General features: G+C 42.8%; 1 protein-coding gene and 1 long non-coding RNA gene across 4 annotated transcripts; both read left to right on the top strand.

The window, feature by feature from the left end:
• Nucleotides 1–22,382: 22,382 nt before the first annotated feature.
• On the top strand, nucleotides 22,383–24,595 carry LOC147345036 (uncharacterized). The gene is made up of 2 exons (XR_015154502.1): nucleotides 22,383–23,274; nucleotides 24,427–24,595. It is a non-coding gene; the product is annotated as an uncharacterized LOC147345036 (long non-coding RNA).
• Nucleotides 24,596–95,186: 70,591 nt separating this feature from the next.
• CALN1 (calneuron 1) lies at nucleotides 95,187–558,113 on the top strand. Of its 3 annotated transcripts, none has more exons than XM_086374692.1 (6): nucleotides 95,187–95,361; nucleotides 189,683–189,803; nucleotides 308,376–308,519; nucleotides 373,536–373,648; nucleotides 533,493–533,649; nucleotides 550,596–558,100. In XM_086374692.1, exons 1-6 carry the CDS (start codon nucleotides 95,239–95,241, stop codon nucleotides 550,721–550,723), a joined length of 786 nt encoding a protein of 261 aa, XP_086230818.1. In that variant the 5' UTR covers nucleotides 95,187–95,238; the 3' UTR covers nucleotides 550,724–558,100. The 3 variants fall into 3 exon arrangements, with proteins under 3 accessions (XP_086230818.1, XP_086230817.1, XP_086230816.1); XM_086374691.1 differs by lacking the exon at nucleotides 95,187–95,361 and adding an exon at nucleotides 143,374–143,776 and having other exon boundaries at nucleotides 189,679–189,803; nucleotides 550,596–558,113; XM_086374690.1 differs by lacking the exon at nucleotides 95,187–95,361 and adding an exon at nucleotides 182,035–182,167 and having other exon boundaries at nucleotides 189,679–189,803; nucleotides 550,596–558,113.
• Nucleotides 558,114–572,854: the final 14,741 nt, after the last annotated feature.

The following is a 572,854-nucleotide window of genomic DNA, read 5'->3' as shown; positions in this document are numbered from 1 at the left end:
CCCATTGCCTCCTCCATGGGAGGGATAGATACCCTTCCTGTCCCACTGGTTTCTGGCTTGGCTGTTGGACTTACTTTGGCCAGTGGTATATGAGCAGATATGACATACATTTTGGGCTTCCCCAGGTGGCTAAGTGATAAAGGGTCGGCCTGAAGTGCAGAAGCCACAGGAGACACAGGTTTGATCCCTGGGTTGGGAAGATCCCCTGGAGGAGGAAATGGCAACCCACTCTAGTATTCTTCCCTGGAGAATCCCATGGGCAGAGGAGCCTGGTGGGCTACAGTCCATGAGGTTGCACAGAGTTGGACATGACTGAAGCAACTGCACACCAGCAAATTGCTATGGCACAGCACAGCATGGCAAAATCAGACCGATACAGATGCTGCTGGTCATGCAGAGAAGACAGAGATTTATATTTTGAAAACTCTAGGGAGGTTTTCTTACTTGCCCATTGGATCATGGGACCCCTGCTAGGTGGTTAAAAGGGGTGCGTTTTGGAGAAGACTCATTAAACCTTCAAAACCCTGTTCCCATTGCAACTTGTCACCATCTCCCACTCTTGGCAGCCATTCCTCCTATCACCATAGCAACACACGTTCGGGGACAGAAACTGGAAAATCCTCGAAAGGGATGAGGGAAGCAATTTTTACTTCCTCTTCGGACCTCAGAAACCTCATCTTATCTTCTGTAGCTTTGTTACCTAAGGTAAAGATGAAAGCAAAATGTTCTAAGACTAAAGGGTCTGTAGACCAAAGAGTCTGTTTAAGTACAAGGAAATGTTACTATACCTGCTGCCAGAGGAGAAGGGGAGGAAGGATCCCTCAGTGTGTGTTCCACTGCAAGGAGATCGCTTATATATGGGAAGAGCTCCCCGCAATCCAACTGAGCCCCACTCCACACACAGCAGCAACCTCTAGGTACTTTGTTGAGAATGCGTCTTGATTGGGGGTCTGCCTGTGTCTCACTTGGATCACCTATGTCTTGGAACCCGAAACCCCAGATACTCTGATGAATCATGTGTATTTTGAGGTCATTGAATCGAAATTAGTGCAAGCAGCTCTGTCAGGACTGGCAAGTGCATCTTCTCTTTCTTACACAGAAGACTAGGTTTGGGTTGTTGATTTGTTTCACCAAAGAGCTACATTAGAATTATTTTTTTTCACCTGCATTTTTATTTAAAAGAGAAGATTCGACAGTGGGCTTTGGAAATAAATGTCCTGGTAACTGTCTACGCTCACACCTGACTCAGCATCAAACCAGGGCAGATGGGAGCAATGACCCATACCTGTGCCACGTGTGGGCATCCTAGGCTGGAGAACTTGAATTTGAGATAGAACAAGATGGTCTCAGCAACATGGACCTGCCAGTTAGGGAGGTGGGTGGACCGTCAGGGTTCTCAAGAGAAAGAGAACCAATAGGAAGTTGGAAATATTGATTAAAAGAAGTTAGCTCAGGGACTTCTCTGGTGGTCCAGTGGCTAAGTCTCCACACTCCCAATGCAGGGGGCCTGGGTTCGATCCTTGGTCAGGGAACTAGATCCCATGGGCTACAACTAAAGACCTTGCGTGCCAAAGCAAAGATTAAAGATCCTGTGTGCTGTAACTAAGACATGGCCCAGCCAAATAAATATATATATTAAAAAAAAAAGAAGTTTGCTCAAGCAATTATGTGGCCAGAGAAGCCCCACAATCTACTGTCTGCGAGCTGGAGACCCGAAGAGCAGTGGTGTAGTTCAGTCTGAGTCTGAAGGCCTAGGAACCAGAGGAGCTACTGGGATAAATCCCAGGCCAGGGACAGGAGAAGATGAGATATGCCTGCTGAAGCTGTAAGGCAGAGAAACAAAAAGGGGCGAATTCCTCCTTCCTCAGCCTTTTATTCTATTTAGGGCCTCAGTGGCTTAGATGTTGCCTAGCCACACTGGGGAGGGCAGATCAACTTTACTGAGTCCACTGATGCAGATGCTAATTTCATTGGAAACAACTTCATATGGGGAGTTCCCTGGTGGTCCAGTGGTTAGGACTCAGTGCTCCCACTGCCAGGGGCCCGGGTTCAGTCCTTGGTTGGGGAACTAAGATCCCACAAGCTTTGTGGCTCAGCAAAAAAAAAAAAAAAACAGAAAAAAACAACCTAATAGACAACCTGGAAATAATGTTTCATCTGGGCATCCTGTGGCCAGTCGGGTAGACACATAACATTAACCATCTCAAGAGGAAAGCCAGACGCAGCCCAAGGCCCGCCTCAAGGAATGGGCCGATGAAGAAATGCCAGCAGCCTGAGAAGATGCGGGGAACAGAATCACATCTGGGGAGGCTCAATTGAGGTGGGGGTACACAGCCTGGGACAGGGGTACCGAGGCCTCCACAGCATGATCTCAGAGTTATCCATTGTTAGTTGGACTCTCATCAGCACCTGGAATAAGGAGGGAAGGTTGGAAAAAGAATCCAGAAGAAGGTGGACGGCAGGAGCGGGCGGGGGTGAGTGCCTTATTGGAGGCACTGGGGCCTGGGTTGGACCTGCCAGGGGAAACCAAGACAGACTTCTTGCAGACAGATGTATGCTGGTCCAAGGAACTGGAGAGAGTTGGGGGTGGGGCTGCGATTTGCAAGCTTCAGGGGTCCCAAGTCTGCCCCCCACTGAAGTCTGAGACACAGAGGGTCTGGTGGAGCGATGCCTTCCAGCCTCCCTGTTAGGAGCCCACCTCCCTGGCTGTCACAGGTCTTTGCAGATTTTATGGGACCGAGGCCCTCCCGTCCCCCCGCCTCCTTCCCCTTCCCGACCAGCTCAGAAAGCTTCTTGTTTCTTTCTCCCATTCTGGCAACAGCATCCGACAGTTTCACTCTCTCAGGCTGTTAAAATGTTCATTTCCTCTCAGGGGCAAATGGAAATTAGAGGAAAGAAAATGCCCTAGAATTATTTGATGTTTCTCTAATTTGATTGCCAGCAGCCCTCTGAACCTGATCATCTCATTGTTGCCACGGAAGGAAATGTGAGAGCACTGCTGGGGGCAGAAGGGGCAGGGTGGGTTAGTCTCTGTCCTCTCCTTAGACCTCAGAAACCAAAGCGGCTCCTCGAGAGAGAGCCTGTCCTATTTTGTCACGAATAGATGGATTCCCAAAATGAACTGAAAGGCCTTGAGTAATTTTGAAGGAATATGAAGAGAATTGTGTTCATGTTTATGATCAGTTTCTCTCAGTCTCTTCCCATCTGTTTTCCTGGGAGGAGCCCTCTGCAGGAAGCTTCATTCAAGGATCATAGCTGTCATGGTGCTTTGAGCATCCTGAGATGGGCAATGGTTCCATTTTATGCGTCCCTGTGAATGTTCCTCTCCTTCCGTGTGGAGCAGAGGGCTGGACTGGGCATTGGAATGCTGATTTACTGGACTCTGTTACAGCTTTGAAAAGAGCCCCTCCTGTATTTTTTTCCTCGTGTAAGGGTAGCAACTCCTGTCATCAGCCCCCTAGCTTCCCAGCTCCAGTTTAGAGGCAGGCACATCTCTTCCAGAATCACTTTCCAGACGTCTAGCGGAAGGCAGTGTGATGAGGGCTAATAACATTCAGCAAATTGAGGCTTTTAATACCTATGTGTGTGTGTTTCTTTCGAGTCTTTCCTATGGAATCATCCCAATGTTAAGCTAATAATAACCTTTTAGTCAGCACGTCACACAGAACACATGTGGATTTTAGAAAAATCAAAGATTTATAGGCCTGGCAGGGACCCTCAAAGTCGTGAAACCCAACTTTCCCAGTGTTTCTGTTATTTCTATAGAATACTAACGTGGTGTTGTCCAGTCCAGAACAGAAGGTCTCTGGTGATGGAGACCTTACCACCACCCTGAGGGATGAAACCATTAGTGGGAGGTTCCTCTGGTCGAGTTGAGATAACTCTTGTCAGTAGTCCTCAGGTCTGGTCCTGGTTCTCACAGTTGGGAAGTTCAGAGGTGGATAAAGCTGCTCCCTGAGGTTTTCTTCTCTGGACCAATAACCAATTGCTCCCACCATTGCCCACGTGAAAAGGACTCAAGTCTTCTTGGATTTCTGGCGCATTCTGCTCGTCAGTCTCTAAGGAAAACCAGGAGCTCCAGTTTCCTGAGCAGGGCAACCCCTCCCTCCACTTCGAGAATTTGAGGGCAAGACAGTTTGGAAACCATGGCCTCCTGCGTTCCCTCAGGTAACAGCCTCCTCTTGCTCTCGGAGCAGGTGTGCAGACAAGGATGAAGGACCATGAGGCACACACACTGGGCCTGCTGAGGACTTCAGACTCCAGCAGCGGGACCCTGGTCCTTGACCCGAGGACCTTTTAAAAATTGTTAATGAATTTATTAAGCTATAATTGACCCACAGTACACTGCACATATTTGAAATGGACAGTTTGATCAACATGACCTATGTATTCAAAGTTTCCCATAAGGTGTTATAGGAAAACCTGAATGAACTTTCTGGTCAACCTAATACATCCATGAAACTATCACCTCCATCAAGATAGTGGACAGTCCATCACCCCCTAAAATCTCTTTGTACCTTTTATAAACTCTCCTCTCCTCTCTCCCAGGCAACTGCTGGTCTGCTTTCTGTCACTAAAGATTCGTTTGCATTTTATGGGGCTTTATATAAGTGGAATCGTATGTACTCTTTATTTTCTGGCTTTTTAAAATTTTAGTCAGTGTATTTACTTTGAGATCCATCCACATTCTTGTTTACATTCCCACCAGCAGTGCATCAGCGCTCCCATTTCTCCACATCCTCACCAACGCTTCTTATCATGTCTTTTTGACAACTGTTGAGATAATATCACTTTGTGGTCTTGGTTTGCATTTCCCTGATCGAACCCAGGTCTCCCGCCTTGTAGGCAGACGCTTTACCATCTGAGCCATCAGGGAAGTCTGAAGATTAGTGATGCTGAGCACCTTTTCATGTACCTGATGGCCATGTCTGCATCTCTTCTTTGAAAAAATGTCCATTCGTGTTCTAAGCCTATTTGAAAATCAGATTGTTTGTTCCATTCATATTTTATTGATGCTGTGTGTATGGCATTTATTTCATTTATTTTGGTTTCCAGTTGTTCATTGCTAGTATGTAGAAACACAGTTGGATTTTTTTTTTTTTTTGATCTTGTATTCTGCAAACTCACAAAACTAATTTATTAGTTCTCCTAGCTTTTTTGTAGTTTCCAGTAATCATGTCATCTGTGAATGAAGAGAGTTTTACTTATTCCTTTCTAATCTGGGTCACTTTCGTTTCTTTTTCTTGTTTTATTCCACTGGGTACAGTACACTGTTGAATTGAAGTGGTAAGAGCAGAAATGTCATCTCTCTGATCTTAAAGGAAAACTGTTCAATCATGATTAAGTATGATTTAGCTATAGTATTTTGTAGATACCTCTTTTCAGGGCTGAAGAAATTCGCTTCTATTTCTAGTTTGATGTGAGTTTTAATTAGGCATGGATACTGGATTTGACCAAATACTTTTCTGCATCTTCTGGGATATATGTACAGTTTTCCTTTTTCATTAATCTGTTAATATGGTGAATTACACTGATTGGTTTTTGAATAATAAACCGACTATATATTCCTGGGTTAAACCTCACTTGGTCATGATGTATTCTTTTTTACATATCATTGAATTGAATTTTCTAAAGTTTTGTTAATTTTTTGCAACTATATTTATAATAGATATTGGGCTGTATAGTTTTATTTTCTTGTAAGGTCCTTGTCTAGTTTTGGTATTAGAATAATGTTGGACTCATAGATTGGGTTGAGAAGTATTTGTCATTCAGTTTTCTGGTAGAGATTGAGCAGAATTGGTCTTATTTTTTGGTAGATGGTAGACTTCAACAGTGAACTCATCTCAGCCTAGTGATTTCTTTGTGTGAAGTTTTAAAACTACAGATTTAATTTCTTTGATATGAACTTTTCAGTTTACCTGTTTCTTCATAAGTGAACTTTGTGACTTTCAAAAAGTTTGCGCATTTCATCTAAGTGGTTGAATCAATAAGCATAAAGTTGTTCATAATATTTCCTTATAATCCTTGTCATATCTGTTCAATCTGTAGTGACATTATCTGTCTCATTCTGAATGTCTTCTTGTCTATGTATGACTTGATTCCTTCTAAATTTATTGTGATGTGCTTTATGGCCTAGACTGTGGTCTGTCTCAATAAATGTTCTCTGTGCACCTGAAAATAATATACAGTCTGCTGCAGTTGGGGTAAAGTGCTCTCAAATGTCAATCAAATCAAATTAATATTGTTCAAATCTACTGTATCCTTGCTGATTCTATTTCTGTCAGTTATTGAGAGAATGGGCATTGAAATATATGCCTGTAATTTTTCTATTTCTTCTTGTACTCTCCAAGGTTTTGCTTCATTTATTTTAAAACATTTATTATTCACATTTAGAATTGTCATGCCCTCTGATTAATTGGCCCCTGAATCATTATGAAATGACCTTCTTGGTAATATTCTTTGTGCTGAAATCTACTTTACCTGATATTAACATAGCTGTTCCAGCTTTCTTTTGACTACTTGTACGTGGTATATCTTTTAAAATGTATTTACTTTTTAATTTATATTTGTTTTATTTGTCTATATTTGAGTGCAATTTAAGGGCAGCATATAATTAGGTCTTGCTTTTGTACCCAATGTGACTATCTCTGATTTTTTTGTGGCATGTTTACAGCAATTTAGATTTAATGGGTTATTAATTTTTAGGCTTAAATCTATGAATTCACTAATTATTGTCTATGTATCCTGTCTATTCTTGATTTCTTTTTCCTCTTTTTCTGCCTTCTTTTGGTTTAATGAATATTTTTTATGATCTCATTTTATCTCCTTTGTTGGCTCATTAAGTCTTAACACTTTTTAAAGATTTTAGTGGCTGCTTCAGGGTTTATCGAATACATTAAGTGATATTATATGACTTCACATACAGGATAAGAATCTTTCAAGAACAGACTTCCATTTCTCCCCCATAACCTTTATGCTACTGCTGCCCTATGATTTATTTTTACATATGCTATAAACTCCAGAATACCTTGCTTTTATTTTGTATACTCTGTCAATTATCTTTCAAATATATCTGTACAACAACATGATATATTTATCATCTCTAGTGTTCTTTCTTTCTTTGTGTAGATCCATACTTGCATTTGGTATATACCTCCTTCTTCCTGAAAAATGCCTTTAACAACAATTATTAGCTCAGTTAATAATTATGTTTTTTAGCCTTTCTATGTCTGAAAACCTTCATTTTTTGAAAAACATTTTTGCTGGGTATAGCATTCTAGGTTCTCTGTCTTTGTTCTTTCACGACTATAAAGATGTTGCTTTATTATCATTCTTGTTAATTTCTGATAAGAAATCTGCTGTAATTTTATCCTTGTCCGTGTATATGTGACGTGTCCTTTTTTCTCTGCTGCTGCTTTTAAGGCTTTCTTTTTTATCCCTGGTTTTCAGCAACTGATAACGATATGCTTTGGTTTATAGTTTTCATCAGAGTATGATGAAAACAGTTATTTCCTCAAGTATTTTTTCTGTCCTTTCCCCTGCTTTGGGGATTACATGTATATTGACCACTTGAAGTGTTCCAACACCTCACTGATGCTCTTTTCATTTTTTAAAATTCATTTTTCTCTGTGTATTTCATTTTGGATAATTTCTCTTACTAATAACTAAGCTTTCTTTTCTTCTGCGGTGTCTAATCTATCATTAATACCATCCACTGTAGTTTTCATCTTAGACATTGCAGTTTTCATCTTTTTAAAAATATCTCCCATGTCCCTACTTAACTTTTTGAACTTACATAATATAAGACTGTTCTAATATTCCTGTCTGATAATTCTGGTATCTTTGTCACTTCTAGGCATTTTCAGTTGATTGCCTTTTCTCCTCCCAATGGGTCCTGTTTTCTGCCTTCTTTTTGCATGCTTTGTCAAAATATTTGATTGGATGTAAGACATTGTAAATTTTACCTTATGAGATGCTGGATTTTTTTTTTTTTATTCCTATATTCTTGACTTTTGTTCTGGATTGCAGTGAAGCAACTCAGAAACAGTTTGATCCTTTAACGGTCTTGCTTTTAAGATTTCATAGGTGGAATCAGCAGTGTTCAGTTGAGGGTAATGATTCCTCATTATTGAGGCAAGACCCTCCTGAACACTCTACTCTAGGCTCCGAGTTATAGGGGTTTTTTCCCCCACCTAACTAGTGGGAACAGGCATTATCCCTGTGCCTGTGTGAGCACCAGGCACCACTCACTCTAATCCTTTTGGATGATTCTTTCCCCAGCTTCAGGCAATTTTCCCTACACTAATGTGCTGACCAATTTGGATGAATTCTCCAGGGGAACTTTCTACAGATCCCTGAGGTTGTCTTTCTGTATCCCTCTCTCCTTTCTTTTACTTGGTTCTGCAAACTCTAACTGCCTTCATCTCCCCACACTCTCAAGATGAGAGATTTTTTAAGCTACATAATTAGAAAAGCAGCAGGCAAAACATACACTTCACATAATTGTAGGCTAGGATAAACAGCATGATATGACAGAATCTTAGGTTTAGCCCCATCCTACCAGCTAAAGATGTGTGTTTGGGGGAATGGGCATCGTCTACTTTCCTAGCGTGATCTGGAGGCTAGGGATTATTCCTGCAGTTGCCAGTGGTGGGGTTTATCACAGAACTCAGAGTTGAGGCAGCACCTTCTCCTGTGATGCGTGTTGGGGAGACTGAGGTCCAAGCCTTGTGGTTGAATGGGACTGATTGCTTTAAGCACTGGGCTGTAGTTAGTTTCTGTGCTTTTCAGGAGCTCCTTTTCCTGTGAGGCTATCCTGCAGGGGATCAGTTTTGGAAAAGTTAATTTTAAAATTTTAAATTAAATTTAAAATTGTAAATAAAAAACAGCATGGCAAAACAAAACCAAATTTGTGCAAAATACATGCCAGAGTAAGTGGCTTAGAAGCAGCACATATAAAAAAACTAAGAATAGTAGTTGACATCATGTGAGTCAGACTGGATGTGGCTGCGAAAAAAAAAAAAGTTAATGTGACCTCAGGTTAAATTAAAAGAAATATTTCATCTAAGGCAAAGGAGGTGACATTTACTCCACTCTGGCAGCCTGCTAAGAGGGCAAGAACTGTGATATTTCTGTTGACCTCCTCCTCAAGTCCAGAATCCTTACCCTCTACACCTTTTGATTTTATAGATAATTAAATGTCTGTAATTTAAAGCTGCTTTTGGCTATAACTTGCAGCTGAATATTCGTCACTAATGCAATCTCCCCAATGAAAATTAATTGTTCCCCATTATAAGCATACATATCCTTTCCTCCTAGACTGTGATCTGATGGAACTAGACTCATTGCCTGACACATAGTAGGAAATACAGATATATATTGGCTGTTGCATGAAAAAATGAAATTCTCTACACATCTGACTAGCCTTGGCCACTTTTCTGCACTGATGGATAATAGCAGAATATGGAGAAATGTTTCTCAGAGTGTAAATGTTTATCAGTCTTCTTGGTATGTGTTAAAATTCAGATTCCTAAGCTCCACTGCCCAGAGATTCACCTTTGGTAGGTCTGGGGGTGATCAACATTTTGACTGGGTGAAGTCAACATTTTGAATTAGCCAAGATTCTAATGTTTAGTGTCTTCAGACTACTTTGAGAAGTACTGATAAAGAAAATCAAGGACTGCTCAAATATATACATGGAGATTCTCCAAGTCTGGAGGGTAAATTTTGCAGTTACTGCCTAAATTAACTTTAAAGTCTCTTTATATGTCTTTAAAGCTCCTGATGTGTTTTTTTTTTCTAAATGGGGTATAGTTGTTTTACAATGTTGTATTAGTTTCTGCTGTACAATGAAGTAAATCAGCTGTATGTATACATATATCCCTCCCTCTTGAACCTCCCTCCCACCCCTCCCTCATCCCACCCCTCTAGATCACCACAGAACACGGACCTGAGCCCCTTGTGCTGTACAATAGCTTCCCACTAGCTAGGTATTTTACACATGGTGGTGTATATGTGTGCATGCTAAGTTCCTTCAGTTGTGTCTGGCTCTGTGACGCTATGGACTGTAGCCTGCCAGGCTCCTCTGTCCGTGGAATTCTCCTTCATTGGGAGACAGGTTCTTTACTGCTAGTGCCACCTGGGAAGCTCAGTAGTGTGTTTACATCAGTCCTAATCTCCCATTTCATCCCAACCCTCCTTTTCCCTGCCCTGTATCTGCATGTCTATTCTCTACATCTGCATGTCTATTCCTGCCCTGCAAATATATTCATCTGTATCATTTTTCTAAATTCCACATATGTGTTAATATATAATATGATATTTATTTTTCTCTTTCTGACTTACTTTATCCCTGTATGACAGACTCTTAAGTCCATCCATGTCTCTACAAATGACCCAGTATCATTCCTTTTCATGGCTGAGTAATGTTCCATTGTATGTACCCTTGATGTGTTTTTAAATGATGTGGACCAAAATCTCTTTTCCAGGATATCATAAAGATCTAGTCCAACCCAAACTCGTTCCTAGGATGTCTGCAGGACAGATGTCCTCCCATCTGTCCTCAGATGGCCTTCTGGAGTCTTCCTCATGTCTCCTTAGGTCTCCTTGTATGCGTGCTAAGTTGCTTTAGTTGTGTCTGACTCTTTGCAACCCTGTAGACCATAACCCATCAGGCTCCTCTGTTCATGGGATTCTCCAGTCAAGAATACTGGAGTGGGTTGCCATGCCCTCCTCCAGGGGATCTTCTTGACCTGGGGATTGAACCTGTGTCTCTTATATCTCCTATATTGGCAGATTGGCGGGTTCTTTACTGCTAGTGCCACCTGGGAAGCTCACTGTCTTCCCTCCAAACCAGTTAGTCTGTTAGACTTGGCCTCAGGGTTTGTTCCAAGTCTTGAACACAGGGGAGAAAGAGGAGGGGAGGGGGACTGGGGAAGGGAGAAACTGGGAAAGACAAGGAGAAAAGAGAGAAACACAGATGGTCCGCTGTCTGTTTTTTCTTTAGGGAATTTATTCATTTCTTCTAGATGGGTCTCCCAAGAACTTTTGAAAACATTGTCTTTTTGTTCAAAAGAAAAATCTATGCACTTAATCACTTACACAGAAGGAGGGCTCCTGAAAAGTAGGAACATTGGGACCAAAAAGGTGATATTGGAATAAGAAACATATTGTCAGTTCCATAAGCCACATGCAAGTCATGTAGAAATTAAAAGGAAATATTCAGTCTTATTTTTTATTATATTTATTGTAGAGTAGATAGTATGGAAAAACACAAAGATGACAGTAAATATCATAATCTATAACTCAATAGCCCCAATAAAACCATGGTTAGAGTTTCTTTGCTTGCATAAACATATACTTTTTAACTTGAAAAATGAGAATGAGGGATTTCCCTGGTGGTCCAGTGGCTAAGACTTTGTGCTGCCAGTGCAGGGGGCCTGAGTTCGATTCCTGCTCAGGGAGCTAGATCCCACATGTCACAACTAAGAGTTTGCTTGGTGCAGCTAAAAAGAGATCCTGCATGCTGAAACAAAGATCCCGAATGCTGCTTCTAAGCCCTGGCACGGCCAAATAAATAAATATCTAAAAATCATTAGAAAAATTAAATGATAGTTTTTAGCCTATATTTTCCACTTAAATTTATAATGAACATTTTCTCCATGCAATAAAATATTCTATAAAAACCTATTTTTAATGACTGCACACTCTCTCGCTCTCGCTCTCTCTCTCTCTCTATATATATATATATTCTAATATCTGCCTATTGCTGGATATCTAGATTATTTCTCTTTTCTCCATTAAATAGAAGTACTGTTCTTCCTTTCCCTTTTTCTCTTTCCTTCTCTTATTCTCTTTCTTCCTCTTTTTCTGTGCCTTCTCTTCCCCATCTTGCTTCTTATCCTAGAGTTAGGATGGCCTCACCCAGCATTCGGGGAAGCAGGCTGGCAAGGGAAAGAGGGGCCACATGGAGGCCCTTGTGGGGTGCCCCCAGGGGCTGTGGAAGCAGACAGAGGAGTTGGGGTGACACATGGAGGACTTGGTGGCAGTGTACCCAGTGAGTTTTGCCCCCATTTCTGATTTATTCCTTCGTGTGAACTTAATGGGTTTGTGCTCAGTCGATCCAGTCATGTTTGACTGTTTGCAACTCTGTGGACTATAGCCGCCAGGCTCCTCTGTCCATGGGATTCTCTAGGCAAGAGTACTGGAGTGGGTTGCCATGTCCTCCTCCAGGGGATCTTCCTGACCCAGGGACTGAACCTGAGTCTCCTGCATTGCAGGTGGATTCTTTACTGCTGAGCCACTGGGGAAGCTAATGGGTCCAAGGGCCTTCATTTTTAAGGCTTTTCAGACCAGTTGTAGGACATCATGCTCTCACTATCTGTGTATGGAGGACCTGCCTAATGATATTGACTAGTGTTATTCTTTAAGTCCTTGACAGTATGGTTGGTTAAAAAAAAATCTTTGATTGCCAGTCAAGTTTAAAATTCCTTATGTTCGTTAGCCAATAAATAGTATTTCTTCTTTTTTAAATTGTTGGTGCATGTCCTTTGACCATTTTTTTTTTAAATTGGTGGGTTAGTATTTTACATACTGGTTAAGAAGTAATTGATTTTGAAAGCTATTGTTCTTTTGTTTCCTTTGAAATCTTTTCCTCAATTTTTCAGTTTGTTTTTGCATTTTTAAAGAAATAATTTTTGCACAGTCAAAATATAAGTCTTTTAAAAGTAACATTTCTTAAATTAGATATATCAAATCCTGAACAGGGAGAAAAATGACCTTAGTAGAAAAATTGGTGAAATCAGAATAAAGTCTAGAGTTTAGTTTAACAGAAATGTTGGCTTCCCAGTTTGACAAAAACTACTGTGATAATGTATGATGACATTAGGGGGAAATGGGTGAGGAGTATATGGGAACTCTCTATTCTGTCTTTGTAATTTTTCTGCAGATTTAAAATTATTTCAAAATAAAATTTGTATGTGTCTGGCTTTTTGTTATTGGCCAAGAGGAAGTAACAGGTATTAGATTTACCCACTTGCCTGAAACAACCAAAAATTGGGCAAAATATCCAAAGTATATTTTTATATAAAATATAAAAACAGACAAAATATACAAATTAATGAAGACAGATGACACCAGGCTGAAATGAAGAACAGGAATCCCTGAAACACAAGAAACCGTGAAATGAGTCCCAGGGTTGCTATAACCTGTAGCCTGAGGAGAGACTTCCAGGCTGTGATTCCTGGAGGGGAAACCAGGCAGAGCCCAAAAGTCTTCTTGCCTTGAGGACATGGGGCTGGGAGTCCAGGGGGACCAAGATGTATAGAGATTTCAGGGCAGGGTATTGGAGAGAAGATAGCTACATAGAGAGAGAATGCCAGAGATCTAACAAAGGTACTTAGTCTTTAGCTGAACTCCAAAGAATGTGAGGAACTACTTGGCGATGGGAAATAATCCTTTGAAAATATTGACAGGAACAATCTACAGGGGTCCAACAGGAACAGGAAGAGTTCCTGTTCCCACCAGCCATAACAGCACTGGATAGAGTGCTAAGAAGCGTTTTACCATAGTGGTGAGAAAAATAGAACAAAGAATATACAGGGTAAAGTGAAAACAAGTAACAAAATGGTAGAATGAAATTCTACCATATCACTAATCACTATCACATTGACTATAAACAGTATTAACACCTTTTAAATTAAAAGGCACATGTAGACATCCTTCTAGTTAAAAGGCAGAGATGGTCAAATTGGACAAAAATTTATTGCCTCACTGTATCCTGTCTTCAAGAAAGTCACTTTAAATATAAAGACACGCAAATAAGTTAAAAGTAAAAAGAAGGAAATAAATATACCATGCCAAATGCAACTACTAGGAAAGCTGAGTAGTTATATTAATATCAAACAAAGTAGATATCAGAGCAAAGAATATTACCAGAGGTAAAAAGGTCATTTCATAATGATTAAGAACTCAATGCATTAGGAAGACAAAATGATCCTAAACACTTATGAATCTAAAAAAGAGAGCTTTGAAATAAATACATGAAGCAAAACCCAATAGCAATGCAGGCAGAAGTGGCTGTAACCACCATTATAGTTGGATGTATCAACAATCTTCTCCATAACTGATAAAACAAGAAGACAGAAAATCAGTAAGGATGTAGAAGAACTTAAACAACATTATCAATCAGCTTGACTTTATTTATAAAACACTCCATTCAACAACAGTATAGGGAAAAACATCCCTTTGACTCTCTGAGTTTCTGTGGCTGGCCTAAGAATTAAACTGACATAGGAAGGTTTTAATTTATTTTTTCATTGGAGGATAATTACTTTACAACATTGTGTTGGTTTCTGCTGTACAATATTGTGAATCAGCTGTAAGTACACAGTACCCTTTTGAACCTCCACCCCCCACCCATTCCACCCCTCTGTCATCACAGAGGACCAGGCTGAGCTCCTTGTGTTATTCAGCAGCTTCCTGCTAGTTGGCTAGTTTACACATGGTAGTGTGTATATGGGGCTTCCCTGGTGGCTCAGACGGTAAAGCGTCTGTATGGCAATGCTACTCTCTCAGTTCATCGCACCCTCTCCTTTCCCTGCTGTGTCTACAAGTCTGTTCTCTACGTCTCTATTCCTGCCCTGCAAATAGGTTCATCAGTACCGTTTTTCTGGATTCCCTAAATATGCATTAATACAGGAGAAAAGGTGTACAGATTTATTTAACATTTTAAGATGCAGATAGGAGTCTCCAGAAAGGAAAAGATCTGAAGAGGCTGTTAGGCCCCAAGGCTTATATATCTTTTTACACAAAGGGCAGTAAATTGTGTGAATAGGACAAAGTAAAGGGACTTGGGCTCAGGGCAGTAAATTGTAAAACAGGGACCAGAAAATAGATGAGGAAGCTAATGGAAGATGAGGGTTATTTTAGTAAGTTTGTTTGAACAGGTGCATTTTGGCATTGACTCCCAATCTCTGATCATAAGAATAGTCTTCTCTTCCTGGTACAGGGAGGGTACCTTTCTCATGGGAAACTTTATGCCTGCTTTTATGTAAAAGGGGGAAGGTCAGAGCGCCGTTCTCATCTGCTGTGTCTCAAGTCCCTTCAGCTCAAAATAATCAATATTCCAGAGCATCATGTATTGGGATGGCAGTTCTGAACACTTACAGCAGCAAAATATACATTCTGTTCAGAATAGACTATATTCTAGGCCAGAAGTTTGATACATACAAAAAGATGCAATTAATACGAAGTATAGTCTCTGATTACAGTGTTGTTAGATTAGAAATTTATTACAAAAAGATATCTGGAAAACCTCACATATTTGGAAACTAACACATTTATAAATAATACCTGGGCCAAAGAATAAATCAGAAGAGAAATCAGAAACTATTTTTGAACTGAATTAAAATGAAAATAATATATATCAGCATTTGACTTTCTAAGCAGGGCTTAGAAGGGTATTTATAATAATAAATGTTCATAATGAAAAAAAGAAAAAATGCCTTAAAGCAATAATTGAAAGTTCCACATCAAGAAATTAGAGAAAGATGAAAATAAACCCAAATCAAGCAGAAAGAGGGAAACAGTCGGGAAAAAAAATCAATGAAACCACAAATTCATTCTCTGAAAAGACTGTTAAAATTAATAAATTTCTCTCAAAGAAATTTGACAAAGATAAAAAGAGAGAAGACACAAATGACTAATATCAGAAATGAAAGGGGGGACATCACTATACAACTCACATAAATTTAAGAAATAAAAAGGAAATAAATCTTTGCATCATAAACTTGATAACCTAGAAAATGGACTAGTTCCTTCAAAAACTACAAAGTACTAAAACTAAGTCAAGCTGAAATAGGTACTTTTTTTGGTTGAAAAATTCTTATTCATTTTATTTTAATATTGTATATAATTTTAATGAAAAACCTAGTAAAAACTATGTGAGATATAAATTTTAAAACATGAACCCTGAGATTAAGTTGCTTAAGTGTGAATCCCTACTTTCCCATTCACTTGGTCTATAATTTAAGAATGATTATTTTTTTTGTACCTTAGCTTCCTAATCTGAGACATAATAACTCCTGAAAGAGATACTCTTAATATTTCTATAACTATTAAAGACATTGCATTTGTAGTTCAAAACCTTCCAAAAGCTAAATTCCCAGTGTATCAGTTTTCTAGGCTGCCTGGTTGGCATTTGGGGATGTGTATTGTCACACATCCTGGCTCACAAGATATGACATCGTCCATGACTCCACAGGGAAAAATGACTTATCAGACTCTGCCCTGTGTGTTTCTTCTTTTGGCTGGTTCTAATTTGATCACTGTACTACGATTCGTCTGGGGGAAGCTGAGTGAAGCGTGTACAGAACTCTCTACACTGTTTTAGTAACTTTGATGTAAGTCTAAAATTGTTTCAAAGTGGAAAGAAAAAGAAAAAAAGCAGTCAGATCTTTGATCCCCACTCCCACCCTGCTGTACAGCCCATAAGGTTCTTCCTCCATCTGGCAAAGACCAGAGGTTTATTATCTGAGAAGTATGTATGGGCTGTGGTGGATGGGGACCACTAGCCCAGCTGAAGGCAGGTGACTTGCGTACTGAATAAAATTATTATTTAGATTCTGAATACAGAGACTCACCCCTAGTCCTTTCCTGTTACTAAGCCCCCATATTTAGGCAGCTTCCTGCCGGCAGTCCTGATCAACTCAGGAAAAAGACTTAGATCTGACACCTGGGTATTTCCAATGAAATGGCCCAGTCAGACTACCTTCCATGCAAGACAATAGTCTGTGGGTTCATGCATTCCAACCAGCTTCTTTGTCCTCGGTTTCTAAACATGAGTAGAACACCAAAAACATCAGGCTAAGGAAATGCTCTAATGTGAAAATTTATTATGCAAACAACAAGCAAGCACCTAGGAGGAAACAGAAACAATTCAGGAAAAAAGAAGTTTTAAAAAGAACAATCATTAATAACCTCAGAGAAGTAAGAGAGCATAATGCATTCATTAAGCAAGAACAGAACAGGATGCTACTTTAAGAAAAAGAGGGGGACACAGAACAAAAAGGAACATGTTGAAATTAAAAGCGTAATAGAAGACACGACAAACTCGGTAGAAGGAAAGATAAAATTAGGAACCCTCCCGTAACATAGAGCAACAGGAGAGGGAAAATGGGGGAGGAAAAGATAGAAAATTCAAGGGCTATTGGAGGCAGTCCAGCATCCGAATAACGGGAGTTCTAGCGACAGAGAAAAAGAAAGATGTGTATAAGGAAAAAAACAGATACAGAATTTTCTCCAGAACCAAAGCTACAAATGAAATAGACCCACACCAGGAGAAACTAAGAAGAAATGAAGACCCCTTATAGTTATATCTTTTTAATTTCTTAAAATTGTATAGGCAATTACAGAACAAATGTATTATTCACTATTTTTTTTTTCCTTAGAAAAAAGGATTGGTGGTGGCATGGTTCCTTTTATATCAGATGGCAGGACTGGTATATTGTAGTTACATAGCTGCTTTCCAGTTCATTGTTTTAAGGACCAGAGCTCCCTTCCATGCCTTATAATACTAAAACAAAAGAACAAAACCAAAAATGCTTCGAGAAAAAAGAAATCCAAGTTGATTGATTTTTATACTTCCAAAGGAGTTGCTTGAGCTAGAATTGAATCCAGAATCTCTTAAGAATCAGTCAAGAGACTCAAGAGGTCAAACAAAAAAAATTGGGACATTTTGAGAATTTTAATCCCTAATAAATTATACTCCCATAAAAAGGAGACATACATAGAACTATGTCCTTTGCCCATTTTGCTAAAGATTTTAGAGAGAAAATAATTAAATTATATAGAAAATTATATCTCTGTGTGTTTATATATGTAGGTGTATGTATTGATGTGTGTGTGTGTATGTGTGTGTGTGTGTTAGTTGCTCAGTTGTGTTTGACTCTTTGTGACCCCATGGACTATAGCTGGCCAGACTCCCCTTTCTATGGAATTATCCAGGCAAGAATATTGGAGTGGGTAGTCATTCCCTTCTCCAGAGGATCTGCTGCTGCTGCTGCTAAGTCGCTTCAATCCTGTCCGACTCTGTGCGACCCCATAGACGGCAGTCCACCAGGCTCTCCCATCCCTGGGATTCTCCAGGCAAGAACACTGGAGTGGGATGTCATTTCCTTCTCCAATGTATGAAAGTGAAAAGTGAAAGGGAAGTCGCTCAGTCGTGTCCAACTCTTCACGACCCCATGGACTGCAGCCTACCAGGCTCCTCCATCCATGGGATTTTCCAGGCAAGAGTACTGGAGTGGGTTGCCTTTGCCTTCTCCACCAGAGGATCTTCCCAACCCAATTATCAAACCAGAGTCTCCTGCATTGGCAGGCGGATTCTTTATCACTCTGCTACCTGGGAAGGCCCATTTTTCTTTTATACCTACATGAAAAGAAAAATATAAGTGAAATGACTGATAAGGCTTTGGTTCTCAAACTGGAGCATCCATATCACCTGGAGTGTTTGTTAAGACACAGGTTGCTGAGCTGCACTCCCAGTGTTTCTGACTTGGGAGGTCTGATTCAGTAGAGCCCCAGATTTGCACTGTTACAGGGAAAGCTGATGCTGCTGGTCCAGGAACCACACTTTGAGCACCATTGGATTAATGACTACTTCTTCACATTCAAAATTAACTTTCTGAGTCACGTTTTAACTCAGTGTCATTAATGTGCATGATTTTCCCACAGTTTTATGAACCATTAAGAGTGTAGGTGAGGCAATATTTTTAACAAGAATCCATTAAAGAGTAACAGCCATTGGTGCTGGGTTCTTTGGCTGGTTTTGCAATTATATAGAGCCTGTCCACTTTTAAAAAATAGCTTTATTTTAATCCCCCCCCCATGTAATTTGCATAATATAAAATCCATCCATTTAAAACATACAGTTAAATGATTGCTAGCTTATTTACAGAACTATGCGAACACTGTCACAATCTAATTTGAGACCATTCCCATCACTCCAAAAGAATCCTCTAGACAGTTTACACTGATTCCCCATCCTTACCTTGCATTGTAGGCAATTGCTAGTTTACTTTTTGACTGTGTAGATTTGCCATTTCTTTGGACAAAGATTATTTGCTTATTTTAAAATTATTTAACTTTTTATTATTGAGTTGTAAGAGTTCTTCAAATTTCTGGATACAAATGCCTTATCAGATATATGATTTGCAAAAATTTTCTCCCATTCTATAAGCTGTCTTTTTAATTTCTTAATGGTACTGTTTGCAGCATAAATGCTTTAAATTTTGATGAAAGCCAGCTTATCAATTTTTCCTTAATTGCTTGTGCTTTTAGTGTCATATCTAAGAAACCGTTGCCTAACTCAAGATTATGAAGGTCTTCTCCTCTGTCTTCTGAGAATTTTAAGGTTTTAACTCTTACATTTGAATTTTTGATGCATTTGGGTTAGTTTTTGTGTATAGTGTCAGGAAGGAGTGCAAATTCATCTTTTTTTTTTTTCACGTGACACACAATTTTCCCAGCACCATTTGTTAAAAGGGTTATTCTTTTATCACTGAATTTTCTTGGAATCTTTGCTGAAAATCCATTGACTGTAACTGTAGAGATTTATTTTGGGGGATATCTCAATTCTTTTCTATCATCTACCTATCTCTATACTAATACCACTTACTGGAAAAGCTTACTGCACTAATATTATAATAAGTTTTGAAATCAGGAGTTGTAAATGCTCAAACTCCTGGATCTTTTTGGATTTTCATGTGACTTTCAGATCAGGGTCTCAATTTCTGCAAAAAAGCCAGATGAGCCAACTCACTGGCTTTCTCTAGTTGCAATAAGCAGGGGCTACTCTCTAGTTGCAGTATGCAGGCTTCTCATGGCAGTGACTTTTCTTGTTGAGGAGCATGGGCTCAGTAGTTATGGCACCTGGACTTAGTTGCCTCAGAGAATCTGGGATGTTAGTTCCTGGACCAAGTTTTCGAACCCATGTCCCCTGCATTGGCAAGTAGATTCCTAACCACTGGACCACCATGGAAGTCCCACAATCTCACTTTTTATTCTTGCTTCAGAATGCTGTTAAACATCTCTTTCATCTCATCCACTCTCCTTGTCCTCAGCCAACTATTTTCTATAGCTTGTGTTGACATGTTTTTCTTGTAAGCTGAGGACACTTGTTTTGGAAGTGCTGACACAGGCACTTTTAATATCTGGGTGTGTTAGGGGCAAGACCAGTTTGCCTCCCCTGATAAAAAGACTCAAGAAAAATCCTCTTTTGGCCATACTGATTCAAGGTGTCTGTCACTTTTATCATACATTAAAATTCCACATGTAGTTGCACTTATTTTTGGATATTCTGTTCTTTTCCATTAGTCTGTTTACCTATTCATGTACTAACACTGAAAAGAAAACTGAAAGCATTAGTTGCTAGGTCATGTCCGACTCTTTGTGACCCTATGGACTGTAGCCCGCCAGGCTCCTCTGTCCATGGGATTCTCCAGGCAAGAATACTGGAGTGGGTTGCTGTGCCCTCCTCCAGGGGATCTTTCTGACCCAGGGATAAAACCCCTATCTCTTATTTCTCCTGCATTGGCAGGTAGGTTCTTTATCACTAGAGCCACCTAGGAAGTTCACTCAGCAGTCAGTAGAGACTGGCAACTGGTAATAAAGACTGACATTTCTTATAGAGACACAGATGTAGAGAACAAATGTATGGACACCAAGTGGGGAAAGGGAGGATGTGGGATGAATTGGGAGACTGGAATTGACATACTGACACTACTATGTTTAAAATAGATAACTACTGAGAACCAGTCGACTGTATAGCACAGGGAACTCTACTCAGTGCTCTGTAACCTACATGGGAAGGAAATTCAAAAAAGAGGTGATATAGGTATACATATGGCTGATTCACTTTGCTATACAGCAGAAAATAACACATTATAAATCAACTATATTCCAATACAAATAATAATAATAAAGACTGACATTTCTTAATACCACAGAAAACCAAAGATCTGGGGCACTGGCCTTCTCTATTCTCAGCTCCCAACTGCTACCCTTTTGCAACCTCTTCTCCTAAAAGATGCCTTTTGTGAACTTCTTCCCTGAATTTTTATATAGAGGTGGTCTGGGGTGATTGGGGTCACCTCTGGCTTTCCTTCCATGACCTTAGAGCTTTGGGGCAAGACCCTGCTCACTCCATGTGTGTGGGAAGAGGAAGAGAGAGATGGGAGGACTGTGGGCTCTTCTGGGAGAGAGCAGAAAACTCATTTGCAGACAGACGCAAAGTAACCCGAGGACCAAGTGAAGACCTATGTGATGAAAGAAAATTATGCTGCCAACCTTGAAACAGTGACCTTGGATGACATCCATTTTGACAAAGCCTGTGTTTCCATCTACTTCAAAGGACTCATTGAAGTTAGTCTTGTAAGTTGCCCAATCCATCAGCCAGCTGGGCTTGGGGAATAATATTTCATCATGAAAAAAGGTTTATCAGAGAGAGGGTAGGAAGAATCAAAGATACAGGTGGTTTATGACACCACCACCCCCAACACAGGTTAAGCAGAACAGTCAGTTTGCTGTTATCACCTTAAGCTTTATATTGCGGGCATCTCAGCCTGAACCTCAATGCTGACTGCCATAAGCATTTACCCCGATATGGGGGTCTCCCCATTTGGGACATTACCATGTGCCTGAGGGAAGGGGATACCCTAATGGTGACTCACCGTAATGGTGAGTCAGGACACAGCAGAACATCAGTCTGTTTGTCTTGTGTTCTCCTTTTTTCCCCATTTCCCCCTTTTCTGCCTCCCTTTTCTCTCTCTTCTCTCTTCTTCATCCCCTCTATGGGTGACTTGGCTTGTTTCCAGAACTCTGGGATATAGAAGCAGTAACCAAAAATATGAATAAAAGTCTTTGTGCAGTCTCTCAGGGAGTAATTGAGAAACCAAGACATTTGCACCTTGACCATTAGCAAAGCATCAGTCCAGCGTTAGCATTTCTGGCATGTCCTCGGCTCTGGCCATCAACCCTCAGAGATGTTCAGAGCCCGTGGGATGATGCTGGATACCCCAGGATACCCCAGGATTCAGGTCCAGGAGGAGAGCATGACTGTTTCTTTCTTTTTTTTTTTTTTTAATGACTGTTTCATCAATGGGGAGGCAGACTCAGAGACCATTACTGGTACTGGATGAATTGATTTTCAGAAGTCATGATAGAAACAAAGTATGGGACAGTGGAAAGGAACTTAGCAAACCAGAGAGAGCAAGACACTCAAGCTTGCAGAGGAGAAAGGCTGAGAGTAACATGGAAGTGCCTGTCTGAACTCCAGAGGCCACAGGTCGCTCTCAAAGTGGGGATACAGCTTGGGTTCAAGACAGGAGGGTTGGTGGAAAGTCTGTAGAGAGAAGTTGTCTCTCTATGTCCTCTGCCACACCCCGGCCTGCGGTGACCCTGTCCACCTTAGTGGAAACTTGCAGGGCTCCCCCATGTGTAGTGGTGGACTTCCCAGCCCCAATTCAAGGGATGATGGGACCTTCCCTCCTACTTCCCTGATGCCAGCCCCCATGCTCCACTGAGGCAGGGGCCGCTCCACTGCACCTCTCTGTGTGTGGCCGAGCCTAGCCCACCAGGCTGGCCTGCTCCTGCTGCCCACCCACTGTACTCCGAGGGCATCAGCTCCAGGGCCATCTCGGCAGTCATGGGCTGGCTGGTGGGGCCATGGTGGGCTAAGCCCACGGCAGTGCCCGCTGCATCGGACAGTGATCACTGAAAGTCAACCGCTTCTACATGGCCACTGTGGACTCTGCCTCCTGAATGCCTCCGTCCACCTAGAGCTGGATGATGACACTGCTGGAGCGGTTGGATACTTCAAACCGGACCACTTTCTGGAGTCGCACATTTCTGCTCCTGGTGCAGTGGCAGTGAGGCAAGCGCCTGCTATAAGCAGCCACTCAGCCATTGGCTGGTGCCACAGAAGGCTCCTCCCCCAAGCCAGCGACTTCCGTGAGCAACTGTCAACCAGCGACCGTTGGTTGTCCTGCTCAGCCATTGGTCAGTGCCACAGAGGGCCCCTCCCCCAACTCTTGTGCTTAAAAGGAACCTGACTGAGGGAAGACGGTTTTTTGAGAAGCTAGTTTGCCATATTCTCAGTTTGCTAGTTTTCCCAGTAAAGTCATTATTCTGTGTTTGAACAACTCGTCTGCCGATTTGTTGGCCTCTCCTGTGGCGAGCAAAATGAACGTGGGCTCGGTAACATTTGGAGATCTTGATGTAAGTGAAATCTGGACTCTGGGGCACTGGGCCAGGTACTACAGTGAACACAGGGGGATTAAGTACAAACCGACACCCCAAATGGTATAGTGTTCCCTTGCCTTCCATCTGCTGCTTAGAGTAATTCAGAATTATACATTTATATACAATTACTGATAGGTATAGAAAATAAGAGATGATATAATGAGACAATCATGACTGACTTCAAGGTGATGTTGCCTAAAGGAGAAATGTTTCCAAGTACACCACTCAGCCTTGAGTCATATTTACATTGGTACTGAATATTGATTTCACTCGAAATTGTAAGGACATGAGGAAAGTTTCATGAGAAAGTTAAATCTTAAGTCTCAGTAGTTAATACTTAAGGTCAGTAGTTTTAAGTACTCACTAGGAAGTCAGTAGTTAATACTTAAAAGTCAAGAAAGAAACAGAATAAATGTTCCATTCTCTAAGGTGAAAATGGTACCAAATGGTGAAAGTATTTACTCTGTGGAGTGATAATAGGTGAAATTAAAGTTTTGAATGTGTATAATAGTCATTGATAAGACATAATCAGGTGTCTGAATTATAATTATATATAATATGCATTATATACAATACGTGTGTATATCTGCACATACATAAAATGGAGAGGCTTTCACAGCTTGAAAAATATGTTAAAGTGCTCAGATGTTTAAGAAATTATACCTTATATTTTCAAACCTTAATCATAAAATGTTCTGAAGGTTTCAGAGCCAAACATCTACCATCACTGTATTTAAATGAAATTCAGCAAGGAGAATGTAGTATTCTGACCACTCCTTCTCAAGGTTACAAAGATTTTCCCAACAGTATGGCAGGAAGATACTTTTCAGTCATTGATAAGCATGGAACTCAAATGAATCTTGACAACCTAAGTACAAAGAGGAAACCATAGTCAGCAATTAAAAAGATTTTAATTCCAGTGTTTATTTATTTAAAGAATATTTTAATGGGTCCTCTGTTGTTAGAGTTTCTGTTTCTCTCCACTGAAGTTCCCTCTTACTGCTAATCACTTGAGTCACCTAACCTTGAAACCTTCAGTTATTCACCCTTTACCCCAATGTCCCTAAGCATTTTACCTCTCCAATTCGGATGTCTTTTTACCCACTCTCCTTATTTCATCTCACCAAGGTTCTTCTTGTGATGGAGGCCTGGCATGCTGCGATTCATGGGGTCGCAAAGAGTCGGACACAACTGAGCAACTGAATTGAACTGAACTGAAGGTTCTTCTTGGAGGGTGTGGGCAGAGAGGAAAGACAAAATTGTCTTCAGCAGGTAAAAAAATAAAGTCCTGAGACTATTTATTAGTCAATGAATTTCATTCTCATCACAAATGGAAACACTTACTTTGAGCAGATTCCTCATTATGATAAATAAGTAATGTGGTAACTTAGGTATTATTCTTTTGAATATTTTCACATAAATACTGTATGGAATCACGCATGTAAATTATTATTATTTTGAGAAAAAATGACTTAAGAGAAATTGATTCATACATAGTGATTATGAAATGGAAATCACTGGAAATTTTTAATAAGTTTTTAAAGTAGAAATGCACAGGGAATAAATAATAACACCAGTGCTTTATCACCCAGAATTAATCTCTGCTACCAGGTTTTCATGTTTGCTTTTTTTTTTTTTTAATTTTAAGAAACAAGATGTCATCCATTAAAGTAATAAGCACTGGGTTCAAAGGATTTGAAGAGGTTATATAAGCAGAGGAGGGTGTTGGTAGGGAAAGGGAGGTCAGAAGAAGCAGAAATGATCTGAAAGTAAGTCTATGAGGCCCACAGAAGGGGCATAGGAAGTTAGAGCTGGAAACTTACAGCAAAAATCATAACTGATGGTGGCTTTAATGTTAGATGACTAAAATTAGTCATAACTAATTTTCAAATGAATGAACAGCACTATTTACATAAACTGATTTGGAAAGAGAGGTAGTTGAGCTGGAAAATCATATACTTAGTTTCTATATGAAAACAAATTTTTCCCTCACATACTCAAGTTGTTTTGATTAAAAAATGCAACTCTGGAGGGCAGGCTTTATTATATGAAACTGTATCTTCTTGGATGATCTGTTCATTGCTTGATTAAAGCCATATCTAGGGGAAAAAAGGCTCATTCCTTTTAGAAACAATTGTTCTTGTATATTTGCCCACATATTAACCATTTCCAGTACTCCTCATGCCTTTTTATAGGTTCAGATTTTCAATAGTGTCATTTCCTTCAGCTTAAAGAACTTCCCCTAGCACTTTTCCCAGGGCAGATTTGCTGGCAACAAATTATCTCAACTTTGATGTATCTGAAAATATATTTGTTTTCAGTTTTGAAGAATGGTTTTACTGGGTATAGACTTCCGAGTTAACAGTTTTCTCTTCCCACACTTTAAAGATATTGTTTCTTTGTCTTCTGTACTCCATTTATTGGATGAGAAGTTCCCCATATGGGCTTCCTTGATAACTTGGTTAGTAAAGGATCCACCTGCAATGCAGGAGACCCTGGTTTGATTCCTGGTTCAGGAATATCCGCTGAAGAAGGGATAGACTACCCACTCCAGTATTCTTGGGCTTCTCTTGTGGCTTAGCTGGTAAAGAATCTGACTGCAATGCGGGAGACTTGGGTTCGATCCCTGGATTGGGAAGATCCCTTGGAGAAGGAAAAGGCTACCCACTCCAGTATTCTGGCCTGGAGAATTACATGGTCTATATAGTCTATGGGGTCCCAAAGACTTGGACACAACTGAGAGACTTTCACGTCACTTCACTTCACTTCTTCCCCTACATATGATATGTCCTTTCTGCCTGCTTGCTTGTAAGATTTTCTATTTCACTTTGATTTTTATCTGTGATGTAGCTAGGTACTGGTTGTTTTTTTGTTTGGTTTTGGTTTTGATTCTTTTTAGAGGTTTGTTAAGCTTCTTACATATGATGTCTGATGTTTATAATTAAGTTTGGAAACTTTTTTACAAATAGTCCTCCAAATATTTTTTATTCTCTATTCTCTCCCTATCTTCTGAAACCCAATTAAGCATATATTAGAATGTTTGATACTATGGCTCTATTTGGTATTTGATATGGAAGTTCTGTATGTCTCTTTTCTAAATACTTTTACTGATTCATTTTGGATAATTTCTATGTATTTGTATTTAAATCAGTAATAATCTTTCTACTCCCTCTCATTCAATCATCTCTTAATTTCATGTTATGGTTTTTAAAAAAATTTCAGATACTGTATTTTTCAGTTCTAAATATTCTACTTGATACCTTTTTAGAGTTTCCATATCTTTTTTGAGATTTTCTCTCTTCCTCCAATGTATCCATTCTACTCATGAAACCCTGTAACATATTTATCACTTAGTTTAAATCATATCATTCCATGTTATACTGGAGATCCTAACAAGTGGAATAAAACAAGAAAAAAATAAACGATATCTGAATTGGAAAGGAAGAAATAGAATTGGAGTTATTTGAAGATGATATGAAAATCCAAAATCATCTATAGAAAAAAAAGCTTTCATTATAGTAAAAGTTAAGGAAGGATGCTAGGTATTAGAGCAATATTTTAAAAATCTGTTGCTTTCCCTACATCAACTTCAGGTCTCTTAAACTATGCTTTAAGAACATCAGAGATTTGTATCAGATTTGGAACAATTTTACCATCCTAATTCTTTTTATCTGGTTTCTTGAAGCAATCTTAATTTTGTTCTCTGTTATTTGCTACCAGAAGAGCTTTAGCAAAAGAGAAGAGACTTCTCTGAGATCAGATATAGAGAAGGTGGACAAGGGGTCCCTTGCTCATGGGGTATGGCGTGGGCCTCCTAGAGTAGAGTGAGAAAGCTAAACTGAAATGAGCTTTTGGGAGGCAAAAACTGTATTTTGTTCACTGCTGCATCCCCAGTAGCTGTCACACTGGCTCTGATGCTGAGTAAGTCTCAATCAGTGTTTGTTGGCAGAACATGGTTGCTCTTGATAAGCATTTGAAGGTCTCACGCAGAGGAAGAACTGACTCAACATGCAGAGGATGTCAGGGCCATCTGAGGACAGAGCAGTCAGAGCTGGAGGACCTTGAACTCCTGCCCAGAAGGATTCAGTCAGTGACTGAGTGAATACCTGGAATCTCATTCCAATTCTCTCTAGCTCTAAGGATCTATGGTGTTTTTACATTTTATCATTTTCCTCTGGGTTGCTTTTGACACAGCACCAGAGACAAATGTTCTGGGCAGCAACCTGGTCCAACAAATTCCTGAAGCTAGGAATTTGGACTTTGACCTTCAGGGTGGAAAATGAAAAAAACAAAACAAAACACAAAACTGAATAGTAATGTGGTAGCCAGTCTGAGATGGCCCTCAATGACTCTTGCCTCCCGTTTTTCATGTCCTTGTGTAGGTCCTTCCCGCACTGAATTTGGTCTGGCTGTGTGACCCATAGTATATGGTGGCAGTTATGGTAGGTGGCTAAGACCAGGTCTTAGAAAGCATTGCAGCTTTCAGCTTGGTCTCTTACATTATTCACTTGAGCCAGCCCTCATGTGGTAAGGACCCTCAAAGAGTCCAGTGGGAGGACCACGTGGAGAGGAGCAATCTTGACAATATCAGCTTACTAACTATGGGAGTGGGCCACCCAGGAAGCAGACCCTTCTGCCCCAGTCAGACTTTCAGATGATTCTAGCCCCAGCTGACATCTGACTATAACCCCCAAAAGAGACCCTGAACCAGAATGACCCACTGAGTTGCTCATGAGTTCCTGACCATGGAAACTTTGCGAGATAATTAATTACTATTATTATTTTAAGTCACTTGTTTTTTAGGGTGATTTGTTACACATAACCTTTGAGATGGAGATTCTCAGGTGGCTCAGTGGAAAAGAATCTGCCTGCCATTGCAGGAGACAGGGATTTGGAACTATGGAATCTCATTCCAGTTCTCGTTAGTTCTAGGGATCTATGATGTTTTTACATTTTATCATCTTCCTCTGGCTTGCTTTTGTCATAGAACCAAAGACAAATGTTCTGGGCAGCATTCAGGTCTGGTGAATTCCTAAAGTTGAGGAGGTTGTGTTGGACAGGAGTTCCAGCATGTGACAGAGAAAACTCCTCAAGGTCAAGGATTTCCTGGAGGACAAAAATTACTGCCGCATGTTTGTACCAGCTCAGTACCTGACACAGAGTAGATGCTCTTTAAAATAGTTTTTGAATAATGAACAAATAAAGGTATTTGTCAGAAACAGGTCCTCTGGCTCTTTGGTGTCTTTTCATATTCTTTTGATTTTTAGTCTTCCTGACATACTACTCAGCAGAGGGCAGTATAGTGCATTCCTGAGATGCATGAAGAGTCCTTTTTTGAAATAGGGAGATTTCCCAAGTTCCATGGCTCTGTTATTTTGGTGATAATTTTTATCATGCAGTAAGTCCTAGATTGATATATGACCAGAAAACTATACCCACAAAACACAGCTAAACATTTCTGAAGCTGAGGTATCTAGTGACTGCTGCTACAGGTATACAAATTGATTTATTTCACCTTAGAAATAATATAATGCCACCTCCATCAACGGGGCTTCCCCAGTGGCTCAGCAGTAAAGAATCTGCCTGCAATGCAAGAGGCACAGAAGATGTGGGTTTGATTCCTGGGTCAGGTAGATCATCTGGAGGAGGGCATGGCAACCCATTCCTGTATTCTTGCCTGGAGAATCCCACGGACAGAGCAGTTTGGTGGGCTACAGTCCATGGGATCACAGAGAGTTGGACATGACTGAAGCGACTTAGCACTCATGCACTTCCATTAGCACACAAAAAGTTTAGGTAAATAGAATTTATTTTCATTCTGATTTCCAGTAGTAACCAAGATGTTTGAAGATGGCCTAGAAAGCCTTGCAAGATCCAGAAAAGATGCTGTAAGAGCTGTGTAAAGAAGAATTAATACAGAGCATAAATGAACCTTGAAAACATTACACTAAATGAAGAAAGCCAATTACGAAGGACCACATACTGTGACTCCATTTCTATGGAATGTCTAAGATAGGCAAATCTGTAGAGGGAGAAAGTAGATTAGTGGGGGCCCAGGACAGGAGAAGATTGGGGGAGGATGGGGATGAGTTTCTTTTGGGGGTGATAAAAATACTCTAAGATTAGGTTGGGATAAGGGTTGTAAAATTACATGAATCTATTAAAAACCATTGAATTGTATACTTTTAATGGGTGAATAACATGGTTTATGAATTATATCTCAAAGTTTAAAACATTGTTAATGATGTTCAGCTAAATATTCATGTTCATCTTGTCTACCCCCCTGGTTTAGTCTCTGAAAATATGTTAGACATCAGTGATGGAGATGATGACTTTTTAAGGACCGAATGTATCATTGTCCAGACGTTATGGATAGCACTGGTGTAGAGACATCTGTTCCAGCACTTGGCGGTCAGTCTGTTTTCTGATCATTGTCATGGTGTTGTGAGGGCCTCATCCATTGTTACCACTGACAGATAATGACTAGGCTGGGAGAGAAGTCAGTGTTTTCATTCAGGCTACCAATCCCACTGCTGGGTAAGAATCTACCTGTAATGCAGGAGCCACAGGAGATGTGGGTTTAATTCTCAGGTGGGGAAGATCCCCTGGGGGAGGAAATGGCAACCCACTCCAGTATTCTTGCCTCGAGAAACCCCTGGACAGAGGAGCGTGTTGGGCTATAGTACATGGGGTCACAAAGAGTTGGACATGATTGAGCAACAGACACTCACTCAATATCCATCTTTGGAGGAAGCATCCCTGCCTAGGAATTAGGAGGCTTGGCTTCTGGTCCAGGCTTTGCTGTTTGAATTGACCAAGATCACTCCCTGAGTTCTCACTGACTTTGGGCATGTCAGTAAATAAACTTTCATATGGGAATCAAGGCTTAGAACTGCAAGGTCATCCTCAGTTCTAACTTCTATGAGCTATTGATTTACACTCTTGGGTATAAATGTAGTTCTACTGTTGGAGGCCAACAGAAAAGGCAGTGAATCTCCACTTGTCTCTTTTTTCTGTTTGCTGTCTTTGCTGTTTGCAATTACTGTATTTTGAAAAGCTTTGGCAACCTTGCCTACTGCCCAGGTGCCTGAAGTGCCTGAGCCTTTGTGCCCAACAGGAAGGGTGAGGCTGGGGGAGTGATGGGGCTTGGAAAAACTGCCTTTAAAAAAAAAAAAAACAGATTCAGATTAAAAGTTAATTTTTTATTGAAAGTATAATTGCTTCACAATGTGTTAATTTCTGCTAGACAACAAAGTGAATCAGCTATTTGTATATGTATATCCCCTCTTGAGCTTGCATCCCACCCCTCATCACAGAGCACCAAGCTGAGCTCCCTGTGCTGTACAGCAGCTTCCCACTGGCTATCTGTTTTACACATGGGAGTGTGTATATGTCAATGCTACTCTCTCAATTCGCTCCTTTTCTATGCTGTGTCCACCAGTCTGTAGAACCTGCTTGACTGCTTGAGTCTCTTGTTTGGCCTCCCAGGGTTTGCCCCATATCTCAGGCTAGAGGGAAATTGTGCCCATTATGTGACATTGGCAGGAAACGAATGTGGCTCAGAGCATCTTGGAGAGGAGAGCATAGTGCTTGAAAGAGCACTTCAGTGTTTTCTTACTACTTGCATGTAGAAATGCTGGTGTTCTTTCAGGATCATTGGTTACTTAAGCGAGAGGAAAACAATGCAGTTGTCTTCAGAGACCCTCCTTTCTGGTCCTCTGGGTCCCATTATCCACTGGTCCCCATGCAGAGGTTCTTCCAGCAGAAGCCTGGTTTGCTCTCAGCAGGCCTGAATGAAGACCCTTTTGATGAGCCTCACTGAATAAACCGTAGATGGAAAGAACCTTTCTTGACTGCCAAGCTGTGATTCAGCATATATAATACACGTTTATCATATAAAATGTGGTTGATATAAGCAAAGAAAAGAAAAAGTTACCCGTAGTCTCACTGCTTAGAAGCCACAATAATCAATCGTTTCCAATTTTTGAGCATTATTTTAAGGACTAGGCACTCTACTGGGTAATTGCAAACATTACGTAATGTAATTTTCACAACCCTCTGAAGTGTATGCTATTATTTCCCTCTGCAGAGACAAAAACTGAGGTCTAGAGAAGTTAGACAACACGCCCAAGGCAGTACAGCCGGTAAGTGGCAGAGCTGAGATGAGCATCCAAGCCTGGATGACTCCAGGGTCGTTGCCATATGTAATCTAATTTCCTAACATTTTGCAGTCTTCTCTCTGCCAGTCTTTTTGCCTGAATGGTTCTTTGTTTCTTTTTATCCTTGCATAATTATGGCCCTACTGTGTTTTCTGAGGGGTCTCCAACCTGCCAGATGCCCAAGCCCTCAGGTGTTCTTGGCTGTTGGATCTCTGCAGAAATCCATCCAATAGAAGCCATTTCTAGGGAACTCTCACGCGTTCTACCAAGGTGGCAAGTCTTTTTCTATTTGGCAGGGAGAAGACAGGGTCTCTTTTTCAATCTTTCTTCAGTCCCTAATCTCTTGAAGCTTTGCTTGCAGTTCTTTTGTCTAAAGAGGGAAAGGCTTAAGAGAGTTATCTGTATCTGAGATGATCAGCATGGGGCTATCCAGAGAGCCGTGGCCAGGAGCCAAGAGGCTTGGCCATGTGTGCAGGCTCAGGCATGTATGGGCTCCCGGATACCTGGGGCATACAATAAAGACACTGGGGGGCTTCCCCAGTGGTCCAGTTGTTGGGAATCCGCCTGCCAATGCAGGGGACACGGGTTCGATCCCTTGTCTGAGAGGATTCCACAATACCATGGGGCAATTAAGTCCATGTGGCACAACTACTGAAGCCTGTATGCCCTAGAGCCCATGCTCTGCAACCGGAGAAGCCACCAAAATGAGAAGCACACGCACCACAACTAGAGAGTAGCTCCCACTCGTTGCAACTAGAGAAAGCTTGCTCACACAGGAACGAACACCCAGCACAGCCAAAAATGTTAAAAAAAGAAAAGGCATTGAGGTACATGTCCCAGCAGCCCTGAAATGGGGGAGTACTGAGGAAGGGTCTGTGTGAGGCCCCTGTAGGGAATGCAGCCAGACTCCACCTCTTGAGTCTGCAAGCATCTCTGGCCAGGCAGGGGGCTGCAGTTTGGGACTGCAGCATGGGCCCACCCACCCTGGACAGGGTGCCACCCCACCGGGCCTTCCCTCTCATCCTCACTGACTCCTGGATCTCGCTCTATTGCCACTCCCTGCCCCCAGCCTTTTTGTTCCTTCCAGTTTTCAGGAACATCAAATAAAGGCTCTTTCAAGAGGCTCCCTTGAGGCCAACAGCCAAGAAGTCACATTTCGTTCTGCCGATCCAGCAGCCAGCCAGACTGATGGGATTCAGCCCCTTTAATAGAGAGAAGCTCTTCCCTGAGATTAGACTGTCCTGGGCCTGATCCCTCAACTTCCTAGGACATCAGGCTTAAGCTGTGAGGAAAATGTTATAAGGAAAATGTGACTTAAAAAATAAAAAGCTCTGAACTCTACTTTCTGACTTCTGCTAAGACTATTTACAGATAAGATTGTGTCCAAAATCCAAGCCTCAGGAGGGCCAGGACCTCAGGTACTCAGCAAATGTGTCTTGAATTCAAGTTAGAGAAGCTTTAACGATTCCTTCTGGTAAAGGGAGAGTCATTTTTGCCTTTTTGTTGTTGTTTTTGCATGTTTCCAAAGTGGAGATGCCCTCTGGCCTGTGTCCTGGAGGAGGAGTGTTGGGGTGAACACCTCCACACCGGTTCTCACCACTTACTGGGTTCTTCGTCTGGACAGGGAGTGGCTGATGGGCTCTTAAAACCCAACAGGGCTTGATCCACGTAATCGGGGGTTGAGTCACTGTGCTTCAGAAGCATAAAATATTCCACTACACCTCTCTAGGCCATCTGCCTCCTGGGTGGGTAAGAGAGTCCATGGGCTCCCCTCGGCTTCTGGCTCTGTGAGTGAGCACACCTGGGTCAGGGTGGGGGTCAGTTTTGAGAAGTATCTGGGTGTGTGAGGCCAGCCTGGGATCCTTGATCCTCCATGAAGCTGGTGGGGGTGAGAGGAGACCAAACCAGTCAATTCTAAAGGAAATCAACCCTGAAGTTGGTGGGATCTTAGAGATTAAGTAGTCAGTCCTAAAGGAGATCAACCCTGAATATTCATTGGAAGAACTGATGTTGAAGCTGAACTCCTATACTTTAGCCACTTGATGTGAAGAGCCAATTTATTGGAAAAGACCCCAATGCTGGGAAAGAGTGAAGGCAGGAGGAGAAGGGGATGACAGATGAGATGGTTGGGTGTCATCACTGACTCAATGGACGTGAGTTTGAACAAACTCTGGGAGATGGTGAAGGACAGGGAAGCTTGGTGTGCTGCAGTCCGTGGGGTCACAAAGACATAACTTAGGGACTAAACAATGAGAGGAGACCCACATGGTCCAAGGTGCATGTACTAACATAGTTTAGCAGAATGTCCTGTTCTCTGGCATCATGGGTACTATCTGGCCCACTAGTAACAATAATCTTCTGGTATCCATTTGGCTCCTCTTGTGTGTGCTCTCTTATCAGCTACAATCCTGGAGAAAGGCGGGGAGATGAGACTTGGCCCCTCTGATCTCCAGTAACTTCCAAAGTATTCGACCTTGAACCCACCCTCCGCTGCCCTCCACTCTGGTCTTATTTTCTCATCCCCCATGGCAGAGTTTTCTTTCTAAAGTCAATGTCCAGAAGAAGCTTCTCTAGTCTTTGCCGTGTGTGTCAAACCTTTATAACTTCCTTTTTTTAAATCTGTTTTTAAAAATTTATTATTATTATAGTTATTATTTATTTGGCTGCACCGAGTCTTAGTTTGGGCACATGGGATCTTTGATCTTTGTTACAGCACATAGGGTCTAGTTCCCTGACCAGGGATTGAACATGAGCCCCCTGCATTGGGAGTTTGGAGTTTTAGCCACTGGACCACCAGGAAAGGCCTATAACCTCCTTTTGATCCTTCTTCTGTGGCTACTCATCTTTTCTTTTTTCATAACACTCTTCCTAACTTGTCTATTTCTGCAGATCTTTATCCATCCCTGACCCTCATCAAACAGCAAATAGAGACACATCCACATCTATGATGATTATGTTTACATGTGACACATGCATGATGCATCATGTGCACCTGGACACTACACTCCCATGAATATCCCTGGATTTTGACTGCCATTATGTTTTTGTAGAGAAGCAAAAAAGGTTGCCCCAGATGCATTTTATAACTTTGTAATTAAAGTAGCCATTAATTTAATTAAACTTGGAGTTTTATTACAGAAGTAGGCAATCAATGAATATTTGTTGAATGAATGGTTAAATGAAAAAGGTCTATGAAGGAAAAAATAAATGGTGGTAACAAAAGTTAAAACACTAAATTTTTTTTTTAATACTATATACAGTGATGAGATAGCATGAACAAATCTTATTGTATTGTAGAAAAGGATATGATTTAAAGATTTACATTTGTTATTACCATAGTACAATGGCAATCCACTCTAGTACTCTTGCCTGGAAAATCCCATGAACGGAGGAGCCTGGTAGGCTGCAGTCCATGAGGTCGCTAAGAGTCAGAAACGACTGAGAGACTTCACTTTCACTTTTCACTTTCATGCACTGGAGAAGGAAATGGCAAGCCACTCCAGTGTTCTTGCCTGGAGAATCCCAGGGACTGGGGAGCCTGGTGGGCTGCCGTCTATGGGGTCGCACAGAGTCGGACATGACTGAAGCGACTTAGCAGTAGCAGCAGCATAGTACCTTTGTTGAGAATTCCATTTGCATTGTTATTATATCTATATTTGGTCTAGTAACAGCTCACTTTCAAAGTACACAAAATGACCATGGATCAATCTACCTTATACACAACATGTATGTAGACAGCACCACTTAAACTCATCAGTTCCTTATTTTTAATGAGATTTATGTAAAATTAAAAACATGTTTTAATTAAAATTGTACAGTCCATGAGACAGTCCATGGGATTCTCCAGGCCAGAATACTGGAGTGGGTAGCCATTCCCTTCTCCAAGGAATCTTCCCAACTCAGGGATCGAACCCAGGTCTCCTGCATTGCAGGCAGATTCTTAACCAACTGAGCCACCAGGGAAGTACCTTTAATTAAAATAGTGACAAATTTCAAGATAAATTCTGTGACTGATGATCATAACTACTAATGGTACATCAAAAGTGGTGGCATAGATGAGAGTAAACATCTTCATTGGTGAACTGTATTATACATTTAATGAAGAAATAATGCCAAATCATGGGAATTCTTCTGGACAATTGAAACGGAGGAAGTATATCCCAACTGATTACCCTGATACCAAAACAAGACAAAGACATTGTAAAAAAAAAAAAAAAAAACAATGAAGTTGGAAAACTAACACTATCAATCCCAAGGCTTATTATAAAGCTAAATAGTTAAGACAGTATGTCATTGGCATAAAAGTAGACAAAACTTCAATGGAATAAAATAGAAAGTCCAGAAATATACCTTCACTGCTTCCATCATAGCTCAGTTGGTAAAGAATCCACTTGCAATGCAGGAGACCCTAGTTTGATTCCTGGTGCAGGAAAATCTGCTGGAGAAAGGATAGACTACCCACTCCAGTATTCTTGGGCTTCTCTTATGACTCAGCTGGTAAAGAATCTGCCTGTAATGTGGGAGACCTGGGTTCAATCTCTGAGTAGGGAAGATCCCCTGGAGAAGGGAAAGGCTACCCATTCCAGTATTCTGGCCTGGAGAATTCCATGGACTATACAGTCCAGGGGATTGCAAAGAGTCGGACATGACTGACTGACTTTCACTTCACATATAGACAATTAACTTTCGATAGAAGTGTAAAGACAATTTTGTGGACAAAGGCTGGTACCAGTCTAGCACTGGTATAGTGCTGTAACAATTGAATATCCATATGCAAAAAAGGAACTTAAATCCAAACCTTATATCATAGGTAAAATTAACTCAAAGTGAATCAAAGACCCAAATATAAAAACTAAAATTATAATATTTCTATAAGAAAACATAGGAGAAAGTCTTTGCAACTTCCAACTTTTTTTCAGCACAATGAGGTATAATTTGTGTACAAAAAACTGCACATTTTAATATCTATAATTTGGTGAATTTGGACGTATCTATACATCCAGATACCATCATCACAATTAAGGTGATAAAAGTGTCCATCACTTCCAAAAATTTCCTTGTGTCCCATTTTTTTCATGTGTGTATAGTAAAAACACTTAACATGAGATCTATACTCTTAAAAATGTTTTTAAGTCACAACACTGTCTTTAACTGTAGGGTTTATATTGCACAGGTCTCTAGAACTTATTCATCTTGTATAACTGTAAGTTTATACCCACTGAACAACAACTTCCTATTTCTCCCTTCATCCTCTGAAAGCCACCAGTCTATTTTTTTGCTTCTATAAATTTGAATAGTTTAGATACCTCATATAAAGGAAATTAAATGTCCATCAACAGGTAAATGGATAAAGAAAACATGATATATACATGCAATGGAATATCATTCAGCTTTAAAAAGAAGGAAATCCTACCATTTACAACAACATGGATGGACCTAGAAAACACCACGCTAAATGAAATGTCAGTCACAGAGGCAAAATTTAGTTTAATATCAAAAGCATAATCCATACAAATAACAAGCTGATACATTTGTTCATCAAAATTTTTAAAATTCACCCATCTATAAGATACTGTTAAAAGGCAAGGTACAGAAGCTTATTTGTGGGAGAAATATGTTTTTAAAGTCTCATATCCAGAATATATAAAGAACTTTCAAAACCTAATAATAAGGAAACAACCCATTAAAATGGGTAAAATATATGAATACATGCTTCAGTAAGAAGATGTGGTACATATATACAATGGTATATTAGTCATAAAAAGGAACAATACTGGGTCATCTGTAGAGACACAGATGAACCTAGAGTCTGTCATACAAAGTGAAGTAAGAAAGAGAAAAACGAATATCATATAGTAACACAAATACATGGAATCTGGAAACATGGTACAGATGAACCTATTTGCAGGCCAGGAATAGACACAGATGTATAGAACAAATGGGTAGACACGAGGAGAAGGGAGGGAGTGGGTTGAACTGGGAGACTGGGATTGACGTATGTGCACTGCCACATGTAAAGCAGATAACTAGTGGGAACCTGCTGTATATAGTACAAGGATCTCAGCTTGGTCCTCTGTGGTAACCCAGATGCCTGGATGGGGGTGGGGGTGGGGGTGAGAGGGAGGTTCAAGAGGGAAGAGATATATGTATATCACCTTATAGTTGATTTACTTTGTTGTACAGCAGAAATTAACACAACATTGTAAAGCAACTATACCCCAATCAAAACAAAACAAAAAAACAATAAATACATTAGCAAAAATTTAAAAAAGGACCCATAAGCATAGCAAACAAGCTTGTGAGTAAAAGATCCATACATTAGTCTTTAGGGACATGCACATTCAACCTACAGTACACCCCCTGTGATTTATTATTTTAATTACATGATTTGCAAATGTTGATTTTGTTTTTGGTGCCCAATTATTTATGATATACTCACAATTTGCCCCTGTACACCAGTGTGTCAGACACTATACTAATTGGAGAGGAATCAGCAGTCGTTTGAAGACGGGGGGCCAGGCACCCTCACTATACTCTGAGATGTCAAGGTCCTCCTCTGAGCTTGTTACCCTAATTGAGATGAATCTTGTCCAGAATGACTGGGCTGCCCATGTTATGTCCTGCTTACAGATGTTCATCTTTCAATTCAGTTCAGTTCAGTCGCTCAACCGTGTCTGACTCTTTGCGACCCCATGAATTGCAGCACACCAGGCCTCCCTGTCCATCACCAACTCCCAGAGTTCACTCAAACTCATGTCCATCGAGTCGGTGATGCCATCCAGCCATCTCATCCTCTGTCGTCCCCTTCTCCTCCTGCCCCCAATCCCTCCCAGCATCAGAGTCTTTTCCAATGAGTCAACTCTTCGCATGAGGTGGCCAAAGTATTGGAATTTCAGCCTCAGCATCAGTCCTTCCAAAGAACACCCAGAACTGCTCTCCTTTAGAATGGACTGGTTGGATCTCCTTGCAGTCCAAGGGACTCTCGAGTCTTCTCCAACACAACAGTTTAAAAGCATCAATTCTTCAGCGCTCAGCTTTCTTCACAGTCCAATTTTCATATCCATACATGACCACTGGAAAAACCATAGCCTTGACTAGATGGATGTCTTTGCTTTTGAATATGCTATCTAGGTTGGTCATAACTTTCCTTCCAAGGAGTAAGTGTCTTTTAATTTCATGGCTGCAGTCACCATCTGCAGTGATTTTGGAGCCCCCAAAAATAAAGTCTGACACTGTTTCCACTGTTTCCCCATCTATTTCCCATGAAGTGATAGGACCAGATGCCATGATCTTTGTTTTCTGAATGTTGAGCTTTAAGCCAACTTTTTCACTCTCCACTTTCACTTTCATCAATAGGCTTTTGAGTTCCTCTTCACTTTCTGCCATAAGGGTGGTGTCATCTGCATATCTGAGGTTATTGATATTTCTCCCGGAAATCTTGATTCCAGCTTGTGCTTCTTCCAGCCCAGTGTTTCTTATGATGTACTCTGCATATAAGTTAAATAAGCAGGGTGACAATATACAGCCTTGACGTACTCCTTTTCCTATTTGGAACCAGTCTGTTTTCCCATGTCCAGTTCTAACTGTTGCTTCCTGACCTGCATATAGGTTTCTCAAGAGGCAGGTCAGGTGGTCTGGTATTCCCATCTCTTTCAGAATTTTCCACAGTTTATTGTGATCCACACAGTCAAAGGCTTTGGCATAGTTAATAAAGCAGAAATAGATGTTTTTCTGGACCTCTCTTGCTTTTTCCATAATCCAGCAGATGTTGGCAATTTGATCTCTGGTTCCTCTGCCTTTTCTAAAACCAGCTTGAACATCTGGAAGTTCACGGTTCACGTATTGCTGAAGCCTGGCTTGGAGAACTTTGAGCATTACTTTACTAGCGTGTGAGATGAGTGCAATTGTGCAGTAGTTTGAGCATTCTTTGGCATTGCCTTTCTTTGGGATTGGAATGAAAACTGACCTTTTCCAGTCCTGTGGCCACTGCTGAGTTTTCCAAATTTGCTGGCATATTGAGTGCAGCACTTTCACAGCATCATCTTTCAGGATTTGAAATAGCTCAATTGGAATTCCATCACCTCCACTAGGCTTTGTTCGTAGTGATGCTTTCTAAGGCCCGCTTGACTTCACATTCTAGGATGTCTGGCTCTAGATGAGTAATCACACCATCGTGATTATCTTGGTTGTGAAGATCTTTTTTGTACAGTTCTTCTGTGTATTCTTGCCACATCTTAATATCTTCTGCTTCTGTTAGGTCCATACCATTTCTGTCCTTTATCAAGCCCATCTTTGCATGAAATGTTCCCTTGGTATCTCTAATTTTCTTGAAGAGATCTCTAGTCTTTCCCATTCTGTTGTTTTTCTCTATTTCTTTGTATTGATCGTGGAGGAAGGCTTTCTTATCTCTCCTTGCTATTCTTTGGAACTCTGCATTCAGATGTTTATTCACCCAAGGGCTAGATTCTGCCAGCTGAGGTCATTCCCGAATTCCCAGCGACTCTCAACCAGCTCCACAGTAGACATTCTTTTTCCATGTCCTTCCTATCTCTCTGTGGGAGCTGGGCTTGTCCAATTTTTCAGATAGTCTTCGGCATTTTGTGCTGGGGACATGTGGCATGGAACTCATTTCCTTGAATTCATGAAAATTGGCATTAACAGTGTGAAAAATAAGGCATTCTGGAGTAGAGGAACAAATATAGTTATGCATCCGGAAGATCTGTGTTTGAGTCTTGCCTTGACCACTTTCCAACTATGTGATTTTTAAATGGAAAGTGGGATAAAATTATCTTTATTCAGCCATTCATGTCAGGTTTAAATTGGATAAGATCAATAAATTATTTAGGACAAAAACTAGCATGTGTTAAGGACCCAGTAATCTGTCATGTTGCCAGAATTACCGTCTAAATATTGTACGAGGAGGGCTTGATTCCCCAAGCTGAGGACAGATTTCCAGAATAAGCCTCTCTAGCACAGGAGTCGTCCTGATGGACAGTTGGGTAAAGAGTGTTTCAGGTTCAAGGGTATAATATGCACGTGCACGCACATCCTCAGTTGCTCAGTCGTGTCCAGTTCTTTGTGACCCCATGGACTGTAGCCTGCCAGGCTCCTCTCTCTATGGGGGCACAGGGTATAATGAGATTCTGGCAAAGCCAAGGATGAAAGAAGCCAGTGTATTCAGGGGTGTGCATGGATCAGAGTTCTGGGTGCCTGTGCAGAAGTGGCAAGAAGTGGGCTGGTGAAGGGCTCAGGACAGGCAGAGCTTGTGGGTATCCTGCCAAGAGTTGGTCTTTGTCCTTGAAGGGCATGATGTTTCATTACAGGGTTCTAAAGTTTGCAGGTTCATGTTTCATGACATTTTCCTGAGAGCATCTTTTTCTCAGGTCTTAGGGAGACATTCACAACCCATCCACAAAGTTAAAAAAAAAATCTAAATCTTGAAAATAAGGCGAAGAAAGGACAATATCTTCTTTCAGCATCACACAAGGGCATTGTTGTACAAGTCCCCTGAGCATTTTTTAATTATAGGGGAATGTACCTTTGTTTGACTCACTGTTTCATCATTGGTTGAGAGCCCAGGTACTGTGGAGTTACACGTTAACTCAATGTTTTGTTTTGTTTTGTTTTCCTAGTGGAGATACAATTGATTTTTGCCTGGTAAGAAAGATAAATCCAAGTGTTATGATCTTAGTGAACTATCAGGACATGAACCAGTGTTGTATCTAACCTAACAACTTTATTCTTTTGTCAAAAACCTGTAAACACTCAGTTCCTCAAATGCTTTCTGAATCAGCTTTACTCAATGCTCTGATCTCTCATTAATAAGTTAAATAAGTTTTTGACGTGTTTCATTCCACATTTGTGTGAGAATCGTGTTCACTCTTTGAAAGTCATACTTTGACGGCAATGTTTTAGCCAAAATCCCTGTGAAAGAGCGAGTGATGGAACTGGAAAGGCTGGAGCCATTTTCTCAGTCTGAAAGGCCTGGGGATGCCCAGTTCCTGAGATCATTGGAAAGGTTACTCTGGGGATAAGTAGGGAGTGTTGTGACTCAGGTGGTACTCTGGGACATTGGCAGCTTTGATTGATGGTGAGGGGTAGTGAGCACAGGCACAGGGAAGCTGACTCATCTCGATGTGGGTGCACTCGATTGGGGCCAGTGTCAACTCTAGCCCAGTGGGGACAGGACAGATAGGAGGATTCCCCGCATCAGGTGATATCAAAGTCAGACCCCTAGTAACATCCCTACTCCCATATATTGTTAGATAGATGTAAATCTCCTGAAAGCAGGCCTTGAGCCAACAGCTGGCCAACCTCCAGGGATACGGGCTGCATCCAGCCTCTTGTGGGAAGGTTAGCAGGGGTATTCAGGCTACAGGACATCCCAATGGAGAACTGAAAACAAGGCAAAAGCACCTCATTTTAGATTTGGCCCATGGGTAGGGAGAGATGAGAGTGGGAAGACTATAGCACAAGACTGTAGCTCCTGGGGCTCAATCTCAGACATGCCAGATATTATTGCAGAGGCAAAGAAGATCTGCCTGCACTGTCTCATTTGTCCATTCCTTTATTCATTTACCCAGTGCAAGGATGTATCACTGCAGGAAGGAGGGTTTCTGTGACTGTGGTTGATAGGGCTAGCGAAGGTGACCCTGTCATGTCTCATTTTTCTATTGACCCATTTCCTTGCCTTTGCTGCAGTGTGATTGAGAACAGAAGAGCAGTATTCTGTTTACCAGTGTTAAATAGGACCTCATTAAGACACCCTGAGTAGTGAACAACTCAGCACTCAGCTCCTCTGGCCACCCAGTCTGTATTGGGAGAATTCCTCCCATGATGTGTTGGTGCCTCTCCAACACAAAGCTGAGGAATAAGGTTCTGCAGCCATCCTCACAGCTGGAGACAAGCATGTGACTGAAGCTCCACCAGTCACAGGTAGCCTGGACAAACTTTGGTTTGGAAGCATGTGATCCCAGAGGCAGGGACCACATGGCTTCCACTTTGTCAAGGGTGGTGCAGAGACACCTAACCTTCAGAAGCAGTACAGGCCAGCCTGTGCCCAGTGATAAGGTGGGTGAGTTTCTCAGGGAGGTTCAGGGATAAATACTACTGACTGTTGGCATCTCTCTGCAGTACTTGACTCAGGCCAGATGCTGTGCAGCCCTGAAGGTTTCCCCTGAAGGTTTCCAGGTCCATAATGGGCTTGCTCTCCAAAGGAGAGTCCAGTTCAATATATCTGTCTTCATTCAGGGATTTACCTGAACCTCTAGGAATGTTTCACACAAAAGAAATTCTGAGAAGCAGTTAGATTAACCCCATGAGCTCTGTCTTGCCTCTTTTTTTTTTTTTTTTTAACAATAGAAATGTAGGTGATTAGTTATATTGGATCCCTTCTATCAGGGAGGAAACAGGGATTGGTTATCACTGAAATAGACCCTCATCCTGTATTTGCCTTCCCAATTCACCAAGCTTCTGACAGCATTATTTATGGATTGCAGAAAGCCTTGCTTGCCATTGGTACTGAATCCAAGCTCTCCCTGCTTGCTGCACGACAGGCCAATGAATAGGAGACAAGGTGTTGAGGCAAGGAATACAACTTTATTTGGAGAGCTGTCGGACCGGGAAGATGGCAGACTAATGTCTCAAATTAACCATCTTGTCGGAGTCTGGATGCCAGGTTCTTTTATGGATCAGAGACGGGGGAATGGTAAGGAAACAAAGTAAAAAGGCCATTTAATCTCACAAATATCTCCTAGAATGGCAAGCCTCAGGCAGGGGGTTGTGTTAATTTCTTCCTTACTGCCATCTACAGGTGGACACGGTTCTGAACAAAGGCACTTTAGCTTAACAATCAGGCAGAGGGGCAGGATTCTCTGAGGCAGTCCCTTACGTATTATTATAACAACAAAAGTGACAAAACAAGGGTTAAAGTCCAAGAAACAGATCTAGCAGGGAAGAGTCAAAATCAACTCTTTCCTGTTACATCATTATGATATCCCACAGAAGACTTTTAATTCATTCATTCATTCATTAGTAAAGAAGCTCATTTACAGCAAAGGATGTAAAGACATGTTAAAAAAAGACCAGTGTTGTCTCTTGTACTGCCTGGCCTGACTCAGGGTGTGCCTGTGATGAATTTAAAGCAATCAGGAGATCTACCCTTAATGCACACCCTTCCAGAGTGGGTATATCACATCTTGGCATAGTCAGGATGCATCATGTTTCCATGGTCATTTCTCAGTTCCATTTCATGCTATTTACTGAGCAGGTACTCTGGGCCAGATGTTTTATGTATCTTGTTGCACATATGCATGTGATTCTCACAACAGCCCATTTTCTACCACGATAAGACCGAAGGCCAGAGAGGATACATTGCCCAAGACTAAAAGCTAGTAACTTCAGAATTGGGCTTGAAACCCACCTATGCCCACATTCTTTTCACTTCATGATACCTCCTGCTTTTATGGAGAACGGAAGGTAGCAATTACTGCAGTTGCCTTTTTTTGAAATTGTTTCCTAAGGGCTTTCCAGGTGGCACTAGTGGTAAAGAACCCACCTGCCAATGCAAGAGATGTAAGAGACCCGGGTTCAGTCTCTGGGATGGAAGATCCCCTGGAGGAGGAAATGGCAACCCAGTTCAGTATTCTTGCCTGGAGACCTGGCGGGCTACAGTCCATGGGGCCGCAAAGAGTCAGACAGGACTGAAGCGACAACATCCATCCATCCTAAGGCAAGGGAAACAAAAGCAAAAATCAACAAACGGGACCACATCAAACTAAAAAGCTTTTATGTAGCAAAGGAAGCTATCAACAAAATGAAAAAGCAGCCTACTGAATGGGAGAAGAGATTTGCAAACAATGTATCTAATAAGGGGTTAATATCCAAATATTCAAAGAACTCATACAATTTAGCATCCAAAACACTAGATAATGCAATTAAAAATGGGCTGAGGATCTGAATAATCATTTTCCCCAACCAAAACATGCAGATAGCCAACAGACACATGAAAAAATGCTCAACAACACTAATCATCAGAGAAAAGCATATCAAAACCACAATGAGATACCACCTCACACCTGTCTGAATGTCAAGAAATAACAAGTGTTGGTGAGGATGTGGAGAAAAGGAAACTTGTGCACTCTTGGTGGGAAGGTGAATTGGCACAGCCACTATGGAAAACAATGTGAAATTTCCTCAGAAAATTAAAAATAGAACTACCATAAGATCCAATAGTTTCACCTCTGGGTATTTACCCAAAGAAAACATAAACACTGATTGGAAAAGATATATGCACCCCATGTTCACTGCAGTGTTATTTACAATAGCCAAAATATGGAAGTAACCTAAGTGTCTGTTGATAGATAAATGAATAAAGAAGATGTGGTATACATATACAGTGGAATATTACATAGTCATACAAAAATGTAACTTTGTCATTTATGACAATATGGATGGATAAAGAGGGTGTTATGTTAAGTGAAATAAGTCAGATAAAGATAAATAGAATACAATCTCACTTATATATGGAATCTAAAAAAAAATAATGAATGACTATAACAAAACAGAAACAGACTCATAGATACAGATAGCGAATAGGTGGTTGCTAGCGGGGAGGGACTTGAGGGGGTGAAATAGATGAAGGGGATTAAGAGGTACAAACCTCCAGTTGTAAAATAAATAAGCCATGGGTAATGTAATGTACCACATAAGGAGTATGGTCAATGGTATTGTAAAAACTTTGTATGGGGACAAGTGGTTACTAGACTCATTGTGGTGATCATTTCATAATATATCCAGATGTCAAATCACTATGTAGTACACCTGAAACTGAGATAATATTATACATGAGCAGTATTTTGATTAAAAAAAAAACAACCCTCTGCCATGATTAGTCATTGGCTGGGAGCAACGCAGAAGCATGTCCTCCCTCTGCATGAAATTGATGGTAAATCCAGATGGACAGCAGCTGGGCTGTCAGTCATTTATTCTTCCTACATTCGGAGCCCAGAAGGGTGCATTTTTATGGCTACCACACCGATTGAGTTCTAGGCAATGGAATGTGGGCAGGACTGATGTATGTCTCTTCTAAGTCTGGCCTGTACACCTTCTATGTTAATTTCTCCTTCCACTTGACACACACAAGTGCAGAAACCTTGGAGGCATTAATTGAATAACCAAAGGTAGAAGAAGCTTGACTCACTGAAACCATGTAGGTGTTATTTCCAGGGCTCTGAAGAGCTCTGGCACCATAGTCCTTTATGTCAGAATGCATAAAGGAATTCAGTGAGAGGCAAAGTGATAGATGAGAAGTAATTTATTACAATAGGACGCTTATAAGGTTCACAGGTAGGCAGGCAAGTGTTGCGATGCCCTGGGTACTCAATGGGTTACATTTTTGTAATCAGAGGAAGAGAGGAGATGGGGAGATCTTTGTCTTTCTTGAGTAGATGTCACATCTCCATCAACAGTTCCTCTCCCAGGTAGGGCAGGGAAGTTTACTTGTGCCCCCCTATATAGTCAGACCAGGACTCTCAGAGCACTTTGGAAAAATATTTTCAGGTCTCAGTACAATGAGGGTCTTTTGTTTTGAAAAGTCACCTTTCCATAAATGATTGCTTTTTTGTGTGCACAAAGCTTGTTTCGGGGGTCATTAATTGGATGATACCACTGGGCAGGTAGTAGGCTTTATTTTCTACTATTTTATTGTTTGGGGGCATTGCGCAAAGAACATGTCTTCAGGGCCAAAGGACATGTTTTGGGGGTTATCAACTCACTGAGCTCACTGGGCAGCGTGTACGTCTAATGCTACCATTGTTTTCTTGTTGTGGGGGCATGTCTCCTGCTTCTGTTGTATGGTTTTGTTACTAAGCAAGATAGCTTGATTTTATCGTTAAGCAAGTCAATCTGACTTTGATGCTAAGTGATAGGAGTCAAGCAAGCCCACATTATTTCCAGAATTTTCCATTCCTTTATTGAGTGATCATTAGTCTTATTGTGGTCTCCTTTATGGGATTTCTGAGCTAAATATTTGGTCATCCTATTCTATCCCTATCACCACCCCTTGAAGAAGAGCTACCCACCAATCATAAACACTCATTTAGGGCATCCATTAAGTGAGAAAGTTCTATTGTGTTTTAAAAAAGAAAAGAGAAAAGAATGAATTTGGACCTCCCTATTTCTACAAAAATTAACTCGTGCATGCATGCTAAGTTGCTTCAGTCATGTCTGACTCTTTGTGACTCTATAGACTATAGCCAGCCAGGCTCCTGTGTCCATGGGATTCTCTAGGCAAGAATACTGGAATGGGTTGCCATGCCCTCCTCCAGGGGATCTTCTGGGCCCAGGGATTGAACCTGGGTCTCCTACATTCCTTACATTGGCAAGCGGGTTCTTTACCACTAGCGTCACCTGGGAAGCCCAAAAATTGACTCATAGTGGATCAAAGACCTGAATATAAATGCTAAAACATAAAACTCATAGAAGAAAGAAAAGGAGTAAATATTCATGACCTTGTATTTGGCAATGTATTCTTATATATGACACAAAAAGTGCAAACAACAGAAGAAAAAAATAGATAAATTGGACTTTATCAAAATTTAAAACTTTGTGCATTAAAGAACATTATCAAGTAAATGAAAAGACAGCCTACAGAATGGGAGAAAATACTGGCAAATCATATCTCTGATAAGGGTCTGGAATATATAAAGAACTCTTATCATTCATCAGCAAAAGACAATCCAATTTAAAAATGGGCAAAGGATTTGAATAGACATTTCTTTAAAGAAGATATTCAAATAGGCAACAATTGCATGAAAAGATGCTCAGTGTCATTAGTCATTACAGAAATGCAGGGACTTCCCTGGTGGTCCTTTGTCTAACAATCTGCGCTCCCAGTCCAGGTGGCCTGAGTTTGGTTCCTGGTCGGGGAACTAGATCCCCAAAGCCACAACTGAAGATCTCATGTGCCGCAACTAAGACCTGGTGCAGCCAAATCAAATAAAAATAAAATTAGTATATTAAAAAAAATGTAAATCAAAACCCCAACAAGATCACACTTCACAGTCACAATGATATAACTATTAAGAAAAAAATATATTGTTGGTGAGAATGTGGAGAATTTGGAACTCATGTACATTGCTGGTGGGAATGTCAAATGGTTCAGTCAATGTGGGAAACACTGGTGATTCCTCAAAAAGTTAAACATATTATTATTATATAACCTAGTGATTTCTCTCTTAGATCTATACGCCAAAGAAATGAAAACAGGTATCAAATACTTGTACCCAATCCCAAAAAGTCCAAATGTCCATCAGTGGATGAATGGATAAACAAATTATGGGTATACATACAATGAAATATTATTTGATCATAAAAAGGAATGAAGTACTGATACCTGGTACAACAAAGTAGATGAACCTTGAAGACATTATGCCTTGAACTTTGAAGACATTATGAAAGAGACCAGATGCAAAAGGTCACGTATTATATGATTACATTTATATGAAATATCTAGAATAGGCAAATCCATGGAGATTGAACACAGATTGTGGTTGTCAGGGGCTGGGGGTGGGAAGGAATGGGAAGGGTTTCCTTTTGTGATCCATGAAAACATTTTGCAACTAGATAGAGGTGGTGGTTGTATAACATAGTGGATATATTAAATGCTACTGAATTCCTCACTTTAAAAAGGTTAATTTTATGTTGTGTGAATTTTACTTCAATAAAGATATATTAAAAAGAAAAAAAGATTAGAGTGAGACAACAGCCAGTCCCATAGAACTCTACCCAGGGTGTGTGTAAGAGAGGGTGAGATCCACCCACTCGTGCCTGGGTGGGGTTCTGCAGTGGGCTCCTTAGGTCAGCCCCCTGGGCTTCCCCTGAGTTAAGCTGATCCTCTGGAGGTTTTATCAGGCTCTCTCCAACTCCTCCTCCACCTGTCTGGCTGGCTGGCGAGCCTGGCGGGGATCCAGGGAGCTCGCGGCTCTCTTCTTCCTCTTGGAGCCCGAGCAGCTGGCCTCGCCAGGGTCTGGCACGCCTTCAGTGGGCTCCAAGGGGCCAGGCCAGGGCCAGCTCTGGAGTGGGGCTCCCCAGCTCTGCAGACACTGCAAATCCTTTTTCTTAGCGCAGCTGGCAGGATTAGGACCACTTTGGCAGCTCCAGGAAAAGGGATTGAAACCACCTTCCGGGACACAGGTAAGTAAGAGGGTCTGGGCTCTGGGGCCTCACCAAGGGACTAGACTGGCTCTGCACATCTGAGGTAGGTGTGACCCACACTGATCTCCTTATCTGAGACCCACAAGAGGGCTTGTAGCTGTTCTCTGAGGGTAAAGGTGGGGGACATTTCATGGACATGCTTCTGGCTAACTTCTGCCTGATCTTTAGAGCTTAACACAGACATCACCTTCCGTAGGGAGCCTTCCCAAGTCCTAAGGTGCCCTTTCTCTGTGTCCTCAAAGCATCTTGCACTTCTTATATAGCATTTTCTGTACTCAATTATAAATATACACTAGACCATGTACTTCCTTGTGGCTGGGTGCCCTCTTCCGGGGGCCATCTTACCTACATTAGTGACCCAATAGTTGTGTTTGGAGCCTGCTATTGACCTGGGGAAGGGGGACTAGTTCCTTCTCTTACTTTGCCAGGCAAGCACTTGTTCACACTTGTGTGCAAACATACCTTCACACACAACCTCATGGGAAGTTCAGTCTTTTCTTCAATCCAGGTCCCTGTGATAAAATCTAAACTATACAGAACTGAGGGGGCAATGGGCTGAGGGGTGAGCATGGTGGCCCCAGACTAAGAGTGTCAAACCCTTGCACCGTGTGAACCAGGTGTCCCCCTGACCAGACTTACGAAAGTTGTTGGTCCCCAAGTGGATGTGCTCTTGGCTGACCAGCTCTCCCACCTGGACCTGTTTCTCATCCTCATTCTACTCTATTTTGCTTTTCTCCTTGCCTGGGTGGGGTCTATTCCCTTGGTTGGGGTGTCCCAGCTCCTCATCAGTATTAAGAGTCCCATTCATTTTCTTGCTGTTCAGAGGGAGGGGGAGACTTGGAGCCTGGCAGTCAGACAAGAGAAGGGAGGGGACCCTGCCCTCTGGGTGGAAGCTTGCTTTTTCTTTCTGTTCCTCTATGATCATTGCAAACTCTTTTAAACAACAAATCACTTATACTGCAAGTATTTCTCTTGCCCACAGACTTCAGTGATCTACATATAAGATTCATGTCTTCCTGCTAGCATAATTTTTGGACTTTATTATGCTAGAAGAGTGTCTGTCTCTTTCCCAACCTTGACTGTGACATTACAAAACCCTCTTCTATTGGTTTGGCCTTGAAGAGCTCTGTTTTTAATTTCCACTTCTAATTTTCCCCTAGTTGCAGCAATTAGGGCTGGGGGTGAGAGGAAAGCTATTAATCTTGGTGTGGATAGACACAAACCAGGTCTTAAAGATCAAGTTTTGGGTTGGGAGTAGCCAGGCTCATGGCAGATGCAGGAGGTCATGGATATAGCTTCCCATAGGGGTGAGTAAGACACAGCCCCTAGGCTGTGTTTGGGAGCAGAAGGGCCACTGGAAATTTAAAATGTGGTGTAATAAATCTAAAAGGGGATGTACATGATGCTTATAGAGCACAGAGAATGGGGGCCTAATCTTGTACATGAAGGAAGACTTCCTGGATGAGGTGATGTCTGGGTGGAGCCATGAAGAGCAAATAAGAGTTATCCAGGAGAGTATCCGTCTGCACCCTGATCCCCAAATTCTCTTCTCTCTATCAAGTTCTGAAGACGCTAGAGAGACATCTCAGATGCCCTCCTGTGCCTTGTCCAGGTTTAATAACCTCTGAAGCATTAGCTGGACAGAGGTATCCATGGCTGTTTCTCTCTGACCTTAGGCAGATGTGGAGAACTCTAGAGGGATTGGTAGTTCCTGGAAAGCCTTGGTGTTGCCATAGGTGTACCACTCTTGATTTCTCACCAAGAGATTCTCAGGTATGAGATGGACCCCAGTTTGGGCTGTAGGGTGTTGGTGGCTTCCACCCTCAACACCTCTGCCTTGTGATGGTGTCCATCCCAAGGACCAGAACTTTGGAATCCAAGTGGGAGCCGCAAGCCACCCTCATGGTCCTTCCTGTGGTTGAGGAGGGAGTTTGGGATGATGCTCTGACTTGGCTCCAGTGTGTTCTTCCCAAAGCTGGAGTCATTCAGGCTACACTCTTACCTGGGATGGCTGCACTGGAGAGTCTAGAGTGGGCTTTGCTCTGCCAAGTTCAATGAACAATCTCAGATGGGCTTAGGAGTAATTAGCTAACGGACTTGGTGGGACCTTGGCTTCATGAAACAGAGGGCAAGATGAAAGAGAGTCTAGAGTGGGCTTTGCTCTGCCAAGTTCAATGAACAATCTCAGATGGGCTTAGGAGTAATTAGCTAACGGACTTGGTGGGACCTTGGCTTCATGAAACAGAGGGCAAGATGAAAAAGCCAGGAATATGTGGGATTAGCATGAAGGAATGGGCTAGTAGTGGGATGCTCTTGAGATGGATATGCCTAATATTGCTATTTGGCCACTATTATAACATGAATTCAAGGGAGAGACTCATTTTATTCTTATTACTGTTGAGGGGTCTTGTGGTCTAGCTTGGCTGGGGACAATAATATACAAAATAAGGCTGGTGTTTCTATTATTTTGTCAAGTAATATTTTACCTTCTTTGCCCTAGCTTTTAGCTGTGTCCCTGAGTCCAGTTGCATACAGAACCCAATCAAGAGATACCCATCTATTCATGGTTGTACAAAGACACAGCAGAGCCCTTGACATCATTGGTTTTCAAGGTGGAAGGGAGACCATATGAGCATTTACCCCTTCTGCACAGCGCCCCTGGGGTAGTGGAGGGTGGGGACAGTTAGCTGTAACCAACAATGAGGGAGGGACTCAGTAAGAGACCAGGTCTGTCCCGTTCCTCACCAATGCGGATTCAGCAGTCTCAGGGCCTGCCATGTTTTTTTCCTTTAGTGATCCTCCACTCCACTGCACTTGTAGTGATCACTTGTAGTGATCCTCCTGCAGTGATCTTCCTCATTCCCCTCTGAGCTGTCCTTGGATTCTTGGAGTTCTCTGAGTTTCTAAAAGAATGGTAGTTGGCTCCAGGTTGGTCTTTAACCAGCCTGAAAATGTGCAAGTTCCTGAACCTGAGAAGGCAGATGAAGGGGGTTCTGGTCTTGACCTCCACAGACAGCCTACCCAAGCAGGTGTTGAGCCTTTGTGGCCCAGCCTCTGCCCCTGCTGGCTTGGCAGGTGGGGTGCAAGCAGGCTGGATCCTCCAGGAGAGACTCAGAACCCAATCACTTTAGTGCCTGGTCACAGTTTATAAAGAAGCCAAGCGGTGGGAAAGAAAGCTTTTGCCAGGTGCTCATTGGCAATAAATAAATTTTCTTGGTGGTGACCCTTGGATAGTGGCATTTGAAAAGATTCTTTGTGTTTTCTGACTTTCAAAGATAAGTGTGCATCAGTTGTCTTGAAATTGCATAGGGATTAACAAGGACTCTGGCCAGGGAAGTCTCAGAGTGGCCTGTGACAGTGAGCTGGACTGAAGTGCGCCACATGGGGGTCTTTGGTTTGGGAAGGGGAGTGGGTACTTTGGGCCATCCTGGAAGCTCCTGATTAATTCCCCACTCAAGCTCCCTTGTAAGGCTCCCACCTCTTGGCCAGAAAAGGCCCTGGAGGTAGGATTGGGTAGTGGCCCCTTTGCCCCTGGTGGGGCTGCCCTTTGCCTGGAGTCTCGCGGCTTGACTGTAGCCCTCTCTCTGCAGGGGGTTTTCTGTGTTTGGAGCCAGGATCCTTGGGCTGTAGACATTGCTCTGCTTCACTTCTGGTCTCAGCTAGCATCTGTACACATAGCCTTGTCTGACTGGTTTGTTTTCTTAGAAGCCAATGGTTTCATTGTTGAGTTTGGCATCTGGTCCAGCTATGAGATAGAAAGAGGAAGTTGGGTCTTTGTATGTTGGTAGATGGCCTTGCCAAGTGGCAGCAGTGTGATTTAGGGAGGTGACACTGATGCACAGATATCCATGGTCCAGAGCACCCTGCAAGGCTGCTCTATTCCTAGAGGCTTGGACAGGATGGCCAGCTGTGCTGATGCCCAAGGTCAGGTCGACGGAGCAAAACTATCCATCAAGCTGTGAGCCATTCATCACCTCCAGAAAGTTCACCTGGGGATGTCTCCCTGCCTCCCTAGGCCACCGTGTTAGCCAGTGAGCAGCTTGGGAGCCCAGAGTCTGCCTAGGCTGCACCCCTGTGTCTGGACTTAGAGGGGGCTCCTGAGGCCCTGAACCCCTGCCATCTGGGAACAGATTTCACTGATAACTTCTCGTGTGCCCAGTTCATGCTTTGAGTGTGTCATGCCCTCTTATAGGGTGTTTGTGGCACAGGTGTGCCACCCTCTCAACCCTGGAATGGGACAGAGAGAAGGAAGGAGGAGTGAGAGGGGAGCTGGAGAGAGGAATTTGGCTGCTTGGAGAGAACAAAGTAGTCTGCCCATCTGCTAATTTCAAGATCCTCTGAGCCCTCTAACTTCAGGGTGGTGAAGCAGAATTCAGCTACACCAGTGATTAAGGAAAGCAAAGCTCTGTACTCTGTAGTGGGGGATTGGGGTTGGGGGAAAAGCAACATCTGATCCACCATCCACATCCACCAGGTAAATGTGGCCATGGAGGCTGAGCCATGATGTGTCAGCAACAGGGCCTAAGAGCTGATCAAGAAGTTAGAGCTGGGACTCAAGAAAAGACTTCAACCAAGACCTTACATTTATCCAGTTGATCCCATGGGCTCACAAAAATCCTGGGGCAGTAAGCTTGGGGATCTGCATCTCTGCTTTACCACCGAGGAATGAGGGGGATGTCTTTTTATCTTCTGGGGAGAAGGCTGTATGTTGACGTTTGGACTTTGGCACTTTTATTTTTTTTTTTGGCACTGCATGGCATATGAGATCTTAGTTCCCTGATAGCAGGGATTGGACCTGCACGCCCTGCATTGGAAGGCAGAGTCTTAACCACTGGACCACCAAGGAAGTCCCCTGACTTTGGCACTTTCGTAAGCTAGAGGCTCCAAATCTTGCACACCCATATCCCATACTCGTGGATGCTGTGCCAAGTTGGGACACTGCCTTTAAACTGGGACCCTATGCATGTACTTTGTTTTGGTAGCTCTATAGGAGCAGGGGCCTCTGGTTCTTGGACTGGGTGGGTCTAGCCTACTTCTGCCGGCAGGGACATATTGAAACCACTCTAGAAAATTGACTAATGTGCAGAAAATGAGAAAATCAATAAATCATTACTTGTGATTTATTCTAACAAATAAGACAGCAATTTATTTATTTTTTAAAAAGTTATTTATTTATTTGGCTGTGCTGGTCTTCATTGTGGCATGTGGGATCTTTAGCTGTGGCATATGGGATCTATTTCCTTGACCAGGGATTGAACCTGGGCCCCCTGCATTGGGAGCATGGAGTCTTAGCCACTGGACAACCATCCCAAGACAACTATTTGTCTATTGAGCAGACTATCCCTTGATTGTAGGCCGTTAGTGGATCCCAGATTATTGACATTTTATTTGAACTTCACAGATGTGAGTTTTACAAAGTTTCCATTTTACACTAGGGAGCTAAGCTTGTTAATGTGGAAATATATTCTCTAGTTCATTTAAAGTAGAATCTGTACCAGCCCTAAGAATAGGAGGACACCTACTGCTGTTCTTGGGAGACAGTCATGTAGCTATCCAGGGAGGGGATGTTACAGGGGAGGTTGGACCCTCTCTCTGCTGGAGGGAGGAAAGGTGATCTTTGGTAGAAGTTTTCCAGAGAGGGTGACATCAGGGTAGGGCTTTGATGGATAAGTAGGAGTTCACTAAGGCAGCAAAGAAGGACATTCCAGGCTGGAGAAATAGCAGAACTAAGCCTCGATGCATGAGGCTGGCCTCTTCTGGGAGTTGCAAGTGGTTTCATGTGGCTGGAGCCAATTGATGTCTGTTAGGAGGGGGCTGCGGAGAAGGCAATGGCACCCCAATCCATTACTCTTGCCTGGAAAATCCCATGGACAGAGGAGCCTGGTAGGCTGCAGTCCATGGGGTCGAGAAGAGTCAGACACTACTGAGCGACTTCACTTTCATGCATTGGAGAAGGAAATGGCAACCCACTCCAGTGTTCTTACCTGAAGAATCCCAGGGATGAGGGAGCCTGGTGGGCTGCTGTCTATGGGTCTCACAGAGTCGGACATGACTGAAGCGACTTAGCAGCAGCAGCCGCAGGAGGAGGGGGCTGGGAGGAGATGAGAGGGGATGAAAGGTAGATTGGTGTCAGCAGTTGACAAAGGGCCTTTTAGGTAGATCAAGGAGTTTGGTTTTATCTCAAACACCACGAGTAACAAATGTTTTGTATTCTGGACCCATTGACTACCTGTGCTCTGATTGTCAAGCCTTGTTCACGTTTTCTTCATTGCTGACTTGGATTGTACAGCAGATTCCTTAGCTATTGCATATTGATGGACAGTTTTTAAAGGGACTTCTCACCATGGGAGTCCCTTGCTTACTTGCCTCTCCCTCTGACTACACACCAGTGCCTCTGCTTGGTCAGTGTTGGCATCCTCCTTGCCTGTGCCTGGTGCCTTAGAGCCTGTTCTGTCTGTCGAGAGCCATCCCTCCCCTGTCACAACATCAACCTGGAGGGCCCTCCAGGTCCCTCCTCAGGAGCCTTCCCCTATTCCCACAGATAAGTTGGTCCTCAGATGAGAGCAGGCGATCGCCCTGGGTGTTTCTTGTTCTTTGCTTTTGTTCCCTTTTGCAGTTGGTATTTGTCTTCTCAAGCTTCTGGGCTCCCCAAAGGCTGGGCTGCATCTGTGCTGTCTGCCCCCATATCTCCAGTGCCTTGCAGGACACTGGGCGTCATTGGTGAATGGAGGAAAGGAGAGGGATTCATTTAGAAATTTCTTGTAGGACAACAGCTGAGAGAGAAAAGGGCTTGCATGGCATTGCTGCATTGGGAGTGGAGAGGGAGGGCTGCACAGACCCATATCTCCAGGGTAGTACACGCTGACCGTGCTGGAGTGGCATCCTGGGAGAGTGGGCAGAGGTCAAGATGATGTGATGGACTGCAAAAACAGTTTTCCTCCTTTCCTCACATTTTTACCCCTGCCCGTAGAAGAGGAATAATTCTGTCTTGCTCTCTGTTCTCACATCAGACCCCCAAGGGGATGAAATGAGAGATGAATTAAGGCTCTCCAATTCCCTAATAGCCTACATCACTCAAGTTCCAAAATATTAGTGAAACATACTAAGATTCACCCAACGCACCTAACATAGTCGAACAGGAGGCAGAACAATTGTGTAAGTTACCCCGAGTCCTGGGCTGACATTCAGTTCCATTCTGAGGTTGACTTCCTAAGTTGCCCTGAAGAATCTTTTATTTTGAATTCAGTAGATCTAACATTAGACCAGCAGTATTTTCTCTTCTTTTTGATATCTGCAAATTTGGTGTAATAAATGACAAATATGTAACATAAGGCTGTGCTTGTGGGCTCCAGCATGAAGAATGATCTTAGAACTTTCTTCTTTCTCTTGTAATTTCTTTTAACCTGCAAATGTTAACACTGATTTCCAAAATGTGTGCTGTGTGCCAGAATGTTCAGACTCTGACTTGGACATGACTATCAGAACACTCCAATTTGGGATCTCCAAGGAAAATTCCTGTCCAGTCAGGAAAACAAAACCACACTAGATATTTCAAACAGATGGTATTTAACACAGAGGATTAGTTACACAGGAACTGGAAAGCTGAAACAGTCCAAGAATTAATCACTGCGAGAACAGCTACCATCTCTAGGGCTGGGGAACACAAGAGAAGAGGTGGTCTTACCTGTACTAAGAGGGGCCCTGACGGAGGCATCAACCCAGCAGGACCACAGGCAAGGGGACATGGGAGTGGGGAGGAGTGGGGTAGGGTGGATGGCTGGTGGTCTGATTGCAGTGGAGCAGGACCCAGCTGCTGATACCTCTGTGGGGCCAGCATAGCTGGTGCTAGACCTTTGAAGGGATGCAGTGAGGTCTGGTCTTAGCAGGAACAAAGAAATCTGGGGGCGGGAGCCATCTCTCTGCATTTTCTCCCTCCTGGCTTTCTTATCTACTCCTGGCTTTCTTATCTCCCTTGAGTCCTTTGGCTGAACAAACTGGAAGCCAGGGGCCAGGGGTGCCTGGTGACAGTGGTCTTGAGAGCCAAGTCCCAGAATGGCAGAGCGTCTGCAGCTGGCCTGTGCAGAGGGGCCAGGGTGAATAACCAGATTCACAAAAGCAGATTTGGGGCCAGGCCAGTTTCAAGGCTCCATGGAATCATTCCCACTGTCTACAGAGTGAGGCTTCCTGAATGGTATTCTGATAAGCTTATCTTGCAGAAGTCAGATAAAGTTAAGCTTCTGCAGCTAGTAATGAAGAGACTGGACTTTCCCATTTGTCAATCACTGGAGAAAAGGCAGGTCATCATTTGCAGCAAACGGATAGAAATGGTGGACCTCAGACTGATGGAGTGGGGGGGACCGCCCTTCTTTCTAGACCATGGTCTCTTCTGTTTGGATTTGGAGAGGTGAGCATCATCACCAGGCACTTCCCCGTGGTGGGGGCTGGGATGACCTCCTCTCCTAAGGGCCAGCTGGGGGCAGTGGCAGAGCTCAGCCCTGGGGGCCTAGCTTCCTGTCTGGGTTCATAGCCCTTTGTTCCTGGGGAAGACATGAACTGTTGGCATTTGGCATCACAGGGCACCCAGGGCCATGAGGCTGTCAAGGTGTAGTATGGTCCGGGGGGAGAGTACCTGGGGTTCCCTGAGTGAGGGTATGGAGGCCACCGTTCCTCCCATGGAAGCACTCTCTTTGTTGCCAATCTCAAAAATGTAGGACTTGATCTTATTCATGAAAACTGGGAAAGAGACCCTCAAGAATTGATAGTAGGAGACTGTCCCCTCCAATGCTTTTTTATTGTGTGGTTTCTTGAGTGTGTCTCTGCTGCACCAGCTCTATTGACAACAGAGGCCACCAACCTGAGATGTCCTGAGGTGCCAAAAGGTTCTGGGGCTGTGAGTCCAGGGGAACCCTCTTTGTGCTAGGCACACATTCCCCATCTCATCCCCCAACCCTGACCTCTCTGCTTTTCTTGCTTGCTCTCTTTCAAGGAGAGAGAAACTGCCATATGCACATCTCCCTGGAGGATGGAGACAGGAAGTTATGTGGAATTGCTATCTGCATGGGAGATATAGCAGGGTCTTTGCTGGGACCAGAGTTTATATTGCCAGGGGGCTTAAGGGAGTGGAGTCTGAGGGTGAGAAGAGGGTGCTGGGCAGGGGCACAGTGGGGGCAAAGAGACTGGATGGACTGGTGGGAGAGCCTGGAACTGTCAGTAGTTTTACCTGAGCTGCAGCTGGAATTGCAAGTGGTCTCTTCCTGACCTTGGCCAGCAAGAGCTGGCTCTGGGCAGGACCCCTGGCTCAGAGGAGAGGCTGTGATCAGGAGAGTGTGTCCACCCCACTCCATCCCTCATTAACTCAAAGGCCCTTGGAGATAACTCCACACAGCGTTCTCGAGATTTTTTTAGTGGATGCCCTCTGCAGTGTGCCATCCCCATCCACCGAGTAGATGTGGTCCAGCTTGGTGTTTGGATAGTGGAGCTTGCTTTCTGAGAGTCCACATGGCTCCCTCTTTGCTTGCCCTCTCTGGGAAGCGTGCTGCTGGCTCGGTTTAACCTGGTCATTTTGCAGATGAGAAAATCCAGGCTCAGGATGAGGAGAGGGTCACACCTGTGCTTGTGGCAGAGCTGGGTGGGGTCTGATGTTCACCCCATCCAGCAGCTCAGGTCCCCCCATCTCCAAGAACTGGGCCCTGAGTTTGCTGAGCTCCAGTTGGCTGGATGTGTTTCGACTGCTTACTGTGGGGAAGTGGTATTAAAAATATTGCACAAGGTGCTACTATATTGGCTGAAGTATCACAGAGAAAATCAACTATTGTAAGGATGCCAAGCCCAGGATAGTGAGTGCGAGGATGAAACTGTGAGGTCTTATCCAAGGTGAGGCTTCACAAACAGACAGTAGAAGTGGGTGGAGAGAGGCTGTATAACTAGAGGGGCTTTAGGGGTTATGGTCTTGAACTGACACTCTCCCTGACACAGAGCTCTGCTCCCCAAAAGGCAGCACGTGGTACGGACCCCCAACCTTGTACCCTACTACCTTGCCCCAGGCTCCCTCTGTATTACAACTATTTCCCTTGTTGATCTGCCTGTAAAATACAGGTATAGGGACAGGATGTCTGACTCACTGCAGGTCATGGGTCTTTGTACCTGGGTGTCTGGAAGATGGGCATGTGTGTGTACTTGGACAGGCATGTATGTACCTGGGCAGGTGTGTGTGTACCTGGGCAGGCACGTATGTGTACCCGGGAAGGCATGTGTGTACATGGACAGATATGTGTGTACCTGGGTGGACGTGTGTACATGTGCAGGTATGTGTGTGTGTACATGAGCAGGCATGCGTGTGTACATGGACAGATATGTGTATTCATGAGCAGGGTGTGTGTGCAGCATACACGGTGGCTGTCACCCAGCGGTCCTCTCAAGGAGGGACACACACAGCAGAGCCAATGCTGCTCGCTTCTCTGGCACTGTCCCTCCAGTCTCACGTCTGGAGAGGGGGTTCCTCCAGGCACCTGCACACCAGGAGCCCAGCCCTTCTCCCCGGGCTGGGAGACTGTGTGCAGGACGTGGCACTCACTCGGATGGGCAGCAGCCTGGGTCCACAGTCCTGCAGTTCTGATTCAGGCCACGTAGCCCATGACCCCCTGGGGTTCCTGGCTGCACCTCTCCACCTTCATTGCTCCACTTCCTTGCTGAAGAGAGAGGTTCTGCAGGAAACTGTTCCGGCAGCCGGGCACAGCGGCCGGAGCAGCAGCAAAGGCGGCAGCAGGAGCAGCACCGGCACCCTCCAAATTGGGACTCTAGCCCTTTAAATCTGCTCAGTTACCAAAAAAGAAGAGGCATCAGACCCTGTTAATTAAAGCTCGCCCTGGTCCATCATTCTGAGGAGCTGCGGTGCTCCGCTTCTTCCTGATGGCTTAGAGATTCTCCTTAACTCCCAGCCATGGATCTTGGAGAATTTCCCCCGAGATCAGCAGGAGGTATGATCCTTGTCAATGGCACTCTGGGGCTTGTGTGGCTCTAAATCAATAACACAACTGACTGCATGGACGCTGCCTGGCCCGCCTTTCTTTCCCGCTTCCCCTCTGCCTCTCCAATTTCCCAGCTTGTGTTTAGTTGAGACAAATCAAGTTTTCATGGGTTTTGGAGGAAGGGGAGGGGCCGGGGTCTGGAGGGAACTTCCAATGTGTTTGTTCTGGCCCTGGCTTCACCTAGCTGCCCAAGTGGCTTGGGGGAGCCAGGGAACGTGTTTCTTCAAGCTCGGGCTGCTGCCAAACCATTTCCTGCCTGGCTGGGTCCCCTCCCTTGGGTCAGCATGAAAAGGGCATAAGCCTGACTTTGACTTGCTTCTTAAATCGATGACCTGCCACTCTCCGTCAGTCTGACGATGGTCGTGCCCCAGTGTTATCGGAAAACTCATTGCATAGAACTTTCTCTCTGTACATTGTCCCGGCAGGAACACTGTGCTGGCACCTCCCGTCCCCTTTACTCTAGATGCTGCTCGATTAAAACGCTTGCTGTAGGATTTCAGGAATTCGTAACCCTTTCCCTGTGCCTTTTGAGGAAACTCACTTCTTGCTGAGGCTAAGGTTCTGTGGCAAAGAGTTGTTTTTCTTCAGGAATATGCTGTAGGCTGGCAGAGAGAGGGAGGAGATTTATCTTCTTTTCCATTGCATTTTGTAAATTGTACTCGGGCCCAGAGAACATCTATCTGCAAATCCTTCATTGATTTGCTTTCGCCCCCACGGCTTCCTTCTGGGTGAAACACTCTTCTCGAGTTGTACCCGAAGGAAAGGTTTCCTCTTAATCAGCTTGACACGACTTCACAGTTGTCCCTGAAAGCCAGGCCCTTGAGGAGGGAGCCATTTTCATTGTCCTGGGTACCAGTCCCCGGGAACCCAAAACATGGGGTCCCTGTGCCTTGAGAGGAGGCTTGCAAGCCCTAACCCAGGAAAGTAGCTTAGGAGACAGAGCACTTTTACTGATGTTTCTAGGGGCTTTTACACACTCTGGATGGTAAATGCTGCTGTTCAAGTCTTGAGGGGGATCGGGGCCAAAATATAGCTCATAGGAGTGGGGATTCCCACCCCCCATCAAAGTCATTCCCTGCAGAGTCACCAACTGTTTACACTGACAGTAGTTATAGCATGTGCAATGAAATCCTTTCCGATCCCCCAGCAAAGGATGGGAACTTTCTCTGGGTGGACGGTGTGGAAGTCAGCATCTCTGCCTCCCAGAGACCGGGGTTGCAGTATGATTTGTATTCTCAGGATAATAAAACCCTCAGCCATGGCAGCAACACTCTGGTTAGGAGAGACTATTCAGAGCCTACAAGTGAAGCCCTTGATATGGAATTCCTAATCTCTGTGCCCATTGTGGATTTGGGTAATAATTTGGAGGTTCTGAGGGAGGCATCCAGGAAGAGATGCTTCCTGTAAACTAAAAGCCACCTGGGAAGCAGGATGAAGTTTGGGGGAGCCCTTGAGGGGTTTGGTACCCCTTTCCTGGCTTTGCTTTCAGCTGGTCTGTTTACAGTGTGACTGAGGGTTGGGCTCTCACCTGGCCTTGGGATGCTAGGTGGGACTGTGGTCATGGCAAGGAGAGTACTTTGCTGAGCTCAAAGACAGAGGTTCCAACCTGGGTGCTCCTCATGCAGCGATGGGTTGTTCTTCCTGCCCTTCTCCCTTCACCCCCTTGAGGCCTAATGGTCATAGGCCCTCTGCCTCCCCAGGCCTGATTGCCCAAGGGTCAACACCCTTCTTCCTCCACTTTCTGCTGCTGCTCCTGCTAAGTCACTTCAGTCTTGAGCCAAAAGAATGTGGGCTTCACAGAATCCCTCCCAGGGCAGGCAGAGGCCTGAATGGATGTCACTAGACATGTCCTTGGACAGGCCAGGCCTATTAACAAAAAGTAAATAGATAGTCTGTTCCTTTGAATCAGTTTTTCTTTTCAGCTTAATGATGTGTGTATGTGAATGTGTGTGCCTGTGTATTTTAAAATTTATTGGATGGCTGCTGGCTTTCAAGAAGCTATAAAGAGGTCCCAGTGGAGTTTGTTTAGACCTGGCAGCTTCGTAGAGTTCTGTGGTCCATGGGTAGTCATTTAATGGCCTTGGCGGGCTCTCTATTACCAGGGTGATGGAGCGGAAAGGACGGGAACCTCAGCTCTACTGCTTACTAGCATGTGGCCTGGGCCAGTTACCTAGTGAGCTTCAGTTTCTTCATCTGTGATACAGTAAAGTTGTCAGGATTCAATGGAATAATTTAGCTAAGGTCTGGGAACACAGCAGGAACACAAGAAATCTTTTCTTTCCTTCCAATGAAGGCAGCCGCCTTCAGTTAAAAAGCTGTATCACAAAGGATGTGTGCTGTGCTGTGCTAAGTTGCTTCAGTCGTGTCTGACTCTTTGCGACCCTATGACCCGTAACCCACCAGGCTCTTCTGTCCATGTGATTCTCCAGGCAAGAATACTGGAGTGGGTTGCCATGCCCTCCTCCAGGGGATCTTCCTGACCCAGCAACAGAACTCACCTCTGTTACATCTCCTGCATTGGCAGGCGGGTTCTTTACCACTGGCGCCACCTGGGAAGCCCATCACAAAGGACAGAACTATTTAAATGGCTCCAGTGGCTCCTTATCTGACTGCTGGCCCATGCGTTCTCTGAGGGCAGGGACGACCTGGTCTGTGCCATCAGGGGGCCTGGAGTGGCCCTGAAATTACATGAAAGTTTATTGAACAAATACACGATGGTCTGTGGACCTGTAACCTTCAGTATAGGTGATCTTTTAATGGTGAAGTTAAACCACCGCTCACTCAATTTACTTAAGAGATGCAGCAGAGTCTGGCACATCAAAAAACACTGTGACTGTCATAAATTGGGACTCAAATATGTCCTTTTGTAGGGAAATCTGAACTGTCATACAAAATATCCCCTGTAGTAGGACCTGGAGCAGGAGCCCGTGGACTCCAGGCGTGTCCTGGAAACCATTCTGCTTGCTGAGTGTTGAACTCATCTCTGCCTCCTTTCATCGTGGGCCACCCTTCTCTGTCATGTTTGAAGAAGAGGCTCTGAAAAGGGAAACTCGCTCTGTCACTCTGGTGTGAAGAACAAGTCAATTAATAGATCCGTAGTTCATCAATAAGTTGATCTGTATGTTGATAGTGCCTATTGGGAAGAGTCATTTTTTAAAAATATTTGTTTATTTAGCTGTGCCGTGTCTTAGTTGCAGCACACGGGACCTTCCTTGTGGCCCGAGGTCTTTTCTCTAGTTGTGGCTTACAGGCTCAGTGGTTGCGCAGCCCAAGGGCTTCTCTCTAGTTGCAGGCTCAGGAGTTGTGCTGCATGGCATGAGGGATCTTAGTTCTCCAACCAGGGATCGAACCTGCGTGCCCTGCATTGGGAGGTATACTCTTAACCACTGGACCACCAAGTAAGTTCCTGGGGAGAGTCACTGATTTAACAAATTGTTGTCAAAAATAATAGTAATAGTAATAATAAGTGATACCACCACCTAACATTCACGAGGGCAGCAAGCCCAGGGTGACAGCTCCTCTGCTCTCAAGTAGGGGCAGACAAGTGGGCAAAGTGGCATCCATGCAGATGGTGCAGGCTATGGAGCTGGGGGCCTGGGAGGCCACAGCAGAGGGCTCGCCCTGACTCGGGCTCAGGCCGCTTATTTACATGACCCCCAAAGTGAGTCCCCAGAGAGGCGGCTTTGGAAGAGCATTCTTGGCAGAGGAGGTGACATACGCAAAGGCCAGAGGTAGAAGAGGCTCTGGGATGGTGGTGGTGGGTGATCCCATCTGGCCGTGTTCTGAGGGCCAGGTGGTGAGAGAGGAGGCTGGAGAGGTGGACAGGAACCACACGGCAAAAGGCCTTGGGTGCCTGCAAAGGAGGGGACTTATTCTAAAGGAGATAAGAAAAAGAACCACTTGCGAAAACAGAATTCAACCAGTGTGTACTGAGCACCAAGCATATACCAAGTTGTGTTCTAGGCAATGGTTGGTACAGCAGTTAACAAACCAGACTGAAAGCCCCGCTTTTGTGAAACTTTCAGCCATTGGAAAAGACAACAAATAAGCAACAGAAAGGTGAATTGTAAATTGTAAATAGCATGTTCTGGAGAGAAACAGAGCTGGAGAGAAGGAGGTTAGGATCCAGGGAGAGTGCTGGGCCTGGGGTTGTGTGATCCTAAACAGGATATGGGGAGAAAGTGGTATTGGGCTCTTGATGGAGTCATCAGAACTTGGGGTCTTTTTTGTCTGGCCGTGCCCTGTAGCACATGGGATCTTAGTTCCCCAACAAGGCATTGAACCCATGCCCTCTGCTACGGGAGCTCAATGTCTTAACAACCAGACCATCCAGGAAATCCCTGGGCTCTGACTTTGAGTGAGATGGGAAATTTGTTCTGGGTTCTGAGCAGAGGAGAGACATTTTAAAAATGATTCGTCTAACTATTGTGTTGGGAAATGATGGGGAGCAAGGGAAGCTGGAAGACCAGCTGGAAGGGGATTACCAAACCCCAGTGGGAGGGGACGTTGCCTGGGCAGGAGTTAACAGTGGACATGTGCAAACTGTTAGGATTCTTGATTTTTTTTTTTTTTTTTTAAGGATGGAGACCATGAGATTTGCTGATGGACTGGATACTTGTGTGAGATAAAGAGATGAGTCAAGGATGATTCAAGCTTCTTTGGCCTCCAATGAGGATGGCTGTGGGTGGAGCAGGTTTGGGAAAAGATCAGGAGTTGGTGTTTCTTCTGCTAACTTTTCGACGTCTGTCGAACATCCCAGCAGAGATGTTGAGTGGGCTGCCCTGAGTTCACAGAAGGGATCTGGGCTGGATGCAGCATGGGGAGCCATGAATCCAGATGGTATTTAAAGCTGTTGAGATCATCAGGAGACTGATTACAGATGGAGAGGACTCAGGCCTGAATTCTGAGATGTTACAACCATTTACAGGTTAAAGAGAAGAGATGAAACCAGTCACAGAGACGGAAGAAGAGGTGTCTCTTCTGTATAAGACAATTCAGCCCCTTCCTGTAGTCTATCTCCTCTAGCCTCCTGGGAGCAAGGCTCATAGATCACTTTCTCCATTTTCAACTTGTCTTTTTCTCTTGGCTTCTTCCCAACACGCTTAGAAACCTGCTCAGGTCTCTTTCATCTTAAAAAGAACCTTTCTTGACTCCTAAGATCTCCATTTACTTTTGTCCTATTTTTCTCTTTTCCTTTACACATAGACTTTTCTTTCTTTCAGCGTTAATCGAATAACTACTATATGCCAGGCATGAAGGATGTAGAGACAAAAAATAGACTTTTTCCACCTGAAAGAAGATCTATTCATTTCTACTTTGCCTACTTTCATAAAGCATTTTGGATAGCATTTTGGTAGTGGATGTATAGTGAAATAGAAAATATCTAAATCAGAAACTAAGGACAAACATTTTGTACTAAGGAGGATACAGTTTAGAAGAGCAGGATCAGAAAAAGATAGACTGCACAATTAAAGGTCAAAGGGTTGTATAAAAATATAACTGAGAGACTTCCCTGGCCACCCAGCAGTTAGAATTTTGCACTTCCACTGCAGGGGGCACGGGTTCAATTCCTGGTTGGGGAACTAAGATCCAGCATGCCACACAGTGCAAAAAAAGAATATAATTGAGCACCAATCTGATAAGAACTTCTGGTCAGAAAAAAGGAAAATGGGCCAGCAAGTACCTACTGGCACAGGGAACTATACCGAACATCTTGTAATAAGCTATAATGGAAAAGGATCTTAAAAAGGATATATATCTGCATCATTTTGCTCTACACCTGAAACTAACATAATATTGTAAATCAGCTACATTTCAATTTTTAAAAAAGGAAAAATGGGAAATTCTTAAAATATTTACTGAAGAACAATGTATATGCCCAAAGTTCTCATGTCATTATTTATGAGGCTTCATACATTTTTACCAACTGAACACACTATCTAAGCAGCACTCAGATCAAGAACTAGGACAGTGTTCACACCCCAGATTCCCCCTCTCTCCACAGGGACTGACATTGTCGATTTGCCTGCTTCAGACTCTTTTGGGAATTGCTTCTTGAGTTTTATTGTCCATGAGGTAGACAATGAAGGAAAAGGGAAATTTTCTGGCATTTAGTTCTAAAAGAATATTTTCTTCTGGGATTTCATTTAAGGGACACTGAAAAAATTGGATAGACTATACCTTGTCTATTTCCATAGCATATTTTGGATACTATTAACTTACATGTATGTATGTACTGAAATATATACACACATATAAATGTATAAAAATATAAAAACTTAAATTAAGGATACTGAAGTTCAAAGGGTGGCAGTTATTTAGCATCAGGAGGCAGAACCTGGAGAGGAAGGGCTGCCATGGATATGAGCGAGGCCAGGGAGCAACACTCTGATTCGGAAAGTAGGAGGCACCCGGCACAGTTCCTAGTTTCCTGGAAGCCAGACTGAGGGAGGTCACTGGAGCTGACCTCTGGTGACATGATGGCTTTGAGTGGAGACCGATGTTCCGAGGGGGTGTATTCTCATGGGGAGGAGAGAGAGGGTGGCAGATAGAGGGAGTCGCAAAACCTCAGAAAGCATTATGTTTACTTCTTAATAGAATGGGAGAGGCTTAATCACGTTCTCAGGGAAATAGATGGCCAAGAGACAGAGGAAAGAGATGAAGGGGAGAGCAAAGAAAATTAAAGGAGCAAGGACCAGGCTAAATTCTCCTGGGGCACATGTGCAGACACACACACACTCACACACTCAGCTCGACCTGGTTTATCCTTCTTTCACTTTTTCTGGTCAACGACTCCTCTCCTTGCCATTGTTCTCCTTTGTTTTGATGATGAGATGCTTTAGCAACCACATACCCCTGTGGGAGCTGTAGGATGTGATCCACTTAGGCTTCTCCCTGAAGTGAGGGGCACTGTGGGGCACCTGCTGGGCTTCATTTCAGCCATCTGTCCCAGGATGTCAGGGCTGCCTTAGCGAGTGTCCAGTCTGTGTCCTTATTTTTCCAAATGAGGAGACTAAGGCCTATGTTTTCCTGGCAGCATAGAGATAACAGTGCTGAGCTCACCCCAGATCTCTGGATTGCTGGATCACAGCTTCAATGGGCATTTCCAGAACATTCCCTCTTGATCTCTCAAACTTGAGTATTTCTCAAATCCCAGCATGCATCAAAATCACCTGGGGGTTCATTAAGACACAGACTCTCTGAGCCCCATTCTCAGAGTGTCAGATTAGGTAGGACTGAGGTGGAGCTGAGAATTTGGTTGGTTAAGAGCTTCCCAGGTGATGCACAGGTGCTGGTCTGGGGAAGCACTGAGAACCCTGCTGGGGAGGTGCTGTGGGCAGGGAAGGCAGGGAAGGAAGCTAGATCTGGTTCCTAGGAGGTTTTCTTTTGGTCTGATCTCATTTTCCTCAGGTCAGGCCTGAATTGGGAGGGGAGGAGGATGGCCCACTGCCAGCCCCAAGAAGATGAGCCACCAAAAGAGCCAAGGAATGCGGTGGGGCAGGCTGTGTGCTCTGAGACAAATCCCAGAGGAGTCAGGTCGTCCTTAAATACAGCACAGTCCAGGCTAGTCCATCCCTCCCGCCTGTCCTTCCCTGGGGAACAGAAACACAGGGAAACCCGCAGCTTGGACCCAGGTCACAGTGTACTCCCAGCCTTCTGAGAGCTGCTTCCCCTCCCTGATGCCCAGGGGAGGGACGAATGCCTCGCTGGGTGTGACCCAAGGTTTCCCTCCTCGTATTCCATTATCTTGGCTCTCAGAGCATATGTCAAGTGAATTCTGTGTCTCTGGCAGGTTATTACGCACTGAATTAGTGTGGTGAAATAAAAACTATACTAAAGCTGTACTAGACCCTTAAATTGTTAAAATTTATTATAAAACGTGCATAGTTATTAACTGATTTTCGCCTGTGTGCGTTTGGCTGGCGCCCGAAGCCAGAGAAGATGAAAAGTGACTCTGTCAAAGGGAGGCCGAGAGTTGGCTCCTGGAATTCTCCGGAGAGTCCCAGTGGGGCAGCAAATTCACAGATTCACAGAGAGCACGGCTCGCCTCTCGCTGATGGCTGCTGCCCTTCCCCGGTGGTGCCCAGGGCTCTCTGGGACTTCAGGTCACGCTTCCATGGGAGGGCAGCCCATTTGTCCACTTCACAGGGGTCCCGGGGAGGCCGAGGGAGCCGTGGATACTCCGGCCCGTCGTCTCACCATTGTTTATGCTCAGGAGGCCTGGGTTCTTCCCCATCTTTAATCCTGGGATGGAATGGAAAGCTGCTGCCTGTGGGCTTCTACCACATTCTCTCCTGCCATATCCTTAGGCATTTTTTGAGAACCTAATCAAGGGGCCAAATTTTCCTCTGCTCAGCTAAGGCTTTTTCCCAGTGGTTCCATCACCACCTGTGCTGTCTGGGTCTTACAAGCATTCTTCAGAAATGAGATGAGGGTGTTTTCTCTGCTGCTCAATTCTATGGGAAGCAGGAGGACAAGGTTTCCTCTGTTTCAGAGAAAGATGCTCCCTCGAGACCTTAGGATGGAGTTGGGGATCCCTGATTTCCACTGTGCATTTTGAACCAACTCCCAGGTTTCCTTATTATTTTTTTTTTTTTTTAATTTTTGACTGCATCCATCAGCATGTGGGGCCTTAACCGCCCCTATAAGAACCATGCCCCCCTGCGATGGAAGACAGAGTCTTAACCATTGGACCACTGGGGAAGTCCTCTAGGTTGCTGTCTTGATCCTGGCTCCAACCCACTAAGAGGTGCTTTTGAGCCGATGGCGACATCCTCATTGGTTTTTAGCCTTGGGTTCTTATTGCTAACTCGAGACCAGCTAGACTGTAAATTCACCTGAACCCAGAGACACCTCTGCCTGAGCAAAAGTGAAAAAGAAAAGCTCAGAGTGTTTTCAAACTGCCAAGACTGAGAGTTTTCTTATGTCTCTGCTACAGGTCTCATCAACCCACTGTTTCTTTGTGGATTTCCACCCATAACATACCAGGAACCACATGCACCATCATGGAATCCTGGGGGGATTAGGCCCTGAGTTTAGGGGGCTCCCAGCTTTGCTATGATCTGTGTACTCCATGGTGAGCTGAAAAACCCAGGGCTAGTATGGGAGTTCTCCTTGTTTTTACAGTCCCTCTGGGAGAAGTTTTTCTCCAGCCTGTTTCTGTTTATTCCTGTGCGTATAACTGATGCCTAAGCCTCAGAGCTCACCCTCATATTAAAAGCCGGGGAGGCCCAGTGATGGTGTTTCTGCTTTCCTGTGAATATACTGCTGTTGTTGGGACACTAGTATTGTGGGGTTTTTTTGACCCTAGGTCACTAAGACTGCCATTTGGGTGGGAAGTTGCGGGGAGCATATCCTATATTTTTAAGACTACTGAATGGTGGTGCAGATGGCTTCTCCCCTCTAGTCACTGATTTAGAGGAAAATGAAATTAGACTAGAAAAAATGTGAGACATCTAAGCTTCAGTGACTGTCTAACACTCCAAAACCTCCCTTTCCTTTCCTCTGCCCCATCAAAGCCTCAGGATAGTCCACGTGGGAAAGTAACAAATGTTTGGATTCAAACAAAGTGATGGGTTTATTCCTTTCCCACCTCCTCTTGGCATGGTTGTGTCAGCACACAGGCGCTAACAAGATTACATGAATATGTAATAAAGTGAAATCTAGTTAGTTGATCAGCATCATCTCTTTGGCTAGGCAGAGTGATTTCCTGGTTTTAAAAGACAGTGAAATTGCTGATGTGAGAGCTGGTCCCTGCTGAAGTCGGTCATAAAGTGGCCAACTTATGAGAGCCATGGTGCACTGCAGAAACCCCACATTTAGGATCCATTTATATCTTCATCACCTTGTTCCAGGAAGGATGCAAGGCGGTTTTGCAATGATGCATATCCAACTGCAAGACATAATTAAATGAAAAAATAAGTGGACAAAGAAAATAAGACAGGGAAAATAAGACAGCAAAAGCAAGAATGGAGCCAGGAATGAGGTTAGGACACAAAATTCATGACATCAGATCCTGTGCATTTGCTAGAGGTGGAACTCCGGGGCAGCCCTGAACTTTCTGCTGGCCTACACAGAGAAGGAAGCAGACTTTCTTAAAGACCCATTATCCATGCCATAAGAGCAAACCAACTGCTCAGAGAAGGGACAGCTATTCCTGTTACTGGAAAGAAAGTGAAAGTGGAAGTTGCTCAGTTGTGTCTGAGCTGTATAGTCCATGGAATTCTCCAGGCCTGAATATTGGAGTGGATAACTTTTCCCTTCTCCAGCGGAACTTCCCAACCCGGGGATTGAACCCAGGTCTCCTGTGTTGCAGGTGGATTCTTTACCAACTGAGCTATAAGGGAAGCTGCTGCTGCTAAGTCGCTTCAGTTGTGTCTGACTGTGTGTGACCCCATGGAAGGCAGCCCATCAGGCTTCCCTGTCCCTGGGATTCTCCAGGAAAGAACACTGGAATGGGTTGCCATTTCCTTCTCCAATGCATGAAAGTGAAAAGTGAAAGTGAAGTTGCTCAGTCGTGTCCGACTCTAGCGACCCCATGGACTGCAGCCTACCAGGCTCCTCCGTCTGTGGGATTTTCCAGGCAAGAGTACTGGAGTGGGGTGCCATTGCCTTCTCCGTATCAGGGAAGAGGTAGAGAGAAATATTCCTCATGGGTAATTGCATGGTGTAATACAAATTGCAGTGTCCTGCATGGCCTTACTGTCCATGTGGCAAGAAGTTTAATAGGGTTGCCTCTTAGAACATTCCTCATGGTAGTGGGGATGGTTAGGGAGATAGAGCTGCCCCAAAACACTGTCTGGAGGTCTGACTCAATCAGAATTGAGATGATAGGCTGCCTTCCCTTCAAGCCTTTTTCCATGATGATGATTCCAAGGTGTGGTATCAGAGGCTGCTGCAGTGTTTAACAGGGTGTGTGTGTGTGTGTGTGTGTTTATGTGTTGGGAGGATGATAAAACGGGTGTGCTGAGGGTTTTACCTACCCCAAACCCTCAGCTTTGTCCCAGTCATTTTTCATATTGGGATTCCTCATAACATTTACTTGAAGCAAGGGTTTCCCCACCAGTCATGGTAGTTTGAAAATCATGGTTTAGGAAAATGGCTTTAACTTAATTTAATGGGCGGTTGTTTTCCAAACAGCATGAGCCCTGGGCGACAAATTTTGAGGTAATTCTCCTTGACAAGTACTCAGAGGGCAGCTGCCCTGGGCGGCTGGTTGGGTACAGTCCCATATGCTTTAACAGGTGGTGGAGCTGAAGGGGGCCCTGGAATCCTCTTAACGGAAACCGAGGAGGTGACCAGGACACCTTCCTGAATAGAAGGCTATTTGCGATGCATCTGTGAGGTACGGGCCACTTTCTAACTGATTTCTCTTTGATTGGTTGGTGCCTGAGTAGCGTCCATTATGATTGGCCAGTGCTTGTGCACTAGGTGTTGTTACTCCTTTTCAATATCACCGGGCCTGCAGCAGATCTGAAAAACTCTTCAAGGGGAATTTGAGGTGCCCTGTAGAGTCCAGACCAAGGGTCTAACAACTCCAACTCTGACCTGGAAGGAAAAACTTTTAATCCAGAAAAAATGTAAACATCCACCTCAGTGATGAACCTCCCCATAAAAAACCTGTTATGTTTAACTTAAGACTTCATCATTTCCTCTGAAATAAACTGGCCACAAATTAAATTGTAGGTCCCGGAATGAGCTAATTTTATATACATATTTTTGACTCCAAGGCAGTTAAGTGATGAAGAACGTTTTCTGAAAAAATGATGACACTGGGTTTCAGAGTAGCTGATCTACATACTCTCTTTTTGGCAATAATTAGAGATCAAAGCCACCTGTCTATAACAGCCACTAGGAAATCACGATCATAAAACCATGCCCTCTGTTCAAAGGAGAATAATGATCATTCTGTTCCCTGTTGGTGTTCAGTTCCTCTAAGAGGGGCCTCAAGTTATAAAGAAAGAGAATAAAGAGGAAGAAATACAGTCCTCCTTTACATCATGTTCATATTTTGGGGTGCTTTCTACACACCATTTGCTATTCTGGGTGCTGGATTAGAGCAAAGAACAGAAGAACTGATAAGATTCCCACACTTATAGGAGCTCATGTTCTAGTAAGGAGAAACGGACAATGAAATATTGTCTTTTATTTTCTTTTATGTCTTTAAGCCAGTTCCAGTATTTGAATCCGCTTGAGCTTGGTACCTTTTCTCTTGGGTTCAGGTCACATTTGCCTGTTTGTACATCTGGTAATTTTTAATTGAGTCCTGGGCATTGTGAATGACACATGGCAGAGACTCTGGGTTCTGTTATGTGCATCTGAAGAGTATCGACTTGTTTGTCAGTTTGTTTTGGCAGGAAGCTAACTTGGCTGGACAGGAGCTGAAATGTCCATTCTGTTCTCTTAGGCTTAGCTGGGTTGCCTGAGTCTTCCCTGGGTGTATAGCTCAGGTAAACCAGAGGTTCAGCTGAGTTATTAGGGATATTTGGGTCTCACTTTTGTGACTCTCCATTCTGGTCCATCCCTCATGCTTTTTAGCTACTGTTGATTACCCAAACTCTTTTTTCTGTTTCCTTAAAAATCAGACTTCAGCTTCTAGCTTCTCAGGGCACAGACAGGGGTTGCCTTCAGATGAAAACCGTAAAAATGGGAAATCTCTTTCCCTCCCCCAAATATCAACTTCCTATCAGTTTCTTCCTGTTTTGGGTCACTCTCAGTGACTTTGAACATTGTCTTTTAGATATTGCCCAGAATTCATGATTGTTATTTGCAGGAGAGTTAGTCTTCTATGAGCTGCTCTGCAATTATTATAAGTAGAACTTCCAAATTTAGCAAGTAGATAGATAAGATCATTTCAGATAGTGATAAAAGTGATGATGGAAAAAAAAATATGACAGAGTGTCTGGAGTGTCTATGTGGAGGGGGCACTTCACCTGAGTAATTGGGAAGAGCCTCTCTTAGGAGGTGACATTGAGCTGAGACCTGAATGATAAGAAGAAGCCAAATGTTCATGGATCTGGCATGAGCTCTCCAGAGGGAGCACTAGGTATACAACTACTCAGGCAAGAATGAGCTGGGTGTGCAGGAGAAGCAGGGATCAAGCAATGGAAACAAGAGAGCAGTAGTCAGAGGCTAGATTACATAGAGGCTCGTAGTTCATGGCAGGGCATTGGCATTTTACTCTGTGTATGATTGGAAATCACAGAGGGTTTTTTGTTTTGTTTTGTTTTTTGCTTTTGGTTGTTCTGGGTTTTCCTTGCAGCGTTTGGGGGCTTCTCTACATATTGTGTGTGGGCTTAGTTGCCTTGCAGCATATGGGATCTTAGTTCCCCAACCAGGCATCAAACCCGTGTCCTCTATATCGGAAAGCAGAATCTTAACCACTGGACTGCCAGGGAAGTCCTATCACGGAGGATTTTAAACAAGACAGCCTGTGATCTATTTCATGCTTTCCAAAGATTGCTCTACTCTTTGGAGAACAGGCAGGAGTGGAAGCAGGCAGCTCTGGTCGTCTAGATCAGGAGTATGGAGGCTTGGGCAAGAGTAATTACCTACAAGAGACCTATGTCCCCATGGACGATGGGCCCAGCAGTGGGAATTTGGAAGAGCAGCAGGCACCAGGGTCAGTGCTGACCATAGCTAGTCACTATACCCAGAACAAAGATGTTGGTGAGGTTGTCAGAAGTGTTCCTAAGAGACCACTCCTGGAGTGATCAGTTCAGCCCAGTGGTCATAGCAGAACAGCCCTGTCTGGCTTTCTGGGAAATTTGGGCTCACAGTTTTTCAAGCAGAGAATCAGTAGCCATGATCTGGGCCAACAGCCTCATCGGAAACCGGACTGTTGCCAGGCGTGCTCCCACTTCTGGTTCCTCTGCCCAGGTGAAGCTCTTCTATTCAGTCCAACGCTGTGTGGATTCAAGTCTGGACCTCCTATCCTGCTGTATATCCTTTCATTTCTAGAAGTCAATGGCAGAAAATCCCTCCTGGTTCCTGGCCTAAGTGGGGATACTAGAGCAGCCCAAAAGAGAAGCTCCCAACTGGGGCAGCAGCTCATCTTCAGTCTGAGTCTTTTTGCTGCCTCTCATCTGGGCTCCTTGATGTGTTTGACTCTCTCCCAGAGCACCCTGGGAGGAGAAGCACCACCAGTTTTGATGATGGGGTCCTGAACCCAGCAGAGAGCATCTCTCTGGGCTGAAAGGGGCCATGGGAAGGCCAGGCTTTGGACTCTGTGCATAGACAGGCCTGGATTCAAATCTGGGAGCCTGTCCTCAGCCACATTCTGCAACCTCTCTCATCCCCATTTCTTCGTCTGTCAGCGGGATCAGGAATTCTTCCTGTTTCATGGGATGGCTGTGAGGAACAGAAGAGATACTGAATGAGGTGATGGTCTGCAAAGTGCTTGACAAGATTGGTGCTGGGAAGTGCTCCATCAATGTTAGCAGCTTTAGTAATGATACATATTCATTTTCATAATTCAGGGTAGCCGACACACCTGAGCAAGAAAGAATTCAGTGTCATACCACCAGGGGCAGCTGTGGCTCGAGGAAAGCAGTCCCTGGTAGAAACCTGACAGGAGGGGCCCTTAGCGAGATTGTGCAGGTGGGATGGACATGGCAGTCAGCTCTCTCTTTTTGTTGGCTACATGTAGTATCTTAGTTCCCTGACCAGGGATCGAACTCCTGTGCCCTACAGTCGAAGTGTGGAATCCTAACCTGTGGACTGCCAGGGAAGTCCCAGTTCCCTCTTTCTAAGATCTTGCAGCAGTGCAGATACTCCTGGGGGGATCATGTCAGTGAGGCCTGGAGCTTGAGGGTTCATTAAATCATCAGCAGTTGCCTTGTCCATGGGACAGAATCCTGAGAGATGGACCCAGCCTCAGATCTGCCAGAATCCTGAGAACTAGGCATTTCATCTTGGATGGGCCTCAAGTTATAAAGATAAAAATAAAGGAATTCTTTGTTGGTCCAGGGGTTAAGAAGCAGGTTTTCAGTGCTGTGGATCTGGGCTCCATCTCCAGCTGGGGAACTAAGATCCCACAAAATCACATGGCATGGCCAAAAATAAAGAGGTAGAAAATAAGAAGGATGGCAAGAACAAGCCTGCTTTCTATTCATATTTTTGATAGGGGCCCATGGTTTGGAGGTGAGATGGTTCAGAAATGTTGGGTGGGTTTAGCTTGTCCAGAATTCATGGTCATACTTTAAAAGCACCGTCAGATTGAGGCACTAGAAGCATTAGCTCTCAATTCTAACGAATAGAAACTTTAAGATCCTTGAAAAATGGAAAAGCCTCAGATTTTATTGCTGCCCTACCGTCGAGCCTGTGTTTTAGGAGCCTGCTGGACAGAACAGGCTGGCCTTTATTACGCTTGAAGGTGGAGGAAGGGAAGCCTGAAGAGGCTCCCCAACAGAAGTGCCTTTTCAAATCTTACAAAACACGAAGTTTCAGTCTGGAATTCAACATTGACAGAGTCGTCCTGGGGGCTCTCCTGCTATGCAGCAGGAAGCCAGGCCTCTCCTGCTCCTTCTCTCAGGAGGGCACACATTTGAATGCAGGTATTTTGCAGAGAGGGCATCCCAGGTGGCAGAGTGGTAAAGAATCCACCTGCCAAGCAGGAGACACACGTTCAATCACTGGGTGGAGAAGATTCCCTGGAGAAGGAAATGGCAAGCCACTCCAGTATTCTTGCCGTGGACAGAGGAGCCTGGTGGGCTACAGTCCATATGATCACAAAGAATCAGACATAATTTAGCAACTAAGCAATAACAACAAATTTTGCAGAGAAGCTGGATTCTAAGATGAGAGGGCTCCTTTTAGGCCACCTGTGTGCTGTGGAACACCAGGATGCAAAGACCTTTCTGCAGAGCATGTGTGTCCCCTATAGGGAGGTAAGAATTGCTACCCTTCCCCAGGGGCAGCATCTCAGGGATCTTTGTGGGTGGCAGGGGGTCAGATTATCTGGAGAGAAGGAAGGACACCTCCTGCCTCTTCTGTGTGCAGCCCCTCACTCCCTGACTTGGGCTAGACTTTCTTTGGGGTGGTTGGTAAAGCAAAAAAGAAAAGAGTGCTGAAGAAAAATAAAGGACGCATAAGTGTACAATGACGGGCATGATAGAAAGTGGGGAACTTGAAACTGGAGATTGAAAGAAAAATAAGAGGAACTAAAGAGAAAAGCACAAAATAGAAATGCAACTCTGAATACCTGAACTCACAGTAAGATAAAGATTGAGTGATAAAAATACAATGAAACTGATGAGAGTGGTGTCTGAGATAAAACCAACAAGACACGAAGTTAATGGGAAGGTTAAAAGAGAGTAACAAGATGGGGACTTCTCTGGTGGTCTCTGTTCAGTTGCTCAGTTGTATCTGATCCTTTTTGACCCCATGGACTGCAGCACGCCAGGCTTCCCTGTCCTTCACCAGTTCCTGGAGCTTGCTCAAACTCATGTCCATCGAGTCAGTGATGCCATCCAAACCATCTCATCCTCTGTCGTCCCCTTCTTCTTCTGCCTTAAATCTTTCCCAGCATCAGGGTCTTTTCCTATGAATCAGTTCTTCGCATTAGGTGGCCAAAGTGTTGGAACTTCAGCTTCACCATTAGTCCTTCCAATGAATATTCAGGACTGATTTCCTTTAGGATGGACTGGTTGGATCTCCTTGCAGTCCAAGGGACTCTCAAGAGCCTTCTCCAACCCCACAGTTCAAAAGCATCAATTCTTTGGCACTCAGCTTTCTTTATGGTCCAACTCTCACATCCATACATGACTACTGGAAAAACCATAGCTTTGATTAGATGGACATTTGTTGGTATAGTGGTGGTCTAGTGGTTAAGAATTCACCTTCCAATGCAGGGAGTGTGAGTTCAACACCTGCTGCTGTGTGCTGTGCTTAGTCACTCAGTCGTGTCCGACTCTTTGCAGCCCCATGGACTGCAGTCCGCCAGATTCCTCTTGTCCTTGTGGATTCTCCAGGCAGGAATACAGTAGTGGGTAGGTGGGGATTTACCTGAAAGATCAGAAAGAAGAATTTAAAACATAAATGATAAATGTGCATTGACATAGAATCTCACTGGCAGGGAATCTTTTAAGAAGTTGACCAAGAGCTTGATGCCCTGGCACTTGGTACTGGAAGCAGAGCTCTGTGGGGCTGATGGTCCCCTAAAGAGAGGGACCTGTTGGGGCAGAGGAGGTGGGAAGCGGGTTTGTAACCAGCTGGGTCTCTGAGCAGAGTTCTTGTTGAAAGCATGGTGATGCTTAGGGGAGGAACCCGAAGCATCCCAGGCCCCTGCAGCTTCTCAGCCTCCTGTGACAGCTGCAGGTAAAAGAGCCCTGAAACTCACATCTCCATCTGCAGTGACTGAGGCCTCTTGGGCAGCATCCACGTAGGGGAAAGCCAAAAGCTTGCCTGTCTGGGGCCGTAGGAGGCAGTGTTGCATGCAGGGTATGGAGTGAGATCGGGGACTTATTTCATCCTAGCTGGAGCACAGCCAGGATGGAGTGTGGTCATGTCTAAAACTTTTATGCCTGACTATATCTTGCCTTCTTTTCCCCAACTGCTTGCTGGTTATGTATTCATACAACCCTAAGGTTAGGCTTAAGGTCAGGATTAGGGTGATAGCGAGCACCTCATCTCCATATCCACCCTAGGCATGCTGGGAAAATGGGGTGGGTCTTCAAGATGACTCCAGCACTATCTTGGAGGAAAGATTGGGGTCTGGAACACCAGTATCCCTGAAGTCAGGACTAAGAGGAGCAGTGCAGGAGATGTAAGAGACACAGATTTGATCCCTGGGTTGGGAAGATCCCTTGGAGGAGGGCATGGCAACCCACTCCTGTATTCTTGCCTGGAGGATCCCTTGGACAGAACAGCCTGGCAGGCTATAGTGCATGGGGTTGCAGAGTCGGACATGACCTGAAGTGACTTGGCACACACACATAGCACTGCCTAAACCCAGTCTAGAGGACTACCCAGCACAACCCAGATGTGAGCACTGAGTTAAAGATAACCAGCAAATCCCCTGCCCAAAGGTACCACTGGGCACCATTGAAAAGACCAAGTGTTCTTCAGGATCTTCTTTCTTCCAGGTTCCTCTGTGGGTTGGGGTCTGTCACAAAGCAAAGTTATTAATACCATTTGGGGATGTGAAGAATCTGAACCACTGTGCGCCCATCCAGAGGAAATTGATCAGAAGAGTGGTCACCCCTGAGGACAGCTCTCTCACCTGGAGAGAGAATTGTTACCTCCAGACATGAATATACATTGTGCCACGTGCCAGGGATACCCTGTAGGGTAGGGACTGCCATCATCCAGAGCTCTGGGGTGGGAGTGGCGAGGACAACCCCACCAAAGGTAAGGAATGGGGAAGAGCACACAGATAGAGGGGGGCTCTGTGTAGAACGTGGAGACCCAGTGATCACTGTGATGGAGCCTAAGGTCCATACACCCCAGGGCAGACAGGGTGACCCCCAGACCCATTGATGAGGCCCCCACAGCCATGACTAATGGACATGAAGAGCTAATGGACTCCTCTCCATTCTTCAAACCTCTGCCAACACTGCCACCAAGAATAACAGGCACTTAGAAACTAATTATACATCTGGGCAAATCTGTCTCAGTCTACTGGATTGAACATAATCATATTAAAATGTAATGAATACATTCAAACACACAGTGGAACCAGCGCCAGCAGGGGAGGCTGGCAGCTAAGAGAGCGGGGCTTACGGAGCCTGGGGCTGCAACACATGGGAGCAAAGCCCCCATGGACCTATTGCTGCAGTCCTTGTGCCCTGATGTCTTGTCCACACAAACTGTGGGTGGTTCTGACCCTGACTTTGTTGTCTGATGTTTAATCTTTGTCTCACTTGGGTTGGAGAGGTGGAGCAGGGGTTGCAGGATGTTTTTAGTGTCCTAATGACCACAGCCCTCAACTATGGGCAGCCAAATTTGCTGGGAAGGTGGGTATATGCCTGCTAAGTCACTTCAGTCTTGTCTGACTCTTTGTGACGCTATGGACAGTAGCTGGCAAGGCTCCCTTGTCCATGGGATTCTCCAGGCAAGAATGCTGGAGTGGGTTGCCATGCCCTCCTCCAAGGGATCTTCTTGACCCAGGGACCAAACCCATGTCTCTTATGTCATCTGCATTGGCAGGTGGGTTCTTTACCACTAGTGCCACCTGGAAAGGTGGGTGGAAGGCATCAAACAGCACTCGTGCTTCCCGAACCCTGGCCTCCAGATCCAGTCTGAACCCCTTCAACTGTACTCATGGAGCATAGTCCTGCACCCCAGCTTGGATGAAGATTCAGGCCTCTCCTGGGAATCCCTGAGAAGCTGAGCCCCTTCCAACAGCCGACCCAGCACCTGAAGCATGTTTTGGCCCCTGGACCAACGCCTTGAGCTCCCTGCGGCTTCTTGCTGCCACCCTGCACTTCCATGCCTCCTGAATAAGCCAGCCCAGCCCAGCTCAGTCTTCAACTGGGTGTGGAGTTCTAGGGCGAGGCTTGGAAAGTGTCAAGGGTGGGGTGAAAGGGCCTATATAGGCATCAATAGTAAGCTTCTGAAAGAAGAGCACTACAGCATGGAAGGAAATTTGAGTTGGGGGCCAAGGCTGTTTCTCAGTTTTTGTGCTGCCTTTTAATGGAGAATCCTGGATGATACATCAGAGTCAGGCATCAGGGTGAGTACTGTTGAAGGAAGCCACAGGTGAGAGCTCGATTGCACCACCCAGCTGGGTCGTCATGGTGAGGCCAGTGACCCACTTTGTGCCCTGCAGCTAGACATTCTGTCCAAGGCCTCTTCCCACCTGCTGGGCTCCCAGCACCTTAGTCACTGCCCTGGCTTCCAGAACTTCCCAGGAGCTGCTTCTAAAATGAGATTGTGAACTGGTGGCTCCTGGGGCCAGAGCCAGCTCACAGAGAGCTTTGCCATTGTTGTTGTTTGGTGTTTTGTTTGTCTTTTTTTTTTTTTTTAAGAAATGCATTCGTTTTATTTATTTAATTTTTGGTTGCACCCCACCACATGTGGGACCTTATTTCGCTGACCAGGATTTGAACCTGAGTCTCCCATGTTGATGGCAGAGTCTTAACCACTGGACTGCCAGGGAAGCCCCAATTGCTTGGTTTTGTGTTGCTGCATTTTTTAATTTTGTTGTTTTCGCACAAAGTGTTTTAAACCTTTGAAGTAGTTGCCAGCCCTTAAAATCAGTTGATTTATTGTTTTAACTATCCAGATTTCTGGCTTTTCTTTAAACATACATCCAGCCATGCTGGGCCAGATTCCCTCACACCATAGTTGGCCAGGAGCTGTGGCCACCCCTTTGGACAAGGTGAACCGTTCCACTTTTGTCATCCACTTGCTTGACACTGGCTGCTTTGTCTCTCTGTTACTGCCCAGTCCCTGAAGGCTTTGGAATCACCATCCCCCATCTCATCGTAAGAAGGAAATAGTATTGATGAATCAGCAGTGGGTCACACACTAGTATGAATTAGATTCTAGTGCCCTGGAAAGGAGAAGGACACTAACCTTCTGTATTAGTCAGGTTGGGCTGCACAACAAAGTACCACCGACTGGGTGGCCTAAACAACATTTATTTTCTCATAGTTCTGGAGGCTGGAAGTCTGAGATCAGGGTGCCAGTATGGTCACCTTCTGGTGACCGCTCTCTTCCTGACTTGGAGAAGTCTCCCTTCTCATATGGCAGAAAGAGACAGATGGAAAGAGAAAGAGATAGATCACTTCCTCTTCTTTCTTTCTTTTTTTATTTTGGTGAGGACCATCTTTAAAGTCCTCACTGAATCTGTTACAATAATGTTTCTGTTTTATTTTTTATGTTTTGGTTTTTTGGCTGTGAGGCATGTTGGAACTTAGCTCCCTGATCAGGGATTGAACGCTTGCCCCCTGAACTGGAAGGTGAAGTCTTAACCACTGGAGCACCAGGGACATCCTCCCTTCCTCTTCTCTTAAAACCACAATTCTGTTGTATTAGGACCTTTCCCTTATGACCTCATTTAACCTTGCTTACTCTTTTAAAGGCCTGTCTCATATGGTAATGTTGAGGGTTAGGGCTGCAGTGCATGAATTTGGTGGGGACACAGTTACAGTCTACGGCGTACCTGGAATTCAGGACACACATTTGGAGGCAAGAAAACAGTCACAGGGATGGGAAATTAAATGCCGAATGGAGTCTCAGGCCATCCAGGCATGTCACAAAAATGGAAAGAGCTGCTTGTGAAAGATACTCAGCAGCCAGGAAGGCTGAGGGCAGGGAGCACACTGAGCCACGTGTTGGCAGTTTACCTTGGCTATTTCCAAATTCTGCTCTTCTTTCATATCTCTGGACAGTTTTAAGCTCCCATATTGGGATGAGGGTGATTGCATTGGGGGTTTCTGGGAAGGTGGTATGAGCGTCCTTCTACCGCCTGGTGTGAGAGCTCCTGGGCTTGCATCAGGAAGGCCTCTGGCCTGAGAGAGAAGCTGTGTGACCTTTAGAAATGGATTGACCTCTCTGAGTTTCAGTCTCCCCAACTGTGAACTCAGGGGTGGAGGGACCAGATTGGTCCCTTTCTCTGGTTGCATGTTTGATTTTAGCACATAATTTGTAAAAAAAATGTATTTGGTTTTGACTGCGCTTGGTCTTTGTTGCTGTGCCCAGGCTTTCTCTGCTTGTGGTGCGCGGGCTTCTCACTGTGGTGGCTTCTCTTGTTGCAGAGCGCCGACTGTGCAGTGTGGCCTCAGTAGTTGTGGTGCACAGGCTTAGTTGCCCTGCAGCATGTGGGATCATCCCGGATCAAGGATCTAACCCATGTTCCCAGCATTGGAGGGTGGGTTTTTAACCACTGGACCACCAGGGAAGTCCCTTTAGCACATAATTTTAAGCCCTCGTTAAGGACCCAGTTCTGAGTGGACACACAAAATGGATGGTCTGGCCCCAGTCCCACCACGGGCTGTCCCGGGCCTTCTGCTAAACTCCCTGATCACACATCCTTCCAGTCTGACTCCAGCCCATGAGTCAGCTTCCTACCTCACTGCTCCCCACCTGACGAGGGCGATGAGAAGATATATTAGCTGCTAATTAAGTTATTAGCTGCCAAAGCTTCTTTGCTCTCAGGAGTATTTTAATTTTAGCAGGGGGCTCTTTAAAACAGAAAGCCTTAGAGACAGCAAAGACATGCTGGAAGCAGAAGAGAGGGTGTGTGTGTGTATGTGTGTGTGTGTGTGTGTACACATGTGTAGCGGAATCTGGCTCTGTAACCTCTGCCAGTATGCCTGGCAGTGAAGAAACAGACACTGACAACTGTCCATGCATGAGGCAGCCCCCAGATCTGAAGGTGGGACTGCTCTGTTCTGGGGTCTGGGTGCCAGCCTGCATGGCCTTCATGGAACATTCTCAGGAAGCTGGCAGGAGCAGGACCAGCTGTGTGCAGGAGACAAGTGGATAAACATTGTCCTGTAGGGAAAGCCAGCCCTGGACTGTAACCTCTATGATCTGGGAGTTTTTTTGTGGGGAAGAGGTAGGGAGAGGCTGAGGACACTGGTTTTCCTCTGTCCCATGGTTGACTGGCTCTGGAAAATTTTATTGGTGATGGGGACAAAGGACTTTGATAAAGGCCTGGAGTTTGATGCAGAATGTGGGGTATGTTTGCTGTTCCACTTTGTTCATTCTAGTGCAGGTTCAGTGGGGCAGGTTTGGGGGAGAGGGGCTGGGGGTCACCTCATCCAGTGTCTGGCCCTGGGGGAGGGACACTGAAAGCAAAGGGCATGGCAGGCTCAGCGGTGCTGCAGGTGACAGCTGGGGCCCCTTTGTGCCAGGGTGGGGTCCAGGAGGCAGGCAGCACTTTAAGCACGGATTTGGGATTCATCTCAGTACCTTCCATTGTCCTTAGACAATGAAAGTCCACAGTGCCCTGATCCCAGCTGGGAGCCTGGGTGCCCTGAGCCTCATCCCTGTGAGGGGAACAGGGTGGAGCAGTGAAGGCACCAGCCCACCCCACCGTTCACGACAGGATGCCGAGAACCTGAAAGCTGAGAGCACACCACTGGCCCCTGATGTTCTTGACGTGCTTGAGGGGCAGGATGTGCAGTGTTTGCCACCCATGTTCAGGCTACGGCACATGTAAGAAGTGACAACATATGTACAGAGCGCTAGGTAAAGAGAGGAGCTGCTGGTGACCAGAGTGACCCTGCCAGGATGCTCTGGGGGCCCCACTCGGGGCTGGGGGAGCACTGCTAAGTGGGGAGCTTGGGTAAGGAGCGGTGTGTGGGAGTACAGCTTGCCATTCTGCCCACCTCTGAGCCTCGGTTTTTTCATCTCTAAAATGGGGACAGTATTAATCTTAGCACCTGCCTCATCAGGATATTATAAGGATTAAATGAGTAAATTCATGTAAAGCTCCTCAAAGTATGCCTGGCACAGAGTAAGTGTTCAATTTGTGTAATGATTATTAGCTATTTCATCCAATTCAAGATGACAGTGATTGTACCTTGATTTCAGAGCTGTTAAAATATGAAATAATTAGTCTTGGAACTGATGATAGACGGAACCAGCTGGTGTTGATGATGAGGGGATCAGGGCAAAGGGGGCCTGCCTACAGGGAAGCCCGAGACCACACAGCCAGCAGGACACCATCTGACTTCGGACGCTTCAGGTCCCATGTCCTAGGGTCAGAGGATGGATGTGGGGCCAAGTCATCCAGGGCTGGAGTGACAGTAGGTGGTGAGGGAACAGCATGGGGTCCCAGCAGAATAACTGGGCCCAAGAGGCTGGGGCTGGTAAAATCCAAGTCCTGCTGGGGCTACTGGCCTGGGGGAAGAGACATTCTGCCTGTTGTCCTTGGACCTTGAGCAGAACTGAGCCTCCTAGGGCCTTCGAAGAGGCAGTAGATAGATGTTGCCTCCTATTGTGCTGTTCCATGCAAGACTGTCTGGTTATGTTAATATCCTGGTACTATGAAGTAAGACTCACAATTTACTTCTCTTATTATTATTATTAGTTTTTACTATTTTAGTAACAACTTGCTTGCCATTTACCTTAGAACCAATGGTGACACTTTATTGTGTAGAGATCCCACATTTGAAAACAATTGCTGTAACAATGCCAGGGACCGAGGGAGCAACTATGATTAGCAACTGTGATTACAGAGGTTAGAGTCATTGTCATAGGCTAGTGTGAGCAGGGGCGGATTGTTTAAGACGTATTACAGCACATCCTATAGATGATTGACTTGATAATGTCTGGCATTCATTCAACAAACGTTTACTAGATGTCTGCTGATGCCAAGCTCTGAGCATACTTGTAGGGACAAGGCTGAGCAGTGATATCCTACCCAGCCCAGGAAAGCTAAGAAGAGACCCCTGTCTTGCACCCTGGTTTCTAAATATTTACTTATTTAGTTATTTGGGTGCATCGGGTCTTAGTCGCAGCATGTGGGATCTTTCGTTGTGGCGCATGGACTCTCTAGTAGTGGTGCTAGGGCTCAGTAGTTGTGGTGCGCAGACTCAGCTGCTCTGCGGTTTGTGGAATCTTAGTCCCCTGACCAGGGATTGAAACCACGCCCTCTTTGCAAGGCAGATTCTAAAGCACTGGACCACCAGGGAAGTCCTTGAGCCCTGGTTTCTAACCTGGCCTCCCCACCTCCATAACTACTCATCTCAGCAAATGCTGTTAAGTGTCAGTCCCACTTGAATGCAGAACTGACCTTATGTGTCCAGAGTGTATTTCTTTTCTTTTAAGACACACAAGATACTATGCTAAGATCCAGATCCACCAGGCTCTGCTTGCAACCATTTGAAAACTGTGGAAAGTTTCAAATATACACCAAATTAAGAGAGACTAGTATAATGAAACTAATGTGTCCAAACACAGACTTCAGTAATTACTGATGTTCTTTCAATCTTGTTTTATTTTTCTTCTTATAACATGTAATTTACATGTAAATACTTCATTATGTATCTCTAACAGATAAAGATGCCTTTTACTTACTACAACTAAAATACTATTGTCAGTCCCAACAGAATTAACAATTCTTATATCATCTCTGTGTTCTGTTTTCCCTGTTGCCTCAGTTATGTGCGTGCATTCGTGCTGAGTTGCTTCAGTTGCGTCCAACTCTGTGGGACCCTATGGACTGTAGCCGTCCAGGCTCCTCTGTCCCTGGGTGTTCTCCAGGCAAGAATACTGGACTGTGTGCCATGCTCTCCACGCCCTCCATGCTCTCCTTCTCTGGCATTGGCAGGCAGGTCCTTGACCACTAGCACCACCTGGGAAGCCTGCCTTAGTTATGTACTTTATTCACATCCAGATTCAAACTGGGTCTGCACGTTACAGTTGGTTGATAGTTCTGTTCAGTATCTTTTAATCCATCATCGTTGCCCTTCTTTTCTTTCCATACCATAAATTTGTTACAGAGATGGTATAATTTTCCCATAAACTCCCCACATTCTGGTTTTGGCTCCTCTATCCTCACGTGTTGTTGAACATTATTTCTCTATGCTCTTGTGGCCTTCTATTTATAACTGAGGGCTTGATTAGATTCGTATTCTATTCTTTATATGAAGAACACTTTTAGGTCATGCCATGCGCTTTCTCTTGCCTCACATCAGAAGACACTTCATGTCTGGTTATCCCGCTTTGTTGATGTTAATTAAGGTTTAAGGTTCTGTCAGCCTGATTCATCCATGATCAAGTTCATGATCAGTCTTACACCTAATGGTTTAGTAGCCATTGATGATGATTCCCTAGAGTTATTACTTCATTTGAGGTGATAAAATGCGATGTTCTCATTCTATCATTCCTTCTTAATTTCTTAGCTGTGATTCCTCACTAAAGAAGAACTTTGTCTTTAATACAGTCTATATAGAAAAGGTAGAGTCATTGCTTCTTTCATTTATAATTTTTTAAAAGTAATAATTAGTTGTTGCCTCAGCAGTTTCATTCATAACAATTTTCAAGATAATAAATTTCCGCACATCTGGCCGTTGGACATTTCTTCAAATTTGTTCCACTGTCAGTTGGCATCGCTGGGAGTTTACCTGTATTCAGCCTTGATAAGAAGTCCCAGGCTGAGTTTTTACATTTCATCCCCTGGAGCTGATTACTCAACAGCTAGAAATGGTATTTAGAGACCACAGTCCTGCTAATGGTGCTCATTAAAGCTTTTATAGAGACAAAACTGGGTCCTACATTATCTTGAAAGAGAAAAATAAATCCTGCATTCATGCTAATACTCTCATTCAAATTACATTTCAGGGTTTTTATTTTGCTTTAAAAGTTTATATTTATGTTTCTTTTCTCTAACACTGAAAATCTTGATTCCTAATGACATTAGTTACATATACTTTCTCTAGGGTTTTTTGTTTGTTTTTGTCCTGAGGATATGTCTCAGTTGGAATTTAGAGTCAAAAAATTATGTGTTATATTAATTTGAAAAATTTCTTCTTTCTGTATTTAAGCCATTAACCTGAAATAAGTTGTATTTGCATGTTTTAGTTTATTTTCTGTTTTTAGAAATTGCTTTACTTCTCCTTTTGATATAATTTAAAAATATGTAGCAATTCTAATTTACTTACTTTGCCTTTGTAAATAGGTTCTGCTCATATATTGCTTCTTTTAACCAAGTATTATTTCTTTATATGATGTATAATAATATGATGTTAATTTTACACCCTACAATTTTACTAAATTCTCTTATTATTTGTAATTGGTTTTTCTTAAAAAATTTTTTTCTTCCAGTTTTATTGAGCTATAGATAACATTGTTGCTGTTGTTTAGTCGTTAAGTCATGTCCAACTCTTTGCACCCCTATGGACTGTATCCTACCAGGCTCCTCTGTCCATGGAATTTTCCAGGCAAGAATCCTGGGGTGGGTTGCCATTTCCTTCTCCAGGGGATCTTCCCATCCCAAGGACTGAACCCATGTCTCCTGCTTTGGCAAGTGGGTTGTTTACCACTGAGCCACCTGGGAAACCCTATGGTTGATTTACAGCATTGTATAAATATAAGCTGTACAGCACAATGATTTGGCTTACACGCATCATGAGATCATTGTCACAATAAGTTTACTGAACATCCATCATCTTATATAGATACAAAATTAAAGAAATAGATAACATAGTCTCCTGTAATGAGAACTCCTAGAATTTATTCTTTTAATAACTCATATATATGTGTGTAGTTACTCAGTCATGTCCAACTCTTTGTCACCCCCATGGACTGTAGCCTGCCAGTCTCCTCTGTCCATGGGATTCTCTAGGCAAGAATACTGGCATGGGTAGCCATTCCCTTCTCCAGGAGAGCTTCCAGACCAAGGGATTGAACCCGAGTCTCCTGCGTTGGCAGGTGGATTCTTTACCACTGGGCCGCCTGGGAATCTGTATAACATATAGCAGTGTTAATTTTATTTATCAAATTTTCCATCACATCCCTAGTACTTTATCTTACAACTGGAAGTTTCTACCTTTTGACTGCCTTCATCTAGTTCCCAGTCTCCCTCAAGCAACCAAAAATCTGTCTCTCTTTCTATGAGTTTTGTGTTTATTTGTTTTTGAAGTATAATTGATCTACAACAGTATTTTAGTTCCTGTTATACAAGGTAGTGACTAGATATTTCTATATATTTCAAAATGGTTACTCTGGTAACTCTAAGTGTTATCTGTCACCATAAAAAATATTACATGGTTATTGGCTATATTTCCCACAATGTACATTTAATACCTATAATTTATTTAATTTGCAACTGGAAGTTTATATCTCTTAATCTCTCTCACCTACTTGTTTTCTTTCTGTACCCCTCAGCCCTCTGGCAACCACCTGTTTGTTCTCTGTATCTGTAACTCCGTTTTTGTTTTGTTAGGTTTGTTCATTTGTTTTGGTTTTTAGATTCCGCTTATATGTGAAATCATACACTTGTCTTTGTTGGACTTATTTCACTTAACATAATGGGAATCACTTGTTGCTCAGATGGTAACAAATCCACCTGCAATGCAGGAGACATGGGGTTGATCCTTGGGTCAGGAAGATCCCCTGGAGAAAGGAATGACAATCCACTCCAGTATTCTTGCCTGAGAAATCCCATGGACAGAGGAGCCTGGCAGGCTACAGTCCATGGGGTTGCAAAGAGTTGAACACAACTGAACGACTAACACTTTCACTTTTCATTTTCAATACCCTCTAGGTTCATCATGTTGCCATAAATGGCAAGATTTCATTCTTTTTTTGCAGCTGAGTAGTAATCCAATGTATATATACATTCTTCTTTATCTATTCACCTATTAATGGGCATTTAGGTGCTTCCATATCTTGACTATTATAAATAATGAGGCAATGAACATAGAGGTGCGTATATCTTTTTGCACTGCTGTTTTTATTTTCTTCAAATAAATACCCAGGAGTGTAATTGCTGGACCATATGGTAGTTCTATTTTTTCATTTTTTGGATAATTTCCCTACTGTTTTCCATAGTGGTTACACCAATTTGCATTCCTACCAACAGTGTGCAAGGGTTCCCTTTTTCCACATCCTCACTAGCAATTGTTATTTGTTGTCTTTTTGATAATAACCTTTCTGACAGGTGTGAGTTGATAAGCTCATTGTGGTTTTGATTTGCATTCCTCTGATAATCAGTGATGTTGAGTGTCTTTTCTTGTGCCTGTTGGCCATTTGTATGATGTGTGTGTGTGTGTGTGTGTGTTTGATGCTGATTTGAATGCGTGTTTTTGTATATTTTGGATATTAATCCCTTATCAGATATATCATTTGCAAATACATTCTCCCATTCAGTAGGTGGTCTTTTCATTTTGCTGATAGTTTCTTTCAGTGTGTAAAAGCTTTTTAATTTGATATGGTCCCATTTGTTTATTTTTGCTTTTGTTTCCCTTGCTTGAAGAGGGAAACAAAAAAAAAATATTACTAAGAACAATGTTAAAAGGCTTATAACCCATGTTTTCGTCTAGAAGTTTTATGATTTAAGGTCACACATTTAAGTCTTTAATCCATTTTGAATTTATTTTTGTGCATAGTGTGAAGAAATAGTCCAATTTGATTCATTTGCATGGAGCTGTCCAGTTTTCCCAGCACTATTTTTTGAAGAGGCTGTTTGTTCTCCATTATATATTCTTGCATCCTTTTTGTAGATTAATTGCCCACATAAATGTGGGTTCATTTCTGGGCTCTCTATTCTGTTCCATTGATCTGTGTGTCTATTTTAGTGCCAGTAAATTGTTTATAATAGGTTTTTTTTCATGAATCCTTTTGGGTTTTCCAGATATATAATCATATCATCTTCAAGGAGAGATTAATTTTATTTTGTTTCTTCCTGTCCAATCTTATGCCTCTAATTGCTTGTCTAGTCATGTTGGTTAATGCCCACAATGCAGTGTTTATAGTAGAGGAGACAGTGAAAATGCAGTGGATAGTGGTGGTGACAGTGACTTTTCCCTAATTTTAGCAATTGAGTCTCTGATATTTCTTCAGAAGTAAGAAACTGGATGCTGGCTTTTGAACTGTTGTTGATATATGTATTTATATTCAAGAAATATTCATTGTTTCCTATTTTTTTGTGGTTTTCAACTTAAGTCACTCTGATCTATTTACAGATCCTGGTTTTCATTTTGAGGATCTAGGATTTGGAATGTCTTGCTTATGTGAGCCTGAGCCAGCAATGTGAAGGGACACTGGGGCTCCTGAGACGTAGCACTTGCAGAATTGTGTTGCAGTTTTATTAATAGTTTTCTGACTTAGGCTTAGAATCTTGGCTTTACCTCGTATACATTTTATTTTCTTGATATTGAATTGTTTTTTGACAAGACCGAGAGAAAAGAAACTTTCATTTTTATGTCACAGTGAAAGGAGCACTTAGCATATGCTTTTGCATTTTTCAGGATCTCATTGGAGATTTCCTATGTGTAAACAAGCAGGTTATTGTATATTTTTATTTGTGCTTTTGAATGCTCTTTAGTATTAAAATACTTGAGGCTGGTGAACAATTACCTCCCAGAATGACAGCATCTCAGAGTCAGTAAACACCAGCACAGACTTTTTTGCTCATCATCTCTTTAAGCATCTCTCCTCTATAGAGGAGCTCCAGTGTTCACATGTTCCAGTGAAGGCAGGACTTAGCTTGGGGGCTGACTGGACCTCACACTATGTCTCTGACTTCTTGCCAAGAGGCAAGTTGTTCCTCACCAAATCCCACGTGGCATGACTCTCTCCATTCCACACTTTGTCCAGAAGGTACCTTCAAAACAGAATTATATTAACAGAAACATTTGTGCATTGTTGGTAAGAGCGTAAATTGGTATAGCCACTACTAAAAATGGTATGGAGGTTTCTAAAACAATTAAAATAGAACCAGTATAAGATCCAGCAATCCCACTTCTAGGTATATAACCAAAGGAAATAAAATCATGGTCTTGAAGAGATAGTTTCTCTCTGGTGTTCACTGCAACATTATACACAGTAACCAAGATATGGAAATAACCCAAGTGTCCATCAACAGATGAGCAGATATAGAAAATGTGGTGTTTACATACAGTGGAATTTGGCCATAAAAAATAAGGAAATCTTGTCATTTGCAACAACATGGGTGAACCAGGAAGACATTATGTTAAGTGAATTAAGACAGATTCAGAATAGCAAATACTTCATGATATCACTTCCACATGGAATCTTAAAAATAAAAAAAAATTAAGTTCATGGTAACAGAGCAGAATGGTAGTTATCAGGCTTTAAGGGGTAGGGACAAAGGGAAAATATTGACCTTAGGGTACAAACTTTTAGTTACAAGATGGCTAAGTTCTGGAGACCTAATGTACAGTTTGATGACTAGTTAATAATAATGTATACTTGAAGTACTCTAAAAAACCCAATAACAAATTTATTAAAAGTGGTGAACAAAAAAACAGGATTATATTCAGTTGTAACAAAAATAAATTTTACTTGTGAATCAAATTTGATGACACCTATATAGAGGGTTTTGATAGAAAAGACCCACATGCAAAACCCTTGTCAAACAGGAACAGAGGACTCAGTTATAATTATTCAGGATAATGTGGCCATCAACAGCTGCCAACTATATTAGGGAACACAAGACACAAGAGTCTCTAACCTGATGCCCAGTATGATCACAATAGAATGGAGTGATTTTTGGTGGATATTTGAACTGGGTCTTAGAGTATCAGCTTGAGAAGCATTGTTTATTGGGTTTTCCAGAAACTGAATAGCACCAGCTACCCCGTATTTATGAATTATTCATGCCAATAAACGATGCTGGCTCATACACTCCATTCACACACATTAGATTTTCATCCATCCCCTGCTCCCACAGTGATTGTAGTTTTAGATCTTCCAACAGGGACAAAAATCTGTGAAGGACTGAGTTTGCCTGTGACCTGAGCACCCAAATGGATGCTCAGAGCCACAGATGCTAGAATGATGAGGTTGACCATTTCTCCCAGACTATATCCATATGACCCCTTGCTCAGAGGCAGGTGTGGGATCCATTTAAGGACATACTTTGTGGCATTGAAGAGGAGACTCAAAACCTCCCCACCCAAATACCCTCAGGGACAAACTGACTCTTCAAACTGAAGGAGTAGGAGCAGCTTCCTTCTCTGGTCTTGTGTTTGTGTCTGCCCCCAGCTTGATTCTGAGCTCTGTGGGGCTGTTCCTATAGTGGATTCACTTCTGCCTCTCCCTGCCTGACTCTATGGTGTCAGTCTAGCACCATCTGAGCAGAGTAGGTGCTTAGCTACTGCCTATTAAGGGAAAAAGGAAGGAATGAATAATGATAGCTAGTGCATATGGTACTTACTCTGTGCTAAACATTTTATATCAACCTACAAAGTAGGTGTTATTATTATCAAGTCTATTTTGCAGGTGAGGAAACTGAAGCACCGAGAGGTAAAGTTGTCTAAGATCACACAGCCCATATGTGGCAGAACCAGGATTTGAACTGCATGGTCTAATTCAATTAGCCATGTTCTTAACTATGCCACTACCTTAGTCTCTGCATATTATAGGTTGCAGTGGGGTCAGTGGAGGACCTTGAGGGTAGGATGAAGATAGCATCACATGTTGGGGAGCCCAGAGTGACTCACACTGAGTGGCCAGTGCTCAGGGAACATTTTAGGTGCTAAAGGATGTAGGTGGGTCATTTGCTGAAATGAAATGCTGAAGACAACACTCATATGGGTCCAGCAATTAGTCCAAAGTTCTGACTTCAAGGCTTGGGCTCAAAAACCAGCTCCTGGCCAATCTTTCAGATGATGACAATAAAGATAACTGGCAAATGGACTCAGAGGAGAAATTTTGGAAATTTATTGCCCTTAGGTGTCTCACGAGGAAATGAGGTAACCGGTTAATTTGGGGACAAAGAGTAATTCCTGTAGGTAGGTACTGTGGGTCCCAAGGTGCATAAGGCCGTTGGTGACTTGGAAGTGCATGTACCACGGCTCAGTCTTTGAGAAGCTCCTGGTGACATGGGGAGATGCAGGTCCATCTTCCATCCAGATTCTGACTTAGGGTGGTTCATTAGTTGGCAGTGGGCAGTCAGTCCTATCCTGTGAAAGGTGGCTTGGCTTCCGTCATTGTGTGTCAGGCTAGTCGTGACCTAGGGAGGAGCATTCTGGTGAGATGGCTTCTGGCTGGAGAGGCCAGCTCCCTTTTCGGCTGAGGGACCAGCCCCTGGCTTTGTGTTTCTCTGGCACATCCCAGGTGCTGCAGTGAAGGGCACCAGAGGCCAGTCGAGCAGCAGGAGCAGTTGTTCCTTGTGGGGAACTGCCACCTCCAGTGCCACGCTCCTGTTGAGCTTCGAGCAAGTTCCAAGTAATTAAGTGGATTGGGTTCTGAAGCCTCTGTGACCATCAGCTTGGACATCCCTGCTAAGTACTCCTGGCAGATCCCGTCACCTGCCATCCTGGAAGCCAGAATACCACTGGGGGCTGCCCCTGCCCTGGTGTCCACTGGGCCTGGAGGCAACTGGTGAGGGAGGGCACCCTTTGGATATTCTTGTGTATGGGGAGCTAATTACTCTCTTTAGAAATCTGCATTTGCCACCAATCACAGCTTTCATGGTGCTGGCACTGTCATGGCAACTAAAAGCATATCTGAAAATAAAATGTCACTTTTCTTTTGCATTTCTAGTATAATGACACAGGAAACTTGTTTTTCATTTTTAACTTAACATAACTAGAGACTCAAAGAGTATAGGTGTGAGTGCAGCACATGTGGGCAAGTGGGTGTTGTAGTGTGTGTGAACATGAGAGTTGTGTGTATATGTGTGTGAGGGTGTGTACAGGTGCTCATGTTGATAGGGGTCGTGTATGTGCAGGTGTGTGGCTGTCGCTGAGTCCTCCTTGTGTGTCTGTCCAAGGTTAGGGGCTGACTTTGGGGTTGAGATCACACATGGGCTGTGAATATTTGAAGACTGATCTGTGACTGTGTGTGTGTGTGTGCGTGCCTGAAGCAGTGTTGGGGGAGGTGAGTCTGCAGACAAATGCTCTTGCCTGTATGTGTTATACTCTCATTTGGTGACACAAGCCTTCGGGAAGCTTTTTCACTATAGCATATCTCTGTGGTCCCAACTTTTGGGAGGTCCCAGCCAAGTCATGGCTTCCCAGGTGGTGCTCACGGTAGAGAACCCACCTGCCAATGCAGGAGACACAAGAGACACAGGTTCAATATCTGGGTTGGGAAGATCCTCTGGGAAGAAGGAAATAGCAACCCATTCCAGAATTCTTGCCTGGAGAATCCATGGACAGAGGAACCTGGCAGGCTACAGTCCATAGGGTCACAAAGAGTTGGACATGACTGAAGTGACTTGGCACACCCAGCGCAGTCATAGGAGATCCAGCACCTTATTTTGGGAGGACCCAACTCCTTGCCACGAACTTCAGAGAATCAGAGATACTGTAGATCATGAGCAACCAGACACACTCTGACACAGCCCAGAACTAGATGATGAGGGTTTCTGCTCAAAATGGAAGGTACAAAGCATGCAGATGGTCTGTGTGTCTTACATTCTAGTAACTGACACACCTTAGGCTTAGGGCTGAGCCTGTCCTATTTGACCTGGGGTAGGGCTGGCAGTGCCTACCACATATACAGATTTGCAACCATAATTTACGACAGTGATCGCGTTTGCACACATCCAAGGCCTCATGCTTCCTAAGACTGTTTTCTGAGCCTCTTCTCCTATGGGCTGGATTCTCCAGGAGAACACTTCCCAAGCTTGGAAATGTGCCTCTGGTCAGAATCAGAAGGCTGCAAGTAGAGTAGGGAGCCTTTTCCCAGGAGGCGAGGTGCTGGGGCCGAGCCCTGAGGGATGGAGACTCATCTGCCTGTCTCTGGAAGAAGCTGCCACCTGCTGCCATGAGCAATCCCCCCTCAGGGGCCAGCTTTCTCAGGTAGGGGCTCCATCCATGGTCAGGGCGATTTCTTTGCATCACCAAGATTCTTGCAGTTAACTTCCTTGTACTTCACATCTCTGGAGATTCTTTGTTTTATTATCATGTTTTTAAACTTCAGTATGAAACTAAAGAGAACCAGTATCGATTAAATAGTTAGTTCAATAAGTGTTTTATTGATCACCAGTTATTCTCAGATTGTCTCAGCCTGGGCCCAGGTGATACAACATGCATCTGAATGATTCCCTACCTGGAGCTTTTCTTAGTGCAGTGTTGTGGGGATGGAGGGAAAGAGGGAGGCTGTGGATGACAGCAGATATAGGCACAGTTGAGGGGTGCCTTAATCTAGCCAGGTGCCTTAACCTAAGCAGGGTTGTAAAGAAAGGGGTTGACCAGATGTCTGGGGTCAGGGGAGGCGTGAGAGGAAGTCACCACTTGATGACATCAAACCAACCCAGAGGCTCTATACATATGAGGGGCAACTTTAGACCAGAGCTGGTAAAGGGGCACTTAGTCTGGGATGCTCTTTGCTTTGTCTAAGGAAGTTAGGATGATGTTGTGTTGGGTTGGCGAGCAGCATCACATGCTTAAGAGCTTTGGCAAGAGTCCACTCCATTAGATGGCTGTGCAAACTCCTCTGCACCCCTCCCCACACATATACACTTTGTTTCTGTGGCTTTGTCGATGTCAACTGCCAGGAAACAAATTCTGCTGGCAAGGTGCTGGGCTTTCTTGCAAGTTGCAATCACATTGGCTATTCAGGCTACCTCTGCATAGCTTACACCACGGCAAAGCCCATGGGAATGGGAGTGGAAAAGAACCTGTAAATATGAAGGTCGGTTCCAAAGGCACATTATTGGTTTCTTGTGCAATAATACCCTCTGGTGACATTGAGGCCTTATTAATAACTAAACATCTGTCACAACTGTAATTATATTTCTTGTGCCAGGATTGTGTTTCTAATCATTGTCCTGTTTAAACACGGAAGGGAGGGTGTGAATTATTTAGGCAACTGACTTTGAGTAAATAACCCACCAGCGCTGTGCAGGCAGTAAGTTTCTGTCAACTCCTTGCAGAGTCTCAGTGTCTCCGCTGACGTTCCCTTGATGTGCTCACAAATCTCTCTGAAAACATCGCCCTGGACCCCCGATGCGGCTGCCTGAGCAACCCGGAGAGGGAAAGCCTGAGAATGAGGAAAAGAGGGGCAGAGGAGCCCCTGGAGGGGGAGAGGAGCCGCCGAGGACCCAGGCCCCCGACTTCCCCACTTGGCAAGTCTTCTACCCCCAACCCCCCGGAGAAACGAGCTTTCTCGAATGTTTGCTCAGGAGTTGATTGTGTTCAGCCCGCAGGTAGGGGGTGGTGTGGGGGCTGGGAGCCTTTGTGCTGAGTGTCCAGGGACAGGACACCCGGGAGGGGTCCCAAGGGGATGCATGTCCCAGTGGGGCCAGAGATTTGACGATCTATCTTGAGCCTGACAGCTGTTCATTAATTAAATCTGAAATTAAAGCTGTGTGGATGGGTGAGGGGATGGGTTTGAAAGCTGATGCTATCAGGGACTGATCAAGTTGGAGGGGGTGCTTATTAGAAAAAAAACAACAGATACGTTTTACTGAGTGCATATTCCATGGCAGCATAGAAGTGGGAGCTCTGCATAGGTAATTTCAGTTAACCTACACAACAACCCCATACGGGTGTTATTAACCCCATTTTTGCAGGGGAAAAGTAAGACAGTTGGTAAGTAGCATCACATAGGCCATATCACAAAGGCAAAGGTCAATCCAGGACTCCTACCCACATCTCTGAATACAAAACTTATTCCTAACCATTAGATCATCCTGCTACTCCCTTGCTTATGGGTGAGGAGGTCAGCTCAGGGGGAGGGGTTGTATGTGTTCGGAGCCACAGGCTTCCCAAGGTTTGAGCTCTTTTTTTTCCTTGGTTTTTCATGGCTGTAAAAACTCAAGAGGAATTTTAACTCTGGGTGGTTTTGTGTAGAAGGAAATGTTGATCTATGTGATGCTGACATTGAGGAGTTGGTCTGGGTGAGTCCTTTAAATGGGTATGTTCTGCTGTGGTCTCCCCAAGGTTGTCTGGAATGGGATCTCCAGCCCTCTCTGTCACTAGCTCCTAGTGGGGGCCACGAGTGTTCATGGTGGGGGCCATGAGTTCATGATTAGGGTTATGGCGAACTAAAGGAAGTCTGAATCTCTGCAACCCCATGGACTGTAGCCTGCCAGGCTCCTCTGTCCTTGGGATTTTTCAGGCAAGAATACTGGAGTGGGTTGCCATTCCCTTCTTCATAGGATCTTCCTGACCCTGGGGATCAAATTCAGGTCTTCTGCATTACAGGCACATTCTTTACCATCTGAGCCACCAGGGAAGCCCAAAGGAAGTGAACACATTTCTGATGAGTAGAGCTCTCGAACTTCAGCACTTTCTCTCCATAACTGGGAGCTGGACTGCAGGGCCCAGCACAAGATACTATAAGATTCTATGCAGAACCTTTTCCAATACAGCTCACTGGGAATCAGCGTGGGAGCTGGCAGAACCCCTGGCCAAGGGCATGCTGGCCTGCAGGTGTGCCCTTCTCATCAATTCTGAGGACAGATCTGGAACAGGGCAACATGAAACTGGAATGCCATACACTGAAGGCAGGCTCAGAGGAAGGGTCTGCTTCAGAAGGCTGGTCAGGAGTCAGAGGACAACCTGGCCTGGGCCTCCCAGCCAAAGAGGAGCCCCAGCAGGAGACAAAGTCCAGTCCAAGATGAAATTCCTGGTTGGTTTATTCTTAGGCTGGGATAAGCGGTACCATCCTGGGCACTTTCCCTGGGAGATGGGTGGTGTTGAGGGAAGGAAGGTAAGGATTGGGACAGAGAAATGGTTCTGTATGTCCTACAGGGTCTGTGGCAAATGACAGATGAGGCTGATGCTACAGAGGATACAGAGAGTTGCCCACCTTAGTGAATGTGCAGGTATGATGCAGCAGACAGACAGAGAAGTCGGATGTAGTCAGAAACCCTGTTTACTCAACACACACCCACATTACAAATATTTCCCTGTTTGTTCCAGTGACTTTGGGTTTTCGAGTTTTGGAGCCAGAATTGTGATGGGCTTGAATTAGGCAGGTTAGTTTCTCTTGTCTCTTGGGGACAGCAGTATCCCAAGAGGAATGAATGAATCTGCTCCTCCCAAGCCATCAACTTCTCCTTTCGGGGAGAGTAAGAAATCTACTTGGACCCCAGGGCTGAGAATCTCTGCCTGTTCTCATCACACATTCACACCCCCACTCATACACAGTGCACATGGCACTTTTGTTTACTCCTTCTTTGGGGGCAAATGCACACATTTCTCAAAGATTTCTTTGTGCAGTGGGCAGAGAGAGAGAGAGACAGCTAAAAGGAAGAGGGGTAAGACAGGACCAAGAGATGGATGGTGGTCACAGTCTCTGCACCAGGGCTTGGACGTGGAGGGAGAGGGAACACAGCTCACCTGGAACACATTTTCATATCACTTTCCAGCAGTGAGTTCTTGCAGAGTACATTGTCTCCTTGTCATCCAGTTCCTTCGCTAGGAGCCTCCTTCAGATAAAGTATAGGTATTGGGTTTTGCTTACAGGGCATCGGGGACCTCAGACCTGAAAAACTGTCTGGGCCCACGTGGCTGTGGTTGATGTGGGCAGGGTCAGCAAATTAGAAAGTCAGAAAGAGTCTCCTCCATACACCCCATTTTCCTGCCCTGGATCATTTTCCCAACTCCTGGTACCATTTTAGTTGCTAGTAATGGAAATCCAGTAGAACTTACTTACTTCAGTGAAAAGAGAAACACCTAACGTTCCAACAGAGGATCCAGGCAAGGGTGGATGGTGGGGGAACATGTCTCAGAGAATCCAAAGCCTCAGGGATGTAGAAAATCCATTTAAGTTTTCTGCCGGTTTTCATCTCTTTGGTTTCTCTGTCCATGTGAAAATTAGTCCTTTCAAATAGCTACCAATTTGGCAGTCAGCCTCAACTGGGAACTTGTATGGTTTCAATTCAAAATTCCCTGGGGGAACAGGCTTATAGCTGCCCATCCATGAGCACTCCATTGTGTCTGACTCTTCATGACCCCATGAACTGTAGCCTGCCAGGCCCTTGTGTCCATGGAATTTTCCAGGCAAGAATACTGGAGTGGGATGCTGTTTCCTCCTCTAGGGTATCTTCCTGACCCTGGGTTTGAATGTACATCTCTCACATCTCCCGCAGTAGCAGGCAGATTCTTTACCACCAGTGCCACCTGGGAAGCCCTCATAGCTGCCCTCTCCTGATGAAGTCGACACTCACTGTCTAGGGGAGGAAGGTCAGTGGGTATGAGCATGGCTGCTTCCACTATAAATACATGGATGGAAATGGTGGCGAGACCACAACCAGAGGAGTCGAGCAGCTCCTCACCCCAGGTCCTTCACATAATGGCTTTGTATTCCATTCTTGAAGTTGGTCAGCTATCCATGAAGTGCTGGTAAGATACTTGCTAGTCATGCTCTAAGTTAGTGACTTTATTTATATATTTTTGCCTTTATTTTTTTATTTTTGTTTTTTGCTGCTCTGCATGGCACATGGACTATTAATTCCCTGACCAGGGACTGAACTTGCATTCCCTTAATTGGAAACACAAAGTCTTAACCACTGGACTGCCAGGGTAGTCCAACATTAATTTGTGTTTGTGTATTAATTTGAAGATAATCTGTAGACATTTTAAATTGTAAATGATATCAATTTCAATGGAAACTAGGAATAGGCAGTTTTGAATGCTTTTTTTTTTTGGCTATGCCGCATGGCATGACCTGATCAGAGATGGAACCCTGGCCCCCTGCAATGGAAGCACAGCATCTTAACCACTGCACCGCCAAGGAAGTCCTTGGAGCCTTTAAAAGAAGGTGGTCCCCAGGAGACCCAGAGGAGTGAATGATCACTGATGGGACAAAAACAGTGGCGTAGCTGGAGCTGGCTGGGGGCACCACAGTGACCTGTGGAGAGAGACCTCACGCAGAGGCAGGAACCGGAGAAGTAGGACCTAATAGCCTCCTCCCTGCCTATTCTCCTGCTTGTCAGCCTGGCAGCTTACCAGATTCCCCCAAAAGTCTATTCCTAGGTCTTGGCCAGGCTTTCTCTTGATGGATCTGGAGGAGATGACCTGTAGATGGGGATGTTCCTTCTCTTCTACTCTGAATAGTCTCACAGGGACCCACAGCAGTGGATCCCTGCTTGTCTCTGGCCCACCTAGGTACTAATGTTTTAGGCTGGAGGCTTGAAAAGATGCTCTTCCCCTTTGTCCATATTCTGAGATCTGAAACTCTTCTGAGTCTGAAGCTGACTCATGAGTGGTCAGCAGTTCTAGGAGATCAACTGGAAGAGAGTCCTAGGGAACAGAGAGATGCCCAGGTAGCTTCAACAATCTACTGCTAATAAACAGCCCCACTACCATGCTCCTCCAACCCAACCTGAAGGGAGCTTTTCTAATATAGGGAGAAATGGATGTGCACTCTTGATATATGAGCTAAAAATAGCCCATGTTCCAAACAAATTGTTTTTTAGTATTTTGAAATGAAAATGTGTAGACAAAGCAAGTATTTAGAATGTATGACTCATTAAATTGCTGACTCTGAGAGCAATGAGAATTCAAAGGGAATCTTTCTCTCCCTACTTTTCCCTCCCACCCCTTCTCTGAATAGCTTATAAAGAGTCTCTTCATAAACAGGACCCATAAACTCCTCCATGATTTAAGGTCCTGCGCAGTGAGAGGCAGATGAAACTCAAAGTTTTATTGCCTGATTACTAAGCTGGCTTCCCTAGTTAGGTTGGAATCATCAACCCGAGTTGCCCCCTGCCCATGGCCCGCCCATCCTCATTTCTCCTCCTCAGGTCCCTAACAGGTGCCCAGGGAATTCCGTGGCCCCACTATGGCCACTGCTCTTCCCTCCCCACAATGCAGAGCTCTATTGGACCTCAGCAGCCCTCATGTCACCAGCCCTAATAAGAATGTCTCATCACCGAGCATCAACTCTGGGCCTACATCCTTGAGAGAGCACACACTGGATGGTTCTGCGGAAGGATGCAGCCATGGGCACCTCCGTCAACTCACTGGGGGCCTCAGGCTCATTATTGGGTTGAATGGAAAGGTTAGGTCTCATCAGTGGTGTTCAGGGTTTTTGTTTCTGTTTTTTTTTGCTAACAAAACCTTTCTAGATAAGTCTTCTGGGGAAATCCCAGTATGTAGAACAAAAAAGAGATGACCCATTCTGGTTGAATCAAGATTTGCATGTGTTTGGGAGGGTGGGGAGGCCCTTCAGGACCCTTGAAATGAACAGTGAGACTTTTCACTTGTGGGGTCTGTTGCTCAGCCTTCATAGCATGTCACCTCTCACCCCCATACTCCTTGGATGTCTTAGTGCTTCTGTCTTTCATCTGCCCAGAGTCCTGATAGGAGGAAGCTAAAACCGTGTGAATGACCAGGCAACAATTCTACCTCATGTTACTTCAAATTCAACTGCAGACAACTCACACTGCAATGCTGTCCTCTTTGACAACCTCCCTGATGGTGTTTGACACTGTTATTCCTGTTTTAGGATGTAGAGAAAACCGTACATGGATACAAGACATGGGTAGGTGGCCCTCAAAACTCATAGCTTTCAATCCCAATGGGTCCGCACTGGGACTAAGAGATTCTTCTAGCAGCCAGGTCTCCTCTTCATTCTCCACCATGACTGTTTCACCCCTTACCCACTCATCTAAGGATGATGCCACTTCTTCATTCACAAATAAAACAAAGGCCCCGGGAGGAAACTTCGCAACTTCTTGAGCACCTCTGTCCCATTTTCTGCGTCCAGGTTCATCTTTGCCACTCCCTGCCCATTATGGTAGAGGAGGAAGCCTTTCACCAGGTTGAGGATTATGGTAGAGGAGGAAGCCTTTCACCAGGTTGAGGACCAGCTGCCGCAAGAGCCTAGACATCTGTTCCCTGTTACCCTCTCTTCAGGGACCTTATTTCATCAATTGTTCCTCCTTGGTTATTCTTCAGCTTCTTTCATCTTTCCCTAAGCATAACATTTGTTCTGACGCAACGTATCTTGGAAAAAAATAAAGGGCTGATACGAACTTTTTAAAAAAACATTTTATTTGTTTACTTATTTTTGGCTGTACTGGGTCTTTGTCGCTCTAGTTGTGGAGAGTGAAGGCCCGTCTCATCACAGTGTGTGTGGTTTCTCATTGCACTGCCTTCTCTTGTTGTGGAACACGGGCTCTAGGGCACATGGGCTTCAGTAGCTGCTGCACGTGGGCTCAGTAGTTGGGCTTACGGACTCCAGAGCATGGGCTCAGTAGTTGTGGTGCGTGGGCTTAGTTGTGCGCTTAGACGTGGGATCTTCCCAGACCAGGGATCGAACCTGTGTCCCCTGCATTGCAAGAGAAATTCTTAACTACTGGACCATCAGGGAAGCTCTGATATGAACTTTTAAAAAGTTCTTCGAACTTCTTGGAAAAATTGCCTACACTTGCTCCATTTCTCCATTTTTCATTCGCTACTCAGCCCTCCCTTGCTGTGATGTGGTCTCTCCCCACATCAGGCCACTGATCCTGCTCTGACTGGAACAAGGGATAGTGTTAAAGCAGAAGGACCAATGCCAAGGTATAGTCAAAATTTATCTGGTGAGTGTACAAAATCTATGTATGTATTACTAAATCAGAAAATTTTCAAGTAGGACCCAGGAATCTGCTACCCCAATTCCCTTCTTCCTGAGACCTTCACCAACAGCTCACCCTGGTCCCCAGAAGAATTGGGAGGGTCTCATGGACAGAGGAGACTGGTGGGCTACAGTCCATGGGGTCGCAAAGAGTCAGACACAACTGAGCACACATCTCCTCTCCTCTCTTGACACAATTTCACATCAGCAAGCATGCTTCATGTACTCTTATTAGGGTGGTCAGATCTTTTCCGTTTCCCTTTAGCAGGTCCAGCCATCCAGTTTGAATTTCAAATGATCTTGGTTAAGAAACTTTTAATCACTCTTTCATTCTTCTGGAGATTGTCTGACCCTATCACTCAGGACCTATTTACTTCCTTTGTGATTCTTCTAATACAGCATGTTCCAAATTGATGATCCTCAGACATCAATGTTAATAAATATTCCTCTAAAAGTGCTTCATGGTCAGTAAAATTCAGATTATGCTCCTCACCATATCTACTTGTTAGAGAACATCAGTGCATATTAAAATCCTAGAGATATCCTACTGCAAAGAAAATGGTTTATCTTGGCTTAAATCAACTTTTCCAAACACAGTTTGAGCCTGGAACCTGGATATGAGTAAATATGTGTGTATAGGTGTGTGTAAAGGTGAAAAAATCACCTACTAAGTGTTTATTTCCTCTTCCTAGGGCATACCTAGTTCTATGGAAATGATACATAACTGGTATTCCTGGGTCCAAGAAATGCTAACACCCATGTATTCACAAAAACACCAATAATTGATGTGCCAGGCTTTGTGCTGGGTGTTGGGAATTGAAATGAATGATTCCTTTCCTCTTATAGGTTATAGGCTCATGGAAAAGATGGATTGATACTCACCATAGTGTTTATGTGTTAGGATAAATTCATGCACAGGGCGTGCCTTGAAGCATCACCGTGCACACACACACACAACCCAGGCAGTTATACAGCTCCAGGGTCTGCCATTCACTTATAAAACAAGAATACAATGTGAATTTCATCCCCTGAAGTTGTGTAATATTCCTAGAATAAATAAACCCATATCCATCTAAATATGCAGTTTGTTCTCACTGATGTGGTCACATTACCCCACAAGGTTTTTTCATTCAACAATTTATTGCCAACATCCTTTTCTGTTGTACTGTGATTGATTTCTCCAGTTCAATGGCTGTTTAGGCTGCCGTTTTTGCTTTCACAAGCAGTGCTGCAATGAGCAGCTCTATTTATCCTTATGAACTTGTGCAAGTCTATCTAAATATAAATTTTCTAGAAGTGAAATTTCTGGGTCAGAAAGTATATACTTTTTTTTTCCTTTTGCTAGATTTGCCAAATTGCTCTCCACAATTAGGTACCAATTTACCTAAGGGAAGGGCTTCTGAGGACAGGGGACACTGGAATGGAGGGGAAGGAGGCAAGAGAGGAGAAGGGCTTGAAGGTGATAATTAATGGAGTACTGTCTCTTAGGGAGTGAGGGGGCATGGGATCAAGAACATAGTCTTCATGAAGAAAAGATTTCTACATGCACAGCCAAAGTGTAAATTCTGGACTCTACAGAGAATATTACAAATGATCTTAGCTGAGAATTTTTGATCACTCTTGCACTCTGGAGATTCTCTAACTCAGTCTCTTGGAAATCTTCTTTCATTCAGGATCCATTATTTCCTGCATGATTTTTCTAAGAAAAAAATTCTTCAAAATTTTTTAAATTTTATTTTATATTGGGGTATCGTTGATTTACAATGTTGAGTTAGTTTCAGGTATACAGCTAAGTGATTCAGTTATACATATACGTATATCCATTCTATTTCAGATTCTTTTCCCATGTAAATCTACAGAGTATTGAGTCGAGTTCTTTGTGCTATACCAGTAGGTCCTTGTTCATTAATAGTTTATATATAATAATATGTATATGTTAATCTCAAATTTCTAATTTGTCCACCCCCCACTTTCCTCTTTAGTAAGCATAAATTTGTTTTCAAAGTCTGTGAGTCTGTTTCTGTTTTGTACCTAAGTTCATTTGTATCCTTTCTTTAGACTCCACATATAAGTAATATTATGTAATATTTGTCTTTGTCTGGCCTACTTCATGTAATAATCTCTAGGTCCATTCATGTTGCTGCAAATGGCATTATTTCACTCTTGTTTTATGAAATATGCCACAAATTGATGTTTAATATTGACATTGATAAGCATTCCTCAAGAAGTGCCCCATGCTCAGTAACAGAGTTGGCCCCTAGGAATCTGATTTCTTTGACAGAGCTTTGGGTATTAGGATGCTATATGCTTGTCCTCCTGGCATTTGCATGGGGGATGCAGCAATGGATCGAGGATGTCTAGCATCATTGGATAAACGGGGTACCCATTCATGCAATGTCCACTTCACCTTATGGCAGGTAATTGAAGATGGTTTAATATTAAAACCATGCTTGATATGTTCTTGTGCAGGACACCAGTTTTTAAGACAAAAATCTTGGGCTTCAAAAGCAGGTTCTTGATTGCAGGGAGATGTTTGGGGTATCACCTCATCATTCTTTTATTAACAGAAGCTCTTTTATGAAAAAATGGAGGATTCCCGGACCTGATCTAAATCATCAAGCACGTTCCCTGTGTCTGTATCAAATTTTAATTTGAGTATTTTACTCCTATTGGGAAAGTGGGGCAGGGGGAGGGAGAGGCAGTGGAATCTATGCCCTAACAGACTTGCTGTCAGCAGAATACTGTAGAAAACAGCACTTTCCCTTAAGGTTAAGCCAGTCCTGTCCATCACAGAGTTCAAAGGGGACTAGAGGGACAGAAAGGACCCTCGGGCCTGTCTTGCCAGGTGCTCCTTCCCCAGACTCTCCCCTCGGAGCCACATCCAGCTCTCTGTCCATGGTCCATATGTGGCCATTGCAGGAATCTTTTCTTCCTGGACCTCTGTCTCTTCTTAGTCCATCTACTACAGCTTTGCAATAAACCACCCCAAACTCGGTGGTGTAAACCAACAAACACCTTATGCTCATGGAGACTCTGGGTCAGGAACTCAATGGGGGTTTATCTCTGCTCTGGGATGTCTGGTGCCTCTATTGGAAAGACTCAGATGGCCGGGGGATAGACTCATTTGGTGACTCATATGTTTGGTGCCTGGGCTGGCTGAAGGACCAGCTCAGCTGGGAGTATCTACATATGACATCTCCACATGGCTTGTGCTTTTCCCAGCGTGGCATCTGGCTTCTAAGACAAGCATCTAGAGATGAACCTTCCAAGAGCACCAGCTGGGACCTGGTTGGCCTTTTATGACTTGGCCTTGGAAGCATCACTTCTAGCATATTATGGCAGTCAAAGTAGTCCAAATCCTCCTGGATTCAGGGGGTGGAGGCATAGAGAGCACATATCAGTGGTAAGGAGATTCGAAGAATTTGGGACCCACATTTCAAAACTCCCACACTTTGCCTTCATGGATCCTGGATCCTTCTGTTATGTGGTCCCAGTGTTGCACTTCTTTTAGCATCTTCTGGATTCTTCCCAAGCAGCATGGAAGAATAGGATGCTGGTTGGGGCGGGGAGAGTCAAGATAAAGGGCTTTCCCAATGATCAGAGAATCCTGTGCATAACTCAGAACATGATTATGTTAGAAAAGTGTTTGTCTGCCTTTTAATTACCCTCACCTGGTGTGTGCCAGACTCCAGGAGGAAAAAGGAACTGGGAGGAAAGATCCACGTTGGCAAGTAGAGGAAGTTTTGCCACATGGGCAGAGACATTGACCAGGACAGGGTTTCAGGAAAATTGATAAAGTATGTTCCAGGAGAGAGAGTGGCCAGGCCACCTATATCATGATGCAAGGACTTCCCTGGTGGTTCAGTGGTTAAGAATCTATGTGTTCCCAATGCAGGGGGCATGGGTTCGACCCCTGGTTGGGGAACTAAGATCTCACATGCCATGCAGTGTGACCAAAATGGATTAATTAATCAATTTAAAAAGTGGTCCACTCCACAACTCTAGGGGGCACTCAGAGTATAATTAATTGGGTCGTGATCACACAGAACTTTGATGGAACTTACTTAAAGAAAAGCAGTAGTTGGTACCACTGTGTTGGTGTTGGTCAAAGGTCTGTCTCATTCCCTTACCCTGGCTATCTCCTCATATTATATTTCGGGGAAACAGATTAGACCTTGGGTCTGTATGTAAGTCAGTCTGCCTGCAGCTGATTCTGGTTCCTGCCCCCATATAAGGGCTTAGCACCATCTCAGCTTGGTGCAGCTTCACTTCCAGTCACATGGGGGCCACCATATTCTCCCGATAAGCAGCAGCTACGGAGTCACAAACCCCTGGAGGGGCAGTGCTGGCGTATGGGTGCGATTTTTTTTGCCTCCTCTCAATTTCCCACCCAGCCATCATCACACAGCAGATGGATATAAATCACATATTTTACTGAAAGTTTGGGAATAACTGACATAGGGAATATTTACCATCTACAAAGAAATCTTCTTAGAGTCAGAAAAAATAATTTCAAGGCAGGGAAAAACTACCATCTACAAAGAAATCTTAGAAAAAACAAAAATATTTTTAGAGGGACTTTTCATGCTTGCATCCCTTTGGCAGTTTGGTGAAGCCTGTGAATTGTGTTTTTAAATGCATGAAATAGAATATTCAAGGGACCAATAAAGGAAATCAATTATTTTTAAGTATAGTGTGGCAATATTAAACAAAACAAATGGGTGATATAATAATACATGTGCTTCCTTGTTGATGTGTTAAATAATAAGATCTGGCAGTGGGTGTAATAACAACAGTAATTTTGAAATACTGTGGCCATAAGTGTAAACAACACGGGGAGATAATTCTGACAACTGTAACCTGGTAGGCAAAGCCACGGTACAGCTAATTCCACTGAGCCATGAGACTTGCGTTCACAATGGAAGGAAATGCTAGATTCCATTTAGAGACTGATGACAATAAAGGTATACTCTTTCCCACCCAAATTCATGGGCCCCTTGATTCTGTCCTCGAGCCTCCAAGAGTGAGAGTCCCCCAGAACTCCTCTCTGGTGCATTTCTTAGCCTCTTTTCCTGGCTTCTTTTCATTTTCTCGTCAAAAGTTAAAGGGAAGAGTAGAAACGAAAAAGAGGCAGGAGAGAGAAGGCATGTGCTGCTTCCATCTCTCTTGGCGCCCAGGGGCTGCCTGAGGTCAGCACTGAGGATGAGCTCTGACCTCACTCCTCCTTGGGGGACCTTGGAAGCCCACCAGACACGGCCCCTGCCCCAGGATGTCATCTCTGGTCTGGTTCAATGTGTGGAGAGTAGATGGAGGCAGATCCCCTGAATCTCACTGAGTCGCTGTGGGCATAGACACTGAATGAGGAGGCGGCTGGTCTGTCACAGGGGCAGCGCCAAGGAATCCCCAGAAGAGAGATGTGTTTGTCAGAATTCTCCACTGCAAAGTTACTAATTTTTCTCTTTTCTCCATACTGTATTTTTTGGAAGGAAGTTACTGCACTGGCTACACAAGAAATGAGTCGTGCCCATCTCCATGTAGGCAGAGTGTCTACATAGATTGTCTGGAATTATTTTGTACAGGAGATTTTATCTTTTTCCCTATTTAGTTTTGCAACCATGTATTTTCATATTATGGACTCATGGATATTTATATGTAGTTGACGATGCCATACAACTTAGTTTTGTGGCCCAAATGGTTGCAGCCTTGGTTATTGGGAGCTCTTGGCTCTTGCCTTTTGAACACTTTCTTATTTCCTGGCATGACAGGATGCTCCAAGCTCATCTTGTGTACTTCCTGACCCAGTTTCCTGGCCTGGTTTCTTTTCTTAGAGAATGGTGTTAGAAACCAAGATCTGAGCCCTAGGCATGCTTGTTGCTGTTGAAGCATTGTTGCTTCTAGGCCCTGTCACCTGACAGAACAAAAAAATATTTATGTAAACATTAACCTATATATATACATATATCTATGTATATTTCTATATGTAGCATCTGTACTTGTATCAAGCTAAATATAGCTTTATACTGATGTTTCCAACTCAACTCCGTTAACACAGATCCTTCTAGCATCCTCCCCTTTGTTACCTGTAAACTCCCACTCCAACAGAGAGAAATCTGGCTCCTACTATCCACCATCCATTTACTTAATTGTGGTTTTTTGTTTTTTTTTTTTGGCTGTGCTGGGTCTTTGTTGCAGCGCTCAGGCTTCTCTAGTCGTGATGCCTAGGCTTAGCTACCCTGCAGCATGTGGGATCTTAGTTCCCCAGGGATTGAACCTGTGTCCCCTGCATGGGAAGGCAGGTTCTTAACCACTGGACCACCAGGGAAGTCCCTACTTGTTTAACTGTGTTAACATGTAGAGCAGTATCAGAACTGTTAATACATACACCTGTGGGAAACAGTTTTACCAACTAAAATTCTTCAGAGTCCACTCATTTCCAGAGTTACCTATGTCAGCACTTTCCCTGTCTCTTCTGTGAGGTTGTTTCATATACATGTGTAATACAGATTGATTTGTCACATTCTGTATTCCATCCTGAAAATCTATTGATCTCCTAAATTATTTTTTTTTAATTTGCATACAGTAAGGTTCAATCGTTGTGCTGAAGTTAAATGGATTTTGACAAGTGTATATTGTCATGTATCCACAATTATAATATCATATGGAATATTAATAGTTTTGCTGCCCTAAAAATATCCTGAACTTCACCTATTCAACCTTTCCCTTTGATTTCTGAACTTCTGGCAACCACAGACCTTTTCAATCTCAATATTTTTGTCTTTTCTAGAGTGTCAAATAATTGGAGACATACAGTATGTAGCCTTTTTATATTGGCTCCTTTCATTTGCATATATCCATTTAAGATCCATTGGTGTCTTTTTGTGGGTTGGTATCTCATTTATTTTTATTGCTGAATAATGTTTCATTTCATAGATGCACCATAATTTATTCACCTATTAAAGAACATCTTTGTTGCATCCAGTGTTTTGGTGATTATGAATAAAGGTGCTATAAATCTATATATTTTAGATTTGCATATGTACATATAAATATATTTACAAGTAAATATGCTATATACTTTGGCCACCTGATGTGAGGAATTAACTCATTAGAAAAGACCCTGATGCTGGGAAAGACTGAAGGCGGGAGGAGAAGGGGATGACAGAGGATAAGATGGTTGGATGGCATCACTGAGTCGATGGATGTGAGTTTGAATAAGCTCTGGGAGTTGGTGATGGACAGGGAAACCTGGTGTGCTGAAGTCCATGGGGTTGCAAAGAGTCAGACACAACTACGCAACTGAACTGAAGGGATATAAATCTGCATGCAGGTATTTTGTGAATATTAGATTTCAAATTAGTTGGCTAAATACCTAGAAGTATGCTAAGACTATCTGTAGCTTTCTAAGAAACTTCCCAACTTTCTTCCAAGGTGGCTGTACCATAATTGTATTACATCAGCCGGACAGAAGTTCCTTTTGCTTTATATTTTTTTTTATAGCAATTGGTATTATCACTTTTGGTTTTGGTTTTAGCCATTCTGATAGGTGTGCAGTGGTATCTTATTTTAATTTGCATTTCCTGATGACATATGATGTGGGGTATCTCTTCATATGCTTGTTTACCATCTGTATTTTTCCTTTGGTGAGGTGTCTATTCAGGGATTGTCCCATCTATTTCACTGGGTTGTTTGTTTTCTCATCACTGAATATCAAGATTTTTTTGTATATTTTGGCTATAATTCCTTTATCAGATACATGCTTTTCAGATACTTTCTCCCAGTCTGTGGTTTTCTCTTTTCATTCTCTTGATGGTGTCTTTTGTAGAGCAGATTTTAATCTTAATAAAATTCAACATACCAAATTTTTCTTTCATGGATCATGCTTTTATCAGAAAGATCATTACCAAATGCAAGATCATCTAGATTTTCTCCTATATTTTCTTCTAAAGATTTTATAGTTTTGCATTTTACATTCATGTCTATGATTCATTTTGATTTTTTATGAAAGGTCTAATTTCTGTATCTTGTTTTTTTTTTTTTTTTTTGCATATGGACATCCAATTTTTCTAGCTCTATTAGTTGAAATCTACATATGCTTTCATTCTCCCTGTGGTCTCCTGGTGGGAATTTTGGAGAGAATTTACATGCATGCTCACATTTGTGAGCAGTCCCCTCCCAAGGACAAACAGTAATTCCCAGAGATAGTTTAGTATAGGTCCTTATAAAAGAAGAGAACTGTTTTATTAAGGGCAACATAATCTGCAAAATGTCCCCTACCCATAATGGAGAAAGCTTTTTGTCTCCTTCTCTCTCTGGGTCATTCTCAGGGATGCAATTATGCACAAGAAATGAGAATTGTTGTGATGATCATGTTACAACAGGATCACCTGCCTTATACCCCCACCTTTAGCTACACTGGATTGGAAATTAGCTATGAAATCCCTGCTGTTTCTCTAGGTGGGAAGGACTCCATGTTTTTATAGGACTTTTCTCCTCTTTGGTATAAAAACTACCCCCACACCTTCCCAGAACAACCTCCCAGAATTATGAGCAAGTTTGTGTATTTGGAGCTACACAAGGACCTTCTGTGCCAGTTATGGGGCACAAAAGTGAAGATAGTATCATATAGGTTCTGCTCTCCAGAGGCAGACCTGATTCTAACAGACCTGATATTTAAATGCAGTGATGAGAACAGTCATCAGGTAGCATTTTTCTGACTACCTGCCACTCATTCTTGGGGAACTTAAGCTCCCCAATGTCTCTAGAGGTGTTTCTCATATGTCTGTGCACACCGGTTGTCTTGACTGCAGCCTGACAGTTGACATAATTCTCTTCTTATCATCCTTCATCATCAAGGTGATACCTCCTCTCTTGTGAACCTCTGGTGCCTGACAGGAAAGTTTCTATTCCTGGTGTGGCTGGTGCTGGGCCATGGCTGGACCATGCCCATGAACTTCAATCAGCTGGAGGGCTTGTCACCAGCACATACAATTTTGATTCATCTTACAGTCCTTCCAAGAGGCTTGGAGTTTTTGTGTGTGTTTGTGTGTGTATTGTGTTGTGTATTGCCTGTGCAGTCCAATGATTCCCACCCCCCCTTATCCTTGAATTAAAAAAAAATTATCAGTACATCTCTATGTGTGAGTCTCTTCTTATTAACTTTGCCAAGAATATGTGATCCACTATGATCTTCATTCTTATTCTTTAACTAGTTCAAAACATTTTCTTCTTTCTTTGCTATGATGGCTTTTCTATAGTATTGATTTATTTCTTGGGAACACCTATAATTCTCAGGTTGCATCTCCATTTCTTTGCCCTGTGTATATATTTTTTCTCTCAACATATTTATATCCTGTTCTTTCCTTCTGCATACTGAGAGAGTGCTTCTAATTTTTCTCTCATATCAAAGCTTTGATTTATTTTCCAATGAAGCATCTACTTTTTATTGCTTCTTTTTTAAAGTTTGTTTTTATTAGAGTATAGTTGCTTTACAATGCTGTGTTTCTACTGTCCAGCAAAATGGATGAGTTATACATATACATATACCCCTTCCCTTTTGGACTTCCTTCCCATTCACATCACCATAGAGCACTGAGTAGAGTTCCCTGTGCTATACAGTAGGTTCTCATTAGTTATTTATACAATAGCCAGGTCTTGGAAGCAACCTAAATGTCCATCAACAGAGGAATGGATAAAGAAGATGTGGTACATATATTCAATGGAATATTACTCAGCCATGAAAAGGAATGAAACTGGGTCATTACTGCTTCTGATGAGGGCTTTCATTCTGCAAGATGTTTCTTTCCTTTTTTCTCCTTTCCCCATTTGCCTCTTTGCCTTCACCTTGGTTTGTTCTTTCTGTGTCCCTGTCTCACAGAGTTCATGCCTTCTTTATCCTTATGATGACCCTGAGGACATGGTTTCTAAAATTTACTTCTGTTTCTTAAGATGGTATCTTCAAGAACAGGCTCTTTTCTTAAACCTTAAGGATGTTTCCCTTCCTACATGTTACAACATCATCTGATTGGCTTCCCCTGAAACAGTAACAACAACAACAGAAAACTGACAAGTATATGAAACAGTGGTTTTCAAGGTATTATAATAGTGCAGTGACGACTAGGGAGACATGAGAAATAGGAAACAAAATGAGTGCTATGATTGTCCCAAGTTACTGCCTGAAGAATTTCCAGGGCTCAGTGCAGGAAGGGAGAACTTGGGAATAGCGGAGGTTTAAAATACATAGAGTAGGGGACTTCCCTGGAGGTCCAGTGGCTAAGACTCTGTGCTCCCAATGCAGGGGGTCTGGATTCAGTTCCTGGTCAGGGAACTAGATCCCACAAGCTGCAACTAAGAGTTCGCTTAGGATAACTAAAGATCCCGCATGCCGCAACAAAGATAGAAGATGCTGAGTGCTGCCATAAGAACTAGCACAGCCAAAACAAAACGAAACAAAGGCTAAAAAAGAAATAAAACTGAAATACATGGAGTAAAAACTTATAGGACTTTCAGGAGAAATAGACATATCTACAGTCACAGTTGGAGAGCTTAACCCTATTTCAGACTTGAGTTGAACAACACTATCCTTTTATTAATATTTCCTTGTTACTCTCTAATTTGGTTCTCTAGTTAGAAAGCTGAAACTTTACCCCAATTTATTGTACCCTTTGTGCAACTGCACTTGTGTCTGGGACAAGCCAAGGGAGGACGGAGGGAGACAAAAAGAAATGGAGATCCTTCCCACTCTTTAGGGACCACATATTATCTCATCAGTGAGTACGGTTCTCCTTCCTCAGAATTTTATGTTGCTACTGGCTTTCAGTCAATCTTAAAGGAAATAAATCCTAAATACTTTTGGAAGGACTGATGCTGAAGCTGAAGCTCCAATACTTTGGTCACCTTTGGTCAGATGCGAACAGCTGACACATTGGAAAAGACCCTGATGCTGGGAAATATTGAAAGCAGAAGGAGAAGAGGGTGTCAGAGGATGAGATGGTTGGATGGCATCACTGATTCAAGGGATGTGAACTTGGGCAAACTCTGGGAGATGGTGAGGGACAGGGAAACCTGGTGTGCTGCAGTCCATGGGGTCGCAAAGAGTCGGGCACAACTTGGTGACTTAACAACAACACCGGCTCTCATGGGCTTCCCAGGTGGCTTTGTGGTAAAGAATCCTCCTGCAGTGCAAGAGACCCGGCTTTGATCCCTGGGTTGGGAAGATCCCCTGGAGTAGGAAATGGTAACCCACTCCAGTATTCTTGCCTGGAAAATTCCATGAACAGAAGAGCTTGGCGGGCTACAGTCCCTAGGGTTACAAAGAGTTGGAGACGACTGATCATGCATGACTACACCTATACTGGCTCTCATTTCCACTACCATTTCTGCTTCCAAGTTTCCTATCAGGGGCTGAGGCACAAGAGCACAGAGAGAAAAGAAAGAATGATGGGGAATTTCCATTCTTCTTTTGTGTGTTAGGAAACAACTTTCCTATTCATCCACCGAGAACCTGAGGCATCTTCTAGAACCTCCTCTGTTATGCTAACGCTCATTTTCAAGTTTCAGGTTGCCTTGAATTCAAACCTGTAAATACCAGAAAAAAAGAAAGGATTAAACTCACCACCAGTTGAGTTCAACAGTTGAGTTCAACTCAAAACTCCTTTGAGTTTTCATGTTCTTCCCCAATTTGCCTGTTAGGAGTTATTTTCAGAGTCTTCAATTAGCTGCTCCATGTATTCTGCTCTGATCATAGGCTGCATTCAGTGGAAGATATAGGTGGAGTATACTTAACTTCATCTTACCCAGAAGTGGAAGCCTGGTAAATTGATTATTTCAAGGAAAGTGAAAAGGCAATTCAATGGAGAAAGCATAGTTTTATCAACAAAGCTTGTTGAAACACCTGGATGCCCATACGTAATACTTGCATACATACATATATTCTTCAGTCTCTACATCTCACTTATATATACAACTGAACTCATAATGAATCATAGACCTACATTTAAAGAAAAAAAATTATAGAACTTTTAGAAGAAAACATAAGAGAAAACCTTTGTGACCTTGGATCAGGTGAATATTTTAAAAATATGACCCCAAAAGAATGATCCATAAAAGCACAAATTAATAAACTAGACTTGATCAAAGTTAAGAACTATATTTTGGGAAGACACTAAGACTTTATTTTCTTGGGCTGTAAAATCACTGCAGATCGTGACTCTAGCCATGAAATTAAAAGACGCTTACTCCTTGGATGAAAAGCTATGACAAACCTAGACAGCATATTAAAAAGCAAACATTACTTTGCCAACAAAGGTCTGTCTAGTCAAAGTTATGGTTCTTCCAGTAGTCATGTATGGATGTGAGAGTTGGGCCATAAAGAAGGCTGAGCACTGGAGAATTGATGCTTTTAAACTGTGGTGTTGGAGAAGACTCTTGAGAGTCCCTTGGACTGCAAGGAGATCAAACCAGTCAATCCTAAAGGAAATCAATCCTGAATATACATTGGAAGGACTGATGCTGAAGCTGAAGCTCCAATACTTTGGTCACATGATGCACAGAGCTGACTCACCGGAAAAGACCCTGATGCTGGGAAAGATTGAAGGCAGGAGGAGGAGATGACAGAGGATGAGATGAGTGGATGGCATCACTGACTCGATGGACATGAGTTTGAGCAAGCTCTGGGAGACTGTGAAGGACAGGGAAGCCTGGCGTGCTGCAGTCCATGGGGTCACAAAGAATCGGGCATGACTGAGTGACTGAAAACAACAACAAAGAGGATGAAAAGACAAGCCACAGACTGAGTGAAAATATTTGTAAATCGTGAGTAAGTAGCCATTCCCTTCTCCAGGGGATCTTCCCAACCCAGGGATCGAATCTGGGTCTCCTGCATTGCAGGTAGATTGAGCCACTAGGGAAGCCCTATCTTATAAAACACTTGTAACCAAAACATGTAAGAGCTTGCCAAGTTCAATTAAAAAAACCCAATATAAAAATTAGTAAAAGATATAAAGATAATTCACCAAAGAAGATATGCCGATAGCAAATGAGACGAGCACCTGAGAAGATTGATGATTCAACATCATCAATCATTGCGCTTGTGCTTATGAGCAGTCACTCAGTTGCATCCAACTTTTTGCAACCCCATGGACTGCAACCCACCACCCTTCTCTGTTCATGAGATTTTTCAGACTAGAATACTGGAGTGGGTTGCCATTTCCTACTCCAGGGGATCTTCCTGATCCAGGGATCAAACCCACGTCTCTTGCATATCCTGCATTAGTATGCCGATTCTTTACCACTGTACCTCCTTAGGGAAATGCAAATCAACAACACAATGAGATGCTATTATACACCTATTAAAACATATAAAATTACAGTGACTGTCTATACCAAGTGATAATGAGAAAGCAAAGCCACTGGAATGCTCATACACTGCTGGTGGGAATGTAAAATGGTACAGTCACTGTGTAACAATCTGGCTTTTTTTTTTTTTAGACAGTTAAACATACATCTTAATACATTACTTTTTGCGTTATTTATACATGCCATATGAATACATGGCCATATGATCTGCCATTCCACTTCTAGATATTTAACCTATATACATGAAAGTGCATGTTCGAACAAAGACTAAACATGACTGCTCATTGCAGCTTTATTTGTAATAGTCAAAACTGGAATTAGGTTAGTGATGGACCAATTGCTACCTATTTATACAATTTAATGTTACTCAGCAAACTATTGTTACATACAAAATTATGGATGATTTAAAAAATCATTATGCTTTAATAAAGAAGCCGGACAACAAAAGCATATATAGTACAATGCTATAATTTCTGTAAAATTCCAGAAAATAGAAGCTGTAATGATTCTTATGGATGAAGGGTAAAGGTGAAGGAACAAAAATTGCAAAGAGATATGAGGAAACTTGAGGGCAGTGAGTATATTTTTCATCTTGATGGTGGCAGTTGTTTCACAGGTGTATACATGCATGCATTAAACACATCAAATTGTACACTTTATATGCAGTTTATTTTATGTAAATTATACCTCAATAAGCCTGTTTTTAAAATGAGTTTTCAAATCATTCTCTGTGATGGTGAAATCAGGAGAAATCCCTCTAGTTCTTTGGTTTATAGTTAAAATGCTATTTTCCACTGTGTCTTTTTCTGTAAAATATAAGTTCGTTAGTGGTCATTTGAAAGCAAGTGTATCAAATCCTTTCAGGCTACCTCAATATTATCTGATTGTTACCTAGCTCTTATCTTGATTACTTCATTCAACCCTGTCTCCATTTTGATTATTTATTTTTCTAACTTCTTGAGGTGAATGTTCAGTAAATTTATTTTCATTCCTTCAGTTAGATTGTGTTTTTCTGTATATAAATCTAGTGATACAAATTACACAGAAAGAAGCTAAATCATGCTGAACTCCTTCATCAGATAAAACCACTATTAACATTTCTGCCAGTATCCTTTCTGACATCTTTCTGTGCATGTATATACTTTGAGTGTGTTTGCGTGTGTCCAGAAAAGTACACAAATCATAAGTGTACTGCTGCTGCTGCTGCTAAGTCGCTTCAGTGGTGTCCGACTCTGCGCGACCCCAGAGACGGCAGCCCATCAGGCTCCCCTGTCCCTGGGATTCTCCAGGCAAGAACACTGGAGTGGGTTGCCATTTCCTTCTCCAATGCATGGAAGTGAAAAGTGAAAATGAAGTACAGATGATCACAAACTGAACATACCCAGGTAACTAGGATTCAATGAGTTAACAAAACCTTGCCGCCTTCCAGAAGGCATCTTTATATCCACTCCTAGTCATAGCCTATTCTTCACCAAATCAAAGATAACTACTGCCTTTTTTTCTTTCCTTAGACGGTTTTTGAAAAAAATTATTTATTTTTATTGGGATATAGTTACTTTACAATGTTACAATGTTGATTTCTGCTGTACAAGGAAGTGAATCAGCTATATGTATACATATATCCCCTCCGTCTTGTACTTCCCTCCTACAGCCCCGTTCCACCCCTCTAGGTCCTCACAGAGCACTGGACTGAGCTCCCTGTGCTATGCAGCAGTTTCTAACTAGCTATCTATATTATACACATGGTAATGTTTATATGTCAATCTTAATCTCCCAATTCAACTACTGTCTTGACTTCTAATGGAAAAGATTACTTTTGCCAGATTCAAAATTTCATTTAAATGTAATTATGAAGCATGTATTCTGCTTTATTTGTCTATTTTCATTCAACATTCTATTTGTGAGGTTCATCTATAAGGCTTTAGTGTTGCAGTTCATTCACAGCAGAGGTTCATTCTTTCTCCCTTGGGTGAATATAGCATAACTTATTTATCCATTTTATTGTTGGTAGGCATCTGAGTGGTTTCCAGTTTGGGGCTATTATGAATAATGCTGCTATAAATATTTGAGTGCATGTCTTTCATGAGCTTATGTACATTTTTTTTTTATTAGTTATATACTTATGAAAGAAATTGCTGGGTCTTATACATGCAACTTAAATGTATATAACTGAATAAATGATATCATATTAGACAAACTGTTTTGTAACTTGTGTTAATCACTGAACAATAACTTGTAGGCATCTTTCCATGTCAATTAATATTATTCATTATATGGGTGTACCGGGCTTTAATCATTTACTTGTTATTGATGGACTTCTACTTTGCTTTCAGTTTTTCAATAATAAGCTTTGTTTCATATCCTTATAAACATTTCTTTTTGTAATTCACTGGTTATCACTTCAGGATAAACGCTTAGAACTGAAATTCTGCATCCAAGGGTATGGCCACGTACATTTAAATTTTGATGCATGTTGTCCAGTTTCCTTCTTGAAAAGGGGTACAATCTCACTAACATTGACTAAAGGCAACATTTTCCTATCTCTTCACTCACTGTGAATTTTATCTGTATTTTTAACTTCTGTCAATCTGATAAGAGAAGAATAACTTCAAATTTTGCATTGTTATATTTGTTTATTAGTGAATTTAAATATCTTGTTATAATTGTACTCCTCATTTTATATACTTTGCTCATTATCTTATTGTTACCTTTTAATCATTAATTTATATGCATTCTTTATATGCTGAGGAAAATAATTCTTTGACTCATCTGTGTTGCAAACAATTATTTCAGGCTTTTGTTTACCTTTTAATTTGGGTGCATGTATTGTGGCTGCTGGTTTGGGTGTTTTGGGGGCACATGTTTTGTTGTTGTTGTTACTGTTTTGCTTTTTCTTTAAATGGGATCAACTTTTAAAATCTTTGCCTTTACCGTTTTCATTTCATATTTTAGAAGGATTCTTGCCCCTCAGGATTATAATAGAACTACTGTATTTTTCTTGTAGTGTATTGTCATTGTATTTTTTTATATTTACATCTTTGATCTACCTGGAATCTTTTTTACCATATGGAATAAAGAATTTAGTTTAGTTCCTTTCCAAACAGCTAACCAGTTGATCCAACACGTTAATTGTTTCTGTTCTAATATGAAATTTCAGTATATCAGTATCCACAATCCCTGAGTATCTCTAAATCTATTTCTGTACTGAGAACTCCATTCTAGTACTTTGTTCATCCACTCATCCACTTTCTAAACACTGGAGCTACATCAGTAAAAAAAAAAGAGGTGAAACTCCTCTCCTCATGGAGCTTAACTTTCAGAGGGAGATATAAAGACAGATAATAAACCATACACATTAGTTTTATTTTATCTCCTGAATTAGTTGATGAGGTTTTTACTACTATAGATTTAGGGTATATTTTAACACCAGCTATAGCTAATTCTTCACATTTGTCATTTTGTAAATATTTGGAAACATTGAATCTTACAGATGAACTTTTGAATCATTTCATCAAATTCCAGTGTCAATCCCACTGGGATCTGGATTGTGATTGCCTGAATTTTGAAATTAATTTTGGGAGATTTGACTTCCTTACAGTGTTTTTTATTTTTTCTTTTCTAATGGTAATGTGGGTTTCTCTACTTAAATTTTCTTTATTCATCTGTACCCTATAGATCCCTTAGTAGAATTTAAACATTTTCTCCATATAGATTATTTTTTGGTTTCTGTTGTGAATGGAATTTTATTTTGCTTTCATCATGTTTCATATCTTGTTACTGTTATATATAAGAAAGCTATTGATTATGGCACATATTTCTATAACCTCTCACCTAAGTGAATATTATTCATAATAGTTTTTCAATTGATTTTTCCTTAGGTTATTTGTTGCATTTGTACTTTGTACATTAGAAATATTTCCACTGTGGATTGTACGCTTTATCCTTACTAAGTGACTCTCTTTATCCTGTTTAACCATTTTCATCTCGAATTCAAATTTCTCTGATATTTAAACTGTGAATTTCATTTTCTTGTTTGAACTGGCCAACATTATCCATACTTTCACTTCAAACTTTTAATTTCTATTACAAAATAGTATATGCTTGTTATTTAAACACCAACTGTTCTATTCTAATTCCAGTTGATTACTGAAGTTCAGTTCTGATTCTAACCCCCTAGAGTTAGTGCAGACCCTACAGACTAAGGGCTCAGTCCTATTTAAGACTATCCCCACTTCAGACATCAGTTTGAAGTTCATGGGATTCCCAGGATGCTTCAGTTCAGTTCATTTCAGTTCAGTCATTCAGTCATGTCCGACTCTGCAACCACATGAACTGCAGCACACCAGGCCTCCCTGTCCATCACCAACTCCCAGAGTTTACTCAAACTTACGTCCATCAAGTCGGTGATGCCATCCAACCATCTCATCCTCTGTCGTCCCTTTCTCCTCTCACCTTTGATCTTTCCCAGCATCAGGGTCTTTTCAAATGAGTCAGTTCTTCACATCAGGTGGCCAAAGTATTGGAGTTTTAATTTCAGCATCAGTCCTTCCAATGGATATTCAGGACTGATTTCTTTAAGGATGGACTGGTTGGATCTCCTTGCAGTCCAAGGGACTCTCAAGAGTGTTCTCCAACACCACAGTTCAAAAGCATCAATTCTTTGGCGCTCAGCTTTCTTTATAGTCCAGTTCTCACATCCATACATGACTACTAGAAAAACCATAGCTTTGACTAGACGGACCTTTTTTGGCAAAGTAATGTCTCTGCTTTTTAATATGCTGTCTAGGTTGGTCATAGCTTTTCTTCCAAGGAGCAAGCATCTTTTAATTTCATGGCTGCAGTCATCATCTGCAGTGATTTTGGAGTCCCCCAAAATAAAGTCTGTCACTACTTCCATTGTTTCCCCATCTATTTGCCATGAAGTGATGGGACCAGATGCCATGATCTTCGTTTTCTGAATGTTGAGTTTTAAGCCAACTTTTTCACTCTCCTCTGTCACTTTCATCAAGAGACTTTTTAGTTCTTCTTCACTTTCTGCCATAAGGGTGGTATCATCTGCATATCTGAGGTTATTGATATTTCTCCTGGCAGTCTTGATTCCAGCTTGTGCTTCATCCAGTCCAGCATTTCTCATGATGTACTCTGCATGTAAGTTAAATAAGGATGGTGACAATATACAGCCTTGACGTACTCCTTTCCCGATTTGGAGCCAGTCTGTTGTTCTATGTCCAGTTCTAACTGTTGCTTCTTGACCTGCATACAGATTTCTCAGGAGGCAGGTCAGGTGGTCTGGTATTCCCATCTGTTTCAGAATTTTCCACAGTTCGTTGTGATCCACACAGTCAAAGGCTTTGGCATAGTCAATAAAGCAGAAGTAGATATTTTTCTGGAACTCTCTTGCTTTTTCAGTGATCCAACGGATGTTGGCAATTTGCTCTCTGGTTCCTCTGCCTTTTCTAAATCCAGCTTGAACATCTGGAAATTCATGGTTCATGTACTGTTGAAGCCTGGCTTGGAGAATTTTGAGCATAATTTTACTAGCGTTACTTTAATAGAGATGAGTGCAACTGTGCAGTAGTTTGAGCATTCTTTGGCATTGCCTTTCTTTGGGACTAAAATGAAAACTGACCTTTTCCAGTCCTGTGGCCACTGCTGAGTTTTTCAAATTTGCTGGCATATTGAGTGCAGCACTTTCACAGCATCATCTTTCAGGATTTGAAATAGCTCACCTGGAATTCCACCACCTTCACTAGCTTTGTTCATAGTGATGCTTCCTAAGGCCCACTTGACTTTGCATTCCAGGATGTCTGGCTCTAGGTGAGCGATCACATCATCGTGATTATCTGGGTCGTGAAGATCTTTTTTGTATAGTTCTTCTGTGTATTCTTGCCATGTCTTCTTAGTATCTTCTGCTTCTGTTAGGTCCATTCTGTTTCTGTCCTTTATTGTGCCCATCTTTGCATGAAATGTTCCCTTGGTATCTCTAATTTTCTTGAAGAGATCTCTAGTCTTTCCCATTCTATTGTTTTCCTCTACTTCTTTGCATTGATCACTGAGGAAGGCTTTCTTATCTCTCCTTGCTATTCTTTGAAACTCTGCATTCAAATGAGTATATCTTTCCTTTTCTCCTTTGCCTTTCACTTCTCTTCTTTTCATAGCCATTTGTAAGGCCTCCTCAGACAACCATTTTGCCTTTTTGCATTTCATTTTCTTGGGGATGGTCTTGATCACTGACTCCTGTACAATGTCACAAACCTCCGTTCATAGTTCATCAGGCACTCTATCAGATCTAATCCCTTGAATCTATTTGTCACTTCCACTGTATAATCATAAGGGATTTGATTTAGGTCATACCTGAATGATCTAGTGGTTTTCCCTACTTTCTTCAATTTAAATCTAAATGCAGGTTCAATAATTTGCTAGAATGACTCATAGAACTTAGGAAGTGCTTATACAGATGGTTACAAACTATATAACTCAGAAACAGACATGTAGGGGGAGTTTGGAATGTACAGCTTCTGGGCTCTCGCCTCATGGAATCAGGACATTTCACCCTCCCAGGCAACACTGATGTGTTCACCAACTGGGAGCTCCACCAAGCCTTGGTGTTCAGAGTTTTTATTGGAGTTTCTTTCCATAGGCACGGTTGTTTAAATCATTGGCTATGTGTTTTAACTCAACCTCCAGCTTCTTCCCTGAGGTCAGGCTGGCTCAGAGTTCCAACCCTCCAATCATGAGATTGCTCTTTCTGTTGACCAGCCTCTATTGTGAAGCTATGATAGGGCTCACCATGACTCACCTAATTAGCATAAACTCAAGGGTGATCCAGGGGCTCAGGAATGGCAAAGACACTCTTTTATCATTTGGGAAATTCCAGGAGTTTTAGGAGCTCTGTGCCAGGAACTAGGACACAAAGTTCAGACAACTTCCCTATTATATTGATACAACACTTATGTAAAACACAGAAAATGCATAGAAAGCAAAAGTTACCCTTCATCCCCCAGTGCAGAGCTGACCACTGCTAAAGTTGAGGGAATGTTCTTCTAGAGTTATTTTCTGTGCACATATCAGCATATAAACAAAATTGCTTTTTAGGCAAATGCCACTAAATTTAACATACTGTCTTGTAACTTGCTTTTTTCAGTTAATCATTTATTTTGGACCTTTCTCTATATCACTGTATATAAACCAATCTTGACCTCATTTTTTTAAACTGGTGTATTAAATGTACTACTGCTTATTTTCTAAAATTAAAAACAAAAAGAAAATACCCCTAAAATGACTTAGTGGCTAATTAGGGTTGTTTCAAGGCTTCCTTTCCTTCTTTTGGAAATTACTACAATGTTTCCATGAACATAGTTATGCACTTGCTCAAATACACAAACACATACAAAGGAATACAGAAAGGAATTCCTGTAAGAGAAACATGAATGAAAGGCTACATGCATGGTAATTGTTAACAAATATTGTAAAGTGCTAGTCGCTCGGTCATGGCCGACTCTTTGCGACCCCGTGGACTGTAGCCCATCAGGCTCCTCTGTCTATGGAATTCTCCAGGCAAGACTACTGGAGTGGGTAGCCATTCCCTTTTCAAGGGGATCTTCCCAGCCCAGGGATTGAACCTGAGTCTCCTGAATTGCTGGTGAATTCTTTACTGTCTGAGTCACTGGGGAAGCCAGTGACTTATTATTGTAAATAAATATTTATAAGCCCATATATTGTAAATAGCTCTTTAAAACATTTAACTCATGTATATTCCCACCAATGCCTGCTATCAGTTCTTTTACTTTCAGCTCTTTGTATCTTAAAATATAAAACCTAGCCTGATACTTTTTTTCTTTTCTTTTTATTTTTTTATTTTATTTTTTAACTTTACAATATTGTATTTGGTTTTGCCATATACAGAGTGAAGTAAGCCAGAAAGAAAAACACCAATACAGTGTACTAACGCATATATATGGAATTTAGAAAGATGGTAACAATAACCCTGTATACAAAACAACAAAAGAAACACTGATGTATAGAACAGCCTTGTGGACTCTGTGGGAGGGGGAGAGGGTGGGATGATTTGGGAGAATGGCATTGAAACATGAATAATATCATATATGAAATGAGTCGCCAGTCCAGGTTCAATGAACGATACTGGTTGCTTGGGGCTGGTGCATACGGGGAGGGAGGAGGAAGGAGGGTTCAGGATGGGGAACACGTGTATACTTTTTTTCTTTTAAAAGGTGAGTTTTATGTGCATTTGTCTTCTAAAAAATAATATGTCATATAATTAAATATTTTTTTCTCTTTGGTGATTTGGAATATATATGTATATATGGATATTTAGTTCCACTAATTTATAACTTTAATTTACATGCTGAAGCATGTTTTTCAATTAAACAGCTTGAAATAAAACAGGTCCTATTTGAAACTTTCTTCTGAAAGATAAGGAAACAGATTATATTCTTCCAACTGTTCTTATTTCTCCTCCTTTTCCTCCCCCTCTTTCTGAGTCCAGTGTATGATAACCTGGTAAACTATGATAACATAGTCTAACATGTAAGTGTAAGATACCTATGATATCATGGTAAACATTTTAAAAAACATCTATAAACTAACCTCTGGATAGGCGGAATCTTTAACATTCATCTTATATGTCTGTCTGTCTGTATGCACTCAGTTGTATCTGAGTCTTTGCGACTCCTGGGGTCTAGACCACCCCTGGCTCCTCTGTCCGTGGAATCTTCCAGGCAAGAATACTGAAGTGGTTTGCCATTTCCTACTCCAGGAGATCTTCCCAATCCAGGGATCAAACTTGCATCTCTTGTGTCTCCTGCATTGGCAGGTGGATCCTTTAACAACTGTGCCACCTGGGAAGCCCCAATGGATACTTAATATCCAGCCCTAGGGACCAGGGTTCTAGAAGCTTCTTGCTAAGCCCTGGTTGCCAGGTCAGGGAAACCCATGGGCTCCAGAAGTGGGGCAAGAGAGATTGGGTGTTAATCATGATTAAACATGCTTAATCATTGATGTTTAATCCTGATTTGGGCTTCCCTGGTGGCTCAAACAGTAAAGAATCTGCCTGCAATGCGGGAGACCTGGGTTCCATCCCTGGGTCGGGAAGATCTCATGGAGAAGGGAATGGTAACCCACTCCAGTATTCTTACCTGGAGAATTCCATGGACAGAGGAGCCTGGTGGGCTACAGTGCATGGGGTCACAAAGAATCGGACATGACTGAGTGACTAACGCTTTCACTCCTAATTTAAACATGAATAAACAATGGAGATTTTTTTTAAAGTTATCAAAACTAAGCTTTTTAAAATACAAAACATTTTTAAAAAATACATTCTTATTGTAACAAATGCCAGCAATGCAGAAGTAAATAGAATGAAGGAGGTTGGGACTTCCCTGGTGGTCCAGTGGTTCAGTTCAGTTCAGTTCAATTGCTCAGTCGGTCCAACTCTGCGACCCCATGTACTGCAGCACGCCAGGCCTCCCTATCCATCATCAACTCCCGGAGTCCACCCAAACCCATGTCCATCAAGTCGATGATGCCATCCAACCATCTCATCCTGGTCCAGTGGTTAAAATACCACAATTCCATTGCAGGGGGCACAGGTTAGATTGCTGGTCTGGGACCTAAGATCCCACATGCATGCGCATGACAAAAAAATAGGGGGAGAAAAGAATAAGGAATGTTATGGTAGTTACCCTTCTGTCAAATGCCACCCCATTCTACCCTGCTCTGAGAGATGACTGATAGCCAATGTTATCAGCTTGGTTTTTATTAAACTCATTTTAAAATGCTTATATAAGCATGTATGATGTTTGCATTCTTTATTTTTTTAATTAAAAAAGGTTAAATCTAGAGAAAATTGCAAAAAATTAAAAACAACAATAACAAAAAACCCTACCCCTTCACATCACCCCCTCCATTTTGTCTGTTTCTCTCTCTCTCCTGAATCTTTATTAGATGAAAATAAATTGAAGACATCACAATAGACTTCACCCCTAAATATTCAGCATATATTTCTTAAGAACAATTGCATTCCTTTATATGACCACAATATAATTATCATACTCAAGAAATTTAACCATTGATATAGTAAAGTAAATACAGACCAACATAAAATTTCCCTGATTGTTGCCATAATTGCCATCATATCCTTTACAGTTATTTGTTTGTTTTAAATCCAAGATGCAATCATAATTACACATTACATGTAAGTTGTCAGGTCTTTAATACAGAACAGTTTCCTAGCCTTTTTTCATGTATTTCATGGCATTGACATTTTTGCAGAGTTGAGGTCATTTGTTGAGCAAAAGGCCCCTCAGTTTGAGTTGAGCAAAAGGCCCCTTAGTTTGAGTTTGTGTGATGTTTCCTTGTGTTTGGAATCAGGTTATTTTTGGCAGGAATACTCCATACGTGATGTTATTCTATCAGCGTATCATGTTCGGACCTACACGCCAGCATGCCCCATTATTTGTTATGTTACAGTTAATCATTAGTTAAAGTCATGCCTGCCAGATTTCTCCATATTCTGTTCTCCAACCATCTCTCATCTAATGCAGAGGTAGGCAAACTTTTCTGTAAAGGGTCAGATCGCACATAGTTTAGGTTTTTGCAGAGTGCATAAGATCTCCATCACATATTCCTTTCTCCTCCAACCATTAAAAATGTGAAATGTGAAACCATTCTTGGCTGGAGAGCTATACATAAACAGACAGACTGACAGTTCTTGCCTATACCAATCATGACTGCAGTGGTTGTAAAGTGATGACTTAAATTTCTGTTATTCCTTTTATGTTTATTAGTTGGCATTTCTCTGCAAAAAAGAGCTGTCCCTCTTTTCCTCCCTTTTAGAAAATGTCTTTGGAATCAATATGAATTTATTATGAAGTTATGGATCTGTTTCCATTTTTTAATGGCTGCAAAAAATGCTGAATGTGTTAATTTATTTTTCAATTAGAAGGTATAAAGTGCAGACTGTGATAATCCCTGGAGATGCAATGTTGAACATAAGTAGATATAGCCCATGTCCCCATGGAATTCACCTTCTCGTGGGGGAAACAGACATTGATCAAATGATCACATAAATTAATGTAAACCTTCAGTTACAATTAGTTCTGTAAAGGGGGAGCATTTAACAGAGCAATATGAGCTGGTCAGGGAGGTCAGCAGGAAATGAATGCTGCCCTGAAGAAGTGATGGCTGAGATTCAGAGAATAAGTACCATGACTTTTGTGAAGATGGGGCTGGAAGAGCACAGTCCTGAAGTCAAAGGAACCCAGGGGAACACCTGAGAGATGGGTAGGAGCCAGGCACACAGGCAGAACTCATTGATGGCCAGTAGTGTGGAAAGGTAGAACAAATACACAGTAAAAAATAGTATCAGAGAAGCACAAAGAGGTCATGGAACCAGGCCGTTGCAGGGGGGTGGTGGGCATTGTCCATGGAAGAATTTACATTTTCCTCCAGAGAGTGAAGAAAAGTCACAGAAGTGTATTTTATAGATAGGATAGTGCCCAGACCAGATGAGCCTTTGAGAAAACCACTCTGCTGGAGTTCCATGCTGGGAGCCCCATCACTGGGCCGCCGGATAAGCTGGTAGAGAAAGGATGGCACCTTGAACAGAGTGTTCTATTGGCTATGGAGACAAGGTAACAAACTGAGAACTATGTATGGTGTGAAACTAAAAGCTAATGCAACTCTGGAAACTAATGGAAATATTTGAATCTTGATTTTGAGGTGGTCACATAGATGTTGCCATTGTTGTTTAGTCCCTAAGTTGTGTCCAACTCTTTGTGACCCCATGGACTGTAGCCCACCAGGCTCCTCTGCCCCGGGATTTCCCTCACAAGAATACTGGAGTGGGTTGCCATTTCCTTCTCCAGGGAATCTTTCTGATCCAGGGATCGAATCTGCATCTCCTGCATTGGCAGGCAGATCCTTTACTGCTGAGCCACCAGCGAAGCCACATTGGTTTATCATTTAACAAAAGTCATCCAAGGGGCACATGTAAGATACAGGCACCTTGCTAGATGTAAATTTTACCTAAAAACAGTATCCTACTAAGTGAAAAAGGATGGTGCACAACAGTATACAGTGTGGTACCTTTTATAGAAATCAGCAGCATATACCTGTACGATGTACTTGGAAGGACACATAGGAAGGTAGTAATAATGCTTGATTGGAGGAGAGCAGTGTCTGGTAGACAGGTAGTAGTAGGGAGCTTTTTCTTGAATATTGTTCTTTACTTTGGAATTTTGAACCATGTGAGGGGACTTAGAGATGGATTGGAAATACCTAATAACATATGCTCAAAATATTGGGTTGGCCGAAAAGCTCATTGTGTTTTTCTGTAAGATGTTAGTGATAAACCTGAGTGAACTTTTTGGTCAACCCAATACATAAAGCAAAATTGATAGAATTGGACACATAGCCTAGTCCAACCCAAGCGATACGGTAAATAATCAAAGATGTTAAAAAACCCCATAAATCAAAATATATAGTATCTGTAAGTTAAGGGAGAAAGCCTGAGCCTCTTATTTAGTCTGTACATGTTGAAAAAGATCTGTTTAAACATAGTTGCCTCAGGGCGGGTGAGAAAGCCTGGAGCAAGAATTTATTGCTTTTCAATGTAAATACTTCTGAGCTTATTTTTTAAATTCAGGGCAGGAAGGAGGGACTTCCAGGAAATAGGGCAGCATAAGTAGACATTTTTAAAGCCTCTTCCTTGAAACTTACAAAATTAACAGAGGCGTTACCAACTAAAATGAAAACTAAGCTGAAACTTGGGGACAACCTTATCCTTTCTCTACAAATGCTGAAGAATTGTTGCCAGACACAGCACAATTGGAACCAAAATGAAATAGGATGCTGGGGGTTGACCAAGTTTCCTGAGCTTGAGAACCAGCACAGAGCTGTCAGTCAGAGAACATCCTGATAGTGTCCCCCACCCGGAACAAGAGCAGAGACCTGGAGAGGTGGGTGGGCTCAGAAGGAGCCAGGCCTCCCTTCACCTCAGATCAGCTTACAACAGAGAGGCTAGGGAAGAGCGGGTTGGGGTGCTTCTGTGTCCAGGCATCACCAATTTTCACATATCCTGGCTTTCTGATTGGGAAAGGGAGGAATTCAACCAGAAATAATTTCTAATTTCTAATCAAGGCAGAACATCCAAGGCAGAGAGAGATATTTGCTGTCACCGGTTCATCCTTCCCCCAATAAAAATGTCAGTGCTTTCTCCATCTTAGCTCTATAACATGATTGTCAGGGATGAGATTTTTGAATGTTTAAAATATTTTAAATATGTCATGCTAAACCAACCCAATCTGAATCTTACAAAAATGAGGTCCAGGCAATAACTGAAGTTGGAAAATTTCTCTGTAACAAGATAACATTTTTAGCCCAATCAATAGGTAAAATTTTAAGTATTCATAGCACTCAATATTGGCAGAAATGTGGAGAAATATGTTTATAGGAATACTGAGGGAAAAGTGAGTGGTAGGAAATCTTTTCTTGGATTTCATGTTTCCACACGGAGTGATATCAGTTAGTATTGCTACTACTACTAGAATTGCTGTCTTCTTGCCCACATCTCCAATTGGTAAGTTTGGAGGAAGAAAAATGCGGATAGCTTAGCCTTTCCTTCTTTTTCTCATGGGCTATTCTTATCTGTGAAAAGCACTGCTGGCCTTGAGCTTTCATTGGCCCATCACCTCCTGTGACTGGCCAGGTGGTAAATTACCTAATTCTGCGTGCAGCATACGGAAGCTGACATTTTGATCTCTGTCTTCCTGGCCCCAGCATTAAAAAAAAGCCAACCAGAGAGAGAAAAAGTGCAATTTATTGATTCCTCTCCATCTGTCATCAGTGGCAAAGTCAACAAAGATTTATGTAAAAATAACATTGACTGCTACCTACTAAACATACCTGCCACCTTCATGGCATGCATTCTGCATCCTAGCTTCCTTCTTACCCACAGAAAAGCCCCAAGTCTCTAATTGCCTTAAAATTCATTCTGTTTGATATTAGCACACCTGTTCCAACTTTCTTTCAGACAGTGATTGCATGTACCACCCTTTCATGTTCGAAAATCCTGCAGCCTCCTCTTTAATGTGTGTTCATTTGGAGCAAAATCTATATCTAATCTATTTGTAAATAATCTAACAGTCTTTGTCTGGAGGTTAGAATATATTTAGTCTGGTAATATTGAATGCAACTGCTGATTTATTTGGCTTTCAATCAATGATTTACTTTCTGCTCATCTCATCTGCCCTGTGTTCCCCTTTTTCTCTCTCCTTCCCTTTTTTTGAAATTCAATCAAGTGTTTTTATCATTACATTCCTTGATACTAATTATACATCATTTTATTATTCTTTTAGCGATTACCCTAGAAATTGCAATGTATATCCTTGACCCACTGGTATAGATCTTTATCACTTCAATATGATGTAAGGACCTGAGAATACTTTTAACTATATTCACTCCCATTTTTTGTACAATTGTTATCATGGATTTTATTTCTTTATATATTTAACAACTTACCAAACATTGTTATTAAGATGTATTATTAGAAGATTAAAATATAATAATTGCTATTTAAATTTACCACCTATTTATTATTTCCAAGCTCTCTGTTCTACTATCTACATTCTTCTATCTGGAATCTTATTTCTTCTGCCTGAACAATTCAGTCTACCATTTCTTTTATGATGGGTGTTTGTGAAAAATTTTCTATCTGTATGTTTAAGATGTATTTATTTCACAAATTTTTTAAACATAATATTTTTAAGGGTTCACTTTTTTTCTTTTAAAACTAAGTTCGTTGAGGACAATTTACATACAATAACATGCAATCATTTTATGTGTACAGTTAGATGAGTTTTGACAAATGTATACACATGTGTATAACCATCAGTCAAGACATAAGCATTTCCATACCATCAACCCTAAAAAATTCCTTGGTGCCCCTTGGCAGTCAACACTACCCACCCTGCCCCAGTCTGTACCCTAGGCATCCATTGATTTACTTTTCTGTCACTCTAGATTTATTTTTCCTGTTCTAGAATTTTGTAAGAATGGAATAATGGAATATATACTCTTTTGTGTCTGGCTTCTTTCACTCGGGATAACATTTTTGAGATTCAGCCGTGATATGGTAGGTATCTAGTTTTGTTCCTTTTAATTGCTGAGCAGTATGTCAGTGTATGCACATGCCATCAATTGTTTATCCATTCATTCAGTGATGAACATTTGGATTATTTTCAGTTTGGGACAGTTATGAATAAGGCTGCTATGAACATTCATGTAAAAGTCACAGTGTGGACTTCATTTCTTTAAGAAAATCACCTACAACTGAAATTGCTGAATCATAGTGTAACTGTGTGTTTAACTTTATAAAGAATGGACAGTTTTTCAAAATGAGTGAACTATTTATATTCCCAAGAACATGTACGAGAATTCCAGTGGCTCCACGTTTTTACCAGAACTTGGTACTGTCAGGTGTTTAAAATGTATCTGTTCTACTGATTGTGTAGCAGTATTCCATTGTGGTTTTACTTTGCATTCCCTGATGACTAACACAGTTGACCATTTTTCATATGCAATTGGCCATTTCTCTTTCTTGTGAAGTAATTTCCTATCACTTGCCCATTTAAAAATTGAATTATTTTCATTTTATTGAGTTACAAGAGTTCTCTTAAAAATTTATTTATTTATTTTTGGCTGTGCTGGGTCCTTGTTACTGCACGGGGTTCTCTCCAGTTGAGACAGGTGAGGGCCACTCTTCGTTGCAGTGAGTGGTTCTCATTGCGGTGGTTTCTCTTGTTGTGGAGCAGGGGGCTCCAGGCTGCGGGAGTTCCAGTAATTGCTGCACATGGGCTCAGCGGTCGCAGCTCCCGGTCTCTCGAGCACAGGCTCAACAGCTGTGACACACTGGCCTAGCCGCTCCTCCCAATGTTGGACCCTCCTGGATCAGGGATCGAACCCATGACTCTTCATTGGCAGGCGGGCTCTTCACCACTGAGCCACCAGGGAAGCCCCCCAAATTTCTTGATATAGTCTTAATTCAAATTATTTGCCAGATATATCGCATTATATACATACAAATTACATATAATATAGGAATATAAATTATATGTGTAGAAAACTTTTCACTATCTGTGGCCCTTTTTTTTTTTTGGTCCTGCTGTGCAGCTTGTGGATCTTAGTTCCCAGACCAGGGATTGAAACCAGGCCACGATAGTGAAAGTGCTGAGTCCTAACCACTGGACTACTAGGGAATTCCCCATTTTTCCCAATCTGTGGCTTTTTCCATTTTTTTCAAGGGTGTCTTCTGGAGTACAAGATTTTTATTTTGAAGTAGTAAAAGTATCAGTGTTTTCCTTTGATAATTTGTGCTTTTTATGTCCTATTTCTAAAATATCTACTCTACTTGCTCAAAGTTGCAAATATTTTCTCCTATATTTTCTTTTAAAAGTTCTGCGGTTTATGATCTAATTTTGATTTACTTTTATGTGTGGGATAAGGTAAGAGTTAATTTGGCACTTTTGTCAGAAGTCAGTTGATCACATACATGTAGATCTGTTCCTGATCTATTATTTCCTTGGGTCTATATATCTATTTTTTTGCCAAAACCACACTCTCTTAATTAGTTTTATAGTAAGTCTTAAAATCAGGTAGTCCTTTCCAACTTTCTTCTTTTTAAAAATTGTTTTGGCTATTGTATGTATATATATCAATACAATTTTGCATTTATATATAAATTTTAGATTCTGAAGAAAAACTTTCTGGCATTTGGATTTGGATTACACTGAACCTATAGATCAATTTGGGGAAGAATTAACATCTTAAACATATCAAAACTCCAACAAATCATGAACATGTTATATCTTTCCATTTAGTTTCGATCTTTTAAAATTTCTCTCACTAGTGTTTTGTAGTTTTAGTATGCAGACCTTGGACTTATTTGTTAAACTTATCCATAGTATTTCATGGTTTTGATATTATTGTGAATGGTGCTATTTTTCCAATTTCATTTTCCAGTTGCTTATTTGTAGTGCTGATCTCACAGAATGTGACCTTGCTAAAGTTAAGCTTGTTTTTTTTGTTGTTGTTGTCGTCGTTGGTAGATTCCTTAAGATTTTCTACATATACAATCATGTTGACTTTGAATAAAGATGATTTTACTTTTTTCTTACTAATTTGTTTGCATTTTATTTATCTTAAATGATTTACTTGACTGGCTGGAGCCCCCAGCAAATATTCCATAGAAGCCTTCTTTCTGGTTTCCTAGAGACAGCATTCAATCTTTGACCATTTGGTATAATTGTAGCTGTCCATTTTTTGTAATGTCTTTTATCAAATTGAGGAAATTTCCCCTTCTATTCCTACTTTTCTGAGAATGTTTAATTGTGCATGAGTGTTAACTTTGTCAAATGCTCTATATGTATGCATTAAGATGATCATGATTTTTTCTCCTCTGAATATGAAAAATTAATTGATTTTTTAAAACACTGATTAATTAAAAAAAAATTAAACCAACTTTGTATGCCTGGGAAAGATCCCATTTTGCCAAGACGTATCATTCTTTTTATACATTGTTGGGTTCCATTTGCTAATACACTGTTAAAACTTTTGCATTTATATTTGTTTTATATCTGATTTTGGTAATGGGGTAACACTGGTCTCATAAAATGACCTGAGATGTGTTACTCTGTATTTCTGTATAAAAATCTGTATAAAAATCTGAAAGATTTTTATAAGATTGGTGTTTGTTCTTTGTTAAATGTGTGTTAGGATTCAACAGAGAAGTCATCTGAGCATAAAGGGATTTGTTGTGTTTGGAAGGAGGAGGTTATTAATTATGAATTAAATTTCTTTGAAAGGTATGAAACTATTCATATTTTCTATCTCTTCTTGTGTCTACTTTTCAAGGAGTTTTTTCTATTTTGTCTAAGTGCTCAAGTTTTTTGGAATAAAGTTATTTATAATATTTCTTTGTTATTTTTAATGTCTTTAGGATTTATACTGAAGTCCCTTCCATTAGGCCTGATCTTGGTAATTTGTATATTCTCCAGATTTTAAAATCAGGTTAGAGATTTACCGGGAGAAGGCAATGGCACCCCACTCCAGTACTCTTGCCTGGAAAATCCCATGGACAGAGGAGCCTGGTGGGCTGCAGTCCATGGGGTCGCTAAGAGTCGGACACGACTGAGCGACTTCACTCTCACTTTTCACTTTCATGCATTGGAGGAGGAAATGGCAACCCACTCCAGTGTTCTTGCCTGGAGAATCCCAGGGACAGGGGAGCCTGGTGGGCTACCATCTATGGGGTCGCACAGAGTCTGACACGACTGAAGCGACTTAGCAGCAGCAGAGATTTACCAATTTTACTTATATTTTCTTTGATTTTCTCTATTATTTGTACATTTTCTATTTCATTGATTTCTTCTCTTACCTTTATTATTTCCTTCCTTCTGTCTTCTTTGGGTTTAACTTGTTTTTGTTCTAGCTTCTTAGAGTGAAATCTTAGAATATTACTTTTAAATCTTTTTCTAAAATAAATATTTTAAGTTATAATTTTCTCTCTAAGCACTGTTCTAGCTGCATTCTACAAAGTTTAACACATTGCATTTTCATTTTCATTTGCTCTAAAATTTTTAAAAATTGTTTTTTTAATTTTTTTTTCTTTGACTTTTTATCCTTTGTTTTTTATTCTTTGGCTTGTGCATTATGTAAACTGTGTTTTATTTATAAAATATTTGAGAATGTTCTAAATGCCTTATTGTTATTTATTTCTAATACATTTCCATTGTGGGCAGAGAATGCTTTCTGTGTGATCTCAATATTTTTTAATTTATTGAGAATCATTCTGAGGCCCAACATATGGTCTTTTATGGACATTCCATGTATACCTGAAAAGATTGTGTATCTGGCAGTGGCTAATGCAATGCTTTATAAATTCAGGCTGGTCAAGTTATTTCCTAGTGTTTCACAAATCTTCTGTATCTTTACATGTTTTATCCATGCTGAGGGAGGTGTGTCCACTACGTGTGTGGATTTGGTTTTTACTTCATGTATTGTGCTTCACCTATTTTAAAAGCTTTATTATGGGTACATTTTGGATTATTATATTTTCTTAATTAATTGGCTTTTTATCTTTATTAATTAACTCTATGTCTGGCAATACATTTTGTCCAATATTTAATGTAATTGTTCCATATTTCTTATGATTAATATTTTCATCTCTGTACTTTTTTCTTGTACATTTTCATTCTTGTACATTTTTCTATCCTTGTACTTTTAACATATCTGTGTTTGTATATTTAAAGAGTGCATTTTGTAAACAGTCTATTTTTGGGTATTATTGTATTTTTTATCCAGCCTGATGTTTTCTGCTGTTTAATTATAGCATTAAACTCTTTAAATTAAATGTAATTCACAGTATATTTAGTTTTCAATCTACTAGCCTAATGTTTATTTTCTATTGTCCTGTCTGTTCTTTCCTCTTTCCTCTTTTATGCCTGCTTTAGTGTTAATTATTTTTCAAATATCTGGATTTTGTTGCTGTCCTTAAAGAGTTTTGAAGTTTGTTTCTTACCCAGGTGAGTTTACCTGAGAATTGGCTTGATTTATCTGATGGTTTTTAAAGCTTGGTTATGGCAGTAGAGTAACTTCTATCCTAAGGCTAGTTCAGTCCTACTTCTAAGGTACAATCTACCTGCGGTCTCTACCAGAATCGCAGGTGTTTTGTCCACTCAGGCTCATCAGAACTTAAATGTCTTCCAGTTCTTTCTTAGCTCTAGGAATTGTTCAACTTACAGCCCTCCACCAGCTCTTCTTTGCCTGACCATGTGGAATTTTATCCTGTGAATGTGCATCTTAGTTATCAACCCAGAACTCGCAGGAATCCCTATAAAGATTTTCTCAGCTCTTTGCTGCAGTTTTCTCCCTCCAGTGTTCTGCCTGACAAATTCCAGCTCCCTAAGCCTCCATGAAGAGTGAGCTCTGTTTCCTCAGCTCAGTGAGACCACGGTGCTGTTTTGGTTTCTTTTTCCTCTACATTGTACAGAAAATGACTCTAGGCAGAGACCGGGCAATTGTAGGGCTCCTCTTACTTCTTTCTGTTCTCATGTGGATTACAGTCCTTCACTGGCTATTGTCCAATTATTGAAAACAGTTAATTCATATGTTTTTATACGAAGTTTTCTAGTGGTAACAGTGTGGGAGGTAGGATGGGGGTAAGTCTAGCGCTAGCTTAGAAGCAAAAATTCCTCAGCTTTCTTTCTAATGGATATTTTCACTGCATTCAGAATTTTACATGGACAGTTGTTTTCTTTTAACACATCAAAGATTATACCAATGTTTCTAAGTTATACTTAACTTTTGTCATTTTGATGAGAAGTCATCTGTTGTTCCTTTGAAAGTAGTGTGTTTGTGTGTGTGTAAACAGGAGGGACTGGGTTCTTTTAATATTAATATTTTGTCATTGGTTTTTAGAAATGTAATTATGATTGCCCATGTATGTCTTTCTTTGCACATATCCTGTTTGAGTTATTAGGACTTCCTGAAATTGTGGCTTAATCAGTCTTTGGAAAATTCTCAGCCAAGATTTTATCTGTCCACATTCTGTCCACCAACCCCTCCTTTTTTTTCAGACTTCAATTACATGTTTGACCATTAATGATATTCTATGTATCTCTTAAGCTCTTTTCTCTATTTTTCTTTCTTTCCTCTCTTTATACTTCAATAAGATATTTTCTTCTGACTTAATTAACAGTTCACTGATCTCTTTTGTTGTGTTGGTCCTGCTTTAAGAACATCTACTGAAGGAATTTTTTGTTGTTGTTGTTCCAGAATTACCACTTTATTCTGTTTTCAAAATAAATTCTAGTTCTTCCCTGGTAAATTTCTTTGTCTTATCATTCATTTTCTTGAACATGCATCGCAGTTATTTTAATGTTCATTTTACATAACTCAAGTATCTGGATCACCTATGTTTTTACTGTCTGTTGGTTTTTCTGTTGGTTTTTCTTATTTTGGCCTCATTACCTGACATGTTTGGCAATTAAAAAATTAAATGCCAGATATTATATTTGAAATGTTTTGTAGTTCTACATGTTGTTCTGTCTCCTCAGAGAGATAACAGTTTTCATCTAGCAGGCAGTTAGGAGAGATGTAGATCAACTTTTACTAACAATAATTGAGATAATTTGAAGATGAATTTGATTCTCTTAAAACTTCTGGTCTGCTATTCATCTTAATACATATTGTCTTTCAAGAGCTTCAGATGAAACCCTGGGGTATTTATTTGCGCTTTCCTCCTTGTCAGGTTCTAAGCTCCAGTTTTTCATTCTGCTGGCATTGTGAGGTTCCTAAGTACTCTCCTTCTCCGTGTAGCCACTTAGCCTCGGCTTGGTTTCTTTTCTTTGTTTTTCACTCTGTGCTGCTTAAAATGAGGCAAGTGCCTTTAGGGGGAGAGTGGAACAGAATAATACATTCACTTTTCTGAGGTTTTCTTTCCATGGATTTTAGTCCCTCAGGTCCTGACTGTCTTGGTAGTACTGCAAGCTGATTATTTTCTCTCTAAGTCTGTGATATTCTCAAAATTTCTGAGATAGTACTTTCTTTTTGGCCTTTTGGTCCAATGCAACTTGGAAATCAGGTAATGTTTCAAAATCAAAGGCAGCAGAGAATTTCAGGTTCACACCAGTGCCCTTTCCTTCTCTCTGGATTCCTGGACCCATTCTTGAGTTCTTCACTTTGATTCCATTTTTTTTTTTTTTTTAATTGGCTAATGCAAGTCTTTGAGTGTTTTTCCAGAATATGTTAAAAAAAAAAAAAAGACCATTTATTTTCTCATTTGTTTCATTTGGAAACTATTTTCTTCTTAGTTTCATACATGATAACAACCTAAATATATGTATAAGTCCTATATGAGACCAGTTATCCTGTTTATTGGTTCATTTTAATTCTGTGATCTAGTGTTACATACACTCCTGAAGCCAGTCTTTCTTCCCCTTTGTTGATAACTTGTTTTTGCTTTGTTGGGAACTTAAATTTTCTTTATCCTAGAGATGAAAAGAATTATCAGCACATATATCAATATAATCTCTTTTCACTAATAATCCAGTCACAGAGTAAATCCTTTGTTTTTTTTTTTTTTAAAGCAGAGAGTGTGTTATTCTTTTTATGGTTGTATACAAAGTGTTTATTGCTTTGAAATAAAATAAATATGGGATATTTTCTCACTTAAAAATTAAGCCAATATGAAAAACCTTTGTTACAGAATGTTCACAGAATGTATATCTAAAAGTAGAAATCTTCTTAGTACTGATTCTCCAGAGTTAGGCCATGTATAGCATTCTAGTTATATTATGTATATATGGACACTATGTGCAAAGTTTTCTTTTTCAAGAATGTTGTCATGTGTATTGTTTTGCAATTCACTCTACAATATAGTTTGTAAATCTTTCCAACTTACCACATTCTTTCTGGTTATCTACTGCTGCATAACAAATCACCCCAAAATTAAATGGTTTAAAACATCAATGTATTACTATACTACCTCTTTTAGTCTGTAGGTCAGGAATTCATATAGTCCTCAGCTGGGAGGACTCTTACAGCAGGGGCTAGAATAGCTGAGGACTGACCAGATCTCTCTCTCTCCTTCAACAGCCCCCCTCTCTATTTCTCCTTCCTTACCTCCCAACTTCCTTTCCTCCAGCTCAAGCTAGCTTGAGCTGCCTTGCAGCATGGTGGACTGTGGGTAATTGGCCTTCTCACATGGTGACTTAGAGCCCTAAGAGAGTGTTTCAAGAGACAGAAAACAAGAGCTTCTGGTTTAAGTCCTAAACTAGAACCTGGCACAAAAATAACTTTAATTCTTTATTCGATTAAAGAAGTAACGTATCCTAGCTAGAGCAGGATATCAAGGAATCCAGATAGTCCAGATTCAAGGGAAGAGTGATGTAGATTCCAATTTTTTTAAAAAGTTAATTTATTTGCCTGGGCTGGGTCTTAGTTGCAGCATGTGGGATCTTTACTTGCAGCATGCAGGGTTTTTTAGTTGTGGTATGCAGGATCGTTGGTTGTGGCATGTGAACTCTTAGTTCTCTGACCAGGGGATGAACCCAGGCCCCCTGCCTTGGGAGCATGAAGTCTTAGCCACCAGAGAAGTCCCGTAGATTCCAACTTGATGACAGGAATATTAAAGAATTTAAAGCCATCTTTAATTCAACACAGTCAAAAATTCCCCTTCAGCCAAGCATTATTTATATTCTTCTAACATAAAACATATCCAGACACATTCACAAGCTCCAGAAAGTCTCATCTCCTTGTGGGCACCATGCTCACAGGTCCTGGATCTGTTTATCTAAAGCAGGTTCAGGGCAGGTTTTCTCAGCCTGAAGATCTGTAAGCTCCTTTTGCCTCTCCTCTAAACACCCCACATACGGCAGTGAGGCAGAGATACAGTAACTTTGATAGAGTTTACTGAGTGTGACTGCCAGTCGCTGTTGTGACTGAGTGACTCTTTGCAACCCCATGGAATCTAGTCCGATAGTGTCCTTCTGTCCATGGGATTTTTTCGGGTAAGAATACTGGAGTGGGTTGCTATTTCCTCTTCCAGGGGATCTTCCCAACAGAGGGATCTAACCTGTCTTCTGTGTCTCCTGCACTGCAGATGTATTCTTTACCCAGTGAGCCCTGGGGGAAGCCCAATTGCAATGGACACCCATTCAGTAAGGGAGGATGTAGGTAGTGTTTCCCATAGCAGTCACTCCAGTTCACAGCAGTTCTGAAATCCAGCTGGGAGCATGTCATCAGTTCTTTAATTAAGACCCAGTCCTGCTTCTTGGGAATGATTCTTCACGGCTCTTGGCTTTATCTTTTGGGCTCTTGGTTCCTCCAAGAGTTCTTCTCCCTCAGAAGAAATGGCTCCTGTGTGCAGCCATTAAGGGTTGGGGATCCAGAGGCCTTCTTTCCTTTTGTACCACCTCTGTCCCTTTTAGTCCCAAACTGATCCAGTTCCAGTTCATTCGCTCCATTGTGTCTGACTCTTAGCGACCCCATAAACCGCAACACGCCAGGCCTCCCTGTCCATCACCAACTCCCGGAGTCCACCCAAACCCATGTCCATCGAGTCGGTGATGCCATCCAACCATCTCATCCTCTGTCGTCCCCGTCTCCTCTCGCCTTCAATCTTTCCCAGCATCAGGGTCTTTTCAAATGAGTCAGTTCTTCACATCAGGTGGCCAAAGTATTGGAGTTTCAGCTTCAACATCAGTCTTTCCAATGAACACCCAGGACTGATCTCCTTTAAGATGGACTGGTTGGATCTCCTTGCAGTCCAAGGGATTCTCAAGAGTACAGTTCAAAAGCATCAATTCTTCAATGCTCAGCTTTCTTTATAGTCCAGTTCTCACATCCATACATGACTACTGGAAAAACCATAGCCTTGACTAGACGGACCTTTGTTGGCAAAATAATGTCTCTGCTTTTTAATATACTGTCTAGGTTGGTCATAACTTTCCTTCCAAGGAGTAAGTGTCTTTTAATTTCATGGCTGCAGTCACCATCTGCAGTGATGTTGGAGCCTGCAAAAATAAAGTCAGCCACTGTTCCTACTGTTTCCCCATCTATTTGCCATGAAGTGATGGGACCAGATGCCATGATCTTAGTTTTCTGAATGTTGAGCTTTAAGCCAACTTTTTCACTCTCCTCTTCCACTATCATCAAGAGGCTCTTTAGTTCTTCTTCACTTTCTGCCATAAGGGTGGTGTCATCTGCATATCTGATATGTTTTCTTTAAAACTATTGAGGACTTACTGTGACTCAAGCTATTGGTGAGGCGGCTGAGGCACCATATCTCTAAGATTCTTGAAAGCTCGTTTAGGCCTGCACTTAAATATGTGTGAGGTTTTTTTTTTAATTGTGCTGGGTCTTTGCTGTAGCACACTGGGCTCCTTGCTGCTGTATGAGGGCTACTCTCTAATGAGGCACATGGGCTTCAGTTGCCTTGTGGCATGTGGGATCTTATTTCATGGAAAGGGATCAAACCTGTGTTGCCTGCATTAGCAGGCAGATTCTCAACCACTGGACCACCAGGGGAGTCCTTGTGTGAGGTCTTAACAAAAGTTCTGACTGCCTCATCCCTAACTTCATCTTTATCTGCAGACCACATTTTACTGCCCCGGGATTTGAATGTTTTTGCAAGGAGATGTCAGAATCAGGAGGAACAGTTCTCCACTCTAACCCAGCAGGTCCTGGTTCTATTTCCTCTAAATTCTACCACAAAAAGGGGAATAATTTCTGCTTTAATTCATCTCCGCTTGTCTTTCATCATAGGCATCTCAAAAAGCCCAGTTGGCTTCTTCTGTGCTCTACTTGGAACTCTTCTAGTCAGGTCCATGAACTCATTAGGTTGCCTTCTCATCTGTCATGTCTTGCTAACTGACCCATCAGTCCATGGCTTAGGTGCTCTTTTGTCCAGGAACAGTGTTCTCAGTGTCCTTCAGGTCCTCTCCAAGAGTCTTCCTGAGGCCCTTGCAGCTTTCACTAACAGTCTTATGGGGCACATCTAGCTTCTGTTCATTGTCCAGTCCCAGAGCCAATGTTTTAAGTGTTGGTTACAGCAGCAGTCTACTTCCAGGTACCAAATTTCGTTTTGATTATCTGTTGCTGCCTAACAAACCACTCTAACCTCTTGCCACAAAGTAAAGAATGTGTATTGTAAAGAAGCCAATGCATTCCATAGTCTGCATTTTGATAAGATACATGGAAAACGTTATCCTCCAACACGTACCCAGATGATTTTTTCTTTTTCTGCTCATTTCTTTTCAGAATGCAACAGACCCTTCATCACCCCCTACCCTTGACTGTCTTGGGCACTTGAAGTAAAGATATTTATTGAAGGTAAAATAAAGGAAGGAAAGACAGGGGAAGGGCTGAGTGATAAAAGTGATAAAAGTGATAAAATCCCCATTTTTACCTCACTGGGGACAGTGAGGTTTTTATTTACTTATTTAATTGGAGTGTATTTGCTTTACAATGTTGTGTTAGTTTCTGCGGTACAACAATATGAATCAGCTATCTGTATACATATATCCCTCCCTCAGGAGCCTCCCTCCCATCCCCCATCCAGCCCTTCTTGGCCAGCACAGAGCACGGAGCTGAGCTCCCCGTGCTGCACAGCAGCTCCCACCAGCTACTTCACACACGGCGGCGTATGTATGTCCGTGCTGCTCCCTCAGTCCATCCCACCCTCTCCTTCCTCCTCTGTGTCCACAGTCCATTCTTTATAGAGGACAGCAAGATTTAGAGAGAACAAACAACTTACCCACATTCACACAAGCAGTGAGGGCAGAGATCTGATAGACGTGTCCTCCTCTGGTTAAAGGGTTAAATCTACTTTGTACTAGGAGCTCCATGTGTGTTTATAGACTCGCTTAAGGCTCTTTGGTGACCTGGTTGCCATCCAGAAAATGCCAAAACAACTGATTGCTAGGGGAGGAAACATTGCTAGAAGATGCAGCTTTCATCCAAACTTTCAGAGGGAAAGATGCTTCTGAACTCTACCAACTCTATTAGTTCATGTGCCTGTGACCTTTCAGAAAAACTTCTGGAAACGATTTCTATGTACATCGTTGAACTATGTACATAAGATTCAGCCAGTGGCTTAAGAAGATAATTTGGGAAGTAGGGCAGGTACAAGAAAAGATAGGAGAATACAGGGTAGCAAAGGTTGAATGCCCAAGGTATAGTATCAGCAATGAGTGTGTTACTAGGGCTCAGAGGAACCACACCCAGGGTGCAAACCAGGAGGTGCAGGCAAGGAGGGGACCCTGATTAACTTGTGCCCCTGGCTGGCAGCACCAATGCCCACATTCTCTTGGCACCTGCACCAGCCAGAAGAGAGGTGATTACTGAGCTATTTGGACCAGAGGCTTAGGGCAGTATTGCCTGCTTTGCTTCTGATTGGTGTGAGAATGTTTATGTATCTCTTTTCTTTGATACTGGGAATTGGAAGAATCTGAGCTGGTGGCATAGTCTTTCTGCCACCTAGAGGGGGGCAAGAAACTGGGGACCTTGGAAAAGAGGGTGCTGTCAGGAAAGACTAGTCTGCTCCAGCCAGGTGAGTTCTTTCTCCTATGGCACACCCTTGGGAGGGGCAGAAGGAGACTGGTAGGTGTTTGTCTATGGGACAGACTGAGATGCCTCTTGATGCTTTTGATTTTTTCTTTTTGCAACACAAACCTTGGTAGCACTGTGTAGTTTGTCAGCTTCTGGGCACATGAGAGGTAGACAGGTGGGGGACTAGAAAAGGTGACTGGAGACTCGGTTAAAGGGTTGCCCTTGAGGCATGGGGCAGGGGAGGAAAGGGGCCGATCTGGGTATGGACTTGGCAGAGGGCAGTGTGAGGGCAGGTTGCAGACAGTCTTCGAGATGTCAAGCTCACACCTGTGTCCAGGCACCCTCAACCCCTCATCGAATCCATTCTGTGACCTTGGGAAGGGAGGTGAGGGGCCAAACCACGTGTTCTCAGACCCCCGGGAGCGGGATCAGAGGTCAGCAGGCGGTCGCTGCAGAAGTGCCTCCCTAGGTGATACTGCGGTGGGCACCCCGAACCCTCCTCCTCCCCCAGTTCTGGCCGCCAGTACCTTAACTCGGCGCCTGCCCTAGCCCTGGGCGCGGATGCAGGTGTGATCCTGGCGCCGGGGATGAAGTAGTTAAGGTGGGGGGCGCTTCGGTGAGCTGTCCAATACGGGGAACAGCAGTTTGCCGGAGTTAACGTGGGCAGCTTCTTTGGGGAGGAAGGAAGGAGGACCGTCTGCCAAGCTCCAGTTCGCCCCCCGCGCGCGTGTGCCTGTGTGTGCAGTGCGTGTGTGTGTGTGTGTGTGTGAGCGAGTGTGAGTGCGCGCGCGCCGAGGCGTTCCTCAGGTTGCGCTGCCTGGAAACCGAGGGAGCCATTGGCGAGGCGGAGGGGTGGGGGTGGGGGCTCCCCGACCCTCCGAGGCGAGGCGCGCCCAGAAACCCGGCTCCTGACGCGGGCGAAGGCAGGGCGGGGACAGCGCCGCGGGCTGCCTCAAGGCCCCGGGGGGCCCGCTGGGGAGAAGCCGGGGAGGAGGCCGGAGCTGCATGGAGTTTCTAGGGCGCGCAACTCCGGCGGGGCCTCGGCCACTAGGCTTCGGGGCGCAGCGAGGCAGCCGCGCACATGGGCTGAGCCCGCGCGCCGGGGCTCTGCACGGCCAGCGGGAGCGGGAGGGGTAGAGCCGCGCGCCGAGCCGGGGTGCGGGGCAGCGTCCCCAGACGGGAGCCGAGGACAAGGACAAGAGGAGCGCGCCCAGATCGCTCTCCGAGCCGACGAGGGGCTCGCGCCGACCCCGGCGCGCGCTTGGGGAGCAGCCCGGGGCGCCGTGGGAGCCGGCGGCAGCGAGGATGCCGGCGCGGGGCCGCGGCGGCCGGCCGGGGGTGTGAGTGTGAGGCTGAGCGCTGCCCGCCGGCGCCTCCCCCCGCGCCACCTCCTCCCTGCGGGCCTCGGAGGAAGCCCCCGGCGCGCGCGGAGGCGCCTCGGAACCCGGGCTTCGGGGCGGCGGGCCCGCGCGGCCGGCCCCGGCCCAGCCAGAGGTGAGTGCCGCCGCCCGCTCGCTCCCGCCCTCGCCTCTTCCCTCCGTCCGCCCTTCTGCACCGTGCCCAAAGCCCGGGGCTGTGGCGGGCCCTAGCCCCAGAGTGGGCGGGCTGGCGACAACGCCTCCCATACCTGTTGGCGCTGGAAGAGGGCACCGGGCGGCTGGGGGTTGCCCGAGCCTCCTTGCTCTCCCTGGGGGTGGCGGGTGTCCGCCCGCCTGGGGGCGTGGGGTCCGGGCAGGGCGACGGGTGTCCCACCCGGGTGTCCCAGAACTGTGCGGGCTGCAGGCTGGGCGCCGTTCGCCGAGTCCCCGGCGCCGGTAGCCGCTTGTCTGCGCGCCCCCGGCCGCGGGCGCCTGGGCGGTGGAAGGGAGAGGAACTGCACCGCAGCCCAGGTGGAGAGCCGGGCGGCTTCCAGGTACCCGGGAAGCCGGGAGTCCTGGCATTCGGGGGAGGATTTCCTCCACCTCCAGCCCCGGCGAGGGCTATTCGCCCTCCCGGGCGCACGCTCCTCGCCGCCACCGCCCGGTGTCTGCCGGCCCTGGGGAGCGCGGGATCACCCGGAGCCCTCCGGCAGCCCAGCGTGGGACCTGGCTGTCACTCAGCTGGCCTCTGGGTCCCCGGCAGCTTCCAGAGTCCCGCGCCCCGGCAGAGGCGGGCGCCGACTCCGCCGGGCGGTCTGGGTTTACTGGATGCCCCAGCGTCCCCGGACTGGCGCGACGCGGAGTGAACTTCTTCAGACTTGGCCTGAGGGCGCCTAGGCAGCAGCAGGTAGTTCTGGGGACGGCCTCGGGGCCAGGGAGAGCGGAGGATGCCTCACCCCGACGGGATGGGGTGCTGAACGTGGAGCGAGGGCTACTTTTTGCTATCTAGGCGCCAGCCACGTGCGCCCTCTGCCCCCATCCCCAGCATCATTTCCCTCTGCATTTTTTTCTTTGAGGGCCAGTGTGTGTGTGCGGAAAGCGCCTTCCTTGTGTTGATGAAGTCCTTTGCCCCGTGAAATGATGCCTGCAGTTCCTGAGGTCCCAAGACTGGGGCGCCATCCCCAGGCCTTGAGCTCCGTATTTTGCTGGGCTCGGGGGAGAACAGCTCAGTGCCGGTGTGTGTGGCTGTGTTAGGTCGTGCCCACTGAAGTCTGATTAGTGCTAGTAATAACTATATAAGAACAGCCTCAGGGATGGGGTTGGGGTGGCCTTCTCTAGGAGGAATGGGTAGATTTCTTCCCTTCGTGTGTCCAGACACACAGAGCATTCGTGCAAAAGTGAAAACTCATAACTCTTAGGATTTCCACGTTCTGCTTCCTTAACTGCTGACTCGCAGTCCAAAAGATAAACTCTCTTTCAGTCCAGGCCTCTGAGCCTTGGAAAGGGTTTTAAAGCCATTTGGTGTGAAATTGTCTTGAGGCCAGAGGAGGACACGGCTTTCATCCAACCCTGACCGCAGCTCTCCTCCTTGGTTTGTTGGTGGTTTTCATTTCATCTATTTTTGGGGGAAAAAAAAGTGTTGCAGGTAGAAGGAGGTGTTGATGGAATCTCCATTGTCTTTGCTACTTGGTTCTTTGAGGCTGTGAAGTCTGGAGGCAGCTCGGACGGCGCCTGTGTTGCTGCTCTCTTGAGACACCCCCAGCTAAGGATGGATTCTTGGGCTCCAGGAGCTGCAAAACTTTGCTAGTTCCTTAGGCAGTTGGCCCCTACACATGCCTGATGGATGCCCCTGGGCAGTGTTTCCCGGCAGCCTGTTCTAATGGAGGCCCAGCTGAGGCCCCCCCGCCCCCCCGCCCCTTTCTGAGTTCACTGCAGACATGTGGGTTTTTAATGGCAGTAGCTGCCTGAAAAACAGCTATGTTTACCAAGAAGCTGGTCTACAACACTGATGTTGGTTACTGACTGTATCCAAGTGGAGTAATGAAAACAAAACTCTCTGGAAACCCAATCCCTCGGATATTTTATTGGAGGAGCGCTAAATCCTCTTAGAATTGTTCATTGAGATTACCTTTCTCTGAACTCGGACTGTAACTACTGCCAGTAATCAGGCCTTTAGTGAGGGTGCTGCAAAGGGCTTTGCAGAAAGAAAATAATTTCATTCAGCTGGTTCCATGGAGAACATGATGCGCAGGACGTGATGGAGACCCACGGCTCCCTTTCCTTGCGAAGGGATGGTGGGGATTGGGGTGAGGTGAGGGTGCAGGTGTGAAGGCTGCTTGGTTAACATTTATCTCCACAGTGGGAGGCCTCTGATCAGTGCCCAAGCATTGGGCAAGGTTAGGCGGCCGTCTAGAAATTTCTTTTCCGTTGCAAGTGGCTTTGGGAGGGACTGCGTGCTTCTGGATCAACAGTGGGAGAGATGTATCTGAGGGCTGGTCTTAGGTCCTGGCACTGTCTGCTAGCTAGATTTGGCAGCCCACTCCGGCTCCGACAGCCTCTGCAGTGCCCATTGGGTGAGAGAGGAATTCTGGTGGCTCAAAGAGAACTTGGACGTTTAAGGCCTTTGCACACCCTCTTAATTCAGATTTCTGGGACCCTTCTTGATGTCAGACACTTCTACACATTGGAGCTCACGTAACCTTCATGTTTCATATTTGGAAACTGATGCTGAAGGTGGGTAACTAACTTTCATGTGAGCAGGTAGTTTGTGGGTAAGAGGCAGGGTTAGGGTTTGATTCTAAGAGGCTGGTGTTCCTGATTGTAGGTCCAGGGCTCTTTGTACCCTGCTGCTTATGATCTGAAGAGTGTTTTAGTAACCTTTGACCTTCAGTGCCTTGTCGAGGATCAGACCCAAGGCGGGTGCCCCTTCTGTGCTGAGTGAATCCAGGGCAGCATCTCATTCCTTATTCCTGACAAGGAAACTCAGGCATGGAAGGAGCTCTGTCTTGTGCAGTGGGTCAGGGAAGGAGGCCTTGCCCTCCACGTGTGCCCACATTGGAGCCATGTGGGGCTCAAGTCCACGCTGGCTTAATTATAGATGGTGGTGCCTTTGGTCGCTTGTTCCCTCTCTGTGCCCACAGTGGTATGGAATTGGGTGACATCTTTGCCCTTCCCTTGAAGCTTAACCTGATGTAGTCAGAGTGTCTGAAATGTCTTTTCATGATGGAGAACCATTAGGCGGCGCAACAAGCCACAGCCTCCAGTGCTTGTTAAGACAGTGTGCATCCCAACTCGCAAACAATGAAACTGTCCTTCAAGATGGGCAAGGCATTGGCTGACCCCTCAGTGGCTCCCTTGGAGGCTAATTCTGCATGTGGTTTGAAAGGAGGAAAATGAAAGCACAGTTGTGGCATCCAACCTGGGGCTTTCTGAGTGAATGATGTTTTTAATCATTTAACATTGAACAAAAATGTATTCAGTGCCTATTATGTGGTATGGATATAGAAATGAACATGAGATGAATATGACACAGCGGCTGCCATCAGAAAATTTACACATTAATGGGGAAGGCAGACCATGTGTGAGGGATACACATTTGTGAGCAGAGATGGGAGGCAGTCAGTCTAGTGTGACACTGATGTCTGAGCTGAGCTTGAAGGATGGCTATGAAGTAGCCAGTCCTCCATGGGTATTCCAGGCAGAGGATGTTATGGGAGAGGTAAGAAAACACATGGAAAATATGATAAAGCAACTGGTAATTTGGACCCCCTGGAGCTTCAAGAGTGAGGCAGGGAAGGACGAGAGAAGAGGCTGGAATGGTAGCAGGATGCTTGTGGTCAGGACTAGGGGGCGAGTGGCAAGGTCAGATTGGAGTTTTAGGTAAGTCTGGTTGGAGACCTTGTGGAGAATGGATTTGGCAGTGAGAAGACCAGAGGCGTAGATACCGGTGAGGTGGCTGGAGCTGAGGCTATGGTGGGGACTATGGAGGAGAAGAGATGGATTGAGCAAACATTTAGGAGAATTCTCAGTTAGGGTTTCTGGGTTGCAAGCAACAGAAACCAGCTCCAGCTAGCAACTAAAGCCCACAAGGAGAATGTTGTACAAGCTCTGATGGAAATTCACAGGGCTGGGGACACGCCTGAAGAGCCAGGCTTGGAGCAGTTGGGAATTAGGTAGTCGAGGGGATCTTCGTGGCTGGAGTAGTCTTATGGTTTCTCTCAGGTGATGCTATGAAAGTAAATGATCTCTATCCTTTCCCTCCATCATCATCATCATCTTATTATTATTATTATTATTCTGCTATATTCAAAATGCTCAGAGGAAATCTCTAACTGGCAAAGCTTTGGGTCTTCATATCAGGAATAGCTTTCTGAAATTTCATTGGACTGGGGAGATGTAGTTTTTCTGAAAGGAAGCTGGAATAAATCTGCTGGAAGACTTGGGCGTGTCCTCCACAGGAGGGTTAGTTGGTGGGACTCACTGATTGAGTAGGAGTATTAGTAGGAGAAGGGAAGGGTGTAGCATGACCACAGAGTTTCCAGCATAGGTAACGAGGTGGATAAGCAAAATGAAAGTCTGGCCAGACTAAATAACTCACTTGTTTCCCCACTGGCAGAGCTGTGGGCAGTTCTCTGTGACCAGGCCGAGGGAGAAGGTAACAGCCTATTTTAAAAAGTCTCATTAAGGGGCAGTGCTGCTGAGGATAAGGCCTGTTTAAATAGGTTACTTTAGCTCATGCCCCACAAATCTGGGTAGTTTGAAAGCATTTTCATTCATTCATCCTGTATTTATTGAGCATCTCTGTACCAGGTACCAGGGACAATGGCCAATTAGATAGAGGTGGTATTCTCATATTCTAGTGGTGTAAGACAATGTAAAAACAAAAATGGAAAATAAAATTAGGTGATATCATGGAGGAAAAGGCAGGGATTTCTTCAGATTGGGTGGTCAAGAAAGTTCTTACTGAGGAGTCATAGTTAAGCTGGGTAAGTTGGGAGAAGGTCTAGGCAAGAACTTCCAGGCAGTGTCATCTACCAGTGCAAAGGTCCTGAGGTAGACACTGCTGGGTGTGTTGAGGAACAGGAAGGAGGCTAGCATGGCAGGAGATGTGTACCGAGAAGTAGGGGCTAGTTCATGGGGGGCCTCGGAGGTCACCCTGCAGAGTTTGGATTTGATACTGAATTAGTTAGGAGGACCAGGAGGGGTTTTAAACAGCAAACTGACATGATCCAATTTCTGTTTTCAAAAGATCACTCTGGCAGCTGTGCCTTCTGTGTGTACTACCTTAGTGCAAGAATGTGAATCTCTATTCATCAGAGTCTAAAATGAAATGTAGTATTTGAGAGTAACAGATGGAGAGAAAATGCTTTAGTGACCTTAATTTAGTGGTTTCTCATGTACCAATTAAATGTGGGTATGGACAAAACCACATTTCTAGTATGATTTCAGTTTTGTTTAAAAATGTGGTGTAGAAGAATAATATAAAGAAGTGGACTTAAAATGTTAACAGTGCTTGTCCAAAGGAATTGGCATTATGAATGATTTTTTTAAAATGAGCTCAAATTTCTTTTATAATCAGAACCAATTTTTTTTTTAATGTGTTCACTGATGATCACCAATGTCATGGATGGGGTGTTTTGAGACTGTATCAACTAAACACTCTTTTCCTACCATTTTATTTCTGGAAATTTTAATGTGAAAAACCCATGGGTCCTGGTTGGGGCCGAAATTAGGGTGCTTAACCTTGTACAAGCTGTCCAGTGGGTGGCTCTTTGTTTTATGCTTAAAAATATTTTCATTATGAAAGCAAACATTGTTTTTTTTAAAAAAAGTAATTAAAGCCATATGGAAATGTTACCTTAAAAAACGAAAGCACCTTTCTGCATTCTCCTTCCCCAGATCATTCATATTTTTGTACATGTATCATTAGATTTTCTTCCTCAGCATTTCAAATACCTCCATCTATATTTTGTTGAAGGATTTTGGAATATTGCTGTAACAAGTCACCCTTTCTCCAAATGACTCTCCCAGACTCCTTCCTCTAGAGCTTGAAACCTTGATGACCTTTACCCCCTTGAAACAAAATCATTAGGAAACTTGAACACATCATTTAGCTGGGAGAAACGGCCTCTTGCCTTTTCAGTATTCAGAGTGTTCACTGAAAGCATACTTTATACTTATAAAAAATGGAGCAATTAAATATTCATTAAAAGTTCATCTCTGAGCATTTAAACAATATTACTCTAGTGTTAGAACCCCAAAGTTGGGTTTATGATTACAAATCACTTCTTTTGTTTCATTAACACAAGTTTGCTCCTTTGAAAACTTGAAAGTGCAAGTCAGGGAGCTTGGTTCATTATTTTGGTGACATGTTTATTACCTTGGAATATTATCCTTTGAAAACAGGAAAAGCAAAGCATTCCATGGAGTGTTACTCAGAGCCATGGATGTGTTTGGGAAGTGCTTCATGGTCTCATCCTGCAGACTGGCCTTGGGGGCTGAAGTGTCAGGATTGAACTGCCATCAACTCCGTGCTCCTGTGTTGGATGGGAGACTCATGTGATTCAGCAGAATTACTACCTTTCCCATCAGTTCTTTAATTAAACACATCCTTTCTTGGGGAAGAGGAGAGCAAAGACGTTCTTAGAAGAGAATGCTTGAAAAGTAATAGAACCATGGAGTTGATGAGTGAGCAGGGACCTTGGTTATCTCATTTTACAGATGGGGAGAAAGAAGGACCGGAGAGAGGACATGACATGCGTTCTGTTAAACAGAGTCGATTTCCCCACCCCAGGGCCTCTTCCCTACACTCGGCACCCGCTCCGTGTTGTCAGAAAAATGAATTTATTTTGGTAAACCCAAGAATTAGGAAAGCATGCTGAACCTGATGAAAAATGGGAGGGCTTTTGTGCTGTTCATTCATTCTGTAAAGTGTAATCTGTTTGTGTACTGATAACAGGCCTAATTACTGTGTAAACATTTTTATAGCCTGGTAAGAAAAACCTCAAAACATCTGTACTGCACATTGATGGAGCCATTCAGCCTCCAGCATCCCACTGCTCATTCTTAAAACCAGTTGCTCTGTTATTTCATCTGGTCTATGGTAGATGATTCATTTGATGCACAGACACATAAACACACACTCCAGATCCAGCGGGAAGTGACAAATAATATTAGGAAACTTGCATCGTACTTACTACGTGTCATCCACTCTCTGATTATGAGCATTTCCCCCATTTTACAGATGAAGAAATGAACAGACAACTCAGGGTCCCAGGTTCACCAGTGATGGATGGGAACCACTACACTATAGACTCCCCTCTAGAGATAGATGTGTAACTCACTAGTTAAATCTCCACCTTCCCTCTTCTCCCAAAGAGAAGCAGACTTTCTACCACAAAGATCAGGTGTGACTTTGTGAAATCACTTTAGTCAAATCACTTTTCTTTTGGCCAGACTCATGAACATAGAGCTGCGAAGAGTCCTCTGAGGGGATGGCGTTTTCAAGTCTGTTTGGTGAGTTGTCCCAGTCCCTTTCGTTCCCGAGTCACTTGGCGGTAGCTAGTCCACACATATCATCTGCCCTCAGCTGAGGCTGGTGGTTCTCCTTTCATTTGGAGACTCAACTCTCAAGTTAGTTGTACCAACACTAACCAACCTGTGAGCCCCGGTATACTCAAGAACTGCTGGCTCCCAGCTTGGCTCCTACAGGGTGTTTACATGTAGGCTCCTACAAGGCTCCTTTGGTGTTTACATAAACACCAAAGTTCTCAACTTCTCACACCCAAGGAGGTAGATGTGTCTTTCAAAACCCCAGAAGCACAGAATCCATGGAGCCTTCAAAGGGCAGGAGGCAACAGGGAGGAATCATATAATTGAAGAGGAGGGAAACAGACATGCTGGTGGGTACTGTCAGTGGGTCCTCACACAGAGACCTTGGGCTAAAGGCGTTCGTTCTGACGCAGGCTGACTCAGAATCTGGCACACTAGAAGGAACTGAAGCCAGGGAGGACGTGCCCTGGACTCTCCTGGCTGCGGGTTCCAGCCGCTGGCCGGAGGATTCCCTGTACTTGGAGATCCTTGCATGAGAGGTGTTGCTAAATAAGTGAGTTCTTTCCTCTAATTTGGAGTGTTGTGGTTGTCATGAGAGACAGAGAGAAGGAAAGAAAGAAAGAAATAGCAAGTCAGTGCTGCCAGGTAGCTTTCCCTGGGAGTGTCCGTGTCCTGCAGGACCTTGGGGGCTACAGGGCCGTGATCTTAAACACAAAGGTACATGACAGAGGCCGGGCCTGACTTGGGACAGTGACCCTTCATCAGGTAGAACTCCAGGGAGTGGGTGACCCCGCTGTGATCTTGGGAAAGGTGATGCATATCTTTCTAGGGGGAGGTTGGCTGGCTCTGGGCTTCCTTTGTGGCTCAGCTGGTAAAGAATCCGCTTGCAATGCAGAAGACCTGGGTACGATCCCTGGGTTGAGAAGATCCCCTCGATGAAGGGAAAGGCTACCCACTCCAGTATTCTGGCCTGGAGAATTCCATGAACTGTTTAGTCCATGGGGTCGCAAAAAGTCGGACATGACTGAGCAACTTTCACTTTTTCTTTGGCTGGCTCTGAATTTGAATTTTAGAACCTGAACTTGAGAGTTTAGTTCAGTACTTCACAGACTTTGCTGCATGTTAGAGTTCCCTGGGAAACCTTAAAAATGTCCCAGTGCCCCATCACATCCCAGGCCAGTGAAACCTGAATCGTCGCTGTGAGGGTGGGGGAGGGAGCGAAATGGGACAAGGTTCTCGCCCCACCCCCACCCCAGGTGATTCCACTGTACAGCCAACTTGCTTTCCTCTAAGGAGAGTGCCTGCCAATCGCCTGAGGATCTTGTTCAAGTGCAAGTTCTGATGCCGGGTCTGGAGCAGGCTGGGAGCCTGCATTTTTAACCAGCTCCAGGTGCTGCCATGGGGTCGCAAAGAGTCAGACATGACTGAGCGACTGAACTGAACTGAACTGAGGTGCTGCCAGAGAACAGGGCCCAGTTAGAAGAAACATGTTCCAGACTTACTTAGCCTCACAAGGAGGGCTTCTGGGATCATCGCTTTTTCATGAGAGTATGGCCTCCTTAGTTCATCCGAGTTTGGAGAACAGGGGGCCCGGATCCTGCCTTTTCCACTTTGTATTCTTATAAAGAACAATAGAGCAATTGAATATTCATTAAAAGTTCATCTCTGAATATTGAAATGTTATTGCTCAGGTATTGGAGCCCAAAAGTTAGCATCATGATTACAAATCACTTGCATTATTTTTGTCTTTCTGGATCCAGAATGTTGTCTTGTCCCTGGTCAGCATTTATAGAGTCAGAATCAGAGGTTCTGACTGCTGGAAAGGACCATAGGAATTATTTTATCTAAACCACTCAGTTATGGAGAGGAGTCTGCTAAGACTCAGAGAGGTTTGTCCAGAGTCACAGATCATCAGGCTGGGGCTGCTGTGAATGCGAGACCAGGAGGAGAGACATGACAGGATGAATCCTGGGGAAAAGATCCCCCTCCCTCCCACCCCATGCTGCTCCTGAAGCAGGGGAATCAAACGACACAGGCATCCAGAAAGATGGCTAGTTATAGTCATGTTCAAACACCTGTTTCACAATCCAGAACCATTGCTGCCAATGATACCTGTGTTTTTCCATCAAAATGTCTCCAAATCCAGAAATATTACTGCCAATAATATCTGTGTTTCTCCATCCTCTCCCTGCAGCTTCAGGTAAGGATGCAGAAGCACGACTAAGCACTTTGCTTCTGCAGTTAGAGTTGACACGTTGACAGATGTTCAACAACCCAGTCCCAGGCGGGATGCTGATGCAGGCTGCCCTGCATCATGCAAAACAATTACATTTACCATTTCTACTCCAAATATTTTCCTCCTGTGGTCCAAACAAATAAAGAACATTCTCAACATATAGGTTTCTGGATGTCGTGGTGGATAATGTTAAACCTGATGTAAGAATAGTTCATAATTGATGTTCTTGGCATTTATCACCCAGCCATGACATGTTCAGCAGGTGATGACTAATAAATTATATTTTGTTGGATCCTTTTTTTCCCCCAGTTTTTTCAACTCCAGACACCTGTTTCAGCATGTCAGTGCTGGCAGGGACATTTTCTGCCTTGTCACTTTTATGCTTTAGAAACTAACTTGAGATGAAGACCGGTGGGTGTGAAACTCAAGGACCGAAATGGACACTGCTTTCTCAGGGTGTGTGTATTTTGACCTAGGAGGTCAAGTCTTTAAACAGAGTGGGAGAAGACTTACGGGCACATGAAAGTTAGTAGAAAGATGAGGCAGTATAATTATAGCTAATGGTTATATAAGTCCTCCTTTCTGAGTACTTGGTGTGTGTTAACTCCTTCAGTTCTTTCAGTGAAGCTTTGATGAAGTAGATCCTGCAACTGTCTCTATTTGTGTGGATGAGGACCCCAAACCACAGAGAGGTTAAGTACTTTATTGAAGGTCCCGCAGATAATGAGTACTGAAGCTTGACTCATGACTCTAAAACTCATGTCCTTAAGTCACCAGGCTATACTACCTCTGTAACTTTGATTACCCAAGACATGCCAGGGGCTGCAGAGGACTTCCACAGGACATTGTCACCCAGACCCCAAGTCTGCCATTCCCCTCCTGGAGCACCCTTTGACCTTTGAGTGGAGGCCTGCTCCCTCATACTGCTGGAGTGGGTGCTGATGACATTGGCCTTCTCCTGTTTCCCCCATCTTTGCTTTTCTAGCTCTCTGTAGATGTGTCCATGATGGGCCCACCTCTGGGCAAACCCTAGTTCATAAACAAAGAAGAGGATTCAATATGTAGGTTTGGAATGTCTTGTGGGGCAACTGTGTATATGGAAGCATCAGATACTTGTGTCCTACTTGATTTTCAGACTTCTACTTTCTCTTATTGGCCACGCACATACTCAATTCTGGCTTTCATCTTCCCATTAAACTCAGGGGTGAGAACTCTGCCTTAGTCTCTGCCTCATCCTTGCTGAACTGTTCATATTGGTTGATATTATCTCCCTAATATGAGCTTCCAGTGGGGGTTCTGTGCAGACTAATGGGACACCCCGAGTTCTCCCTTTCTTCAGGCCTGCTCTCTGGCCTGTATCTCCTGGGTCCAGTCCTTGCCTAAGTTGTGCCATGATTGCTCTGCCCTGTGGGCTTGGGGGCCCTCATGCTTCATTCTCTCAGCCCATACCCATTGCCTTGGGTTCTGATTAGCCTGGTTTTGGCTCTCCCTCTCTTTCTGCCTGTCTGGTATTGCTATCTGATTTTCATGTCCATTCCTTAGGGGTTGGCAAACTTTTTCTGTCAAGAGGTATACAGTAAGTATTTTGGGCTTTGCAGGTCCTGTGATCCCTGTTGCAGTGACTCAGTTCTGTTGTAGCTGGAAAGTAACTATGGACAAGGTGTAAATGATGCGAAGAGCTGACTTATTGGAAAAGACCCTGCTGCTGGGAAAGATTGAAGGCGGGAGGAGAAGGGGACAACAGAGGATGAGATGGTTGGATGGCATCACCGAATTGATGGACCTGGGTTTGAGCAAGCTCCAAGAATTGGTGATGGACAGGGAAGCCTGGGGTGCTGCAGTCATGGGGTCCCAAAGAGTCAGACATGACTGAGTGGCTGAACTGAACTGATCAATAGGTGTGTTGTGATAAAACTTTATTTACAAAAGCAGAAGGTGGGCTGGGTTTTGGCCCATGGTTGTAGTTTTCTGACCCCTGTTGCCGAATGCCTGTTGGCTGCCTCTTTCTGACTTCAACCTTCAATTCTGTCTCTTAGAGGTCCTTGGCATGGGTAGCCTAGAACCCTGCACTATGATTTCTATTCTGAATTCCCTGTACATGTTGACCTTCCTGACCTATTGCTATATTCACTTTGCAACCTTGACTTTGAATGAAACCAACCATTCACTTTTTCAAGTTCTCAGTCAGCTAAATCAATTCTACTAAAAATGTAGGTTGTTCAACAACAGGTAGGTCTTAAATCCATTCTGCAAATCCTTGTATTGAATTCTGGCTGGTTTCTTGACCAGAAATACATTGGTTGTATCCCCGAGTCTTTTCTGTCAGTGTCCTCCTCTCCTCTCCCACGTGTGTTCTTGGCAGTTATCCTTGCTTCCTGCTTTGAGAGATTGGGGCCTGTATCCCATTGCCTCTTCCCTTGACCTCAACATTCTCCATCATTTCTGCTTCAAAATTTCTCCTTTCTTCCCATTTCAAAGGAAGATGTATCCTTACTCTTTTACAAGGAAAACTTGACTGTGCCATGAATCTCATGTGTTTCCATTTCTCCTTTGTCAGATCTCAAATTTTCCTTTCTTTATCTCATCGTCGTAAGTCTCTCTAAAACTTCACTTGACCCTGCCACCTACCTAGCCTGCCATCCTATTTCACTTCCTCTCTTTAAAGGGAAGCTTCTGAAAAGAAGGCTCTGCCCCTGTCACTCTCACTCTTTGACCTTATTCTTGTCTTTTCTGTTAACCCTTGGCTGCTGGCTGACCCTACTGTTGGGCCCCTATGAGAGTAAGTCTTAAATACTTAATATACCGTAAACTTGCTTTTGGAAAGGTCACTGACAGCCTCATTTTAAAATCTAATGATGTGGACTCACTTCTCATGCTTGGCAATATATGATACCATCAGTCACCCTTTCCTCAGGTAACTCCCCCTGAGTGAACTCTCATGGTTTTATTCTCACCTCTTGGCCTTTTATATGAGTCCGCTAGGGCTGCTGTAACAAAGCACAACAGGCTGAGTGGATTAAACAACAGGGATTTATTTTCTCATAGTTCTGGAGGCTGAAGCCCAAGATCAGGGTATCAGCAGGGTTGGTTTCAGAGGTTGAGGGAAGGATCTGCTCCAGGTCTCTTTCCTTGGTTTGCAGACAGCGCCTTATCTCTGTCTTCAGATGGCCTTCCCTGTGTCTGTATCCAGTGTTCTATTTCTTATAAGGATACCAGTCATAAGGGATGAAGACCCACTCCGATGATCTCATTTTAACTTAATTACCTCTTTAAAACCTATCTCCGGACACGGTCATGTTCTGAGGTTAGGACTTCAACATATGAATTCTGGGGAAAGACACCATTCAGCCCGTAACACTTTTCTATCTCCATATTTCCCTTTGTATGTGTGTATGTGCTCAGTCCATTCAGGTATGACCTAAATCAAATCCCTTATGATTATACAGTGGAAGTGAGAAATAGATTTAAGGGACTAGATCTGGTAGATAGAGTGCCTGATGAACTATGGACAGAGGGGTTCATGACATTGTACAGGAGACAGGGATCAAGACCATCCCCATGGAAACGACATGCAAAAAAGCAAAATGGCTGTCTGGGGACGCTTTACAAATGGCTGTGAAATGAAGAGAAGTGAAAAGCAAAGGCAAAAAGGAAAGATATAAGCATCTGAATGCAGAGTTCCAAAGAATAGCAAGAAGAGATAAGAAAGCCTTCCTCAGCGATCAATGCAAAGAAATAGAGGAAAACAACAGAATGGGAAAGACTAGAGATCTCTTCAAGAAAATTAGAGATAGCAAGGGAACATTTCATGCAAAGATGGGCTTGATAAAGGACAGAAATGGTATGGACCTAACAGAAGCAGGAAATATTAAGAAGAGGTGGCAAAATACACAGAAGAACTGTACAAAAAAGATCTTCACGATCAAGATAATCACGATGGTATGATCACTCACCTAGAGCCAGACATCCTGGAATGTAAAGTCAAGTGGGCCTTAGAAAGCATCACTATGAATAAAGCTAGTGAAGGTGAAGGAATTCCAGTGGAGCTCTTTCAAATCCTGAAAGATGATGCTGTGAAAGTGCTTCACTCAATATGCCAGCAAATTTGGAAAACTCAGCAGTGGCCACAGGACTGGAAAAGGTCAGTTTTCATTCCAATCCCAAAGAAAGGCAATGCCAAAGAATGCTCAAACTACTGCACAATTGCACTCATCTCACATGCTAGTAAAGTAATGCTCAAAATTCTCCAAGCCAGGCTTCAGCAGTACGTGAACTGTAAACTTCCAGATGTTCAAACTGGTTTTAGAAAAGGCAGAGGAACCAGAGACCAAATTGCCAACATCCGCTGGATCATGGAAAAAGCAAGAGAGTTCCAGAAAAACATCTATTTCTACTTTATTGACTATGCCAAAGCCTTTGACTGTGTGGATCACAATAAACTGTGGAAAATTCTGAAAGAGATGGGAATACCAGACCACCTGACCTGCCTCTTGAGAAACCTGTATGCAGATCAGGAAGCAACAGTTAGAACTGGACATGGAACAACAGACTGGTTCCAAATAGGAAAAGGAATATGTCAAGGCTGTATATTGTCACCCTGCTTATTTAACTTATATGCAGAGTACATCATGAGAAACACTGGGCTGGATAAAGCACAAGCTGGAATCAAGATTGCCGGGAGAAATATCAATAACCTCAGATATGCAGATAACACCACCCTTATGGCAGAAAGTGAAGAGGAACTCAAAAGCCTCTTGATGAAAGTGAAAGAGGAGAGTGAAAAAGTTGGTTTAAAGCTCAACGTTCAGAAAACGAAGATCATGGCATCTGGTCCCATCACTTCATGGGAAATAGATGGGGAAACAGTGGAAACAGTGTCAGACTTTATTTTTTGGGGGCTCCAAAATCACTGCAGATGGTGACTGCGGCCATGAAATTAAAAGACGCTTACTCCTTGGAAGAAAAGTTATGACCAACCTAGATAGCATATTCGAAAGCAGAGACATTATTTTGCCAACAAAGGTCTGTCTAGTCAAGGCTATGGTTTTTCCAAAAAGTGGTCATGTATGGATGTGAGAGTTGGACTGAAAAAAGCTGAACAACGAAGAATTGATGCCTTTGAACTGTGGTGTTGAAGACTCTTGAGAGTCCCTTGGACTGCAAGGAGGTCCAACCAGTCCATTCTGAAGGAGATCAGCCCTGGGTGTTCTTTGGAGGGAATGATGCTAAAGCTGAAGCTCCAGTACTTTGGCCACCTCATGCGAAGAGTCGACTCATTGGAAAAGACTCTGATGCTGGGAGGGATCGGGGGCAGGAGGAGAAGGGGATGACAGAGGATGAGATGGCTGGATGGCATCACCGACTCGATGGACGTAAGTCTGAGTGAACTCTGGGAGTTGGTGATGGACAGGGAGGCCTGACGTGCTGCGATTCATGGGGTCGCAAAGAGTCAGACACGATTGAGGACTGAACTGAACTGAACTGATGTGCTCGTCAGTCAGTTGTGTCCAACTCTTTTGCAACCCACCAGATGGATTGCAGCCCATCAGGTGGATTGCAGCACACCAGGCTTCTCTGTCCATGGAATCTTCCAGGCAAGAATACTGGAGTGGGTTGCCATTTCCTTCTCCAAGGGATCTTCCTGATCCAGGGATTGAACCCACACCTTTTGTGTCTCCTGCATTGCAGGCAGATTCTTTACCACTGAACCACTTGGGAAGCCCTATATTTTCCCTTTCTACCCCTCAAATGTAGCTGTTCCCAAACTCGATGCTTTGGCCCCTTTGTTTTTTAAAATTTATTTATTTTTAATTGGAGGATAGTTGCTTTACAATATTGTGATGGTTTCTGCCATACATCAGCATGAATTAGCCATAGATATACATACATCCCCTCCCTCTTGAGCCTTGGCCCCTTTCTTTTCACACTCTCTCTAGTTTCTCTCTTGGAACAATCTTCTTTCCCTCCACACTTTAATTAGCTTTTGTAACATAACCTCTTATCAGACATGAGATGTAAGTATTCTCATAGGCACTCCAAACTCAGCGTGTCCCAAACAGAATGGACCATTTCCTCCACAACATATAGCACATTCTCCTGCCTGGCCCTCAGCCCTGAGCCCCAAGGATGATCAGGATAAGATGCTGGTTGTCATCTCTGACCCTCTGTCTCCACCCACCTGTGATTGATGGGTGTGTCACGGGCACCGACATTCCAACCCCACTGGCACTGCTGTTATTTTGGCCTGGACTTGAGCCTATTCCTCCAGGTCCATCCACTGGAAACACGATGGGAGTCATGCCGCTCAGGACTTCTAGAACCTTCCAGCTGCATCTCACTGAGGTTGAAATTCCAGCACCTTAGTGCCTTTCATTTGGTCTCCTTGGTGGTTGACCACTGTCACTTTCACGATCCATGTATGTCTCTGCGCCAGCTGCTTCTGCAGCCTAGAAGCCCCTTGACATTTCAAGGCAGTTAAATCTGAGTTTCCCGGTGGAGTGTTCTTGATCCCCATGATGGATTTTATTTCTCCTTCCTCTGTGTTTGTGTAGTTTTTATTATACAAATATGTTTGTTACCTCGACATTTACTCTAATTCTTATTGGATTGGGCTAGATAAATTTAGAATTTCAGAGTCCTGGAAAAGTAAAAAATAAAGGGATTTTAGAAGGTATCTGCTTTCTTCCAAGGAGGAAATAGACCCTCAAAAAATTCACCTGCTGTTCCGTCTCTGATGGAGAGGGTTGGTGGTGTGTGTAGATGCATGTGTGTGTGTATTTGTATGTTTTCTCCTCTGTTTAGGGCACAGTGCTTTGCCTGTAAGACGTTAGGAGATGTTTCTTAATTTTAATTGGAGGGAAGTGCTGTGGGGAACTAGCTGTGCTTTTGGCCCTCTGTGGCCTTAAGACATGGATGTTAATGTTGGAAGAACAGACCTATGTTGGTTGGCAAGATGGTTCTCATTGCAAGTAACCTTTGTCTCCATCACTTGCTCAATGATTATTTGCTGTCTTTGAAGATGGAGATGATGGGTGCTAGCAGAGGAGGAATGGAAATGAATTAAAAAAACTCTTCTTTCTGGTCCTTGAATTTCCCAGAGAAGAGGCAGGAAAGGAAACAAGGAAAATTAAGGTGCTTCTTAAAGGGACCTTTGAATCTGAACAGATGAATAAGGGAATCATTATTGCACTGAAATAAAATGATTCACTGTAGGGCTTTCTTAAAAATGAACTCCCCTCCTGAATTTAAGTGAGGTTTCTAGATCAGTAGGTAATTAACAGAGAGAGGTGAGGGCAGGGGAAACCATCCCCATGAACAGCAAAAGGAAGCCCAATCAGAAATAATGGCACAGGTCAGATATTACAGTGTAGATCATTGGGAAATACAGTTTAACCTATTGTTGCTTAGTTGCTACATCATGTCTGACCCTTTTGCAATTACATAGACTGTAGCTTGCCAGGCTTCTCTGTCCATGGGATTTCCCAGGTGAGAATACTGGAGTGGGTTGCCATTTCCTTCTCCAATGCAGATCACTGGAAATTAGGGTTTGATTTATTGCATAAATATTTTTCTGAAAAGGTGTGGTGGTTTAGCATTCTTCTTTCTACCTTTCCAATGGTGGTGGTTTAGTCACTAAGTCGTGTCTGACTCTTGTGACCCCATGGACTGTAGCCTGCCAGGCTCCTCTGTCTGTGGGATTCTCCAGGCAAGAAAGGGTGTGGTGACTTAACATTCTTCTTTCTACTTTTCCAATGCATGCATGAATCTCTGCATTTCACTGTTATCAAGAAAGTCTTTGGGGGACTTCCCCTGGTGGTCCAGTGGTTAAGCCTCTGCACTTCCAATGTAGGGGGCACGAATTGGATTCCTATTTGGAGAACTAAGATCACACATGCTGCATGGTGTGGCTGGAAAGAAAAACCTTTAGGTCTCTGCATTCACCAGGGCTGGTAGTCAGTGGTACCTCCTGGAAGGTCCTTGAGTCCTTTCCCCTGGAGGAGCTGGAAGAAATGCGCACAGCCCTCGCCCCTTTCTTTCCTCTGGCTCAGAGCTCCTGGCTGTATCTGGGGGGCACTTCCTAGACCAGGACTGTCTGGGGGTCAGGATCTCTGTCCCCATCATTTGCTGATCTGTCATCCTGCCCTGCCAGATGCTGGCTGCCATGGGTCCCCTGGTGGAGCCAGCCAGGTGGAGTGAGCTGAGTTGTGGGAACAGTTGTAGCACCAAGCCACCCAGGTTAGATGCATTCAGTCTTGGTTTAGAAGCACTTGGGAGTAAACTCTCCTGTGGGATGATGAGAACTCAGACTCCCCAACCCAACGGGGCCCTCTGAAGGAGTAAATTCCTGCCATCTGGTCTTGCCTGTCTTGTATTAAAATGCTGCTCTAAGTACAGAAGTGAAAAACATGCCATCAAGCTTTGGAGAACAAGTGAAGAGAAGACAATAAAATTTACTCTTAATCCTGTGGACCCAGAGATAGCTCAAGGATCACAGCTTGAGGATAAAAGCTCTCAGAATTTGTATTTGTAAGTGTGGGTGTTTTATATGTATTTATGAAATAGTCCTCTATTTATTGGAAGGAGTCATGATATGAATACTTTTGTATAAGCTGGTTTTTTTTTTTCTTATACTGAATATATTGTGGGTGTCTCTCCAGGTTGTTATATGTGTTCCCACCTCATCATTTTTAATGAATGCACTCTATTCCACAAATGGCTGTGCTCTGTGTTGTTTTTGATACGTGTTATTTTTCTAAGGATAAGTTCTTAGACATGGAATGAACAGATCAAGGATTTGGGAATCTTTATTAAAGATTTTTTTTTCCCCATTCCCACTTCTGATAATGTGGGATGGCTCATTCTGATGACTTATTTCTATATATCCTCACCATCCGCTATGGGCATTAACTCATTTTTGAAATTTGGTAGCCAGGTGGTTTTACATTATTGTTTTATTCTGGATTTATGGAACCATAAGCAAACATACACATTTTTTCATGTGCTTATTGGCTGTTTGATTTTTCCTTTTGTGAATTATGTATTGATATATCTATTTCTAAAAAATAATTTAGAACTATATTTTCAACTAATTTAGAACTATTAAGAACTATAATAAGAAGAATAGGACCCTTTGTTTATTCTATGTTGCAAAAATTTCCAAGTTTGTTGGTTACCTTTTTATTTCTTTTATATTATTTTTAACTTACTGGGTTTTTGATGATGTTTTAATCAATTTTTTATCCTCCCCCTTTAAATATTTAAGTTTGAAAGTCATGCATAGAAAATGTTTCCTCACAACTAAGACTGAATAAATATTTACTTCTAAATTTAAAAAAATCATTAATATAGCATATTACATAGAGCTAAAAGTTGAGTAGTATTCAGTGGCTTCTAAGACCAGATAGTCTTAGAAGTCCTTTGATGTCCTTGGGAGTTGCTCTGTGTGGCAGAGGCCAAGGAGCTTGGGTACAGGAATTATGCCATCAGGTCCCATTGCCCCACCAGTCCTTTGTACAGACTGGCCCCTACATCCTTGTGGGCACTGCATCCTATTCTTTAAAGGATGCAGTTGTCATTTGTTTCTTTGACTTACTTGTCCTTCCTGAATTTTCTAAACCTGAAGCATCTTTAATGAAGTTATATTTTTAAAAATTATATTGCAAAAACAAAAATCCCCCTGGAATGGGGATTTCTTGGTGTGCAGGTAAACTATGCATGGTTTTACCTGTAATCCAGTCTTCTATCCCCTTAGGTTCAAAGTGCAATCTGTCAAGGGGAATACAGCTAGTGGATACAACCTGCGTTTGAAAGCAAAAATCACCACACCATAAAGGAGTGACTCATTGGAACCAGACTTCTCCTTGTAGTCTGGGCAGATGGCCCTTGGCAATGCTGGGAGATGTCAGCTGAATGTTCCAGGCATGAGTGGATCTTACGTGGTTGGAAATGGCTGCCTTGTGGCAGGTGCCTTCTGTCATCTTTGGTTTGCTCCTTCCCTGTTTTATCACCCACTTTCCTGTGCATCTTTCCTATTCCCTGGGTCATCCATATTTTTATTTAAAGTCTGGGCTTGGCCATGGCATTCAAGGGCTTCCTTGGTGGCTTAGCAGTCAAGAATCTGCCTGCAATGCACAAGACACAGGAGAACGGGGGTTAGATCCCTGGGTCGGGAAGATCTGCTGGAGGAGGGTATGGTATCCCACTCCAATATTCTTGCCTAGACAATCCCATGGACAGAGGAACTTGGCAGGCTACAGTCCATAGGGGCACAATGAGTTGGACATGACTGAAGTGACTGAGCATACACGCATGCGTAGCATCAGAACCTTTACAGGTCAACTTACTCCTCTTTAAAACATACACACACACACACACACACGTATTTGGTTGGCCAAAATTTTCATTCAATTTCTCTGTAACATCTTATGGAAAAACCCACACAAACTTTTGGCCAACCCCAAAAGACGTTAAGACCGCTGAGTGCCAAAGAATTGGTGCTTTCGAGCTGTGGGACTGTAGAAGACTCTTGAGAATTCCTTGGACTGCAAGGAGATCAAGCCAGTCAATCTGAAGGGAAATCAACTCTGAATACTCATTGGAAGGACTGATGCTGATGCTGAGGCTCCAGTACTTTGGTCATCTGATGTGAACAGCTGAGTCACTGGAAAAGTCCCTGATGCTGGGAAGGATTGCAGGCAGAAGGAGAAGTGGGCAATAGAGGGTGAGATGATTGGATGCCGTCACTGATGCAATGGATGTGAACTTGGGCAAACTTTGGGAGATGATAAGGGACAGAGAGGCCTGGAATGCTGCAGTCCGTGGAATCACCAAGAGTTGGACACGACTGGGTGACTGAACAACAGCATATATATTCCATGTTTTTTGATCCTTTCATAGTAGACCGTCTGCATTTTCCTTGTTGGCCACTTCTAAAATGTCACACTTTTCCTGGTATGTTTCAATGTCAATGTCATCAGATTTCCCTACCTCCATCCCAGTTGCTGATTGAGGTCTAGAGCTCTCCAAGGTCTTGTCTAAGATGGCACCAGGTGGGTATCAGCATCATAGCCACTGAGGTCACATTCTTTTTGCTCTTTCCTCTCCCACCTTGGACCCTCCTGACCCACTAATGTTAGTGAATGAGGTCATTTCTGTGGGTGATAGGATCCTGAGAACCAGGAGCAGATGTGTTCCATGTGCCAGGCTCTGCACTAAGCATTTTCTGGAGAATCCCAGGCAGCACCCATCACTGCCCAATACTTTTGATTCCCATTTCATGGATTGGGGAAACTAAGACTCAGAAAGGTGGTGTTGGTAGGGCCTTACCACTAGAATGTGGCAGAGCCAGGACTGGATCAGGGGTCTGTTTGGCTTGAATGCCTGTCAGCTGTGCTGCCTCTATGTGAGTGCTAAGAGGTTGAAGGCAAAGGCCTCCTCCCCAAGCAGGTCCTTAAGGTGGACATAGGGAAGAGCCACTTACATCAGTCAGAGGCTGATGACCTGAAGGGGCGGTATGTGGGGCATGATAGGAAACTCTGGTAGGGCACTGAGGTGGGAGAGGGCTGGCAGATGTCCTTTTGGAGGTGTCAGCACCTTACCCTCTGGGTCTGAAAACCTCCCTACCCCTGGGCATCCTTGAAGCAGGAAGCCCAGGCAAAGCACATCCTCATTCAGACTTGGACCATCTCCCTGGCCCTGGTGAGTAAGGTCATTTTAGGAGAGAGTGAGGAGAAGATGACTAAATTAGGTTGGCTTTTGTATCTCTTTGGCTGGGAGTGCAGTGTGGGAAGTGATCCAGTGTTGCTTTTCCTGGCTGACTGGAGGACAGAAGAAGACAGCAAACAGTGGGGGACCTTGCACTCGGGTTTGTTTGCCTCTTGGTGCCCTTCCCTGCCTGCCACTCCTGATCCATCAGCTTGCCTCTGATGCCTGCAGCCAAGGGCTCTTGAAGGTGGCTTCCTTTCCTCCATCATGGTCACTTCGCTGCATTCCAGGAGTCCCCATTTGTTAACTGATGTGAATGCTTCCCTCCACCCTGTTTTTGGGTGTTTTGTACTGCCTTGTACACCTGATAGGTTTGTGTTTCCAACCCACATGACCTTGGCGGGGACCCTTTGTCAGAGGAGAGCGTTCCACTCCTGAATTTCTTGGACCTTTTGAGTCTCACACTGGCCTCCAATGTATTTCTATTAAAAAATTTTTATTTTATTTATTTATTTTTGACTGTGCTGGGTCTTCATTGCTGTGCATGGTCTTTCTCCAGTTGTGGTGAGCAGGGGCTACTCTCTAGTTACAGTGCATGGGCTTCTTAATGAGGGGGCTTCTCTAGCTGTAGAGCATGGGCTCTAGAGTGTGGGCTTAGTTGCCCCACAGCATGTGGAATCTTCCCAGACCAGGGGTCAAACCTGTGTCCTCTGCATTGGCAGGCAGATTCTTAACCATTGGACCATAAGGGAGTAAGTCCTCCAGTGTATTTCTTTGTAGACAGACTAATGTGCACATCTCACAGAACAGAGGTCCTCTCTCATATTATGGCATCAGAAAGGCAAATACACATTTCTAGAATAAACGAATGCCTTCATTGTTGTTCCTTGTCTGTCCCAGGATGAGTTCTGAACATTCTCTCACAGGATCCTGTCTCTAGGTCCCTGTCTTAGGAGGCAGCTGGGGAGGTTGTCTTAAGGTGTGACCTCTGGAGCCAGGCCACTTGGGTTTGAGTTCCTGCTCTACCACTGATGTACTCTGCACTCTTTGGAGCAGTTGTAAATTTTATGACTTCATTTTCCTCATCTGTAAAATGGGGGGATAATATTAATCCTGCCTAGCAAAGTGTAACTGAGACATTACTTAACATTGCTTAATTAGAATTGCCTATCACACAGTAATCACTCTAAAAATAGTCCCTCTGTTTATGCCTGACCTAGTCTCAGAAATTTTCCTTTGGTATGTTCAGGCCAGATGGGCATGGTCCCCAGAGAAACTTCTAGCATCCTTATGGCTACATGAGAATTCTCATTCCTGAGTTTTTCTTTTCTGCCTCTAATGGCCCCAGGGATGTGTTTCATCCTAGGTTCACAGTGAAAGGATAGTGACTCCAGAAGAATCATTTTGTTTCCTCTCTGTCATGTTGGTTCTCTGGAGGGCAGGCTTCTCCATATCATTCATTCATTTGTTCATTCATATATGCATTCATCCAACATATATTTTGAGTACTCCTATGGCTGATGCTGGGCTCAATGCTGGGGCAACATTGTGTTTGAAGAGCTCAGTGTCTGGTTGTACTTTCTGGATTTTTTAAAATATAACTTTAAAAAAAGTTGATATGTTGTGTTTTCATTTTTATTCAGTTCAGGAGATTTTCTTTTTCTTTTTTTTGCTGTGTGGCATGAGGGATCTTAGTTCCCCAACTAAGGATTGAACCCATACCCCCATGGTGGAAGTGTAGAGTCCCAGTCCCTGAACTGCTTGGGAACTCCCTACTTTATGGATTTTTGTTGTTGCTGATGCTGTCTGGTTTTTCTTGTCTCTTGAGCATAGAATAGCTTCTCATTTCTTTTAGTAGATTATACTAAAGATTAAACATTCACAAAGACTCCTCTCTACTACAGAGTGTTTGTGAAGGTTTAATTGTGATGGAGAGGCCTCATGGGATGTCCTCCCAGTGAACTCAGCATCTTGGGTTATGTTCATTTTTGGTCTCTGCATGTGACTTTTCCCATCAGCTAGGACTCTCTTCTTGCCAGCAGATATTCCTGAGGTGACTGCCTTCCTGCCTTCGCTGTCCTCTGCCCTGCTGCCAGGGTGACCTTTTTGTCCTGTTTGTGACATTCCTGGGGCCACGTGCTACCTTGGGCATGGCTGCCTGCAGGGCTTCAGTGTCTAGCCTGCAGGTGAGAGGCCTATGCCCAGTGTCAGCTTTCAGATACCACCTGGACCACAGGCTCAGTCAGGATGCTTGCTTCTGAGCCTTGTTCTTTCTAAGTGGATGGTTCTGAGAAATATAATATTTCCTGCCATATCAGTAAACAAGGATGTCACAGTCATCAGTGAGCTGATGAGTCTTGAGGGAACACAGAAGGAAAAGAGTGCCTGCCATCTAGCAGCCACCAGACTGCAGCCACTCCTTATGGTGAGCCGCAAGGAAGCTCAGGATGTGAAAAGCACAGAACACTGGCCCCAGATAGCTGAGACGCATATCAAAGGAATAATTTCAGTGAGCCCAGACTCTTGCATCTTCCCATATATAGAAAAGCACTGAATTCCTTTACTTGGGATGTCTGGTTTTCTTTAATTAGCAATAATCTTTCAATGTTCAGACTACCTGTCCTTTGTTGCAAAATTTCTATATAACCTGGCTTCTCCCCTTATCTACTCTGAGCAGTTCTCTTAGGGTTACTTGAGTTGCTGTCTCCCAGGCTTGAAGTCCTAAACATTTCCACCAAATAAAACATAACTCTCAACTTTTAGGTTGTGAATATTTTTTAAGTTGACAATTCTCAAGCGGTTGCATGGCTCAGATAGTCCTTAATCTTGAGGACATGGGCTGTGCCTCCTCTGTAACACCATCCTGGATCATAGCATTCTAGGTGATCTAAGTCCATACTGCCCCAACAGCTGAATGGATGAACTGACCTTCCTTGCGGCTAGATCTGCTTCAGCCCCCTACCTGAAATGCCATCCCTGGGCATATCCTCAGTTTTACAGCAGAATGAAAAGAAATCTTAGAAAAAAATGAAGTCCTTGTCCTCAGTGCTATTGCCCTATTTCCAGATAGTCTTATGCTCTCAACTCCAAAATAATAGTTAAATTTCAAACCACTTTCCATTCAAATGATGGATTGAATGAATCTAATTTACATGCTTTTCATGTAAATTGGCCCAAATGACGTTCAATCTCCTGGGGTCCTGTACCCTTGTCTGTCTATCTCTTATAGCCTCTTCTGCATAAGTTAGGGCTAATTCAAGTTTGAAAAAATAATGAGAAGCAGCAGATTTTTAGACTTTTGCTTGGTCTTGTTGTTGTTTAGTTGCTAAGTCATGTCCAGCTCTCTCACAGTCCCACAGACTGTAGCCTGCTGGGCTCCTCTAACCATGGGATTTCCCAGGTGAGAATACTGGAGGGGTTGCTGGGCCCTCCTCCAAGGGATCTTGCCGACCCCTGATTGAACCCGAGGCTCTTGTGCCTCCTGCATTGACAGGCAGATTCTTTACACCCAAGCCACCTGGGAAGACCTGGGAAGCCCCTGCTTAATCTCGTCCATCTTCAAATATATTTACTCTCAACTTGGTTAGTGCTATGGAAGGAATTGTGTCCCTTTCAAAATTCATATGTTGAAGCCCTATTCCCTAGTGGGGTGGTCATTGGAAGTGGAGACTTTGGAAGATCATTATGTTTAGATGAGGTCATGAGATTAGTGATGGGATTAGTGCCTTTATAAGAAGAGCCCCCACAGTTTGCTTGCTCTCTCTCTCCTTCCACCATGTATGAACACAGTGAGAAAGCAGCTGCCTTGACCTTGAACTTCTAGGTTCTGTAACTGAGAAAACAAATTTCTGTTGTTTAAGCTACCCAGTCTAAGATATTTTGCTTTGGCAGCTAGTAAAGAACTGGAAGGGCCATTCTGGAGACCTCTTTACAATCAACATTGGGGACCATGTGCAGCGATTTCCCACAGATCCAACAGTTTCTTGCTTCACACTGTCTCAGGTGGAGGGTTCCCAACTCAGCCTACAGAAGCCCCCATCTTTGCAGAAAGGTGTCTGTGAAGATACAGATGCCCCAGCAGCCAGAAATGTCTAGAAGAGATAGCAGGACAGATATATATATATATATATATTTATGGATGTCAGGGGAAGAGACATAAAAATATATTAAAATCAAGTCCTTTCATATTCAACTTATTAATTAAAAAAGGTTATAATAGCCTTCAGGAGGAGACTTAAAAAGCAGTTGAACTTTTTGTGTAATTACATTCAGAAAGAACAACTCAAAATCATCTGCCAGAAGCCTCTCTGTTGGCAGGAGAATTTCAGCATCCGTGTGATGCTGGTGTACAGCTTCTTCCAGCAGGTGCATTCGTCTAATTACCCGAAGGCTCTCGATCCTTGGAAATTCTCGGAGAGACAGTGCCACTCAGAATCAAGATTGGTTTAGGAGATGCATATCCGTTCTTGTTGACACAGCCTGTTGTTGACACTAGCCCTTAACGTCCTCCAGTCAATGCTTTCTCTTCGAGGGCCTGTGCTGTAGCCACATCATGTGCTCATTGATGGCTGTGAGTCATTTGAGTCCTGACCTCGAAGCAGCCTTGATCTTGCCTTCAGATTCCCTGGTACCCTCCCTCCACGTGGAGGGAGTTCCAGGCAGGCTCTTTAGTTTGTAAAATCCTATTAGTTTCTTTCTAGCTCTAGCTCTAAAAATGAAATAGACCCATGGTACTAAGTGTGGAAGGCTTGCCAAGTGGTGCTAGTGGTAAAGAACCTGCCCGCCAATTCAGGAGATGCAAGCGCCTAGGATTCAATCCCTGGATCTGGAAGATCCCCTGGAGGGAGGGCATGGCAACCCACTCCAGTATTCTTGCCTGGAGAATCCCATGGACAGAGGAGCCTGGTGGGCTATGGTCCATAGGATTGCAAAGAGTTGGACACAACTGAAGCAACTAGCATGCATGCACACACTAAGTGTGAAAAGTTCAAATAATAAGAATGCAATAACAGTAAATCCATCACTCATCAGTGACTGGTATTTACATTTTAGTTGATTTCCTTCAAATAACGTTTCCTATGAATATGTATGTATTAATATATCTATATATGTGTGACTAGGTAATTATATTTATATACTTACAATTACATTCTCCATATAACTTTATGGCCTGACCTTATAAAAGTAATACAAGAATAAGATAATAAAAAAACAATAGAAATGGGTATACATGAAATGTAAGAGTTCTTACCAGCTAAACTTTATTTACGTGTCAGAGGTGACTATTTTTAATTATTTTCATTGTGAGTGCCTGTGGTGGATGAAATCGCTCCAGATAAGTGCTTCTGTGTTTTTGTTTCTCCACTTTAAATGGAATCTCTCCATCCTGTATTATGAATGATAGATCCCTGTTGCTTTACAGCACCCCTCCCATTTACCTGGGGCTTCTGTGATAGCTCAGTTGGTAAAGAATCTGCCTGCAATGCAGGAGACCTTGGTTTGATTCCTGGATCGGGAAGATCCCCTGGAGAAAATGTAGGCTACCTACTCCAGTATTCTTGGGCTTCCCTTGTGGCTCAGCTGGTAAAAAATCTGCCTGCGATGCGGGAGGCCTGGGTTCAATCCCTGGGTTGGGAAGATCCCCTGGAGAAGGGAAAGGCTACCCACTCCAGTATTCTGGCCTGGAGAATTCCACGGACTGTACAGTACATGGGGTCGCAAAGAGGCGGACACGACTGAGACGCTTTCACTCACTTCCCTTTCACCTTACACTGATTTTTATTTTTATTTTATTTTTACCAATTTTTAGTGTATTAGGGGGCCCAGGTTCCATTCCTGGTCAAGGAACTAGATCCCACATGCCACAACTAAGAATTCAAATGTCATAACTAATTTTTAAAAAGATCCCATGTGCCTCAACTAAGACCCGGCAATGGCAACCCACTCCAGTACTCTTGCCTGGCAAATCCCATGGACGGAGGAGCCTGGTAGGCGGCAGTCCATGGGGTCGCTAGGAGTCGGACACGACTGAGCGACTTCACTTTCACTTTTCACTTTCATGCATTGGAGAAGGAAATGGCAACCCATTGCAGTATTCTTGCCTGGAGGATCCCAGGGATGGCGGAGCCTGGTGGGCTGCCGTCTATGGGGTCGCACAGAGTCGGACACGACTGAAGTGACTTAGCATAGCATAGCATAGCAGTGTATTTAAAAAATATTTACTATTTATTTGGCCATGCCGAGTCTTAGTTGAGACACATGGGATCTTTTTAAAAATTAGTTGTGACATTTGAATTCTTAGTTGTGGCATGTGGGATCTAGTTCCTTGACCAGGGATGGAACCTGGGCCCCCTGCATTGGGAGTAGGGAGTCTTAGCCTCTGGATCCCCGGGAAGTCCCAACAGTGATTTTTGTTTTTAAATCTTTAAATAGCTTTATTGCTTCAGCTCATCTGCTTAAATCTTTATTGCTTTGTTCACTTTAAACAATACGTTTGACCCCCCATCATGAAAGACGAGGTACTTCACACACCACAATCCTTTTTCCTTTTTTTAAATCACTTTTATTACAATGGACATGAACTTGGGAAACCTCTGAGAGATGATGAAGGACAGGGAGGGCTGGTGTGCTGCAGTCCATGGGGTCGCAAAGAGTCAGACACAACTTAGCGACTAAGCAATAACAATCACTGGAGCATCAGAGGGTCAAGCATTTACACTCTGTTCTTTGTCTAGAATGGGAACTTCCATGATTTGTCTATCGATTTCAGATTCAAAAATAATAGTGTTTCTAATACTATGATTATGTAAATATTTTCCCCTGCAGAAACAAACACTGCATTGTTAACCCTTTGCCATTTGTAGGAGAAATGCATAAAAAAGATCCAAACAAATCATAACTTGGAAGCAAGAGTGAAGGAGGGAGGGGAAGTCCGTTCTGTTTATATTTGACATTTTTTAGAAGTGTTTTAGAGGTTTTGTTTTGAATTGATGACATAAATAGTATTTCTATTTGAAGTGTAATTGATTTACAGCGTTAGTTTCAGACAGGTATACAACACGGTGATTGAATATTTTTGTACATTATACTCCATTTAAAATTATTACAAAACAATGACTGTATTTCCTTGTGTTGTACAATATATCCTTTTTGCTTATCTATTTTTTGGTTTCTTTGTTTTAACTTTTTAAAAAAACTTCTGGCCACACCATGATGCATGTGGGATCTTAGTTCCTCCACCAGGAATTGAACCCATGCTCCCTGCATTGGAAGCACAGTGTCTTAACCACTGGACTGGCAGGGAAGTCTCCTTTGCTTATTTATTTTGTATGTAGTAGTTTATATCTCTTAATTCCCTATCCCTGTTTTTGTCTCTCTCCCTTCCCTCTTTCCACTGGTAAGCACTCATTTGTTCTCTGTATCTGTAAGTCTGTTTTTTTTTTTTTTAATTCTATATATTGGTTTATTTATTTTTTAGTTTCCTCATATAAGTGATAACATACAGCATTTATCTTTCTCTGTCTGACTTATTTCACTAAGCTTAATACTCCCTAGGTCCATGTCCACTGTTGTAAATGGTAGAATTTCATTCTTTTTTATGGTGGAGCAGTATCACATTGTATGTGTCTAACGCATCTTTATCCATTCACCTGTTGATGATGCTTGGGTTGCTTCCATGTCTAGGCTATTGTAAAAAATGCTGCAGTGAGCATTGGGGTACATGTATCTCTTTATATTTGACATTTGTTATGGAGATTTGGCCTCTCCTTCTTCTTGGGCAGATGATTCAGCTTCAGCCACTGTAGGCTGCTGTGAGTCCCTTTCCTTCCTGCCCTCCGGACTCGTAGTCCGATTTGCCCCCATGGTGATCCTCCAGGGTCACACCTCATCCTTAGATTTCACCCTTGATATTCATCCCACATTCTGATCTCTTGGATTTCTTTGTATTTTGCTGAAATAATTTATTGAGTAATCCTGTTTGCAAGTGTCCATGGATGTAAAGCTTTCTAAGCCTCTCTCTTGATTGGATGTTGACTGGGTGTAAATTTTTACTGTGAGGCTAAAGGACTTGTTTCACTGTCACCTAGTAGCTGATGATGCTGATCTGCACCTGATGCCTGTATGATTGTCATTCATTAGCAAGTTGTCTCGTCTCTGTTAGAAGCTTGACAGTGCTTTCTTTATGCTTGTGTTCTGAAACATTATGAAGTTTTGGATGATTGATGAAGTTTTGGCTCTATGACAGGGCTTTTCAGTCTGAAGGTTCATATCATCGGCTCTTGAAGTTTTTTCTTCTGTTACTTCCTTTCCTCTGTGTTCTCTCTTTCTGAAATGCTTCTTAGGTGGGTGTGGCCCTTCTTTGTTAATCTTTACTGTTTATTAATTGAAATTTCTACTTCTATTTTGCTATATTGTCTGTGTTTTCCATGACTTGTTCCTCTAGTTCTTCTGTTTTTTTCTCCAGCCAAAATTTTCACTTCCCTGACTTCCTAATCTCAGACTGCAAATTTTTCGTGGCAGCCTTTCAGATCTACCTGAAGTATTACATGAACATTCTTTCTATTAATAATTGTCTACTCTTTCTAGAATCATCCTTGTTATTTCCAGGGTCACCTTTTTTGGTAATGCTGATTTTCCTGAAGTGTCTGACAATTCTTGTTTGGCCCTTGGCGTTCCTGACTTGTCTGAATGAAATATGCCAACAAGAGTCAGGTTTCCTCTGAAAACCTTCTTTCCCTCAAATGAGAGATGGCAGCAAACCTTCAGAGCATGGGCCATGTTGATAAACAAGACTCATCTTAAGATTCAATACCAGGAGGGGATGAACAGGATGCCCCCATGCAAATGCCAGAGGAAGAGAGTCTCACCCCAAGACACCCCTCCAGCCCTCAGGCACATCTTTCCTTTTAAAAAACCTTGTTCTCTGAATGGGAGACTCAGCTTGGTGCTCCAAGTAAAGGGCTTTAATCAGTCCCCTTGGGGTCCACCCCATCTCCATTTAGTTCTTTGTACCAGTTAACTTGGGAGTGCTCTGTAGCGCCCTGCCACTCCTCTCTCCACCATGAACGGTCTTCCCTTGTCACACTTTCAGCCCTTCCTTACTCTGCTCATTTGGCTTCCCTGGTGGCTCAGATGGCAAAGAGTCTGCCTGCAGTGTGAGAGACCAGGGTTCGGTTGCTGTGTCAGGAAGGTCCCCTCAGTGCAGTCACGCAGTCGTGTCTGACTCTGTGAACCCATGGACTGCAGCACGCCAGGCTTTCCTGTCCCTCACCAATGCCTGGAGCTTGCTCAAACTCATGTCCATCAAGTCGGTGATACCATCCAACCATCTCATCCTCTGTTGTCCCCTTCTCCTCCTGCCTTCAATCTTTTCCAGCATCAAGGTCTTTTCTAAAAGTCAGTTCTTCACATCAGGTAGCCAAAGTATTAGAGTTTCAGCTTCAGCATCAGTCCTTCCAATGAATATTCAGGACTGATTTCCTTTAGGATGGACTGGTTGGATCTCCTTGCAGTCCAAGGGACTCTCAAGAGTCTTCTGCAACACCACAGTTCAAAAGCATCCATTTTTTGGTGCTCAGCTTTCTTTCTAGTCCAACTCTCACATCCATACATGGCTACTGGAAAAACCATAGCTTTGATTAGACAGACCTTTGTTGGCAAAGTAATGTCTCTGCTTTTTAATATGCTGTCTAGGTTGGTCATAGCTTTTCTTCCAAGGAGCAAGCATCTTTTAATTTTCAGGGAAGATCCCTTGGAGAAGGGAAAGGCTACCCACTCCATTATTCTTGCCTGGAAAATTCCATGGACAGAGGAGCCTGGTAGGCTTCGGTCCATGGGGTCGCAAAGAGTCGGACAGACTGAGCAATTTCACATGTATATATATTACTCTGCTCAATCTTGTCCATCAAATGAGCCAAGTAATTCTACCTTCCAGAGAGTTGCTGATGTTTTGGAGTTATGTTCTCCCTCTTCTCCACATTCAAAGTTTTATGATTTTATTCCATTTTGTCCCTTTATACCGTGATTTTAATGGGATTTTAGGAGAGAAAAATATGTTCCGTTTTCCGACTTGAAATACTTTGTAGAGTTGAGAGCATGTTATAAAGATTTCTACATCATTAAAAATTTAAGAAACAACATTGATATACAGCATACTCTGATATAAATGTATTTTGCTTATTGATTTCTAAGTTTTTAGATTTCTGTTTTGTTTTGTTTTCTTCTTTCTTCCTTTCTTTTCATTTCTTGTCTTTGTTTTTCCGATTTAAATACAACACAGTGCTTTTTTTTTGGTGCACAAGTCTTTGTCCTTATCTCTGGATAGATTTCAAACAATAGAATTTTGGGGTTAAAGGGTGAGAACCATTTTTTGAATGGATACCTAATGACCAAATTGTTTTCTCCAAGCTGTTGTTTTAACTGCTACAAAGTACTAGTCCCATTACAGTGTAACTAGCATGTTAAAAGTACCCCCTACCCCACTTGAAAAAGCAGATAGCCACAGTACTCTTGCCTAGAGAATCCCGTGGACAGAGGAGCCTGGTGGGCTGTAGTCCATGGGGTTGCTAAGAGTCGGACACGACTGAGCGACTTCACTTTCACTTTTCACTTTCATGCATTGGAGAAGGAAATGGCAACCCACTCCAGTGTTCTTGCCTGGAGAATCCCAGAGATGGGGGAGCCTGATGGGCTGCCATCTATGGGGTCACACAGAGTCGGACACGACTGAAGTGACTTAACAGCAGCAGCAGCATACAAATTACACTTCTTGACTACTTAGGAGTTCAACTATTGTTTTCATATTTTTTATGTTTATTTTTATTTATTTATTTTGGCTGCTCTAGGTCTTAGTTGCAGCAGTTGGGATCTTTGATCTTAGTTGCAGCTGGGATCTTTGATCTATTGCGACATGCAAGATATTTTAGCTGTGGCATGTGAACTCTTAGTTGTAGCATATGGGATGCTACAATATAGGAGTTCCCCTCCCAGAGATCTAACCTGGGCGCCCTGAATTGGGAGTGCTGAGTCTTAACCACCAGACCACCGGGGAAACCCCTTATATGTTTTATTTAGTTATTGTCTTTCCAGTTTAGCGAAGTGTTTGCTTCTGTCCTTTTTGTACTCCCCGTTTACCTCATTTTATTTTTGGTGTTTATAATGATTAGAAGTTTATGTTTTTGTAGTGGTAAGGTTCTCAGTCTTTTCCCTTGTAATTTCTTGAGCCATATTTAAACTGTGAATGTCCTTTAACTATAAAAGACGAGTTAAACATTTACATATATTTCACTCTAGGTTTTTGCTTATTTGGTTTTTTCTTGGTCTATTCCTTTTAAATAGTCTGGTGGTTTTGTTTATGTCTGACTGCATTAAATAGAAATTCTAGGGAAGTGTTACTTAATAGCAGAAGTAATGGGCATCTTGTCTTTTTTCTCATTTTAATGGCAATGTGTCTGCTGTGATTTTCAAAGTGAGGTGTGTGAAGTGTTTTTTTGGGTTGTAGGGAGAAAAAAGACAAAGAAGGGAATTAAGCTTTGCTAATACCGACTGTAGAGAGTGGCACTTACATCCTCAATTGGCCATGTGTGTGCCAGGTGTGATATGTTCAGGAAGGTGGATGTCCCATAAAGGAGGGCATTGCCATAGGACCTTCCCTGTGCACTTGTCACCAGTTACTTGTGACACAAATGCCTGACTAGGGAGATTTAGAGATTATATTAATCAATTTTAACTAGACTAATATCCAGAAAATAAACAAGATATCTGCCAGTGAGCCCCAGCTTTTGGATCATCCTGATCATGCAGGCCCAAGTGGATCACAAGGCAATGGCTGAGTTGGCATTTCCTGTGCTTCCCAGGGAGACCTTAATTAACCACTTTATGGGTTAAAATGATAAGCCATCAGACTGGGCAAAAGTTGACCAAAACAATTAAAAAACTTCTAAAATACTATCTAAAATGTTGATCTGTATTCACTTTCGTGAATAATGAAACCTGGCCTGGTCTTTAAAATGAGATGGAAAATGATTCTAGATGGCTTTCGTACCACAATAGAGTGTGCAGCTTTTATCAGGGCAAATTTCTTCCAAGAGTTGTCAAACAAAAATCGGAGTCACACACTTTCTGTCATAAACAGGCAAATGGTCTGCATTTGTGATCTCTTCTGAGATGGCAGGATGTCGTCTGCTACATAGACTTAAAGATGACATTTTAACAAGACTGAGGAAATAAATGCTTTTTAAAGGAAATTCATGCTAGGGAAAGAACAGTTTTGAGAATGGATGTTTCTGGAAATGTTTCAACCATTACTTGATTTTGTGATTAGAAAAGTATTGTGAGTGTGCTATCTATAAGCTCAAATCTGTGAAGTAAAAAAAAGTGGAGACAGAATTTTGTTAATTTCTTAATCTTCTAAGTGAAGAGATCAAGTATTTTTGGTTAAAAATAAGAAAATGCAACCGCTTTCAATCAGTTTGCAAAATCATCTGTTGACATTAAGGGAGATGAAACTTTACCAGCCAAATATCAGCAAAAATCTTGACGTGTTTGTGGGATGGATTGGAGAGCAAATATTATGATTTAGTAAATACTGACAATGACATTTTTCTTCCATTTGGATCTGTAAATTTTTCTGAGGTGTATTTTTGGTTATGGCAGAAGTTAAGTATGGACATACACACAACCTAAAACCATATCTTCAGATTACTATATAACAAAATGTTATGTCAAGATTTTCAACAAGCATGAATAATATTAAGTCACAGCTTTCCATAAAAATCCAATTTCTGTATTTTGAGAGAAAAACTGTTCATTTAAGTGGTGTTTTAAATTTATTAGTCTAGAGTTGCACGTAGAATTCTCATATTTCAGACTGCTCTATTCGTGCTTTCTCTGTTTGTTTTAATAAACTTGTCAGAGATTTGTCTGGTTAATTGCTTTTGTTTCAGAGAGCCAGCTCTTTTAATTTATCTGTTTTCTAATTTATCTCTTTCATTATTTCTTTTTTTCTGTTTTCTTAATTTATTTTGTTGTTCTTTTTCTAAAAAGTTTGTGTTGAAGACTTATTTAGTGTTTGCATTTTTCTCTTAAGAATACTAAAAAGACCTCGCAGTTTATCTGAATGCTACTTTGTTATGCGTAATATGCTTTTTAATAAGAATCATTTCCCTTTTAAAATTTTAAATATAGTCTATAATTTTAATTTTAATTTAAGCTTTGATATAGGAGTATGTTAAAATTTTCCATTTTAATGGATAAATTCTAGAAGGCAAAGGTCCAGCTTGGTGGTTATAGTTAATAACACTGTGTTATATACTTGAGAGCTGCTGAGAGAGTAGATCTTAAATGTTCTCACCACAGAAAAATGGGTAATTATGTGACATGATGGAGGTGTTAGGGAAAGCTGTGGTGGTCATCATTTTGCAACATATCAGGGTATCAACACTTTGTATGGCTTAGGCTTACACAATGCTGTATGTTGGTTATAGCTCAATAAAGTTAGAGAAAATATCCATTTTAGCATTTAAAATATTGACTTGTTATTGTTTCTATTTATATTCAATTGTGTCAGACCTGCTTTTGAAGATCTTTATTGAAGCTTGCTTTGTGGTCTTATATTTGATAAATTTTTGTACGTTTTGCAGATATCTGAAAAGTGACCTCTGGGTGGGCAATGGGAACACACACACATACACATACACACACTATATCAGCCTCCATAGAAAAATGTCTACCTCATTCATATCCTCTTTGTTTTTATTTTTTTGTCCTGGTGATTTGCCAAAGGCTTAGAGAGTATCTTTAAAATATTCACCAATTTAATATATCAAAAATGTATTTAAATTATTTTTACTTTATAATGATATGATACGTGATACAGAGGTTTGTGACTAATATATGATTATTTTGGATTTTACTCTTTTGAAATGTACACTGACCTTCACTATATTTTCAGTGCTTTTTATTTTGAATTGTTTTGCAGTTAGAACTTTCTTTTCTTTGACCTTTGCCTTTAAGTCTTTTTCCATAATTTATTTGGTAAACTTCTCTACTCATTTTAAGTGACCCTTAAAGGCAGCTGGGGATAGTTTCTCTGTTGGTGGATGCTTGCTATTGTGAAGGGAGCTGAGTTTCGTCTTGATCTTTTGTGGGTAACCTGTTTTTTCCAATCTGGATGCTCAGAAGAATTTTCCTTATCTTTGAAATTCAAAAATGTTGTAAGGATTTCTGGTTCTGTCAGTGTGGTCACTAAGCTCACGTGGATTATTTTCCTGCCATAAATACAGAGATGCAGGATAAAAATATAACAAAAAAGTTAAATCTGTAGCTCAACCAATTGTGTGCTTGCTTGCTTACAGATTTATCCTTCTCTTTCCTCCTAATTCACTCTGTATAGTAAGATCCATTCAAGCAAAGTACATTTCCAGATTCCCTGACCAGAGGGAGGTGCCAGCAGGAGGTGAGGAGGTGAAGATGGATTTGCCTTTGACAAATGTCTCCATGGTGCCTCTGTCTCTTAAGTGTTCCTGTCCTTGATCTTTGCAGAGCAGAGCTTTCCCTTGCACCGTCTCAGATCTTATTGGGCATCCTCTACCAGTTCTAGTTCCTCTGGGCACCCCAATTTTGAGGTCCAGGTAATACAGCCCTTTCCGTATGTGCCTCCAGACTAGGGGTGGGAATAACTTTCTGCTATTGCTGATCGCTGCTAACCAGGCTCTGGGGGGCTTTGCAGCCCTTCTGCCTGCTTGGTAGATAGCTCACTGTTTCAAATCCTTTTAATGAATTAGCTGACCTAGGCTCTGTTTTCCTGACTACATTCTTCCTGTTATTTTCACACTAAAATAACCTAGTGTGAAAGAAAGGAAGAGGAGACTCAGAGCCTAAAGATGAAAGAGTAGGGGTGGGTGCTGCTGCAGGGTAAGAGCACCCCATAAGACTCTGGCAGTTGGGAGTCTTGATGTCCATGCAGGGAAGAAAGGCGTGGGCTTAAATCCATAGCAGGCAGGAAACAGGAACTGAGACCCTGCTTCTACTGATGGCCGCCCCTCTCGTAAGTGGGGATTAGAGTCAGTCAGCCCACCGCTCAGCAAAGTGGCCAAGAAGCTTGTCTACTAGGAACTGTGGCTGCCAAAGGAAGAGGCACACGTGACAAATCAGAACTGCAAACCTGTGCCTGGGGTGGGGGTGGGGGTGTAGTCGACAACTGAACAACCCACGTGGTGCAGGCCTTCCAAGCTAAGGATGAACAGACAAACTTGTCCTCGACTGGTGAAGCCTGGGGGACCAGTGCCATGGATGTGGGTCGCTACGCAGGTGCGGCTCCAGAGGGAGAAAATGACACCCACTGAAGATGCTCCTGCCCACAAAGGGAAATCACACCTGGAAACTGTTTACTGCTGGTGACAGAGAAGCACCAAAAAGAAGATTAGTGCCTTAAGAAACTGAGGTAACAGAATGACATTCCAAAAGAAAATATGAAAAGGACAGAGAATAAAGATTATAATGAAAGATTATGCTCAGTGATAAATAAAAGATGGATTTATAAAAGAAGCATTACACTCCTAGAAATGGAAAACATCATCATTTACATGAAAACCGAGCAGACAGGTTAAACTGTAACTGTTACAGTTGTAACTGAATTACGTTACAACTGAAAAAAAGAATGTGAATGTAAAAATAATTTTGAAGAAATTGCTTATAACATAGATACACAGATTTTAAAAAATGAAAAATTTAAAAAAATTTTTAAAGAAAGTTGGAAGATACAGTATCAGTTAAGGTTTAGTTCAAGGACCAGTAGAGTTCAGGGACTGGGTATTTAAAGAAGGAAGGGATTTAATACAGGGAGTTTGATGCTTACAAAATTGTTGAAGGGCTCAAGGACTGGATTTTGGATGAGTCTCCAGAATGACTCCCAGAATAATTCAGATCAACACTCTAGGAGGCTTACTACCACTGAGACCCCACTGGCATATGCTTCTTGTTCCTAAAACTTCCTCTTGACTCCTCAAAAGCTGGAGGATGAACTTGAAGTTCATCTGAGGATTCAGAAACCATTGCTCTTCTGCCAACACCTTGACCACTCCTTCACAGCCAGGAAACTAGACAGTGGACAGAGGAACACTGTTGCAAGAAAGCATCATGTTTGCATGACTTTTCTTGCCTGTAGCAACAGCTGGAAATGGTCAGGAAAGAGACCTTCATCCAGTGGTGTGCTGCAGTCAGCTCATACCAGCCCATGAAAGCTACAACTGGTGAAGCTGGTGGCACTGGTGCCAAGGGTGTGGATCTTGTTAAATGTTCAGGAATTTTATGAGCCAGTTATTAAACATGGCTATACTTAAAGGCATGATAAGAGAAATCTAAATGTAAATTCTCAGATGAAGTATAGACTTACAATGAAATAAAGAAATGAAATGGCCAAAAACCATATAAAAAGATGCCTGAACTAGCAGTCAAGGAAATCTAGTTAAGAAAAATGAAACGGTCTGCTTATACTCAGTGTCAGCAAGGCTCTGGGGGAAATAGACATGCTGATCGGTTAATGGTGGGTCTGTAAATTGTTACAACTATGATGATGGTTTTAAAAGATGTCTACAAATTCTCTGATACTTCATCTTTCAAAAGATAGAGCCTAATTTCCTTCCCCATGTGTGTGGGCTTCGCTTAGCATCTTGCTTCTAATGAATAGAACGTGTTGAAAGTGACTGTGTGATTTCTGAGACCAGTTCATAAAAGCACCCTCCTCCTGTGTCTTGGAACACCTGCTGGGGAAGCCAGCTGTCCTATCATAAGAACACCCAAGCAGCCCTCTGGAGAGTCCCCCGAGGATGTTGTTAACAGCCACGTGAGTGCCGTCCTGGAAGTGGATCCCACAGCTCCAGGCATACCTTCTGATGGTGGTAACCCTGGTCAGTGTCTTAACTGCAACCTCATAAGACCGACTGAGCCAGAACCACCCAGAGAAGCAATTCCTGATTCCTGACCCATGGAACCTGTGAGACAATAGATATTTGCTGTTTTAAGCCACTAAGTTCAAGGGTAAGTTGTTATATAGCGATAGACAGCTAAGCCGACCACTTTGGAGAGCACTTTGGAAAAATGCTGTAATATTTGATCTAGGTGTGAAGGATGGAGAAATTTCCCGAAGTATATGCAAAGAGACACGTATGAGGATGTTCACTGCAGAGTGCTTTTCTTTCAGTTGGATAGTAGATAAATAAATTGCAATATGGAAAGCTATGGCACAGTTAAAAGTAAATTAGGTATGTGTATATGGATTTGGCTAAGTCCCTAAGCTCTAAGATAGATTGAAATGTGCACATTGCAAGAGCATATGTATACTGTGATATATTATTTATGTAAATTGAAAGATAGATACAGCAATACTGTGTGTGTGTGTGTGTGTGTGTGTGTGTGTGTGTATGTTGCTCAGTCATGTCCGAAACTTTGCAGCCCCATGGACTGTAGCCTTCCCAGGCTCCTCTGTCTGTGGAATTCTCCAGGCAAGAATACTAGAGTGGGTTGTCATTTCTTTCTCCAGAGGATCTTTCCAGGGATCGAACCTGGGTCTCCTGCATTGCAGGCAGATTCTTTACCGTCTGAGCCACTGGGAAAGCCCAGAGCAATAATATAATATATTCTATATAATTATACCCATAAAACCATGAACCAGAAGGATACATTCTGCCTCCTGAATAGGGTTGTTGCAGCAGAGTGAAGGAAGTGGAGAAATACAATAGGTGGGCAGGGCTTCAATATAAGATATTTCTAAAAAGAAAGCTAAAGCAAATGAGGATAAATATTAGCCCATATTCAGTCTGGGTGGTGGGGCCATGGCTCATTATATTATTTGCTGCATAGTCTGTTTACTTGAGATATTCTTTGTTGCCATTAATGTAGATTTTCTGCTACTATTTTTGGGTTTCTCCTTTGCTTTGCAAAGACCTGCACCTTTTCCAAATCAGCTTGCCTCTTAGCAAGCTGTCTTCTCTTTTTGACTTGATATCTCCTCACTGTACTCTGAGATTTCCTCATGAATTTGCGTTCTTATTCTTATTTCACAGGCACCCTGCTTTCTTATTTTTAAGGATGTAACCAGAAACTTATTGTCTTCTTTCTTGTATCATACTGTTGTTGACAATCTGCTTTTGGCTGTACATCTTCTTGAAAGTGCTTCCTCCTCTAATGATGCAGAACTTTTATTTAGCCCCTCACGTTGGTGTTTTCTGCTTACTCATTCCTGTCTGATTTGAGCTCTGTCCAAACCCTCCTTGCCAATTGGCCTGCCCCTGCAGGATCTGTATAAGAGAACACAATTGTTTTGTAAGTACTTAGCCAAACGCTCTGCTGGCATCCATCTAGTGCATCTTTGCTGGAATGAGAAGGGATCTTCTTGTCCCTGTAATTTAACTCTTGGACTCTGAGGAGGAGACATGCATTTCTAGGGTATCTGAGGTTTTCTGCAGTTCTTCCCTAATCAAAAGCAATATGGGGAAGGCCTACAGCAAATTTCACATCTTCACGTGCAGGGCCCATGCCTCAGACCCTTCTGTTCCTAGCCGTGTTGCAGACTGGGAGGGATGATCCCTGCCTAGCCATAGGCCGGGGATTGTTGCTTCCCAGTGGTGCTAAGGACCGAAGGAACTGGATCCAGACTCCTTTAAAAAAGCAGTTCCAGCATGGTCAGTTTGAGAAGCACTTCTCTCTAAACTACTTTAAGTTGCACTTTGAGAAAATTTCGGAAAGAAGTTCAGGTGGATTTCTCTAGATGTCTTTCTTCTTCTCTCTCTGTAGCCCATTACCAGTAATTGATGAAACAAAGTAGTTTAGAGAGAATTACTTCTCAAACTAAACTATTTGTGGGGAGGGACTAGTGTTTTGTCTTTTTTGTTTGTTTTTTTCCCATTTTTTGTTTAACACCTCCATCCTTGGCAGACTGATTTTTGTAAAATGCAGAAAGCGTGAATTAGTGGAAAAATAAAGTTAAAAAAACAGAGATATATAAAAAAAATCAAGTCCACTGTTCACATGCTTAGGTATTTGGACAATGCTCCAAATTGGTATAAAAATTTCAAAGCTTTCATTCAATTCTTGTCCTTATCTCATTGCAGACAAGCAGCAAATAATATTCAGTTGGCAGTGGTCCACACACTACACTCTGAGTAGTGCTGCTTCAGAGGCCCTGCAGAATTATGTCCTGGAATACTCTTTATCCAGAATAATAATATCAGCCTACAGCAATGTGCCTGGGTCTTTGGTACTGCAGAGAAAAAAAAAGAAAGTTATATTACTCTACGTTTTTTCAGAGAAATATAACCAATAGAATATATATATATATATACACATAGAAAAAAGTTTATTGTAAGGAATTGCTCTGGTGAGCCAGAGACCCAGGAGAGTTGTTGGTGTAAGCTCCAGCCTGAGCCCAAGTCAAAAGGCAGGAGAAGACCAGTGTCTTAGCTCAAACAGTTCAGACAGAAAGAACAAGTTTTCCTTTACTTTTCCTTTCTGTTCTATTCAGACCTCTAACAGATTGGATCAGGCCCAACCACCTTGGGGAGGGCAGTCTTCTTTACTCAGACTGCCAATTTAAATGTTAATCTCACCCCAAAACACTCTCACAGACATACCCAGAATAACGTTTAACCAAATATCTGGGCACCCCGTGATCCAGTCAAGGTGACAGAAAATTAACTGTCACTGAAGAGCATCATCTCAAGGCAAGGGGAGTGAGCCTCTTTGGTTTGTTACTTTGCCAAGAAGTGTACCAGTTCCTCAATCCTGAAAACAGGAACTTCTTTTGTTTTTAGCCTCCTGACAACTCATCTTTGATATGACCATGGAGCCTGGTGGTACCCAGGAAATAGACTCTTTTTCATCGCTGGTGCTTTTCATTCAAATAGCCCTCTCCTCCTGATACAGTCAGGCTTCCCTGGTGGCTCAGATTGTAAAGAATCTGCCTGCAATATGGGAGACCTGGGTTCACTCTCTGGGTCAGGAAGATACCCTGGAGAAGAGAATGGCAACCCTCTCCAGTATTCTTGCCTGGGGAACCCCATGGACAGAGAGCCTGGTGGGCTGCAGTCCATGAGGTTACAAAGAATCGGACACAACTGAGCAACTAAGCAGGAGCAGAGCCTGGTACAGTCAGCTGCTTGCTGACACCGCTTAGTGCTGGGGCCCCTGGTGCTCTGTTGTATACACACTGAATTGTTTGGCGCATCCATGGCATGCAATGCCAGCCAGCTTCTCTCTGAAACTCACCCTTGGCCAGGTTCTTCCTGATCCTCCTTCAAAAGCCAGCGTGTTTTGTCTTCCACCTGACATATTGTGACCTTCTTCTGCCCCGCATCCCACTTCATGTAATCCTTAGCAAATAATTACTGATGATATTTATTGAGAACATTTCTGAGGCTAAGTCAAGTGCTTTCTGTATCTTATCTTATTTCATGGTTACAAAAATCCTATGCAGTACATGTCAAGCCCCCAGTTTTACAGAGGAGAAGGCTGAGGCTTACAGAGGTTAATTTATTTACCTACATGGCTAATCAGTGCAGAGCTAGGATTTAAATCTAACACTGCTTTTGACCAGATAGTCGTGTTTCGTAGCCAGGAAACTACAAATTCACAGAAAATACAGAAAAAAATGTTCACATGATAAACAGTCACTTAATAGTTCTCAATGAGTAAAATAACTATTTAAATGTATATATAAGGACCCATCTCTAAGCTTTAGTTCAGGACCACGTCTGTCTTTGCTGATGAACTGATTTGTTTCCCTTCCTTCCATAGCCAAACAGAGAACCTTAAAAGCCTGGATTTCCCCAGGTGGCTTGGGGTGAAATTTAGTCTTTAATTGCAGCGGCTGTTTTTAGCTTACTTGGGATAATGTTCTTCCCTTTCTCGAACATGACTTTATTTATCTCTACGGATGGCTCAATTGCACGTGTTTCCTTTCGCACTAGACTTTGAGCGAAAGTTTCGGGTGAATGAACTGAATATGTATCTAATTTTGTAGACTGCTTTTTCCAGAAGCAAATTATGTTGGTCTATCGAGTGGGACTCAGTTGCGACCAGTTTTCTCTGCAGAATACTCAGCATTTATTCTGCAGCTGAATGTGGCTTGGACACATGTGTTTGAGTATAACCTTGTTACGGCAGCTGTAAAAATGCGTGTGGTGGGGCCAGAGCTTCAGACAACCAAGTAGAAGGTGATCATGGGAAGAGGTTTATAAAATGCTGAGACACTGGAGTCATGAGCGGTGGCATGGGAAGAAATGCTTTCCGTGCCTTACTGACCTCAGTGGGGCCTCCTTCCAGGTGGCAAAATTAGAGATCAGTGTGGGTGCTTTCCTATGTTTATGAAGGATTTAAACGATGGTTAAAACAACAGATTGACTGGGTCCTGGGGCCAGTGCTGAGAGGGATGCTGAAACCACACAGGAAATGTTAGCCAGTATGGATATATCACTCCCAGGACCATGGGACTCAGTCTAGGCTGAAATGACCACAGTGGCACATGGTGCCCCAAATCAGGGCTAGCCATAGGAAAGGGAGAGTGGCCCTACTTTGTGCGTCTGATTCTCATCTTTAAACCTGTTTGGTCTGGAATTTAACTTTGAGAAAAGAGGTGATGGTAATTGAAGTTGTCTTCCGAAGAAAGATTCTTTAAAAATTTTTTTTGTTATTTTTATTATTTTTAAATTTTATTTTATTTATTTGGTTGCACTGGGTCTTCCTTGTGGCATGCAGGATCTTTTGTTGTGGCATGTGGGATCTAGTTCCCTGACCAGGGATGGAACCCAGACCCCCTGCATTGGGAGCTCGGTGTCTTAGCCACTGGACCACCAGGGAAGTCACCCAAAGAAAGATTCTTGCCCGTTTACGTATAAGGATAGATTTGGCTGGGAGGGGAAAAGTCTGACTTATAATTAGCTGGAGATGTGCCCCTTCCAATTGTCAAAGGCTTGCATACTCTGTGATTCCCTCCTGTCACTTGCGATCGGCCCATGGATGGAGGGATGTTAGCCGTGGAAAGAATTAAGGGTGCATTGGAGGCTGGTGGCTGGCTCCAGCCTCAGCCATGTGTCTGTTTTACTTTTCAGGGCCCTGAACATTTGTGAGAATCGTCCCAGGTGTTATGATGAGAGAAAAGTACCTTTGATAGAAATAGAGAAATCAGGAAGTGTGGCCTATTTTTTTTGAAGATAATTAATTCATTTTTCGACATCTTAAGTTTGAAATGAGGGTTTGACATCCGGGTGGAAATGTCTGGTGGAGAGCTAAGGTTGCTTAATTGAAAGAGAGCTTAGGAGGCTTGTGTTCTAGAATGGATTCTTCCACTCACCGGCTTCCTGCTCTTGGTCAAGCCCTGTAGCTCTTAGGAGTCTCATGGGTTGATCTCTAAGTCAGTAGCTCTCAGTCCATCCAGGAGTATGCTGGAGTGGACTCTAGTCAGGAGGAAGAGAGAGGAAGGGGCATCCTGCCGGCCTGTCACTCAGGCCTGTAGTGTCACAGGGAAAAGAAGACAGTACCCTGCCCCCACAGCATCCATCACCAGGGACAGTTGATTGTCATGAGTGTGACTTGAGGGACACAAGGTTTGGGAGCCCGGAAGCCCTGAACAGTCATCCCCAGAGACTGGCCTTCTGTTGGCTGTCTCTTTCTGTAATTTACACCTGGTTGCTCAGCAGTGCCTTAAGGGGCTGTTAGGACCACTCTGGCTTAACACACAGATGCAAATTTTAATGCCCAGAGGGACTCTACAAGGGACTCACTTGGAGGATGATTGGTGTGTGGAAGACAACACAGGGGCCATTTCTCTCCCACAGAACCCCTGGCAAGGGAGGCCTCAATCTCTGCTTGCATGCCCCTAGTGGTGGGAAGATTACCCCTTCCTGTGCCCCTGTTCACCTTTCTGGAGCTCTGTTAAAAGGGTGTCCTCTACCTGCACCCGGGAATTGACTCCTGCTCTTTCCTGCCTGTTCCCCAATTCCACCCAGAGGCTTCTCTATCCTCTTACCCCCTTTGCAGATGGGGAAGCAGAACCAGATATGCCTCATGACTCACTCACTATAACAGAACTTGCTCTTTCCGCTATGGGGAAACCCAACTTTCTCTCTCTCTCTTCTTTTTTTCATATTCTTATCCATTATGGTTTATTACAGGATGTTGAACGTAATTCCCTGTGTTACACAGTAGGACTTTTTATGTATTCTAAATGTAGTAGCTTGCATCTACCACCCCAAACTCCCAGGAAAACTCTTCCCTGCTTCCCCTACCCCTTGGCAACCACAGTCTGTTCTTGTGTCTGCGAGTCTGTTTTGTAAATAAGTTCATCTGTGTCGTATTTTAGATCCACATATGTGATATCGTTTGCTGTTTGTCTTTCTCTGTCTTCACTTACTTTGGTAATCGCTAGGTCCATCCATGTTGTTGCAAATAGCATTATTCCACTCTTTTTAATGGCTGAGTAGTATTCCATTGTGTGTGTGTATGCCTCTCACATCTTTACCCGTTCATTTGTTGATGGCTATTTAGGTTGTCTCCATGTCTCAGCTGCTGTGAATAGTGCCACTGTAAACGGGCGTGCGTGTATCTTCTTGAATTAGAGTTTTGTTTGCGTATGTGCCCAGGAGTGGGATTGCTGGATCATTTGGCAACTCTGTTTTTAGTTGTATGAGGAACCTCCATGCTGTGAGAGACCAACTTTCTAACTGTATCTCTCGTCCCTCCCTTTCACCTTAGTCTGGAGCCTCTGGCCCCCTTGCACTGGTGGGAACTTCACACCCCCAGCGGTAGTGCTCTGGGCCGAGGATCCCGGAGGGTTTGTTAGTCTGGTCTAAGGGGATGCTTTCATTTCCTGTGGGAGTCCTGGAAGCTGCTTCGTTCTGAGACACCTTGAGATGCTGCCCACCTTTCCAGCAGGTCAGGTGTGATTGACATCTCAGAAGGCTGTGCTCATGAGCCACTCGTGCTAATAGGCGCAGGGCCGCTTCTCAGAGGTGCAGGCTGTTGCCTGTGTTCGCTCAGAGCCTGGCACGTCCGACCTGCTTTGAGTGCAGGATAAGTGCAATACCTGCTTTACTTGGGGAAAATGAAACACTTGGATTTCTATACAGTCATAGCTAAGACATCTGGTCCCTGGATAAACTCACATTTCTAGGGTGTTCAATCCTTTCTTATGAGGACAGAGAAAGTGTTTATCAGGCCAGAGAAAGGAGCAAGTGCATCCTTGTTTGCATGGAGAGACAGCTGGTTGATGCCAGGGTATCCCACAGTCTGCCAGAACCCCATGGCTTAAGTTCATTATTAAATGGGGAAAATGAAGTAAGATGTACAGTGAAGGAAAGGATAGAATTTGGGGGCATTTGGGAATCGTTCTGGCTAGGGGGACCCTGGTACTCTCTGACTTTCCCTCTACCAATGTTATTGTTATTAAAAAAAATACCCCTGGCCGTCCAAACACCGGGATGGTCCTTCAGGAAGGAAAAGAGGAATGGATGATGATGTCTTTCTCTCCCCCTCTACCTCCCATCTCTCGTGAGCAGGGAGAAGATGCCTTTTCACCATGTGACCGCTGGCCTGTTGTACAAGGGGAATTACCTCAACAGATCTCTCTCTGCTGGCAGCGACAGCGAGCAGCTGGCTAACATCTCCGTGGAGGAGTTGGACGGTAAGGAGCCCGCCCAGCCTGGGAGGTTAGCCACCCAAGGGAGCCATCTGGGGCTGTGGTGCATCTAAGACCCTGGCCATCAGTTGTGGCCAGGTCTAACCATGATGCGGCAGGAACAAGTTCAGAGATCACTTTTGCCCAGACGACTTCTTTGTGTGAGATGGACCTGGTGCCCTGAAAAATCTATGGTGAATGTTTTGGTTCCTTTGGATACCAACTTGGGAGACAGCCTTCAGCTCCCCACATGTTATTTTCCAGTTGATGGAATCTTGATCACCCATAGTGTGGCTCTGTTTCCCTCTTGTCCACGATGGGGCCCAGCTGTTGGGGAGATTGTAGCCCTGTTAATGGCCGTCTGTTGACTTGAGGCCTTTGAATGGTGCTTTGAATCTTGTCCAGATCAGAATCATTTGAAATCTGTGTCCAGGTGGAAATAGCCAGCAATTATTTTGATTGCCTCTGTAACAGTGTAACCCTGCCTTAGGGTTGGGAACGAACCAGAGAACATGGTGACTGAATTCATCCTGGGACAGTGCCCCCTCTGTAGCCTGGTGAAATCAACTCCTTAATTAAAAAATTAAAATGAGGAAGACAGAGTTTTTTTTTTAGGATAGAGGATTAGGTTGATTTGGCCAGATGTTTGCCTAGGTACTACATCTGATGAGGCCAAGTCAGATCGGTTTCCCGTCTTGTTTTGGAATGCTGTGTTCCTGGTAACACACTGTTTTAAAACAAGAAGTTGAAATTTACTTTCTAAAATAGGGAAGTTAAAATTACCTCAGATGGCCCGTATCTTTGCTTTTAAGTGTAATAGTCTGAACCAGTGCGCTTTCTCTTGGCACATTTCTTCCAAGGGAAAGGTGGGGAGTTTCAGTTCTGGGCCAGGGAAGCCGAACTTGCTTCACAGTTGATCAGCAGGAGATGCAACAAGCAAGGACAGGGACATGGGATAGCTTTCTTGCTCTTGCCCATGTTGTTTGCTTACTTCTCGACAGTCATACCACGTTTTATTACACTTTGCCTTATTGCACTTCTCAGATACTGCAGTTTTTTGTTGTTTTTTTTTTAAACAAATCTAAGGTTTGTGGCAATACTACGTTGTAAGATGCTGGTTAACATTTTTTATTGCTAAAATGGTTTTTAATTAAGGTACGTACACTGTTTGGACATAATGCTTTTGCACACTTAATAAACTACACAATGTAGTGTAAACACAACTTTTTAAAAAAGGATATTTTATTTTATTTATTTGGCCGCTCCGTGTGGCCTATGAGATCTGAGTTCCCCAGCCAGAGATTGAACCCATGCCTCCTGCAGTGGAAGCTTGGAGTCTTAACCACTGGACCACCAGAGAAGTCCATAAACATAACTTTTACACACACTGGGAAACTAAATGATTCAGTGATTCCCTTCATCGTGATATTAATATAAGCTTTATTGCAATGGCCTGGAACTGAACTCATGGTATCTCCCAGGCCTCCCTGTAGAGGCTTGCTTATTTCCATGATGAAGCAGTGAAGCTCAGGGCCCAGTGGGCTGGGTTTAGGGGAGAGGCCGGAGGGGGTCAGAGGAAGGGGGAGTGATGTGGCCAGAGCCAGGCTCCTCAGGCCCAGCAGCTGCTCACTGTGTCCAGACAGACTGAGGACCAGAGAGGAAAGCTGTGCCTGCATATCTCCTTGCCTTTAGTTGGCTAGAGGATATTCAGACAAGGACTTGGAAGCAAAAAATAGAGCCCTGACTGCTTCCAAAAGGAGCCCATTCTGATGGCCACAAAGAAGACTGAGGCTGAGCTGTGGGTGTTTGGCAGGTGAGGTGAGGCCTGGTCTTCCTTGTGTCCTGAGCAGGGGTCTGCTCCAGTGGGGAGCTGGGCAGTGGTGCATTGATTCGGGGGGTGGGGTGCTGGTGTTTGTTTGAGTAGGTTCCCCCCGTTCAGTCACCAGTTTGCAGGAGGGACCAAGAGCCTCCTGTGTATTTAGCCCCATGGAGCAGAAACCATGAGAACTGGGCCAAAAGTCTATGTGTTTCAAGCAACTCTCTCTCTCTCTTTTTAAAGTATAGTTGATTTAAAATGTTGTATTAGTTTCAGGTATACAGTAAAGTGATTCAGTTATACATACGTATGTATCTATTTTTAAATATTCTTTTCCTTTTATTACGAAATATCAAATATAGTTTGATATTTAAGTTTCCTTTTAAGTTATTACGAAATATCAAATATAGTTCCTTGTGCTATAGAGTAGGTCCTTGTTGTCTATCTGTTTTATATATTGTTGTTTAGTCTCTCAACTTGTGTCTGACTCTTTTGTGACCCATGGACTGTAGTCCGCTGGGCTCCCCTGTCTATGGGATTTCCCAGGCGAGAATACTGGAGTGGGTTGCCATTTGTAGTGTGTATGTGTGTTAATCTCAAACTCTTAATTTGCCCCTCCCCTACCTTTCCCGTTTGGTAACCAGTTTGTTTTTTATGTCTGGGTCTGTCTCTGTTTTATATATAAGTTCATTTGTATCATGGTTTTATTTCACATGTAGGTGATATCAAATGATACTTGTCTTTGGCTTACGTCGCTTAGCATCCATGTTGCTTCAAATGGCATTATGTCATTCTTTTTTATGACTAATATATTCCATTGTATATGTACCACATCTTCTTTATCCATTCATCTGCTGGTGTTCATTAGGTGATTTCCATGTCTTGGCTATTGTAAATAATGCTGCAGTGAACACTTGAGTGCCACATATCTTTTTGAATTATAGTTTTCTCTGGATATATGTCGAAGGGGTGGGGGTCAGGGGTCCCTAGTTGAGTAAAGTTGGACTTTATGGTGTGATGTTGGCTGGGGAAAATACTGTATTTGTTCTTTAGGAGGGTAATCCATACTCTGAGCCTGGAGAAAGGCCATTTATTTTCTGATGGAAGATTCCTTCTGCTTATTTATTTATTTTTGCCAAGGTGAACCCTGAGTTATGACTGCTCACGCTTTGTTACAAGCATCTTGGGGCTGTGGCAGGGCTGTGAAGATGTGTTCTGCGTGTAGAGCAGGTGTACTACGTTGGCTTGCATCAGTTCAGAGGACTGCAGGTTGGTTTTTAGGGAAACTGCCGTTTCTGAGACGATGTCTGTTTGCTGTTCTCTTGGGACTGCCTTGTGTCAGGTGAGCCCTAACATCCTACTGTTTGGGGGTCCACTCATTTATCCCTGCAGGACACAGGGTGTTGCACAGGGAGTTGATGTGTTGGCCACTGGTGGATACTGAAGCATCCTCTGTGGTCGGGCCACGTTGGGCACAGATGTTAGTTGGGTACCATCCCCACCCTGCCATAGCTATAGCCTCGGGCTTATGGATCACCAAGGGCAGGTTCCCTCACCTGGTCAGTGACTGTCACTGGGGATGGAGTGTCCCTTTCCTTCAGTGTAAGGAGCAAAGCCACCCAGTCCGTGAGAGGTTACCCTCTGAGAACAGGGCCACTTGCCATGCAGGCTACCTCCCTCTGCCATTCACTCTGAGAAGTTTCTATTTCTTCTCTATAAACAAAGTTCAGGAGGGAATAATGCAAAGCTGCATCAAGTTGGTCAGACTGGAGTTGGAAATCACCCAACAAACTCAGCAGTGACGATTTGGTTGAGATCTTAATGTTCATTCATTCATTCATTCATTTGTGTTCATTCATATATTCATTCCTAATTACTCATTCATTACAGGAATGTTTACCCAAATGTTTTCTGGGTGGAAAGAAAGTGAAAGTGAAGTCACTCAGTCATGTCCGACTCTTTGCAACCCCATGGACTGTAGCCTACCAGGCTCCTCCATCCATGGGATTCTCCAGGCAAAAGTACTGGAGTGGGTTGCCATTTCCTTCTCCAGAGGATCTTCCAGACCCAGGGATCGAACCCAGGTCTCCCGCATTCCAAGCAGATGCTTTAACCTCTGAGCCCAAAGAAGTATAATATTTGTTGTCTGGTCCAAGGAGTTTACAATCTACCCAGGGAGTTTATGTACATACAGAATTTATTAGTAGATCTTGTGTTTTTAGAATGTGTCATGTGGAATTTTATTAGACACATGAATTATAATATTTTAAAAGCAGTTTTCTCAGTGCTATTTATTGAATAATCTTGTGAGGCTGTCTTAAACTAAACTTGCTTCTTTCTGAAGTTTACTTATTTTCATGAACTATGGTGTTCCATTGTATATAAATATATCTCAGTTTCTGTATCTGTTCCATTCAGGATGTATTTTGGGGTTGTTTTCAGTTTGGCATTGTTAGGATGTAGTTTAGCCTCCCCTTCTGTTGCAGCTGTGATGTTGCAAATGCTTTCCTCATGGTTCTCCGTGACCATTGTGAAATGTCCGAGTGTGGGTGTTTCACGTTATTCTTGCCAGTCACAGTGTCAGCTTCTTGGATTAATGTCTTGGGTCTTCCTTCTAGCCTAGGTTAGTTTGCTCTCACATCTTGAATGGTTGTTATTTCTGTTTTTTTTTTCTTTTCTTTTCTTCAGGAGTGCCTCCCATTCGAATGCTAGATCTTCATTTGATATTTTCCACAAAACGGGTCTCTTCTCACATCATTTTTCTCTTTTTTTGCACTTCTCTGTTCATTCTTGAGTCTGTCTACCACTTCATGGATTTAGTTGTTTGGTGTCATTTAAAACAATTTTTACTATTGCCTTTAGAACTTATTTTCATTATGGTTGAAAGTTTCAGTTTCATTGTAGCTTGATTTTATTTCAGTAGCTATCCTTTAACATTTTGGTCAAAGTGTGATACAGAAAAGTTTGAGAGTACAGTTCGATTATTATCAAATATGAACACTCATGCAACAACCCCCCAGGTTAAGGAATAAGGTGTTACCAGCACCCTGAAGTACCTTTGAAGTTTTTCCTATTATCTCTTCCTCAGTCACCTATCATTGTTTGTTTTCATGTTTTACCTTCATCTCAAGGGGGTCACATTATATTTATGGTTTTCTGTTTAGCCTTATACTTGTGAGACTCAACCATGTTTTTGAGGGTAGATGAAGTTCATTCATTTTCATCAATATATGGTGTTTCTTGAGAGGTAAATACCTAAGTTTATTTATCTATCCTATTCTCTTTTTTTATCCATTCTATCTTGGCAGGTATTCAGTTTGTTTCCAATTTGTAGCTCTTAGGCTGTAGTCATTGAGTTGCTGCTGTAGTCTTTGAGTTGCTGCTGTAGTCTTAGGCTGTGCTCTTCTCATGGCAACTTCTTTGTCTTTTACTGGAGTCATATTTTTTTATTCTCTCCCAACCCTTTGTCTTATTGAGAACAACTTGTACACAGTTTATCCAAGTCTCTTCTGTTTCTTGTCATAAATTATATAGAGAGATCTTTTTATAATAAAAATCTGTTTTTCTCCAAGTCTCCCAGCTGATGCTACCTTTGTTTTCCATTAGAAGATGGTTTTATATGTTCCCTTTTGCTTTTTCTGTTCTGTTCTGTGACTCAGCAATGGAAGTTTCTTGTAGACCCAGGATCTGTCAGCAAACAAGATTTATAAAGAGCCTTTAACCTTCTTCATTCTATCTTCACTTTATTCCAGACCTGGGGTAACGTCCCCTCTTTCAGCCCCAACCGGAGAGTCCAGTTTCTAGAAGACATTCCTCTAGTACATGGCTGCTGATCAGAAGTGGGTTCTTGATGGCCCCTCCTATTAAGTTGGCTCTCTTATGCCACAGAATTCTATTAGTTCCTTTATTCTTCCCTGCTTTTGGTCTCTTTCCTGTTCCCAAGCTTGTATTCAACATTCTGGTACATTTGGGTTCTCATCACTCTCACACAAATAATGGGGATGAGACACACTCACCCATGGCTCCTGTACCCTTAGAGAGTTGTGTTCCCCAAAGGAGCTTAGAAAAGAGGTGCTGCTACATAGATAACCAACAAGGACCTACTGTATAGCATGGGGAGCTCTTCAATATTCTATAATAACCTAAATGGGAGAAGAATTTGAAAAGGAATAGATACATGTGTATGCATCATGGAATCACTTTGCTGTCCACCTGAAATTAACAGCATTGTTAATCAACTGTGCTACAATATAAAATAAAAATTAAAAATAAGAAAGATGCTGCTGAGGTGGGTTTGGGTTGAGGAGTAGATCTCTGTGGAGAACACATGCTGTGAAATAGAGATCGATTGCTTGATTTGCTGGTCGGTGTAGCCTCTGGGTTCCTAGCAGGGCGGATAATGGTGATGAGCCATGTCTTCTGTATGTGCCTCTGTGGTGGGTGGAAATTATGTTACACTAGTTTAGTTAGTGTGGCAACTAGTGAAAATGTCTCCTCAGCCTCTGACATATGTGTACATCTCACAATATATGTTTCTGGGGATGTGCATACATTATTCTACCTTTTTGGAGAGTATTTTAATTTGAATTTTAGAGCGATGTATCAATCCAACTTTGTAACCATAAGTACCACTTTAGTAGTTGGCTACCTCCATTTGGACTCTTCTAGACCCACTGCATCAGCACAGCCCAGTTTCCTCAATAGCCTCCTGTTTGCCTGATGCAGTAGACACTCAATGTTTATCCGGCATCTGGCAACGTTGCTCACACCCTGGGTTTTGGTTTGTCACTGGCTTGGCATCCTTGCCGCTAGCTGGCTCTCCTCCTCCCTCTTTTCTACTTCTTTGTCATTTCCCTCATCTTCTGCCCACTCCTGATGCACTGTTGTCTCCTAGGATTGGTTTTGCTGTCATCCCTAGGAGCAACTGTGTACCAATCACCTCAAGATAGCTATATTCGATCCATGCCTCCCTCCTGAGTTTTAGATCTGCTACTTATAGCCCTATATGCTGCTGCTGCTGCAAGTCGCTTCAGTCGTGTTCGACTCTGTGCAACCCCAGAGATGGCAGCCCACCAGACTCCCCCATCCCTGGGATTCTCCAGGCAAGGACACTGGAGCGGGTTGCCATTTCCTTCTCCAATGCATGAAAGTGAAAAGTGAAAGTGAAGTCGCTCAGTTGTGTCCGACTCTTAGCGACCCCATGAACTGCAGCCCACCAGGCTCCTCTGTCCATGGGATTTTCCAGGCAAGAGTACTGGTGTGGGGTGCCATTGCCTTCTCTGATAGCCCTATATACAGTTCCTTAAATTCCAATGTCCAAAGATGAACAGATTTTCTTTTTTTCTCTTAAATTGCCCCTCCTCTGGATTTTTTCCCAGAAAATTATATCCTATTATACCCAGTAAGGCATGATGGTAAATTGGGGATCATCCTGGACCCCCACCCCCGCTTTTGTCTTACTCTACACATGGCATTGGCAAAGCCTTGCAGATCGTCTTTCTTCTTCTCCAGCCATGTTGCTGTTTTCTTGGACCAGGTCCCCCACCTCCTAGACAATTGCAGTCACCAAGAGGTGATCTTGTGCCTCATCCAGGATGAGGCCCTGTATCAGTTCAGTTCCATTTCACTGGAAGAGAGCATCTCAAATACAAACTTGATTAAGTTATCACATTTTCCTTCTTGTCCTACAATAACACACACAAAGATATATACATAAAACAATAATGTCTTTAATATTTCTTTAATCATTTCTAAAAATTTTTTAATCTATAGAGATTCTGGTAAGTACAGTGAATAGCTGTGTACCCTTTGTCAACTGCTAATATTGCAGCATTTGCTTTCTTTCTATTTCCATTTCTCTCAACACATACACACACAGTTTTTTCAACTCTAGAATTTTAATTTGATTCTTTTTTATAGTTACCATTTATTTGCTGAGATACTCTGTTTACTCATTTAAACAATATTTTCTTTAATTCTTTGGACATATTTCTTACATTTGTAATAGCTCTTTAAAGTCTTTAGTGCTAAATCCATCATCTAGGCTCTAGGCCATGTGAGGGTTGATTTCTATTGTCTTTTTTTAGATTATGATCAAGTTTTCTTGTTTCTTTGTATGCCTGTTAATATTTGACTGTATGCTGAACTTTGTAAGTGCTATGTTGTAACAACTGTGTTCTGTTAGCTTTCTTTGAAGAGGGCTGATTTTTTGGTTCTAATAGGTAGTTCAATTACTAACCGACCTCCTTAAACTTCTGTTGGTTTGATTGTTTTGTTTTTATGTTAGGGTAGATCTCTGGAAATCCCATGGTGGCTGGCTCCCAAGCCTGTCTAACTTGACGGGGACTCAGCTTCCAAACTCTTGTCTTCCTTGTGGATCTTGTCAGGGCTTGGTTTTAGGTTTTGTGCAGGTGGATCTTATGTAGACCTTCAGAATGTTTTACTCTTAAGCTGTGGTCTTTCTGGTGTCTGGATGCCTGGGGTATTAATAAGATTTTTCAGATATCCCCTACAGATGCTTAAATTTTCATAGCTGTCTTCCATTTTCAATCTCATAGTGGCTGCTCCCTGGTAAGTCTGGTTTAATCTCAGCTTGCACTGGGCTGCCCAGCCTTCAGCCAGTCACTCACAGGGAACCCACACACAAGCTTCTGAGGCCCCCTCTCTGCCGAGTTTTCTTCTCTCTGTGGCCTGACCCTATAAATTCCAGCCCCTTCTGCTACCCCAACATAAGACTATGGTTGGGAAATTGTCCCCAGGCAATGAGCCAGGGAGGACATGGGGCTCACCATATGAATTTCCTCTCACCCTGCAATTGCAGTCTTGTGCTGCCTGTTGTTTATGACCTGAAAACAGTTGCTTTATATATTTTGTTTAGGTTTATGCTTGTACACCATGGAAGGGTTGTTCTCATATGGTTACTTTGTCACAGTAAAAGCTTATTATCAGTAGTTTTTTTTTTTTAACCTGAACCAGTTAAAAGTAATTTTAAACCATTCTAGCATTTTACCCTTTAATGTTTCACTTCTGCTGATAATTCTGAAATGGCTCTCTGCAGCCTCCAGCTGTTAGCTACAGCGCATCGCTGTGACAAAGTGTATGAAGCCCTGTGTGGCCTGGACCCTTCCTTTTTGTCTGCTTCACTCCCACCTTGCCTTCCAGATGGCTTCCTGCTGCCTCACCATCTCTCTTGCTTCTCTGCCTTTATTTTAGTTGCTTCTTTCAAGAATGTTCTATGCACCTGGGAAACACCTAATCATCTTGTAACTTTCAACATTGTCCATTGTTATCCTCATCCTATCATTACAACTGGAGTTTACTGAGTGCTTACTATGTGCCAGGAACTGTTCAACATGCAGGTGATGATTTAATCCATTTAACCCTCTCAGTAATTCTATGATACAGGTGCTATTATGAACCTCGTTCTTGCAGAGGTGGAAAAGGGATATGTTCACTAATAACCTTCTCCAAGGTCGCATAACTTGCAGGTGCTGAAACTGGGATGCAGACTGCCACCTGGCTTCAGAGCTCATGCTTTTCAAGTTCTATGCTCCGAATCCTCCTGCCTGCTAAGTAAGACCCTTTGTGCCTTCCCCGCACCCTCATGTCACTATCATATATATCACTGCCACCTCTGTGACACCTGGGTGAGAACTTGGCTGATTAATCAGACTTTCAGTGGGTGGAGAGATATTTTTAAAGCTCTGTGTGAGCCCAGTGTATTTCTCATGAAGAGCAGAGGTGCACTGCAGCCCAGGAAAAGGCTGGTGGTGGGCTTGAGTGCACGTTGGAAGGAGTCTGCCTTCTGTGCTGTGAGCTCTGAAGAGCCCCTTTCCACCCTCATTTGTCTGGTCCATCATATATTTTCTTGTAAAGAAGACTCCTCCCACCCCCTTTTTTTTCCTTCTCTACTTTTGATGGTTGATTTAGAAATCCCAAAGGCACACCCTACTTGCCTTTTTTGAGATCCTTCCCTCTCCAGGCCTTTCAAGTGGGGTTTTAAGAAGGCAGAAACATTACTGTCACAAGAAGAGAAGCTCTCAACTCTTATCTGAGAAGGCTGATGGCTCAGAGTTCTCTCTCCAGAGGAGGCGATAAAACCTACACAATGAGCCACATCATCCAACAGGAGTGGGAGTGCCAGATAGATAGCTGTGCTTCTGAGCTGGGAATTAGCCTTACAGCCTGGGCCTTTTATCTACCTGGCTACTTTCTCCTGGAGGCTTGACTTGCCTTGGAGCCTTGAGAGGGTAAGTCATTTGTGGAGAGTTGTGGAGCTTTGTTAGCAGTGCCAAGGAGGGATTTCTCTGATGCTAGCTGCTTCTGAGGGCCCACTCCTTAAAGGGACATTTGCCTAAGTCTTCTTGGAGTTCCTTGCACCTGGTTCTGAAAGTGCTTTTTGATAGCTGTGACCAAGAAGAAAACCTGAGTACTATCCCTGCCACTTTCATTTTCTTCATTGGTAATTTATATGCTGCATGTTTCCCAAAGTGATAGAGACATCATATGATAAAAGAAGAAACATAAACTGCAAAGGCTGTCGGAATAGAAATAGGAAATAAAAATTCACATACCAAGAGGAAGAAAAAAACATGACGGCCCCTAAAACTAATACATTTACTGTGAGCATTAAATTTAGCTCCAAACTTCCAATTGATTGGGGCAAAAAGGTAACATACCTTATTCCAATCACAGCCTTCAAGGATCCCACTGGAAGAATCATCTTCTCATCTATATTTTAAATAAGAGCTCCTTGAAAGTGAAAGTGATAGCCACTCAGTTGTGTCCGACTCTTTAGAACCCCATGGACTATATAGTCCATGGAATTCTCCAGGCCAGAATACTGGAGTAGGTAGCCTTTCCCTTCTCCAGGGGATCTTCCCAACCCAGGGATCAAACCCAGGTCTCCCACATTGCAGGCAGATTCTTTACCACCTGAGCCACCAGGGAAGTCCATAATAAAAATACCCAACATACAAGAACTTTGTATTGTTATGTCAAAGGTGTTGGTAGGTTTCAACTTTTTCTCAGCCTCTAATTTCTGAAGGTTTTTTGAAACCTGTTTTCCCTAGTAATGGTGGCTTTTGATGATGGTGATTCTCAGTGAAGGACTAGGTGCTAATTTTAGACTCCAGATGCAGAGAGAGGAGGGCAGATTGTAGTTTAAAAAGTCTTTCCACCAGATGATACCAAGTACCCGTGTTGGGACATGTTTCTCTGGTTTCCCTCTCCCCCTGCTTGAGATAGTAGGCAGAGGTGATATCTTGGTATGAAAGTTCAAGGATCTGCATTGTGAAGCATGACCTTTGACTTGGGATATTTGTGGAACAAGATCTAACAATTCATCTCTATCATAAAATACCCTTGATATTCTTCCATGGAAGCTTCTACTTTCAACAGAAATGCATCCTAATAGATCTGCTAAGGTAATTAAGCTCCACGGTGCTTCCCCAGATAACTGAATAAGTTAACCTGTTGAGTAGAATTATTCAGCATTATCCATCTGGATACTGAAGAGAGTTTGCCAAAACTCATCATTCTGATGTTGGCTTCATTGATACTGAGCTGTTTCTCTTGGTGATAATTGGCCAACAGCAGGTTCAGCTGTTTCCTGGGATGTGATATTAGCAATATGTTCTAGCAGGAATGACTTACTGGTTTTTCCTCCTCACAGCAGTATCCAGAGCATCTCATCCAAACACATCTACAAAATATTTAAAAGCAGGTCATGAGCTAGGACACAGCCATTTGAAATACAGATTTTGTCTATCAAGGTGGTCTTTTCTACTTTCTCTAATTCTCAAATCGGAAGAGCACTGAATTTGCATTGAGACCTATGTTGTGGTGGTGGTGGTTTAGTCACTAAGTCAAGTCTGACTTTTGTGACCCCCTGGACTGTAGCCCACCACACTTCTTTGTCCATGGGATTCTCCAGGCAAGAATACTGGAGTGGGTTGCCATTTGCCTTTCCACGTGATCTTCCCAATCCAGGGATTGAACCTGCATCTCCTGCATTGCAAGCAAATAAATTCTTTACCGCTGAGCCACTGGGAAGACCTTTATTGCTGTGTGACAAAGTACTCCTAAAGTTGCTGGTTTAGAACAGCAAACATTTTTATCTCACAGTTTCTGTGGATCAGAAATTCAGGAGTGGCACAGGTGGCTGGTCTAGCCCCATGTCTTTCAAAAGGTCGTAGTCAAGACACCTGATGGGACTGCAGTCATCTGAAGGTTTGTGACTGGGAAATCCATCCAAACCCGCTTCCAAGGCTGTTGACTGGAGGTCTCAGGACCTTCCATGAGGGCCTCCCCATAGGACTACTTGAGTGACTTCATGACATGGGATCTGACTTTTTCTAAAATGAATGATCCTTTTATGATCTTGTCTCAGATGTCACATATTTTCACTTCTGCCCCATATATTTGCTAAAAGTGAGTCACTAAATAGAGCCCCCACTTAAGGTAAGTGGAATTAAGCTTTATTTTTGAAGAGATGATTATCAAAGCATAAGCAGGTATATTTTAAAACCACCAAAACACATACACATTAGCTTGGAGATGGTTTCTAGCTATTGAATTGAAAGCTAATGAAATGTTATAGAGTGTTCTAAAGTCGTACTTAGCAATTTCTTTATGCAGTGAGGAAGAGAGGACCAAAAATCTTTGCTACAAAAATAGAATTAAAGCCTACCTGACAGAGTAGGGTCTCAGCAGTCTCACAGATGTGGACTGTCTGAATTTTACTACTTAGCAGCTACAATAGAGTGGGTTAGCTCTTCCCCAATATCATTTGTTCTTCAGTAGAAGAAATTTTAGCTGGACAAATGTGTGCTCAAATACAGACTACATTTCCCAGTCTCCTTAAGAACTGGGTATGGCCATATTAGTAAGTTCTGGCCAATGACACCTAAGCTGAAGTGACATCGGGCAACTTTGCTGCACTTTGCCCTTTCTATATCCTTTCCTCCCTCTTATTATTGCCGTGGGAATGTCATCACTTGGCACCATGAAGACAAAGGTGGCAGAGTGGTGAGCTGGAATGATGCTGGGTGCCTGAGGATAGTGGAACAGAGAGAAATTGGCTTCTGATTTGTTTTTCTCACTCACAGCCAAACCTACACCCACCAAATCAGCAACCGTATGACCACAGACAATTAATCCAACCTGTAAACCTATTTTCCCATTTTAAAATTAGTGTCTTACACATAATGATACTTTGAAGAATCTTCTGCTTACTATTTTTAAGGAGGAAGTATTGTTGAATAAGATTAGAGATAATGGATCTACAGTTTCAAAGCATGGGAGTTTGTCCTTTTTCTAACATATATAGACTGTATTTCAAGTTCATTTGTTGAAATGTGAAAGGAAGAGATTTAGCAGGGCAGAAAGAGTGGAACCAACAGGGAAGGCTGGATGGTAGAGACCCGAAATGCCTCCAGGAGAACATTAACTTTTGCTGGGTGTGTTTCATTATGACGTCGGGCCCCAAATACACCATGTTCATCCCTGTGAGCAAATGTACTGAATGTTTAGACAAACAGTGAGTTCTCAGAAATATTTGTTTTTAAAAATTTAGATTGCTGTCTCTCTCTTTCTTTTTTGGTGGCACCATGGGGCATGTGGGATCCATTTTTGCTTTAGTTCCCAAAGCAGCAATCAAACCCATGCCCCTTGCAGTGGAATTGCAGAGTCTTGACCACTAGACCATTGGGGAAGTTCCCCAGAAATACTTGCTAAATAAAAGAATGCCATAAAATTTGTCCCAAAGTGAGCTAGTTGCTCCTGATTAATCATTCTATGAAATTAAAAGATGCTTACTCCTTGGAAGGAGAATTATGATCAACCTAGACAGCATATTAAAAAGCAGAGACATTACTTTGCTAACAAAGGTCCGTCTAGTCAAGGATATGGTTTTTTCAGCAGCAACAGCAGTAGTCATATATGGATGTGAGAGCTGGACTATAAAGAAAGCTGAGCACTGAAGAATTGATGCTTTTGAACTGTGGTGTTGGAGAAGACTCTTGAGAGTCCCTTGGACTGCAAGAGATCCAACCAGTCCATCCTAAAGGAAATCAATCCTGAATATTCATTGGAAGGACTGATGTTGAAGCTGAAACTCCAATACTTTGGCCACCTGATGCGAAGAGCTGACTCATTTGAAAATACGCTGATGCTGGGAAAGATTGAAGGTGGGAGGAGATGGGGATGACAGAGGATGGGATGGATGGATGGCATCACCGGCTCAATAGACATGATTTGAGTAAACTCCAGGATTTGGTGATGGACAGGGAGGCCTGGCGTGCTGCAGTCCATGGGATCACAAGGAGTCGGACACAACTGAGTGACTGAACTGAACTGATCCATTCTATAGTGAGAGTAGAATTGGGATGATATATCTGGTGGTGAAATATGGTTGATTATACATGGCATTTAGAGTCAATGATCTACTTCAAGGCTCCATGAGTTTTGGTTTTCTTGCCTGTATGTGTCAGTTGCTCAGTTGTGTCTGACTCTTTGCGACCCCATGGACTATAGCCTTCCAGACTCCTCCATCCAAGGGATTCTCCACGCAAAGAATACTGGAGTGGGTTGCCATTTCCTGCTCCAGGGGATCTTCCTGACCCAGGGATTGAACCTGGGTCTCCCTCATTGCAGGCAGACTCTTTCCTGTCTGAGCCACCAGGTAAGATGTTCTAGCCTGTACAGTGTGGATAACAGTATGTAGTTTAAAGGGATATTATGAGATAATATATGCAGAGTGAGTTACTATTGTATTTAGTATGTAGTAAGTACCCAATAAATAGTAACAGTAATAGTATCAATTCCCTGGTGGCTCAGATGGTAAAGCGTCTGCCCACAATGCGGGAGACCTGGGGTCGATTCCTGGGTTGGGAAGATCCCCTGGAGAAGGAAATGGCAATGCACTCCAGTACTCTTGCCTAGAAAATTCCATGGATGGAGGAGCCTGGTGGGCTACAGTCCATGGGGTCATGAAGAGTCGGACACGACTGAGTGACTTCACGACTCAATAGTATCAATAATAGTAATTATTGCTATTATTGTTGTTATGATAATAATGATGGTGATGGTCACTACAAGAATGACAAGACACATCCAGACAGGATTATTACTTCCACCTTGGGGCAGATTGGCTCCTTGGAGGAGAGAGTAAAACACTAACCAGTGTCCTATGCAGTTGTCCTGTCAAGACAGGCTTGCTTCAGGAGGTGACTGCCCCTAATTGGAAAGACCTTTCAGTGTGGAAGAATCTGGACACCCGATCACAATTCTCAGTGTTTAAGCCCATAAAGATGCCTTTCCTACTCCTCTGGCTTTAACCTCAGCACTTTACCTTTCAAAGACCCTGTCCTCACTGGAATGAAGGTTAAGAGTTTGAGCTAGTGACACCAGCTTTCAAACCTTAGGTTGTCCTGAGAAATAGAATTAGACATGGTAAAATTTTGTGAGTGGCTGACAGTTCAGGCCTTCCAACTCCTCACTGTCACTTCCAAGGATCAGGAATTAACATGCTCATAAATTTCCATTTTAAAAATATCTCACAAGACTTATTCCTTGGGTTGGAGGGGAGATGGTAATGGGAGACAGGAAGGCTGAAGTCATGGCCGCATAACCCAAACCCATTCCCTCTTGGGAGGGGACATTGCCAGCTCTTTGAATTCAACACGTTGAAAAGAAGTCTTCCATTCCTTCCTCTCTGTTGCAGTAGTGATGGTTTCTGGAAATGGAGGAGTCTAGGCATCGGTTTTGCTGGGTGTAATTTTCTATCCGTTTCCTATTGAGTTTCCTTTCCTGGCTTTTTCTCACTCTCCTAAGTTTCCCCTAACCTCATCTGGTTAAAATTCAAGGCTATTTTTGTTTTAATGTTTTTCCCAGACTAGAAACGTCAACTTCAGTATTAATGGTTTGTTTGTAACACTAAAGTTTTATAGTGATAGTGAAAAAAAGTGTAATTTTTTTTTTCCCTCCCTGTAAAGCTGCTAAAACGAATGGCCCCAGGACCTAAGTCATGCTGGCTTGAGGAATGTGCTACCATTTTCATGCTCAGGCATAGGGCTGGTTCTTAGGCTGGTGCCAGTTGGCTTTGCTGGTTATTACTCTGCTGGTATCCAGTAAAATGAGCCTCAGGATACATAGCTCACCTCAACCATCTGGGCGGCAATCTAATGTCTCTGTCTCGAAGCGTTATAGGAAGGATGGGTTCTACAGTTCTTGGTCTGATGCCCCTAAGCATCTTGTAGGATTTACAGAGCTTAGTCTCTCTGCCATCTGGTGCTCAGGTGGGGAGCGCTGGGGAAAGGGGGTCACGGGACACACCTGAGAGGTCAGTGTTTCCTGCCCCTCCCTGGTGCTGCTTCCCAGACCTCCAAGTGCAGTTTTTTAGTTGCACCTACTGAGGCTGCAAAAACTTCTGAGTTTTGATTGATCCTAATTTGATGCTACTTTCTTTAAGACCCCTTCCAAGGTGCCATCGATTTCTGGGAAACAAGTCTTCAGCTGCTTGCTAGATTTTCTTGCTGGATTTGGGGGACCCTGAATATGCACGTGAAGAAATGTGCTGTTTCAGATTTTGAAGCCTCAGTGATTGAGGTTAATCCACCTGGAGGACAGGTTAGGATGAACAATGAAATTACCAAAAGCCAGGCTGAAGAATGTTCTAAGTCAGGGTTTTTAAAGCTGGGGTCTGTGTCTCTCCTATGCTGCTGCTGCTGCTGAGTCTCTTCAGTCGTGTCCGACTCTCCTATAGCTTCTGACTATTTTGTGTGTTTATACGTAGTGCTTTTTTCCTGGGGAGAAGCTCTATATCTTTTGTCATATTCTTTTTTTGTTTAATAAGGTATTTTTTTCGTTTTATTTTTGGCCGTCCTGAGTCTTTGTTGCCGCTCATGGGCTTTCTCTAGATGCAGCAATCAGTGGCTACTCTAGTCGCAGTATGCGGGCTTCTTGCAGTGGCTTCTCTTGTGGCGGAGCACAGGCTCCAGAGCTCGAGGGCTGCAGTAGTTGTGGTACATGGGCTTAGTTGCCACGCGGATCTTAGTGCCCTGACCAGGGATTGAACCTGTATCCCCTGCATTGCAAGGCGGTTTCTTAATGACTGGACCATCAGGGAAGTCCCTTGTCGTTTTCTTAAAGGGATTCAACAAAGGGTAACACAAGTTGCTTATCTACACCTCTTGAACTGGACGTTTTATACCCATTACTCCATAAAGGTTTTGTTTTGCTTTCCTTTGGGAGACTGGACAAGGTGCATCCATGCATGCTGGGGAGGTTCTTTATGAAGACTGCACTTGTGATGTGGAGAAAGGGTATGAGGGGAGTGGGTCTAGAGGCTGGAGCATCACCAGCCTCTCATAGTCAGGGGAGAAGTGGTGAGGGGTTAAGCTCAGCAAATGACAGCGAGCCAGAGAGAAGTGGGCTTGGGATGTTAAAAATACAGACACTTGGCAGTGTTTGGGCTTCCCAGGTGGCACTCGTGGTAAAGAACCCGACTGCCAGTCCAGGAGACATAAGATATGTGGGTTTGATCCCTGGGTCGGGAAGATCCCCTGGAAAAGGGATGGAAACCCACTGCAGTAAATCTTGCCTGGAGAGTCCCATGGACAGAGGAGGCTGGTAGGCTACAGTCCAAAGGGGTGCAAAAAGTTGGACACGACTGAAGGACTTAGCACACACTCACGGCAGTGTTTATTTTATCCAGTTTAATGTTTGCAATACCTCTTGCAGACATCATTGTCCTCATTATACAGATGAGGGAGATTGGTGTGAAAGTGATGAAATTACTTGCCCAAGGTCACACAAATAATAGTTAATGGACTAGGATTTGTATGTAACTTCCTCTAATGCCAAAGCCCGGGCTTCCCAGGTGGCTCAGTGGTAAAGAATCCACCTGGCAATGCAGGAAATGTGGATCCAGTCCCTGGATGGGGAAGATCACCTGAAGAAGAAAATGGCAACCCACTCCAGTATTCTTGTCCAGAGAATCCCATGGACAGAGGAGCCTGGTAGGTTATAGTCCATGGAGTTACAAAGAGTCAGACATGACTTAGCAACTAAACAACAGTAACAACGCCAAAGCCCCCACTCTGCACTAACTCCCATGCTATCCTGTCTCCACATTGTAGGTCTTGATGTGTGGGTGTGAAGCAGGTGAGGACAAGAGGAGTCAGGTGTATGGTTAACTAATGAGGTTACTAGGTGCAGCGATGCCAGTCACAGAATAGGGACACGGGAGTTTGAACAGAATTGGAAGAAGCTGATAAGAACTGAAGATATCCCATTGAGACAGTCAACAAGCCCTTCAATATTAAATTCTGGCACTCATTAGCCTTAAGATAAAGATTTTGGAATTTTCATTATTTTGAAGTGATGGATTGAAGGAAAGAGAGCCAAAGACAAGTACCCAAGGCCCAGAAGCCATTCATTCCTTGGACCACAGGCAGTCACTGGTGACTGGGTGTTTGGGAGGGACCACATCTCCAGTTAAGCTCCTTCATGTCCTTGAGCCGTGCTTTATATGTCATGGTTAGTCTTGTGGGACTATGAAGGATATGGCATCCTTCATATTCTCAAAAGCCAAAATCCCATATAAGGAGGAGGTACTCTTTGGGTTAAAAAAAATAGGTCACCTATTTGTGCTCAATTAATTTGCTTTATTGATTGATTGATAATGCCCTCTTTTTCAAACTCTTCAAGTGAGAAACTTGCCTAAAACCCACTAGCTGTCTTAGATTTTAAAAGAAGTTCACACACTGGCTCCTGGCCACAGAAATCTCTTTTTCAGGGTACCATAGAAATACTCTCTAGTTTTCTCCACTAAATAGACCTACAAATAGACTGTGTTACTCCAAATGTCACTCACCTAAAATGAGAACTGCCCTAGGCCACTCTCAGGCCAAGGATAAAGAGCTTGACTTCTTGGGACTTCCTTGGCAGTCCAGTGGTTAAGACTCTGTGCTTCTACTGCAGGGGGCATAGGTTCAATCCCTGACTGGAGAACTAAGATCCTGCATGCCATGCAGCACAACACCGCCCCCCCCGCCCCCCCCCCCCAAAAAAAAAAGAACTCGACCTCTTGCCTGCAGTGGTGAATTCCAGGGATTCTGGGATTAGCCTGAACTTGATTCAAACCTTTGACCTGTCATTTATTATCTCTGTGCTTTGGCAAGTTTTAAAAACACATCTCCATGTCCTCATATATAAGATGGAGTCATATAGTTCCCACCTTGTTGGGAAGAGCATGTAACATGTGGGCATGGCAGCGTGCTCTACAGGGGCTGTTGGTATCCTTGCTTGGTATCCTTGCAGGCTATGGGGAAGGAATAAGATGAGAGAGAAAGTCTGAATTTCTTTCCTTTTTCTTCTCCCCAGCCAATTCTTCTAAAGTGGATTGAAGCAAATTAGGAAGGGTGAAGGATGTTTCAAAGTGAATGAACAAAACTAAGTCTCATCTGTGAATATGAAATTTGGTGTCACCTTTACATCTTTTTCAGGGGTGTGTGTGTGTGTGTGTGTGTGTGTGTGTGTGTGTGTGTGTGTGTATAGGGCTCAGGGGTACTTTCTGGGCTTGACCCTGAACCTTCTCCATAGAACATCTGGAACTCCCCAGACCACAGTAGCCCTTCCACCCCTGACATGCCATCACAGTTATTACAATCCAACAACATTTTGCTGATGTAATTGTACTGGGCAAGCAGGGCAGAGGAATCCACATTTATACTCATATTTATTTCACACACACAGTAGGCTATTTCTCTGTAATTCTTTGTCACCATCATCATCCCAAAGGCTCGATCTCCTCACTTATCCAGCTCTCATTTCCTCCTTCCTTTTCTTTGACCCTCAGCCATACACTGGTTCTGCTGCAGGAGAACCAGGTAGGGGTCCTGAGATGTGGGTAATACCCAGGGGTAAAGGGCCTACGGTGCATTTCCGCATCATCTGGGTGTGACCAGGGCTCATTTGCCAATGATTAAGGCAAGAACTCCTCAAGATGGAATGTCTTTCTTGGAGCATAGAGGTACAACAGTAATAATGTCCCCACAGGTTGTTAAATCTTGAAACTTATCCATCTGTTCAGTATATTCTGTCTTTAAAGAATGTTTATTTAAGGGAGATAAGACATCAAGCTAGGTGCTAATGGCTTCAGGTTGACTTGTGGCCCTGTCACCCCTGTGCGCTCAGAAATAGACTGTCCCCTCCATGTGCAGGCATGCACAGACACACACACACACAACTGTAGAGGGATCGTGTTTTCCTCCAAGCCTCTGATGATAGTTTTTTATTATAATATGTTTTTTGGCTCAAAGCATTGCCTACTCATGGCAAAACACATTTGTCTTCATAGAGAAAGCGGCGCAGTGTGTGTGCTCGGCATGGTTACGAGTCGCTTGGGAGGCTGATGAGTGGGGATAGCAGACAGTAGATCCAGGGCAGGGTGCTCACACATCACGTCGTACCTTCATGGCCTTAACAAATTGCCAGGCGGAGACAAATCCACTCCACTCTCACAGTCATGTTCTTTACGTTCTTCCCAGATTTGATCCAGTCCTGGGGAAATGCTAAACAAACAAACAAAAAAGACCCCAGACAACCCCCCTTCCCCCAAACCCAGCGATTTGTAGAGAAGACAGCTGTACAACTGTCTATTTCCAGGCTAAGGAAACCCAATGAGAAAAGCCTCCTAGCGAGACTCTGCAGTGCACTGGGCAAGACAGACAGCACAGAGGCTTCTTGAGTCTCAGTTTCTCTCTCAGTAAAATGGGCATTATCTCAGAATTAATCCTGCCTCACACAGGAAAGTTATGAGAACCAATGCACCAGTTATGTAGAGCTAATACCTACAGGAGAAATAAAAGCCCAAGTTGTGAATTCAGTGTGTTGAGTGGTTAAGAGCAGAGGCTCTGGAGCCCACTGTGCACCCTGCACCCCTCTCATCCAGTTCTCACATCTGCTCTGCCAGGCCCTTGCTGTTAGGATTCTCGTTTCCAGGTGAGGCCACTGAGGCACAGAGAGGTTAAGTCACTGCTTCAAGGTCACACAGCTTGTGAGGACGAGCCAGGTCAAGGACTTAGGCTGTCTGACTCCCATCCCCCACAGTGTTAACCTTTAATGGTGGTTTAGCTTCTCATAATTCTAATTCAGAGGATAAGCTCATTTAAAAATATTTCATTGAAATATAGTTATTTTACAGTGTTGTGTAAATTTCTGCTGTATGGCAAAGTGATTCAGTTACCTATCTATTCTTTTTCACATTCTTTTCCATTATGGTTTGTAACAGGATATTAATATAGTTCCCTGCGCTATACAGTAGGACCTTGTGGTTTACCCATTCTCTATATATGTGGTGTGCATCTGTTAATCCCAGATTGCCCTCTCTTCCCTGCCTCCCCTCGCCCTTGGCGACCGTGAGTCTGATCTCTATGTCTGTGAGTCTGTTTCTGTTTCATGGATAGGTTCATCTGTGTCCTATTTTAGATTCCTCATATAAGTGCTGTCATACGGTATTTGTCGTTCTCTTTCCAATAAGCTCAGTTTTTTAAAGGGGAGGAGTCAGTAGATAGGAAAAAAGAAATCTGAGTGGCTTTGGATAGAATTTTATCGTTGAATCTGAGGACGGAGTGTCAGAGAGAGTATGATGGAGTTGGAGGGGAAGAGGAAAGATTTGGAGTGGGGACTATGGAAATTGTGGAGAAGAGGCTGAATCAAAGGAAGGATCTTCCCAGGCCCCAGCAAGGTTCATTGAAGGTTTATTTATTGTTGAAGATTCCGTGGATGTGTTGCTGGCTACCTGGGGAAAGGTGTACTCTCTGGGCTGATTCTGCCTATTCCAGTAATTAAGCATGTGACTTTGGTCAAGCTTTTGACTTCTAGACCTGGCAGAGGGGGTGGATGTGGTTGGGTGGCCTCTCTAGTGGCTTCTCTGCAGGGTTAGGGTGATGGTTTTCTGGGATGTGCACTGGCTTGTGGCTGGTGCTTTGTACAGGAAGATGGTGCCTCTGTGGTTCTCAGTTTACAACATGGGCCTGGCGAGTCCATTGGAGTTTCAGCTGCAGCAACACTGAGCTAGGCAGTGGTGGCCTGAGTCTGTCCCCACTCGGGAGAAGGCACTGGGTAGAATGATGAATCGGCATGTCCCGTGTTTAATCAGGTCACTTGGAACTATAGGATTTCTAGTTGCTTTTTAGCATAAGCTGTGTGATTTTCCAATTTTTTTTTTTTTTAACGAAGGAATGTGTGACCTACCACTGCTTATGTGATTTTTATTTTACCTAGCTTTTTTTCATAGTCTTGATTAAATTTTTTTTTTAATTTTTACTTTTCTTTTGTATCTTGGAATACCATCAAATTTAAAATACCCTTTGGAAAATGCCTCTTACAGCACCAAAAATGTAATCTATTATAGACTGTTCTGATTCTCAGAATGTGATTGAAATGATATTTTTGAAAAAAAATTCAGATTGAAATTTATCAGGTCTTCTGGTAGGCTGAATAACCACCCCCTTCCCCACTGCCAAGTATGCCCACGTCCTTATTCCTGGTTCCTATGAATATGTCACTTTACGTGGTGAATGGTCTGTTGCAAATGTGATTACATTATGATCTTGAGATAAGACTATTACCCTGGATTATCTGAGTGGGAGCTTATGTAATCATAAGAGTTCCTATAAGTGGGAGGCAGGAGGCTCAGGTGGTGCTAGTGGTAAAGAACCGGCCTCCCAATGAAGGAGACATAAAGGAACCTGGGTTCCATTCCTGGGTTGGGAAGATCCCCTGGAGGAGGAAATGGCAACCCATTCCAGTATTCTTATTCGGAGACTCCCATGGACAGAGGAGCCTGCTGGGCTGCAGTCCATAGTGTCACAAAGAACCCAACACAACTGAAGCGACTTAGCACACATACGTGGGAGGCTCGGAGTCAGAAAGAATATGAGGATTAAAGCAAACAGAGAGAATGATTAGAAGATACTACGCTGCTGACTGTGAAGATGGAGGAAGGGGACACAAACTGAGGAATGCAGGCAGTCTTTAGAAGCTGGAAAATGCAAAGAGGTAGATCAGTCCCCCGAGCCTCTGGAAGAAATGCAGCCCTCCTCAAACCCTGACTTAGGACTTCTGATCTCCAGCACTCTACAAGAGTAAATTGATTTGTGTGTGTGCTCCATCACATAGTTGTGTCCAACTCTTTGCAATGTCATGGATGTAGCCCGCCAGGTTCCGCTATCCATGGGATTCTCCAGGCAAGAATACTGGAGTGGGTTGTCATGCCCTCCTCCATGGCATCTTTCCGACCCAGGGATTGAACCCATGTCTCTTGAGTCTCCTGCATTGGCAGGCAGGTTCTTTACCACTAGCACCACCGAGAAGCCCTGACACAGTTGGTTACTTACCCCCAGAGCCAAGTCCTCATACTTGGAGTCAGTTTGGAGTAGTTTGACTGTCTTGAAGGTGTCAACATTTTCAGGCCAGTTCTTAAGTTTGAAATGATACTTTCTGTCCTCTGCCAAAGATAGGAACTTCAGGTGTATTTGAGGGAAGGAAGGAGAGATGAGGGAGATGGCATTTTTGAGGTAGGGCTTCCTATGGTCCAGAGGTCTCACTGCCTAAAGACTTGCTTATTCACCCCAAGACGAAACATGAGTGGACTTAGGAAGACCTCCCCCCAGGAAGATACTTGGAATGACTTTTGTCAATAACATGAAACTGTGGCTCTAGGGGTGGGAGAAGGGACCCTGTGTGGAGAAAAGAAATAGAGTCTACGTACATCTGATGTTTGAGTTGTGTTTTATAGTGACTTTTTTTTTTTTTTCAATTAAAAAAGGTGGAGGAGGCATAATGATATAAGCATTGTCCCAAAGACCAGGAGACTTTGTGGGCAGCTGCGTTTCTTGGCAGTTTGTTGCTGGTGGAAGAGAAAAACAAATGTAGAGACAGTGACTAGCAGAACACTTGTGCATGCTTCCTGTGGCGAAAAGAATTGAGCTTTTGAATTGTCTGAGGCTCAAGCACAGCAAAGACCTGGCTTTGGAATCACATATACCTGGGTGAGAAGCCCAGCTTTGCCTCTAGCTGACTAGCATCTGGGAAGTTACTTTGACTCTCTGATCTTGATTTGTGTGTGCCTGTGTGTGTGCTAAGTCACTTTAGTCTTATCTGACTCTGTGACCCCATGGACTATAGCCCACCAGGCTGTTCTGTCCATGGGATGGATTCTCCAGCTAAGAATACTGGAGTAGGTTGCCATGCCCTCCTCCAGGGGATCTTCCTGACCCAGGGATCGAACCCAGGTCTCTTACATCTCTGGTGTTGGCAGGCAGGTTCTCAGTATGCTGCTGCTGCTGCTAAGTCACTTCAGTCGTGTCGGACTCTGTGTGATCCCATAGATGGCAACCCACCAGGCTCCGCCGTCTCTGGGATTCTCCAGGCAAGAACACACCCCACTCCAGTACTCTTGACTGGAATATCCCATGGATGGAGGAGCCTGGTAGGCTGTAGTCCATGGGGTCGTGAAGAGTAGGACACGACTGAGTGACTTCACTTCCAGTTTTCACTTTCATGCATTGGAGAAGGTTCTCAGTATACTCAACTTTATTTATTTATTTTTTAAAATGTTTATTTGACTGCACTGGGTGAGTCTTGATCCCACCCTGCGGCATGTGGGATTTAGCTCCCTGACCAGGGATCAAACCCGTGTGGAGCCTTAGCCACTGAACCACCAGAGAAGTCCCGGTTTACTCAACTTTAAAATGACTCACATTCCAGTACACCAGGTAGTGTTGTGGGTGAAGCCTGGCACATCACTAGCACCTAGCAACAGATAGCTAGGGTGATGATGGTCCTTTCCACGGTTGGACCCAGCTGCCTGACACAGGGCATGCAGGACAACTTGAACAAACTGAAGGGAGTGGGGAAGATGATCAGCCTGCCGGCACCTCTGGAGGGAAGTGATTTCTCTGCCTCACCTCACTCAAGCACCTTCCTCCGAGAGAACATGTTGCAGATGATGTTTGGGGATGGGGAAATGTGATGCTGCTGCTGACTAATGTCCTGATTGATTTCCCTTCTGGGAGAAGCCCTAGCTCACGACAAGGATGAAGCCATGGGGAGTTGGGGGTAAAAGGCAAAAATGGTTGGGTGTAATTTGATTCATTGTAATTTGAGTTTTTTCTCTCTTCCATGTAAGTGCTAGGTTACAGAAGTTATTACTAGATACAGTTGAGAAAGGCAGTGATCACCCCTTTGTCAATTAGTAATACAGAAAAAGTACATTTTTGATCTCTAAAGTGTTTATAAATATTTTTATTCTGTCTGGGCAGCCCTTTCTACCCATCCTTGAATTATTTTATTTTATTTTATTTATTTATTAAAACTTTTTAAAAATTTATTTTGTATTTCTTTGGCTGCACTGAGTCTTAGTTGCAGCACACAGGATGTTCACTGCAGGAAGCAAACTCTTAGCCGCAGCATGTGGGATCTAGTTCCCCAACCAGGGATTGGATCTGGGTCCCCTGCATTGGGAGCATGGAGTCTCAGCCACTGGACCGCCAGGGAAGTCCCTCTGCCTGTTTCTTTATCTGCTGGGATCCTCCCCGACCCCCTTCTCTTTCAATTGCCACCTTGTCTATGAAACCCCCAAAACCTTATCCCACCTAGACAGAATTTATTCTCTGTGTTCTAACTTGGCTTATACCTCACTTATCTCACAATAACAAATTGTAGAGTTTGTTTGGGTTTTTTATGGTGTCTCTTAGTTTCTCCAGAATAGATACCAGATCATAACCCAGAGGGTGCTGTGCTGTGCTTAGTCGCTCAGTCGCATCCGACTCTTTTCGACACCATGGACCGTAGCCTGCCAGGCTCCTCTGTCCATGGAATTCTCCAGGCAAGAAGACTGGACTGGGTTGCCATTCCCTTTTCCAGGGGATCTTCCTGACCCAGGGATCAAACCTGGATCTCCCTCATTGCAGGCAGATTCTTTCCTATCTGAGCCACTGGGGAAGCCCTTCAGGAATATACTGACCAGTAACAAATTCTCTCTCTTTTTGAGAGAGATTTAGCATTAACTGATAGCTGTTCAAACTGTGTGGACCAGTTGACCAACTGAACTGGTAGTGCTGCTGGCGTGATGGCCCTAGAACCAGCTTGATTTGTCTTCCTTGGACACGGGCTTTAACGGACATTCAGAAGAAGGTTCCTTGAGTGTTTTGAGCAATGGCAGCAGCCGAGATCCTGTGAGACTCCCCTTAAAGGACCCCCATGCTCACTGGAGAATGTTAAAGACATCACATGCCAAGACAGAACTTTAGGGTGAGCAATGAGCTGGTTGTAAGAAAGACTCACTCATATTTAAACTTGAAACTTGATTTCAGCGTTGCAGTGAGACTCAGGCACAGTTCAGACCTGGACTGGAAACCACCAAGTTGTGTAACCCTTGGCTTGACTTTGAATGTCCCTACCTTTCCTGGCTGTGATTGTCCAAAGCTCGCCTGCTTTCAGCAGGACAGGTGCTTTGAGGCTTATTCTACTGGTTTTATAAAGGGGATGGTGCTGATCTAAGCTGTAATTGCTGTCTGTTCTGAACTTGCTGGCATTGAGGACACATTCATTGCCAACCAGCAGGGCCTGGGCAGGCTGAACCATTAGACAAGCCACACTTTGGTTTTTCTGTAGAATTACATTAGCCTGCTGAGCCAGCTGACCTACCAGCCCACTGACCTTGGGGATTTAGAAAATGAACGCCTTAGAAATGTGATTCTCAGAGTTTAGAAAGGTTTTGCTATTTTCATATAAAATACAGTATGTATACATGTGTACTCAGTCATGTCTTATTCTTTGCAACCCCATGGACTATAGTCTGTCAGGCTTCTCTGTCCATGGAATTTTCCAGGCAAGAATACTGGAGTGGGTTGCCATTTCCTCCTCCAGGGGATCTTCTGAACCCAGAGATTCAGCATCTCTTGCATCTCCTGCATTGGCAGGCAGATTCTTTACTACTGAGCCACCTGGGACAGTAGTGCACTGAATTTTATTGTATGTTGACACTACTCGTGTGCAGAATTATTTCATGCAGGATATAACAGAAGTGAAACACATTGTCCCTGCACTTGGAGGAGGAGCTGAGATGGCAGAACACCATGGAACATTCAAATGGGTGATGCTCTAGAAATCATGGCATGGGACTTCCCTGGTGGTCCAGTGGTTGCAATCCAGGGGACACAGGTTCAATCCCTGGTCAGGAAAATAAGATCCCACATGCCATAGAGCAACTGAGCCTCCAGGCCACAATTGGAGATAAGACCTAGAGCCACAACTAGGACATAACACAGCCAAAAATAAAATAAAATAAAGAAAGAAAGGAAAGAAATTATGACCTGCCCCATCTTATCTGACAGATGAGGAAGTGTAGGCACAGATGGGTTTAGACACACCCATGATTTACTGTCAGTTGGGAGGACATGGAGATCTGAGGCCCCTCCCTCTTGCTCCTTGTGAAAGTGAAAGTGAAGGTCGCTCAGTTGTGTCTTGACTCTTTGTGACCCCATGGTCTATACAGTCCATGGAATTCTCCAGGCCAGAGTACTGGAGTAGGTAGCCTTTCCCTTCTCCAGAGGATCTTCCCAACCCAAGGATCGAACCCAGATCTCCCACATTGCTGGCGGATTAGCCTAGTCTATTTCAGTGGGAGCTGTCTGACCATGGTGGGACATGTCTGTCTCATTATAATCTTTTTCTTCTACTATATTATGACCAACCTAGATATTGAAACCTAGCATATTGAAAAGCAGAGACATTACTTTGCCAACAAAGGTCCATCTAGTCAAGGCTATGGTTTTTCCAGTGGTCATGTATGGATGTGAGAGTTGGACTGTGAAGAAAGCTGAGCGCTGAAGAATTGATGCTTTTGAACTGTGGTGTTGGAGAAGACTCTTGAGAGTCCCTTGGACTGCAAGGAGATCCAACCAGTTCATTCTGAAGGAGATCAGCCCTGGGATTTCTTTGGAAGGAATGATGCTAAAGCTGAAACTCCAGTACTTTGGCCACCTCATGGGAAGAGTTGACTCATTGGAAAAGACTCTGATTGGGGAGGGATTGGGGGCAGGAGGAGGAGGGGACGACAGAGGATGAGATGGCTGGATGGCATCACTGACTCGATGGATGTGAGTCTGGGTGAACTCCAGGAGTTGGTGATGGACAGGGAGGCCTGGCGTGCTGCGATTCATGGGGTCGCAAAGAGTTGGACACGACTGAGCGACTGAACTGAACTGAACTGATACCCCTCATTCCATGAACTCCTCTGAAATAAGTGCTGACAGCTCAGGCCCCTTGCTACCTGTCCTGCTAGCAATTTATTTCGCTGCTAAAGCAGGCTCTACATAAAATGGAAAAGGCCAAGAAAAACAGTTCAAGTATCGAGACTCCATTTCAATGTACCCTTAGAACCAACTTGAATTATTGCTGAGCACAGTTTCAGTGCTTCCCACAACCAAACCACACCATCCCTGGACAGCCAGCCCTCACCTGGAACTTGCTGAACCTGCCTGTCTTTCACAGGTCTCCTTCTTTTTGGGGTCATTTCCCTGACAAGCTTCTGGAAACCACCTCTGTTCTTCAAATGCTTTAAGATGCTAGATTATGCACATGCATTATTCAGGCAAAATCTCTTATTTTATGCATTCGTGGCCAGGCAGAGAGGGCCGTGATGTTGCAGGCACTTCCATTTTGCGTGGTAATACTTCTTGGGCACTCTTTGTGGAACAGTTCCATTCCCCAGGTGTCTGCCGTCTTGTCTTTCTTATAGATTTCCACACGAGTAGACACAGGAACTTAGGTTGGTGGAGAGTGGAGAGAAAGATCTCCACCTTTCTTAAAATTTTTAAAATTTATTTTGGCTGTGGCACACCACATGCGAGAAGTTAGTTCCTCTACCAGGGAGTGAGTCTGTACCCACTGCATTGGAAGTAGAGTGGACTGCCGGGGAAGTCCTGGGTCCCTTTCTTCTTTGCCTTTGTGTTAGGCATTTTGAAGCACTCCATCAGCTCAGGGCTCTTGAGTGAAGTCAAACCACCCACAGATCAGCCCCAAGCACCTTAAAAAGCCCCCCTGCATGGTCCAACTGCCTGCGGATGGGCCTTCAGGGTTTCTCCTTGTTCTGATGCTCAGGCCTGGTCTGGCGTCTCCTCTCCCTGCTCTGTGTGCTGATCTTCCTGTGATCTTGTTCTGGCCTCTGTCCCTCCTGGTCTGCCACTCTCTCTGGTTCTCAGTCTACTTGGTGTGGCTGCCTCTCTGGGCCTGTGCTCTCCGCTTCACCTCCCTCATCTGGAATGAGGACCCCTGACCGCAGCTTCCGGGCCAGGGGCGGAGGATTCAGACCTCCAGATGTTTGCCAGATGTTTGCAAGACTGCATGTCATGATACCTCAGATCCATTCCACTTACTCCTATCAGCATAGTAAGAATTCCCCCAACTAGTCAGACTTCATCTTCTCTGCACATCCACTAATTTGGGCAGAACTACAGGTCCTGAGGGGTGCCGTAGGACATAAACCTGCCCTTTGGATACAGACCATGAATATTACATATGAAATAATAGCAACTAACTCACAAGTACTTCTATTATATTGTTTAGGTTGAAAATCAATGACCTCCCTTATTCACCTTCCCCCATAGCACAGTTTGCTCTGGGGTATTTCAGTCAGAAAAATTGTAGGGATAATCTGATTTGGGGAGGGCTTGGTATTATCTGCCATCATACAAAAGCAAAAAAAAACAACACCACCAACAACAAACTGCAACCCTGAACTTCCATTGCATCCAGATGAATAGCACGAACTAGGTTTCTCATTGTGTCTTTGCTGTATCTTTATGGACAGAAGTACTGCTTGCCTGTTTTATTCAAAATATTTATTTGAGCCTCTGTTTTGTGTGTCTTCAGCAGAATTTCCTTGGGGAGAGATCACCCCATTTTGTTGATTTCTTTTCTGGTAGATCTGGATGGTGGGTGAACTACATGAGTAAATCTGATGCTGTTGAATACTTTGTCTCTGGGTATTTTGTGTTTTTGCTTTCAATCCTATAAACCAATCAGTTATTCATTAAAGACTTAATAGTAATACTGAACCTTAATGAGTCCTGATTCTGTGACAGGCATCGTCTTGTGTACATAATAGTCCTTAAACTTAAATGACCACTCTTCCACTTTTAAAGATTAGGTGATTTTTCTGAGATTTTGCAGCTAGTAAGGGCTGGAACTAGGATGTGAAATCAGGCCTTCTGAACTCTGGAGCTTGGTCTTAATTAGGACACGATCCTTTCAGGTGCTAGTAATTCATCTTGTAGGTGGGGATGGTGCAGGTATGTGAGAGTGGGGCAAGGACTGGGCAGGGCTTAGAGAGAAATCTGGTCCTGACTTGACCTTCCAGAATTGTCTGGCCAAGTTGAGGACAGGAGGCAGAGATCTGATTGACAGATTTAATCACAACATAAGACAACTGTGCGAGAGAGATCATGGCAGAGTCCAGCATCAGGGGAAATGGAGAGCTTTTCATACTTTTAGAAGTGTGCCAGGTCCCCTGAGTGGAGTCCCGAGCGAGCCCTTTCATAGTGGAGTCCGTGAAGGCTGCTTTAGCATCCTTCTCTGTTGCACAGCATGGTGTGTGGGACTCTTTCTGGTGAGTCTGTGAAGGGTTTCATTTGCAAGCCTGTCTGTCCTGGTGTTAAATAATTTTTACACCATGATGATACTTCTTTAGGAGTTCATGGATTTCAATAAAGCAGATTCTTTTAAAAATGCCTTAATGGAGCTCAGTATTTAAAGACCTTCTGTAGGGCAGGGTCATCTTAATTTGTCTGTTTTATAAGTTTTTATCTACTGTGTTTTTTTTTTTTTTTTTTTTAGTTGTGTTTCTTTAAAGCAAGTTTTAAACAATATGTTGGGCACGAATATTGTTCTCTAAATATTGCTCCTCTTCCATGCCTTGCCACTCATCGCTGAGTCCTCCTTGACCATTTCTGAGATCTAGGATCTAAGGTGAATGCAAGCTTAAATTAGAAATGGTCTCTGTCCTCAAGAAGTTGGTAAGATTAGACAAACCAGATGCAGATAACAGTAGAAGCGACAGTTCAGGATTTGTGATGGATCAGCCTCAGCTGTGTCAGGCTTTTGGGGGTGATACCAGGTGGCTGGAGGCACCAAGATAGAGTCTAATCTTGGCCAGGCTCTGATGGATGTTTCTTTTCTTCTCTTGTTGACATCCAAAACTGAGCTCTTAGCTTTTCTCTGCTCTCCATAAGGCTCTGACAGCCTCTCTATTTGCCAGAAAAGATTGAGGCTGTCCAAGGCGAGTTCTTCTCAACTTTACTTTTTTCCTAGTAAAATATCATTTGATCCCTTTTTAGTCATGCTGTCTCTCTTCACTTAAGTCTCTTTGTTTACACCATCTCCTTGTGTGTGCATGCTAAGTGTCTGACTGTAATCCTATGGACCATAGCCTACCAGGCTTCTCTGTCCATGGGATTTCCTAGGCAAAAATACTGAGTGAGTTGCCATGCCCTCCTCCAGGGGATCTTCCCCACCCGGGGACTGAACCTGCGGCTCTTAAGTCTCCTGAATTGGCAGGCAGGTTCTTTACCATTAGCACCACCTACACCACCTCCTTCTCTCTGCTCAAACTCTTAACGCCCCATCTCCCTGCCCCCTAGTCCTAATCTATCATCCACCCTCCTACTTTCCCCCAAGAATTCAAGTGTGTTCAGGAGCCTTTGATAGTAAGAAATGCTTTTCTTCCATTTAGCTCCTTGACTGGCTACCATTTAATCCTCTCCTTTTCTCCATCTTGCTTCGTGTGAATCTAAAAAAGGGTTTTTTGTTTTGTTTTGTTTTGTTTGTCGCTAAATCATGTCTGACTCTTTTGCGACTCCATCAGCTGTAGCCCACCAAGCTCCTCTGTCCATGGGATTTCCCAGGCAAGAATACTGGAGTGGGTTGCCATTTCCTTCTCGGGGGATCTTCCTGACCCAGGGATGGAATCCCCATCTTCTGCATTGGCAGGGGGGTTCTTTGCCACTGAGCCACCAGGGAAGCCCAGAAAAATGGTGTAGATGAACTTATTCGCAAAGCAGAAAGAGAGACACAGGTGCAGAAAACAAACCTATGAATACCAAATGGGGAAGGGGAGATGGGATGAATTGGAAGATTGGGATTGATGTGTATACACTACTGTGTATAAAATAGATAACTAAAGAGAACCAATTGTATAGCACAGGAAACTCTACTCAATGCTCTGTGGTGACCTAGATGGAAAGGAAATCCAAAAAAGAGGGGATATATATATATACATATATATATAGCTGATTCACTTTGCTGTATGGCAGAAACTAACATGACATTGTAGAGCAACTATGCTCCAATAAAAAATTTTAAAGATAATAATAATTTTAAAATTTTTAAAAAGGAATAACATTTAAAAATTAAAGAAAAAGATAATATCTCTTCTTCCTTCAATCTCTTACTCCAGTTATCCCTGTAAATCCAGTTCTCACTATTACACCAGCATTGAATTAGCCCTGGGAGGGTCCCAGATGACCTCAAAACCCTGTGCTCCTCAGGCTCGTACTCTGCCACCTGATTTGCCACTTCAGCTTCTCCTAATGCCTAAATGTGCCCATGACCTAAGTTGTCCCCTCCAGGCTCTGCCGTGCCGTGCTGGTGTCTGCTTCTACCACCGCAGTCACTTTGGGCTTTCATCTTGGCACTTGCAACTGCCAGGCTTTTGACCCAAGTTGTAAATTCCTTGCTTGATGCCTCCATTGGTTTATCCATGTCTCCACCTCCTCTTGGTACCTCTGCCCTCCTGTGGCAGTCAGCTCTCCCAACCCGGTCGATGGGATCACTGTGCCAGCCTTGTGGATCTCTTGGAGTCTCTTTTGGCCCTGGCATTCAGGAAGTTACCAGATCATGTGTATCTACCCTCTCCCCTCATTCTCCAGCAGCTCCACTCCTCACCATTTCACAAGAACAATGTCCTGCCTGGCCACCCCGCTCCCTCCCTCCTATTGCTCTAGGGGACCTTACATGCTGCCAAAAATTAATCTCACAAAACATCGTTCCAGTTTATCCCTCTTCCCCTTAAATCTGCTCTCACCCTGAATATCAAGGATTTCTGCAATGTGGTCCCTGTGTTAGTTTCCTATGACTGCTTGTAAACCATTACCACAAACTTAGTGGCTAAAAATATTACAGAGTTATTATCATACAGTTATGGAAATCAGAAGTTTGAAATGGGTCTTAAACTTGAATGATGTATAATTTACATACTGTAAAATTCACCTGTTTTAGGTTTATGAATCCATGACTTTTGTAAATTTACTGAGTTGTGCATACATCACCACGGTCCAGTTTCAGAACATATCTATCACCCCTAAAATTTCATTAGAGAAGATCTCAATCCAGAGGGGAAGCAAGATTTCTAAACTAATTATTCTATGATTCACTCATCTCAGGAATACTTACTGATGTGTGTTACAGAAGCACAGAGGCTGGAATGTGGGGGTGGGGAGAAGGAAAGCTTTCTAGCCCTTAGAAAGACTACTTTGTCTCCTTGGCCTATTTAAATAGATGAGACAAATAGCCACTGGGTCCATGGATAGCTCCCTGACTTGAGCTCAACCCTGGTTAGGCTGTTGCATTGATGGAAGTTCCCACCACAAGGAAGGGCAAAGCTGCACTGATGGACACTGCAGATATTCAGTATTCCAGAGCCTGGTCTGAACTGTTCCTGTTTGCTGTGAACCTGAAATCTGGCATTAGAAGGGCTCCGCTGAAATGAGATCGGGGTCAGGGTGTCTATGAGCAGCCTGGCTCCTCAGGCTCCTCTGGCTCCACAGCACAGTCCACGCTGTGACCCAGGAGGAGCTGCCCCCACATTCTGGTGCCTCCCCCTCTTGTCTTCATAATGGTCCAGAGACCTCCTTCTCCCCTTCTCATCTCCAGGGAAGATGCAGTTGGTAATGATAACATACATCTTGTTCATGTAAGCCTGGAGGAAAACATAGTTGGTGGAGTTTGACTTTGGATGACATGTCTGAGGGGGAATGCTAATAATGTAGGGGGTTGAAGTTGGGTCATCTATTATCGCTGTCTCTTTTCTCTACCCTTTCTTGCAGTTTATTAAGTGAGGAAACTGAGGCCCCAGAGGGGAATGGACAGGACCTACTAAGGTGGTGTACTCTGTTCCAGGTGTGTCTGTGCTTTATGCTATCATGTCGCCCCTGAGAGGTAGATGGAATCATCTTTCTTTTGCAGGTGAAGAAACTGTGGTTCATAAGAGTCTGGATACCATTCAGAAATGGTATCCCCACTGCTATTTCTCTCCCAGTACCCTTTTGCTCACAGAAAATATGTGTAATTGAAACTGCATGCCTTAGGCATGTGGGTGCTTGTCACGGGTTCAGAAGCAGCCGAGTCTGATTTTCTTGCAAAGAGCACAGGGAAGTGGGGAATGCACAAGATGGTGTGACATTTTCTGCCCTTTCCGTGTAAATTCTACAAAATCATCAAGGTATCGCGGAGGGCTTGGCTTTAAAATGGAATACACACTGAGTTATCTGCCTTCAGAGACTGAGCTATGTCTGATCTTCCTGTCGAGTCACTGGTCTTAGGTGCTGAAAATGGAAAATGATCCCTTCGAACCGTCTGTCTGCTCCTTTTGAAGATCCACAAACATGGCTGAAATCCCTTGGTCACTTTTTGAAAAGGACCCCTTTGGGGTGTCGTTTCCTACCCCATCTGACTGGGAATGGGCACTTAGAATACTAAGTCACTTGGAGGGGCTTCCCAGGTGGTGCTAGTGGTAAAGAACCCTCCTGCCAATGCAGGTGACATAAGAGACTCAGGTTTGATCCCTGGGTTGGGAAGATCCCCTGGAGGAGGAAATGTCAACCCACCTCAGTGTTCTTACCTGGAGAATCCATCCAATGGACAGAGAAGCCTGGTGGGCTACAGTCCATGGAGTTGAAAAGAGTTGGACACGACTGAGTGATTTAGCACTCATGCACAGAAGAGGAATAGGGGGTAGGCATGGGTATGCAGGGATGCACCAGAGGATGGCTCTGCCCGAGGTTTGCCCTGCTGGCCCAGAAAGCACCCCTGCAGCTGATCCAAGTGATGGAGCCTCCCGGAGATGAGGAGACATCAGGGTTGGTCTGAGCTCATTGGGTAAGGGCCTGCTGGGAACCACCAAGGGTCCATGAACAACCAGGTTCAGGGAAAGTACTGAGACTATCCTGTTCTTTCTAAGCAGCAGAACTGTCTTCCTTCAGTTCAGTAGGTTCTATTTCTAAGCAAGTGTAGCAGCCGTGGGTGAAAACAGCTGTTTTCTTTATCCCCCTATAATGTCTATCAAGGAATCAGTTTCCAAATGAGCTTATTTTCAAAACAAATAGAGTCTCAGACATAGAAAACACACTTATTGTTACCAAAAGGGAAAGGGAGGGGGTTGGATAAACTAGGAGTTTAGGATTAACATATACATACTACAGTATATAAAACAGATAAACAACAAGGACCTACTGTATAGCACAGGGAATTGTATTGAATATCTTATAATGACCTATAATTGAAAACAATCTGAAAAAGAATTTATACATATGTATGTGTGCTAAGTCACTTCAGTTGTGTCCAACTCTGTGCAACTCTATGGACTGTAGGTTGCCAGGCTCCTCTGTCCAAGGGATTCTCCAGGCAAGAATTCTGGAGTGGGTTGCCATACCCTCCTCCAGGCAATCTTCCCGATTCAGGAATCAAACCCACATCTCTTATGTCTCTTGCCTTGGCACACACATACATATATGCAATATCAGTTATATAATATGTGTAACTGATATTGTACCATATATTATACCATATAGTATATATAATGTATATAATCACTTTGCTGTACACCTGAAACTAACACAACATTGTAATCAGCTACTCATTGGAAAAGACTCTGATGCTGGGAGGGATTGGGGGCAGGAGGAGAAGGGGACAACAGAGGATGAGATGGCTGGATGGCATCACTGACTCGATGGATGTGAGTCTGAGTGAACTCCGGGAGTTGGTGATGGACAGGGAAGCCTGGCGTGCTGCAATTCATGGGGTTGCAAAGAGTTGGACACGACTGAGCGACTGATCTGATCTGATCTGATACTTAAAAAAAAAAAAAAAAGCCATCACCTTCCATCTTACTGTGATCAGAAGGAGCAGTTTCTCTGTGTGGGCTCGTTTCTAGTTTTTCAGTGTATAGGTAATGTTTCTTTGTGCTTGCCCTCCACCAGGTCTTTGGAAGTCATTCCTCGGGACTGTGGTTCTCCTTGGTAGTTGAATGCTGTGCCCAGCTCTAGCCTCAGTTTCAGATCAAGTTCAGCTCTGCTGGCCCTTAAGAACCAGATCATCTCTTCTCCCCTCTACTTGACAGCCCACCAAGCACCCAGCAGCGAGGAAACCAGCCATCCTCCTTCTGGTTGACTGCCCCTGCCCCAGCGTTGACAGCTTTCCTGGGAGCCCATGGCTCACCCTGGCAACCTGTCCCCTTGCTCGTAAAGTGGTGTAAAGAAAGGTCCTGAGGGGTGGGTAGGAAATAGCACTGGCCCATCCAAGCCATGCATGTGGTGGCACTGATGTTCTTAAGTGCCTGTGTGGGAGCCCTGTGCACCCCAGAATTACCAGAGAGCAGTTCCTCATACGTGGGCTGGTGGAATGCCCCAGATTCTGACACAGAGCATCTCTGGGAAAGCATGGGCACGGGGTTGGCATAAAGCCCACACACAGATAGCCACCCAACCAAAAGTTCTTCTATGATTGTTCCATTCTGCACCTTAGTAGTGAAGCATCGTTATTCAGAAAGGTTTGCTGGCATTTTGGTGGTGGGCTGGGTTGATGATGGAGTGGGGCGTTGGGGAGAGTTTCAGGAGTGGGTCAACCTTAGCTGGGGTTCCGTTTATCTTGGCCGGCATGGGTGTGCCACCAGCTCTGTTTTCCAATCTATCCCTCTGACTTGTAGGTTGTAGAAATGACTCTGTGTTGTTCTTTGGTCTTTTTGTTTGTTTATTCATTGGCATCTAGTGGGAAATGGACACTGTCTCAGAGACAGCAGTCAGATGCCACTTGAACTTGAGCCAGCTTTCATGGATTGAGAGCCTAGTGTGTCCCTGGCAGCCCTGCCTCAGTCATGCTTCTCTAAAGGTGGTTTGGGTACAAACGAGAAGGTTTGAGAAGGAACTAGACCCTTCTTGCCCTCTGAGCCTTACTGTCTAGTGAAGGAGACACAGGACCACTGAGAAGGTGAAAAGGTGTGAGAGCTCACATCCAAGGAGGCCAGAGGGAGCTTTCCCTGTGAATTCTCATCCTTGTTATATAAAGCCATATGTGAAGAAAGTATGAATATCTCCATCTAATTTCAGTACGTGGTAATAATGCATCTCTCCAATGGATTCTCTCTGTTTTTAATCAGACAGTAAGAACTCTATTACCCAAAGGGTTTCCTATTCTACTGAAGCTGTCAGGAGCCACAGCGCTAAATTCTGTACCTTATTGTAATAATCACTCCCTAGTGTCTGGTGGCAACTAGATGCCTGCCCCTTTTATCTCTTTTCCGTCCCTTTCATTCTTATTGTTAATTGTTCTTTTTTTTTTTTGGTGGGTTTAGTTTCATAGGGAAATCAAGTCACTTTAGCCTTTGGAAGGAACCTGAGGGTAGAAATCTCAAATAAGTAAGATTGATTGGCCATCCTGCACCCTTGTGTTCCTTCCTCTATTCATTCCCCCTCATCCCCCCACAGATGTTTTTGCTTCAGCTTATCGTAATTCATCTCAGATTCAGAAAGTCAACTCCCTATCTTGGTGAGACTCACTGCAGCCCTGAGCAGGAGGCCAGAAGCTGATTCGGGGCAGAATCTGCCTAAGGGGGCAGAACGGGTTAATGGCAGGTCTTAAAAGGAAGTGCTTCCTGGAAAAACACAGCTAATGGAGAGATACCTTTAATATCATTTATATAGTCCTCCCCCTGTTGTTAACCGTATTTCCAGTTTTCCCTGATCATGTGCGCTGCCATGATGAGTTGCTGTAGAAGAAATCTTTGCCTGTATTTGTGATTGTTTTAAAATTTTTAATTTTATATTTTATTTATTTAGCCATGCCTTACAGGATCTTAGTTCCCCAACCAGGGATTGAGCCCATGCCCTCGACAGTGAAAGCCCAGAGACCTAACCACTGGTCCACCAGGGAATTCCTTGTGATCATTTTTTAAAATCCAGACTCGGACCAGTGAAAACACTGGTTCCCTGTGTGTAAAATGTTGTGGGCTCTTGTGATATATGGCCAGATTGCTGCCTAAAAAAAGTCTCAATTTCTACTTCTCCCAACCATGTATGAAAATTCCATTTCATTCTCTCTTACTAACATTATCTTTAGAGTTTTAAAAGTTGGTGCCTATTTGGTAGTTTTAATTAATGCTGTCTTTTGGTTTTACTTTGATTAGAAGTGAGGTTGAATTTTTTTTTTTTCTTTTCTATAGTGGGTTAGTCAAAGTATTTTCATGCATTCTTTGATATCTATACTGTTCTGGTTTAGAAGGTAGTTCTTGCCTGTTTCAGAATTTTGTTTCTCAAATTGACCCTACTCACAATTTAGCCATGGAAATTTCTTCTGTTCACATGTGACATTCTCTTATATACATTATTTTCTTATTCCATTGTCTGTGTGTATGTGTATGCACGCACATGTATGTGTAGAGATATGTGTGCATGTTTATGAGTGTATGTATTTAAGTATGCATGTGTGTAAGTGTGTATGTGTATAGGTAGGTGTGTGTGTGTGTGTGTGGATTTTAATGGAGAGTTGGGTCAGGGTTTACTGAGTGGTGTGCATCTCTGCTTTCCGTGTTGACTCAAAAGTTGAGTTGACTCTTCAATAGAAGGCATTTTACTCAATGAAGAATGGCTGTGTGGTGGCCACTCCAGAGGGATTTTGTATGTTCTGTGCTCATGGTCGGATCTTAGAATGACTAGAGGTAGTTAGGGAGTGGAATGGCTGTGATCTCATTTACACAGTGTGTATCCAATAAAAGTGCAGGTTGGCAGAATCAGAGTCAGGGTGGGGAACCCCAGGTGGGGATGTTTCCTGTTTCACTTGTGTGCTGCCCGGGGTTTCTGCAATTCTCTGCATCCAGCTGCTCTTGGAACAGCCAGATCTGCACCTCTTCCTCCCCCTTGATTTTTTTTTCAAGTTTGAAACATATATCTAAAATATAATTTATAAAATGCTTAATTGGCTGCCTCAGGAGCCTGCGGTGAGGAGTGGTGTAGGGTGGGCAGCTGCCCACTGAGCAGCAGAGCAGGACTGCAGGGGTACAGCCCTCCCTACCTCCCACGCTCTTCTATTCAGATACCCAGGGGCCCATGTGCACCTCTAGGATCAAATGGCCAAAACGGGACCCCAGAGGTTTCCAGAGTCTCTGTCTATCACAGGGGGTGGGCAGCCCTGCTGGCCCATCCCTGAGCGGAGCGTCCAGATGGTGCAGAGCGGGGTGTGGCTGAGCTGGACAGGGTAGGGCAGTGGGCTCTGGATGGGGCTGATGCTAGGAGTTGGGTGTTGCTTCCTGCCTGCGGGTGGGGAGCACTCTGACTGAGTGGGTGGAGAAGGGTTGGTCACCAGTCCAGACCCCCAGCTCCTTTGGTTAGAGGCTGCCTTCAGAATAATGGCTCATCTCCTTTGACTTTTCTGGCTAGAACAGGTGAGGTGAGTTGAGCCAAAGTATCAATATCGCTGAGTGGATCTTGAGGCCTTATCCCCCTATGGAGGAGACTCCAACAGTAGACACGATGCCTGCTATGGACTGAAGGTTGTGTCCGCCCAGAATTCATAGGTTGTTATCCTAACCACCCAAGGCGATGGTAATAGGAGATGAGGCCTTTGGGAGGTGATTAAGTTCAGATGAGGTCCCCATGATGGGATTAGTGCCCTTAGAAGAAGAAATACCAAAAACTTCCTCTCTCTACCACGTGAGGACACAGCAAGAAGGCGGCAGTCTGCAAGCTGGGTCTGTCACCTTGATCTGACACTTCCATGATCCAGAACCATGAGAAGTAAGCATCTGCTGTTTAAGCCACCCGGTCTGGTATTTTGTTAAAGCAGCCCGAGCAGACTCTACTGTTACTGTTGTTGGATCACATCCACTAAGTGGCTAAGAAGGACTCAGCGGCCACATTGAACCTACATGTCCGGTGTTGCCATGAGTGGCCTTTCGTTCTTTGAAGGACAATTAACATTTATTTAGACCTTGTATACTAAAGCAAAATAATGTTTATTTTTTGGAAACTTCTTCAGCGAACATGCTATTTTCTGTGTGGTGAGGGTAGAGATTTCCCCCACCCCATTCCCAACCCCGTAGAACAGAAAACCAAGCAATCACAAAACAGACCACGTCACCGTTGCTTGGGACACTCTGGTCCAGACTTGACGATGCCTGTGACATCTCTCCAGACCTTCTTTGATGACAGCCTCTCAACTTTTCTTCGTGACTTTCTGGCCAATTCACTTATTTAGCACGACTTAGTGCCTTCAGTTTTTAATTCTGTTTTTCAGTCTCCCACATTTTGCTCTTTGAAGTGCACTGGTTGCCATAGAAGCGGTGATGTCAGGGCCAGGCAGAGAGCTTTATTGGCATGGACAAGTGCTTTATAGAGTTGTTTTCTCAAATAATGTTTGGAGCTGGTGTTAGTCATACTATGAGCAGCAGGATGCTCAGCTGTAGACCTGCCGCTATCCTGAGGCTCCTGAGTTCTACTACCCACCTGGGGACTCTGCTCTACTATGCTCGCTTTTCTGGAACCCTCCTGTCTGTTTAGCCACATCCTACGGAGGGTGCAGTCTTAGAGGGAACCTGGGGGTGGGACAGGCCTTCATCTTCATCAGCAGGGAAGCAAACCCTTCAAAAAGACATTTACTGCCACCTTTCTGAGTCCTCACTGGTGTTCTCACTATTTCCTGTAACATCTTGTCACATTCACACATTGATTTTAAAATGCTGAAAATGTGCCTCTTGGAGAAAGAGCTTGGGGGAGAGGAACCAGACAGGTACACTGTCCTTTGCTTTATCTGGGCATCTGAGGGGCACCAGACCTACCTGACTTTTGTGTCCAGTGTCCACCAGCAAGAAGATCTCCCCAGCCCCAGTTTATGTCAGACCTCAGGAGTGAGAAGACAGGTGAGAGGGAAAGAAAGGGATGAGAAGGTTAGAACCACTCACCCCAGGCTTCTCTTCTCCAGGCTGATGCTTCTCTACCTCCCAAGGTCAAGGCATCATCCATCGGGCTGTGCTCGGTGATAGGCAGAATATTGGCACCTCCAGAGATGCCCATGTCCTAATCCCCAGCACCTGAGAGTTATTATACATGGCACGGGGGAATTAAGATCACAGACAGAACTGAGGTTGCTAGGCAACTCACCCCCATATAAAGACACCATGTTGGATTATCCAGGTGGGACCGATATAATCAAAGGGTCCTGAGAAATGAAAGTAGGACACTCAGGATGGGTGATACAGAAGGAGGAAGACTCATCCGGTGTTGCTGGTTTTGAAGATAGGAGGGACCCCAGAGCCAAGGGATGTGGGCAACCCCTGGCCATTGGGATAATCAAGAAACAGACTACAGGCTCAGAAGGAACTCAGCCTTGCCAACACCTTGATTTTTGCTGAGACCCGTGTCAGACTTCCAGAGAAGGCGATGGCACCTGACTCCAGTACTCTTGCCTGGAAAATCCCATGGATGGAGGGGCCTGGTGGGCTGCAGTCCATGGGGTCGCTAGGAGTCGGACACGACTGAGAGACTTCACTTTCACTTTCGTGCATTGGAGAAGGAAATGGCAACCCACTCCAGTGTTCTTGCCTGGTGGGCTGCCGTCTATGGGGTTGCACAGAGTCGGACACGACTGAAGCGACTTAGCAGCAGTAGCAGCAGTGTCATACTTCTGACCTCTAGAACTCTAAGATAGTACTTTTTTCTGTTGTTAGAAGCCACCAAGTTTATAGCAATTTGTTACAGCAGCCATAGAAAACTGATTCACACCTCTAGGTCTCCTCCAAATATTTGGCTATCTACTAAAGAGACTCCAGCCCCTTAGACTGTGTCCCCCATGAACTGAATCTCTTTGGGGGTTCATGACCCTTAGGACAAGAACCCTTTGCCTTAGAAGTAAGACTGTGACCGATTGTAGAGTTAGGTTTGTACATGGAAAGGGGGCATCACCGTGACTTTTAAGGTCATCAAGCGTGTCAGCTGGGTCTTCCTGGGAGCAGAGGCTGAGATGGAGGGTGCAGGGCTTATTAGGGGGGAGGCATGGAGATAATAATGCCTGTCAAACATAAGGGGCCAGAGCAGGACTGGGCAGGGAGAACTGCAGACTATGATGAAGATCTGACCAAGCCTTGGCCAGACCAGTGGGCAACTCTACAGCAAAGACTGCCCATCAGAGTCCTGTGTTGATCAGAGTGGCCCAAGTCCCCTTGGCTGGGGCTTCCTGGGAAGAGTGTGACCATGGTCCCAGAGCTGAGGCAGGATCTTTCTTTCTTTTTTATTTTTTTGGTGGGAAGGAAAGTTTGCTGTATTTTGGATGTTGGCAACCAGAGGAGGGGTGGGTGAGGGAAATATGTCTGTCCAAAGGCTGACTCCCCCGCACTGACAATCAATGGCAACAGCTTTTAAAGACAGAGAAGGGACTACATGCAGAAACAGCAGAGTCGGCTCTGCTAGTCATCCTGAAATAGGTCATCAGTGGTCTGAATAGTGTCATCTTGGTTGCTTTAGGTGCAGTTAATCTTCAGTTCCAGGGTCAGTTTGTTTCCACTTCTTTGAGGCTGATTCTGGAACTGTGGCAGCTTATTTTGTGGGTACAGTCTGGTCATCACATAGTTAACTTCTTCCACCTGGTGGGGATTTCAGTATCCACAAGAAAGCTCACAGGCTATGCTATTCATAGTCCTTGAGAAGGAACTAAAGGTCCTTGACTATGCTTAGTGAGTGGTAGTGGTGGTTTAGTTGCTTAATTGTGTCTGACTCCTGCAACCCCATGAACTGTAATCTGCCAGGCTCCTCTGTCCATGAGATTTCCCAGGCAGGAATACTGGAGTAGGTTGCCATTTCCTTCTCCAGGGCATGAATCTGCCTGCAATGCAAAGAAGACTTGGGCTTGATCCTTGGGTCAGAAAGATCTTTCTTTTTTTTTTTTTAATTAATTTTTTTTTTTTTTAACTTGGCTGTGCTGGGTCTTAGTTGCAGCAAGTGGGATCTAATTCCCTGACCAGGGTTTGAACCCAGGCCTCAGTGCATTGGAAGCATGGAGTCTTAGCCACTGGACCGTCAAGGAAGTCCAGATTCTTTCTTGAAGGGAGATCCTGGCGGTGCATCCATGACCACTATATGAAGGCAGTAGTTACTCGGGAAGTTATCTCTTGGTTTTAAGTCTTTCAGAGTATTATGGGACTACAGTGATTCCCACTGGGTCTTCACTGCCTTTTCTCTCCTCTGACTTGAATGTTTGAGACAGGTGCCATTTCAGTTTGGGCCAGGTTTCTGTAAATATGACGTCATCTGGTGGTATAGGCTTTGCAGAATGGACCAGATTCAGCTTAGGCACCACCTAGATCTGTGCACCCAGATCTTTGTTATCTGAGGCCGGGCCACCCTAGTGCCACCCCAGCTTCTCCTCTGATTGTAACAGCCACCCCTCTACCTCCCCTGCCACTCCAGACCACAGACTACCCATGGCAGCTGCACCTAGACCCTCTACTGGCTCAACGCGCGTCCCAACAGTGCCTCTGCCTGGCACCCTAGTCTCTCCCCTTAGTCTGTGTGGCCCCTGAGGTGCTCGAAGCTGCTAGACCTTCTTTGGGCTCATATGCAACCTAGTAGTGCGGGGTGGGTGGTGTAGACTGGGCCTGGGGGTGCACGCCTCTTCCTCTCTACCTGGGACCCACAGTTCAGGGACAGGCCACCTTCACAAAGGTGTCAGCGAGGAGGTGTGGCCATGCCATCTTCCTGAGCATCTGTACCCCCTTCCCTGCCTCATTGCCCATCGCTTTTCTCTTGCTTGTCTGGGACTCTGTCTCCCAATAAAGTGTTAGCCCTTCAGCTTTTTTTTTTGGCAGTGCTGCCCAGCTTGCTGGATCTTGGTTTCCGGACCGTGGATTGAACCCACACCCACAGTATTGAAAGGGCTGAGTCCTAACCACTGGACTGCCAGGGAATTACAGGGTTTTTTTTTTGTTTTTTTAAATAGCTTTACTGAAGTATCATTTATATACCATAAAATTCACAGCATTGCTCAACCATCACCAAAATCTAATTTTAAAACATTTCCATCTTCCCCCAAACATCCCCGGGGCTATTTCCCATCTTCCCTGTTCCTGTTCCAGCCCCCGGCAACCACTAAGCTGCTTTCTGCTTCTCTCGATTTGCCTTTTCTGCCCCATAAGCTTTTGCCTTGGGCTTTGTTGTTTCAGGAACCCATATTAAGACCCAGAGCAAATGCTGCAGAAAAGTCCTTGAAGGATTGCCACTTGGCCTCCTCTGACTCGGAGGCAGGAGCCACCATCCTGGGCAACTTGCTAGGAGTGGAGATAGAGGACGTGGGAACAGATTTGAATTATTTTTAATTAGAACATGAGATGCATTAACAATAATCATGATGAGGCAGGATAGAACGTGTCTTAGTACTTTAACAGTTTCTACCGAAATGGCCCTGTTTCCTGAGAGTGATTTTTATTCTGACCAGAAATTCCTCATCTGATCACATGCTCTGCTAAATGAGAGCCTGGGAGTCAGTAGGGCCCTTAGGTCCTGACCAGGGGAGCTTTTTCTGGTGATTCTATTGAGTTTCTTTTCAGTTTGGGGGCCCCCCAGTCAAAAATTCCCCTCAATGAAAGATGTTCTGTGTTGTCACTCTTTACAGGGTAACATGCTACCCTCTTTAGAAATGTGTTCATATTAAGTCAGGGCTTTGACACTAACCCCACAGCATCATTGGTAGTAGGCTGCTGATTCAGAACAGCTTTGGTCGAGGCCTGGGGGCGGGCATTCCTTCACCAGAGTCCTTGGTTTCCCTGTTGCTTTCATATCAGGCAGGCTGAGACCTTTATGATGTTAAAAAAAAAAAAAAAAATGGTTCTGAAGTATAAAACAATTTGCTGTCTTGGAGCCAGGACAAAGGTTATTCTCAAGCATCTATTATGAGTCAGGTCTTAAATGATATATAAAGCAATTTGTTGTGCCTTTAATGTGGGCTTGAGTGTGTGCCAAGTGCATGTTATCCTCGTCTCCTTTAAATCCTCTTAACAACACCAACACGTTTCCACTTTAGAGACGTGGAAACTGCCCAGCGAATGAGTGGCCAGGTATAAACTCAAACCCAGGCCTGATGCCATTGCAGGATGTATCATCATTGGCAGCAATGTAGATGAATAAGGTGGTGCTCAGGGGCTCATATTTTAGAAACATAGAACGGAAATAGAACAGGTGCATTCTGTGAAGTTTTGTGATAATAGCTGGCATTCATTGAACACATATGATGTGCCAGACACTTGCTTTTAAGTGTGTTCTCTAATTCTCAAAAGGACCCCAAGAGTTGTTTCCTTTAAAAAATTTTTATTTATGTATTTTTGACTTCTCTGGGTCTTCATTGCTGTGCACAGGCTTTCTCTAGTTGCAGTGAGCAGAGGTTGTTCTCTGGTTGCGGCACTTGGGCTTGTCATTATGGTGGCCTCTCTTGTTGCGGAGCACAGCCTCTAGCGGGGGTGCTCAGTGATTGTGGCGCAGGGGCTTAGTTGTCTTGCAGCATGTGGGGTCCTCCCTGACCAGGGATCGAGCCCGTATCCTCTGCATTGGCAGGCAGATTCTTAACCAATGGACCAGGGAAATTCCCCAAAGAGCTGTTCTGTTATTAATGTCATTTTATTGATGGACACACTAAGGTTCAGGGGGGATTTAGTCAACCTGCCCAGAGTCAGGAGACAAGAGACACGCTATTCCCCATGGCCTTTTAGGTGATGAAATAGGCAAAATAGAACTTTGCTGATGAGCTGGTCATCCCTGCTATGAGGAGTAGGGAGGAGGTGTTTTACACAAGGCACCAAAGACAGATAGGCAGATGATTGTTTACCTGGCAGCCAGGGAAGGGAATAGAAGGGAAGGGTACTTGAGGCAAAAGGAGCAGCTTCAGCCAAAGCCAAGGTGTGTGGAAGAGTGTATGGATTTGGGGAACCCTCAAAGGCTCCCCTTGTCAGAAGCTTCGATTTGGGAAACAAGGGTTCCCTTTGGAGCAGGAATAGGTTAGGAAAAGAGGTGCAAAGACTGAGGTCTGTGAAGCTGGGAAAGGGGCAGATCAGGACAGCCCACAGGGTCAGGCTGCTGGGAGCCCGAGTTAATCTTGTTGGCAATGGAGAGCCTTTGGAAAGATTTCATTAGAGGTGTAGCAATCAAATTTTCCTTTTAGAATGACTACCCTGACAGCACAAAATATCTTAACAAAAATAATTTATAATTTTGCATCAAGGCTGTCAGGGATAGAATACGCACAAGAGGAGTCTTATTAGGGTCAGGGGTAGGAAAGCAAGGAACTACCAGCGTGCCTGTTAGAACATATATTGGTGGTTGCTTAGGGCTATGGATGGGGTGATAGCCAAAGAACATGGGGTTTCTTTTCCAAGTGATGAAAATGTTCTAACAGAGGGCTTGTTCAGAGTTGGGCGTGGCAGGAGGTGGGAGGTGGGGTCAAAAAGGGAAAAGGCCAAAAGGCTATCAGCAAACCTCACCACCTACCATTGTCCTCAGTAGGGGAGGGGGACTGAGAAGGGACCTCCCCCAACCCCGCAACGTGGAGGAGAATGGGGAGGACAAGCATCTTCAGAAATAACAGCCTCAGGTGGACACTGCTGGAACATGCTCTTTGGACTTTGTGTTTGATTTTTATTGTTTGGGATTTGTTATTGAAGTATCCAATATGCATAGGAATATGTAAAATGTAGTGTACAGCTCAGACAATTTTCACAAAGTCGGGTAAGCAGCACCTGTTTCAGGGAGCACAACATGAGCCTGGAAAACCTGAGGCTCACCAAGTGAATCCAGACATAAAAGGCCCCATGGTATATGATTCCATGTATACAAAAGGTCCAGAATAGGTATATCTATAGCGATAGAAGATATACTGATGGTTGCTTAAGGCTATGGATGGGGTGATAGCCAAAGGGCATGGGGTTTCTTTTCCAAGTGATGAAAATGTTCTAAAGTTGACTGTGGTGATGACTGGATATGCACACACCTGTGAACATACTAAAAACACCATTGATATATAGAATAAAAAGAAAGAGGAAGGGAAGGATGGAAGGGTGTGTGGGTAGATGACCAGGATTTCAGAGCTAAGGTGGTGGTGCTTCCCAGGTCCCAAGCCTTCCCAGAGGGTAACCACAGTCCTCTTTTCTAACACAGTGTATTTGCTTCTCCTGTCTTTGCATCTTATGAAAAAGGAACCAAATGGTCTATTGTGTCTGGCTTCTTTAGCTCAACATTTTGTTTGTGAGATTCATACATATTGCATATGCCCTTAACTTTTTTAAGAATAGTTTTTTTTTTCCTCATTACAAATTAATACACATACATCCAAAAAGTCTCTGGAAATTACAGAAAAGCAAGAAGAAGGAGTAAAGAGCTCCAAACATTTCACAACCCAGATAGAACCACTGTTAATATGAGTGACTTTTTTCAAGTATTTTGACTCTGCATATTAACTTCTACACAATTGCCAGTAGGAGGTATCCCCCTCTAGTTTTTAAAATATTTTCCATGAAACTGCCATCTTCCGTGGACAAGCTTCAGTGGTTTGTGTAAATGTCATATCCACATTTAGTATTTTAAATAGATTCCAGTTTATTTAGAGCTGTAACAAAAATAACACACAATCAAATGCATAATAAACAAAATTTATTAGAAACTACTAGTGTGAAAATTTGTGTAGCTTGGTTCATTTGTGATGGTATAAACTTGAGAATAACTTTTAGATATCCTTTTAAATTTAAGAATGTCATAAGAACAAGTGACTTACTAAAAACTCTTACTATTGCAACTACCTATCTACATGAATCAGAGTTTTTCTCCATACCAAATGACTAAATTAAAATAAATGAATGTCATCTGAGATTGTCATAAGAGAAACTTTCATTCATACTCTTCAGTTTAAAATTTAAGTTTTCATTGAAATAGCCTCATTGTTTTAATGGTTGATTTTATAAGAAGCAGGTATTATAGTCTGAACTTTAAAACTCGTTGTTTAGTCACTAAGTCATGTCTGACTCTTTGCCATCTGGTGAACTGTAGCACACCAGGCTCCTTTGTCCATGGAATTCTCCAGGCAAGAATACTGGAGTGGGTTGTCATTCCCTTCTCCAGAGGATCTTCTCGACCCAGGGATGGAATCTGCATCTCCTGCATTGGCCGGTGGGTTCTTTACCACTGAGCCACCAGGGAAGCCCTTAAAACTCACTGATAATAATAAAATACTTCTTTTGTCTCTTTTATGTATTGGAAAAATCCACACAGATTTTGTAGAACAATTTGCTGCTGAGAACTTCAAAATCCAGTTGTACATTTAAAAATTACATAGACTTTCTTGCTTTAAAATACACATTTAAAACTATAAAGGTAATATAAATGTAATTTATTATAAAATATGAAAAGTAAAGACAAATAAGAGAAAAATAAACTGAGAGTCCCACCTATTGTATAATCAATATTCACTCAACAAACATTACATGTCTGCTGTTAACACAAAATTGTTTTAGATTCTGGAGTTGCAGTGATGAAAAGACAGAGAAAATCCATGCTCTTACAGATACATATATTTTTCTTTTTTCCCTTGCCTTATATTGCTTCTCTCCCAACTGGTACCCACTGACTTGTTTTCTATATCCATGAGTCTGCTTCTTTTGTTTATTTGTTTTATTCACTCATTTGTTGTATTTTTTAGATTCCACACATAAATGATATAATACAGTATTTGCCTTTTTCTGTCTGACTTATTTCACTTAACATAATGCCCTCCAAGTCCGTCCATGCTGCTGCAGAGGGCAAAATTTCATTTTTTATGGCAGAGTAGTATTCCATTGTATATATTATATATAACATCTTCTTTATTCATTCATCTGACACTTAGGCTCCTTCCACACTTTGGCAATTGGCAAAACTGCTATGGACCAGTTTTACATATTTCTTTGACAGGGGACATATACATATAAGATAACAGATAAGCAAGATAGTCTTAGGTACTGGAAAATACTAGCAAGAAAATAAAACAGGCTGGTGAGATAGGAATGACATGGGAAGGTGGGCAGTTATGATGGTCAGGGAGGGACTCTTGAAAAGAGACCTGAAGAGGAAGAAATGGTCTGCCATGGGAATACCCAAAGGCAAAGTATTAGTTTCAACTCATAACTCAAAGATGGGAATATGTTTGTGCTTGATTGAAAGACAGATGCCAGGGTGGCTAGGGTAGGGGAGAGAGAGGAGAAGAAAAAGCAGAAGGGCCAGATCCTGGAAGTCCTTGTTAGCCATGGTACAAAGTTCAGATCTTACCCATGTTTTGAGTAGTTACTTAGAGTCTTTTTGTTTTTGTAATGATTTGTTATTTGTATCTTATCAAACATTTCGATATAGAGATGATAGCGGAACTGTTCAGAAAACTTTCCAGTTTAGGCAGTGATATAAAGAGGGGTTAGGACTTCCCTGGCAGTCTAATGGTTAGAACACTGTGCTTCTGTGGCAAGGGGGACAGGTTAAATCCCTGGTCAGGGAACTAAGATCCCACATGCTGCGTGTCTTGGCCAAAAAAAAAAAAAAAATTAAGGAGAGGTTAATAACAGATAACGTCTGCATTCGGGTAGATGATTAGTCTTTATTTCTCATAAAAACATAGGGATCTCAGTCACTCAATATGATTCTCAGCTTCCAGGTGCCATATGAGAAAAATATCATCAAAGGCTGCTGCTGCTAAGCCGCTTCAGTTGTGTCCGACTCTGTGCGACCCCATGGACAGCAGCCCACCAGGCTCTCCTGCCCCTGGGATTCTCCAGGCAAGAACATTGGAGTGGGTTGCTATTTCCTTCTCCAATGCATGAAAGTGAAAAGTGAAAATGAAGTCGCTCTGTCGTGTCCGACTCTTAGCGACCCAATGGACTGCAGCCTACCAGACTCCTCCATCCATGGGATTTTCCAGGCAAGAGTACTGGAGTGGGGTGCCATTGCCTTCTCCAATCATCAAAGACTAAATTAAGTGTATTCTCAGTGAAGACTAAGAGGAATAAAAGCCTTCAATATGGGATCTATAAACAAATCTGCAGCATGAATGGAGGTAAACATATCGTGCTCAAAGCAAAGAAAGGGCATATTTTTAAAAAGTTTTTTTTTTCAAAAACAAATTTTAGTCAACATCTGTTTTAGTCATAAGGAAACTTAAGAAACTATAGACTCTAAACAAGAGATCAAACATAAGAAAGATAAGCTTAGATGATAAGGCAGCAGACCAAGATGAAAACTTTAGAAGCGAATGCAAGGAAGCAAGTCATTTGGGACCAAAGCTGTAGGTAGTGTTATAAGCACCAGTGAGCAGACTTAATATTACAATGAATCTATTTGGTGATAAGGAAGATGGGGTTGAGAAAAACCTGAGAATGAAGAGGACAAGGATAAGAAGTTAAAAGTTATCTGAAAAGTTATGAACACAGAGGCTAGACAGTGAAGATCCAACATGTGGATAATTCATACTTCCGAAGAACCCAAAACAAATAGAATAACAGCTGTTGTGTTTCAAATATAACAGCAACAACAAAAGTCCCACAGGGCCTTTTTGGGGGCAGTGTGACAGAATAATTCTAAGTTCATCTGGAGAACAAATTGCTCTGAAGAGCCAATTAAGTCGTTTAAAAAACAAAAACAAAATGGTGAATGAGCACTTGCTCTTCCAGACATTAGAATTCACTTGAAAACTATTATAATGAAGAGTGGGGCTCTTGTCAGAATAAGAAAAACATGAAAATGGAAAGGAGAAGCCAGCGGTATATTTGAGTTTACATGTTTAATACATGGGGAAGATCTGAAGTCAGTAAGAAAAAGATTTAGTGAATATGGGTGGGAAAGTGTGTTCACATATGGGGAGAAAATTGTTAGTTTCTTTCCTTATGTTAATTCATAAATAAATTGAATTTGGATAGAGTTAAAGTATGAAACGTGAAACCACAGACCTGTCAGAGATGATAGTGTAGGTGAAATATATCTAAACTTGGGTTTAGGAATGCCTTTCCAACTGTAACATCAAAGTTTTAATTATAAAGGAAAAGTTTGGTAGATTTGATATTATAAAATATAAAGCATTAAAAAACCAAAATATTATAAACAAATGTTTGTAATAGCTAATGCTAATGACAAACTGAGGTAAAATATTTCCAATGTAAAAGGTAAATGTTTATTCTTAATACAAGAAATTTTTTGGCAATCAGTAGAAAAATACTCCTTAACAAAAAGTGGACAAAGCACCTGAACAGGTTTTGTGTAAACAGAATAAAATCAAAATCACATATAAGCCTTCCGAAAAATGGTCGGCTTTATTCATAATAGAAATGCAAAATAAGGAAACAAAATGTCGGTTTTATCCATTAGGTTAGTAGAGTTGGGGGAGAAAAAAATAGATATCCAGTATTGGTCAGGCTGTGTGAAAATAGGCATTTTCATTTATTTGTGGTTGGGATTATAAAATTGTACAGCTTCTTGATATGAAATTAAATAATGTGTACACAAGTTTAAAAGTGAATTGCCTCTGGACCCAACAATTCCATTTAGAAATTTATCCAAAAAAATAATCATATGAGTTTTTATGCTTTTAAGGTATATCCTGAAGGATGTTCATTCCACATTGTACCAAAGAACTGGAAAAAGAATAACCTAAACGTACACTGTTGACCAGGCTTCCCTAGTAGCTTGGCTGGTAAAGAATCTGCCTGCAATACGGGAGACCTGGGTTCAATCCCTGAGTTGGGAAGATCCCCTGGAGGAGTGCATGGCCTCCCACTCCAGTATTCTTGCCTGGAGAATCTCCAAGGACAGAGGAGCCTGGAGGGCTACAGTCCGTGGGGTCACAAAGTTGGGCACGACTGAGTGACTAAGCACAGCACATATTGTTTACCATGTTGCAGAGGGTGTTCTAAAGCCTTTACATTTATTCATTCTTTTCATCCACGCAACTCTGAGTTAAGTACAGTTGTTAATGTAATCCCTGTAGTTATTAATATAATCCCCATTACGCTTATGAGGAAACAGGCACAGACTGTTGATCTAATGTTGCATGGCTTGTAAGTGCTGGAATAGGACTTGATCTCAGGAAATTTTGCTTCTGAATCTAAACTATGGTTGTTTCATTGCATGGTGTAATATGTACTGTATAGTATAATTCCTATACTGTTCAATAATCAGGAATTCATTAAGTGAACACCATTATTCATGGTGTGGAATGCTGTACGACCCTTCAAAATATTTTTTGATTGGGAATTTTGAAAATTGTATGATACATTTTAAGCAAACTATGAACTGTGTACAGTTAAATACATTCATATGAAAAATAGTACTCAAGAGGGATGTGTATGGAAATGCATGAATACCATGTAGATTAGCAATGTTTCTCTTTGAGCATCAGGATTATGGATGCTTGTCTGTATTTTTGGCATTGCATGTGGTTTGCTTCTGCATTTCAAAAAAATGTTTGTTTTTAAATTGGAATATAGTTGCTTCACAACATTGTGTTAGTTTCTGCTGTACAACAAAGTGAATCAGTGAGACATTATACCCCCTCTTTTTTAGATTTCCTTCCCATTTAGGTCACCACAGATCACTGAATAGAATTCCTGTGCTGTATAGTCAGTTCTCATGAATTATCTATTTTATTTTAAAATGTTATTAAGTCATAAACTGAAAATCAGAACCGAGTTGTTTGGTGATGAAAATACCTTTTAAACTGTTTATGTTGCCCTGTTCGGGGGAAGGAGAAGCAAACTCTTTGTATTATTCATCTATGGTGTGCAACAGTATGAATACTTTAGCCTTTGCTAGTTAGAATGGAGCAGAGAAGCACCTGCTATTGTTTGAAGTGGTGGGGAAACCTGTGGTTTGAACTGTCAGCTGTAGGATGTGTTCTTGGTCCTGGGAAGTGAATAGAGAAAGGCAGTTTCACAGAATACTTGGCCCAGGGTATCCAGAAACATCCCCACAGTCCTTAACCCACTTGGATGCTGGAGTCTGGGGACTAAATTAAGTGCTAAATTGCTTCAATCCTGTCCGATTCTTTGCAACCCTCTGGACTGTAGCCCTCCAGGCTCCTCTGTTCATGGGATTCCCCAGGCAAGAACACTGGAGTGCGTTGCCATGTCCTCCTCCAGGGGATCTTCCCGACCCAGGGATCAAATCCATGTCTCTTTTTGTCTCCTACATTGGCAGATGGGTTCTTTACCATTAGCACCACCTGAGAAGCCCAAATTAATTAGGGAAAACCCCCAGTTCCATTATAGCATGACCTGCTCATTTTGGGGCATAAGTTTAAATTGATTTTTTTTTTAAAGATGGTAATTGGTGGTATACATTCTCAAAGGAGGAAAAGCCAAACATTGGCTTCACAGATGTCAGACTGCACAAGTGCATTTTCAAAATCTTGGGTCTCTAATCCTTCCCCTCAACTGTTAGATGGTGTTTCCATGTTTTCTAGAACTTTTATTACAGAGAATCTAGGATTGCTCTGATCTTTTTTTTTCTAAGTATTTTTTCCCCTCAGCTCTTTGAATGGTTTTGATTTTTCCAACATTTTAATAAATATTTTGCTAAGATATGTCCATGTGAGGATCTCTTTTCATAGAATATGATTTTTCTAAAGGTCAAGAGAAAGTGTTTTCTATTCCTTTTTTTCCTTTAGTTATTCTATTCTTCTGAAAAAATCAATTATTTTTATATTGGAGTTTAAAAATTGGTTTTCCCTTGTCTATCATTCTCATTACTTTAATTTCTTGATCCTTTTCCTCTACATTCATGGGGAACCTCTCAAGTGTATTCTTCACATCTCTGATTTGATTTTTCTGCAGTATCTCTCTTTCCTCACCTCCGTGGATATTTAAATACATTTTGACTTCTTATAATTCTTGTATTACAACCCTTTTCATTTCCTCTTGTTTTCTTTTTCTCTTGGGCTATTCTCTTGCTATAGATTTTTGCTCCTGTTTCATGAAATTCGTGTGTCCTTGAATTCTTTGAAGCCATGCTCTTCTCCTGGGACTCTAGGATACTGCTCTGAAGTAGTTTTACAGACCTCCCTGTCAGATTTTACTCTTTGTTTTGAAACAAGGTCTGTCTGAATGATTTCCTGACAACTGACAGGGTATGTGGAATGTTCTGGGCTGCACCTTCTGTCCACTTGGGTGATGGGCAGTCAGATCTCTTTCTAAACTACAGTCAATTGTGATTCAAGAGATTCTGAATTTAGGTCTCGAATCTAGTCAACTTTCTCCTGATAAAGCTACTGCTTTGACATGATGACATCTTGTCATGTCCCCAGTGTCTGGCTCTGTTTTATTTTAAACCTATAGTTTGCATTTGCAAAACAACTGTCATCACCACATACTGCTACCCAGCTTGGTTTTTCCTTTGTCCTCATATGCTGAACTTCATCCATGGAGGGCAGGAGCATGGTGTGTGGATCAAGAGCTGCTAAGTTTGATGTCAGCCCTCAATTCAAGTCCCAGCTCTTTCTCTGCTCATTCCATTGCCTTGGGCTAGTTTCATAGCTTTTCTGAGCCTTGGTTCATCTGTATAATGGGACACCAAACATTTTTGTGGTGATTAAATGAGATAGTATGAGAGACTCATTATCCAGTGCTGGGAACCTGAGTGCTTACTATGGCCAAGTTTTGTTCTCTGTACTTCCCATATTTTAAAATAAGAGGGAGGCACTCAAGATTTCTGATCCACAGACAGGAAGGAGGCCCTGAGAGGTTTAGATACTTAACCGCGGTTGCACAGCTCATAGGTGCAACTCCAGGACTCACCCCAGGCAGTCAGCTCCAAAACCTGGACTCCTCACTATTATGTCCCCATGCAGACTGCCTCAGAAATGCATCACTGTGTCACTGCCATCCTCTCCATTCCCCACATTTCATATTCATTTGGCTCTTTTTGAGTTAATTGATCAGAATGTATGAAGAAGGATGATGGGATATAGTGAGGGAGGGAGGGAGAGCCCAGGGTGCAGAGTGCCCTGGATGGTGGGAAATTCATTTCTTTTTTTAAAAAAAAAAACAAACCAATTTCTTTTCTAAAAGATTTTTTTGGGATGTGGACCATTTTTAAAGTCTTTATTAAATTTGTTACAATATTGCTTCCATTTTATGTTTTGGTTTCTTGGCTGCAAGTCATGTGGGGTCTTAGCTCCCTGACCAGGGATCGAACCTGCCCCCCTGCACTGGAAGGTGGAGTCTTAACCATGGACTGCCAGAGAAGTCCTGGGAAATTCATTGCTTTGCCGCACAGTTTTCTGTTCTGTGAAGACTGAGGCAGGTGGGTGGATAGTAAGTAGAGGTCAGCTGAAGCATCCTGCTGACTTTCCCAGATGACTGTCTTTATTTCATGAGCAGAGCTGGGGATACCGTGAAGCCAGACCTGAGTACTTTTTGTCAAATCAGTCATCTAACTGGGGATGAGGTGGGGAGATTGTATCTGGAGTTGGGCTGTAGTTCAACCATCAGCTTTGTTTTTGAGGATGAGCTGAGTTCCCATCTTTTGGGGTTTTGACTTTCATGGGAAGCTAGGAGAATGGGCATTAGATGCTACCATTTAAGCCACTAGTTCTTATTCTTCAGATGGTTCTAGAAAGACCCTTCCTTCCATGGGGTGCCTTTGAGAGCACAGAGGTCACTATAGGGATTGGTGAGGTCTTAATGACACCCTTCTCTGATGGTAGCACCTCTTAGACTGTACCCAGGGATAAAAATCTTCTCGGTGTGGATATAACAGCAAGCATGTGGTCCCTGGGCATCTATGTGCCTTTCAGTATGGTCTGTATACTGTGTGGAATGACAAATATAGTGCCTGAGGACCCTTCCGCTCTTCTCTGGCACCATTTTGATGATGAATTCTTTGTGTACTTCCTTGTTCTTTTTTAGGTTGGTGTCTTACTATAAATGTAGTGGTTGGTAGAAGGCAGAATTGGTGGGAGTGGGTTATTTTAAGGGGAGGGATGTGTAGCAGGCAGGGAAGAGAGGGTAGGAGGGGTGGGAGGAGAGTGGTTTCTATGTATAATATACTTGGAAATCCTGTTCTGTAGACTTTGATGTCAGGACAAAGTGATCCTTGCTTGAAAAATTGCACATTATTTTAGGAAAAAGCCTGGTAGGATTTGATAACAGTGATGTTTTTATCTAATCTCAGGTAATAAATAAAGCAAGGTACTTGCGATCCTTTGCCAAAATTCAAATGTCAAATTGATTATGTAAAAAGCAGAGGAAGCCAAGTCTTTTACAAGTAGGTTTATATCTTTTTATGGCCATTCATAGTGCTGAAGTTAAAAGCTTTGCCAGTATCTAAATATCTGATTACAAATGGCTAGGTTCTTCCTGGCCTTTTGAATTACTCAGACGTATTCTTCCCCTTTTAACTTCTAAGTGTGTTGCTTGCATTAAGAATGTATTATTGTGAAGGCCATTGCTATTTTGAAAATAATTTAAGAGGAAACTGGAATTTTCTCTTTTGAAGGTCTGTAAATGATAAAATATATTTACTATAGCAGGGTAACATTTGGCACCTCCTCTGCAAAAGGGAGAATGGACCTTCTTTTCTAGAGTCCATGGGGTTTTTTACAAAACTTGATAATGGTAGATCACAAAGAAAATGTATTAAATCCCTCAATGCAGAAACTGTGCCAGCCACATTCTCTGGGAATAAGGTAACCCAGTCTGAAGAAGCAAAGCTACCATTTGATAATGAAAAACCAACAAGAGAAAATCAAGTATTGAAAAAAACAAATTATTTGGACAACAAAAAATGAGGTCAGTGCAAAAGACATACAGCTGAAGTTCACTGAAAAATTACAAGGAGGTAATTTCAGAGATTTAAGTACTTCCATTATTAAAGCAACACATGAGTCAACCAAAGAACTTTAAAAGTTAAACTTCTCTGCAAGAACTGAAAAGGAAAAACTCCAACATACCCACCAATTCCATAAACAAAGCAAAATGGTCAAAGCATGTGGATTTTGGAGCTAGTCTGCTTGCATTTAAATCCTGGCTTTTGCCCACTGCTTGACTGCTGTTAGGCAAGTGACTGGAACTATCTTTGCCTCAGTTTTTTTTCATTCAAGATGTTTTGACATGGACCATTTTTAAAGTTTTTGTCACAATATTGCTTCTGTTTTTTGTTGTTGTTTTGTTTTGTTTTTTTTTGGCCAGGAGGCACATGGGATCTTAGTTCCTCAAGCAGGGAACTAAGGGAACCTGTACCCCCTTCATTGGAAGGAGAAGTCTTAACCACTGGACTGCCAGGGAAGACCCTTCTTCAGTTTTTTCTCACCTCTAAATGGGAATAAAAATATCTAACTCATGGGAATTAAAGGAGAAAATGCAGATAAAGTCCCTATAGCATAATAAGTGACACCGTGAGAGTTTAATATGTGCTAACTCTTACTCACTCCCCTATTTTCATCCACCATCAGTGGGGCTTATCTCCCAGTGCTTCTCTGACCTTTTAAAACATTTTTCTCATTAATGAATTATATTTGGTTCCAAATTTGACATCTTTTTTTTTTGGTAACAGCTTTATTGATATATAATTCACAAATTCACAGCTCACCCGCTTTAAGTGTACAATTCAATGGCATTTAGTACAGTCGTGTAGTTGTGTGTCCCTCAGCATGATCAACTTTACAAGATTTTTATTGCTTCATAAAGAAACTCTGTACCCCTTAGACTTCCATCCCCTCAACTCCTCATGGCCCCCACCCCCCAGCCTACTGGGGTGGGGCAGTAGCAGCTAACCTACTTTCTGTCTCTATGGATTTGACTGTTAAGGACATTTCACATGAATGGAATCATACAGTATGTGGTCTTTGTGACTGGCCTCTTTCTCTCAGCCTAACATTTTTGAGATTTATCCATGTGGTAGCATGTGTTGGTACACTGTTCCTTTTGATAATTGAATGATATTCTATTGTATGGATATCCCACGTTTTGGTTATTCATTTGTCCATTGATGGACCACATATGACATCTTGCAACTTGTAATGACTTTATTTTATTGATCATCTTTTTTCATTGATTCATTCATTGAACATTTATTTTGAGGTGCTATGCTATGTTAGCCACCAAGAATTGGGTGATAAGATATGCTCTTGATTTTGGAGTGCTTATTTTCCAACAGCAGGACACTTAGGGATCTAAGTATGTGCCTGTATTTAAATAAGGGAAGCCCATACCTGACTCACTGATAGGGGGAGGGCAGTGGTCATTCTACTGGAAAGGCCATAAGGGAATGAACAGAGGAACAAAGTCTCAACAGATGAATATGTGTGCACAGTCACAGTTGGACAATCAGGGCAGTGGTGGTGGGATGAATGGATGCCTGAAGACAGCTAACAATGAAGCTATACTGGGTAATAGGAACCGTAAAGTGATTTGACTTGGCTGACATTGAGGGTTGAAATGGGATGAATGGTGAGAAATACAGCTGGAGGCATGGAGAGAGGCCAGACCATGAAGTGTCTTATATTGTAGACTGAGGAGTTGATTTTAATGTAAACAAGTATAAAATGAGGGGAAGGAGGAAGAAAAGGGAAGGGATCAGGTAAGAAAATCCATTTGTCCAAATCTGCTCCACTTTGGAACAAGTTTCTATCTTGGTTAATAGCATCACACTCCTCATTCAATCAATCAAGTCTTTGTCAGTTATACTTGTTTCGGTTATTAGGAACCACTTACTTTCCCCGCTCTGCATGGTATCTTAGCAGATCTCCATGCCTCCAGTCTGCAGCTGCTCCAGGCTGTCTTTTTGTATTGCCATCAGAATTCTTCATCTTAACCTTATCACATCACTTTCCTGCTTAAAATATCTCCCAGGGCCCCTTACTGCCCATAGTGTCACATATAGTTGTGTGTCCATCAGCATGATCGATTTTACAATGTTTTTATTGCTTGATAAAGAAACCCTGTACCCTTTAGACTTCCCTCCCCTCAACTTCTCATGACGCCTGTCCCAAACCCTAAGCAACGAATCTACCTTTTGTCATTATATATAAATGTATTAGAGTCTTTTTCCATATAGATCATTACAGAATATTGAGTAGAGTTCCCCGTGCTATGTAGCAATTCTTAATTCACACACCATTTTTCTCTCTTCTCTTGCCCTCTCTTCTCATGATCTGTAGCCTCTTCCTAACTGCTGTGTGATTCTCTATTGGCTTTTTAGAATCTTTTTGAAGATGGCATCAATTCCTTCAGTCTGTTAGCCATTAAAGGTTGTCTTCGCAGCCTGTTTGCCTTATTCCAATTGCATCCCTTATTACAAGGCATCGAAATTATTTGTTTATGTGTCTGTCCCTCACACTGATCATGAGTTTTCCCCAAATAATAACTTAGCCATTTTCATGCCTGGCTTCTACTCTGTAGTCCTCACTTCAGTCTTTGTTCAAGGAACACATGCAAAAGATGAACAAAGTTAGAAATGAAAATGTGTATAAGACAACAGTGAGGAGGCATATTTAAACATGAGAACATACCATGGAATGCTGATCAGGCTTTAATCTTTAAACAAAAGAATGCATTTTTTAACTGAAAAAAAAAAATTAACCTGCTAAAAGTAGGAGACTCAACTAGGGCAGAGTTAAAAAAGTACTAAGTGAGACTTTATTGAGTTCAGTCTCTCATCATGTCCGACTCTTTGCAACCCCATGGACTGCAGCACGGCAAGAATCCCTGTCCTTCACTATCTCCCAGAGCTGCCATCCAACCTCTCTCATCCCCTTCTCCTGCCTTCAGTCTTTTCCAGCATCAGGGTCTTTTCCAATGAATCAGTTCTTCACACCAGCTGGCCAAAGTATTGGAGTTTCAGCTTCAGCATCAGTCCTTCCAATGAATATTGGAAAGAGTTTATAAAACTTCTAAAAAAAAAAAGTCCCTTTCTCATGAGATATTTTGTGGAATTACAGGGAATTCTTTCAAATTTTCAAGGTATAGGTGATTCCTCTATTTAAAAATCCCTTCTGATTCATGGACTCATTTATAAAATTTGTTCTATTATGCAAACATGATCCTGAATCCAAACCTTGATAAAGGAATTTCAGAAACAAATAAACAAGTCTTGTTCTTTGATTAACCTGCAATTTGAAAATGGGTGTTCTATAGCGCACCATTCTTAGAAATGTAAATAGATGTGCTGGGAAAAAGTTCCCTTGTCAAATAAGTTTGGGAAATATGGCACGATCTTTCCCCCTTTTTGAGATTCATAGAGCACGCAGCACTTTAGAGCCTCTGAGTATTCATGTAGGAGAGACCCGCTAATGTTGTTTTAACCTACCATCTCTCAAGCCTGAGAATAGGCCCTTTTAAAAAAATCATTACACATTTAATAGTATCCTGCTGAATAGTTTAGAAAATGCTATGTAGGCACAAAAGTCCAAACAAATTTACTAGGGGACAGAATTTGGCTACGTGCATTCAATGTATGGCACTCCAAGATAGGAAGGCTCATTTTAGAAATGCAAGGATAATTCAATATGAAATAATTAACACAGTACATCTTATTAATAGTTTAAGAAAGAGAAGAAAAAGAATCTCAATACCTATTGAAATGATTTAATAAGGTACAATACTTATTCCCAACTAAAGCTTTATCATTCTAATATAAAAAAATCCTATTTGAACCCAGGAGCCAAATTTTAGCTGCTAGAGAAACAAAATCATTTTCCATAAAGCTAAGAGTAAAGCAAAAATGTCCATTTTTCTCATAGTATGTGAATGTTATTTTGGAAATTTGGATACAGAAGAAACAATATAACTTCTTGGCTCCTTGACATCAACTCCACAGGCTGGGATATTAATAGGCAGGCTAATTTCCTGTAGGTGATAATCACTGAGGATTCTCACCCATGATTATGTCTATACCATTTCTGAAGATAATTTATATTAAAGTTTTCTTTCTTTTAGCCCTGATTATATACAACAGCATCTAAGGACCACTCTTTTGTTCTTCCTGCTTCTGTTCATTGTTCTCACTGCCAGACCCATAGTCCTGAAGGCAGGGAGAGTCTTGTTGGGAGGATGCTTGTTTGCCTCTTCTGGACCAAGATGGGGGAACACCCTCTGTGTGTGTGGGAGCACTGAAGATGAAAGACTTGTGGAGTGATGGTTCCTACTGGGGACCCTCACTGCTCACCCACCTAGTTCCTATATCAAGCTTTCCTTTGGTGATAGTCCCAGAGGCAGCAGTTATCCACTGTCCCAGGTCCCCTGCCCAGGGGGAAGCCGAGTATCAACCTTACCCTTTGTCAAAGTACCGTGGTTTTGGCCCTCGAGGCACCTGGCCCTGTGGCAGTACTGTTTGGTATCATAAAGTCAGCTCCTGGGAAGGAGGAATGCAGACGGACATAAGACAACTTTGGTTTTACCAGCTATGTTACAGTTCTAGCCTAGTTAAATATTACAGGGTGTGTTTTTGAAAATGTGAACTCATGACTATCATGCTGTATGCTTGTGCTTAGTCGCTTAGCCGTGTCTGACTCTTTGCGACCCTATGCACTGTAGCCTGCCAGGCTCCTCTGTCCATGGGGATTCTCCAGGTAAGAATATTGGAGTGGGCTGCCAACCTGGGGATCGAACCCTGGTCTCCCACATTGCAGGCGGATTATTTACCATCTGAGCCACCAAGGAACAGATATAAAATGAACATGCATCAAAGACTATATTTAAGTCATCAGTTGAGAGAGCCAGTAAGATGATACGCCTTGTTCTAAGGAACAGTCCAAGGACCAGACATATACAGGCAAATAGGAAATACTGATGTGGATTTACAAATGGGTGCAAAATGGTCCATCTACTGGGCACTCAGTGCTACTAATTGGCATCTCTATGGGAAAGAATTGCTTGCATTGTTATTAATTTTCCCAAACTTACAGATTATACAGTAGTTCAAAGTTGATGAAAGACTGAGAGAACCTGGCAAAGTATGTTAGACAAGACACCCGGGAATCCTTTTCATCCATTTCAGAGTCTCACAGTTTTCCCCCACAGAAAACAGGACAAGAATAATAATAATATTAATAGTACTCTCTTACAACTCCTAACTGACTACAGCAATCACATTCTTTGACCAAACTCCATTAGGCTCATGGAGAAGGAAATGGCAACCCACTCCATTATTCTTGCCTGGAGAATCCCAGGGACGGAGGAGCCTCTTGGATGCCGTCTATGGGGTCGCACAAAGTCGGACATGACTGAAGCGACTTAGCAGCAGCAGCAGCAGCATTACGCTCAAATAGGTTTCACGTTCCTCTTTTTCTAAACAACCTTCCTATCCCATCACTTTTTAGCCAGTGGCACGCTCTTTGCTCTGCCCGTAACTTGTCTCTTGCTGTCTCCTGTCTTCTGACATATTCACAGACCTCCCACTTTCTGTTTGGGCATTTGTTTCCTGTTTTAAGAACGATCACAATCTTGGTGGTTTACTACAACACAGAGTTGTTATCCTCTGCTTCTGAACGTCAGAAGTCTAAACTGGGGCCGCAGAGCTGTGTTCATCTGGAGGGTCTAGTGGAGAAGCCCTGGCCTTTTCCAACCTCTTGAGGCTGCCTGTGTTCCTCGGTTCCTGGCCGGCATCACTGTGACTCTGCGTCCCTGCCCACCTCTCCTCAGACTCTCCCTGTCTTCCTCTTAGTAAGAACCCTGTGATTATACTGGACCCACCCAGATAATCCAGGAGGATCGCCCTCATCTCACAATCCTGAAATCACACCCACAAAATCCCTTTTGTGTGGAAGGTGACATCATCAGAGGACGTGGACAACTTTGGAGGGCCATAATTCTGTTCACCACACCCTGGTTTGCCGGCCTTGAGAGGGTGAGTTCTGTGCCTGTCTCTGCTCATCTCAGGGTCTTTCCAGGAAAGCTTTTTAAACAATCCTGAAAAATCTCTAATTTCCCCCACCTACTTATTTGTCAGAGCTTCCCAGGTGGCACAGTGGTAAAGAATCTGCCTACCAATGCAGTAGACACAGGAGACATGGGTTCAATCCCTGGGTTGGGAAGATCCCCTGGAGAAGGAAATGCAACCCACTCCAGTATTCTTGCCTGGAGAATCCCATGGACAGAGGAGCCTGGCAGGCTACAGTCCATGGGGTCACAAAGAGTGGGACATGGCTGAGCATGAGCAGCCATTTGTCACAGGCTCACCCTCTTTTTTGTCTTTCCTTTTTCTTTGAGGCAGTCTTCAGCATTTCAAGAACATATTCCATTTATGTGTTGGTGTACATTTTTCCAAAGAGGAAACTCTATGCTTGGACTCTTTGGGTGAGGTGCTGACCCAGAGAAAGTGTTAATGCAAGTTCCTGTGTCCAATGCACAGTGAGGCCAGACAAACTGAAACACAGAAATTTGGAGCAGAGAAAGGTTTATTGCAGGGCCATGTAAGGAGAGAGGTGGCTCATGCCCTTAAAAGCCTTGAGCTCCCTGAAGGGTTTCTGCAAAGCGCTTTTAAGGGCTAGGTGAGGGAGGCCGGTCGCAGGGTCTGTGATCAGCTTATGCACGATTCTCTGATTGACTGATGGTGAGAGAGCAGGGTGTGCCTGCTCCAGGTGGCCTGTGGCTTTGTGCTTATGGTCATCAAGTAGTTAGCTACTTCCAATTGTTGGTGGGGAGGGTTTACATCTGTAAAAGAACTCAGGAAATGTGCCTCAGATACTACTCTTCAGAGAGGCGCTAAAGCAGCGGATATAGGGGAAGGCCTGTCCTCCTCCCCAGCACCCCATAGTCCTGTTTGGTTACAATTTCTCTCTTTTCTTTGGTATTCCTCAATCTTGAGGATAACAAATTTTGAACAAGAAAAGCAATAAAGGTTCAGGAGGTTAATCATAAACTTGACAGAGGTACCCACAGGGTGCTGCTCGGTTACAAAAGATTCTTTGGGCCTGTTGTCCAAAGGATGCAAAATCCTCACACCCATGAAGAGATGCCTCGGGCTGTTGACTGCTTCGTCCCCTACACACCTGCAGAATTCTCACCCTGCTCTCTCCAGTTACGGCAGAGGACACATATAATAAGAACACCAGTCCTGCTGCTGCTGCTGCTGCTGCTAAGTCACTTCAGTCGTGTCTGACTCTGTGCGACCCCATGGACGGCAACCCATCAGGCTCCCCCGTCCCTGGGATTCTCCAGGCAAGAACAATAGAGCGGGTTGCCATTTCCTTCTCCAATGCATGAAAGTGAAAAGTTAAAGTGAAGTCCCTCAGTCGTGTCTGACTCTTAGCGACACCATGGACTGCAGCCCACCAGGCTCCTCCATCTATGGGATTTTCCAGGCAAGAGTACTGGAGTGGGGTGCCATTGCCTTTTCCGGAACACCAGTCCTAGCCGAGAATTACTGAATGCTTACTGTGTGCCAGGCCTGTGTCAAACACCTTAAATATTTTAACTTATTTAATGTTCACGGTGGGGGAGGGCACTATTTCTAGCTCCATTTTACAGATGAGGAAACTGAGGCACAGAGGCATTGAAGAATTGCTCATGGCCAGAGAGTAAGGGCCAGAGTCAGGATTCAATACCAGGCTCTTCAGTGAGAACATGACCTATAAGATCAAGGCTTCAGACATGTCAAGTCCTTTTAGAGAAGACAACTGAAAAGTTAACCGCTGTGCAGGGCTGTGCCTCCAGGATGGTACCAGTGAGAAGAGACTATTGTGTGCCAGGGTTAGTCAAGGATGGGAAACGGACACTAATATGTATTGAGGATTTTAGAAAGCTTTTTAGAGAAGGTTGCTATCCCTGGTGGCTCGGATGGTAAATAATCTCCCTGTAATGCGAAAGACCCAGGTTCGATCCCTGGGTGGGGCAGATCCCTTAGAAGAGGAAATAGCAACCCAGTCCAGTATTCTTGCGTGGAAAATCCCATGGACAGAGAAGCCTGGTTGGCTACAGTCCAACCAGGTCACAAAGAGTCACACACCACTGAGCCACTAACGCTTTGGAGAAGGTGCGATGCCCCCTGCTGGTGGAACAGCTTCTGTTTTCTTTGTACCTAAGTCCTAAGGTCAGTTTTTAATGATCATTTCTCCCTGCTCCTGTTTGAAATCTGTGAAAGACTTTACTGGGGAAAAAATGTCCATTTTTCTCTGCTCAAGGGTACTCTGGTTGCTAAGCAACCTCGACCTCAAATTTGGGACTCTTCTTTGACTCTAGGGACAGCATCCTGGTATAAGTGGACATCCATAATTTACTACAAGGAGAACATTAAATTTTTAACATAGACAGGCTATAGATGTTAGTGGCTCTGCCTGTATTTTCAAGATGGAAATCCGGAAGAGTTTATTTCTCTGAGATGTTTTTTGCAACCTGCCTATTGGCAAACACACTCCATATGAATTCTTAATCCATTTGCACTCTGACTTGGCTCATTAGTAAATGGAATTGCCATTCCACTACTGCTTCTTGACCCTCAGAGACCTCAGTCATCCTCTAGTCTCTTTCTCCCTGACTTCTCACGTGTCCTCAGTCACCCAATTTTTTTAAGGTTCACTTTTGAAAAGCTTTTTGATTCAATTTCAACCTCCTTTTCTCTACCTGGCAAATTCAGTAATACTTCTAGGCCTCATGCTTTTTCATCAGGACTATAGTAAGCTTCCAGCTCATCTTTTTTCTGCATTTTTTCTCCCTTCTTATTCATGTCCCCTGCCCTGCTTCCCTTGAGTTACCCTTTTAAAATGGAGATGTGACCGTATTATTCTGCTTGCACAACCTTGATGGTTCACTGATAATATCCAGACGCCCTGTCCTGGCTGTCAGCACTTTCATCACCTGACCCCACCCCACCTTTCTCTGCTGCTTTACAAGCACACACTGTCTTCTGGCCACTCGCAATGTACAGCTGTGTCCATATGGCTATTACAAGTCTGTGCCTTTGCAGAAGCTCATACCTGCTAGAATGCCCTGTCCTGCTTTTCATCAACACTGGTTTTGTGTCATTGTTCAAAGCCTGACTTCTGTTTCTTTTCTCACTGAGATGTTTTGAACCACAGACTTACCTACATTCCTGTAGCACTGTGAGAACATATCACATTGTATTATATTAATACTTGTCTGATGATACATTTCTGTTACTAGGTGCATTTTTTTAGACGATGACACGCTTGATCAATGATGCAGGTGTATAGGGCTCCCTGCCGTGTGTAAAGATCCAACTGTGTGCTCCTCCTGGCCTTCTGAATATTGAGATGCATTGAGATAGGCGGCACTGTAAGGCTGACACCAGACTTCTTCTCATTTACTGTTCAAAAAACAAGCCATTTGCAAACATCTATACTCTTATCTGCGGCTAGCAATAAATGGTTTACGACAAGCTGCCCACCTGATTCTGAAGAGCTGATGGGCAGCATGCTGTGCTCATAACAGCAGCTCTAATCCATCCCTCTTAAGAACAGGGCTTGTGTTTTATCTGTCTTTGTCATCCAGCTACCTCACACGGTGCCTGAGATGGAGTTGGAATCCAGTAAATTCTCATGATACAGATATATTGAATAAGCTGAAGACTTGTGTTCTTATTGATCATTTTTAAGTGGAAGTAAGTTTAGCTTTCATATAATCATAGATTAAAGTCATAAAACTTATGAGATACATGGTGTGTTAAGTCCAAAGACTAATGGGTCATCGTGAGAACTAAGAGTCACAAAAGAGGTTCTGCTGCCCCTGTGTTCACCAGGGCCAGTCATCACTCTGAGTCAGAGTAGGGACATTCAAGAAAAGTCTATGTTCTTTAAAAAAGGATTTTAAATTTCAGGCATGTTATTTTTCGTGCAAATGATATTAATTACCCATGAAATTTATTTAGTCTTCAGAGCTGTCCTGGTTAGATATATAAATAAAACATTTTTCTTATCTGCTTCCTAATGTTATTGAATGCCCTTGAAAGTCATAATGAGGAATTTATTTTTAAGAATTTCTAATTCAGATCAACTTTCAGCCTAACAGTCCAACTGAAGTCTGAGTCTAACTAAGAACTTACTTGCACTTGATAAAATATCTAAATTTTACTCTTTGTTGATTTTAGTCCAAAAAAATTACCAATCTTCCTTTAACGTGTTGTATGTTTCAAAGAAAACCATCATTGTTTCAGAATTAGTCTTTAAGTCATGATGCCTAAAGACCAAAAGACCATTAAAATATGGGAAAGCTCAGACTTCAGATTTTATCAAGCACATGTAAAATACAAGGTTAAAGTATTTCAGAATTTACTGGTTTTTTTTTAATGAACTCTAAATTTGACAAAATGAATTTTGTAGTCTCTAATTGAAATAGACATCAGTGATATGTTAAAAAGCACTAAGCATGTGAAAAACAAAATATGTCAAAGAACCCATTTTCAAATTTTATTAGTATGTAAGTTTATTAATACTAAAAGATGCTTTAGGTAGATTTGTCATCTCCCTAAATTAAAAAAAGAATTCATTTTCAAATTAGTAATCTTAGTGATTATATGTGGATGTTATTCAATTTAATCTCTTGCACAAAGATTAAGTGCAGCCTTCTACAGAGCGTGCACTTCCCGCTGTTAATGTAGAACTTTAATATAGAGCTAAAATAATTCTCAGTGCTGACCAGAGCATGATCTGGATTTTCTGGAAAAGAGGGGAGGGTCTTTCCTCCTGGGCCTGACTCTACCTTTGTTTCCAACCCTTTGTTTATTCTTCCTGGATTCAGTTTCCTTTACCCAGTGCACACTGGACCTTATTCTCCCTCTGAACAGCTTACGGATTTTTCCATTGCACTTTCCCAGTGTTATTTGGAAGAGCTAAATGCAAACACATCTTCCTATTATCCTCTTAAGTTGGGGCCAGTGAGATCAATGAAATTAAAAATACTCAGATCAAGCCTACTGACCAAATGAGCTGCTGCCTTCCCTGTATGAGTGAGAGCAGTTGGCGGGAAAGATAAATGGTTGGATCTGAGTGGGTTCTTTTTTTCACACTTACTCAGCCCCTGGTGAAGCTCTGAATGAACATTGACTTGTCCACAAAAGAGAGAGCTAGAGCAGGGCTAAGAAAGAACCAGAGCTTGGTTGCCTGGGTGGCTGGAGTCCTGGGAAATGACTCTCTATCCTATGTTAGAATCAGATCTCCAGAAGTTGTCCCATTTCAATAGAAAGCTTGGCTTAGAGGATATGAATCCCAAACTTCTCGAGCATAATCAGAAATTAACAACGGAAATCCTGAACTATTTATCTGTCTAACACTGACCCTCCAGCCAGGCCTAAGTTACTTGAACTCCCAGGAGGTCTGTTTCTATATAACGTCCTTAAACGTGTCTCCTCCTCCCAAAGTCAGGTTCATCACTTGAAATTACAGTGAGAAGAATTCACTGTCAAAGCAGGGAGGAGAGCCTCCTGATGCATTAGAGTGCCCACGTGTTCATTGGCTGACTGACAGATTGAATGAATGAATGAGTTCTTGCAGTTTTTGTAGTTTATCATGATGCCTAAGGCTGACATGCATGCATCTCTGCAACACACTGCTTCAGCAGAAGATGTGAGTGAATGTCACATGATTGTGATGTTGAGAATATACTCCCACAAATTACACTCAGTGTTTCCACCAGTGGGTGTGCTCACTTCAGGCAAGTTATGTATGATAATATGGGCTTTTGGAAAGCAAAAGTCATCTCTGCGGGCTTCCCTGGTGGCTCAGTGGTAAAGAATCCACCTGCCAATGCAGGAGACACAGGTTTGATCCCTGATCCAGGAGGATCCCACATCCTTAGTTGTCGTGGAGCAGCAAAGCCCATGCGCCGCAACTACTGCGCCTGTGCTCTAGAGTTTGGGAGCTGCAGTTTCTGAGCCCACATGCTGCAACTACTGAAACCCAAGTACCCTAGAGCTCTTGAGTCCTTGAGCTCCGCAACAAGAGAAGCCACCACAATAAGAAACCTGGCGTATCGCTGCTAGAGAATAGCCCCCACTCACCCCAACTAGAGAAAAGCCTGTGCAGCAACGAAGACCCAGCACAGCCAATAAATAAATAAATACAATTTAAAAATGTCATCTATGTTCAGTGAACGTGTTCCTGGACCAAAAGAAAGACCAAGGTTGGATACCAAACGAAGAGGGCAGAAAATTCCTACTTAATCCCATCCTGACATTTTAATTGTCTTTGGGGCAAATCATCCAGTAAAAGGAGATGATGTTGACTTCGGGCTTCTTTTCCTTTTTTGTAATTTCTTTTCATTATCTTTGATTGCGCTGGGTCTTCGCTGCTGTGTGCAGGCTTTCTCTGGTTGCAGTGAGCAGGGGCTGCTCTTTGTTTCAGTGCACGGGCTTCTCATTGCAGTGGCTTCTTTTGTTGTGAAGTGGGGTCTCTGGAGTACAGGCTCAGTAGTCCTGGTGCACAAGCTTAGTTGCTCCAAGGCACGTGGAATCTTCTCACACCAGGGACTGAACCCATGTCCCCTGCATTGGCAGGAGGAATCTTATGCACTGGACCACCAGGGAAGTCCATCTTTGGACTTTTCTGTACTAACAGTAAACAACAGGGAATGTCCAGTCTTGCAGAATTCTAGAATCTTCAAGTTGAAAGAAGCCTTAAAATTCATCTCTACCTTTCCAAAAATGTTTCTCTGAAGTCTTAGTCAGCCCCGCTTCTCCAAGAATATCTCCAGTACCAAGAAACTCCCTCTTCAACATGGTGGCCAGTTTTTCTTTTAGATTATTCTTCTGTGTTAGGAAGTTGTTTATTTTTAGGTGAAGTTTGTTGCCTTCAGATTCCACCAGGTCACCTTGGTCTTGAATTTGATTGCCCACCAGACCCCTAATGGCAGGAATTACGTTCCCCAAGAATCTTCACTTTTTTTCTTAGATGGAATGCTTTCTTGCTCCCTCACCCTATTCTGAATTGGCTTTAGTTTATTATCATTTTGAAAAAGGTATTGAGATATAGTTTGCAGAGAATAAATGCACCTAAAGTGTGCAATTTGATGCATTTTGACAAAATACACACCTATGAAACTACCACCATGATCAAGACATCAAAGATTTCTATCTCATCCCCAAACCTCCTATTCCCCTTGTAATTCATCCCTTCCTCCACACACCTTCTTCCTTGTCCCTAACTGATCTGCATTCTTAGGCACAGATCAGTTTTCATTTTCTAGAGTTTTATATAAATGGAATCATACAGTATACACTCTTGTGTCTGGGGTTCTTCCTCATTCTTGAAGCTTACTGTTCTCTGGGGGAGTGAGAGAGTCAATGCCTCTGGGACTAACATTCATCCTGACATTCCTGAGACTTTGACTGAGTTACTTAAAAATGGCCGTGAACTTTTAAAAATTCTTTTTGCTTAATTTTTTTCAGTTTTAATATTTTTTTATGGAAGTACAGTTGATTTACAACATTGTGTAAATTTTTGCTGTACCTCAAAGTGATTTAGATATTTATACATATATGTATATATTCTTTTTTAATATTCTTTTGCATTGTGGTTAAAAATCCTTTTAAACATTGTCTTGCAAGTGGTTGCTGACTGCTGCTCATCTTCTTGGCTTGAAGTGGAGTTCTTTGTGGTTGAAGCCTGGATGATGTTTGCTAGAAGAATATGAGGTGCTTTTTAGACTAGCTTCAGAGTAATCTAGGCCATAAGTAGACAAGGGAGTGGAACTAAATGGCAGCAAAAGAATAAGTGAGAGAGAGAGTGAGGGTATAAACAAAAGGCCAGTAGGAGACATAGAGAATGAAATTCTCTTTTGGTGGGAGCATTTTTCTCTTTTAAGTCCTTTTCATAGTAAGGAGATGCAGTGTCAGAGTTCCGGCCCTTCATTCAGTAATTATTTCTCTCCCGCTGCATCAAGTATGTGGAAATGTAGAGGAGGGGGTAATAAATCACATGTTGACATTACTGTCTGCATCCTTGAAGAAGTTATCATAAAAAAGACACAAAGCTTACTACTATGAAACTGACAAATAAAGGGTACTATGGTAAATGGTATTGGCAGGTTTATAGCAAAGAAAAAATATAATAATAGACTGAATTACACTGAGAGGAAGTCAGAACATGGTCCCTTTTTACTTTTCTAGTTATAGTCCATAAATCTGGTTTCAAAAATATATTGGAAGAGACAGATGGGCACAGTGTCTAGTTTCCTGCAAACATTATAAATAAAACATTTCTTGTAATCCTTGGAATTCTGCTTGGTGCATCTTAAAAGATCTATGCTTTAAAGCCCTGAGCTGTAGATTCACTAGAAAATGTAATTTTACTACTGATGCTAAACATAAATACAAATCCATGTAATTTTCTACAGCTTGAATAACTTTTTATTCCAACATATTCACCGTATACTTCACAAAAAATCAACTTTTGCTTCTTCACCCTGAAGGTTATCAGTTTTGTCTACATGACAGTTTCATCTCAGGCCTTCTTTCCAATTCACGATCCAAGTCACTCTTTGTTTGTCTGTTTTTTGCAAAAAAATGTGTGTCCTGACAAAATGTCAATAAACTTAATGGTGACTTCAGGGGATAAGTCATTTTACTATCTAAAAAAATCATTACTGTATCTCCAAATCAAATAAAAATGACTTTTGGCTGTAGATTGTTATAGCTGTGACAACAAAGTCACATCTTACCTGGACAATAATTCCTCCTTAAGTTCACGGCTGCTGTATTAGAATGTTGAGAGCTCTTAGAAAGTTATTATCTTTATTGACAGAATTCTGTCATCTATATCCTGCCCTAACCATTTATGCCAAGTGTTTGGAGCTTGGGATAATCAATTGCTATAGCTCCCTTGACAGGACTATGCTGTTTCATAAATGTTTTATGAATTGTTATAAATCTAGCCAAATTACTTGAGCCAAGTTACTTAAGCCAGACTAAATAGGTTGGAAATTAGAATGTTAAATCTTAAGTGGACCCTGTGGATAATTGCCTTAAAGAAAAGAAAAGCTATCCCAGAGATATTAAGTAATTCTCCAAATTCACAGAGCACATAAGTTGTAGTGTTAAAACTAGATTGCTGCTTATCTACTGATTCTCAGTCTGGTGCTCTTTTCTACATAATTTTGGTAGCAGTCCCAGATAGCTGGTTGACTCTAGAATCCTTACTGGTCATGTTTCTCAGCATTATCATGGTACAAGTGTTCTTACCTGAACTGATAATGCAATGCATATAAATCACTTAGAACCTAGTAAGCCATCAATAAATGTTAACAGTTCTTGTTTGTCTTCTCTTCTTGCTGCTTTTATTAGAAACTGCTCTACTTTTAAAAAAAATCTATTTATTTGACTGTGTTGGGTATTAGTTGCAGCACATGGGCTTCTCTCTAGTTGTGGCATGTGGGCTCTAGGGCACATGGGCTCAGTAGTTGCAGCACATGGGCTTAGTTGCCCCATGGCATGTGGAATATTAGTTCCCCAACCAGGGATTGAACCAATGTCCCCTGCATTGGAGGGCAGATTCTTAACCACTGAACTGCCAAGGAAGTACCAACTGCTTTTACTTTGGTATTTTCATGCTAGAAGATGCCAGTGAGTAGACTTATATCCACTCATAGCCTTCGAAGAATACTTGGTATATTTATAATTCATTTGCCACCCCCTCTTTTTCCTATACAAAATTAAAAGATACTTGCTCCCTGGAAGAAAAGCTATGACAAACCTAGACCGTGTATTAAAAAGCAGAGACATCACTTTGCTGATAAAATTCTGCATAGTCAAAGCTATGGTTTTTCCAGTAGTCATGTACGGCTTTTGAGAGTTGGACCATAAAGAAGACTGAGCACTGAAGAACTGTTGCTTTTGAGCTGTGGTGCTGGAGAAGACTCTTGAGAGTCCCTTGGACTGCAAGTAGATCAAACCAGTCAGTCCTAAAGGAAATCAACCCTGAATACTCATTGGAAGGATTGATGCTGAAGCTCCAATACATTGGCCACCTTGTTCGAAGAGCTGATTCACTGGAAAAGAACCTGATGCTGGGAAAGATTGAGGGCAGGTGGAGAAGGGGATGACAGGCGGTGAGATGGTTGAATAGCATCATCGATTCAGTAGACATGCATTTGAGCAAACTCTGGGAGATAGTGAAGGACAGGGAAGCCTGGCATACTGCAGTCCATGGCGTGGCAAAGGGTCGGACATGACTGAGTGACTGAACAACAATAACAAAAGAACTTACTTAGATATCATTTAAAAAATCTGATTATTCTTATCTGTTCCTATAAGTTTCTGCCTTCTTAGACCTAAATTTATGGGCAATTATCTTGAAGAAATTTGAAACAGTAGATTCCAATGGGTAGAAATCATGCTGAATCTGTTCCTTGCTATAAGGGTCTCTGATCATGTATCTTGATAAGGCATCTGCTTCCTTGCTTAAATATTAAAAAAAATTTTTTTTCCCTTTTTACTACCAATTTAGAAACAGTGAAACACACAGGTCTTCAGTGCACATTTTGATGGGTTTCGGTAAATGTGTATGTTCATGTAACCTAGTAAATACATATATCTATGTAATCACGTGTATTATTTCTTCAGGGCCGCTGTAACAAAGTGCCGCAAACTGGATGGCTTACAACATTAGAAGTTTATTGTCTCACAGTTCTGGAGGCTCAAAGTCTGAAGTCTGTAGGCAAGGGTCCTGCCTTGCTTATTCCTAGCTTCTGGGGGTTTCCAGTCATATTTGGCATCTTTATCCTGTAGCTGCATAACTCTAATCACTGCATTCATTGTCACTGGCCTTTTGCCTTTCTCTGTCACATGGTTGTCTTCTCATAAGGATGCCAGGCATATTGTTAATGAACCTGTTTCCAAATACTTTCACATTGTAGGCATTACTTCACTATATTATATATATTCTGGGGTGGACATAATTCAACCCAACCCTGCGTGTAAATGTTTACACCCATGTAACTGTGTTATCCCACAGAATATGTACACACTGGAACAGAGGTCAGCAGCCACCCCCCCCCCCCACTTTTTTTTTCTGTTAAGGACCAGATGTTATGGTTTGTGGGCCGTCCTCTATTTCACCTACTCAACTCCGCCTCTGTCATCTAAAAGCAGCCATAGACCATTTGTAAACAAGTGAGTGTGACTGTGTTACAATAAAACTTTATTTATACAATAGGACCTAGGCTAGATTTGACCAATGAGTCATAGTTTGCTGAGCCTTGTATTAAGACAGTTCCTCACCCCAGAAAGTTCCATCAGTCCCCCTTCCTGTTCAATCCTCACCTCCCATAGGCAAACACTCTGTGGCTTTCTATCGCTGTAGATTCATTTTGCCTGTATTTGGACTTCATATAAATGGAATCTTACAGTATGTGCTCTTTTGTGTCTGTCTTCATTCATACAACATAATGTCTGTGGGATGCAACCAGGATTGTATTCTTCTTCTCCCCAGATTTATTGAGGTATAATTGACAAAATTGTAACATATTTAAAGTGTGTAACATAGTGATTTGATATGAATACACACTGTGAAATGATTATCATAATCAATTTACACATCCTTCATCTCACATAATTACCTTTTTAAAAAAAAATACTGTAGAGAATGCTTTAGATCTACTCTCTTAGCAGATTTCAAGTATACAGTGCAGTATTATTAACTATACATTGAATCTTCAGAACTTAATCATCTTATAACTGAAAGTTTGTACCTTTTGACTAATATCACCTTGTTTCCCACATACCCAGCCCTGGGCAACTGCTGTTTTACTCTCTGTTTGTATGAGTTCAACTTTTTTAGATTTCCCATAAAAGTGATACCATACTGTGTTTCCGTTTCTCTTTCTTTTTCTCTTCCTGGCTTATTTCACTTACATAATGCCTTCCGGTTTCATTCATGTTGTCGATATGGCAGAATTTCCTTTTTATGGCTGAATAATATTCTATTCTTTATTCATCTGTTGATGGACACTTAGGCTGCTTCCATATCGTGGCTATTGTGAATAATGCTGCAGTAAATGTGGGAGTGCAGATAGCTCTTTGAAATAATGATTTTGTTTCCTTCTGATACATGCCTAGAGGTGAGATTGCCAGATCACATGGTAGTTTTAATTTATTGAGGAATCTGCATACTGTTTTCTATAATGGCTTTACCAGTTTACATTCTCATAAAAAATGTTCAAAAGTTCTTTTCCCTGTATCTTCATCAACAATTGTTATCTCATGTGTTTTTGTTAATAACCATTTAAACAGGTGTGAGATGATATCTTACTATGATTTTGGTTTGCATTTCTCTGATAATTACTAATGTTGAGCATCTTTTCGTATACCTACTGGCCATCTGTATGTCTTTGGACAAATGTCTTTTTTTTTTTTTTTTGCTATTAAGTTGTATGTGTTCTTTATATATTTTTGATATTAACCCCTTATCACATATATGGTTTGCAAATATTTTCTCACATTCCTAGATTACATTTTCTTTGTGTATGTGTGTGTACGTGTAATCTTTTGTGTTGTCAATAAGATCATATTATCTGCAGATGTCATTTTATTTCTTCGTTTCCAGTTTGGATATCTTCTATTTATTCTTCTTGCATAATTGCTCTACTTTGGGGTTCCAATACTTTGTTGAATAGAAATGGTAAGAGTGGGCACTCTTGTCTTGGTCATGATCTTAGAGGAAAAGCTTTCAGCTTTTCACCACTGAGTATGACATTAGCTGTGATCTTGTTATTTGTGTCCTCTGTTATGTTGAGGCATATTCCTTCTGTATATAATTCATTCAGAGTATTTTTTTAGTATCATGAAAAGATGTTGAATTTTGTGAAATTCTTTTTCTGCATCTGTCGAAGATTACATGCTTTTTATTTTTAATTCTATTAATGTTATTACATTGATTGGTTTATGTATATTGAAGCATCCTTGCATCCCAGGAGAAAATCTTACTTGATTATGGTGTATGAGACTTTTAGTATATTTTTGAACTTAGTTTACTGATATTTTATTGAGGCTTTTTGCATCTGTGTTCATCAGGGATATGAAGTTGTAGTTTTCTTTTCCTGTAGTGTACTTGTCTGGTTTTGTTATCAGGGTTAATACTGGACTTGTAAAATGAGTTTGGAAGTGCTTCCTTCAAATTTTTTTTGGAAGGGTTTGAAAAGAATTGATAATTCACCAGTAAAGCTACTCCTGGACTTTTCTTTTGTGGAAAATTTTAAATTAATGATGCTATCACATACATGTTATCGCATGTTCAGATTATCTATTTCTTCATAATTCAGTTTTGGTAGAGTGTTTGTATCTAGGCATTTATCCTTTTTTTTTTTCTAGCCTATACAATTTGTTGGTGTGTAATTGTTCATAGTATAGTCTCTCATGATCCTTTGTATTTCTGTGGTATCAGTTGTAATGTTTCCTCTTTCATATCTAATTTTACTTATTGACATATTCTCTTTTTTTCTTAATTTCATCTTTTCAAAACACAAAGTCTCAGTTTTGTTGATCATTTTTTGTCTTTCTAGTCTATTTCATTTACTTCTGCTGTGGTCTTTATATTTCCCCACTTCTACTAACTTTGGGCTTGTTGTTTTTTTTCTTCTTTCACTAGTTCGTTGAGATATAAAGTTAGGTTGTTTATATGAGATCATTTTTTTTCTTAATGTGGGCACTTATCACAGTAATCTCTTCTAGTACTATCTTTGCTGTATCTCATTTTGGTATATTGTGTTTCCTTCACTTGTCTCAAGAAATTTTTTTCATTTCTCATTTGATTTGTTCTTTAACCTATTGATTGTTCAGGAGTGTGTTGTTTAATCTTCACAGATCTGTGAATTTTCTAGTATTCCTGCTCTTATTGATTTATAGTTTCATACCATTGTGGTTAGAAAAGGTACCTGATATGATTTCAGTCTTAAAGTTGTTTTGTGGCCTAATGTATAATCTGTCCTGGAGAATGTTCTGTGTGCCCTTGGGAGGAATGTATATTTTGCTGCTGATGGATAGAATATTCTGTGTTTATCTGTTAAGTCTCTTTAGCCCAATACAGTTCAAGTACTATGTTTCCATATTGATTTTCTGTCTGGGTGATCTATCTATTGTTGAACATGGAGTTTTGAAGTGCTCAGCTGTTACTATATTGCTTTCTGTTTCTCCCTTCAGATCTGTTCCCATTTGCTTTGTATGCTTAGGCGCTTTCATGTTGGGTGTATCTTTTTCAGATGGATACGTATAATTCTATTGCATCTCATTTGTTTATCCTGTATCCTGAGGATGAACAGTTAGGTTGTTTTCCATTTAGGGCTCTTACGAAGAAAACTTTTTTGATCATTTTTGTGGACATTTATTTTGGTGGTTATATATTCTGTTTTTCCTAGGGGTCAAATTTCTGGATTGGTATAAAGTTGGTTTTTGTAAGGACCTGTCAAACCATTCTCCAAAGTTGTTGCATCATTTTATATCTCCATATCTCACAGGACACTGAGGTTCTAGTAATATTTTTCTGTATCTTTTTCTTCTTCAGATTCAATGATTTCTATCGATCTGCCTTCAGTTCAATGACTCATCTGTCCGTCTATTTTTCTGTTAAGCCCATCCAGTGAATTTTTTATTACTGACATTATACTGTTGAATCTAGAATTTTTATTTGGTTCATTTAATAGTTTTTGTCTTCTGAACTTCCCCCATCTGTTCACTCCTTAAGACACATTTTCCTTTGAGTCTTTGAAATTATTTATAATTGCTGTTCTAAGGGCTTCGTCTGCCAATTTCAATATCTGGATTATCTTTGGTTTCTGTTGACTGTTTTTTCCATTAGCTGTGGGACACCTTTTTTGTTTTTTTGCATCTCTAATAAATATTTGTTGTATACTGTACATTTTGGATAATGCCTTGTAGAAACTTTTAGTTAATTTTTTTTTGGAATGATGTTTTTATTCTAGCAGGTAGTCAAACTGTTGTTGGCCAATCACCTGGAACTTAAAGTTTTTCTTTTATACTTTTTTATGGCATTTTCATTTAAATTTTGCCCTGGGTCTTAGGATGAATCCATTAGTCTCAGAATATAGTCTTTATTAAGAGGAATAGCTGTTTGAGTGAAAATTCCAAGCTTTATACCAATTCTTCCAGCTAGATGTGACTTGAACCCAAACTCTGCCCATGCTGTGGAGGGGAGAAGCTGAAGTCTCTGCTCAGCTCTTTCAGCCTATAGCAATTGTGTTCTGTTGGGATCCTTAAATTCTTTCCTGTGCCTGACCAGTTCGAAGGTCAGCCATGGATTTGAAGTGTTTTTCCCTTTGTAGTTTCTTTTTTTTCTGGGATAATCTCCTATTTTCAACTCTTCTGGTGACCCCAAACTCTGTCTCTAATCTTTCAAGCCACTAAAACTTTAGGTTCTCCACCTTAAGTTTTAGTCACTTCATGACTCATACAGACTCAGGAATGGCCTCAGAAGAAAAGCAATATAAGCATGGATTTCTCCTTATGGTCTTTTTAACCCCCTCAAGAGTCCAATACCATTTGGTTTTTGTCTGCTTTTGATCACCAGCCTGTGCCGTCAAATATTTACTTTCTATATTTTATTTAGAAGTTATTGTTACCTGTGGGAGGGTTAGATTGATAAAAGCTAGTCTGCCATTACTGGAACAAATATTCTCTGCCACAATTTTTATATATTTAGCTTAGGGCACAGAAATTGACTTTTAAAATCCAAGGCAATGGATTATGTGGCTCTCAGTAAAATTTGATTCCAAGCTGAAGGTACAGAGTAATAGCAAAGCTGTATTTTATTCTCTCTTTGCTTTAAGGACAGCTGTCTTTAGTGGACGTTTGTCCCTTCCCTATAGAATTTCAGTGAAAACTTCAAAAAGGAGCTAACACATACTAACATATGAAATTTTTCTACCATTTCCATATATATGTATATATTCCATATATGTATGAAAGTGTATTAGTTGCTCAGTCAAGTCTGACTCTTTGCAATCCCACTGATTATAGCCTACCAGGCTCCTCAGTCCATGGAATTCTTCAGGCAAGAATACTGGCTGCTGCTGCTGCTGCTGCTGCTAAGTCGCTTCAGTCGTGTCCGACTCTGTGCGACCCCATAGACGGTGGGCTGGAGTGGGTAACTATTCCCTTCTCCAGGGGATCTTCCTAACCCAGGGATCAAACCTGGGTCTCCTGCATTACAGGCAGATTCTCTACCATCTGAGCCACCAGAGAAGTCCATATATGTATATATATGTAAAATAAACAACATCCAGTCCTTATAATGAGCCAGCTACAAATCTAGAAGCTGAACCTGTGTTGACTGATATATAATTAGTTGACACAAGTTTAGCTCTTAGATTTGTATCTATATATAGTATATGTATATATATATTATATGCTAATAACTAAATATATATTAGTTATATAGATATATTTTAGTATATGATATATACTATGTATCACATTATATAGTATTACTATTACAACATACTATTATAGTATATCCATCAGATCAGATCAGATCAGTCACTCAGTCGTGTCCGATTCTTTGCAACCCCATGAATCGCAGCACGCCAGGCCTCCCTGTCCATCACCAACTCCTGGAGTTCACCCAGACTCACGTCCATCGAGTCAGTGATGCCATCCAGCCATCTCATTCTCTGTTGTCCCCTACTCCTCTTGCCCCCAATCCTTCCCAGCATCAGAGTCTTTTCCAATGAGTCAACTCTTCGCGTGAGGTGGCCAAAGTATTGGAGTTTCAGCTTTAGCATCATTCCTTCCAAAGAAATCCCAGGGCTGATCTCCTTCAGAATGGACTGGTTGGATCTCCTTGCAGTCCAAGGGACTCTCAAGAGTCTTCTCCAACACCACAGTTCAAAAGCATCAATTCTTCGGTGCTCAGCCTTCTTCACAGTCCAACTCTCACATCCATACATGACCACAGGAAAAACCATAACCTTGACTAGACGAACCTTTGTTGGCAAAGTAATGTCTCTGCTTTTGAATATGCTATCTAGGTTGGTCATACCTTTCCTTCCAAGGAGTAAGTGTCTTTTAATTTCATGGTTGCATCACCATCTGCAGTGATTTTGGAGCCCAGAAAAATAAAGTCTGATACTGTTTCCACTGTTTCCGCATCTATTTCCCATGAAGTGATGGGACCTGATGCCATGATCTTCGTTTTCTGAATGTTGAGCTTTAAGCCAACTTTTTCACTCTCCACTTTCACTTTCATCAAGAGGCTTTTGAGTTCCTCTTCACTTTCTGCCATAAGGGTGGTGTCATCTGCATATCTGAGGTTATTGAGATTTCTCCCAGCAATCTTGATTCCAGCTTGTGTTTCTTCCAGCCCAGCGTTTCTCATGATGTACTCTGCATAGAAGTTAAATAAACAGGGTGACAGTATACAGCCTTGACGTACTCCTTTTCCTATTTGGAACCAGTCTGTTGTTCCATGTCCAGTTCTAACTGTTGCTTCCTGACCTGCATACAAATTTCTCAAGAGGCAGATCAGGTGGTCTGGTATTCCCGTCTCTTTCAGAATTTTCCACAGTTTATTGTGATCCACACAGTCAAAGGCTTTGGCATAGTCAATAAAGCAGAAATAGATGTTTTTCTGAAACTCTCTTGCTTTTTCCATGATCCAGCGGATGTTGGCAATTTGATCTCTGGTTCCTCTGCCTTTTCTAAAACCAGCTTGAACATCAGGAAGTTCACGGTTCACATATTGCTGAAGCCTGGCTTGGAGAATTTTGAGCATATGTATATACTATTATAGTACTACACGTGTGCTCAGTCATGTCCAACTCTTTGCAGCCCCATGAACTATAGCCCACCAGGCTCCTCTGTCCATGGAATTTTCTAGGCAAGAATACTGGAGCCAGTTGCCATCTCCTACTCCAGGGGATTCTTCCAGACCCAGGGATCAAACCCTTGTCTCCTGAATTGGCAGGCAGATTCTTTACCACTAGCACCACCTGGGAAGCCCATTATAGTACTATAATACTGTGTATTCACTATACTACAAACTAGGCTATGCTAACTGTAATACCACACTATATAATGCTACATATACTATGTAATAGTATATAGGTTTGTTGGATTTATTTGGGGTGGTTGCCCTTGCCTCTCTGTCCATTCTCAATCAGCCTTCACTTGGACATATCAAAGGAACCTCCACATTGTCCGCATCAGATACTCTTCCTGTGTTCCCTGACATTGCCAATGACAGTCTATTTGTGAGCTGTTGAAGTCACAAACTTCAGGGACATCTGTTTCTCCACTAATAATTAATCACCAAGCCCTGTTGTTTCTTCCTCCTAAATAATTTTGCATCTGCCCCCTTCTTTAAACTTCCACTGCCAGCATCCCAACATTGCACTGTTTTGGATTGCAGTAAATAAAATATCTGACAAAAAACAACTTAATCTCTATAAGATTTTTTTGTTTGTTTCTCTATAAATCTCACATGGTAAAAAGTAAGAGAGCAGTTCCAGGGCTAATTTAATGAATTATAAATATCATCAAGACACAAGTGGTTTCAAACTTTCTACTCCACTATCCTTAAGTAATGTTATTCCCCTGGGGTCACAAGATGGCTATGACAGTTCTCAGCTCACTTGTAGACACAATCACATGAAGCAAAGAAGATGGACACGTCCTGCTTGCATGCCATTTTTTATGCATGAGGAAGTCCTTTCTAAGATATCCCTCTGCAGACTTACTCTTGGGTCCCAGTGGTCATCACTGAGTCACTTGTCCATGCTCTAGCTAAAGAAGGCTGGAAAAGTGAGTTTCTGGTGTGTTCAGTGGGTATAATGGAAGGCAGCTTCTTCTGGCCAGAAAGAAGATTGGGATGGGTGATGTAGCTAGAGGGGCTGTTATTTTAGAGAGGCGTGAAATAGGATCTAACACATACACACTCATCTGTCTCCTGGACCATGTCCAGAGCCTCCTATTCTTTCTCTGTGTTTCTAGTCTTACTCTCCTTCAATCCGTTCTCCCCCATTCCTGCTACCAGAGGAGTCTTTCTGGTAGCAGAAGCACTACCACAAGTGCATAAATACCTGGTTCATTTCTTTGCTTGTTTATTGTCAGTATCTCTCATAACTATGTATACTGCCTGAGGCAGTATGTTCTGTTCCCAACATTATGCCTGAGACCCGGCCTCCCACATCAAAGGTGTTGTCATCAGACATTTGTTGGCTAGATGACTAAGATGCATACCTGGTTCCATCAGTGCCCTCTTCAAACCTTCAAATGTTCCCTTTGCCTCTGAGATGGGGTCAGGCCTTGTGAAAACTGTAAGGCTTTTCGTGAAGTGGTCTGTACCTGCGTTTGTACCTCTCCCCACTCCTTCTCACATCTGTCCTCTTCTCAAGCTTTCTAGAATGTTCTTCAGTTTTTCAAATGCACCATGCATTTTCTTCCCTCTAGAATGGTTTTAGCTTTTAACTTTGCCTAAGCCCTTCCCTAGAAATAAATTTCAATTTCAGTGTCACCTTTGCTGGAAAATCTTCCAGACGTTGTTGGAAGCCCCTGGACTTCTCCATCCTGGAAGTCTTCACAAGTTATTGTGACCACTTAATTATGTTTCTCTACCACCATCATTTAAAAAAATCAGCTTTATTGAGATAGTATTCGCATCCAAAACATTCACCTATTTAAAAGTACAATTCAATTGTTTCTAATATATTCATAGGGTTGTGCAGTCATCATTACAATCAATTTTAGAGCATTTTTTAATCATTCCCTCCAAATATGCATACCCATTAGCAGCTATTTCCCACTTTTTTTTCCAGTCCCCCTAGTCCTAGGCAACTACCAGTCTTCTTGCTATTGCTATGAATGTGCCAATTCTGGGTATTTCATAGGTGAAAATTAACCTCTGTGTGGTCAGTGATTGTGTGTCCTGTCACCCCTGTGTGTCCAGTGCCCACAGAGAGCCTGGTATATTGTTGGCACTCAAGAAATATTTGTTGTATGACGGGCAGATCGAATAGTTAAAAATGTCAATTTTCAAAGTCAATCACTCCCTTTTCTGTATATCTGCTACATTCTTACATATATTTATTGCTGTTTTTATCATTCACATTGACATTTTTAATGTACTTGTTTATCTCCGTGGATTAGGAGTTTCATGAGGACAAGAGCCATGCCTGATTCATCTTTGTATATCTTTGCTGAGTGTGTTACTTGGCACACCACACATTAGACAAATATTTGCCGGGTGGGTAAATGAATGAATGAGTTAGCTCTGAGCCCCCACTTCCCCAGATTGGCAGTCAAGCTCTCCCACTGGGACAGGTGGGCTCAGTACATTTGTTTGTTCATCCTGCCAGTGTTTATTAGCAACTTAGAGTGTTATTTTATCTTTCCCATCAGCATTCCATGAATGTTTGCCTCTTCCATGGTGATCATTCCCTCTGTGTGTAATCCTGGTGTCCCCTCAAGCCCTGCACAGCCACCATCCCCCAACACACAGATTTAGGAGTTCATCAAATGATGTGTGATTTTGTTTTCTTTTGGCTGCACCATTCGGCATATGGGATCTCAGTTTCCCTGCCAGGAATCGAACCAATGCCCACTGCAGTGGAAGCAGTGAGTCTTAACCATTGGACCACCAGGGAAGTCCCACTGTATGGTTTATTTTTTTTAATTTTTAAATTAAATTTAATTTATTTGCTTTTAAGTCTTTATTGAATTTGTTACAATATTGCTTCTGATTTGTGTCTTGCTTTTTTGGCCTCAAGTCATGTTTGATCATAGCTTCCAACCAGGAATTGAACCCACGCCTCCTGCCTTGAAATGCCAAATGCTTAACTACTGGACGACCAGGGAAATCCCCTGCTGTGGTTTAAAGCCCATGTTTGAGAGGCTCTGAGGCTCTGGACATCAAGGGCAGCGTCACTGTGTCAGACAGGGTCATGATGTTTAATTCCCTCATCGTGAGGTACATTAGTAGGTACTGCTGCCCAGAGGATTCAGCTGGAGTGGTCAGAGTGAGGGGTCATGTCACAGAGAGAACACTCTGCTTGGTGAGGCATCTGTGTCTGAAGGGTATGTAGAGAATGTCTCCATATGTTGGTTTACCTGGCTTGAATTGTACCAAAACCTTTTGCAGAAGGTCATTGGTGTGGCAACAAGGGAAACAGAAGGCCTGTTTCTATAGGCTGGTTCTTTGCTGTTGGTGGTGATGTTATTCAGTCGCTAAATCATGTCTGACTTTTTGTGACTCCATGGACTGTATCACACTAGGCTTCCCTGCCCTTCACCATCTCCCAGAGCTTTCTCAAACTCATGTCCATTGAGTCGGTGATGCCATCCAACCATTTTGTCCTCTGTCATCCCCTTCTCCTTTTGTCTTCAACCTTTCCCAGCTTCAGGATCTTTTCCAATGAGTTGGCTCTTCATATCAGGTGGCCAAAGGACTTCAGCTTCAGCATCAGTCTTTCCAATGAATATTCAGGGTTGATTTCCTTTAGGATTGACTGGTTTGATCTCTTTGGAGCCCAAGGGCCTCTCAAGAGTCTTCTCCAGCATCACAGTTCAAAAGCATCAGTTCTTCAGTGCTCAGCCTTCTTTATGGCTCAACTCTCACATCCATACATGACTACTGGAAAAACCTTAACTTTGACCTTTGTCAGCAAAGTCATGTCTATGCTTTTTAATACACTGTCTAGGTTGGTCATAGCTTTTCTTCCAAGGAGCAAGCATCTTTAAATTTCATGACTGCAGTCACCGTCCACAGTGATTTTGGAGCCCAAGAAAAGAAAAGTTGGTCACCGTTTCCACTTTTCCCAATCTATTTGCCGTGAAATGATGGGACTGGATGCCATGGTCTTAGTTTTTTGAATGTTGAAATTTAAGCCAGCTTTTTCACTCTCCTCTTTCACCTTCATCAAGAAGGTCTTTAGTTCCTCTTTGCTTTCAGAGCCAGACCTCCCGGCCTGTCAGCATGGGGCTATAGCCAAGCCTGGTGGCCTGAGTCTTGGCTCTGTGTGTCCAGCTGCCCATGCTGCTGCTAGGGAGCATCTCCTGCAACACAGCCTGAGGACAAAGGGGCTCTGTCTGCAGTTTTGCCTTCAGTGCCTCTGCTCCTGGTCTCCCTGGGGAACGGCCAGCCATTGGCTGCTAACCTGTAACTGCCCTGCATATAAACTCAGAAGCCACTGCTGAACACGGGTGGCCTCACAGGACTCTGCTCCTCTGGACTTTGGCTTCTTCTGGGAATCCCCCCAAAATGCTTATAGCTGTTGCCTGTGGTAGGCTGAATGACAGCCCCCACAAAAGTACTCACATCCTGACCCTGGGACCTGTAAACATGTTACCTTATATGGCAAAGGGACTTTGCTGTTGTGATTAAGAGGTTTTCCTGGATCATCTGGGTGGGTCCAATGTAATCACAAGGGCCCTTAGAAGAGGGAGGCAGGAGCTCATAGAAAAAAGATGCCACACAACCAGCTTTGAGAGTGGAGAGAAGGGACCTGAACGTCCTCTAGAAGCTGGAAAAAGCAAGGCTTCTTCCCGGAGTTTCCAGAAGCAGCCATCCCTCCCAACACCTTCATTTTAGCCCTGAAAGACACCAAACCTCTGACCTCCAGAACTGTCTGAGAATAAATTTGTGTTGCATTAAGCTACGAAGCTTATGGTCATTTGTTACAGCAGAAATAGGATGTGAATATTATTGTCCTTACTGTGGTGTTGCAGCAGCCCTAGTACAAAGGGTTTGTGTCTGGCCAAATGGGAGATACTCAGTTTTTGAACCCAAAATGAGGCTGTGTTAGTCACCTTGGGCTACCAGAACAGAAGACCACAAACTGAGTGGCTTAAAGCACAGAAATGTGTTTTCTTACCGTTCTGGAGGCTGAAAGGTTAAGTTCAGGGTACCAGCAAGGTTGGTTTTTGGTGAGGGCTCTATTTTTAGCTTGCTGATGGCCACCTTCTTGCTGTGTCCTGGCCTTTCCTCTCTGTGTGCATAAAAAGAGAGAGTGTGCTGATGTCTCTTCTTCTTATAAGGACACCAGTCCTATGGTATTAGGGTCCACCCTTATGAACTCAGTTAACCCTAACTACCTCTTTAAAAGTGTTATCTCTCAGTCACATTTTGTGGAGAATGCAGTTCAGTCTACAATACAGGCCCTCTGCAATTACCGATATCAGCAGAAGGAGCAAAGGTTCCTCAGGCCATTTACTGCCTGGGATCTCAGTGACCTTTGCAAATAACAGAGTGCAATATGGATGCCCTCATGACAGTGTCCTTGAGTCAATCCCTGTGTGAACTCACCTCGTGCTTCTGTCATCCAGGTCTTCATAGACTAACCAGAGGTGTTTGAGGCTTTTTTCACTGAACTTGTTTGGGCAGTCTGCTGTTGGCAAGTGTAACCCCTCTGGGATAATCATCAGAAAAGTATACTGAGAGCATTGGGAGTTAAAAGTACAAAGTTCTTAGGTGAAGTTCCATTTGGTTAAAGCAATCTGGTAGCCTGCCTCTTCCCCTACCCCCTTACTCCCCACCCTCCCCTGCTGTCTTTAGTAAAGGAAGCAGTTTGTTAGGTCCCTGGCCATGATTTCATCTTTCTAGAAGTTAAAATCATTTTATATCTTCCCATGCCAGCTTTCTCCGATCCAGCCTGATGCTATACTGTTCAAAGGATGCTTCTAACTCCATTCCAGGGCATCTCATCATAGCACCCAGTCCTAGGAACTTCCATCCTAAGGTCTAAGTCTCAAAAAAGTGACTTCTGGCCAAGTCCACTCCGCTGTGCTGGAATGTGAATTGTTATTGGTTTAGGCTACCCAGGAAACAGGGGAGCCTCATCTCAAGACAGCCAGACAGACACTGTGAAAGTGGTTTGTGGACACCAAAGCCTTCAGAGTGCTCTAAAGATGATGTCCTCTGATGGAAGCCACAGGCCCAGGGAACAATGGAGACCTTCCTACCCTGAGAGAGTCTCTTGTCTGGCAAGTTTCTGGAAATCCAGTGCTGGCAGCAGGCAGACAATTCTGATTAAAGATTCAGCCACCCCTATGCCCACCCCATATGTTCCCAAAGAGCAGGGTGCAGAAGGACCTCTCGTGTTGGCACAGTGGGCATGCTTCCTGGTATAGGAGCCCATGTGTAGATGTCACACTGGCTGGTGGGTCCTCTGCAGCCCAGAGGTGTTAGAGGCAGATCCTTAAATACACTGCTTGGAAGTGAATTCGGATCTGCAAGCTAAAAGTGTCAGTCTTAACAGTCACCATCTTAGACTGACGTGTAGGCAAAGGGACTCAATTTACTTGCCCGGAGAGCCCAGAGTAAGCCCTGAGTTTTTATCTTCCTCCAATGAGAGTTTTGATTTATACTCAGTTCTGAAGGGACATAGCTTCAGGCACTGAGAAAACAGCTGTGTATTTGGGTTTATTTGTCCAAGTGACCAGGGACAGTTTGGGGACAAACGGTGCCTTGTTTGGAGTTGTTTATGCTTCCTGTGCCTCTCCCCTATGGGATGACCCTGGCTAACCTTCCCCAGCTGGGGAAGACCTGGGTCATCTTATTGCAGCCTAAGGGGACCTTGTCCATAGCTTGGGGGAAGCTTCTATCACATTCAGAGCCTTAAGGAGAACTTGCAAAGTCTCCAGTCCTGTCTGGGCCCCTCTCCCTTGGATGGTGGCGGGCAGTTAAGTCTGAAGACCAGTCTTCCTCCAGGGAATCCTGTGCTTGCCTTGGCAGCATCTCAGATTTCTGCTTCCAGGAACATAACTATGGATTTCTCTGAGTTATTCCTATGATTGTGCTCCTGGACTCTTGCAACCGTGGTTCCTCAGTGTTTCCTTAACATAGCCACTGTCAGTGCCACTCACTATCTCCAGTCCACGCACCTTCCTTCTCTTCTCTCAGTATCAGGCTCACCCTCTTAGGATCTTTGCCTTGGCTGCTCCCCTGCCTGGGTTGCTGTCCCACCAGCTTTCCGAATGACGGGCTCCTTTATCTCTTTGGGTCTCAGCCATGATGCTTTGTCTTTGGTGAGGGCCTCTCACTCTCCTCCTAGTCATCTCCACACACTGCATGTTTTATTTTATTTTTTTATAGCCCTCGCCACTGTCTGAAACTTCCTTCTTGCTTACTCATGAGTCATCTGTTTTAACCCATTGGAATGTAAGTTTTATGAGAACAGGGACCTTGCCTGGCTTCTTCTGTCCCAGTGTTCAATAACTCAGTTCCCTTTACTTAATGAGTCAAATAATCGGGGCCTTCTCAACCTGACTGGGTGCTTCCCTAGTGGCTCAGATGGTAAAGAATCTGCCTGCAATGCAGGAGACCTGGTTTCGATCCCTGGATTGGGAAGATCCCCTGGAGAAGGGAATGGCTACCCACCCCAGTGTTCTTGCATGGAGAATTCCATGGACTGAGGAGCCTGGTGGGCCACAGTCCATGGGGTAGCAAAGAGTTGTATATGACTGAGCAACTAACACTTTCACTTTGACAACCTGATTGAAGCTTGGGCCCCATCTTGCATAGGTAACAGATTTGGGAATATATTCTGCTAAAGAAAAAGTAGCTACTGTCTGTCCTTATAACCCTTTTGCAGTGTCAAGGAACTGGAGGAAGCTGTAACACTAGGCCTTCCCTGCTGTGGGCCTGTAAGTGGAAAAGAGAGGCAGGGAAATTGACTTTCCCACTGGGTGATTGTTGCCACCCTTCCCAGGAGGCAGAGAGGCTGGAGTCAGTGACTGTGGCCTTGGGTCAGTCAAATAATACTGTGCCAGATTAGGCTCACTCCCCAGGGCTGCTGTAGCCCGAGTCTGCCATGTTCCCCACTGGGAGATGGGTGTCCTCTACCCTCCATTAGAGGGAGATTCAGAAGGGTCCCACCTGCCTCCTCTCACCTGAACACCAGCTGCCATAGGGTTGTCAGGCAAGGCCCCAGTGCCCTGAGATAGGCAGCAGTGGTTTTCCTCAACACATCTTCCCTTTCCTATCCCAGGAGCCAGGGCCGCCAGGACTGTGTGTACAGAATCAGAGCCACATTCTAGTCTATTCTATGAGTCCGTGAGCTCCAACAGACTGCCACCTAGGACACCGCATGCAGCTTCTGGGCCCTGCCCAGGCTATCCTACTATTCCTGCATGGGGTCAGCTCACACGACTTGAGATCTACCCAGTGCTGTTCCGGTCATTCATTTATTCTGCCACTTGACAGACAGTTATTGAGCTCCTCTGTGTGGGGGAACAGATGGAGGGCCAGTAGCCACAGGAGCAGTTACAAGAGACAGTATTTCATGGGGACATGTTCATGAAGTGCCATCTGGCAGGTGGTTGGCCTTGCGTGCCCCAACCTCCTTCGCTGGGCAGAAGTGACTGGTCCCAGACTAATGGCATCCCACCTGCAGGGCTAGGGTTTTATCCCCGAGGGGGCTTCTTGCTATGTCTACCATCCTTTGACAAATGGCCAGAGGAAATGCCTTCCTCGGGATTTCCTCTGAGCAGGCCCCCCTATGCTGCCCCCTGTACAGAAGCATTGAGACAGCTCCAGCAGGAAGTTCAGGGGTGAGGGGGGCAGGGCTGAGCCCAGGTCACTTCTGAGCACACTTCCTAGCTGCCCTCGTGGAATAGTCCACAGAATTCCAGAGAGAATCAGAGCTCGCCCCTCCCTTCCCAAGGAAAGCTTGGTAAGAAACCTGACTTTGGTTATAAATCCTAAAGATTCAGTAGGTATTTGTCATTTGCAGAAGACAAACGGAAAAGGGTATTCTGAGTAGCAAAATAGTCTGTAGTCTAGGAAGAAAAGATCTGGTTCTGATACAGCAAAAAGCAGTATCTGGTGTGGAGTGGGTGAGGGATGCTGAGATGTGGGAAGAGACCCAGTTTGGCAAGAGCCTGGCACATTGAAGCTGGAGTCAGGGGGTGGTCTGCCTTTCTCCATCACAGTGGGCTCTGGCCTGGCATTGGACAGCAGCCCCATAAATACCGGGTTGGCCAAAAGGTGCATTTGGGTTTTTCCATAAGATGTTCCAGAAAAACCCCAAAGAACTTTTTCGCCAACTCAATACTTGCTACAGTGGTAAAGAATCTGCCTGCCCATGAAGGCAGTGTGGGTTTGATCCCTGGATTGGAGAAGGGAATGGCAACCCACTCCAGTATTCTTGCCTGGGAAATCCGATGAACCAGGGACTGGAGCCTGGAGGGCTACAGTCCATGGGGTCGCAGAAGAGTGGGACACGACTGAGGGACTAAACAGCAGCAATACTTGTTAAATGAATGAGGCCAAGCAAGCTGTGGTTGGATGTGCTGTTTGTTTTACACCCACTACCCTGGATGGTGGAGGCACAGTCACCAAGCAGGGAGGGGTCAAGGGAGTATTTTTGAGGTTGAATTGTGGATAATGACATTGAAACTTTTAGAATGTGTTCAGGGGAAAGAGCAGAGTAACGAAATGTTTTTGTATTTTTTTTCTCTCATAGAATGTGTGAACAGTCCCGGTTCACTGCTCTGGAATTTAAAAAATTGTCCCAACTTGTTTCTCCATTGAGAGACCTTCATTTTCCATTCGAGGTGACACATCCGAAAGAAAAGATGATGAGTTAAATAGGGAGGATGCGGGAGGGGAGGCAGGTCTGCCAACAGTTCCCCTCCGTGTCATTTTTTTTATCAGGTATATTGTTGTGAACCAATTTTCATGTTGAAATGGCTTTTCTCCCCACATACAAATTGCTTTTTATGTTGTTGAATGGGATGGCAGGCGCCCTCTTTGGAGATTAGCTAACTCAGTTGTCAGCCTGTGCTAAAATACACACCTTGGAAGCCCCTCAAAGGGCAGAGTCTGTGACCAGTTTGCTCCTCACAGCTGAATTGATGAATATGAATTGGAAGGAAACAAGGAGTTTCCAAAGGAATCAGGTATAAAACAGACGCCTTGAGTTTTGTGGTTTCCCGTTTGAGATTTCATAGAGTCCCAGGAAAAACGGACCCCTGAAGGGAGAGAGTGTTTGTCCTCTAGCCCTCACTTCATTCATGGCTTTGGTTTGTTTTTAAAAATCACATGTGGTACTTATAAAAATCAGACACATGGGCACGTAAAGGAAAATTTAACGACCACTCCCAACTGCCTGCAATCATCTGGAATACTGCCATTCCATGATCATTGACCTATACATTCAGTTGTATTTCCTTTCTGTCTTTTTATCCTTAGGAATGTTTTAATAGTTAAAATCACAATGGACTGTAGAAAAATGGCATAGATGATCTTATTTGCAAATCAGAAATAGAGACACAGATGTAGAGATCAAACATATGGGTACCAAGGGGGAAGGGAGGGTGGGATGAATTATGAGATTGGGATTGACATATATACACTGTTGATACTATGTATAAAATAGATAACTAAAGAGAACCTACTGTGTAGCACAGGGAACTCTACTCAGTGCTGTGTGGTGACCTAAATGGGAAGGAAATGCAAAACAGAGGGGATATATGTATACGTGTAGCGGATTCACTTTGCTGTGCAGTAGAAGCTAACATAACATGGTGAAGCAACTATGCTCCAATAAAAATTAATAAAAATAATTTAAAAATCATGTTGCTTTTGTAAGTTCTTATCCAAATGTTGTTTTAAGAAAAAAGGCTTTCTTGTGTCACTTATCAAATGTGTTTCTTGATTATGTGTAAATTCTATCACAGGGATGTAATGAAATTGATGTTGCATAGTCTTTTTTGTTTTTACTGTTTTATTTTAGATAACTTCAAACTGAGAGGAAAGTTTCAAGAATAGTACAATGAACCGCTGTATGTCCTTCACCCAGGTTCCCTGAGTAATGACATTTGAATACATTTATTGCATCAGTCTTGCTCCCTTCCAAATCTATACAATTTTTAGAATGAGCAGCAGATATGATGTTCCAATGAGTCTTGAATTCTCTGTGCATATTTTTCACACCTTCCTGCATAACCATGACATAATCATCAGAATCAGGAAACATAGTGTAATACCGTTATCTAATCTATGGTCTCCATTCAGGTGTTCCCAGTGCTGCTGTTCATAGCTAAATCCTGCCACCTATGATCGTGTTTAGCACTTCTCTGTGATGTCTTTTCCGTTTTCTGCAGTCTCAACAGGCCCCTCAGGTTTTGTGTTGTTACTTTACTTTCACTACCTGGACATCTTTGAAGATATTACTTTGTAACATACCCTTCATGTTGGGTTTGTCTGATGTTTCCTTGTGGTTAGATTTAAGTTGTGCGGCTTTGGCAGAAATGTCACAGAGGTGATGATGATGTGTCTTTCTCATGGCATCTGATCAGGTGACACATAATGATGGTTTGTCCCATTACTGATGATATTAACTTTGATCACTGAATTAAGCTAGAGTCTGCCAGGCTTCTCATTGTAAAGTGACTTTCCCTTCAGATATCTGATCTGCATTAGACTTTCACCCACTAGTTTAGTATCCATTACTGATTCTTGCCTGAATCAATTATTACTGTGCTAGTTATCAAATGATGGTTTTTCCAAGTCCATCATTGCTTCTAGATTTGTGGGCATTACGCTGTAAGCAAGAGCCTTTTCTTATCCACATTCATTCTTTCATTTATATCAGAATGTTTTATGTAATAGATCATCAATCTCTTTCTGTGAGTATTTATTTTGATGCTACCAATAGTCCTCCTTCAGACTAATTCCTAGCTCTTCTTGGTATAATCTCATCATTCAATATGATGATCACATAACACATGAAGTTTAGAAATTTTTTCTACTTGACAATAAATTATGAACATTTTTATATGACTAATAATCTACAACATTGTTTTTAGTAATTGAACATCAAATGTCCATCAAATGCACTTGATGCTTCAGCCTTCCTGGTGGCTGATGTGGTCTGGGAGAGACCCCTCCCATATGCTAATGCCTTTATTTCATTAGGCAGGGACAGAGAATATTATCAGAAACAGAGCTGGCACAAAAAGTGGAAGCAAGCCCAGCGTTATTTGGGCATAATCATTTCCTGGCCCCCAGCCTGAAACTTTCTGTGCAGCTGCTAAGAGTAGAGGCAGTGTCTACACAGGATGCAAGAATATTCATTGTGATGATACCTTTCATATAAAAACATTTTAGCAACCTATTAATATCTACCAATCAACTGGAGATGGAATACTACATAATCATTAAACTAGCATTATATGAGTCGACATGTACATATATATGTGTGTGTGTATCCTTTATATTAGATATGCATACCCACCCATTCCCATACACATGCACACACTCATGAATGCATGTATATTCACAATAAAGGTGAAGAAGTCCTGTGTGCTCAGTCATGTCCGACTCTTTGTGACCCCATGGACTGTAGCCTGCCAGGCTCCTCTGTCCATGGAATTTTCCAGGCAAGAATACTGGAGTGGGTTGCCATTTCCTCCTTCAGGGGATCTTCCTGACCCATGAATTGAACCTGCGTTTCCTGCATTTGAAGGCAAATTCTTTTACCACTGAGCTACGTGAGCAACAGTAATTACTGAAATCATTATGGCCGTTACTATTGGGTTGAAAGAAAAGGAATAAAATTGGGAGGTGGTCTATAGGGAAGGGGTTTCAAGCTACTGAATGTAAATTATACTTCCATGAAACCATTTTTTAAAAAGCAAGCTTTGAAATAAACAACTTATAATATATAAACCTGATTAGCCTGGATTAGGTAAACATTTGTTACTCTATTTTCCTTTTTTGGACTTACATTTGAAACATTTTATAAGAAATAAAGATTTTTAGAAAACAGGAATGGGAATGATAAATACCAAAACCAAGACAGTGATTATATCTGGAGTAGGAGAGAAATGGGAAAACAAGGAGAGAGATATGGAGAACTTCATTTGTATCTGTGATGTCTAATTTCATTGTGTTTTTCTAAAAAAATTAAACCAGATGGCAAAGTGTTAAGATTTGATAGAGTTTGGTTGTGGGATTTTAAGGATTTGCTTATATCATTCACTGGGCTTTTCTATATGTACAAAAAGATATGCTATAGAAGTAAGGGGGTAACTAAGGTTCAAAGTTTCTGGACAAGAAGGAAGTAATGGAGTTAGTCATTGCATCATTAATAAGAAGGAAGTAATGGAACTCATAAGCTGCATGGCACCTTAGCTCCAAAAGGCAGAGCCTGAGGCAAGGGTTAAGTACTAAGGTCTTCGGGGAGGTGCAAACATAGGGTAGCAAGAGTAGGAAAAGAGAAGTGAGAGAAAGAAGAATGGAAAGTAAACACCAAGGGATGCATTGCTAGGTTGACCACCGTGTCCTGAGGTCTCAGCTATGCAGTATGTCTCCAGGTAGTGTAGAGAAATACTGTTTGGAAAGTCCAGTAGAGAGAGGAATGGAGAGGAAGTTTATTTCCTAGCTCTTTCCTTTCTTCTCTTTCGAATTGGTCAAAACTGAATTTTCAGGAAGTGAATACTCTTGTGCTTCTGGAGTGTCATCAGACCCATTTGGCCACCACTTGGAGAACAGATTGCATACACTTCTGTGTTGCTTCATCCAAACGTAGAAACCATAGTGGAGTGAGAGACCCTGGCCATGGCTTTAGGCCTGGGGTCACAGGGCCCTAAAGGACTCCGATTTGAGTCACCATACTGGCAACAGCTACAGCAAAGCAAGTGGCCAAGAGTTTGGAAGGGGGATGAGGTCAAGAGTCTCTGGGGAGTCCCATTAGATGAGGCCGACACAGATGGGATGGGATTGTTGTTGTTCAGTTGCCAAGTCATGTCTGACTCTTTGCAAACCTATGGACTGCAGCACACCAGGCTTCCCTGTCCTCCACTATCTCCCTGAGTTTGCTGAAGTTCCTGTCCATTGAGTTGATGTTGCTATCTAAACATCTCAACCTCTGCTGCCCTCTTCTCCTTTTGCCTTCAGTCTTTCCCAGCATCAGGGTCTTTTCCAATGAGTTGGCTTTCTGTATCAGGTGGCCTAAGTATTGGAGCTTCAGCTTCAGCATCAGTCATTCTAATGAACATTCAGGGTTGCGTTCCTATAGGATTGACTGATTTGATCTCCTTGCAGTCCAAGGGACTCTCAAGAGTCTTCTTCAGCACCACAATTCGAAAGCATCAATTCTTCAGCTTTCAGCCTATTTTGTGATCCAACTCTCATATCCGTACATGACTACTGGAGTGAATAATCCAGTAGAATGGAATGGGATACCTCTTATCTAAAACAAGAGAGGGAATGAGAATGTATTTTGTGGTAGGTAAGTTTACAGGGGGAAAACGGTGAAAAATTAGAACCATTCTGGACTGATAACTCCTTTCTTTTATGAAGAACAACTTTGGGAATGGTTTTAGGAAATGGGATGGGATTTGGAAGAGAATGATGAAGATCTTGAATAGAATGATGGGGAAAGGATTGTGTCTGACTGTGGAGATGGGGAAGCGGCTTGAGGTGCACAGAAGAGGCCTCACAGGAAATTAGGAGGTGATGGTAAGAGTATTGGGAAGAGAGTGGATGAATTGAATTGGGCTCTAGGTAGCTTGTCTAGTGGGGCTGAACAGGAAAGAAAGACAAGGGCGGGCTGACAGTCTGGAGAAATGCTGAGGAATTAAGGTCTTAAAAAGGTAAAAGAGCATGCTTGTGGCAGTGACTGTTTGGAAAAATATGAGGTTGTGGTATGAGAAAGAAATGTTAGTGCTTCATGTTTCAGAGTTGGACAATGTTGGATAAGGCTGAGGACCAGAATGTGGCCAGGTGTTGGGTTTCTTGAATGGACTAGAAGTAAAAGCCATTCAAGAAGCAGTGGCTAAGGATAGTGAGTTTACTTAGAAGAGCCAGAGTCTGGGAATGTAGAGAGATTCTTGTTCTTTAACCTGGTCAAAGTGAAAAAGCTTGAAGAGGAGCCATGAGTGAGTAGATTCAGCTCAGCTCTGCACTGGAGAACCTAAGTAGATGATTAGGAACTGTTTCAGTGCTGAGTCACCAAGGGAGGCCAATTATAATAACAAATAGGGTCAGCCATTGCATCGTTGACCCTAGACTGAATCATCACCATATAATCCTGAATCCAATTACCATCCATCTTAAAAAATCTTATGCATTTTCCCCACTGAAGAATCAGTTTCCTCCTATGACACTGGGAAACTCCCCCGCCCTGACTCCCAGCTTTCTTAAGTTGTGATTATTATAGCACTTGGCATGCTGCATGCAGTCCATTGGGTCATAAAGAGTCAGACACAACTTAGTGGCTGACCAACAACAGCATAGCACTCATCTCATAGCACTGTGATTGCCTGTTTGTGTTTCTGCCTCTTTCCTCAGCTGCCCCACAATAAGAGCTTAAAGGGCAGAGCCAGATCTCATCAGCATTAGGTCCTCACCCAGCCTGGTCCCTGCTGACCTGTGGATGCTCAGTGCACGGCCCCAGATGGTGGGGGAAGAAAGAGGGCAGTGGCAACATCAGGCATGGGGAGTCTGTGGGTCACCTTCCATCTGATGGTTGAGTCAAGCTCGTTGGTTAAGTTGTTTCCTGGTTTTTCTTTTTCAAATATAACCTCACTCTCTCCCCCAAATTACTTCAGAGATACGTAGAATATTTGGAAAAGAAAAATAATCACCTATAACCCTAACCTGCAAAAATAGCTACCATTAATGATTTACTGAATATTTTAACAACCGTACTTTTTATTTGAATATATAATACATTAGTTGGACACATTTCAAAAGGAAGAAAAGTGTATATAGTGAAAGTGTTTGTCCTGTCCTTCCTCTGCACCTAGTTCTCTTTCCCAGGGGAATCAGGCTTTCTTGAATCCTACATGTTGGGAAACAGTGGAAACAGTGTCAGACTTTATTTTGGGGGGCTCCAAAATCACTGCAGATGGTGACTGCAGCCATGAAATTAAAAGACGCTTACTCCTTGGAAGGAAAGTTATGACCAACCTAGATAGCATATTCAAAAGCAGAGACATTACTTTGCCAACAAAGGTCCGTCTAGTCAAGGCTATGGTTTTTCCTGTGGTCATGTATGGATGTGAGAGTTGGACTGTGAAGAAAGCTGAGTGCCGAAGAGTTGATGCTTTTGAACTGTGGTGCTGGTGAAGACTCTTGAGAGTCCCTTGGACTGCAAGGAGATCCAACCAGTCCATTCTGAAGGAGATCAGCCCTGGGATTTCTTTGGAAGGAATGATGCTAAAGCTGAAACTCCAGTACTTTGGCCACCTCATGGGAAGAGTTGACTCATTGGAAAAGACTCTGATGCTGGGAGGGATTGGGGGCAAGAGGAGAAGGGGACGACAGAGGATGAGATGGCTGGATGGCATCACTGACTCGATGGACGTGAGTCTGAGTGAACTCCGGGAGTTGGTGATGGACAGGGAGGCCTGGCGTGCTGCGATTCATGGGGTCGCAAAGAATCGGACACGACTGAGCGACTGAACTGAACTGAACTGAACGTGTTCATCCAGTGAGATCCTGAATGTTTACAAGGAAGTTTGTGTCCTCTTTTTTTTTCTTCTTTCTTCTTTCTACACAAACGATAGCATGTGACACACACCTTTCCACATCTTGCTTTTCTCGTTTAATAATTCATCTTGCCTATCATTCCACATTAGGATATAAAGAACATTCTTACTCTTTTTACATCTGCATACTCTTCCATTCCTTGGGTGTACTCTGGTTTATTGAACTTCTTTTCTTTTTATGGGCATTTGAGTTGATTCTGATCTTTTAAATTTGTGGTGTTTGCTTATGGAAAATTCAAGTGTAATGAACACATGTGGGCCGATCACCCAGCTACAATTTTGGACCAAGCTTGTTTTAACTGTACCCCTTCTGCCAACCCTTCTCTTCCTTGTATTATTTTAGAGCAAATCCCGGACATTTTATCATTTCACCTGGAATTGTTTTAATATAGATTACCTGGAGAATCCACATGGACAGAGGAGCCTGGCATGCTACAGTCCATGGGGTCCCAAAGAGTCAGACACAACTGAGCGACTACACACAGCACACAACACACAAAAAGAATTAAAAGTAATACCAGCATCACACCTAACACAATTAACAATAATTCCTTAATGCCATTAAATCTATCTTTTGTGCACTGCCACGTGTAAAACAGGTAGGTAGCGGGAACCCACTGTATGGCACAGGGAGCTCAGCTCTGTGCTCTGTGGTGACCTAGGTGGGTGGAATGGGAGATGGGATGGGAGAGAGGTCCAGGAGGGAGGGGATTATGTATACATACAACTGATTCACTTTGCTCTACAACAGAAACTAACACAACATTGTGAAGCAGCTATACTCAAAAAAGAAAATGTATATATAATCCCTGTGGCAACCAACAGCCTGATCCATGCTTCATTCCACGTGTATGAATGGAGCTGTAACATATATTTCTAGAGGTTTGTTGAGCTAAAGCGTGCCTTTTTAATAGAATAGACATCACCATTTTGCACTTCAAAGAGATTGTACTGATTTACAGTTCTACCACCAAAGATTCAGAGGATCTGCTTCCTCTTGGCTTTATCTATACAGGATGTTATCACATTTCTTGATCTTTACTTGCCTCACAGGTGAAAATATACAAATGTGATTTTGATTTGCATTCCTCTTTTTTTGAGTTGTTTTGAACATTGTTTTATATATTTAAGAGCCATTTGTAATTCTTTCCTGGGGACTAACTGTCTGCCTAGATTCTTTGAACATTTTTCTTTTGGTTGGCTCTTTTTCTTATTGATATATAAAGCGTTAGTCGCTCAGTCTTGTCCAGCTCTTTTGAGACCCCATGGACTGTAGCCCGCCAGGTTCTTCTGTCCACGGAATTTCATAGGCAAGAATGCTGGAGTGGGTTACCATTTCCTTCTCCAGGGGGTCTTCCCGACCCAGGGATTGAACCCGGGTCTGCTGTACTACAGGCAGATTCTTTATGTCTGAGCCACCGGGTACCCTCCTTGTGTATGGAATCACAGCCCTCTAAATTGATATATACCAGCTTTTTTAAATGTGAAGGAATCTACTCCTCATTTGTAATATAAATTGCAAATATTTTTATTTTGTTTCTCATTTTTGACTTAGTTTACAGTGATTTTTGCCATGTAGAAGTTTTAAATTTTTAGTTAGAATTTGTCAGTCTTTTATTTAATGGCTTTTGGTGTTTGTTTCCTACTAAGTATAGTGTTATTCACTCAGATTATAAAAAATTTCCTCATGTTTTGTTTCCTCTTACAATTATGGCTTCATCTTAACATATTTAGTCTTTGGTTCTTTGGAACTATATTTCAGTATAAAGTGTGGAGTATAGTTTCATTGTTAATCTTTTCCATATATCTACTTACTGGTCCTAAAATTAATTATTAAATCCATCTTTTCCCTTTGTCTGAAATGTCACTCTTATTATATACTAAATTTCTGTCCATATCCAGACAAATTTCTGATCCTTCTACTGCTTCCAATCGAATGATTTATTATCATTTATTTAAATAGATTGCCTCTATTTTTTGTCGTTTCCCACTTGATTATTAAAAATAAGGCTGTGATAAGTAACTCTGTAAATAAATCTTTGTATACACAAATATAAATTTCCACAAAAGGAATTGCTGGGTCTAAAGATATGTATGCCTTTAAGATAGTTTATTATGGAAATCATCAGTCTTAGTGAAATACAGAGAGGAGAGTGTGAACCCTGAAATAGCCCCCACTGGGCTTCAGGGAATTTTCAGCATTTTGCCAGTCGCATTCATTCTGTCACCCTTGGCCCCTGCATGTTTTCCTGGAGTATTTTAGAGGAACATCCATAATCATTTCATCCATAATCCCATCAGTATAGCTCTCTAACTTAAATCCATTTACTTCTATATTATGTATCTCAAAATACATAAGCCATTTAAGATTTGCTCTATTTAGGATCCAAGCAAGATCCATGTTTAAATTTTGTAATTGGAGGATAATTGCTTTACAGTGTTGGGTTGGTTTCTTCTATCAGATCAGATCAGATCAGATAAGACGCTTACTCCTTGGAAGGAAAGTTACGACCAACCTAGATAGCATATTCAAAAGCAGAGACATTACTTTGCCAACAAAGGTTCGTCTAGTCAAGGCTATGGTTTTTCCTGTGGTCATGTATGGATGTGAGAGTTGGACTGTGAAGAAGGCTGAGTGCCGAAGAATTGATGCTTTTGAACTGTGGTGCTGGTGAAGACTCGTGCAAGTCCCTTGCAAGACAAGGAGATCCAACCAGTCCATTCTGAAGGAGATCAGCCCTGGGATTTCTTTGGAAGGAATGATGCTAAAGCTGAAACTCCAGTACTTTGGCCACCTCATGGGAAGAGTTGACTCATTGGAAAAGACTCTGATGCTGGGAGGGATTGGAGGCAGGAGGAGAAGGGGACGACAGAGGATGAGATGGCTGGATGGCATCACTGACTCGATGGACGTGAGTCTGAGTGAACTCCGGGAGTTGGTGATGGACAGGGAGGCCTGGCATGCTGTGATTCATGGGGTCGCAAAGAGTCGGACACGACTGAGCAACTGATCTGATCTGATCTGAAAGATTAGTGATGTTTTTAGCCCCTTTTGTGTAGCTGTTGGCCACCTGTATATCTTCTTTGGACAGAGGCATCCCTTTAACACAAACCACATGTAACCACGTCACACCTCAGCTCAACAACCTCTATGGCTCCCTCCTCACTCAAAGTAAAATCCAAAGTGTTGACAATGGCCTACAAGGGCCTAATGATCTGCATTCCCACCAGTCTCTCTCCAGTATTCCCTGCTACTTCTCCCTGCATCCAGTTCCCCTTGACACTCCATCCCACCTCTGCCACTTCACCCCCTGGCCAGCCTCCCAGCATTCCAAGCATTCCAGCATTCAGGATTTAGTCCTGACTGTTCCCTGGTCTGAAACACTCCTGCCCAGAAAGCCCATGGCTACACGCCTTGCTCTGAAGCCTTGGCTCAAATGTCTTCTTGTTGCGCCTCAATTACCCTCCCTCTGTGTTTACTCAGGAACTTGTTCCTTGCAAGCCCCTCTCCCCCTCCCTGCCCAGTTCTGCAGTGCTGTTCCCTCTACCTTTTACCATGTATCACCTTCCTACACCTGGTGTTATTCATTTTACAAAAGGCCTGTTTTTTACTCTCTGTCTCCTCCCCACCCCCTTGGAATACAAGTACACGGTATCAAGGATCTTCGCGTGGTCCTATCAAAGCCTAGCTTCTAGAACATAGCTGGCACATGGTGGACACCAACAAATCCTTACTGGCTGAGTATAAATTCAATAGACAAAGCATGGTGTATTATGGTTCTACTTGTGCTAAAAAATTAATAGTAAAATGTACCACAAGTGAAAAAATTAATAATGAGATGGAACTTGATTTTATATGATTTGGGGCTGTCTGTATTTTTCCCCTTGGAAACAAGTCATTTGTGTTTTTCCATTGTTCTGTTGGGGTCTTCCAGTAAAACCTTTTACATAGCCACGATGATCCCTTTGTTTGCCATATGTTGATTCATCTTGGTTTATTTTTTAGGTTGTTTATTTGAGTTACCGGTTTTTTAATGTATCAGTCTGCCTCCCTTTTTTTTTTTTTCCTGGCTGTGCTGTACAACTCGTGGGATCTTAGTTCTTCAACCAGGAATTAGAACCCAGGCCCTCAGTAGTAAAAGCATAGTGTCCTAACCACCAGACCACTAGGAATTCCCAACCTTCAGTTCTTTAGAAAGAACTTCTTTTGCTGTTTAGTTATTATAGTTTTCATTCCCTCTATATTTTAATTTCTCAAAAGTAGGTTTGGGTAGATGATGTGAAGTTTATCTATAACTTAGTATTTTCCAAGTTCTCAGCTGATTGTTACAGCACTCGGTATGAAGCCACCTTTCTTTTCCGCCATGGATTGAAATGTTTCCTTTATCACACTGTTCGCTTCCATGATCCGAATAACCACATGGCCAGATGTGGTCCTCAGCTTCCACCTTGTCTGTCAGTCAGGTTACCTCTTTCTTTAAGAGAAATCTGGAATGATCTGTGTGTGCATGTGGGTGCACTTGTGTGTTCTGGAATGGTTGGCTTATTCTTTTGTGACTCCCTTAGGATTTAGCGTCTGGGTAGAATTCCTAAAGCAATTTCTCCCCTTTCCTGAGCTGCCCTTGTAATATTGGAAGGTTGGCGCAGGATCAGTCTGCCTCAGCGGATTTCAGTTTTATTTCCCAAGCTGGAGCCAGTGCCAGGCTTTGCAAATAGTCTTTTCAGAGGTGCAGACTTAATTTGATAGAGAACCAGCACATTAAAACAAAATGAGCAAATTGGATATTTTAAGCAAATAAATTGCTTCCTATTGATAATGGGTCACCTGCAATGGAGAACAATTCCTTTCATATCCAGGTCCTTTATCCATGCTCAGGAAGGCACAGTAGAGTAGGAAGCAATGGGATGGACAGGTTGCAGGAGTTTGGTGAGCTAATGGAGGGGGTTGCTCCTCGGACTTCTCACAAGTGTCTGAACCAGTCCAAACCTGTCTTTTTCATTGCACAGTTCAATGCGGGGCTTGGGCTCACATTATCTATTTTTTTTTTTTTTTTTCATATTTATTTACTTAAGTGGCTGCATCAGGATCTTTGTTGCGTCATGTGGGATCTATTATTGTGTTGCATGGACTCTCTGGTAGTGGTGCGTGGGTTCAGCAGTTGCAGCTCGATGGCTGTAGAGTGCATGGGCTCCCTAGTTGTGGCTCTCCATCTTAGTCATCCTGTGGCATGTGGGATCTTAGTTCCCCAACTAGGGATTGAACCAGTGTCCTTTGCATTGGAAGAAGGATCTTAACCACTGGACCACATGGGAAGTCCCTCATGTTGTCTCGAATTCCAGAGATTCGAAATTGATCCCTGCTCTAGGAAGATCCCCTGGAGAATTAAATAGCAACCCACTCCAGTATTCTTGCCTGGGAAATCCCATGGACAGAGGAGCCTGGCAGGATACAGTTCATGATGTCACACAGAATTGGACATGACTTAGCAACTGAATGACAACAACAGCCTCTCTCTAGGCAACAAGTTTGGGGCAGCTGTAGTTTTCATATGAGAAACAAAACTGGGCTGTGTTTATGTGCACCCTTGCCAGTGAGCAAAGGAAGGACAGGTTTGACAAGAGTTAAAATTGAAAAAGTTCACAACAGAAGAGGAGTTCTTTCCTGAATTCGAGTCAATTCCTACAACTTCCACCATTTGTCATTTTGCCCTGAGTCTCAGTGCCATGAATTGTTTGGAAGATGACTGTATGAGGATTTTTATTTCATGAGCTGAGCCTGTCTTTGGGGCATGACATGAGCTGGCCCAAGAACTAAATATGGATAATTAGGAGCAAGCAAGTCAGGCTACACACGCGTGACTGTCACTGTCCTCTTGTTTTGTCAGGCTTGGTCTGTAAAACTGGTAAATCCCCATGGCTGGCAGAATATGCCTGCTTCTGCCTCATTCCTAATGTTGGTATTGAACTCAGGTCCAGCTGCTCGATTCTCAAAAAATCAATACTTGTGAGAGAGATAAATGTTGGTATAAAGGAAAATTGCTTTTAATCAGAATGCTGGCAATCTGAGGAGATGGTAGACTCAGTGTCCCCCAAAACCATCTCTGTAGAGTCTGCTCTGCCATGAAAGCTTTGAAAAGGAAAAAGGGAGGTAAGCTCAGTCAATCATTGGGCTGGGGGAGGTCAGAGTCATAGTCACCCCACTGTGTGCGAGCCTGTTGATTTCTTGTGAGTGTTCTCTAGATCCTATCCTGTTCACATAATTTGTTCATGGATTATTGAAGAGGAAACTCTCTGATCATCTGTTAATTACTTATTCTTCATTTCTACTCTTTGATCTATGGAAAGAACCTATGAGTTAGGCAAGGTATTGTGTGATCAAAAGATCTGAGGAGTTTTCCCAGTAGTCCAGTGGTTAAGACTCCAAGCTTCTACTGAAAGGGCTTCGGTTTGATCCCTGGTTGGGGAACTAAGATCCCATATGCCAATAGATTTGGCCAAAAAAACAAAAGCAAAGTGAGATTTGAAAGGAGTGCTAGAGCCTGAGGATGACAAGAGCCTGGTTTGAGGTTGGTGACAAGACAAAGAGGCCTCCTGCACAGAGCTTTTTCCTACCAAAAGCTGCTCACACCCTGTGATGTTGTTACAGGTAGGGCAGAGGGCGGGGGCAGACAGTAGATTGGGGTTGGAGACACAATTGGGAGGTTTTAGACTGGCAACCCACTCCAGTACTCTTGCCTGGAGAATCCCAGGGACAGAGGAGCCTAGTGGGCTGCCGTCTATGGGGTCGCACAGAGTCGGACACGACTGAAGTGACTTAGCAGCAGCAGCAATAGCAGACTTAAAACTAAACCTGTCACTGGGGAAGTCTTGAGTCCTAAGATTGGTAGGCCTATGGGGGTGCTAAAAAACAAAGACTTTCCTCTAACTCTCCAGAATGTAACATCCCTCTGGGACCCAAGAAAGATGTCTGTTAAGTAGACAGGGGTGCAAAGCTGGGTAGCTGTGCTGCTTTGTGGCAGTGAATGAGAGCTGACTGGTCAGTGCAGAAGTGGGAAATGATATGGTCCCAAGATAGCAGCCATGAGGGAGGAGGGCATTGATTTAGCGGAGACAGAGAAATGCCCGGAGCATCCTAGGAGGAGCTTGGAGGCTGCTAGGGAGAGTCTGAAATCGTACCAGAGAGTCATAGAGACTGCTCTGGGGAACCCAGACAAGGGCAAGGGCAGAGCTTCTCAAAATGTGGGGCCTGAATCATGCATGAGAAGGGAGATCAAACTTGCTGACTGGGGTATGCATGAAAAAAAATAAGAAGAAATAAATAGACTAGAAACTAAAATATGTCACAGGTGGGAAAAGTCTGTCCTTTTCAGGAAGTATGTGTTTAAAGAGGTAGACTATGAAGTTTAGGGAAGCCTGGCATGCTGTACTCCATGGGGCTGCAAAGAGTTGGACATGACTGAGCAACAACAATGAAGTTTAGGAGTGCACTCAAATCGCTGCCCTGACACTTAGAACCACATCGCCTGAGATGAAGGGCAATCATCCATAGGTTGTTGCCAGGAATAAATGAGCTTGATAGACAAGGATCGTTCAGAGCAGCGCCTGGGACTAGTAAACACACAGCAGATTTAGCTTTTACATAGTACCTGGAGCCAGGATAAACTGCTGCTGTTTGACCTTTTTTTTTCCCTATATAAAAGCAATTTTGTATGGTTCAACTTAATATACTCATACACCTCCCCTGTGTATATTACAACTATATTACACATCTGTCATGATGTACAATGCATTTGTTACTGTGAATTGGAATTAAAAAGGCTATGTGCTGTCTTGGCTTTCCCTGGCTAGGGAGTGGCTATGAGGCATCAATTTTAATACCCAAGTGTGATATTGCCATAGGTATTTCGCTCTGAAGGTCCATGACATGCTCTTTGACTGTCTTTTTGCAGCCCACTTCCACTTCCACTGAAGGGTGGACTGGGGGCTGGGCTTCCTGGAGGTCGCCCTTGCCTAGTGGTGAACAGAAGCATCTGGGTCACAATGGAGGTCCTGAGTCCACTTCGTGAGCCACCCAGGCCTCCTCCTTGGCTCCCTGAGTCTGTGCACTGGCTGCTGCAAGTCTTTTCATTAAGCCTGGATCGATAGAATCAAAACAGAGCTGTATTACAACATGGGTGGGCCTAGAGATTATCATACTAAGGGAAGCCAAATATCATAATATCACTCATATGTGGAATCTAGAAATGATGCAGATTAGCTTATTTACAAAACAGAAATAGAACTTATATTGAAAACAAACTTATGGTTCCCAAAGGGGAAACAAAAGGAGGAAGGGATAAATCAGGAGCCTACAGTTAGCACATTATTGACCAGGGGGTTTTACAGAAACTAATGCCTGTGGCATTTATTGACAGGACATAGTACATGTCCAGTCGATAATGTGTTAACATACATGTGCACACTACTATATATTCCTATAAGGTAGGAATAACTAACAAGGACCTGCTGTATAGCGCAGGGAACTGTACTCAATATTCTGTAGCGGCCTATATGGAAACAGAATCTAAAAAAGAGTGGACATACGTGTATGTATAACTGAATCACTTTACACCTGAAACTAATACAAAATTGTAAATCATCTATACTCCAACAAAATTTAAAAAACAAAAATAAAACACAAAAGAATTCAAAGCTGTATCGCCTTTAAAAATAATTTTTGCCTCATTAAAAAACAAAACCATGAAAGAGCCCCTCTTGTTTTCTTGGATTTTGTTGTTGTTCAGTTGCTAAGTCATGTCTGACTCTGTGACCCCGTGGACTGCAGCATGTCAGGCTTCCCTGTCCTTCACCATCTTCTGGAGTTTGCTCAAACTCATGTCCATTGTGTTGGTGATGCCATCCAACCATCTCATCCTCTGTCATCCCCTTCTCCTCCTGACCTCAGTCTTTCCCAACATCAGGGTCTTTTCCAATTAGTTGGCTCCTTGCATCAGGTGGCCAAAGTATTGGAGCTTCAGCTTCTTGGGTTTAGTGGTTAGTTTTTTGTTAGAACGTTGTTTTCTGTCTTCAGCCTAGGAGGGATTCCAGAGGTCAGGGAAAAGACTTGGTTTCTAGAATAATGCTTTGTGAGAGCCAGAAAAAGAATCAGAGTTCCAGCCACTAAGCTATCCTCCACAGTTCCTTCCCACTGGGGGCTTTGGTCAGGGCCCCACCTCTGCCTGACCGATGTCCTGTTTTCTATTATTATTTTTTAAAAGATTTATTTACTTGGTCGTGTTGGGTGTTTGTTGCCGTGTGTGGGCTTTCTCTAGCTGCAGTGCTCAGTGCTCGGGCTTCTCACTGTGGTGGCTTCTCTTACAGAGCACGGGCTCTAGGGCATTTGGGCTCAGTAGTTGTGGCACATGAGCTTAGTTGCCCTGCAGTATGTGGGATCCTAGTTCCCTGACCAAGGATTGAACCTGTGTCCTCCACATTGGCAGATGGATTCTCAAGTATTGGGCCGCCAGGGAAGTCCCCTGTTTGCTATTATACCTTGGTGTCCTGGGGCCTGGTCTCCAGCAGCACTCAGAAGGGTGCCTGACACAGTCGGTGCCCAAGAAATATTTGTTGGGTTGAGTTGAATTGAACAACACGAAGATAAACTTAGTTTTTCCAGAGGATTTTCAAGACCCCAGGGAGGGGAGGGTTGAGCCGTGCCTGAGAGGCCTTCTCCTTCTCTCCATGCAATTTGCTTCAGGTTTATTTCTGGAACTTGGATCTTGCTCTTCTGGCCACCATATCAGTGCTAAATCCACAGATTTCTCAGATGCTGATTAGTCTCTGATCTCAGGATATTCAGCTTAGGAACAGTGTGACTTAATGAAAAATTAATTATATTGATTATTACCATGTTGCTCACAGATAAATTCCACTCAATTTGCTGCTTGCAGATCCATGCAGTACTGCCTTATGTGCCAAATGGTACGATGGCTGTTTTCTGCCTTGGGCTATTTCCCTGAGAAGGTGCTTGTTGCTGTGGGAGAAATGGGTCTTTGTGAGAAATAACTCCTTCTGGGGAGAAGCACCAGGCTTGTTCCCAGGATGCAGCTAGTCTGCTGGGCTGTGGGAGTTGGTCCATCTCCTCATAGAGGAACAACCCAGCATCCTGCCCTGGAAACAGTCCTGACCTAAAGCCAGGAGGGCAGGTCTCTCCCCTCTTATCCCTGCTCCTCTCATATTAGGGGAGCCCCTTTCTTCTCTCTGAGCTTCAGTTTCCTCATCTCAGCCATGAGTGTGGGTGTTTTCTGGGCACATCCTTTGGGCCAGGCTCTGTGCTGAGTGTAGGGTCCACTCAGGTCCTGCAGTTACCCTGCAGGTCTTTTTGAGACAATATCTGAATTGTCTCCCTTTTCCTGAAGCCTCCCATTATAATCATCTGGATATTGCACTTCAGAATGGCAGGATGAACAGTATATCTCATAGGAGATTGGGTTTCTATGCATAGAAATGATGAAAATGGAGGATGGTAAGGACTGATACTACCTTTTTTGGAGAGTATGATATTATGATATAATAAGAAATATGTATTTGGTCTTCCTCCCTAGTTCCTGGCCCAGAACTCCTGAAACCCTTGGAACCTCTGAAGTGATGAGAGTGTCATTTGTATGCTAAGGAAATGACTGGTGGCTGGGGTCCCTAGATAGCTTCAGGATGGGGGCTGGTGGCCAGAAAGACCAAGGCATGATTGGAAGGTTGGAACTTTTAACCCCATCAAGTGACAGTCCCCTGGGGAAAGGAATGGCAACTCACTCCAGTATTCTTGCCGGGAGAATTCCATGGACAGAAGAACCTGGCGGGCAACAGTGCATGGGGTTGCAAAGAGTTGGACATGACTGAGCATCTTTGACTCACTCAGTGACCTCCAGGGAGAGAAAAGGGTCTGGAGATTGAATTCTGTTGCCAATGGCCAAAGATTCAATCAACTATGCTTACATAATGGAACCTCCAATAAAAACCCTAGATGATGGGGTTTGGAGAGCTTTCAGATTTGTGAGTACATCAAGGTGCTGGGAGGGTGGTGAGCCCAGAAAGGATATGGAAGCTCTGCAACTGCTTTACCTGGTCCTATGTGTGTCTTCCATTTGGCTGTTCCCGAGTTCGACTTTGTATAATAAACCAGTCAATGTAAATAAGGAGCTTTTATGAATTCCGTGAGCTATTCTAGCAAATTATTAAATCCAAAGAGGACTTGTGGGAACCCTTGACATTATAGCCAGCTGGTCATAAGTCCAGATGACCTAGACTTGTGACTGGCATTTAAAGTGAGGACAGTTTTGGGGGACTTAAGCTTCAGGGTCTGCACTGACTCTAAGTAGTTAGTGTCAGAATTAGACTAAATCATTGGACAACAGATTAGTATCCAGAGAACTGGAGAATTAGTTGGTGTGGGGAAAACTCTGACACATTTGATGTCAGAAGTGGTATGAGTAGAAATGAATCATAGAGGGCAATTTGGCGATATCTATTAAATACCTTAAAAGAGTTTTTGCCTTTGACCTAATAGTTCTGTTCCTAGGATATCATCTGAAGGAGATAAACATCAAAATGCATGAAAATATATGTACAAAGATTTCCACTGCAGCATTATTTAAAATCAGAAATGATCTAAATGACCCACACTAGGAGTTTGGTGATATCAGTTTGGCTATCATGATTTAATGGAATACTACACAGCCATCAAAAATGATGTTTTAAAGACTACTTAACAATATGGAAGATTGAAATGAAAAAAAAAAATAAAGCTCTAGAGAGAGCTTGATCCCAATTTAATTAAGGATATTTGTACATTAAAAAGTTTGGAATAAAGCACCCTAATATATATTAACAATGGTTATTACTTGCCAGTGAATTATAGATTTTTTTCCTTTATATTTTGGAGGCTTTTTTGTAAAAAGCATCAATTAATGTGTTCGATTCTTTTGTGACCTCAAGGACTGTAGCCTGCCAAGTTCCTCTGTCCATGGAATTTTCCAGGCAGAAATACTGGAGTGGGTTGCCATTTCCTACTTCAGGGGATCTTTCCAACCCAGGGATCGAACCCATGTCTCTTGTGTCTTCTACATTGGCAGGTAGTTTCTTTACCACTGAGCCACCTGGGAACTAGAAAATGTAGCATTCCTCTGCAGATCTAGCTCTAGTCTTTTGACGGGGGTTGTCCCCATCCCAGACAGAGGTCAAGTCCAGAATCTCTCAAGACAAAGAAAACTGCTGCCTTGCTTGATGTCCTCTTCCTTTCTTCTTCACTCTTCACGCTGTTTTTCAGTACAGAGACCCTCTGACAATGCTCACTCTCATCCATATTCAAATCAGTTTAATGGCTCTCCTTTCATCCATGCTGGGCAGTCAGTCCATCACTGGGAGCCCATGGTCCAGATGGGCTTTCATTGTTACTTTCAGTTCTCATTTGCTTTGTTCTTTTGCTGTTGGGGAATTTTCCATTAGCTTCAACAGACCTGGCATGTTAAAATCAATTCAGCTTAATCTATGGAGATGTAAACTTTGGGGACAAATAAACTCTGATCTAGCTCCTAAACCCTTAGAAATGCCCCTGGCTTTCTGCTGCCCTATGTTAAGAAAGAATGATTACTTTTCGTGACCTATTCGGTCTGTAATTTCTCCACCTAGTAAATAACTGACAAGCTTTTCTTTCCAAATGCTAGCTAGGGAGGGAGTTGGCTTGATTTGTGAATTCAAGGTATCATTTGAGCCCTGAGGTAAGGAGAAAGGCCAGGAGCGTAGTGACACCAGGGATCCACAGTATGGACCTTGAACCATTGTCCCACCAGCCTCGAGCACTGTGCCTTTGAACTGTTTTCCCCAACACTGCCTCTTGCCTGCCCTCAGGGTTAACAGTGATTCCTGATGAGCCAGAGTGGGATCGGGGGTGGCCAGGGAACTTACAGGAGCCATGCTCAACCCTGAATTCTAACTGTAGATCCCAGATACTGTTATAGTCTCAGGGAGGAACAGTCAATAAATGAGCATTTATTGAAATGAATGCAATCACATCTCAAATAGCAAATAACTAGGAGTGAGGGTCCTTTGTTGTTTAATCGCTAAGTTGTGTCCAGCTCTTTGCAACCCATGCACTGTAGCCTGCCAGGCTTTTCTGTCCATGGGATTTCCCAGACAAGAATACTGGAATAGGTTTGCCATTTCCTTCTCCAGGGGATCTTCCTGACCCAGGAATCAAACCCTAGTCTCCTGCAGTGCAGGTGGATTCTTTACCTTCTGAGCCACCAGGAGGCTCCTTTAACCCCCTTTAAAATGTACCAAGAAAGCTAGGTTAAAAAGTGAATTAAAAGAAGCAGCATCATAACCCTCATCTTGCCCCCATCTGTTGGCATCAGCACTATTCAATGCAGGACACTCTTCTTTGCATCCCTGCCTCCTCCCAGCATGTTTCCCTCCTCTTTCAGAGCCCCGCTGCCTTGCTGCCTCAGCTCTCACCTCTGTCGTTCCCTAATTACTGAAACCAATTAGTTGTATTTGCAGATTGATTGATTATGATTAAATTGGAACTCATTCGCACTAAAACCTGCACCAGGATTGAACTAGCATTTTTTATGCAATTATGGTCATTCTATTCCTATTTTCATCTTCATCATATTTTCAGTATCACCATCTCCAAAGGCTAGTCCTGTATTTCTGTGTATTCACCAGACCTGACTGGTTGGGTATCTCTCAGGGCCCTGGACTCCAGGTGGCCAAATACCATGTTCCTCCCCTCTCTGAAACCCTGTGCTTCCTCCTGAATTCTCTCAGTTAATATCGTCACTGCTCACTCCATCAGGCACACTAGAATCCTCAGCATCATCCTCAACTCATCCCTCTTGTAACCTGGGGACACTCAGGTGACCTGACCTGACCACTCAGAAGTCTCTCTGCCCCTCCCAGAAGCTATAGGGGCAGCTCTAGGTTCTTATCCACACTTAGCCTCCGTGACAGCCTCAGGTAAGAGCTCTGCTTCTCATTCCTTGTCACCATAGTCTTTACCACATAGTCTTTGCCAGCCCTCGGTTTACAAACCAATCTGATCCTTTCTCTCTCTCTCTCTCTTTTTTTTTTAATTTAGAACTGCTGAGAACTCTCTGTGACATACAACAGACGTCAACAAACTTTAAAAAGCCAAAGTCAACATTTTAGGCTTTGTAAGCCAAACCTTCCCCATCCCAATGACTCAGTTCTGTTTTTGTGGTCCCAAAGCAGTCGACAATGGATAACTGTATGTCAGAAAATGGCCATGGCTGTGTTCCAATAAAGCTTTATTGACAAACAGGGTGGTAGACCAGATTTGGCCACAGACAGATTTGCCAACCCCTGGCCTATAAGGTAAAGCTTGGGTGGCTTCTAGGGCTCTTTCAGTCTTGTCTTAGCATAAGACTTCTTCCCCTTTGTCTCTCGATGTTTCTATAACCACTGTGCAGCCAGGATGTTGAACATACCCATCTTGGTACATTTTCCCCACTCAGCCTCCTTTCCCTTCTCTCTGTGGCCTTAAGATTCAAAAGATTTCACAGAGCTGTCTCTGTCCTAAGGAAGGACTTCCATGAGATTTATGTAGACTTGTATTATTGTGCTTGTCATTCTCTGTTATGAATATCTGGTCACCCTCTGTCTCTCCAACTAGAATGTAAGCTTTTCAGAGCCTGGAAAGTTTCTTTGGCTCCCTGTATATCTCAGGATTTCATCTGGCATATGATAATTATGCAGTAACTATTCAGTGAATGAATGAATAACCATTCATTGTCATTGGCTCAGCCCCTGTCCTATTATTTCTCCCAAATAACGAGCTCCAGACTTGTATCTTATAATCTGGTGTGTTTGTGTTCAGTTCAGTCAGTTCAGTTCAGTCACTCAGTCATGTCTGATTCTTTGTCACCCCGTGGACTGCATCATGCCAGGCCTCCCTGTCCATCACCAACTCCCAGAACTTGCTCAAACTCATGTCCATCGAGTTGGTGATGCCATCCAACCAACTCATCCTCTGTCATCCCCTTCTCCTGCCTTCAGTCTTTCCCAGCATCAGGGTCTTTTCCAATGAGTCAGTTCTTCACATCAGGTGGCCAAAGTATTGGAGTTTCAGCTTCAGCATCAGTGCTTCCAATGAATATTCAGGACTGATTTCCTTTAGTATTGACTGGTTTGATCTCCTTACAGTCCAAGGGACTCTCACGAGTCTTCTCCAACACCACAGTTCAAAAGTGTCAATTCTTTGGCATTTGTGTTACTAGTTCATAATTGCTCGCCTAGCCTTACTGAGCTGTATCTCTCCAGTTTTGCAGTTTCTCAATGATGTGAATCAAAAGAAGGCATCTTGTTCATTGGTAAAGACCTCACATTTTGTGGTTAAAACCCAAGTGCTTCCTAAACATACCTTTCTGTGGATAATAAACAGATTTCAAGCTAATGAGAAATGAGATAGGAAAGATTGTTCTTCATTACTGATTTGAGTTTGCCAGTTAGCACAATGAATTTCAGCTGATTCTTCAGAGCTAGACCATTAGCAGATAAATACTGACTCTGCCTGGTATCTGGATTTCATCTGATACACACTCTGTTTAGGTGGCTTGACTGATGTGCCTCCACCATTGTTTCTGCCTGAATTGGCTATGACCCTAGAGAGCATCATGGAACCAAAGCATGGTTCTCAGAAGGCATTGGGTCAGAATGTAGCAGGTACCAGTGGTGGCTCCAGATATATTTAAGAAAATAGATTTGCTGGCATAATGCACTGTACATCTCTCGGTCTCTAGAGCAGGACCATTTCTATCCCAGGTCTTGCTTTGCTTCAGAACATTAGCCTCATTCCAAGGAGAAGAGGCTCAGATCCTTGTGGGAGTGCAGACTTTGATTCTAGAAGATTCCACAGGCAGAGAATGGAATCCTTTTTTCAGAAGATGTGTCTTACAATGTTACCTTTTGTACTCCACATAATGACAGTTGGACAGGCTCCTGTGGCCATCATAGATGTCCCTCCTGTGGTCCACAAGGCATCTTAGATGTGGTAGAATTGGCCATGCTGGTGCCTGGTGTGCACGTGTTGCGTGAGACTGCAATGTAATCAAAGACCAAAAGCACAGCATGGTTATATAACTCCGGAGCACAAGGGACTTCATCCTAAAGAGGGGATACATTCCAGTGGAAAGCACACCACGTGACTGAGTCATTCTTGAAAACTTGATCTGTGGTCTCCACTTCCCGAGGATGTGGAAGGTGGCCAGAGCCCCTTCGTGCTGCACCCTGGCTGTCTGCAGCCGGAGGCAGAAAGATCCGGCCTGCTCCCATGTCTCCGCCGTTTTATGGGCATATTTCTCACACCCTGTTCTGCTATTAAAAACAAAATGAGGCACACATCACATGTCTCAGACTGCAAGACCCATTTCCTTCTAATAAGCTTCTCGTTTCCTGGGCTTTCCCTTCACTGGAAAGATTAAATGTCCAGAGGCTCCCATTATGGATTTCTAGTTTTGTACCTTCCCCCTCACCCCTTCTGTTATTTTGAAAGAAAAATAAGTTAGTAAGCTTTGTCTGCTTCTGTGCATGCGTGCGCACGTGCACACACACACACACAACAGAGGTAGATATTCTTTTTTAAAAAAATAATTTATTGCTTGATTATTTCTTAAGAGTTATCAATTTTGTTGATATTTTTCCCCAAAGCTCCAGCTTTTTTCCTTTTTTTGGTGGCACCACATGTCATGTGGGATCTTAGTTCCTCAGTCAGAGATAGAACTTGCATCCCCTGCAGTGGAAGCTTGGAGTCCTAACCACTGAACTGCCAGGAAAGTCCCCTTGGGAGCAAACAGAGAAGGATGACTTTGTCCCACTGACCTGGGGCGAAAGAAAACAGAACTCTGAGCTGAGCTGTTTCTTCTCCATCCTGTCCTGGGCTGAAGCAGGGCCAGCCTGGATGCATATTGCAAACAGGAAAACCATGGGGATTTGGGGCCTCAAAGGAACATGTTCCTTCAAGCAGGGCAGTTCCGGAGGGATCCCCATCTGAGGTCTGAGTTACCAATTCCAACAGTCCAGAGGTGAGGCAACTTAGGGTGTAGCCACCAAGGCTCTCACTTCCAGGTCATATTCTCAAACATCCCTAACCAAGCCCTCTGGAGTAGCTAATGTCAGGATGCAGGCTCTTTCCCTGGTAAGATCTAGGGCATGCAGAAGGACCACAGGGCTGAGGCCAGGCCCTATCAACAGAAGGGGATCATCCTTCAGTGCGACAGCATTAGCCCAGAGTTGAGGATGGAGTCAGAGGGATGGGAAGAGGAGATGGTGCCTTGGAAAGGAAGTGGTCCAGAGAGCAGGGGCAGGGCTCAGCCTGCAGCTGGCCATCAGGCTGGCCCACCTGGGACCCCAGCAAGGGTCCTATCATCATCTGAAATTTTCTACTGTTGCACGGTTTTGTCAGACCTGTTGTAAAACCCTGTCACAGAGGCTGGAAGGAGATCCAGCCCAACTCAGTTTTCAGATGGGGATATTGAGGCTGAGGGACAGGGCTGCCCTGATCATGGGGACTGGATGGACTTCTTTGTGAGCTGATTCCCATCTCAGGAGACCCTCCGTCTACATCCCCCTACCCTCAGTGTCTGGACTTAGGCCGAGTGAGGCATTACCTCTGCCCTGGTCCTTGAGTGCTGCGTGCCATGATCTCGAGCTGAGCACTGACTGTAAGCTGTTTTAGGTCCACCCAGCACATGGTTGGAAAACATATGGCTGCTTTAGATAATCTTGGGCATGTCTCATTGACGAGAAAAGTCTAAACATGCAGACAAACCCCTTAATTCAGAATTTGGAAAGGGCTAAAATGTTTTCTGTATCATCAGTGGAAAAAAGAGGGGTGTTTGAACAGCAGATTAATAGGGTATGAAGAAGAACACAGGCTTCCTATTCTTCTTTTAAATACTGTAACGATGTCCACGGATCCTTAGAAAGGGGCTCAAAGGACCTCACGGAGTCTCTTGGCCAACCTGGTTCATTTTACACATGAACAAACCAAGGCCTCAGGGTTTGGCTGCAGACCTAATTCGCTAATAGGCCTGGCTGGGAGCCCAAGGTCCTGACTCCCAGACTAGTCTTCCTTCTGCTGGAGCACACATTTATTCATGGAACGCATCCAGCATGCTGAATTAGTATCGATAATGAATCTGCTGCTGATATCTGGTGCTTACTTGTTCAGAATCATCATCTATTGAACAGCTGTCTGTCTAGCACCTCCTTCAGCACATAGGTGGGAACGTACAGCCTTGAATGAAATGTACAAGGCACTTGTAGCTCACAGAAGCCATGATTTCGGCACCTTGATTTCTTCATATTTCTAGGTGGTATGGGCTAGGTGTCATGAGGCAGTAGTAAATGTCCTGCTGACCAATCAGTAGTGAGGGAGGTAACTTGGCTGTGGTGAGTGAGGGCATTGCTGTGAAACACACAACCCCTGACTTGGCCTTGGAGGACCAATGTGATTTGGGCAGGTAAAGAGGATGTCAAGGTGTTTCAGATGGAAGAACTGGCTGGGAGAGTGCAGAGGTCTGAAAAACAATCCCCAAAGGAATCAGATCCTCAAGCCTAGAACTTATAAATGTTACTTTGGAAAAAATGGTCTTTGCAGCTGCCGATAAATTAAGGATCTTGAGTTGAGGAGTTTATCCTGGATTATATGGTGGTCTCTAAATGAAAGCACAAGTGTCCTTGTAAGAGGCAGGCAAAGGGAGATCAAAGACAGATGAAGAGAAGGTAACCGCAGGGCAGAGATTGGAGCCTTGCAGCCACAAGCCAAGGAAAGTAGACTTGTAGGAAAAAGTGGGAAAAGAATCTTCCCTGGAGCCTCTGGGGGAGGGTAGTCTGTCCTCATCTTGATTTTGGTCCAAGCGTGCATATTAAATCACTCAGTCGTGTCGGACTCTTTGCTACCCTTTGGGCTGTAGCCCGCCAGGCTCCTCTGTCCATAGGATTCTCCCGACAAGAATACTGGAATGGTTTGCCATGCCCTCCTCCAAGGGATCTTCCTGACCCAGGAATTGAACCTGTGTCTCTTACGTTTCCTGCTTTGGTAGGAGGGTTCTTTACCACCTGATTTCAGATTTCTAGCCTCCAGATTGTGACAGAATAAATTTCTGTTGTTTTAAGCTACTACATTTGTGTGATTGATTAAAGGAACCACAGGAAATTAATGCAAAGAGGAAAGGAAAAGCATGCCTGGGTCAGGGTTCAGTGTGCTTGCTGGGAGGATAGTTAGATATTTAGAGAAGTGGTAACTACAGTTGGCCCTTCATGGATGCTGAACCCGTGGATACAAGGTCTAGCTACCCAATTCCATTTTATACATTTTATATTAGGGGACTTGAGCATCTGTGGATTTTGGTATGCACAGGGTCCTGGAACCAATCCCCTACCAATACCAAGGGACAACTGTAAATGGCTAGGGCCGATGTCTTGCATTAGTTCAGAGTTCCTGCAAGTTTTTGACTGGATCTTATCTTCCTACCTAGAGTATGGGTCTCTGGAGGGGAACCATGATGCTGGGCAGATCACTGTCTTTATTCTCCACAGTCCTAACTCCCGTGCTCCTCAGGTAAAGGCAGCTTGTTGAATGGCCCCGATGAGTGCTGGCAGCTGCCGCAGCTGAGCTCACACTGGATTTATTGATGAAAATCAAAGCTGTCCATGTCTGGTGCTCAGATACAATTGACGTACCTCTCATCTCTAGACTGTGATCTCAAATCGAATTCTCATGCCTCACAGGAGTGTGAGGTGTTAGAAAATGCTTAGCCAACCCACGATGAACAGAAGGCGAAGAGAGATCAGGGCTCTGGAGGGAGGGACTCTGGGTTTGGAAAGCAGAGCAGCTCTGGTGGTGGGTAAGAGGATGGGTGTCCCCCTACTGGGGGAAATGACCTTCTTGATGGTAGAGTCAAGTTCTCTGCCAGCCCCAGAGAATGTGATTAAAGATGCCTCTGGGGCTTTTATGACACTCTTATTGATCTGAGGTTGTTTATAGCCATAAAACAGCTGTAAATTAGAGGAATGAAATAAAAACAGCAGGATACTTAACTCCTGTCCTCCTAGGAGGTTGAGAAAGCTTTCTGCACAGCTCTGTGGCAGCAGGGAGCTGAATGTAAGTCCGCAATGGGGACTCTCATTCTCCTTTCCTCCCTAGCCCAAGCTGGGAGGTCACTGTCTTCCCGTCTTATCCCCACTGAAAGAGAAACCTCAGCCTTGCCGGGGAGTGTCCATGGCTAATGCGATTCCCAGCTGGGACTCCTGTCTAATTGTGCACCCCCTACTTTGTGTTGGGTGTTCCTGGTGACTCAGATGGTAAAGAATCTGCCTGCAATTCAGTAGACCCAGGTTTGATCCCTGAGTTGGGAAGATCCCTTGGAGAAGGGAATGGCAACCCACTCCAGTATTCTTGTCTGGAAAATTCCATGGACAGAGGAGCCTGGAGGGCTACAGTCCATGGGGTTGCAAAGAATCAGACACAACTGAGCGACTAACACAACACTACATTATGTTAGCTGCTTAGGGTTAGTTATCTCCTCCTTCCAAAGTTGTTTTTCTGGGGTTTTTTTTGTTTGTTTGTTGTTTCTTACCCCCTTCCCTCCCCATCTTTTCTCTCTTTTTTTCTTCCTCTTCTGGCCACCCCCTTTTTAAAATCAGGTTAAAGGGTTTTGACACATCACTCTTTGTAAAGTAATTAGGAGTTTTCTGCAGACAGTTGCCTATCATTTCAATGCAGTAGAGCGGTGGTCCCCAACCCTTTTGACAACAGAAGACAATTTTTCCATGGATGGTGGGGTAAGGGGCAGGTGTGGTTTAGGTGGTAATGCGAGCGATGGGGAGCAACAGATAAAACTTTACTTGCTGGCCCACTGCTCATGTCCAGTTCCTAACGGGGGCTGGGGACCCCTGCAGTCAACCATGCCTTGTGACCATTGGACTTTCTCTGCATTTCTGTTGTAGAGATCCGAGAGGCCTTCCGGGTTCTGGACCGAGACGGAAATGGGTTCATCTCCAAGCAGGAGCTGGGCATGGCCATGCGCTCTTTGGGGTACATGCCAAGTGAGGTGGAGCTGGCCATCATCATGCAACGCCTGGACATGGACGGTGAGACTGGAGCCCACAGCATCCCCACCCCCTACCCCCATCCCCATCCCCTGGGATGAGCCAGGACTCATCAGAGATCTTGGGTTTGAAGGGCCTTGCAAAATAGAGACTTGGAGTCAAAAGACTTGGATTCATGTCCTGGCTTACATTTCAGGCATGGAAACTTGAACCAAATCTGGGTTTTTCAAACCACATTCCACAGACCTCCAGGGGTCTGCAGAGGTGGCTCTGGGGCCACTAGAGGGAGCCGAGTGAGGGGGGAGGCCCTGGCTGGTGGAGCAGTGAAAATGATTCTGTTTCATTTTCAAAACAGCTTTGTTGAGACAGAATTCACACACCCTAAGATTCACCTGTGCAACCTGTGTAATTCAGTGGCTTTGAGTGTATCACAGATTTGTGCAACCAATAGCATTATCAATTTTAGAACATTTTCATCACCCTAAAAGAAACCCTGTACCTCTGAATTATCACCTCCATTCCCTCTGAAAGTGAAACTGTTAGTTGCTCAGTCGTGTCCAACTCTTTACCCCATGGACGGTAGCCCACCAGGCTCCTCTGTCCATGGGATGCTCCAGGCTGTCCCTCTATCCCTCACCGAGTCCTGGACAACCACTAATCAACTTTCTGTCTCTATGGACTTAGCTCTTCTGGATCATGGGATACACGGTCCTTTGTGACTGACTTCCTTCACTTACCGTAATATTTGAAAGGTTCATCCATAGTGTAGCATGTATCACTATTTCACTGCATTTTATTGCTAAATCACATTCCATTTTTTGGCTATAACAGCTTCTTTTCTCTCTTTTACACACTGGTTTCTACATACAGTCTCATTGGGGGAAAGTGTTTCACTATCCCTAAACGGTTCTGGAAAATGACTGCATTTGATGATCCTTAAGATTCTTTCCTGCTCTAAAACCCTAGGAGTTTATCCCAAACTGGCTATGACCTTCCTGCCTTGGCCGAAGGTCCAGAAAGCAGCTTTCTTATTTTAGGTTTTTTTTTTTTGGATGTGGACCATTTTTTAAAAGTCTTTATTGAATTTGTTATATTATCGCTTCTGTTTTATGTTTTGGGTTTTTGGCCACGAGGCATGTGGGATCTTAGCTCCCCAGCCAGAGATTGAACCTGTATTCCTTGCATTGGAAGGTGAAGTCTTAACCACTGGACTGCCAGAAAAGTCCCCTAATTTTGTTTTTTCAACACACACTCTCCCTCTCTGGAAAGCAGCTTGATCCCAGGTGTAAGGGGTCCAAAGTGGTAGACTTTGGGGATTCTTGTGTAGAACATGAAGTAAAGGCCAGCTAAATGGAAACAGAGGATGGGGCAGGGTGTCTTTTGGGAGAGACAGATGAAGACCCTGGTAGTGAGGGGTTTGATTGGTCTGCAGACTAATTGAACACAGCTGTGTCCTGTTATCTTGCTGGTTTGTTGGAAAAATGATAATTTAATGGTGACTGTATGGTGAATGGACCCCAGTCCCAACCACCAAGTGCAGCTGTGGGCATTTATTTTCTGGTTCAGGAAAGAGATGTTCTATCAGGGATGTTCAGTTGTACATGGAGTGCTGGCTCTGTCCTTACATCTCTGATTGATTGTGACTCTCTGGGTCTTTGCAGGCCTGATTCGACTTTGCTTTATAGTTAGAGGTACTGGATTGGCCAAAAAATTCTTTTGGGTTTTTCTGCACCATCCTATGGGAAAACCCAGATGAACTTTTGGCTAGCCCAATATTTCTGAAAAGCTGGAGCAAAGCACATGTTGTATAGCAAAATCTCTTCCCTGGATTCCCATCATCATTTCAGAGAAACACTTCCAGGAAAAAAGAGTTTCTTCCTTAAAATAATAGAAATTTTAACCTATCTTCTTTGTAGAATTAAGAAGGTTTTTGTGCCTTTGAGTCTTCTCTCATAACTTAGCAAAATAAAACATGGTCAGATGGACTAAAAGCAAATGGACTTAGCAACATTTAGTCAAAATGAGCTGGGGGCTATCATGGGAGAGTTACTTCCATGGAAGTTTTATGGATCTTCATCCAAGTACATCCTTGCTGTCTGTCTATTCGTTCATCAGACCCTGGCTCATGGGGAATTTTTACATTATTGCAAATCCTCCCTGATTGCAGGAGGGCTTGGAGTCCCCTGGGGGCCTCGGGTGATGGTGCTGTTCCAGGAGCCCATCAGGACTCAAGCAGCCAACAAGATGCAGCTTAAGAGATGCCAGGTTTCACCCATTCATTTGCAACATCATTCTTAGTGACCAATGCCGAGGGCGGGACTTCCAAGCAAAGCATATAGAGAATTCTATTAGTTCCTTTAACAGAAGCCTAAATCATCTGTTTTTTCATGGTGACCCCATCAGGTGAAAGCACAGTTATTTACTTTTCTTCATTTATTTAAATATATTAATTTTTTTTTTTACAAATTTCTGCCATACAACAATGCAAATCAGCCATAATCATATATATCTGAAGTGCAGCTTCCTCAAACTTTTGTTTTGTTGCCTACAAAAGAATCAATATACAACAAATGAAGGCAATGCAGCAGTGCAGGCAAAGAGAATTGCCTTTTGCAACGCAATCAATGCCTAAGTGGGGAAAGAGCTAAGGGAGAAATACCCAGGCTGAGGCGGAAATGCCTTTATGTTATTTGTCAGTGACACTGGTAAGTGAAATTTCTGGGTTCTGAGTTCTGGATATACGTGGATTGACTGTTTTTCAGTGTCCTTCTCTTAGTGGGGTCTTTTGAGCTATTCTGGTGGTGGTTTTTTTTTAAGTCAGGTTCTAATTATATCCTTCCTCCCAGCTTCTGTAACTGGAGATTCTCTGCAGACATTTGGCCCTACCTAATTAAGCTTCTCTTTGGTGTGAAACTTGTGGAATGGCAGAGATTTTTATGAGAATAATGCCGCATGCACACACACACACACTCACACAAGGGTTTTGGGCCAGAACTTAGGATTCTTCACTGTAAGATGACCATGCCTCCTGACCCTGGTCCTGGGATCCAAGGGCATCGGGAGAGATGGCGGTGCCTCCGTGCATCCCAGCTGGCCGTGATTTGAGGCAGGTCTGGCCCACACACCGATCCATTCTCTCTGGGGTCCCTGCCGTTTTGCTTTCTGGTGAGGTCATACCTTCGGCACGAGGCCCAGATGGAATTAGACCGAGTCTGTACAACCTTAGTCTCTCCATGAGGCTTTCATTAGGTGGTTCCTGGGGAGTGGGGTGCTTTGCTGACTCTGTGTGTAGCAGTAATCTCCCTGGATTAGGGAGCTCGCTGGTTTCCTGGACACAGAGCCTGTGGGAGGCAGACGGTTCCAGTGTGTGTGTGTGGCGGGGGGAGCCGGTTTTCCAGAGGGCAGAATGGAAGACAGGCAGTAGTAGGGTCTGGAATTGCTCTCCTGACCATAGCCCATTAGACTTCAGAGCTGGGACTGACCCTGTGTGTGTGTATACCGCATAGGCTGAACTGCCCCGAGTTAAATAAACAGAAAATCCAAACTCCCAGTTGCCCAGTGCTTCCTTTATGGCTGCAAAGGTTCTTTTAGCCTCTGCAGCTGAGGTGACTTCTGACCTGACATCAGTTGGGGACTAGGACTCATGTTTCCCAGATGCTTTTGCCAGCATCTCACCTTCAGCCCAGATTCTGGAAGTCTGAAGTTCTCTTCCTCAGGCTCCTAGAACCATTTAAACTCAGTGACCTAAGGCTCTCCTTGCATCGGGAAATCCATTTCTCTCCAGTGCATTGCAGTACTGTCCTTAGAAATGATAAAACAGTCACCTTACAAAAACATCTCCAAAGCTTAAATCTTTTATAGAAGCAAGTTGAGAAAGTGACTGTGGGCTCTGCCATGCTCCTGTTGCTCTCATTAGCTCTGTGGTTCCCACAGCAGTTCCTGGGGCCCCTTGGAGCTTCCTGTACTGCCCACTGGCGAAAAGGGGCTTGATATCTTTAAGACCAAAGGGACGTTTTTGACTCTTTTCTACATCATAATGGTTTCACCAACTACACCACTGTGGGCATCTGGAGTGAACCCAGCCAGCTTTGTAAGTAGTTTCCTGAAACTGTCAAACCAGGAGATGCTTTCAGAAGCCCATGGTTTCTGCCTGGGTCCCCGCTCATATTTCTTAATGCAATCTTCCGTTCCTAGCTGTCTCCACCTCTCCTGCACTCAAGGAACAAAACAAATGCAGCCCTTGCCCTCTGCATTCTTAATTTCCCTTCTGTGCCTCAAAGATGCAGAATCTTTTGAAATTCCAACAAGTTTGGGGTTTTGAAATGAATTATTATCCCTCAACAGGTTTGTAGGGTTTTTTGTGTTTGTTTTTCTTTTTTTTTTTTAGGTTCACCACTGTCTGGATGGTGAGTATGATTCAGCTTTGTTCCATTTAGAAAAGATTTTTCTGGTGTCCATTATGTGTGAATTTGCTTAACTTTATGGTTGGCAAGATGCCCTTTTGCTTAATTTTGAGGCAAACCACTGAGCTCAAAGAATGAAATTATGGCCAGAGTCACATGAAAGAGTTGGCAGGGTCCCCGTTGTTAGCCTGTGTGTCTGTATGTTCCCTCTTTTCCTACCCATTCATTACATGTGTTGACACTTTGCTGATCAGTCATATGATTATGACTTTCCTATTTTCATTTGTGATCTTCTAGAAGACAGAAAAGTCTATGCTTAATTCCCAGTACAGCCCATTTCCACTTCACAGTCAAACGTGTCAGTGTACTCGTGTGGAGGCTCTGGAATGGGCCTAGGTCTATGTTGTGATTTCAAATACATGCTTCCTTCTTTCCTTCCTTTCTTTTTTTCTGTCTCTCGTTTTTCTTTCTTTCTTCTCTCTTTCTCTCTTTGTGCTGAAGTATAGTTGATTTGCAATGTTGTGTTTAGTTTCAAGTACACAGCAAAGTGATTCAGTTATACATTCACATACAGCTATTCCTTTTAGAATTCTTTTCCCTTATACGTCATAACAAGATATTGATATATTTTCCTGTGCTAAACAGCAAGACCTTGTTGTTTACCTATTTTATACACAGCAGTGTATGTATGTTAATCCCAGGCTCCTAATTTATCCTTCCCCCACCCTTTCCCCTTTGGTAGCTATTAAGTTTGCTTTCAATGGCTGTGAGTGTGTTTCTGTTTTGTAAATAAGTTCATTTGTATCATTTCTTTAGATTCCACATCTAAGTGATATCGTACACTATTTGTCTTTCTCTACCTGACTTCCTTCACTTCGTATGATGATCTCTAGGCCCATCCATGTTGCTGCAAATGGCATTACTTCATTCTTTTTATGGCTGAGTAATATTCCATTGTCTATATACACACTTCTTTCTGTGTGTGAGGGAAGATGCTCACCCACAGATTTCATGAAGGGGGATGATCTGGTGGAAGTACCTGGGGTTTTAGCATTAAGCAGAGGTGCATTAACTTCAGTGCACAAGAAAAAAAGAAGAAATGGAAACATGCTAAACAGACGCGCTGAGTCAGAATCCCCAGCGTGAGGCACAAGAACATTCATCCTTTAACAATCCAGCCAGGTATGGACAGCAGTGTGTCCATCAACATCACTGGGTGACTTCTAGTTAAAAGAAAACCTTTGGCTGAGAGAAATCTTCAAGCCTATGTATTTGTATGGACAAGAAGGTCTGAGGAGGAGTAAATGCCTGAAAAGCAAATAAGGATATATTTCCTCTGGGGATATGACGAAGCAGGACTAGTCAGTCCTGCTTGAAAGTGGGGGCCTTCCCAATGCTTGCGTATGCTGGGGCCTTGGCTTCCTCCCTTCTCCAGCTGTGGTCCAGGGACCCACAGAATCACCATATCCTGGGAGCTTACTTGCAGTGCTCACCCTCAGGCCCACCTGAGACCTGCTGATTCAGAGCTTGAGTTTTAACAAGAACTTACGTGCGTGGTTGAGTTTGAGAGGTGCTAGTCTAAGGGCTTTTCTGATGGCTCAGCAGGTAAAGAATCCACCTGCAATGTAGGAGACACAGGGGATGAAGGCTCAGTCCCTGGGTTGGGAAGATTGCCTGGAGAAGGAGATGGAAACCCACTCCAGTATTCTTGCCTGGGAAATCCCATGGACAGAGAAGTCTGTCAGGCTACAGTGGAGTTGAAAAGAGTCCAACATGACTGAATGCACACACACACACACACACACACAGTCTAAGGCATACCATCAGAAACAGGAAGCAACCCAACCATGATTTCTTGTTTGACAGTCTTTTCCATGGAGTGCAGTCCTTCCTTAATCTCCTGCCAGTAACCCTGGGGGAAGATGTGTAACTTTAAAAGCTGGAAGTAATTCACAAAGTCCTGGTGACGGTCAGTCACAGGAAAATCTCTCTTTATGTGTTTGCATTTGTGAATAAGCATGATTGGCATCAAACTATTTCACATTTCATTCTGTTAGGGAATTACTGCTGAACTTATTTTGACTTCATTATGGTAAATCTTAGCTAGGTAATGACAGCGATAACTAAGACTTCTGTAGTGCTCACCATGCTTCCAATAATGACTTAGAGTGATGATAGTAGTAGCTAACACAGTGGAGTCTCCATTGTAGACTGCTACTCTGGCACTTTATTAACTTAGTTCTCATAACAGCCATAGGGACTCATATGATTCTCATTTTAGAGATGAGGAAAATGAAGTACAGAGGTTTCAAGTTACTTGCCCAGGTCACACTGCTAGTAAGAGCTCCATGAATCTAGCCTGAACTCCATGGGAGAGATTGTCAGATGAGGAAACATGGTTGGGTTGCTTCCTGTTTCTGATGGTATGCCTTAGACTATGCGTGTGTATGCTTAGTCGCTCAGTCACGTCTGACTGTTCAACAACATATCTTGTCAATATGTTGTTATTCTTTTTGTGATTTAGTGGATATAGGTCACTTAGGCTGACAACGAGGCATTGAAGCAGTGACTTAACGGGACAGAGATACACATGCACGCACACTCCCGTCATGATGTCACGTAGATATTTCAAACCTATGTGAGTGTTTTGGTTATCAGTTGCTATTCCAGATAGTCTCCTGCCATCAGCTTTGGCTGGATAATAAATTCTAGCCACTCCCCAAATTATTCTTGAATGAGTCGAGCCTGATTCTAGACCAGAGTTTATGAACTGAAGATGATGTCTTTGGGTTTCTTGCTGCTTTAGCAAAGGGGCGTCCTTTTGGGCTTCTCGGGATAAGTAGTGATGGTGGGTGTTTGTGACAAATCCACTCCAACATCCCTATCTCCCGAGGTAGCTCCTCCCTCTGCATTTTTCTAAGAAGACTCTGCCATCTCAATTGTTTTGACAGTTGCCCACACTGAACCCAAGTTTCTGCTAAAGATTAAACTGTTCAACCTGTTTGCTGCCACTCAATCCAACATAATGAAAACAGAATTTCTGGTTCATGCACCCATTTCATTAAGAGTATCTGGTATTATATTCTGTCTCTCTTATTTTAATACCTTAGAACTCATGGCTACACTGTTTACAACAATACAAATTAGCAACATCTTGAGACTCTGTGTTCGTCTCCCATAGTGGACTTGGGACTTCTCCTGGAATGTGCTGATCTGATTGGAGTCATGGATTTAGAGTCAGTGAAACTTGGTAGGAATAGATCTTAAAAGTGGGCATCTCTGTTCAAGGCAAACACAAAAGTTGTGTTCGTTTCCAGTTTTCATGATCCACAAGTTCTTCAGACTGATCTTGTCTGACCTCAGAGAAGTATCAGAGTGGACATCAGGGAGACTTGATCATTCAATTTTCTGAATCCACACAGAATTCCCCATTCTAAGTCTCAGGTCCCACTTCTTTCCAACCAGTACCTTAAATTTCACATAAGTGACTTGATGAGTCTGTGATTTCATTATCATTCTGTGGGCCACCCAATTAAATCTGAGGTCTTCCCTGAGGTTGTAAGAAATAAGTGATGATTTTGGGGCTACCCTAGAAGCACTCTAGTTCTCTGACTGTAACCTAGCTGAGAGTTTCCGGGCCTGAGCTTATTGGAGCAGCCATTCCCCCTACAGCCCTTGTAGTCATCATTGCTACTATAAAGGTCAAACATAGTAACTACACGGGTCTTTGAAAGCCTTGCTTTCGATGATTATTTTATCCCAAGAAACCACAGATGACATTTAATTAATTATGATGCTGGTCATGCCATAGATAACAGTATACCATTTTTAATTAGGAAGAAGGTCATTACTTCATTTAGGATCATAGATAAGCAAGACAATCTCAGAATCCCAGTTGGAAAGTTTGTTTCCTCCTGGTACCATGTACTGTGTCATTGTGAAAACAGAGATTGTGCTGAATTCCTAGGAGAGAGAGTATTATGTGAAAGATAAGAAGCTGCTGAAATTCCTTATACAGAAATAATATTTCACTCAGGCAGAATTTACTAAAAGGAATATAAGAAAATGCCTATCTCAGAACACCCTGACCAATATTGTGTATTATTTAATACATCTTTACTAAGGTGATTGGTGAAAAATGGGGACTTAGTTTTCACTCATAAGTGAGATGATGTATTTTCAATATGTTGATTAGTTATCTGTTTTTCCCTTCTCCAGATTGTCTATGTTTGTTGTTGTTGTTGTTGTTGTTTGTGTTTCAGTAAGGATAGGCTAAGTTATGCTGCAGTAATAAATAATCCTCCCCGAATATCAGTGACTCAATACCACAAAGTAGAACATCTCACTCATGCTGTATGTCCATTGTAGATTGGCTGGGTGTTTCCTCTTAGTCATCCTCACTCAGGAATCCTGGCAGAGGGAGGCTTCTGTCTGTGCTTCCATGACAGCTGAGGCAAGGGAAAGAGACTGAGTGAATCACATGATGACTCTTAAAGTTTCTGTCACTTCTATTCACATCTCATTGGCTACAGCAAGTCATGTGGCCATGCCTCATATCAAGGGCTATTAGGAAGTTGAATCTGACTCCATGACTAGAATGGAATGAATTAGAAATGTTTGGTGAACAACATTAATGATGACTTAAGGATTTTAGGCTTTTCGTTTTTCATTAGGATGTAACATTTATTGCAAAAATTTTATTTCAGGAGAAAAGTTTAGAAATACTATGAATAGGGGCAGAAATGATTATGAGAGATTTTACACATTCCTTTCAGTTTGATTCTATAGATAAAACTAAGGAACAGAATTTGAATGACACTGAACGTGTGTGTATGTGAATATGTGCCTGTGTATGCATGTAATATATCAATAAATTTTGTTCCCTTGAAAAGAGAATACTCTTCTTTTGAAATGATTCTGGAATGTTAACAAACATGGCTGTGTATTAGGCCACAAAGACAACCTAATTAAATTCCAAAGGACAAATATTATAGGCACATTCTTTGACTACAGTGCAATAAACCAAAAAGTAATAACAAACATTTGAATAAGAATCCCACCCACTTGAAAATTTTAAAATGAAAAACCAAAAATTTTTCAATAAGCAGATCCAAGAGCTGATTTTTTGGGAAAAAATGTAATACATTGACAAATAAAGCATGTTTAATTAAGAATTAAGAGAGCACTGAACTAGAAGAGAAAAAAATATGAAAGTTTTTTAAAAAGAATACACAATGCAGTTTTGTGCAAATACATTTGAACGTCTACATGAAATGGAGATTTCTGGAAAAATATAACTTGTTGAAACTGATTCAAGCTGAAATAAGTAGTCTAAATCAGAAGTTGCATACTTACGGCCTACCAGCCAAATTCAGCTCTTAGCCATGTTTTATTTGGCTCACACATCATTTTATAAAGCAGAAAAAGTATCATATTAAAAATCTGCATTTCTCCCTCTTAAAAATATAAGAGAATTTGGCAAGTCTGGACTTGCATTCTTTCATTGCAATGATTTGGTGAAGTTGAGTAGCTGTCCTTTTAGGCAGGGCAAATGCCACAGTCTCTACCACTCCTTACTGTCTTACACCTGCCTGCTCTCTTGATGGACAAGCGTGGTCCCTATCAACTTGGGAGTTCACAACTCTACCTAAATGGACCAGTGCATGATGAGGGTATTGTTCCCTGCTGTGACAATCAGTTCTTCACTTCCTTTAGTTTTCATCATAGGATGTTTTGATTTTCTGTTTTTATTTCTGTTCCACTTATTTGTTGTCATTTCTAGCAACTTTGGTAGATTTCTTATTTTAATTCCTCATTATTTAATAATTAAGGCAACCAAGACAATAAATTTGCCACTGAGAAGACACTAGTAATATCTCAGAATTTTGATAGATAGTTTTAATTGTTCCATTGTTTTCTTTATAATATTTTATTGTAGTTTTTAATTTCCTCTGCTCTTCTACAATTTTTTGAGAGAAGTATTTTATAATTTCCAAGTCCAGTAGGGTTTTAAATTTCTAGTTTACATTTAAATTTTCTATTTTTTTGTACATTGGAAAATTAATATGGCCTGCTCTTTGCTAGGATTTTCCTTATAAGTGAGAATAAGATGAACTTTTATGAAGGTGTTGCCTCTTTGGTATAAGACTTTTATATATGCATAGAAGTTATCTTCATATTACCTATATCCCTTCCGCCTGTGATTTTAGTTATTTTATCCAAGGTAAATTAATATGATGTATTGAAATCTCCCACTGCTGTTACCTTGCTTCCTCAGTTTACTTCTAACAGCATTTATTTTAATTTTCAATGCTCTGTTGTCTTTACAGTGGATTTTACCTCTTATCAATGTAAATATTCTTGAAACACTTTTGAAATTGTGCTTTTGCTTTCTGTTGATTTTTGCTATGTAACCTTTCCACTTGTGTTTGCATAACATTTATTGTTATGTGTGGTCATTGGAGAACACTCAGAATTATTCAACTTCTTCCAGGAACATGGTATTTCATGTTCCTGAAATACACAGAAGGGGCATGTTCCTCACGCCCTTTCTGTGTGATTTTGTTAGGGGTATAAAGCAATATGTGCCACTGTGTTTAAATTTTTAATTATTCTGAGAGCCTTCTTATGAGAAAGCTTGACCTATCATTTATTTCCAACCTTTCATTTGGGTCTTAATTCTATCATTTTGCTTTATGCTGGTTACCATGTGACTAACCTAGACAGCATATTAAAAAGCAGAGACATTACTTTGCCAACAAAGGTCTATCTAGTCAAGGCTATGGTTTTTCCAGTGGTCATGTATGGATGTGAGAATTGGACCATAAAGAAAGCTGAGCGCCGAAGAATTGATGCTTTTGAACTGTGGTGTTGGAGAAGATTCTTGAGGGTCCCTTGGACTGCAAGGAGATCCAACCAGTCCATCCTACAGGAGATTAGGCCTGGGTATTCATTGGAAGGACTGATGTTGAAGCTGAAACTCCAATACTTTGGCCACCTGATGCAAAGTGCTGACTCATTTGAAAAGACCCTGATGTTGGGAAAGATTGAGGGCAGGAGGAGAAGGGGATGACAGAGGATGAGAGGGCTGGATGGCATCACCGACTCAATGGGCATGGGTTTGGGTGGACTCCAGGAATTGGTAATGGACAGGGAAGCCTGGTGTGCTGCAGTTCATGGGGTCGCAAAGAGTTGGACATGACTGAGCGACTGAACTGAACTGATGTGCACTTAATGTATTTAATTTGTCTTCTTTTTTTTTGACTACAGTGAATTTTTTAAGATTGAAAGACATTTGACATACAACTGAACTTTGGCTATACAGTGTAATGATTTACTATTTATTTATTTTGCATAATGATCATCACAGTAAGTCTAGTTAATATCCATTCACTGTACATAGTGAAATTTTTCTCCTGATGAGAACTTTTAAGATCTATTCTCTTAGAAATTTAGCAACTTTCAATTATGCAATACAGAATTATTATTAACTGTAGTCACCGTGGGGGCTTCCCAGTGGCACTAGTGGTAAAGAACCCACCTGCCAATGCAGGAGACATAAAGAGAGGTGGGTTTGATTCCTGGGTCAGGAAGATCCCCTGGAGGAGGAAACAGCAACCCACTCCAGTATTCTTGCCTAGAGAATCCCTTAGACAGAGAAGCCTGGCAGGCTACATACAGTTCATAGAGTCACAAAGAGCTGGACACTATTCAGGCGACTTAGCACACACACGTAGTCACCATGCTGTACAGTACATTCCAATGATTTGTTTATTTATAATTGGAAGTTTGTAACTTTTGACTGCCTTCACCCATTTCACCTCCCCATCCCCTGCCTCTGGCAACCACCAGCTCTGTATTCATGAGCTTGACTTTTTTTTTTTTTTTAAAGATTCCATATATGAATGAGATCATGCGTTATTTGTCTTTCTCTGACTTATTTCACGGGTACCCTCAAGTTCCATCCATGATGCCACAAATAGCAAGGTTTTCTTTTTCATGGCTAAATAATATTCCTCTGTGTGTGTGTGTGTGTGTGTGTGTGTGTGTGTGTGTGTGTGTACACACTGCATTTTCTTTATCCATTCATCTGTCAATGGACAGTTTGTTTCCATATCTTGGCTCTTCTAAACAATGCTGCAGTGAACAAAGGGATTGCAGGTATCTTTTTGAGTTAGTGTTTCATTTTCTGCAGATAAATACTCAGAAGTGGATCCAGATGGATCATATGATATTTCTATTTTTATTTTTTTAGGAACTTCTGTACTGTCTTCCCTAGTGGCTGCACCAGTTTTACATTACCAAATGGCAACCCACTCCAGTGTTCTTGCCAGGAGAATCCCAGGGACGGGGGAGCCTGGTGGGCTGCCGGCTATGGGGTCGCACAGAGTCGGACATGACTGAAGCGGCTTAGCAGCAGCAGTGCACAAGCATTTCCTTTTCTCCACACCCTCACTGTGCTGTGTGCTTAGTCGCTCAGTCATGTCCGACTCTTTGCAACCCTAGGGACTATAGCCCGCCAGGCTCCTCTGTTATGGGATTCTCCAGGCGAGAATACTGGAGTGGCTGCCATGCCCTCCTCCAGCGAATCTTTCCAAGCCAGGGATTGAACCCAGGTCTCCCACACTGCAGGCAGATTCTTTACCATCTGAGCCACAAGGGAAGCTCTCACTAACACTTGTTATTTCTTGTCTTTTTAATGATAGCCGTTATAACAGGTGTAAAGTAATATCTCATTGTGGTATTTATTTGTATTTCCCTGGTATTTAGTGATGTTGAGGATCTTTTCATGACCCTGTCGGCCATCTGCATGTCTTCTTTGGAAAAATGTCTATGCAGATCCTCTGTCCATTTTTAAATAAGACTTCTTTTTTTTTTGCTATTGACTTTTATGAGCTATCTATATATTTTGGAAAATTAACCCCTTATCAAATATATGATTCCCACGTATTTTTTTCCATTCAGTAGGTTGACTTTTCATATAGAAAGGGTGCTTTTGTTTTGCTTTTTTTAAAATATTACCCTCTCAGTTGTTTGAAAGTTAGATGTCTTGCTTTCAATTTTTCTAATAATGGCCATATAGTTTTTGTGAATTTAACTCCTAACATCAGTTACAAATTAATAATATTTGCTCATATGAAAGATGAGAAATTAACTGTTTTCACTTTTTCTCTTTTCTATTCTTTGTTAATTTCAATATACTGCCATTATAAATATGCCTCCTCCTTTTTTAAAACCAATTTTTATTATTTTCAATTTAAAGAATATTATCAATTTTATAATCATATTGGAAACACTTATTTTGCCTGTACATTTAACTGGTTTGACTGCTTAGAGACAGCCATATTCAACTCATTTTCTGCTTCTTATTTTAATTAATATACATTTGTTCCTGCATAAACTTTCTAAAATTTCATTGTTATTTTTTTTGAGGAAGTTTACTTCAATTCTAAATCTGCTGAATATTTACAATCTGAGAATATCTTTCTCTTGATACTTGCACAGATGACATATTGCTTTAGGTATAGAATTCTTGGATTTCAGCCTTTTGCTTTTAAAGTTCTACAATTGGTACTCCATTATTTTTGGTTTTACATATTGTCAAGAAGCTCATGACCAACCTGCTGTTTATTCGTTGTGAGCAATCTAATTTTTTTTGGATGTGATTATTATCTGTGAAGTATGAACACCTCAGCAGTCTGTTTACTTCACTCTGTTATAGTTGCTAACGGAGATTGGTGCTTTGTTGCTGTTAGGGTTCCTTGCAGTATGAGTCACTCTTTCAATTTTCTCAAGTTTTTTCCTAGACAATATTTTTTCCCACCCTTTTTGTTTTACACCCTTTTCACTCCGCAGATTTCAGTCTCTTTTTCTAGCCTTCCGTGATAGCTCAGTTGGTAAAGAATCCACCTGCAATGCAGAAGACCCTGGTTCGATTCCTGGGTTGGGAAGATCCACTGGAGAAGGGATAGGCTACCCATTCCAGCATTCTTGGACTTCTCTTGTGGTTTAGCTGGTGAAGAATCCACCTGCAATGTGGGAGACCTGGGTTCGATCCCTGGTTGGGAAGACACCCTGGAGAAGAGAACAGCTACCCACTCCAATATTCTGGCCTGGAGAATTCCATGGACTGTATAGTCCATGGGGTCACAAAGAGTTGGACATGACTGAGCTACTTTCAATTTTCTAGCCTTAAGTAGTTTAGATCCTGGACTGTGATCTCTGCATTTTTCCCCCCACAGTTTTTGTTTCTCTTTCTTTTTCTTCAGTCTTCTGCATTTCTCATATATATATATATTTTGTTTGTTTGTTTTTCTTTTCTTCTCAGGTTTTCTGCTGAGAATTATACTGGATTTTATTTCTATGACATTGCCTTCTCTGTGATTATTTTCTTGTCAGTTTTCTAATTTGATTGATAAGACATCTTCCCAATGTTGTTGAGGAAATATGGTAAATACTTTTCAAACATTCTTTGGCAAATCTATTTGAGAGTGAGGTAGTTGTTGAGTTCTGAGTAACTGGTTGTGACTTTTGAGCCACAGCATCCCTTCACAGCAGAGGCAGATCCAGCGCCTAATTCTTGATTTTCCAGCAGAGGCAGATCCAGCGCCTAATTCTGACTCATGATCAGGTTGGACTAGGCTTCAGCAGAGATGAACAGGAGAGCAGGCAAATCCGCTTCTAGCCCTATGCAAAGAATGAGTGGTGTAAGGGAATTATAGGCAGTACTTAGTCAGCAACCTAGCAAAATAGAAGAGGAATCCAAGCAGGTGTCTCTTATTATCCCAGTATATCTAGAATCCCTGTAAAAAAAAAAAATGCTCTCTGAAGTTTCTGAGCCTGTGCTATGTGGGTCCATCTCATTTTTCTTTTTTGCCTAATTTCTGTGGGTAGAAATTTTAGATCAAACAATAACGATGATTTCAGACATTTTTCTTGTTTTTGACTTTAATGGAAAAGGCCCCAGAGTTTGAACTTAAACTTGCAAATGGAATTGCTTGCTGTTTGATATGAATGTTAGTTATAATGTTAGGCTAATATATCCTATTCTTGGTTTACCTTTTTCTCTTTTAAAGCAATCGTGGCTATTAGGTAAATTTTGACATCTATTGAGATAATTATATAGCTTTTATTATTTCACCTGTTGATCCTATGTATTATTTAATTGAATTTACTAACATTAGAAAATCTTCTATGGTTCAGGCATGATTCTTCAGGATGAGTTTCAGTCACAACATCCTGTTGTGTTTGACTAGCTACTGTTTTGGGGTTTTCTTTAGGCTTTTGTATGTATACCCATGAAAAGTAATTGATCCATTACCTTTTCTTTCCATTTGGCAGGTTTTTGTATCAGGGTTTTGCTGAACTTATAAAGGTATTGGAGACTTTTCCATCTTTTTATGCACTGGAAGTGATTATAAAATAACTATTTCTCAATATTCTGACACATATTCCTGTGAAATGTATAAACATAAAAGTTCGGGAGTATTCTATATCAGTATTTAGTTTATATTATGTTTACTAATTATTCAAAAGATCATTTTCTTTAGTGAATTTGATTATTTGTCCCCAGAAATCACACATTTCTTTTTGTTTTGAAATGTTAATGTAAATGTGTACTTGTCATTCTTTATATTTTGATGTCCTTTAATCTATAAATACATCATCTTTGTGATTTCTAGTTTTATAAGTACTTATCTTCTTTTTCTTAATTTGACATCCGGATAATTTTCCTTATAAATATATATATATATTTTTTTTCTCAGAGAACTTAATCACTGTTTAGTGGTATTAGTTTAGTTTCTGGAGGGAGGGTTTTATATTTTGCATTTTACTTCTGCTAGTAGTTTTTTAGATTTGCTGTATTCTTTCCTTATTTTCTCCAGCTTCTTTTTCAACTTCGCCTTTACTAACTGATTTCTAATTTTTAATTGATTCATAATTCAAATAATCTAAAATGCATATTTCTTGAGTGTTCGGGTTAAGGGATTTGCTACTGCTAAGTCACTTCAGTCATGTCCGACTCTGTGCAACCCCATAGACGGTAGCCCACCAGGCTCCCCCATCCCTGGGATTCTCCAGGCAAGAACACTGGAGTGGGCTGCCATTTCCTTCTCCAGTGCATGAAAGTGAACAGCTATATAACTCATACCATAGTATAAAATATAGAAAATGTCTTTAGTTCCTTGAGAAATACATTTTCCTACTCTGTGGCTTATATATTGATTTCTTGATAGAGTCTTTTGTCTAGCAGATACTTTGTTTTGATTAAATCTAGCTTATCACTTTTTTCATGTCCAGTGCTTTTTGATTCCTGTCTAATGATTTTACTTACATCAATAATGTTATAAAATATTTTATTACATTTTCTTCTAGAAGATTTATGATTCTAGCTTTTAAATTTAGGTCTGCAATCCATGTGAAATTTGTTTTTGTGTATGGAGTGTGGTAGAAGTTGCGGTTCAGTTTGCCCTGTACTAATTTTTGGTTATTTTAAACACAATTTGTTTAAAAATATATATTTTCTGTCCAAGTCATTGAATTGACTTGGAACCTTGGTTTGGTATTGATTGACCATAAATGTGACAGCCTATTTCTGGATTCTGTCTTCTGCTCTGTTTATCTATTTGCTCTGTTTTGTGCACTAACATACTGTCCTGATTTCTATAGTTTTCTTTCTTTATTTATTTATCGCCGTGCCACAAGGTACGTGGTATCTTGGTATCAGGGATCAGATCTGCTCCCCCTGCACTGGAAGATTGGAGTCTTAACCACTGGACCACTAGGGAAGTCCCTTATGTCAAGTCTTGAAATCATGGCACATAGGTCCTAAAACTGTTCATCTTTTCCAAAATTGTTGTGGTTATTCTAGATCCTTTTCATTTCATACAGATTTTAGAATTGGCTTGTCAGTTTTGTCAACAGAACTATCTGGGATTTGATGCTGATTGCATTAAATCTGTAGATGAATTTTAATAGAATAGATATACTAACAACAGTAAGTCTATAAGAAGGAGCTATCTCTCCATATCCTTAGATCATATTGAACTTCTCTCGATGGTATTTTATATGTTTTGCTTTGAATGACTTGCATATCTTTTGTTAGATTTATCCCTGTTAGTCGCTCAGTCATGTCCGACTCTTTGCTACACCATGGACTACGGTAGTTCACCTGGCTCTTCTGTCCAAGGGATTCTCCAGGCAAGAATACTGGAGTTGGTTGACATTCCCTTCTCCAAGGGATCTTCCTGACCCAGGGATCAAACCTGGGTCTTTTGCATTGCAAATGGTTTCTTTACTGACTGAGCCATCAGGGAAGACCCTAGATTTATTTCATGGTACTGATGATTTTTGATGTCATTGTAGATTGTATTGTTTCAAAATTTCACTTTCAGTTTGTTTGCTTCTGGTATGTAGATATAGAGTGGCTTTTAAAATTGAATTTGTATTCTGTTGTCTTGCTAGTTCTAGTAATTTTTAATAGCTTCCATGGGCTTTTTTACATTTACAAAGGTGTTCGTGACTAGTAGTTTTAATTCTTCCCATCTAAGTTTTATGTCTTCTGTACTTCTTTTCTTGCCTTGCCACACCAGCTAGGATTGATTAAAGTGATAAGAGGAGACATTTTTATTTCTTTCTTGATCTTAGGGAAAATCTTTCACCATTAAGCTTTTTGTTGATGCTTTTATCAGATTTTCTTTTCTCTATCCAGATTGCTGAGTTTTCATCTTGAACAGGCATTGAATTTTTCCAGTTCTTTTTCTGCATCTATCAAAACAATCATATTTTTTCTTGTATTCTGCTAATATATGGAATTACATTGATATATTTTCACATTAAGCCAACTCTATATTCCTAGAATATACCAGAACGATTCATGATGTATTTTCCTTTTCAGCTATTGCGGGATTTGATTCGCTAATATTTTGCTAAGGCTTTTTGATTCTATGTTTATGAGGCATATTGGGCTATAATCTTGCACTTTCTTTGCCAAGATATCAAGTTTATGCTGGTCCTATAAAATGAGTTGGAAAGTGTTTTTTTCTCTTTTAAGTTCTGAATGAGTTTGTTTGAAACTGGCATTTAACTTCCTTAAATGTTTATTTGAAGCTCTCTAGACCTGGAATTTTCTTTGTTGAAAGGATTTTTTTATATTATAAAAATTTTCAATTATGCAGAAATGTTGAATGAATTCGTACAGTGAGCACCTATATACTCATCACACTGATTTTACAATGCTATATTTGCTGTATCATTTTTTATTCATCTCTCTATGTGAGAAGCTTTTTGATTATGAAACACTTTCTTCAAAATCATAGAGCTATTCAGATTTTCTGTTTCTTCTTGCATTAATTTTTGTCACCTCTGTGTTTCAAGATGTTTGTTCCTTTTAGTGAGTTGTCAAGTTTATTGACACAGATGTTTCTTAATATATTCTAATTATCTTTTTAATGTCTGTGCGTGCACACTCTGTCGCTCAGTTATATCCAACTCTTTGCGGGTCCATGGATGGTAGCCTGCCAGGCTCCTCTGTGCATGGGATTTTTCAGGCAAGAATACTGGAGTGGGTTACCATTGCCTTCTCCAGGCGATCTTTTTGACCCAGGGATTGAACCCACATTACCTGTGTCTCCTGTATTGGCAGGCAGATTCTTTACCACTGAGCCATCCTTTAATTCCTAACATTGTTAGTTATTTTTACTTTGTTTTTTTTTTCATCAACTTTCTTAAAGTATTTTTTAATCATTTTATAAACTAGCTTAGACTTTGACAATTTTCTCTACTGTTTGTTTTCATTTCATTGGTTTCTGCTTTTATTTTAAAATTATTTTTTTCAATTCACAGGGGTTTAATTTCATCTTCTTCATCCAACTTATTAAAATGGAAACTTAGATCATTGATTTTAGACCTCTGTTTTCTAACACAAGTATTTAAAACTTTAGATGTATTCTATAAATCCTTTTTTGAAAATTATAGTAAATTTTATTACATGTTCAGAGAACTAGGTTTGATTTGAATAGAGAAAAGAAGTCAGTTAGACTAACATTGATTGAGGACTTCCTTCACATGGTAAGGAGGTAAGCACACACCCATTTTACAGATGAGGAAACCAAAAGTCAAATCAGTGACTCTCATGCCTCACAAGAAGCTGCAGACCTAGAAGAATAATGGGACTGTGGTTTCACCTCTGTCCTTTCTGGATTCTCACTCCTCCCTGCTGCTATCCAGAAAGACAGATCCTGGAATGTTGTAACCACATGAATGACAATGATAGTAATTATTTGCTTATACAAGAATATTTTAAAGTTTGGAAAGTGTCTTCACCTCTTTCCTCTCACCTGTTTTTCCAGTATTCTTGTAATGATCAGGTGTGTGTGTGTGTGTGTGCATGTGTGGCACACAGGAAGGATGTGTTTTGGGAGAAAGGGGAAATGGAGACAGAAGAGATCATGCCTAGTCTTCCAGGCTGCATAAGGAATGCTGCATTCTCTTTTCTGGGCATTCAACATCTTTGGTATTCCATAAATCTTGATATGATTTTTTTTTTTTAATTTTCAGTTTGCAATCTTTTGTTAAAGATTTTTTTTGATGTGGACTGTTTTAAAAGTATTAAATTTGTTACAATATTGTTTCTGTTCTTTGTTTTGGTTTTTTTGACTGCAGGGCATGTGGGATCTTAGGTCTCCAACTAGGAATCAAACCCACACCCCCTGCATTGAAAGTCTTAACCACTGGACCACCAGGGAAGTCCCTAAAATCTTTTCTAATTTCTTTCCTGTGTTGTTTCTTTTCTTTTTTTTTTTGCCTCTGACTCCTGAGTGGGTTAGAGATACCATGCTTAGTTTCTAACTAATAGAAGGTTTTATAGATATCTTACTGTGATTGTTAAAAAATATCATCAAAGTATCTTTACTATTATCATTTGATTATCATTGCCATCAGAAAACATACCTTGTATGAATTAGACCCTTTGAAATTTACCATGTCTTGTTTTGCTGCCTAGCATGTGTTTCTTTATGCATTTAAAGAGAATGTGTATTTTGCACCCTTGGGTGTAGTATTCTATAAATGTCTATTAGGTCACACTGGTCAGTGATAGGGTCCACATGGGGTCTCACTGATAAGATGGCTCGTTATGTCGACCTTGCAAACAAAGAATAGATCACAGTGATGCTTGAGACTCACCAAATTACCCAAATGGCATCCTGCAAGCTGCGAGACCACCAGATTCCAGACCTCGGGCTACGTAACCATCCATTCAGAGAATTTTTCACTGGTGGAGTATAAGAAAGACCCTGACAGAAAGGGAGGACGCTGGTTCTCCTTAAGGGCCAGTCACCCTCTCTTTTCCCCCTAATAAATTTCCCTTTTCTTGCCTGACTGCCTGGCTTGCTCTCTTTTTCTCTCTACTCACCTTACACTTAGTAGTTCAGATCTTCTATAATTTCCTTGAAACTTTTTTTCGTCTATCATTACTGTCAAGAGGTGTTAAATTCTCTATGTGGGCTTGTCTGTTTTTCCCTTTAGTTCTATAATTTTTTCTTGTGTATATTTTGATGCACACGCATGTAAAATTATGTTTTCTTTATAAACTGACATTTTTGTTGTTATGAAACGTCTGATGATACTCTTTGTCTTGAAGTCACCTTTGTATGATATAAATATTGCCACACCAGCTCTATTGCTTTAGCGTGTGTCTGGCAGGCTTTTTCAGCTCTTTTACTTCTCAGTTATTACCACCTTTATATTTAAAACCTGTTTATTAGGAGCTTCAAATAATTGGGTTTCCTTTTTATCCAGCTAGACATTAAAAAAAAATTCGTGTCTATTTACAATTTATGTACTTGTTGATAAGACTGGATTTGTATTTTCTGTTAGAACCATGTATTCTGTTTTCTTCTCTTCCTCCTTTTCTGCCATCTTTGGGTTAAGTGAGAGTGTTTCAGTATTTTATTTCATCCCTCTTACTCCCTTATTAGCCATATTATTTTGTATATATGTATCTAGTGGTTGCTTTAGAGATTACAAATGCATTTTAACTAATCACATCTTTCTTTGAATAATCTTATGCTACTTCCTGAACAATCTAAGAATCTTACAACATATAAATGAATGTTGTCATGTATTTTATACCTCCATATTTTATATTGTATTTATCACCATTTCACCTTTTCTGGTGTTCTTTATTCTTTCTCGTATGTGAGCTTTCTTCTGGTTTCATTTCCTTTCAACCTTAATGTCTTTTAGCATGTCTTTGACTATACACCTCCAAGAGAAGAATAATCTTAGGTTTTGACTGACAGGAAATGTCCTTTATTTTTGAATTTTTAAATTGTGGTTAAATATATATAATATACAATTTGCCTTTTTAGACATTTTAAGTGTACAATTCAGCAGCATTAAGTACATCCACCATGTGGTACAGCCATCAGTCAGTTCAGTTCAGTTTAGTCACTCAGTCGTGTCCGATTCTTTGCGACCCCATGAATCACAGCACGCCAGGCCTCCCTGTCCATCACCAACTCCCGGAGTTCACTCAAACTCACGTCCATTGAGTCAGTGATGCCATCCAGCCATCTCATCCTCTGTCGTCCCCTTCTCCTGCCCCCAGTCCCTCCCAGCATCAGAGTCTTTTCCAATGAGTCAACTCTTCACATGAGGTGGCCAAAGTACTGGAGTTTCACCTTCAGCATCAGTCCTTCCAATGAACACCCAGGACTGATCTCCTTTAGGATGGACTGGTTGGCTCTCCTTGCAGTCCAAGGGACTCTCAAGAGTCTTCTCCAACACCACAGTTCAAAAGCATCAATTCTTCGGCACTCAGCTTTCTTCACAGTCCAACTCTCACATCCATACATGACCACTGGAAAAACCATAGCCTTGACTAGACGGACCTTTAACCAATCTCTATTTCCAAAACTCTTCCGTCACCCCAAAGAGAAACTCTGTAGCCATTAAGCAGTAACTCACCATTATTCTATTACCGCCACCCCTGGGACCTCCCAGTCTACTGTCTCAAAGGTTCTGAGGTGGGTGTCAGGACTTTCCGGTCCTGACAGCCCTGATGGAACCCCACAGATCTCTTTTTGCTTCAGAGCTGAGCTGCCAGGTTTTCTGCAGCTTAAGGGGAGTTATCTTCCCTCGCCTGGTTTTCTGAGTTGTGCAGGAGCTCTGTCTTCGTTCTGCTGCCTGTTCCTGGTCCTTAGAGAACAAGTGCAGACACTCTGTGAAGCCCGGGGGCCTCAGAAGGAGTTCTCTCAGCTCTCCTGCCCCCTTCCCCCAGCTTTCACCTCATTTGCTTCAATCACTCAGTGAAGGTCCCGAGGATGCAGGTGGTGAGTGGTAGAGAGTAAGTGCTCTGCATCTGGGCTCCTTGGGATTCGAATCTATCACAGCAGCCCACACACAGCCCCTGCAAGTTTGTTAGAAGTCAGGCTGATTCCTCCTCAACCCAGTATGCACCATGAATGAAAGCAGACAGTGGTGCTTCTCTGCTTGGAAAGGCTCATCACTTCCTGGAATTTAGTTTGTTTAAGTTTCTTTGATCCCTCAGCTCTCGGATGGAATTAAAAAAAGAAAGAAACTATGACTTTCTGGTTTATCCTGCTTGTTCTTATTACAAGTGAGGAGGGTGGTCTCTGTGACTTTCCACATTCCAACCATAAATGCAATCCTAGCTTCTTTTGCTTTGTGTTTGAGTCCATGATTTCTAGGATTCTCTGAGAACAAGAAGTAGATACTTTTAAAAAACATTTCTTGTGGTTTCTGCAGTAAAATTTGCTTTTTCCACCCTAAAGCAAAATCCTTTCAGCTATCCCAAAGATAGAACACCATTTACTGGTTCTCAAATGAGCAACAAATTAAGAAGGCCTGAGCTGTACATTTGCCAAAAGACAGGCCCCATGGATTGCCCGTGGCCCACACTGACAGTGTCTCAGATCTACTGAGCACAGCCCTCTTCCTGTCTCCAGACTAGCCAGAGCTCATCGAGTGTCCCACTGGATTGAGTGGGCCTCATTCCTGCTCCGGGTACGCCCGCTCTGTTCTCTGTCAAATCAGAGCAAACACCCTGCCAAGTGCCTCCCTGTTCCAGCACATCTCCATCCAGTGTGCCCTGCTCTGTGGGTACTTCCTCACCCCTGTGCAGACATCTCTCCTCCTGTGCCAGAGGCCCAAGGGCATAGTACCCCAGGGGACTCCCCCTGGTACACGCCTCACACCCTTTCCCCATTGCATTCAATGTTAGTAAACAGTCAACTCATTCATTCCCTAGACTCTTGAGAAACCCCTTTTGACCAAAAAAAAAGCACCTAAAAGTTGAGAATTGTGTTTTATTCAGTGGACTTGCTGAGGACTTAAGCCAGGAGACAGCCTCTCGTATAGCTCTGAGGGGCTCTTCTGAAGAGGTAAGGGAGGAGCCAGGTTATATATTAATAGGAGTTTAAAAAAAAAAAAAAAACAGATAGTCAGAACATTGAAAGATTTCTGTTAAAGAAAACCAGACATCTTAGTTAATGAACTTAGTGCTTTTCTATGGGTGGAAAGATACAGGAGTCTGGGCTCATTGAAATCATTCCTTTGATATGCACCTTACCTATCTAGGGCCAGTATCTTGTTTTTCTCCATCCTGAATCCCCTCAGGTGGCACAGTCAGGGCAGCTACAGTGGTTGATGGCTTGATGGCCCCCAACATCCTTTGTTTGCTGATGTAACAGGTGACCTTCTTCATCCATACCTTCTCTATGTGTCACACAACATTCTAGGCACTTGGCATTGAACTGTGGGGATACTGAACAAGCCACATCCCTGCCTGTATGGAGCTTCCATCCAGTACTTCTTCTGTCCTCACAACCTTATGAAGTGGGTTCTTTCACTGATGTCATTTTCCAGGTGAGAAAGTAGAAGCACAGAGATACTAAGTAAATTGCCCCGGGTCTCCCAAAATGATACGGGTGAAGATTCCTGCAGGAACATAATTTATTTGCAGAGCAGGAGGGGCTGTTTTCTTCCCAGTTGTCGCAAGGACTGAACTATTCTTACCCAGGGGGCCCACCTCCAGACAGTGTGCTTACTTGATAGTCTGCAGATTTGGCCTCTGGATTTCACTTGGATAAATTGCTGTTGCCAGTTTTTGTGTGTTTGTGGATTTTCAGGGCATTTTAATTAGGAATCAGGGGAGGGAAGGCAAGCCCTGTTAGTCTGGCTGCCGGGATAGCTTGGAGTCTCTTAAGCCTTACTTATGACACAAATCACCCGCGTGGATCAAAATTTGGGCTCACTGCTTGTGATTTAAATGCTTGCTGCCATTTTTCCTGAGGGGCCCTAAGTACAGGTGGCCTGTTCCATGTATTTTTATTTAATCCTGGTTCCCTTCTCAAAGTAGGTAGCTGTAGATAAATTGCTTGATGGGGGCACCACCAAAAATAATCATTTCTCATGGTATGCTCTGAAGGCAAACATTTCACCAAAATTTTAGGAAACATATGCTTTTCTAACATTCCACCCCTCACTTGCCCAAGCCTCAAAAAGGGCAGGCACTTAGCACAACTGGCAAAAGATGAATAAATTTCCCCCTCATTTACATAACTATTCATTAGCTAGGGTTGCCATGGTAACGGTGCCTTCCAGACACAGACCTGTGGGCCCCGCACAACTTCATTTTGGAAACTGTCTGGAAGCCTGTACAATTCTCCTGGAGCTTGACAGGGGAGGGTGGTTTTAGGCAAGAAGGAGCCTAGAGGTTTCCAGTCATCTGCAGGTTACAATTACCAGGTAAGTAGACATAGGAAAGTGAAAGTGTTAGTTGCTAAGTTGTGTCCAACTCTTTGCAACCACATGGACTGTAACACCTGTCCATGGAATTCTCCAGGCAAGAGTAGTAGAGTGGGTAGCCTTTCCCTTCTCAGGGGATCTTCTTGACTCAAGGCTTGAACCTGGGTCTCCCAAATTGCAGGCAGATTCTTTACCATCTGGGCCACCAGGGACACAGGAAGAGCAGCATTTTACTGGAAAACAGTCTGTGTTGCTCTGGGTGTTCTCTGCCTGCCAGTCACTGGGTACAAGACAGTCAAATACAAACACAGTGAGTGAGCTCTTATTTAACCCCTGTCATTTGTCCCCTTGGACACATGCCTGTCTATTTGAGATCCTGGGATATGAACACACGCACACACACACATACTCATCCCTATAGACTTTTTTACAACGAAGGCAAGATCCCTGTTGAGGAAAAGGGATTTGGGAATTGAGGGTTTGTGCGAAAGAGAGAGAGTGCTGGAGACTTTTTGAGGTGGGTTCTAAACTTCTCCCTGCCTCTGGCTGGTCCAGGGTCCTGGTCCAGTCCAGTGACCTCGAAGCCACTTTCAGTCATCGTGGAGGTGGTTCTCCAGCTTTGCCAATGAGACCTTTCCGCAGCATAGCAAGTGGCTCACAGCTGCCTTCCTGATGTCGCAGATGTGCTGAGCACCATCCTCCTTTCATCCTAGGACTGGTCAGAACTCATCCAGAGTTGAGTGGGCATCTTTCTTGCTTCAGGTACCCTTGCCCTATTGTCTGTCCAAATCAGGGCACACGCCATGCCCAGTGCCTCCCTGTTCCAGTACACCTCCAGTCCTGGAGCGTCCTTCTTGTCTGGAGAACCTTGACATGTCTCCTTTCTTCAATTTTTATAGCACCTAACTGTAACCCTTATATCTTCCTTTAAACTCTTTATTTTATATCAGAGCATAGCCAATTATGGATTCCCTGGTGGCTCAGTGGTGAAGAATCCGCCTGCCAATGCAGGAGACACGGGTTTGATTCCTGGGTTGGGAAGATCCCCTGAAGAAGGGAATGGCAACCCATTCCAGTATTCTTGCCTTGGAAATCCCACAGACAGAGGAGCCTGCTGGGCTACAGTCTAAAAGATTTTGACAGAATTTAATGACTAAACAACAATAGCCAATTAAAAGTGTTGTGACAGTTTCAGGTGGACCGCAAAGAGACTCAGCCGTATACCTGTGTCCCTTCTCCCCGCAATAAATCTTTTAAAAAATATATCTTGTCTCATGAAGTTTGAACCTTCTCCCAAGCGTGTTCTACTCAAATTTACATTTGGCACCCCTAGCTCCTAGCATGGTGCCTGACATGTGATAGATACTCTGTAAATATTTGTTGATTAGTAGAATAGATGAATGTCTGTGCACTTGGCAAGCAGGATGTAAAGAAACCGTATCTGATGCTGGGTTTCTCATAAAACCGGCAGCTGCGCAATTCGTTTTATGGTGGGGAGCTGGCCACACAGACTCATCGAGGTGGGCCCTAAGGGGTCCTACACAGATGACTAGGGCACTGCCTCACCTCTGCAGCCCAGCTTGGACTGCATTTTCTCTCTGGAAGTGGTTTTACTCATGAGTCCAAATGTGATATTTTCTTTCTCTGAACTCTTAGCATGACTTGATGTGACCTCTCTGGTTTACCTTCTCAGTTAATTGACCAAAGGCTGGTCTTACCTGTCTCATTAAGAAAGACTGATGTGGAAGTTGGACTCGTGTTTATTGCCCTCTGTGGGATAGTCAGCTTCTTTTCTTATGTATTAATTTTTATGAAGCTATAATTGGCACATAAGTTGTATGAGTTTTTGGTGTACAGTGTAATGATTTGATATGTAGTGTGATGTGATTATCACAATAAGTTTAGTTATCATCCATCGCCATATGCAGTTACATTTTTTTCTGTGATGAGAACTTTTAAGATTTACTCTCTTAGCAACTTTCAAATATGCAATACAGTATTGTTAACTATAGTCACCATGCTGTCAGTTAGATCCCCAGGACCTATTTATCTTTAGGAAATTTGTACCTTTCTTTTGATTACCTTCACCCGTTTTACCCACCTCCACCCCACCCCACCCCCCCACTTCTGGTAACCACCAATCTTTTCTCTGTATCTATGCATTTGATTTCTTTTAGATTATGCATATAAAGAGATTGTGTAGTATTCGACTTTGTCTGATTTATTTCACTTAGCATAATAGCATTTATATTGTCACAAATGGAAAAATTTCCCTTTTTAAGGCTGAATCATACTTCTATATTTATATGTATACATGTTCTCTCTATCCATTTGGTATGGTCAGCATCTTAAGTGTAGGGTTCTGGCATATTAGGGCTTCCCAGGTGGGTGTAGTGGTAAAGAACCTACCTATCAATGCAGGAGACATAAAAGACATGGGTTCGATCCCTGGATCAGGAAGATCCCCTGGAGGAGGGCATGGCAACTCACTCCAGTATTGTTGCCTGGAGAATCCCATGGACAGAAGAGCCTGGTGGGCTGCAGTCCATGGGGTCGCAAAGAGTCGAACAGGAGTGAAGCGACTTAGCGTGCTTGCATGCACCTGGCATGTTGACTTTGAGTCCCTTGGTTACCCGACCCCTTACACATGATAGGTGCTCAGCAAAAACTTTTGGAAGAGGGACTAAATGAAACTCTAATCCTACCTCTTCTGTTCCCAGAGAAACACTCTTATGATCTTATGATACCCATCCCCCCAGGCTAAAGTTTAACACCCACACTTGTAGCCTGGAATTATAGGTTCTTGGAGCCATGGGGAACTAGAAAGAAATCAGGACTGATGGGAGGCTCTCCACCTGCTTCTGTTTTGACTTTCCAGGTGGGTTCAATCAGGCCTTGGGATTGAAAGCACTTCTGCTTAATTTCACAAGGTTTATTGAACCAAACCTCCAGTCAGACTTAAGAAACAGTCATCAGGGTGGGGCAGGGGTGTATTTTACAAAAACACATGACAGAGTCTGGTCCCCTCAGAAAGAAGCCGCAAAAGCTAAGAGGGGACACAGTTAAAATCTATAACCCAGGATTATACATCAGATTTTGAAACTGGTGCTTTGGGGTCCCTTTGATCTCGAATGACAAGTTTTGTATACAAAAAGTAAGTCCTACTTCATAGACCTGTAATATGTTCAGGAAACTCCTCCCTCTTGAAGAAGAGAGAAGGGAGAGATGTAAGTGGATTCCAAAGTGGTGAAGGAGATTCATGAATCACAAACAGTGATCCAGAGCGGGAGGGATATAGTCAATGTTTGAGGTTCCCTGTCATGGAGAGGAACCCAACTGGGTCCCAGAGGCCTCTGTGCAGAGAGAAGGCCAGGCCAGGGGGAGCCTCCTAGAGGGCCTGGGACAGTTGGACAAATTCTCTGGCCCAGAGCAGACTTCACCTGTTCTTGCCTGGAATCCTCAGGAAGCAGTGTGAAAATGATGACCTAGTGCAAGTTTTCTTCTAACTTTTTGGAAAGAAAAGAGATGGAGAATGTAATGAGTATTCGACATTTGTGACAGCATTTCACCTTCATCTGCCCTCTCCCTTCATATGTGTTATTGTGGTTGGCTGACCAAACTGGTCTTGACAGAGAGACCTTTGCTTTGTAGTGACAAGAGTTTTTCCTCAAGCAATTAGAAAAGATCAGGTGGAAGGGAGAAGAGGTTGGGACAGCCCAGGGCTGGAGGGAGTTGCTTGAGGACAGTCAGGCACCAAGACTGTCCTCTGTGCCCTGTGGGGTTTAGGGACAGATGCTCTGTTCAAGGGAAGGACGTTCTCTATGGGGACCTCTGTACACCCTCAGGAGGCCACGGTCTGGCTCTGCCTCCTCTCAGCTTTAAGCTCATTATGCCGTTTATGTAACACCCTGCTTTTTTGTGCTGTTGCATATGCATTAACCATACGATCATAGGATCTCAGGGTGTTTTGCCAAAAGTTTTCACTTTTGTCTCAGGTTCAAAGGATCTGTTAACAAAATAAGCCACTCATTATATACAAATAAATAATACAGATATTTATTAGAGAATTATCTAGCTTCTTTTCAACATACTAACCTTAAAAGAAAAGAGACATAGAGCAGAGAATACATCACCAAGTTGGGTTTTAACCAATATCCAGACTTAATCAGCACTGAGAAGTCCTGTGTCACAGCACACTTGGAGTCTCAATTGGGAAAAGGGTCCCAGGCAGCACATTGGCTCCGTGGATAAGACCTCAGATTGCAGTTCGGTTCCCATTTATAATCCCAGGACAGAAGCAAACTGGTATGTCGTCAATCTGTGACCAAACTGCAAGCCTGGTTTCATGTTAATGCTGTTTGTTTTGTTGTGTAAAACTTGGAGTGTTGCTAAGCCTGGAGCTTGATTGGCTAGGCCCTCTCCAGGGTCTCAACAATCTTAAGATTCCACCCCCCACCCCCACCCATCTTATCTATGGTGCTGCCAGTCTTGCACTCACAGCAGGCAGTCACTCCCAGTCACTCCCAGTCAGGGCAATGTCCAGGCAGGTTAGAAGCAAGGTCAGAGGCTGCTCTGCTTTGTCTCTGAAGCCTGAACAAGACTATTTATTTAATTTCCTTAACAAAGGGTAAGGAGAACTGGAGAGCAGAAGGCACACAGAAAAGTGGTCCTCCAAAGACAGTAGGTTCTAAGCCTTGAAACTTGAAAAATGTTACCTTATTTGGGAAAGGGATCTTCAAAGATGTGATTAAGTGAAGAATCTTGAGCTGAGGAGATAATCCTATATGATCAGGTTGGACCCTAAGTGCCTTCACACCTATTCTTTTTTTTTTTTTTTTTTAAAGATCAGCTTCTTCTTTAAAATTTTATTTTTTTGTGTCTGTTTTGGGTCTTTGTTGCTGCATTCAGACTTTCTCTGGTTGTGGCAAGTAGGCATTACTCTTCTTTGGGGTGCTCAGGCTTCTCATTAGGATGACTTCTCTTGGTGAGCAGATTACCGGCCCTAGAGCACGTGGGGTCAGTAGTTGCTGTGCACGGGTTTAGTTGCGCTGCTGCACATGGGATTTGCCTGGACCAGGGATGGAACCCATGTCCCCTGCATTGACAGGCAGATTCTCAACCACTGGACCATCAGGGAAGTCCCACATCTATTCTTCTATTTGTGTGTGTGGGGGGGAAGTTTTTTCTTTTAAATTACTTATTTTTAATTGAAGGATAATTGCTTTACAATATTATGTTGGTTTCTGCCATACATCAACATGGATCAGCCACAGGTATACATATGTCCCTTCCTTCTTGAACTTCCCTCCCACCTCCCACCCCGTCCCACCCCTCTAGGTTGTCACAGAGCACGGGGTTATAAGAGGGAAGCAGAGGACAGATTTGGCATGTACAGAGTAGAAAGCCACGTGGAAACAGACAGAGATGAGAGTGATGGAGCCACAAACCAAGGAACTCGGGCAGACACCAGAACCTGGAAGTTTCTCTGGAGGAAGTGATCTTGATTTTGACCCAGTGATGCTGACTTTGGGTGTCTGGCCTCCAGAACTGTCAGAGAAGTTTTTACTGTTGTAGGCCCCCAAGTGTGTGATGATTTGTCACAGCCGCCACAGGAAGCTTATACAGGATGATACTCACTACAGGCAAATGTCCCACTTGTCCTTGATTGATGTCTCCCAAGCAGCAGCTGCTTGAATCTAGTACTTTCTACGGCCACCCGTCCCACAGTCAGAGAGTTCTGATGGGGTGATCAGGCTGGTTCCAGTGAAGTCTAATTCACCCCATGGGTCCTCAGCCACTCAGTGTCACCTCTGCTCCCCATGTGCTTTGACACCTGATGTCCTGGTTGACAAGTCAAATTGTCCTTAATGGGAAAGTGATTTTTACTGTTCTCAAAAATTGTTCTGAACTCTACTGCAGCTTAGAATAAGTCTACTTCTACTTCTGAGAGTTCTCCATGTATCTTCCCCCCACCCCCAGTTTTCCTGCAATTATCAATATAAAAATTATGATAATAAAAATAGTGTTGTTTGGAACTTCCCTGGACCAGTGGTTAAGACTTTGAACTTTCAGTGCAGGAAGTGTGGGTTCCATCCCTGATGGGGAACTAGGATCTCATATGCATTGAGGCCAAAAAACCAAAACATAAAACAAAAGTAATATTGTAACAAATTCAATAAAGACTTTAAAAAATAGCATTATTTTGCATCATTGTTATGGTTTAACCTTTTCAGAATTTTTTTTTTTTAACTATCTTGAGTAAGGTAGCTAAGTGAGCATTAGTCCAATAGAAAAATATGGAAAATGATGTGAAAAGAGGAGGAATGACTGGGCCCAGGTCAACAAGTAATTAATGGAAAGCCATGATTATCATCCAGGATCCTTTCAAGTTCATCACGATATGTACCACTGGAATCCAAGTGGTGTGAAGGCAGTCCAGGGGTGTGGAAAAAAATCCACTGTGTTGTGGTAAAAAAGTACTAGGAATTCCTCATCTGTATTTTGAATCTAAAATCAAGAAGAATGTGGAACTTTGTTAATATTTGACAACAGGCCATGCATCTAATTTATGAATAACTGAATGTCCTGTGTGTTTTCAAATCCTCTACTGATGGAAGTGCATACTTTTTAAAAAGTAAAGAGATTGCTATTCTCCACCATCCTTGTCCTTTTTAGCCAAAACATGTTGTTGTTTTTTAAAATTTCCACTGAATTTTTTTCCAAAATAGATTATTTGAGGTTTGATTCAGGATGATATTTATGCGTGAACGTGTGGACACAAATTAGTAGGTGCTAATGAGATGACTGAATTAGTCTAGTTAACTCATCGTCTAGTAGGGGAGCCAGACGTGTAAACAATGACTAATAGACCACACACTTAGACATAAAGAGAGATGGAGGGATTACATTTTGAAAAATTAAGATACTCCACAGAGTTTGGGAGGTGGAATGGAACTGGCTGAATTTCTTCTCCGTTGACCTCTGATTTGTATCAACCACTTTATGAAAATGAGAGAGATGGCAGAGGTGGATGGAGGCCAACCCTTGATGTACCACTGCCCACGCCATGTGATGCATGGACACGTGACAGGGTGGGCTGTTCAGCGCATCACTGGGCAGCCCATGCCCATTCCTCCTTAGCAAAGTGGCTTATTGACCAATTCTCTATACTTTTTTTTTTTTTTTTTGAGAGATACCTGATACAGATAAATTTTTCCCTACAAAATATTGCTCTCTAAAGTGTTTTGGAAGCTTGGAAGATGTGAAGGACCCATTTTGGCTCTGTAGACCTCAGACAGCTTGAATTTCTGCCTCTATTTTCTCATCTTCCCATCACTGGACAAAAACATCGAAGTAGCCTGTCTTTCTATTAGGTTGGCCAAAAGGTCTATTCAGGTTTTTCCTTAGGATGTTACAGAAAAACTTGAACAAACCTTTTGGCCAAACCAGTATTTCAGCTCAGCCTACTTGAAGGAGTAAGTACATATTGAGTAAGTCCTCTTCAGTGACTCCTGGCTGCTCTGTGCCTCACTTTCTTGTCTATAAACCCCCTAGGGTTGTTGTGAGGGTTAAATTAGTTGGGTGTTTCAATTTCTTATGTGTCTGCCACATAATAAGTGATCAAAGGTGTAAGCTCATTTTATCATTACTATTGTCAAAGTCCCCAGTAAAGGTATGGATCTAACACTTCCTAACTCCTTCGGTCTGGTGGGGTGCCCTCTTCTGGAACGTGTGCCTGGATCACACTGAACCTGAGCACCTCTAACACTGGGAGTTCGTCCTTTTCCACTACTGGTGTGCAATGTCCATAATGACCCTCAGGAGTCCTTAGATAGTTTCCATGTATCATCAGATACCCCAGGGCAAACAGGTGTCCTAGAGTGGGGAGTTCTCAAAGGTTGGTCCTTACTGACTTCTGACACTTCCACTGGCCTTTGTAGAAGTCAAATCACACAGAATTCCATCATAATTTTATTATTGTTGTTGGTGAATGTTTGAAACCTTTTTAAAATTCACAGTGTGATTGTCTCCAAAGGCAGATCAATTCATGTATGGTTGAATTTGGTTTATTGCAATAAACAGAAAAGAATGCTTGATCTTGGAAGCATTTGCTTTTATTGAAAAAAAATATATGTCCTGAATAGTATGGGAAATGACTGCCTTAGAAAGAGTGTATTTGAGTTTCACCAAATTCAGCCGGTTAATTTTTATATGGAAAAGTACTAATGGACAAGCTAGAAAAGGATAGGCTGAATGCTAAACTAAAATTAGGTAAATTTGTAACTGGATGAATAATTGTGCTCAAGGGAAGGTTCCTAGCAACACACCTCGGGGCTTTGCCACCAACTTTATTTTGTTAAAAAATCTTGGCAGTGATTTGCTGAAGCCAGTGCATGATGGGATTAGGATCCAAAAAGGTCTTGACAGGCTGGAATAATTAGGCTGAATCCAACAAGCTGAGACTGAGCAGAAACAATTGTAAGGCCTTGCCCTTGCCTCCTAACAACCAGCGATGCAAGAATAGGAAGCGAAAAGCATGATAAGAGAGGGACAGCTCTCAGCACAGGTGCAGATGCTTGGCACTGGCTTAGACGTGGATCCATAGAACGATGGAATGGTACTTCCAGGCTGTGTAATTAGAGGTATTGTGTCACAACAAGAGAAGTCATTATCCGCCTCTCCCCTGACTGTTTGGACCACAGATGAAGTATGGGTTTCAGTTCTGGCCTCCTAATTTTAAGATCCCATACAGCACATGTGGCAGGGAGGACCAGGATGCTAGCTGGACTCCAGATCATGTTCTCTGATGCATCAGATGGAATCGGGAACGCTTGCTTTGTAGAGAAGATTCCGGGAGGTCATGAGAGTTGTCTTCAAATATTTTAGGTTGCCATTTGATAGTCAAAGAGCTGTCATGCTTGAAGAATTAAACAATTTCTGGGGGACTCCTCAGGACTAGAATAAAAGTCAATGGATGAAAGCTGCTTCTGGGAAAGCAAAGTTTGACATAGAGGAAGACGTGCCATAACCTCTTCAGTACTAACATTTCCAGCAGTCCATAGACAATTGAATTATAGTGGGAACACACTTTAGAACAATGCCTCAGAGTCACCTCTCAATGGCTCAGCCAATAAAAGATCTTCCTGCAATGAAGGAGATGAGGTTCTATCCCTGGGTTGGGAAGATTCCCCTGGAGAATGGAAGGGCTACCCACTCTAGTGTTTTTGCCTGGAGAATTCCATGGACAGAGAAGCCTGATAGGCTACAGTCCATGGGGTCACAAAGAGTCAGACACGATTGGGTGAGTCACACTACACTTTTTTTAGACTTAGGAGTTGAAGTTGTTGGCCAAGATTTGAGGATAGGTTGTATTGTTGATTTAAAGGTAGCTCGTGGGTTTTTTTTTTTTTTAAGATTCTAGATGTATAAGTGCCAAGGTCATTGAGATGTAATAGCCTGATGTCTGTTCATGACCACACGTATAATAGTAGTGCTGCTGCTGCTAAGTCACTTCAGTCGTGTCTGACTCTGTGCGACCCCAGAGACAGCAGCCCACCAGGCTCCCCCATCCCTGGGATTCTCCAGGCAAGAACACTGGAGTGGGTTGCCATTGCCTTCTCCAATGAATGAAAGTATAAAGTAAAAGTGAAGTTGCTCAGTCATGTCCGACTCCTAGCGCTAGAACCACCTAAAACCAAAGTCAGAATTTTTTTTCAAAGATGAATTTGAAATCAGTATTTTAGCCACCTCATGTGAAGAGTTGACTAATTGGAAAAGACTCTGATGCTGGGAGGGATTGGGGGCAGGAGGAGAAGGGGACAACAGAGGATGAGATGGCTGGATGGCATCACTGACTCGATGGACGTGAATCTGAGTGAACTCCAGGAGTTGGTGATGGACAGGGAGGCCTGGCGTGCTGTGATTCATGGGGTCGCAAAGAGTCGCACACGAGTGAGTGACTGAACTGAACTGAACTGAAATGCCTGAGCAAACACTCACTGGACATGTAGGGGTCCTGCATCAAGAAGCATGAAGGAAATGACCTTGAGTCTGAAGATTTGATGCCAGGATTTACAAACACCTCTTCCTACATTAAAATAATACATTTATTGCAAAATATAGTTTTCAGTAGGATTATACCATCTAGCATAGCCAAATGAGCTGGCTCCCAAACCCTTCCCCACCTAATTTGATGAGTTTCCCAATCTAATTGGATTGTTTAGAATTGTCCATCTGGACAACAAAAGTGTCTGCCAAAAGTGGTTCGTTTTATGTTACCTTAATTGGCTTTGAATAGTTTTCTCAGTTAAAGGTTCAATTACACCTTGATGGTTTATAGAATCTTTATAGAGAAAAACATGGTTTTCCCTGATTTTCTGTTAACAACGTGTGTATCCAATTCATCAATAAAAGCTGTTCAGAGTAGTTCAAATATATATCCAGGCTTACTCTTCAAGTTAGACACTTTCGGCTGCCAGAACATGGAATAATATAACTTTTTATTAGCACTCACGATAAGTCTGGAGATAATAAGAGTTTTTGGCTGGTTTAGTTTAGCCACTCACGGCTGGTATGTGTGCGTGCTCAGTTGCATCTGATTCTTTGTGACTGCATGGACCGTAGCCCACCAGGCTCCTCTCTCCAAACGTTTTCCAGACGGGCCCTTTCCCAAGAGACCACCAACTCCCTTTTCTTACATTGCATCACCTCATACCATTTTGAAAGATTTTACATGATTTTGCAAATGTTAAAGCCTGCTAAGTCATGCAGTCTGAGAGTTAGAGCCTTAGAAGATTTCGTCTTTTTAATTTTGATTTTTAAATTAACATACAGTATGACTGACTTCTTTTGGTTGTACAGTTCTGTGAATTTTTAACATGTAGATTCACATAACCATCAGTTCAGTTCAGTCGCTCAGTCATGTCTGACTCTTTGCTACCCCATGAACCACAGCACGCCAGGCCTCCCTGTCCATCACCAACTTCCCGAGTTTACCCAAAGTCATGTCCATTGAGTCGGTGATGCCACCCAACCATCTCATCTTCTGTATTCCCCTTCTCTTCCTGCCTTCAGTCTTTCCCAACATCAGGGTCTTTTCAAATGAGTCAGCTCTTCGAACCATGAACACATTCAAAGTACAGAACTGCTTGATCATGCCCCCCACATCCTTTGTATCTAAGTTCCTGAGAGATACTGGACTCCAGATTGTTTGTTGGTTTTTTGTGTGTTTTCCTTGTAATGTCTTTGGCTGGTTTTGGTTTCAGGGTAATGTTAGCCTCATAAAATAAGCTGAGAAATGTTCCTTCCTCTTTTATTTTTCTGGAAGAGATTGTGTAGAATTGATACTATTCTCCATAAATGCTTGGTAGAATTTGCCAATGCAGCCATCTGGGCCTCTAGATTTCTTTTTCAGAAAGTTTCAAATTATGAATGCAATTACCTCAATAGGACTATTCAGCTTATGTCATTTTATTCATTTTTGGTGAGTTCTGTATTATCTAAGGAATCAATCCTTTTCTTTTGTCTTACTTGCTTGGAGCTTATATATTGTATGTACTGACATTGAAAACTCCACCAGACATGTAATTTTTGGTTTTCAATCTGCAAGCATTTTTTAAAAGAATAGAATAGGATTAGGATAGTCTATCACCTTTACCCAGATATTACCATTCCTTTGCTTTGGATGTTCTAAGTTCTCCTCTGGTATCATTTTTTTTCTCTCTGAGGAAGTTTCTTTGTCTGCTGACAATGAATTTCTCTGTTTTTCTTCATATGAAATGTCTTTGTTTTGCCTCCATCCCTGAAAGATATTTTCACTGGATGTAGAATTCTGAATTGACAGTTCTTTTCTCTTAGCACATTGATTTCTTTTTATATTTTTGGGCATGTGCTGTGTGAGATCTTAGTTCCCCAGTGAGGGATGGAACCTGCCCCTGCTGATTGGGAGCTTGAAGTCTTAACCACTGGATCACTGGAAAGTCTGTCTCTTAGCACTTCAAATATTCTGTTCCTCTTCTGCTGACCTCCATGTTTCATGATGAGAAGTTCGCCATCATTTGACTTGTTACTTCCCTGTGGCTCAGCTGGTAAAGAATCTGCCTGCAATGTGGGAGACCTGGGTTCAATCCCTGGGTTGGGAAGATCCCCTGGAGAAGGGAACGGCTACCCACTCCAGTATTCTTGCCTGGATCATGGACTATAGTCCATGGGATCTTGAAGAGTCAGACAGGACTGTGTGACTCTCACTTAGTCCATGGGATCTTGAAGAGTCAGACAGGACTGTGTGACTTTCACTTTTCCTTGTTGGTAATACATCCTTTCACTCTGGCTGATTTTTAGACGTTGTTGTCTTTACTCATCAGCAATTTGATTATGATGTCTCTGAGCTTGTATTTCTTTAGGTTTACCCTATTTGTGATTCATGGAGTTTCTTAACTCTAGTGGTTTATTTTGGCTAATCAATTTGGAAAGTTCTCAATCATTATTTCCTTAAATGTTTTTTCTTCTCTGTAGCTTTTCTCGTCTCCTTGTATGACTCAGATAGAATGGACATTAATCATAGGAGAGGAGAAGGATCCATCATTTTTACTGATACTAATTAAGTTCATCAACTCTTTCTTCTATCATTTCCATTTTGTAATTGAGCTTATCTATAGAGATGTTTTGTTATTGGTGCTTTTTGTCCAGCTCTAAAATATCATTTAGGTTCTTATTTATATCATCTGTTTCTTTGTTGAAAATTTATGTCTTTTTTTCTCTCTAGGATATTTGCTCTCACTTGTTGCAGTATTTCCATAATAGTTTGGTTTAAGCTTCTTTCAGATAATTCCAATACATGTGTCATTGGCATCTGCTGTTTGTATTTTCTTGTGCAGATAGAAAGTTTCCTTGTTCTTCATATGTTGAGTAAGTTTGTATTATTTTCTAGACATTTAGAATATTACCTATGAGACTCTGAGCCTTATTTACATCCTATGAAGAATGTTGATATTTTTGTTTAAGAAGGGAGTTGATTTAGTTGGGTTTAGGCGAGTTGAGCTATTTCATATCCTGAAAGATGATACTGTGAAAGTGCTGCACTCAATATGCCAGCAAATTTGGAAAACTCAGCAGTGGCCACGGGGATGGAAAAAGTCAGTTTTCATTCCAATCCCAAAGAAAGGCAATGCCAAAGAATGCTCAAACTACTGCACAATTGTACTCATCTCACATGCTAGTAAAGTAATGCTCAAAATTCTCCAAGCCAGGCTTCAGCAGTACATGAACCATGAACTTCCAGATGTTCAAGCTGTATTTAGAAAAGACAGAGGAACCAGAGATCAAATTGCCAACATCCGCTGGATCATAGAAAAAGCAAGAGAGTTCCAGAAAAACATCTATTTCTGCTTTATTGACTATGCCAAAACCTTTGACTTTGTGGATCACAATAAACTGTGGAAAATTCTGAAACAGATGGGAATACCAGACCACCTGATCTGCCTCTTGAGAAACCTGTATGCAGATCAGGAAGCAACAGTTAGAACTGGACATGGAACAACAGACTGGTTCCAAATAGGAAAAGGAGTATGTCAAGGCTGTATATTGTCACCCTGCTTATTTAACTTCTATGCAGAGTACATCATGAGAAACGCTGGACTGGAAGAAGCACAAGCTGGAATCAAGATTGCTGGGAGAAATCTCAATAACCTCAGATATGCAGATGACACCACCCTTATGGCAGAAAGTGAAGAGGAACTCAAAAGCTTCTTGATGAAAGTGAAAGAGGAGAGTGAAAAAGTTGGCTTAAAGCTCAACATTCAGAAAACGAAGATCATGGCATCCGGTCCCATCGCTTCATGGGAAATAGATGGGGAAACAGTGGAAACAGTAAGAGCCTATTTTGGGGGCTCCAAAATCACTGCAGATGGTGACTGCAGCCATGAAATTAAAAAACGCTTACTCCTTGGAAGGAAAGTTATGACCAACCTAGATAGCATATTCAAAAGCAGAGACATTACTTTGCCAACAAAGGTCCATCTAGTCAAGGCTATGGTTTTTCCAGTAGTCATGTATGGATGTGAGAGTTGGACTGTGAAGAAAGCTGAGCGCTGAAGAATTGATGCTTTTGAACTGTGATGTTGGAGAACACTCTTGAGAGTCCCTTGGACTGCAAGGAGATCCAACCAGTCCATTCTAAAGGAGATCAGTCCTGGGTGTTCTTTGGAAGGAATGATGCTAAAGCTGAAACTCCAATACTTTGGCTACCTCATGCGAAGAGTTGACTCATTGGAAAAGACTCTGATGCTGGGAGGGATTGGGGGCAAGAGGAGAAGGAGATGACAGAGGATGAGATGGCTGGATGGCATCACTGACTCGATGGACGTGAGTTTGAGTGAACTTCGGGAGTTGGTGATGGACAGGGAGGCCTGGCGTGCTGCGATTCATGGGGTCGCAAAGTCAGACACAACTGAGCGACTGAACTGAACTGAGGCCACTGATTCTGACCAATTTTCTTGGGATTATGGTTCCACTGTCCAGCTTCCAAAGCTTTTGTATAGCTATTCAGATCTGTTCTGCTTGTGCACACCCCACTGGCCCTTCTGGGATCTGAGTAGTGGTTAATTTCCCCATTCAGTTTATGGTAAGCTGTTTAGGGTATGCTGCATGAACATTGTGTGAGTAAGCTTGGGATTTCATAACTAATACTATGGAGGAGCTTTGCCAAGCTCCTCACTCTCTCAGACCTTCCTGACACTTTTCAATTCTTTTGTTTTTTTATTCCTACAGTCAGAAATTGAGAACTTTATTTGTCCCATTTTATTGTGCTCTTTCCATGCACACCCACTTGATTCAAACGGTATAAAAACAGAGAAAATCATCAGGGATTTTTCCCTCCTTGAAACAATGACTCTTTTGATCAAAGCAGAAGGTCCCCCCGCCCCCGCTCAGAGATTTTAGGATCGTACAGATTGGGGCATGAGGAAATGGGAAAGTGAAAAAACATTCAGTATTTCCCCCACCCTTTCTGAGCACTGACAGACCCCCTTTCCACACCCAAAGCCACCACTAGAGAACCTCCTGGGGTCTCACTGTCCACACCAAGGTCCACTCCCAGGCTTCACACCATAGTGCCTCTTGCCTGGAAATATCACAGGAAAAAGTAAACTCTTTGCTGGTTTCGTGGTACTTGAAATTCAGATCTTCTTCCCTAATTCCTCTACTACTGCTTACTTCTCAGAATCTTCAAATTGCTGCTGCAGGCCTTCTGTCCAGATTTTATAGCTGCATTCAGTGCAAGACACGGGGTGGAATCTATCTACCCATAGCCAGAAACCCTTGGAAAATTTTAGCAAACGTTTTCTTCAGCCTACATGATGAATTGAATGTTCTACTGCAAATGAGGTCACTATATCTGAGCCATGGAGAGTCAGGGGTCTGTAAAATGCTGAGTGATGCCCCAGGACCACCAGAAATAGGAATATCAGCTCTCACGAATCTTTCCCTTTTGGTACACTGTGAACACCTGGGTCTGTGATTGACAGCCATTGTCTGAAATCTATTATAATTCAATTTCTTTCCGGAGTAAATTTTGTGCTTATAATAAGATTTCAAAGCAAACTCATTGCCAAATACATAGTTTCTATTAAATTTAGTTTAAGTGCTGACATACTGGATTTTTCTTTCAGGAAGCTTTTGTCAGTGCAGAACACTTAAGAGAGCACCCTAAGTATGAGGAGTGTCAGGATTTGGGGTTCAGTCTGTCCATCTCTCCTTGGCATGTGTTTTTGAAGAAACCTTCATCTCTACTATTTTCACTTGAGTGTTGCTCTCATACTCCATTCCTGTTGCTAAAGAAGAGAAAGGGTTGGTGTTGGGAGGAAGTAATCCCCGCTGACTTAGGTTAGGAGATCAAATCTTGGAAATACAGGAACAAAGAAAGACTGAAATCATAGATTGGGTTACATTCTGAAGAGTGGTTTGTTAATTTTCCTTGATAAATATTTTTTAAGAGTTCATTTAAAAGAAATAAGTTCTGCATATCTCTTATACATCCTGGAATTTTCTGAACTGTTTCATATACTTCTGAAGTTTCCATTTAAAAATATATATGAAATTGGATGTTCCCAATCCAGGAACCATAACATCTAGGTTTAAGTCCAAATTTAAAACCTTGAATCTTCAATGAAATGGAAACATGTCAAAATGATTATATGTCTCCTTGTTGATGACCATATTTTCAAGTCAGACGATTCCAGTAATTGATTATTTTTAACTCTTTTTGTTTAGTGCAGTCTGTCTTAGGTTCTTTTGCATATTACTCTCCTTTGGTATTACCTCGTCTCTCACTGTGACCAATGCCTGTGATCTACATGGGGCAAAGGCATAGTTTTCATAGGGAATTTGGTAAAGTTCTTTTCCTCAACTATTTTTGTTCAGAAGTCACCATCTTCCAAAGTCCTGGACCCTTGCTTGGCCTTCTGGTCAGTGTGTGGACACATTCTATGGAGACACCCCTGGCTGTGGGCTAAAGCACCCAGGTGGTTACAGCCTTTATCAGCTCCAGCAGCCACCCCGTAGTATTTACTCCTACTTTGTACTCAATCAAACTAATAACTTCTGGAAGTAGAACAATCGAACTTATTATCATCAAGGGACTCATTGCAATGAGATGTGCAGCATTTAGAGATATTTAATGTGCTGTAATTTTTTTTTACATGTCGTGTAACAGTGGGGCCCCAGAAGAACAGTTTTCTATACAATTCTAATTTTGCATGAAATGATCTGGGTGGTGGTTGTGTAACATTCTGTGTAAGATAGGTTGGTACAAAGGGACACCCTACTTCTGTACAACTTAGAAAGCTGTGGTGCATGATCCACAAAGGAAGTCCTCAAGATTCAGCCGCATGCTTGTTCCAAGAGAACCATTAACCCTTTAGAACTATTGTATGTATAATACATATATAAGATAGTTCCTAACTTAGGAGTTTGGGATTAACATACATACACTACTGCATATAAAATGGGCTTCCCAGGTGGCTCAGTGGTAAAGAATCCACTTGCCATGCAGGAGATGGGAAGATCCCCTGGAGAAGGAAATGGCAACCCACTCCAGTATTCTTGCCTGGGAAATCCCATGGACAGAGGAGCCTGGCGGACTACAGTCTATGGGGTCTGAAAGAGTTGGACAGAACTTAGTGACTAAACAACAACATATATAAAGTAGATAATCAACAAGGACCTACCGTATAGCACAGGAGACTCTGTAATAACCTTTATGGGGAAAGAATCTGAAAAAGAATGGAGATATGTATATGTATATATATAACTAACTGAGCCACTTTGCCATACACCTGAAGCTAATACAACATTGTAAATCAACTACACGCCCAATGTAAAGTAAAAATTAAAAAAGAACTATTTTGTATGGACCTTTTAAAAGCTTTAAACAAGAGAAATAGCTTTCTGTTTTATTATAACCCAATTACAGGCTCATATAGAAACTTTCAGACTTTCCAAAGGTGCGAGACTTATTGAAAAAACTATGGATCCATGTGAGGTGTTACATGACTGATATTATATTATAAAGATTTTTAATAACATGATAAATGTTCACAATTGAATGTCAAGTAGAAAGGACAGGAAAATATTATTTCAGTTATTTTATTTATTTGCTTAGAAGAGAAGACTCATATGTTGTTTCTGAGTGGTGTGTTGATTTTCATTTCCTGTTTGTATTCTTTATTCTTTTCTGTTTTTCTTTAGTATAAATAATGCCATGATAAACGACATAGTGCAGAGATAGTTATCCAAATTTCTGATTAATTCCTTAGGACAGGTTCCAGAAAAGAAATTATGGAATGAAAGAGAAAAACATTAAAGAGGAACTTTTTATCTAAATGGCATGCCAAATTAATATCCAGAAAGGCTCTGCCAAGACCTGTTCCCATCACGGGGGATGAGGAGTCTCGGCAGACTGCACACTGTCTTCTCACTTAAAAATAAAATCTTCACGCACTGGGGATGTGGGAAATGCCATCTTATTATTGCTTTAATTTGCATTTATTTTCATACTATTGAAGTTGAACATTCCCACATGTTTAACAATCATATTTTCTTTTGTGAATTATCTATTCACATCCTTTAGCATTTATGTCTTTTTAATGAATTTCTTTGTATTTGAGCAGTATTACCCTTTTGTCAAGTTCATGACATAGAATTTTCCTCATTTATTGCTAAATAATAATTTCATCTCTGAATTTTTTTAACATAAGAAGTATGTTACCAAGTCTGTGAATCTTTTCTGCTTTTCTTGTATTGATTTGAAGCTTAGAAAAGTTTTTCCCTATTCACATATATATTTCCTTTACATTTCTTTAGGGTTTTAGAGTAAAATAGAAAGTGAGGAGCAAAAATGGATTTTTCTGTCTAAATTCTTAAGTTATCTTCCCAACACCTTTTGTCAAATAAACCTATTTTCTATTCAATTATTTCTGTTTATTATCTATATTTCCTATAGCTTATTTCTCAGTAACCCTGTATCTCCTATTCATTCTTACATCAGTCCTTTTTTCATTACTGTAGTTTTGTAATACATTTTATTATTTGATACAGCATTACTGCTCTTAATTATTTTAAAGATTTTCTTGCCTGCTTATTCTTCCAAATGACCTTAAGAGTCATTGGGAAAGCTTCAGAAAAATTCCATAGTGACTCTTATTGGAATTGCTTCAAACATATAAATTAATTTGGAAAAAATTAATATCCTTACAATAATCTTTCTGTCAAGGGTCATGGTATTATTTGCCATTGTCTTTAAAGACTTTTAAAATATTTCAGTAAAATTGTACGTGTGTATACCTGTACCCACACATATGTATTTTCATTCCTGGCTCAGGAAGATCCCCTGCAGGAGGAAATGACAACCCACTCCAGAATTCTTGCCAGGATAATCCCATGGACAGAGCACTACAGTCCATGGGGTCACAAAGAGTTGGACATGACTGATCGTGCAAGCAAACTTGAAAATGGCATTTAGGATCCATATGAGGAAATCATTTTATTCATATGTATATATGTATGTAGTAGTCCAACTCTTTGTGACCCCATGGACTGTAGCCCACCAGGTTCCATTGTCCACGGAATTTTCCAACCAAGAATACTGGAGTGTGTTGCCATTTCCTACTCCAAAGGGTCTTCTTGACCCAAGGATCAAACCCACATCTCCTACATTAGCAGGCAGATTCTTTACCACTCACCACTTGGGAAACCATATGTGTGTGTGTGTGAGCTCAGTCATGTCAAACTCTTTGTGACCCCCTGGACTGTAGCCCTCCAGGCTCCTCTGTCCATGGGATTTTCTAGGCAAGAATACTAGAGTGGGTTGCCATTTCCTTCTGTGGGGGATCTTCCAGACCTAGGGATCGAACCCATGACTCCTGCATTGGTAGACAGATTCTTTACCACTGAGGCACCTGGGGAGCCCTACAATGAAGTATTACTCATCCATACAAAAGATTGAAATAATGCCATTTGCAGCAATGTGGATGGACCTAGAGATTTCATATTAAGTGAAGTAAGAGGAAGATAAATGCCATATGATATCACTCATATGTAGAATCTAATTTAGAAAAAATAAGAAAGAAAAGAAACAAATGAATTTATTTACAAAAGAGAAACAGACTTACAGATATTAAAAATAAATTTATGGTTACCAAAGAGTAAATATGGTGGGGGAAGGATTAATCAGAAACTTGGGATGAACACACACACACATATATAAGATAAATAACCAACAAAGACCTACTGTATAGCACAGGGAAAGGTTCTCAATATTCTGTAATAACCTTTTTGGGCAAAGAATCTAAAAAGAATAGACCCAGGTATTTGTATAACTGAATCACCTAGCTGTCCACCTGAAACTAATAACACTGTAGATCAACTATACTGCAGTATAAAATAAAAATTAAACTACAAAAAAAAGCTACAGGGAGAGAGAAGTCTCAGTTTCCATCTTGTAGCTGAGCAGAGAAGAAATGCCTGTTTTCTGAGGATGCAGGGGGAAGCCCTCCCTCTGGGGGCTTCCCTACTCAGAAGCATGGAGACCCCAGCCCACAGAGCAAATTTTTCTCCACAAATTTTAGGAGTCAGTGGATCAGGACGCCCCTGCCACCCATCTAGCTCATGTACACAGGTGAGGTCCTTTCTCTAGGAGACTCCCAGGTGAGGCAGGCCCCCTTTCTGCCGGCCCCTGGGCACCCCTTCTCTGTACTATCCCTCCACCTGTGCTCCATCATCTCTGAGAGCCCTGCCCACCTGGGTCTGTGCCTACAGCAGAGGGGACTTGCCAGGAGGATGGGAGGGAGAGCCAGTTGGTATATAGCTGCAGGCTCAGAAGTCTCTGGTCTCTTTTCCGTTAAGTTTGCTAAATGGTTATTGCTGTCACACAAGAAAACTACTGATTTTTAAATGTGTGTCCGCTGCATAGCCACTGTTACTAAATTTCCCAGAATGACTGTTGTTCTTTCTAGACAATCATACTGCCCTCTGAATAGTGGTAATCTTGTCTTCTCCATTTCTGAGGTGATTATTTCTCACTTCCATTTCACATCATAATATTGACCAGCATGTTGAGAATAATATTGAATGAAAATGATAGCAAGTATCCTAGGCCCTACTTATCTGAATGGGGATTCCTCCCTGCATGAGGATATCTGTTCTGGTCTTAAAGTCGATCACTCTTACTCTTTTAAGGAGGTCACTCCTACTTTTTCCATGGAGAAGGAAATGGCAACCCACTCCAGTATTCTTGCCTGGAGAATTCCATGGACAGAGGAGCCTGGCAGGCTCTAGTCCATGGAGTTGCAAAGAGTCAGACACGACTAAGCAACTAACACACATTCTTTTCCCGGTTTTAAAAAGTCCTGATGAGATCTTATATTTAACTCAGCTTCTTTGTGATATCCATAGAGATAACCACTTAAAAAAATGTATTTCTTTACTTATCTGACTGCATCAGGTCTTAGTTGCTGTGTGCGGGATCTGCATTGCAGCATGTAGGGTCTAGTTGCCTGACTAGGGATTGAACCTGGACCCCCTGCATTAGAAGTATGGAGTCTTAGCCACTGGACCACCAGGGAAGTCCCCATCATCTTCTCTTTCATCATTTCTTTTCTCTCTTATTTTCCTCTGTCTTTATTTAGAGTAACTTAGGGTTGTAGGTTATTCCTACAACTATTTCTGCTGCTGCAGCAGCACCTACCTTTATTACTGCTACTGCAATTGCTCCTCTCCCCTCCAACATAATATGATATTTTCCAAATAACACTTATATTTGCCTACATAAAATTAATATACTAATACACTACTTTAAGTAACAGACTTACCAAGAAGAAGCATATAAATAGCAAGTTGATATGTACAGGTTTTGGCTTTCCCAGCACACAATGACCTCTCTTTTTTGCCCTTTTCAATTCTTGCATCCTTGCCCCCTCCCTGTTTATCATATTATATCCAGGCACTACTCTAAAAATAAACTTTGGACCTTCTGAAGTGAAGTGAAGTGAAGAGAAAGTCGCTCTTCATGTCCGACTCTTTGCAACCCCATGGATTATACAGTCCTTGGAATTCTGGAGTGGATAGCCTTGTTTCTTGTTATCCCTTTTCTCTCCTTCTCTGGTACCTCCATTTGTAGATACAACCCCAGAATATCACATGAGGAGAATTTCCAGCACTGGCCAGCATCGTGCTACAGGCTCCAGTCTCCATGCCCTAAGCAGGGGGGAGACTGTGGGAACCCAGTGGACACCCACTGGAGTGGGTAGCCTTTCCCTTCTCCGGGGGATCTTCCCAACCCAGGGATCGAACCCAGGTCTCCTGCATTGCAGGCAGATTCTCTACCAGCTGAGCCACAAGGACCTTCTAACACATACCAAAAATTAAAAAGATAAGGATGGAGTGATATTCTTTTCTAGCACCACAATGAGTGTTCTTGAGCATCCTTTCTCCTTCCTCCTACCTTGGAGAACTGTCCTAGATCATATCAAGTTTCTCTGATTTTTGCCTCTGTGAAGAAAGCTGAGCACCAAAGAATTGATGCTTTTGAACTGTGGTGTTGGAGAAGACTCTTGAGAGTCCCTTGGACTGCAAGGAGATCCAACCAGTCCATTCTAAAGGAGATCAGCCCTGGGTGTTCTTTGGAAGGAATGATGCTAAAGCTGAAACTCCAGTACTTTGGCCACCTCATGAGAAGAGTTGACTCATTGGAAAAGACTCTGATGCTGGGAGGGATTGGGGGCAGGAGGAGAAGGGGATGACAGAAGATGAGATGGCTGAGTAGCATCACCGACTTGATGGACATGAGTCTGTCCATCCATGAGTCTGAGTGAACCAAACGGCATTTGATGATGGACAGGGAGGCCTGGTGTGCTGCAATTCATGGGGTCGCAAAGAGTCAGACACGACTGAGCGACTGAACTGAACTGAATTGAATACTTTTATAGTCAACACACACTTGTGATGCCTTGTTTGGCTCTCTTTCCAGCTGAACTCGAATTTCCTAGACCACAGAGTTGATGTCCTCTATGTTCATTTAGCATCCCCAGGTCTAGCGCAATGACTCTATGTAATGGGTCTGGGAACCTATTTGTTGGCTTGAGTTAGAAGTCATAGTTTTGTCCATCAGCAGATGAATGGATAAGAAAGCTGTGGTACATATACACAATGGGGTATTACTCAGCCATTAAAAAGAATACATTTGAATCAGTTCTAATGAGGTGGATGAGCCTATTATACCGAGTGAAGTAAGCCAGAAAGAAAAACACCAATACAGTATACTAACGCATATATATGGAATTTAGAAAGATGGTAACAATAACCCTGTGTACGAGACAGCAAAAGAGATACTGATGTATAGAACAGTCTTATGGACTCTGTGGGAGAGGGAGAGGGTGGGAAGATTTGGGAGAATGGCATTGAAGCATGTATAATATCATGTATGAAACGAGTCACCAGTCCAGGTTTGATGCACAATACTGGATGCTTGGGGCTGGTGCACTGGGACGACCCAGAGGGATGGTATGGGGAGGGAGGAGGGAGGAGGGTTCAGGGTGGGGAACACATGTATACCTGTGGCGGATTCATTTCGATATTTGGCAAAACTAACACAATATTGTAAAGTTTAAAAATAAAATAAAATTTAAAAAATAAAAATAAAAACAAAAACAAAAAGAAGTCATAGTTTTCTGCCAGTGGATCCCAAGTAGACTTTGACTTTGCTAGAGCATTGATGGTGTCCTCACCTTTTCTCCTCACTGAAGCTGGGTCCCTCTTCCTTCCATTCATGTCTTTCACCTCATCCTCATATGTTTGTACAATCTCTTAATTGCATAGGACTGTTTTCTTTCTTTCTGTTTTTGCTTGTTTCCCTTTTGGTTGTGCTGAGTCTTAGTTGTGGCACGTGGGATTGTCATTGCTGCATGCAGGATCTTTGTTGTGGCATGCCTCATCTCTAGTCACAGCATGTGGGTCTTGTTCCCTGATCAGGGATCAAACGTGGGCCCCCTGCATTGAGAGGGAGGAGTCTTAACCACTGGACCACCAGGGAAGTCCTGCACAGGGCTGCTTTCATCTATCATACTGGGAATACAAGCAGGTGTTCCTTAAGCCTTCTTCTCTAATAGTGAATGAGTTTCAGGAGTAAATTTTTCTTTGGGTATTCAGGATAATGTTTCTCCTCTCTTTTTGAACTCACCCATATTTTTTCCCTTCATTTTCGGTTCTTAATGTGGAGACCTGGTTCCTGGAATTAACCAACTATCATTTGTGTGGGTGTCACTGGTCACCTTCTTTTCCCACTTGAGTTTCCGAATACCCACTTATGGGGAGGAAGTGTGCCATACCTCATGTAGTTTTTGGTGACTAATAAGTATTCAGTAAAAGAATACTGGGCAGGGTTTGTTTTCATGCTTACACTCACCACTTTTTTAAATCTGAGAAGCATTTATGGTTAAAGAATCATAATCAGTGGGAGGGGGTTTCAGGATGGGGAACACGTGTACACCTGTGGCAGATTCATGTTGATGTATGGCAAAACCAATACAATATTGTAAAGTAATTAGCCTCCAATTAAAATAAATAAATTTATGTTTTTAAAAAAGAATCATGATCAAAGGGCTTCCCTTGATCCAGTGGTTAAGACTCTGCTCTTCCAATGCAGGGGGCATGGAACTAAGATTCCGACATGCTTTGGGATGCAGCTCCCCAAAAGTTAAAAGATAAGAATCATGATCAAGAAGCAGCATATTAAACAATGATAACAATTCCCAACACTTATTACACTCTGGGTTCCCACAGTCTCCCCCCTGCTTAGGGCGTGGAGACTGGAGCCTGTAGCACAATGCTGGTCAGTGCTGGAACTTCTCCTCGTGTGCTATGCTGGGGTTGTACCTACAAATGGAGGTACCAGAAAAGGAGAGAAAAGGATGACAAGAAACAAGAACAAGGTGCCAGACTTCCTAGCAGCCCAGGCATACACACTTGGGAGCTGGTTGCCTGGGTCTCTAGGTTTCGCAGAGTCTGGGTCTCCGAGCTTGGCGAGGACCAAGAATGATGCTCATGCCTCTTCCCATCACTTCTTGGCAGGTGCTGCAGCTCCCTTTCCAAGAGTGCAGCCTGCACAGATGACCCGTTTTATTTCTCCATCTGCTTCACTTGCTCTGTGGCTGGCAAACATTTCCTTAGATTTTTTTCAAGTGGTTGATGGGTAGCCTCAGCTTTTAGAACTTCTGTGATTTTTTTTTTTTTTTTGTCTTTTTCTAGTTTCATGGATTTTTTTTATGGAAAGTTGAATGAAGACACATTAGAGATTATCCTCATTCTTTTTTTTTTTTTTTTTAAATTTAAAGCCTGACAGAAAGTGCCGTCCAGCAGTATCTGGTATGGCTCGCGGACTCCAAAATTATTGTGGAAGAAGCCAAGATGCTTCTTCGCATGTTTCTGCCTGGTGATCTTCATGCCTGGCTTCCCAGACCCAGGCCACCCGACCAGGAGGCAGCTTCCCTCATTCTTTTTTATTTGATACATTTATACTGGTAATGTGGGAGACCTGGGTTTGATCCCTGGGTTGGGAAGATCCCCTGGAGAAGGGAAAGGCTACCCACTCCAGTATTCTGGCCTAGAGAATTCCATGGACTATGTAGTTCATGGGGTTGCAAAGAGTCAGACACGACTGAGCAACGTTCACTTATAGTGGAGTATGGAATATGCTAGACTAGCATTAGCTGACACCTCTGTCATGCCATGCAATTATTTTTGTCCAGTTTGGGGAACAATTAAGACCTAATCTCTTAGCAAGTTTAATGTTTATAATACACTTTTGTTGGCTACCATCACTGTAGTGTGTATAAGACCTCTGGGACTTATTTCTCCACTAGTTGCAAGGCTGTGTCCTTAAACAACGTCGTCCAACACATTAACCAAAACACCCAAGTAATCAGATTGAAAAATGGGGTCTTCCTTGTGAGTCCAGAAGTAAAGACATCACCTTCCAGTGAAGGGAATATAAGTTCAATCCCTGGTCAGTTCAGTTCAGTTCAATTGCTTAGTTGTGTCTGACTCTTTGCCACTCCCTGGATTGCAGCACACCAGGCTTCCCTGTCCATCACCAACTCCCAGAGCTTCCTCAAACTCGTGTCCATTTAGTTGGTGATGCCATCCAACCATCCCATCCTCCATTGTCCCCTTCTCCTCCCGCCTTCAATCTTTCCCAGCATCAGGGTCTTTTCAAATGAGTCATTTCTTTGCATCAGGTGGCCAAAGTGGTTTCAGCTTCAGCACCAGTCCTTCCAATGAATATTCAGGACTGATCTCCTTTAGGACTGACTGGTTTGATTTCCTTGCACTCCAAGGGACTCTAAAGAGTCTTCTCCAACACCACAGTTCAAAAGCATCAATTTTTCAGTGCTCAGCATTCTTTATGATCCAACTCTCATATCCATACATGACTACTGGAAAAACCGTAGCTTTGACTAGATGGACCTTTGTTGGCAAAGGAATGTTTCTGCTTCTTAATATGCTGTCTAGTTCAAGCTGGTTTTAGAAAAGGCAGAGGAACTAGATATCAAATTGCCAACATCCGCTGGATCATGGAAAAAGCAAGAGAGTTCCAGAAAAACATCTATTTCTGCTTTATTGACTATGCCAAAACCTTTGACTTTGTGGATCACAATAAACTGTGGAAAATTCTGAAAGAGATGGGAATACCAGACCACCTGACCTGCCTCTTGAGAAATCTGTATGCAGGTCAGGAAGCAACAGTTAGAACTGGACATGGAACAACGGACTGGTTCCAAATTGGAAAAGGAGTATGTTTCAAGGCTGTATACTGTCACCCTGCTTATTTAACTTCTATGCAGAGTACATCATGAGAAACGCTGGACTGGAAAAAACACAAGCTGGAATCAAGATTGCTGGGAGAAATATCAATAACCTCAGATATGCAGATGACACCACCCTTACAGCAGAAAGTGAAGAGGAACTCAAAAGTCTCTATGAAAGTGAAAGTGGAGAGTGAAAAAGTTGGCTTAAAGCTCAACATTCAGAAAACAAAGATCATAGCATCTGGTCCCATCACTTCATGGGAAATAGATGGGGAAACAGTGGAAACAGTGTCAGACTTTATTTTGGGGGGCTCCAAAATCACTACAGATGGTGACTGCAGCCATGAAATGAAAAGACGCTTACTCCTTGGAAGGAAAGTTATGACCAACCTAGATAGCATATTCAAAAGCAGAGACATTACTTTGCCAACAAAGGTTCGTCTAGTCAAGGCTATGGTTTTTCCTGTGGTCACATATGGATGTGAGAGTTGGACTGTGAAGAAGGCTGAGTGCCGAAGAATTGATGCTTTTGAACTGTGGTGTTGGAGAAGACTCTTGAGAGTCCCTTGGACTGCAAGGAGATCCAACCAGTCCATTCTGAAGGAGATCAGCCCTGGGATTTCTTAGGAAGGGATGATGCTAAAGCTGAAACTCCAGTACTTTGGCCACCTCATGGGAAGAGTTGACTCATTGGAAAAGACTCTGATGCTGGGAAGGATTGGGGGCGGGAGGAGAAGGGGACGACAGAGGATGAGATGGATGGATGGCATCACTGACTTGATGGATGTGAGTCTGGGTGAATTCTGGGAGTTGGTGATGGACAGGGAGACCTGGCGTGCTGCGATTCATGGGGTCACAAAGAGTCGGACACGACTGAGTGACTGAACTGAACTGAACTGAGTGTGGTCATAACTTTTCTTCTAAGGAGCAAGCGTCTTTTATTTATTTATTTTTAAATTTTATTTTATTTTTAAACTTTACATAATTGTATTAGTTTTGCCAAATATCAAAATGAATCCGTCACAGGTATACATGTGTTCCCTATCCTGAACCCTCCTCCCTCCTCCCTCCCCATACCATCCCTCTGGGTCGTCCCAGTGCACTAGCCCCAAGCATCCAGTATCGTGCATCGAACCTGGACTGGCAACTCGTTTCTTACATGATATTTTACGTGTTTCAATGTCATTCTCCCAAATCTTCCCACCCTCTCCCTCTCCCACAGAGTCCATAAGACTGTTTTATACATCAGTGTCTCTTTTGCTGTCTCGTACACCGGGTTATTGTTACCATCTTTCTAAATTCCATATATATGCGTTAGTATACTGTATTGATGTTTTTCCTTCTGGCTTACTTCACTCTGTATAATAGGCTCCAGTTTCATCCACCTCATTAGAACTGATTCAAATATATTCTTTTTAATGGCTGAGTAATACTCCATTGTGTATATGTACCACAGCTTTCTTATCCATTCATCTGCTGATGGACATCTAGGTTGCTTCCATGTCCTGGCTATTATAAACAGTGCTGTGATGAACATTGGGGTACACATGTCTCTTTCCCTTCTGGTTTCCTCAGTGTGTATGCCCAGCAGTGGGAGCATCTTTTAATTTCATGGCTGCAATCACCATCTGCAGTGATTTTGGAGCCCAAGAAAATAAAGTCTGTCACTGTTTTCATTGTTTCTCCATCTATTTGCGATGCAGTGATGGGACCAGATGACATGATCTTAGTTTTTGAATGTTGAGTTTTAAGCCAACTTTTTCACTCTCCTGTTTCACTTTCATCAGGAGGCTCTTTAGTTCTTCTTCACTTTCTGCCATAAGGGTGGTGTCATCTGCATACTTGAGGTTATTGATATTTCTCCCAGCAATCTTGATTCCGGCTTGTGCTTTATCCAGCCCGACATTTTGCATGATGTACTCTGCATATAAGTTAAATAAGCAGGGTGACAATATACAGCCTTGACATAGTCCTTTCCCAATTTGGAACCAGTCTGTTGTTCCATGTCTGGTTCTAATTGTTGCTTCTTGACTTGCATACAGATTTCTCAGGAGGCAGTTAAGGTGGTCTGGTATTCCCATCTCTTTCAGAATTTTCCACAGTTTATTGTGATCCACACAGTCAAGGCTTTGGCATAGTCAATAAAGCAGAAGTAGATGCTTTTCTGGAACTCTCTTGCTTTTTCTATAGTCCAACAGATGTTGGCAAATTTGATCTCTGGTTCCTCTGCCTTTTCTAAATACAGCTTGAACATCTGGAAGTTCATGGATCACATACTGTTGAAGCCTGGTTTGGAGAATTTTGAGCATTACTTTGTTAGCATGTGAAATGAGTGCAATTGTGCAGTAGTTTGAGCATTCTTTGACATTGCCTCTCTTTGGGACTGGAATGAAAACTGACGTTTTCCAGTCCTGTGGCCACTGCAGAGTTTTCCAGATTTGCTGGCATATTGAGTGCTGCACTTTCACAGCATCATCTTTTCAGATTTGAAATAGTTCAACTGGAATTCCATCACCTCCACTAGCTTTGTTCATAGTGATGCTTCTTAAAGCCCACTTGAATTCGCATTCCAGGATGTCTGGCTATAGGTGAGTGATCACCTGGGTGATTATCTGGGTTGTGAAGATCTGTTTTTGTATAATTCTGTGTATTCTTGCCACCTCTTCTTAATATCTTCTGCTTCTGTTAGGTCCATATCATTTCTGTCCTTTATTGTGCCCATCTTTGCATGAAATGTTTCCTTGGTATCTCTAATTTTCTTGAAGAGATCTCTAGTCTTTCCCATTCTATTGTTTTCCTCTATTTCTTTGCACTGATCACTGAGGAAGGCTTTCTTATCTCTCCTTGCTATTCCTTGGAATTCTGCATTCAAATGGGTATATCTTTCCTTTTTTCCCTTGCCTTTTGCTTCTCTTCTTTCCCCATCTATTTGTAAGGCCTCCTCAGAGAACCATCTTGCCTTTTTGCATTTCTTTTTCTTGGGGATGGTCTTGATCACTGCCTCCTGTACAATGTCATGAACCTCCATCCATAGTTCTTCAGGCACTCTGTCTATCAGATCTAATCCCTTGAATCTATTTTTCCCTTCCACTGTATAATTGTAAGGGATTTGATTTAGGTCATACCTGAATGGTCTAGTGGTTTTCCCTACTTTCTTCAATTTCAGTCTGAATTTGGCAATAAGGAGTTCATGGTCTGAGCCATAGTCAGCTCCCGGTCTTGTTTTTGCTGACTGTATATAGCTTCTCCATCTTTGGCTGCAAAGAATATAGTCAATCTGATTTCGGTATTGACCATCTGGTCATGTCCATGTGTAGAGTCCTCTCTTATGTTGTTGGAAGAGGGTGTTTGCTATGACCAGTGCATTCTCTTGGCAAAACTCTATTAGCCTTTGCCCTGCTTCATTTTGTATTCCAAAGCCAAATTCGCATGTTACTCCAGGTATCTCTTGACTTACTACTTTTGCATTCCAATCCTCTATAATGAAAAGGACATCTTTTTGGGGTGTTAGTTCGAGAAGGTCTTGTAGGTCTTTATAGACCATTCAATTTCAGTTTTTTCAGGATTACTGTTCAGGGCATAGACTTGGATTACTGTGATATTGAATGGTTTGCCTTTGAAACGGACAGAGATCATTCTGTCATTTTTGAGATTGCACCCAAGTACTGCATTACAGACTCTTTTGTTGACTATGATGGCTACTCCATTTCTTCTAAGGGGTTCTTGCCCACAGTAGTATATATAATGGTCATCTGAATTACAGTCACCCATTCCAGTCCATTTTAGTTCATTGATTCCTAAAATGTCAATGTTCACTCTTGCCATCTCCTGTTTGAGCACTTCCAATTTGTCTTGATTCATGGACCTAACATTCCACGTTCCTATGCAATATTGTTCTTTACAGCATAGGACTTTACTTCCATCGCCAGTCACATCCACAATTGGGCGTTGTTTTCGCTTTGGCTTTATCTGTTCATTCTTTCTGGAGTTATTTCTCCACGATCTCCAGTAGCATCTTGGGCACCTACCGGCCTGGGGAGTTCATCTTTCAGTGTCCTATCTTTTTGCCTTTTCATACTGTTCATGGGGTTTTCAAGGCAAGAGTACTGAAGTGGTTTGCCTTCCATTCTCCAGTGGATCATGTATTGTCAGAACTCTCCACCATGACCCATCTGTCTTGGGTGATCCTACACGGCATGGCTCTTAGTTTCATTGAGTTAGACACTGCTGCTGCTACTGCTAAGTTACGTCAGTCATGTCCAACTCTGTGTGACCCCATAGACGGCAGCCCACCAGGCTCCCCCATCCCTGGGATTCTCCAGGCAAGAACACTGGAGTGGGTTGCCAGACTGGTCCATATGATCAGTTTGATTAGTTTTCTGTGATTGTGGTTTTCATTCTGTCTGCCCTCTGATGATAAGGATAAGAGGTTTATGGAAGCTTCCTGATGGGAGAGGCTGACTTATCTCTCTGGTCAGGGAGCTGAAAATCCCTTACTTGTCTTGCAGCCAAAAGCACAAAACATAAAATAGAAGCACTATTGTAATAAATTAAATAAAGACGTTTAAAATGGTCCACACCAAAACATCTGTACAACATAAAATAGAAAAAAAAATTTAAAAATAGGCAGAGGAACTAAATAGACATTTATCCAAAGGACCAACAAGTCCATAAAACTGTGCTCAATATCTGTTCCTTGTGATCCTCAAGTCAAGATTATTCTGAAGTCGCTGCATCCATTTTCTCATAACTCACTCCCTGATGTACTTCAGATCCGAAACTTTCTAGTCAACACTATTCTCTGAAGGTTAGAAATGACCTTGCAGCTATTGGAGTAGAAGGTGAGTTTGGTGCTAGTAAGATGCGTGGTCTGTCTTGTTTTGACAGTTTCTTTTCCACATGGATCCCCGAGGAAGATGTGAATATAAGAGCAATAGGAATAAGGAAAAAAGTGCCTGTGTATGTTCAGCCTTGCCCGTGGGCTATATCCGTATGCAGAAAATAAGAGAGGAGGTAGCATGGCTGCGCTAACTCTAAGCAGATTAGGCTTGGATGGACCCATAGCATAGATGAGAAACAATACCAGAGGAGCATGGGCCCCAGCTGTGAGCACAAACTTTGCACACCTCCTGAGAACCAGCCTTATTGATTACTTCCTGGTCCTATTCGGAAGGGAAGTGAGAGTGAGCAGTGCCAAGGCTAGGACATGTCTCCACCCTCCACCAACTCCCTCCTTTATCTCACTATCCCTCAGCTCTCTACTGTGCATGTGTGTGTGCTAAGTTGCTTCAGGCGTGTCTGACTCTTTGTGACCCTATGGACTATAGCCCACCTGCAGGGCTCCTCAGTCCGTGGGATTCTTCAGGCAAGAATACTGGAGTGGGTTGCCATGCCTTCCTCCAGGGGATCTTCCCCACCCACGGATCGGACCCATGTCTCTGACATCTCCTGCATTGGCAGGTGGTTCTTTATCACTTGTGCTACCTGGGAAGCCCACTTTCTACTGTGGTCAATTGCAATTTCCCATTTGGATATAAAGCGGAAGTAGAAGCATCTTTTCTATCATTCTAGGATGCATAAGAGGTGTAAAAGCTCTGCTTAACGTCCAGCTCCCATGAGAAACAGGCTTCCCGGGATGCTAGGTTGCCGGCGGCCTGTGCACTGCTTAGGGTTGTCTGGGCCTTGGAGCTGCTTTGACAGGCAGGTTGAGGATTGGGCAGTTTGGGAAGTAGGAGGACTTAAGTATGTAAAATTCTGAGCACAGAGGCAGAGGATGGAGAGAACATGCTAGTCCTTTCAGAATAGTGGCTGAGCCAGCCTGCTGCCCACAGTCAAGCCTTCACAAGGAAGAACCTTGCTTGTGTCACCAGCTGCTTTGAGGTCTATATTAGATCCCTAACCAGGGATCGAACCCATGATATCTATAGTGGACACACTGAGTCCCAACCACTGGACTGCCAGGGAAGTCCCTGTTTCTCTTCTTAAAAGGATACCAATCCTATTGGATTAGGGTCCCACCCTTATTACCTCACTTAACCTTAATCACTTCCTTCAAGTCTCTGTCTCCAAATATAGTCACACTGGGAGTTGGGGCTTCAACCAATGAATTCTGGAGGGACACAGTTCAGTCCCTAACACATTATAAGAGGTTGATGTGGAAGCATTACTGCTACTGCTAAGTCACTTCAGTCATGTCCGACTCTGTGCGACCGCAGAGACGGCAGCCCACCAGACTTCCCCATCCCTGGGATTCTCCAGGCAAGACACTGGAGTGGGTTGCCATTGCCTTCTCAGCATTAGGCACACAAATTTCACTGGGTGGAGTTGGTGGATGGGGTGATGCTCTCACTCCCCACTTGGACACTTCACACTGACGCTGCATCAGAAACAAGCAGGGCTTATCTTGTCCTGTTCTCTTCCCACAGGAGTCCTTGTTCCAGCATAAAGGGAGGGTGGTTACTGCTCCAGTCACACAACATCCTTCCTGGGGTCCATGAAGTATTCAGGATGCTCATCTCCTCTTTCAGCTTGCTAGAACCTCCCCTCCCTTACGGGTTAAGGGTTCTGTTGACTTTTAAGAAAGTGCACACCATGAGAGCTGCAAGTCAAGTTTTATTTGGGGCAAAATGAGGACTGTAGCTCAGGAGACAGCATTAAAGAGAGCCCCGAGAAACCACTCTGAGGAGACCAGGGGGAGAACTAAATACATAGGCTATATAGCTAGGATATATTGCAATAAGGGGCTTCCCTGGTGGCTCAGCAGTAAAGAATCTGCCTACCAATGCAGGAGATGGGTTTGATTCCAGGTCAGGAAGATCCCCTGGAGAAGGAAATGGCAACCCACTCCAGTATTCTTGCCTGGGAAATCCCATGGACAGAGGGGCCTGGTGGGCTACAATCCATGGAGTCACGAAGAGTCTGACTCGACTTAGCGTCTAAACAACAACAACAATATTTCAATAACGCGCAGGTTATCAGGAACATCAAAATATTATTATTAATTGAAGAAAACCAGATATCTCGAGTTAAGGCATTTAGCACTTTTCTAAGTATGGGAAAATGCAAGAGTCTAAGCTCACTGAAATCATTCCTCAGGTATGCACCTGAGCTATCTGGGGCCAGTATCCTGTATTTTCACACCCTATGTTCCCTCAGGGCTCACCACAGGGAGTGCCTGCAATCTATTGGCTGCTAGATGGCAGGTGTTCTTTTCAGCCCTGAATTTCCTCGGGGCTCACTGGCTCATGTTGGAGGGCTGCAATTGCCGATGACTGTGATATCCTTGTTTACTGATATGGCAGGAAATATTCTGTTTCTCAGCTCACTCCTGAGCCATCGAGAATTTCCAAATTAGAGCCTTTGCTCCTACTGTGGTGCTGCCCTAGCTCAATGCTTTTAGGTCAGTCCCAGCCCCTACTAGATTCTGCCCTGGGTGATGGATTGCAACCTCCTGGAGGGTAAGCCTGTGTCTATTCATCCCTCTCTTGCCCCACCGTACACCTCACATCTCCGTGCTTTTGGAATTGAGTCAGTTGATTGGAACAGAGTCTCAAGCAGACATTTCTTCTTCCTCCCAAGCTATCTCCTCATTACCCTTCTTTACCCATCATTTTTTCTGAATATGCCTTTCCTTCCTTTTATTTTGCAGGGATTTTTATTGTTATTTTACCTCTTGGTGAAAGTTTCAGCTGGTTGGTCTTAACGAATGTTGTGCAGTCCTGGCCCTCCCGCAGCTTCTTGCCCTCGTTCAAGTTCATTACTCTGACTTACATAGCAGTGGGAAGCAATCAGATGCGGTCCTGGGCAGGTTAGCTTCCTGCCTGTCTTGCTAAGTGGATCATAATATTGGAAGCATGGGGGAGGTTAGGAATGATTCCTTATTGGAGTGAGTTTCATTGTTTTGCTCTGCACTTACTTGTAAAGATTCGTAAAATGATTTAACCAAATGAAGTTTTTGCATTCGGAGGTCGCTGCATTCTGTGAAGGGTCAGGGGAGGGCGGTCTGGGAAGATGTCCGGTTTGTCTTTAGGGGACACGTGAATGCCAGCCTGATGTCTTTAGGGGACACGTGAATGTCCCCTGCCTGATGTCACCCTGCCAGGCCTGGTGGAAGAGGGTGCCTATAGGATTGTATGGGAGAGACCTGGATCCTCTGAGAACTGACCCTCGAAGGAGAATTACTGAGACCCTCATTGCAGGCAGGATGGCAATTTGGGGGAACAAAGAGCTTTCAGACAGTGGTCATTTGTGTTAAAGCCTCTAAAGGCCATTTTCCCAGTTCCCACTAAATTCCTTCCTAAAAGCTCAGTAGGAAAACATACTATACTCTCAGACTTTGCAGAGAGGTGTAACCTGAAACAGGAATTGTACTGGGGCCTCTGACATAGAGGGAGGCTTTGCAACGTGGGGGTTAAATCAAGAGTTCCAAGTTGATCCCTCGGCAGGCATATACTAGCTGACCAGCCTTGACCCAGCTCCTTTTAACCTCTTCTTGGTGAAGTTTTCTCAAGGGTAGAATGTGGAAGGGCAGAACCTATTCACAGTGTTGGGATGGAATCAAACACAGTAATATGTCAGACCTTGAGTTCAGTGTCTGGCATATAGCAAATGTTAAATCAATATTTCCTATTACTTATTATGACTCTTTTAAATGCTTAATAAAGGCCTCCAGCAGCTGCCCTGAGACTTGATAACTAGACAAAAAGACAACTTAGATTTCAATTTGCCTCTTTGTGCCAGAAGCCACAGCATTCCCCAGCCAGGGAACACTGGGGTCAGATGAATTAGTGTTCCTGACAGTGTCATACATCACCTGGCCTCCCGAGAGGAGGCAAAAGCATAGGCAAGCTGCTGGGTTGGGAATCACCGCTCTGCTCCTCTGTGTGAGCTTCTGCAAGTTACTGAACCTCTCTGTGCATCAGTTTTCTCATCTGTAAAATGGGCTACTGGCAGACTTCAGTGAACTAGGCTGTGCAATGTCTTCCAATGATGCCATGGCATTGTGAATGCTCAGTATGTTAGATGTTAAGATCATCACCAGACTTCCCAGACTTTGCCTCTGCCGGCGGCTAGTTTTTGTATAAGGAACTTAGGGAGATATGTCTGAAATTATACTCTTCTCAGTACTCCTGGGATGGATGCAGGGTGGGGTAGGGTGAGGTGGACGTGGGGCCAGACTGCTAGGAGCAGCTTTGAAAGCTTACGGAGTGTTCCCAGTCCTGTCTATCCTTTAAACTAGGATCTGCTGAAGGGGACTTTTATTCAGTCTCCATCTGAATAGAATCTTGTACTCCTGGCAAGACCAGTGACGAGCTGTGTATGTGAAGGAGGACTCTGTGTACTGAGGGTCTGCAGAAAATGTGCAATATGCACATGCTCAGGAGCCAGAGCTGAGAAGATCCCAAGAGACATAGACAAAGTCAAAGAGGCATCCCTCTTATTTCTCCAACTATGGGCCTGCAGAAATCTCCCTTGGCTCATTGATAATGGAAAAAAAAAAAAATGGAGGAGAGAATCACATTTTGACCAATAAGAAATCTGAGGTTCCAAATGTCTTCTGCTTAATAGCTAGAAACAAATCCTTCCATGAACCAGACCTCTCCTCCAACTAGCAGAAAGGCTCTGCCAAGTCCCCTGTGCCCCTGCACTGTAGCTGGCACCACCCTGGGGCTGCTCACCATGACCCAAGCTCTTCCCTTCTGGTCAGCGGTTTCGGGAGCAAAAAAGCTGCTCCCTTCACCGAGGTCAGGATATGGTTGGAAGCATCACTTCCATTTGTCAACTTTGAGGCTGATGTTCTCAGCCAAGGGCACCATCTGTGAGTGCTCCCTGATGACTTTGACCAGGGTTCTGTGTGGACTCCAGTTCCACATGCTGCTCTCCCATCACCTGGGTTGGGGGGAGGTTTCAGAGAGGTGGGTGATCACTTTCCTCTTACCTGAAAGTTAGATTGTTTAAAAACAGCCTCATCCTCCTGGTCCTCAGGTGCCTAATATACTGAGAAATATACTTGGCACATACTCTGGACCTCCCCCATCCCCATTCCATTCAGCTCCCAAGTAAGAGTGCCTACTACACCCCGGCCAGAAGCTTGTATGACCCAGCCCAGTGGATGTATTTTAGATAGGGTCTTATGAGGTCTTTGTAAAAGAATGATCCACACCTTCGAGCTTCTAAACCTTTATGAACCGTTGCCCTGGGTGACAGACGGTTGGGGTGATGCCCATTGTTACTAGACCAGCACCTCAGAAGGAGGTCCCTGGAAGGAGAACCATAGTACAGTAAGTCCCCTACATATGAACAGGTTTCATTAGTAAGTCCAGTTTGTTCTTAAGTCTAATTTGTTCATAGGTACCCAACTAACACAATCAGCTATATCATACTATACTGTAATAGGTTTATAATACTTTCCACACAACTAATACATAAAAAACAAACACAAAAAATAAAGAAAACATTTCTCATCTTTTACTAGTACAGCACAACAGCTGGCATCCAGGGGCTGGCATCAGGGGTTACCAACTGGAGGAGGGAGAGGAGGTGGGAGATGGTGGAACTGAAGGATTCTCAGCAATAGAAGACGGAGGGCAAGCTGCAATTTCACTCATGCCTGACGTTGATGGAACAGGTTGTGGTTCCTTGCTGGAACTAGATGCACGTTTGCATCTTTGAAAGTTCACGACTTGACGATTGGCACGGAGGGGACTTACTGTACTTGAGACATTATCTAGTCTAGTGTTTCTCAAACTACTTCCTCTTCCTTGTCTGCTTCTTCCTCTTGTCCTGCTCCTCCTTCTTGTTCTGCCACTCACCTGCTCAGATGCCTTTTAAGACACTTGTTTCTCTAGTTGCCCCAACCCCATGGCATTTTAATAGTACAGATATAGTGTGCATATGTCTCTTTATGTACTGTGACCTTAGGAGGGCCACTAATGATTGTAATGCCTAAGATATTTTTTGTCCCCTAAGAATCACTTTCCATCTCACTGAAGGTGACACTTTCTCTCTTGAGAATGCATCTTCTGGTCTGAGACTTTTTGGCCATCCAGCACTGGCTTTTTGTTTATTTATTTATGGCTGCACTAGGTCTTCATTGCAGCACACAGGCTCTTCATTGACGCATGCAGCCTTTCTCTAGTTGTGGTGAGCGGAGACTACTCTCTAGTTGCAGCATGCAGGCTTCTCATTATGGTAGCTTCTCTTGTTGCAGAGCATGGACTCTAGGGCACTCTGGCTTCAGTAGTTGGCTCAGGGGCTTAGCTGCCCCATGGCTTGTAGAATGTTAGTCCCCAGAGCAAGGATCCCATGTCCCCTGCACTGGCAGGCTGATTCTTAATGACTGGACTGCCGGGGAAGTCCCCAGTGCCAGGTTTGACTAGCAGGAGCAACTTGGGGTGAGCAGCAGGTTAGTGCATGAGCATAACAAGTGTGACTGTCCTAGACTGGGAGCCATGTGGTGCTAACTCATTGTGAATACCAGCAAGACTGGGCCATTCTCAGCTTCCTCCAGCTTTCTACTTTCACAAATACTGGATGATTTATCTTTGGGTAAACATCTTGGACTGCATTTAAGGTAGTTTCCTTGCTTTGTCTTTTTCTTTAAAAGTGAAGTTGTTAAGTGAAAAGGAACCAGCAGGATACAGCATTTTGAATCCTGCTAGTCAGTGTTCAGGAGGAGCACACAGGGGTGCATAAGAGAGCTCGTGTCTTCTCCACATCTCTGCCAGCATTGAACAGTATTCTTTTAAGAAGTATTTGCTGGTTTGAAAGGCAAGATGCTAACTTGTTGTCGGCTGATGATGACCAGCCAGGGTGAAATTTTAGATCCTTTCATCTTGTCGAATGGTAAGAGGTACATTCCTTTCTCAGTGGTCCTTGGACTGCCCCACCCCATTTGGTGGCTTAGTCTTACCTTTCCCACTGACTTGTCATGCTTCTCCTATCCTCTTGGAAGTTTTATCTACACTTGGATCTGTTCCTGGACTGTCTTTTTCTGAATTATTGACATCTTGATGATGACATCTGCTTGAATTTTGGAAGTAGGTTTTCAGCAAAGGCTCATGGAAGGCTATTACACTCTGGGAGTGGATTGATATGTCTGCACTTTGGCAAGCTTGTATGCAGCCACCTGGGCTGTCTTTTTCACCTGGGACCAAGGTGTGGTGACTCTTGGTGGAGACACCCTCCCAAGCAGTCCGTGCAGAATGCCACACTGATGAATCCTGGGGGCTCAGGCCATGCCCTGAAGGTCCGCTTTTGTCTAAGTTGGCCTAAGTTCACTTGGCCAGTGTCAGCTCTAGCATGGAAGTTCCAATACATGTTGAACTGAGCAAAGAAAATACAAGCAAGAGATATCATTCATTCTCTAAGGGCACTTTGAGTGCCCACCATGGTATCAAATATAGAGACTTTTCAGACTGGGTCCTTGGCCTTGCAGAGCTAACAATCTAGGTGGGAGACAGGCATGCACATTAGTGGCTGAGATAGAGGGTAATCAGTTCTAAACAGGTGCACATTAAGTTAGTAGGAGAAACAGAAGTTTGCCCAACTCTGTCTAGTGAGATGAGAAATGGTCAGGAAAAATATCAAAAGAGAACATGATATTTCAGCTTCATCTTATGAAACAAGTTAGAGATTACCCAGTAGACAAATGGAGGGAACAGTGTGTACAGAGGTCTGGAGCTCCGAAATAGCATGACATCTTGTGCAGAGGTGGGGAGCAAAAGGTGTCAAAAGGCATAGTGGGACTTGAGGTGGGTGGGTTCTGAGGTGGTTTCCTTATTTTTGGTCAAAGATGCCACTGAAGTTTATAAAGCAGGATCAGATAGGCTTTGGGAGAAGTGAACTCAACTGTGTGGAAGAAAGTATGGAGGTGAGAATATGAGGACAAAAGTCATTCTACTAGTAATATTGTAATTATTATTAGAACATTCATTCTTGGAAACGTTTTCCTACCACAGTGTTTTTGGAACTGGACTAGCAATTGAATTAATGAAGAAGGTAGAGCAGCTACAGGTATTTAACAAGTGAAATCAGTAAGACTTGATGACTAAATCTATGTATGATTGACCAGTATGAAGGAAGAGATTGGGATAAAGGTGTGATTTCTCTCCTGTACAGCTAGGCAACTTGGGGTCTAGGAATTACAGTACCTGTGAGGTTGTGGGAGGTGTTGGTTGGGATTTAGATATAAATAGTAACAAATGATTAGGGATAGGTGGTATTGGAGGTACTAATTGTTGCCAGTTTCTTTTGGTTGTCTTTTGGTATTTTAAGATGTTGCACAATTTTCAGAAATGGTTCCAGCTCTTCATTGATCAAGGTCATGCTGTGTAGAAAAGCATGTAGATGTTTATTTCATGTTTATTTTATTCATCTACTCCCAGATGTTTATTTCATTATTTCAAATTATTTCATGATTTTATTTCACGGAGATGTTTATTTCATATTTCCAGTGAAATAATGAAATAAACATTGGGTAGGTCAATTTCAGCTACTTTTCAACTCATACTTATATCTTCTCCTTCCAGGGGATGGCCAGGTGGATTTTGATGAATTCATGACCATTCTTGGCCCCAAACTGGTGTCTTCAGAAGGTCGCGATGGTTTTCTTGGAAACACAATAGACAGCATATTCTGGCAGGTGAGTTAAGATTTTGTTTAAAGATTAGATTTGATAGTAAACATGGGTTTGGGACTAACATTTGACTGTGAATTCTTGAGCTTCTGTTCAGCATATGATGCTCTCTTCTGGGCTCGACTGATGTACATTTCTTGAACTGGACAACTAAGTTGAGATCATACTGCTGCTGCTGCTGCTAAATTGCTTCAGTTGTGTCCAACTCTGTGCGACCCCATAGACGGAAACCCACCAGGCTCCCCTGTTCCTGAGATTCTCCTAGGTCCCCTGAAAACAAGTATCAAAACTATACTCTTTTAAGTCTTGGAAGAGTGAAATATCTCCCTATTTATTCCTTATTTCAAAAATAGTTTTACATTTTGGAGAAATGAGATTCCTCCTCTTCTGGTTCACAAAAGCCTTTTTCCTGAAGACACCTAGGAAGGACATATTGGTATTACCTGTGCTCACTGCCATTCCTGGTTCAGGAGGTCCTTGCTGAGAGGATGATATGATTGCCTTGTGTGTTTGGATCCTATCTCTCAAGAGGACAGAAGGGTTTTATCTCAAAATTTGTATTTGATACTTCTCAATTTGCTTCTGTTTCTATCTGCAAGCTGTCTTAGAAATTCCAAGTAACAATGACCTTTGAACTATTTTGATGTGCTATAAGTCATTTCTTTATATTCTTTAATTTTAAAATGTGAATATTATTTTATGATTATGGAATTTGGGGAATGGCTCATCAATAATTATTTTTAAGATGTGAATATAATTTGTCAAGTTAAATTGAATTATAGTTTAGACATGTAAAATACCATTCCAACACAGGGTGGTTTCTTTAATTTCTTGATGTGTTTTTTCCCTTAACCAACGATACTTCTCTCATCTAGTTAAGGATTGCAGTCGGCAGTGTACCTCTAGTCTTAATCTATCATCTTGCATATAACCAACAAGTACTTAGTAAGAACTTGTTACTTATCCCGTAGTCTAACAATCACTATGGGTTTTATAAAAGATGTTTAAGACAGTCCTTCACAGAGAATAGAGTGGTGGTTGCTAAGGGGAAGGAGGGTGGGAGAGAGTTGGATTGGAAGTTTGGGATTAGCAGATGCAAACTGGTATGGGGAGAATGAATAAACAACAAAGTCCTACTGTATAGCACAGGGAACTATATTCAATACTCTATGATGAACCACGATAGAAAAGAATATGAAAAAGAATGTATATATATATGTATAACTGAGTCAGTTTGCTCTACAGCAGAAATTGATACAACACTGTAATTCAACTATACCTCAGTCCTATTGGTTACAAAGTGCATCCGCATTCAGTGGAGGGAGAGGACTCCTCCCAGTGAATCCCCAGAGGAGGGGTCATTGAGGACCGCCTTGGAGACCGGCGACCACAAAGGGGAATGTGGCTGTACTTTGGCTTCAGCTTCCTGGCCTGACACTGCTGTCACGGTCTTTCATTTTTTTCAGGTTTTGGTTTCTCCCTATCTTAGAGGAAAACTGACCGTGGATGTTCTCTGTGTTCTGAGAAGTGAGCCCACCAGGCCCTAGGCTCACCTTGCAAATTAAGTCTGCTCTCCAAGGCTCACTCATTCCTGGCATTCTAGCCTACAGGGCCAAGGGGAGAAGAAAATCAATTGGGATTCTGCAAAAAGGGCTATTTATCAATTGGTGCTCATCCCCAAAGTTTTGAGTGCCTGGCTCTTTGCAGGAAACTGGTATCAGTGAAGATGGAATTGATTGGCTACTAACACGAGGGCCATGCCCCAGAGTGTCTGTCCTCCCTGGGTACTTAGTCTGGGTGTGAGGCTCACAGATTTCTTGGCTGCCAGTTCAGAACCTCTCCCTTGTGTAGCAAATAATAACCTGTGGAATTCTTATTGTCTTCTCCTTTATTCATCAAAGTCGTGTGTGTTGGCTGTTACTGCTGTGATGTAGTTGAGCAGAACTTGGTGTATGTTAGTGGTGGAGAGGAGAGGAGGGGAGGGAGGAGCTGAGAGGGCCAGATGCAGGGTGGGGGCGGGGGAGGGCTTTCATGCTCAACACTTCAACTCCATTGCAACTGTAGAGCAACAGCATCCTCAAAGTCACTTTATTCTGCCAGTCACTTGCACCACACACCACAAGGCCACTTGTACCCAAGAAGGTATCTAATGCAACAGATGCTCCCATGCTGTGAAACATCTGCATCGAGGGTTCACCTGAGTCCGCACAACAGCCCTTCATCTTTCCTCCTCTATGACCTCCAGCACTGTGCACAGCTGTGTTCTGCCACGAGCTCGCAGACTGTGGTAACGACCAAATGGCAGAGGTAATGACCAGCATCACGGGAGATCATGCAGCTCTGGTGATCCAGGTTCAACCAACACTTCTGTTAAACTCTTCTCCCTTTAAAGAGAGAGAGATGAGTCCCACCCTTAGCTAGGAGAGGAGCCAGTGGTGTCTTACTATCAGGACTTACCTGTACCTGTAGAAGGTACAGGTAGAACACCTTGGCTCCTTGGCTCACGTTTTTATCTTATGCATAAACTTCACTAAGACTTGACTAATTTACAGGGTTTTTTTTTGGCTGTGCTGGGTCTTATTGCAGCGCATTGGCTTCTTTTGTTGAAGAGCACGAGTTCTAAAGCACGTGGACTCAGTAGTTGCAAGTATATGGGCCTTAGCTGCCCTGCGGCATATGGGATCCTGGGCCCCTGATCAGGGATCAGACCCGAGTCCCCTGCATTTGCAAGGTGGATCTTTAACTACTGGATCACCAGGGAAGTCCCTAATTTACAGTTTCTGATTTAAGAAATGAAACACATCAATATTTAAGCAAATGGATCTATTCAGTGGATGGCATTGGATGTGTGGGAACAGGTTTGGGGCTGGAGGTTAAGAACAAAGAAACTCACAGGGCTTCCTGCTCTTTGTGCCTGCTCCAGAGTGAGTTTTTACTTGCCTGTTTACACACAGGTCTAGTTTATCTCACATCTGTGTGCACAGGAAAGAAACACTCTGGAAAGCTCCAGGTACAATACGATGCCAAATCTTTTATGCATAAAAGAACTGGGGAAAATATGTCAGAGTATTGACAGTGACATTCCATATGTGATAGCATGATGAGTGATCATATCTTTCTATATTTTTCAAAAGCTTCACAATGGGCATGCATTACTTGTATAATCAGAAAAAGATGAAAGGAAAGTAAATATAGTCCCCAGCTAGTCAAATAACTATGAAGTATCTACAATGTTTTCATCTGTGAAACTGTAAATTATCTGCCCTGTGAGGTCGACCTTGGATAAAACTTGCAGGGAAAGCAAGTGAGACAGAAGAAATTATATTCATTCACATGAGGTGTTTGTTGCATGTGACCAAAACCTAGAAAATACCAGGATTTTGACTTTTGTTCTTTTATGGATAACTTGCATTCCAGCAGGCAGAGTCGCTTCTTACATCAAATCTGGCACTAACAGAATGGTTCTCTCCTCAATATTTTGTCAACGTGCCACTCTATCGGAGTTTGGGATCCAAAGCTGCTGTTCTTAATCATCTTAGGAACCAAATAGCTTTCAGCAGCCATGCCCATCATGAGGCCTGTTAGATTGACAGTGAATGCTTGAATCCCCAAAGCGATTTTACTGCCTGCGAAATATGGAGCATGGAAAACTCAGGAGAGGTTCTCAGAGTCTGGTTCCTGAACCAGCAGCATCAGCATCACCTGGGACATGTTAGATATGCAAACACCTGGACCCCACCCTAGAAGTACTGAATCAAAAACTCCAGGGTGGAGCTGGTATCTGGGTTCAATCCACCCTCCAGGTGGCTCTGATGTTTGCCCAAGATTGAGAGCTACTGAGATTTCAGCGATCCTGGCACATGGGGCAGGCATCCAGTAAGGCTTACTGGTCTGATTCAAACCTTGGTCATTTGGGTTTTTCCCTCATTTACTCATATTTATAAGTATCATTGGTCTTTAGTCCATATAACAGTATATGTTTTAACTGTTTTAAAAGATGGAGGAATTACATGTCAATATGTAACTAATTTTCTAAGTAGGAATTGCCTTTCTAAGCATTAAAGCAACAGAAGAATCATAAATAAAAACTATTAAACTATTGAAAAGATGTTTCAGAAAGTAATTGGGAGACTTCTCTGGCAGTCCCAGCGGCACTAGGTTCTCTCACTGGTCAGGGAGCTAGATCCCAGGTGCCACAACTAAAGACCCTGCATGCTGCAACTAAGACCCAGAGCAGCCAAATAAATAAAGAAATAAGTAGTTTAAAAAGTAATAGGAAAAAATACAGCAATAGACTAAGGTATATGTGGAGAGCATTTCTAAAACAATATGGAAACCTCTAGATATGATAACAGATGAGTGGGATAAGAAATAACAATTGATGGATACTTTAAACAAACATTAAAACAGTTCTCAACCTCACTAGAAATCTAAGGGATATCTACTAAAATAGTAATTGGATAACAGTTTTCACCTACCAAGTTGGAAAAGAATAAAACATATAATAGTGCTGTCAAGAGGGAGGAAATGGGCAAACTCATATACTACCAGTAGAAATGTAAATTGTAAAACTTTTCTGAAAACTATTTGCTGATAGTTTTCTACAACTTTTCCAATGTTAAACCCTATAATTAAAAATAATTCTACGTCTAAGACTCTGTCATATGAAATTAGTTAGAGGTGTAGAAAAATGTACTTACAAAGATGGAATATTGTGCAATTTTTTAAAATAATATTTTCACTCTACGATCTAGAGATTTTAATTTACAGTGTAATTACATCCTTGTCCTACAACTATTATATATCCATTTATATTCATACAGAGACAAAAACTGGGGAAAATGTAGTAATTCTGACAATACTAATTATGACTTGGAATAGAGGTGAATGTAAATTTTCTTTATCCTTGTATGTAGTTTCTAAAATTTCTACAATTAGGCCATAGGATCTATTCTGTTATTATTCAATGAAATTAACAAGATCACATTGTAAAACAACTGTTTTCAGTGCCAAAAAAAGTGGTTAGACTTTCTAATACATGTACTCATTGCTATGGTAAATAAAGTACACAAAATTTACATGAGAGTTTATAATCAAAATGGTGACTGCCAGCTGCCTGGAGGAAAAGAATTCAGGCAAAGCCTCTGAGAAGCAGTGGTCACCCCAAGCAGCTGAGTGGCTACTTGTTCCAGAAGCCACAGGAGGCCTGAGGCCAGCTGTAGTTTCCAATGTATCAGTCACCTTATATTCAGTTAGTATATCGAAAACTCACCCTTTAGAAGAATGTCTGCATTGATTTCATAATCAGAATAAAAATAATGTTAATACTAATTTTAAATATCCCTTCTAAATAAATTCATGATGGGTTCTCAGCTTTGTGATTGGGTTGGGCTGATAGGTAACTTCAGGCAAAAAGAGGAAAAAGTCACTGGTCATATCCAGGAAACTCCTGGCTTATGTCCAGTGGAATCTTCGCATGTTACAGGTAAAGTTGTTTTCTTTATTTAATCTACTTAAAAGTCTAACACACAGGGTCTGTGTGTAATATGAATATACTGTCGACCTCAGGAAAGCATAGAATTTTCATTCAAAGTTATCTAAAAGAGGACTGGGTCTTGTAAGGGTAATATCTTGCATTCAAGTTCAGAGGGAAGAGAGAAAGAAACAAGGCAGGTGTGGAGCCAGTGGAGACTTCTTGGGGTCTGGCTGATGAATCCTCTAAAATCCACAGTTGAGATCAATTCAGTCGCTCACTCGTGTCCGACTCTTTGTGACCCCATGGCCTACAGCACCCCAGGCTTCCCTTTCTATCACCAACTCCCGGAGCCTACTCAAACTCATGTCCCTCGTGTCAGTGATGCCATCCAACCATCTAGGGAAAACCACTAGACCATTCAGGTATGACCTAAATCAAATCCCTTATTATTATGGAGTGGAAGTGACAAATAGATTGAAGGAATTAGATCTGATAGAGTGCCTGAAGAACTATGGACAGAGGTTCTTCACATTGTACAGGAGGCAGTGATCAAGACCATCCCCAAGAAAAATAAATGCAAAAAGGCAAAATGGTTCTCTGAGGAGGCCTTACAAATAGCTGGGGAAAGAAAAGAAGCAAAAGGCAAAGGAAAAAAGGAAAGGAATACCCATTTGAATGCAGAGTTCCAAAGAACAGCAAGGAGAGATAAGAAAGCCTTCCTCAGTGATCAGTGCAAAGAAATACAGGAAAACAACAAAATGGGAAAGACTAGAGATCTCTTCAAGAAAATTAGAGATACCAAGGAAACATTTCATGCAAAGATGGGCTCAATAAAGGACAGAATGGGACCTACCTAACAGAAGCAGAAGATATTAAGAAGAGGTGGCAAAAATACACAGAACTATACAAAAGAGATCTTCATGACCTAGATAACCATGATGGTGCGATCACTCACCTAGAACGAGACATCCTGGAATGCGAAGTCAAGTGGGCCTTAGGGAGCATCATTATGAACAGAGCTAGTGGAGGTGATAGAACTCCAGGTGAATTATTTCAAATCCTAAAAGATGATGCTGTGAAAGTGCTGCACTCAATATGCCAGCAAATTTGGAAAACTCCACAGTGGCCGCAGGACTGGAAAAGGTCAGTGTTCATTCCCATCCCAAAGAAAGACAATGCCAGTTCAGTTCAATTCAGTTGCTCAGTCATATCTGACTCTCTGCGACCCCATGAACTGCAGCATGTCAGAGTTCCCTGTCCATCACCAACTCCCAGAGCTACTCAAACTCATGTTCATTGAGTCAGTGATGCCATCCAACCATCTCATCCTCTGTCATCCCCTTCTCCTACCTTCAGTCTTTCCCAGCATCAGGGTCTTTTCAAATAAGTCATTTCTTCATATCAGGTGATCAAAATACTGGAGTTTTAGCTTCAGCATCAGTCCTTCTGATGAATATTCAGAACTGATTTCCTTTAGGATGGACTGGTTGGATCTCCTTGCTGTCCAAGGGACTCTCAAGAGTCTTCTCCAGCGCCACAGTTCAAAAGCATCAATTCTTCGGCGGTCAGCCTTCTTTATAGTCCAACTCTCACATCCATACATGACCACTGGAAAACCCATAACTTTGACTAGACGAACCATTGTCAGCAAAGTAATGTCACTGCTTTTTAATATATGCTGTTATATGCTGTCTAGGTTGGTCATGACTTTTCTTCAAAGGAGCAAGCATCTTTTAATTTCATGGCTGCAGTCACCATCTGCAGTGATTTTGGAGCCCAAGAAAATAAAGTCTGTCACTGTTTCCATTGTTTCCCCATCCATTTGCCATGAAGTGATGGGACCAGATGCCATGATCTTCGTTTTCTGAATGTTGAGTTTTAAGCCAACTTTTTCACTCTCCTCTTTCACTTTCATCAGGAAGCTCTTTAGTTCTTCTTCACTTTCTGCCTTAAGGGTGGTGTCACCTGCATATCTGAGATTATTGATATTTCTCCCGGCAATCTTGATTCCAGCTTGTGCTTCCTCCAGCCCAGTGTTTCTCATTATGTACTCTGCATATAAGTTAAATAAGCAGGGTGACAATATACAGCCTTGATGTACTCCTTTTCCTATTTGGAACCAGTCTGTTGTTCCATAACCAGTTATAACTGTTGCTTCCTGACCTGCATACAGATTTTTCAGGAGGCAGATCAGGTGGTCTGGTATTCCCATCTCTTTCAGAATTTTCCAGTTTGTTGTGATCCACATAGTCAAAAGCTTTGGCATAGTCAATAAAGCAGAAATAGATGTTTTTCTGAAACTCTCTTCCTTTTTCGATGATCCAGCAGATGTTGGCAATTTGATCTCTGATTCCTCTGTCTTTTCTAAATACAGCTTGAACATCTGGAGGTGCACGGTTCATGTACTGTTGAAGCCTGGCTTGGAGAATCTTGAGCGTTATTTTGTTAGCGTGTGAGATGAGTGCAGTTGTGCAGTATATTTGAACATTCTTTGTTTGAACATTCTTTGGCATTGCCTCTCTTTGGGATTGGAATGAAAACTGACCTTTTCCAGTCCTGTGGCAACTGCAGAGTTTTCCAAATCTGCTGGCATATTGAGTGTAGCACTTTCACAGCATCATCTTTTAGGATTTGATATAGCTCAACTGGAATTCCATCACCTCCACTAGCTCTGTTTATAATAATGCTTTGTTGGAGAAGACTCTTGCGAGTCCCTTGGACTGCAAGGAGATCCAAGCAGTCCATTCTGAAGCAGATCAGCCCTGGGATTTCTTTGGAGGGAATGATGCTGAAGCTGAAACTCCAGTACTTTGGCCACCTCATGCGAAGAGCTGACTCATTGGAAAAGACTCTGATGCTGGGAGGGATTGGGGGCAGGATGAGATGGATGGATGGCATCACTGACTCGATGGACATGAGTCTGAGTGAACTCCGGGAGTTTGTGATGGACAGGGAGGCCTGGCATGCTGCGATTCATGGGATCACAGAGTCGGACACGACTGAGCGACTGAACTGAACTGAACTGAAAACCCACTTGACTTCATATTCCAGGATGTCTGGCTGTAGGTGAGTGATCACCTGGGTGATTATCTGGGTCATGAAGATCTTTTTTGTATAGTTCTTCTGTGTATTCTTGCCACCTCTACTTAATATCTTCTGCTTCTGTTAGGTCCATACTATTTCTGTCCTTTATAGTGCCCATCTTTGCATAAAATGTCCCCAGGTATCTCTAATTTTCTTGAAGAGATCTCTAGTCTTTCTCATTCTATTGTTTTCCCCTATTTCTTTGCATTGATCACTGAGGAAAGCTTTCTTTTTTTTATTTAAATTTATTTATTTTAATTAGAGGCTAATTACTTTACAATATTGTATTGGTGTACACCCGTGGTGGATTCATGTTGAGGAAAGCTTTCTTATCTCCCCTTGCTATTCTTTGGAACTCTGCATTCAAATGGGTATATCTTTCCTTTTTTTCCTTTGCCTTTTGCTTCTCTTCTTTCCCCAGCTATTTGTAAGGCCTCCTCAGAGAACCATTTTGCCTTTTTGCATTTATTTTTCTTGGGGATGGTCTTGATCACTGCCTCCTATACAATGTGAAGAACCTCTGTCCATAGTTCTTCAGGCACTCTATCAGATCTAATTCCTTCAATCTATTTGTCACTTCCACTCCATAATTGTAAGGGATTTAATTTATGTCATACCTGAATGGTCCAGTGGTTTTCCCTACTTTATAAGGAGTTCATGATCTGAGCCACAGTCAGCTCCCTGTCTTGTTTTTTGCTGACTTATAGAGCTTCTCCACGGAGAGGCAGTGGCACCCCACTCCACTACTCTTGCCTGGAAAATCCCATGGACGGAAGTGCCTGGTAGGCTGCAGTCCATGGGGTCGCTTAGAGTCGGACATGACTGAGCGACTTCACTTTCAATTTTCACTTTCATGCATTGGAGAAGGAAATGGCAACCCACTTCAGTGTTCTTGCCTGGAGAATCCCAGGGATGGGGGAGCCTGGTGGGCTGCCATCTATGGGGTCGCACAGAGTCGGACACGACTGAAGCAACTTAGCAGCAGCAGCAGCAGCAGCAGCAGAGCTTCTCCATCTTTGGCTGAAAAGAATATGATCAGTCTGATTTCAGTATTGACCATCTGGTGATGTCCATGTGTAGAGTCTTCTCTTGTGTTATTGGAAGAGGGTGTTTGCTATGACCAGTGCATTCTCTTGGTGAAACTCTATTAACCTTTGCCCTGCTTCATTCTGTACTCCAAGGCCAAATTTGCCTGTTATTCCAAGTATCTCTTGACTCCATACTTTTGCATTCCAGTCCCCTATAATGAAAAGGACATTTTTGGGGGGTGTTAGTTCTTGAAGGTCTTGTAGGTCTTCATAGAACTGTTCAGCTTCTTCAGCATCACTGGTAGGTGCATAGACTTAGATTACTGTGACATGGAATGATTTGCCTTTGAAACGAACAGAGATCATGCTGTCATTTTTGAGACTGCACCCAAGTACTGCATTTTGGACTCTTTTGTTGACTATTGGTGCCTACTCCATTTCTTCTAAGGGATTCCTGCCCACAATAGTAAATATCATGGTCATCTCAGTTAAATTCACCCATTCCAGTCCATTTTAGTCTGCTGATTCCTAAATGTTGACGTTCACTCTTGCCATCTCCTGTTCGAGCACTACCAATCTGCCTTGTTTCATGGACCCAACGTTCCAGGTTCCTATACAATCTTGCTCTTTACAGCATCGAACTTTACTCCATCACGAGTCACATCCACAGCTGAGTGTTGTTTTTGCTTTGGCTCAGTGTCTTCATTCTTTCTGGAGTTATTTCTCTGCTGATCTCCAGTAGCATATTACACACCTACCAACCTGGGGAGTTCATCTTTCAGTGTCTTATCTTTCTGCCTTTTCATACTTTTCATGGGGTTCTCAAGGCAATACTGGAGTGAGTTGCCATTTCCTTCTCCAGGGGGTCTTCCTTCTCCAGGGATCAAACCCCGGTCTCCTGCTTTAATAGGGGGATTTTTTTTTTTCCCCACCAGGAAATCCCCAGGTTAGGTACTACACAACTTTAAATAGAACATGAAAAAAAGACTTCTCTGAGGAGATGATGTTTGAACTTACACTTAAATCATGAGGAAGTACCAGCAGTGCAACCTCCAGGGTAAATGTTCACCATGGGGAGGCAACAGCAAATTCTAGGACCCTGAGGAGGGACAAGCTTGACTAGAGCTTGGTAGGCAAATGGTAGGAGATGAGATTGGGGATGTCTGTGTAAAGATCAGCTTTTGTGGGACACTATAGGTCCTATGTTGGGATATACATTCAGCAGAATGTGATTGAAACCAATCTAACAGTGGTACAAACAGAAGAGAAGCAAATAGAAATCACCCTTACTCAATTCTCTGCTGCCATCTGATTCACTACTCTGAAATCCTCCAATATCACCCTATCCCTGTGGCTTATGTCCACATCTGCATCCACCCATCAGAAAGCCAATGAAGGGAAATGGAGCACAAATCTTTGAAGAAGCTGCATACGTGGCTTCTATTTATGTCCAATTGGCCAGAAGCTAGTCACGTGGTTGACCAGAAGTTGGTCATGTTGCCACACCCAGCAGCAAGGCATGTTTGGAAATGGTAGTCTTTCTTTTGGACAGCCATGGTCCCAGATTTTTAAATTAAGGGTTATTTATTTATTTATTTTGCTATTGGGCTTCCCTGATAGCTCAGTTGGTAAAGCATCTGCCTGCAATGCAGGAGACCTCTGTTTGATTCCCGGGTCAGAAAAATCTGGTGGAGAAGGGATAGGCTACCCACTCCAGTATTCTTGGGCTTCCCTTGTGGCTTAGCTGGTAAATAATCCACCTTTACTGCGGGAGACCTGGGTTTGATCCCTGAGTTGGAAAGATCCCGTGGAGAAGGGAAAGGCTACCCACTGTGGTATTCTAACCTGGAGAATTCCAGGGACTGTATAGTCCATGGGGTTGCAAAGAGTCAGACATTACTGAGCGACTTTCACTTCCTTTTTGTTGCTGTTTAAGAAAGAGTTTATCGGAGAAGGCAATGGCACCCTACTCCAGTACTCTTGCCTGGAAAATCCCATGGATGGAGGAGCCTGGTGGGCTGCAGTCCATGGGGTCGCTACGAATCTGACACAACTGAGCAACTTCACTTTCACTTTTCACTTTCCTGCATTGGAGAAGGAAATGGCAACCCACTCCAGTGTTCTTGCCTGGGGAATCCCATGGATGGTGGAGCCTCGTGGGCTGCCGTCTATGGAGTCGCACAGAGTCGGACAGACTGAATTGACTTAGCAGCAGCAGCAGCAGCAAGAAAGAGTTTATGGGGGACTTCCCTGGTGGTGGAGTGATTAAGAGTCCACGTTTCCACTGCAGGTGGCACTGGTTTGATCCCTGATTGGGGAACTAGGATCTCACATACTGAGCAGTGCGGCTAAAACTTTTTTTGAAAATTTTAAAAAAGGAGAGGGAGTGAATTGACACTTATGGGAGAACTCTTTGTCTCAGGTCCCATCAAGACAAGGAGTGTGGATATGATTTTATGTAGAAGCAGTACTCCTTGGAGTATTTTAAGCAATGGAGGGGTATATTTTGATTTACATGCAAATAACATTATCACTGCTGTGGTAATAATTCCATCCACTGTCGATGGAATATAGGGGCTTAGAATGGGGATGGGGACTCTGGAAGTTATTCAAAAGTAGGAGAGCCATGTTGATGGCTTGCACTAGGGTGGAAGCAACTAAGGTAGTGACAAGGGGACAGGGACAGGCTTTATGCTGGAGGCAGAGCTCGTCACTAAATACAATAGTGTCATTTCCATGATGCATCTATTATTACCATTTATATCTACAAATAACCTTCTTGGCCCACCCACTATTTTTATCTTGAATATTCCTTTTCTGATAGTAACACTAACCTCAGTTCATGGGCTGCCGTCTATAGGGTCGCACAGAGTCGGACATGACTGAAGCGACTTAGCAGCAGTAGCAGCGATTCATTTTCTTTTGTTGTTGTTCTTGGTTTTACTGGTTATTTCCTTAGCCATGTTCTTTCCTTTAAAAAATTCTACTTTTTCAGGTGTCCCTCTCTTTATAAGAATCATGTCAGACTTGTCTTTATAAGCTGATCTGAGAGAATTTGTCTTTAAATAAAGTGGTTTAATCCACTGGTTTATAACTGATGTGTATTCACAGTTCAGTTGTCATATAGTTTCGTTTTTATCTGTGTCCTTTGTTTTCTGTCTTTTGCTATACTGTTCTGTATGCTTTATCCTCTAAATTAAACATAAAGATAGCTCTTCTTGTTATATTCCTATTCCTGATTTTTTACCTTTATGAAATATGTATTTTAAATTACATTTTCTGAATATTAAAGTGAAAGGAATAAAGAACTTCTGACATTTCCTTAAAGAAAAAATGGGCTTATATTTATTCTCTCATTTCTCTTCTCAATTTCTGTTAATATAGCTTGTTATTACATATTCTGATTTTGTAACATTTTTATTGAAATGGTTGTAGATTCACATGTGGTGTTAAAAAATTATTCAGAAAGATCCACCCAATTTCCCCCAATGGCAATGTTTTGCAAAGTCATATTACATTATCATAAATGGGATTTTGACATTCATAAAATTCACCAGTATTCCTCATATTTCCCTTATTTTATGTGCACTTATGTTCATGTCTGTGTAGGTTCACTACTCGACAGTTTTTTCAGATGTGGAGGTTTCATGTATCCAACACCACATTCAAGACAGTGAACAGTGTCATCATACTCTCATACATCTACCCCCCATCCCTAACTGTAGCTAACCACTATTCAGTTTTTAGCTCATAAGATTTTGTCATTTTAAAATATTTTTATAAGGAGAATCATGCAGTATGTAACCTTTTGGAATTCACTTTTTTAAACTCAGCATAATATCCTTGAGATTCATTCAAGTTGTTGTGTGTATCAGTAGTTAGCTCTTTTCTGTTGGTGAATATATCATGGTGTGGATGTACCACATTTAATTTAACCATTCACCTGTGAGTGACATCTGTGCTGTTTAAAGTTTTGGGCTATTATGAATGAATAAATCTGCTCTTAACATTTGTGTACAGGTTTTTGTGTAAACATACATTTCCATTTCTCTAGGATAAATGCTAGGGGATGACAGAGGATGAGATGGTTTTATGGCATCACCAACTCAATGGACATGAGTTTGAGTACGCTCCAGGAGTTGGTGATGGATAGGGAAGCCTGGCGTGCTGCAGTCTGTGGGGTCACAAAGAATCAGACATGACTCTGAGTGACTGAACTGAACTGAACTGAGGAAAAATGCCCTTGAGTGCAATTGCTGCATCATAAAATAATAGCATATTTAGTTTTATAAGAAACTGCCAAATTGTATTCCAGAGTGACAGGGATGTTTTACCTTCTTACCAACAATATGTGAAATGATCCAGTTCCTCCAAATGTTCACTAGGTCTGGTATTGTCAGTGTTTTTATTTTAGCCATTCCGTTAGAAATGTAGTGATAGCTGACTGTTCAGTTTGCATTTCCCTGATGGCCAAGCTTTTCCAGTGGTAATATGCCATCTATATATCCTCTTCTGTCTGTTCTATTTCTGGGCATCTATTCTGTTCCACTGGTATATGTGTCTATCCTTCTGCCAATGTAACACCATTTTGATTACTATATCAAAAGCCTTAATACCAAGTACATGATTCCTTCTACTTTAGTCTTGCTATCAAGATTGTTTATGCTATTCTAAGAGTCTGTGTTTTTCCATATAAACTCACGAATAAGTTTGTATATATCTACTAAACTTTGCTAAGATTTTGATAGAATTACATTAAACCTATAGATGAAATTGGGGCGATCTGACATCTTTATTATATTGAGTCTCTCCATCATGAACATATGCCTTTCCATTTATTTAGATCTCTTTACTTTTGGCACTCTTGCTAGAGTTTTGCAAATTTTTTTGCATTTTTTCAAAGCTCTCCTTTTTTGTTTCATTGATATTCTGTATCATTTTCTCATTTCCAATTTCATTGGCTTTTACTCTTATTTTTATTGTTTCCTTCTTTCTGACTGTTTTGGATTTTGTATTTGGTTTTTTGTTTTTCCCTTTTTCTAGGAACTTTGATTGTAGATTCATGTTATCTTTTCATTCAGTTCTCCATATTTTTATTTATAGTCTTTTAAAATCATAAATTATTTAGAAATGTGTTGTTAAATCTCCTTGTATTTAGAGATTTTCCTAGTATCTTTCTGTTACTGGTTTTTAGTTTTATTCTATTATAATCAGAGAACAAACTCTGTGATTTCAATTATATAAAATTTTGAGGTTTGTTGAATAGTCTCAGATATGGTATGTCTTGGTGAAATTTCCATGAGCACTTTAAAAACTTACTTTCTGTTGTTGTTGGGTTGAGTGTCCTATATATGTAAATTGGATCCTAAGTTGGTTGTTTGTGCTGTTTAGGTCTCTATATCCTTGCCAATTTTCTCTCTAGCAGTTCTGTAATTTGCTAAGAGGGGTAGTATTGAAGTCCCCAGCTATGATTGAAGATTTATTTCTCCTTTAGGCTCTATTCATTTTATTTCATGTATTTTGAGGCTCTTTTTTCTCTTTTGTTGTGTCCATATTTAAGATCATATGTACTTTTACTGATCCTCTTGGTGAGTTGATCCTTTTACCATTATGTAATTTTCTCTTTCCCTCTAGTAACTTTCTTGCTCTCACATCTACACTATTGGATATTAATATAGCCACTCCTGCTTCTTAAAATTAATATTTGTATAGTAAACAGCATACAATTGGGCTGTATTTTTACCTATTCTGTCAGTCTCTGTGTCTTGATTGCTGTAATTTGACCATTCCTATTTAATTATTGAAGTATATGTTTGCCATTTTACTATTTGTTTTCTTTTTGTTTGTTCTAGTCCTTGTTCCTCTGTTTTTCTTATCTTTCTGCAGGTTACTTGAACACTTATATGAATCCCATCTTGATTTATTTATAGTACTTTTGAGTGTATCTCTTTGTATAGTTTTCATAGTGGTTGATTTGGGTATTACAGTACATATTTTTGTCTTCACAATCTACTGGTATCAACATTTTGCCTCTTTAGGTGGACTGGGAAGACAGTACTTACATTTAACTTCTTTTGCCTTTCTACTTTGACGTATCAATATCAGATGGTATTATAATTTTGTCCCAATCATTAAATATGGCTTATAAAATTCATGAATAAAAGAACAGTTTATTGTATTGACCTAGGATATTTTTGGAGAAGGCAATGGCACCCCACTCCAGTACTCTTGCCTGGAAAATCCCATGGACGGAGGGGCCTGGTAGGCTGCAGTCCATGGGGTTGCTGAGAGTCGGACACGACTGAGCAACTTCACTTTCACTTTTCACCTTCATGCATTGGCGAAGGAGATGGCAATCCACTCCAGTGTTCTTGCCTGGAGAATCCCAGGGACAGAGGAGCCTGGTGGGCTGCCGTCTATGAGGTCGCACAGAGTCGGACACGACTGAAGTGACTTAGCAGCAGCAGCAGGATATTTTTATTCTTTTTAATATCCCATCTTCCTTTTTGATTCTTCAAGATTCTTTATTTCATCATTTCTTTTCTTGTCTGTAGAACTTCCTTTAGGCAGTCTTCAAAGATAAATTTGATAGCAGCAAATTCTTTTACTTTTTATTCATCTGAGATTCTCTTGGTTTGCCCTCATTCCTAGAGGATAACTTTGCCAGTTGTGTCCTGCAGATGATAGTTGTTTTTCTTTCTTTCTCAGAACTTGAAAAATGTTATGCCACTTCCTTCGGTTGCCATGATTTCAGAGAAGCAATCTGTTGTCATCTGAATTGTTTTCTCATTGTAGGTAATGCATCATCTCTCTCTGGCTGCTTTCCAGAATTTTTCTGAGTTTTTAATTTTTTAAACTTTAATTCTGAAATATCTTAGAATGGATTTACTTGGGTTCATCCAGTTTGAGGTATGATTAACTTCTTCAGTTTGTAGGTTCATGTTATTATTATTATTGTTATTGTTATTTTACCAAATTTGGAAAATGTTAGCCACTTCTTTGATCATTCTTGTTTATCATTCTGTGATCCCTCTCTGGGACTCAGATGAGTGTTGTAACTTTTTTATTGTTGCACAGGTCCCTGAATTTCTTTTGTTTTTTTCATTTAGTCTATTTTTTTCTACTGTTCATATTGTGTGAACTCTATTGACCTATCCTCAAGTTCATTGATTCTAACCTCTGCCATCTCTACTTTACTCTCCTGTTCAACAACTTTTTTATTTCTGCAGTTATATTTTTCAGTTCTATAATTTTCATTGGGTTCTTTTTTTTTTTTATAACTTCTATTTCCTTGTTGAGATTTCCTCATTTTTAGTTTGTTTTAAGAAAGCTTGTGATTGATCATTGAAGGATTTTTATGATGTCTCCTTTAAAATCCTTGTCATTTAATTCCAACATCTGATTCATCTCAGTGTTTGTGTCTGTTGAGTGTCTTTTCTCATTTAGGTTGTGATTTTCTTGGTTTTTTATATGATAGGGGGTTTTCTATTATAAGCTAGAATTTTTGCCTTATATGTTAATGTATTTTAGCATTTAAAGATTTATTTAGTAGATAATCATACTCTTTAGGCTTCCCTAGTGGCTCAGTGGTAGATAATACAATTGCCAGTGCAGGAGATGTGTGTTTGATCCCTGAGTCAGGAAGATCTCCCGGAGAAGGAAATGGAACCCACTCCAGTACTCTGGCCTGGGAAATCCCACAGACAGAGGAGCTTGGTGCGCTTCAGTCCATGGGATCACAAAAGGGTTGGACACAATTTAGCAACTAAACAAAAACAACAACATCCTCTTTAGGCTTAATATGTAGATCCTGTCTTACATTTTTTTGGGCCATGTCTCTGATGACACCTTCGTTTCAGAGCATTTGGGATGATACTTTGGTCAACTTAGTTTATCTGATGCTGCAGGGGCCCCCAGTTGGGCCCTCCTTGTGTTGCTCAAGAGGTGGAAAGGAGATGTCCTTAGGCCAGGTTGACAAGTGTCTTTTCTTGGGGAAAGAGACGTTCAGGCAGGAAAGGAGAGGCTTCATTAGCTAAGTATGTCTTGTGGTGGGATTCTCCTCTGCCTCTGGGGACCAAACGGTGTTCCCCAGGCCAGGTGCTTGTTGTGATCCATTTGATCCAGTGAATCTACAATGAGATCCATTTTGCTGTTGCCCTCAAACTCTGGGCAGAAGTAAAGAGTCTCCAACCCATGAAGACAGAGGTTTCCTGGGTGCTGCCTTTATTTGGGTGGAGATCCTTCTTGCTGAGGCTCCCTTGTTAATCACCATGACTGAGGGGAATTTCAAGCCTGCCAGAGAAGGAAAGCACTTCCCTTGGGTGCTTATCTAGTGGGGCCCCCAGTAGATCCCCATGGCCCTTTGTGGGCTTGCTTGGTGTGATCTAAGGGACTCCCGTTCAGTCTTGGGAGGAATGAGCCTACCTTCTGTTGCTAGATTTAGGGACAGGAAATATCAGATATGGGTTGCTTTCTTCCACTGGGTGAAGGTTAAAATATCCTGCACCATGCTGTTCCTCCAGTGCTGGTTCCCAGACTTGTTCACCTTCCTCTTAGCACCTTTGGGAGTTCTCCTTTGGTTATATCTTACATTATTTCCACAGGTTATAGTTGTACCTGGCAGGAAATAGCAGGGAGAAACAAATCTACAAAATGCTGCCTAGGCTAAAATCCAATTATTATTAAATAGATCCTTTAATCATTAAATTTTCTTGTCCCAGAATATTTTTTTGGTCTTGGTGTTTACTTTTGTAACTACATTTATAACAGCTAATTTTTCTAAATGGTTTTATTTACATTGTCATTTCTTTATCCTTTAAAATTCTTACATTTGAATTGTTAATTGTAATTCATTTCTCAGTTGACTAGAGAACTTTGTAATTTTTCATACTGGGGATCAGAGAGTTACTCAAGAAAAATGTTTTCCAAGCCCTCTGCAAACTTAAAGATAATCCTTTTGTTAACTTTTCCCATGAAAGAAAAATGGTTGAATATACAGTTCTTGGGTGATAAAATGTTAATCTCAATATCCTATTAATATTTTTCATAGTGTTTTACATAGAACTCTACTTTTCCAGATGTTTCCTAGAAGGGAAATGAAAGTTCCTTTGTCAAATAAATTATAGAAATGCTTCCTATTTCAAGCAGGTCACCTCTAGGAGATTCATAATGTCCATTCAGTTCAGTTCAGTCGTTCAGTCATGTCCGACTCCTTGTGACCCCATGGACTGCAGCATGCGAGGCCTCCCTGTCTATCACCAACTCTCAGAGTTTACTCAAACTCATGTCCATTGACTTGGTGATGCCATCCAACCATCTTATCCTCTGTGGTCCCCTTCTCCTCCCGCCTTCAATCTTTCCCAACATCAGGATCTTTTCAAATGAGTCAATTCTTTGCATCAGGTGGCCAAATTATTGGAGTTTCAGCTTCAACATCAGTCCTTCCAATGAATATTCAGGACTGATTTCCTTTAGGATAGACTGGTTGGATCTTCTTGCAGTCCAAGGGACTCTCAAGAGTCTTCTCCAACCCCACAGTTCAAAAGCATCAATTCTTCAGTGCACAGCTTTCTTCATAGTTCAACTCTCACATCCATACATGACTACTGGAAAAACCATAGACTTGACTAGGCGGACGTTTGTTGGCAAAGTGATGTCTCTGTTTTTTAATATGCTGTCTAGGTTGGTCATAATTTTTTTTCCAAGGAGTAAGCGATTTTAATTTCATGGCTTCAGTCACTATCTGCAGTGATTTTGGAGCCCCCAAAAATAAAGTCTGCCACTGTTTTCACTCTTTCCCCATCTATTTGCCATGAAGTGATGGAACCAGATGCCATGGTCTTAGTTTTCTGAATGTCCATTAGTTTAGTAAAATCTAATGTTTAGTAAAAGCTAAAACTAGTTTAGTAAAAACTAAAACTAATGTCCATTAATTTAGTAAAAACTCTGTTATTGCCTTCATTTGAGAAACTTGTTTAATTTTGTTTAGCCTATTGATGTACTGATTATGGTGGACTTCCATTTTGTGCTTTTCCTATTAACACATATTCATAATGTTTTCAGTTATAAGGAATAGGAAACCTAACCCTAGATTAAATAGTAGACAATGGTAAGAAGAAGTCTGGAGTGAGCTGTCAGAATGGGACAGAGGCTCAGTAATGTCAGCCCAGGTCTCTGAGCCTCAGTCTTCCTTTCCGTCATCCTCAGACTGTTGAAAGCACATCTTCATATATGTTGCCTGCTGGTTGTAAGATGGCTGCTACAGCTTTGGACACCAGAACTGTATGAGGAATGGGGTGGAGATGGCAGCAAAAGCTCTTTTTTTTCTGAGAATGATTCTCTTTCTTACAAGGAAAAGACTTTCTCAGAAGGCTCTGGAAGGTTTCCCCTTTAAATTTCATCAACCAAACAAAATCACTGCTAGCTGCAAAGGAGGCTGAGAAGATGGGTACCTACCTGGCAGAGATGAATATAATAGCTTAAATCTGTAATGATGTACCCTCAGGGCTCAACTTATTGTTCTCCTGAATTAAATCAGGTTTCTTTAGGAAAAGAAGATGGCAGGTAAGTGGCTGCTGGGTACACTATAAATGGTGCCCACCACAATCTTCCTCTAAGTAAAATGGTGGGCAGAATGCATCACTGGATATACTTTTAGCTGTCTGTCCATTGTGTCTTGTACTTTGTAGGGAAGAATTTGGAGGATGACTTGATTATATCCCTCACAGAGAACCTGTTTTGTTTTGCCCAGTGCTTATAATCTTTCTTACTTATGTAAAATCTTATATTGCGCAGAATGAGTCTTTTTATATTACTTTGCCTGGCTTTCAGGGAGCTCTTCTAATATGTGAACTCGGGCCTTTCTTCCACCCAGTACTGTTTTCTGTTATTATCTTTTTAATTATTACTTCTTCTCTTATTGTTTTGTTTTCCTCCCTGTGTAACATAAAATTCTTAAGATGAACTTCTGTTTTCTTTCTTCTTATTTGTCACTTTCTATCTTCCTGTTTCATTCCTTTTCCATCCTAACTCTGAGAAAATCTAAAGTTGGTCCTCTGCATATTAATCCTATGTGACCTTCAATGTAATTTTAATTTTTCACTTAGCTTTTGAGTTTCTTAATATTTTTTTTTCTTTTCTGTTTCTTTATTTCAACTTTTTTTCTCCTATAGCTTCCTATTTCTATTTCATAATGAGCATATCCTCTTGGATATTTTAAGGTATCATTTTTTGAACAATGATTTTTTTTTCAGTTATCCACCCCCCACCTCGCTGCCCCAGTCAGCATAATGTTTATTTTCCCTTGATCTTCATTATCTTTTCAAAAGTACTGTGCTAACTTTTTTTTCTAATCCATTTTCCCCAGTGTCCTGGTATTGGTCACAGGGCACAGGGGCTATTTAGCGTGGTTTCTCAACTTGTTCAGGACTGTGTTTTCCTTTTGTGACTCAAGGGTATATATAGCCATTGGTTTCTTTCCACATTCATATCCAGGACCATGGCAATTAGGGGAAATTCCTCCCAGATTTTGGCCTGTGGTCTTCTCTTATCTTCAGTTCACAGTTGGTACTGGGCTGGCTTTCCTTTTTATTTACTCCTGTGTGTATTCTTTGGGGAAATTAGCAAGCAAATGTAGTTTGACTCTGGGCCAGCACTCGTATCCAGTTGGTGGAGACTTGGGAAATTCCCAGGGAGGCAGTAGGCAATAATAGAAAAAAGCCCAGGACTTTTGAACAATCTGTCTTCCTCCAGATCTGCCTCTTGCTTGCTGTGTGACAGTAAGCCCATTACTCTACCCTGCAGAGCCTCTGCTTCCTTATCTATAGTAGGAATATCCCTATAACAGGGATGTTGTTGCTGTTGTTCAATCGCTCAGTCGTGTCCCACTCTTTGCCACCCCATGGACTGCAATATGCCAGGCTTTCCTGTCCTTCACTATCTCCTGGAGTTTGCTCAAACTCATTTCTGTTGAGTTGGTGATATCATCTAACCATCTCATCCTCTGTTGTCCCATTCTCCTGCCTTCTGTCTTCTGCAGCATCAGTGCCTTTTTTGATGAGTCTGCTCTTTGCATCAGGTGGCCAAAGTATTAGAGCTTCAGCTTCAGCATCAGTCCTTCCAATGAATATTTAGGGTAGATTTCCTTTACGATTGACTGGTTTGATCTCTTTGCAGTCTAAGGGACTCTCAAGAGTCTTCTCCAGCACCACAGTTCATCAGGGATATTGAGAATGAAGTGGAAACCACCTCTGAGGAGCTTGTAAGTTAAGTCCCCTCCCTCCTGTTTGTGATACTCCACAGTGAAACAGCAAGCATCCAGACAAGCTTCTTGCAGTCATCCCTTCTCTCATGGTACACTGTCCTGTACCTGGACCCCATTCTCTTCTTCATCTTGAGAGACCCTTTCCACGTGGACAATGGGTTTGAGATACTGAATATCCTCCTGAGATACACCCTCTGCCAACTTTTCTCTGTCTACCAGGACTCTCTCAGTGTTCCTTTTTGAGAGGCAGTGTAGTGTAATGGTTAGGATCACAGGCTGCTTGTGAATTCTAGATCTGCCTCTGATGAGCTATGGGACCAAAATCAGATTTCATGTCCTCCTCTCTGCTTCATTTTCCTTGTATTTAAAATGAGGATAGTGATATACCTGCCTCATAGGGTTAACTGAATTGTGTGATGCTCTTAGATCACTTCCTGACACAGGACAAGCAAGGTATCAGTGTTTGCTGCTGTGATGACAGTGATGTTTATGATGATGATACTGATGGTAGCTGCCACCATCACTACATCAGATCCTCCTGCTACAGACTTCTGCATCTGGGCACACCCCTTTCTGTCCAACCCAGTGCAGTCTTCATGGCTTTATCACTCCTCCCCTTCCCCCACCCCTGTTCCTGTTGGCTCCCAGAATTGCACCTGATTCCCTTCCCTGTCTGCCTTGCCCTCCAGCAGTCACCTTCTCCATTCCCAGCTATATTTGCTCCAACACTGTGAGGGATGAAGGATGGAGACTGCAGAGTCTCTGTCCTTGGAGATGTTGCAAAAAAGACAAGCCCGCCATGTGGAAAGATTTAGACATTTATCTGCCTAAAGGCAAAAAACTGAACAGGTGATCCTTCAAGGTCATGCCTGTGCTCAAAATCTTTCAAAGGCTCCACTTCTCCCTCAGGACAGAGTCCAGATTCCAAAGCTTCTTCTGATCTTCCCTGCTCACCCCTTGAACCCGGTGCCCCTGGCTGGGTTCAAGCTACCAGTGAGATTCCAAAACTACTGAGTCCCAACCACACACCACTTCCTTGTGCCTCCACGCCTTCCCACTGGGGCTCCCCTTGGCCTAGCCAACCCCTCCCTTCCCGCCTGTCTCCCTAAATTTGGGGAATCCTTTGGGCCCTCCACCCAGGGGTATAGCCTGCATGTCCTTCAGCCCCCACTGGGGAAACAAATGGCCCACCCAGCCTTGGGGACCTGCTCCCCAGTCCCCACAGCCTCTGCTTATGTGGCATCATGTGGGCCATCTGCTTAAAGCAGTGATTTCTTGTGGTAACAGGATGCTGAGTAAGCATCACTTGTGACATCACCAAAACACAACGTTTTGTCCTCTGTTGCTCCTTTACAACGTTCAGAGTGGTCCCATTCACTGCCCCTAGATGAAAACCCTGGTAGCCCATGACTTCTTATTCACAAGACTCTTAAGTCTTAAGAATTCAATATTTTGCTGACATGGATAGCATAGAGCAAACAGAACAAGCATGATGTTACATAATACATTACCCATACTGAAGAAATGGTAACATGATACAATATCTGCTCCAGAATTTCTTAAGAAATTAAATAAAGATGCAGGCTCATGTTCCTTCCTTTTGCCCATTATGCCAAAGTTGGTTTTTATCTTTTCTATTCATATTTTTAGACTTTTACTATGTATGTATGTTCTGTAAACAATCATTTATTTTGCAGCTTTACATAAAAGGTATCAAATGGAGGTGGAGCCCACAAAGATAGACTTTCATCTCTATTCAGCCAGTTTCCTACACACTCTGTGTGTGTCTAGAACAAGATCTCATCTTAATGTTTCATCTAAATGGTATAGTATTGTAACTAGCTAGGATTTTGTTTTCATGCAAGATGCTTTTCAAGGTTTACCCATGTTGATGTGTATAGACCTAGATGATTTTAAATGCTGCACAGTAGTTCATTTTACCATCAGTGAGGTCGTCCATCTCATACCCTCCTCACTTAGATTATTTCCAGGTTTTTGTTATTATAAGGTAGTGCTGCTATTAAAATCTCCTTAAGTATCTGTGTGTGAGTTTCTCTAGGACATATACCTGGGATTAGAATTGCTGTGTTCTGGGGGTACAAATTGTCAACTCCGTTAAGAATTTTCCAACTGTTTCCTAAGACCTCATTTCAATTCACCACCCCACCCGTATTTCATTTGGCCCCGCTTACCTGCATCCTTGGAAACAATCTTTGCCAACAAGCAGCATGTGAGATGGTAATTTCATAGTTGTCTTAGTTTGTTCTGCGTGAAACACTGGAGAGGATGATCATTTTCCTCCTATGAATATCGGCCATTTGAGTTTTCTCTTTTGTGATTTTCCCGTTCCTATTCCTTCTTTTTTTTAGTTGAAGAATAATTGCTTTACAGAATTTTGTTGTTTTCTGTCAAACCTCAACATGAATCAGCCATAGGTATACGTATATCCCCTTCCTTTTGAACTTTCATCACACCTCCCTCCCCATCCCACCCCTCAAGGTTGATACAGAGCCCATTCTTGAGTTTCCTGAGCCATACAGCAAATTCCCTTTGGCTATCTATTTTACATATGGTAATGTAAGTTTCCATGTTACTTTTTCCATATCACCCTCTGCTCCTCTCTCCCCATGTCCATAAGTCTATTCTCTATGTCTGTTTCTTCATTGCTGCCCTGTAAATAAATTCTTCAGAACCATTTTCTAGATTCTGTATATGTGTGTTAGAATATGATATTTATCTTTCTCTTTCTGACTCACTTCACTCTGTATAATAGGTTCTAGGTTCATCCACCTCATCAGAACTGACTCAAATGTGTTCTTTTTATGACTGAGTAATATTTTATTGTGTACCACAACTTCTTTATTCATTCGTCTGTCGATGGGCATCTAGGTTGCTTCCATGTTCTAGCTATTGTAAATAGTGCTGCAGTGAACAATGGGATACATGTGTCTTTTTCAACCCTGGTTTCCTCAGGGTATATGCCTAGGAGTGGGATTGCTGGGTCATATGGTGGTTTTATTCCTAGTTTTTTAAGGAATCTCCATACCATCTTACATAGTAGCTGTATCAATTAACATTCCCGCCAATAGTGCAAGAGCATCCCCTTTTCTTCACACCCTCTCCAGCATTTATTGTTTGTAGACTTTTTGATGATGGCCATTCTGACCAGTCTGAGGTAATATCTCACTGTGGTTTTAACTTGCATTTCTCTAATAATGAGTGATGTTGAGAATCTTTTCATGTGTTTATTAGCCATCTGTTTGTCTTCTTTGGAGAAATGTCTGTTTAGGTCTTTTTCCCACTTTTTGATTGGGTTGTTTGTTTTCCTGGTATTGAATTGTATGATCTGCTTGTATATTTTGGAAACTAATCCTTTGTCAGTTGTTTCATTTGCTATTATTTTCTCCCTTTCCGAGGGTTGTCTTTTCACCTTGCTTATAGTTTCCTTTGCTGTGCAAAAGTTTTTAAGTTTAGTCAGGTCCCACTGTTTACTTTTGTTTTTATTTCCATTACTCTAGGAAATGGATCATAGAGGATCTTGCTTTGATTTATGTCATCGAGTGTTCTGCCTGTGTTTTCCTCTAAGAGTTTTATAGTTTCTGGTCTTACATTTAGGTCTTTAATCCATTTTGAGTTTATCTTTGTGTATGGTGTTAGGAAGTATTCTAATTTCATTCTTTTACATGTAGCTGTCCAGTTTTCCCAGCACCATTTATTGAAGAGGCTGTCTTTGCCCCATTGTATATTCTTGCCTCCTTTGTCAAAAATAAGGTACCCATAGGTGTGTGGGTTTATTTCTGGGCTTTCTATCTTGTTCCATTGGTCTATATTTCTGTTTTTATGCCAGTACCATACTGTCTTGATGGCTATAGCTTTGTAGTATAATCTGAAGGCAGGAAGGTTGATTCCTCCAGCTCCATTCTTCTTTCTCAAGACTGCATTAGCTATTCTGGGTCTTTTGTGTTTCCATATGAATTGTGAAAGTTTTTGTTCTAGTTCTGTGAAAAATGCCATTGGTAATTTGATAGGTGATTGCACTGAATCTGTAGATTGCATTTGGTAGGATAGCCATTTTCACAATATTGATTCTTCCTACTCAGGAACATGGAATATCTCTCCATCTGTTTATGTCATCTTTGATTTCTTTCATCAGTGTCTTATAATTTTCTGTGTACAGTTCTTTTGTCTCCTTGGGTAAGTTTATTCCTAGATATTTAATTCTTTTTGTTGCAATGGTGAATGGGATTGATTCCTTAATTTCTCTTTATGATTTTTCATTGTTAGTGTATAGAAATGCAAGTGATTTCTATGTATTGATTTTGTATCCTGCAACTTTGCTAAGTTTGGTGATTAGCTCCAGTAATTTTCTGATACTCTCTTTAGGGTTTTCTATGTACAGTATCATGTCATCTGCAAACAGTGAGAGTTTTACTTATTTTCCAATCTGGATTCCTTTTATTTCTTTTTCTTCTCTAATTGCTGTAGCTAGAACTTCCAGAACTATGTTGAATAATAGTGGTGAAAGTGGACACTCTTGTCTTGTTCCTAATCTTAGGGGGAATGCTTTCAGTTTCTCACCATTGAGAACAATGTTTGCTGTAGGCTTATCATATATGGCCTTTACTATGTTGAGGTAGGTTCCTTCTATGCCCATCTTTTGAAGAATTTTAATCATAAATGGGTGCTAAATTTTGTCAAAGGCCTTTTCTGCTTCTATTGAGATGATCATATGGTTTTTATCTTTCAATTTGTTAATATGATGTATCACATTGATTGATTTGCATATATTGAAGAATCCTTGCATTCCTGGAATCAACCCAACTTGATCATGGTGTATGAGTTTTTTGATGTGTTGCTGAATTCTGTTTGCTAAAATTTTGTTGAAGGTTTTTGCATCTATGTTCATCAGTGATATTGGCCTGTAGTTTTCTTTTTTTGTGTGTTGTCTTTGTCTGGTTTTGGTATCAGGGTGATGGTGGCCTCGTAGAATGAGTTTGGAAGTGTTCCTTCCTCTGCAATTTTTTGAAAGAGTTTTAGAAGGATAGGCATCAGCTCTTCTCTGAATGTTTGATAGAATTCTCCTGTGAAGCCATCTGGTCCTGGGCTTTTGTTTTTGGGGAGATTTTTGATCACAGCTTCAATTTCAGTGCTTGTAATTGGGTTGTTATAATTTCTATCTCTTCCTGGTTCCATCTTGGAAGATTGAACTTTTCTAAGAATCTGTCCATTTCTTCCAGGTTATCCATTTTATTGCCATAGAGTTGTTCACAATAGTCTCATAATCCTTTGTATTTCTTCATTGTATGTTGTAACCTCTCCTTTTTCATTTCTAATTTTGTTGATTTGATTCTTCTCTTTTTTTCTTGATGAGTCTGGCTAAACATTTGTCAATTTTCTTTATCATCTCAAAGAACCAGGTTTTAGTTTTATTAATCTTTACTATTTTTTCTTTCATTTCTTTTTCATTTATTTCTGCTTTGATATTTATAATTTATTTCCTTCTACTAATTTTGAGGATTTTTAGGTGTAAAGTTAGGCTGTCTATTCGATGTTTTCCTTGTTTCATGAGGTAGGATTGTATTGCTATAAACCTACCTCTTAGAACTGCTTTTTCTGCATCCCATAGGTTTTGAGTTGTGTTTTCATTGTCATTGGTTTCTAGACATTTTTTTATTTCCCTTTTGATTTCTTCAGTAACCTGCTGGTTATTTAGAAACATGTTGTTTAATCTCCATGTGTTTTTGTTTCCTACAGTTTTTTTTCTTGTAATTGATATCTAGTCTCATAGCATTGTGGACAGAGAACATGCTTGATATGATTTCAATTTTCTTAAATTTACTGAGGTTTGATTTGTGACCCAAGATGTAGTCTATCCTGGAGAATGTTCCATATGCACTTGAGAAGAAGGTGTATTCTTCTGCATTTGGATGAAATGTCCTGAAGATATCAATGAGATCCATCTCATCTAATGTATCATTTAAGACTTGTGTTTCCTTATTCATTTTCTGCTTTGATGATCTGTCTGTTGGTGTGAGTGGGGTGTTAAAGTCTCCTACTATTATTGTGTTACTGTCAATTTCTCCTTTTATGTCTGTTAGTGTTTGTCTTATGTATTGAGGTGCTCCTATGTTGGGTGCATAGATATTTACAATTGTTATGTCTTCCTCTTGGATTGATCCCTTGATCATTATGTAGTGGCCTTCCTTATCTCTTGTAATCTTCTTTAAGGTGTATTTTGTGTGATATGAGGATTGCTACTCCAGCTTTCTTTTCTTCCCATTTGCATGGAATATATTTCTCCATCCTCTCACTTTCAGTCTGTATGTGTCTTGAGGTTTAAAGTGGGTTTCTTGTAGCCAGCATATATATGGGTCTTGTTTTTGTATCCATTCAGCCAGTCTGTGTCTTTTGGTTGGAGCATTTAATCCATTTATATTTAAAGTAATATATGTTCCTATTGCCATTTTCTTGTTTGGGGTTGATTTTGTAGATCTTTTTTCTTCTCTTGTATTTCTTGACTATATAAGTCCCTTTAACGTTTGATGTAAAGCTGGTTTGGTGGTACTGAATTCTCTTTTAACTTTTGCTTGTCTGAAAAGCTTTTGATTTCTCCATCAGTTTTGAATGAGATCCTTGCCAGGTACAGTAATCTTGGTTGTAGATTTTTCCCTTTCAGTATTTTAAATATATTCTGCCATTTCCTTCTGGCCTGCAGAGTTTCTGCTGGAAGATCAGCTGTTAAGCATATGGGGTATGTTATTTGTTGCTTCTCTCTTGCTGCTTTTAATATTCTTTCTTTGTGTTTAGTTTTTGTTAGTTTGATTAGTATGTATCTTGGTGTGTTTCTCCTTGGGTTTATCCTGTATGGGACTCTTTGTGCCTCTTGGACTTGATTGACTATTTCCTTTTCCATGTTGGGGAAATGTCAACTATAATCTCTTCAAAAATTTCCTCATACCCATTCTTTTTCTCTTCTTCTTCTGGGACCCCTATTATTCAAATGTCGGTGTGTTTGATATTGTCCCAGAGGTCTCTTAGACTATCCTCATTTCTTTTCATTATTTTTGCTTTATTCTGCTCTTCAGAAGTTATTTCTGAACTGATTAACTGATTCATTCTTCTGCTTCAGATATTCTGCTATTGATTCTTCTAGAGTATTTTTAATTTCAGTAATTGTGTTGTTTGCCTCTGCATGTTTATTCTTTAATTCTTCTAGGTTTTAGTTAATTAATTCTTGCATTTTCTCCATTTTGCTTTCAAGGTTTTTGATCATCTTTACTATCATTATTCTGAATTCTTTTTCAGGTAGTTTGCCTATTTCCTCTTCATTTATTTGGACTTCTGTGTTTCTAGTTTGTTCTTTCATTTTGCCCACTCATATTCTTTGCCAAATTTTCAATTTGGTGGTGTTTTTTTTTTTTCTTATTGATTTGTTTGACTCATTCTTCTACTCCCACTTCTGGGTGACTCAGTTCTCCTGAGTACTAGTAAAGGTAGAGAGAATAATTTCAGCCTGTATTATAACAAACTCAAACTAAATCACCACTTCCCCTGGAGAGAGAGAATTTCCATTTTTCCCTTGGTAGCATAATCTAGATGAAATGACTAAAGCAGTCAAGATAGCATGGCTCGGTAACTGCTGGATGGGTAACTCCGTGGTTTATTTCTTACATTGGTATAGCCAGTGTCACTGTATGTTGGAACTTGTCTGCATTACCCAGATGCTTTTCTGAATCTGTGGGGACAAATTAACCCTTCTATATATAATTCAAAGTGTTTGCCTTCCTAATACTATCTTTTGCTATTTTTGCTATTGTGATTCTTTAAGGGGGACTCACTAAATCTCTCTTCAAATTACTGTTTATTTCATGGGGTGAGTGTTCCCAATGCTGTGGTAACCCAGCACGGATTACACACCTTACAGCCTTAATCGAGCATTTAAACTTGCTTGGTTGGACTTCTACTATTTTCTCAGCCTCCTTATTTATGTGATCAGAAGAATCCCAACCATTTCACACTTCTGCCTGTTCTTTCTTTCTCTTCCCTGCATCTTCCAGTGAGCTATGACTTTTCTGCAAGGCCTGGAGGACCTGTTTTGTTCTCTTTTCCCTGAACCTAATAACTTCACTGACTTCACATAATGTTTTTCTTGACCTCATCACAACAGAATTTCTTTTGATTAGTTTTTGATGCTTAATAGTTTATAGACTTTTTTGGAGAAGATTAGCTACTGTTATCTTTTGATTTGGTTTATTATCTCTCCAACTTTTTAGATTCTTATGTATTAATGTCTGCTCTTTTAACATAGTTCCTGTCTATGTATTTTCAATATTTCTGTGTATTTTTCCTTGGACTTGTTTTTATAAGTACAATATAGCTAGATTTTAAAAAACCCAACCAGTTTGTCTGTGTTTAAATAGATAAGTTTAGCCTACTTCCTCTGTGTGTGTGGTATGTGTGCTTGTGTATATTTAAGGAATATAGATGATTTTGGACTTATTTGTACAATCCTTATCTTGTGTTTTCTGTTTACCATTGGGTCAATGACATTGTCACCCATTGAACAGGTTACTCCCTTTTTTCTTTCCTGTTTGAAAGCTATACATTGTGCAATGCTGCTGCTTAGGCTCTCAGTCATGTCCAGCTCTGTGCAACCCCATGGACTATAGCCTGTCAGGCTCCTCTGTCCATGGGATTCTCCAGACAAAAATACTGGAGTGGGTTGCCATGCCCTCCTCCAGGGGATCTTCCCAACCCAGGGATCAAACCCAGGTCTCCTGCATTGCAGGCAGATTCTTTACCACTGAGCCATCCGTATAAATTGTATTTGTGTTATTTCACATATAAAATATATGCTTAAGAATTTTCAACAAAATTCAGAATTACTTAGCATCTGTAGGTTACTAATAAGTTAGACCATGGCCACCTCTTTCCTATCCTTGACAGTGTTGTCTAGAATTTGGGTGATGCTGATCATCACCAAGGGCACCTTGGCCCATACCCTGGTGTGCCTGCATTCTCTGGCCTCCCTAGAATTAGTGCTCTCTCAACCCCAGGGGTGGTTGGAAACTTGTGGCCTCCTCTCCTGAGTAGAAGTCTCATAGCTGGTGCTCCCTCCATCCTCAGTATTGTCCTCTGCTTCTCCTCCACCAGCTCCATAAAGAACTCTCAAGAGTCCCTGATGTTGTGCAGCAAGGTCTCAAGATTCAACATGGGCTGGAGATGTATGACTGCATTTGGTTGAATGAGGGTTAGCCATAGAAGCTGATTTTTGAGGGTTTATTCTGAGAAGTGAGTTCAGATTCCCACCAAGACACTCATGGTAGGGAAGTTTCCAGACTTAAAGAAGGAAATTCAGATCTTAAGCCTGTTTGCTTTAGCACATGTATGTGTGTAGCAGCCACTATGTATATTAGTTTGCTTGGCTTTGATTCAGGAGCTGGTAGACATGAAGACGGGTGGTGTTTTCTTTGCATTGCTTTTTGTAAGCACCATGGTATAAATATGTATCAGGTAAACCCCTGAAGGTTCCATCACCCATGGGACAGGCCTGTCAGCTGAGTATCATACACCCATCCCTCTGACTGTAAAATCTGGTGGGAAGAAGCGGGTAACCTCTTTGTGTCTTTAAGCCCTCACCACCAAGCACAAGTATTGTCAAATAGGATAAGTGTCCCAGTTCACCTCCCACCTCTGGGGACATCTCAGTCATTCCTCACCTGGCTCTCTTTTTCCAGCTGATATGAACCTGGGCTAGGTTCCATGAAGAAATCTGTAGAGGATACTGTTGCTTGAAGACAAAGTCCCCTGATATTTCTGTTTGGGGAGGGGACAGCACTGGGAGCTTGTGGTTCCAGACCATCCTCACCACTCATCTCTGGGAGGACTGCCTAGGGTGTCCGGTCCAGCTGCCAAATTTGCCTTTTCCTCTGGTTTCTTAATCTACCCCACCTGGGGACACTATTTGTGCATGACCCTTTAGTCATTGGCATGACCAGCTGGGCAGCTTTTTCTTTACCCTCATATGTTTCACACCCCTCTGTCCCATGACACTTTTTTATTCTTGACTGAAATCACTGTCCAAAGTCAAGAGATGACTTAAGTCCAAGTACCAAAAAGAAAAAAAAAGGTGTTTATCTCAAGAACCCTCTAAATCAGTTGTATATAGCTGGAAATTGTCTCTCATGGAACCCTAAGTCTGGCATAGAGTGTACTTGAGATCTCAAATAGAAACACCTTAATACAGCTGATAATACTGTGTTTCACACTGGAACTGATAGGAACAGAAGATGAAGGAATAAGAGGGTATGAAAGTCAGTGCCCAAGCAGAAAAGAAGCTAAAATATCCTCAGTTCCTCTCATAAACATGTACCGCAGCCGCAGCACCTCTCCTGGGCCTGTCTGTCTGGGGTGCGTCTGCATAGAGAAACACATCTATATGTGCACAGCACCTCCTTCCTGAGGTGAGGCATTGACCCAGGCACTGATTGGGTTAAGAGGAAGGCTCTGGAGATGTGAAGCCTGACTGTGGCTCCTGGCTGGAGGACAGGACCTTCTTCCCCCAGACCAAAGGTTAATGAGAACACAGAACAAAATATATCAAGAGCCTTCGTCCCAGCTTCCACAACTGCTGCCCAATTGGAGCCCGTGCTGGCCTCCAACCAAATTGCTAATCTAATCATTTCTGCCTTGTCCTGGTGGGGGCCACAGGGCCGTGAGCAGAGCCAGGACCAGGTTCTGACCAGCTCTTTTCCCCCAGGGCTGGGGAAGTTGCTTCCCATTGACAGCAGGACTGGAGAATACAACATCTGCTCCTACATTTTCTGAGTCACAGCTATCTCTGCTGCTGGCTTATTTCTTAGAACTTGCCAGAATCTGCCCACTTATTCTTGCCAACTCATCCAGGTCACAGAGGATCACAGCTGTGACTATTGTCCACAGATTCAGTCCAAGAGCCCTTAGGGATGGAATGATCAGTCAATAGAGTAGCAGGAAAAAACACCCAAGGGATCAGTGGAGCAAGGGCCTGGAAGTCAGGCAGAACCTGATCATTTATTCCTTCCCAGGAGTCGAGCAAACAACATGGTAGTTCTGCCTTAACCTTAACCCTAACTGGCTGGAGAAGACTCTTGAGAGACCCTTGGACAGCAAGGAGATCAAACCAGTCAATCTTAAAGGAAATCAACCCTGAATATTCATTGGAAGGACTGATGCTGAAGCTGAAGCTCCAATACTTTGGCCACCCGATGCGAAGAACCAACTCATTGGAAAAGACTGATGCTGGGAAAGATTGAGGGCAAGAGGAGAAGGGGGCAACAGAGGATGAGATGGTTGGATGGCATCACTGACTCAATGTACATGAGTTTGAGCAAACTCAGGGAGATAGTGAAGGAGAGGGAAGCCTGGCATGCTGCAGTCCATGGGGTCACAGAGTCGAACATGACTGACTGAACAACAACTGCAAGGATGATTCACATTAATAAACATGATTATGCTGTTGGACTTCCCTGGTGGTCAATGCTTAAGAATCCACCTGCCAACATAGGGGATATGAGTTCAATCCCTGCTCTGGGAAGATTCCATATGCAACAGGGCAAGTAAGTTGGTGTGCCACAACTACTGAGCCCCTGCCCTAGAGCCCATGCTCCACAAGAGAAGCCACAGCAACGAGAAGCCTGCTTGCCGTAACTAGAGAAAGCCCGCATGCAGCAGTGAAGACCCGGTGCAGCCAAATAAATAAGTAAATGTTTTTTAAAAGATGATTATGTTGTTGACTACATAATTGGTTGAACTGCATCATTTCAGACTGTATAGGGAAAGTCGTCCTGCACTCATTAGCGATATCTCATTACTTAGGCATTTTTAAGAAATGGAGCTTTATCATGGCATTTCTCCACATTTTTGAATATTGAAGGTAATTGGAATTAACTGCGACTTTTTAAAAAGTGTTTTTAAGTGGAAGCTCTGAGAGACATTGGTAATTAGCATCATCTTATCCCCTCAATTAAACTGCCAAAGTCTCTAGCAGTTTTCTTCTTTCTCAAGTTACTTAAACATAACTCTGTAATTTTGTTTACCCAATTTGTTTGCCCAGGCAGCTCTTTTTTTTTTTCCAGTGATAATGAAGGGGAAGACTTAGCCACACTTGCACCAAATTATCATAAATTCTAAATTCGCCAAGTCTAAAATTCTTAACGGAGGTTTACAGTGTATAAGTGTGTCCTTGGTTTTAAAAGCCTACGTCTTGAGCAAAGAAAGAGAAGACACATTTCTGTTCTGACGACACAGTGAGTCTGCTGTCTGTCGGCTACAGGCTCATATCTACCAGTTTATTCATTTTTTTCCTGTGGTGTGAACATCAGAAACAGACCCTTGAAGCAGAATTCAGATTTTAGGAAATGCGTCTGTTAAGCAGTGCAGGATAATTTTTTCAGAATTGTATTGAGTACCTTCCTGTGTCGGTTGCTATGAGACTACCCTCAAGGAACCCACCACTCAGTTTGGGGATGATGGGAGGGGTTCAAAGGGTAAGCATGGTTGTGACCTGCTGGGCATCTCCTAGTACTCAGCGCTGGACACCTGGCCTTTTTATGAACTGCAAAATCTGAGATCATACTCTAACCACGTGCATTGCAGGTCTCCAACCAGCCTCTCCTGATTGCAGCTGAAACAGCAGATGCTTGATGGCTTTATAGGAATCAAATTAGAAGCATTAAAACACCTATCAATCATGGCCAAGCACATGTGCCAGTGAGGCTTGACGTCAAAAGCTGTATGGTAATCAGCGGCAAAGAGCTCATTAAAACCGGCTAACTTCCCTGATCTGGAAATTGATTGCTCCTACCCGGCACACCTTCTAAATCTCATCTGACAGTTTTGTCTGACACCATTTATCACTTGGGACAAACTATGAATGGAGATGTGGACACGCCTTTGGCCAAATGATCACACTTTGGTTCTGTTTTTTTTTTTTTTTTTTTTCTGCTTATGGGGAGGTGACTGAACTCTCTCCTAGCAAACAAAAACAAAAGAAGATTAAAATATTCTCCTTTCAGATATGAACTAAAGCAGTTTTTTTAAAAAAATGGATTGGACTTCCATATCATGATTCTCCAGCGAGGCCCCCATAACTTGATATCTTTTGGGCAAAGTAACTTTTTAAGACTTAATTAACTAATTTGGCTGCATCAGATCCTAGTTGAGGCACACGGTATCTTCATGGCACCATGTGGGATTTTTCACTGTGGCATTCAGACTCTCTAATTATGGCTTGAGGGCTCAGTAGTTGCAGCATGTGGAATCTTAATTCCCCAACTAGAGGTCAAACCCACATCCCCTGCATTGGAAGACAGATTCTTTCTTTCTTTTTTTTTTTTTTAATTGAAGGATAATTGCTTTACAGAATTTTGTTGTTTTCTGTCAAACCTCAACACGAATCAGCCATAGTTATACGTATGTCCCCTTCCTCTTGAACCTCCCTCCCATCTCTCGCCCATCCCACCCCTCTAAGTTGATACAGAGATCCTGTTTGAGTTCCTTGAGTCATACAGCAAATTCCCATTGGCTATCTATTTTACATATGGTAATTAAGTTTCCATGTTATTCTCTCCATACACTTCACCTTCTCCTCCCCGTTCCATGAGTCTGTTCTCTATGTGGAAGACAGATTCTTAACCACTGGACCGCCAGAGGAGTCCCTGGGCAAAGTAACTTTGACGTCAGATACACACTGTTTCTTTTCCCACACATGCAACAGAAAGCAAATATTCATTGTTAAGGCATCCTATGGGGAATTCAGAACTAGCTGGATGTCATTGTTGAGCTTTGGGTCTATGTAGCCCTGGAAGACTGAAAGTTTCAGAGGGCTACAGAAATTCTAATGATTAGGGTCCAGATATCTGGAGGCCCTTGTGTGTCCATTTGCTGGATCCATTTGTGGGTATTGAGCCTATATTCTGCTCTTTTTATTTGGGTTGAACTTGAACAGATAGATTAAATACTCCCTCCCTCTTGTTTCTTCACTTGTACAATGGGGAGAGTAGTATGATACTGTTTCTTGCAATTGTTGTGAAGATCAAATGAATAAGGTACATAAAATATCTGGTTTGGTTCTCAGTGCATAGTGGGTGCTCAGTGAATATTTGTCTCTTGTTTTGAGTCCTTCCCACTTGCCCTCTAATGTACTAATACTTCTGTGGAACTTTCTAACTTAAGATCTGTGCAAGTACTGACAATCTTTGCTATGGAGGATTTACTTTGGTTTCTGGGGACGATGTTAATCCTGGGGTGGAGAGTTAGGTGCATTTTGACATCATCAATTGTCTCCTCTTTTTGGCTTCTTTGTCCCCCCACCCTGCCCCCCCCTGCTTTATTGCGATGGAACTGACACCTCACGTTGTGTACCTCTAAGGTGTACAGTGCGATGATTTGATGCACGTATATATTGGGAAATGATTCTCACAGTAAGGTTCAATAAGACCTCCATCATCACCTCCCATAGTTACCTTTTTAAATATTGTTGTTTTTGTGATAACATTTAAGATCTACTCTCCTAGCAATGTTCAAGTATACAATACTATGTTGTTAATCTTAGTCAACATACTATACTTTAGAACCCCAGAACTTAGTCATCTGATAACCAGAAGTTTTACCCTTTGACTGACATCTCCCCATTTCCCCCTTTCCTTGGCAACCACAAATCCACTCTCCATTTCTAAGAGTTCAACTTTTCCAGATTCCACATATAAGTTAGATCAAAACATCTTTGTCTTTCTCTAACTCATTTTTATCTGACCTACCCTCAAGATCCATCCATATTGTCCCCAAGGGCAGGATTTGCTTCTTTTATGGCTGAAAAATATTCCATTATATATGTATATGAGATACAGGGGCTTCCCTGGTGGCTCAGTGGTAGAGAATCTACCTGCCAGTGCAGGAGACGTGGGTTTCCTCCCTGGGTTGGGAAGATCCCCTGGAGAAGGAAATGGCATCCTTACTCCAGTATTCTTGCCTGGGAAATCCCGTTGACAGAGGAGTCTGGAGGGCTGCAGCCCATGGGGTCACAAAGAGTCACACATGACTTAGCAACTCAATAGCAACAACAAGATATAGACCCCCAAGTGGGATCGCTATCTTTAATGATAGTTCTCTTTATTTGGAGAAAATTCTATTTTTAATTTCTGGAGGAACATCCCTACTGTCTTCTATAGTGGCTGCACCAATTTACATTTCCACCAACAGGGTACAGGGTTCCCTTTTCTCCACAGCCTCTCCAACAGGGGAGGGTTATCTCTTTGGGGTTATCTCTTGCCTTTTTGATAATGGCCACACTAACAGGTGTGAGATGACACCTCCTTGAGGTTTTGATTTGCATTTCCCTGAGGATTAATGATGTCGATTACCTTTTCATATACATCTGTGTGTCTTCTTTGGAAAAATGTCTATCCAGGTCATTTGTTTTTGGCCTATTTTATACTGTGTGTGTGTGTGTGTGTGTGTGTGCACGCGCGTGCGCACATCTGCGCTCAGTCATGTCAGACTCTTTGCGACACCATTGACTGTAGCCCCCCAGGCTTCTCTGTCCATGGGATTTGCCAGGCAAGAATACTGGAGTGGGTTGCTATTTCCTTCTCCAGGGGATCTTCCTGGCCCAGGAATCGAACCCGTGTATCCTGCATCTCCTGCATTGGCAGGAGGATTCTTTACTACTGCACCACTTGTGAAGCCCTTTTATACTCTGCCTTTTCGGAAAATATACTATTCTCCCACTTCCATGTCTTCTTTTATAGCTGTGCCTGCAATTCCCACTCGTACTGTGGCTTTTGCTCTTTCTTTTGCTCAGTTACTAGTTTTGTTATCAGACCTAAATTGCCTTCAGGATGTTTCTCACTAGTTACTTGTGTTTGCTGGGAATGGGGAGGAGTGGCGTCCGCTGCCTTGGGACCTAAGCATTCAAGCCAGCCTGAAATCAGCTCTCAGTTTTTCAGAACTCATAACCCTCAGTCCCTTGAGCTGATGGACATGAGTTTTAAATTGTAGATCTGACTGCTTGGCAAAGACTGGGCTTTCTCGAATGGGGAAATGCCAGAAGATGCTGGCTTGGGGTCTTCTGTGAATAAGTAGCGCTTCTTTTTCTTGGGTTTTTATTGAAAATGTCATGAGCTTTATTGCCTAAGTGTTAAAGCACGAGGACAAAGTGGGAAATCACTTTAACTTCCATTCAGAGAGTGCTGTCTTGCCTGCCTGATTCCAGAGGGCACAAAAAAGGGCAGCTGGCCATGCAAGGAAAGGGTGTATTTTGCAAATATGAGTCGTAAAACTCTAGTTACAATTTTGTATTTCATTTTTTAAGAGCCTGGAAGAACATCTGCTTGCTACAACCTTTTAATTTGTCTTGACATATTGGGGTTATGATACAACTTAATGGAACAAAACAAATTGATGAGGAAGAAAATAATGGTTTTTGCTGAGTCAAAATAAGTTTGTTTCATATTGGAAGGGTATTGTTTTCTCATAGGAGTAAATAAATATTGAATCTTGAGATTATAAGGGAGCAAACACGTGTCTAAATGAATCTTTATGTGAGATGCTAGCTAAGTGATTATCCAGCCTATGTTTGGTTATATCCACTGCCAGAAACTCTTTCTCTACACTAGAAAAGTATTTCTTAACATGGATGGACCTGGAGATTGTCATACTGAGTGAAGTAAGTCAGAGAAAAACAAATATCTTATGATATCACTTATATGTGAAATCTAAAAAAGTTATACAAATGAACTTATTTACAAAATAGAGTCACAGATGTAGAAAACAAACTTAAGGTTACCAGGAGGGAAAAGAGGGGGAAAGGGATAAATTGGGAGATTGGGATTGAAAAATACACACTATTATATATAAAATGGGCTTCCCCAGGTGGCTCAGCAGTAAAGAATCTGCCTGCCATGCAGGAAACATGGGTTCTATCTCTGGGTTGGGAAGATCCACTGGAAGAGGGCATGACAACCCACTCCAGTATTCTTGCTGGGGAAATCGCATGGATAGAGGAATCTGGAGGGCTACAGTCCATGAAGTTGTGAAGAGTTGGACACGACTGAGCACACAGAATGCACATATACAGTATAGTATAGATAATTAAGAAGGACCTACTGTATAGCACAGGCAGCTCATCTCAATACTCTGCAATGACCTATGTGGGAAGATAATTTTTAAAAGAGTGAATATTGGTATACATATAACTGATTCACTCTGATGTACAGCAGAATCTAACACAATATTTTAAATCAACTATACTCCAATAAAATTTTTTTAAAATATACATATTTCTTACATTAAGCCCCAATTGATCCTGGTACAGCCTATACTCAGTCTCACTTCTAATTCAAAAGGACAAGTCAGAATTAATCCTCCTCTCTTCTACCTGAAAATGTGTAAAATATTTACAGACAGCTTTTTTATTTGCCCTGTCTTTTTTCTTCTCCAAGATAAACTTTACTGTTCCTCTGTTTCCTGTGTACCATTGTTTACTTTTTTCCAACAAAGCTATCTTTGATTCTCATTTTTTGTGAAAAGAAGCCTCCAGAAATGAATAAAACATGTTTCCTCAATCTTCATAAAGGCAAGCATCAGAAATGAATAAAACATGTTGGGCCTGCGTGGTGGTATGGGATTATGGTTTTTTTGGCCTGCACTTTGATTCTTCTGTGCCAGGAGGAGACATTGCTATGATTTGTTACATATTCCAGGATGTATGTGTTTATTTTGTTATGCGCACTATACCTTGATTAAAAAATAATTAGCCTGTGAAAAGTACATAGACCACATTCAGTAAGATCATTTGTTTTTATACACTTGATATATATACACCAGAATATTTTCCAAAATGGCTGTACCATCTTAAATTCCCATCAGCAGTATATGAATATTTCAGTTGCTTGATATCCTTGCTAGCACTTGATCTCTCAGCTTTGATTTTTTTCTTACATTTTAGCCACTCTAAGTGTCACCTCATTATGATTTTCATTTGCTTAATCTTCTTAGTGATAAGTATGTTCAAATCTTGTACCCGTTTTTTACTGTACTGACTATTTTCTTATGATTGAGTTTGGGAAGTTCTTTATACATTCTGCCAACTGTTTTTTGTTTGTTTTTTAAAAGCAAAAAAACAAGTAATATTTTCCAAGTGTTTTATGCCAGATTATGGCTTCTGTTTTCATTGTCTTCACAATGTCTTCTTAAAAAAGAAGCCTTCAATTTTTGTGAAGTCCAATTTGCTATTTATTTTATGATTCATATTTTATGTGTTCTAGCTAAGAAATCTATGCCTAACTCAGGATCTCATGTTTTCTTCTATACATTTAATTGTTTTAGGTTTAATATTTGGGTTGAATCCATTTTTAATTGCTTGCTCATTATATTATTAGAGTAAACATATAAATGAGTTCCAAAGATATTTTTCCCCAAACAGTTTTTAGTGAAAGCCAATGACATTGTGTCAAAGAATATTCAAGAAACAACTTCTATTGGGGAAGCTGAACCAAGGGCATATTTCTCTGCTATTCTCTTGTTCTGACAGAATTCAGTGATAGATTAGAGTGTCTAGAGGAAGGTTCTTGGGGGTTTTGAAACATAAAGTTGCACATAAAATTAATCCAGTTGAACTGTTTTGAGGAGAAGAACTATAACTTTCATCCGACTTTCAAAGGAGATAGTGACCGTTGTTTGCCACACCCGCCTGCTGAAATGTTAAGAACAGTTTTCCTAAAGCAAGAGTCCACATAGTATAGCCCAGAGGCCAAGTCCAGTCTGTCACCTGTTTTGTTAGTAAGGGCAGTGTAGCCACACTAGTGTGTATTGTCTAAGGATACTTTCTCATCGTAATTGTAGAGTTACGTAGTTAGGACAGACCCCATGAGGCTCACAAAACAAAATATTTATCACTTGACCCTTTACAGCAGAAGGGATGGATTACATATCCTTCAGGATAACCTGAAAAGTAAACATTGTCTCACTAGGTTTCTATTGACCATTGTGTTTGTTGGAATTCAACATTACACTCCCTGATGTATGAGCAGATATATACTGTTGATGGTTATATGCAGAACTCTGTATCTGTAACAGTTGAAAGCTCTAAGAAGCCCACGATCTTGACCTGAAAGCTACCCTCCTTTCCCTTAAAGAGAAAAGAAGATCTTCTAGGCTTGTCAATATCAAGTTATCTTTGCAAAGTTATTTGGAAATCAATGGAGTGATCCTGGTGTTCCCTTTTGTGTCTCAGAACGAGGTTGAAATAATTTTAAATTGGGAAATACTACAAATGGTCATTCCCATACACCCAGCTCTGAACTTTGAGCAGTGTGGCTTTTGGCTGTGGTCGTGATTGAAAATGAGTCTCTGGGAAATGGGCAAGGTGATTTTCTTCATAGGAAGTTAGCTATAAGCCATTTAAAAGCACTTAATGTTTGTTTGTTGTTACTGTTTTTTAATAACAGGTTGGAAGTCCTTCTTTCTAAAATGAATTCAGTGTCTGTTAAAACTAATCCTAATTCCTGATGGTAAAATCATGCTGTTTGCAAACAGAACGGTTTTTAGTTTTCCTTTCAGAAGGTTGAAGGAAAGGGCACACACAGAGGATCGAGCTTTTCCAAAAGTAATATCCAAGCAATTAACAGCTCACTTTTAGAAAAATGTGAGCCAGAATCCATTCTCTTTTCCCCTCAATTCTCAAAAACTATTTCTACCAACTCAGACTCTAGCAGTGCTGCTAGGGTGCTGATTCAGAGGTCAACCCAAGTCAATAAAACCATGTTATTCTATAGAGATTTCTCCTTAGGGTGATAGAATATTGTATTGTTCGATACTGGAGAAGTCATACCTAAAGACCACCTACCTCATTTAGAATATTGTCTGAGAAGCCCAGACTTGTGATTCACATAGAAGAAAACAAGCATTAATGAAATATTCAATCAGTTGAATGCATCTGTATTTCAGGGAGATCACACAGTGTTTGTCTTTTTTTCCTTTGATGGAAACACTTTTAATTTGTCAAGGACTAGACCCTGAGCTCCTCTGTCCATGGGATTCTCCAGGCAGGAATACTGGAGTGGGTAGCTGTGCCCTCCTGCAGGGAGTCTCCTCGACCCAGGGACTGAACCTGCGTCTCTTACATCTCCTGCGTTGGCAGGTGGGTTCTGTACCACTAGTGCCACCTGGGAAGCCCCTAGAGTCACACAGAGTCAGACACCACTGAAGTGACTTGGCATGCTGGTCCTGAGCTCAGCGTGATTAGAATCCACATTTTCTTGTTTATGTCCTCCATTCCTTGCTTAATGCCTGTCACACAGTAGGCAATGAACGAATGCATAGATGGATGATTGAAAGAGTACTTCCTGGACCAAGTTAAAAAATTGCCTGAGCAAAATGTAAGAGCTTAATGGTATTAAGTATGCATATTCCCAGAAATCCCAGGCTGGATATGCATCCTACAGACATCCTCACACCAGATATATAAAAGGATGCCAATCATGGTCTGTCTGAGATACTGAGTTGGAGGTAGCCTAGGTGTCCATCCCTAGCAGAATGATTTAGTTCATGTTTATAATATGAAACACTTTGCAACAATTCAGGTGTACTTATATAGCCATGTGGATGAATCTCAAAAGTATACAAAACACAGTGGGGTTCATAGCATGATACATTCGTGTAGTGTCAAGCCTGTGGGCACTTAACACGTATTTTGAGGCAGTGTTCCAGGGACAGTTTAAGATTATGGATTCTGGGGCCAGACTTCAGGGGTCTGAATCTCAGCTTAGGTGAATTACTTAATTTCTTTGTGCCTCAGTTATGTCAGTACCTAACTGTTGTGTTGTCATCCCAGTTAGATGAGTTAATGTAAGTGAAGCATCTAGAACATAAGTGACCCACAGGTGTTATCTGTTCTATTACAAAAGAATATGAATAAAGACGTGTCAATCACATTAGAGTGTATGATCAAGAGGTGAGGGAAGGGAGTGGGATTTGGAGAAGAAGGGAGGAGGAAAAATAAGAAAGGGAAGAAGAAAGTTAGCGATTAGTATGAGGGGCAGGTGACTTTAATTTGGGACACTAGTAAGAGCACACTTTCCAGGTTTCCATGGTATCAGATATTCTAAAACTTCAATAACAGTTTCAAATCTTGAATACCCATGTCTGGGTCTGCCCTCATTATAGTATTTGAAAGCCAAACTTAGATCCTTATGGAAGACTTTATTGTACCCGAATCTTCCAAGGTTCCTAGACATTGTGTAGAATTGATGAAATCTCTGCCAATTGCTTCTGATTTCACTTTTCCTGGTCACTCCTCATCAAGGTTTGTGTTTTTTTTATTTTTCTAACAAATCAGGCATTGGTGATCAACATTTGCTGTGACATCATATAGATAAAATTGGTTTTACATTTTCAGCCATTTGTAGATAAGATTTAGAAGAGAAATCTTTTCCTCAACACAGCCAAGATGGAATTTTCAAAGGTCTTTGAATAATCAAAGGCTTCTAGTGGAATTTAAAATCTTCCTAGTCAATCTCACTGTTTTGAGTCCCTGACCTCACCAATAAAAAGGATTAAAAGGAGGGGAAATAGTCACTCTATATAGCGCAGAATGTCCATCCAAACGTTGGTAGCAAGCACAGAGAGACCAAATACAGCTGGGTCATGGCCAGCCATTCCTCAACGTGGAATGAGGTTTGTTACAAGTTATTCACTCCTACTACATCAATTTTTTTGTGTGCATATGTGAGTGGATTCAGGTTATTCCTATAATAATTTACCTCTCCATCATTTGCATTTTGTATCAGAATTTCATGAGGAAATAGAATACACCCAGACACAAATGAGGAGGTGTTAATGAAGGATTGCTTACATAGTGTAGGCAGGTTACTGGAAGAAATGAGAGATTAAGGGACTAATATAGCTGGAAGATATTCGCATCCCACCAAGGACTGAAGGGAAAGGGTCACTGGAACCCCATTAGAGTTGGAAGAGCACCACCCAGTGGGAACTGGGGTCATCGAGGGACACAGCCTCTGCCAGAGTAACACAGCCCTTCCTTCATTCAGTCGCTCAGTCGTGTCTGACTTTTTGCTTCCCCGTGGACTGCAGCACACCAGGCTTCCCTGTCCTTCAGTATCTCCAGAAGCTTGCTCAAACTCATGTCCATTGAGTCAGTGATGCCATCCAACCATTTCGGCCTCTGTCATCCCCTTCTCCTCTTGCTTTCTATCTTTCCCAGCATCAGGGTCTTTTCCAATGAATCAGTTCTTCACATCAGTTGGCCAAAGTATTGGAGCTTCAGCTTCAGCATCAGTTTTTCCAATGAAAATTCAGGATTGATTTCCTTTAGGTTTGACTGGTTTGATCTCCTTGCAGTCCAGGGGACTCTCAAGAGTCTCCTCCAACACAGCCCTAGTAGGAAGCAAAACAGAGGAGAAATACCCCAACTTCTCCCTGAGAGTTCCATCATTGTCTCCTATTGGCCTAACCCAACAAGAAGCCAAGAAGCAAGGCTGTGTAGGAGATGCAACAATAGGGGTTAGCTTCCCAGGGCCTAGGACAGGGAGGTGCAGAAAATGGATTGGAGGGATGGTAGATAGAGAATTTTCAGCATTCGTTTTCATTTCATATTTTTTTTAACAAGGAGAGAAAGGAGTTTGAGAATTTCATTAAACAGTACCCATGGGAATATGGTACAAGTGTGAACATAATCTACTAAGCGTTTTATGTCAGAAAAGAGATTGGGAATTGCTGGGCTCTGAGGCTGACTCCCAAGGTAGAAATATAAGTAACATTTTCCTCAGATAAATCTCATATGCTATCATTGAGCACAACTGGGTGCTATTTATAAATACATTTGAAAGGCAAATTTCTATTACGGTTTAAATATCTGTCTTTAGAGGAGAGGTCCCCAGGGAGTGTAGGCTCCATTTCCAATCCCCTGTCTGTCTTCTTTGCCATTGTATACCCAGAATCCAGCACAGTGCCTGCCATTGTGAATGAATTAATGGGAAGTGATTTTTCTGCGTCTTAAATGTTCTCATATGGACTCAATGGATTCACATCCATTACAGAGATAATTAAAGTGACTTTGCTTATTATGTAAAATTCAAATAAATGATCTTAATATCTTGGTCAGATAGAAACACAGGTGTTTGCACCCTGATGATAAAGTGAAGGGATATATCTGTGAAGACATACTATATTCAGTTTGCCAAGGAGTGGCAGTAGATGCTGGTATTATAAGCCATGGAGTCTGATTGTGGTCCCCTGTGCCCGTAGAGATAGGGGTGGGGTGGCAATCATCTCTTACCTTTGCTGCAAATATTCCCTGCACATATCCATCCCCTCCCCCAAAGCTAGAAGGGTTAAAAAATCAAATACTTGAAATATATAGAGATGTCCTAAATTCCAACTTTCTTCTGCACATATAATATTCCAACTCATTGGGAATATTGGTATGCCTCGATTCTCCATGTTCTGGGAAAAGATTCTTAGTCATTTTGGTAGACATTCTGAGGATGCAACTAAACATGATTAAAAGGGAGTTGGGGGAGGGGAACCATTGAGTTTACTGTTTTTCCTAACCTCTGATAATGCCACAGCCTCCAGTAGAGTGGTTTGCTGTAGATCACAGTCTGTGACTATCTGTTGTGACTAACAAGTATCCCAAAGTAGAAGCATCTGTGGGACTTGACACTCCAGGTCACCCATCATGGAGAAAGCCAATTGGAGAGGTCAGTTAATGTGTATGGAAGTGACCCTAGGGTCTAATCTCTCAGTCAGGAAAATGCTATGGGTGATGTCTATTGTGAGGCTAGGTGAGAGATACAGCCTGTCAAGGTGGGCAGTGATGGGTCAGGTCCCTTGGTGGGGAAGGAGCTGCCCTTCTGCTGGGTCTTGCAGACATGGCAACACAACGTCTAATGGAGGGAACTTCACAATGCGGCTACTGCTCTGTGATCAGTTATAAAGGGTGAGCAAGTTGTCCTGTGTATCCTGTCCTTTCCTGTGGATCACAGACATAGGATTGGAGAATCCAGACTCTGTTGTTTTTGTGTAATTCAGAGAACTTTCCTAAGATGGAAGGGAGAATCAAGTCCCTTAGAGAAGAAGTAAAAGGGTCTTCCCTTCTCCCCAGAACTGGATAATCCAAGTGTCTTGGGCCAATCAATGAGGCCCTTAACAAATGGGAAGACCATCCACAGGGGCCACACTGAGGTAGTTTGATATGCCTCTATAATGAGAAACAGGAACTGAGGAAGCCAAGAGTCAAGGTTCTTCTGAGAGGGGAGCAGATCCAGCCAACAATGAGCTCATTTCAGATGGGTCAGGATGAGGACAGGACAAGGTGCCCAACTCCCAGCCCGTTAGTATCCTCCTGATGGACTCTCCTCACCCCAACTCTCCTGCACTGGCCAATGGCCCCCAGAACCAGTTGTAGGAATTATTATAGCAGAGTGTACAAGCTGAAGCTCTACCTTTCAGCCAGAGGGGCAGGAAAGGTGGGGGCTGCTGGGCACATACAGAGAGGAGAGACCTTGGAAAAGCAACTTAATGAACTTGTATGGACTTCCAGGCTCACCCCCAGGTTACACAGTCATGGGTCTCATTCTGAACCAAAGTCTTGGAGAACTCATTCATAGTGTAGACTATCACCTGGGTTCCAGACTGGCTGGCAGATGGCACACACACATGGGACAGATCTAAATAGCACTGCAGAGGCTTTGTCAACTGAACCCGATGTTGGAAATACAACGGGTGGATCAGAATCTGTGGCCTTGGTGTTAGGCAAAGACCTTCGTGACATTGACCTTGGGTTAGGCAAAGAGTTCTTAGACATGACAACAAAAGCACAACCCATAAAGGAAAGAAAGTAAAAAGATCAACTGAGTCTCAGCAAAAGTCAAAGGTTTGGGACTTCCCTAGTGGTCCAGTGGCTACGACTGCACTTCCAGTGCAGGGGCCCGAGCTTAATTCCTGGTCAGAGAACTAGATCCTACATGCTGCAACTAAAGATCAAAGATCAAAGATCTCACGTGCTCCAACTGAGTCGGCACAGCCAAATAAATAAATAAAATATTAAAAAGAAAGAAGACAGACTACTGCAGGCTGTACAAGGGACAGTGGTACAGACAGCAGTCAGTGTGACCTCAGCGAACTTCCCAAACACCAAACGTACTATAGTAGATTTGAAGAAGGATTTCCCAGTCTTAAATAAAAACGCTCAATTTCTCCCCACTTTGTTTATAAAACCTCCACCAACAAAATCCAGAGTATCAATCACTCATTTCTGTCTCACTCACCTCCTAGAAATTGCCTCCGTATGCTGAGAACTGAAGTTACTTAATCAGTGACTTACAATCAGCTTTAAAATTTGTAAGGCTGCGCAGAGCATCCTAGGTTGGCTGTGATCAGTATGGGAGACAGTAGGCTGAGGGCTTTACATGGGGATAGGAAGGGAGGCAAGTTTGGGAAGCAGTGTCTTTGGGGGTTTGAGTTTTTGAACTATTTCTTTCCTGAGTTTCCTACAGCAAAAGACTGTCTTTGTTTTATTCTTCAAACCTTTTCGTTTTACTTTTTAATACCCTGATATCAGCCTTCTTGATGTTTTCATCTTTCCAGAAACAATAATGATAAATGTCTTGGAGTCAAGAAAAGTATTAGGTTTAACCATGAATCAAAGAGTCACAGTCCCACCCACTTTCTATCAACCTTCTCCAAAGGGTAAATCAGAATCCTTTAACAGAAAATGGAAGAGGATTGTCAATCTAACCTGAGTGACTGTTAGATTGCTCGGGTGTTTAAACCATGACTTCCTCTGAGATAAAAACAAGATGATTAATTTCAGAGTCTCTCTCGGTGTCTCATTTAACTTTCCCCACTCTCCACCGATTCATAAAGCTCCCGCAAAGGGAGATGAAGGGCCCAGCTATCAAAAAATAAAAAATATAAATGTTCCTGGCTCGCCGTGTCTGCATTGCTAAGTTCAATCAAGACTTTGAATTGAAATAACAGAATCATAAAATTTCCAGACACCCGTGTCTGCCGGCTTTGCCTTGCTGGCTGCTCCTCCCCCACAGCATAACACAGTCACCCCAGCCATCGCAAAAAGGGTTCTTTTCTGCTACTGAAAAGCCAGAGATGCAGACTGCTCACTCTACACGTTCCAGATTGGGGGCTTTCAGTGAAACTGCCAGCTCTAGGATCACGAGGGACCACCAGGCTGCCAGACTGTACAAGCTGACTTCAGTCTCAAGCACCCAGGTCCTCCTGAAATATGTTATTTTTCTGATCTTCCGCCTAGGGACAATCATCCACTCATTAAATATATCCTAGTCAGGTCTGCTAAAATCTGTCTCCAGCCTATGTGGCTCCCCTGAGTTCCAGGGTATCATAGGCCCATTGAGCTTGGATCCCCTGAACCCTTAGGTCTATCCCATATCCTGACCTGATATTGATTAGTTTGTTTTGTTTTGGAATATAATTGCTTTGCAATGTTGTGTTAGTTTCTGCTGTGTAATGAAGTGAATTAGCTACAGGTATACACCCCCTCCCTCTTAGACTTCCCACTCCCCCACCATCCCAGCCCCCTAGGTCGTCAAAGAGCACTGAGCTGAGCTCCCTGTGCTATACAGCCAGTTCCCGCTAGCTAGCTATTCTACACATGGTAGTGTACGATTAGTTGGTTCCTGACTTGAAGAAAACTGAAACTGATATGGCCTGTTCCACGTCCTACATGGAACAGTGGGAAAGCACTCATGTTGGAGCTGACCAGACCTGGGTTTGAACTCCAGCTGTGCCATTTACTATGTCATCTTTAAATTCACTAGTTGTCAGAGCTCACTTACAAAGTGGGAAGCATGCCTACCTCACTGAGCATCTTGAGGCTTAAAGAAAAGAACAAATAGGTTCATCGGCTTGATGATAGAAACATCTTAAGACAACCCTCACCCTAAAAAGCAACAAGCAAGACTCATACAGAGTGAAGCAAGTCAGAAAGGGAAAAACAAATATTGTATATTAACACATATATGTGAAATCTAGAAAAACGATACAGACGAACCTATTTGCAAAGCAGAAATAGAGACACAGATGTAGAGAACAAATGTATGGACACCAAGGGGAGGAAAAGTGGGGAGTGGGATGAATTAGGAGATTGGGATTAAAATAGTTACACTACTGTGTATAAAATAGATAATTAGTGAGAATCTACTATATAGCATAGGAACTCTACAGGATGCTCTGTGATGGCAAAGAGGAGATATATGTATACGTGTAGCTGATTCACTTTGCTGTACAGCAGAAGCATAACACTGTAAAGCAACTGAACTCCAGAAGGAAAAAAGCAAAAAAACAAAGGAAAACCAAGCAAAACAAACTCTGCTCATACCCCACCCCCTCTGATTTATAACTCTTATCTCTTCTTTCCATGGAAAACCCTCCAGAGAGTAGTCTAGCCCCACTCACTGCCACCAGTTCCCTTCTTGCACTGACTCCTGAATCTCCTCTGATCGACCAGAGAGTCCCATTCCTGCCTTTCCATAAACGGCTCTAGTGAAGGTCACGGATGACCGTCACGTTGCTAAATCCAAAGGTCAAGTCTGATCCGTATATTCTTGGCATTCCAGCAGCCTCAACACAGTCAGCCATGCTGTCCTTGAAATGCCCCCTTCACTCGGCTGCCAGGACGGCACATGCTCCCATTCTCTGTGTCTCCTCCTTCTCCATCTCCTTTACTGAGCCTTCCTCACCCCTGCTGCTAAACCCTGGGGAGCCTTGATTCTTCTTGCTGCTGGAATTACCCATGCCCTTGGATTTAAATACCTCTCTATGCTAAAGGCTCCCAAATGAATGCATCCAGATGTCTGCCCTGAACTCAAGACTCCTCTCACATCCTCACTTGGTTATTTATTTGTTTATTTTTATTTTTGACTATGTTCAGTCTTCACTGTTACAAGCGGTCTTTCTCTAGTTATGATGCAAGGGTTTCTCATTGCGGGGGCTTCTCTCATTGTGGAACACAGGCTCTAGGCACACAGGCTTCAGTATTTGTGGTGTCTGGGCTCAGTAGTTGCACCTCTAGAGCATGGATTCAGTAGTAGTAGCACACAGGCTTAGTTGCCCCATGGCATGTAAAATCTTCCCTACCAGGAATTGAACCTGTGTCCCCTGCATTAGCAAGCAGATTCTTAACCACTGGACCACGAGGAAAGTCCCATCCTCACTTTGTTATTGCCACGGTGTCTTCACACCCCACATCCATTCTGCCAGCAAATCCTCTCAAGACAAATGCAGAATCTGGTTCCTTCTCCCCTCTCCTCCTGGTTCAAAACACCGTCATCTCTTGCCTGGCTTAGTGCAAGACTTTCCTCACTGATCTTCCTGCTTCTGGCCCCGCTTGCCCTACTTGACCAACGCAACCAGAGCTACCATGTTACAATGTGAGGCAGACTGTGTCACTCTTTTGCTCCCCCTTCAGTCTGTTTGAACCTATTTCCAGGGCAGGAATAGAGCTGCAGATGTAGAGAATGGACATGTAGACACAGTGGGGGAGGAAGAGGGTGGGATGAATTGGGAGGTTCGGATTGACACACTACCAGGTGTAGAATAACTAGCTAGTGGAAACCTGCAGTATGACACAGGGAGCTCAGCTCGGAGCTCTGCGATGGCCTGGAGCGGTGGGACTGGGTGGGGAGAGGCTCAGGAGGGAGGGAATACATCTGTGCTTCCAGCAGATTCACTTTGTGGTACAACAGAAACTAACACAACATGGTAAAATTTTTTAAGTGCTAAAAAAATAAAAGAAAAACGCTCCCCGGTTTGCCTGTGCTGCCTTTGCTTCTGTTCCCACCTTCGCCTACCGCAGCCAGGCCAGCCTCCTTGCTGCTGCTCACACAAGCAGGTGCCTGCCTCAGGACCTTTGCATTTGCCATTCCTCTGGGTGGAGATCCTCCCCCAAACACCTAAGGGCCCTGTTCTCGTCAGGGGCTGAGAGGTCTTCACTGACCCCGCTACCTACAGCAGCATCTCCTTTCCTCCTGTCCCTTCCTTGGCCTTGCTTATCCCCCTTGTCCTGCCTTAGTTTTTCCCAGAGCATGCCTCACATTCTTTCATAAAATGTGAAGGCTTTTTCTTAATGTATCGTCTGTCTTCCTTCACCAAAATATAAGTTCGTTCAGCAGGTTATGAAACCAGTGCCTCAGTTTTCTTATCTAACCAAATGGAGGAAAAGCCCAGTTTTCAAGGCCACCTCCCAAGGATATTGTGGGAGGTGTTTAGTAACATTAAAATTGCTATCTAGGTGTAAGGCATTAATTCTGTCATCATCATTATTAATGAAGGTTCCAGGCTGTGCCTGCTTCTACCCTCTCTGGATAGCTATCTTCTGGGAAGGTTTTCCTTCTTTTTGCAATTGGAGAGGCAGCCTAAATCTTTCCTCACCTGTCACAGACAGGACAGCTGGCGATGAGGGGGCCATCTGGGCCAAGGAATGGGATGAGTGGCCCTGGACAAGCCACATTGTGCTTTCAGAACCTGAATTTCCAAAATGAGGTACATATAAGATCTCAGAGTTGATAAGTTCAAAAAATAGTAGTTATGCAATTGCTTGCTCTATATAAAAGATCTAGGATAGTGACGAGGCGCAGAGTGCTAATGTGGACGTGTTCTGGTTGTATAACCTGTGACCTTGGGTGCGGTATCTTACGCCTCTGTGCCTCTGTTTCTTCAAGCGTAAAGCAAGATGCTAATAGAACCCATCTCTTAGGATTGTAGTGTGGTTAACACACCAGCACTTACAGCAGTATCTGGTGGTACCAGTAAATGTTGCCTTTCTTTATAATTATTATATTATTATTTGTAAAGTATGAAGTTCAGGCCAAAAAAAATTTGTCTTTATATTACTGTATATTCTTTTTATCTGGGGGCCAATGACAAGTGATTTAAAGGATTAGGGAGACTTCCTTTATACATTTATTGAATCCTGCTGCTGCTGCTGCTGCTGCTAAGTCGCTTCAGTCCTGTCCGACTCTGTGCGACCCCATAGACTGCAGCCCACCAGGCTGCCCCGTCCCTGGGATTCTCCAGGCAAGAACACTGGAGTGGGTGGCCATTTCCTTCTCCAGTGCATGAAAGTGAAAAAATAAAGTGAAGTCGCTCAGTCGTGTCCAACTCCTAGCGACCCCATGGACTGCAGCCCACCAGGCCCTTCTGTCCATGGGATTTTCCAGGCAAGAGTACTGGAGTGGGGTGCCATTGCCTTCCTAACTACCCACTAAGAGCATTTTAAAGAGATGTTTAATAACCAAAGTCAAATTTATATATAAAAGACCTCACTCTCAGTCTTGTAGAATTCTTCTGATGTCTTTTGATAATTCTCTTAGGAAAGAATAAGTGACAGAAACCAGAAGATTCAAGAAGTCTCTGGTGTAAAGTGAGAGATAATAGGAAGGGTATGTGAGCTGAGCTTGGTTTGCACCCAGACTGTGATTAAAACTGCATTTCATGGGGGTCTTTCCCAAAGGGATTTGGGGGTAATCATTAGCTCTTTATAGGCATTCTTCTAAGTTGCTCTCCTTTTGTGAGTGAGTCTCAGTTTCCACATTGTAAATTTGAGAGTAATAGTAACTGCCCTAAAAATGATAGCAGTCATTCTCTATTCCCCTCTCATCTTTGCTTTTCTAACAATCATAATTGCAGTTGTTCCAAAAAGCCAGGTCCTCTCTTTCCTCTGCGATTGAGTTGTGACTTTTTTTGCACTGTTGACTCCAATCCCCTCTTGCCAGACCATCTTCTCCCTCTTTTTCAAGGTTGTCCCTAGTTATATTCCACTGGGAGAGGGCCTGTGTGTCCCTAGAAACATACATCTGCACCATCAGAGCACTGGCCACATGATATGGAATTTGTTCCTGTGTTTGTCAGTCTCTGTCTTTAGCCTCAGGCCCTCCTACCCACTGGAATCCTAATACCTAGCACAATGCCTAACACATAAATGACACCCAGTGCATAGTTCTTTCTCAGGAAATTTTATTTACAATTATTCAAAACACTTTCCCACATATCTTGGAAGAATTGTTATGCAACTAAAATGCCATAACAGATGTGAAAACATCTTAGAAAGCTAAAAGCACTATGAAAACCGTATATATTAAAAATGAAATAGACCTTTCAGAAATGCCTTGATAATGTGTAAAGGAGAAAAAGAGGTAATTGCACATGTCATCTGTCAATGATATAGCCCTTTTATTTGCCTAAAGTGATCATTTAACCCCTCTAAATAATAAACCCATTCTCTTAACAGAAATGTGTGCTGATGGCATCTACAATGCAAGGCACACGGCTGTGTGGAGAATGCAGAGAACAGAGTGAAGGAGATAATCTCTGGGCGCCAACAAGTCAAGGTAGAAAGTGTGGAGGACTGAGACTCTGCACAAGAAGTGCAGAGGCATTTATAGCATTTAGAGGGGGAAACACTTCCTACCACTAGGGGAAGCAAAGCAGATTTTATGGAGATGACTTGAGGGGTGAGTACAAGCTGGACAGGTCTTCCTGATGGATTTTGAATGTGAAGGTGAGAAGGAGGCAGGGGGCCCACAGTGCTGAGCTGACAAGAGCAGGTTGAGAATTTAGTTTCAGAAAGAATGATCCTAGCAGACCGTGGAAGGAAGACTGGGCATCAGTAAGGATACTCCTGTAAGAGTCCAGGTAAGGACTGAGAGGGTCTCATGTAAATGGAAGGCAGAGGACAGGTACCGATGTCGTACAGGAAGAAATGATTTCAGTTTATGTGTAGGAGGCCATGGGAGGAAGTTGGAGCATCAGGGTGGAACCAGGAATATGAGGGCGTGAGCACAAGGATGTCATGGCCCAGGAAAGTGCTGCCAAGTGGCCTCTGATTTCTTCCGTTTAGCAGTTGCACTCAGCGTATCTAATTCACCAGATCAGTGACTTGATTGAGACACAAGAAGGAAGTTGCTGCAAAGGCGAGGCTGTTCATTTTTCATGCTTCAGCAAGCAATTGTTTCCCTTCGAGATGCCCTAGAAAGCAGACTCCATTCTGGGGTGGTCCTGCCCCGGTTCTCACTTTGCAATCAGCAGCTGCATCTGTTAGTTTGGGCAAGTGATTGATGGCTGAGGCTGCCTCCTGGGGCGGGGGTGGAGAGGGGAAGGCTGCAGCAGTTTTGACAAACTAGAGCACAGAAAAAAAACCCAAGAAGAAAGAAGATCCACAATTGTTCAGGTCACTTGACTGCATTTCAGAGTCAAGGGTTTTGATTTCAACTGCTGGATGAACCAAGCAGAACAAGCCATCGAGCCAAAGCTGCTGGTTTTCTGGTTGTTATCTGTGTGGTCTTGTATGGAATGTGACACCTTCAAGTCCAAAGAGCATATTTTGAGATGCTGTAACAAGCCAAACTCCTCTCTGAGTTCTCTTGGACGCTGGAAAGCCTTGTTCCTCTTATTTACTTCTTCACTGAAATGTTTTCCTGAAACCACTGGGTGCTAGATCAAATTCCAGGATGCCATCCAAAAAAGTGTGTTGTGTCCTAAGGGTGGCCATGATAGTCATCCTTTAATAGAGTCATTAAACCCATAGCTATTAAGAGCCTACAGTGTGCCAGGCAGGCTTTAGAACCAGTGGTGAATGAAACAGAGGGAGAGACAGTTAACAAACAATAAACTTGTAATTTACTTAGAAGTGCTAAGGTGAAAATAAAGCAGGGTGATAGAGAGCGGGGCTCCTTGGGATTAGCTGGTCAGGGCAGGCTTCTCCAAGGAGGTGAAATGACTGGGAAAGGAATCAAGGGTGGAGCCAGCTTTCAGAAGGACAGTGGGAATGGCATTCTGTGCTGAAGGAACTGCAAGTACAGGGACTTCCCTGGGGGTCCAGTGGCTAAGATGCTGGGCTCCCAATGCAGGGGGCCCAGGTTTGATCCCTAATCAGGGAACTAGATCTCAAATGCTGCAGCTAAGAGTTCACGTGCCCCAACTAAAGATCCTGAGTGTAACCAAATAATAAAATTAAATTATAAAACAAAGAAGGAACAGCAAGTACAAAGTCCTAAGGTGGGAATTTGGCATGTGCCTGGAACAGCAAGACATCCTGTCTGGCTAGAGCACAGTGAGGCAGCAGATGGGCAGAGCAAATCAAAGGGAATGTCCAGGCCACCATGGAGCCTGGATTTTACTTTTCCTCTGGTGGGACGCCATTGTGACTTTAAACAAAGGTTTGTCCTGATTGGATCCATGGTTTCCAATCCATCCATCCAAAGGCTGACTCTGGTGGTTTTGGGGATTGGGGTATGAGGGACACAGGGAGTAGATTCTTTGAGCAAGAAATAGTCTGGAGTTTCAAAAAGCACAGTAGTGACAGCCAGAGATGTAGATCCTACGCTCAGTCCTTCTACCTGTCCATTTGTGACCCTGGACTAAGACCCCCTCCCCCATCCCAGTTTCCTCATCTATAAAATGATGGAGTTGGAGCAGGTTATATCCAGGATCTCTCGTCACTCACCCAGGTCTGAGCTGCAGGATAAAACCAGCGTGAGCAAGTATCCCTTAAGAGCTTCCTCTCCAGGAAGTCGGGGAACAGCGTCATTCCTCTGAATGTCCATCATCTTCATGGCCAGTCCTGAATGTCCAGCATTGTCGTGCTGTAATAATGACGAACTGGCAGCAGAGAAAACAAAATCTAATGGCGTCCAGAGGAGCGTGTGTTTGCTACTCCTGTCCAGGTAGTCATGTGAAGTGAAGTTGCTCAGTCGTGTCTGACTCTTTGCGACCCCGTGGACTGTAGCCTACCGGGCTCCTCAATCTATGGAATTCTCCAAGCAAGAATACTGGAGTGGGTTGCCATTTCCTTGTCCAGGGGATCTTCCCAACCCAGGTAGTCATGGCACCCTTGTAATATACAAGTTTCATAGAGCTGGAGCATTTTGAAGACCCATCAAGTCACCTTTCATTTGCCATGTGCCCCTGGGAGGAATATGTTTGGGGGGCTCAGACAGTAAAGAATCTGTGGGCAATGCAGGAGACCCGGGTTCAACCCTGGATTAGGAAAATCCCCTGGAGAAGGGAAATGGCAACCCACTCCAGTATTCTTACCTGGGATATCCCATGGACGGAAGAGCCTGGCAGGCTAGGCTAGGCAGTCTAGGGCTAAACAGTCCATGGGGTTGCAAAGAGGGAGACACAACTAAGTGACTAACACCTTCACTTTCTTTTTCAGGGGAGGGGTAACCAGGACCCTCTCCCCCAACTCAGAGCAGAGTCCAGGCAGAACAACCCCTTCTCTACAGACACACTGTGCCCAGACCTGGTGCTGAGTCACCTAATTACCTACCATTTTCCCCAGGTGCTTGCTCAGTGAGCCCCTTCCCATCACGCTCCACCAGCACATCCTCTGCAAGTCTGAACCAAAGCTGGGAGTCAGGCTCCCAGGGAATGTATCACTGGATTTACCTCCATCCCTTCCTCCCTGGAGAGGAGGAAAGGAAAGCACACGAGATGCTTCTCTGAGAGGCAGCTATCTGAGGAAGCTTCTTCATCTCTACTGTTTATGATGCTGTTAGCCTTCCTCTCATCAGATCAGATGTCTTTCTTTGGAACTAGATGATTTTTTGTTTGTTTGTTTTGGCTCTGCTTCATGGCTTGTATGATCTCAGTTCCCCAAACAGGGATTGAACCTTGGCCCTAACCACTGGACTGCCAGGGAATTCCCAGGACTAGATGTTTTAAAGTCATCCATACATCTACCCCTTTCTGTATTCCTGTAAACCAGTCCTAAATAGAGAGGAAGCAAGAATCCCATGGGTGGCATGGACGTTTTCTTGGAGGAAGGATTTCTTAAGCCCAGACTTAAAGGTGGTCTGATTCTGAGGTATCGAGGGAATAGAAAGCGCTGACCTATGACTGCAGCAGTGGGTTCTAGAAACTGCGGAGAATCATTGGGAAACACTAGCTTTAATATCTCTAAATATTGGTCCTTAGAACAAAGGGTTCTAAGGACTGTAAGGAAGGGTTCTAAGGGTTCTAAGGAAGACTCTTGAGAGTCCCTTGGACTGCAAGGAAATCCAACCAGTCCATTCTGAAGGAGATCAGCCCTGGGATTTCTTTGGAAGGAATGATGCTAAAGCTGAAACTCCAGTACTTTGGCCACCTCATGCGAAGAGTTGACTCATTGGAAAAGACTCTGATGCTGGGAGGGATTTGGGGCAGAAGGAGAAGGGGACGACAGAGGATGAGATGGCTGGATGGCATCACTGACTCGACGGACGTGAGTCTGAGTGAACTCTGGGAGTTGGTGATGGACAGAGAGGCCTGGCGTGCTGTGATTCATGGGATTGCAAAGAGTCGGACACGACTGAGCGACTGAATTGAACTGAATTGAACTGAGAACAAAGGGTATTTCAACAGCAAGAGGTTGGTAATACCAAAGGTCACCCAAAGAGGTGAATTTAAATAGGTAAGTCTGAGCACCTAAGAACTGATGCTTTTGAAATATGGTACTGGAGAAGACTCTTGAGAGTCCTTTGGACTGCAAGGAGATCAAATCAGTCAATCTTAAGGGAAATCAACCCCAAATATTCATTGGAAGGACTGATGCTGAAGCTGAAGTTCTAATACTTTGGCCACCTGATGCAAAGAATTGACTCATTGGAAAAGACCCTGATGCTGGGAAAGATTGAGGGCAAGACAAGGGGGTGACAGAAGATGAGATGGTTGGATGACATCATCAACTCAATGGACATGAGTCTCAGCAAGCTTCGGGAGATAGTGAAGGACAGGGAATCCTGGCGTGTTACAGTCCATGGGATCACAAAGAGCAACTCAACAACAGCAAATGGCCATTTACGATTGGTAACTTTCTTAATCATAGCTGCATTGTGGCAAGAGGATTACAAAGCAACCTGACTTATGTGGAAATTCTTAGGGGAAAAATAATAACTCCAGTACAATAAAAAAACTTTTAAGTCCAATAATATTTTCAGAAATTCCAAAACAAACACAGGGAAGTTGTGCGGTAAGAGAGTCTTTAGGATTAAATTCCTGGTCTCGTTCTTATTGTAAGTATTGTAACTGTATTGTAAATTGTAACTTAATGCTTTTCCATTCTGACCTCTCAGTAAAATTGCCTTGGTTCATGGTTTGGTCATATCAACTGAGATGAACAGAAAACTCCCAGCAAGAGCTAGCGCATAATAGGTGGCAGTTATCAGTTGCAACTGCAGCCACTCCCTTCAGGGTTCAGATTACTGCAAACTAGAGTTTTCCCTGCCATCACACATCACCAGGGATTCACAATCAGGATGCCTGGTTCTAGTGTGTCAGGTATCACCCGCAGGCCACAAACTCTATTTTCCATCTCCGGAAAAAAAGGCTGTGCAGGGCTTGTCTCAGTCAGACAGGTGTGGAAAATTATGTGTTTGTATTAAAAGTTCTTGGAGCCCTCGGGATGTAAGATAATATATAAATTCAGGCTACCTTTATCATCACCGCTCTATTTATGTGAATTGGATTTTGTTACTCAAGGTCTTTGGAAACAGACAGAAATAGAAATGTATGAAGACACCCTGATTTCCCTCCTTCGGAGGAACTTTTTTCTTGTTATGTGATTCAGCTAATTAAAAGAAAATGAACCCAGAGTCTACCATTTCCCTGGAGACTACTATTTCCAGAAATGATTTTGGAATCTGATGCCTGATGGATCTACAAAGCAGGCATTCAGGCCTCCACCAGGAGCTGTCCCCAGAGTGGTCTTGACCCTCTGCATCTCCTCAGCAGAAGGCGGTTTTGTGGATACATCCTTTAGAAACCTGCCCAGGGCATCACTCCACTAATGACTCTCAACTCCTGGAGCACTTCTGGTCTATGCCGCTGGTGTTGGCACTCCCTGGGTTCTGCCTTGTCTCAGGGCTGAACTGTGCCGTTTGCGTCTGGCTCACTTTGCTGGATTTCAGTGTGGTCACCTCTAAGAGAAACCATTAGTGTGTTTTCTCCCCCTTCTTTTCCAGAGATGTTGAGCAACAGGTACCAAATCGGTACCCAGTTTCTTCACAAACACAGTTCAAAGATCAGAGGGAGGCTAGCAAGTGTTTGTAAACATAACAGATCCTCAGTGTGAGACTTTTATTAAGTAATTGACTAATTCATAATTATTTATTAACTCATTAAACAGAAATTAGCTTTGTAAATAACTTAATCAGCCACGGTAGAAATATTATTCATGAATTTACTCAGCAGTCTTGTTCAACCCCACAGACATGTCATATAAGTCAGAGTTTAGACCACTGAGCTCCTCTGAAGAAGAAGGTAACACTTTAGTACTCAGCAACAGGATTTGGTTTTAACTCTTTCAAGTTTGGGAGAATCTCAGGCTCAGAAAGCTGAGTTAATTACTATTATTTGGTTCAGGACACATTATTTTTCCTTCAGTGCATGAAAGACTGTCACCCCTGCCACTGATTTATGTCATTACTTTTTTCATCTTCATCTTTACTCCCTTGTTTCCATCCTACCTTTGCATACCCACTCTAAAAGTTTTAGTCAATGTCTTTGAAAACAATAATTGTTGATAACTCTAAGCAATTTACCAGGGCCCTGTTCTAAGCATCTTTTACATACTCTATCCCTTTTAATCCTCTCAACAGCACTGTGAGAAAAATTCTTTTTTTTTTTTAAATTATTTGGCTGCTTTGGGTCTTAGCTGGGGCACACAGGATCTTTGTTGCATCGTGCGGGGTCATTTGTTGCAGCACACAGATTCTCTACTTGTGGCACACAGGCTCAGTAGCTGTGGCAATCGTGTTTACTTGCCCTGAGGCAGGTAGGATCTTAATTCCCCGACCAGGGATGGAACCCAGGTACCCCTGTATTGCAAGGTGAATTCTTAACCACTGGACCAACAGCGAAGCCTTGATAAATTCTTTCAAGATAAATTCTTTTGTTGTTCTCCCTTAACAGATGAGGAAACTGAGATACAGATATATTAAGTAACTTTCCCATGTAGCACATCGAAGAGGGAGAATTCACTCAGGCAATTTATGCAGGGAGCCTGAGCTCTAAGCACTCTACAGGACTGTATCTACTATATATTTTAAAATAGTGTGTTGTTTTGTTATTGATGTTTTTAAAGTGTATTTGAATATTATACTGCTATAGATCTCCTTCTATATCTTACTTTTTTTCATTCTACATTATGTTTTTAAGATCTAAACAATTGCTAAATGTACCCGTCAGTTCAGTTCAGTCACTCAGTCGTGTCCGACTCTTTGTGACCCCATAGACTGCAGCATGCCAGGCTTCGCTGTCCATCACCAACTCCTGGAGTTTGCTCAAGCTCATGTCCATCGAGCTGGTGATGCCATCCAACCATCTCATCCTCTGTCACCCCCTTCTCCTCCTGCCTTCAATCCTTCCCAGCATCAGGGTCTTTTCCAGTGAGTCAGTTCTTTGCATCAGGTGGCTGAAGTATTGGAGCTTTAACTTCAGCATCAGTCCTTCCAATGAATATTGAGGACTGATCTCCTTTAAGATTAACTGGTTGGATCTCCTTGCAGTCCAAGGGGCCCTCAAGAGTCTTCTCCAACACCACAGTTCAAAAGCATCAATTCTTTGGTGCTCAGCTTTCTTTCTAGTCCAACTCTCACATCCATACATGACTCCTGGAAAAACCATAGCTTTGACTAGACGGACCTTTTTTGGCAATGTCTCTGCTTTTTAATATGCTGTCTAGGTTGGTCATAGGTTTTCTTCCAAGGAGCAAGTGTCTTTTAATTTCATTAATTAAATTAATATATTTCATTAACTAAATTTAATGTACCTCTAGTTCATTGTTTGCCACAGAGCATTCCCTTATACACATCCATCCCAGTTTACTCTTTTTTCGCCCCAGTTTACTCTTTAATTTCTTTAGTGATAGACACTTAGAATGTCTTCCGATCCCTAATCCTCAAACATTGTTGACATAAATATCCCCATAAAAGTCCCCTTACAGACCTGGAACATCATTTGAAACAAGATTGTCGTTATTTAGTTGCTAAGCCACGTCTGACTCTTTTGCGACCCCATGGACTGTAGCCCTCCAGGCTCCTCTGTCCATAGGATTTCTCAGGCAAGAATGCTGGAGTGGGTTGCCACTTCCTTGTACAGGGGATCTTCTCAACCAGGGGACTGAACCAGCATCTCCTTCTCCTCCTGGCAGTTGGATTTTTTACCACTGAGCCACCTGGAAAGCCCTTGGAACAGGATTGCTGGGTTATAAAGTATGTACTGCCTGTCAGATTGATTTCTGAAATGGTGATACCAACTTGGTCTCATGGTGATATCAGTATAGAAGGCTCTCTCTTCATTATTCTCATAATATTTATATGACTTTTTTATTTTTACCAATTTGATAATTGTAAAGTGGTACACCTCTATTGTTTGTTTGCGTTTCTCTACTCACTCGTGAAATTGAATGTCTCTTTGTAAACTTGCGATTTGTTTTACCTTTACATGAATTGCCTATCCATAATTTTTGCCCATTTTTAATGCTGGATCTCCTATCTTGCTGTGTCCTAGGTACTAACTGTTGGTTACTTTAAGAGATTGCAAATACGGCCTCTCAGTCTTCCCTCCATCAGTTAACTTTGTCTATGGTGTCTTTTGTTGAATAGATTTACAGTATTGATATAAGTATGTCCATGGCTTTTTTTGACTTGTTATTTGAACTTTGGAGTCTTGTTATTCCTCTAGACATATGCTTCTGAATATAATGGAGAAACTTTGTGTAAGACTAAACATTTATCACAGAGGGTTTTAAATATGCATAATTAAAAGCATAGCACCAATAGTACAAAAAGGAAAGGAAGTAGATTGGGTTAAACTATTGTAAGGTCTTTGCATTTTTCTCAGAAGTGCTGAGTATACTAATTCAAAATCATCTTTTATAACTCAAGGATGCAAATACCAAGGTATACTTAAGCCCAAATATGTCAATAATTACATTAGTATTAAATGGACAAAGTATTCTAATAAAAGATAAAGATTTTCAAAATTAAAAATAATCAAAATCCAACAGTATGCAGCTTACAAGGGACACAGTTAAATATAAAGATGCAGAAATGTTGCAAATATAAAGGCAGAAACATATGTATTCAGCCAGCATGAACCAAAAAAAAAGTAGTGTAGTTATATCAATATCAAAGTAGACTTTAAGACAAGCCTTACTAACGATAAAAGGGTCAACTCAACAAAAGGATGTTGCAGTTCTAAATTTATATGCATCCTAATAGTAGAGTTTCAAAATTCAGAAAATAAAATCTGACTCAACTAAAAGAGAAATAGACAAATCCACAGTTATATTTCTAAACTTCAACATACTTTTTAGTAACTGATAAAAGAAGCAAGCAATTAATCAGTGAGGACACAGGAGGTTTCAGCATGATGAATAACAAATTAATGACTTAATTGATGTTTAAAAATATTTCTTCGAACAACTGCAGATTATACATTGTTTTCAAGTGCATATGGAACATTTACCAATATAGACCAGATGGTGGAATTTAAAATAAGTTTCAACAAATTTCAAAAGTGAAATAATAAAGTATGTTTCCTGATCATAATGGCTCTAAGTTAGAAAACAATAAATAAAAAAGAAATTTAAAATCCCCAGTACACTCCTAAATTAGCCATGGGTCAAAAAGAAAACACAATAAAATTTGAAATGTTTTGAACTGAATGAAAATGAAAATATGCCATATCAAAATATGTGGAATCTATATATTTAAATGCCAGTTCTTTCTTTTTCTGTTAGCTGTTAGTTTGGATCTTTGTATTGAAAATATATAAACCTGTCTTTTATGTGAAAACACAGTCTTGTGAAGTAATAGGAGCTTTTAATATAATAAGTAAATTAGAGCTTTTGTGTTATTTAAGCTACAACAATTTTTCTGGTATGTCAGTTGGATTTTAAGTTTTTAAAGACAGAGCAAAAGTTTTTATTAAAAATTTTTATATAATCAAATTTATGAATTTTTCTTTTGTGGCTTTTGGCTTTTGTGTCATAGTTAAAAATCCATCCTCACTCCATGTTTTTCTAGTACTTATAGTATATATATTTTACATTTAGATATACATTGGAATTTATGCTAGCATATGGTGTGAGATGTGGATTCAGTATTTTTTTAGAGACAACAGTCTTTTTATATCATTATCAGCTTCTGTTGATGGACCGAAGTTTCCAGGATTTTGCTACTACATGCTCTTTAAAACAATTAACCTCGTGCATTATCATTTATATATGTTCAAGCATAACAGAGGGATACATTTGTAGAGGTGAATTTGCTAGGTCGAAGCATATGTCCATTTATAATTTAAATCCAGTGTTTCTCTTAAGAGGTATAATGCCAATACAATCCTTGCTCCTGGGAACTCTCCAGGATAGGTTCAAGAAGGAAGCCAGCAAGCTGTGTTGGATTTCAACCTTAGCAGCAGCCAGAACCCCACCCTTGGATCTCAGCATGTTGTTTTCTAGAGGTGTGCAGCCCAGTAGGTGATATGGTGGACAGTGGACCCAGAGCACTGTCTGTGAGTCCCAGAGTCAGCTCCGTCATTCCACACAGTGTAACGTGGGCATCTTACTGCCTCCTCCTGCCCCAATTTCCCCAACTATAGAATAGGAGGAATTATGGCTCAGATAGTAAAGAATCTGCCCGCAATGCAGAAGACCCAGGTTTGATTCCTGTGTTAGGAAGATCCCCTGGAGAAAGGAATGGCAACCCACTCCAGTATTCTTGCCTGGAGAATTCCATGGACAGAGGAGCCTAGTGGGCTACAGTCCATGGGGTCCCAAATAGACACAACTGAAGCTTCTATCTCACACACATCATCACTACTAACTATCCTCTACAAGCACTAAGTATATTAGTACTGTGGTCACCACTATATGTCTAGTACCATCTCTAGCATGTGGTAAGCACAGATTAAATCCTATCTATTGCCCAAAATTGTTGCTTCCTGACCTGACTTGCCCTTGCCTACCATTTGTGTAGCAAGAAGCTTAATATTTATACCTGCTTTTTACTCTGTCCTCTTATTCTTTTATTAACACTTTGCTGAAAGTCTTTTTTTTTTTTTTCTGTTATCATTTTGCTTCCTTCCAACATTCCATTTAAGATTCAGGCATTCATTTATTCACTTGTCCTGGAAGCAGTAAGTGCAAGTATTGGACTGTCTCTTGCTCCTCTAAACCTTGTCTCCCCTCCTACCATTCCACCACACCTCTCTAGACTCAAGATCTATATGCAGGCACCATCCTTATATTGTTCGTCTTTTTGTGTTTGATATTTGTTTATTCATTTGGCTATGCCAGATCTTAGTTGTGGCATGCAAGATCTTTGGTCTTTGTTGCAGCATGCAGGATCTTTAGTTGTGGCACGTGGGAGCTAGTTCACCAACCAGGGATTGAACCCAGGCCCCCTACATTGGAAGCATGGCGTCTTAGCCAGTGGACCGCCAAGGAAGTCCCTATATTGTTCCTCTTGATGCCAAAAACTTGGCCTCTGGGCACTGGTGCTGAGTCAAATCTCAGAGACAGAGTTTTTGGTGAAGTAAAAAGGAATAGCTTTATTGCTTTTCCAGGAAAAAGGGGACACAGTAGGTCCCTGTCCTGAAAAATTGTGTGTCCCAACCCAGGAGGATTTGGTGAGGAGTTTTATAGTAATAGTTCAAGGGTGGGGCTCAGGGTGTGTGCAGGGCCTGCACTCCTTTAATCTGACCTCAGGTAATCTCTTGATGAGCTTCTCTAGTCCTTTAACCTGACATTAAGTGGTCTTCTCTGGAATGAAGAAAGCTGACATCTTCCATTTGTAGGAGTGTTCAGTTCTATAAAGAGCTCAGAGATACTGTTAGGTGTATCCCTTGAGATGGAACCGGGACCCTGCCCCGAGGTTTCACTGTTGTTTCTTGGCTGTTCTCCCTTGCCTCTGCATCCCCTCCCTTTGCTGATTAGAAACTGTTTTAATCTGCCTACTGGGACTCAGGGAAGGTCATAGAGGCTGGAGTTAGTTCCCTGCAAACAAGGAATGAGGGACATGTAAAGACTTCTGTGCCAGGAGCCCCACAGGATCCCGCTCAGTTTCATTCTCACATCCCTCACATCCTCATTCATCCACCCTTTCCTGCCCCCCACCACCCACACACACTCTATGGCTATTGTATTCCCTGATAGGAAGTTCTTGGAAGGTTGATCAATGACCCTGCCCTGATTCCTGCCTTTCTTATCGCTGACCTCACTCCATTCATTTGCTCATTTATTTACCAAATGTTTGTTGAGTATCTTCTGTCTTCCAGGCCCTGAGGATGTAACAGTGAACAGTAACAAACCCTCTTTTTCTAGACAGGGTAGGGACAGCTGCTTATCTCTGTCTGGAAATTATCTGTACAGCATGAAGGTCCAGCATTCTTGGCGGATGGTAACTGGGAACTCTTTGGCACCAGGAGACCATGCAACCCTCATCCCTATGATGCTTCCAGATTTTATCTCTTGGGTTCATTGCCCACTCTGTTTGCTGAACTCCTGCTTCTGCAAGCCTCAAGTCTGATGTCACCTACAATGTCAAACCTTCCCTGACTCCCTCAAGGGACCACTCTGAGTGCTGCATGGATCTGTGTTGAATAAATATGGACATGGATAAAAATAAGTGTGCTTCTGAAAAAGGGCAACCAGACTGGTGGAACCATGGCCTCTGCTTCACTTGAGTAGTGGTTGATGGGACCTGGATTTTTTTTTTTCCTTAAAAAAATAGCAAGTATGAAGGAGACTTAGACACAGCCTTGGAATATTTAAAGAGCTGCCTAGTGGAGTTTGGGACTGGGGAACAAAACTGAGCATGCCTTTCAGGAAGGTCAATGAACGAAATGAGAGCAGCTTGGCAGACGAGACCTAGACGTCCACGTGGAGCCTTTGTTGCAGTCCAGCATCCAACATGGAGGGTTCTGTGTCCTGGATCCCTGAATAAACATTTATCTCCCATCAGAAGTTCCCACAGACCCAGAGAGTGGTCGGGTAGTCTCAGTGGCTCAGTGTTCAATGCCAATGAAGTGAAACAGAGCTCCGTGCACCTCTATTTTTAAGCAGTCAGATTTATGCAGCCATGCCTAAGAGGCGCTGGGAGACTGTTTATTGTTAGATTAAAACTGTGGTTTCTAGAAGCCTTTTTCTAACTCAGCAGGCTATGCCATTAGAGGCCTGACATGGTTTCAAGTCATGCAGAGAAGAACTTCCAGGGTATTATTTTAAGAATCTCCCAATCCGCTGCACAACTTCACCCCGCACACCTGGGAGTCTATACTATGCTGACAAGTCAGCACTCCCCCTCTGCCTGTGTTGTCAAAGTGAGGTTATAGGCAAGAGTTCAGAGAAGAGCAAAAACCGGATGCATCTTTCTCCTGTAGGTTGCCTTTTGTGGCCGAGTGTCCTCTGTTACCATGGGCCAGATGAGCTTGCTCATCCCACTCATAGCTGAAGGAGGGAGAAGGGAAAGCAGGGCTGTGTACAGTGACAGGAGGGATGCCTTTTCATTCGCTCCTTGCGATGACCAGACAACCTAGCTCCTAGCAGACAGACCTCTCCACTCCTTGCTGGGGCCGTGACTGCCTTGTCTTTCTTTCTTAAATGTTAATTCTTTATTTTGGCTGTGCTGGGTCTTCCTTGCTGTGCACAGACTTCCTCTAGTTGTAATGAGTGGGAGCTACTCTAGTTGCGGTGCGTGGGCTTCTCATTGTGGTGGCTTCTCTTGTTGTAGGGCCTGGGTTCCAGGGTGTATGGACTTCAGTAGCTGGAACACTTGGGCTTTGTTGCCCCATGACATGTGGAATCTTCCCAGACAGGATATAGAACTCGTGGATTCCTAACCACTGAACCACCAGCTAAGTCTGACAATGTAATCATCTTTATTAATTTGGATCATCCTCTCAGTTAGGGTTAGGGTTAAAGTTAAGCCACAGCTTCAGGAGTTGCAGCACATGAGTCCTAGAGGCGCAGGCTTCAGTAGCTGTGGTGCATGGGCTTAGTTGTTCCATGGCATGTGGGATATTAGTTCCCAGACCAGGGGTCAAACCTGCGTCCCCTGCATTGGCAGGCAGATTCCTAACTCCTGGACAACCAGGGAAGTCCCTGCCTTGTCTTTCTTTCAGTCTTGTAAATAATTTCTATTCTGTCCCCTGCTCTCTTTTCTTCATTGCAACCCTCTCTGGTCTACAAAAAGCTGACAACGCCTTTGCTGGGTGGATATACATGCTAGTGGATCTCTGTCCAGTTGTTCTCTGGTAAAGCCCCCACCACTGCCTTGTCTTGGACCTCCCAAGCATTTGCATCTAGCCCAGACCCAGAGATGACTCAGTTTACGCTGGTGACCTCAGCGTTGCATATCCCATGAATACTAACAACTTTCCCTGGGATATCCATCAAGTCCAGTCAATAGAATGTTTTTACCATTCCTGGTGATCTAGTGGTTAGGACTTGGCACTCTTGATAGAATGTTTTCAGAATGAGATAGAAAAAAGAACAGTTCTCATCAAACATGATCTCTCTTTGGTAATTCCTTTCTTTTGGGTTGTCGTGAAAGCTGTGGAAGACAGAGGTTGCAAACTGCTGACCCGTGATCCAGACCTAACCCGAAGCCCTATTTTGTCTGGAAAACGCAAGTTAAAAATTTTTAATTGGTTGCCAACAAGTTAAAATAGAGTGATTTCTTCTTTATGTTTTCAATCAAAGTATTGTTGACGTATAATATTATATTAGTTGCAGGTGTACAGAATAGTGATTCAATATTTTTATAGATTATACTCCACTTAAAGTTATTACAAAATATTGGCTATATTCCCTGTGCTGTACAATATGTCCTTGTCTCCTGTTTATTTTATAAGGAGGACTTTGTACATCTTAATCCTCTACCCCAACTTGCCCCTCCCCCACCCCTCTTCCCACTGATGACCACTAGTTTGTTTTCTGTATCTGAGAGTCTGCTTCTGTTTTGTTATTTTATTTGTTTGCTTTGTAAGATAGGGCGATTTCGTATAACAACTCAGATCAACTGTTCTGGAAAGAGCAGGCCTGCATTCCCACATGGCAGCCTCAATGAAGCTGAGCATAGCTGCTACTTTTGCACTGAGATCCATTTCTAGTTTCCTGCATCTTTGCTGCCTCGACTGTCCTGCAATTGTATTTCATCCACTTGTGTTCTCTGGCCCTGGAGCTGACACCCATCGACTCCTCCAAGGCTCATAATTATCAATATCTCTGTGAGCCCAGCAGTGTGACTTAGAATGTTTACTCTAAAAAGTCTCTCAGCCTAAAGGAATGTACATTCATTACCAGCGAAACTGTATGACAAGAAATGAAAAGGATGTTCTTAAAGCAGAACAGATAAGATAATGAGGGAAACGTGGACCTAAGTGTAAAAATGAAGATTTCTAGGAATAGTTGAAATGTAGGGCAATATAAATTTAATTTTTAATCACTCTAAAAATTTGTTGATTTGTTGACCTTTGTTGATTTATGGCCACACTGCAGCTTGTGGAATGGGAAGTGAAAGAGTCAAGCTTGTGGAATGGGCAGTGAAAGAGTCAAGCCCTAATGCCAGGACAACCAGGGAATTCTCTACTGGCCTTTTACAGTAAAAATAGTCGTAAGGTTTTGCGTGTTTGTAGCACTTATAAAGTTAGATGCATAGCAACAGTAGAATAAAAGATGGGAGGGAAGAACTGGGATGAGGGCTGTTTTCAGGTGGTTATAGTCTGTGTCATGTTGCATTGAATTCTTGGAAATTTGGGAAATCGTAGCCAAAATGCTGAAATTTCAAGTTAAAGAGAAATCAGGAAGGCAGACAGAAAGAAAAGGAAATCTTATACAGAAAAAAAAAAAGCTACAGCCATTTAAAAACAAAAGTTAGAAACACAGTCTTCAAATAGTGTTTCCTACCCCTCAGGTGATTTTTTTAAAAATTAAAGTATAGTTGGTATATAGTGTTATGTTAGTTTCTGGTGTATAGCAAAGTGACTCAGTTATACGTATTGTTGTTTAGTCGCTAAGCGTGTTCCAGTCTCTTGCAACCCCATGGTCTGTAGCTGGCCAGGCTCTTCTGTCCATGGGATTTCCCAGGCAAGAATACTGAAGTGGGTTGCCATTTCCTTCTCCAGGGGATCTTTCTGACCCAGGGATTGAACCCAAGTCTCCTGCATTGGCAGGCGAAGTCTTTTCCACCGAGCCACCAGGGAAGCCCCAGTTTATATATATGCATGTATATATACATACTGGAGAAGGCAATGGCACCCCACTCCAGTACTCTTGCCTGGGAAATCCCATGGACCAAGGAGCCTGGTAGGCTGCAGACCGTGGGGTCTCGAAGAGTCGGACACAACTGAGCGACTTCACTTTCACTTTTCCCTTTCATGCATTGGAGAAGGAAATGGCAACCCACTCCAGTGTTCTTGCCTGGAGAATCCCAGGGACGGGGGAGCCTGGTCGGCCGCTGTCTATGGGGTCGCACAGAGTCGGACATGACTGAAGCGACTTAGCAGCAGCAGCAGCATATATACACACACACATTCTTTTTAAATTTTCTTTTCCATTATGCTTTATCATAGGGTATTAAATACAGTTCCCTGTACTCTACAGTAGGACCTTGTTGTTTATACAGTCTATCTATATATAAGAGTTTACATCTACTAACCCCAAACTCCCAAACCAACCTTCACCTACTCCCTTCCCCTCTGTTCTCTGTGCCTGTGAGTCTGTTTCTGTTTCATAGGCAAATTAACGAGTGTCATATTTTAGATTCCACATATAAGTGATATCATATGGTACTTGTCTTTGTCTGACTTACTTCACTTAGTATGATAATCTCTAAGTCCATCTGTGTTGCTGCAAATGGAATTATTTTATTCCTTTTTATGACTGAGTAGTATTCCACTGTAAAAAATATGCGACATCTTCTTTATCCGTTTCATCTATTGATGGTCACTTAGGTTATTTCCATATCTTGGCTCTTGTAAATAGTGCTGCTCTGAACATAATGGTGCAGAAACTAGAATCAGAGTCTTCTCTGGATATGTGCCCAGGAGCAGGATTGCTGGATCATATGGTAACTCTATTTTTGGTTTTTTAAGGAACCTCCATATTGTTCTCCATAGTGGCCGCACCAGTTTACATCACCACCAGCAGTGTAGGAGGTTCCCTTTTCCTCACACTCTCTCCAGCATTCAAATACTGTTTTATCTGAGCTAGTATGCAAAAGGATGGGATGAGGAAGACTGCATAGATAAAGGCAAGAGTATTGGTTATGTTCTGGGCCTTACGGTGGACAACGGCCTCATAGGTCTATAATGCTTAATAGAGTCACAAGAAATATACCCGCATTCTTTTATATATATTAACTATTATATTAAAAATTTGGAAATTATTTAATTTCATATTTCCTACCAAGAAAATATAATCTGTATCTGGAAAAGTAGATTCTGAGGAAGATGGGGTTAGTTCTATCAGCCACTGTAAAAAGCAAAAACACCTGAAATCCGAGTCTCAGTCTGCAAGCGTCTGGTTACAGACTCATCAAAGATGATCCTGACACCGATAGCTTTTAAAAACCAAGTGACCTTGGGGGAGAGGGCTGTGTTGTCTCTAGTGATGCTTTAAAAAATGTGTGCATGTCTGTCTACGTCTCTCCTGGAGGGATGAGAACATCTTTATGTACACTTTCTAATTTTTCATAGAATCTGAAAATTGTATATGAGGATATTATCCCTGAGCCAGGTCATTGCTCTAAATCTTCTTGGCACCCAGAGGAAACAAACAGCTAGCTCTTTATTTAAGTTAGGTGGTCACACTCTCTGGCCCTCGGAATCACATGGAAGGAGGAAGGAGTGGGCTACAGATAGAACTGGTTTAATGAAGGATTTTGGAATAATGGGGTGAGTCTACTGTCTGAACTTTGCTTGAATGGCACACCTTTGAGGTTAATTGGAAGAATCATACATATTTTCCTCCTGTCTTTAATCACAAGTGCAGGGGGGAAGCCTCCATGTCCTAAATAAAATGCATTCTTCCTTCGAGCCCATTCTAGTTTGAAGCCATCGATTATGTTTGTGTTTTTACAGGGCCTGAGAGAACCAAACAGTCAAATAAACCCAAATACCAACAGGACACAGAAGTCATTGTTCTGAGGTTGGCTGTGAATTTACAAGTGTTCTTCCACTTTAAACAAGAGTAATGCCCTAAATTGTCACTAATTAGTTGTCACTTCAGGCAAGACCTACATATCCCGGTTTTCACTTATTGAATTTAGCAGTCACTTACTCAGTCCAGAGGTGATACATGCCCAGAAGATGTGCGCACAGTACTATGCCAAGTTATACAAATGGGAACCGGATATTATGCTCAAATACTTCACAACCAGCAGAGAAGACAGCAAGGTAAACCATTAAAACAAAATCACTTGATTCTCACATCTCTTTTATTCCTTCGTAGCAATTCCTTCACAGTACTTTGCCTGGCTGTTCACCTGTTTGGTGTCAGTTGTCCCATCAGGCTCTAAGCTCCAGGAGGGCAGGACCACCTCTGTTTGGCCTTCAATTGCATCTTTGGATCCCCTTCCATAGTAGCCACTTGGAGAGAAATGGAAAATGTCCTGCCATATTAGTAAACAAGTATGTCACAGTCATAAACAGTTATAGCCAACAAGCATGGTAAGTTGGTGAGCCCTGAGGGAGTTCGGGAAGGAAAGAATACCTGCCATTTAGCAGCCATCAGATTGCAGCCACTCTCGACAGTGAGCTCTGAAGGAATTCAGAATACAAAACAGGATCCTGATCCCAGATTGCTGAGTTGCATATCACAGGAATGATCTCAGGGAGACCAGACTCTTGCATATTCCTATACATAGAAAAGTGCTAAATTCCTTAACTTGGGTTATCTGATTTTCTTTAATTAACAATAATCATTTGATGTTCAGACTACCTGCTCTTTGTTGCAAAACTTCTCGAGGGGGAAGGAATAGTTAGGGAGTTTGGGAAGGTCATCTGCACAATGCTGTATTCAAAACGGATAACCTACAAGGGCCTACTGTATAGTACATGGAACTCTACTCAATGTTATGTGCCAGTCTGGATGGGAGTAGGGGTTAGAGGAGAATACATGCCTATGTATGGCTGAGTCCCTTAGCTGTTCACCTGAAACTACCACAATATTGTTAATTGACTATACCCCAATACAAAATAAGAACTTTAAAGTTTGAAGAAGAAAAAAACTTCTTCATAACCTGGCTCCCCACTTGCCTCCTCAGCAGTTTCTCAGAGATATCTGAAATGCTGTCTCCCAGGCTGCAGTCCTCATTTTGCCCCAAATAAAACTTAACTTGAAAGTCTCACATTATGAAAAAAAATTTTCAACATGGTGTGCATATGTACTAAGCTGCTTCAGTTATGTCCAACTCTTTGTGACCCTATGGACTGTAGCCTGCCAGACTTCTCTGTCCATGGGGTTATCCAGGCAAGAATACAGGAGCGGGTTGCCATGTCTTTCTCCAGGGGATCTTCCTGACCCAGGGATTGAACCCGTGTCTCTTACGTCTCCTGCATTGGCAGACAGCTTTTTTACCACTAGCGCCACCCAACATAGTAAGAAAGCATTAAATGTTGCCTAATGGAAGTGTTCAGAAAGCCCAGAGGGTTTTACATAAGTCAACCTGGGGAGTCAAGGATGATGTTCAAAAGAAATGCTGCTTGGGCTGTATCTTCAAGGATGTGTGGGAGTAGTGAGGCAAAGTGAGAAAGGGTTTTTTCAAGGTCAATGATACAGCATGTGTTCTAGGCCATATATGGAAAAGAGTGTTGCCTCACCTGCTTTTCAAACTCTGCTGTTTAAGATTCTTTCCAACTCTAACATACCATAATCTTGATCCTAACACAACACAATGGACATGGGTTTGGGTGGACTCTGGGAGTTGGTGATGGACAGGGAGGCATGGCGTGCTGCAGTTCATGGGGTTGCAAAGAGTCAGACATGACTGAGTGACTGAAATGAACTGAACTGAACTGAACATGGTAAATATTTCTGTTTCCAGACTACATTTTATATAGCTTATTTTTCAGTCACTATAGAGCATCAGGTTACTCCAACATTATGGTACCTTATGTAAGAAGATGGGTATGTTCATGATCACACATGTATTAAGGTTATTTTTTCTTCTTTTTATTATAATTTTTATAATTTTACAATTTATAATTGGAATATTTCAGGGAATTCTTTTAGACTGACGTGTGAGTATCAGTAAACAAGAACCATTTGAGAACCACTGTAAAGAAATGGCACTAGAATTTGAAGGGAAGAACCTAGCTATGTAACTCAGAAGGTTCAGCTAATGTGTTTGATTCATAATCTTGAGCCAATGATAATGAAAGGGACTTCTTTATGCTCAGATTATGAGTCAGGCAGATGTGCTTAATGAAACCACCCTATAGAGAAAGTATATTTTATGTCCATTTTACAGATGAGGAAACTGTCCATCAAAGATTTAAGTAACTCATCCAAGATCAAACAGTAAGGAAGTGATGGATATAATATTCAAAACCAATGTGTTTGTTCCCAAAGCCCTTGTGGGGGTAAAGTATAGACCAGTGTTTCCATACTGTTGGCAGTCCTTGGATCCCATCCTGCAGGGAATACACAGTGGTGGTATTTTCTTTGGCTAGATCAATTTGAGACACTTTAAACAGCTTGTTGTCCTGCAAGACTTAGCAGAACCTTTAATATGCTTAGGAATATTGTAACTTCCCAAAGTGGAAGACAGCATGTATTTATTGGGTTGGCCAAAATGTTTGCTCAGGTTCAGCCACAAGCTCTTACAGACAAATTGGAATGAACTTTTTGACCAACCCAATACTTCGCAAAATTTTAACCGTAGGACACTTAAAATTTTTTTTATCCTGATGGCAGTCCTCCTGATTGCTTCTCAAAACTGAGTTCAGGAACACGAGTTGAGCAATACTAACATAAATAATCAATACTACTTCACACACCTCAAGGATCCCTTTTAGTTTGAGTTCAGCTCCAAATATGTCTTCCTGAACCACCTATAAATTTACACCATGTTCTCTTAATGTCCTTGGTTTTCTTCCATGTTTGTTTCTCTCTGTATCAAATTCCCTCTCTTTACCCCACCTTACCGGGTCTTCCTGGAAAATCACTTTGACTTGGTCCCTTTTCCGCTGAGTTTCCCCTGACTCCCTTAGGCCAACCTGGGCACTGGCTTTTCTACACTGCTGGGATCTCTTATCCCTTAGAATTGTAATATTTTCTTTATTTTCTTTCAATCCACTGGATAGTAATTGCATTGGTGTCAGGGATGGTGCCTTTTTATATATAAATCTCTGCAACCTAACACAGTGATGGTGTAGAGCAGGCACTTAACTCATGTTGGATGGATGGATGGATGGACAGGAGAGTGAGCAAGTGAATGAGCTGACCAGCCTCACTGGTTTGGGAATGTATGCATTAGAAGAGTTTTATTCTCTGGACTAGAGCCAGCTGGTGGAAAGTCTTTCCCTCCAGGCTTTGAAGTTTTTACTTTTTCATGTAGGCAGTGCGAAGCCTTTAAAATATTTTGAGTGGAAAATTTAAATACGATATTAAAATGGCATTCAAATAAGATGAATCGGGGAGGCCAGTCTGAAGACAAGAGGTCTATAAAGAAGTGCTGCAATATCCCAGGCATTATGTGATGAGGGAAAGATAGCTCTCATTGCTTATTTATAGGACTGGCTCGAGACAGATGATGAGGTGAGAGTTTGAAATATATTTCAAAAAGCAGATATCATTATGGAGCAATGTAAGGGACACAGAGATGAAAAATACATACTCCTTGCTCTCAGAAATCTCATAGGGGAGATAGCCCAAGATGCACACAAATAATAAACTATGAAAACTGGAAGGATGCTCTCAAGGTAGTAGGACCAAGAAAGGTGGGAGAATTAGAGAAACCATGGAAATTCTAAATGAGGAAGTCTGGGAATATCTAACAAAGGAAGGGAGGACTTGAGAATGGCCTCAAGAGGTAGATGGAATTCCAAGGAATTGGGGCTGGATTGAGCACTTGGTGGACACCAAGAAGGGCCCCTACCTGGTGACTCTCAGCCAGTGTTCATGGTCCAGGCTGGTTCTCACCTTCCCGGGGACATGCACTTTCTGCCTGGGAAGGTGAGGGGTGTCTTTGTCCCCCACACCTTCTTCTTCGAGAATTTCAGGTCTAGGGCCAACTGTCCCTCCAGGTTTTCCCATTCTGGTGCCTGTATGCAAAAGCAAACAAAGGAGCAAAAACCTCGACATGCCTCACTCTACTGGTGAGAAAGCAGCCTGCACACACCACTGCCTGTTCTTGGCTGCACTGGGTCTTCACTGATGCACGCTGGCTTTCTCTAGTTGCAGTGAGCAGGGGGCTTCTCATTGTGGTGGCTTCTCCTGTGGTGGAGCACTGGCTCTAGGCATGCAGGCTTCAGTAGCTGTGGTGCACGGGCTTAGTGGGCTTTGTTGCCTGAGGTATGTGAGCTCTTCCCAGACCAGGGATCAAACCCATGTCCCCTGCATTGGCAGGCAGATTCTCAACCACTAGACCACCCTGGAAGTCCCACGCCATTTCCTTTAATCATCAGAAATTCTAAGGGACTGAGTTTGTGTTCCCATTTTGCAGATGAAACAACTTAGGGTTCATAGATGTTAATATCTTCGTTCAATTTCAGTCTTGGATCAGCTTAATACTGAGAAGCCTTGGTTCACACCCCTGATTCACCCAGATATGCCATTTCATGGAGAGCAGACTGACACTTTGGGAAGTCTTCAGCTGGACAAGGATGACAAGAGACATTTTTTTCTCACAGAGCTTCATGAAAATGATTCACCCAGGCAGCACACATGGGCATCTTTAGTGTTTCATTATTGGTAAGGATGAATGGTAGGCGCCTATGTCTTTACACTTTACAAAGCACTCGTCTATGCATTATTCAATTTGATTTTTATGCTAACGCTATTTTCTAGATAAGTTAGATATTATTATCCATATTTTGTCAGTGAAGAATCTGGAGCCAAAGGAGAACTCAAAGAGAAACCTTTTGCAACACATACCATTAACCTGAAATGCATTTGCTCCCAAGGAATGGATTTTGTTTATTTCCTCAGCTGAAACACTGGCCCTAGGTCATTCCTGACCCTCTGATATTTTGAGTAATTCCCCAGCTAGAGGAGCTTTCAGAAGCTAGATGGCAGAATCTTTTAAGAGTTGCTGTAAGACTTAGCCTAGCAAGCCAAGGAGTACCCCTGACTGACTTACTGCTGGAATTCGGAACTAATGGAAACCAGCCTCCATGCCCAGCCAGGCAAGCCCTCCATTGCTCTTTTTTCTTCACCCCTTCACCTCTTCCTCCTGGCAGGAAGCAGCAACCAGCCGGGGTGAGCAGGTAGCCCTGGGGGTCGGGTGCACATCTGGTCCAAGCATCAGGCTTTAATGGGAAATACTCTTTCAAGCCTCATCTGCGAATGTTTGTGCTGGATGCTGCACCCAGCCTCCACTTTATAGGTGCTGGCTCGCCACCAGCTCAGCACCCCAAGCCTTCGCTCTGAGGACTTCTGGCGCGGTTGCACCCTTGGCTCAGTTCTTCAGGCCTGTCTGAGCCAAAAGTGCTGAGTCTGTGAGAATCCCACGTGTGGATTGTTTTTACAAGATGGTGTCCTGGAACCCAACACTGCAAAACACACCTCAGAGCTGCCAGATCCAGGATGAAGGCCATAACACAATCACTGGACACCGGATTCCCGGACACAGAGGGTAATCCCCACCCAAGCCACTGCATCCCCAGCCGGACTCCTTGCTTCTTGGGTTGCACTGACACAGCTTCCGTTCTGCCAAATTCTTGGGTTCCTACTGTCCTGCCAAGGTCAGCAGGAACTCAATTAATCTGCTGGGTGAGTCCTAGCTGGGAAGTAGCCAGAACTGGGGAGTGGAGAGGGAAGCAAATCATTTAAAAAAAACCCCCTACCCTACATTACAGACGGAAACGCTTCAAGCCACATTTCTGACATCAAACGCAAACAGGCACCTCTTTTGCGTGGGTGGTTTCTCTATTCATAAGTGGCCGCAGGTATAACAGTTGTAACCACGTTAAAAAGAAAAACAGCTTTTTTGAAACACTTGAGAACCTGAGCTCCTAAAGCAACCAGACGTTCAAATTATGAACCGAGAGTGTTTGCTGGGCAAATTCCATCAGGATTTTGCACCCAGAAGAAAGTCTCAAGTTTCACATGAGGGGCCCTGGCTTGTCAGGACCTTCTGGAATCTATGGGTAACCAATGCTTCTTCTGCTCAACCGCTCAAGCCTTTAGATTGAGCCCTTTCAACTCGGGCAGCTTTTCAGAGAGGCAAAAAAAATCTCATTACCAGAGGTTGTCTCTGACCACAGCATGCGGAACCAACAGCTCAGAGGTTCCGCTGACCACTGTCTGCTGTGATTTGGTGAAGCCCCTTCATGCGTGTGCAAGACCAAACATCATCAATGCCCAGTAGTGCCTGGACTTCATTCTTACTTCACCAGGGCTGAATATCTTGAAAAATCCCTTTTTATAAATCTAAGAGTGAGGGAAGAGTCTATTTTGGCTAAAGGCAGGAAGGATAATGTGTACAGAAAGACCCCTCTGATTTAGTGAGTCATTCATATCTCAGTAACATCATCCTTTTCTTCTGGGCAGAATTTTAATCAGAGGTGAAACTTATTCATAGGAAAAGTCATCTCATTTTTCATCTGTGCACCCACCTGCTGAGAAATACTTAGGATTTTCTCTCTGCCCAGTGCCTGGGGTTATTCTAATCAGAGCCAGAGAGCTGAAAGTTTTATAATCATTACTTTTATTGATATTAATACATCTCAGTGTTCTGGAAATATCAGGTTCTTCTGCTTCTTGGGGATGGCTACTAAGGTGATGTAGAAATGAAGGACACCCTCAACTCATCTTGAAAAACTAAAAGATGTGACTGACGATGAGTAGGAATCAGGTGAGTGATGAGCATCATCACTTGGATTGAATGTCACTCCTGATGCTGAGATGAATTCCCACCGTGGATGGTTTGTCCCCAGAGCGATGTCAGGATCTCTGTGCATTTGAAACATAAAATATAAGCAATCCACGAATTCCTTGGCTAATGCGATTCCAGGCAAACGTGTGGAGTTGACAAGTTATTTATCAAAGTGTGGGGCCTGGTTTTAGTTTCAATCAGGAACCAAAATATAGAGTTTGTGCTTGCAGTCCCCAAATGACACAGTCACGGTTCACTGGAGCCAGGAAGATCTTTGAAGATCAACTTCAGATCTTCGTCCCAGAGCGTCATTATACAGATGAGTTTTGGGGTTTGCTCAGGTTTGCTCAGCAAGACGAATGACAAAGCTGAGACTGGGACCCGATTTTCCTGGCTTCAAGTCTGATTTTCTTTCCTGCATGTCCCAGCCAATACATACCCACCAGTATATCCTTTCACGCCCAGATCACATCAGCTGGGCATTCTGTTTTCAGCTTTTTTCTGTTTGGAAAGTTTTGGATGCAGGTAACAAAAATTCTGTATTACTTAGCAAAAATATATTGGAATATATTGGGAAAGTTTTGTTGTTTAGTCACTCAGTTGTGTCCAACTCTTTGCAACCCCGTGGACTATAACCCTCCAGGCTCCTCTATCCATGGAATTTTCCAGGCAAGAATGCTGGAATGGGTTATTGGTAGGGTTCAAAATTCATAGAAAAGCTAATGAAACAGGCTGAGCAAAAAGGGGAAGAAAATGGGACTTTCCTGGTGGTCCAGTGGCTAAGACTCCATGCGTCTCGTGGAGGGGGCCTGGTTCAATCCCTGATTGGGGAACTAGATCCCACATGCCACAACTAAAAGTTTGCAGGCCTCAACTAAAGATCCTGCATGCCGCAACTAAGACCTGGCACAGTCAAATCTATAAATAAATACTACCCTTAAAGCAAGGGCAGCTTCCGGGGAAGGCGGGCTAGATAACAGAGCGTAACTGACAGGATTAGCTGAGGGAGGCAGCTAGAATGAACGAGCCCATTTTTGTTCCTGTTGTTTTTGAATTCCGCTCAAGAACTCCACTCAAAGTTTTCTGGAGAGACTCTGATCTCCAGATTCAGCTCATTCAGTGGTATTTCAGGCTAAATAAACATTGTTTGGGAGGAGCCAGCTGAAGCATTTGGTGGATTGGATACCCTGGAGAGAGGGTACAGTTGGTCCAGCTTGGATTACCTGCCCTGTTAGGTGAGGATGCTGAGTGGCCCACACCAGCAAATGTCCTGCATGTGGACATGGCTAGTGTTCCCCAAGATTTCCTGATCTTGAATTTTAGCACATGAGAGGAGTACCTTTCCCATCCCCTGGAAGTTAGGCATGGCCACATGGCTTGATTTAGCAAGTGAAACTAAAGCAGAATCAGTGTGCGTTGCTTCTGGGACGAACACATTTAAGAGCCGTTAGATGACTCTGCACATGTTCCCCCAACCAAGGCAAACCCTTGGGCCTTGTGTCCACATGGCAGCATCATAAACTAATGGAACCTCTGTCTCTGAGGGACAGTCACTGACGGTCTTTGGCATGTTACAGCAGCATAACCCAGATTCTCCTAAACAGTGCATCCACTTGTGAATTATAAACAGCGTTCATATAAAGGGAACCCAGTGATATCAAAGGTCCACCATGTAACTTGGGGAGAAATCTGACTTTCAGCTTGAAGTACCATCAGTATGACATAAAGTTGGGGTGGCCTGTATTTCATCCCAATCCTGTTCTGATGAGTGTCTGCCCAACTTCATCCCATCAGTCTGAGATGCACAGGTTGAGAGGATTATTATGGGGCAATGAAGGTAATATGCCTAAGATGTCAGACACAAAATACCCACTTTAGCAGCCAGCATAGGTTTTGTTTGTTTGTTTGTTTTTGTCTTGCTCTTTGTTTTTTAATCGGCAAGTGTTTGTGTAAAGGAGGAATCATTTTTTTGTATGAGAAGAATATATCTGTCCTTACAACATGACTTCATCTCGAGGAAGTTAGGTCTGACAGGTAAAGCTAGTTTAACACAATGGGAACCTTAAAATTAAATATTGTATAAAAATAAGATTATGATTATATAATCCTAAGGTTTTATGTCCAGAAAGGAAACAGGAAGATGCATAAAAGTATGACTAGAAGTTGTTATCTGTTCCTCTGTCAATGGACATTTAGGTTGCTTCCCTGTCTAGACTGTTGTAAACAGTGCTGTGATGAACACTGGGGTGCATGTATCCTTTTGAACCATGGTGTTCTGCAGATACCACTAGGAGTGGAATTGCTGGATCATATGGTAGCGCTATTCTTAGTTTTTTAGGGAACTCCATCCTGTTTTCCATAGTGGCTTTACCAATTTACATTCCTAACAACAGTATAGGAGGGTTTTCACTTTTCTCCAAACTCTCTCCAGCATTTATTGTTTGTAGATGTTTTGATGATGCCCATTCTACACATCTTTGTTAATCAACTATATCCCAACGTAAAATAAAAATTAGAAAAAAAGAAGTTGCTGGATCCCCTAATGGACATCCCTAGATGATATAGATATGGATTTTCCCTGATGTGTCCTGGATCAAAAGGCCCAGTTAATTCATTGGTACAGGGACTGGTGGTGAACACTTTTGACTTGGCATTGTCAGCTCAAGCAGGCCGGGTTGACCACTTGTTAGAGCCCCTGGCTCCATTTCCTTTCTGAATGCTGAATGAGGAGGACATTTCTGTGCTCGTCTTATCCCACTTTTTTTTTTTTTTAAAGAAATTCAGGCAAGACTTTATGGGGGCCCCTGCTGCAGCAGGAGGGGAGTGAGGACAAGTAACAGGTTCCCTTGCTCACTTGCTCCCTGAGGGGGGCAAGCTTGTTCTTTATAGGGGAGGAGGGAAGGGGTATGTTCCGGGGTCTGGCCAGAGGTGTGGCTTAGGTGGTTTGCCCACCCCTTAGGTGGTGTTGAGTGCAGGGGGCAGGCACAGTAGCACAGTACCCTGCTTTTGCTCCTGGCTCTTCAGAAGTGGCAGTTCAGCTTTTTTTTTTTTTTTTTGTCTTTTTGCATCTTTTGTCCAGAATCTGCCCCAACTGTGTGCACACAACACTGCAGCCTTGCAGCACAGGGTTCTAGTCCCAGTTGGACTCATTCCCCACTGAGAGACTCTACAACCTTTAATTAAGGTATAATGGCCTAACCCTTCTTAAGGAAGTGGTCAAGACACCAAACAGGGACAGGAGAGAAAGTAGAGTTTTGGATCAAAGCAGCCTAGTTATGCGTTGTTCAGTGCATTTCATGGTGTCCTTTACTATTGTCTGCTCTTCCCCTAAATCTGAGAATGTTGAAAATTAAAGGAAAGTAATTTTTGTCTTCCATCCTTGGAGCTTCCCTACTTCCCTGGTCACCTTTAGGTTTGGTCTTCCTCCAGGAGCCTCAGTATCTTTTCAACATGAACTTTTTGATTTATGTTCTGTCTTCCTTTGGCATTGGAAATAGCTATTCTCTTACATTCTGTGATTGAGTCTAAATTGGAAGAAAGATAATTCCAAAATAAAACAATGTGATTTAAAAAAAAATTATGGGGTGTAAGTATAGAAGAAGTGTCCCAGTTTGCAACATTTGAAGCTTAAATTAGTGGGAGGCAAGGGCCCAAAATGGGATAATTTGGGGTGGAGGTTGAGAGCAATGAGAGTCAGTGAATGAGAGGGAGGATTAAATATGAGTTCATTGCAGATGCAAAATGAGAAGTCAAGAAAAATCTTGTGTCCTAAGGGTTACAGAACCAAGTAAAAATGACTAGGACAGGGACTTCCCTGGAGGTTCAGTGGTTAAGACTCCTTGGTCCCAATGCAGTGAGTGCTGGTTTGATCCCTGGTAGGGGAGCTTAAGATTTCACATGCCACATGGGTGGCCAACATAAGTGAAATAGATGTCAAAAGATGATTAGAGTAATAGTTTGAAGTCTATATCTTAAATCCACAGTAATCTTCTGTGGGAACATTTCTAATTTGATAGAGTAATCTTTCATGCACACATACATATTCATGCACATACATTTTTTGTTAGTCTTTTATCTCTGGGGACAAGATATCATCAGACCTAACACTTTTGAATACAAAATATGAGCATGACAAGTCATCTTACAGACTGGTAGAAGAACAAGCCTTGTATACTCTGTGCATTACAAATACCAGCTCTAAAATGGGAATTCAGCTGTTTTCACCTTTCAGAGATATCTGCATCTGAGAATCCACAGAGTGCTAACCTTTATGCCTCTCACATAATAAGGGCTTAATATGGGTTGATTACTACTGTTATTATGAATCGTCTAATTCTCAGCAAGACCTGGTAAAGTAAGTGTTACTGCTTTCAGACATGAGGGAACTGGGGCCCAGAAGTTAAGCATTTTGCCCCCAAAACCACATGAAAAAAGAACTGAAATTAGAGTTCAGGTCTTTTTCCTGACTGCAAACCAGGTTCTTACCCACTATATTATTCTGCTGATATTGAAGTCCCGCCTGGTGTTCTTCATAGTTTATGCATGGAGAATCACTGACCTTTGAAAGCGAGAAAAGAAATGTTACCATTCAAACCCCACCTCCCCCAATTTATCATTTTGCTTTGCCATGCAAGAATGTGTGAACATGACTTTACAGAGAGGAAAGTGCACTGTTCTGTGGACCCTGTGATGAAATACATCAAGACTTCATTTAACTGGTTTATTTTTTAAAACCTCATTTCTGTTTAGAAATAAATTGATTTAGCATTTTGCACAGTGCCTCCCTGGACCATACTTTATGAAGTGGAACAATCACTTAAATGTTCAATTAGTCTACGCAGCAAAGGCCAGAGGAAGCACACACACAAACCACATCCAGAGCACAGCTCCCGCTCCATAGCCAGCAGGGCCCCGCCCAGGGTGGAAGCCTCAGGCCCTGCCCTCCAGCCCCCACCTGAACCAGGCAGGACACCTCCCCATCCAAATGCATGAAGGCAGTAAGTGGAGCAGAGCCATGGGCCTCAACAGTCCATGCAGCCTATATCCAGAGAAAACCATAATCTGAAAGGATACATGCACCCCAGTGTTCACCAGCACTGCTCACAACAGCCAGCACATGGGAGCAACCTAAATGTCCACTGATGGAGGAACAGGTAAAGAAGGCGTGGCACATGTATACAATGGACTATTACCCAGCCATAAAGAGAATGGAATAATGTCATTTGCAGCAGCACAGATGAACCTAAAGATGATCATACTAAGTCAGCCAGACAGAGAAAGACAAATACCATAGGGTATCACACGTATGTGAAATCTAATTGAAATAAGTAGAAAGAAAAGAAGTACATGAACTGATTTACAAAACAGAAATAGACTTACAGATAATCAAAAACAAACTTATGGTTACCAAAGTAGAGAGGGGAGGAATAAATCATGAGCTGGGGATGAATACACACACACTAGTCTATATAAGATAGATAACCAACAAGGAGCTACTGTATAGCAGAGGGAACTCAACTCAATGTTCTGTGATAATTTATATGAGAAAAGAATCTAAAAAAGAAGATATGTATAATTGAGTCACTTTGCTGTACACCTGAAACTAGCACAAAGTTGTAAATTGACTATACTTAAAAAAAAAAAAAAGAAAAAGATACATGCAGCCATGTCTTTCCCCGCAAAGAGACACTGTGCACCTGTTTACCACCTGAACAACACAACTGTCACTGGGCTGCTGCCAGTCTCACCTCCTTCCCTTCTTCTTTACTCTGTAAGTAGAGCCCACACCCTAACTCTGTCTCAGTGTCATGTGTATTTCCTTCATCACACTCAATGGAAACTTGCCTTATTTTGTCTGTTTGCCTGCTTTAAGGAGCAGATGGAGTGCTTTTATCTTATTTCCAGTCTCCCTTGCTACACTATCAGCTCCCTGGTGCTAGAATGCATCAATCTTGTTACAATTGGATTCACAGCATTCATGCAGGGCCTGGTCTAAAGCTCCTGTTCTCTATTATTTGCTGAGTCAAGGCTCTTCCATCCAGCTGAGCTGCCTTCTTTGCTGTCTTCTTATAGTGTATAGTGAAGTCGCTCAGTCGTGTCCGACTCTTTGCGACCCCATGGACTGTAGCCTACCAGGCTCCTCCCTCCATGGGATTCTCCAGGCAAGAGTACTGGAGTCGGTTGCCATTTCCTTCTCCAGGGGATCTTCCCGACCCAGGGAGGGCAGACACTTTAACCTCTGAGCCACCAGGGAAGCCCTGCTGTCTTCTTGGCTCCTGACTAAAGTTAGTTTATTGCTTTTTGTTTTTAATTTTATTGTGGTAAAAAGACTTAGCATGAAATTTACCCTTTTAACAGATTTCAAGTGTACGATACTTGATTGTTGACTCCAAGATCATTGTTGTATGGCCTATCTTTAAAGCTTATTCATTTTGCTTAACTGAAACTTGATATCCATTGATCTTAACCTCATTGTGACCTGTGCCTGCTGTCCTGGGCTTTGTATTCCTCCCTGAATTCTGAACCCCGTAAACAGCTCCCCACACATCCCAAGCCTCTGGCTCAGTGTCTTAGTTTCCTTCACTGCCTGCTAGCTCCTGGCCCGGAAATACATTGTCTATAACTGAACTGCACTTTCCAAAGCTTGGAGAATGGACGGTTATGTTTAACTGATGCCAAACTCCACAGCAAAAAGCATTTATAGTAATGACTGACAGAACATGTTGGAGAGGTTACACCAAGTACACTGCCCCCAGAAGAGCCATTGAGAGTGTCCATTTCACAACATTAAACACTCTCAGCATTAAAATATATGTCAAAATAATACATAAATGTGTATATATGTATGTATTTTAAGTTTTACCAATTTGATATTTTTTTTTAAGTTTCTCATTTAAATACGCCATTTCAAAAGATAATCAGAGCTACTTGCATTTTCATTTCTGTGACCCAAACTGTCTCCTTATTAATCTCTAAAAGCAACTGTTTCACTTATTAATGTACAAAAGCTCCAAGATTCAGGATGTTAAATGGCTATCACAATCATGGAGAATATTTTACAAGTTTCCTTTGTGTTGTTGTTTTGTTTCTCATTTCTTGTCATGGTAAAGTTTTAAAAATTTGAAGTTGACAGAACCAGAAATTTTTAATTTTGTTATTTACTCCATCGTGTTTATAATTAAAAATTCTTTCCCCATTTAGTCATGAGTTAGATAGCTATCCTTCTAACTTTTATGATTTATAGCTTGGTTTGTTGTTATTGTTCTTCGGTCACCAAGTCATGTCCAACTCTTTTGTGACCCTATGGACTGTAGCTCACTAGGCTCCTGTATCCATGGGATTTCCCAGGCAAGAATACTGCAGTGGGCTGCCATTTCCTTCTCCAAGGGATCTTCCTTACCCAGGAATGAAACCCACATTGCAGGTGAATTCTTTATGGCTAAGCCACCAGGGAAGCCTGCCATAGCTTGGTTGCAGTTCAGTTCAGTTCAGTTCAGTTCAGTTGCTCAGTTGTGTCTGACTCTTCATGACCCCATGGACAGCTACACACCAGGCTTCCCTGTCCCTCACCAATGCCTGGAGATTGCTCAAACTCATGTCCATTGAGTCAATGATGCCATCCAACCATCTCATCCTCTGTCGTCTCCTTCTCCTCCCGCCTTCAATCTTTCCCAGCATCAGGGTCTTTTCAAATGAGGTAGCCAAAATATTGGAGTTTCACCTTCAGCATCAGTCCTTCCAATGAATATTCAAGACTGATTTCCTTAAGGATTGACTGGTTGGATCTCCTTGGAGTCCAAGGGACTCTCAAGAGTCTTCTCCAACACCACACTTCAAAAGCATCAATTCTTCGGCACTCAGCTTTCTTTATAGTCCAACTCTCATGGGTATACATGACTCCTGGAAAAACCATAGCTTTGACTAGATGGACTTTTGTTGGCAAAGTAATGTCTCTGCTTTTTAATATGCTGTCTAGTTTGGTCAGAGCTTTTCTTCCAAAGAGCAAGCGTCTTTTAATTTCATGGCTGCAGTCACCATCTGCAGTGATTTTGGAGCCTCCCAAAATAAAGTCTCTCATTGTTTCCATTGTTTTCCCATCTATTTGCCATGAAGTGATGGGACTGGATACCATGATCTTAGTTTTCTGAATGTTGAGCTTTAGGTCAACTTTTTCACTCTCCTCTTTCACTTTCATCAAGAGGCTCTTTAGTTCTTCCCTTTTTGCTGTAAGGGTGGTATCATCTGCATATCTGAGGTTATTGATATTTCTCCTGGCAATCTTGATTCCAGCATGTGCTTCATCCAGCCTTTCATTTTGCATGATGTACTCTGCATATAAGTTAAATAAGCAGCGTGACAATATACAGCCTTGATGTACTCCTTTCCCGATTTGGAATGAGTCTGTTGTTCCATGTCCAGTTCTAACTGTTGCTTTCTGACCTGCATACAGATTTCTGAAGAGGCAGGTCAGGTGGTCTGGTATTCCCATCTGTTGAAAATTTTTCCACAGTTTGTTGTGATACACACAGTCAAAGGCTTTGGCATAATCAATAAAGCAGAAGTAGATGTTTTTCTGGAGTTCTCTTCCTTTTTCGATGATCCAACAGATGTTGGCAATTTATCTCTGGTTCCTTTGCCTTTTCTAAATGCGGCTTGAACATCTGGAAGTTCTCGGTTCACATACTGTTGAAGTGTGGCTTGGAGAATTTTGAGCATTACTTTGCTAGAGTGTGAGATGAGTGCAATTGTGTGGTAGTTTGAGCATTCTTTGACATTGCCTCTCTTTGAGGTTGGAATGAAAACTGCCCTTTTCCAGTCCTGTGGCCACTGCTGAGTTTTCCAAATTTGCTGGCATGTTGAGTACAGCACTTTCACAGCATCATCTTTTAGGATTTGAAATAGCTCAACTGGAATTCCATCACCTCCACTAGCTTTGTTCATTAGTGATACTTCCTATGGCCCACTTGATTTCACATTCCAGGATGTCTGGCTCTAGGTAAGTGATCACACCATCGTGGTTATTTGGGTCATGAAGGTCTTTTTTATATAGCTTGGTTTAGAAACATTAAATTCTTAAATCTTTCTAGAATTTACTTTTATTTACATGATGAGTATTTCACTTGAGTTTTTCCCCAGAGAACCAAATATCCTAATACATTGTATACATCGAGGCATATTCTGGGCCACAGACACATATGTTGGTTACTCCATCATTACCACAGCTTGTCAATTATTCTGAGCTATATTTTATGCTTTAATATCTGGAGATTCAGTCCTTTCACATTATTATTCTATGTTTATTTTTCATATCAACTTTAGGATGCTTTTTCTAATTCCAAAGTAAATATCATTGGCATGTTTATTAAATTACTTTAAGAGCAGGCACCTTTAAGATATAGGCTTTTGCCATTCAAGAATGTGGAATAGCTCTCTAAATGTTTATTTTTCCTTTATAAATTTCAGTGGAGATTTTCACTATTTCCCATGAAAGTCTCATATATTCTTGTTAGCTTTATTTCTTGACATTTTATAAAGGGTATGTGTGTGGTTGGGGGTTTGTGAGGGAAAGTATCGATAGAAGAGGGAAGTTTTGTGTGTGTGTGTGTGTATGTGTGTGTGTGTGGTGAGTGTGTGTGTGTGGAATTTTTTTCTTTATCATATTGCTCTAGAGAAGTTTCGGGATTTTACTGAATTTCATTAATCCTATTGAATCTGATTCTTTTTGGTTTCATAGATATATGATTATATAGAGTTCAACAATTATCGGAGAAGGCAATGGCAACCCACTCCAGTACTCTTGCCTGGAAAATCCCATGGATGGAGGAGCCTGGTAGGCTATAGTCCATGGGGTCGCAAAGAGTCGGACACGACTGAGCAACTTCATTTTCACTTTTCACTTTCATGCATTGGAGAAGGAAATGGCAACCCACTCCAGTGTTCTTGCCTGGAGAATCCCAGGGACGGAGGAGCCTGGTGGGTTGCCGTCTATGGAGTCGCACAGAGTTGGACATGACTGAAGCGATTTAGCAGCAGCAGCAACCATTATACTTTGGCCTTCAAATTTCTGATAGTTGTGGCCCTTATTTCTGAAATAAATTTCTAGGCAAATAGCTCCTTCCCCATCCTTGATGTGACTGTATTATTCCATCTTCTTCTTGCTTCTGTTGTTGCTAAAAAGACAATGAATATTATTTCTGTGAAAGTAATCTGTCAGCTGTCTATTTTTCACTTCTTTAAGGATTGTCTGTCATTATTTTTTCTGGCCGCTTTGAGGGGTTCTGCTCTCTCTTTGCATTTTGCAGTTTTACTACGACTTGTCTAGCTGTGGATTTTTAAAAAATATTTACTTGACTGGGCCAGATCTTAGTTGCAGCACACTGGATCTTCCATCTTATTTGTGGCATGCAGGATCTTTAGTAGCAGCATGTGAACTCTTAGTTGCAGCTTGTGGGATCTATTTCCCTGACCAGGGATCAAACCTAGGTCCCTTGCATTGGGAGTGCTGAGTCTTAACCTGGACCACCAGTGAAGACCCTAGTTGTGGATTTCTTTCTTTTAAAAAAAAATGCTTGTAATTATTTATCTATTTTCTGGCTACCTTATGTCTTAGCTGAGGCACATGGAACATTTATTGTGTCATGTGGGATATTTTGTTGTGGTGCATGATCTCTAGCTGTGCCCCACGAGCTCAGTTATTGCAGTGCTTGGGCTCAGTAGTTGCAGTGCATGGGCTTAGTTGCTCTGCAGCATGTGGGATCTTAGTTCCCTGACCAGGGATTGAACCAAGTCCCCTGCATTGCAAGGCAGATTTTTTTTTTTTAATATTTATTTATTTGGCTGTTGGGTTTTCATTGTAGCATTCAAACTCTCAGCTGTGGCATGTGGAATCTAGTTCCCTGACCAGGGGTTGAACGTGAGCCCCCAGCACTGGGAGCTTAGAGTCTTAGCCACTGGACAGCCAAGGAAGTCCCATAGATTTCTATGTGTCTTCCTTGAGCTTTATTGGGCTTCTTCAAACCATGGATTGCATATGTGAGCCTTTAAATCCTCACATAGTACTTCCGCCACATTCTTTCCCCTCCTTCTGCCACTCAAATTATCTTATGTCAGATCCTCTCCCTGCATCCTTTATGTCTGGTATACTCTTCTACCTCTATCTGTTTATTTCTGGAGTATTTGTCTGACCTATATTTCAATTCATAAATCCTTCTATCAGCTGTGTAAAATCTGCTCCTGAACCCTTTCCATTAACTTTTTAATATTTGGTGATGATCACATTTAGTTCTTTTCTCTGTTTCTTTTTAAAATTTGCAATGTCTGTGTTCTTTTTGACAGTTTCCAATTCATTGCCAAAATTGTCAAGCCTGGTTTATTTCATCATGCGTATTGTAAGCCTCCTTGTTCTACAGTCTGTATCTGTAACCTCAGTGTTGAAGCCCCTGCAGGTCTGTTTCTATTCTCTGTTATTTCTATTGGTCCTGGCTCATGGTGTGTTCTCTTCATTTGCCACACTATTTTTGAATGTTTGCTGGACCTTGAATGTGAACACTATGTATTGAAATATTTTGAAGCCTAGAAAGATGTTATCTTTCTCCAGCTCCTCTTCTCCTTGTATCCTGTTGATATTGAACAAATACTCGATTTATTGCCTTCTGTATCTTTAGGAAATATATATCAAAGATACATACTTACCCTGAGTACTCATGGTTATATCCCCTTTACTTTGGATTAGAGTAGCTTTCCATAGGTCCATTGTTAAGTTTAAAATTTTTTTTTGGATTTTGAACAAGAAGAAATGTATGCAGAGTTAGTATTTACCAACACATGGCCCGTGTGGCAAATCCTTGGCTCTGCTCACTGACACTTTGGGTGCTGGTGTGTGCATGCTCAGTCGCTAAGTCATGTCTGACTCTTTGTGACCCCATGGACCATAGCCCACCAGGCTCCTCTGTTCATGGAAGTTCCCAGGCAAGAATACTGGAGTGGGTTGCCATTTCCTTCTCCAGGGGATCTTCCCAATCCAGAGATCGAACCCAAGTCTCCTACATTGACTTGCAGATTCTTTACCACCAAGCTACCAGGGAAGCCCCTTTGGCTGCTGGTAGAAAAACCCTGACATATCTGTGTCTGGAGGATGCGTTTAAGTCCAGAGCTGCTTGCAGGTTTCCAGGGACTTGTGTTTTGTTTGCTTTTCACCAGTGTTCATCTAGTAAGTTTCTATTGGACTGAGATGAGGTCTTTCTGTGGCCTTATTTGGGCTTCCCTTGCAGCTCAGCTGGTAAAGAATCTGCCTGCAATGCGGGAGACCTGGGTTCAATCCCTGGACAAGTGAAAGGCTACCCACTCCAGTATTCTGGCCTGGAGAATTCCATGGACTGTATAGTCCATGGGGTCACAAAGAGTGGGACACAACTGAGCGACTTTCACTTTCACTTTCCTTTATTTTCTGGTTTCCTGAAACAGAGAAAAGATAAAGTACAGGAAAACCTCTACCTCAGCACATTCCAGTCTCCAAATTGGTCCACATGTAGGGCTTTGCAAGTGAGGACCTTCCTTCCATGAAGCTCTCCAGTCCTGTACTTGGGAGCAGAGTGTTATTTGAGGGTTGCAGACTCCACATGGGCAGAGAAAGAGATTATGGTGGAAGGGAAGATAGGGAGGGGCTAACAGCACCCCCATATCTCTTCCACCTTCAACAGCTTTGTTGTTGATTTAGTCTGTGGCTCTCAGGGCCTGAAGGAGATGCTGATGGTTTTCCAAAGCCTTTTTCCCCTTCTGTTCATACACTAGAGGAAGAAATTTCATGGACCTACACAAGGCTTTGTTAATCCATCACCACAGGCCTTCATCTGTGGATTCCTTCAAGATTCTGGTCTAATTACAGCGTTTATTATTTCTTGTTCTTTCACACGTATTTTAGTGAGAGTTTGGAAACTGTTGCATCAGAACTTGTAAGTGGATCCCATTTTAACCAGCTCAGCTATTTCTTGGAAACCTAATCTTTTATTAAACATTAGAAAATGCTGAGCTTGCAAGAGAGAACCAAATTCTCCCAGGACATGCTGACTTAATAGAGAGATGATCGTTTGTGACAAATCAGCCATCAACTATCAAGTTTATAGAGTCCCAGAGTTTTAAGTATTCACGTTGTCTGTGAGGCTTCATGTCCTGCAAAGAAATGTGACATTAGCAATCAAGTCACACCCTTTCTCACATCTGGGTGATGCCTCCAAATGAACAGACTGTTTTAAAAAATTAAGCATACATTATTGAAACTGAAAGACATTGTATGTGTCATTTTCATAATAACCAGTGCCCTTTGTAGAATTCAATTGACTTCTGAGACACAGCAGGCATTATATAGGCTTTCGACTCCTATTTTAGATGGCTTACTGAGATCATTATTTTCAGGAAATAAGCATATCAAGATATTTTTATGGCCAGCATGGTTCCAAGCTTCTTAACAATTGAAATTTGTAACAGCCCTCCAACTAGTTCAGCATCTAAGACAACAACGTTGTGGAACTATTTACGTGTTGCTTTGTACTCAGCTGGAGTCAAGTGTGAACTCTGTCTGGGTGGATGTAACCAGTGAGTGCATTTCTGGAAGACCTAATTCTTCCTCTCAGTTTCTTTTTTCAAGGTAATTTTGTTCCCCTTTGTATTAGTTTGTTATTCTATCATAACTCTTAGAGGCAGCTCTGGTGGCCTCGTGGCATGAATGCAATATTTATGTCAGAATTCAGTCCCCATGAGACCAAATCAGAAATTTCACCCACCAGGGAAGAGGGGAAATCAACCCAGCCAAAGATGATGCACGGGAAACATTCCCACCAAAACCAGAAACAAAATAATCATTAGTCGACTGAATAAAAAATCATGATCGTCATAATTACTTGACATTCATCTAAAAGTTGTAGGCAATCCAATGAACTAAAAACAAGCAGAACAATTAAAATGTGATAAAACTGACAAGAGAATCACTAGATATAATTCTAGAAATAAAATTAGAATTCATCAATAAAGCACAATACAACAAAAATGTTACAAAGTCAGTTTTCCTTATTTAGAAAAAATCAGTGAGAAATATGGAATATGACTTCATTCCTAAGAACAACAAAAACAAAGCACAGAAGAATAACCATAATAAGAAATATACAATAATGATATAAAGTAAACTACCAAGAGTTAAAATAAGATTTGATTAAAGAAGCGTATCTATCTCTCAGAAAGCAAAATAAATATAGTAAAGATATAAGGTTATTTTTTCAAGTTAATGCATAAGTTAATGCAATATGAATCAAAATACCAATGGAACTTTTAGTGAAATGACAGATGTATTCTAATTCTATCTAGAAGGATAAAATCTTGAGAATATGAAGAGGAAAAGAAATTTTGGGTTGAGTGATGCTGGAAAGAATAATTAACGTTTTCAACAGAATAATAAAACATTTTATAACGCTACAGGATTTAAATCAGTGAAATCAACAGAATGATGGGTTAGTCCAGAAATAAACCCGTATATAAATTCAACCAGAGGATGTGATGAAGGAATAGGACTTGGAAATCTGGTTAGGGTATTAGGTGCCAGGACCCACTTTCAGTAGCGATGGGATTTTTGAATCCTGGGCAACTTGACAAAATAGAAGAGACCAAATTTTCCAAGCTTGATAAATCTTGCGAGGTTTTATCAACTTCATAATATCTTGCTGGGCAGCACCATGGGAGGCAGCTCTACCCTGACTGGCAAAGCAAACATCCACAGAGTGCCCCAAGATGACCTTTGACCCAGCATTATTTCCTTAGCCTCTCCTTAAGTCTTTCCTTCCATTCCCACAAAGATTCAAGTCTCGAGAAGAATGAAGGCTCACAGGGAATCCTAAGGCTCCACCTCACAGTACTGTGTTTTTGAAATTCTAAGCTGGACTTCCCTAGCGGTCCAGTGGTGGGCTCTGCACTCCCACTGCACAGGGTGCCAGTTTGATCCCTAGTCAGAGAATTAAGATCACACATGCCATGTGGTGTGGTCAAAAATAATAAAAATAAAATGAATAATAGGGACTTCCCTGTGGTCCAGTGGCTCAGACTCCATGCTCTCAATGCAGGGGGGCCCAGGTTCAACCCCTAGTCCGGGAACTAGATCCCACATCCCATAACTAAAAAAGATCTCCAGCTGAAGACCTCGCATCCCTCCGGCATGCCGCAACTAAGACCTAGCACTGTCAAATAAATATTTTCTTAAACAATGAATAATAAAATGAAATGGAATATGTTTAAAGAAAGAAATTCTGAACATAACCTCAGACATCCCAGAAACATCTCATTTTAACTTATTTTAGTTTTAATCTCAATTTAATTTTTATCTCATTGTAACTAGATTGTAGCCATCAGGTTAAAACAAGTTTGTTCAACTTCAACATGACATTTGGAGGCCAGATAATTCTTTGTAGTGGGAGGCTGTCCTGGGCAGTGAAGGATGATCGACCTTCAAGCCCACTCACCTTTTCCACCATCAGAGGTGCTCTTCCTCCGATGCAGCTTGTTCTACACACACATTTTCAGTAGCATTGTTCACTCTGTCACTAAGGATAAGCCATGTCATCCTGTACTCCTCCTCCCTCATCCTCCAACTCCATCCTGTCACCTAGTTCTGATGATTCTAAATTCCTAAACATGTCTTGTCTGCATCCCATCTCTCTGGACAGCAGCAACTGTCCTAGGTCACACATTTATCACCTCTTGCTTTGACTCCTACAGATTAGAGCACACCCCCAGCCCCGCCATCTAGTCTCCCTGCCTCCGCAGTTGCTGTCCAGGCTCTCTTCCTAAACTACAGACATCATCACGAACTTGCTGGCCAAAGACCATCAGCAGTGTTTGCCCAGTGCACTTGCCCTAATGGATCAAGCCCACAGACTTGAATAGAGTTGCAAAGTCCTGCCTGATAAAAAACCTAACCTGCCTTGCCAACCTCACACAGCTCTCCTTCAACACCCCCACCCGACCACACACAATCCCCACCACTCCCTGTATGCACCATCCTTGTTATGTCTTCATGTTTGAAACTTTAGAATTTCCTCTGTTAAGAATTTTCCCTTTGGAGCTCAGCTCACTGCTCTGTGATGAACTAGAGGGATGGGTTGGAAGGGGAGGGGGAAACTCAAGAGGGAGGGAATGTGTGTACGCATGCATGTGTGCTAAGTTACTTTAGCTGTGTCCAACTGTTTGCGACCCTACGGACTGTAGCCCACCAGGCTCCTCTATCTGTGGGATTCTCCAGGCAAGAATACTGGAGTGGATTGCCATACCTCCTCCAGGGTATCTTCCTGACCCTGGGATTGAACCTGCATTTCTTAGGTCTCCTGCATTGGCAAATGAGTTCTTTACCACTAGCGCCAACTGGGAAGCCCTTGAATGTGTGTATACATATACTAAGAGCTTATTCACATTGTCATACAGCAGAAACTAACACAATGCTGTAAAGCAATTATCATCCAATTAAACATTTTTAAAGAAAAGAATTTTCCCTTTGCAGAATCTCATTCATTCTGTAAGATGCAACTCCATCACCTCAGATTGAGGTAGACTCTCTCCTCTAAGTTCTTGATCCTATTTTGACATTTCCACATTGTTGTGGCTTTGTGACATGTCCCTGTGCCCCAGCAGAATATGAGTTCTTTAAGAACAAGTGCCCTTTCTCAGCCCTTTGGCCTCCTCAGTGCTTAATACCACACCCATAGAATAGAAGACATGTCAGAACTGTTGAATGAACGAATGAGCAGGTGAACCTATGTCTCCATCCCTTTCAGCACAAGGACTTGACTGCTAGGTGAAGCAGAAGCGGTGAAAATGGTGGACACTGAAGGAAGGGCTGGCTTTGAAATCTCTCCCGGGGCACTTCGGGCCGCTTGGGGTGCCATGACTTTGAGTTGTCATGTGAACCCAGCTGGATTTAATAATGAAGCTTTCAAAAGGGACATTTGCCTCAGGGGATGAGGGCTTTGTGGGTTACAGTGAGATGATGAATCACTCCCTTCAAAGCAGAGAAAACTTGCTACTTCCTTTCATAGTTGTGTTAAAATTGTGTCAGATTGTTTGTTAGGACTTGGAACCCACCCTGAATTTCTGAGCAAGCTATTTCTCTGGACTCTCAGACTGACTTCTTTGCACCATTCCTGTGGATACGTTTGCTGGAATGAATCAGATCGGTTCATTCTACTGGCAGCAGGGGTGGTTTGGAGCCTGTTACTATGGAAATGAATTTATTACTTCTGTGGTTCCTTCCTGATTTTCAGGCTGTATGGCAACCTTTGCAATACTCCTGTGAATTTCTCCCCGAAGAGGGACAAGGATGAAAATAGAATTGTAGGGATGGAGAGTCAGGGATCTGTGATAGTCGGAAACATTTGGCAAGTCTCTTTGCCCTAGGTCAGTGCGTCTCACTCTTGTTTATTTGTTTCATTTGTCGTTAAATGTGCTAAGCTCAGCACTTTCCTGACTTTACTCACTTTGCCCAGACAGAGCTCACTTTCTAAGAGAAAGACTGTGTTTGTTTTTTTTTAAGAATCTGTCCCCAGCATCTCCTACCACTGATGGACCAACATGGCCCAAGTACAGAGTTTGATGACTTCATGGCCCACTACCCACCTCCTCCTTCCCCAGGACCTGTAGCCTTTGTCCCATTTCCCATCCCATTGATTTTCACGGAATTCTGTGGCTTGATAGGGTAATTCTTCAGCCCTGTCTAATGCCTTGCTACAGGGGAGGGAGGCATCTCGACTCTCCTGAGATGTGCAAGCTGTTTAGGTTGTTACCTCTTGCTCGTTGTATTCCTAAGAAGAAATAGGAGGAAGGGGAAAAGAGGAATTGACAACTTAGGAGCCTTATGCTTCTGAGTTCTGAGAGCTCTTAAAGGCAGCCTCTCATTCCTGTTTTCATTCTACATTGTTAGGTAAGTGGAGGTTCATTCATTTATTCATTCAGCATCAAATGCTTTGGAGTCCCTATTTTGTGCCACAGACTTTCCTAGGTACTGGTGTCCTACAGAGAATTGTTTGATGTGGGAAAAACCTGTACATCTAATGTCAGGAGTATCACGAGTGTGGAAATACCATGAGAGGAAAGGAGAAACACAAGAAGGGCATGCCTTATCCATCTCATCAGGGAAGAGATTGTACCAGAGAAATAAATACAAGAGTCATCCACAGAGAACCAGATGGGAAAAGGGAGGGGATGGAAAGGAGGTCAGTAGAGGTGGACTGGGCTTGGGGTCATTCCTGAATTTGGAGGCCAGACTGAGCCATGCAACCACAGAAAGGCAGAGCAAAGTTCACTCGACAATAGTGATGAAGTAGTTACATTCCTCCTGTGGCGGCATCCAAGCTGCTCCAGAAAATAGAGTCAACCCTGAGAATGCCATCCAATGTAGAATTAGCGCTGTGTCAGGTTAATTTCTTTCCCAACCTCACCTTAGGTTGATGAGATCAATTTAAGGATCAAACTAATCACCCTTGAGTAATTGTTGGAACATGTGAAACTCTTCTGCTTTCTGTGACTTTCATTTACAGTGCACATTCGGGGCATAGACAAATATAGCCAAAATCCGCTGTGTTCCCGAGTGTCTATTAACTCACCTCACAATCAGATTTAATCTGGCTCTAAGATTCCTTCACCAGCGTGTCAGGAAATTCAATCTCTGTCATGTTCTAGGAGTGCCTCCTCATCCTAGAGGCCTGTGAGAATCCAAGCGGTACCCAAAGCCCTGGGAGGATCCTCTGGCCCTTCTTTGAAGGTTGCCATGGTTACCCTCCTGCCCTTTGCTGTGGAATGATGCTTGGGAACTTCCTCTCTGCTATCTCTTGGGCCCCTCAGAGTATCCTTAATATTTGGACATCATTCTCTGAGCCTGAGGAAAGACTGACCAGCCTGACAGTTATCTTGCACTCACCTCTTCAAGAAAGGTCAGATCTCTACAACTCTCAGAAATGCCATTTCTCAGCCTCTGGAAAGGAAGTGCCTATCCACCACAGAACATTCAGATAGGAATGTGGATGAGGTTATCTTCCCTATACCAGACCTTTCCATTTCTTGGTGTTGAAACTCTTCAGCTATTTATGACCCCCAAGATATGGTATCCCCGACTCAGAGCAGAGGTAACCTTCTTCTAATGGGGAGAGAAAAGTACATCTCAGTTTTTATCTATTGAAATTCATTTATGTATTTTGTAAGTTGATGTAACTCTTAGATTGAACAAATGCACTCTTGGAATAAAGCAATTCTCTTTTCATCTCTCAGCATCCTTTCTGCTTTATCCCCTGACATAAGGGGAAAACTCAGGCAGATTTTTCCGGTCCCTCTCAGACAATAAAAACATTCTGTGCTATCGTCACTTTAAGTCACGTAACACAGTCTCCATTTAGTCGTGAACACGCAAATTTGATTTAAAGTCACCAGTCTCTTGGGTTGCTGGGAGGAAACAATTATTAGGGAAGAGGCTTAGGTGACATGTCTCTCTGTTGCCACCTGGTTCTCCTGCTCCTCCTTCAGCCCCGTAGCTGTGGCTTCTGAGGACCAGGACGTCAAGGAGCAGGCAGGGCCAGAATGCAGGGAAGGAGGGGGTGTTTCTATTGACTGGCACCATTGTGGTGATCTGGCATCTCAGCTCTCTGGGTTTGCCAGCTGGTTAAAACCTCCTCACATAGCATGTGCGTGCATGTGAAGTCACTTCAGTCATGTCCAGCTCTGCGACCCATATGGCCTGTAGCTCCCCAGGCTCCTCTGTCCTTGGGATTCTCCAGACAAAGAATACTGGAGTGGGATGCTATGCCCTCCTCCAGGGGATCTTTCCGACCCAATGATTTGAAACCTCGTTTCTTAGTCTCCTGCATTGGCAGGCAGGCCACTTAGCATAATGCCCCTGAATTTCATTCATGATGCCCATATCCCTCTCCTTATGGGCCGAATAATAATGCCATTATATACGCATACCACATATTCTTTATCCATTCATCAATTGATGGACACTTAGTTTGTTTCCACATCTTGGCTACTGGGAATAATGCCACAAAGAACTGTAAGTACAGATACCTCTTCAAGATAGTGATTTTATTTTCTTTAGATGAATACCAGAAGTGAAAATGCTGAAACGTGTGGTAGTTCTGTTTTTAATCTCTTGAGGAACCTCCATACTGATTTTTGTAGTGGCTGCACCGATTAACATTCCCACCAGCCGTGCACCAGGCAGGGTTCTTTTCTTCACATCCTCACCAACACTTGTTTTCTCCTTTTTTGATAAATATTTATTTATGTCATGTATTTATTTGGCTGTGCTAGGTCTTGGTTGAAGCATGCAGTATCTTCAATCTTCATTAGGGAATGTGGAGTATTTTTTATTTAATTTTTAATTGGATGATAATTACTTTAGAATATTGTGGTGGTTTCTGCCGTACATCAACATGAATTGGTCATAGGTATACATATGTCCCCTCCCTCTTGAACCTCCCTCCTACCTCCCATTCCACCCCACCTCCCTAGATTGTCACAGAGCACCAGATTTGGGTTCTCTGCGTCATATAGCAAATCCCACTGGCTATGTATTTTACATGTGGTAATGTATATGCAGGATCTTTAGTTGCAGCACGCAAACTCTTAGTTGCAGCATATAGGATCTAGTTTCCTGACCAGGGATTGAACCCGGGTCCCCTGCATGGGGAGTGCAGAGTCTAACCACCAGAGAAGTCCCTTGTTATCTCTTATGTTTTTGATAATAGCCATCCTAACGACTGTGAGATGATGTGTCATTGAGTTTTGATGGCGTGGTCTTTCTGGTGACCAGCCCCAACTCTGAAGTTAACCAGGAGCCAACCAAGAGTCGCCTCATAGAGCAAAAGTCAGTCCTGTCACACAGGACATTCCAAGGGTGCTTGGAGCTCTGTGTCAGGAACCAGGATCAAAGACCAAATATTAGAATAAGAGATGCTCTTAGTGTTCTTATCACTTGGGAAATTATAAGGGTTCCAGGAGCTCAGTGCCAGGAACCAGGATCAGAGATCAATATATATTCAATGTATTATGTACATATATATTCTTTTACAGTGGCCCTGTGGACAGCCCCATACCAACTCTGTCTCACATGGCCCATCTGGTCCATGAGAAGCTCATCCAGTGTCTACAGGGACCTGTACACCCAGTTGGCCTAGGACCATTCTATTTATGCCTCTTTTCTGAGCATAATATTTTCACACTTAAAAGTGTCCCGTTTTGGACAAAAAAATTATGTGGCCACTCTACTATTTCCGCAACTTCTGGGAGTGGAGAATACCCAACACAGCACTCTTTCCTTCCCTCTAGCCTCCTCTGCCACTTAGCAAGCGTCTAAATTCCCAGGCAGAAATCAGCCCACAGTCCGCTCTGCTTCTGAGCTGCAGGAATCCCACTGGAGACCCTTCTCAAGGCTTGAGAGGAGGGGCGGGTGCCTCCCTCTTCCAATGGGAGGGACTCTTCCTGAGCATCGTCTTCCCAATGGTGCCAACCCCTGTGATGTGGGCCCAGTAACAGGGTTCTCTTACTTTCTGTTTGATAAATTCATCATGGCACAGATTCACTAGAATGTGAACTCCGTGAAAGAGGGCTTTATTTTGTTTGCTGTCTGGATCAGAGCCTCATACATCGTAGCCATGTAATATTTATTTGTGGAGTGAATGATGGATGGGAGTGCCTGGCATCTCACTTTGGAACATAGTTACTGTTGTCTTTGGATCACAGTTCAAACTCTACAGTCATAAACGCGCCATTAATCATGGCCATGTGTGATTTTATGCAAATATATCAATGTGATAATATCATATATGTTGGTAGCTTTTTGACACTGCTATTTTTTTCTTTTCCTTTCGGCTAGGCCTCTGCTACTCCTCTTCTCTCCCATCTTCATTTCCCTCAACCTGTGCTAACCATCTATACACATGATACATACATTTACACACACAGAGTATTGCCTTTTTCTTGAGACCACACTATACAAACTTCCATGCATCATACTTTTTTTCAGTCACACCTCATGGATATACTTTGTCATTTATTAAATATTCATGTATGGGGGCTTCCCTGATAGCTCAGTTGGCAAAGAATCTGCCTGCAATGGAGGAGACCCTGGTTCGATCCCTGGGTCAGAAAGATCTGCTGGAAAAGGGATAGACCCACTCCAGTATTCTGGAGAATTCCATGGTCTGTAGAGTCCATGGGCTTACAAAGAGTCAGATACGACCGAGCGACTTTCACTTTCACTTTCATGTACATTAGGCTAGTTTCTGGCTTCTCTAGTCTATTCTACTGTTTTTTTTTTTTAATTTAATGTAATTGCTAATTATTATGTAGATTTGTTAAATAAGTTAAATAAACAGGGTGACAATATACAGCCTTGACGAACTCCTTTTCTTATTTGGAACCAGTCTGTTGTTCCATGTCCAGTTCTAACTGTTGCTTTCTGACCTGCATACAAATTTCTCAAGAGGCAGATCAGGTGGTCTGATATTCCCATCTCTTTCAGAATTTTCCACAGTTTATTGTGATCCACACAGTCAAAGGCTTTGGCATGGTCAATAAAGCAGAAATAGATGTTTTTCTGGAACTCTCTTGCTTTTTCCATGATCCAGCAGATGTTGGCAATTTGATCTCTGGTTCCTCTGCCTTTTCTAAAACCAGCTTGAACATCAGGAAGTTCACGGTTCACGTATTGCTGAAGCCTGGCTTGGAGAATTTTGAGCATTACTTTACTAGCATGTGAGATGAGTGCAATTGTGCGGTAGTTTAAGCATTCTTTGGCATTGCCTTTCTTTGGGATTGGAATGAAAACTGGCCTTTTCCAGTCCTGTGGCCACTGCTGAGTTTTCCAAATTTGCTGGTATATTGTGTGCAGCACTTTCACAGCATCATCTTTCAGGATTTGGAATAGCTCAACTGGAATTCCATCACCTCCACTAGCTTTGTTCGTAGTGATGCTTTCTAAGACCCACTTGACTTCACATTCCAGGATGTCTGGCTCTAGGTCAGTGATCACACCATCGTATATGCAGAGTACATCATGAGAAACGCTGGACTGGAAGAAACACAAGCTGTAATCAATATTGCTGGGAGAAATATCAATAACCTCAGATACGCAGATGACACCACCCTTATGGCAGAAAGTGAAGAGGAACTCAAAAGCCTCTTGATGAAAGTGAAAGTGGAAAGTGAAAAAGTTGGCTTAAAGTTCAACATTCAGAAAATGAAGATCATGGCATCTGGTCCCACCAGTTTATGGGAAATAGATGGGGAAACAGTGGAAACAGTGTCAGACTTTATTTTTCTGGGCTCCAAAATCACTACAGATGGTGACTGCAGCCATGAAATTAAAAGATGCTTACTCCTTGGAAGGAAAGTTATGACCAACCTAGATAGCATATTCAAAAGCAGAGACATTCCTTTGCCAACAAAGGTCCGTCTAGTCAAGGCTATGGTTTTTCCTGTGGTCATGTATGGATGTGAGAGTTGGACTGTGAAGAAGGCTGAGCACCGAAGAATTGATGCTTGAACTGTGGTGTTGGAAAAGACTCTTGAGAGTCCCTTGGACTGCAAGGAGATCCAACCAGTCCATTCTGAAGGAGATCAGCCCTGGGATTTCTTTGGAAGGAATGATGTTAAAGCTGAAACTCCAGTACTTTGGCCACCTCATGCAAAGAGTTGATTCATTGGAAAAGACCCTGATGTTGGGAGGGATTGGGGGAGGAGAAGGGGCCGACAGAGGATGAGATGGCTGGATGGCATCACTGACTTGATGGATGTGAGTCTGAGTGAACTCTGGGAGTTGGTGATGGACAGGGAGGCCTGGCGTGCTGCGATTCATGGGGTTGCAAAGAGTCAGACACGACTGAGCAACTGATCTGATCTGATGTAGATTTGTTACCGTAACGGTTCTCAAAGAATATTCCCTACCCCAGCAGAGGCTGCATCACCTGGGAACTTGCTACAAATACTGATAATTGGGCCCCGCCCCCAGACCTAATGGATCAGAAGCTCTGGATAGGGCCTGGGAATCTGTATTTTAACAAGCCCTCCAGCAGATTCTTCTTTTTTTTCTCCAGCAGATTCTGATGCAAGCTAACATTAAAATGTGCTTTCTCAGATGACCTTGTTATGTCGCACTATCTTTTAAAGCAAAACCCCATCATGTAGTCTTTTTTTTTGGCTGCACTGGGTCTTCGTTGCTGCATGCGGGCCTTTTCTCTAATTGCTGTGAGCAGGAGCTACTCTCTAGCTGCTATGCTCCAGCTTCTCATTGCTGTGAAGTCTCTTGTGGAGTACAGGCTCTAAGCACATGGGCTCAGTAGCTATGGCTCGTGGGCTTAGTTGCTCTGCAGCACTCGGAATCCACCCCCACCAGGGATGGAACCCATGTGTCCTGCATTGACAGGTGGATTCTTAACCAGGGAACCATGAGGGAAGTCCTCCCACATAGTCTTTTATTTCAGACTTTCTTGGCTCTTCTTGAGTGTTCTTTCAAATGAATGTTAAGATTGTTGTTGTTCAGTTGCTCAGTCGTGTCTGACTCTTTGTGACCCCATGGACTGCAGCACCAGGCTTCCCTGTCCTTCACCATCTTCCGGAGCTTGCTCAAACTCATGTCCATCGAGTTGGTAATGCCATCCAACCATCTCATCCTCTGTCATCCCCTTCTTATCCCTCCTTCAGTCTTTCCCAGACTCAGGGTCTTTTCTAATAAGTCAACTCTTCCCATCAGGTGGCGAAAAGCTGAAATTGGAGTTTCAGCTTCAGCATCAGTCCTTCCAATGAATATTGAGGACTGATTTCCTTTAGGAATAACTGGTTGGATCTCCTTGCAGTCCAAGGGACTCTCAAGAGTCTTTTCCAACACCACAGTTCAAAAGCATCCATTCTTTGGTGCTCAGCCTTCCTTATGATCCAAGTTTCACATCCATACATGACTACTGGAAAAAACCAGAGCTTTGACTGGATGGACCTTTGTCAGCAAAGTAATGCCTCTGCTATTTAAATGCTGTCTAGGTTGGTCATAGCTTTTCTTCCAAGGAGCAAGCATCTTTTAATTTCATGGCTGCAGTCACCATCTGCAGTGATTTTGGAGCCCAAGAAAATAAAGTCTGTCAGTTTCCATTGTTTCCCCATCTATTTGCCATGAAGTGATGGGAGCAGATGCCATGATCTTAGTTTTTTGCATGTTGAGTTTTAAGCCAGCTTTTTCACTCTCTTCTTTCATCTTCAGCAAGAGGCTCTTTAGTTCCTATTCACTTTCTGCCATAAGAGGGTGTGTCATCTGCATGGTTCAAAGTTGGGAGAGGAATGTTAAGATAAGTTCATCAAATTAAAAACAAAACAAAACAAAACTTGTGTTTCCAATGGGAAATTTCAATCTGTTGTACTCAGTTGGTCAAAAAGTCTGTATGGCCAAAGTTTTGTCGGCCAGAGATGTTTCCTAACATCTTATGGAAAAACCCAAATGAACTTTTTGGCCAATCCAAAGTATCATTGTTGGGATAATTGGCATTTTTGTGACATTAAGTGTTTATATTTGAGAAAAAAACCTGTCTTTTCATTTGTCATCCATTAGATTTTATCATTTTTTAATAATGGTTTCCTGGCTTATCAAATTTATTTATAAATAATTACAGTTTGAGATAATTATATGGGGTTAAATACTGTTCCCATTCCATTTCTGAACTAGAAAGAAAACTGTAAGATGGCTAAATATTTATCTTATACATAGTCATTTCATTAAAAATCTCTCTTTAGTTCCAGTAGTGTGTCATCTCCAGCAATGACGTTGTCAACAAAATGATGATCATATTTCTTTTTCTCTCATGTGTATACCCTTCTTGATTTTGTTTGCTGCATTTACTAGGACCTACAGAACAATGTTGAAAAAGTAATAGCAAAAGCGAATGTACCTGTCTAGTTCCTGATTTAATTTGAAATGGCTTTACTGTTTCAACACTTAGAATAAAATTTATTGTTGGGCTCTGGTGGTCATTAATATTGAGTTGGCCAAAGAGTTCATTCCAGTTTTTCTGTAACATCTTATGGAATCCTGTACATTTATATTTAAGTGGTTTCCTTCTAGTCAAGTTTTAATCTGGATTTTTATTAGGAATGGCTGTTGATTTCTATCAAATGTCTTTTCAGCATCTATTATATGTTTTAACGGGTTTTTTTTTCTTTTAATGTGTTCTTCTCATTCTTTTGAGTGTCCTTCTGTAGGAAGAATAAAACAGAAGTTACTGTCTCCATCAATTTTCCTGTCTCATTAGTTTCACTGAAAAAAGGGATTCTAATTACTTACTTGTATAAATTATCTGAAGCTAAGAGGCTGGGAGGAAAGCAACATGAATCTGATAAGCTGAAATACAAATTGTTGTTTAGTCAGTAAGTCATGTCTGACTCTTGGTGACCCCATGGACTAGGGCCCACTAGGCTCCTCTGTTGTACATGAGCTACAAATGCAGGTATATAAATGACTCTTGGAGCTCTTTCCTCTTTGACCAGCTCAACTTAAAAAAAACAAAAAAAACATAAGTAAAAAAGAAAATAATTGGAAACAGTAATCTTGTAGAGGGTCAGAGCCTGACAGATCTGGGTCCAGCTCTTAGTTCTGCCACGTGCAACCTGGACAGCTTTGGGCAGTAAAAATGGCTAGCCTTTTTGGAATTTTTACTGTGTTTTTCTAACCATTTTATATGGATTCATTTTGCTTACATGCTTCCTCTCTCTAAATCACATGTTTCCTCTTACTAAACAGAATGGTGTATCTACTTCATTATAGGGTTATGGGAATAAGAATTGCAAGGAATTGCAAAAAGTTAGCTCCACGCTCTCAGTTGTGGACTTTCTCATTAAAAAGCTTTTCTTTTTCCTTGATAACTGCCAAAAATTAACCTACCATGAAGCAGAGCAAGTCACTTATGTGGTTTCTTGGCCAAATGGCCCCAACCTCTCCTCTGATAAATAGGTTCCCATGGGGGTGGGGGCTGAAAATTTCCTTTGGACTGTTGACCTTGAGCCTGTGCTCACAGTCAAGCACACCTTTCCTGTTGACCCTGGTCCATGGGCGTGACCTTTTCCTCACTGCAGTGGACTGAGTAGGAAGTGATAAAAGTACCAACAGACCCCTTCCTCCCTGCGGAATCTCCTAGGCACAGAAAGTATAGGGGTCCCTGGAACTTGAGCCTCTTCTGTGTGGTGAGAACTTACATGGACTCCGTGAGCCCACCCTTTTCTCTCCTTCCAGGGCAGGACAGGCAGCTCCTTGCTGATCCACTCTCCAGATCATTCTCCAAGTGCCCTGGTGGCAGCTGCTTGGTCAGTGGCTGAGCAGAGGACTTGGGGCACACTCTTCATCCTCTCTTCCTAGTATCTATGGAAATAGAGCGACTCCTGCATCATTCCTTGTATTCACACCTCAGTAGCACAGCTAGTGCCCTCAGTAAATGGCTGGTCCGTCCTGCCAATTGCTCACACCCAAGCCTTAACTCCAGCTGGCTCAGCCCTGATTCTGCTCCTTTATATCCCGAAAATCCTCTTGTCACTACTTTTGAAGCACATCAAGAATTTAACCATCTTCCCACCTCATTGCTACCATGCTGGTCCAAGTCACCATCATCGCTTATTTAGACAACTGGTAAATCTAACTGGTCCCTGTTTCAGCCCTTGCCCCCATTCTGTCTGTGCACCCCACAACAGCTGGATGCCTAACCAGTCAGTCAGTCAAATGAATAAGATTTGTGCCTTGCTGTTCTGTCCAAATGAGCAAGGACATCCTCCCATGGCGGTAAGGTGGTACTTCCCACCTCACCTCTCTGACTGCGTCCCTGCCACCCTCTCATATTACCAACCCCTTGTTTGTGCTAAGTTGCTCCAGTCATATCTAACTCTTTGTGACCCTAAGGACTGTAGCCCACCAGGCTCCTCTGTCCATGGGATTCTCCAGGCAAGTATACTGTATTGGTTGCCATGCCCTTCTCCAGGGGATCTTCCCGACCCAGTGATCAAACCCACATCTCTTTTGTCTCCTGCATTGGCAGGTGGGTTCTTTACCACTAACGCCACTGGGGAAGCCCCACCAACCCCCAACCCCATCCCAACACACACAGCTCTCCTGATGCCTGCCACCTTGTTTGTCTTGGTGCCTTGACTTAGCTTCCCACTCTGGGCCTTTATGTATTTGAACTCCTTACTGAACCCTGGTCTCCTCCAGACTTGTCTTCCACCACTCAGAGTCTTAGAAATCATGGTAAAAGCCAAAAGCATTGCCAGGAAACTCTTCTTGTTAGAAACGTTCCAGGGGTTGGACGTCCCTGGCAGTCCAGTGGTTAAGACTGCCTTCCAATGCAGGGCATGAGGGTTCAATCCTTGGTCAAGAAGATACCACATGCTAAGATCTCACATGTCTCTTGGCCAAAAAATCAAAACATAAAACAGAAGCAATGTTGTGACAATTTGCACAAAGCCTTTTAAAATGGTCCACATCAAAAAAAAAAAAAAAACAACTTAAAAAATGAAAAAAGAAAAATATTCCAGGGGAATCACAGAAAAAAAGTTGTTCTCTTGTCCTCCAGACCTGGTTGACCTGCAGTGGCTGGTGACTGTACCCAAGTCACCACTAGTTCATATATCCACTGTCTTTTGATTGCAAAATTATCACCTGCTCTGTAAACCAAGCTGGAGAATGAGAACTTAACTGCAGTGCGCATGCACTTGCTTCTGCTATACATGACCTTGTTTATCTCAAGGAAGAATCGCCTTTCAGAATCCTGTTATTAGTCTTGATGGCAGTGATATCCTCTTAGGTCTTCATTCTTGACAAATGGATCTCTCTATTCCCCAGAAGGTGCTGAAAGAATCTAGAAATATTTCCTGATGTATAATCTGTCATGGAAACACATTTTCTATTGATCACTTCTCTACTTACTGTACAGTACAGGCAAATTAAAAGGCTGAACACCAAAGAATTGATGCTTTTGAATTGTGGTGTTGGAGAAGACTCTTGAGAGTCCTTTGGACTGCCAGGAGATCAAATCAGTCAATCCTAAAGGAAATCAGTCCTGAATATTGACTGGAAGGACTGATGCTGAAGCTGAAGCTCCAATATTTGGGCCACCTGATTCGAAGAGCTGACTCCTTGGAAAAGACCCTGATGCTGGGAAAGATTGAAAGCAAAAGGAGAAGAGTACAGCAGAGAATAAGATGGTTAGATAGCATCACTGTCTCAGTGGACTTGAACTTCAGCCAACTCCAGGAGATAGTGGAGGACAGAGAAACCTGATATGCTGCAGTCCGTGGGGTTGCAAAGAGTCAGACATGACTTAGCAAATGAACAACAACATCAACCAGCAAATTAGCTGAACCTGCACTTTTGAGAAGAACTGGATTCAATGAGAGAATTTTGGACTCAGAGGAAAACACTTGGGTCTTAATTCCAGCTCAGTGGCCTTAGGTTGCAATCCTTTGATTTTTGTTTTCTAGTCTATCAAAGGGAACCAGCCATAACCCTCTGTGTTATTATAGATATTATTTTCACAAAGGTTGTTTTTGCAGGCAACCAACCTCTCTGAACAGGCCGTGAGTGTAACCACAGCAAAAGTCACAAATCTTATGCATTTGACTCTGTAGGATAAGAGAAGCACCCTCAAGCCTTTTTTCCAGTTATTTCTGTTGAAAAATAAATAAGCTGCATATTAGAGACAGCGGCAGGACTGCTTACTGATAAACAGTCAGTTAGTAGAAAGACTATAAAAACCCAGCACTCCAGTGCAGTTAATGAAAGGATGACATTAATGGTCTCTAAGGACACAATTTATTGCAGCATCATGATTTCTGTACAGAAAGTGACATTGAAATTGCAAGGAAACCATATATTTTGGTACTAAGTTAGGAAAAGGACATACTCGCTAGATCTTAGAATGATTGCTAAAAAATGTTTAAAGTAGAAACAAACTTTGGCACTTAAAATGATAAACTTGAGGTAACCACTGCTCTTTCGGCAAATATTTATTGAACACCCATTCTGTGCAGGCATAGAAGAAAGCTGCCCTTGTGGAGATTACATTGTAGTGGAGCAGATTATGGATGTTACAGTCATGAAGGTCATATTTATAGGTAACCAACCTTTGAACAAACTAGTGGGGAGATAAGTAAGCTACAGTAAAGTGTAATAAATTATAGACTTACTCTGTGCAGTACAGTAGCCACAAGCCACACCTGGCTACCTAAACTTAAGTTATTTAAAATCAAATGCCATTAGGGATTTCTCTGGTGCCCCAGTGGTTAAGACTTCATGCTTCCATCGAAGGGGGCATGGGTTCAATCCTGGTTGGGGAACTAAGATCTCACATATCAATTAAATTGTCCAGTTGCAGAAAGTTCTATTGGGCAATACTGATCTATACTATGATATATGATGGACTATATTCTGGTGGGTAGTAAAGTGGGGCAGGGTGACAGGCCATGTGAGGAATAGGGTCGTTGTCATTTAAACTGATCTGGAGAATATCTCTTAAGAAGGTGACATGGGAGGAAGGACATAAAAGAGGAGAGTAAAGCATGGAAATCGGGGGGAAGAGCATTCTGGGAGAGAGAACAGAAAGTGCAAGTGCCCAGAGGAGGAGCCAAGTCTGGGGTGGTTCAGGAACAAGAGGAGTCCCATGTCAAGTGGGGAGCGGTAGGGACGAAGTCAGAGATGTAAGGTGGGAAGTGCCATCTTACTGCCACAGGAAGATGTCCCTTCTTGATCATCCTGCTGTTGTGTGATGCACAGACAGAAAGAGGGCAAGAGCTGAAGTGAGGACCAGTTAGGAGAATTACCAGTCTAAATGAGGGATGATGTGACTGGCTTGGTAGCAACGAGGTGGGAAGATGGTTAGATTCTGAATATGCTTCGAAAGTAGACACAAGGTTTTCTGGATATAAGGGAGCAGAGTCAGGACTGAGCCAACTGGAGTTAAAGCTTGAGATCTGAGCAACTGGCAGAATGGACTTGCCATTTACTGAGATGTGCACGACTGTGAAGCCAGAAGACATGGTGAAAACAATCCCAAGTTTAATGTAGGGCACGTAAGATGGGAATGCCAGTTAGACATCAAGGTGGAGAAGAGGAGGAGACAATGGGATTCATGGATCTGGAGTCTAGAAGGAAGGTCCAGGCCAGAGGCACATCTCTGATAATCACTTGCGTCTTGGCCGTGAGATCTGGCTGAGGTCACCAGCAAGTAATGGTAGGTTGAGAAAAGTTCCGAGAACCCACCTGGGCACTTGAATGTGATGAGGTCTGAATGATAGGGAGGGACCAGAAAAGGAGGCAGAGAGGGAATGGGTCCAGGAGTGTGGCATCCTGGAAAACAAAAGAAAACGTTTCAAGCTGTCCAAAGCTGTGATATGTGAGATAATCATACCTCCTTCCTGATTTGCCAGACACATTTTACAGTCCACCTGTTATCCTGTCACAGTTAGTGTCCTTCTTCATTCTCAACATTCGTGTTACGAGATACGATGTATATTGAAAACTTGCTGATTAGATCAAGTTAAAAAAATGAGTCAATGGATTTAACGGTGTGGAGGTCATCGGTGACCTTGACAAGGGGATTGGAGTGGCATGGTGGAATGGGAGGTTGAGTGAATGGAGGACGAGAGGTCGCTCAGCAGCATCAGCTTTAGAAGAGTTGCTGAGACAAGAAATAGAGAGGTAGCTGGAAGGAAAATGGGGTCAAAGCAGGTTTTGGTTTGAGTTTTTGTTCTTGTAATGTAAGAACAAATAATAGCTCATTTGTATGCTGATGGGAAAGATCCAGTAGAGAGGAAAATTGATGATGCGGGACACAGGGGAGGGAGACTTCTGGATAAATGAGCGGGCTGAGCTACCCGGCAAGAAGAAAGGGGGCCCTGGCAGGGGCACGGAAGGGAGGGCCAGTGTACTGGTTCTGGTGCAGGGAAGTGAGGTGAGGTAGAATCTGGGGGACGTGCTAGTCTTCCTGTTTGAAGCTTTTTCGTAAAGTAGAAGGTGCAAGTCATCAGTAGAGAGGACAGAGTGGGGAATGGGAGTGAGGGCAGGGGAAGAGAAGGTGTGACCCCTTGGTAGGGAAGGAGGAGAGGGTGGACAGGAAAATGTGGTTGCCCTTCACCCAGGACTGGATTGGGAATGGAAGTGGTGAATTTCCGGTGAGTCCAGGCAACCCAAGTGGGTGTTCTCCTCCAGCCACAACCAGCTGTGTGAGTGCAGACCTGGAGTAGAGGGCAATCTGAATGTGCCCCATTTTTTGTCTGAGAGAGTCCAACAGGCCATACATACCAGGGAAATGAGGCTTTATAATCATTCCCAGTGATTAAAAAAAAAGAGGTCAGTTAGTGTTGGCAAATACATAGTTTTTTGAAAAGCTCTTTTATTCATTAAAAATTTATTCTATAATTGAAGTTCCACTGAATCTTGCTAAAATGAATAAATAAAGCTGTATTTAATTAGCTACAATATTTACATTTCAACACTTAATGAGCTAACAGCTATTAAGAGTTTGTTCTTATAAGTATGTTGAAAATCTCCCTTCAGTTTTGCTCCCCTTTTGTGCTGAATCATTCCTTTCCAGGGGTGGGTTGTCAGCCAGTCCAGTGTTAAGTGTTAGTTGCTCAGTCATGTCTGACTCTTTGCGACCACATGAACTGTATCCCCCCAGGCTCCTCTGTCCATGGATTCCATGGATTCTCCAGGCAAGAATACTGGAGTGGGTAGCCATTTCCTTCTCCAGGGCATCTTCTCAACCCGGGAGTTGAACCTGGGTCTCGTTCATTGCAGGTGGATTCTTTCCTGTCTGAGCCACTGGGGAATCCCCCTCCACATCAGCCAGTCTAGGCCCAGAAATCTCTGGAATGGAAAGAGAAACCAAACTTGTAGGAAACACATCCCCTGCCTGGAGGATCTGTGTGGTTGGACTACAGGAGAGAGTACGAATCAAGTAGAGAATGCCACCTGGTCCTGATAAGCAAAGTCATTCCTCACCAGTTGTGCAAGGTCCAACCCAATTGTCCACTAATTAATTCAGAATAAGTAAAGGACAGATTCATGAGATTTAGCCACATTTGTGCTTTGTCATTGCCTTTTCCATTTGCCATTTTATCAGCATCATCCTTGATTCATTGTATTCCTCGGTACATTCCTAGTTATCTCAGTTGATGCGTTACATGACTTAAGCTTTTCTTAATTACAAAAGTAGTTGTTTCAGAATTTATGTTTTCCTAATTATAAAAGTAACTAAGACTCAATATAAAATTTTTGTAAAATACAGAAAATTTAAAAGGGGGGAAATCCATTTTCAAAAACAGTCGCTAATAGTATTTTGTCTTTCTTTTCAGCCTTTTTTCTTAAAAAGTAATCTCTAATTATGAATCATTTCAAACATACAGACAAGTATGAAAAGATAACAAGCAACTCAGATTAGCAGATGTTAACGTTTTGCTATATGTGCTTTAGAGCACTCTTTTATTTTTTTTAAGATTTTCTTTTTTTTTTTTTTATGTGGGCCATTTTTAAAGTCTTGATTGAATTTGTTACAGTATTGTTTCTGTTTTATGTTTTGGGAATTTTTTTTTTTTTTGGCTGGGAGGCTTGTGGGATCTCAGCTCCCTGACCAGGGATGGAACCTGCACCCCTGCAATGGGAAGGAAGTCTTCACCACTAGGCCACCAGGAAAGTCCCTCTTTACTTTTTAACAAATCATCACTGACTCGATGGACGTGAGTCTGAGTGAACTCCGGGAGTTGGTGATGGACAGGGAGGCCTGGCGTGCTGCGATTCGTGGGGTTGCAAAGAGTCGGACACGACTGAGCAACTGAACTGAACTGAACTGAAAGCCCATGCCCACCGCTTGCCCCACCCTCCTTCCCCAGAGATAACTACTGCCCTTGTCTATTGCCTACAATGCATTAACCAGTGGTCATCTGGGTTTGGCCACCTGGGCACTAGGAAAAAACCCTAGGGGTCTGTTCAGCAAGGCTGAGGCCTAGCCCACGGAGATGGTGACCCCACCTCTCCATCCTCAGTACACTATGGGAGCAGTCATCAGCCTCACTCACTTACCTTTCTATGATATTTTCCAACTGTATTATAAGATTCCATTTTTACCTTCATAATAACTGAAAGAATGGGGTATGGCATAGACTACTCATACAAACTTAAAAATATATGCAATATGTTACAAAAGTGAAATTATTCCCGGGTTAAAATGGTGGCAAAGTAGCTTGAATTGCTCTTTCTTGACTTCACATTCAAAACCTACTGAATGCCTGTTATGTTTTATATGACATATGACAAAACACCAAAGGATATCTTTCCCGAAACCCACCATCAAACAGATTCAAATGTGGTCTAGTGCTAGTGGGCTTAATGCCTTTTATGCTTCTAAAGATATTTTGATGTGTTTTGTAGTTTTTATGTTATTGTCAATGGGATCTTTTCCTCGTATTTTCTAATAGACTTCTGATGTGTAAGATAGCTATTGATTTTGTATGTTTATTTTCATTTCAGATCATTCTCTACTAGTTCTGTGTTACTATAAGTGCTCTCAGATTTTCTAGTAGACAAAATATCTGCAAATATTAATTAAATGTATTTATTTAAAAAATTAAATGTGATTCTTCCTCTTTACTTCCATAACAAATCTTTTTTTTCTACTTTATGCCTATACTATATTAGTCTGAAATTCTAGAGTAATGAAATTCTTGAGTATTTTGAAGTTGAAAGGTATCCTGTATTATTGTTGATTTTAATTGCACCACTTCTAGTCTTCCCCCATCAAATAGTATGTTAACTAGTGGTTTCAATTAGATAATCCCAGTCATGTTAAGGGCTCTGTTCATCCCATTATTAGCTTAGTAAGAGGTTTAAAAATCAGAACTGAACATTGCTTTTTTTCAAATCTCTTTCCAGAATTTATCAGTTATTCGCATTTTTCAACCTATTACATGTTTATGTTAATTAATATACAATAAATAGCAAAAGTAGGGGTAAATGTCTGTAATATGTTATTTTATAGTTACATATATATAATACATATATGTATTGCATATACATATATAATACATGTATGTAATGTGTGTATTGCATAATATACATGTAATTCAGTCTGTTCAGTTCAGTCACTCAGTCGTGTCCGACTCTTTGCGACCCCATGAATCGCAGCACGCCAGGCCTCCCTGTCCATCACCAACTCCCAGAGTTCACTGAGACTCACATCCATCGAGTCAGTGATGCCATCCAGCCATCTCATCCTCTGTCATCCCCTTCTCCTCCTGCCCCCAATCCCTCCCAGCATCAGAGTCTTTATATCCCAAATTTCCTAGTATTAAATAATTTTTGCATTCCTCATAAAACTGCTATAAATATATTTTAAGTTCTGTTTGCTATTCTTTCCAAAATTGGTAATTTTATTTGGACTTTTTTCACTTAAATATCAAAAATAAGCATTTGTCATGTCATTAGATATTAATCTAAAAAGTAATTTTAAATAAGCTTTATATTGAATCTATCATACATAAGTAAAAGTGCACAAATCTTAATGCACACTGAAATTCTGAATGAATTTTCATAAATGAAACACCTGCCCAAACAGTATCCTGATCAAGAAACGGAATATTTCAATATACCGGAAGCCTTCTAAGTGTCCCTCCAAGGTTAACCACGTGATGAAATTATGTTTTAATAGCTGCATGATGAGTGAGGAGGGTGAGTAATAGCAGACAAAGCCAGAGAGGCAGGGAAGAACCAAATAAATTAAGACTTTGAGAACCGTACTACATTCAGTTTCTATTGCCACATAAAAGATTGCTCCAAACTAAGTGGCTTAAAACAATACAAATTTATTATCTCCCAGTTCCCATTGCTCAGGAGTCTGAGCAAGGCTCAGCTGGATTCTCTGCTCAGGGCTTCACAAGGTGTCAGCTGCAGTGTGATGCTCATTTTGAATTCAGGCTCAGCCAGGCTTATTGTGGTTTGTTGTCAGAATTCTGTTCTTGTGGCTCCAGAAATGATGTTCCTGTTTTTTCCCTAGCTGTGGGCCAGCAACCACTCTCAGCTCCTGGAGTCTGCCCACAGTTTTGCCATGTGGACCACATAGTCATTTCACAGCATGGATATTTGCTTTCTGCCAGGCCAGCTGGAGCATGGCTCTCTGACTTCACCTTCTTTTAAAGGATCCTCTAATTTGGTCAGGGTCTCCCAGTGTAATTGACTTTGATGAATTCAAAGTGTACTGGCTAATAACTTAATCATAGGAGTGGTATCTTGCACTAAAAAGGAGGGAATTATAGAAGAGTGAGGGTCATTGGGGATTATCTTAGAATTCTGTTTGCCATAAATGGAGAAAAATGTACTTTTTTTCTGTTGCAATGAAAAGCCATTTGAAGGACCATAGTTACAGGGTTGGAGATCTGATTTAAGTTTAAATAAAACTAACATCAGTTGTCCATTGTTCAGTCACTAAGTCATGTCCAGCTCTTTGTGACCCCATAGACTGCAGCATGCCAGCTTTCCCTGTTCTTCGCTATCTCCCAGAGCTTGATCAAACTCATGTCCATGGAGTCAGTGATGCCATCCAACCATCTCATTCTCTGCCACCCTCTTCTCCTCCTGCCCTCAATCTTTCAAGATTGTGCTATGTGGACAATGGAATAGGTTTTGGGTGTTATTGGATTTGGGTGTCATTAGAAGGAAGATGGTAACATTTTCTGAGACCAAAAAGAACATGGAGGTGGAAATGAAGAACTTAACTTGGGACATGCTAAATTTTAGATTCCTGTTCTGTTCAAACATCCAACAGAGTTCACAGCTAGATACACATACATGGAGCCCAAAGGAGAGATTAGAGCTAGAAATGTACATTGAGAAATCATTATCTGGGGTGGAATGTGGATTCCAGAGACTTAATGAAAACACTGGGGGGAGATTTAGATGATGCAGTTTGCTCCAGCTGCCACGATTTCCTGTTATCATTTATGGTCTTACAGTCAGTTGCACAGATAGACTCTTGCCTGGGGTCTTCCCAAAAGCGACCCCCTTGTTTGGCAGTATATTTTCTCCGGCATCAAGTTAGTGTTTCTTTTTTCTTTATAAATCTCGTATTGAAGCAAGTTCTAGCCACAATGAATTCTTGTCATCAGCATCAGTTCATAGAGCCAAGGGTCACGATGTAAATTGGGAGTTAGAAGTTGAAGGAGAAATCAAAATTCATAGGCACCTCTGATTGAAAAAACCCACAAACCTTCCTTTCAAAGACAGCATTGAGTAATAGGAACACAGCCACACAGATCGTTGGCTGACTGGGTGTCGTGGGAGGAATTGAGAAAGGAAAAACTGCCCCTGAGGAGAGGAACCCTGGCACTCGGAGTTTAGGGACACTTGATCAGTTTAAATCTTCTGTAACATTTTTATTACTGTCCAACTTTTCCCCTTTCCTTCCTTGACAATAGAATGAGCGATGTTCCTATGAACGCTGTGTGATCTGTGGAGCTTCTGAACCAGAGAAACTCAGCTATTACTTATTCTGCCCATTCCTTTTCTACTTACTGTTTTATATTTTCAAAAGTCATTTTGGTTAAAGATACCTCAGTCCTTGGATCCTTCTCCAGTGGAACGAGTAAATTAAACAATTTACTTTACATTAGAATTCACGAGGGACTGCCGATTCTGTGCCTGGGGCGATCAGAGTCCTGGGCTGCTGGTCTGATGAAATGAGTGTGGGCAACTGAGCAGCCAAGAGAGCAGGACAGGGGAGGGCAAACGAGTCAGTGAGACCTCCAATTGGCTGGAGTCGAGAAGGAAGGAATGGATGGGTGCAAACCTCCTCTGATGCTTTCCAAGGGGATCAGCTCTTTGAGATGCCCTAGGCAACAGCTCTCACCCGGGATGGATGAGCCACAGTCCCAGCCAGCGTTTTAACTTTCTTTGATTCACAGACTGAATTCCCATTTCACAAATTTCTTATGAGTCCCTTATATTGAATTCTTAACTCAGAAAGATGGCATTTGCTTTGATGGTGCCAGAAAGCGTGAAGACATGGAATGAACATTTCAAAATTCTAATATCTCATAGCCATATAAGATTCTAAATAAGGACACAGCAAAATTTATGTAGCTGTTGCCCATTTGTGAGGTGATTTAACTCATTTCCTTTGTGCTAATTACAAATAACTATAGTAGATAGTACTGACATAAATCTTTGTGTGATTTTCTGATATTTTTAAGATAGAAGGCTGGTCCATTTGAATAATATGATTTCACTACCTAAGCCTTGGTAAGTTTAAAGTTCACATCAGATGCCACACACACACAGGCATTATGATCCTGTCCAAAAATAAGAACTGTTTCTAATTTTTTATTTGGACCTTAATGTATATCCCTGGGGAAACAAATAATAAAATACAGTAAAATGTAAAATAAAGCAGAGCAGTCTGTTTCCTTTTTTTCCAGATTTTTTACTTCCAAATACAGATTAGGTATCTTCATATATATGACTTTTTAAAAACATTCTAAAATGCCTTTGTCTCCAAAATATACCATTAAAGTAAAAAGAGCCTTCAGAGGGAAAAAACAAGTAAAACAAATCACTAAGCACTGCATTAGATACACATGTTGTTAGGATGCTGTGCGCCTGCCGCAGAAATCAACCCTGGCCAATTTAACAGTTTTATTATTTATTTTATTTACTTTTGGGTGCACTGGATCTGCATTGCTGCGTGTGGGCTTTCTCTAGTTGCGGTGAGTGGGGTCCACTCTCTATATGCAGTGTGTGAGCTTCTCACTGCAGGGGCTTCTCTTGCTGCGGAGCACAGGCTCGAGGGTGCACAGGCTCCAGTAGTTGGTTGTGGTTCACGAGCTGTAGAGTGTGGACTCAGTTGTTGTGGCACACGGGCTTAGTTTCCCCATGGCATATGGAATCTTCCTGGACCAGGTATTGAACCCGTGTCCTCTGCATTGGCAGGCAGATTCTTAACCACTGGACCACCAGGGAAGTCCAACTCTAGCTAATTTAAATAAAATAATTTTATTTTAATAACATTGGGTATCTGATAGACTTGATAAGAAGGCTGGCGGACTAGGCTTTGGGAAGGTAAATGAAATACGTGAGACTGTAGCTGGCACCAGAGTCTAGACACCACTGCTCCAGCTAGCCCTAGACTCACAGTCCCACTCTGTGTCACAGTGGCACTGCCCAAAGTCAGACAGAACCTCTAGCGGGCTTCTCTGCAGCTCTAGCTACAGATGCAATGTCTGGGATGATACATCTGGCTGGCCAAGCCTGGGTCACACACCTGAATTGCAGTTGCATGGGAAGCTGGTGGCATTTATGGTCTTTGGCGTTTCTCAGGTGATGGGTGATATACTTCTCAGGGCTCATAGGGTGGAGGATGCTCCAAGCACAGAAAGGAAGCTTAGGTGCTGTATCAGGGTTCTCCAGAGAAACAGAACCAATAAGAGACATAAATGATATAATAAATCTCCCCTTATGTATGTGTGTATATGCACACATGTGGGCTTTCCTGGTGGCTCAGCGGTAAAGAATCCACCTGCAATGCAGGAGTTGCAGGAGACGCAGGTTCAATCCCTGGGTCGGGAAGATCCCCTGGAGGAGGCATGGCAACCCACTCCAGTATTCTTGCTTGGAGAATCCCACGGACAGAGGAGCCTGGTGGGCTACAGGCCATGATATCACAGAGAGTCAGACACCACTGAGGCAAGTTAGCATGCACACACACATATGCACACACGCACATACACATACATAAGAGGAGATATTATAGAAACTGGCTCATGTGATTATGAAAGCTGAGATGTCCTGCGATCTGCTATCTGCAAGCTGGAGACCCAGGAAAGTAGTGATATAATTCATTCTGAATCCAAATGTCCAAGAACTAGGAGCCCTGATGTCTGACGAGAGGAAGAGATGGATGTCCCAGCTCAAGCAGAGAGCAAGTCCCTCCTCCTGCACCTTTTTGATCTATTCAGGCACTTAGCAGGTTGCATGAGGCCCATGTTGGTGAGGGTGAGCTTCTTTACTCAGTCTACCAACTGACATGCTAATCTCTTCCAGAAACACTGTCACAGACAGGCCCAGAAATAAGCTTTGGCCACCTATCTGGGCATCCCTTAGCCCAGTCAAGCTGATACAGAAAATGAACCATCACAGGGGCCCTCTGTCAAAAAACAAATTGTCAAATTTCCACTAGAGCAGTAATTTTCCAGCAGAAAAGAATTCCCAGGAGAGCTTCATAAATCATGGATTCTTGGCAGTACCAGTTGAGACTGTGTGGGTCAGATGTGAAACCTGTGGATTGGCATCCATAGAGAGCACTCAGATGATGTTGATCCTGCCCTTCCAAACACCTCACTTTAAACACTTCACTAGAACATACACTATTTTTTTTTTGGTGTATTTTAAAAATTTTAATTGGAATATAATTGCTTTACAATGTTAGTTTCTGCTGTACAACAAAGCTAATCAGCTATCTATATACACATAGCCCCTCCCTCCCCTCCATCCCATCCCCTAGGTTGTCACAGAGCACTCAACTGAGCTCCCTGTGCTATACCACAGCTTCCCACTAGCTATCTATTTTATATACACAGTTCAGTTCAGTTCAGTCACTCAGTCGTATCCGACTCTTTGAGACCACATGAATTGCAGCACACCAGGCCTCCCTGTCCATCACCAACTCCTGGAGTTTACCCAAACTCATGTCCATCGAGTTGGTGATGCCATTCAGCCATCTCATCCTCTGTCGTCCCCTTCTCCTCCTGCCCCCAATCTCTCCCAGCATCAGGGTCTTTTCCAATGAGTCAACTCTTCGCATGAGGTGGCCAAAATATTGGAGTTTCAGCTTCAGCATCAGTCCTTCCAATGAACACCCAGGACTGATCTCCTTTAGGATGGACTGGTTGGATTTCCTTGCAGTCCAAGGGACTCTCAAGAGTCTTCTCCAACACCACAGTTCAAAAGCATCAATTCTTCAGCACTCAGCTTTCTTTATCATCCAACTCTCACATCCATACATGACTACTGGAAAAACCATAGCTTTGACTAGATGGACCTTTGTTGGCAAAGTAATATCTCGGCTTTTCAATATGCTATCTAGGTTGGTCATAACTTTCCTTCCAAGGAGTAAACATCTTTTAATTTAATGGCTGCAGTCACCATCTGCAGTGATTTTGGAACTCAAAAAATAAAGTCAGCCACTGTTTCCACTGTTTCCCCATCTATTTGCCATGAAGTGATGGGACCAGATGCCATGATCTTAGTTTTCTGAATGTTGAGCTTTAAGCCAACTTTTTCACTCTCCTCTTTCACTTTCATCAAGAGTATATATATGTTAATCTTACTTTCCCAATTCAACTCACCCTCCCCTCCCCTCCCCTCCCCTGTGTTCACATGTTCATTTTCTATGTCTCCATATCTATTCCTGCCCTGCAAACAGGCTCATCTGTACCATCTTTCTAGATTTTAGGAGGTTGCTTAAAAAACTAAAAATAGAACCACCATATGACCCAGCAAGGGCTTTCCAGGTGGTTCAGTGGGTGAAGAATCCACTTGCAATGTAGGAGATACAGGAGATGCAGGTTCTATCCCTGGGTTGGGAAGATCCCCTAGAGGAGGGCATGGCAACCCACTCCAGTATTCTTGACTAAAGAATCCCATGGACAGAAGAGCCTGGTGGATTCCAGTCCATAGAGTCGCAAAGAGTCAGACATGACTAAAATGACTAGGTGCATGCACACACACACACACATTCACACATGACCCAGCAATTCCACTACTGAGCTTCTACCCCGAGAAAGCCATAATCCAAAAAGACACATGCACCCTGGTGTTCATTTCAGCACTATTTACAGTAGCTAAGATGTGGAAGTAACCTAAATGTCCATCAACAGATGAGTGGAGAAAGAAGATTTGGTATAAATACACAGTTGAATATTATTCAGCCATAAAAAGGGACAAACCTGGGTCATTTGTAGTGATGTGGATGAACCTAGTGTCTGTCACACAGAGTGAAGTAAGTCAGAAAGAGAAAACAAATATTACACATATAAATTTTTGACTGACCATGGTACAAACAACATTGATGCAAGCATTATGTGATACTTTCTTTTTTATTAGCACAAAGGTTATGTTTTAACTGTATTCATATTTGGTATGGAGAATCACTCTCTGTCCTAAATCCTAAATCACTTTTGGCCATCAACATTTCTTTAGACAGAACCTCAGAACACCAGCCAGCTTTTTACAATATATATCCCTCATCATGACAACTTAGTTTTTGTTTGAGTTTGAGATGTATCAAAGAATTCTGAGGTTTCCTGCTATTCATATTTATGAAGAGCCATAGTTTCTTTGCTTTGCTTAATTGAATTATGTTTAGCTTCATATTAAATAGTTTCTCTTGGTATCTTGACAGATATCACCTCCTGAGTGACAGACATTCACAAAGAATGATTCAACCACATAGCTTCTCCAAGTCTGAAAATTTCTGTACTCCTTCCGGAGAGATTTGGCAATGTCTAACATAAAGCTGCCAATCTTAATTGTTCAAAATAACTTCTTTATTGCTATATCATAATGTATTTTTTCTCCTTTTAATTATGAAAAAAAATTTAAATAAGGAAAAGAGCATGCCTTTCCAAAAAACACAATGTAGTTACTATGCAAAATATCACCAACTTCCTACAATTGCTTCTGACCTTTTCTTTCCTTTTAAAAACAATGATACATTACTGATCTAGTTGATATATGTTTTATATGCTCTTCATTTTCTTTCAGGCAAGGCTTCATTTGGGCCCCTGCTGCAGCAGTGGGGGAGCAACAGCAAACAACAGGTTCCCTTGCTCGCTCACTCCCTAAGCGGAGGTGAGCCGTTCCTTATACAAGGTGGGGATAAGGATATGTCCAGGGGTCAGTCTGGAGGGGCGGCTAGATGGTTTGCCCACCCCTCAGGTGGTGTTGAGTTCAGGGGGCATACGCAGTACCCTGCTTTTGCTCTGGACACCTGGTTTTTGCTCCAGGCTCTTCAGAAGTGGCAGTTGGGCTTTTTCAGTCTTTTTGTATCCTTTGTCCAGAACTTGCCCCAACTGCATAGGCATAAGCGTATTTTTAGTCCCCTAGAGTTTCTTTGTATTTTTTTTGTTCCAGGAGAAGTGTGTCCAGATACAACTTTTGCAGCACTGGAGCAAAGGGTCCCAGGTCCCAGACTGTTTCATTCCCCCTGAGAGACTCTACATCCTTATTCTTAAGGATAAGGGGCCAAAGGTCTCTTCTTCTGAATCTTCTTCCTGCTGTACAGAGGCCATAGACCCTAGCCTACCCTAGAAGTGTCTCTCCCTACTCCATGCCTTTTCAGGAGAAACCACTGTCATGAGTTTGGAGTGTTTTCTTCTAGCATATGTTTTGTGGAGATACTTTTTAAGCAAAAATCTAGGATCCAGATTTAAGTTAAAATTCTGCCATCTGCTTGGCCCCTACCTCACACCCTACACACATACTCATAAATTAATTTAGGGTGATTCATAGACCCAAAAGGCCAGAACTATAAAGAGACAAGAAAGAAATAGGAGAATATCTTTTCAACCTGGGGATAGGCAAAAGTTTTCTGGACAGAACACAAAAATCTCTAACCATGAAAAACCTGAATCATTCAACTTCATTAAAATTTAAAACTTATGTTCCTTAACAAGAACCACTAAAGGGTATGAAAAGGAAAGTCACAGATTAGGAAAAGATATTTTTAATATGTATATCTGAGAAAACACATATACAGATATATGTATGTATAAAGTTACAACTGAAAGGTGCAGAGAGAAACAACCCAATAAACAATGTACACAATATTTGGTCACTTCACAAAGGGAAACACACAAATGGCCAACAAGCACGATAAGTGGAAATATGTACAACACTGACTATCTCAGAGAAATTGCAAATTGAAACAGCCATGAATTACCCACTTCATGCCCACAAAGAAAGCTGAAGATGAAAAGACTGACAGTACCCAATGTAGGCAAGGAGGTGGAGTGGGTGGGATTCTGATATATTACAGGTAATAACGCAAAATGGTACCATCACTTTGGAAAACAGCTAGGCCATTTCTAATAAAGTAAAATATGTACTTACCCTAAGTCCAAGCACCTTCTCCCAGAATTTTCCCAAGAGAAGTGAAAATACAAGTCCGTGAAATAATGTGCCCAAGGTGGTTCAGAACAGCCTGATCATCATAGCTGCGAACTAGACACACTAGACGCTACTGCACTCCCACCAACAAGAGGATGGAGGAACACAGTTGTGGCGAATGCGTAAAATATCTGTCTCCTGTTTCTTCTGTTTCTCTGGAGAACCCAGAACCCTCACTAATGCAGCTTCCCAAAGATCAATGCTTGGTGCCTTTCCTGTTCAGCAGACAACCAAAAGCCCTTCTTTCATCATGAAGGATCAGTAATGTTACTTTCGTAACCATGGACAGGGCCTTGTTCTGGCCTCTACCTCCAGCCTGACGTCTCCCAAACGTCCTCTAATCTCTGTAAAATAAGATAATCAGAATTGCAAATGATACACCATCTGAGAGGGTTCAACCTCTGTAGCCCTTGACCTAAATATATACCCAGTATGAAGTGTATCTAACCTCACAGGGAGATTCTTTGTTGGCATACCTGTAATGCCCCGCTCAGTGCCTGAGATCCAGCCCTCCTCGTGTGTGGTTGGAAGCAGGGGGCACCCGGGAAGAGAGTGCCTCAACCCAGCAGAAAACCCAAGTCAGCACCAGAAGTGATATGTCAGAATCACCCAGATTCTTCGTGCTGGACCCCACTCTGCCCCCAGAGTCTCTGGGGCCTGAGAATGTTCATTTCTAACCCGTTTCCTGGCAATACTGATGAACCTCTGCATTAGAGCTCAGGGCTAGGGAAAAGGGCAGGAAGTCAGAAGCCTCACACAGAAGTCAGGCAGCAGGGGGTGAGCAAGAGGAAGACCAGGATATGGGCCAGGGACCACACCAAGTTGCCAAGAGATTTTTTACGTTGGATGCTGGCCTCTAACAGTGGAGAAGGGGTGGGTTACTGACACACACAGTGGCAGAGCACACCTAAACAACACAAGTGTGAGCCCACCCAGGCCTTCCTGCCTCAGTCCTCACGGCAGGTAGCATGCATGTCAAGTTGGAAAGAGCAATGCCTTCTGTCAGTATAGATGTCCAGTATGAAATGCTCAGTTGACACCGATTTTCAGACTTAGGAGATGGGAGTCGAGCCATGTGAAGCTTAACTAATAAGATACAATTAGAGAGCACAGATGGGAGAGTATGTTCTCTCTTGTTTGTAACATGTAAAATTTTCAGAACTTCCCCGGTGGTCCAGTGGACAAGGGTCCATGCTCCCAATGCAGGGGGCCTGGGTTTGATCCCTGGTTGGGGAACTAGATCCCACATGCCACAACTAAGAGTTCACACGCTGCAACTAAAGATCCTGAATGCCGCAATAAAGATGGAAGATACTGTGTGCCACAACTAAAGACCTGGTGCGGTCTAATTAATTCATTAATTAATTTAAAAAATGTAATATTTTCAATAAGGCATAGATCCTCAGTTTAAGGTGGAATTTAATCTACAATGCTATTTCTTCCCTTCTTCCAACATATTTAGCAGCCTTGAGTCTGTTTTACAGTCACGTCTTAGTTTATCCAGATTTTCTTCCTTTTCTCTTCTGCCCTTCCCACAAGTGCGTTAATTCCCTCCAGCCCATTCAATATTAATCCTTTTCCATCACCTTAAAAACTTGAACTAGCTATTTTGATATATTCCCTAGGAACTCTGGAGTCTGATTCATCAAAGTGATAACAAGAAATTATTTGGGGAATTTGTTCCAATTTAAGTGACAAAATTATTTCCCCATTTGTTATTTGTCTGCTTATAGATATTCAAAGGCTCAATACCAAATTTGTACTTGAGAAGCTGGTTCTCTCTGTAAGCAAGCTTTTTCCAGGGTAAGGGGAGCACAGACTGAGAAACTGCATTGTATCCTGCAGCAGTACAATTTTTTATATTTATTTTAAATTTATTTTTATGTTTTTGGCTATGCTGGGTCTTAGTTGTGGCATGTGGGATCTAGTTCCCTGACCAGGGATCAAACCCAGGCTCCTTGCATTGGTAGCATAGATTCTTGGCCACTGGACCACCAGGGAAGTCTCTAGCAACCTGTTTTTAAGCCAATATAAAGAAGTAAGACTGAAGCAGAAGAAAATGGACCTTGCTTGAACATATTTCCCTGGGAAGAGTCATGTGGTGATGAAAGTGACATCTGATCAGGAAGGAAGTGGATCCCACGTGAAAAGGATTCCACCCCAAGCCTGAGGCTTCTGAAATACAGCTTTTCCACCCCTGGAAAATCAGGCCTCCTCTTTTAGTGGCTGGCCTTCCAAAGAAATAGAAGATGCATCACAATGCGCTTCTTGTTCAGATGGGACATGACTCTCCTACCTTGAGGGTCCATCTCTACAAAGCCAGAAGGCCCAGGGCATCCCATTGACTACACAGCTGCTGAGATAATTCCTAAGTCACCTGAAGCTTAGTGTCTGGTCTGCTTCCCTAACTCCTCTTCTTCTCCCTTATCTGTGAATCCAGAAAATAAAGTACACTGTGTAGAGCTACTAAGGGCATCTGATGTGTGGGCTTCAGTCACCACACAAGAAGAAAGGGGGCTCATAGGGGAAAGAAATGAACATTTATTGAGGGCCTGTTGCTACAAGACTAGGCATTTTAACATGTCTCATGTCCCAGGGGCCCATGAAGTGAGCATAACGGGTCAGTTTCATCTATCAGCCGCAGTTGATAAATGAGGACACCAATGCTTAGCTTCACCATGAAGAACCTTGCTTAGCTCTCTTTATAAACAAAAAGAATGTGGAACTTGTACTGCTTAGTATATACTGTTGTCAGGGATTGTTTACTTAATCCTTACAACATTCATACAGGAGGGTACCTTGTAGCTCAGACAGTAAAGAATCTGCCTGCAGTGCCAGGAACCCAGGTTCAGTCCCTGGGTTGGGAAGATTCCCTGGAGAAGGAAATGGCAACCCACTCCAGTATTCTTGCCTGGGAAATCCCAGAGGAACCTTGTGGGCTACAGTCAAGGTCAAGGTCTCCGTAATTTGCTTGCTTTCTTCTTCATTGTCTTAAGATGGCTGCTCCAGCCATCAGGGCTAGGCAGGAAGGAAGTGGAAGGAGGGAGGGAAAGGGTTGCCCATTGACAGTAACCTCCTGTTACTCCAAGCTCTACTCACTACTTTTGAATTTGTCTGTGAGGGAGGCCTCTTGATGAAAGTGAAAGAGGAGAGTGAAAAAGTTGGCTTAAAACTCAACATTCAGAAAACCAAGATCATGGCATCTGGTCCCATCACTTCATGGCAAATAGATGGGGAAACAGTGGCTGACTTTATTTTTTGGGCTCCAAAATCACTGCAGAAAGTGACTGCAGCCATGAAATTAAAAGACGCTTGCTCCTTGGGAGAAAAGTTATGACTAACCTAGACAGCTTATTAAAAAGCAGAGACATTACTTTGCCAACAAAGGTCCATCTAGTCAAAGCTATGGTTTTTCCAGTAGTCATGTATGGATGTGAGAGTTGGTTGATAAAGAAAGCTGAGTGCCGAAGAATTGATGCTTTTGAACTGTGGTGTTGGAGAAGACTCTTGAAAGTCGCTTGGACTGCAAGGAGATCCAACCAGTCCATCCTAAAGGAGATCAGTCCTGGGTGTTCATTGGAAGGACTGATGTTGAAGCTGAAACTCCAATACTTAGGCCACCTGATGCGAAGAGCTGACTCACTGGAAAAGACCCTGATGTTGGGAAAGATTGAGGGCAGGAGGAGAAGGGGATAACAGAGGATAAGATGGTTGGGTGGCATCACCAACTCGATGGGCATGGGTTTGGGTGGACTCCAGGAGTTGGTGATGGACAGGGAGGCCTGGCGTGTTTCGGTTCATGGGGTCACAAAGAGTTGGACAAAGAGCAACTGAACTGAACTGAACCGAACTGTGAGGGAGGCTAGGCATCGCAGTGACTGATTTAGAACAAAGGGGAGAGTAGGGATTGATTAGGCAGCAAATAACCTCTGCAACGAGTTCCTGTTGGCCCAGGATTAGACAATCATCAACTCCAGCATCAATCTCCAAGCCTCTGCTGCCTGCTACAGAACCCCAAGACTAGGCAATCATCAATTCCATTATCAGTCTCCAAGTCTCTCCTGCCCACTACAGAAGCTGTAGGAATAAACAATGGGCTGCTTCAGCACTCCAGCTGGCTTGGACCAAGATTCTAGGATTCTAAGAGCCCAGTGCATTTCAAACTGTGAAAGATCAAAATGAAGACAATCTATATTTCTAAAGCATTCATTTTTAAAATGGAGAAATAACCCCAAAATTTTTTTTTTTCAGTTTTTACTCTTACTTGTGATTGGTTTGTTGGTGTGGTTGGCCGCCATTTTCTATACTTGTGAGTCAGGATGGTGGCCCAGTGCATCTACCAGCTGCCTCAACTTTTAAGAGATCTTCAGGGACCATAGAAAAGACATATTCAAAGAGGAGAATATGACTATCCCCTTGTTTTATTTGTTTGGTTTTTAATTTTTAGTTTATTTGACCATGCTATGCAGGATAAGGGATCTTATTTGCTTGAATAGGGATCAGACCCATTTCTCCCACACTGGAAGCTTGGAATCTTAATTACTGGACCACCAGGGAAGACCTGATTATCCCCTTGTTAATCAAGGCTGAGGGAGAATAAGCCTAAGACATGTATCAGATGGCTATAAAGTATGTTTATTACCCACATTTCTTTCTTTTTTGGCCACACAGTGCAGCTTGCGCCCTTAGTTCCCTGACCAGAAATTGAACCTGTGCCCTGGGCAGTGAAAACGCAGAGTCCTAACCACTGGACCACCAGGGAAGTCGCTACCCACATTTCTTGCTCTGAGGATGTCCAGTCCTCATATCTCTGTCTGTTAAAGTCTAGTGGAGAACAAATTAACAACCTCTTACCCCTCTAGAATTCTGAGTGTCCAGGACTTTCCTTCACTGATTTTCCAAGAAACACTGAGAGCAGAAAAATGCTAAATAGATTATGGTTGGATAAAATGCAGTATTTCATTCTAAAGTAGTTATAATACAATCTAACTGAATTCCAAGGAATTGGGCAATGCTAGGGTTCAGGGAAAGACCCATAGGCTCTTTGGGATAATTCCTTACAGAAGTACTCATAGTTATTGGGGTTCAAACCCAGGAAAGCTTCAAGAGGCCCTATTGTTTCTTTTTTACTTCACTAAGTGTATTACCATGTTTTCAAAGCACAGCTTGCAGGCATCTGTAAAGACTGCAAATGGAAACAGAAGCTAATGTACCAGTGCATTTCGCTGGCTGGATTCCAAGCTGCACACAAGTTTGCTGAACTTAGAACTGACTGTAAACTTGGATGTCTTGCTCTTGTGCTGCTGACCATGCCACCAGCATCCCAGGAAGGATCAGCTGAGCCACAGGGGCAAAATACTGAGAGCTCTGAATCATCTTTGATTCTTCTGAAACAAGAGTTGAATCCCCCAAAGATGGATTTTGAGTCTCTGGGAACCCACACAAGGTAGCAGCTATCAACATCAGAAGAGACATTTGGAAAGGACGCCAGGCAAGTCAGAGTCAGCTGGAGAACAGTGCCAAGCCCTCAGGGTGGACCCCACTCCTCCCAGAGGAGCCACAAACAGCCCCAGCAAAGCAACGTGGCATTTCCTTCTTGAATCATCTGAGTTCCATGCTCAAGCTGTGATTCTCCAAATGTCACACCCAGTGACCCCTGTCCTTCTGAGGCAGACATGTGACTCCATATATCCTCCTCCCCCTGCCTCTCCAAGTGAGGTCAAAGCTACGCATGTCTCCCTCCTGTCACAGCCAGAACCCAGGTGGACCTTTGACCGACATGGGCTGGGAGATGCTTTCCTTCTTGAAGTTGACCCTCAGTGATCTTAGTCAGTCTTTGTTGGCATGAACTGAAAGGTGCAGGGCCCTTTCCTGCCGTGGACACAGAGAAGTAGAAAGTGTTGAGGGTCTTAGAATCCCAGATTGCGGACAGGGAGTAGCCTTCCTGGGGTGCCCTTGCCCTGCTTTCACATTTTCTATGGATCATGGATGTCTTGAGAATTGTATCCTTCACTTTCTCTGTTATAATTCTTTATTTATTTTTTTTTTTTGGCTGTGCTGGATCTTCATTGCCGCACGCAGGCTGTCTCTAGTTGAGGCGAGTGGAGGCTACTCTCTAGTTGAGGCATGCAGGCTTCTCACTGAGGAGCACAGGCTCTAGCACACGCAGGCTTCAGGATCAGCAACACACGGGCTTAGTTGCCCCACAGCACGTGGGATCTTCTCAGACCAGGCTCAAACCTGTGTTCCCTGCATTGGCAAGAGGATTCTTATCCACTGGACCACCAGGGAAGCCCCTCCCTTGTAATTCTGTATCTCCCCACCCTCTATCCTTCCAAAACAGCCCTTCTTTGTTACTTAACTCAGTTTGGATGGATTTCCAGGTTTCTGCCAAATTTCTCCACTAAGACATTGAAGATCCCTCGGCTGTCATTTTATGACAGATCCAGCGACAGTTTTTATGTTCAAAAACACATTCTTACGGGGGGAAAGAAGGTTAGTCTAATAAATACCTAAACACACAGACATATCCTAGTAAAATATAGAAAGGATATATATCCTAAACATGGTTCTTTCCCCCAAATGTCATATATTTCATGGTAAAACAGTGCTGGTGAAGGCTGTCATTTATTGTGTTCTCTGTGCCCAGCACAGCGATAAACATGTCACAAATGCTGGTTCATTTCATCCTCACAACAACTCTACGTTCCCATTTTACAGATAAGGACACTGAGGCTTAGCCCTCAGAGGTTGGGTAAATGCCCAAGAAGACCCAGCAATTAAATCTCCACATCTATCTTCCTCAAATGTCTGCACTCTTTATGAGCACACAAACACTGTCTGGGCAATTTTCTCCACACTCTTGGCTCTGTGGGGTGTTAATAGCTGTTTGTTTCTGTTAGAATGCTTTTGCTGCAAGTAGCAAAAACAGCAATTCGAATTGGCTTAAAGGGTAAGGAATTATCACAGAAAACAGAAGTTCAGAGTCGAATGAGCTTCAGAGTTGGGTGAGTCAATGGGTTTGTTCTTTTTCTCCTCCTTCATGGTGATGCCTGGGGAGACTGTATTCTCCAAATATGGCCTCCGTGCTCTGTTCTTCTGTGATGTGACCTTGGTAGACTTTCCGTTGAGAGAGGAGTCCACCTCCCAACCCTTTGTGTCTGGGTGGGCTTCTTTTAACCAGTAGAATGCAGTGGAAGTGATGTTTCCAGGCCCGCTGATGCTAGGTCAGCAAAGGCCTGCGTTGTCTGCGTACTGGAACACTTGCACTTGGAGCTCTGAGTTGCCACGTAAGAGGTCCAGCCACTTTGTGGCTGCCATGATGTGAGGAAGCTAAGCCCCACAAGCAGGTTGTTGGCAGTCCTGGTCTGGAATCCTCCTAGCCCTGCCGCCAACCTCGTGGGTGAACGAATCTTCAGATAATTCAGCCCCAACTGTCGAGTCGCTGCAGGTTTTGAGTCTTTCCAAATGCAGTCTCAGAAAACATAGACAAAATGTGATCCCAGAACAAGGTCACTTTCACACTGGTGACAAGATGACATCACAGTTAGACATGACAGTACACGGAGATTAAAGAGGAGCCATCTCTTTCTGTGACTCTCTGTCTCTAGCCACAAGGACATAATGCTTCCTTCCCAAAGACCCTCAGCAGGCGTCACAGCACATGTCTTTAAAAATGGGTCACATGAGGGCTTCCTGGAGGGTCAGTAGTAAAGAATCCACCTGCCAATGCAGGACACACATGTTCGATCCCTGGGCCAAGAAGATCCCACATGCAGTGGAGCAACTAAGCCCATGTGCCACAACTATTGAGCCTGTGCTCTCTAGAGTCCGGGAGCTGCAACTACGGGAGCCCAGCAGCCCTAGAGCCTGTGCTCTGCAACAAGAGAAGCCACCGGAATGAGAAGCCCACACACTGCAACTAGACAGCAGCCCCCACTCACTGCAACTAGACAGAAGCCTGCGCAGGACCCAAGACTCAGTACAGCCCAAAATAAATAAATACAGTTTGTTTTTTTTTTTTAAATGGGTCACATGCCCACCTGGAACAGGATGGTTGTTAGTGGACATGCCAGCTACATGTCAAACACAATGTCACCTACAATATTACCCAAGAAAACATCTCTCTGGTTAACTACTGGCAAACACTACACTAAAAAAGGTTAAGCTGATCTCTTTAACTATCAGTACAAGACAGCTCAGAAACATTTATACTAATCATAGTTTTAATTTCCAGTAAGGGCAATCAATCATATGCCACAGTTCTCATTCAAATTCACCATGAAAGATTTTTTTTTTTAATTTTAAGGTGGAGTGCAATTGCAGAACATTTCACTTCCTGGAACTATTTTCTACAGAAAAAAAAAAATTGGAAAAAAACAGTACAATTATATACAACCTCTAAAGGTATTTCTGTTAAAATCAGAAACATGACAAATGTGCCCATTACCAAAATTGGCATTTAACATCCATCTAGTAACCAGTGCAATTAAGAACTCTGCCCCTATTTAAAGAAATTACATAGAACTTTTTTTTCTCCTCTTTATTCCTCTAGTTTCTACTTTTTAAAAAATCTGTTTACACAGTATGGGATTTAAATCCAATGGATTATGGTTAAATTGTTGGGGTTTTGTATTATATCTTCCCTTTTAAGAGATAGCCACCTCATTTGCATTTGGTTCTGTAGTCAAGTCTATACATTTATTTCACTACATTTTAGATCTGGATGGTTTCAGTTCTCAGAAAAGTTTCCATTATACCATGATTTCTACCTTCTTGAATTCCCTTTTTTGATTCATCTCTTAGTTGGCTGATAGGATTTTCAATAATTTATTTATGAAGGGTGTTGAATTTTTTGCTTTCTGAGCTCTTGCATAGCTGATTTATGCTCTGTTGCTTTGTAGATGAACCATAACCCCACCAGGTGTCAAATTCTAAAACCTCTTTCCTCTAAATCTCCATTACATCTCACCACTGTGTCCTAGAGTTAAGAGCTGCATAGGACATGATTCTCTTACCCTATTGTTCACCCACTTTTTATGCCAAAATGTTTGCAAAATTTTATTCTTTATTCTTGCTTTTCAAACACATCGAGATACATCTATTTGTGTTGACAGTTTTAAATGATGTTACCCGCTTAACAATAAGCCCTAAAAGATCCAGAGAACTAAATTTTTAGAAAGTGGGTGGATTTTTCTTTTCTTTTCTTTCTTTTTTTTTTTTGGTTCTTGCTTTTGTTCTGCTGCTTCTTGGCTCTTCTTTAGAAATAATGATTTTCTGTATATCTCTATTTTATGTTCTTCATGTTTACCATTTCTTACATGTTTTTCATCCCTGAATCCTTCTCTCTGTAGGTCAGAGCTAATATTTATTTTGCCATCTGAATCACTGAGTCTATTTTCTATTCTGTAAATCTTGCTCTTTACTGCTTCTCTGTCCTTTCTGCTCTGGTATTATTATATTCTTAAAACACTGAAAAGTCAAAGTGTTAGTCACTCAGTCATGTCTGACTCTTTGTGACCCCATGGACTGTAGCCCACCAGCCTCCTCTGTCCATGGGATTCTCCAGGCAAGGATATTGGAGTGGGCTGCCGTTACCTACTCCAGGGGATCTTCTCAACCCAAGCATCAAACCTGGGTCTCTTGCATTGCAGGCAGATTCTTTACCATTTGAGTCACCAGGGAAGCCCTCTTAAAACATTTCCTTTTTTATAGTAACCAGCTTTCTTCTAATCAATAAATTTGTGTATATATTGGATTGGCCAAAAAGTTCATTTGAAGTCTCTGGAAGATGATTTGGGAAACTCAAACTTTTGGCCAACCAATGACTACCTCAGGAAGCATAACACAATTGCTAGATAAAGTTTACTTTTATTTCCTATAAACAGTTTTCAAAAGTACGTTTTCTTCAGTCTCTATAATGTTCAGTTCTCCTGCAATTTTTATGTCTTGAATCCCTTTCACAGATTGCAAATTTTGTCTGTTCTCATTTCCTTCAATACAAATATCCTTTGCATAAAGAAAGATAAGTAATAGAAAAGAATTTGCCATAAAATAGTATAAGTCTCATTAAGGCAGCAACTTTTTTTTTTGCTTTTTAAAATTTATTTTATTGAAGTATAATTGATTTAGAGTGTTGCATTAGTTTCTGCTGTGCAGCAAAGTGATTCAGTTATTGTTGTTGTTCAGTCACTCAGTCATGTCCGACTCTTTGTGACCCCACAGGCTGCAGCACACCAGGCTTCCCTGTCCTTTACCATTTCCCAAAACTTGCTCAAACTCATATCCATTGAGTCAGTGATGCCATCCAACCATCTCATCCTCTGTCGTCCCCTTCTCCTCCTGCCTTCAATCTTTCCCAGCATCAGGGGCTTTTCTAATGAGTCACCTCTCCACAGCAGATGGCCAAAGTATGGAGCTTCAGCTTCAGCATCAGTCCTTCTAATGAATATCCAGGATTGATTTCCTTTAGGATTGACTGGTTTGATCTCCTTGCAGTCCAAGGGACTCTCAAGAGTCTTCTCCAACACCACAGCTCAAAAGCATCAATTCTTCGTTGTTCAGCCTTCTTTATGGTCCAACTCTCACATCCATACATGACTACTGGAAAAACCATAGCTTTGACCATATGGACCTTTGTCAGCAAAGTAATGTCTCTGATTTTTAATCTACCGTCTAGGTTTGTCATAGCTTTTCTTCCAAAGAGCAAGCGTCTTTCAGTTTCACGGCTGCAGTCACCATCTGCTGTGATTTTAGAGTATGTCACTGTTTCCATTGTTTCCCCATCTATTGAAAACGTTTTCAGTTATACATATATATACCTTCTTTTTCTTATCCTTTTCCATTATGTTTTATCACAGGATATTGAATATAGCTCCTTATGCTATACAGTAGGACCTTGTTGTTTCAGTTCAGTTCAGTCGCTCTATCATGTCCAACTCTTTGTGACCCCATGAACTGCAGCACACCAGGCCTCCGTGTCCATCACCAACTCCCGGAGTCCACCCAAACCCATGCCCATTGAGTCGGTGATGCCATCCAACTATCTCATCCTCTGTCATCCCCTTCTCCTCCTGCTCTCAATCTTTCCCAGCATTAGGGTCTTTTCAAATGAGTCAGCTCTTCCCATCAGATGGCCAAATGAGTCAGCTTCAGCATCAGTCCTTCCAAAGAACACCCAGGACTGATTTCCTTTAGGATGGACTGGTTGGATCTCCTTGCAGTCCAAGGGACTCCCAAGAGTCTTCTCCAACACCACAGTTCAAAAGCATCAATTGTTCAGTGCTCAGCTTTCTTTATAGTCCAACTCTCACACCCATACATGACCACAGGAAAAACCATAGCCTTGACTAGATGGACCTTTGTTGGCAAAGTAATGTCTCTGCTTTTTAATAAGCTGTCTAGTTTGGTCATAACTTTCCTTCCAAGGAGTAAGCGTCTTTTAATTTAATGGCTGCAGTCACCATCTGCAGTGATTTTGGAGCCCAGAAAAATAAAGTCAGCCACTGTTTGCACTGTTTCCCCATCTATTTGCCATGAAACGATGGGACCAGATGCCATGATCTTCATTTTCTGAATGTTGAGCTTTAAGCCAACTTTTTCACTCTCCTCTTTCACTTTCATCAAGAGGCTCTTTAGTTCTTCTTCACTTTCTGCCATAAGGGTGGTGTCATCTGCATGTCTGAGGTTATTGATATTTCTCCCGGCAATCTTGATTCCAGCTTGTGCTTCATCCAGCCCAGTGTTTCTCATGATGAACTCTGCATAGAAGTTAAATAAGCAGGGTGACAATATACAGCCTTGATGTACTCCTTTTCCTATTTGGAACCAGTCTTTTGTTCCATGTCCAGTTCTAAGTGCTGCTTCCTGACCTGCATACGGGTTTCTTAAGAGGCAGGTCAGGTGGTCTGGTCTGGTATTCCCATCTCTTGAAGAATTTTCCAGAGTTTGTTGTGATCCACACAGTCAAAGGCTTTGGCATAGTCAGTAAAGCAGAAATAGATGTTTTTCTGGAAATCTCTTGCTTTTTCCATGATCCAGCAGATGTTGGCAATTTGATCTCTGGTTCCTCTGCCTTTTCTAAAAGTGTCTCATTGCCCAAAGCAAATCACCTGACCAAATCTAACACCAATGGGGCAGGGATATTCTCCAGTCAATGGTAGAAATGGGAGGAGAGGTAAATCTTTTCTAAAACCGTGTCATTGGCCAAAGCAAATCACCTGCCCAAGTCTAACACCAATGGGACAGGAATATCTCCAGTCAATGGTAGGAATGGGAGGAGGGGGTAAATATTTGCTTTGCAATAAATCAAATTATAATATGACTCTCTTCTTCAATGCTATGATTCACAATTTCAAAAGAGCTTCAAATGGACTGTCCACGGTCTATCTCATTGCTGCTCAAATGTCCTTACATCACCCAATCTGGTGCAGTTGGTGTGTTTCTCCCAGAATCCTTTACCTCAACTCCGTAACTTCCTCTGAACGATCTCCACCTGGCTTTTTAGTGCTTGTATGGAGCTGGTGATTTTATGACCTCAGTTATTTCATTTCTATAAAATGTTTGTTTTTCTTTAGCTAATTAGAGTTTCACAGGCAACAAATAAAGTTTTAAAAAATGAGACTGGGATGTATAATTGAATCCAATAAAGGCAGCTCTGCGGCAGCTTAGCCCGGCGCTCAATTTGTGATCTGAGAGTTAATGCTTCCCTCCAGCCGCGTGATGTGTTTATTAACAGGGAGAGGCCACTGCTTAACCACGGTCTGAGGTTGTCGTTCGGTTCCTAAGTTGGAAATTCCTACCAGTTACCCACATGCTCTGTTTGTGATCTGGTTATTAAAACAGAGTTGTCACTTCTCACCACGTGCCTTATTTGTGATCTGGTGAGGAAAACAGAAGAAAGCACGATTTAACACAAGGGCCATATTGGTGATCTGGTTACTGAACAGATGACCGTGCAGCTTGACCACATTGTTGCACTTGTGATCTGTTCTAAAACAGAAGGCCAGGGGCTTAACCAAGTGCCATGACTGTGGTCTAGTTAGTAAAACAGAGTGTCTCCTACATACCCACACACCATATTTGGGTTCCAGTTACTGAAATAAAGAGGCACATGGCTTAATGCAATCTACCTTTGTGATTTGGTTGATGAACAGAGGACCATGGACCTAACCTTGAACTCCAGTCTGGCTCTTTCCTGGAGGAAGAAGGAGGTTGCTGAACTGCACAGGGTTTCCTCTGGGAAATAAAATTGGGCTAAGGATATTCTAACTAATGACAGGTTCTAAGGAAAAAAATAACCACTTTAGTTTTACTTCTCAATCTCAGAACAAAGGATCTTAATTTTTAACAATTGATAGTAATATTTCTATGTCATGGAAGGGACACACAGCCCTACCCTGCCATGCTTTTGCTCACTTCTACATGCTCCTTTTCTTTATTACACTCCACTTAGCCTAGACCCATTTGATTTGGGTCTTCTGATTCTTTTAGCCTCTATTTGGTCATCTTTTCTTTTCTTCATATACTTTGCATCCCATATTTTCCATATACTCTAGCTCTCTTCATTGTCACTAGATCTTGTTCCATTCCTCTTTTTGCTTCAATGCTCCTATCCATTCAAGGCCCCTTTTGTTGAATATTTTCATTTGCCATGCATTTCTCTTCATGCACGGGGGTCTTTCTTGATGCATTGGTTACTAATGCATTTAACCCATTTTTCAAGAAAACAGGCATTCGTTCTCTAATTTAACAAATACTGATCAAGGGCTAACTTCTGCTAGGTACTCTGGAGATAAAATTGCCAACAGGTCTATTCCAAAGTATCTTGTAGTCTAGTGGACAAAGCAGAAACGTCAGCTGGTGATCTTCATACATTGTTGCAGGTGTTGAAGAGCATTCAACCTCATGCAACACCAAAAGGCTGACCATAGCAATGTCAAAGAAGTTGAGGTCTTAAAGAGGAATTGGTTTGGAGGAGGACATGGGGCAGAGAGTGTGTTTTCGAGAGAGGGAATAGACAAAAGCCCAGAGATGAAAGAATATCCAATACATGTGGCAGCCTTCGAGGAGCTTAGGATGGATGGCAAGGGAAGGATTCAGGTATAGGGGGTTGGATGAGGCAGGGTGGATGGCAAGGCCAGATGCTAGAAGCACATGGGAAGCTGCGTTGTAGACCTTGGACTCCGTGGTGAAGGTGCCAGGGGGGTCATGAAAGGATTTTCAGGAGGTCACTTGGCTTCTTGACCTTGTTTCAGAATAAGTATTCATGTCTAGAATGGTCACAGTTCATGCAGACAGCATCAGGATAAATCTAAACCTCATTCATTTGTACAGCCTGAGAAGGTCTACAGTTTCTCTTTTTCTAATAGACACATTTATTTATTTGGTCATGCAGCATGAGGGATCTTAGTTCCTTGAACAGGGATCAAATGCCTCTGCATTGGAAGCTTGGAATCTTAACCCCTGGACCACCAGCAAAGTCTCAAAGATCCACATTTTCTTATCTATATTTGCAGTGGGTTACTGTATGGCTCTCCCCTCACCCCCACCCCACCCCCACCTCTATCACAAATGGCCCTCTTCTCTCTCTGAAGGTACTCAGCAAGAATGACTTGTCTAGGGTCACAGGTGTAGTCAAAGGAATGCTCCGGAGTGAGACAAGTGATGCAGTGATTATCATCTTACTGCTTTGCTGAAAGCCAGATGGAGGCTGTCAGGAGCATCCTGAAAGCCTAAATGACATTCTTAAAATGAGAAAGAAAAGCTGATGTGCTCTGGCCATGAGGAACATAAGTCTCACTCTTCTCAGACAGACAGAATTATGTGTTGGCCAACTTCAACCTCCAGCCTGGAGCAGACATGGATACTACGAACCTAAATTAGAGATGAGATTGGATAGCCCATCATTAACAGGCTATCAAAATTCTGCCTTATATTCCTATTGCCTTGCAGTTTTCATTAAAAAAGATTTAACATTTCTTATTTGATTGGATATTCACAAAATCTCTATGAGGTGGATAAGGCAGATCTTTTTCTTGCTTTTATTATTGTTATTATCTCATTATTACTATTCTTATATTTTTATTATTGCTATTATCTATTCAACAGATGAGGCAATAGAGTCCAAGCTATTAAGTGACCTGCCTAAGGACACTTAGATAGTGGCAGAACCTGTTCTAGGTCATGAGTTGAGTCTTTGCACATAGGACATTTCCATCAATCCCCCCAAATACTCTGAACCTCTTTCTGTATTTATGTATGTGATGGTGCAGATAACTCAGCTGATTAACTTTCTTTTCTGAAATTGCCACCATTGCCAGCTAAAGTGTGAGGAAGGGACTTGACGTGGCATGTAGGCATCAGTTGAGTCTTACATCTGTGATAACTAGCCCAGTGACTCAGGTTGCACATAACTTTTCATCTGTGAGCCACAGCAAAACAAAGAGTTGGAGAAGCAAAATGTATGAAGTCCAAGGAACTGTGCCTTTTAGAATAAAAGGATCTTTATCCAGATAGCAACCCAATGACATGAATAACATTATCTCTATTTTCATTTGTCTTTTTATTTTTTTGGCTGCGCCACTCTAGCCTGCAGGCTTCAGGATCTCAGTTCCCCCACCAGGAATCGAACCCATGCCCCCTGCAGTGGAAGCACGGAGTCTTAACCACTGGACTGCAGGGAAGTCCTTCTCTCTGTTTTTCATAGGGAATACTGAGGAACAGAGAAGTTCAGTAGCTTTCACTGGACCATCCAGTCAGTATGTGACAGTCTACACAGAACTACGTAGTTCACACAGAAATCAAGGTTACAGACTTTTTCACAATTTTTCCTACCAAGAACACATGTGCACACGCACGCGCGCACGCACACACACACACACACACACAGAGGCTTCTTCATTATGCCTTCTTTCCCCTTCAGTCATATCTGTCTTTCATTAACACCCTATCTCACATTAAGAGCATGAGCCCCTTGGGCTCATCAGCACATCCTTTTAGATCTGCAAAGGGGAACTTTGTATGTTTTTATTCTCAAGAGTTGCTATGAGGAAATGAATATTATTCCCGTGCTCTCCTGCATGTTTCCCATCTTCCCATCTCATCATCCTCACACACCACAGACTCTGCAAACATCTCCCAGGAGTTGGCCAGAGTGGGCGCCCCATTAGGACCCTCTCCCTGTGTCTCAGGGGAGCAAGGTCTTCAGGAAAGCACTCACAGTTTATCCTGTGCCCCCAAACTGTGCATCCAGGAACTGTGACACCTCACCCAGCAAACCCCGGCTTACCCCATGTCCAAACTTACAGACGTGAGACGACTTCTTTCCAGACCTAAATGTTTTACTTTATAAACGAAAACAAATGTAGGCCTGTATTAGATTCTTGTTGCTGCTGTAACAAAAGATCACATGCTTTGTGATTTAAAACAACACAGATTCATTCTCCTAGAGTTCTGGAGATCAGAAGTCTGAAATCAGTTTCCCTGGGCTGAAACCAAAGGGCTGTGTTCTTTCTGAAGCCTCTGAGGGGAGACTCTTTCCCATCATTTCCAACTTTTGATGACTGCCTGCATCATGTGACTTGTGGTCCTTTCCTCCATCTTCAAGGGCATCACTCCGGGGACTTCTCTGGCAGTCTAGTGAAGACACCATGCATCCAATTGACTGGGTTCAATCCCTGGTCAGGGAACTAAGATCCCACACGCTGCATGGCATGGCCAGAGATTAAAACTCAAAAAAATAAAAAAAGCATCACTCCAGTCTCTGCTTCCTTCATTATACTGCCTCTCCTCTTTAGCCAGATGTCCCTCTGCCTTCCTCTCAGAAGGACCCTAGTAAGTATAATACTTAGGGCCCACCCAGATAAGCCAAGGAAATCACCACCTCCACCCCACATTGCAAGGTCCTTAACTTAGTCACGTCTGCAGAGTCCCTTTTATCACATAAAAGAGCAGATGTATGAATTCCTGGGACTGGTATGTGGGTAACTTTGGAGCTATTATTCAATCCACCACAAAACCCACTTTTCAGGGGTAGGACTAACTCAAACTCTCATAAGTTTACACGTGTGCACACAGACAGTTCATATCTGAAGTCATACATCCCATCCCTTTGCTCCTTATCTTCCACCACGTTGTTTAACCTCTCTGACTCCACCATCTTTATCTGTAAGATGGGTGTAGTGTGGGCTCCACCTCCTGAATACATTAACCCCTGTGAGGCTTAAATGAGGTCTATGATGTACCTGGCACAGAAGAAGCTTCCCTTCTTCCAGCCTTCCCTCCTACCTGCTATCATTCAGGCCAGCTGGATGCTAAGCATTTGGTATCCAAACAGACCAGTCTTGGGGGACCTCCTTTCCCAGATCTGCAGCCAGAGGACCCATTGGTGAGCTCAGCTCCCAGACGAGTTCTCTGAATTACGGATCTTCATCTGGAAGGGCACTTGCCAGTTGAAATGCAGCCTCCCCTCACCCACACTTTGGTCAAACACATCCTCTGTGGAGCCTGATTCTGTCACAGGGCGACAGTCCAGAGAGTCAAGCTGACCCTGGACTCTTGGCAATAGCGTGTCAGTAGACACACAGTTTCCTCCAGAGCTTGGAGACCATTTCTCCATCTGAGCATCACTGATGTGGCTGTCTTGTGTTCAGGACCATGCTCTACAAGAAATTTGGAGCTGGAGGCACTACTGCGACCTGAAGTGGGCAGAGCCACCTGGCGTGGAAATGAGAGCAGAGGGAACAGCAAAAGCCCACTTCAGGTGCTGGACGGGCGATGGGGAGAAACGGGCCTCTTCAGCAGCCCCTCCAGCTGCCCTGTGGTCCATCACCTTTGAAGAGGAGTGGAGGGAGAGTCACTCACCAGGAGGGCTGGGGTCCGAGCTGCTTTAGGAGCAGAGACGGGGAGGGGACCCTGCCGTGGGTGTGTCATCCCCTTCTTGCCGTCACTCAGAATGGAGACATTTCCAGAAGGCAAAGCGTGTCAGTGTCAGCTACGGACTCGGAGTCACATGTCCACTCCATAGGGCTGGCAGGAAGTGGGAAATTCCTTCCAGATCTTGGTGGTAAATAGGTGCTCCATCTCAGTTTGGGTGTGACTCTGGGTTTTCATCTTTCTTCTGAGTCACCACTGCATTCCAGGGGGAGTTTGCAAAGGCTGAATCCTGTGTTACAACCCAGTCCAGGAGCTGATTTGAACAATACCTTATAGAACAAAGGGATTCCCTGGTGGCTCAGAGGTTAAAACGTCTGCCTCCAATGCGGGAGACCTGAGTTTGATCCCTGGGTCGGCAAGATCCCCTGGAGAAGGAAATGGTAACCCACTCCAGTATTCTTGCCTGGAGAATCCCATGGACGGAGAAGCCTGGTAGCATACAGTCCACGGGGTCGCAAAGAGTCGGACACGACTGAGAGACTTCACGCACTTTCACTTTACAGAACTAAAGAGTGCAGTGCTTTCCTCCTCTCTGTGTCCTCGTGTCCTCTGCCCCAAGTGCAGGGACACCTGCCTGAGTCCAGATGGTGCCGTCCCAGCCTGACACCCACTGTTGGTTGGTTTGTTTTTCTTTTTTCCAGTGCTCTTACCAGTCTCCCATTCCTTGCCCAACCTGTGCACCTTGTTTGAGCCTCCAGGTGTACCTGCCTCTTTGTTCATGGTTGGGGCGAGGGACTCCTACAGCCTTTCATTTCAGTCTCACTGTTTATTCTTCATATGGAAAAAATCTTGGAGCAGGAAGGACTTTAGAAGTCTCCCTGGTGTTGCCTGCACTTCACATCTGGGTACCATTGGCAGGCTGATGGTGGGACACACCTGTGAGGGTCTCCTTTTTTAAAATATAAATCTTTTAAAACTTTTTTAAAACAAGTTTTATATTTTATTATTATTATTTTAATTTTTGACCATATTCTACCGCATATGGGATCTTAGTTCCCCAGCCAGGCATCAAACCTGTATCCCCTGCATTGGAAGGTGGAGTCTTAACCACTGAACCAATGAGGAAGTTCCAGGAAGGTCTCCTTCTTAGACAGAGGAACCTGTGTTGCCCATGATATAGCACCAACCACAAAACAAAAGGTGCAGGCAGGAAGTTCTATAGCTCTAATGACATTGCATGACCTTGCCACATGAGGTTCAGGGCACACTTAGTAAATGGCTATATTTTTATGTATGGATGTGAGAGTTGGACTATAAAGAAGGCTGAGCACCAAAGAATTGATGTTTTTGGAGTGTGGTGTTGGAGAAGACTCTTGAGAGTCCCTTGGACTGCAAAGAGATCCAACCAGTCCATCCTAAAGGAAATCAGTCCTGAATATTCATTGGAAGGACTGATGTTGAAGCTGAAACTCCAATACTTTGGCCACCTGATGTGAAGAGCTGACTCATTTGAAAAGACCCTGATGCTGGGAAAGATTGAAGGCAGGAGGAGAAGGGGACAACAGAGGCTGAGACAGTTGGATGGCGTCATCGACTCAATGGGCATGAGTTTGAGTAAACTCTGGGAGTTGATGATGGACAGGGAGGCCTGACATGCTGCAGTCCATGGGGTTGCAAAGAGTTGGACATGACTGAGTGACTGAACTAAACTGATACTTTTATGCTGCACCGAGATAAATATATGAGCCATGTGGGTGGGACTCTGCCCCAGAACATATCCAGATGCCCCAGACTACAGGGGTCACCACCGTGACAAATGTAACCATTTCCACCCCTGGTTGAGAAGCGCTGACCCACTGATCTTCCCCGCAGCCCTCTGTCTCGGGGGCATGATGCCTCCTGAAGATGAGCAGAGGAAAGAATAGATGTGGGCCTGTCCCACTGTCTTCTCCCCAGAGGAGAAAGGTCTGTGTCATCAAATTCATTTCACACCTTCTGTGAAATTTGAAATAAGTTAGTATTCATCCAAAAGCTGGTCGAGGAAGAGGTGGCCTCCAGCTGTGCAGGTCTCCAGCTTCAGGCAGGGATGGGACCTGGGGACAAAGGTCTGGAGACCATAGCACCCAGCAGAGAGCAGAGGCTCCATCCTTTCAGCAGGCGCATTTTATCTGATCAAGGATTCGGGACTTGCCTAGAGGCACAGGGCCCCCTGAGGTTCCTCTCTCAGCAGGAAAACACATTCAATTTCTCAGCTTTTTCACCTTGAAAAGGTAGAGAATTTGATCATGGGAGGTTTCATTGCACTGAGAGCGCTTCCTGGGCTTCTCACAGATATGGTGAGGGCGGTACTGGGTGAGGGAGCAAAGGCATGCAGGGAAGTCTCTGCTTTGGAGCCAGTGGAGGAGTCAGTTATTCATTCAGCAAGTGTATGTCCTGCATCCAGCTGGGACAGGCTGTGTGAGAAGACAGGGTGTAAATGCTGTGTAGGGCACCGTGCATGCTCGGAGGCCTCACCAGCTACTGGCAGAAGCTGATAAGCAGACAAAAGTAACTCCCGGTGGAAGAGCAGCGATAAAGAGTTCTGAGGCTCCAGGGCTGCCCGCCTTCGAACCCTCTGAACTGGTGGAGGGAGGGGGGCATCTAGAGGGTCCAGCTTGCAGCCAATACTGCATGCTCCTTCCTCTGAGTCCAACTAGGAGAGATGACCCCCCAAAAGGCCAGGGGAATCCTTTGACTCACCCTACCATCTATATCAATTCCCCAGAAGAGAAAAACAGAAAGTATCCTGAGAGAAGGATCTTTGTTGGAGCCACGGAGCTACCTGTCTTCTATGACCCATCAATTCCTCTGTTTATGCATCTATTTATTTTTTAAATCAATTTTTATTGGAACATAATTGCTGTACAATGTTGTGGTTTTACTGTAAATTGGATCAGCTATACGTACACATATATCCCTTCTTTTTGGATTTCTTTCCCATTCAGGTCTCCACAGAGCACTGAGTCGAGTTCCCTGTGCTTACACAGTGGGTTCTCGTTAGTTCTCTCTTTTATACATAGTATCAATTATGTATGTATGTCCATTCCAATTGCCCAGTGCACCTATTTAAAGATGATGATTCCCAGTGTACGATGAAGGGGAGAGCACAGAAGGCTTGGATGTTTCACCACCACCGTGGGCAGCTGCATGCTGGGAGAAGAGTCTCCTTTTTGAACTAAAACTTTATATACCTTTGTACAAACATAGGTATATATGAGTGAACACATTTACCTATATACCTTGAGTGAACATTGGAATCCTCTAGAGAGCTTGTCAGATATAGGTTCCTGGGACCCACCCCTAGAGCCTGTGATTCAGCAGGTCTGGGATGGGGCTTTGTTGTTGTTCAGTCACTCAGTTGGATCCAACTCTTTGCGACCCCATAGACTGCAGTACCAGGCTTCCCTGTCCTTCACCATCTCCCGGAGCTTGCTCAAACCCATGTCCATCGAGTCGGTGATGCCATCCAACCATCTCATCCTCAGTCATCCCCTTCTCCTCCTGCCTTCAATCTTTCCCAGCATCAGGGTCTTTTCCAACGAGTTGGCTCTTCGCATCAGGTGGCCAAAGTATTAGAGCTTCAGCATCTGTCTTTCCAATCAATACTCTGGATTGATTTCCTTTAGGATTTGTCAGGTGAGTGTATGCTCCTCGGTTCGGTCTCATCACAACAAAGATTTGGAGTGACGGACATTAAAGCCCTTGGTGCGTCACAGCTCTCGGGTCTTGGACAGACCATGTTATAGCTTTTGGACAAATCAGTGTTACAGCTCTATTTTATTTAGAAGATAGCAGGAGAATCCATCCTCGAAGCGTGAGGGCATGCCAACCCAAAGACGTGAAGAGAAGAGAGTGGAGGAGCGCACCAGCGCACGGGAAAGAGAGAGAGAGATAGAGAGCCCCCGCCTTTTGGCTCCTCTTTTTATATGTTTTTTTCCTCCCCCTGGGCCTGCCCTATGTAAATTGGGCTAGCCAGGAGTGTTGTTTGTTCTACTTGAGGTCCTCACTCTGGTCCTTGGACCTTCTTTTGTTCTATTCTCGCGGGCTTTTCCCTTCCTTGTCTTTTAGCCACCGGCCATTCGGGACTCCTGTTTCCTATTCTAACTACCTAACAGATTCAACTCTGGAATAGGGATGGAGCTGGAAGTTTGCATTTCCAACTGGTTTCCAGATGACTGCTGGTCCAGGGAACACACTTTAGAATCGCTGGGCTAGATGAATCAGGGATGAACAGCCATCTTCCTGCTTTAGGAGAACCAGGCTTCCTGAGCAAGATGATCTGTATCACAAAGCTGCAGCTGAGGAATGGCTGTAAGACTTGTGCACTGAGCTCACGGACACACACACAGTGCCTGATGCTCAGTCAGAATCCCCACAACCATCTGGGTAATAGGGCCCCAAAACATCCTCATCACTTTCTCCATTGGCAAATCCAGCATTTGGGTCACCAGTTTCTCATTTGTGTATTTAGAAACAATAATAACCATAGCACTGGATTAATTACAGTTTAGCAAGTCTAAGGAAAAGAGAGCAGAGAAGGAGTTATCATGTGAGAATTGTAGAAGAGGTCTGTCACATGTTCCTTAATATTTTAATCTTTAAAAGTGATGCAACGGGGGGTGGGATGAATTGGGAGATTGGGATTAATTTATGTGCATGTGTAAAACAGATAGCTAGTGGGTAGCTGCTGTATATAGTACAAGGATCTCAGCTTGGTCCTCTGGGTTATCACAGAGGACCCTATTGGGATAGGGCTGGGGTGGGAGGGAGGCTCAAGAGGGAGGAGATATATGTATATACATAACTGATTCAATACATTGTATAACAGAAACTAACACAACATTGTAAAGCAACTGTACCCCAATTTAAAAAAAAAAGTGATGCAAGAGACTTTTAGATCTTTTTTTTTTTTCAGAGCAGCAACCATAACCTTGGGCAGGAGCACAAAAGGAATGGATAAATAAAATAATAATATAATACATAATATAATAAATGATATAAAGTAATAAGATTAGGGAAGGAAACAAAATTACTCTGCAGAATTAAAATCTTCCCTAGAGATAGTAGGAACAGAATTAACAGTACATTAAAAAAAAAAAGAGTTATATGAAATACAAAACAAAGTGATGAAAATTATTAGAGAAAAGATGAAAACTTTGGAAACAAAGAATAGAAATCTAAGAAGTATTTGTGTTCTGGAGAAAGGAAGGTATCAGATAGAACAGGAGAAAGACAAGATCTAAAGTGGTTGTCAAGAAACAGGAGGCAGAAAATGACATGAGTGTAAAAATTATTAATAAAAGCCTGCTCATGAAACTCCAGCCAAGATTAATGCAAAGACATCATTTAGCAGAGTATGGAAGACATTTATTTTTAGTTTCACAGATAATAAAATATTCCTACTAGTTTCTAGGTAGAAAAAAAAATTATCTTCAAAGTGAGCAGTTAGGCCAATCTCTTTGCTCCTCCCCCACAATAAATAACACTGGAACTAGAGACATTCCAAAGGAGCTTGAGGGGAAATTTTGTGCAGTTCTAGAATTTTCTACGAGACTAAGCGGTCTGTCATGGGAAGTGGAGAATGGAGCTAAGTATTTTCAGATTATAAGAACTCAGAAAAGGTAATGTTCAGAAATGTTTCATTGTCAAACATTTTTTTTAAGTTTTGTAGCAGATAATTGGATGGAAATCACAGACTTGGGGTTGAGAAAGTCATAGAAAAGTGCAACTGAGCATTGAAGTCAATTAAAATACAATGAAGCAGCAGTAGCTGTTAGAAATGTTGTTACAAAATTAAATGTGGATGCCAAATACTATTCTAGAACAAGATGAAAATAGTAGAAAACGTGCCATGATAAATCTCAAATTAAACTTACGAAGACTTTAAAGTGTAGGGTAAGAGATAGGAATATGAAGGTTTATGAGTTTTCTTATCATATGTAAAGAAAGATGAGAAAATGCAATTCAATTTCTTGAATTTGATAATATAAGAAATTATGAGTTAAGTAATGCATTTGATAAATGGAAAGATACCCACCACTATAATCAAAACGAGGAATACTGTAGGTTTTCTTTTTTTAAAAGACAAAAGGCAAGGAAAGCATAAGGAAGATCTGAAGGCTAGAAAGCAGGAGATAAAACAATGAAAGTATAGTCAAATTTGTTTAAATGATAGATGAAAATGTAACTAGACTCCACCATTGAAGGCAAAGAATCTCGTTAGATTTTTTTTTAATCCAACTCTATTGTCTTTATAAAGAATATGCTTTTTTTTTGAAGTTTTAAAAACATTTTTATTGAAACAGTTGATTTACAATGTTGGGTCAGTTTCAAGTGTACAGAAAATGACTCGGTTATATATATACATATATATACACACATATATATGTATATATACTATATATTTATTCCTTTTTAGATTCTTTTCCATTATAGGTTATTATAAGATATTAAATATAGTTCCCTGTGCTCTACAGGAGGTCTTTCTTTATTGGTTATCTAATTTATATATAGTAGTGTGTATATTTTAATCCCAGACTCCTAATTTATCCCTCCCAAGAGTCATGCCTTTTATTTTTCAGCTTAATTCTCATGAGTCTTTATTTCCTTCAATGTTTAGGATAATACCTGTTACCTAGTAAGTTAGGTGTTCCTTATATGTTGTCCTCATTGGTTGTAAATTGTTTCCTGGTTTTTTTGAAAATAAAAAATGTTTTATTTTATTAACATGTTTCTTATTTAATATGTGGAACATGAATTTTTAAAAATTTTATTGGAGTATAGTTGTTTTACAATGTTGTGTCAAGTTTCTGCTGAACAGCAAAATGAATCATCTGTGCATTTACATGTATCCCCTCTTTTTTGGATTTCCTTCCCTATTAAGTCACCAGAGCATCCAATAGAGATCCCTGTGCTACACAGTATGTTCTCATTAGTTACCTATTTTACACATAGTATCAATAGTATATATGGGTTGATTCCAATATCCTAATTCATCTCACCCTCCCTCTCCCCTTGGTATCCATGCATTTGTTCTGTCTATGCCAAGAATCATACCTTTATAAAGAGATGTGTTTAATATAACATGAGAGGCATTTCTTTCAATAGCCTCAGATATGCAGATGACACCACCCTTATGGCAGAAAGCAAAGAGGAATTAAAGAGCCTCTTGATGAAAGTGAAAGAGGAGAGTGAAGAAACTCAACATTCAAAAAACTAAGATCATGGCATCCAGTCCCATCACTTCATGGCAAATAGATGGGGAAACAATGGAAACAGTGACAGACTTTATTTTCTTGTGCTCCAAAATCACTACAGATGGTTGCTGCAGCCATGAAATTAAAAGACACTTGCTCCTTGGAAGAAAAGCTATGACAAACCTAAACAGTGTATTAAAAAGCAGGCATTACTTTGCCAACAAACGTCCATCTAGTCAAAGCTATGATTTTTCCAGTAGTCATGTATGGATGTGAGAGTTGGACCATAAAGAAAGCTGAATGCCAAAAAATTGATGCTTTTAAACTGTGGTGTTGGAGAAGACTCTTGAGAGTTCCTTGGACTGCAAGGAGATCAAATCAGTCAATCCTAAAGGAAATCAACTCTGAATATTCATTGAAGGACTGATGCTGAAGCTGAAGTTCTTTGGTCTCCTGATACAAAGAGCCAACTCACTGGAAAAGACCCTGATGCTGGGAAAGATTGAAGGCAGGAGGAGAAGGGGACAACAGAGGATGAGATGGTTGGATGGCATCACTGATTCAATAGATATGAGTTTGAGCAAGCTTTGGGAGATGGTAAAGGACAGGGAAGCCTAGTGTGCTGCAGTCCATGGGGTTTCCAAAGAGTCAGACACAACTGAGCAACTGAACTGAAGAGAGACGTTTAATAGAAAACGCACACAGAGAGAAAACAAGCATAGCCATGCTGATGTAAAAATTGACTTTTTTCAAACAGAAAGCACTGAAATATTTTTTAATAATGGATTGGGTATACTGAAAACAAGATACGCCACAATTCTATACCCATTTCTAATGTGTGGATTTTTTTCCCCCACCACAAAGCAATTCTCCATCATTGGCTGGGTGTCCTACCATTCAACTCAATTCTGACACTATCTACCCAAAGACAGTATCAGATTCCAGAAATTAAGGGCTCGATCTCACAAGACTGCCCACCCACTCCACTACCTCAGATGCCAATCACAAGTCCAGGTTGTCACCTGTACTTCTAACTGACTGGCTATAAATCAAATGTTCCCACAACCCACTCCTTGGTTCTATTAATTTGCTAGAGCAGCTCACAAAACTCAGGAAACCAGTTTACTTACTTGTTGTTGTTCAGTCACTAAGTTGTGTCCAACTCTGAGACCTGGGTGGACTGGAGGACACCAGGCTTCTCTGTCCTTCACTATCTCCTAGAGTTTGCTCAAGCTCATGTCCATTGAGTTGGTGATGCCATCCAATCATCTCATTCTGTCTCCTCCTGCCCTCAATCTTTACCAGCATCAGGGGCTTTTCCAATGAGTATCAGGTAGCCAAAGTATTGGAGCTTCAGCTTCAGCATCAGTCCTTCCCATGAATATTCAGGGTTGATTTCCTTTAGGATTGACTGGTTTCATCTTGCAGTCCAAGGGACTCTCAAGAGTCATCTCCAGCACCACAATTAGAAAGCATCAATTCTTCAGTGCTCAGCCTTCTTTATGGTCCAACTCTCACATCTGTACATGACTACTGGAAAAACTATAGTTTTGACTATATGGACCTTTGTTGGCAAAGTGGTGTCTCTGTTTTCTAGTACACTGTCTAGGTTTGTCATAGCTTTCCTTCCAAAGAGCAAGCATCTTTTAATTTCATAGTTTCAGTCACCATCCACTAATCCACCATCCAATAATTTTGGAGCCCAAGGAAATAAAATCTGTCACTGTTTATACTTTTTCCCCTTCAATTTGCCATGAAGTGATGGGACTGGATGCCATGATCATTGTTTTTTGAATGTCGAGTTTTAAGCCAGCTTTTTCACTCTCCTCTTTCATCCTCATCTAGAGGCTTTTTAGTTCCTCTTCACTTTCTGCCATTAGAGTGGTTATCACCTGTATATCTGAGGTTGTTGATATTTTTCCTGGCAATGTTGATTCCAGCTTGTGATTCATCCAGCCCAGCATTTCTCGTGACTTGCTAGATTACCAGTTTATTACAAGACTGTTAAAGGATACAAATTGATGGCCTGATGCATAGGGTGATATAAAGGCCCGATGCATATGGTGAACAAAGAGGCATCTACCTCATGGAGCTGGGGGCCTGGCATGGCAGAGCATGGATGCATTCTGGTTTACTAACTGAGAAGGTCTCTGAACCCCCTCCTTCTGAATTATTATGAGGTTTCGTGACATAAACATGATTGATTAAATCACTGACCATGAGTGAGTGATTGAACATCCAGCCCTTCTCCACTCCCTGCATAGCAGGAGATAAGACTGAGAGTTCCAGCTATTTATGACTGATTCTCCTGGTGACCATCTCCATCTTTTGTCTGTCTGTCAGAGATTTGCTCAGTCATGTCTGACTGTTTGCAACCCCACAGACTGTATGTAGCCTACCAGGCTCCTCTGTCCATGGAATTCTCCAGGCAAGAATACTGGAGTGGGTTGTCATTCCCTTCTTCAGGGGATCTTCCTGACCCAGGGATTGAACCTGGGTCTCCCACACTGCAGGCAGATTTTTCACCATCTGAGGCACCAGGGAAGAGGGTTTCCAAAAGTCATTTCAGTAACATAAACTCTGTTGTGGATGACAGGGGCTTGTTACGAATAACCAGATACCCACTTACAGTTCTCAGGAACTGAGGACAAGAGACCAAATACGATAACAAAGATACTCCATTGCTCTTCTCACTTAAGAAATTCCAAGCGTCTGAGGAGCTGTGAGTCAGGAACAATGGACAGAAGACCAAAATATATGCTTATTATAATTCCTAATATCATGCACACTTTGCCCATTCTATAATGGGGGCTGCCCATCTGTTTCTCTTGATATCCTCCCAATGCCTGGGCTTTTTCGTATTCAGTACACTCTTCCCAGGTGTTACCATCCTTTCTGATGACTTTTATTTTCATCTGTATGCGAATGACTGTCAGGTCATCAGCCCATATCTGTGCGACCTACTGCCTCTTGGGCTATTCTGTTAGGTTATCCCTCTCGAACTGCCAATGACCACATCCACGAGTTCACATATCACCTTTCTCTTCAAGATTGTTCTCCCTCTGTTCCCATTCAGCTGAACACGAAACCTGGTGTTATCCTGACCAGTTCATTCAGCTTCAACCTCCACACACAGTGACTCACCTTGTCCACCTCTTTCTTACACAGCTCTTGAATGCTGTCAGATCAGATCAGGTCAGTTGCTCAGTCATGTCCGACTCTTTGCAACCCCATGAATTGCAGCACGCCAGGCCTCCCTGTCCATCACCAACTCCCGGAGTTCACTGAGACTCACGTCCATTGAGTCAGTGATGCCATCCAGCCATCTCATCCTCTGTCGTCCCCTTCTCCTCTTGCCCCCAATCCCTCCCAGCATCAGACTCTTTTCCAATGAGTCAACTCTTCACATGAGGTGGCCAAAGTACTGGAGTTTCAGCTTTAGCATCATTCCTTCCAAAGAAATCCCAGGGCTGATCTCCTTCAGAATGGACTGGTTGGATCTCCTTGCAGTCCAAGGGACTCTCAACAGTCTTCTCCAACACCACAGTTCAAAAGCATCAATTCTTCGGTGCTCAGCCTTCTTCACAGTCCAACTCTCACATCCATACATGACCACAGGAAAAACCATAGCCTTGACTAGATGGACCTTCGTTGGTAAAGTAATGTCTCTGCTTTTGAATATGCTATCTAGGTTGGTCATAACTTTCCTTCCAAGGAGTAAGCGTCTTTTAATCTCATAGCTGCAGTCACCATCTGTAGTGATTTTGGAGCCCAGAAAAATAAAGTCAGCCACTGTTTCCACTGTTTCCCCATCTATTTGCCATGAAGTGGTGGGACCGGATGCCATGATCTTCGTTTTCTGAATGTTGAGCTTTAAGCCAACTTTTTCACTCTCCACTTTCACTTTCATCAAGAGGCTTTTGAGTTCCTCTTCACTTTCTGCCATAAGGGTGGTGTCATCTGCATATCTGAGGTTATTGATATTTCTCCCGGCAATCTTGATTCCAGCTTGTGTTTCTTCCAGTCCAGCGTTTCTCATGATGTACTCTGCATATAAGTTAAATAAACAGGGTGACAATATACAGCCTTGACGAACTCCTTTTCCTATTTGGAACCAGTCTGTTGTTCCATGTCCAGTTCTAACTGTTGCTTCCTGACCTGCATGCAGATTTCTCAAGAGGCAGATCAGGTAGTCTGGTATTCCCATCTCTTTCAGAATTTTCCACAGTTTATTGTGATCCACACAGTCAAAGGCTTTGGCATAGTCAATAAAGCAGAAATAGATGTTTTTCTGGAACTCTCTTGCTTTTTCCATGATCCAGCAGATGTTGGCAATTTAATCTCTGGTTCCTCTGCCTTTTCTAAAACCAGCTTGAACATCAGGAAGTTCACGGTTCACATATTGCTGAAGCCTGGCTTGGAGAATTTTGAGCATTACTTTACTAGCATGTGAGATGAGTGCAATTGTGCGTTAGTTTGAGCATTCTTTGGCATTGCCTTTCTTTGGGATTGGAATGAAAACTGACCTTTTCTAGTCCTGTGGCCACTGCTGAGTTTTCCAAATTTGCTGGCATATTGAGTGCAGCACTTTCATAGCATCATCTTTCAGGATTTGGAATAGCTCAACTGGAATTCCATCACTTCCACTAGCTTTGTTCATAGTGATGCTTTCTAAGGCCCACTTGACTTCACATTCCAGGATGTCTGGCTCTAGGTCAGTAATCACACCATTGTGATTATCTGTCGCCATAGCCCACAGTTAAAAAATGATTAAAGAAGACAGTTCTGGTGATATCAGCAAACTTTATTTAATGCTTCATGAAGCAGACAGTCTCCATTCTGAGAACAACACCATGGGGCAGAAGGCAGGAAGCCTTTGTAAGATAAGAATAAAGAACAAAGAAGAGAAACATAGGAAATAGCAGATTGGCTGGGGTCACAAGGTCACCCTTGTTTGGGATGAGAAGGCCCAGAGTTGGGTTGGCATTTGGTAATTGGCTGACTGGACATCCTGGGTTTCTGGTCAAGAGAAGTGTTTACAGGGACATGAAAGTTATGTAGGTTTTGATTTGCTAATATGATGCCTCAGGTAGAAGTGGCTTCATCTTGGGCCTGGCAGCTTCCCCAGTGGCTCATCAGTAAAGAATCCGGGAGATGCAGTCACGGGAGATGCAGGTTCAATCCCTGGGGTCGGGAAGACAAACAAACAACCAAGCTGTGGGTGGACCTAGAGATTATCCTACTAAGTGAAGTGAGTCAGACAGTGGAAGACAAATATCCTATGATGTCACTTCTATGTAGAATCTTAAAAAAAAGATACAAACGAACTTATTTACAAAATAGAAACAGACTCACAGACATTGAAAACAAACTTACACTTACTGAAGGGGAGAGGGAGGGAGGGATAAATTAGGAGTTTGGAATTAACAGATGCATGCTGTTATATATAAAATAAACAACAAGGACGTCCTGTATAGCACAGGGAACTATATTCAATATCTTATAAGAACCTATAATGAAAAAGGATCTGAAAAAGAACATATATATATACACACTCACACATATATATGTATATGTATGTGTGTGTATAACTACATCACTTTGCCCCACACCTGGAACTAACACAACACTGTAAACCAACTATACTTCCATAGAAACAACAGCAGCAACTGAGCTCCTCATCATGGCATACAGGTGTTTATTGACTAGCACCACAACCACAATTCTCACCTCATCCCTGAAACCCTTCTGCTCCAAGTCCTTAGACGAACTCAGCATATGGCTGTTTGATGGACATTTCCCAGGGGGTTCCAAGCCATCCTGGGCTGCCCTTGTCACAGCCAGTTATCCTACTGAATCAAAATCGCTCGTTTGCTTGCCTTTTGAGAGCAGGATCAATGTCTTGCTCATCTCTGTGTCTCCATCACAGTGTCTGGTGTGGAGCTGGCCTCCATAACCATTTGTTGAATTAGGAACTCAGTTGTCTTGCTATAAAGAAGAGCCTCATTTAAAAAATATTAAGACTAAAAAAACAATATATGGAGATGCGATTCTTTTCCACGGACTGTAATGCATTACTCATGGTCTTTGACAATTCAAGTAAAAGAAAGTAAGGTTACAGGAGATACAGATTATACTTATAAGGCTACATAATATAATTAACAAGGGCAACTATATTTGTGTAATTAACTCTACAGAGACTTTACCATATTGGGAAACTGCTTAGAGTCCTAAAAACAGCAGATGTACAGGCTACATTCTTTAATTGTGATCCACTAGAAACAGAAGAAACAACAAAAATCACACCTAGAAGGAAGACAAATAGGGTTAAAAATACAAAGTGAGATATAAGAAGTATTGAGAGAAATGTAAAATTGTGGTACTCTTGTGCATGGTTCCATGCTAACAATAATGAAAACCTTTCTGCTGGGTTTCTGAGAAAGGACATAATTTCAAAATTGACTCAAGAAAAATGGATTGCCCATGATGGAAAAAAAACTTGTTGGCACTGTGCCCATACTGTTTTATAGTGACTTCTTTCAAACTTGTAAAAGATCTATTATGACAATATAGAAAACATGGAATTCTACTCAACTGATTTTGCTTAAACCATAGTATTCTAACATTCAACCTGACCCAGAGAACCAAATTAAAGGAAAACTATAGATTTCTGGAATCTCCATTTTTCCTTCTCTTTTTACAGCCCTTGAAGTTCTTTTCACCTAATACCTGAATTTCAGCAAATTCTCAGCTGGGGAGAATTTTTCAGACACTGCAGTCCTTCGATTGGTCTTCCAGGAACTGGCTGCTCATTTTCTCAGAGTCTCTTTGATGTTGTCACTCTTAGTCTCTAACCGTGGCAGAGGGACCCCAAATTTCCCATCTGTGAGGTCCATCATCCTCACCATACATTTTTCCAGGCTTCTCTCAACATCCAGGCTAACAACCACACGTTCTCCTCTCAAATCTAAAGGGAGATGATGTCATGGGTCAACCCTAAGTGTATCTCGGAATTCACTTTCACAGTCAATTAAACTGTGATGCAGAAAACAAATCCACTTACACACACACTCCCCTTTCAATTATTCTCACTCATATAAATGGCTTTGAGCTCGAGTCATTTAGGTTTCCAGCAAGTTCCAGTAACCCAATTTAATTTGTCAATTAAATTATTGAAAGGAAGGTGGCAATCGCTTTACAAAGAAATCAGGGAGAAAGAAAATGTCTTTTTTAAAAAGACAATTTAAAAGACATTTTCAAAAAATGCCTCAAACTTCCTTTCATTATGATCCAGTCTAACTTCAATCATTGACTTCTGAATTCAGTCTTGGGTGAGTTATCCTGCAGAAATCCCAATGTCAGGCGTAGTGGCTGACAACCAGGGTTTATTTCTCACTCAAATTACATGCCCCCTGTGGATTAGCTCCATGTTGCATTCACTCTGGGGGCCAGGATGAAGGAACACCCCCTATTTTTGTGCTTTTGTGGCAGAAAAAAAAAGAGAAATGGCAGGACACACTGATGGGTTTGAAACTTTTCCTCAGAATTCCATCACTTTCATATACAAATTTCATTCTCATGTTATTGGCCAAAGCCTGGTGCGAATGGGCAGGGAGACATCCTCTGACAGGAAAGGGGAAGAAATCATTGGAAATAATATAACCCGTTACAGCCCACACTCTTTTCCTAAATACTCACTTCCCTCCCTTCAGACACAAAAAGCATTCATCCCCTCCCCAAGGAAGACACTTGGAAGTCCCACCCAAGGACAATGGAAGACTCAAGATCTAGAATCTCAAGATGTAGGTGACTTCTCTTGATCTGAAGACATATGAGCTTATGGAGACAAATCACCCTCCCCTGCCACCATGCACACACGTGTATAATAATGGCAGAGTTGGGCTAACCACCAAGAACGTGCTCATCCAGAAAACAAACAAGGGAAGATACACATCAGCCAAAGCCTCAGAGCAATTCTGAAATCCTGTTGAACAGACCTTGGGGTGAAGAATGTTACTTGATTACATTAGACCCTAGTTCTGTTTCCTGGTGGCTCAGGTGGTAAAGAGTCTGCCTGCAATGCAGGAAACCCGGGTTTGATCCCTGGGTCAAGAAGATCTCCTGGAGAAGAGAATGGCCACCCACTCCAGTGTTCTTCCCTGGGGAATTCCATGGACAGAGGAGCCTGGTGGCGCACAGTCCATGGGGTCTCAAAGAGCCGGACACAACTGAGAAACTTTCACTTTTTGGAGGGCTTCCGTGGCGGCTCAGATGGTAAAGGATCTGCCTTCAGTGCGGGAGACCTGGGTTCATTCCCTGGGCTGGGAAGATCCCTGGAGAAGGGAATCGCTGTCCACTCCAGTATTCTTGCCTGGAATATTCCATGGACAGAGGAGCCTGGCAGGCCACAGTCCATGGGGTCATGAAGACTCAGACACAACTGTGTAAGTCATGTAGGAGGGTTCCCTTTTCTCCACATCCTCTCCACATTTATTGTTTGTAGATTTTTTCATGATGACCATTCTGACTAGTGTGAGGTACCAAAGCTTTTGCACAGCAAAGGAAACAATAAACAAGATTAAAAGACAATCCTCAGAATGGAAGAAAATAATTGCAAATGAAACAATATGACAAACGGTTTATCTCCATGATATCTAAGTAGCTCATACAGCTCAATATCAGGAAAACAAAGAGCCTAATCAAAAAATGGGCAGAAGACCTAAACAGACATTTCTCCAGAAAAGACATACAGATGTCCAATAAACACATGAAAAGATGCTCTACATTACTAATTATTAGAGAAATGCAAATCAAAACTACAATGAGGTATCATCTGTTTATTTCACTCTGAGTTGATTTCTTTCTTATAGATGAGCAACCACTTGCAACTTGCAGCTAGACCCTGCTGCACCCAAACTTTTTACCTAAAGCCACAGAATTATTCAATATGTATCCACCCTCTGAGTTATCACAGGCAACAGTTTTACCAAATGTTTTGCTACTGCGTAACATGGATTGAAGAAAGTAGGGAAAACCACTAGACCATTCAGGTATGACCTAAATCAAATCCCTTACAGTGGAAGTGAGAAATAGATTTAAGGGCCTAGATTTGATAGAGTGCCTGATGAACTATGGACTGAGGTTCATGACACTGTACAGGAGACAGGGATCAAGACCATCCCCATGGAAAAGACATGCAAAAAAGCAAAATGGCTGTCTGGGGAAGCCTTACAAATAGCTGTGAAAAAAAGAGAAGCAAAAAGCAAAGGAGAAAAATAAAGATATAAGCATCTGAATGCAGAGTTCCAAAGAATAGCAAGAAGAGATAAGAAAGCCTTCCTCAGTGATCAATGCAAAGAAATAGAGGAAAACAACAGAATGGGAAAGACTAGAGATCTCTTCAAGAAAATTAGAGATACCAAGGGGACATTTCATGCAAAGATGGGCTCGATAAAGGACAGAAATGGTATGGACCTAACAGAAGCAGACGATATTAAGAAGAGATGGCAAGAATACACAGAAGAACTATAAAAAAAGATCTTCATGACCCAGATAATCACGATGATGTGATCACTGACCTAGAGCCAGACATCCTGGAATGTGAAGTCAAGTGGGCCTTAGAAAGCATCACTACGAACAAAGCTAGTGGAGGTAATGGAATTCCAGTGGAGCTATTTCAAATCCTGAAAGATGATGCTGTGAAAGTACTGCACTCAATATGCCAGCAAATTTGGAAAACTCAGCAGTGGCCACAGGACTGGAAAAGGTCAGTTTTCATCCCAATCCCAAAGAAAGGCAATGCCAAAGAATGCTCAAACTAACGCACAATTGCACTCATCTCACATGCTAGTAAAGTAATGCTCAAAATTCTCCAAGCCAGGCTTCAGCAATATGTGAACCGTGAACTTCCTGATGTTCAAGCTGGTTTTCGAAAAGGCAGAGGAACCAGAGATCAAATTGCCAACATCTGCTGGATCATGGAAAAAGCAAGAGAGTTCCAGAAAAACATCTATTTCTGCTTTATTGACTATGCCAAAGTCTTTGACTATGTGGATCACAATAAACTGTGGAAAATTCTGAAAGAGATGGGAATACCAGACCACCTGACCTGCCTCTTGAGAAATCTGCATGCAGGTCAGGAAGCAACAGTTAGAACTGGACATGGAACAACAGACTGGTTCCAAATAGCAAAAGGAGTATGTCAAGGCTGTATATTATCACCCTGCTTATTTAACTTCTATGCAGAGTACATCATGAGAAACGCTGGACTGGAAGAAACACAAGCTGGGATCAAGATTGCCAGGAGAAATATCAATAACCTCAGATATGCAGATGACACCACCCTTATGGCAGAAAGTGAAGAGGAACTCAAAAGCCTCTTGATGAAAGTGAAAGTGGAGAGTGAAAAAGTTGGCTTCAAGCTCAATATTCAGAAAACGAAGATCATGGCATCTGGTCCCACCACTTCATGGGAAATAGATGGGGAAACAGTGGAAACAGTGGCTGACTTTATTTTTCTATGTTCCCAAATCACTGCAGATGGTGACTGCAGCCATGAAATTAAAAGACGCTTACTCCTTGGAAGGAAAGTTGTGACGAACCTAGATAGCATATTCAAAAGCAGAGACATTACTTTGCCAACAAAGATTCGTCTAGTCAAGGCTATGGTTTTTCCTGTGGTCATGTATGGATGTGAGAGTTGGACTATAAAGAAAGCTGAGTGCCGAGGAATTGATGCTTTTGAACTGTGGTGTTGGATAAGACTCTTGAGAGTCCCTTGGACTGCAAGGAGATCCAACCAGTCCATTCTGAAGGAGATCAGCCCTGGGATTTCTTTGGAGGGAATGATGCTGAAGCTGAAACTCCAGTACTTTGGCCACCTCATGGGAAGAGTTGACTCATTGGAAAAGACTCTGATGCTGGGAGAGATTGGGGGCAGGAGGAGAAGGGGACGACAGAGGATGAGATGGCTGGATGGCATCACTGACTCAATGGACGTGGGTCTGGGTGAACTCCGGGAGTTGGTGATGGACAGGGAGGCCTGGCGTGCTGCGATTCATGGGGTCTCGAAGAGTCGGACACGACTGAGCGACTGAACTGAACTGCACTGAACATGGGTTGTTATCTTCCCAGCCACCAATACCATTTTCTTTCTTTTTTAGTTTTGGTTGTACTGGCTCTGTGTCACCGTGTGCAGGCTTTCTCTAGTTACAGAGAGCTGGGGCTACTCTCCAGTTGTGGAATACGGGCTTAGTTGCCCCAAGGCATGGGGGATCTTCCTGGACCAGGGATCAAACTGGTGTCCCCTGCATTGCAAGGTAGACTCTTAACCACTGGACCACCAGGGAAGCCCCCAATACTGTTTTCTTATTTCCCACTGCCTGCCTGACCCGGGAATCCACACATCATATTTTAGAATTTTTGTTATGGTAGCTTCTCATTTCTATGTACTAATTTCTGTATTGTTGACTCAAACCAAGTTATACCATAGTAATAAAGAAGCCCCAAACCTCTGTGGCTAATAATGACAAAGGACATTTCTTACTCACATTACTTTTCTTTTATGGGCTGTCTTCTCCACTTTATCCTCATTCTGGGACCTGTTCTTTTTAGGGCATGCTGTTCTCATCGAAGAAGGAAAAGGTCACAGACTAGAACCACATGATGGCTCTTAAAGTGTCTAATCGATAATACCCTATGTGAGTTCTACTCTCGTTTCATTGGCCAAAAAAAGTGATAGAAGCAAATCTGATAGAAATGGAGTAGAAAGGTTAATCTCCCTTGCAGGGGAAGAACATAAGTGGAAACGTTACACCTTTTTCTCAGCTGTTCTGCATAAACATGACTTTGAACGTGCAAACGTGCATTTTATCTTGTTAGAACAAGATACATACTTAGAGCAAGATGAGAGTTGCTGATTTCTTGGAAGGTTTAAAACTTTCTAGAGACATATGCATTGTCTGAAGTGTGACACAACTCCAAAGTACGCGAGGTGTGGAGGGGTGATAGCAGATGGCTGGATGAGCAGGAAGAAGCCAAACGAGCAGGTGGAGTGTTTTTCACCAGGAGTCTCGACGGAGCGGGGAATGTCGCACTCCCTGAATTCTGAGAAGTTCCTGCAAGTTCACAAGTGTGCTTGAAGCTGAGTGTGGCGGAAAACTGCTCATCTGATGTCTTGAAAAGCTGGGACAAGTTTGCGTAGAGGAGGCTTGGGACTTGCTAGTCATGTCCCAGGTGGCGCTAGTGATGAAAAACCCATCTGCCAAGGCAGGAGATGTAAGATGTAGAAGATCAAATCGCAAGACACAGGTTGGGGAAGATCCCCTGGAGGAGGGCAGGGCAACCCACTCCAGGATTCTTGCCTGGAAAATCCCAATGACAGAGGAGCCTGGTGGGCTACAGTCCATGGGGTCACAGTCGGACATGACTGAAGCAACTACACATCATACATCATGCCCCAAGCTGAGTTCTCACCCCCGTGTGCCCAGACCTTCTCATGCCCCTTTTATCTCCACAGTTCGACATGCAGAGGATAACTCTGGAAGAGTTGAAGCACATCCTCTATCATGCCTTCCGGGACCACTTAACGATGAAGGACATTGAGAACATCATCATCAACGAGGAGGAGAGCCTGAATGAGACCTCGGGGAATTGCCAGACAGAGTTTGAAGGTGGTAAGTACCCTTGTTTTTTTAATCATCAGTATTTAGTTTAAAAAGTAAGTGTTTATTTTATTTTTTATATTTATTTATTTATTTGACTGCATGGGGTCTTGGGCTTCCCTGGTAGCTCAGATGGTAAAGAATATGCCTGCAATGTGGAAGACGTGGGTTCAATTCCTGTGTTGGGAAGATCCCCTGGAGGAGGGCATGACAATCCACTCCAGTATTCTTGCCTGGAGAATCCCCATGGACAGAGGAGCCTGGTGGGCTACAGACCATGGGGTCACAAAGAGTTGGACTGAGCACATACATGGGGTCTTAGTTGCATCATGCAGGGTCTTCTATCGTGGTACACAGGCTCAGTAGTTGAGGTGCTTGGGCTTGGTTGCTCCACAGCATGTGGGAGTAACTTAGTTCCCCGACCAGGGGTTGAACCCACATCCCCTACATTGCAAGGTAGATTCCTAACCACTGGACCACTGGGGAAGTTCCCAGTAAGCACCTTTGCTTCTGCTCTCTGCCTGCTTTAGAAGAGGCCAACGCCTCCACATCCTCTGGATGAAAAATGTGTTTACAGACTCCTGGGGTGAAGTGGCCATGGATGGAACCCACAAATCCAGGACCAAAGCTAAAATATCCTTTGTGCAAAGATGCAGTAGGTTTCTGTTTTTTCTATTTTTCCCCCAAACTCTGAATTTTTGCAAGACTTGTGTTGACCCTTCCTTCCTTTGGTGACTCTGAGGTCTGTGACTTGCTGAGGGGCTTAGTGATGTGGGCCTTTAGTTAGTGGGGGCCGCTTGGGTGGTGCAAAGAGCCTGTTTGAGCTACTGGATCAAGTCAAGTGGCTAATTGTGTGACCTTGGGCAAGGGGTGTAGCTTCTCTGAGTGTGTATCCTCACCCGTAAACATCGAGATAGTTACATCTACTTCACAAGATCCTTAGAAATGGATTACTTTTATGCTATGGTCTCTGAACACACTGGCCAAAAAAAAAAAAAAGCCATGCTGAGAAAAACTTTGATGAACCCCACCAAGTAGTTACAGAAGAAATAGCTTCTCCTAGGGCCAAAAATGAGATCATGAGAGGTCATTTCTTTTAGGTTCATGAAAGAAAAATAAAGCCTACCTTATTCCCTAATCAGCAGAGAGTTCCAGGGAAGTTAAATAATTGAATCCCTCTTTCCAACTTTGAAAGTCAGAGCTGTTAAAACTCTGATGTACAGATATTTTTTAAAATTACCTTAAAACAGCATAGCAGGCTACCAGCAATTTTTAACTTAAGGTTGAGACTTTTTAAAAAGGTCTACTACTTTCTTCTGGTTGTTTTTTTTTTCCTGAACATATTGCAACAAGCCAATATGTGCAGATGGTAAGCTGTCACAGAAAGACCAGAATGCAATTTGGTTCCCTGGTCTTGGAGTTGCTGCATTAGAACCGGCTGAACCCCACAACAGGCAGACGACATGGGGCTGAGTTGGTCCTGGGCACCTGTGGGCCCTGTCTGGGCTGAACTGTTGCGGGAAATGGCTTATCCTCCGCGACGGCAAAAGTAACCGAAGTCTGGGAACTAGGCAGGGGATTGGGGTAAACTTAAGAGCAATGCACCCTTGTTAATGCTGTTCACATTTAAAGGTTTCAAAAGTGCTGGCTTCCCAGGTGGTGCCAGAGGTAAAGAACCCACCTGCCAATGCGGGAGGTGCAGGTCAATCCTGGGTCAGGAAGATCCCCTGGAGGAGGGCATGGCAACCCACACCAGTATTCTTGCCTGGAGAATCCCATGGACAGAGGAGCCTGGCCGGCTACAGCACATAGGGTTGCTATGAGTCGGACACGACTGAAGTGACTTGGCATGCAGTGTACACAGCGAACAAAACCCACTTGTGGTTCAGAAGGTGCCTTGGTCACCCTGCCTGGGACCTGGGCCATAGCATCAATGACTGCATTTGGAGTTGGAGCCACACAGACCACACTAGGGCAGGAAGGTCACAGCCAATGCCATTTACAGCTGGGCAGGCAGGGGAAGTGGGAGGATGAACAACGGTGAGGAGGGCAGGGATTGGATTAAAATTTCATATAACAGCAGGCCTGGCTTCTCCGTTCCATCTGGTTCTTAGCTGATAGACTCGGTGCTCACACAGTAGAAGCATTGGGGGGTGGGCCCCAGCTGTCAGACACACTCTTGAGACGGGTAGGAAGAGTATTTCTGGGCATTGCTTTTTTCCACAAGAGCCTTTGTTTATGGATCGGTGTTTTATTCAGAGAAATGTCGCAAGTCTTAGTAATTTGAGAAAGGTCAGACTGCCCTGGGAAATCATCTGAACTCTAAGCACTGTCTTTTTATTACCCCAAAGCTCATCTATTAATAAAATAAATGGCTGACTTAGGGGTTTCCTGGGTATGCTTTAATGATTAGTTCATATAGGATTAGCCACAGTTCCCATTTAGGGGTGATTGATAAGGACCAGGAAACTGTGCTTTAAAATTCATGGTCTTATTTAATAAAAGAAATATTATTTGTGATTAGCACCTTGCTTTCTTGAGTGACCTATGTGACCTTGATTACACAATCCCTTTTATGTATTTTCACGTCAGAGAGGGTTTTTAAAGTACGTCAGCGTTTTTTGGCCCCAAACACAACCTCGTGTGTTTAGTGGTAAGATTTTTCCAACCTGGGATATGATCCGTGTCCCCAGTGCATTTATTTAATGCCTGCAGCCCTCCCCAGATTCAGGAAGGAGCCTCCCCGATTTCACTCTGGGCAAAGATGTCTGGAAAGAGACGGACACACAGACACAGAATTCACCCTGGTGCCCCAGGACTGAGAGAGTCCATTTGAGACCTTGTGGTGACCGTGGCCTTCTCCCTTCCATCTTTCCCCTATGCCTGCTGCCCACAGACAGGGGCCTGTTGGCAGTTTGAGCCTCTCCCTGCTTCTACTGCCGTCTGATGGCCTAATTGCATGGCTTATGCTTCCTGAATCTTCTTGGCCTTCAGCTGTTTGGGCTGACGCATCCTGCCAGCGGTCAACCTCTTCCTGTCTGCTCTCACCCTTGATCCAGGCTGCACGCTCGCCTGTCCAGTCACTTCACCTGTAGCCTGGCTGACATCTCAGAATCCCCCTCCAACCTGGCAGTATCCACCATCACACATCTTGGTTGGTAAATGCAGCATCTAACTCTGAAGGGACATGGTGGTTCCCTTTCTTTCTTTCAGTGATGGACCTCTTTATTTATTTATTTTTGACTGCACTGGGTCTTCGTTGCTGCTCGAGGGCTTTCTCTAGTTGCAGCGAGTAGGGGCTACTCTCTAGGTGCGGTGCATGGGCTTCTCATTTCTATGGCCTCTCTTGTTACAGAACATGGGCTGTGAGTGGCACAGGCTTCAGTAGTTGTAGCTCCCGAGCTCTAGAGCACAGGCGCAGTAGTTGAGGCACATGGGCTTAGTTGCTCCGTGGCATGCGGAATCTTCCTGGACCAGGGATCAAACCCTTGTCCCCTGAATTGGCAGGTAGATTCTTAACCACTGGACCACCAGGGAATTTCCGCGATGGAACTCTTCTCTCTCCAAATTTTATCTTCTCAGCAACCCCAATTGACCGATGGAGAAAGGGAGCTGGGACATTCCCCCAGACCCAGAGCCCTGCTCCCAGACCACCTCCCCTCTTGCTGCTCCCCACCCAGGATGCTCTCTCTTCCTCCTCTTCTTTTTAGAGCTTTGCTGAAGCCAACATATTCCCATGCTGATTAGCTTGCCTGTAAAGCTGGATGACCCATGGTGCTTGGAAATTCTGCTGTATTTGGTATCAGAGGAAGGAATCAAGGAGGAATAAAAACCTAAAGATGCAGGAAGTCTTTGCCTTAAAAAGGTGAAAGGGCACATCTGTTTCAGAGCAAAGAAGGAGGGGATAGCCAGGGAAACAGGCATTTTGCAGCAGAGTCAGAATCTGAAGAAGCCCACGTCAGATGTCTTGTAGCTCAGCAATGCTGGAGCTTCTGGAGTGTGAAGGAAGTTTGAAAATGCTGTAGTGTGAGTCCCTTAGAAATTAACAGGAGGGTTTTCAAAGGCCGTCAGCATCATTTTATGTCAGTGACTGTATTTTTTTAAAGGTCACTAGCCTTTTATTTATTTATTTAACAGTGAAAATGTGTTAGTCACTCAGTTGTGTCCGACTCTGCAGCCACATGGACTGTGTAGCCCACCGGGCTCCTCTGTCCATGGGATTCTCCAAGCAAGAATACTCAGTAGGTAGCCACCCCCTTCTCCAGAGAATTTTCCTGACCTGGGGATCAAACCCAGGTCTCTTGCATTGCAGGCAGACTCTTTACCATCTGAGCTACCAGGAAAGCCAATTTAACACTGAAGTCTTCTAAAATATACATTTTTGTGTTTATTTGGCTGTGCCACGTCTTAGTTGAGGCACGCGGGATCTTTAGTTGTGGCATGTGGGATCTAGTTCCTGGACCAGGGATCAAACCACAGGCTCCCTACAGTGGGAGCCTGGGGTCTTAGCCACTGAACCACCAGAGAAGTCCCTCAATGGCTGTATTTCTCACTTTTATGAATCTTGGGTCTGATACTTTCACAAATGTGTTCAGATTTTGATCATTAAGTTAGGAAGTATTGATTATTCCACACGAATGGAAAAATTTGAAGAAACGGGTCTGAAGGTTGAGGTGCCTCTGATAGGAGATGTTTCGGGGGGCAGTTGTCTACTTTTTAGGTTTCATTTTGCTTTGGTTTCACTTTATTTGTTGGATTTTTATGTCAACACAGACCACACACCCACTCCACCCCACCTCATGCACACACAGCCCTTTGCATAATCCGATCTGCCTTATCTTCATGGTAGGTAGGGCTCTGCAATCATTAGGTAAGCATTACTTTTCTCATCTTCTCCCACAAAAAGGACAAGAGGAAATAGAATGAAATTCCGAGTTACATATAAGGAAAGTTTTCCTGACATCTTCAGGAAGTCCTGAATTAGGGCCTCACAGCATGGGTAGATTTTCCTAGAGCCCCAGAAGAAGTCATTTACAGAAAACCCCAGGAAGGCAGAGAAGAGCCTAGAACACTCTAGAAGAATCTAACACAAAGATTCTGATGTGGACTTCCCATCATTCACACCTGGTTTAATAGGGAGAAAATCATCAACTTGAGTCAGACACTTGACCAGGTGTCAAGCCACATCTGGGTGCTTTGGATAACAGGTCGTTAACCCCACTAAGTTCAGGGGCTCCCTGGTGTTACCCAGAGTTGGCAGTCTCTGTGTCCCCAATCCAATGAGACTATTTCACTAAAAGCTGAACTTCCAGGCCCTCTCAACCCCTCGTTTTTAAAATTCCTTTACTAAGATAGAATAAACTGATGTACTAATGTGTTGTCAGTATTTGTGTCTCAATTATTTGGTGAAATAGATAGGTCAGCATCTGCCAGCACAGGTCAGATATAAGACTTTGTGACCACTCACAATGCCCACTCACCATCCATCCCAATTGTGCCTGCTCAGTCACTCAGTCATGCCCAACTCTTTGTGACCCTATAGACTGCAGCCTGCCAGGCTCCTCTGTCCATGGGATTCTCCAGGCAAGAATACTGGAGTGGGTTGCTGTGCCCTACTCCACGGGATCTTCCCGGCCCAGGGATCAAACCCTCGTCTCCTGCATCTCCTGCATTGGAGGCAGATTCTTTATCCACTGAGCCACCCGGGAAACCCATTCATGCTAATAAGGGAGGTTTAAGATGGTTTGCTTTGGTTGGACCACCTGTAATCACTGGCTATTTTGACTCTGGAGAACATAAGCTTGGTGACACTAAGAGGCAAATTTCCCATTTTATTATTTGGTTCCAGTCCCTTGACATATATGGAATTCAGTGGCCTTGTGTTTGAATCATCTATTCTCCCATCACTGACGCCTTTTTCAGAATTCTTACGATAAATCATGTTGAATGTTAAGTTCAGTAGTGTTTGCTTCCAGAATGTTTACTCCTTCACTCACATTGACCAGTCTAGGAGGACTGGGATAAGGGATAGCTGTCTGGCATGCCTGCCAAGTGCTGTTCATTTGTTAACACACTGGACTGACCTGTAGGCAGGTACGAAGGGATCAGTTCTGTGGCCCCCAGGCAACAGATGAGGAAACCAAGACTCAGCAAGGTGGTCATTTATCCAAAGTCAAACAGCGAGTAAGGATTTGAATCTGGGTCCACCTGACCAAACCATGCCCTGGCTCTCCATTCGTGGTCCTGAGTCATTTCCTCAAGCTTAGGCATTTCAAAGACACTTTACAGAATGGCTCTTCACTGTCCTTACTCCTTTTCCATTTCTTCGAATGAAATCATATTATTAACATATCTGGAAGTTGAGTAGAATTGCACGCAGCAGGATCTGTGTGTGAGCCCTTTCAAGACACATCCCTCAAGTGTTGTCCCTAAATGGAATACCAGCTGTCGGAGTTCTGTAGACAATCTGACAACATGCACGGGAGAGGGAAATCAAGCAAAAGTCATCAACTGGGGAATAAATAGTTTCTCTGAAAGCCACAGCAGAGCTCTTCCATACCATTCAGCATGATGGACAAGGGATACAACTGCCAGAGGGGTGACCCAGGCCAGGCAGCCCCAGAGGATTCCTATGCAGTCATTCAGGTTCTCTTCTCTGCCCTGTGTAGACTAGCCATGTGATCCAGGGAACTTACTTTAAAACTCTCTGAGTTGTGCAGACATAAAGAACAGAGTTTTGGACACAGTGGGGGAAGGAGAGGGTGGGACAATTTGAGAGAGTAGCATTGAAACATACATTGAAAGTGAAAGTCACTCAGTTGTCTCTGACTCTTTGTGACCCCATGGACTATACAGTCCATGGAATTCTCCAGGCCAGAATACTGGAGTGGGTAGCCTTTCCCTTCTCCAGGAGATCTTCCCAACCCAGGGATCAAACCCAGGTCTCCCGCATTGCAGGCAGATTCTTTACCAGCTAAGCCACAAGGGAAACCCAACATATACATTACCATTTGTAAAATAGGTAGCTGGTGGGACTTTGCTGTATGATTCAGGGAACCCAAATCCGGTGCTTGGTGACAACCTAGAGGGGTGTTGATGGGGTGGGAGATGGGAAGGAGGTTCAAGAGGGAGGGGTTGTCAGAGACAACTATGGCTGATTCATTTTGATGTATGGCAGAAACCAACACAATATTGTAAAGTAATTATCCTCCAATTAAAAATAAAATTTAAAAAAATGCCCTGCATTTAGCACAATCACACACATAGCAGGTACTCAGTAAATGTTTGCTGAATGACTGAAAAAAATAAAACTCTCTGAGCCTTTTTTTTTTTTCTTTCCATTCATCCCATGGAAAGATTGGACAGTGGTGGTCACAACTAGATTCAAATACTTCTGGGCTCCTTGAAAGGTCAAAAAGAATTTTGCAGCTGTGTCTCCTCAAGTCGTCCCTGCTGAAATCAGAGTGTCTCTGTTGGATGTCAGATGGACATCTGGATTTGGAGACCTGGCCGTGCACCTTGGGTATCACATGCCTATCCAGCTGAAAAGGGCATGGCATGTTACCCACACCATCTGCTCCCAGCTCAGAGGGGGTGATAACTTTACTAAAATAAAACCTGTTCTCCTGGGGTAGGTGTTGGAGGTTAAGGGGTAGGTGAGGTCCATGGCAGGTAGTGAGACAGTAGACAGTTTGAAAGAAAGTTAGGGCTTTGGACCAAAAAAAAAAAAAAAAAAAAAGGATTTTTCTTCTACTATTTGGGGACCTATCAAAGCAAACCTGTAGGGAGGTTTTTCTGGAGCCATTAGTGAAGAGTGAGGAGATTCTGAGATACATGATAGAGACCTGGGGAGGTCTTTACCCTCCCTATGCTCTATTTATTTTTGATAAATTGGTATGATGGTTAACAACTCCAGCTCTGAGCTCTGGACAGGGCTTTCTTAAAATCTTGCCTCACCACATACAGGTTACATGAGCAAAGCACTTAAATAAATACTAAGAGCTGAATTTTCTTCATCTCTGAAATGGGAATCATATCATGACCTACCTCATATGGTTGTTATGAGCATATAACGCGTGAGAATTTTTTTAATTAATTTATTTTAATTGGAGGACAATTCCTTTACAATATTGTGATGGTTTTTGCCATACACCAACATGAATCAGCATAGGTAAACTGTGTCCTCCCCATCCTGAAACCCCTCCCACCTTTCTCCCCACCCTACCCCTCAAGGTTGTCCCAGAGCACCGGCTTTGGGTGCCCTGCTTCATGTATCGAACTCACACTGGTCATCTGTTTTACATATGGTAATGTATATGTTTCAATGCTATTCTCCACATGAAAATATTTAGTACAATGCCTAACACATGGCTCAGCCGATAAAGAATCCGCCTGCAGTGTAGGAGACATAGGAGATGAGAGTTCAGTCACTGGGTCAGGAAGATCCCCTAGAGAAGGAAATGGCAACCCACTCTGGTATTCTTGTCTGAAAAATCCCATGGACAGAAGAGCCTGGCGGGCTACAGTCCAAAGGGTCACAAGCAGACACGACTGAACATGAGCACGATTTAAAAAAACAAACAAAAAAAAGCACTCAAAACAAACATCCAAAAAAAAAACCCTGGCCAATCCCTGGCCCCAGTTCTCTTCTTGTTTGTTTGTATTTTTCAACCTGGAGACATTGCAGAGTATGTAGTGCTGGAACGCCACATCTTTGAAAAATGGTCCAGAGACCAAATTTACAGGGTTTGAACCATATCCTCTTGATATGTAAAGTCAAGTCCTTGCCAACATTGGAGTTCCCATGAATATTGGTCAAGACTCTTTTGCTTGTAAGTAACAAAAACTCAACCCAGACCCCCTCAAACTAAAAGACACTGGCTCAAATAATAGGGAAAGTCAAAGGGATGAGCTTTGGTTGACTTGGAACCAAAGAGCTCAAGCAACATTCTCTCCCTCCCCTCGTCTTGCTATCTCTCTCTCTCTTTGTTCTGTCTTCCCTCTTGGCATCATTCTTGAGCAGGCTCTCTCTCCCCAAGGTAAACAGGATTCTCTCTGTTAAGATTCATTTCCATTCTGAAAAGGGACTCCAATCAAATCTGTGTGGCCTGTGTGCCTATCTCTGGACTAAGCCAAGAGCTCAGGGTACTCTATTAGCAATCTGGTTTGTTATGGGGGAAAGGTGAGGCCCTGGATTGAGAATTCCACCAGGTGCAAAGGCACAGATCCCTAAACCAAAAGATAGATTTTGCTACATGAGGGGGAAGGACGACTGGAAAGGTCACAATAACACCTGGCCACACCACACCAAGGATCCTTGGAGGACCCGCAAAGCCAGACACAGCTGTCTGACCTCTAGAAACCCGAGAAGGTTTTGTAGAAAAGAGACCAGCTCATACCCACACAATTACAGGTGGCCTGTCCTCCTCCTATGAAAACATCATAAAACGCACAATCCTGTTTCCATAGAGGCCACATCCTCCACCTCTAACTTCAGGTGTTATGTGGGTGCCTGGCCATTTCTGTTATCACTGATGTATAGAAAAATCTCTTTTGCGAGCTCTTAATTAGTTCCACTCTAGGCTATGGAACTATCCAATTTCATACAATCATAAAGTGTCAGACTTGGAAGGATCACAGACCTCTAATAGCTCCCAGACCTGCTAGGTCTGGTTTATGAGTGAGAATCACCTGAGCTGGGTTTTATATTGTTTTACCGTTTCCTTGGGCCCCAGACTCCCTGCCAGGACTATCACTTACGTGGGTCTATGTTGAGGCAATTAGCCAGAATTATTATGATCCTGATTTGCCTTACTTGGGAGCCTGTGTCTCTGAAAATTGAAGCCAGAAAGATTTTGAACCCATTCTATCTAGGATCACCCAGCTGATCAGTGGCAAAATTGATATAGACTCCTGTCTCTGGGAAAAAATTCAAGAGCTACTGCCTGGCATTTGCCCAGTGGAGCTGTGTGAATCTCTGTTAAAATAAGAAGGGGAAGGAACAGTCTTATCACTACACCTTTACACACCCAGGTCCCGTCACAGCAGCCAGGAGTCTGCTGAGTTGCACAGATTCACTAATGAGCTTTCAAGAAAACAGAAAACCTCGCTTCTATGTCCTCCTGTGTCAACCTTCCCCAATGCACATTTCATCCCCCTGTATTTTCTGGACTCCTACTGTGACATCTATGTACTATGTACTATGTAGAGAGAGATCAAAATCTAGCTGGAGGACTTCCCTGGTGATCCAGTGGTTAAGAACCTACTGTCCAGTGCCAGGGAATGAGATTCAATTGCTCACTAAGTCCAGGAGCTACAATCCCACACGCCGCAGGGTGACTAAGCCCACATGCCACAACTCCTGAAGCCCACGTGTCTAGAGCCCATGCTATGCAGCAAGAGAAGCCCCTACATGCTGCAATTAAGCCTACATGCTGCAATTAAGACCCAACACAGCCAAAAAATTCTATATACACACACACACACTCAGGAGAAAGACATAGAAAAGATCACCAATAGCGTGATGTATTCTTGCCATTTTAAGTGTTCAAAAAGATCCAAGAAGGAATAGGTTCCTTGAGAAATTAAGCACAGAGTTACCATATGACCCAGCAATTTGGCTCCTAAATTTGTACCCAAGAGAACTGAAATCACATCCACACAAACACTTGTATCAGTACATGAACGTTCATAGCAGCATTATTTAAAATAGCAAAAAAAAAAAAGAAACAACACAAATGTCGGTGAATGGATAAGCAGAATGAGGCACATCCATTCAATGGAATATTATTCAGCCACAAAAAGGAATGAAGTACTCATCAGTGCTACAGCATAGATGTACCTGGAAAGGATAAGTGATAGAAAGTGAAAGTAAAAGTGAAGTCGCTCAGTCGTGTCCGACTCCTTGTGACCCCATGAACTGTAGCATAGCAGGCTCCTCCCTCCATGGGATTCTCCAGGCAAGAGCACTGGAGTGGGGTGCCATTTATAGAAGCCGGACACAAAAGGTCACGTAGTGTATGGTTCAGTGTATATGAAGTGCCCAAAAGAGGCAAATCCATAGAAACAGAAAGTGGATCAGCGATTGCCAGGGGCTGGGGAGGCTAGGGGATGAGGAATGACTTCTAATGTGTTTGGTGTTTCTTTTTAAAGTGATGAGAACATTCTAGAATCAGGTGGTGATGGTTTCACAACCCATGGGAATGTACTAAACACCACTGGATTGTACACTCTAAAAGGGTGAATTTTATGCCATGGGTTCTACCTCAATTAAAAGTAAGTAAATATTAAGAGCTGGTACAAAGAAGAACACTCATGCCTGTCGTGTCCAACTCTTTGCAACCCCATGGACTGTAGCCTGCCAGCTTCCTCTGTCCATGGAATTTTCCAGGCAAGAATACTGGAGCGGGTTGCCATTTCCTTCTCCACAAGATCTTCCTGACACAAGGATCAAACCTGCATCTCCTGTGTCTCCTGCATTGGTAGTCTCTTAACTCAGAGACAAAGAGCTCCATCATTTAAAAATATTTAAATATGAGGCACTTTGAGAGCGGGATAGATGTTCGGGAGAAGCCTCATGGAAAAGTTAAGTTGGGGTTAGGCCTGGAAGAAATGAGAGGGAAGGTAGGTAAGCACCATTAGCAGAGGGAAAAGTATGAACAGTGCTGCAGAGTCTTAGGTAGAGAAGAAACCTGCCAGGCTGGGACAGAGCTTACTGGGGGAGGGAAGGAGCTATGGTCTCAGAACAGAAGGAGATAGGAGGTGATCTGTGGTTCTACCTGCCGAGCTCAAGAGCTGGACAGAACTGCTTCCCCCAGCTAAGCAGGGGGTGGGGGAGCTTTGCAGGGAGATTGCAGGGTGTGGTGACGCATAGCAAGCATGGCTCCAAGAGGGTGAGTCTGGCTGCAGTGCAGGATGAATCATTGAAGGAAGAGACCAAGGCAAAGTTCTGGGAGCATCTGGTGTAGGCTCAGCCCAGGACTCCTGCAGGAAACAGGAGGAAAACCAGCACCTCTTTTCTCTGATCCTCAGAGGATACAGGGAGGAAACGGTGCATTTCTCTGGCAAGTTACGGTTGCACCTAGCTTTTACTATTTTATGAGCTGGTTTATCTCAGAACTAATTCTTGACATTAGCAGAACAGTTATCATTGGCTCCTTTTACAGAGAGAGAAACTGAGGCTCAAAGAAGTTCAGCCTCTTGCCCAGGGTTCTTCCTCAGTGCAGTGAGGAGAAGTCATGTCTCCAGCTTCCAGTACATCCTGGGCTGACCTGTCATCTTGTTGGGGAAACCAAGCACAGACATCGAGAATAAAAAAATACACCAAAGTATGCTGCTGCTAAGTCGCTTCAGTCGTGTCCAACTCTGTGCGACCCCATAGATGGCAGCCCACCAGGCTCCCCCGTCCCTGGGATTCTCCAGGCAAGAACACTGGAGTGGGTTGCCATTTCCTTCTCCAATGCATGAACGTGAAAAGTGAAAGTGAAGTCTCTCAGTCGTGTCTGACTCTTAGCAACCCCATGGACTGCAGCCCACCAGGCTCCTCCGTCCATGGGATTTTCCAGGCAAGAGTACTGGAGTGGAGTGCCATTGCCTTCTCCAACACCAAAGTATAGTGCAAGGCAAATATCTGATAGCCAAAGACAGGCATTCAATTATCAACAAGCACAGCAATTAGCGCCGGGTTACACTGCTGACCGCACCAAGTGTTTGAAGTGTATTTCCTTTTAACTAAAGTTTAAAAATTGAGACAAATGAAAGCAACGTGTAGTTAACATTCTCTTTTTGGGAAGACTAAAGCATTTTCTTTGTATCTTTCTATGGCTGCACTTTTCTATTGCTAAACAAATGATCAAGAATTTGTACAGAACTTTGGAACCTCCATGTTCGAATCAGACCTGGGTCCAAATCCCACCGTTTTCATTTGTCAAATGATCTTGGACTCTACTTCTCCGTACATAAGAGCCCTTGCCTACTGAATGAGGATGACGTACTCAACTCTTTGAGGACTATCGCTATCAATTCTGCCAGGACATCTATAAAGCACCTAATGTGTACCTTGCCCACTGATGTGGGTGTTCACTAACTAAAGAGTTTTTTCAAGGTTTACAAAGGGGAATTAGAACTCACTGGGCACAGACAACATCCCAGTACCTTCCTATGTTCTTAATCCTCACCACAAGGTAGGTCTTATTAACCCCCATTTTACAGATGAGGAAACCGAGGCCCAGGGAACTTGGCTTGCCCAAGGTCAAACAGCTACTGTGTGGGATAATATAATTGTGATTCAGATTTGGGTCTGGCTCCAGAAGTCATGACTTTTTCACTCTGCCACACCACTTCCCTGCGAGTGACTTCCCTGATGGTCCAGTGCTTAAGATTCTGCCTTGCAGTGCAGGGGACACAGGTTTGGTCCCTGGTCAGGGAACTAAGATCTCAGAAGCGGTGAAACCACGAGGCCCACATGCCACAACTGCTGAGCCCGGACGCCACAACTGGAGAATCCGTGTGCCTCAAGGAAAGATTCTATGGGACCCAATGAAGATCCTGCGTACTGCACCTAAGACCTGACACAGCTAAATAAACACATGTTTTTAAAGAGAGTAGAGCAATTATATTAAAAAAAAAAAAAAAAAATACTGGATGTGAAAGGAGTCTCCTTCTTGACCAGAGTCTGAACATCAGACTCCAATGATGAGGGGTTTCAGAGCGACCCAGGCGTGACCTGGAGGCTTCCCTCTGCTTACAGGGCTCGGGTCTGGATCCAGATTCATGGCCTCAGGAACCAACTATTAGGTCCCCAGGCCTTCCGTCCTTTCTTATTTCTCCCCTCCCAAGCTTTGAAGGATTTTTAGATCAAAGGTGCAGCCGCTCTCCTGGGGGATAATCCTATTCCCTGTAACCTTGTTTTCTGGGTGTCCTTCACAAAGCAGGGCTTCCGCAAAAAATCCCTCCCTCAGCCCAGTCACACAGTTTTTCTTTCCCTTAAGCCTTCACCAGCCCTCAGGACAGGAAGGTAGAAGTCTGCCTTCCGAAGCATTTCTATGCTGAGGAGCAGCTCAGAATAAATTAGCTAGTCCTCAGAAAGTGTGAGATGCGCCACTTCCACTTCCTCATCTTATTTTCTACTTGGGTCCCTTCCTTCCCAAACGCTACCTCCCTTTTCCTTCCTGAGGGCTGCTATCTTTTCACGTTTTGCCCATTCCTGGGGGCAGGCACATCTCCGCACCAAGGAAATTTTCTTCCTCCAGGTAAGAACTTTTAAGATTCTAAGACCCAGGCATGATGAGCAAGTGGTAGAGAACAGAGCCAAAAATACTTTCAATCACCCGAGGGAAGCCCAGTGGGCCCAGAAGGATTAAAGATAACAAGCCGAGGCCTGATAGACGAAGGCAGAAATAGCCAACAGGTCTCGGGGAGGAGGGTGACAGAAGCTGTGCTGGGAGTGCTGGGTCTCTGTGGAGTGCGGCTTGCTAGAGGAACTTTCTGGTGGATGTAATTTTTAGAGGCCCCTCAACGCCTTGTCTCAGGGGAAGCTAGAAACATCACACGCTACCTGCTTCTTCTCTACTATTTCTAGGGCTTTAGATGAGCCATTGAGTGTCAGGGAGGAGAGGAACTTGAACTCTTTTGCAGGTGTTTTTTAAAAGGTATGTGGACCCTACTTTGACCATTTTCTTTTGCCATGCTTCTTTCTAGCAGAGAGTAATTTTAAGGGAAATTATATTTTTTTTTCTCCAGTTAATTTGGCCTAAAGAAAAACCAACGTACAATAGAATGTCTAGCAGAAGGACCCCTTTGCAAAATGAAAGCTAATCTGAAAATATTCTTCTGTCCTGGTCTTGGGTTTCCACAATACCCCCATCCCCACGCGCGGACACACACACGCATTCACGCACATAAACATATGCAGTCCTCCGGTCCCCAGCAACTCAAACTCTCTCAGACCTTTGGGCCCCACCCAGACCTCCTGAATGAAAAGCTCTGAGTGGGGGAGGGCCCAGAGATTCCTTAGTCACCTGGTGCACGTTTACCAAATCGCTTCAGCGTGTCCAGCTCTTTGTGACCCCGCGGACTGTAACCTGCCAGGCTCCTCTGTCCATGGGATTCTCCAGGCAAGAATACCGGAGTGGGTAGCCATGCCCTCCCATGTTCAACCCAAGGATCGAACCCCAGTCTCTATGTCTCCTGCATTGGCAGGTGGGTTCTTTATCACTAGAGCCTGGAGAGCTTATTAAAAACACATATTCCTGGTCTCCAGCCCCAGAGATTGGATTCAGTCATCCTATGGAGGGGCTGGAGAATTCACATTGATATCAAATTCCCAGATGGTGCTGATGCTGCTAATCCAGTGAGTAGCCCTGAGGTAGGCAGCCTTCCCACCAGCCTCCCAGGAAGGGGTTTCTGCCTCACGGTAGGTGGGAAACTGTGTATAAACATCACTGCAGGACCAGGAATGGACAGGGAAGGAGGTGGAGATGAAAAGAGGAAAAAGGAGGAAAAGAAATTCTGTCATGGGAAACAATGCCTGGAGGAGAGACCTGTCCCTCTTTTTTTCAAAGCTTTTCCTTTCTTGGGACTTCCCTGGCAGTCCAGTGGTTAAGACTCTATGCTTCCAATGCAGGGGGTATGAGTTCTATCCCTAGTCAGGGAACTAGGATCCCATGTGCTGAGCAGCCAAGAAAAAAAAAAAAAGCTTTTCCTTTCTTGTTATTTCCATTTCCCTATTTCTGGTCTATATTCGTAAACCATATTTGTTATTGCTTCCTGATCAAGACCAACTAATGGTTTCTTGTGGGTCTTATAAAAATGGTGACACAAGACCTTGCCCAACAGAAAGATGAAGAGAGTGCCACCCCAGGAGCCAAGGTTAGACCCTTGGTGCCACAGAATCTGGGGGCAGGGACACCCTGCCTCCAAAAAGTATGAGAGGAGTTCGTGCCTCCCTGCTTCATGCTGTCCACAGTGCTCATGGTCCCCATGTCTCAGATCTCATCAGGCGCAGGGTCACCTGGGTAAACATGGACGATCACTGGCCCAACTCTCACGCATGCATGCTAAGTCGCTTCAGTCGTATCTGACTCTTTGCAACCCTATAGACTGTAGCCTGCCAGGCTCCTTGGTCCATGAGATTCTCCAGGCAAGAATACTGGAGTGGGTTCCCATTTCCTACTCCAGGGGATCTTCCTGACCAAAGGATCAAACCAAGTCCCTTATGTCTCCTGTATTGGCAGACGGGTTCTTTTACCACTAGCGCCACCTGGGAAGAACCCACTTCCAGAGTTGCCCATTCAGTAGATCTGCGGGATGCAGGGGTGGCCTGAGAATTTGCATTTGAATAAGCTCCTGATGATGCCATGCTGCTCACCCAGGAACCCTGCTCTTGAGACACTGACATGCATATTCGCCATAATGCTGTAAGTCGCTTAGAGTCACTTCAACCATCAGCCACCCTAGGAACAATCCTAGGGAAGGTAAGTGTCTTCCAGCCCCGAAGGAGTCTGTAGCGAAGCACTGGAACCTGGTTCTGTCTGTACCAGCTGCCTCAGACATGGGAGGCTGGTGCTCTGCAAAAAACGGGCATGGCAGGCCTGAATGATGCCTTCGGTGAGACTCACTCTAAAAGGTTGCCTATTTCCTCCATTGCTGTAGCTCCATTATCGCATCCAGAAGCCTGTACCTCCCAATGAACATCACATCTGTCATGATTTTTGTTCTAGAAGTTTTGCCACCTCCTACCACCTGCCAGGACATGGGATGCCCAGTGTCCTCCCAGAGCTGACCTGGAGATGCTTTGTTGGAAGTGACCAGTCTTCATGCTGGGGTCTGGTCCCTGGGTTTGTTGAGGAAGAGGTGCCCGGTCCCCAACCCCTTCTCACTGTGTCGTTTTCCTCTCCCCTCCCCACCCTCTCTCCCCGCCTCCTGACCCTCTGTTCCCCTCTCTCCTCTCCTCCCCGCAGTGCATTCCCAGAAGCAGAACAGACAGACCTGTGTCCGAAAGAGCCTCATCTGCGCCTTCGCCATGGCCTTCATCATAAGCGTCATGCTGATTGCGGCCAACCAGATCCTCCGGAGCGGCATGGAGTAGCCGCCTCCCCAGCAGCTGCGCTCCCAGCTCCGCGCATGTGCTTGCCCCGCGGGCAGACTCGTCCTCCACACAAGCGGATGCGGACGGTGCAGACGCGGCACCGTCTGGCGCAGAACCCAAGGTTGCAGTGCAACCCCGTGTCGTGGCAAACCCACTCCATCCCCTTGGCAGGTGCACAAAAGGGCTGTCTTCAATGCTTTAATGGTCTTGTTTCCAAATGCAATAAATAGCCAGGAGTTCCGGACGACCGCTTCAAACGCCGGTAGGACCTCGAAAAGATAAACTTTACGTTCATCTCGGGATTCCCATGGCAATCCAGGTTGGCGGTGTGAGGGAGCAAGAGAGAGGCTGACCACCACCGCGCCCCCTTCGTTCTCCCCGGGGGTCAACTGGAGACTCCCCCCACCTCCACCTCCACCCCCACCCCAGGGCGACCCTCAAGTCCCAAGAGGCTGACTTCTGGGTTGCTGAAGAAGTGGACGTTCCTGTCCCACCCTGGCTTCCTTCCTCCACCCAGTGGAGCCCCCTCCCCACCCAGACGTGAGGGGAAAGCCATTGAAGGGGGTGCAGCGCCCGGCGGTCTGCAGGGTGCACCCCTCCGCTTCCGGTCTACTGCCTTTTCTACGGGACTCTTGTTGGCAGAGTTGGGGGGCCCTCGGTTTCCGTCGGCACTTGGCTTTCTGTTCCTAGAGCACACCGCGCACCAGCATTTTGGAATCTGCAGAGAGCCTTTCTCCCAGCTTTGCTGCCTGTGCTGCCATTTAGACGACAGAGAAGCATAGCCGTGGGCATCTCTATAACCTGACACACAGACAGACGTATCTATCGGGCTTCTTCAGGTGTGACATCCATCCATCGTCCCTCATCGCTTTACTGCTGATAGTAGCCTGTCCTCCGACACACATCCCTGCCTCTTGGGCTGGGTCGTTTGGGGATGGGGAGGGGCCGCGGCTGGTGGTGAAGGAGGTGTTTGTTGCAAGCCACGCCCCAGCTGTCCAGAGTGATGGAGTCTGAACACATCACCATGTGTAAGAGACCTCTGTAAGTCAAGGTCCTTGTGCGCTCGCCTTTCTCTCATCTTCAGATTTGCTTTGTTAGTCTGTCTTTCCCAGATAGAGAAACACCATCCCAACGGGAAAGATGGAAGGATCCAACGATTGTATTTCATGTAACATGGTCCTGCAGTTGGATTCTGCAACTGACTCATTTTCATGAGAAAACGAAAAGATGTTAATAAGCTCAGCCGACTCCACAAGTAAAACATTTCTGTTGGGGAAGGGAAGTGAAGCCAACCCCATCTCAAGTCTCTGATTTCCGGACTTTTCCTAGTTGCCATATCCACCACCGTCACTCACCCAAGCTCGAGTAGTCTGATTAGCCAGTAATCTTTCGTAGTAGTACTTCCCTTTGTATGTTTCCAAGCTCAGGTCTTGATTTCTGTGGTGGGATTGTCTTGCTCCTCTTTCTTTCCATTGCATCCTAGAGCTACAAGCTTTTCCTCCGTCCCTTTTCCCTTTTCATTCAGTATGGAGGTGCCAGACTCCTCTTTTGCTGCACCAAGTGGTTTTGGGGGTGCGGTGTGTGTTTTGGAATCCCTCCTCAAGCCTCCTGTCCCTTTCTGCCCTCTCCCTCCAGTCTTCTCAGACTTGGAGCACCCAAGCTGTCAGCTTGGGGTCTTCTTCCAAATTACCCCTGCAAGCACTTTGGACAACAGCCCGGGAGCAGCTCTCAAAATTTCCCCACTGCAAATATCCAAAATGAGCACAAGTAGAAATAGGGTTTGAGCCATAGCATGGAGGGAGGAGCAGGAGTCAGCTCCCTGGAGCCTGGGAGGTTGTGAGTGAGTCCCTCTGTGAAAAATGCCCAGGGTCCCCCACATCCAGGCCAAGTAAGGCAGCGACCTGCCCACCCCTCTTGCCCGCCCAGCCCTGCCAGACACTGTGTGTCTATCTGCCTCTCCTCTCTCCCCTCTTGCCTGACTCACCTCCATCCCTCAGGACCAGACTTCAGAACAAGAACAGGTGCAAATGCAGAATATGAATGCACAGGGCAAGTTCACCGTTAGTTTCCACCCTAAGCAGTTTGCCCCTTCTCTCTCTCTTTTAACTGGACTTAAGTAAAAGGGACTCCATGAATGACTCAGCCATGTCCTCCTGGGGAAAGGGGTATGAGAGACACCAGGTAGACTGGATCCAGACCCCAGGGATGACTCTTAAAGGACCCTGCCCTATGCGAGGGCAGTGCTACAGGTGATGCTGGACTTCAGGGCAAAAAACAAAGAGTACTTCTAGAAAGTACAAGTGCTTGTGCCTCCTCCTGGGGGGAAGGGACCTTGACGGATATGAGGGTTAAACCTTAGAGAAATTAGCTGCTGTGTAAGCAAGGAAATCTAGAAAGACACCGACAGCCTGTTTCCCAACAAGTCCTCAGCATCCTCTCCCTAAAGAGGACCCTTTTCATCTCTCCTAGTGACCAGGAAGTAAGTTCATCCTACCCAGGAGAAAATCTAGGAGAAGGTGTCCTAGAGAGGATGACTTCTAAGGATGTTGCTAAGGAGAGAGGGCAAGAAAGACGCCATAGACTTTGATGGGCTTGAAGTTAACCTCCTACCGTGGTAACCTCACACACTGTGCCAGGACCTGAGTGTGTGGAAACAGCCCAGAGGCAGTGGCAACCTGCAGGCTCTGGGTGCTAAGAGCTGGCACCCTGGCAGCTTTGCCTGGATGGTCTGTCAATGGTACTGGGTATAAGATGTTGGCTTCCCACTGTCCCACTCCAAGTCCTGTCCACACCCATGATACTTCAAGCCAGTCAACACCTTCCACACTGTGGGATTTCCTGGGTGCCTGGACGAAGACTCTAGGAGTCGCGGTCCTCCAGTGTGCCATGCGGCCCCTGGCTGGAGGGGACCTCTGCAGAAGCTGAGAGGGAGTAACTCAACTCTTACTCTGTCCTCCCTGTGAGTAGACTTAGGAATCTCCTATGGGGTGGCTGAGTGACTGGCAAACCAAGCTGGGCTCATTCTTGTCCTCTATACCACCTCTTCCTACCACACGAGTGATGATTTGGGAGTCATATGCGTGAGAGACAAGGGGTACAGACCCTGATCCCCAGAGAAGCTGTCTCCCATCACTCCCAGAGCCCCCAGACAGGACCCAGCCCAGGAACTATTAACCGTGGCTTCTGGCATATGCGTGGGTCCCACATGACCACCAATCTGGTAAAAAAAAAAAAAACCAGGGTGTTGCCATGGAAACCCTTGCATTCCACCCTGAGTGTGCCAAGACTCACAAAAATAGGGAACATTTCCTTAAAGAACAAACACTTGGGCTCAGCCTGCTTGCATCCTGACTCCCCGAATCCATAGCCCGCTGGTGGGAGAAATTAGCCTGAAAGAAGCTCTGCCTTTGTCTCTTCTGTTTGGACCTGTCCTTCTATTTGCTCAGGAGAACAGGAGCCAGGTGGTACCTTCCCCACCTCCCAGAGCCCAGAGCAAAGACCCCCTGAATCTGGGCAAAAAGGCAGGAATGCCATCTGGAAAACAAAAAATATTTTAAGCCCATCTTTAAAAGCATCTGTTTGCCTGTTGAGAAGCTTTCCCACAAGCCAGAAACGTGAACTAAAGTGAACTGAGGTTTACATGTGGTCCTCGGCCAGTCCAGTGGTTTCAGAAGTTTCTAGGTGTTTGATTTGCCAAGAACAAGACTTGTACAACATGTCTTCTGTCTTGAAACCTGCTGCCTGTCTCAGTTTGCACCTGACGAATGGTCTCCTGTCTGCTGTTAAGCCAAAAGAACCTAATGAAAGATCGCACGCTTATTTTGATAATCATGTCCCCATCCCAACCTCCCATCCACAGAATCACAAAGTGATGTATTGAAGAGCTGGGAGAGAGAAATTTATCCTTTATTCCAAACGCCTTCTCTCGGCTTAAGTCCAGACTCAGGTCATAAATCAAAGAGAGCTTTGCTCGTAACCAATAGCTAGCAGCCTCCCTGGGACAGTAGAGGACATGACCGGAAAAGTAGGGTGTGACCCCCAAGCTCCTCAGCACGGCTGGCATGGCCGTGCGTGGCTGCACGCCTTGAAGCCCTGTTCTGCTGTGCTCTTGTGCTCTGCCCCCATGGAAGCTACTGAGTTCTGCTCCTCAAACCATACTGGTCATTTTACTGCACTGATTATTTGTCCAAAAGTCTGTAGTGATTGTGTTATTCATTCTATCCCACTAAGATACCCAGAAGGCCTGGAACCCGACTGCAAAAAGAAGGGGCCCCTTTTTCTATAATACCATGATGATACAGATGGATTTGGGCTTCTAAACTTGGGCAATATACTGGTTGTGTTGCCAGGAGGACTGTGGAGCCATCTTCCCTGGAGATCATTTATCTGAAATGAGCTCAGATTTCTCCTTGGCCTCTTCTGCAGTCACGCCAGGGTGAAGAGTTCATAACCTAAAGATCCGGCTCTAGCCATCCTCCACCACCACCTCTACTCCCCCAGAAGGGGAAAAATATCCTTCAGGAACAGAAAAGAAGCATTATTCCACAGCTAAGGTTTTCAATTTGAATTATTTAAAGCAATGGAGAAATAGAGCAGGGTTCAGGCTGCCTCTTTCGGACACTGTCTCCATGACAATTTAAATGTCAGAACTGTTCAGCTTCACTTCTTCCTTCCTTTGACTGAGTCACTCAGGGGACTGTCCTCCGTTATGTGGCCTTGTCATAGGCACTTGGTTTGGAGGGAAAAGGTCAGGCGTGCAGACCAGCCAAGCACTTCTCTTAGTGTCCTATGCTCTGTGCTAAGTCCACAGTCATTGAAATAGCCATGGTTTCTAGTGAATATTGGTTTAGGACCCTCTTTATAAGGTCTCAAGAGACCAGATAACAATACTCAAAAAGCCTTGGAGGCAAAATTAATGTGATTGTTGGCTTGAAATATAGTCACAAAGAATCAGGTTCTGCCAGTCCCCCAAAGACAGTCGTCTGAAGTTGGGAAAAACTTGCCAAGTATCCTGCCTTTCTGCCCCTGCCTTGGGTAGCTTATCCACTGAGCACATCCCCCCCCCCCTGCAATTCTGTGCCCCCCATATTGGGCATAGCTCTCATCTGCCTCTTTTCCTTGAGAAAGCTGGCTTGGCTTTCAAACCCATGCTTCTCGCAGTGTTACACATTATTGTTCAAGTGAAACGGAAGTAGAGGCTGGAATTTTCCAGGGGAGTAGAGCAGCAGGATAATTAGGGAGGAATATTCCAGGGAATGCAAAATTCAAGTATGATGTTGCTTCATCCCTGTACCTGGGAGAGAAAAAGTTTTTAAAAGGTGGCTGTGGCTGATCTCTGAACATTTTCCATATACATCTGGTCTACCCTGGGAGCCTAGATGGGCTTGAGTGCCATAGGGCTGCTGCCCACCAACCTGATCCCAACCACATGCACTGGGAGCTTCAAGAGGGGGCTGGTAGCTCACCTTTCCTTGGGGGATGCTGATTTGCCAAACCCCAAAATGCCTTTCCCAGAGTGCTCTGTCTGGGCTCAGACCTGTTGAGGCTAGGAGAGAAGACATTAGTACTGGATATGTAAGCAACTCGGTCAGCCAGAAAGATCAGAGGAGGCAGGGCCCCAGTTGCCTCTGCCACCCACCGGTCAGATAATTCTGAGCGGTTTTCCCTCCCAGCCTCAGTCTTCTCATCTCTAAAACAAGAGGAAAGGTCAACCTGATGACTCAGAAGAGCCCTCCTCTTGTGACTATCTGAAACAAATCAAAGTGAATTCCCACACTTGATAGGGTCCCTATGTCCCCTATGAATTGTATTAAGAACTTTTTTTTTTTAATACAAATCCCCAGAGGCCGTTGTGGTAAAGTATCTCTTTTGGTGTCCTTTGTCTGTAGATGAAACAATGCAATGTCCAGTGCGTCTTGTAGACAGGAGGTTTTGTTTGTTCCCTGAGGACTTGCTGATTCAAGGGAGCATTCAAGAAGGGCTTTGTGTCCTGTCTGAGCCAGGGTCAAAATGAAGGGCATGGGGTCACTGTACCTCAGGTCACATGGATCAGAATTCCTGACTAAGGAGGGTAAAACAAAGCCAGATTCCGGGAAAAGATGCAGTTTCCCCATCTGAAAAAGCCTGACTGGAAGTTACTGAGTATAAAGAGCACAACTTTTGATCATTTCTTTCTTTACTCATTTTTCTGACCCTTGGAACAGCAGTTCCTGTACGTGTGATAGTGGCTTGTAATTATTCGTACCACTGCAGAAGGAAGAGAGTCACGGTCTCTGGGGATTGTTAGGAATTCGATTAACTGTCTGGGGAGACAGGCACCAGCAACACTCCTTAGATGGCTGATGAGTGATGCTGAGCACAGGTGCCTGCTTTAGAAGCGATCCACCCATGATGAAGGATAAAGGGCAGAGAGAGGGCGGTTACAGGGTCCACACAAGTCTCCAGCCCTCTGCCCATGACAACCTAAAATCCTATGTCTCTCTCCTGTTTTTTTCTTTTTCTTTTCCTGAAGTAAATGGAGGTCCCAGTCATTGTTTTTCTAGTGAGCCCCAACTGCTCTTTCCTGCAAAGTCCTAGATTGGCCAGGGAAGGGTCCTCTGAGCTCCTGGTGGAAATTGACACAAGTCGCCGTCGGCTCTCTCCAAGGAAAATCAAAGAACGCGCTTTCTTTCTAATCTGGGAGTCAGGCTTCGGGGGTCTTTGAATGGCTTCTTAGTGGGGTTTGATTTTCTTTCCCAATTGGAAGTCTAGGAAGAAGCTATTTGTCCAAGGACTCACCAAAGACAATGCCCTTGGAGGAAAATCAGCCCCCAAATCTGGCTGGGGAATGGGTTGGCAAGCTGTCATCTGCTGGGGGTTGGGGTTGTTGTGATCCTAGGGGTCCTTGGAATTGAGATGTGAGTTTTTTTCCAAAGCACAGTGGTAAATGGCGGGATGCAAATTGGAGCACAGATAAGGATTATTACAAGCAGAATGACAAGAGCTTGGCAGATCTCCTATCCAGAATAGGCCACTAAGACTGCAATCCTGGGTCACAATCTTCCCATTTACCTCATTCATATTCCATCTCTTTTATTTTTCCATTCAGTATTCATTGATGATTTCTGCTATTAAATAATGAGAGAGTCAGCAGATTAGTCAGAAGAAAATCTTTATATAAAATGTAAATACTAATATAAATTAACTTGGCATGCAACTTACTGATCTCATGAAGTACATATTATTATTATGTTATCTTAGTGTATAAAGGAAACCTGACTGCCATATTTACCAGATGTTTTCTCTAACCAAACTTGTCTGTAAATATATAATCTGTATAAAAAAAAGAGTCTAATTTACCATTATTTATGCAATAGAAAAAAATAAAAGTTTTTTTTTTCTTTTGATGAGAGATTCAGCTTGTTATCTGGGGGTCTTATTTGCAAAAGTGTCGTAAAATTCATTTCCATGACCCTGAAGGGCAACCAGATCTGTCTGATGACTGGCCAGCAACATCACCCGCTTCCAAGAAGCAAGAAGCCTGCAAGAAAGCTGCCGGGGATCTGGTCTTTGGCGAGGCTTCGGAGGGGGAATGATTGACAGCAGGGGCAGTAGCTGACTATGGAGCATATGGTGAGAAATAGGAACCAGCTTCCGGCTGGGGAGCAGACAGTCTAATTAAGAAAACTTTGCAGACACCCAAGCTAATGGTGTCAGCCTCTGGGATTCCATTTGCCAAGCCCTTCCCAATATTAGTATTCAGGCACTGCTTAGCTTTTGCTTAAACATTTGGAATTTTTCATGTTAGTTAAGCTTCTTGGGCATAGGAAAAAGAAACCACACATTCCCTTATAATATATATAAGGAAATGTGCTGTGCTCTGCTTAGTCTCTCTGTCATGTCTGACTCTTTGCGACCCCAGGGACTATAGCCCCCCAGGCTCCTCTGTCCATGGGATTTTCCAGGCAAGAATACCGGAGTAGGTTGCCATTTCCTACTCCAGGAGATCTTCCTAAATGTCTTAAGTCAAAAATCTTGAGTTTCCTATGAGTAGAGTCTCGCAGTGTCTCAGGGTCCTCTCTTCTGAGTACTGCATCTTATATACCTTCTCAGGGGAAACTTAACAAGGTAAAATCACTAAGCTTTGCTTTTTGCTTAAAAATTCTAAATATAGAGTATTCTACAAAAAGCACATGTTCCCCCACCCCTTCTGTTAAAGGGGGCCTCTGGCAAATTCCAGTGAGATAATAACTTAGTTTTTATCATCTCTGATCTGGGTTTTAAGAATTATTTTTTATTATAAGGGAATAGTTAGTGATGAATATTCATTCTCCTGGGTACTTACTCCAGGAGGGGGTGTCATGCAGGACAAAAGACTCACCAGAGGGCTGAGAACAGAACTCCAGTCTGACCCATGACCATGGAGATCATGAAGCCTGAAGGCTCAGAGATAATATCCAGGACAAAACAAAGCTATCCCTCAGAAGGTGAAGTATCTTTGAATTTATTGGGATTTTTCCATACTTCTGGTGATAAGTGAATGCCTTTGTCTTTTTCTTTTTTTTAAGGTAAGTGAATTTCAAAGGCTTTTCTTTCAAACAAAGGTATGTCTGCCACCCTGTGTGCAATTAGAAAGCCATGCCCTGGGACTTCCCTGGTGGTTCAGTAGTTGGGACTTCATCTTCCAATGCAGTGGGTGCAGGTTCAATCCACAGTTAGGGAGCTAGGATCCTGTGTGCCTTGTGGCCAAAAAAACCCAAGACATAAAAAAGCAGAAACAGCGTTGTAACAAATTCACAAAAGACTTTAAAAATGGTCCATGTCAAAAGTCTTAAAAAAAAAAATTAGAAAGCCGTGCCCATCGCTTCTCCTGCCAGTTCTGGAAGGTCTACCTGTGGCAGGTTGCCTGGCCTTGAACGAAAAAGGATGGGTGGCCTCCCTGATGGAGGAACTGAGGTCATGTTTCCAGGTTGCTCTCACTCACCCCCCTGGTTTTACTTCAACCCAGTACACTTGTGCTTTACTCACTGGTGATGGACCAAGAGAGGACGCGGCTGCTCTCCAGCCCCCTGGCTAATCGTCCCCAGGTCCTGGGGCATCCACTGTATGTGGGGCCATGCTGCAGCCCCCCAAGCACAGGCCAGTGTGTAGCTGGAAGACTCTTCTGACTTGGGACATCTCCAGCCCTGTAGCAGTGCTCAGAGGCAGCAAGGCCCCACTCTCAACTTCTGAATTTCCTAGAATTAGAAGTAAAGGTACCATTGATGCTACAGGGCTGTGCCAAGGTGACAGGCTGGTAGACGCTTTGGGGCTTGGCGCCCCACTCTGGCTCTCATAAACCTTGTCCCCATTTTTTTTTTTTTTTCTATGCTGTCAAGATAATTTGAAGTTAACTGATCTTTAAACACGGCGGCAGTTCCCAACCCTGGTTGCACATAGGAATTGCCTGGGGAAAAAAATCCAAAGTCTTGGGACCAGCCCCAGATGCCATGATTCCATCGCTCTGGGATGCAGCCTGGGCTCAGGGATGCTTGCTCTCCAGGGGATTGTCTTCAGGGTGAAGCACCAGGGCAGCAGGTTCCTACTCTTTCTGATTTGGGTCATTTCCAGAGAAACAGGTCAGTCCTCTTAGCACTGCGCTATGCTCGGTCATGTCCAGCTCTCTGCGGCCCCATGGACTGTAGCTCCTCTGTCCACGAGATTTCCCAATCAAATTGGGGCGGGTTGCCATTTTCTCCTCCAGGGGGTCTTCCGGACCCAGGGATGGAACCCGCCTGTCCTGTGTCTCCTGCATTGGGAGGCAGATTCTGTGCTATTAGTGCCACGTGTTGGCACAATGGCCTTCAGGGTGTGTTCCCTCAACTAGAACCTGGGAACTTGCTAGAAAGGCAAATTCTCAGGCTACGTGGAACATTTCCTGCCCTGACAGTGAACAAGGGGCTTTCCTGGTAGCTCAGTTGGTAAAGAATCTGCCTGCAATGCAGGAGACACTGGTTCGATTCTTGGATCGGGAAGAGCTGCTGGAGAAGGGATAGGCTACCCACTCCAGTATTCTTGGGCTTCCCTTGTGGCTCAGCTGGTAAAGAATCCACCTGCAATGTGGGAGACCTGGGTTTGATCCCTGGATTGGGAAGATCCCCTGGAGAAGGGAACGGCTACCCACTCCAGTGTTCTGGCCTGGAGAATTCCATGGACTGTATAGTCTGTGGGTTCGCAAAGAGCTGGACATGACTGAGCGACTTTCACTTTCACTTTTTTATCAGTGAACAAGGATGTCAGTCATCAGCAATTGTGACCTTCCAGTGTGAGCCGTTGAGCCCTTAGACACTTGGGAAGGAAAAAACACCTGCCATCAACAGCCATCAGACTGCAGCCACTCCCTACTGTGAGCCCTAAGGGAACTCAGGATACTGGCCCCAGACAGCTTATCAAAGGAATGATTTCAGTGAGCCCAAACTTGCATCTTCCCATACATAGAAAAGTCCTAAATTCCTTAATTTGGAATATCTGAGTTTCTTTAATTAACAATCATCTTTTGATGTTCAGACTATCTGCCCTTTGTCACAAAAATCCTATATAACCTGGCTTCTCCCCTAGCCTCCTCCAAGCAGTTCTCTCAGGGTTACTTGAGATGCTGCCTCCCGTGCTTGAAGTCCTAAAAATTCCCACTGAGTAAAACACAACTATGGCTTCCCTGGTTGCTCAGTGGTAAAGAATCTGCCTGCCAATGCAGGAGACAAGAGTTCAATCCTTGGGTTGGGAAGATCCCCTGGAGAAGAAAATGGTGACCGACTCCAGTATGCTTGCCTGGGAAATCCTATGAACAGAGGAGCCTGGCGGGCCACAGTCCATGGGGCTGCAGTAGAGTCAGGCATGACTTAGCGACTAAACAACAACTCAATTTTAGGTTGTGAATATTTTTTTTAGGTCTACACACCCCAGACTATGGAATCTGAGATTCTGGGGGTGAAACAAACAACAAGCCCTACAGGTGATTTGGAGGGTGATGCTCCCTCAACAGTGTCACCTCCTTCTTAGTGACAATGTTTTTCACAATGATGGACAGTGGAATCAATATATAATTATGATTATGATCAGATTCACTGGGTGCTTTATAAATGAGGGAATGCCAGGGCCTCTCACTGCACATCTATGGGATCAGAACCTCAGGAGAAAGAGTTGTGGGTGGGGATCATTCAGGAACCCTCTGGGTATATTTGGAAGGGAGGTTTGAGCTTGAGTCTGCTCAGCAACTAAACACAGCAAGCCAGGATCAGGAGCCAGTTCTTTGCTGGTGGTTGTTGTTCAGTCACTCAGTCGTGTCTGACTCTTGGCGACCCCATGGGCTGCAGCACACCAGGTTTTCCTGTCCTTCACAATCTCCTGGAGTTTGCTCAAACTCATGTCCATTGAATCGGTGATGCCGTCCAACCCCCTCATGTTCTTTGGTGGCCCGGCAGTAATGCTCCCAGCCTGGGTCTCAGGAGGAACTCCCTAGGCCTGGTCCCCAGGTCATCACCTGCAGTGTAGCCCACATCCCCTCAGGACAGCAGCGGAGACCCATGTGGACTGCAGAGACCTCTGCTCTCCACTGGCTTATAAACCAGAGGCTCTCAGTGCCTTTCTGATGTCAAAGCCATGGCCGCCAGGCTTGTCACTAGGAGGTCAGGGGGTGGGGGTGGAGCGTGCAGGATGACTGACACCCTCCCACTTTCCCCTAAGATTCACAGGGATGAGAGCAGAATAAAACTGAGCACAAAGAAGCAACGAATTGTCTGGGGTGTGAATTACATCTCTCTAAAGCTGTTATAAAAAGTGAGCGAGCACACGTGCAGCTCTGAAAGAGGAAGAGAAGCCAGAGATGGAAGGCTGGGGATGGCACTGAGCCTCCTATGGGTCTGGCAGCCTCGGGTCACCACCTGGGACAGCTGGCAAGGGCCTCCCGATTGCCTCAGGCAGAAAGTCCTGCATCTCAGAAGCAATGTGGCCAGGCACGAGCACCCCATCCTTCAGCCTCGGCTCTCCCCCGGCCCATCAGAAGGAAGAGGACCCAGCCTGAGGCTCGTGTGTTTGAGTCTCTCTGGTCCAGGAACTACGGGGACTGCTTTTTCCTTGGTCTGTGTCACTCCAGGGCTAGCCCTCCGTTCCTCTGCCAGCCATTTCCTCTAAGGATGACGTGTTCAGTCTGGAAAGAGAATGTGGGGGTTAGGAGGCCCTCGAGGTGTCTGCAGTGCTACCCGAAGGGAGGAGATGGGGTTGTGTGTACAGGGCAGGGATAGGCTATGCAGAGACTCCAGTTTATCTGTGACTCTGGAAGGACAATAACTTCAGTCATGTCACTAACATAAGGTTATTGAGCCACAGCACAGTTTATTTTGCTCATCTTTGCATTCCCAGCACCTGGCATTGCACTGATCACATAGTGGGTGCTCAACAAATCTTTGCTAAAGGAATAAACACAGCAGATTAGCTCACCGTGTTCAGATCCTCAGACTCGCCAGTGGCTCAGTGTTCCCGGGCCCTCTTTCTCTCGGCTGTGTTCCTCTGTCTCCTGTCCTCTCGTGCCCCTGGTTCCCATGCCTCTGACAAAATCAGGTATGCCCTGTCCTTACAGGGTTTATTTGCTTTTAGTTTCTGCAGTCAATCCAGGAATTCTTTATCCTCTTTGAAGAACCAAGATCAGGGACTTTCCTGGTGGTCCAATGGTTAGGAATCCACCTTGCAATGCAGGGGACATGGATTCAGTCCCTGGTAGAGGAATTAAGATCCCACATGCCTCAGGGCAGCTAAGCCTGGGTGCCGCAACTAAGCCTGCATGCTCGGCAGCCTGTGCGCCAAGCTGGAGAGAAGCCCACAGGCTGCAACTAAACCACGGTGCAACGGAGATCCTGCGTGCCACAACTGAGACTCCATGCCACCAAATAAACAAATATTTTTTAAAAAAGGAACCAAGTTCAGCCTCTTCAGTTTCTTCTTAAGGGCGCTCCCAACTGGCCTTTGGTGACACAGGGCCGGACTCCCCTCCAGCAGGAAGACAAGCCCATCACCTTTCCTGAAAGCCACAGTATCGGTCCCCTTGGTTTGGTTTGATGCTGGGACCTTAAGGTCGTCAAGCCTCAAACTCACCACCCTCCTGGGCTGGGATGAATGTGGTCCTGCCGACTGCTCTATACAACTCTCTCTCTTCTCTGGGGTCAGAATCACGCCTTCAACTGCCAGTCCTACTGTGGCGCACCAGCTTTCACTATCTGCCTGATGCTCCTTTAAGAAACTAGCAAATGTCTACCAGGTACTGGTAGGATTCAAAGAGAAACATAAACAAAGCACCGGAAGTTTCTAGTCTAGCAGAAAAGACAGACTGCAATTATAGCCCAGGGTCAGAGGCCTAGGGAAGAATTCACTACAGAAGATCATAGTGATACAAAGGAGGGAGCATTGCTCATTTTAAAACTTAAAAAAAAAACCTAATGGGGAAATATCTTAAACACACAAAATAACAGACAACAGTACATTCATCACCTACCTGTAACAGCAGTGAATGTTTTCACTGAGACATTGTTTCTCTTTTAAAAACCTTAGAGATATGGCTAATGTGTGGCCCAGTTCTAACATTTTTCCTTCCCCTCCTTCATTTGATGTGACCACCTTCCTGAAATTGATCATTCCTATCTGTATTTCTCTGTAGAGGGGTTTTTGGAGGGGTAGGACAAAGACCTGGAATGTTGGGTCCATGAATCGAGGCAAATTGGAAGCAGTCAAACAGATGGCAAGAGTGAACATCAACATTTTAGGAATCAGTGAACTAAAATGGACTGCAATGGGTGAATTTAACTCAGATGACCATTATATCTACTACTGTGGGCAAGAATCCCTTAGAAGACATGGAGTAGCCATAATAGTCAACAAAAGAGTCTGAAATGCAGTACTTGGATGCAATCTCAGGCAAACCATTCGATATTACAGTAATCCAAGTCTATGCCCCAACCAGTAATGCTAAAGAAGTTGAACAGTTCTATGAAGACCTACAAGACCTTCTAGAACTAACACCCCAAAAAGATGTCGTTTTCATTACAGGGGACTGGAATGCAAATGTAGGAAGTCAAGAAATACCTGGACTAATGGGCAAATTTGGCCTTGGAGTACAGAATGAAGCAAGGCAAAGGCAACAGAGTTTTGCCAAGAGAACGCCCTGGTCATAGCAAACACCCTCTTCCAACAACACAAGAGAAGACTCTACATGGACATCACCAGATGGTCAACACCAAAATCAGACTGATTATATTCTTTGCAGCCAAAGATGGAGAAGCTCTATACAGTCAACAAAAACAAGACCGGGAGCTGACTGTGGCTCAGACCATGAACTCCTTATTGCCAAATTCAGACTTAAATTGAAGAAAGTAGGGAAAACCACTAGACCATTCAGGTATGACCTAAATCAAATCCCTTATGACTATACAATGGAAGTGACAAATAGATTAAAGGGATTAGATCTGATAGACAGAGTGCCTGAAGAACTATGGATGGAGGTTCTTGACATTGTACAGGAAGCAGTGATCAAGACCATCCTCAAGAAAAAGAAATGAAAAAGGCAAAATGGTTCTCTGAGGAGGCCTTACAAACAGCTATGAAAAGAAGAGAAGCTAAAGGCAAAGGAGAAAAGGAAAGATATTCCCATTTGAATGCAGAGTTCCAAATAATAGCAAGGACAGATAAGAAAACATTCCTCAGTGATCAGTGCAAAGAAATAGAGAAAAACAATAGAATGGGAAAGACTAGAGATCTCTTCAAGAAAATTACAGATACCAAAGGAATTTTTCATGCAAAGATGGGCAAATAAAGGACAGAAATGGTATGGACCTAACAGAAGAAGAAGGTATTAAGAAGAGGTGGCAAGAATACACAGAAGAACTATACAAAAAAGATCTTCGCAACCCAGATAATCACCCAGGTGACCACTTAGCTAGAGCCAGACACTCTGGAATGTGAAGTCCAGTGGGCCTTAGGAAGCATCACTATGAACAAAACTAGTGGAAGTGATGGAATTCCAGTTGAGCTATTTCAAATCCTGAAAGATGATGCTGTGAAAGTGCTGCACTCAGTATGCCAACAAATCTGGAAAACTCAGCAGTGGCCACAGGACTGGAAAAGGTCAGTTTTCATTCCAATCCCAAAGAGAGGCAATGCCAAAGAATGCTCAAACTACTGCACAATTGCCCTCATCTCACACACTAGCAAAATAGTGCTCAAAGTTCTCCAAGCCAGGCTTCAACAGTACATGAACCGTGTACTTCCAGAAGTTCAAGCTGGATTTAGAAAAGGCAGAGGAACCAGAGATCAAATTGCCAACATCTGTTGGATCATCAAAAAGGAAGAGAGTTTCAGAAAAACATCTACTTCTGCTTTATTGACTATGCCAAAGCCTTTGACTGGTGGATCACAACAAACTCTGGAAAATTCTTCAAGAGATGGGAATACCAGACCACCTGACCTGCCTCCTGAGAAATCTGTATGCAGATCAAGAAGCAACAGTTAGAACTGGACATGGAACAACAGACTGGTTCCAAATCAGGAAAGGAGTACGTCAAGGCTGTATACTGTCACCCTGCTTATTTAACTTATATGCAGAGTACATCATGTGAAATGCTGGACTAGATGAAGCACAAGCTGGAATTAAGATTGCTGGGAGAAATATCAATAACCTCAGATATGCAGATGACACCACCCTTATGGCAGAAAGTGAAGAAGAACTAAAGGGCCTCTTGATGAAAGTGAAACAGGAGAGTGAAAGAGTTGGCTTAAAACTCAACATTCAGAAAACTAAGATCATAGCATCTGGTCCCATCACTTCATGGCAAATAGATAGGGAACAGTGGAAACAGTGAGAGCCTATTTTTGGGGGTTCCAAAATCACTGCAGATGGTGACTGCAGCCATGAAATTAAAAGACGCTTACTCCTTGGAAGAAAAGCCATGACGAACTTGGTCAGCTTATTAAAAAGCAGAGATATTACTTTGCCAACAAAGGCCCTTCTAGTCAAAGCTATGGTTTTTCCAGTAGTCATGTATGGATGCGAGAGTTGGACCATAGAGAAAGCTGAGCACTGAAGAATTGATGCTTTTGAACTGTGGTGTTGGAGAAGACTCTTGAGAGTCCCTTGGAAAGCAAGGAGATCAAACCAGTCCATCCTAAAGGAAATCAGTCCTGAATAGCGTCATTGGAAGGACTGATGCTAAAGCTGAAACTCCAATACTTTGGCCATCTGATGCAAAGAACTGACTCATTTGAAAAGACCCTGATGCTGGGAAAGATTGAAGGCAGCAGGAGAAGGGGACGACAAAGGATGAGATGGTTGGATGACATCAATGACCCCATGGGCATGAGTTTGAGGAAGCTCTGGGAGTTGGTGATGGACAGGGAAGCCTGGTGTGCTGCAGTCCATGGGGTCGCAAGAGCCGAACACAATTGAGCGACTGAACTGAAGGGCAGAGAAGTCCACGGAGAGTCAGCGTGTGCAAAGACCCAGAGGCCTGGCCCACTTGGCTGAGAAGCCAGTTGTGAAGCCTTTGTACTAATCCAGAGGAGAAACGGTGGTGACCTAAGCTCAGAAGGGGAGAGTGGGAGTGGAGAAAGAGGGCAGGACCCGGAAAGATTGAGGAAAGAGAGTCGGTAGAACTCAGTGACTGATTCAGTGTGTGGTGTGATGGAGAATGGCTCAAGGATGACACAACTTTCTGGTTTGAGAAGGGGTGCTGCTGCTGCTGCTAAGTCTCTTCAGTCGTGTCCGACTCTGTGTGACCCCAGAGACCACAGCCCACCAGGCTCCCCCGTCTCTGGTATTCTCCAGGCAAGAACAGTGTAGTGAGTTGCCATTTCCTTCTCCAATGCATGAAAGTGAAAAGTGAAAGTGAAGTCACTCAGTCGTGTGACCCCATGGACTGCAGCCCACCAGGCTCTTCCATCCATGGGATTCTCCAGGCAAGAGTACTGGAGTGGGGTGCCATTGCCTTCTCCGGAGAAGGGGTGGGGGAGACACAAATTAACCGATCATGATTCACTGGGGGTGCCTTTAGGGTATCCTACTGACGATCAGATGATCTACCTGGGCTATATCACTTTTGCTGCAAAAACAAAGCAGGGAGCAGTCTCTCAGAGCTATCTGAGATGCTGTCTCCTGGGCTGCGGTCCTCATTTTGCCCCAAATAAAATTTAACTTGCAACTCTCAAAACAAAACAAAACAAAACACAAGCGACCATTTGATCTGTCGGTTCCTCTAGAGGAGAAAGGCACCCAACTAGAAAAGTTTGTTTTCAAACCGTTCCCATCCATTTCTTCCTTCCTTCTCCACCTTGTGGCCAGAGAGAAAACTGCAGCCTGCCTTGGGTGGTTTCCACAGTCCAGACCTTGAGTCGTACCCGTGCCTTGTGTCAAGCAATTCCTCACTTCCCTTTCAGTTCTTTGGTATCGTGTAGACCTGGTGCACACTGGCTCTTCAGGAATTGTGAAGATGAGACAGCTTCATGTGAGTGGCCGGCTAGAAGGTGGGAATAAGTCGTCTTTGAGCTGTGGTAAGCAGGCTGGTGCCATGGGAACAGAGCCTGGCGTCTCAATTGCCCACATGATAAGAAACCCTGCCGCTGACTTTGTCATTGTTCCTTTGCAATCAGTGACGGCTTTCCAAAAAAAAAATGGGGGAGAAACTGCAGGGATTTCCTAGGGTCTGAATAGGCAGAGGTGGAGGATGTGGGGTCAGATGGTCACACTCAGAGATTTGCTCTGCTCCGTTCAGGCGAACAGAGGGCACAGACACCCGGAAGCCCTTTCACAGTGTAGACACCTAAGCGGTTGGTCAATCACACCCAGACCCCCCACCCCACTGTCCCGCCACACACATGACTCATCTTGACCTTTGCTCTATTATTTAAGGGATTCCTTGCCAAACTGGGGTTTTCATAAATGATTTCCAGGAAATGGGAAGGTTGAAATCAAGTTGAACTCGTGCGGTTTTGCTCTTTAACTTGAGCTTCCTCTGTGATTCCTGGATGGTCTCACAGCTCTGCCTTCCATAACCACTGCGGGTTGCTTGTTTTGACTCCAGGAAGCTCCGAGGTAATCTATCCTATTAAACTCAAATAGAATGTTGGCAAGTAAAAAAAAAAAGTCTGAGCATCAGCCCACACAGAAGAAGAGTTTATCTTGCCCGAGAAGTAGAAAATCAAATCTCCATCGCATGGGAGTGAATTTCCCTTGCTTGGCTTTCACAAGAAAACATGCTTTGGACTCCCTTCCCAGAGGTAAAAATAAAAGAGTGAACGTTCTTTGTTTGAGTCATTTTGGCAAGACCGCTGCCCCTGTCTTAGTCTCTCCGCCAGTTGGGAGACTTCAGAATTTTTACGAGAGTGTAAGCGCTGAGCCATTTCCTAAGCATTGTCGCTACAACTGCATATTAAAGACCCCGAGAATCATTTTACACCTACTTTTTTTAAAAAGGCTTTTTTGGCTATTATTAATGAATTAATTTACTTTTGGTTGCTCTTGGTCTTCGCTGTGGCTCACACACTTTCTCTAGTTCTGATGCATGAGCTTCTCATTGCAGTGGCTTCTCTCATTGTAGAGCATGGGCCCTGCGGTGCCCACTGGGCTCAGTTGCCCTGTGGCACGTGGGATGCTAGTTCTCAGACCAGAGATTGAACCCGTGTCCCCTGCGTGGAACAGGGGGACTGTTAACCACTTAGACCACCAGGGAAGTCCCTGCACTCACCTATCATGACAGAAACCTTTAGGAAGAGCTGATATAAAAATATGAGACCTCACAGCACAACTTGATAATTGGAACGTCTTCTGGTTTTATGGCTGTTCCTTAGTTTTCAAATATATTTTAGCTCAATTAGGAGATATAGACGCCCATAGAGATTTGACCTGGCCCTGCCCGACAAGCCTCCCGTTCACCATTCCACAAAGCAAACAAAAAAAGGCAGCTATTCACAGGGAACCATCTTCCAGTTTTTTATCATGGTTCTTTTCTCCTTGTTCTTCTTTACTTCATTGCTGTGTTACTTCTCAAGTGTGTTAGTCGCTCAGTCGTGTCTGACTCTTTGCAACCCCATGTGTCAAAGCCACTCAAGAAGTCATAAGCATGGTTAAAAGATAATGCTGCATTTTCCTTCTCCCCATTTCCATTCAAATAATCATGAAGATGGAAAAGTGGAAAAAATACAGCACTGAAAACCAAAGAGTTTAAAGGGAAGTTTCTAATAATCACAGAACCAATGAGATTGAATGAAGAAATACAACAGATGAAATCAATTCACATTCTACCTTCTGGGCCATGACGACTCTGCCACGCTCCAACTGGTGGAGACTCCTCAGCCAGCTTACAGCACAGAGGCAGTATATAACAAGGGTCCCCTACTAGCCACTATTTCCTACAACTGTGTTTTCAGGGAGCCAGAAACGCTGTACCCTAGAGACATTGACTGTTCTCTCCTTGAACTCATCAGGGGAAGCAGAAACTATTGGAGAAGGAAATGGCAACCTACTCCAGTGTTCTTGCCTGGAGAATCCCAGGGACGGGGGAGCCTGGTGGGCTGCAGTCTATGGGGTTGCACAGAATCCGACACGACTAAAGCGACTTAGCAGCAACGGCTGATTTCTTATCAGAGATCCTGAAGACTCAAAGCCAGCAGGATGACATATTCAAACTGCTGTCCTGCCCGCTGTCCACCCAAAGCTTTTGGAGGTTCAACAGACTCGAGCCTTTCAGGGGGCTGCTCCCAAATACCACTCCCTGCCGTGACGATGCCTGTTACTCCACCACTATGGCTGAGTGGAGTGGAGACTTTTCTGTTTCCAGGAGTCTCTGTGTTGTTGTTGAGTCACTAAGTCATGTCCGATCCCATGGACTGCATCAGGCCTTCACCATCTCCCAGAGTTTGCCCAAGTTCATGTCCATAGAACTGGTGATGCTATCCAACCATGTCATCCTCTGTTGTCCCCTTCTCCTTCTGCCCTCAATCTTTCCCAGATCAGGATCTTTTCCAATGAGTCAGCTATTCACATCAGGTGACCAAAGTACTGGAGCTTTGGCTTCAGCCTTAGTCCTTCCAATGAGTGTTTACGCTTGATTTCCTTTAGGACTGACTGGTTTGATCTCCTTACAGTCTAAGGGACTCTTCAACAGTCTTCTCCAGCACCATGTTTCAAAAGCATCAATTCTTCAGCGTTCTGCCTTCTTTATTATCAAACTCTCACAACCGGATATGATTACTGAAAAGACCATAGCTTTGACTATACTTTGTGGGCAAAGTGATGTCTTTGCTTTTTAATACACTGTCTAGGTTTGTCATAGCTTTTCTTCCAAGAAGCAAGCATCTTCTAATTTCATGACTACAGTTACCGTCCACAGTGATTTTAAAGAAGTCTCCTATGAGAATGCAGACATTTCTTAGCAGGAATTAGAAGCCAGAGGTTTACCAGTCCTGGCTGCACACTCAAAGCATTCGAGGAACTCTGAAAATGTATGGATGCTGCACTCTTCCTCAGACCAGTTACATCAGAAAGGCGGTGGGGCTGGGGAGTGGCGGGGGGAGGTACCCAGGCCATAAGATTTTAAAGCTCCCCAGGGAGTTTTCATCTGAACCAGGGAAGGCTGAGAACATGGACCATTTGACTGCCTGAAATGTTAGCAGAAAAGGACTCTAGAAATCAGCAAAACCTTTTTAGCAGGTGGGGGAAACTGAGGCCCAGAGAAGGGCAGGTTGGGGAATCTGTGGCAGAGACAAGGCTGGGAGGGGTCACTCTGCTTGCTCCTCCATCAAGACTCCCTCTAGAAGTTCTGAGAAGGCAGTGGAGAGGCATTGGGTGGATGAGGCACTGGTTGGCACCAAGGTGAACTGCCAGATTCACCATTCTGTCCCCAAGGTCCTGGCATAAAGTCCCCAAGGCCGGGACTTCTGGCACAAGGCTTCCTCTCTCTCTCCCTTGTTTCCTTCTTTCTTCCTTCCCTTTCTTCCTATATGGCCTTTATTCAAAGCTTGCCCTCACAGAGATTTTTTCCCCCCCAGTGCCCTAGAAAATCATATACTAAAATTAAGACTTTACAGATGGGGTCTGAGCTACACAAAGGCAAAGACTGTGGGGGTGGGGCATAGGGAGGGGGAAGGGGGTACCCGCCCATGGGGACACAGCAGGCCTCTCTCAGGGCTGGTGGATGGACTTGCAGGTGTTTCTGTGGCAGAAAGTCTTCTTAGCCAGCATCCTTTCTTTGGCTTCTTAGCTGGGAGTTAAGGACACGGGCCCAAGAGGGCTGCCCCACCTTGTATGACATTGAGCAGCTGGGGGATGGAAGGCAGACTGGGGTTGGCAGGGGCCCTCGGTATCTTCTGGCACAGATTTCTGCCCACGCCAGCAGCATGGGCGCATCAGGGGGGTCCCCGGGGGATGCAATTAATTCTCTGAGCCCTCCTGTGAGCCATGGGTGCCCAATTCTGCCAGGGGTCATCCCTAAAGGTGTGACCCCATGGCTGGGCACAGAATCAGGCAGATAGCCCGACCGCCCCAGTAAGGAGCCCTTGGGAACAACCTCAAAGAGAGGTCCTGAGTGTGATTAGGAGGGCTGCACGGGGGAGGTGCTCCAGCCTGAACGAGTCGGGGCCCACCACCTGCCTACTGCGGCCACAGGAGGGGCGGAGCCGGGTCGGCCAGAGTGGCCCAGAGCGCGAGGGCTGGTGGGAAGCCTGGGCGGGGCGGTGGGCGGTGAGGACCCCACTGCAGGGTGCGGGGCGTTCCCGCAGCCCCCTGGGATTCGGCCTCTCCGAGTAGCTTCCCGCGGCGGCCGCTGGCGCCCTCTAGCGTCCAGCAGTGCTCCCTGCCGACGGCAGCTCAGCGTTGTCGCCGGCACGCACCCCTGACCCCCAGCCCATCACTGAGCTGCCGCTGGCCCTGCTCCTATTGGCTGCTCTTGCGGGTTTGCACTCCCTGGGACCCTGCGCTGTGAAAGATTTTTGTCTTTATTAAATAATAACACATATCCTTTACAAAACATGTGAAAAATTTATAAAACGAACAAGATGGACTGAGGCAGCAAGTATCACAGCAGGAATTAACAATCCCGCAGGCAAAAGGGAAGAAAGAGGACCTTTGGCCCACCTCTGCTC

Source organism: Bos grunniens, chromosome 25, assembly GCF_055505025.1.
Source record: "Bos grunniens cultivar Pamir isolate PY7600 chromosome 25, Bosgru_T2T1.0, whole genome shotgun sequence".
In the NCBI taxonomy this organism is placed as follows: domain Eukaryota; kingdom Metazoa; phylum Chordata; class Mammalia; order Artiodactyla; family Bovidae; genus Bos; species Bos grunniens.
The sequence above is the reverse complement of the archived record's forward strand: the minus strand, read 5'-3'. Positions and strand labels throughout refer to the sequence as shown.

Coding starts and splice junctions, on each gene's coding strand:
- CALN1 (XM_086374692.1), top strand. CDS start 95,239: ATGCGGCTGCCTGAGCAACCCGGAGAGGGAAAGCCTGAGAATGAGGAA. Junction 308,520..373,535: donor GCAACGCCTGGACATGGACG/GTGAGACTGGAG, acceptor TTCTCCTTCCAG/GGGATGGCCAGGTGGATTTT. Junction 533,650..550,595: donor CCAGACAGAGTTTGAAGGTG/GTAAGTACCCTT, acceptor TCCTCCCCGCAG/TGCATTCCCAGAAGCAGAAC.